This window comes from Cervus canadensis, chromosome 2, assembly GCF_019320065.1.
Source record: "Cervus canadensis isolate Bull #8, Minnesota chromosome 2, ASM1932006v1, whole genome shotgun sequence".
NCBI lineage: Eukaryota > Metazoa > Chordata > Mammalia > Artiodactyla > Cervidae > Cervus > Cervus canadensis.
In genome coordinates, this window is record NC_057387.1 from 55,280,999 (window position 1) to 55,857,714 (window position 576,716).

At 40.0% G+C, this 576,716-nt stretch overlaps 7 protein-coding genes, 1 long non-coding RNA gene and 2 pseudogenes across 26 annotated transcripts in view; 7 read left to right on the plus strand and 3 right to left on the minus strand.

Annotated features, from left to right (window-relative positions):
• ZNHIT6 (zinc finger HIT-type containing 6) overlaps positions 1-29,307 on the plus strand; it is a 95,813-nt gene extending 66,506 nt beyond the window's left edge. The window contains exons 10-11 of one of the 2 annotated variants that reach the window (XR_006268096.1): positions 28,616-28,800; positions 29,279-29,307. The gene's annotated coding sequence lies outside the window, so the exon portion shown is untranslated. The remainder of the gene's footprint in view (positions 1-28,615; positions 28,801-29,278) is intronic. The other variant, XR_006268097.1, reaches the window with a different exon arrangement.
• Positions 29,308-46,766: 17,459 nt separating this feature from the next.
• On the minus strand, positions 46,767-49,685 carry CCN1 (cellular communication network factor 1). The gene is made up of 5 exons (XM_043460787.1): positions 49,395-49,685; positions 48,876-49,089; positions 48,168-48,524; positions 47,830-48,041; positions 46,767-47,715 (listed from the first exon to the last, which is right to left on the minus strand). The coding sequence occupies exons 1-5, from the start codon at positions 49,455-49,457 to the stop codon at positions 47,413-47,415; spliced, it is 1,149 nt and encodes a 382-aa protein (XP_043316722.1). The 5' UTR covers positions 49,458-49,685; the 3' UTR covers positions 46,767-47,412.
• A 250-nt stretch (positions 49,686-49,935) lies between these two features.
• On the plus strand, positions 49,936-168,470 carry LOC122436750. 11 transcript variants are annotated; one of them, XR_006268103.1, is made up of 7 exons: positions 50,530-52,329; positions 56,471-56,562; positions 60,002-60,147; positions 74,858-75,043; positions 124,309-124,425; positions 129,005-129,201; positions 167,075-168,470. It is a non-coding gene; the product is annotated as an uncharacterized LOC122436750 (long non-coding RNA). The 11 variants fall into 11 exon arrangements; XR_006268107.1 differs by lacking the exon at positions 60,002-60,147; XR_006268101.1 differs by lacking the exon at positions 56,471-56,562.
• LOC122436749 lies at positions 120,954-121,595 on the minus strand (annotated as a pseudogene).
• Positions 168,471-170,475: 2,005 nt separating the features above from the next.
• DDAH1 (dimethylarginine dimethylaminohydrolase 1) lies at positions 170,476-318,066 on the plus strand. 3 transcript variants are annotated; one of them, XM_043460789.1, is made up of 6 exons: positions 170,503-171,308; positions 276,648-276,747; positions 284,549-284,622; positions 285,431-285,550; positions 312,663-312,806; positions 315,010-318,066. In XM_043460789.1, the coding sequence occupies exons 1-6, from the start codon at positions 170,625-170,627 to the stop codon at positions 315,124-315,126; spliced, it is 1,239 nt and encodes a 412-aa protein (XP_043316724.1). In that variant the 5' UTR covers positions 170,503-170,624; the 3' UTR covers positions 315,127-318,066. The 3 variants fall into 3 exon arrangements, with proteins under 3 accessions (XP_043316725.1, XP_043316724.1, XP_043316726.1); XM_043460791.1 differs by lacking the exon at positions 170,503-171,308 and adding an exon at positions 171,373-171,552; XM_043460790.1 differs by lacking the exons at positions 312,663-312,806; positions 315,010-318,066 and adding an exon at positions 287,475-292,397 and having other exon boundaries at positions 170,476-171,308.
• Positions 318,067-362,725: 44,659 nt separating this feature from the next.
• Positions 362,726-372,410, plus strand: BCL10 (BCL10 immune signaling adaptor). Its single transcript, XM_043460792.1, has 3 exons — positions 362,726-363,043; positions 368,575-368,863; positions 371,038-372,410. Exons 1-3 carry the CDS (start codon positions 362,987-362,989, stop codon positions 371,382-371,384), a joined length of 693 nt encoding a protein of 230 aa, XP_043316727.1. The 5' UTR covers positions 362,726-362,986; the 3' UTR covers positions 371,385-372,410.
• A 5,559-nt stretch (positions 372,411-377,969) lies between these two features.
• On the plus strand, positions 377,970-385,618 carry C2H1orf52 (chromosome 2 C1orf52 homolog). Of its 3 annotated transcripts, none has more exons than XR_006268109.1 (4): positions 377,970-378,732; positions 379,369-379,567; positions 384,561-384,709; positions 385,112-385,172. XR_006268109.1 is itself a non-coding variant. In XM_043460793.1 (3 exons), the coding sequence occupies exons 1-3, from the start codon at positions 378,457-378,459 to the stop codon at positions 385,183-385,185; spliced, it is 549 nt and encodes a 182-aa protein (XP_043316728.1). In that variant the 5' UTR covers positions 378,016-378,456; the 3' UTR covers positions 385,186-385,618. The 3 variants fall into 3 exon arrangements, 1 of the variants encoding a protein (XP_043316728.1); XR_006268110.1 differs by having other exon boundaries at positions 384,561-384,684; XM_043460793.1 differs by lacking the exon at positions 384,561-384,709 and having other exon boundaries at positions 378,016-378,732; positions 385,112-385,618.
• Positions 385,619-423,552: 37,934 nt separating this feature from the next.
• On the plus strand, positions 423,553-468,778 carry SYDE2 (synapse defective Rho GTPase homolog 2). Of its 4 annotated transcripts, XM_043460797.1 has the most exons (8): positions 423,555-425,294; positions 431,683-432,378; positions 437,442-438,544; positions 442,810-442,936; positions 450,225-450,406; positions 453,907-454,138; positions 459,370-459,417; positions 459,989-460,120. In XM_043460797.1, the coding sequence occupies exons 1-7, from the start codon at positions 423,815-423,817 to the stop codon at positions 459,378-459,380; spliced, it is 3,831 nt and encodes a 1,276-aa protein (XP_043316732.1). In that variant the 5' UTR covers positions 423,555-423,814; the 3' UTR covers positions 459,381-459,417; positions 459,989-460,120. The 4 variants fall into 4 exon arrangements, 3 of the variants coding, with proteins under 3 accessions (XP_043316730.1, XP_043316732.1, XP_043316729.1); XM_043460795.1 differs by lacking the exons at positions 459,370-459,417; positions 459,989-460,120 and adding an exon at positions 468,527-468,778 and having other exon boundaries at positions 423,554-425,294; XM_043460794.1 differs by lacking the exon at positions 459,370-459,417 and having other exon boundaries at positions 423,556-425,294; positions 459,989-465,493.
• Positions 468,779-487,145: 18,367 nt separating this feature from the next.
• On the minus strand, positions 487,146-567,373 carry DNAI3 (dynein axonemal intermediate chain 3). Its single transcript, XM_043460798.1, has 23 exons — positions 567,223-567,373; positions 557,973-558,051; positions 557,536-557,574; positions 549,956-550,137; positions 549,127-549,231; positions 547,402-547,551; positions 545,994-546,193; positions 540,992-541,108; positions 537,181-537,371; positions 536,292-536,416; positions 533,244-533,333; positions 531,487-531,573; positions 528,088-528,216; positions 525,315-525,388; positions 522,248-522,395; positions 520,759-520,846; positions 510,446-510,576; positions 505,037-505,100; positions 497,587-497,717; positions 495,631-495,835; positions 493,963-494,054; positions 492,585-492,707; positions 487,146-487,446 (listed from the first exon to the last, which is right to left on the minus strand). The coding sequence occupies exons 2-23, from the start codon at positions 558,034-558,036 to the stop codon at positions 487,303-487,305; spliced, it is 2,679 nt and encodes an 892-aa protein (XP_043316733.1). The 5' UTR covers positions 558,037-558,051; positions 567,223-567,373; the 3' UTR covers positions 487,146-487,302.
• On the plus strand, positions 513,236-514,230 carry LOC122437361 (annotated as a pseudogene).
• Positions 567,374-576,716: the final 9,343 nt, after the last annotated feature.

Here is a 576,716-nt window from a genome sequence, read left to right on the forward strand (position 1 = left end):
CCTGTTCTCAGTGATCTGGTTCAGATGGAATTAAGACCAACCCTAGCTTTAGGGTGGGTTTTTAGCAGCCTCAACAGATCCCACTCCCATGAACCTGTGTTTGGTTTGGAACTGAGCAGGTGACCTAAGCTGGTGCAATCCAAGAGACCTACAGAACAGGCAGATAGAATCTCTCCTACTATAAAGATGCAGGTTAAAAGCAGGTTAGCTTGTTTTGCTACTGTAAGGGGAGACTTCCTGAGACTAGTGACAACTCAGAGGAAGCTGATTGAATCTAAATTAAGCCAAGCCCTTTCATCCCTGTGGAGTGCTCAGTTACATTACCTATTACATTCCTCTCTTTTCCTCCCTTAATCAAGTTTGTGTAAGTTAGATTTTTTGTCAACTGTCAGAATTTAATACCAGGAAATGAAGCATGGCAAGTTGCAGCCCCTGGATTATAGAATTGGATGAATGAAGATAGAAGAACTTCTGGGTGTTAGTGAGGATTAGGTTGGTCTGTAAAAGGAAAAATAATCTTAACGGGCCCTTTATGGACAGTTTGTGGAAGTTGCACACAGCACTTCTGTTGATATCCCATATCCAGAACTTGGCCGTATAGCCACACCTGCTTTCAAGGGAATGGGAAGAAGTCCTGATTGGCAATGTGCCTAACTAAAAATTGTGGATTCTTCTTACTAAGCAGGATAATTAGATGGGTATTGGGACAATAACAGTCTTTAACACAGTCAGTTATTGGCAGTTCTTGTTTTGTGGTAAATTGTCTGATGTATACTGGGATTTTCAGCCCATGTGACTCTCTGGGCGGCAGCATTCAGGGACTTGGACGGAAAGTTCAGGTTGTAGGAATGTAGTGGTTGCAGGTTGAAGCCTTTGTAAATTTTACAAGAGCTAATGCCTCTAAAACCAAGAAGGAATAAAATAGGACTTTGCTACAAAAAACAGTTTCTGCCTGTGACCCAAGTCAACTGAGTGTATTCATCTGGATCCTTTGCTGAATGGAAAAGCCAGATTCCTTGTAAAGTTAAATTAGTTTGAGCAAAAGAAAAAAGAAGGGAAAAGGACAATAAAGAAAGATTATTACTGTTGTTTATTCGCTCAGTCATGTCTGACTCTTTTGCAACCCCATGGACTAGAGCCTGCCAGGCTCCTCTGTCCATAGGATTTCCCAGGGAAGAATACTGGAGTTGGTTGCCATTTCCTTCTCCAGGGGATCGTCCCAATCCAGGAATCGAACCCTGGTCTGCATTGGCAGGGGGATTCTTTAGCCACCTGGGAAGCCCAAAGAAAGATTAGGACCTAGAATAAGTGTGATCTCCCGTACCTCTTCTAGAATGCTCTTGTTGCACCCTCCTGACCTGTCAAAAGGGACAGCCATGCCTCTTGAACAGATGCAGCTGGTATGCAGCCCTCCAGCAAGGGAGAGTAGTTCCAGGTCATTCCATTGTATTTCCCCAAAGGAGACCAATATAGAGGTAGAAGCCATTAATTTACAGCTACCCCAAATCTGTGTTCTAAATGAAGCTATAAATCAGCTAGATCTCTACTTTTATTACTAACTCATGGAATTGACCAGTGTATTATCAGGGTTATCCAGAGAAGCAGAACCAATAGGTATATATGTAGAGAGAGAAACAGATTTATCAGGAACTGGCGCATGTGATTATGGAGTCTGGCAAGTCCCAAGATCTACAAGGTAAGTACTCAAGCTAAGACCCAGGAGAGCAAATGTTTCAGTTTGACTCTGAAGGAATGTCCCTGTTCAAAGGTGGTCAGGCCAGAGGAATTCTGTCTTACCCAGGGGGTGGTCAGCCACTTGGCTCTAATCAGGCCTTCAACTGATTGGCTGAGGCCCACCCATATTAGGGAAAGTAGTCTGCTTTACTGCCTCTTCTGATTTAAATGTTAATCTCATTCCAAAATATCCTTACAGAAACATCCAGAATAATGTTTTACCAAATATCTGGGTACCCCATGACCCAGTCAAGTTGATACATAAAATTAACTATCATAACCAGAAACACACAGATGGGAACCAGTCTGAAAACTGTCCTTGGAACCCCTTCCCCCACCACAGATGCACTCCCATTTATACCAGAGAGCAATGGCATTTAAAGCTGTGCTGTCCTATGAAAAGACTCTCTCACAGAAACAGGGAACAAGGGGATCCTCTTAGAAAGTGAAACTGAGGCAGCCCCAGACCACCACTTCACTGCAAGATAGGGAGTCTTTGCCACTTTTGCCCAAAAAGACTGTGATATGTGTGAGGCCTGGTAGCCACTGGATGTCCTTTGCAATTTGGAATGTTTCTGTTTTCTCTGTCCTAATATACATAGGGTGTGGCTTAACTTCTTATTTACCCACAGATCACTGAACAAAGAAGAATCACTTGACAAGATTTGCACACTGACATGAAATATTGAACTTGGATCTAGCTTTAGTAATGAAGAAGTTTCACATGATGTCCCTTTAGAGAAGTAACGTGCCCTGTGTGTGTGGAAGCCATGGGTTGCTGTCAGGCAGCCGAAGGCTGGACCAGGCAACATTGCCGAGTCCTGTCTGGTTCTCCACATTTCCTCTGAGAGCCACTTCCCCATATCCTCAGCTGTAGGGCTGGGTTGGGATTGATGCCCGCCTTCCTATTCCATCGCAGCCACAGTCATTGGTTCAGGAATGGGCATGGAAATCCATACCAGAATGAGCCTCCAATTTTTGCTAGGACTGCTAGAACTCCATCTCTCTTCCTCACTAGCCTAACTCATGGGGATGTCACTATTTTTGCTGCCACAAGGGGACCCAGCATGAGAAGCTAGAAGCAGAGCTAAGAGATGGATCCTGGTTATAACATTTTGCTTTCATTTTGGAGTCATTCTGGAGGGCTTCCCCCTCATTTGCAACAACAAAATTTCGTAAGTGACATAGAGAATGTGAGAAAACTCAAACAAGCACCTCCTTTTAGTGGTCTGGTCTTTTCCAAGGAGCTTCCTTTCCCCTGTGTGTCGTGACCTTTAAGGTCTCTGCAAAACCACAGAACTGTAGGATCTTAGAACCAAAAGGATCGTAGAAATCAACTAGTCCAGGACCTCCAAAGATGCTTCAGGGGTTTAAAAAAATAAGCACGGTGATTTTTATGTGATTCATGAAAAATTTTTTTTATTTTAAAAAATATAATTATGAATCCTAGTAAAATATAACTAGCATTTTCACATTAAACTTGTGACTTAACATGTTTTATATAATCCTTTTACTGAAGGGAAAATTGAAGCTTTGAGAGATTACTGGATGTTTTAGGGATTGCCCAGATGGTGAATGAAGGGTGAGGTATATTAAATGGGGAATCTTATAACTGGAAGGGTGCCTAGAGGTTATGAAATTACCCTTGCCCACCTCCAATTTCAGAATTTCCTCCAAAGCATCTCTCATAAGTGGTCATCCAGCCTCTTTTTGCATATCCCGAGGATGGAAAGCTTATTACCATTTGAGGCAGCACATTCTGTTTTGGAAGTTTTGATAGAGAAATTCTCCCATATACTGAACCAAAATCGGCCCCTTGAAATTTCTTTCCATTTGGTTCCAGTTTTTCCCTCTGAAGTTGCTCCCTGGCTTCAAATGTTTCAAGACACTTAATCCTGCCCTCTTCCAGTTTTCCCTCAATACACACATCAGATCTCTTCATGAAATGTGGTTTTCTCACATTTTTTTTTTAAATTTAATACCCAAATGTCTTTGTTACTATTAAAGCTGTGTGGCTAGAACATGACTTAATATATATACAGTGTAGACTAAACTAGAGCTGTCCCCTGCTTTGTCCCAGACTCTCTGTTTCTATTCAGGCAGCCTAAGGTCACCTTATCCACGGCTGACCATGAAGTAACGACGTCCATCTTTGTTCGCCATCATTCTGCAGTCAATTAGCTGACTAACTGAACCTCAGTTCATGACTTGTCATTTATTCTCACTCAGTTTCATTCTATCATTTCAGCCTGTTGAGATTTTTTTCCTTTTGGTCTTGATTTCTATCAGCCAATAAATCTAGGAATAACAGAGTATGAGGGTGTCCCTTGAAACTTAAAAGTAATTCAGAGTACCTCAAAATATAGTAAATGTAGAAAATAATAAACATACAGAAACTAGTATCCAAGGGACTGATGTAGACTGAAAATATTAATGGAGTTAGCATATATCAGTGAGAGATTAGGAGATACTTAGGGAGTTACTCAACTTTTTTAACATGATGTCCTAACCTTGCCTATCTAATGTTTCTGCTGGTCAACACCAGAGGCAGACCACTGAGTTATATTAGTTAAAGGTTTAGCTCAGCATGGGATTTCTTACCAGTTTTTCCCTGTTGCAGAAATAAATCTATCTTTGGCCCCTGGAGCCAGTCCAGGATACTGATTGAAGGAACCCACTAGTGAATTAAATAGAACTGAGTTCAAATACTAACTCTGATTTTCTAGTCCTATATCTTCTCACAAACTGCATAGCTTCTCTGAGCCTCAGTTAACCCAGGAAACAACATGGTGCCTTCTCAGGCCAAGAATTACATAGGGTAATATATATATAGCATCTGGCACATGGTAAACACTTAATATCAGTGGCAATGATTGTTTCTAATTCTTTTAATACACACACAAAATAATTAGAGGAGTTGAAAAATGAAAGTTGGCCCATGGAGACTGGAGCTGTCCATCATGACCTTGTGTACCTGGGTGAATCAACTTCTGTTTTGAAGTACTGTCATCAGGACTCTGACAATTTGGTGAAGAAAACTCCTAACCACCCAAAGGCTTTGCGTGTTGGGAGGAGCCATATGAGAGGTTCAGAAGCAGCTTTGATGAAGGAGCCAGCAGAAAGCAGCTGGAAATGTTTCCTCCACCACCGGGCAAATGCAGCACTGTCTGGAAGGACACAGAGATACCCAGCCACTAGAAGGCCACTCACTCCAAGTGTCACCTGCAGAGACTTAGGGGTGAAGTCTGAGGGCTTAGGAATGAAGAGCAAGAAGAGGAGCAGAAGGTAGGCTGTTTCTCTCCCAGTATATTTTTTCCAACCTTGGATTTGCTAGTCCACCTGAATGCAATTCTGAATGTAAGGCAGTTGTGGGTACACGTGTCTGGGCAGGCACAAGCTTCTAAGGATCATGCTTTCAAACGCTGACTGGGCTTGCCAAAGTTGGGCGAGTGTGGCCTCATCTGCTCTGAGGATTATTGTCAGGCAGGAGGGGTTTACATTTTTAAATCCCAGATTTTTAACACATAGGAAAACACCTGGCTTCCTATGCTGTGAAATGAATGGCTTCAGTTGGCTTCTTTTTTTTTTTTTTTTTTAAGAGTGATTAGATTTAGTGCCTTTTTTCTCTTCATCAACAAATGAGCAATGGATGTCCGGATAGATATCCATCTATGGGCCCCACTGTTAGGACTCCAAAGGCTCCCAGACTTGCCACCTTCTCTGGACCCCATGACTTATAGCACCTTTCTTCCTCCCTCCATCCCTTTAGCATTCAGTGCTGCCCCACTGAGACAGAAGTACCAGCAGACCTTTTACTTGGAAGTTCCTAGGCTATTTAATTAGTCATTCATCCTACATATTCAAAGGGCATGTGTATGTGTGTCTGCGTTTTGCCCTTGGCCACACTGAGTGTTGTGCTTTGCGTGGGGGTTTTCTGTTTTGTTTTTTCCCATTTACACAAGGTCACACTCAGAGTTCTTCCTCCCTGAGAAGAGGTTACACATTCATCACTTAATCTGCCTCCCATTTCCTTCAGTTGGGATCATTCAGCCCTTCCTGAGGTGTTACCATTTTTCCATTTCTTCTTTGCTCCCTCCTTTCTTTTAATAACTCTGGGAGACAGGGAGGTACCTTGTAAAGTTAATTTCCTCAGAAGCTTTCAAAGTAAAGGCATCTCTCAGCCCAGACACCACCACCCCTCTCCACCCCTCAGCAAGAACACACACCCTTCTGCGGGGCCTTAGTCACCCTGGGCTGTGCCCGCCGCCCAGGCCCCTCCATGGCCAGCTCTGTCTCAGGGGCACAGTGAACTGCTCTGTCTACTGACTCTTTGGCCTGGGTGTGGGGAGCCCAGTTAGGAAGAGCCTCCCCCTTTATTTTCCCTGCACCTTCCTCCCGTTTTTCACTTCCCAGCTGTGCTCCCCCTTCCCCTTCACTGCTTTCAGCTTCTCTCTGGTACTTTCAGGTCTTGGGGGCTGGCTCTCTGCCTGTCCCGGGGATGGCATTTCCTCTTCAAAGGCCTGTGGCCGCAGCCACCCAGCTCTAAGGAGCACACGAGGCTTTGGAATCGCTGTGGCTTTTGCTGCCTGCCTACTTGGAAGGCAGGGGCAGTTTTTTAAAACACCCCTTTGGTTTCTTGGGGTGAAGCTTTTCTCAATCCTGTTTTATTTATGTGAACACGATCTGTGGCTTTTGAATGTTTGCTTTTGAATGTTTGTGTTAATGGACTAAGCTGAAAGCGCTTCCTCTTACCGGAGAGAGGGCCCCGCACAGCTGGGGGCCAGGCTGCTCAGCTCAGGCGAAAACTGTCCCAAGAGGAACAAGTCGTCAGCCAAGGCAGTCTGGAGACTCTGAGAGAAATTCATTGAGACCTGCATGGGCAGCAGCGGTCAGAGCTGGGATCCTAGACTGGGCCACAGAGCTCAAGAAAAAATCCTTTGATTAATAGGGAAGACTGGACTGAAGGCAACTAGATTTTTGCAAATACATTTTTTAAATTGTGCATGTATTTACCAAAACTGTGGTTTTCAAAAGCTTGGGTGTCTGATCTTTCCAGCCGTATCCCCAGCCTTCTGAGTTACTCCTGGCAGTATTAAGAAATCCAGCGCTTAGCTGATTCCTAAACCATCTGTCTGTAGGTGAGCTGTCATCTGAAACTGTAGCAGAGTTTCAGCCTATTGACATGCTTCCTGTGTGTTTCCCTTCCCTTCTTCTCTCTCCCTGATACCTAAGGGCACTGCAGATGGAAACAGAAATAAAGACCCAAAGGATCCACTGAATATATGATATTTCCATATTTAATGATTGGACATCCTAGTGCTGGTGTGAGGAAAGGAGTCAGGAGAGGGGCAAGTGGCACCAGAGAGGATAGTGTGGGGGGAGGAAGGTCCTCAGATTTGCCATGAAAACTGAGGAATAGAGTAGAAAGGGCTCAGGGCTGGAATATCCCCAAGGGGTAGACCCACCATGCCACCAACAACAACCCATAGCCTGTGCATCCCTGTGTCCAGTGGCCCCAGAAACCTGTAAGCCCTTGAACCAAAGGTGGGAGACTTACCTGGACAGTCTGTGTGAGGATGTGGGCATGATGAGCAGCATGTCTCCCTCCAAACAAGATGGAACTGAACAGATTTAGTTGAGAATCCTTCTATGATCTGGGCCAAATGATGGGTCCACCAGCAGTGTTGCTTGAGTTAGTGACCTCCTTACATACAGGGGCCAGCTGATGCTGGAGACTGAAAAAAGCTGCAGCAGAAAAGAACTGATGTGGGGCTCCACGGGAAATAGACAGTTCTTGAGGCAAACTATTCCAGGGTTCCTTTATTTAAGATATGAGTTCAATGTTGGGGGACCCATCTATTCAATCTACACCCTCTCCTTGGACATCATCTTCCAACTCCTTGGTTTAGTGACCACTGAATCTCTCTTCTGACCTTCAGACCTGACCTAACTGCTTACTTGACATGACAATCACACATGCACTCAGTGTAACACATGGCTAGTTCATTCTTTTCTCCACTTCCCCTAACCAGCTCCCCTGGGTCATCACTATTCATTCAGTTGCTCACACCAGAAATATCAGAACTATCTTTTTCTCTTTCCTTTTCCCTAATACTCCAACCAGCTACATGATCCTATTCATTCAGCTTTCTAGATATCTCTTTATTCTGTCCACATCTCATTCTCTCTTTGGCCACCAAACTAGTCCAAGTTAACATCTTTTCTCATCCAGCTATTACATTGGTCCTCGGACTGGTCTCTTGGCTTCTGTTCTTATTGCCTCATAGTCCATTCTCTATGGACTTAAAGTACAAATTAAAATAATGTATCTAAAATACAATCTGATTGTATTTCTTGCCTGTCCAAAACCTTTAAGTATTTTATATTGCTTTTCAGTTAAAATCCAAAGTCCAAATACCAGCCTTGCTTCCTCCTTCCAGCATCATCTGTTACTAGGACAGAGACCTTGTCTTTCCATTTCATTGCTGTTCCTTCAGCACCTAGAACAATGTATAGCACAACATTGCTTTCTATAAGTAGTAGTTGGATGAATGAATGAATAAATAAATGAATACACAGAATTTCTATGTATTCAAGGATAACCAAAGTAACATGCAGAGTGAGAGAAAGCCAATATTATAACCTCTCAGGAAAAATTTTCTTATTCTAAGACTTCAGTGTATTTTTTGCTTTTGGCTGCACTAGGTCATCTGGTGCACAGGTTTTCTCTAGTTGCGATGCTTGGGCTTCTCTGTTGTGGAGCACAGGCTCTGGAGCACTTCAGTAGTTACTGCACCTGGGCTCTCTAGTTGTTTTGAGCAGGCTTAGTAGCTCCACAGCATGTGGGATCTTGGTTCCCCATCCAGGGATCGAACTCTCATTCCCTGCATTGGAAGGCAGATTCTTAACCACTGGACCACAAGGGAAGTCTTGACTTCAGTGTTTTGATCCCAGGGCTGGAATAGTAGAAAGTACTTGAGAAAGCATAGCACAAAATGCAAGTTGAATAAGATGGTCTCTGTTATTCTGCCCCATGGGGTCCCCATTCTGGATATAAACCCCTTGCTATGCTATCTGAAAGATTATCTATGAAGACTGTGGGAACTGAAAAGTTTACAAGGGGAAGAGAAGAAATGGCAGTTGGAAAGATTAGTGTAGTGGATGGTTTTGTTTGTTCTGTTTTGGTTTTGGCTGACTAGCATCCACTTCACTCCCTAACAATACCCCAGTTTTCTTTTGAAGAAGGGTCTCTTCCTGTTGGATTCAGTCTACTGGGATTATAATTAAGAGCCTGCCTTCCCTTGAGGCCCAAGTTAAGCCAATAGATGCTTTCTCCCTAGAAGCAGACTCTTGAGCACAGAGATCAAGACATTGAAAACATCTGCTGTGTGGAGGAGACCTTCCAGCCATACCATGCCTGCTATGAGACCACCAAGGTGGTTCCTGGAGGCCAGTCATCCTGTTAATTAGCCCAATTGTGGGCTCTCAACTGTTATAGAATAAACTTATTATCCATAATTTGGTCAGAGTAGTTTCTGTTGTTTGTAACTGCTAGCATGATAATGTTGGCACAAGGGAAAATTATCAAAATATAGTTCTGACATCTTCTAATGTTCTGGGCCAAAGCCATTATGTAAACACATGCCAAGAATAAACATCATATGCAATTTGACCTTGGGAGTGAAATTATGACTGACTTTCCTAACACGGAAATGTGTAACATTCAAATGTGGATCTTCTTAAGCTGTGCTTAGTAGCTCAGTCATGTCCGACTCTTTGTGACCCTATGGACTGTAGCCTGCCAGACTCCTCCGTCCATGGAGATTCTCCAGGCAAGAATACTGGAGTGGGTTGCCATTCCCTTCTCCAGGAGATCTTCCAACCCAGGGATTGAACTCAGGTCTCCTGCATTGCAGGTTGATTCTTTACCATCTGAGCCACCAGGGAAGCCCTCTTAGAGATCAGTAGCTTAAAATATCACACTTTGGGTTTGTCATCTGTCTCTAAAAGAAATACATTAAAACTACTCCTTCAACTTTGTCTTTCATTGTACCCATAGTAAAAGAGTAAAAGTGATCAAGTTTACTACTGGTCTGGTAAATACAAATTAAAATAAGTACCATGCTCTTGCCAATCATTTCTGCCAAAATTTAAAAAAAAACGAAAAAGGAAAAAAAGCAGGCAATATCCATTGTTGATGAGAATGTGAACAAAGGGCATTCTTTCGTAGTTAGTAGAAGTATAAAGTGGTCAGTCTTTCTGGAAGGCAGTTAGGCAGTGCCTATCAAAATTCAATACAGGCATACCCTTTGACCCAGCAGTTCTACTCTTAGAAATAAAAAGAGTAATACAGGCATAAGAATGCTCAATGCAGCATTAATCTGTCCTATCAAAATATTAGAAACAACCTAAATGTTCCTTAATAAGTTGAATATATTTTGGTATAGTTTCATGAGTCATTCAGTAGCCATTATAAAGAATGTGGTTGCTATGTATGTAACAGTAGTTCACAATATTTTACTGACTGCAAAAAGCAAGTTACAGAATAATGTGAAGAGAAAAATTCTTTAAAGAAAAAAAAGCTATACACAGACTTTATGAGCACATGTATGTGTATGTAAAGACGTCTGAATGCGTACAGAAAAGATCCAGATGTGTTCGCACTACAGTTAGTGGTGGCTACATTTGACAAATGGGTAGGAGCATTGGAATGGGAGAAGAGAGGAAAAGAAAGGAAGTTTGATTTTACATTTTATATAGTTTGGTATATCTGAATTTTTATTGTCCTTCTCTTACTCTTGGGATTTAAAAAATTACTTTTTAATGTTCTAAAAACAAAACAAAAAAAAGGAGTAAAACTGCTAACATGTAAATAAAATAATCAGACAGCAGGCAAAGTAACCTTTCCAGAGGTCAAGGGTGGGTTCTGACCCACTGGTCTGGACAACAGTCTGGTCTGTCCCAGGAGGTGGAAGCTGAGGGACTAAGCGTACCCAGGATACAACCAAGTTTCTATAAGAAAACCACCAAGGCAGGCCAGAAGAGCTCCTCCTGGAAGCCTTTCCCAGGCTGGGTGGAAATCAACCCTTAAAGGAGCTGGAATTGCACAGCTGATTGTTTTCATTGGCTCTGCCCATCTTACCTTGAATACCTCCTCTTTTGTTCATGAACATTTAGTATGCCATCATGTTATAGCTGCAACAAGATTCCTGTCTGTCTAATGAACTTAATGATACTGACGTAGGTGTCTAACAGACAGCAATTAGAACCTGCTCTGTTCATTGAGCTATCCTAACACCACCAGGTACCTGTTTTTCATGCTGCCTTGTTTGGGCAGAAAGTTTATTTATTTTTTTTTCTTGTATTCTACTTCATTCCAAAACACATGGTATGTGAACCACACTGTTTAAAAAAAAAAAAAAAAAAAAACATAAAATGGGGAATGAAAGAAAAATAAGAATTAAAAACAAAGTTAATCCAATAATAAGGTGGACTTAAAGCTACATTTACCTAAACCTTTCTGTACTTATAAGTTAAGGGTGGGCCTTGGTTTGACTCTGAGTTTCCTAGTTGGCAGAGCAACATGGTAAGGTATAGGATCAAAGTAACAGTTTGGTTTTCCTAAGAAATGAAAGGAAAAAGATGTCTCAGCAAGCTTGAATGTATGCATAGCTGAGAAGAAAAGAATCCTGCCACAGTCTCATGGATTTTAGAGCTGAATCCTGAGTGATGGCAGTCAACTTACAGTTGTTTTCCAAGGTGACAGTAGTTTCCTTCTTTTGTATGAAATAACTTAACTTGAGTCACTTGGTCCCCTTGCATTGTGGTCCCTCCTCTCCAGAGAGGAGTCCTTGTCCTTTCTCTCAAAGCCATAAGCTTGGGGAAGAAAGCTATTTTGTTCAAGTTATTCTTGATTACTTTGGAACTTCCTAAAGCTCCTGTCATGTGGTTCCAAGTTTAACCATAGTCACTTCAGACATGAGTTTGTTTCCACAGTGATGTATGTCAGCAACCACAGAGTGAGCTTCTTGTATTTTTATATCAATATGATACCCTTTGTTTATTTGTTCCTCAGAGGTTTCACTTTCGCTTATGTAATGGGCTAAGGCATTCTTCAGTCATTAACTCATGCTGGGATCTCCTTTGCCTTTGTATCTCTGATGCGTCATATTCCTGACACTTGACTCCCTTGGATCTCTGAGAGACAATGCTCTGAGTTAGTGGGAGGGAGGGGGTGGGCACCAAATGATATGATGACTTCTCCACCCTTCCCCACACAAGAACCGCCTGAGTTTGTCACTGAGTCGTGAACTCAGACTTTGACATCCCTCAAAAAGCACATTGCCTTAAAACTACAGCAGCTACCAAAATCATCAGGGTTACATGGGCCTGGAAGCCTGGAAGCTCCCATGCTGAGTTAAGCAATGGGCCCAAAAGAGTCTCCTAAACTCCAGAGCTCCATTGACCCTGCTTCCACAGAGTCTGTAGCTTAAAGTGGTCAGTCCCCCATGCATACCCCGATCCATACCTACACTATAGGAGGATCTTGAAGGAAACATAAGCTGCAAAATAGGAACACTCCTTGGCTTGGGGCTCATTTTCCTGAGCTCCTCCATATTTTCATATACAGCTATCTGCTCAGACGTCTGACAGGAATCTCAAGCTTAACATGCACAAAAAAGAACTCCTGTTTCATGTCCCCACCCCACTCCCACTCACATACTACTCTTCTACTCTTCTCCATCTGGAAAATGGCACAGCTGTTCACCCAGCCACTCAATCCAAAAACTTAAGAATCATGCTTCATCCCGCCTCCCCTTTCCTTCACCTTTTATATCTACTCCAAATACCCTGTTTCTACTTCCAAAATATATCTGAGTCCCTCCACTTTTCTCCATACTCATGGCCATGATCCTAGTCCAAGTTGCTGTCATCTCTTGCCTGAATGACTGAAATCACTAACTAGGATCCCTGATCTATTCTTGCTACCACTACAATCTATTACCACACAGTATGCAGGGTGACAGAATACATTGTTCCTGTGCTTAAATCCCTCCAGTGACTTCGTGCTGCTCTCAAGGGGGAAGATGCTGTTGCTCCTGCCCATCTCTCCCATCACATCTCATACCACTTTTTGTGTCAGCTCTAGACATATTGACTTCTTTCTCTTCCTCAAAAATGCCAACTTATTTCTCACTCAGGGCCTTTGCACTCACTGTATCATTCACTTGTAATGTCTTCACTTGACTTCTTAACATTGAACTCTCACTTCGTCAATGAAGTTATTCCCAGTCTCTCTCTTAAGTGACCGTTTCACTTTCTTCATAGCATTTCTTACAGTGTTAAAGTATCTTGAATATTAATTTGTTAACTTGTTTATTATTTGTTTTCTTCAAGCAGAACATAAGTTTAGTGAAGACAAGGGTTTTGTCTGGTTTGTTCATAACTGTATCTTTAGTGAATATTTTTAAAATAAATAGGTGTATGAAGTAATGGACAAGCAAATTCCACAGCACGCGTGTCAATTCAATGCAACATTTACTGGACATCTATGTGTCAGGCCCTTGCCAAAGTGCTTTAGATTAAAAAATTAAACAAGTCCTATTTCCTGCCCTTAACTCTGGAAGTCCTTCATTGGAAGAACTGATGTTGAAGCTGAAACTCCAATACTTTGGCCACCTGATGCAAAGAACTGACTCATTTGAAAAGACCCTGATGCTGAGAAAGATTGAAGGCAGGAGGAGAAGGGGACAACAGAGGATGAGATGGTTGGATGGCATCACTGACTCAATGGACATGAGTTTGAGTAAACTCCAGGAGTTGGTGATGGACAGGGAGGCCTGGCATGCTGCAGTCCATGGGGTCGCAAAGAGTTGGACACGACTGAGTGACTGAACTGAACTGAACTGTACCCTGGAAACTTTAGCCATTTTATCTAAATGCTGCCTTTCTCATATTCTTTTTCTTCCTGACTCCTTTAACGTCTTATGTTTCACATTTCTTTGTCTCTCTAACTCTCCCTTTTTTTCCTGTATCCTGAGCAATTTCTTCAGATCTGTCTTCCAGTTCCCTAACTCTCCTTTTATCTGTATCTATTCTACTTTTATGTATTCACCATATTTCTAACTTTAATAATTATGTATTTTTTGTTTCCAGAAGTAGTATTTGGTTCTTTCTCAATTCTTCCTGATCTTTTAGATTTTATTTATTCTTTTTCATGTTTTTGTTTCCCCCTTTTATTTATTTAAACATTTTAAGAAATTTATATTTCATATATGACAACTGTTATAATGTCTAGTTCTATGGTTTCCACTAGTTTTCACTCATGGTAGCTTGTTTCCTAGTGGGATTTGTAATTTTAGATTGTAATCTCATGTTCAGTGGGGCTTTATCTGTTAGACTCCAGTGAGACCTCGGTGACTATCTCTCCAGTGAAGAGGCCAGGTGCTCTGGGAAGTTACCAATCTGGGACCAACTTAAACTAATTTGCAGCTATAGTTCCCAGACCATGTAGGTAATACAAATTTAAACTCTAAATCTGTGATGGGGAAGTCTGTGATTTTAACATTTTATGAGCCCAGGCCAAGACAGACATTTCTTTTGTTTTTCTTCATGCAGATAGGGTTTTTTCTCCCCCCTTAGTCTACCCTCATGAGTCTCACTTTTATGCAGACATCTCACTCCAGCTTAACATCTTTTGAGGACACTATGCCTTGTCTTCTGTCCTCCATAAAGCCCCTGAAACCAAACCCCAAAGTCATGAGATAGTCAGATTTCCCAAAGCAGCAGAGTTTCAGTAGCAGTTTACCTCTCTGAATTTCAGTCCCTCTTTGTGTGGGTGTGTGTGTCCATAAGGATTTCCCTAATTTACACAAGAGTTTGGCCATGCATTCAAAGTATATTTGTTGTATTTTATTTAGAACATCTGGGTGTTTTGTCTGCCTTATAGCAAGAAACACAATACTACCTTCCTTCAATGAGCATAGGAGAGAGATCTAGGAGACAGAAACATCCATTCATCCAACCATTGACATTTATTGAATGTGTTTTCTATGCCAGACACTAATAACCACGTACACATAAGAATGTGCTAAGGCATGCCCACAGTGATGTGAGGATACAGAAGCAAAAGAGATCAATTCTGATGGGGGATCTGGGAAGGCTTTGCAGATAAAAAGGGATTAGAGCTGGATAATAACAACAATTCCTAATTTTTATCTAGTGCTTATTCTGTACTAGACACTGTGGCAAGTACTTCCCATGTATCTTATCCTTACAACAAAGCATAAAATTTTGGCACCATTCTTGTCATCCCAATTTTATAACCGAAGTACAGAGAATCTGAGTAATTTGCTCAGTCATACCAAAAGTAGTTAACATTGCCTGGATATGAATTCAAGAAGTTTGAGTCCTGTTACAAGGCTTTTAGCTATTATGCTACATTGTGCCTGAACAGACAGGGATTGGGGGAGGGTATTCCATTCATACATTAAGAAGAATCACTCCAACCTCCTAGATTGTTATGACAATTATCTGAGATACTGTAAGGACAAGCAGGTAGCACTCTGCATACCACATAATAAATACTCAATAAATGCCTACTTTCTTCCCTCTTTAACCCTGTACCATCAACTTGTCCCCAAATTCCTTTAGGGATGGGGCCATCCTGTATATGAAGACATGTCCTGCCCCCAGAGAACCTAGTATTAATGATTGATCCCTTGATGGATTCATGTATTGAATCAATATTTTAGATAGTAGCTTTGGTGCTTAGGTTTGTATTGGGTTTAGTTCTCAAAGCACTTTTATGTCTGTCAGCTCAACTTATCGGCACATCAATTCTTAGAGATAGGACAGACATCTAGCTTTAGTGACAAATGTGAATCCTACTGAGATGGGAATAGCTCAGTTTTGAGAAAAGGGTAAGTTCTAAGTATGTGCAACTGGATGAGAATGAATTAAGAGGAGAAGATTGTGAGTGTGGTGTCTTGGAAGGAGAAGATGGCAGAAGGCCAGGTTTCTATTCCCAAATGATATCTTTAGTTTCAACTCTGTCATCAGCCATCTGTGAGAACTTAGATAAGGTGTCCCATCTCTCAGGGTTGGCTGCCTCCTCCTCCAGCCATCACTCAGCACCTGAATACGGGTTTCCCTATCACACTCGTAGTTGGTGTCCCTCATGAGACTGCAGGCTCCATGAGAGCAAAGACTCCTGACTCACTTGTAACTCCAGCATCTAACACATGTCTGACACACAGAAGGGGATCAAATAGCTAGTAAATGAATGGTGAACAAGTGATCTGGATAAAAAGGAAAAAAGAAAAGAGGAGCAACAAGGCCACTGTCAGATTCAGACCTAAGGTACCAAAGAGGAAGCAAGCAGAAAACAATGAGAAAGCTGAGCCAGAGAGACCATCCTGCCCATTTAATAAGCTGGGCACAGTCATGTCTGATTATGAAGCACGTTAAGAGTCAAGGGGCTCAACATTCGAATCATAGGAGTCCCAGAAGAAGAAGACAAAAAGAAAGGCCATGAGAAGATACTCGAGGAGATAATAGCTGAAAACTTCCCTAAAATGGGGAAGGAAATAGCCACCCAAGTCCAAGAAACCCAGAGAGTCCCAAACAGGATAAACCCAAGGCGAAACACCCCAAGACACATATTAATCAAATTAACAAAGATCAAACACAAAGAACAAATATTAAAAGCAGCAAGGGAGAAACAACAAATAACACACAAAGGGATTCCCATAAGGATAACAGCTGATCTATCAATAGAAACCCTTCAGGCCAGAAGGGAATGGCAGGACATACTTAAAGTAATGAAAGAGAATAACCTACAACCTAGATTACTGTACCCAGCAAGGATCTCATTCAGATATGAAGGAGAATTCAAAAGCTTTACAGACAAGCAAAAGCTGAGAGAATTCAGCACCACCAAATCAGCTCTTCAACAAATGCTAAAGGATCTTCTCTAGACAGGAAATGCAGAAAGGTTGTATAAACGTGAACCCAAAACAACAAAGAAAATGGCAACGGGACCACACCTATCAATAATTACCTTAAATGTAAATGGGTTGAATGCCCCAACCAAAAGACAAAGACTGGCTGAATGGATAAAAACAAGACCCCTATATATGCTGTCTACAAGAGACCCACCTCAAAACAAGGACACATACAGACTAAAAGTGAAGGGCTGGAAAAAAATATTTCGCGCAAATGGAGACCGAAAGAAAGCAGGAGTCGCAAAACTCATATCAGATAAAATAGACTTTCAAATAAAGGATGTGAAAAGAGACAAAGAAGGACACTACATAATGATCAAAGATCAATCCAAGAAGAAGATATAACAATTATAAATATATATGCACCCAACATAGCACCACAATATGTAAGGCAAATGCTAATGAGTATGAAAGAGGAAATTAATAGTAACACAATAATAGTGGGGACTTTATACCCCACTCACAACCATGGATAGATCAACTAAACAGAAATTAACAAGGAAACACAAACTTAAATGACACAATGGACCAGCTAGACCTAATTGGTATCTATAGGACATTTCACCCCAAAACAATCAACTTCACCTTTTTCTCAAGTGCACACGGAACCTTCTCCAGAATAGATCACATCCTGGGCCATAAATCTAGTCTTGGTAAATTCAAAAAATTGAAATCATTCCAGTCATCTTTTCTGACCACAGTGCAGTAAGATTAGATCTCAATTACAGGAAAAAAATTGTTAAAAATTCAAATATATGGAGGCTAAATAACATGCTTCTGAATAACCAACAAATCATAGAAGAAATCAAAAAAGAAATCAAAATATGTATAGAAATGAATGAAAATGAAAACACAACAACCCAAAACCTATGGGACACTGTAAAAGCAGTGCTAAGGGGAAGATTCATAGCATTACAGGCTTACCTCAAGAAACAAGAAAAAAGTCAAATAAATAACCTAACTCTACACCTAAAGCAACTAGAGAAGGAAGAAATGAAGAACCCCAGGGTTAGTAGAAGGAAAGAAATCCCTTGCATTCCTATACACTAACAATGAGAAAACAGAAAGAGAAATTAAGGAAACAATACCATTCACCACTGCAACAAAAAGAATAAAATACTTAGGAGTATATCTACCTAAAGAAACAAAAGACCTATACATAGAAAACTATAAAACACTGATGAAAGAAATCAAAGAGGACACAAACAGATGGAGAAATATACTGTGTTCATGGATTGGAAGAATCAATATTGTCAAAATGGCTATACTACCCAAAGCAATCTATAGATTCAATGCAATCCCTATCAAGCTACCAACGGTATTTTTCACAGAACTAGAACAAATAATTTCACAATTCGTATGGGAATTCAAAAAACCTCGAATAGCCAAAGTAATCTTGAGAAAGAAGAATGGAACTGGAGTAATCAACCTGCCTGACTTCAGACTCTACTACAAAGCCACAGTCATCAAGACAGTATGGTACTGGCACAAAGACAGCAATATAGATCAATGGAACAGAATAGAAAGCCCAGAGATAAATCCATGAACCTATGGACACCTTATCTTCGACAAAGGAGGCAAGGATATACAATGGAAAAAAGACAACCTCTTTAACAAGTGGTGCTGAGAAAACTGGTCAACCACTTGTAAAAGAATGAAACTAGAACACCTTCTAACACCATACACAAAAGTCCAGCACAGGGATGGAACCAAAGTCCGAGATCGAAGTCCAGCCTCTGTACTGACCTGAACATCTACATGAATTTCCGTGTGCACTTCTGGAGGTAGCTGGTCCTTCCTCCTCGTCCTGTTAATTTCCTTTTCTTCTCCCTTGCCCAGGTCTTCAGCAGACCTGCCACAAACCAAGAAGCCACCGGCTGCCAGGAAACAGTCCTTTCTCTTGTCTGGATCATAGCAATACAAGATTAGATTTGGCACAAAGAACAGGATGACTAGATCAGCAAATTAACCCAAAACTTACAAAGACAAGATGTGCTTAGCCACCATTACAAAGGGATGTCATGGTTTCTTTCCGCTTGGTTAGATGGCTTACATTAAAACCCAACAGATGTTGGGTGCAGGTAGTGTCTTTGGGGCCAACAGGACGGGGATCTAATTACACAACCCAGGAGGGAATCAGCTAGCAGCTGCAGCTCATCTCAGGTCTGAAGTGTCTCCTCACCCAACTGTGAAAATGACCTAATTGTGTACAGACAATAGCAATTGTACAGGAAAAATAATACAGCAATGCAAATATTCAAACCAAATTGGAAAAAGCAAAGCAAGAAGGAGCCAGAAAACATTAGATCATTGAAACTGCAACCTGGCCAAGACAGCATCTGGGTGTGCATCCTCTGTCCAGCTTTTGTTCACATACCATCCCTAATGCTTCTTTGCATTTATAGAATCATGACTCGGTATTTGCACAAAACCTTTTGTGTGGCTGCATTCTAAAGAACAAGCTTTTCTCACAGTGTCCCTCCAGCAGGGGCAGAGAATTCCCCCAGTGGAATGCTTTAATAGGCTTCCAGGTCAAAATGAGCCTTTCTCAGTCTGAAGAGATGGGCGGAGGAGTGATGCACCTTTGGCCAGCGTATATGTTTTAATTGTGTGGCCAGGGCAGGCGGTGCTCACTTTCCTTCCTCACTGGGTCATTTCCACTTTAGTTCTGAAAACAAAAAACAATTGATTAAATAAAGAACTGAACTTTGGATCCCCTCTTTGGATCTGGACAAGAAGCGGGGGTGTTCCCACTCTTCTCCTCCCCCACCATATCCTAAAGCTGGTTCAAGACCACCCAAGAGTCTATGTCTCTCCTGGCACAGTGTTATGAGTGTCTTTTTGGAGTGGCCCCCTACCCTCTTCTCAGATGGCATAGGAGACACGACTGAGCACACACTTACCCCCTTCTGGGGCTTCACTAGTGGCTTCCCTAGGTCACTCTCTCCTGCCTGACAAAGCAGGAAACATTGGTTCCATCCCTGCGCTGGGAAAATCCCCTGGAGAAGGAAATGGCAACCCATTCCAGTATTTTTGCCTGGGAAATCCCATGTACAGAGTAGCCTGGTGGGCTATATATGTCTGACTCTCAAAGGAGTCAGACACCACTGCGCCACTAACCAACCAACCAACACCCTCCTCTATGGGGAAATCACTGCTGGACAGGCTCTGAAGTCTGAAGCTCTGGACAGAACCCGCTCTGTCACTGCAGGACCTGGGGGCAGAACAGACTACCTCTGAAAGCTCTGGATCTCTCATGAGTTAAATGAGAATAAACAGTATTATCTGCCTCCCCTGCTTTGTCAGGCTGAAATGCTATAAAGGGCTTCTCAGAGTGCCTGGCACCTAGCAAGTATTTCAGAAATGGGAGGTTTTCTTGTTATCATCACTCGGATGTTCTTCAACCTACCCACCCCCACCCCCTCCCACCCCCTCAGCAGTCAACTGGATACCTCAGCACAAGCTCAGTGAGGAAGCAGCCAAGAACATTCAGGTTTTAGCACCTGCTCATAATAAGTCTCTCCGGTTCATGAGAATGAAACAGAGAATAGCATTTACTCCGTGACAGCTACCCCCATCCCCCATCAGCAAGTGCGTGCTGGGCCTTTCCCCATGGAAACGAGAACAAACCACCGCATAAACCCGTTGCCTAGTTTGTTTGGGATTGTCTTCACTTCGGTAGTGTCTCCATTTGTCAAGACATAGAAAGTCTTAAACAGCTGGGGCTCTAGGAGGAGGGAGAATCAGAGGAAAGAAGCAGGGACCTCAGCCAGACAAACCCGCCTTTACCTGCATCACTCAGCGCAGCCGATGCCTCCGCCCCAGCGCTCCCCAGGAGGCGCACCCAGGACTGCTCCGGGAAGCATCACGACAGCCGGCGCGAAGGGGCGCGAATTACCTAACTTGGCGCCCTAGGAGTCGGGAGCCAAGCGAAATAGAGTAAAAGAAAAAAAAAAAGTCCTGTTTTCAAATCCCTTCGCTCCACCTTCCCAGCCGAGGCGGCTTGGGCGAGTTCATATGGTCCGTGAGGCTGGAGGATTTCGTTTGTGAACGTGGCTCATTGCAACACCGCTTGGGAGGTTCGTGGGGAGGATGAAATGGGACCGGCCGGCGCCATGCCCGGGGGGTGCAGAGGCAGAGCGGCAACGGAAGGATGTGCCCGCATTCCCGGTCTCTCCCCTAGGGCCACCCGCTTTCCTGCGGGTCGGGTGGCGCCCGGCCTCCCCCGGGGACCTGACCCAGCTCGTCTTGCGAGCCGCTCTCGGGTTCCGAGAGGCCGGGGCCGCGGCCCCCGCCGCTCCGCGTGCGTCAAGCGCCGGTGGCCAGGGCTCCCGAGCCGGGAGTGGCGCGCGCGCGCGCGCAGCGGGCAGGGGCCATTGTCCTGCTGGAGGCCCGCGTCGCCCTGGCGGCTCCTTGGTCACCGAAGTGGAGCTCTGCTTAGTCACAAGTGGTACAACCCAGTTTCTGATGTTCTCAGACTCTTGCCTGCAAAGAAAAGAAGAAAATACTTAAAGAGAAGAGCTCTCGTTTATGTTTGTATTTGTTGCCATGGGGTTCAGTTCAACTGTATACAGATGTAGGGTTTTTTTTTGTTTTTTTTTTTTATTTAAAAATAAAAACTTTTCAAGCTGTGTACTGCAGTGGACAAAGATTACACCATGTTTGTGTTGTAATGTTGCTATGGAAGTGCATATGGTTTTATTTGGTAAAAATTTGCAGAGAAATCGAAGGAAGTCATATGTATGCTTGACAAACACGAAGTTTCAGAAGACAGGATTCCAAACACATTAGAATTAGGAAGCTTTCTGACAATAACTTGAAATCTGGAACTGGAGTGTATGGCTGCTGCTTTACCAGCAGGGACTCTGACCCAGAAAGCAAAAGTTTTAGAGTCCAAGAGTCAATGATTTGACCAGCTCTGCCGCTTACAAGCTGTGTGAGTTAAGTAGGTGAGTTACTAAGCCTTGGCCGACCTCTTCTTTCCTCATCTCTGTATCAGGGAGCCATTACCCCTACCTTGCGTTGCTGATATTGAGAGGAAATAAGATAACAGGTCTTGAGCTCTGTACACAATAACTGTTCAATAAATAAATAGCAGTCCTCCTTGGTGGCTCAAATAGTAAAGAATCTGCCTGCAATGCAGGAGACTCAGGTTCAATCCCTGGGTCAGGAAGATCCCCTGGAGGAGGGCATGGCAACCCACTCCAGTTTTCTTGCCTGGAGAATCCCATGGGCAGAGAAGCCTTGTGGGCCACTGTCCATGCAGTCACAAAGAGTCAGACACAACTGAGCAACTACCATTAGTGCTACTTTTCAAAGCCATCCTTGTGGAGTGGTGAGAGCACCATTAAGCTCAAAGGGTGTGGGCTCATTCATCAAACTGTCTTTGGGGTTTTGAGGTCTGGAGCATTTCGGGAGCGCCAAGGAGGTTCAGTGCTGGCCAGCCTTGGTTTTGTGGACAGTTGTCATCGGATGGGACCATCACTGAAAAGTATAGACTTCAGCTGCCAGAGATGACCTGCTACAAACAACTAGGGTGCGTAATTGAGGCAAGTTGGTGACACTTACGAGGAGCAGCCTCCCAGCATCTGGCTCCTATCAGTCCACCCATTCTGTTTTATCAGCAGTGGTCTAGAACTGCACAGACTCCAGCACCTCTAAGAGAAGAGAAAAATCTGTCTCCAAAGCGTTCATACCTAAACCCTTTGGAGGGCTGGGTAATGATTATAATGAAAACATTTAAAAATCTTCATTTAAATCTTCCAGTTAATTCACGTAGATTGAAATCTGCCAGGGGAGTACTCAGCATACACATTTTGTATGGCTTGCAATTTAAAAGATTCACAGACTTGCTGGAATGCTGTCTCCGCCCCCAGAGAGCTTGTGCTAACCTTGATCAAGTTACTAGATCTATCTGGGGTTCTGTTTTCTGATCTGGAAAATGAAGGTTCTGGATTAGGTGATTTCTGAGGTCCTACTAGACTTAAATGACTATGACTGTCATTCTTCTACCTTGAATAAAATACAAGAGGTCTCCCAGTATTGTAGCTGTTTTAGCTAACCTACATTAGAAAACAATGAGAAAAAACTCTATATCCTCTCTCAACTTGGCATTCTAATTACTCAGTCCCTTGAGGGGCCCCCCAAAATAAGCATCTAGAATATACCGGCTTACCCATGCCTTTCATAGGCAAGCCCTTCTTCCTTGTCCCAATTCAGGAACTCCACCATTGGACAAATGTTCCTCATCCTGCCAGGGGTGATTGAATGGACTTTATGTCTGCTCTTTCAACACCTTCGTTACTTTTTAAAAACTAGTCACTTTTAAAAAACTAATAAACAGTGAAAAAAGGAGGGGGACCTAACCAATTTTGTTTTTAAACTACAAGTCATATAACTTTGTGTATAATTCAAAGGAATTTTTTTTTCCTGGAAAAATTAAAGGACAAATGTTCATTCAATCTACATAATAAAATGCTCAAGGTGTATATTTAGTGATTATATTATATAAATCTCCGTGTGTGTGTGTGTGTGTGTGTGTGTGTGTATGCTCATCATGTCCAACTCTTTGTGACCCTTTGGACTGTAGCCCACCAGGCTCCTCTGTGCATGTGATTTTCCTGGCAAGAATACAGGAGTGGGTTGCCATTTCCTCCTCCAGAGGATATTCCCAACCCAGGGATCAAACCCAAGTCTCCTGCAGTTCCTGCATTGCAGGAGGATTCTTTACCCACTGAGCCATCAGGGATGCCTTCTATTAATATATACATATATATATATGTTTATATATATAAACATATATATTGCTAGAACCCTAAACTTGAAAAAAATGTCTGCCAAATGGCTAATGGTACTAGTCCCCTCATTAGTACAATAGATACTGCCTCTTACATTGAGAACATGAGACATCAGCAGAGTTAGCTGGCTGATGATGTCAACTGCGTATCTAATGCTAGGGTTACTAATGACTCAAAACCCATAACTTTTCCCTTTCCTTCTGCCCCTGACTATTTTGATCTTGGGTTACACATTGGCTGAGGTGTGGCAATGAAAGCCAGATCACCTTGATGCTGGTCACATACCTAGTTCTGTGACCTGGGACAAGCTTTTACCCTTTCTGGGCCTAGGTTTCCTCATCTCTAAAGCAGAGGACTGGGGCTTGGGCCATCTCTAAGATACCTTCTGGCACTAACAGTCAAGGATTCAGCTATCTTCCAGCTTGGAGAGGTTATCTGCTGCCAGCTACTGTTGGTTCTGGGAACTTCTGTTCACAGGAGACTGATTCTCAGATCCTATCAGCTTGAAAAGCCCTTGGCCCTTGCACTTCATACAGCTCTTCCAGGAATCAAGACTGAAGCTTTTGCTCAGACTTGGGTTCAAAGCTGCAGAGTTAATTAGAACCTCCTCACATTTTGAGAGTAATACAAGAACTATATCCCTTCCCAGGACTGGTAGGTCATATTCCCTGCCTGTTTGTTCTGTCACCTGATGTTTGCTTATCTTCTGTTCAATCATTGGGATGAAGATTCCATTTTCTTTTTTTTTTTTTCTTGCCTTCTTCAGATTCCAGCTAGTTGAGCTTGTGGACCGCTATGAAAACCTTCCCTGTGGGCATTTCTCATCTCCATTCTCTTTTTTAAGAAGTTTCCAGAAAGGACTGTGATATAATTTCGTGGAATAGATCTAGACAGGGTTGTATTTATCCAGGAGTGGCCTCCACAGGCTCCTGGTGATACAAACTGAGAGATGGCAATGGCCTTGGCAGACCTTCCCCATCCCTGATTAGCGGTAGGAGTACATGGTCTCCCCCTGTATCCTTTCCCCTTGTCTGCAGTGGGTATCAGACACCTATCAAAAGAAGCCTGGTTGAAAAGCCACTAGAAAGTTATACACCTTGTGCAATACTCTACTACTCATCAAAGAAAACCTTTATAAAGCACTTAAATGGGATATTCTTTCTGAACTTGGAAAAGATTTATTTTCAACTTCTCCCACAAGCTCTTTTCTTATGCTTATCCTTCCTTCCTTTTCTCTCTTTTCACATCTTAACTGAAAGCTAGGAGATGATTTTTGGATTGTCTTGGGTTTTCTGTGAATATTTTTGCTGCTAAAATAACTGAATGAGGTCATGACCATTTTAGAAGGATACCCAGCAGCCACTATAATTATTTGTTACAAGCTGGCAGGTACATAGAGAAGAGGTCTTTTGGAGACTGTGCAGCAAAGCCTTGCAAGAGAAGGCCTATGTGGGGAGAAGGAATGGTTTCAACCCAGGCAAGAAGCACAGTATTTTTCTGGTAAAAAAGAGTCTGCCACAGGGCACAGCTTTGCCTCCCCTTCTTCTGCTGGACCCAGACCCATGCTGCAGGCAGCATGTGGTGCTTGGGAAAGGCCTTTCTGGAAGGGCAAACCACAAGAATGCAGTCCTGCATGTTGCCTCCTGAACCAATCAGGGCAGCGATGATTGGCCCTACATGAAAGTGCTGATTGGTCCTGACGAATAACAACTCATATCTGGAAATAGATACTGCTGTCATTGCCAGGCTAGGGGTGGGGGGGAGGTTGGGGACAGATTTGCCAGTTGGGGATTTCAAGTTCATACGTGGCCAACTCAGGTTGGACAGTGTGTCCAGCCTTGCCCTGTCGGTACCTTGTTCCTGCCCTGTATATACAATTTCTTTGCCAAACTGGTATTTTGTCCTGAGTCTTAGGGCACGAGAGAGAAAACAAACAGATGGAATACATTAACTCCATCTCTTTTCTTAGGCCCTTTGCCGGTATTAGTTAAAGCTGCTCTGCTCTTTACTTGGAAGTAGTTTTGACTCCACTTTCAAAGTAACATTTGCAAGGGGAATGCAGATCAGTGCTTTGTCATGATTTCTCATGTACAGGGAATTTGAGATTTGAGTTCCTGGCGGAGTGAATGAGGGCTCCAAAAGCTTGTCTTACTGAGCCGTGGCTGTAAAGATGCTGATCAGAAAGGGAGGCTGCTGCTCCTCCTTCCCCTCTGCTCATGCCCACATAAGCCCTCTCAACACCAGGCTGCTGGTTTTCATCACGAGCTGCATCTGGTGGTGAATTTCGGCTATCTGGGAACTCTTTCAGGCATTTACCATGCCATTTAGAGAAAGGCCAGTGTTGTGAGGCTGAGACTGAGCAAAACATCAAACAGGCAGGGATGGTCTCATCGGCAGCAACAAGGGCCTTAATTTATTCAGAGATTTGTTAAATATTGGCTGAAAGTCAGTGACATTGATGGATTTCATCAGCATAGTGGTGAACAAAACGAGCCCTTCACCAGAGGATATGCAGTAGAATTTTTTTGTAAAAATTACATAAACTGGCAAACCTGATCTAGTCTGTTAAGATGTCAGGAGAGTGACTACCCTTGAGGAGGGGATGGGCCATGCCTGAAGAGGAACAGAGAGAGACTTGGAGGGACTGATAATGTTACGTTTCTCGATCAGGGTCCTAGTTATATGGATATGTTCAGCTTGTGAACACATTCAGCTGGACTTTTATAGTATATGCACTTCCCTTTATGTATATTATATTTCAGTTTAAAAAAGTTACTGAGAGGCCATTCTATGTATAGAGACATGGAATAATCTCCAAATTAAATGGGAAATGCAAGAGACAGAAGAGTATGTAGAATATGCAATGACTGGTATAAAAAATAGATGTGGGCATATAATTGTATATGCATAGAGCATCTCTGGGTCCTGAGAAGAATGATTGCCCCAGGGGTGCCTGGAGACAGAGGTGGGAGAAGAACTTGCTTTTTATTCTATGTCCTTTTGTACCTTTTGAATTTCATATCGTGTGCTCAAATATTTTATTCAATAAAATTACTCATTAAAATATTAGTTAAAGAAGACATTGTGCAAAGTGAAATAAGCTACAGAAGGACATATACTGTGTGAGTCCACTTACATGAGGTACCTTGTTGTTGTTTAGCTGCTAAGGTGTGTCTGACGCCATGGACTGTAGCCTCTAGGCTCCTCTGTCCATGAGATTTCCCAGGCAAGAATACTGGGGTGGGTTGCCATTTCCTTCTCAAGGGGATCTTCCTGATCCAGGAATCGAACTGGCATCTCCTGCCTGGCAGGTGGATTCTTTACCACCGAGCCACCTGGGAAGCCCTAGAGGTACCAGGAGTATTCAAATTCATGGAGACAGAAAATATAATGGTGTTTGCCAGGGGCTGGAAGGAAGAGGGGATGGAGAGTTTTTGTTGAATAAGTGGGTGCAGAGTTTCAGCTTAGGAAGATGACAAACGTTCCTGAGATGGATGGTGTTGGTTGCACAACATGGGAATGTACCTAATGCCACTGAACTGTACACTTAAAAATGGTTAAAATGGTAAGTTTTGTTATGTATATTTTGTCACAATAAAATGTTTGCTAAGGCCAAAGTCATTATAAGATTAAGGGAAATGTATATGTGCTAGCTCTGCCATTTGCAAGCTGTGTCACCTGAGGACGTCAGTTAACCTCCCTGTGTCCCCATTTCTTTGTTTCCTCATCTGTAAAGTGGGGTAGTATTACTACCTATCTTATGGGATTGTTGTAAGAATTAAACGAAAGCGTACATCAAAGCTTAGAATAGGCCTTGGAACAAATGTGCTCAAGAAATGTTACTTATTATCATTTTTTCAGACCCCTAGCTATAATACCACTGCATTTATATTTTGTGAAAAGAATCTATACACTTGTATGAGAGTGTTTGTGTGTGTGTGTGCAACTAATGTACTCACTCATGCATCCATCATATATTTATCAAATACCTTCTGTGCATCAGACATTGTGCTACAGGCTGGGCAGACAGTGATGAGCCTGGATTATTGGGGTAGAGAATGGTGGTGACAATGAGGCTCCTGTTTAAATAGAGATGTTTCAGGCTGCCTCTCTGAGCCGGTGACAGTCCTGAAGGGGCTAGCCACAAAAACTAGAGGAGCTTTCCTGACAAAAGAAGCATAATGCTGCAAGATCCCAAGTTTGAAGGCTCTTTGTGCATGAGTTAAGAAGAGTAGTGTGAGAGGTGGCTGGAATGTACATAGAAAATTCTAAAAAGATAGGGAAGGAACTGTTCAGAGTGGTTACTGCTAGGGAGTGGGACTCAGGAAGGTGTGGGGAGGAGAGTATATAGTGGAGAAAAGGAATTTCACTTTTTACCTCATTCCCTTCTACACAGTTTGAATTACTTGACATAGCATGTATCTAATTAATAGGGGGGAAAGCTGGTTAATAAAAAATTGAGGAATTTTTATGATTAATAGTAAAGAATCTAATGACCTTTCCTTCTTTCAAAAATCACCTCAATTCTCCTCTCAGTTACTTTTCCATGCATCAAGAGAGTAATGTCATTGGTCTAAAGTGGCTTTCTCCTCCTATAGTATTCAGCCATCTGTTTTTAAGCCACTAATAATTTTTTTCAATTCCTTCAGTGAAACCCTTTAATCATCTCTGGGACTATTTTTACTTTTTTTTTTTTTAAGACCTTTCAAATTCATGCAGGATTCTTACTGTGTGGTCACTGCAATGGCAGATGCACCCAGAGGCAGGTGCTCAACCTTTTGGCCACTTGAAGCAGGAGGGGAGGGGGTATAAGGACAGAGGGGCTGAGGGAGCAGGAAGAAATAAAGCAGTGGGCCTGCCAAATGAATTCCAGAGGCTCTCTGGGGCTGCATGCGTCCCTTTCTGTAGCTCTGCCAGGGTGCTCAGCACCTTGTCTAAATTGGGCAGGAGTGAGAGTTTCTCTGTAGATTGAGTGTTCAGAAAGGCAGAAAGGTTTGCCTTAGCCAAGCAGAATTCCAGCAGTGCTAAGACCGCTTAGACTCAAACCTGTGAGTCAAGATAACTGACTATGTGTTCCAGGATGGATCTCAAAACAGCCCGAGGCAGTGGTGTGGACGGGAGTTTTGATCTGGAAGTCTCCTGGCATCCTCCATCCTCTAAAGTGAGCCGGAGTCAGAAAGGAGGAAAACAGAGCATCTGATCCATTCTTGGCCGGCCTGTCTTGCTGATAATGTCATCGGCTACATGGCAACAGGGGAAATAAGGTGAATAATACCAATTTGGAAACTGCACTGGGCTCTTTGTCTGCTCAGCCCAAGACCTAAATGTCTCTTCTGTGTACCTTTTGTTTCTTCTCTGGATGTTTTGATACCTATTTCCCATCCAGAAGAAGTACTTTAGTTACAGCTTTGTCTTTGGATGTCCGGTCAGAGGCGGACACTTGAATTTCTTCTCTTGGCACCGCTCTTCCCACTGTGTGCTACTTCCCAAGTCCTCCTCAGCCAGAGCACTCCAGACACTGCAGGGGGAGGTTCTCCTTTCAGGTGTAACCCATGCAGTCTTATTCCAGGAAGACTCCCTCTCTCCCCATCACTCTGTGTTTAGAAAACTCACTCCTTGCCAACTATGAGTAATGATATTAGTAATAAGCTAGTATTTATTGAGTGTTTATTATGTATCAGGCAGTATTCTGAGTGTTTTACATGGATTAACTCATTTCATCTTTATCATGCTTCTCTCCAGTGCAGGTTTGCATGCTAAGTCGCTCCAGTCGTGTCCAACTCTTTGAGACCCTATGGACCGTAGCCTTCCAGGCTCCTCTGTCTACAGGATTCTCCAGGCAAGAATACTGGAGTGGGTTGCCATGCCCTCCTCCAGAGGATCTTTTCAACCCAGCGATTGAACCCACATCTCCTGCATTGCAGGTGGTCTCTTTACTGACTGAGCCACCAGGGAAGCCTGACGCTCTACAGTAGGTGTAGAGAGGCTGTTGAGGAAACTAAGGCTGGAGAGGCTGGCTTCCTCAGCTTTCCTTTCTACTGGGGTCTCTTGCTCCGAGTCAGCCAGCAGTTCTCTGCACACATCAGCAGCCCCTGCCAAAGGGGCCTGGCTCTTGGTGAATAATCTCTCCTTGATCTCCTTCACTCCTCATCTACTTTCACATCCTGAGCAAAAAAATGTGGCCCTGGATTCCTCCTGCCAGCTCCATCTGTGAGGCATGTGAGCCGATGTTTGAATAAGAATGACTAAAGGGGAAAGCGGTTTTATGAACTTCAGACTGTGAACTCAAGGAAGAGAGTGAGTCAGGCCTCCACATTCTTGAAATACTTTCAGGAGGCTCAGTGACTTCAGACAATAAGAACCAGAGGCAGAGCTCTCCGGACCTCCTTGGGAGGCCTCCCACGCGGAAGAACGCCAGGGCGGCCCCTGAGCACCTGGTTCCTGTAGGCCGTGCTGCATGGGGCTGAAGGCCGCGGCCAGGCAGAGGAGCCCCTGACTACCAAGGGCCGCTGTGCCTCCGCCCAGGCTATATCCTCAGCCTAGAAGGCTTCCCCTAATTCCTTGTCCGCCTGCCTTCCAGGGCTCAGAGGCTGTGTCTCCTCCTTGGGCTGCTCCAGCCAGAAGCAGAGACTCTGTGCCCTGCCTCCACAGGGCTTTGTGTGGGCTTCTCTCACCCCCAAACCCTGGGCTCCTAGAGAAACGTGCTGGCTTACACCTTACACAATACACTCCTTACACCTATTGAAGTTGGTAACAGCTCCGGGGGGGAGGGAAAATCCTGTCCTGGGAGGCGGGAGATGTGGGTTCTGGTCCCATCTCTGGCCTTGGCTATGCTGCGTAAGCTCCCATTCCTGGGGAATTAAAATGATTTTTTATATGCATTACCATCTGTAAAATGGATAGCTAATGGGAAGTTGCTATACAATACAGGGAGCTCAGCCTGGTGCTCTGTGACAGCCTAGAGGTGCGGGAGGGAGTTTCAAGAGGGAGGGGACACATGTATACTCTTATGGCTGATTCACGTTGTTGTATGATAGAAATCAACACAACATTGGAAAGCAATTATCCTCCAATTAAAAATAAATTTAAAAAGAAAAAGGGAAAAAAGAAAAGGTGCATGAGGAAATTTTAAAGGGTGGTGGGTATTTTTATTATCTTGATTGTGGTGATGGTTTCATGCGTGTATGTACATTTGTAATATGTGTAGCCTCCTATATTTCAATCATACCTCAGTAAAGCTATTTAAGAAATACTGCAAAAAAAAAAAAAAAATTTGTTTTGATCTGCCTCTCCCACAGATGTGACCTCCCAAAGGTCAGGGACATAGACTCCAAGACACTGGTCTCAGTAAGGAGTAGCACACCTACATTAAAATAAGTTTAAATAATCATGGCTGAATCTTTCTCCCAGTCTCGCACCTCCATCACCCCTTTCCTTACCAACTTTAGCCCCATAGGCTGCCTGGTGCCTCCATCCACAAAAGGAGAGGATCATCCACCAAATCAAAAAAAGATGATTTTTCGTGCATGTATTGCAGGGCCACAGTGAATCAGAGGCTGCATACGGCTGAGTTCTGGCACCACAAGGGTGAATGGTGAAGAATGACTCTCACTCCAGATGAACCTCACATTACCGCACGAATCCTTCCCAGATCCTTGAGCAAGGAAGGAATGAAAGGTTGTACTCAGGGCCCACTTTGTAGATGGAAAAGCTGAGAGCAGAATCACAGACAAGAGAATTCTCCAACAACTGCAATCACTTTCCAAAATGAGTAGTAAGTGAAGGATGGAATGAGGACACGAGACTAACTAGGCTGTGAATTATTGGTCTGAAGGCCAAAATTTAGTGTGCCAGTGCCTAGACTCTCTGGGAAAAGTGCTTTCCATGGTCCACCCAATACACCGGTTAAAGCTACTGAAATCAGCAACAGCACCCAGTGCCAAGGAAAAAACCCTGCCCTAGAAGTAGGAGGGACTTCCCTGGTGGCTCAGATGGTAAAGAATCTGCCTGCAACACAGAAGACCTGGCTTCCCTGGGTCGGGAAGATCGCCTGGAGGAGGGCACGAAAACCCACTCCAGTATTCTTGCCTGGAGAATCCCATGGACAGAGGAACCTGGCAGGCTATGGTCCATGAGGTCACTAAGAGTCGGACATAACTGAAGTGACTAAACATTCACAGAAGTAGGAGATGTAGCTTGTATCCCCATCTCTGGCACTAATGAAGTCAGGGTCTTGGCCATGTCACATAACCCCCATGTCACCTCACCTGTGATGTGAAGAGGTTGGGCTGGTGAAGAGGTTGGCTGAGGGTCTATGGCTCCTGCCCATGTCTCCTGCTCTCCCATGTCACTGACACAAGCATTTCTCCAGTGAGCAATCTGGCATTTGCCCCAGCCTCTACTTTTACAGGTAACAGAGCTGTCACCCAGGAGCCCCACCCTCCACGACAGAAAGGAGGGAGTTTGGGTAAGTGTAGATACATATTGGCACATGTTCAGCCAGGCAAATGGGATTTTTATTAGCTCAATGAGTTTCAAATTTAAAAATGACGGTGTAGGTTGCAGAGAGGAGGCCCCCTTCCCCCATCGCATCCTCGCCTCCATTCTTGCCCATTGGCCCATCCCCACCACCCACCCTTGCCCACTGGTGGCCTCTCTGTCATTCTGGCCACCAGTGGAAGCTGCCTAAGGACACTCAGTTCTGCTATCCTAGTCAGAGCAGCCCAGGTTCACCTTACTGCACCTGCCAGATGCCTTCTGCAATCTCCCAGGTAGTTAATGATCTCCCCCCATGGGCAGAAGAGCCCTTTAATAATTTACCAGAGTAGATAAAGAAAAAAGCATAGTTCTCTACTTGGAGGCCAATTAGACTGGGAATTCAGACAGTAGGGATGGAGTTAAGATTGACTTCAAGTTCAGACTGAGCTTTTTTGTATAGGAATCCTGCGTTATAGCTATGTTTATAAAGTCTTATCAGAACCTTCATCCAGATAAATATCTGGATGATATTTAAATAAACATCCCAGCTCTACTGTATGATCAGCACTTTAGGGCTCCTTCACTGCTTAGAGGAATTAGCTATGTAAAATAAAAGAAACCAAAATATCCCGGGACAAAATGACTTTGAAACATTTAAAGAACTCCAGAGAAAGAAAAGTTACTTTGCATCATGTGACTTCTTGAGTTCCTTATTAGAATTTGAAAAACAACTGTATATTTCTTTGAGTCAAAAGCACAGATTCCAAGAGAGAGCAGTGTGGTTCAGTAGTTCAAAACAAAACAAAAAAAAACATTCTTTGGATTAGAGATCTAGGATGAAATCCTGCCTTTCAACTAATTGGGAAACTTTCAGGAATTTATTGAGGTTCTCTGAATCTCACTCATCTCTAAAATTGGGAGTAATTCTGTCCTTCAGATTTTTTTCATGAGTCATAAATATGTGAAGAACAACCTGGCACACAGTAGACAATAAATGATGCATCTTCCTCCTCACCTCCCTCATCATCCACAAAATGTGGATTTTGAAAAACAATGAGAAAAAAAATACTCCCTCTCATGTGTGACAGTGAAGGGTAAACATGGTAAACTGTAACATTGATGGCCCCCAATGAACCACACCTTTTACTATGCATGACCTTGTGCAGTTCCCTCCCACCTTGACTCTGGGATCATGTGACTTGTTTTGACCAATGAGGCATCAGTGAGTGTGCCATACTCAGAGGTTTAATAGGTACTTGCACAGTGGGGCTTGTCTACCTGGAACACTCCCTCTCAGAAGCCAGCTCCATGGCTGTAAAGCAGCTCAGGCTAGACTATAGATGATGAGAAGCCACAAGAAGGGAAACGCTGGGGGCTGAGGGGTCCTCTCAGACATACAGTTCACAGCCAGGCTCCTAATTGAATGAGGAATTACAGGAGTAACCACCCAGCTAAACCCAGTCAACCAACAAAATTGTTACAAATGATAAGTCATTGTTGTTTTGAGTGACCAAATTTTGGAAGGGTTTTTTACACAAATGTCAAGTCCTAAATTTACATTAAGAAAGGTCAACAGTACAAGTAGAATTGGCAGATGATCCTTACAGAATGTCACAAGAATTAGACCACAGGATTCCAGTTAACCATAAGCATTGACATACTGCTAAGAAACTAAATGCAAGCTCAGCCTGCTTTCATGAAACAAATGAACTGGTTGATAGACCATACAGTTATTAAGTGCCTGCTGGTTACCAGGCTTTGTATCAGGATCTGGAGATACAAGGAATTTAAGACCCAATTCTCATTTACCATATTCTCATTTACCCAATTCTCATGTACCATATTTTCTCTTGGATTCTGAAATTTATGCCTGTACTAGCACTGGGGGCTGGGAAGACAGGAGAATAAGTGCTCACAGTTTAGTAGGGAAGGTAGGTATGTAAATAGAAGAACACTTTAGGTCCCTTAAGGAAGCAGATAGACTTGCTGGAGTCAGCACTCAGGGAAGATCTAGTGGACCACCAATCTACTAGCTCCCAAGATCTAACCCACCAGTATCCCATTTTTTTACAGTGACCTTGAAAAACTCAAGTGTACTTGGAAGCAAGTAATCAGGGAATGAAGGCCTGAAGATCAGAGCATGTGAGGAATCATTGTAGCCACCATAAATTCTTCTCCATGGATAAAAGAAACAGGAAGGAAAAGAAAGGCTGGCAGTGCAAGTAGGGATGAAGGATGGAGCACAGACTTATTTAACTATGACATATGTTAGAGGATTAAATTCATTCTGAAAAGTGCCAGGAGGAGAAACATAAACAGGAACTAAAAGTTACGGGGAAATGGGTTTCAAATTAATGTTCAGAAGAATGTCTAACATGTCTGGAGGATGAAGTGCAGGAGTTAGAGTGGGCACCATAGAGATTAGGGAGAAAGTCCTGGGTCACCTCCGGCTGAGCAGGTGGGGAGGGGGTTATGGCAGTAGGCAGAGCCAGGAGCTTCTAAGTCTCTCCTAAGTGTTCGGCCCTAGGATTCATCCCCGAGGTTCTGTCATCCTCATCCCGACTGGCTAGTATTCCGAAGCAGACCAGCCGACATCCGCCTGCCAGGAGTGAATGAGAAGACTTGTCCGTGGATGGGGCAGAGCCCAGAGATTAAGGGAAAGAGAAGTCAAGGCTCGAAGACCCATAGCCGCTGCCTGAATGTCTCTCACCACTCTTAATGGGTCGTGAGAACTTGTGTTTTCCGGGAATTATTTATTACGCCCCGGAGGCAGACTCAGAGGAGCAGGTCAGGCAAATATAAGCCTGCAGATTTCGCAAGTGTGGACAGTTCAGGAAGGACGAGGGAAGCGGACTACACAAGCGAGAGGAAGTCATCTGGCATTCCTGATTAGGAACTCAGCTCTGTTCCAGCACCATTGTCAGGGCACCTAACTGGCTCTCTCCTGCCCCCCTCCCCCTCGAGCTTGTGAAACTATAGGGGAGAAGACCTTCCCAGGGGTGGGGGCACCATTTCCAGTCCGTGGGTCCGGCCGCACCCATGGTACCAGGATGAGAGAAAGGACTGCAGAGTCGCAGGTTCGTGGGAAACAGCACATCTGGGAGGTCGTTTCGGATTCCCTGGAGACCTTGCAATTATGGGCCGGGTCCAGGGCCATTTTCTCCTCCCTCACCGGCCCTGGGTGAGAATAAAGGGAGGGACTGCAGAGCACCCTCTGGCGTGTCTTTCCCCGGGGCTTCTCGGGCTCCCGCACACCCGGGCCTTTTCACAGGCTGTTCTCACACCCTGGTTTCCCTTTCTCGTTTCTCTTTCTATCAAGACCCAACTTCCAGGTTCTACCCCGTGTAAAAAACCTTCCGCAACTCTTTCAGGCCGAGGCAGCCTGGAATCATCCAGCAAAGCTCACTGTAACTAGTTCTACCAAAGACGGTCTTATTCACCTCATTCTACCTCAGAGAAGGCGGGCACGGCGTCTCAGATGCTCAGATCAAGCGGGTGGAACGTGCGGAGTGCTCCCTTCTCCACCGGCTGGCGTGGCGCATGCTCACTGATGCTCGGTTCGATGCAGGGCACATACCTGCATTATCGCTGTGGCCCATCTGGCTTAAGTTGGAATGCAGCTCTGGTCAGAAAGAACTTAATTCTAAAGTAAATGAACAAAGGAAACTGTGGTTTCCATCTGTTCCCTCCACAACTGGGAAGCCCTGGCATCTGGGGGAAGAGGATTGGTCTAATGGGGGCCCGAGCAGACTAAGAACCCTCGAGGGAGAGAGGCCAGTCGTGGCAAAAACACTTTAAGCCACTGACCCAGCACAAAGACTCTGCTGTAGGGAAACTCAATATAAGGGTGTGCCTTGCTTGTCGGGAACTCGATACACAAAAATCCAAAGTCATAAAATAGATAAATCTGGGGTGGTTATTGACTTTACAAGAGGACTCGCCAGCAATTCCTCTAAATAGCCAACTCCCACAGCCTACTTTACCTCCGATTTTATTTTCAAGAGTTTGATATTACACACCGGTTTCCAGGCGAAACATAAATAGGTCCCTGGGGAGCCTGGTGTCACAGTGTGTCTGGCCAGAAGCTTGTTGACCGGGCCTTAAGGTGAGCAGGCCTGGAGCTGCCCTAAGTGCTGGAGTAGGTGTGTTTCAGGAGACCCCTCCAAGCTCTCTGAGCTGGCTCTTTCCAAAGGCAGGTGTGATAGGAAGAACCAGGCACAATCTAGACCGTCTGGCTCTGCCGGAGTAGGTTGCTTGATTGCTAAGGTGAACATGGGATTTGTATCAGCTACTCATTCATTCAGAAGTGTTTGCTTCAGACTTTCTGTGTGTAACACTGTACTAGGCACAGCAAAGCAAGGAGATTGTAAAGCGTGTCCCTATTCTCTAGGAACTCACAGTCTAATGGGAAAGACAAGCCCTGGATTTCACTGATTCTTAAAAATATGTTTTCACCCTTTAAGAGTGCTGAAATCACAATGCATCTTACTACAGGTGGTGTGGATAGCTTAATTGGCTGAGTTTCTCTCAGTAGTATGTAAAAGGGTGATGTTACCTGCAGTCATCAGCATCTTAGGTGAAATAGGGTAGATATAAGTGCTAGGTGACAGTTTAATGCCACAGAACTCCAAGTGAGGTTTGATGTTGGAAGGATAAAATTGAGCCCCTGTGTGAATATACCTTATCAGTTTCCTATTGCAGAGAATGTGTATCACAAGTTCAAAATAATATCCCTTGTCCACAGTTATCCAGGGACACTAGGCTGGAGTGGCCTTGCCCTTCCTCCATTCTGGGAGTGGGAAATGGTAGTGGCCATGCCCTGACTGATTGCCTTCCATGTGGGTCCTGAGAAAACCAAAGGAGCCAAGCAGCAGGAGCAGGTCTGGGAGGCAGCCCTTCAGGAATGAGGAAATTGGTGTTTGATCTCTGACTTCCAGATGGCAAGTCCTCAGCCAGCTGGACCTTCCAAGAGCCAGCCCTGTGCCTGGCCAAAAACAAACAAGAATATAAACAACAACTGTGTGTGTGTGGTATGCGTGCACATATAAACATATGTGTGCAAATTGGTAGAAATGTATGTACAGATATATGTCAAATGAATGAACTTCTATTAGGGAAGCCAAATTTTTATTACAAAAAAAGTTCAGTGTGACTGTTAGTCTTGACTTCTTGGCTCAAATTCAGAATGATTTCTTACAGTCTGTCTAATGTTACAGGGGATTTCTTCCCTATCTTTTTTTGGCCTCACCATTCCTCACCCAAAAAAACAGTGACTCCTGTTGTGGGTGTTGAACCATTGCCCTGTTCTATTTATTTAAATGGCTGTGTTCCCACCTCATGCCAAGAGATCTGGTCTGTTACTTCTGAAAGTGTCAAGAGAATGTACAGCTTCTAGGCAGATGATAGTGAGAGTGACGGTGTAGGTTAAATACATTCTTAAGAGCATGTGCAGATAGCTAGAATGGTCTAGACCAAGCACATCAACATAATAGCACAGTCCAAACCCTCTAACTTGGTTATCATTGATGTAGCCCACAAAGTCTATGAGTGACTTTATAGTTCTTGCCCATACAGAACGTGAAGACACTTGACTGTTTCATTATGCCTTTTCTTGACATTCACTTTGACTGTGAGTGCAATTGCGAGAGTTCTGGAAGAATAGATGAGGTTTCAGGAGCCAGCATGGAGTTGCCCCCGTGGCTTTTTGTTTACATGTCACACACCTTTAGGCTTTAAGATCCTGGACTAGAAAGCTGTGTGCAGCTAGCAGGAAGCATCACTTAAGGAGGAACCGGAAGCCATTAATGGGCTGGCCTCCTGTGATATTCTGACTGTGGCACAAAAATAAGAGGGTCAGGTGGCAGCGACCAAGTCATCCAGGCCACTTCTCTCTGGGCTTTTTGCCTTCGCACCTGGATCCAAGTAGTCACAAGGGCCTCCTCGGGTGACCTACCAGTGGGTCAAGCCTAGACTGGATCCTGTCAGTCTGAGGTCAACCTGTCATATTGAGGCTGTCATGTGGGAGAAGCAGACTGATTTTTAGCTTATATCTGGTGGTGCCAATGTGACTTCACCCTCTGCAGGATGGCAGTTCTTACTACTGTGGTGGTGGGGGATTTCCAAAGGTAATTCCCATAGAAGGGTCCGGCCTGCCCCATCACCAGGTTAGGTCTTCTGTAGGTCCCTGCTGAAGGCTGCTTTTCTTCTTATCCATTGTAAAAACCAAGATGCAAAATACTTTGCTGGCTTCGATAGGATTCCCAGGCTTCAGATACTCCCCACCCCCCACCCCCCATTTTGGAAGTAACTCCTATTCATGCCTCAAGACCCAGTTCAGATGTTCTGTCCTCTGTGAAGTTTTCTCTGACTACCCTTTGTACTCTCACTGTCCTAGGTTCTCCAATGCTGTTACTATGCACCAGAATTATTTGTATACATTGCTACCTCTGCTAGATACGACATCCTTGTGGCCAGGGACAATGTCTCATTATTTCATCTGTTACCCATGTCTTGATATGTGGCCTGTCAAGTACTACATACTCAGTAAATGTTCGGTAAATGAATGGACATATTATATTTCTGCCAAATATTTGTTTTTTGGTTCATTCACTCATTTTTAGGAATACTTTCTTCTCCTTTGGGTATGGTTATCTTTGTGTTATTTATAAAATCAATAGGCCTCAGAAAGGGCCAAGTATAAAGTCATCAGTTGGATGATTTCGTGTTTTGCTGATGGCTGAGTGGTAAAGAATCTTCCTCCCAATGCAGAAAATGTGGTTTTGATCCCTGGGTTGGGAAGATCCCCAGGAGGAGGGCATGGCATCCACTCCAGTATTCTTGCCTGGATAATCTCATGGACAGAGGAGCCTGGCGGGCTATAGTCCATGGTGTTGCAAAAGAGTCAATTACAACTCAGTCGCTAAACAACAACCACAAGGGTGATTTTACCTGTAACAGTTGGTTTAATAAAAAAATAGCTTGAACAATAGGAGATTTCTTATCACACTAAACAAGAGGTATGGATGCAGAGGGGCTGAGGGTTGGGTGGGTCAACAGCCCGGTGATCTCTTCAGAGACCCAGGGGCCTCCTACATTCTGTTCTGCCATCTTCAATGTGTCAGTGACACTTCTCCCTGGGCTCAAGAGAGGTGATGTCCAGCAGAGAAGAAACGCTTTCCTCTTCTAGTTTCTTTTTATTATCAGAGAAATCCTTTCTCAGAAGATCCCCCACCACCCTCCCCCAGGAGATATTTTCTGGAATATTGTTGATCAGGATTAAATCAGAGCCCATCATGGATAAGAAAATGAGACCATTATGGTGCCTGAAGCCAGTCCTGATGCAATCCCTGGGGTTAGGGAGAGACAGGGAACTCCTTCCCTGAACATATGGAAGGGAGAGCACCTGAACAGAAATGGGGCTCTGCTAGCAAGAAGTCAAGGAAATGAAGGGTGGCTGTGAGGTGTATATCTAACAGTGTCCCCACGCCGAGTACTTGAATAAATTGTGGCACATCAATGAAAGACTGAAAGTCTATAAACCCACTACAGTGGCTGAAGGAGAACTACATGCAACAACATGAAATGACTTTCAAGGTATAAGGACTGTAAAGCTCTGTGTATAGTCTAATCTTTTTGTTCATAATAATAATGAATACCAGATTAGGCACACCCCAAACCTATAAGTACAACATGTAGTATGCACATAAAACAGGCTGGATGTGGGGACCTGTGTGAAGAGGAGGGTTTCCTAGAGACCTTCATTTTTGACATTCTGTATTTCTTAAAATATTGAATTTGTATGAGTATGCCTTCTTTTGTTGAGGAAAAAAAAGCCAAATATTAAAAAGAGCACTTTAAAAAGCCAAGTATCATTTTGAATGCAAGAAGTCAATTAAAGACTTGGGCTCCTTTCCAAGAGTAAACTAATTTGGAACGTGGGCGGGACCTCTCTGAAAGTTTTGCTCATGAGCCCAGAATTTAAACTCCTTCCATGAATGAGTAACTTTTTTTTTTTTAAGTTAGCCAATCTCCTTCACAGAAGATACACATTTTTACGATGTTGAATCATTCTCTATTTGCTGGAGAAGGGCATCATCCTTACTCTGGGATGCTGAGGATACTGACTCGCCTATAGGAAATCCACTGGCGGAAGTCGTCCCAGGAGTCACGTTGATACCAAGAGCCAGCCAAACATCCCTGTAACCCAAGTGCTTTCCTGCACCCCAAATAACTCTGTCAGGGATAAGCTCAGAGAATAAATCCTGGGGTCTGCCTTCCGCTCTGCTACTGACTAACTGTAACTACCAAGTCCTCAATCTCTCTGAAGTTCATTGAACACCTGTGAAAAATGAGTAATATTTATGTGACAGCACTTGAAGGAAGCATTTTTGTGTCATTAAAAAAGATTTCTAGAACAAACCCCCTGGCTACCTGGAATGATTCTCCTGAGAAGGCTCTTTGGTTACTATAAAAATAGATGGTTAAATTCAGCAGAGGTTCAGGATGCAGTGTATATCTTTGATCAGCTTATCCGGTGTCAGTCGAAAAATGTGACATGATATTATAAATGGAATATGTACACTTCTCCACAAAAATACACAGTCTGGAATGGTAGAAGGAAGCTAGGGAGTGGGGGCTTATTTACAGCCCCACAGAGATTTGAAATTAATGGAGTGGTCTCTATTTTTTCCTGGGCTTATAATGCAGAGTTTCCACGCATAAAATCTTTTTTTGAAGCACTTTCATAGTAAAAGTGGTGCTTCAGTTGTGCCTTTTTTAGAAAGATCCTGGATTTTTAAAGATCTCTGCCTGCCCTTCAGTTCCACCAACTGCAGGAATACATGCGTATCTCTTCTCTATCCATTTCTGGTGAATGCAGCATACCTACTCTAAGAGGGGAGGCTGCAACTCAGCTTCCACCCTATGCAAACTAACTTGTAGAAACCATGGCCCACCATTACCAGATCTATGAATTTTTCAAAAGAAGCCAGAAATATGGAAATATGAAAAAATTCTCAATTTTCAAATATTGGCAGCAAATCCCAGTTTTTATAAACTCTCTGCAGGCTGAACAAAACATATTTATTGTCCAATCCTATTTGAGTCACCAGCTTAGGACCTCTGGGCTTCCCAGGTGGCACTAGTGGTAAAGAACCCACCTGCCAATTGCAGGAGACACAGGTTCCATCCCTGGGTTGGGAAGATCCCCTGGAGGAGAGAATGGCAACCCACTGCAGTACTCTTGCCTGAAGAATCCCAAGGACAGAGAAGCCTGGCGGGCTACAATCCATAGGGTCACAAAGAGTCGGACACGACTGAAGTGACTTAGCACATATGTTCTTAGGACCTCTACTATGAGGCAAGGCAGGACAAATTTGCTTTCTCTTCTTCATGAAGATCTGGAGGTTTGGGAAGCTCACTCTCAAACTCCTTTCAATCTATTCTTAGTTGGCATTTATTCATTGACAGAACTCTTTAAAGAATTTAAAATCTGATGGGAATAGTTAAATAGCCACTCATGATGTGGTGGTGTTGCTCCCATGGATTTGCCTGACGAGCCAATGGATGGAGCACTTGTTTTCTTTCTGGTAGTGTGTGCGAGTAAGGGACTGCGTTTTACCACATTTATGAAGACTTGGAGAATAATTTTCTCCAGAGCTTTTATGAGAATTCTATATCCATTTCAGCTGAGGTGGATCCTGCTGGCTCGATATGGAACTTGGGGTTAGTATTCTAGAAATTTTCTTGAGGTGCCCCATACCTTTGGTCAATGAAAAATCAATGCTGCTGCCCCTCCCCCATACATACCCGGCCCAGAGGGATCATAGGCATATCTAGCAACAATTTTGCTCTTTTCTGACTGCTAAAAGGCATTCCATTTTAGAGAGAAGACATGAGTTTCTTCTTCCCAAAAGGTTTTATGACACAAGTATCATGATGGTTAGTTTTATGTGTTAACTTGGCTAGACTATGATGCTCCTTTGTTGGGTTGAACAAAAGTCTAGATGTTACCCTGATGGTAATTTTTAGATACAATTAACATTTAAAACAGTCAACTTTGATGTAGACTACTATAGTCTGGGTCTAGGTGGGGAGGGAAGGTCACTGAGAATGTAGCATTGATGCTGAGACCTGCATGACAGGAAGAAGTTCAGATCAGGGATCAGGGCATTTGGGGCAGAGGAACACAGCTAGTACAAAGGTCCTGAGGAGGAACTTACATGGCTTATTTCAGAGAGGAAGTGGCAAGTGGAGCACCATAAACTCCACTTACGGTGAGTAAATGAAAGAAATAGGCAGGTTCCCAGGAGCTGTGTGCCAAGTAAGGAGTTGAATCTTATTCCAAGAGCAATGGGAAACCATCGAGCCTTTAAGTCAAGGACTGACCTGTTTCTGATTTACATTTTTAAAGAATTACTCCAGCTCCTGTAAGGAAAATGGATCACTGGTGGTCAAGATTGGAAACCAGTGATGTTTCAGTTAACTATTGCCATGTAACAAACAACACTCAAAACTTAGGGCCTTAAACTTAGTTTGATTGATTTTTCATATTGGTTTGTTCATTATTTTATGGGTCAAGAATTCTGGGAAGGATTCAACAGGCAGCTTATCTCTGATTTACAAGACATCAGCTTGTGAGGCAGTTGGGGTTGGTGGGTCCATTTCCAGGATGATGTCTTCATACACATGTGGCACCCAAGGGCTCCCTGATCTTCCTCTCTCTCCACATGGCATCTCATCCTCTCACGCCTATCCCTGTGGCATGGGCTTCTCAGTCTTCTGGTCTCAGGGTACTTATAATTCTTTTATGGAAGCTCGTTTTTGAAGAGAAAGGAAATAGGAGCTCCTAGCCAGTGCACCAATTGGAACTAGCACCATATCGCATGACTTCTTAGATGTTCATTGGTCAAGGCGGTCAAAGAGCCCACCCAGCTCCAAGAGGGTGGAGAAGTAGACCCCATCTATTTTGGAGAGCAACAGGGTCACACTGCTGAAGGGCATTTGGGTTTGAAGACATGGTTGCAGCCACCTTTGAAAAATACTGCATGCCACAAGTGAAGGGGTTGTTCCAGTAATTCAGGCAAGAGATGATGATGTCTTAGATTTGGATGTTTGCACTAGACTAAGAAAGAGGTAGATTCAGAATAAACAAGCAGAATAATGAGACCTGTAAGGTACTAACAAATGCGCTTGAGTACTTGTTTAATTGAATTGCACCTTGTTAGATTACGTGGAGAAGTGTTTCCCACCAGCAATAAAGTTACAGGTAAGTCTGTTCTATTCTCCGTACACATGCATCACTGTGTGCTTTGTCTCAAAGAATAAGCTTTTTAGGGCAGGGATTTAAAAAGCTCCAGATATTGAGGCTATATAGGGAGAGGAAAAATATGGACCTATAACCTGCAAGGTCCAGGGACTGCCACATCCTATAACCAGGAGGGCTTTAGAAAGTAAAGAGGGCCTTATATTTTCAAAGACTTCATGGAGATGAGTGCTTTTGCCCACAGACAAACGTGAACAGTTTTTGCTTCATACATTCAGTTGCTTGAGGAGGCAAAGCTTTAAAGGTATGGGAGTCAATGTATTAAAGAGAATATATGAAAAAAAATTTTTTGCTGACAAAAATGCGGGAAGTTCCATTTTAAAACAGGAGAGAAGAATCCAGAAACTCACCCAGGCTTACCCAGTAAACTAATGGCAGAGCTAGTGTAAAAGACAGGTCTCCCAATTTCTAGTCTTGGATTCTTTCTACAACATCATCTGCCATTCTACCCAAAACACAGCTTTATTCTGTACTGTGGTCCCACTGGACCCTTGCTATTGCTCAAGTGACTTTCAAATAGTATCAGAAGGCAGGAGAAGAGGTTGTGAACATATCAAATCTGGTCATTGTACTGGTAAAATAACTAAAATATACTTTGCTAATTTTGATTCGGTTGCATCTCTTTATGAAGTGGACAGCACATGTGCTTATGTGAGAATCATCACTGTGAGACTACTTACTGTTCTGCTTTGCTGTTCAAACACTAAGTCATGTCCGACTCTTTGTGACCCTATGGACTGATTGCAGCATGCCAGGCGTTCTGTCCTTCACCATCTCCTGGAGTTTGTTCAAATTTATGGACATAAATTGAGTCCATTGAGTCGGTGATGCTATCTAACCATCTCATCCTCTGCCACCTTTTTCTCCTTTTGCCTGCTAAATGTCCCAAAGAATATTTCTTAAGATTCACTAAATTCCTAGGATTCTGGGATCACTTTATAATTTTCAAGGTTTACATCTCTATCAAAAACAAAACAAGAAAACAGCTCAAGAACATCAGAATCTTTTAGATTGGAAAGTGGTTACAATATAACATCTTTACCACATGTGGTGGTGGTTTAGTAGACCCCATGGTCTGTAGCCTGCCAGGCTCCTCTGTGCATGGAATTCTCCAGCAAGAATACTAGAGTTGGTTACCATTTCTTCTCCAGAGGATCTTCCTGACCCAGGGATTGAACCTGGGTCTCCTGAACTGCAGTCAGTTTCTTTACCGACTGAGCTACCAGGGAAACCCATGTGTAGAGGGTACATATATGTTCTATTTCACATTTGCAATGCAAGGTTTTTTATTTTCTCAATATTTGACATAGGCAGTATTCCATTTTAGACCTAGATAAAACTGATATGTTCTAAATTGCATAATTTCATTCTCAATTACTTTTAATGCTTCACTCTCCCTCTTTTTCTATGGCCAAATCAAATATTTTGTGTCTATTGGCGTTTTTTTTAAATTAAGTACTCATTGAATCAGCACTTGTGTATCATTTAGTGTATTTCTTATGATAAGTTTAATGATCAAAGATCTAGTATTTTCCCATGCTAGATATGTTTCACATTTGAACTTCAATGGACAAATACTGGGCTTGCCTGGCGGTTCAGATGGCAAAGAATCTGCCTGCAATGCGGGAGACCTGGGTTCCACCCCTGGGTTGGGAAGACCCCCTGGAGAAAAGCATGGCAGCCCACGCTAGTATTCTTGCCCAGGGAATCCCCATGGATAGCGGAGCCTGGAGGGCTACAATCCATGGGGTTGCAGAGAATCAGACACGACTGAGCGACTAAGCACAGCACAGGACAAATATTACCTCCCTACATACTTAAAGGGTCTATAAAATATTGCTCCTTGATCTTCTTGTAAAAAGCAATTTGCTGGGCTCTAATATTGGAAGACAATACCAGGATTGGTGCCTGGGAATGCATAAATTTTGCCTAGAGGTTCAGATGTCTGTTTAACAATATTGCACCAAAAATCCTCACAACTTTATTATGTTTTACATGTTCTGTTGCACTAAGTTTAACTGCATCCAAGACTGAGACAGGTGGTGTTCAAATTTCCAAACACCTTAAAATTTGGATGCCTCAGGCAAGAAAAGCTGACTACTCAGTAGGCAAAATTTATAATATTTAAGGCAAGACATTGTCAAAAGAGTCAAAAGAGTGAAGGCCTTTGTCCACAGATTTTTGCTATCACATTTACTTGAAACGTTATGAATTTCAGTAAGGCACTCAGGTGCTCAGGCAGTGTTTTTCTGTAGGTCTTAATGGAGCATCAATATTAAACTATTTTGAAAACTCACAAGATCCCAGAAGCGGCTCCCCTTTTAAAGCACCTTCTCCTGTTGCCTAAAGATTCAAGTACTCTCTTAACTAAGTGAAGACCGAAATATTTCACTATGGATTTGAACAGGAGCCAAGAAGCTTGATGAAAGGGAAACCTCTCTATAAAACATTTATTGTCAGTGTTTTCTCAAGATGTGAGTCTTCTAAAACTAGCTACCAGCATTTTCACAAACATTGATGCAGCCTTCTCAACCTCTCCTAGACCTACAATTCAGGTTCTTTTAGGAATGCACTGCATCTAGCCTCTGACCCTCTAGATAGCCAGTTCTATCTAACTGCTCCCTCCTGCCTCAATATATTGTATATTATAAAAAGGAAAGGGGGTGGGGTAGAATGCTCCTCACGCTATTGGAAAAGTACTTGAAATTCCTTGCATTCCTTTGCATTTAACAGCATGTTTACCTAATCATCGGCTTATTAGGATTAACACAAGTCAGTGCTTCAAATTCATTCAATGAAAACAAACTGACTTCTGTAGATTGTAAGATTTTTTTCTCTGATCCCAACCATGGGTGAATTTTTGAGTCATTCTCGCATGGTTTTAGGAACGATACTAGAAAAATGTGAACAGGTGACCTGATAACACATCATCCAACCATATTTAAATCTTGCCCATGGATTTAGATGTGGGCAGCCTGAGTTATGGACTGTTTTCATTAAAGTTTCTCTCCTCTCTAAAGGGACGTGCACAGTTAAAAAGTGATTAAAATGGCAAATGACTCTACCCACCTCAAAGAGCTTAGGTGATGGAGCTTGGCCCTTAGACTTTGAATTCTTATGAAAATAAAGCATTATTATTTAAATCACAAACTTAACTTCAGATCCGAATCTTCTTGTGCTTGTACAAGGGCTAGGGTTCAATATGTGTTTTTAAAAGAGATTACTTTAAATGCCAAGGTTTTTCTCTACTGAATTTATAAAAGCAATCATTGTTAGATTTTTGTAAGTTAGTTCCCTGCTCTATCCCAAGCACTAGAACAGTTCCTGGCTCACTCAGTAGATCTTGTTTCAGTGATTGAATGCATAAGCTAGATTGTCCCCAATGGCTCTGAACATTCTCTAAAATACTGAATGCCATACACTCAGATATTAGGTAAATATTTCTTTATTAAATGATTAATTCCATAAATAAATTCTTTTCACTGAATATAAAATTAAAATCATTTACAAATTATTCCAGTATTACATTTCCCCTCCCTCCCCGAAAGCTACATTTTGATAAATAAAAACATTCAGTCTTAAAACACCTGATTTCTGTTTGCAATTTAGAGTGCAGATAGCTGCCTCTCACGGACACTCATAGAGTGTCACCTTCAGAAAGGGACCCCCTTCCCATTTACTTCTGTCAAAGGATGAAGGTTTCAACTGACCAACTAATCTTAATGACCTTTTACAACTGTAAAACCGAAAGGAAAAAAGCCTAGAGAAAAATACGCTTACCAAATAATTTACAAACAGAAAACAGAACGTCATCAACACCACAAGCTCCAAAATGAAGCGGTAACGTGTGCTCCAATATTATGAAGCGAAGTATTCTCCAATCGCAGCTGCGTTAGTGTCCATGTGCACCAGCACACCTAGCAGTTTCGAAATACCTTAATACTACTCAAGAATGAGCAATGCCTCCCTCCTACCGTAAGTCCCTTCACCCCGCCGCCCCCACCCATGCCTCTGTGATTCTGACACTCTTCTCTCCCCATTTTGTCCACCCTTGTGCTGGAAACCCGAGTGGCATTTAGTCCCTAAACTTGTGAATGTCATTGAACAGCCTGTAGAAGGGGAAGGCGGCCTCGTTGGCATGCGGGCAGTTGTAGTTGCATCTGCAGGACTGTATCATCATGACGTTCTTGGAAAACATTTCGCCGTCTTCGCAGCGGAACCGCATCTTCACAGTCCTGGTCTGCTGAGGCGTGCAGCAGCGGCCGTCCACGCAGGACCCGCAATACTTGGGTCGGTATTTCTTCACACTCGAACATCCAGCGTAAGTAAAGTGCACCGGTTCGGGGGATTTCTTGGTCTTGCTGCATTTCTTGCCCTTCTGTAAGAAAAGAGAAGGGAAGTTAGTGTTTTCTCTTTCTCGGAAGAGAAGGTCCCTTCTCACCCAGTCTACACCCAGGGGACCAGTCTACACCACAGCACCGCAGGCACTTACTTTCAGGCTGCCGTACGCCGGCTGTCCACAAGGCCGCACTTCACAGATCCGGGTTTCTTTCACCAGGCGGCATTCAGGGTTGTCATTGGTAACGCGTGTGGAGATACCAGTTCCACAGGTCTTTGAGCACTGGGACCACGAAGTTGTTTGGACGATACATTTCTGGCCATGTGAAGAAGGGTTGTAAAGAATGCGAGGTTCCATTCCAAAAACTAGACAGACAAACAAGAGGCAAGAGTTCTCAGAAACACAGGGACACAAACAAATCCAAGTTCTCATTTCTCTAAAGCTTCAGACTAGGCATAGGGTTCAGGGCAAGGTCGCAGTCTTTAACTTACCCGGGAGCCGCTTCAGGAAGCCGCCTTTTCCAACTGCAATTAATTCATTGTTTCTCGTTAACTCCACCTCCGAGGCATCGAAGGCCAGCTCCTTGCCCAGGAGGCCCTCCCTGTCGTCCACAGGGTCCTTGGCACCGTCGTCGTCGCAGACCCACTCCTCACAGCACTGTCCGGTAACTTTGACCAGCCGGGGGTTGGGGCAGCCCAAGTTGGGGAGAGAGAGTTCTTGAGGGCACAGAGGAATGCAGCCCACGGCGCCATCGATACATGTGCACTGATGTTTACAGTTGGGCTGGAAACTTTCCCCATTCTGGTAGATTCTGGAGTTATATTCACAGGGTCTGCCCTCCGACTGAGCTGCAAAGAGCACCGAAAAAGAAAGGAAGGGGTGGATAAAGGTGAGATTCTGAACTACGGCCTGAAACTCATACATATTTTCTGCTGCTTAATTCAATTTATGGTAAAGTTTCCTACAATTCCCCGGAGACTCCAGACCAGAACAATAAGTTAGTCAGGAATCACTTTTCCGTATGCGCTTTTCGTTGGGCCCAGACACACTGAATTGCATTCCAGACTGCTGAAATCATGAGCCTTTCTGCCAAGCTACCAACAACAAAGCATCACCATACATGGTCTCAAAATTACTAAACTTCTGGACTTCGGGGACTATTCTTTTTTTTAAAAGGGGCCAAACCGCAAGCCTCTTACCTCTGCAGATCCCCTTCTGAGCGGTGGAGCTGGCGCCGAAGTTGCATTCCAGCCCCTTGGTGTGGTCGCAGGGCTGCATTTTGCTGCAGTCCTCGTTGAGCTGCTTGGCGCAGACCTTACAGCAGCCGCAGGCGTCCCGGACCAGCCCGACTCCGGGGGCGCACTTGGGAGCCTCCAGGGGGCAGTGGCAGGCGGCGGGGCAGGTGGAGAGAGCCTGGAAGGGGGTGAGGAAACGCGTGAGGCTCCGCGGGGGTACGCAGGAGAGGCGCCCCAAGAAGGGACGCGGGTGTCTGACCCGGGCGGCCGGGGAGGGGGCTTTCTGATCCCGTCCAGCCCGGCCGTCCCGGGCAGCGGCGAACGCCAGGAGGCCCCCGGCAGGTCTTCAGGGCGGGCTTAAAGAAAGAGCTATCCCGAAACGCCCCCCGAACTTTGGAGTCTAGCTTTTCCGACCGCGGGTCTTCCGGGGAAAGAGGAAGGGGCTGTGAGAGCGGACGGGGAAGCGGTGGCCTAAGAACTCACCAGCCTGGCCAAGTGGAGAAGGGTGACGGCGAGGGCGAGCGTCCTGGCGGTGCGGGAGCTCATCGTGGCGCGCGGGAGTGGTCCGGGCGAGCGCAGAGGCAAAGATGCCAACACACCAGAGCGCAGCGGGCGAGCCGGCGCGGCTGGGGTAGTGGGCCGGGCGGCAGGGAGGCGAGGGCCGGGCCGGCGAGCGGTTTGCGGGCGTCCTTCTCCCGAGGTCCTGGCCGAGGAGTAGCGGAGGGCGCGGGTGCTGCTCGGGGGCGCTCTCGCTCGCGGTCTGCCCCAGCGCCCAGAGCCCGCCTTTTATACGGGCCGGTCGCGGCGCCGCGTGTTGCAGTGACGTCGGCTCTGTCTGTGCGTTCCAGAATTCTCAAACATCTCAGGAATGCTGGTTGGCGCGGGCTCCTGCCAAGCGCCTCCCCTGGCTCCGTTGCACTTTTTTTTTTTTTTTTTTGTCCTGGACCCGTCAAGAAAACAATCTTCCGTTTTTTCCACTTTAAATAACGACTTCTGTTGGGGAGGGCTCTTCTTGGCGTGATGATGGTGATGGTGGTGGAAGGGCTGAGGGGGGCGAGTTCAGAACTTTGCCTGGACTGGGAGGGTGGGAGGACCTGGAGGGAGGGACAAAAGTCGTTTTGTTTGGTGATGCCAAGTTGACCCCGCAGCCTTGGAAGCCCTCACCCGGGAAGGCAGCGAGCCGTTTGCCTGTTTACAGCGAAGGTGAGAATCAAGTTATCTATTGAGAAAGGCGAACGAGGAGGGGGAGTGTCTGGGAGCCAGGACTCTATTTGAGGATTTCATAGAGGCGTGCTCTGATCAAGTCCCAAAGCTTTGGCATGGTGTTTATTAGCCAAGTTAAATATATTGCAAACTAATACCCGCAGTGGCATTTATGAATGAGAAGGGGGGAAAAATCTACTTCCCCCATTGTCTGGCAGATTCCCAGACAGAGGTCTTCCCTCTTCCGCCCCTCCCCCCCCTCCTTTTGGTACGTCGTACTTGTTTGTTTTTGGAGGTTCCCACTTAAGTTCCAACCCACTGCCTGGGTTGGAAGTCGGAGAGGAAACGAACGCAGGGAGTTCTCCGGCAGGCTGTCTTACACTTCCTCACGGATGCAGGAGACCGGGTAAGCCCTTCCAGTCTCCCTCCGCAGGCGGGAGGCGACGCTAACTAAGCAGCCAGCCAGAAGCGTAGAGGACTACCGTGAAGTGATTTGTATTGAGATCATTACCTGCATATACAGCAAAATCAAACCAGATTCCAGCACCATTGTGCCCAATGGATCTCTGGAGAAAACAGACTCCTTGACACGGAAAGTTTTGCAGGCGGTTTTAACCCCTTTCCTGGGACCACTTAGAAGCCTCCCATTTCAAGTGAATTGCAATGCTTTGCCCTCTAAGTACAGAGAAATTAGAGTCTTAGGATGTAATATTTTGTAGTAAAAAAAAAAAAGTTGGCAATTTTAAGGTCTTTTGCTACCAGCAACACATTCAATAGAAGACCCCTTACAAAGCAAATTATTTGAACTTCAAAAACCATTAGTGTGCTTGACAAATGTTCCCTCAAAGTTTCAAAACTACAATTCTTGTGTAATTTTCATAAAAACATACACAGTAATTATGCCAGTTTCTCATGTATATGTGCTGTAGGAGAAATTTTTGTCCTTTGTAATGTTTAGGGCTGTTCAGTCTAAATGACTGAGCTGTCTGGCTTAAGGAGGCCTTCAGTGTAACTTTCCGTGAATGACTGATAAACACAATAAAGACCTACTGCAATGAAAACATTCTCCAATGCAGAGAACTGTGGCAGGAAAGAGTTAAGTTTCATTCATTCAAAAGTGCTCTTCCAGAAGTCTAAGAGGCTTTTACTAGAGGGAATGGGATCTTTAAGGTTTAGTTGGAAGGGGGTCTTACTTTTCAAGACAATAAACTGTCAGGTTTTCTGGGCCCTATCCAAGTCAACTCACCAGTTATTACTTAGAAAACGTTTTTGTTTTTTCCTGTAGTAGAGTTTCAGTATTGTTTCCTCCATAATGAAGTGACTAGGAGTAGATGCAGCACAGGGTGGGAGGAGGCGGTGGAGAGAGAATGGAGAGGAGCGTTCCTGGCTTCTGTTGCGGCGTCTTTTCTATTTGACTTCATGGTTGTAAGTATTTCCAGATGGTGAATCAGACACCAGACGTAACAATATTTCCATATTTGGGTATAGCAGTAGCCTGCGTTTTTAACATTTTTCTGCCTCTGTTATCCAACCACAAAGCATTCTTGACAGCTTCAAATGTTGTTAAATATAGACTTAACTTCTGTTCCCAGGGCAGGAAATTCTTTGGAATTCCTTGTTTTTCATGCAATCTGTCTATCATAATTTAAAAATGAAATTAGGACAGATGATCCAACTGGCTCATGTATACACCTTGTTCCTTTATGGAAGTTGTATAGGGGGTGGGGGCAAGGGAGAGCTCAGAAAGATGCAATGTGCAGCACAGCATTCCCAAACACACCATTCCAGAGATTCCATTAAAAATCAGATTAAAGTTTTCTAACAAGAGTGTGTGGGTTTGTTTCTGGACTTCATCTGGGGAATCTTGGAGGATGAGTTTGCCTCAGAGGAGAAGCTTACAGAACCTCACCGTCAGCTGCCCATTTAAAGCAGGGGGTGTGTTGTGGGAGTGGGTGGGAAGCCGGAGCAAGCAGGGCCAGGACTGGGGAGCCGGAGAGACAGGAGTAACCTATGTGCACAGCCTTTCCCTACACTATGTCCTGGTGTGACTGCTAGTAAACGACAGCATCAGACAAGAGGAATAGCAGCTCCTCAAGTCCTGTTCCAGGAAGGTCCAGAAACCCCAAACGTCCGGTTGCCTTCTCGCCTCCTCTGCTGAGAGCTGCAGAGCAGCTCCCGTTGACAGATTGAAGGGTAAATGTGCAAACGTTTATGGGTAAGTGTCCTCCGGTCCTCCTTTGCATGGCTCTTTTGCTCTCTTTCCTCCCCCACCCTCCCTCTCCGGGAGCCCCAAGAGTGAATAACGGGCCGCCTTGTTTCCTTGGGCTGCAGGGCGCGGAGAAGGGGCTGCTTGTCTTCTCCGCTCCTGGCTTTGGACTGAGCGATGGGAACGTCTCTCGCCCGCGGATGCCAGGGAATTTTAGGTCACCAAAAGAAGGGTTCACTGTCTGGCGGCAACTGAGAATAATAATCACCCTAAATCTGGCGACTCCGGTTTCCTAGCCCTAGACCAGTGGTTCTCCAACTTTGGCCTGCATCAGACTCACCTGGAGGGCTGGTTAAACGACCGATCCAACTGGCCCCACCCCAGAATTTGTTATTAGTTCTAAGAAGTTTCTTAGTTTCTAATTAGTTCTAATTAGTTTCAAAGAAGTCTCGAGGTGATGTGACCCCGCTGGTTCGGGGAATCACACCCGGAGAACCACCGCCTTGGACGACAAAAGTGCCTGTAAGAGCTGTGTGTGTGCTTGCATCTGTCCTCACAGTTAGGTACTCGGTGGTCTCACAACTCCACTTTTAATAGCCACCTGAAGGAACAGAACAACTCAAGGTGACAGCGAAAGGCCGGCTTTACGGCTATTCGATCTCTCCCCACCGCCCACCCCACCCCGAGAGATCGCAGGGAGAGTCGGAGAGCAGGGGTGAGGGCAGGAACTGAGTGCCAATGGTGCTGGGAAGGCCTCGGCTGTCCCCCGCGCCTCTGCGGAGACAGCGGGCAGGGGCGGCGCGGCAAGAGTGGTATGGGGGCGGGAGAGATCCTGGGCCGAGCACCGGTAAGCGCCCCGCCGCCTGCCGCCCGCTGCCCCCTGCCGGCTGCCCGGCCCGCGCACCCGGAGTCACCGCGGTTGCCAGGACTAGAGGTTTCCGGCGGCGCGCGCCGCAGGACGTTTCCAGCCCCAGCCCATATTTGGTGAAAGTCTTTCAAGACTCCGTCATCCAGCTCTGGGGGGCGGAGGCGACGGCGGCGGTCTTAGGAGCTGGGCCCGGCAACCGCGCGGCCGCCGCGTTGCTGAAAAGTGCCCGCGTCCGGCCCTCGCGCCGCGGGGCGGCAGGCGTGCCGGGCGTGCGGGTGCGTGCGTGCCCCGGAGACCGCGGCCGCCGGACTCGGACCCGCACTCCTTGAGAGGCTTCGGCCCGCCCTGCGCTGCGTGGGAGGCTGGCGCGGAGGGCGCCGGCCCGATTGTGTCACTTTTCCCGTCCACCCCGCTGTTGACTCGTCCTCCCAACGGGGCAGAGTTGCCGCGCTGTGCCAGACTTGGAGGGTACGCCCAGGCGCGGGGGTGTGGGTGTGTGTCGGAACCAGGCGTTCTTGAGACATCAAGCCCACTCGAAAGTGGGGACCAGGAATTAATTTGGGGGAGTAGTCCCCGAGGGCCTTGATCCCGTTATCCCTAGAAGGGAGAGAGGCTGAAGCTCGCTCTCGGTTTCTCTTGGGTCTCCCACAACCCTTCCTTCCCTCCTCATCACTAAGTTCCGTGGAGGCAGAACCCCTGGATAGGAAGCCCTAGCTCTGCCGTCCACTAGCCTACAGTCATCAGTAAACTGGGAAAGGAGACAGCAGTGGTAAAACTGGAGCAGTCCCTTTCAGGGTCAAATTTCATGCCATCCTCTCCTGATAATGACAGAAGTCAATGCTTATATAGGGCTCACTTTGTGTCAGGCACGGTTTTGAATGCCTGCTATTTATTGACTTATTTGATTCTCTAATGCCCCATTGAGGGCATTGTTAACACCATTCTCTATCTAAATGAAAAAAAAAAAAAAAAGGGAGGCACAGAGGGTAAATATTTAGTCAAAGAGCACTCAGTAGGTAGCAGAATTGAACCCAGGCTTCTTGGCCCTAGCTGACCTTGCACTTAACCAATGTGCCTACTCCCGATCACTTAGATGTTCAGACCTGTCCCTTCTTCTGAAGCTTACCCTTATTTAACTCTGTCACAACTTATGCAGGTGTTCCAGGATAAATGCATCAGACAGAAAAGTTGATGAGTTAACTGAAGCTGTACAAACCTCTAAGAATTGCCTTATGTGCTGGCTCTCGGGCTTCCCTGGTGCCTCAGACTGTAAAAATTTGCCTGAAAATGTGGGAGACCTGGGTTCAATCCCTGGGTTGGGGAGATCCCCTGGAGGAGGGCATGGCAACCCACTCCAGTATTCTTGCCTAGAGAATCCCCATGGACAGAGGAGCCTGGCGGGCTACAGTCCATGGGGTTGCAAAGAGTCGGACACGACTGAGCAACTAGGCATAGCGTAGCACTGGCTCTTGGGGAGGAGAGGGAAAGGGCTGTTGCATTTCAACAGAAAAAGCCTTAATGCAAACAGATTTATATAGTGGACTTTTTGACACCTTGGCAGATGGCAGAGAAGGTATCTAGGCCTTGGGAATCCTTCTGATATCTTACAAGCCACACTGATCAGACAGTCCTACTTCTGGAGTAAGGGTTGGCCTGGTAAGAGCTACATTTGTCACTGAGATAGTTTTCACTGCTACTTATTTGATAGTTTATCAGTCTGAGTGTTTCTTATACACTCAATCTACTTTTAACTTTTTTTTTCCAATTATGTTATGAGCATAATCACCTATGTATCTGAGGACAAATTGCTTATCCTCTTCAAACCCCAGATTTATTCTGAGCTCATGATATGTCATGGCACCAAAAAGGGGACTTTAACATTGGCCTTCCCCTGAATGACTTTACAGTCTGACACTTTTGGGCCTGGGCAATGGATATAGAACTAATCTGAGTCTCTAATGATAAACAAGAGTCTGATACATGGAAAGATATTTGAGGGAATAGAGCTTTGATGACCCACTAGTAAGGCATGGCCATAGAATTCCTTTGGGGAACTGGCAAGAGACATCAACTGGATCTTCTGCCAGTGGCCTTGCCCATGTTATTGGGGCTCTGTCTACAGGTAGTGGTGAGCCTGGGAGGTTTTGCCTTGGTTTCCTCTCATCTATAAGATAATGGCATTGCCCCAGCTCAGGGAATATGCACTGAAGGGCTTAAGGGGATCAGCCAGGTAACAAAATGCCATTCCAAGGATTTTTGCCTGATGACACTAGCCTCAGCCTGGGGCAACAATGTGGATAGTGTAGACTCTATGAGGGGTGGAGTGGGGGCTGAGTGGTTGGTAGATGAAAATGTAGATCCAGTGTTTGCTTGTTTTCTCAAATTTTAGAGGTACTAGTGATCTGAATTCTTACGCGAAGACTTTTAATTTTTAAAATATTGACAATTAATTAAAACGATGTTAAAATGCCATCTAAGTTAATCCTGGGAAAACCCAAGAAGACAATGTGTGGGAGCTGCCAATTGTGATCTCCAGACTAAATGTCTCTGAAAACCTGTCCTGTTCTGGCATTCTGTAACTCTCAGCCTCTCTTGACATGTTAAGGAATAGCACCATGGGCTCCATTGAACTGGCAGGTTGGCTAGGTTTTCATTTGTTTAAGAGTTAGGGCTGTCACTTGACTCAGTTGTAAGAGTTTATGCTTTATCAACAAAATTGGAATGTGTCTTTTTCTTATTTTCCACTTTCCATCTTCCCCAAACACTACTCTGTCTTCTTTCTTCTCCCCTTGAATTTATGTTGTAAGCAGCAGGCATTCTCTTGGCAGCATGGTAGGAAACACTTTTTTTTTTTTTTTAGGGCATTTGTATCCAGTGGGAACTATATCTGTTTATTTCCTTCACCTGGCATCTGTCCACAGGAAGCCAGGCATTTCTAACCCCTTTACTTTACAGATCTTCTTGTTTTGTGATAACATAGAAACATTTCAAAGGAATGGACTGGAAGGTACCCCTCCCACTCCACCCTGCAATCTATCTTCTGACATGTTTGAGCAACACGAAATATATAATTATAAGTCACTATCAAATGGGTTGGTTCCAGATCAGAGATTAAGAATTAACCTTCACCTTCTGTGGGTTTTATTTCCCGAGATACTTGTCTCTTAAATGCCCACTTAACACCACACATACCACATTCAGAATTGAGAAAGGATTTGATCTGGGCACAGTATGTGAGCACACGGAGAGACTAAAGCCATTTATTAGTGCCAACTTTTGCAGGGCCAAGGATTAAGTGTGAAGGAGGATTCTGGCAGTTGGGCTGAACAAAGACATAAGACATGTTTAATACTCAGCAGGATGCTTGGCATATAGTAAGTATTTAATAAATTATAATTATTTCCACTGCAATCACCACCATTACCTTTACTTTCACTACAGTTAGCATAGGATGAATTAGACTTATTCTCTAGAGAATATTCTGTATTCTTTAGAGAAAAAAACTAGATGTACTCTAGTTTAAAAATCATTTGCTAAGTTATATATAGATGATGTGATTTATAAACCCCACCCAAGTCAGGATCCTGGCTTGCACTGGGGCCCCGGCGATCATCTAACAAAGCACTTTAATGGCCTTGCCTCTCATGGAATTGCAACTTTGCCTACAAACAGTGTTGAGCCATGTGAGGTTTTTGCCTTGGTTTCCTCATCTATAAGATAATGAGGTTGCCCCAGCTCAGAAGTCATGCACTCAGTCAGGTACAAAACACCATACCTGAGAGTTAGTGACAGTTAAAACGTGGCCTCAGTGTTTGGGAGCCATGAGGATCACTGTACCTATGGTGCCTGGTTTTTGTCTACCAAAGACTAGGCAGTTAGTATATATATGAGATGTTAAGGGACAGAGAGTGTCTGCACCCAAAGGCCATTCTTTCGATGGAATCTGCCTTAAAATCTAGGTACTTGCCCCCAACTTCTTGACTTCCTCCTAACAACTGATTGTGGACCTCACTTAAATATTTTTCTAAATGTGAGCTTATTTGTGTTTTCAGACCTGGTAGACCTCACTTTCTTCAAGAGAGTCTGGTAGTGAATGAGTTAAATAATAAAAGAGGGTTCCCTCCTCAGGGACCCTTGCCTGAACTTGTTCCTATTTCCTCTGAAGAGAAAGAGATGTGTCAGAGCAGAGGAGGAACTCAGAGATTGAGAGATGCTTCTACCCTAGCTTAGTCATCACCATTGACTTTATCACCTGAGGCAGATGGTCCTGCTACCACCCACAGCCTGTGGTCACCCTCACATCTGAGCTGCTCAGTACAGAGCCCTCCAGGCACCCATCAAACACTCCTTGTGCACACCTTGGGCAAGGTGGCACTGAACCCTGGATGTGGGCATGGGCAAGTTGCCCAAGGTTATGGCAGAAAAAGAAAAAGCATACAGCAATTTAAGGCTAGTCCCAGGCATTTCTTTGACATCTTTTATCCTCTCTCCTTTGATTAAATATTAGCTTTCAAAAAACAAAACAAAGCTGTTTTTAAACAGTCCGTTTTATTTTTTTATACTTGTTTCTAACTTAAAAATTGATATATAATATTATATTAATTTTAGGTATACAACATAATGATTCAGTGTATATATATATTGGGAAATGATCACCAGAGTAAGTATAGTTCACATCCATCACTTCATGTAGTTTTTTTTGGGGGGTGAGTAGAAGTTTTAAGATCTACTCTTATTTACAATGCAGTATCAACTATGGTTGGAGCTTCCCAGGTGGTACTAGTGGTAAAAGAACCTGCCTGCCAATGCAGGAGACATAAGAGATGCAAGTTTGATTCCCGGGTCAGAAAGATCCCCTGGAGGAGGGCATGTCAACCCCCTCCAGTATTCTTGCCTGGAGAATCCATGGACAGAGGAGCTTGGTGGGCTATAGTCCATAGGGTCACAAAGAGTTGGACACAATGGAAGCAGCTTAGCACAGCATGAACTATAGTCACCATGCTGTACATTACATTCCCAGGATTTATTTATTTTATATTATTTTATAGCTGAAAGTTTGTACTTTTTGATCACCTGAACAGTCAGTTCTTAAACAGTGAAGACAACATGTCTTCAATGCTTGAATCTTCTGAGGCCCTAGGAAATGCTGCTGGGGGAATTATAAAATGTGAATATGTACCAAAAAAACACTGCCGATTCAGAAGATGAATGGCTCAGTTCAGCCCTATTAATATGATATGAATGACAGGCTTCATTCTAGGTGGCAAGGCAAAGAGAAACAACATCTAGATTTTGCTATGTTGGCTCTCATAGCCTAGAAAAGATCTAGAGGCATAAACAGATAATATAATACAGCGATCTATGTTCTAGGTAAAAGGCAGCCAAATTGCTCTGGGAATAAAGACAAGAACATCTTAACTTTGAGTCCCACCCTTTAAAAATGTGAGGTCTTTTTCAGTTTGTATATTTTGGTGGATATGATGGTTCAGACTCAGTCATGTGTAGGCACTAACATGTATCTTCCCCTTGAAGCTGGCAATTGCAGAAAACATGGGCATCTTCATGAGACAATAGTAAAACACATACAAATGAGAAACTTAATATGAGCCTCTGAAAATGCATTGATAACAGACAGGACCAACTTTGTGGGTGCTGTTGGAAATTATCACCATGAATTCTTTTTTCTGAGAGGGAAGAGAACTGACATGAGCCAAAAACCTTAAAGGTTATCTCACCTTACGTTCAAGAAAATCCTCTAAGGTGAGCATGTGAACATCTTTCTAAACTTAGGAAGTTGGAGCTCAGTGAAGTTAAGCAACTCGCTCAAGATTAGGCAGTTAGTACGTGACCAAATACGGCGTCTAGCCCAGACCTAACTGCTCCCAAACCCGAAGTCTTTGCCCTTTCTACATTTTTGCTACATCGTCCTATCTTCCTGAGTTTCAGCTCCCTTTATGAGTGTTTGCTCTTGTTCTATTTTCTTTTATTGTTACCACCTTGCCTTTATAGCGCCAGCCCTTTCACCTTTTCTTAGCACTTTCAGATCCATTGATGCTGCAGTTTTTGAGCAACTCACTGGTGAGCCTGACTTCTCAAGAAGGTGCAAATTAAAGTGGATGAGATCATTATCCTCACCACTATAATCAGAGAACAAAAATGGTGATACTAAGCCTGCACTTGGATTTGCTTCCTTGCTAGGCACTATGTAGAATAATTTAGATATCCGTGATTTCTGTCTTCTAGGGGTAGATGACAGGTTCCCCAGGGTGTGGAGTTTAAGTGGAAATAATGAAGGAAGTATGATTCAGGGAGTTTGTGTTTCAAAGACAGAAGGAAGTGCCATGGCAGCCTGAGGCTGCACTGAAGTAATCCAGTGGCTCTATGAAGGCAAGGTGACAACAGTAAGAAAATATAAAAAAAAGAGCAAGCACTCATAAAGGGTGATGCCCTTCACTGACTCATGGACATGAGTTTGAGCAAACTCTGGGAGATGATGAAGGACAGGGAAGCCTGGTGTGCTGCAGTCCAAGGGGTTGCAAAGGGTTGGACACAACTAAGCGACTGAACAACAACTTGTTAAGGGAGTGGAAACTGAGAAGGAAGTCAGAGGACTATGTGAAAAGGGTATTGGACAAACGCACTGAAGTGTGTGTTGTGTGTACATGTGTGTATATGGGTGCTTGTGTGTTGGGGTGGAATGAGAAGAACATAGTGAATTATGACATTCCTGTGGATTCATTATCTTTTCTTGTTAACATAGCTCATCCTGATTCCAATCACGTTTCTCTTCTGTGGGTTTTCTGCACTTCCTAGGTCCTTGCTCTGCAGTTTCCAATAGAAAAGTCCTTGAGTCTCCATCCAGGAGATGTGGCCAGAAAGGACTATTTTCATAGTTGGGCCATCCTGCAAGCACTGTTTTCAAGAGCCTGAAATTCAAAAAGCTGGAGCCAAGGAAGGAGGTAGGAGATGAGGGTGGGTGTGAGGTAAACTCAGGGAATAATTCTGAAGTGACATAAAGTAAGAATTGAGGCAATTTCCACTGGAAGTCACCTTTCCACTCACTAGGCATTAACCATCTGGAACCAAATGCAGCTAATTTAGCATCATGTTGGAAAGTTTATAACATGAACCACATTTTAGGGCCAGGACATCCAGATTTTAATCCTTTGTATTCAGTAAATGCCTCTCTTTTGGAATTCAGTCTGCTGTCAGTACATAGGAACTAAGAATAGTGCCAGGTGTGAGTCACCACTCTGCTTTCTTCCAGAACACCGTGGGAAAAGGATGGGCAGACTAGTTCAGATAAAACCCAGTCCCACCCAAATACTCACTGAAGGCTGGAAACAAATTCATTTTTAAAATGTTTCAAAAGTTGAATTGAACTCAGGAAAGAGATAGTAAGCCTGTGTTCTTTAGTTTCGACTTGGATCTGAAGCCTTGTTTTGTGTTCTAAATCTCAAGGCTATCACATTGGGTGCTTTCGACAACCCTTTAGGTTTCTAGAGGGTTCCCGCTTGACTTTTAAAGGACACTTATTAAATGATTGCAGCATGCTAGGGTTTAGGGATACAAAGGTGACTAAGATCTGGTCTCTGACTTTGAGGACGGCATGGTCTAGAGTGGTGAGAGCATAGGTAAATTATATGTAGTTGCTCTTTGCAACCCATGGAATGTAGCCTGCCGGGCTCCTCTATCCAAGGAATTCTCCAGGCAGGAATACTGGAGTGGACTGCCATTCTCTTCTGCAGGGGATCTTCCCAATCTAGGGATTGAACCTGGATCTCCTGAATTGCAGGCAGAGTCTTTACCGTCTGAGCTACCAGGAAAGCCCAGGTAAATAATGCCTGTGTGCAAATACTGTGTCCCCTCATAAGGGTGCATTGTGTACACACTGCCTCTGGATCCTTGTGTGTACGTGGGCTATGCTAGCGGTGAGGTCTTCTCATTGCCCTTGATGGTGTTGCTCTTGGAAATTGCAGTGCTTCTTCTGCAAAGCTTGAAAGAACAGGCTGAGTCTGTCTCTGCTTGTTTTTAAATGACTGCTTCAATGACATAATATCAGCGTAAACTCGGAGGGTCCTCTGATGATCTTGTTAGTAAGGGGCTGGGTAGTTTTGTTTTGAATGCTTTTCCACTTCCCTTTGGTAAGCAGTCTAGGCTTCCTGATGTCTATTTATGGCCTTTTAGGTGAAGTTACATTTTCTAGCATTGTGATAATAACTAAAGGATGTGTGAATTGTATTCTTGGCCTCACTAGAAATGGTGCATAGTGAATCCCAAGATTTCTGTTATATAGTTTTAAAAGTAAGCCTAGTTATTGAAGCCTTTTTCCTAGGCAGTAGACCACATTGGAAGTAGACAGGAAAGAAGAGCATAATCGGCAAGAGGGTGTGACCCAGCATCCCATTACATTTGGTAGGATTTTAAAGTTTTGTTTAATTTGATTCCCCCATTGTTTGTGGTATGCCATCTGACTTTATTTCTTTTGTTTACTTTGGGTTCAGTTTTCTTTTATTTGTCAAGTTTCTTAATGTGGAACCTAAGGTCGCTGACTTAAGATCTTTTTTCTTTCTATTGTAACCATTTAGTGCTGTCGATTTCCCTATAGATGCTCCAGCTGCATCCCAGAAAATTTGATACATATGCTTTTATTTTCATTCATTTGAAAGATTTTTCTGATTTCCTTTTTAATTTCATTTTGACTCTTGGGTTAGTGTGTTATTTAGAATTTGAGTATTTGGATATTTTCCAGGCATCATTCTAGTTATTTATTTATTTCTAAATAAATAATAATAAATAATAAATATTCATTTCTAGTTTGATTTCATTGCGGTCTGAAAATAAACTATTTGATTTTTTAAAAATATCCTACACTTTACATTTTACCTTAGATACTTGTACACAGTTATAATAGCTCTTTTAATGTTATCATTTTCTAGTCTCATTAACCCTGTAATTTCTAAGTTTGTTTCTATTGATTACTTTTTCTCCTGATTCTGGAGCACATTTTCCTGCTATTTGGCATGTCTAGTAATTTTTTGCTTGGAAGCTGAGTGTTATAAATATTATGTTGTCGTATTTTCAAACAAATATTGTTTGTTTTCTTTCTTTAAATAGTGTGGTGTTTTGCTTTGGCAGGTCTTTAAGTTATATGCAGATTAGCTTGACCCATTCAAGGCCTTACACTTTCCTAGGGCCGGTCTAGAGAACCCTTCACTCAGATAGTTCGGGCCTACTACTAAGATGTGACTCTATTGGTGTCTATTGAATGACCTAGGATGTCCCTGAGGTCTCTCTACTAGTCAATGTCAAATGTCAGGAATGCAATTTAAAGAAGATGTACTAGCATAGCTTCACTGAGAAGGTGAATGTTTATCTTTTCTTTTGCCTTTCTTTACTGGAGCAGCTGGTATGAATTCTTTTAATAATATTGATCTATAATGTCAAACTATTTTCTAGAAAGTCATAACATTTTCTTCTTCTACCAACAGTTTAGGAGAGTGCCTGCTTCACAATGTCCTTGCCGTTATTAAAGTTTATATTTAATATATAACCTCTTGGAAGGAATATCATGAAGCCATTAGAATCATGTTTTCTGAAAACTATTTAATAACTTGGGGGAACTCTCAAAACAGTGTTAATTTAACAAAAGCAGTACAAAGAACTCTATACACATCAAGATACCACTTTTATATAAAGATCATATGTGTATATATATATATTCATTCTTTGTTAATATCATTTATCTGCAGATAATGAGATTATGGGTAATTTTTATATTCTTAGTATAACTTTTATACTAAAAACTGCTTTATAATATGAGGTATCTGATAAATGAGTGTGTCATAAAGAAAGGGCTTTACTCAGAACATGGAAATACTTGAGGACAAGAAAATCTACAGATATAGAAATCATATACCCTCCACAAACTTTAAGTGGAGTCATGTTTTGCAATCTGTGTATTCATTAGGGGTCCTCTGAGAGTGGAGCTGTCTGGGCCACTGAAAAGAAAGTCCTGCAAGCACCTCCCACTAATTGGGAACTCACAAAAGTTGTATAACTAGTCAACCAATGACCATGGACGGGAAGCAACTTTCTGCCTTGAATTGTTGAATTCATTTTGACTCGTTTGGACCAAATGCATTGTCCTTGGTTTCCATTTTACACTTTAACATGGAATGTATTATTTAGTTTGCTAGGACTGTCATAACAAATGATCACAGATTAGAAGTCAAACAAAATTTATTTTAGTTAAGATTTATTTTCTTACAGTTATGGGAGCTAGAAGTTCAAGATCAGTGCATTTGCAGGTTTCTTCTAAGGCATCTTTCCTTGGCTTGCCAATAGTGATTCTTGTGTCTTCCTATGTACATGAATGTTTGTGTCCACTTCTTTTTATAAAGACACTAGACATATTGGATTACTCCGAATTGGGCTATACCATAATGACCTCATTTTAACTTAATAACCTCTTGAAAGACTCTAAATATAGTCACATTACGAGGTACTGGGGTTAGGACTTCAACATATGAATTTTGAGAGGATACAATTCAGGCCATAAGACTAAGTGTAGCTCTTTCTTCAAATCCCTCATGGATGTAGCAGAGGGAGGAAAACCCATTTCTTCACTCTGAAAGCATAAACTCTGGATCCCAAAGTGCTTGATGTTGAACTCTGGCTCTCTCACTTAAGAACTCTTTGACCTGAGGGACTTCCCTGATGGTCCAGCGGTTAGGACTCTTTGCTTCCAATACAGGGGGTGTGGGTTAGATTCCTGGTCAGGGAACTAAGATCTCATATGCCTGCCACATGGCATGACCTAAAAAAAAAAAGAAAGGAAAACAAAAACTATTTTAAAAAGTACATTTTTAGGAAAAGAAATTTAAAAAAAGAACTGTTGGGCCTGGGATGAGATACCTAGCCTCTCTATACTTCAGTATCCTTCTCTCTCAAATGGGAACAATATAAGCTTATATCTCATGGGTTTGTTGTAAGCATTCAGTAATTTAATTTATGAAGATCTTGTAGAATAGTGCTTGTCACATAGCAATATACTAGGTATTCAATAAAGTTTAGCTATTATCATTACATCAAATTATCTCATTCATGTACCTATCTATTTAACACTGTACTTGACGCAGAAGGTATGACGATGAACACAAAAGATGTCTCTGTCTTCACCAAGGAGGATTTTTGCTCCTGGATCTATGTGCCCTTCTTATTTTTGGCAAGGGAACTTTTGTTCTCCCTTTATAAATTCTGTGTAGAAATACTTTTTTAAGGGATACTGAGCAATCAGAGCATGCTTGATCTCTCTTCCCTTCCCTCATTGGCACTGATTCTTTAATATGATTTGTAGATTTAGGGCAAGAGAAAGTCTGAAAAAGAAGCCTGAAGTGATAAATCCTACTTCTTTTTTTTATGGTTGCTTCTCCTTTCTCTACCCCAGAAACAACACACATATTTATACCTCTTTAGCTGTACTGGACACATTTTCAAATCCCCACGCCCAGATTGGGCACCTAGATAATGCTGTCTTGTGAGGTGGTGGTATCTGCTACGTTAAGCAGCCTTTTTAGAATGCTTTGATGACTAAAAATATGGATGATGAATCTGTCCTTTGTGCACCAGCTCTCTCCCCCTCATGTGGGAACATGTCCTTTGGGTCCTTTTTCAAGCAAAGACTTGTGCTGATCTACCTCATACATTAATTCTAGCTGTAGTAATACTTTGGGAAAGGAATAGGATCCCAAAATAACCACCAGGAGAAGTGTGTCATGAAAGGTCATGGCAATGGGGCAGAAGATATTGGACAGAAGAGTTCTAAAAATAGGGAGCGAGAGATCAAAGACCCAGCAGTAATGAGGAACCTTTTTTGGCTTTGCCTCACAGAAGGAGGAGGCAACGTTTCCCAGCCTACTCCTGCATTCTGCTCAACCTGCCGCTCACACCCCGCTGGCAGAACTGCCGGGGCTGGGAGGATGGTGAGCACGGTTTTCTGTCCTGGGTGTGAACTGCCTTTATATCATTTTGATGATAAGTATATTCAGATAATGCTTAAAAGCATATCAAAATAAGCAACATCATGGAAAATTTTACCTTATTGCCATATTCCTAATATTGCAAGGACATCAAACATTTCTGAGCAGGGATACTTAATTTCACCTTTCTTTTGGAGCAGTTCTTTAGATTTTACAAGCTAGAGTTGATTTTTCGTTGTCTCCTGACAACGCACCTGATGATTAAGCGTTTGCAAAGCTAAGCACCGCATTTTATGTGCATGCCCTGCAAATTGGGTCAGCGGGTTCAGTCACGTCAGATCCCATCAGCCACTCTGTGTGTTCCAGAGAACTAGGGTATGGACGTGTATAGCTGCAGGTGAAGAAACTGACTTTAAATATGATGTTCAATGTTCTCCCTCCATAGATAGAATTTTGATGATAATGTGGTAGGCAGATTAAAACATTAAAAACACGGGCCTCTTGAATGAAGTTTGGGAGATGATTTTGTATGTGTGTGGTTTTGTTTCCTAATTCCATGAACTAGAGAATCAGAAAGGCTGAGATGAATCCCCATAATCTCCTAGAAATCAGTTTCCTCCACAATAAAATAAGCTTACTGACACTTGGCTTAGAGATGATAAATGTGCGGAAGTGCTTACAAACTGCAGGGCTGTACATGAGTTCCTTTTAAATCACACGGCTGTCAGAGAACTCGTCTGTGCATTCACGTGGAATCCACCCTTTCCTCTTCAAATACGCTTCTTTTCATTCATTCCAAAGCTGTTTACTTCACTCCAGTGTGCCGGGCACAGGGCCAAGCACCAAAAAGCACTCAAAGATGAATCATACCCAGATCCTGCCCTCAAGGAACTTATAAAACACCGAAAAAAATGCATTGCCTGGTTTTTAAAATTTAGCATAATTGACTGTATCCTTGAACAAAATACCACATTTAAAAAGTGATTTAGCAGTCCCTTTTAAATATTTAAATGATAATGTCTGTGTTAATGAACATTCATTAGTCTGCTAATAGACTAATGAATATGTGTGCTATGAGTCAAGAATATGGAGAAATGCCTGTGAAACAAAGGTATCCTGACTGAAGACAGGCGATTTGGGGAACTGCAATGATTAATGATGACTGACAGTGCATTAATCCCAGCCCTTGTTGAGGGATCACTCTTCATTAGGCTCCCCAAACCACAACTGATCAGGAAACAATTGATTCTGTCTGGCCCTAAAGCCAATTTCTCTATTTGTTTTGATTCAAGGCTTTTCTAGCCTGAATCCATAAGTAAACTGGTCCTTTTGTTTAACATTTTCACTGCGGTATAGTTAACAAATCTCTGAAAATAGAGACAAAGTTGAGATTTCTCCAGGAGACTGGGGATCCTAAGATTTGTGCGAGGGAAGTGTGCAATTATAATCCTGAAAATTATACAGTTTGTCATCAGTGTAATGAAAATAAGATATTTGATAAAATTTTTAGCCCTTTGAATATCACAATAAAATCTTAACTCTTGTAAAAATCTAGCTTAAATCACATTCTCAGTCAGGATTATGACTTCAAAAATATGCATTGAATAAGAATGTGAAAGGCCAAAAAAAAAAAAAAAAAGAATATGAAAGGCCCTCTGAAAATACAGGACATGATTTTGATCTTCCTGTAAAAAAAAAAAAAAGCTGCTTTAGAGATCAGAAATCTCGTCATTCCCTTTTCAGGATAACTGTGAGGGCCTGTACATTGGTCTTGAGTCAGTCTCTCCTTCAGGCATTAATAGGTTTCAATCAGTATGGGAGATCTTAAATATGGTCCTGAGGAAAAAGAAGCTATTGTGAGCTCAGAAAAGAGGAATGTTTCATGTAGGGCTTAGAATAATGGTGGAAAATGATTAGGGGAGTCTGTGGGTGCTAGCTAGCACGTAACTAATGAGTTCCGCAGAATGGTGAGAAGAGAAAGGCAAATGCTGTGTGAGCAACAAGTAGAACCTTCAGGTGAAGATGCTTCTGGTCGGCAGAGGGCTGGGTGAGCTCATCAGGGCAAGACATTCAACTCAGAGCAGAATCCTCCGGAAGTTCTTCCACAAAGAGTCCTCCAACAGACTGGTCACAGTTCTCTGACCTACAAGCATTCTGACTATAATGCCTCAGAAGAAGGAGAGTCCGGATCTGCATCCCATATCCAGTCACAGCTCATATGGTGTCCTGTATTGCTCAGCTGCCCATTTCCTCTCAGAAAACTGTACTACCAGTATTGCCTTCAATTTCCGAATTCAGTCAGTTCACACAACAGGTATTTATCAAGGCTCTGGATGGCGCAGTGGTAAAGAATCCACCTGCCAAGGCTGGAGATGCAGAATCAATCCCTGGTCAGGAAGATCCTCTGGAGGAGGAAATGGCAACCCACTCCAGTATTATGTCTGCCTGGAAAATTCCATGGACAAAGGAGCTGGGCAGGCTACAATCCATGGGGTCTCAAAGAGTCAGAAATGACTGAGCATGTATGCCTTTCTTTCTTCCTGGTCTCTACCATCTTCTGAGCATAAAGAATCTTTTCATTCCTCTGACTTCTAATTTGTGCTCTTACAAAGTGCAGTGAGCATCCACAGACCTAAGATGGGGCACCTTCTGGTCAGATCAGCAACGTTGCCCTTTGAGGGTGGCCTCTGGGCCCCCAGTGGCCTCAGGCACATGTTCACAGTTAAGGATTCGCTGGTTCTCACTAAGTACCTTAAATGTTATCAGGGGATCCCAGAAGTTTTTGTCTCCAACTGGCCAGTGATTACAACTCTTTCAGAAGACCAATTTGCTTTAGTTATAAAAGAGTTAGGATTCATTCATTCCCTGCCTTTTCTGGTATCTACTGCTTTATAACAAAGTATTCCAAAAGATAGTAACCTAAAACAGAAGCCATTAAATTGTATCTTGTGGATTCTGTGAGCCAGCAATTTGGCCAGGATTCGGCTTCTTCTGAAAGAAAAAGATTCTTCTGTTCCTCGTGAAGTGGCCAGGTCGCTCAGTGGTACTCAGCTGGAAGATGGCTGGCCAAGAGGGTCTAAGACGATTTTACTGACAAATCTGTCACCTTGGTGGGGGTGTGGAATGTGAGCTTAGCGGGGACTGTCCACTGGAGCACCAACATAGTCTCTGAGTTTACTCCGAGACTGTCTGCTAAGAGATGTCTATTGCAGCACTGTAGTCTTTGAGGAGGCAGACATCATATGTGGAGGCTGAGCAAGCATCCCAAGAGAACCAGGGGAAGGCCGTAGGGTATCACCTCAGAAGCCATGCAGCATTACTTGTGCAGTGTTCTGTTGGTTACAGGTGAGTGCTAAGACCATCTCAGATTCAAGAGGAGAGAAACAGGATTTATTTCCAGATTAGAGGCCACTTTGTAGAAGAGTTTGGGAAATATTGTTGCAGTTGTTGTTCATTGTTGTTCACTTGCTCATTCATGTCTGACTCTTTGAGACCCCATGGACTGCAGCATACCAGGCTTCCCAGTCCTTCAGTATCTCCCAGAGTTTGCTCAAACTCATGTCCATTGAGTTGGTGATGCCCTCCAACCATCTCATCTTCTGTCGCCCCCTTCTCCTCCTGCCCTCAATCTTTCCCAGAATCAGGATCTTTTCCCGTGAGTTAGCTCTTTGCACTAGGTGGCCAAAGTATTTACAGTCTTCCACTTTGGCATCTGTGTCTCACTTATCTACTGATCAGACTGCCTCTACCTGGTTCTTATCTAGGAGGTAGTTACTGCATCTACTCAGAAGCTAAACTTCTTCCCTCCCTTTCTTTCCCTTGTCCCTAGTCAAGATGTCCACTTCAATAACAACTTCCCAGAGACACCTAAAAGACAGGACAGAGTAAAATAGGTGCTGGTGGGAATCCAAGAGAATATGGGTCAACAAGGAAGGAATAATCGTGAGAAGAGAGGTCTCATTGAGGAGTTGGCCATTATACTGAACTTTGGACAAGTAGAATTTTGACAGATTAAGAGTAGGGGAGAAAGATATGTCATTCCTACATGAGCAGAAGCACAGATGTGTAGAAAGGTGTGTTGTATAAGGAAAAGCTAATACTGCTAAAGAATTGGAACTTCAGACTCTAGTCACTGAGAAGCTAGCTTTTAAAAGCGGTTCTTTAGATCAATGGAACAGAATAGAAAGCCCAGAGATAAATCCACCTACCTATGAACACCTTATCTTTGACAAAGGAAGCAAGGATATACAATGGAAAAAAGACAACTTCTTTAACAAGTCGTGCTGGGAAAACTGGTCAACCACTTGTAAAAGAATGAAACTAGAACACCTTCTAACACCATACACAAAAATAAACTCAAAATGGATTAAAGATCTAAATGTAAGACCAGAAACTATAAAACTCCTAGAGGACAACATAGGCAAAACACTCTCTGACATAAATCACAGCAGGATCCTCTATGACCCACCTCCCAGAATATTGGAAATAAAAGCAAAACTAAACAAATGGGACCTAATGAAACTTAAAAGCTTTTGCACAACAAAGGAAACTATAAGCAAGGTGAAAAGATAGCCCTCAGAATGGGAGAAAATAATAGCAAATGAAGAAACAGACAAAGGATTAATCTCAAAAATATACAAGCAACTCCTGCAGCTCAATTCCAGAAAAATAAATGACCCAATCAAAAAATGGGCCAAAGAACTAAACAGACATTTCTCCAAAGAAGACATACAGATGGCTAACAAACACATGAAAAGATGCTCAACATCACTCATTATCAGAGAAATGCAAATCAAAACCACAATGAGGTACCATTACACGCCAGTCAGGATGGCTGCTATCCAAAAGTCTACAAGCAATAAATGCTGGAGAGGGTGTGGAGAAAAGGGAACCCTCTTACACTGTTGGTGGGAATGCAAACTAGTACAGCCACTATGGAAAACAGTGTGGAGATTTCTTAAAAAACTGGAAATAGAACTGCCATATGACCCAGCAATCCCACTTCTGGGCATACACACTGAGGAAACCAGATCTGAAAGAGACACGTGCACCCCAATGTTCATCACAGCACTGTTTATAATAGCCAGGACATGGAAGCAACCTAGATGCCCATCAGCAGATGGAATGGATAAGGAAGCTGTGGTACATATACACAATGGAATATTACTCAGCCATTAAAAAGAATACATTTGAATCAGTTCTAATGAGATGGATTAAACTGGAGCCCATTATACAGAGTGAAGTAAGCCAGAAAGATAAACACCAATACCGTATACTAATGCATATATATGGAATTTTAAAAAGATGGTAATGATAACCCTATCTGCAAAACAGAAAAAGAGACACAGATGTATAGAACAGATTTTGGCTCTGTGGAGAAGGTGAGGATGGGATGTTCTGAGAGAATAGCATTGAAACAAGTATACTATCAAGTGTGAAACAGATCACCAGCCCAGGTGGGATGCATGAGACAAGTGCTCAGGGCTGGTGCACTGGGAAGACCCAGAGGGATGGGATGGAGAGGGAGGTGGGAGGGGGGATCGGGATGGGGAACACATGTAAATCCACGGCTGATTTATGTCAATGTATGACAAAAAACACTACAATATTGTAAAGTAATTAGCCTCCAACTAATAAAAATAAATGAAAAAAAAAAAAGCAGTGCTTTAGGAAGATGACTCTGGCAAGAGTGTGGAAGATGCCTTGGAGAGGTGAGATTTGAGGGGGTAAAAGCTGGCTAATCTCTGTAAGGGTTAATATTATCTCCCTTTGAAAGGAAAGGAGAGAGGGTTTTCTCTTTTCTGGCCTATAAGAAATAGTAACAGTGACTCTTTCTCCAGACATGGTGGCATGAACAGATATGATTCATCGCTAGACATGGACACTTCCTTTAGCAAAGACTTGTCCAGATGTATTTGGACTGGATACTTGATAGGATTAGTCATCTCCTTGGGATTTCGTCTTCCCACCCTCCCTCATCCCAATGAATCTGTACCTCAGCAACCCTTCAATTTCACTGCCTTCAATTTCCCAAGCCCACCCCAAACCCTTGCCCTAGTTAAGAAGTCTAGACTTTGTGCTGTTTCTTCCATCATTCCCTCAAACTCTTTGTGGCAACCACAGAGAACTCACCATTCCTGGCATACCATATCCTATTTCACAGCCTTGTCTTTGCATATGATCTTTTCTCTACCCAAAGAATTCTTTTTATCACCTCTTCTTCCACCAGGCAAAATTCCTTGCCATCAATTAATACCAAATTTAAATGTCACCTCTGTGAAACATGATGCAGTAGGCTGCTACCAGTTGTCTCCTGTGATATTCTGTCTTCTACCGTAACATCTGTCCTATTATAGTGGTATGTGCCTTTCATGTTTATTTTGTGGATTAAATTGAGCCCTTTAAGGGAATAGACCTTACCATCTTTGTATCACTAGTATGTCTCATAGGAGTAGGTGGTCAGTAAATGTTACAGCAAAGAAGGAAGGAAAGTAGGAACTTTGTTAGACTCTTGCTAATTTAAATGTTATAAATGTTGTTCTGTGTTTCTGATCTAGAAATTCTGATACTCTGAATGAGCAGGGAGCTGTTATCATTCTATGCAGAACAGTGGCATTTAATTCTGCTCAGAAGAAGCTGGATTTCTGTTGATACAAGTTATCGAAGTAATCTGGAGAATTAACCAGTGAAAACCAGAGGTCCCAGAGCGGTAGAGCTCTATTCACAAGCCTTGTTTATTTCTAACAAACACTTTCCCAGAGGTGTCATGAACAGCATATTGCCGTGTCTCTCACACCCCAGTAACTATTAAAACTGGCAATGTTTTGCCTGGTTTCAAAGCTGCACAGGAGCCCTGTGTAGCCTGGGTTCATCAGTAATATTCTCTGAGCTGAAAGGCTGACATTCACAGGTAGTTTAGGTCATTGTCAGCTTCTGTGGTCTCCTTTTAAAACCTAAGGTCACACATTCATAAAAGCCTTCCTGACAGTGTGGATAATAGTGGGGAACTCAGCTTACACATATACTAAGCCCTAAAGTATGCTCCGTGGGCAGAGCTCAGCTTACTTGGGAGAAATTTGTTTGCACAGGGTTTCAGAGCCTGCGTAGATAGGATGTTTTCCCTTTTACCAAGAACACTGCCATGAACTGCTTTATATAACCAAGGCAGTGCCAGCAAGTTGGTAATGGTGGTGTTTTCACTACAGGTAGAATATGTAGACTAATGCTACATGTGCCTTCCTAAGCTTGAGATTAATGTAAAAGTGCTCATGGAGGACCTTTAAATTGTACCTGTTTTTTAATTACTCCCTTGGGTTATTTGCCAGTCTTATTAAACAACGGTATGTAAAGGTGTCACATTTTGCATACTTCTGAGTGAAACATTTTGATTTAATTTTATGCCTCTCAGTTTCAGTATCAGATGTTTTCACCACTTAGGTGACACATATATGAAAATGATAATTTTAAAACCTATAAATTATTGGTAATTCATTCCAACACCAAATAATTCTCCCTTATAGCTGTCCTTTAAAGAGGGGGCCCTCCTATTCCATCCAAGGATCACTAAGGTCTTGAAGCAGAGTGGTTGGTGAAGTGGGGGGGTGAAAAAAGTGGACTTTGGATGGCTCATGGCTGACTTACGTCCTAAAGCTGCCACTTATCAATGTGATGGGAGTCTCTTGACCTCAACTTTTCTAGGGATCAGTCCCTCGTCACAGATTTGTTGTAGATGAGATGTAGCCCTTAGAAGATGGTCAATAAACATTAGTTTCTGTCCTTTTTTCCTTGACAGGTCAGTAGGGATGCGGAGCTCATAATAAGCAGATGCCTCAAAGTAAAAAGTTAAGAAACAATGTCAGTTGGGCATATCCAAAATTAGAATATGGAAATGGGATCCAATTGACTGTAATTTGACTTGCAATTTCCCAGGAACACATTTATTATACCAGGCTGTGCCAATTTTGTGATTCTGTGCTACATTTATAATCACTATTACTTTAAAGGGTTCCTTAACTCTATAGCTTCTTTTTGTTGTTGTTTAGTCATTAAGTCGTGTCTGACTCTGCGACCCCATGGACTGTAGTCCGCCAGGCTCCTCTGTCCATGGGATTTTCCAGGCGAGAATACTGGGGTGGGTTGCCATTTCCTTCTCCAAGAGATCTTCCTGACCCAGGGATCGAATGCATGTCTCCTGCATTGCAGGTGGATTCTTCACCACTGAGCCACCTGGGAAGTCCCTATGGCTGCTTTAGCATCATCAAAATTTCTGTTGTAGAAATTAAAGGTCAGTTAAAGTTCTGTAGGTTTTGGTGAATGGAGCCCCAGCCCAAGTGTCAGTGATGTAAAATTTGTCTGTATTTACAAAATGTTACTTAATCACTCCTCCAAGGAGACAAGAATTAGTTCATTTAGTCCATATGATTAAATGAGAAATAAGAATGTAGCTCTTAAATAGTTAAATATGAAATATTTTCAAAGTTTCTTTTGTTAAAACTTGGTCAAAGACATTCTCTGTTTTCCTAATTCCTTTCTTTATATTTGATTTCTGAAGCTTTTGACACTTTTTAAAATAAAAATTCAAAACACAAAGAAAACACCATAGGTCTGTGGCTCAGTATCTAAGGGTCAGGCTTACAGAAAGCAAACAAGAACAGCCATTGATGATGGAAGCAGAGACCAAAACGTCTTCCATGTTCTACTTCATGAACTCAATCTGAAAGAAGAGATCTAGAGGAATGGCATAATCCCCAGACCAGAAGCATGTTCGTCAGGTAAATGCTCTGGCTTCAGTCCTCATCTGTTGAATGAGGTTCTCAGTTTCTCTGGTAGGCTTAGCAATTGTGGTAGGCTTAACAAGCCTTCCAGGTGATTCTGATGATAATAAAATTTGAGAACCATTAGTCTAGAACAGATTTTGAAAAGAGAAAAACAGAACCTTCAGAGTGTCACTGTGATAAAAATTTTATTTCATGCTTGAAGAGAAACAAAAAAATTAGCAGTGTGTATAGTCTTTAGATAAATATACTTCTAGGCTAAAGAGCTTTCTGAAAGCCAATATCACTAAAGAATGGCACTGTTTGGAAGACTCTCAGAAGTCAGTTGTCATAACTGACCGCTTTAATTCAGAAACAGTTTAACTGTCAGAATGAGGTTATAATCTACAAATATTCCATGGAAATAATTCCATGAAAGTAATTATATACAGAAGACATTTGATGCCCAAGTATTTTTAGGGTGCTCTGGGTTACACGGAATGAAAAATGTTTCCTTGAGAAGTCTTGCAAGAAGAGAACATGTTTAACTTTGTGTAAGCCAACACACTGCAGGACTTATATAATATGTGAACTATATACGCAGGACTTATATAATATGTGAAAGTGTAATTATGAATTTCCAAAAGAGGATATTCTCTTTTGTGTACGGTAGGTCTCTTCATTTCTGATGTTTTCCAGACTCGTTTGACCATGGAAACCTTTTCTATGGAGGGTCCTTTCTGACAGAATTTGGCAGAGTCTATCTAGGGAAATGCTGATGTGAATTATAGAATGACAGAATTTCTGTCTTGGAGCTATTTCTAGAAATCAATCAGTTGAATTCCTTAGTTCTGAGCACCTGGCTCACCCAAAGTCAGAGAGCTAGTTATTCCAGAGCCACTTGTAACCTCTAGTTTGTGCTGCTATCCTTGCAGATATTAGAATCTTCTTCAAACATCAAATTTCATGGATCAACACCCATTTCCTGCACACATATATATGGATGTAAATAAGTAAAATATTTTCTACCTGTCAGTTACAAAGTATCCTAACCATGGGCAATGCCACAAACTTCAGAATCAGAGTCTGGCTCCATCATCTCCTGCTAGTAAAACCAAATGGTGAGTTAATTAAACTCTACAAACCTCAGTTTCTTATGTGTAAAATTGGGGTAACAATTGTATCTATCTTCTGGGTGCTAACAAGAGGTAAACAAAAATAATCTGGATGGCATAGCACTGTGTTAGCCACACTGAAAATGTTCAATAAATGTTAGACCCAGCTTTGTTGACTGAATTAAAAATGTGCAATGATAAAAAATTACAGCCAAGTCCGCAATGTATTTAAAAGAATTTGCAATTTTATTAAATCAAAATAGATTGTACATGCATTTTGGGGACAAAATATTGTAAGCAGGTGCAAAACATTTATTCATTCTACAATGTTTGATGTGCAAATCAATTTGCAGATCCTTTGCAGTAACTCTACAACATTTGGGGTTTACCAGCTACAGGTTAAGAACCAGTGGCCTGTGTCAATGCATTTTTAAAATTAATTAATTGATTTTAATTGGAGGATAATTATAATACTGTGAAGGTTGTCAATGCATTTTCATTTAAAAATAGACTGTTTAAAAACATTGACATGAAGAAAGGGCCTTCTGCCTTCTGCCTTCTTCGTTCCAGTATTTCTGTGTTTGAATTCCCTTGCAGTTGATTTTTTATGGGTCTGTTTGCACATGTTCAAAACCCATTTCGTGTGATCTGATCGTCTGCAGTCCTGAACATTTGGCCAGTATCTTCCTCACAGTAACATTTTATCCCAAGTAAAACCTCTTCCGGAAGAAACCACTCTATCAATCAATTAACGACATGACGTGCCCAGCATTTGAGTAGATACCTGTGGATAGATAGAAGGCATTTGAAACCTCTTTTATCACTTGAAGGAACTTACAATGTAGTTGAAGGAACAAAGTCATCATTTGAGAGTATGCAAGTGCTATACTGATGGTGCTGGTTGAAAATGGCACTTTCCAAAAATGTTCAGAAAAGGGCAAAATCAGTGTAGGAGAAGATTTGCAAAGCTCCATGAAGGCACATTGAAATGCAAAAATACTGAATTAAGAATCAAGATTTAGGTTCTAGTCCAGGCTTTGAAACTATTAACAATTGGGCTAGATTTTAACTTTTCTAGATATTAGTTTTCTTACCTATAAAATGAACAATTGGATTGGGCTCTGACTGCTCCCACTGAAGATGGGAGACCTGTATCCCCAGTGTGCATCTTCACATCGATCACTCACACAGCCCTCTGAGATAGGTACTATTCAGAGATGGTAGCCCCCATTTTTCAGATGCAGTCACTGAGGCTAGCAAGGTTGTATTATCTACTACAACCTAGCTAATAAGTGACTATTCCAATACTCCCACCCAGGTTTTCCCCATTCTGGCCTCTTTTCTTTTAACCACAAGGCCAATTTTTTCCTTTGAGGGGATGGGGAAAGGGTTTAAGCTGGCTGGACCTTCTGAGATGGGTAAGGGCAGAGATAGAGTTACACTGTGTGTCTAACTCAGTCCCCAGAGTACATAGTAATTTATAGTTCAGCTCCCTCCCTAAATCCCAGAAAGCCTATAATATGAGGTTATTTCTGTCCCCAGACACCAGCATTATTATGGAGATCAGCTGAGCATGAACTGTTGCTTATTCATTAACCTCTTCTTTTTTAAGTGTTTCTTTTTTTCATTTTTTAATTCTTTGGTCATTTAAAAATTGCTTTTTTATAAGTTCTCTTTGATTTCTCAAATAACTCTTCCTATTGTTTCTGTACACATACAGAAAGACTATTTTCTCTCTTATGAATCATTAGCCTGTAAATAATCACTATTATCACATGATGTTTGGGCTGCCTGACTTTCATCTGTTTTTGCTCCACTAACAGTTCAGAACCCTTCTAGCTGTGATGTTTTTCTCTAATCAGTGCTGTTTGCCTTCTATCCTTGCATGGTCTGCTTGAATCTGTCTAGAGATGGAAAAGCCTATGATAGTAATCATGGACTTTACTGAGTGCTTACTTTGTTTGGGATACTGTTTGTGAATGAAAAATGTTACCTGCCATGTCAGTAAAAAAGGGCTGTTGCAACCATCATGCCATCACATTACAACCACCCGGATGGTGAGCCCTGGGGGAATTCAGGATAGAACTATAATGCCCACATTAAATCATCAGACACTGTGGGCACCACCCCTCCCCCCACCTTGCACCTTGAGGACACTCAAGATGAGAAAACACAGGATACTGGCCCCAGATAGCTGAGGTGCATATCGAAGGCATGATTTTGGTGAGCCAGGAATCTTGTATCTTCTACACAGAAATGTGCTAAATTCCTTGAGTTATCAGATTTTTTTTTTTTAGTTGACAGCAATCTTTTGATGTTCTGATTACCTGATCTTTGTTGCAAAAGCTCCTGTATATTTTTTGCCTCTTTGGGGCAGTTTCTCAGGGTTTTCTGAGATTCTGGGTCCCGAGTTTAAGTCCTCAGTTTTGACCTAACTCTCAACTTTTAGTGTGTCCTTTTTTTCAGTCTATTAATCCATAGTCAAGGTGTCTTGTGTATAATCTTTACAACCACCCCTAATAGAAGCTAGGAGCTGCTATTGTTCCCATTTTACAAATAAGGAAATTGATACAAATAAGAACATTGAGATGAAAGTAATTTGTCCAAAGTTGCTGAGTCAATTTAGCAAGGTCAAGTCAAACTCAAGAAGAGTTTGGCACCAAAACCTAAGCCCTTAACCTTGAGACTACACTTCTGTCTTTCCAAAGGAAAGAAGTAGGATGTATATGTGGGAGGATCAGTTATATCACCTCTTCTCGTTGTTAAGATTGAGCTGGTTTAGAAGGAGTTTATTTGAGCAATGTAGGAAGATTATTTAGGCAAGGATAATATTAGCAGCAAGGAAAGGAAATTAAGAAAGGGAACATTTTGGATCTACATTTACCTCTCATAGACACCTCTGTTCTGAATGGAGGGCTGTTTCCTGACCAATTTTCCTAGTGAAAGAAGTTATTCACAGCTGAGGAAAGCAGGCCCCATGGCTGGCAGGACTGGACTGTCACTACTATCGCAGTTGGTAGTAAGAGTGGGAGACGTTAATAGCTTACTGTCATTTCTAACATATTTTAATAATTGACAGAATAAAAACTGATGTTTATCTTTTAAAAAGTCAAGAAAGTCTTCAAAAATTACTTCCTCCAGCTTATCACCTCTGCTTTCTTATTGTCATGATGAAATCACGTCTCATATTTTCCCCTCTTTCTTTCGCTAAGAGCAGGGCTTTAAATTATTAAAGGAGAGGGGTGTCAAGGCTTCTGCTTTGCTGTTTCTCTCCTCACTGCTTTGAGACTAGGTTGACTCTTTGGGCTTTCCTGTTGCTGCCCTGGAAAGATTCCTTCTCTGTTGGGCGTCACGTCCCAGCCTTGCTTCGTGTCTGCAGACATGCAGGGCAGAGTTTAGGCTGCTGAATGGAGCAGAGGAATGTTTGAGTGGCAGGGGCAGGGGGTTGTTGACTTTACCTAAAATATTTTCTGAAAATAGCTCATACAGTGTTATGTTTTGTAGCTCCCTCAGCTCTTCTGTGACCCCCGCTTTTAAATAAATGTGTAGAGTTATGGTGTGTACAGAGGAAGTTAGAAAATGAACCCCACTGTTCCTATCTCCACAGGCATCTGTGCGGGTGGGACAGGGTGAATGGGCTCTTTGGGAATTCTAAAGGGAATCCTCTAGAGCCAAATTCCTCAACCAGGGCAAACCTCCATCAGCTGTGTAAATACTGTGGCAGCGTGAGGAGGCCACAGGCAGTTTCCTGATAGTCAGCTACTGTGCCCAGGTAGTTAAAAGGATTCATGTTCCATCCTGAGCTTGCAGGATGTGAGTTGAATCTTGTAGTCCCTGATGAGTGGGTGGATGGCTAGAAATTTTCTCTGTACTTTTGTTTAGGAGGGAAGGCAAGTCTGATGGTGATAGATAGGGCTGACTGATAAAGCCACAATGAAAAGAGGGCTTCTGGGTATCTGAGTGAAGGGGGGGGCGGGGGTGGAAACCTCTGGAGACTGGGGACAGAATTGGATACTCATAAGCAGACGTTTATCTCAGTTCAAGAAATTCCTGGGACCAGGCTTCGGACATTGTGCTCTGAAGTTATTTATTTAACTATTCTTTAGAGTGGGAACTTAAATGCAGTTCATGTATCTAGTTTCGTTTCCCCACAACATCTAAAAGAATGCAGCACTCCTGAAGGCTTCCTGTCCACCTGCCCGTGCCTGCGCCTCTGTAGGGAGTTGGTTTGCAGCTGCATTAACCTCAGCTCTTCCTCACACACAAATCTGGATGCTTGCCCCAGCTCCTGGATCTGCAGTCATTTTAGTGTTTTTATGCTTATTCTGCAGGCTTCATCACTCTGACATCCAATTTGTTTGTTTAGCTCAAAATGAATGGGCATGGAGACAAAACAGCTAGGTATAAGCAGTCCTCTGTGTACATCTGTACATAATGTACTCCTAAAAATATGAACTAATTCGCAAAACTCAAATCATAGACTTACGTATTATAAACAGCATTCTAGGACCAAAGAACTAAAAGTACTAGAAAATCCCTAAATGTATCTTGTTTTCACAGATAGTTTTTGATTGTGTATTTCTAGCATTTTGTCTGAGCTCTTTAGTTTAATGCTTTCCCTCACTGCTGGATATAGAGAATACTGGCTGAAGTCCAACCATCCTCCAGTTGAGACCAAAGTGTGTCTGCTTTTAGCTTGGCCACTGTTTTCTGTTTTCATCGCAATTGTGTTAAATTTATGAGCTCTATCCTTATCAATAGTACCAGTATTTATTTTTCCATTTTCAGTCCCACTTTTATTGATATATATGGATAAAAAGGATAAAATCGATCAAGATAGTCAAATAATTACTTAAACAAATACTCTTTTTTAATTGAAGCATAGTTGTTTATAGTATCATGTTAGTTTCAGATGTACAGCATAGTGATTCAGATTTTCTCTTTGCAGATTATATTTCATTATAAGTTATTACAAGGTGTCAGACATTATTCCCTGGGCTGTGCAATAAATCCTTGTTGCTTATCTACTTTATGTATAGTATAAACAAGTACTCTTGTACAAAGATGTCACCATACACCCAAAGAGAACAACTATATCTGCCATTATCCATTTCTCCATGCCCAATTTAAGTGCTTTGTTTCTCTCTTTTTTTTAATTCTCTCAACTTGCCTCAACCATTCCTGGAATGACCAGATACCAGTGTGCATACAGTTGTGGATATGTTTTCTCAAAGTGAGCAACTTTCTGACATTGGTCAATGGTCCCAAACCACAGGAATTGATGGAAGACTATTTCAGAGGCAGTTGCTTGTTTCCTGTGTGCTTTATGAACAACTCTGCCTCAAACTGTTCTGAGAGGTCTATCATCCAGGTAGACCTCAGAGTATCTTTTGTATATTGTAGTTGTTTTCTTCAAGACAGTAGAATGTTTGAACTGTTGTTTTCTTTTCATTGTTAAGGTTCAAATGTGTTAGACATGCATACAGATAGTTGTGACTAAGAATTTAATTAAGAGAGATTCCAAAAAGGATGGAAGAAATGGAAACCAATAGAAAATCTAGATTTTTTTTTTGTCTTTTGTTAGCACATTTATGGGTTCCTTGTGAGGATATGGAACAACAGACTGGTTCCAAATCCAGAAAGGAGTATGTCAAGGCTGTATATTGTCACCCTGCTTATTCAACTTACATGCAGAGTACATCATGAGAAACGCTGGGCTGGATGAAGCACAAGCTGGAATCAAGATTGCCGGGAGAAATATCAATAACCTCAGATATGCAGATGACACCACCCTTATGGCAGAAAGTGAAGAAGAACTAAAGAGCCTCTTGATGAAAGTGAAAGAGGAGAGTAAAAAGTTGGCTTAAAATGCAACATTCAGAAAACTAAGATCATGGCATCTGGTCCCATCACTTCATGGCAAATAGATGGGGAAACAATGGAAACAATGGCTGACTTTATTTGGGGGGGTTTTAAAATCACTGTAGATAGTGACTCAGCTATGAAATTAAAAGATGGTTACTCCTTGGAAGAAAAGTTATGACCAACCTAGACAGCGTATTAAAAAGAAGAGACATTACTATACCAACAAAGGCCTGTCTAGTCAAAGCTATGGTTTTTGCAGTGGTCATGTATGGATGTGGAGAAGGCAGTGGCACCCCACTCCAGTACTCTTGCCTGGAGAATCCCAGGGACGGAGGAGCCTGGTGGGCTGCTGTCTATGGGGTTGCACAGAGTCAGACACGACTGAAGCGACTTAGCAGCAGCAGCAGCAGCATGTATGGATGTGCGAGTTGGACTATAAAGAAAGCTGAGTGCTGAAGAATTGATGCTTCTGAACTGTGGTGTTGGAGAAGACTCTTGAGATCCCTTGGACTGCAAGGAGAGCCAACCAGTCCATCCTAAAGGAAATCAGTCCTGAATATTCATTGGAAGGACTGATGCTGAAGCTGAAATTCCAATACTTTGGCCACCTGATGCGAAGGACTGACTCATTGGAAAGGACCCTGATGCTGGGAAAGATTGAAGGCGGGAGGAAAAGGGGATGACAGAGGATAAGATGGTTGGATGACATCACCAACGCAATGGACATGAGTTTGAGTATGCTCCAGGAGTTGGTGATAGACAGGGAAGCCTGGTGTGCTGCAGTCCATGGGGTTGCAAAAAGTTGAACATGACTGAGCGACTAAACTGAACTGAACTATGAGGATAATCCAGTGATATAATATATTATGCTGGACTTCATCTACATCTTAATGTCACACAAAAATAGATCTGAGAAGCAATGTGGTAGTATTAGTAACAGCACAGACTTTGAAGGAAGACAGAGAGTTTGGATCTACCACTTTCTAACTGTATGACCTTGAGTGAGTTATTTAACCTTGCTGAGCCTCAGTATCCTCATTCATAAAATGCATATAATTATGTCCATCTCTCAAGGTCATGTTAACTTAAAAAAATGTACAATTTAAAAATTGAGAAATCTGTTTTATTTGGCAGACTTTCTGAAGGCTTCAAGCCCAGGAGGCAACCTCTCAGAATTGTTCAGAGGGACTGTTTGGAAGTGGTAAGGGAGAAGCCAGGAGATATAAGAGTTTTTGCAACAAATAACAGGCAGTAAAGATATCAAAAGATTCCTGTTAAATCAAGACAACCGGATATTTCAAGTTAATGAATTTAGCACTTTTCTATGTATGGGAAGATGAAAAAGTCTGGACTCATGGGAACCCTCCTTTGATATGCACCTCAGCTATCTGGGGCCAGTATCTGTCTCATCGTGAGCCCCCTCAGGGTGGACCCTGGGGGTCGCTGCAGTGACCTAAGGCTTGGCAGTGGGGCAGCTTGTTCACCTCTATCCTGATTTCCTTCAGGACTTACTGTTGGGGCTGCTGTAGTGGATTGATGGCTTGCAACAGCCTTTGTTTACTGATACGGTGGCAACATTTTTCATTCACAGTCATTATAAAAGATTAAACCTATATTTTAAAAATTTCTGTGATCTCATCCTGTGTTAGTCAACCAACGTAGGTTTGCTTAAAGATTTCCTTGCTGTGGTCTAAAAACCTGTGTTTCTTCATTTCATCTTTAACAGCTAGCTATTGGCCAAATGAAAACCCTAACTGTGATGGAGAGGGAATGGAGGATGGCTGAGGGCACGTGTATGCAAGTGTATTTTAGGGTTAGACCAGGTGGGCCTGAGTGGTGGTGCCATCATCTTCTCTCTGTGGGTGGCTTTTCATAAATCAGTGTTAATTGAGGGTGTGGATAGACAGAGGACTGTTTCTTCAAAAAGATTGGAATGCTACTGATCTAGCCTTCATATCATCACATCTTATCACCATTTATCTGGATATATGATGTTAGAAGTTTTTTGGAAATTGAAATATGAGGTGACATAAACCACCTGTTTTCTTGTGACAGAATTCCAAATCAGATAACTGGAAATAGAACTCAGAGAGGAGGTTTGAGAGGGTAGAGAATTCTGATTTCCTCAGAATCTAAGTAGTAGTGGGCTGATGAAACACTTGAAACCAAATCATAGATTCTTGCATGTACAATCTGTAAGCTTTTAGAATTATTTACCCTTGGTTTCTTTTTAAAGGTCATGATAAAATGATAGTTTGTCATACTCTTCCATAAATTCTAGTTTCATTTGAAAACACTAGTTTCTCATATCAGATTCCTTACAGAATTATGAACCAAATTCAGGTCCTGGAGTGAGGAGACCTGGATTCAAATCTACTGTCTGCCATTTATTAGCTATATGACCTTGGGTGAAAAGATTCTTGAATGATTCTCAGTTGATTCATTTGTAAAATGTGTATATCAATACCTACATTAGTTAGTTGTTTTGAGAACTAAATGAGAAAATGTTTTAAAATTTTTTGTAAGGTTTCCCACTGCAATAAAGAGTCTAAATAATACAGTAGATCATCACAGGATTCTGCTATATCCTGTAAAGCAGGGGTCCCCAACCCCCAGGTCATGGACCAGTACCAGTCAGTGGTCTGTTAGGAACCAGACTGCACGAGAGGAGTTGAGGGGCCAGGGGGGACGTGAAGCTTGCTCTATATTTACAGTCACTTTTGTGGCTCAGCTGGTAAAGAATCCACCTGCAATGTGGGAGACCTCAGTTCGATCCCTGGGTTGGGAAGACCTCCTGGAGAAGGGAAAGGCTACCTACTCCAGTATTCTGGCCTGGAGAATTCCATGGTCTGTATAGTCCATGGGGTCACAAAGAGTCAGACACAACTGAGCAACTTTCACTTTCACTTTCTCTATCCCCATCTCCTTACTACCTGAGCTCGGCCTCCTATCATGTCAGCAGTGACATAATAAATATAATGAGCTTGAATCATCCCCAAACCATTACCTCCACCCCTGTCCATGGAAAAATTGTCTTCCACGAAACTAATCCCTGGTGCCAAAAAGGTTGGGGACGGCTGCTGTAAGACGTAAACAAAAGAACAAACAAAGATCTGTATAGCATCATTTGCTAACGTCTGAGTCCCTTGGACTGCAAGGAGATCCAACCAGTTCATCCTAAAGGAGATCAGTCCTGGGTGTTCATTGGAAGGACTGATGTTGAAGCTGAAACTCCAATACTTTGGCCACCTGATGTGAAGAGCTGACTCATTTCAAAAGACCCTGATGCTGGGAAAGATTGAGGGCAGGAGGAGAAGGGGACGACAGAGGATGAGATGGTTGGATGGCATCACTGACTCGATGGACATGGATTTGGGTGGACTCCAGGAGTTGGTGATGGACAGGGAAGCCTAGTGTGTTGTGGTTCATGGGGTTGCAAAGAGTTGGACACGACTGAGCGACTGAACTGAACTGAGACTAATAATGAGGAGTATAAACAAGTGTCTGTGACATACTTATTTTTAATGTAACACTTTCCTATGAAATATTAGGGCAAGGGCCAAGGCCAAGAAATATTTAGGTTTCCCACAACAACTTCCCCTCCAGGAAATGGTAAGAGCAAGATGAGAAAAAATTTCCACTTTAGCACAGAGAGCATTTCTTCTGTTGCTTAGGAGGACTTTATATTTTTAAAAAGAAAGTTAGTTTAGCCTAAGTTCTAAAGAGCCTCCTTCAAAAAAAGTCTTATTCTTGAAGAAATAAAGCTATCACTTAGGAAAAGTACAGCTGTTTGGGCCCATCAAGTTGTGACTTAACTGTGGCAAGAGAATGAACGTTTCTTGAAGTCCTACATCTCGATTCTTTTAAAAAAATATTTATTTATTTGGCTGCATGGGGTCTTAGTTGCTGGATCTTCATTGTGTCACGTGGGATCTTTCACTGCAGTGCGCAGACTCTCTCATTGTGACCTCAGGCTCCAGAGCATGTGGGCTTCAGTAGTTGCTCACTGTGCCGCTCAGGCTTGGTTGCCCTGCGGCATGTGGGATCTTAGTTCCCAGACCAGGACTCAAACCTGTGATTCCTGCACTGCAAGGCAGATTCTTAACCACTGGACCACCAGAGAAGTCCCATATACCTTTATTCTTGGATGAGGAGTGGCAACATGCTTGGGGACCATCAGTCTTCATTTAGTCATAATGAATAATAGGAGAAAATCACTAAATGTGTTCCAGTTAGTCATTCAGTTGATAAGTATGCTTAAGAGCTTATAATGTACAAGGGGTTGCTAGGGTTTATAGTGGGTACAGGAGGAGGGCATTGGGGGTAGTTGTGCAAAGATGTATGAGTTACAGTTGGATCTCAGAGAAGCTTAGACTCATGTGGAGGAATGGAGTATACACAAACCTATCACAAGATACAAAGAGTAGTTTCATGTCAGAGTGCAAAATGTATGATAGTTCAGACGAGTGAGAGGTCATTTTCATTTGGGGAATCAGAAAAGAATTAATGAAGGAAGGTGCGTTTGAGCCACGTGTTGAGGCTTAGTTGTCTTTGCACAAGCGGAGTAAGGAAGAGTGAGTATTTCTGGTATAGGAGAAATCAAGACCAAGACACCAGAGTGGGTAAATGAAAGAAGCATGAGGAGAAGAAAGGGAAATAAGACAAAAATTTGAACTCTGGGTCAAAGGGAAAAGGAACATTGTATATCAGAAAGCGCAGTGACTTGGTTTAAAATAGGAAGGTATTGTATTTCCTTGTTTCTAAGAGTCACATTTTTCTTCCTCATTTTAATGTTTTTGAAATAAAAAAATCTTGCAATGGATATGTATATTTAGTGTAATATTTCTTTATTGCCTAAAAAAAGTTTTAAATCAGTTGTATATCCACAATTGATGGAAATACTTTAATATTTTAAAATTTGAATTATTTCACACACAAACACCCACTTTATAGGCTTTTCAGAGAAATAAGTAAAATAATGTGTGCAGCACTGGTCACATAATGGGTTCAATGAACTTACTGTTTTTAAAAAATAAAGTTGAACTAACTCTGATAGGCAAGGAAAAAGTATAGAAGGACTTCAAAAAGAGAGAGGTGATCAATCAAACTGTGACATCCAAATTGCTAAAAATTTTAAGAATCAGTTTTGGGAAGAGCCCATCTGGGACACTATTACAATAGTCTAGGCAAGAGTTAGGAAAGAGCTAATCTAGGGGAGAACTAGTGAGAGTGAATATGACCTGTGCCTTGCCTTGGAGACGCCGTTAACAGGATTTGCTAAGCAATAGCGTGCCACAAAGGAAGAAGCAGACATAATGGAAAGGTTTGTACAGAAATAGAAGATATGGGGTGTGATTTATAAGAAAAAACATGTACTTGGTCATTCAGATGATCAAAACTTATTGATGGTGCTCAGTCATGTCCCACTCTTTGCGACCCCATGGACTGTAGCCTGCCAGGCTCCTCCGTCCTTGGAACTTTCCAGGCAAGAATACTGAAGTGGGTTGCCATTTCTCACTCCGGGAGCTCTTCCCTACCTAGGGATCAAACCCACATCTCTTGTGTCTCCTGCATTGCCCCATGGAGTCTATACCACTAACGCCCCCTGGGCAGTCTCATTTACATTTGATCGTCATGCACAGTTCCTGACTTACAGCTCCCCAAACCCTTTGAATTTTCTAAGTGCCGAGACTGACAAAGGTGTCTCATGTTATGATAATGAAATGATTTTCAGGCCTCACTAAGGTTGGGGGCTGGTTGCCAGGAGAGCCAACCTTGTGATTGAAGACTTCCAGAGAGGGGAAAGGGCCTGGAGGTTGAACCAGTCAACAAGGGCCAATGATTTAATCCACCATGATGGTGTACTGATGCCTCCATGAACACCCAAAAAGGCAGAGTTCAGAGAGCTGCTGGATTGGGAAACACATGGAGATGAGGGAGAGTGCTGCAGTAGGAGAAGGCATAGGCACTCCACACCCTCCCCATAGCTATGCAGCTCTTCTGACTGACTACTTCTGAGTGATGTTAGCTATTCTAGCAAATTAATTGAACTCAAAGAGGAGGTCATGGGAACCTCTGATTTATAGCTGGTTAGTCAGTACTACAGGTAACAACATGGGCTTGTGACTGGTGTCGAAGACCAAGGAGAGGGTCATGGGAACTACTAATCTATAGCTTTGACCTTCAACTTGAGCCCAAAATGGGGAAAGCCATCTTATAGAACTGAACCCTTTACTTGTGGAACCTGATGTTTAGAGTCATTCTCGTAAGTGATGCTTGAAGCCATAGATACACATACGATTTTTAAATAAAGGGAATATAGAGGGAAAAGAGAAAAGAACTAAGGATGGAAACTCTAGGGAAAATCAACATGTAGACAATTTATTGAAAATGAAACAGAGGAACCAGAAAAACAAGTTTGGAGAACTAGAAAAGGATTGTGTTGAGGTATGTTCCATCTATAAACAGAAATTAGATCAGTGGAGTAGGATAGAAAGTCCAGAGATAAATCCATACACCTATGGTCATCTACTCTATGACAAAGGAGGCAGGAATACAATGGAGAAAAGGCAGTCTTTCACTGTCACTTCAATAAGTGGTGCTGGGAAAACTGGACCACTATATGTAAAAGAATGAAATTAGAACATTCTCTAACACCATACACAAAAATAAACTCACAATAAATAAAAATCTTGGAGGAGAACATAAGCAGAACACCCTCTGACATAAATCACAGCAAGATATTGTATCCACCTCCTGGAGCAATGAAAATAAAAACAAATGGGTGGGATCTAATTAAACTTACAAGTTTTTGCACAGCAAAGCAGAGCATAAACAAAATAAAAAATAATCTGCAGAGAAAATCATAATTTGAAAAGATACATGTGCCCCAGTGTTCACTGCAGCACTCTTTACAATAGCCAGGAAATGGAAGCAACCTAAATATTCATCAATGGAAGAATGGAAAAAGAAGATGTGGTATGTCCTGGTGCTAAGTCGCTTCAGTTGTGTCCGATTCTTTGTGACCCCATGGACTGTAGCCCTCTAGGCTCCTCCGTCCATGGAATTCTCCAGGCAAGAATACTGGAATGGGTATCCAATCCCTTCTCCAGGGCATCTTCCTGACCCAGGGATTGAACCCAAGTCTCCTGCATTGCAAGTAGATTCTTTACCACCTGAGCCACCAGGGAAGATATGGAATATCACTCAGCCTTAAAAAAAGGATGAAATAATGCCATTTGTAGCAATATGGGTGGATCTGGAGACTGAAGTAAGTCAGAGCAAGATAAATATTATATGATATTGCTTATATGTAAAAGCTTAAAAAATGGTGCAAATGAACCTATTTACAAAACAGAAATAGAGTCACAGATGTAGAAAACAAACTTATGGATACCAAAGGGAAAGGGGGAGGGGAAAAAATTGGGAGATTGGGATGGACATAGGCTCTCTACTCTATATGAAGTAGATAACTAATAAGGGCTTACTGATAGCATAGGGAACTGCTTGATATTCTGTAATGACCTATAGGGAATAGAATGTAAAAAAGAGTGGAATATATATATATATATGTATAACTGATTCCCTTTGCCATACAACAGAAACTAACACAATTATTATTGTGTTGTCTATTCTTTTAAAAATAGATCTTAAAAATTCTCATCACAAGAGATACCTTTTTCTTTGCCCACCTAAGTTGTCCTTGAATATATCAGCATTTGGCTGCCATTATTATTTTTTTTTTTTTTTGCTTCTTTCTCTTTTTTCCTTTTGCAGCAATTTCTGAGCTCTTTTTTTTTTTGACCTACATTTCTGTGGCTGCTTTAGTATTTTTCTCCCCCTCTTGACTGTGTGCTTGTGGGAAAATGCAGAGCACAGACTATCTGAGGCAGCCCCTTTGGATGATCCAACACTGATGCTTAAGAATATCAGGGAAAGAAATGAAACCACATGCGCAAATCATTGAGGCAATCTCCTGGTGTTCCACTTTTGAGGCAATCCAACACTAATAATAATACCACATGGTTTAGGGTCTAAGCACAGACCTACCCTGATTCACCTTAAAATTTCCTGGAAAAGATGCTCTTGTCTCTCATATAGACATTTTTTTCGACCTTGCCACGGCTTAGTCTCCCTCCATCCACTGTCCCCCAACCAGAGGTGGAAGCCACATCCCCTGTAGTGGAAGCTTGGAGTCTTAAACACTGAACTGCCAGGGAAGTCCTACCTTGCCTCTCACATAGAACCTTCCAACTCCTCCTCAGCTCTTGTACTTTGTTGATGTTTCTATTTTTATGTCATTTTGTACAGTAATTAGTTTTTCCTTTACCTTGCCACTCCGGGTCCTTTAAATGGGCTCATATCCACAGAGGCTAGCTTAAATTTTGAAAGTTACTGGGTAACTTATGTTGAATGCATTATGCACTCATAGACAGTGGTAGTCTTGTATTTTTCATAATCGCATTTTCATGTGATAATGTATTATACATCTAGAGCCTGTTGGCAGTGCATTTAGTTCTACTGTGGGAAACTTGTAGGCATGGATTAGGTTTGGTTTTGATTTTCCTGCTAATGGGGATTATGATGTTGAATTTCAGTACACTACTAAATACCTGACTTTCTTAATGTGTCAGTTTTATGTGCAGAAGCAGAATTGACTTTATTGAGGATAACGAGAACACACATTTTCTTAGTATGTTTTTGTTGTTGAAGAAATGAAGTGAAGTGAAGTAAAAGTAGCTCAGTCGTGTCTGACTCTTTGCAGCCCCATGGACTATACAGTCCATAGAATTCTCCAGGCTAGAATACTGGAGTGGGTAGCCTTTCCCTTCTCCAGGGGATTTCCCCAATCCAGGGATTGAACCAGGTCTCCCACATTGCAGGTGGATTCTTTACCAGCTGAGCCACAAGGGAAACCCAAGAATACTAGAGTGGATAACCTATCCCTTCTCCAGCGCATTTTCCTGACCCAGGAATCAAACTGAGGTCTTCTGCATTGCAGGTGGATTCTTTACCAACTATCTTGTTTCCATTTTTAATAATGGGTTTGATAACTTTCTTGTTAACCAAATTAACAAGAGTGGGTAGCCACTCTTTAAAGGAGAGCGATTGAAGGATGCCAGGACCTTAAAGATTATAATTTACTGAGTCTGGGTCAAGAGTTGGGCATCTTATTTTTAGAAGCTTCTCTAATTTTCTAAGGCACACCAAAGTTTGATGATCACGTTATTTCTGAAATAAGTTTTAGAATGTTGAAGAAAAATGATCATGAGTAGAGAACCATCTGGTAAAAATAATTTTAGTTATCTATACTAAAATCTTCAATTATTTGCAGCTTAAAAGCCTTTAAAAGATAGACAGGTCTTTCTGAAAGTTTGTAGAAGTGAGAACTTTCAGAAAACTGAAAAAAAAATAGATCAATATCATATCTAAATATCTTTGAAGAAATAGAAGAGATTCAGACAACTATGGACTGAAAAAAAAAAAACAGCAGAAGGAATATTCTCATAATGTTGGTTTGGTAAGTGAGCAACTGTTCTTCAACCATGGTTAGGCTGAGCAAAAGGAAATGGGCTGAAACTAGAGTGTGAGGGATTTAGGTTAGAATGTAAGAGTTTTATGACTGGGAGGAATATTGGAACAACTTTCTAAGAAATATTGTGCAACCTCTTTCTCTAGAGGTCTTTAAAAATAGGATAGATTTTCATATCTGCTTTAAATCTGGTGCTGCCCAAGGGTGAAGGAAAACCAAAGTCCTTTATTTTATGCCTCATATATATTTTGAAGACCTTTTAAAGTCTATTTCCTATTAGTCTATTTCCTATTTCTTTAAAGTCTATTTCCAGGGACTTCCCTGGTGGTCCAGTGGTTAAGAATTCCCCTTGCAATGCAGGGGACACACTTTCAATCACTGGTTGGGAAGCTAAGATCCCACATGCTGCAGAACAACTAAGCCCATGTGCCAAAACTGGAGAAGCATGGGCTGCAACTGAAAGATCCTGAATGACACAATGAAGATGCCACGTGCCACAACAAAGACCTGATGCAGCCAAGTATACAAGTTAAATAAATAAATATATTAAAAAAAAAATAAAGTCTATTTCCTATTTAAAGTCTATTTCATGAATTTTAAAAATATTCTTCTGCCTTAAGTTAATTTTGCTTTATAAGCTATATATACATATAATATATATGTATATACATAATGTATATACATATATATATATATACATGTATATATTATATGTATATATTGCTTTGCCTTAAGATTTTTACCTCATTTCCATGGAAAGGGAGGGGGGATCAGGATGGGGAACACATGTAAATCCATGGCTGATTCATGTCAATGTATAGCAAAAACCACTACAATATTGTAAAGTAATTAGCCTCCAACTAATAAAAATAAATGAAAAAAAAATTCTAATCATATCTACTCCTACCCCCTTCCTTTTTTCTTCTGTTTTGAAACACTGTATTTTTGGTCACATGTCTACACAACAAAGTTCAAATAAGTAGTCACAGGAACCTTTTCTGGCAGGCCTTTGCAAATCAAGTATATACTATATAATGTATAATAATTATACATGAGGAAAAGAGGCAGAGGGCCCAGAAGCTCTTGGCAGCTGTGCTGTCTGGTTAGAAAAGGAAGCAAGTTACAGAGTTTGGACATTCAGTTCTGAGATGTTATTCCTGAGTCAACAGGATTTTAATTATGTATGTGGCCTAGAAGAAACTTTCACACAAGAGGAACATATTGTTGTCGAAAGTGTTTGTGATTTTGATCCTTGTTCAGAATTGGAAAGAAGCCAAAAGTAATTTCTGAAGGTAAATAACTGGATTGAAAGAATGTCGAATAATGATACCTCTCCTCAGTTCAGTTCAGTTCAGTCGCTCAGTCGTGTCCAACTCTTTGCGACCCCATGAATCGCAGCACGCCAGGCCTCCTTGTCCATCACCAACTCTGGGAGTTTACTCAAACTCATGTCCATCGAGTTGGTGATGCCATCCAGCCATCTCATCCTCTGTCATCCCCTTCTCCTCATGCCCCCAATCCCTCCCAGCATCAGGGTCTTTTGCAATGAATAAACTCTTCGCATGAGGTGGCCAAAGTATTGGAGCTTCAGCTTCATCATCAGTCCTTCCAATGAACACTCAGGACCAATCTCCTTTAGGATGGACTGGTTGGATCTCCTTGCAGTCCAAGGGATTCTCAAGAGTCTTCTCCAACACCACAGTTCAAAAGCATCAATTTTTCGGCACTCAGCTTTCTTCACAGTCCAACTGTCACATCCATATATGACCATTGGAAAAACCACAGCCTTGACTAAACAGACCTTTGTTGGCAAAGTAATGACTCTGCCTTTTAATATGCTATCTAGGTTGGTCATAACTTTCCTTCCAAGGAGTAAGCGTCTTTTAATTTCATGGCTGCAATCATCATCTGCAATGATTTTGGAGCCCTAAAAAATAAAGTATCCTAATGGCAGAAAAATAACCAGTATATCTGACTTTCCCTTCCCTCTCTCTCATTCAACATACTCCCTTTTCTTTTATTGTTCTTTTTGTTGAAAAATATGTATGTATTTTTACACAACACTCATTCATTTTAAATCACACTGTTTAGACAGAAATAAAGAGTGTGTTAAACAAGACTTCATCTTTGAACATCTTTTCTCCTTTTCTCCTCATGATATAGAGGTCACTTAGAGTTTTTGTTTATAAATTTGTTGTGTTCTTGCATATGTGTTAGTGTAGTTTTGGAAAAAGTTTAAAATTTACTGCACTGAACTGAGTTATTGCAAGAGGAATAGAAAAACTATTTTGGGGACTTCCCTGCTGATCTAGTGGCTAAAACTGCTTGCTCCCAATGCAGGGGGCCTGGGTTCATTCCTAGCCAGGGAACTAGGTCTCACATGCCACAGCTAAGACCCAATGAAGCCAAATAAATAAATAGATTTTTTTTTTTTAAAGAAAGACTATTCTGGATTATCATGGATACCTTCTCTTTTATAGATGGAATAGAGGGGTTCAAAAGGCCTGTAGAAAGCAAAGAATTTCACTTTTTTGAAAGCAAGCTTTTCTTTTTATGACTCCATTCCTTGGCTCATTCACTGATTGATTAATTAGGTCAATTATTCAGTATTTACTGAGTACCACAATGTGTCAGTTCTACCACGAAGTCTCAACAGTAGATGTAGGATTATCCTTATTTGTTTTAACTCACCTTTGTTTAACTTACCTTCTCCACACCCCTTCAATGGTGCTGCAATGATTTGTGATGTCTTCTGTTTTTGTTTTTAATTTTTCGGCCACGCGACATGGCACGTGGGATCTTAGTTCCCTGACCAGGTATTGAACCTACACTCCCTACATTGGAAGCATGGGGTCTTAACCCCTGGACTACCAGGGAAGTCCTGTAACATCTGCTTTAATAGATGGCAGTTACTGAGCACTTATCAGATACTGTCCTTAGTTCTTTTATAAATTATCTTATTTAATTATCACAGCAAGCAACCTCATGAAGCAGGTCTGATTAACAACCTCATTTAAAGAGGAAGAAACTAAATACAGGGAGAATGGGTATCTTGCACAAGGTCACTTACCTCGTGAGTGAACCCAGGTTGTGGGACTGGTTCTTAACCCCATTCTGTACTGCCTCCTGGGGTTATTTATTCTTTTTTTTTTCCCCCCTAAAGAAATAACATCTTTTATTTATTTATTTTTGGCTATGCTAGGTCTTTCTTGCTTTTCGTGGGCTTTCTCTATTTGCAACAAGTAGGGGCTACTCTTCATTGTGGTGGGCAGGCTTCTCATTGAAGTGGCTTCTCTTGTTTCAGAGCACAGGCTCTGGGGCCCATGGGCTTCAGTAGTTGCAGCCCTTGGCCTTTAGAACACAAACTCAGTACTTGTGGTACAAAGGCTTAGTTGCTCTGCTGCATGTGGAAATCTTTCTGAACAAGGACTCAAATCCATGTCCCCTGCATTGGCAGGCAGATTCTTATCCATTATGGCACCAGGGAAGTCCTTTATTCTTTGGTTTTTGATTTAGAGATTTTCTTTAGGTGTAAATTCCCAAAGCCACCTCTATGCCTCATTAAATGATTATTTTTTTTTTTTACCTTCTGTTTTCATCTTTTTTACTTCCTTGAAATCCATCTATAATTATTTTTAAAGAAAACAATAAATGGCCTGAGTCTCCAGTTATTTTAGGTTCTTCAACACTTTCTTACAGCAGTCTTGATTCTGTCTTAAAGCTTTAAAAGTAGCCCAATCAATGTGGCACATTTGTGAAGGTTAATGTAAAATAAATTATTTTAGAACATAAAATGACTTTTTCCTCTAATATCCTTACAGAGGGAAACAATCCTTGTTTTGAGTGCTTTGAGTAACTAGAATACTAAAAACCCTATGAGGTTCTTTGGTGAAGGGAACAAGAGTGCAGAATATACCTAAGTGTGTACAGTGTTGGTTTTCTCCAGCTTGGTAAAAGATTGCAAAACAGTCTTTAGCAAACCTAGAAATGACAACTGTGATTTTATAAGCATGAGAACTTGAGTCATGTTTCTTTAACGCCATATTATTCAGTTATATCTTCAAAAAAAAAAAAAAAGGCCTTCCTTTTAAGACAAGCCAGACCTGCCAAACCAACATATCATCTTGGAGCAATTAATGGTTTTAGGGTTTCCCCTTCTGGAATCTTATTTCCAGTTGACAGATTTTGAAGGTTCCCCAAGGGTAACCATTTAGTAGATGTCATGTAGCTTTTAATGTGGGGCTTGCAAAAAGCAAATGATCACTTTGTTAGAACCCAGGGACTCATACTTGGCTTTACTTTGTGCACCCCAGAGTTAGCGTCTACAATAGCTGGGGACATGTAAAAACCAGGTTCTCCTCTTCACATCCTAGCTCTGTCATTGGCTAGATAGCTATGTGATCTCAAGTTGACTCCCAGTACCTTGGGTTTTGCTTCTGTAGGGGGGGAATAGCAACAGTGTCTTTCTTATAAAGTTGTTGTGAAATAATCTATGGAAAGCACATGGCAGGGTGCCTGGTCCACAATAAACACCCAATAAATGTTAGATTTTATCCATCCCAACAGTGGTGAAACTGAAGGTGACTGATATTGAATTCAGTTCTTTTATATCACCTTAATAGAATTATTTGATGTTCACACTGTAATTTGTGGCTTCATAGCACTAGAGACCTCAAGGGTTTTTAGTATTTTTACTCAAAGCACAAAAGATTATTTTTCTCTATAGGGACATTGGAGGTAAAAGTCACTTTATGTTGTAGAATAGCTTTCTACACCTTTACAAATGTGCTAGATTGATTTGGTTACATTATAAGACTTTTAGAAAGAATTGAGAGAGTAAATGGACAGTTTTTGACATCTAGCCTTAACAGCCAGGAGACTTGGTTAGTGAGATGTGTAAACGGAGACTCGGGTCTCCAGAGGCTGAGAGAGTGTGATGGCAAAGGACGTGGACTCTGGACTGGGAGGGGCTAGAGGTGCCTGGATCAAGGGGAGGGGATGGGTCCTGTGATTCCCTAACTGTGTTCTCTCAAATTGTTAACTGTTACAGTAGGTATGACCCACAAAAAATGATTCCATAGTCAAACAAGTTTAGAAAGTCCTGGTCAAAAGTGGTTAAATGGCAAGAAATTCCTATCCCTAAACACCAATTTGTGAACTGGGTAGGCCAGCATCAAGAAAAAGGACAATTCAGGCTCATTTTAATTCACTCAATATGCAAAAATCTAAATTTACAAATCAGATCTGTCAAGGTGAAATACACAGACTGTTTCAAAAATAGCCTTCTTGATGTCTTGGGCTTACTGCATTCTGACCAGCCCGTCAATACAGACCCCTATATTAGGGAATCATTCACACTACAGAATGATTCTCCATTTTCACAGATGGTTTCACCACAAAGTTTCTCCAATAATTACCCCTCTTGGTAATTAATATCTGATCTGATCTTCAGAAGTTAGTTTACAATTAATTCTAAGGAGCCATTAAGTGCCCAGAACCTGATTCTGCATTTCTTATGCTGCATGTGACCTTATGGTAATTCTAAGGTGAGCTAGTAGAAGTCTGCTATAGTAAAACCTGGAGTTTTAATTTTTGTATTCTATCAAATATCTTCATTTTCTTTAAAAAAAATTGGGGGTCTTGGGGATGGGATAGCTAAAGAAAGGAGATGGCTTAGTTAGGTTTGAAAGGTTGTGAAAATGTTGTTTTAAATGAAGAAAGGGATTACATGACTATTCTCATTTTTAGAAAGTTAATATTCTCCAGAATAGGATAACACAACATAATGATCATGATTAGCTTAAGTCAAAGATAGAGTTCTTTTATTAGCACTCATGTATTTCCCTGAATCACTTCAAATGGATACCCATATTATTGCATTATAACATTTCATTTTTCTTAACAGAATTATGAAATTACTTAAAAGACCAGGTAAAACAACGTTTCTCAAGTTACAGGTCATGATCCATCAGTAAGTAGGAAAATTAATAAAATGAGTCATGATATTTTATGCAAATAGAAAAATAAACAGAAAATATCAGCATGCATCACACTTTGAAAGGGTAGGTTTTGTTTCATATATATACTCATATATGTATATAAATAACATATAAGCATATCATGCATGTGAGTGCAGAATCAAATATTTTAAATATATTTCTTACTGTGGAATGCAAACAAAAAGTTTGAGAACTCTTAAGATAGAGAATATTCAGAATGAAAAGTAAAAAAAGACCATGTTATTCTATACAGTAAATATTATTTTAAATGCTAAATTATTATAAAAGCAATATCCTTAGACTTAGCAAATTTACAGTTCTAATAAACAAAAGAGGCATTCAGGCAAAATATATTCATATACATGTATGTATATGAGCATACAAACACTTATCTATAAATAGCATTTTTTAAACCTTTAAATATATTTTAAACCTTTAGAATATAGTTAGAAATATAGCTTCCCATCCTATGAATAACCATTGTTAATAATGTAAAATCAAGGGTGCAGTTATGCTGATGTTTTAACAGTGTTCACTCACTCATATACTAAGCAAAACGGTATGAAAAAATTCGTGTGTAGTTGCTATTTTTTAGTTTAGAATTTATAGCCTATTTAGCACCTACCCTCTCATTAACCTGGACTATGGTAGATGGTCTGTGTGATGCAGCTGGACTCCAGAAAGAAATTCTGAAACTTCATTTAATGGTTGAGATGAGCCAATCTTACACCTCATCTTAATGATTTTTTTTTTTTTTAATCCTTGATTGCTCTCTGATCTGAATCAGTCTTGCTGAACATTGTTGCACTGCTTTGCCCATTTTTCATCATGGACCATATAGGCTACCCGGGGAACTCTTGGGACTAAAAACATTCCAGACATTCCTTAACACAATGTTCCTCAAAAGGTTGGTTTCTTAGGATCCGGCTGGAGCCCTGCCTGCCTGGTTCACAGAGACCACTGCATTAGCCTTTCATTAGCAGCCGGCCAAACAGCGGCAGCTGCCTCTCTGCTCTGAAAGGCTTGCTTCACTCAACTGGGAGTCCATCAAAGTAGCTTTCAGAGGGGTAAATGAGGACACTGCAATTCTCATTGAAGAAGAATCAATCAGTGGGGCCGAGTTTCTAGCACCACAGTGAAGCTACACATAGATTGTGTATCTTGGTATGATGTGTATTTTCTTTGGAAAGAGGCATTTAAATGAAGTTTCCTATAACAAAAACTTGACCTCCCCCAATTCTGGGAGTCTCAAAGTTACTTTGAACAAATTCAAGAAATAAAAATTCTACCCTGGAACCTTATTAGCTGCCTTTTTGAGAAAAATAATTACAGGATACACCATTTGCCTCCTTTTCTCTATTAATATTTCCAAATCTGCCTTCCTCCCTCCCTTCATCTTTCCTCTTGCACCTCAAATACTTCCTTTGAGGTTCTATAATTCTCTTTTTAGATCAGAACACCTTGATATCAAACATTTCAAGGTTGAAGATTTTTAAGAAGGAGAGCACAAAACCCAAGAAACTGTTTTCATGTAGAGCTGGGTTCCTTCATATTCTTTCTGGGCTCTTCCCTGCTAACCTCGAGGGTTTACTTTGCCTAGAATCCTCCTTACCTTCTTCTTCCTAATTCAGCCCCTCTTGGTTTCCATATTCCTTGATAAACACAGTCAAACTCAGCATCTTTTTCCAAAACCCTAGTACAAGATCTTAAATATGAGTTCTTGGCTAGGTGTTACAGCCTGTGATCACACATCTGGATCTGTGTGATCTGACCAGTGGAGTCTGTCCTCATGCCCTCTTCTTTCTCAGTGACCCATGAGACACTGCACAAGTTAGAACTGCTCTATATTTGGCCTGTGACCGACTTCCAATGAAATGTGACTCAGCGCCAGGGGCTCATCACAGAACGAGATGATTAAGAAGCTAAGCGATCATTTCACACTCCACATGTACAGTATGAGAGTTGGGAGGAAAGCTCTTAGCTTAGGGGATGAGCATTTTTCTCTCCCAATCTCTTCCTCTTGTAGCTGGGGGCTGGGGCTCACGGAAAGTGTTGTTAAGATGAGAGTAAGGTGGGCAGTGCCTTTTCTGTAGCACGTATAGGATATGTACATTTCCATGTCTTTTGTTGCCTTGTTAGTCACTTTTCTGGTGACATTTAACCAGAGGCGCTTTGACTTTGGTATCTGTGGCAGAATTTTCTTGCTTTTTTTCTTAAATTTGAAGTGTAGTTGCTGTATATTATTATTTAAGTTACAGGTATACAATATAGTGATTCACAATTTTAAAGGTTATACTTCATTTATAGTTATTATAAAACATTGAATGTATTCTCTGAGCTGTACAATATATCCTTCCATTTTATTTTATACCTAATAGTTTGTACCTCTTACTCTCATACCCCTATCTTGCCCCTCCCCCTTCTCTCTCCTCACTGGTCACCACTAGTTTGTTCTCAGTATTTGTGAGTCTGCTGCTTTTTTTTGTTATATTCATTGGTTTGTTGTATTTTTTAGATTCCACACACAAATGATATCATACAGTGTTTGTCTTTGACTTATTTCACTTAGCATAATGTATGGCAAAATTTTTAAATGCCAACTTTGAAATAGAGAAACTCACCTAAACCAGTCCTGTAAAATGTCATCACCTAAAAATACCCCTAGTGCATTATTGGGAGCAGGAAATGAAGCAGAGATAGCAAGTTTACACTGACTTTTAAAAGAGTCACTATGGAGTGTTTATAAGGATCCCACAGATGACTAAAATTAGTTTATTTTGCACAGCATTAGCCACTGCTGACTCAAGATGGTGATACAAGCAGTGTTAAGCTGTGAGCTCACCAGGAAACTCATTCCCTAAAATTATTCTCTGGCAGAGAAAGACCCCGAGTTCACATCAATGGATGGAAGATGAGGTATAAATAGAAACTTGTTATGCCATCACTCAGAAGCTATGTTTTCCAGATCTCTGTTTCTTGAAAATGTAAAAGCCTCCTGATCAGTCTCAGTGTGATGTGTGTGCATGTGTGTGCTTGTGTGTGCGTGTACAACATCCTTTTAGTGATGCAATACAATAATTGGAAAACAGGCTAAGTGATCTGGCAAGGATCATCCAGCAACTCACTGACACTGAAAAGTGAGTTTGGGGATCCTGTAAAGGTCTTATGAGCTGATATGTGTAAATGATCAATTAATTCAAAACATGTTCATATAGGTGTAGGCTGTGTAGGTGTGTGTGCTGTTTCTCTGTTAGGAAAAACAGGTTTTTTTATTTAGTTGACTCTTGAACAACATGGGGGTTAGTGGTGTTGATCTTCCTCACATTCAAAAATCCACATATAACTTACAGTCAGATATGAAGATGATACCAGTCTAATGGCAAAAAGTGAAGAAACCCTAAAGAGCCTCTTGATGAGGGTGAACGAGGAGAGTGAAAAAGCTGGCTTGAAACTCAACATTAAAAAAACTATAATCATGGCATTTGGCATCATTTCATGGCAAATAGATGGGGAAAAAGTGGAAGCAGTGATAGATTTTATCTCCTTGGGCTCCAAAGTCACTGAGGACAGTGGCTGCTGCCATGAAATTAAAAGACACTTACTCCTTGGAAGGAAAACTATGACAAATCTAGACAGTGCATTAAAAAGCAGAGATATCACTTTGCCAACAAAGATCTTTCTAGTCAAAGCTATGATTTTTCCAGTAGTCATGTACAGATGTGAGAGTTGGACCATAAAGAAGGCTGAACACCAAAGAATTGATGCTTTCAAACTGTGGTGTTGGAGAAGACTCTTGAGAGTCCCCTGGACTGCAAGGAGATCAAACCAGTCAATCCTAAAAGAAATCAACCTTGAATATTCACTGGAAGGACTAATGCTGAAGATGAAGCTCAAATACTTTGGCCACCTGATGTGAAGATGACCCTCTTCACATCAGGCTCATGGTTTTCCAGCCCCTGATGCTGGGAAAGATTGAACACAAAAGGAGAAAGGGGTAGCAGATGATGAGATGGTTAGATAGCATCACAGACTCAATGGGCATGAATTTGAGCAAACTTCAGGAGATAGTCGAGGAAAGAGAAGACTGGAGTGCTATAGTCCATGGGGTCACAACGAGTCAGACACAACTTAGCGACTGAACAACAACAACAAACTCATAGTCAACTGTCTATATCTGAGATTCTCCTGTATTCTTGGTTTCAACCAACTGCAGATCGTGCAGTACTATAGTATTTATGATTGCAAAAAAATTCACATATAAGTGGACCTTTACAGTACAAACCCATTGTTCAAAGGTCATCTGTATTTAAAGGTCAGTTTATCAGAATAAAGCTGCATCCACACTCTACTCAAGTTACTGCTTTGGTTGATTCACTAAGGTTATCAATTCCCTGAAGTAAGAAATCATACAAAGCAACCACTTAATGAAATGGACTAATCAACCCAGTGAAAAAGTGGCTCCAGCTCTGCACCAGCCAATAATCTGTTATGTTCTCTCTTCATAGCTGATATTATATTCCTTTTCACACAGATTTTCTATAGCATTCATTTCAGGACACAGCACATCTTCTTCAGCATGTGCCAGAGTCATTTGGTTCTGAATCATTCTATTTCTCTGTAGGTGCCCATTCCCTGCCACTGATAACTTTCCCCCATCTGTTTAATTCATTTTCTGGCATATTAAGCACTGGGATTATTTCTTTAGTGACAAAGCCCTCAAACTATGCATCACTGATTTTCTATTTTTGAAGCCCTGGAATTTTCCTTGTTGGGACACTGAGTGCTTTATTTCTAATTAGGCTTTCCTTCTTACTCATATTTGGCTTTGCTTTATCAATAAATTACACAACCAATAATTAGGAACAGGATTCCAGCATGTGCTGCAAACATGATTCCCAGTGAAGAGCGGGAAAGAAGGGACTTTCAGAGGGAGATGGAATTTGGATTGCAATGCAGGCAAGATGACTCTAGGCTTGACAATGTTCATTGTTCAAGAAATTGTTCATTTTTAAACAACAGCTGGACTCTGACTCAGGTAGAAACCATCCCCTTTTATTGGCTATTTTCTTTAAAATAGCCTTTATATTTTGTGGCAGCTTAGGAAAAACCATTGGATGTTCTGCTGTAAAGCTAGGACAGAGCAAAATGCTCCAGAAGTGAAGCATCCTCTAAGATTCTGTTCTAATATCTCTACCTCTATGAAATCTTTCCTGATCTTCCCACTGGGAACCTTGCCTGCATCCTATCAACTCCCACAGCACTTTGAGATAATCCAGGTAGGGTAATTAGTCAAGAGCCTGGTGTAAAGCAAGCCCTGATTTTTACTGTCCCTGCCTCTTGGTAGTATGTATCACATTCTGCTGGAGGGCATCATCTTATCCTCAGCAGTTACTTATACTTTGCAGGTACTTCTAAGTACGTATTAATATATTGTTAGCCCATTTCAGGTAATTTGGACCCTCAGGCTTGACATTCAGTAGACACTCAATAAGTTCAGGGCTCATGAATGTTCAATGAATTGATATAAACCAAAAAATCCACCACCAAAGTTCAGCCTTTGTGTTCATGGAGTTAACTATAGAATCCTGTTAGTGCCAAAGACATTAAACAACAACTTTATTCCTGAGCCCAGTTCCTATAAATGACCTGCCGGTTATTTAAACAATTGACCAACAAGTTTTATCCACACATCTAATATGCAGAGTAAAATAATTATGACTAATACTTATTGGGCATTTGCTTTGTTCTGATCACTTTACATGCACTCACTTATTCTCACTGCCATCTATTCTAAAGACAAGGCACTGAGGCACAATTATATGAAATCCTTTGCCCCAGGTCAGACTTTTACCAAATACTGCATTAAGCCAGAACTGAGCTGGAGTTGCAGACAAGTTATGGTTTGTTGGTTTGTATTGCCCTGCTTTGTGCAAAATGCTAAACCAAGAGCAAATGCCGGAAGCAGTCCAGCCAAGGTGCTGTTGCCCAGAGGCTTTATGTCTCTCTCAAATATACTTGAGCTCTCCACTTTCCTTTTTGTTGAAGGTGCCTCAGGTAGAGAGGGAGAGGAGGTCCACAAAAGCTGTTAGCTGGCTTGTGAGCACAGAAAATGTTTACTTCAAGACTCAGACTCTGTATCTTTGTGTCTGCTCTGCTCCATCAGTAAGCACTAGCCTGCCACACCTATTCCCACTTTCCTTCTCAGACTGATCTCTCCCTGCTCTTCTCTTAGCTTTGAATTTTCCACTTCCATACCCTCCTTCAATTGTCTGGGCCTTACAGGTCAATCAAGATATAACTTAGATTTGACACCTCTTGCTGGAAGCCCTCCCTGACCATCCCAGACAGGTGTCAGATCCCTGCAACTCCCCATGTATCCTCCTATCCTGGCTTATCATTCTACATTGTAATTCTTGGTTTAATTATCTCTGCTTCTAGACTGTGACCTCATCAAGGGTGGAGACCCTGTCTTGTTCCCTGGTTTCTGGAGATCCCAGTGTCAATTCTGGGCACATAGGTGCCTCATCAATATTTGCTGAAAGAACAAATAGGTGACTAAATCAAACGTTTCCTTGTAAGTTTATTTCATTCTGAAAGCATTACATAAACCAATTACAGGAAAGCTATACATTCACACTCAGATGCCTGAGATTGGCTGGTAAGACACAGTTATGAATAACAGGCTAGAGACATCATTTCTTTGTCCCTATGTATCAGAGAGAAAATATCCTGCTGTTATCCAACCCAAGACCATAGGCATAAATAATCTTTGATGAGCAAAGAAAAGCAAGCCTGAAAAATTTGTGGCTGGAAAAAAATGTTTCAAGCAGCATTTTATTTTCCCCGTCTGTGGGCTAGTTGTATAAATTATGTGTGAGACAAATAAGTGATATAGAGATTCAGTGGTAATTACTTATTCTTAAATGTTTGGTTAACCATGCCTCTTAATCCCACATACAGTAGCTCAGCACAGAATTAAATTCTACCCTTTAGGCAGGATTAGCATTTGCAGTTTTGTGTTTCTGTAGTTTAAATTTTTTTTTCCCAATATTCATACTTTTCCATTTAGAATAAATGTACTGAGTGTGTGTGTGTGTAGGAAATATAAATAGCATGGGATTTTTATGATTCAACTCATTATCCTTATTGGTTTGTGGATTAATTTTTATAGATATTGATTTTTAAAATTACTTATCTCTAATTAGTTATAGGAACATAGGAAGAATTGCTAGGCCACTTTCTCTTCTAATGAATATAGTATCTTCTCTTTGACAATAAGCCAAATCTTTACTTGGGAAAAACATTTCCTTCAACCTTTACTCTCAAAATGCAGAGACTTCAAGAGACAGTGTTGTTTGACATAATCAGGGAGACAATTTTTCCCTGCTGCCACATATAGCAGGAAAAGGGGAGGGGAGGAAGCATTGGTCTAATTAACTGGGAACTCTGTAGACTCCATATTAGTGGTAATACTAATTTATTCATTCAACACGCATTAATGTTCACTGTGTGCCTAGAATGTTCTGAAAGCTGCTATTTTCTGACAGTATAAAAAGAACCAAAGCATGGTCTCTGTCATGCCTTTCTCTTAAGAAACTTACACTGAAATAGGAGACAGTTGTATAAACAGCTGCCATCAAACAAGACAAGTCTCAGGTGGGAGTCTGTACAAGGTGCAGCATGGCTTTAAGAGAAGAACTTAAGCTGGCTGGGGAAGTCGGAGACGTGGGTTCACAGGGGAGCAAGCACCTGACCTGAGACGTACTGGAGCAGGAGTTTGCCAGACGGCGGAGCTGGTGACTGAGTGATGGGGAAGCTGCTGTAGACACGGGGCTGAAAACAGTGGGTCCTTGGGATCTATTGGTCTTCATTATCGGTGACACGTGGCCTGTCACAACTCTCAGAGACACAGTAGTGCAAGGCTGGCTCCCTGGGGAAGACTTTAAGCTTGGTGAGGAACTGTTAAGTTTGGCCTAGAGAAGGAGAGAGAGAGAGAGTGTTGGTTTCCTCTGGCCACCTGTGGGGAGTGTTGGTTTCCTCTGGCCACCTGTGGGGGAGTGTTCGTTTCCTCTGGCCACCTATGGGGAGTATTCGTTTCCTCTGGCCACCTGTGGGGAGTGTTGGTTTCCTCTGGCCACCTGTGGGGAGTGTTCGTTTCCTCTGGCCACCTGTGGGGAGGCCACGGGAAGGTGCCTCGGTGTTGTAGGCTGAGGAGCTGAGGCAGCAGGACCTGTTCTGTGAACCACGAGATCTGGACTGACTCAAGTGTCCAGTGTGTGGTCGTGGCCACCTACATCAGTCGAGTACAGCTTAGGTTGAGCCTTTCACACAAATTAATTTGAAGGCAGAAAGATGAATTTAGCCCAACATTAGAATATTTTGATGGCATCGTATGTGTGTGGTCAATCGCTTCTGTCGTGTCCAACTCTTTCTTGGTGACCCCACGAACCATAGCCCACCAGGCTCCTCAGTCCATGGGATTTCTCAGGCAGGAATACTGGCATGGGTAGCCATTTCCTTCTTTAGGGGATTTTCCTGACCCAGGGATGGAACCCACGTCTCTTGCACATCTCCTGCATTGCAGGTAGATTCTTTACCACTGAGCCACTGGAGCAGCCCTTGATGGCATTAGGTGGGATATTTTCAAAATAGGATTTTTGGGGGGAAGAGGATATTTGTGTGTGTTAATCTATTAAATAATGGTGTTTAACCCTGGAGAAATGGTAATCCCTTCCAGTACTCTTGCCTGGAAAATCCTATGGACAGAGGAGCCTCATAGGCTCCACGGGGTCGCAAAGAGTCAGACACGACTGAGTGACTTCACTTAGTTTCAAGTAATTCCAACACTTCCAACAGAGAACCAACTGAGGCTCCTTCATGGCTCTCCATTAGTATTTCCCCTTTTTCTTGAAAAGCAGTACATAAACACCTTCCTTATTCTTTATCTAAAGTAAAAATTGGAGACAGCAAAATATAAAGAAGAAAGTGATTGTTATAGTTAATATAAATCTGTGATGTCAGGTCTATTCTTCCAGTGGCCTAAATTTTCTATTTAATTATATATTGACATTTTTCTGTGCTTATATCCATCTAAGTACTCAAGTCTGTTTCCATAGCTCTTCAGAATTTCAGAAAGGAAATCCTGCTTCAACCACCCTCATCTACTACTGTCCGCTGTGTTCTGTTGATAAGGTCTCTTTGTGCCATGACAGTCCATTTTGCTATCTGAATTGTTTCCTCTTAGAAATCCATGAATTTCCTTTCCTCCTTCAGAATCTGGCTCAAAACTAAATCTCTCTGATCAGTTTAATCCCTACTGCAGTTGCTTCTTTGTTTCTTGACAGCGTTTATGAATTATTAAACTTGCATACAACTTTCTGTTTCAGCCTTCTTAAACATTTTAATGTACATATTTTGGGTCTACATGCAGGACCAGCAAGGGGACTCTAGGAGCTAAGGGATCCATCAACTAACATCCAGCAAGGGAACAGAGATCTCAGTCTTATAACCACGCGGAACTTAAGGAGCAAGGAAAGAGATTCCTTCCTGGAGTCTGAAAGAAGGACCCCAGCATTGCCGATGCATTGGTTTTGGTCCAGTGAGACCCATACCAGACCTATCAAACTATGAGATAATAAATTTGAGTTGTTTTATACCTCTAAAATTGTGGTAATCTGTTATCGTGGCAGCAATAGAAAACATGTATAAGCAACTGCAACAAGAAAGTTGTAGTGGAATGGGAACTCAAACTCAGGTGATCCAACTCCAGGATATCTGTACAGCTAAGTCACCTTTTATTAGCCAGCTCATGTTGATGGGCATTTAGACTGCTTTCAGTGTATGGTATTTCAGACAATGGGACAGTAGCTTTCCTTATGTCTATATCTTTATATGCTTTAGTTAGAATTTTTACAGGAAAATTTCCTAGAAGTGAAATAACCCTAGTTATTGTGAAATAACCTAGTTATAAGTGAAATGACCCCTAGAAGTGGGTCAGAGGAGAATCATATCAAGTATTTTTTTTATAAATACTGCCAAACTGCCTTGCAAAATGTTCCCAATGAAGCTCTTAGACTAGAACTGAAATCAGCAGGAAAAGAATTAAGAAAAAGTATGGATGGATATGGCTCATTGGTGACAATTTCAGCAAAGCAAAGACCTGAAATGATCAAGTAACTGCAAGTGCCTTTCTCCTTCGTTTTAACTGGAGGCCTTGCAGACATCTGTTCCAGGAGATTTCCTCTGGCTTTAACTTTTCTCTATGCATTGTGGACAGATTCATTTTGTGCTTTTACTTCTGAGTCTTGCTTTTTGGCCTTTGCGGCAATAGTGACTGACAAAATAAATAGCCTTTTCAGTAAGGATCTCTTGTGCTAACACATCCATTCTAAAATTCTCTATTACTTCAACTGAAGCTAGATTTTTCCCATGTGCACAATAGGTACTTTAAAATACTAATAGCATTTCATTAATTTTGAATGATAGTCTTCCCAGCAGGCCCCTGGAACTCAACTTATGGAAGAAATCATTGGTTAAAGAAAATTAACATCGCAGCCAGCTCAAGTGCACAGGCTCTGTGACTAGCTGGCATTTTATTGGAGTCACCAAAGCAGGCCCCATAAGATTTAATGGCCAGTTCCTCACATGACCCTACATCAAAACCACCTCTTCACATTAAGGAATCCCAGGCTCCAAAAGACAAGGAATCTTTCTTGCTGAAAACAGCTTTTACTTTCCTTGGGCATCTTAACTCCACTTTTTTGCCTAGAAAGTGGTCTCCTTCACTTCCAGCTTGCACTAATGCTTTTGTTGTGCTTGTAGATTTGATAGCATCCTCTTTATTTCCCAGACTCTTTCTTTGTTCTAGAACTTTATTTCTACTGCTTTGGAGATTTTGGCTTTCTTCTTATGCTGTGATTTTTCTTATTTAGAGTTATGAAACCTTTGACTCAACTGTTCTCCTTATTTTCTCTTTTTTGCTCAACTGCTAAATCCTGGGACATTGTAATAAACATCTTCATGGCTGTGACATGGAAAGATGTCTAACTAATGATGTTTGTTTACTTTTTTGTTTATTTTTGCTTCATTTTGCTTAGGAAAACAGGCTGGAAATTTTGATTAAATTGTATTATAATGAATTATTATATGTATTATAATGAATAATAGCACCTCCTATTTATTGAATAGGCTCCCCTAATAGCTCAGATGGTAAAGAATCTGCCTGCAGTGGAGGAGATTGGGTTCGATCCCTGGGTTGGGAACATTTATCCTGTACCTGATACTTTTCATTTTTTTTAAAAAAATGCTTCAGCTTAAAGTCTTCAAGGCCTTTGTGAGGTAAGTGCTAGTTATCCCCATTCTACTGTTGAGGAAATCAAGGCTTTAAGAAGTTAGACAGTCTGTTCCAGTCTGTGTAATAGTAAATGATAAAGCTGTGGTTGAAACACAAGCTTGTTTAACCAGTCTGTACCCTTAACCACTATACCAGAATGTTCTTTGGCATTTCAAAATCTTGTAAGCAATACTTCCAAGAACATTTTTAACAGAAAAAAATTAAACACAGTGTTACTTAGTTGTGGTGAAGTGGAAAGAACACTGGGATAGGAGTCAAAGGAGGTCTCGCTCAGTTGTGTCTGACTTTTTGCGACCCTGTGGAAGGTAGCCTACCAGGCTCCACTGTCCGTGGGATTTTCCAGGCAAGAATACTGGAGTGGGCTGCCATTTCCTTCTCCAGAGAGGGAGTCTCAACTGTGTCCTTAACTAGCTGAGCAAGTTCCCAGGCAACTTTATTCCCCCATCTGTAAAAATGCCAATCTTCTAGCATTCTTTAAAAAAAAAAAACAAACTTGATTTCCTCTTCTTTAATTTTTCCTATACTAAGATAGTTGAAATCTGCCACTCCTATATCATTTGTGACAGTTAAGGCTGGTATCAAATGAGTCAGTTGGCACAGGGCTACTTGTCCTGAAAAAGGAAGAAAAAAGCAATGATTAACTGACACCACCTCCTTCCCCGGCAGAGAGCAAGCTAAGCATAATGACTCAAGTTCAAAGCCTAGAAAATCTTGGCGGAAATGGGGTGGATATATTCTTCTGCCTCTAATTTTCTCTGTGTATATTCATCTTTGACCATAGAAATCTGAATGAATGTATGGCTCATCATTTAATCATCATCTCAAATTTGCTAAAGCCATTATGTAGCAATAATGCTCCAAATTGTCTTTGTCCAGTCGGAAACATGACTGTATTTGGAGATGGGTCCTTTAAAGAGGTAATTAAGATAAAACGAGGTCATGTTGGTGGGTCCTGACCCAATATGACTGGTGTCCTTATAAGAGAAATTAGGACACAGAAACACAGATGGAAAGATGGCTATGTGAGGACACAGGGAGAAGCAAACCAAGAAGAGAGATCTCAAGAGAAAACAAACCTGCTTGATCTTGGACTTCTAGACTCCAGGACTGTGAGAAAATAAATTTCTGTTGCTTAAGCCAACAAATCTTTGGTCCTTTGTTATGGCAGCCCTCAAAAATTAATACACCACGTTTTAAATACAGGGTCGTTTTTAGCTTTTTGGTTTTTTTTTTTTTTATTACTTCTCAGAAGATCTTTACCTCCATTTTTAATTTTCTTTCTTCCTTTGAGCTAAATTTTCTTGCCCTAATAAGTCATACTGTGGTGTCAAACTTCATCCATGTACTGGAGTACAGGAATTTCATAGATGTTAACAGTGTTTGAAGGACACCCAGTGTTAGTGAATCTTGACTGGCACTTTGAATATAGCTTACATTTCTGTATCTATGTAAAATCCTAGTTTTGTCACTGCCTCATCTGTGGGTGTAAGTTCTTAAATAATTTAACTTTATAGCTAATAAAATAAAACACTGAGCCATATAAAATTGATGTCTCATCCCTGACCAATACACTATGAATTTTTCTTCTTTTTCTTACTTCCTATCTTGATAACATGGCCACAGCAGTCCCTCTCATCCAGGTTCATGTTTTCGAGCTAAAAACATAGGAAGTCATTCTTGACCTTTTCCTTCTCTCATATAGCCATCTCATTACTCAGTTCTGTTCATTCTCCTTTTAATACAATTATCTAATAGAAAAAGACTTGCAATATTAATCTATAATATTAAATTTGAATTACAAATATCAATTTGGACTAATGACTTAAAAATATCAATATGGACTAATATATTAAACGTATCTACCTATCTATTCTGGCTTCATCCACTGAAAGAACATAAAAGCTATGATATCCCCTTCCCAATAAGCACATCCAGAATCCAGATTTTGGTTTCAATTCATCATTACCTACTAAAAGAATAGTGGTCTTTGGAGAAATAGCTGATTCTAGGTGTTGAGCAGGAAACCACGAGGTAAGTTTAGGATATCTTGTGTCAGAAACCAAAGAAGTGCTCAGTGATTTATAGGGGCATGTTAGAAGGACCCAGGAATTAGTTTGAAAGGGTTCCCACTAGAAAAATTTTGAACAATTTGAAGTATAATTGATTGTAAAACATTGAATATATAAAAGTCTATTAGTTCACAGTCATACTCAAAAAAGTGATGGAAAGGAGGAAAAACTCATTTAGACCATTAGAGATGACTGCTTAATAAATCCTTATTCTGAAATTAATAATAAAAAGGAAAGAACTAAACATTTACCTTGCCTTTTTATGGGGAGTTGTATATCATACTATTAATAGTTGATGAGGGAAAATTCATATTCAGAAAAAAATGACAAAAATAGGAGTGAAACTATTTTAAAGTCACTATTTTGCAACCCCCAATGAAGTAACTGATTCAGGCAAGGATCACCAGTGATGAAAGATTATTGTGGAATGGGATAGTCACACAGTGACAAAACATCCCCACACAGATTACTGACTAACTGTGAAGAGCAAATGGAAGAGACCTGGTGGTAGTCCTCACTTTGACCAAGGGATGATACAAAAGCATTAATAATATGGGATGCTCTTACATTATGTTCCTCTTGATGTGATGCAGATGAAATTCACAGAGTTGTTTATGAACTGTTCTTGCCAAAGATGTTCAACCTAAATCTAATTAAGCCTTTAGACTTAGCTTCAAGTATATAGGAGTTACAGAGAATCAAAGAACAATAAAATTATTAATCCAAGGAAACATACAGAGGAATCCCAAATGTGAAATATTTTATAGATGACTTTTTTAGATTCTTTCAAAAGTCAATATCATCAGTGGAGAAAGAGTAGGCAAGAACTGATCTAGATTAAAAGAGACTAAAGAGATATGACAACCAAATACAGTATACAAAACTTGGTTGACTCTTGACTTGATTTAAAAAAGCTAAAAAACCACTTTGAGAACAACTGGAGAAAATTTGAAATGAGCTATATGTTAAAAGCTCTGTTGGTGGCTCAGATGGTAAAGAATCTGCCCTGCAATGCAGGAGACCCAGGTTACATTCCTGGGTCAGGAAGATCCCCTGGAGAAGGGAATGGCAACCCACTCCAGTATTCTTGCCTGGAGAATTCCATGGACAGAAGAGCTGGGTGGGCTATAGCTCATAGGGCTACAAAGAGTCAGACGCAACTGAGCAACTAACACATTGACTTTCCATATATTAAATATGACATATGATATTAAGATACTAATATTAACTTTTTTTAGATGTGATAATGAATGTGGTGATATATTAATAGAAGAAAATTCTTATTTTTAGGAGATGTGCATTTGGGCGATTGGGGACCAAGATCCCTCACTCAAGGGGGCAGTATTACTCAGAATCAGTTGAATGAAGGCCCAGTGTTGCTAAATCTTTGTGTTTGACTGTAAGTCAAAAACAAAAGTTTATATACAAATTCTCATTTTAAAAACTGACCAGTAAGTTTCTTTAAAACACTGCAGGCTGAAAAAAACTGTGGGCTACAGTGCTCACTCTTTCGTACTGACCTCTGTGTCATTCTTTCTTCTCTCTTCTTGTTCTAGAATACTTTCTCCATCCTTTTCCTGTTGAAATCCTGTGGGTCTTTCAAAACCTAACAAGCAAGACCATTCACCTTTGCAAACTCCCGTCGGCAGAGCTAGCACTCTCTCTCTGCTGTGTCTGGCTGTTTATACAAACCTTCGTCCAGGATGTGTAATGGAATGACATATTTGGTTGTCTGTCTCCTTCCACTTAGTTCTGAACCCTCAGGATTACGAGCCATAGTTTACTCATTGTGGTCTTCCCCATACTGCTCACACCGTCTGGTATAAAGTCAACACTTGATGGACATCTGTTGATTGAGTTGCAGCCTGTTAAAAGTAATGCTACAGAAAAATTTAGGATATGACTTCTGTGGCATCCAGTTGGCAATGTACTTAAGAATGTCCATGAATAAGTAAAAGAAAATTTCCTATTATTATATTCCAAGCAAGGTTGTGTTTTGGGCTCCTTTGTCTATTATAGGAAGTCAGGTAAACAAGTTTAGTTTTAAAAAGGAAAGAATTATCTCAATAGGATTATTTCTGACCTTTTAATGCAAGAGAATGATTAATAGAGAATTGTTTCAAGGATGGATTTTCTAGGACAATCTTGGCCAAGATCAGGCCAAGGATTTAGGCTGCTTCATAACCTGCAAGTGCTCTAAACCTACTTGAACCTATAAATAAGAACTGAATGGTGGAGTGTGTGCTCAATCAAGTCACCTTCCTCCTTTTGGGACATCAGTACCCATAAGCAACTCTCTCCTTGTCATTTTCATGCATTTCTTTCTGCAGTGCTTCCTTCCTGCCTTTGTTTCTTCATTCCTTTCAAAATTCAGCTTAAAACTAAATTCTCCCAAGGAGTCTCTGATAAATGCCACACACCTTGATTGTTCCTCTATACTGTCTTCTCCATTAATCTGTGTGTTTTTTGTTTTTGTTTTTGTTTTTTTGCTAGGCGTGGTCTATTCCTCTGTAGGCTATATAATTAGGATGATTGTGTTATTAAGAATAAGATAGTAAGAATCATTTGGAGGGATCCTGCAGCTTGCTGGATCTCAGTTCCCTGGCCAGGAATTGAAACCCCAGAATCCTAACAATGAGGCCATCATGAAACTCCTACAAACTAATTCCTACCATCAGGCAACTAGGAAACACTGGTCTTATCCTTATGCCTGCTAAGTTGCTTCGGTTGTGTCCAACTCTTTGTGACCCCATGGACTGTAGCCTGCCAGGCTCCTCTGTCCATGGGATTCTCCAGGCAAGAATACTGGAGTGGGTTGCCATGCCTTCTACCAGGGAATCTCTCCAACCCAGGGGTTGAGCCCGTGTTTCTTATGTCTCCTGCATTGGCAGGAGGATTCTTTACCACTGGTGCCACTTGGGAAGCTTGGATTTGGGATTAGACTGATTAGAATTGAGGCTGGGCTCTAGAAGTTGTTAGCTGTGTGAAGCATTAGACAAGTTACTGTGTTCACAGATGTGGATTTTTAAATCTAGGTTAATACTATTGTAGGGTTGTTCTAGGGAATTAAATGATTCATTGGAGCATTAATACAGTCTAAGTTCTCAGTAAAAGTTGAAAATTATGTTTACATTTGCATGTCACTTTCTTGAGCATGTTACTGTGATTCAAGGTTTGGGTGGTGGGTTTCTTTGGATTTTCTGTAACACTGGTGATTCAGGGTAGAGTGACCCATAAGATTTTACCCTAGCTATGTTGAGAACCTGTTAACCTCTGGAAAACTTTTCTTGCCTCAACAAGATATACCCCCCCCCTTTTTTTTGTCCTCTTTAATTTTATCTGTCACCTCCATTAAATTATAAAAAGATCTTTGAAGTCAGTGACCCAGTCGTACACTTTGTTACACATCGATCCAGTACCTTGTGTAGTGGGCTATCAGCAGAGGGCATTATCTAATAGAACACACATTTATTTCATACAGTTATAGAACCATCATTTCTTGTTTAGGTTACAACAGCTTCTAATGAATCTTGGAGTCTTACACTCTTGCTCGCCTACAGTCCAGTCTCTACACAGCAGCCACTATGATCTTTTAAAAATATAATCATGGGAGAAGGCGAGGGTGGGATGTTTTGAGAGAACAGCATCGAAACATGTATATTATCTAGGGTGAAACAGATCACCAGCCCAGGTTAGATGCATGAAACAAGTGCTCGGGCCTGGTGCACTGGGAAGACCCAGAGGGATCGGGTAGAGAGGGAGGTGGGAGGGGGGATCGGGATGGGGAATACATGTAAATCCATGGCTGATTCATGTCAATGTGTGACAAAAACCGCTACAATATTGTAAAGTAATTAGCCTCCAACTAATAAAAAATAAATGAAAAAAAAAAAACTAGATAGATAGCTTTGTATTTCATTGGGTTGGAAGTGATAATTGAAACATTACTTTGGATGAAATAAATTATTTCTGTTAGGAAAAATATATATATAATCACAGACTATCATTTTCTTTTGAAATCTCCCAATTCTCCCCATGGTATTTAAAATAAAATAAAAACTTACCATAATTTTGTAAGCCCTACCTGATCTGGGCTGGGTCTGTCTGACCTCATCTCCTGTCATTCACTTCCTGGATCATTACATTCCCGTAACTTTGCTGTTTCTCCTGCCTGGGTTTTTTCCCCCCTAGATCTTCCCATCATTAAGCCCAGATGTCATCTTCTCAAAGACCTTCCTTCCCCTCCCTGTTCAAAGTTTTCCTCCCATCCGTTTCTATCCCATTAGCCTGCTTTATTTAACTCTGATCCTTTACCCACTGTCTGATATTGTACTTACCAGTCACTGATGTTAGCTTGCTTGTTTATTGGAAGCTCCATGAGAGCAGGCATCTTGCCCATCTTGTATCCCAGCACTGGGGATAGAACATGGCCCACTGCATGCGCTGCGTATATATTTGTCAACCTGATAAATGAGCGTTACAGATAAAGAACATCTATAGACTCTAGTAGATTTCAACACTTTTCTAAAGTGGAAGACTTCTAAAAAGTCTTCCCTGGTGGCTCAGACAGTGAAGAATCTGTCTTCAAATCAGGAGACCTGAGTTCAATCCCTGGGTTGGGAAGATCCCCTGGAGAAGGAAATGGCAACCCACTCCAGTATTCTTGCCTGGAGAATCCCATGGACGGAGGGGCCTGGCAGATTACAGTCCGTGGGGTCGCAAAGAGTCAGACATTACTGAGCGACTTCACTTTCACGTCAAAGAAAATATTTGGTTTTAAATAATTAATTTGTATGTTTGTCCAGTTCTTTTCACTCATTTCTTGATGATTAATAAGACTCTATACACATAGAAAGTTATTAGCAAATACTTGGCAATTTAAAGAATCCTTGTTCAACAAAAACTACCACCAGGGGGAACTCCATCTTCTGACCAGTAGCTGTGGACAGGGAAAATCTGGCTGGAGGAGAAGCAGAGCTGACCCCAGGGGACAAGGGCAGGTGAGAGATGCTGAGCGCGGCTCCTCTGGAGTTCCCTACTGCTTCGGAGAGAGAGCGGTAGGAAGCAGAAGACGCAGGGTCGTCACCGAAGCACTCAGAGGAGAGGCAGGGAGAGCGGGCTCATTAATGCCTTCCAGGGCTACAGTGAGAGGCAGCCTGGCCTGGAGCAACCCCGGGCCAGTGGCTGCAGCGCTGCAGAAGGGATGGCAGCGACGGCGGTACCACAGGATCACTATCTCAGGGAGGTGCGGACCTGGGACGCAGCCTTCCATGAGGGGCAGGCCGTAAGGGGCTTGGGAAGGAGGCAACGACTGAGAGATTACGCTTTTATAATCTTACTTTTTTTAAACTTTTTAAAAACCAGTGTCATAAAACATCTACATAGGAACAGTTACTGATACATTCAGTTACACTAACATTATATGGTTTCAATTCAGTAATTTTCCATTAAGAAATATTTTTTCTACCTACTCCAGTGCCCTCCGTTTTCCTTCAGATGAGACAAAGAGGGCTTGGCAGAAATTACTCATTAGGTTGTAACCATTCTTCTTTCTCCTTAAAATTGCTATGCATTTATAGAATTTATTGATTCCTTTAATACTTCAATTTTTATGCCACTTTATATACAGCACCTGATTATGGAGAAAAGGAAAAGCAAAGCACAAATAAGGAAGGATATATGATATCTTTAACAATCTATTTTCTGATTCCCTGTGAATACCAGTCAACCCGGATCTCACACATGTTTCACCCTTGACTGTAGGTGTGCGAAAAGACTTACTGGTCTCGTGCATTTTATGTGTATGTTGTTGATTCCTGGGTTTTGACTCCTCTAAATAAACACAGCAAGACTCATTTACAAGGGTACATATGCCTCTATTCAACCAGAAGAAAATCCATAGCTAGATGTAGAAAAACAATGATGTTAAAAATACTCTAACTTCACGTTGTATTAGGCTGAGATTTTCTGAGGTAAAGTTCTTTAAAGTTAGAAGGGTTCCTGAAAAGTTTGCAGTGGATGTGGAAAGCACATTAAGTACTGCTCCAGGAAACATTATATAGATGAAATGCTTTAATCTACTAGCATAAATGCTTTCTTAATTCTTTCCCAGTGGTCTTTTGGAATGTGTTTTATTTGCTCTTGACTAAAGTCTGGATGCCAAGATGCAGGAAATATATTCCTTACAGAGCAGGTGTCTGTTTAATCCCCAGGTATGATCTTATAAGCCAGCTTAGCTAGAGATGGCCTGGTGGGAGCCTATAAAATGTTTATACTGTAACTGCAGGTCCCATAATAGGTCTAGAGTAGTTAGGTTGCTGCTACACTGCTCCGTCCACCCAAAACAAGAACTCCTAAAGGGGCTTCCCTAGTGGCTCAGTTGGTAAAGAATCTGTCTGCAATTCAGGAGGCCTGGGTTTGATCCCTGGGCCGGGAAGATCCCCTGGAAAAGAAAGTAGCAACCCACTCCAGTACTTTGCATGGGGAATTTCATGGACAGAAGAGCCGGGCAAGCTACAGTCCATAGGATCACAGAGTTGGACAAGACTGTGTGACATTCACTTTCACTTTCAAAGGGTGCCATGTGTAGGCCAGTAAGAAACCCCAGTAAGACAGTAGGCGCTAGAGCAGTTGTGAGGAGATAGCCCACTGCCAAGGGCAAAGGAGAAGGCCCAGCAAGATGGTAGGAGGGGCGAATTCATGTTTAGAATCAAACCCCATTTCTGCCAGAGATGCTCAGAGGCTCAAACAAACCTTGTGCACACCCGGACCCAGGGTCCCCACAGAGACTGAGACAGAACAGTGTTTGAGCATCTCATGTGGAGGTATGGGTCAGCAGTGGCCTGCCACAAGGACAGAGGCTCTGGGTGCAGCAGACTTGGGTATGACATAAGCCCTTTTGGAGGAGGTCTCCATTAACCACACCATAGAGCTGCCAGGCCTTACACAGAACTGGGGAAACAGACTCTTGGAGGGCACAAACAGAACCTTGTGTGCACCGGGACCCAGGAGCAGTGACCCCACAAGAGACTGACCCAGACTTACCTGTGAGTGTCCAGGAGTCTCTGGCAGAGGCGTGGGTCAGCGGTGGCCTGCTGCAGGGTTGGGGGCACTCAGTGCAGGGGTGCATGCATGGGACCTTTTGAAGGAGGTCACCATTATCTTCATTACCTCACCATAGTTTGGCCCCAGGTAAATAGCAGGGAGGGAACACAGCTCCACCCTTCAACAGAAAATTGGATTAAATTTACTGAGCATGGCCCCACCCATCAGAACAAGACCCAGTTTCCCCTTCAGTCAGTCTCTCCCATCAGGAAGCTTTCATAAGCCTCTTACCCTTCTCCATCAGAGGGGAGACAGACTGAAAACCACAGTCACAGAAAACTAACCAATCTAATCACTTGGACCACAGCCTTGTCTAACTCGATGAAACTATGAACCCTGCCATGTAGGGCCATCCAAGACAGACAGGTCATGGTGGAGAGTTCTGACAAAAAGTGGTCCACTGGAGAAGGGAATGGCAAACCACTTCAGTATTCTTGCCTTGAGAACCCCATGAACAGTATGAAAAAGCAAAAAGGTATGACACTGAAAGATGAACTCCCCAGGTCAGTAGGTGCCCAATATGCTACTGGAGATCAGTGAGAAATAACGCCAGAAAGAATGAAGAGATGAAGCCAAAGCAAAAACAACACCCAGTTGTGGATGTGATTGGTGATGGAAGTAAAGTCCGATGCTGTAAAGAGCAATATTGCATAGGAACCTGGAATGTTAGGTCCATGAATCAAGGAAAGTTGGAAGTGGTCGAACAGGAGATGGCAAGAATGAACATCGACATTTTAGGAATCCGTGAACTAAAATGGACTGGAATAGGTGAATTTAACTCAAATGACCATTATATCTACTACTGTGGGCAAGAATCCCTTAGAAGAAATGGAGTAGCCATCATAGTCAACAAAAGAGTCTGAAATGCAGTACTTGGATGCAATCCCAAAAATGACAGAATGGTCTCTGTTTGTTTCCAAGGCAAACCATTCAATATCACAGTAATTCAAGTCTGTGTTCCAAACAGTAATGCGGAAGAAGCTGACGTTGAACAGTTCTATGAAGACCAACAAGCTCTTCTAGAATTAACACCCCAAAAAGATTTCCTTTTCATTATAGGGGACTGGAATGCAAAAGTAGGAAGCCAAGAAACACCTGGAGTAACAGGCAAATTTGGCCTGTTACAGAATGAAGCAGGGCAAAATCTAATAGAGTTTTGCCAACAGAATACACTGGTCATAGCAAACAGCCTCTTCCAACAACACAAGAGAAGACTCTACACATGGACATCACCAAATGGTCAACACTGAAATCAGACTGATTATATGCTTTGCAGCCAAACATGGAGGAGCTCTGTACAGTCGGCAAAAACAAGACCAGGAGCTGACTGTGGCTCAGATCATGAACTCCTTATTGCCAAGTTCAGACTTAAATTGAAGAAAGTAGGGAAAATCGCTAGACCATTCAGATATGACCTAAATCAAATCCCTTATGACTATACAGTGAAAGTGATAAATGGATTTAAGAGACTAGATCTGATAGACAGAGTGCCTGATGAACTATGGACAGAAGTTCATGACACTGTATAGGAGACAGGGATCAAGACCATCCCCAAGAAAAAGACATGCAAAAAAAGCAAAATGGCTGTCTGAGGAGGCCTTACAAATAGCTGTGAAAAGGAGAAAAGCAAAAGGCAAAGGAGAAAAGGAAAGATATACCCATTTGAATGCAGAGTTCCAAAGAATAGCAAGGAGAGATAAGAAAGCCTTACTGAGTGATCAGTGCAAAGAGGTAGAAGAAAACATAGAAGTGGAAAGACTAGAGATCTCTTCAAGAAAATTAGAGATACCAAGGGAACTTTTCATGCAAAGATGGGTTAGATAAAGGATAGAAATGGTATGGAACTAACAGAAGCAGAAGATGTTAAGAAGAGGTGACAAGAATACACAGAAGAACTATACAAAAAAGATCTTCATGACCCAGATAATCACAATGGTGTGATCACTCACCTAGAGCCAGATATCCTGGAATGTGAAGTCAAGTGGGCCTTAGAAAGCATCACTATGAATAAAGCTAGTGGAGGTGATGGAATTCCCATTGAGCTATTTCAAATCCTAAAAGATGATGCAGTGAAAGTGCTGCACTCAATATGCCAGCAAATTTGGAAAACTCAGCAATGGCCACAGGACTGGAAAAGGTCAGTCCCAAAGAAAGACAATGCCAAAGAATGCACAAACTACTGCACAATTGCACTCATCTCACATGCTAGTAAAATAATGCTCAAAATTCTCCAAGCCAGACTTCAACAATATGTGAACCATGAACTTCCAGATGTTTAAGCTGGTTTTAGAAAAGGCAGAGGAACTAGAGATCAAATTGCCAACCTCTGTTGGATCATCGAAAAAGCAAGAGAGTTCCAGAAAAACACCTATTTCTGCTTCATTGACTATGCCAAAGCCTTTGACTGTGGATCACAACAAACTGTGGAAAATTCTGAAAGAGATGGGAATACCAGACCACCTGACCCGCCTCCTGAGAAATCTGTATGCAGGTTAGGAAGCAACAGTTAGAACTGGACATGGACCAACAGACTGGTTCCAAATAAGAAAAGGAGTACGTCAAGGCTGTATATTGTCACCCTGCTTATTTAACTTCTATGCAGAGTACATCATGAGAAATGCTGGTCTGGAAGAAGCACAAGCTGGAATCAAGATTGCTGGGAGAAATATCAATAACCTCAGATATGCAGATGACACCACCCTTGTGGCAGAAAGTGAAGAAAAACTAAAGACCCTCTTGATGAAGGTGAAAGAGGAGAGTGAAAAGTTGGCTTAAAGCTCAGCATTCAGAAAACTAAGATCATGGCATTCGGTCCCATCACTTCATGGCAAATAGATGAGGAAACAGTGGAAACAGTGGCAGACTTCATTTTTTTGGACTCTAAAATCTCTGTAGATAGTGGCTGCAGCCATGAAATTAAAAGATGCTTACTCCTTAGAAGGAAAGTTATGACCAACCTAGAGAGCATATTAAAAAGCAGAAACATTACTTTGCCAACAAAAGTCTGTCTAGTCAAACAATGGTTTTTCCAGTAGTCATGTATGGCTGTGAGAGTTGGACCATAAAAAAAACTGAGCACCGAAGAACTGATACTTTTGAACTGTGGTGTTGGAGAAGACTCTTGAGAGTCCCTTGGACGGCAAGGAGATCCAGCCAGTCCATCCTAAAGAAAATCAGTCCTGAATATTCATTGGAAGGACTGATGCTGAAGCTGAAACTCCAATACTTTGACCACCTGATGCAAAGAATTGACTCATTTGCAAAGTCCCTGCTGCTGTGAAGGATTGAAGGTGGGAGGAGAAGGGGACAACAGAGGATGAGATGGTTGGATGGCATCTCTGACTCAATGGATATGAGTTTAGGTAAACTCCGGGAGTTATTGATAGACAGGGAGGCCTGGTGTGCTGCATTCCATGGGTTTGCAAAGAATTGGACACGACTGAGCGACTGAACTGAACTGAACTGAAATGTAGGCCTAGCAATATAAAAACTAAGAGACAAATCCATATTCTCACCATTTTCTTTGTCTAATTACTCAACTAAATTCAACCACCTTCCTGGAAATGAATATCAGAGAAAGGTATACTCAGAAATGTGTTGTTGGGAGTAGCTACCTTACCACTTTCCACAGTGTAATGGCTCCTTTCTCCATTCCATTAATAATTAAGTTTATAGTTAAATCCAATACTGGCAGAGTAAATTGTGGGGAGAACTGAGCATGGAGAATAAACTTATCTTTTGTAATAAGGCCTCTTTTGAGTAATTCTCTATTGAATTTCTCATTTTATCCACAGGGTCTCTCAAAGGGAATACTCACAAGGTGCATCTTCTGCAGTATTTACAGGACTCTTGGGCATATATTCAGTACTTGAGCCTACTTGGACTTCTGAGGACAGAGAATAGTTTGATTGAGAAGACATAGTCAACTATGGACTATGTAACTATTCTTTTCTCAACTGGCAACCTGAGAGATATGAGAAGGAATGATGGACCTTTACAGTGATGCACTTAGGAATTTGTTAACTGCATTTTGGAAGTCAGTTTAAGAGTAAGCAGTGTTGATGGATTTAGCATGGACTATCTCCTTAACTGTTATAGTTATCCAGCTATACCACAACCAGAAAGACACCAATTAGAAATTTGCTTAAGGAATTCAGGTATGGGAGTGGCTCCACTCAGTTTTTGTTCAGGTTAACTGCTTGGTGGCAAGTCACAGTGCTCTATTTAGAGTGGAAGCTGGCTGGGATTCATAAGGGGTTTTCGAAAGGTGGGACTCCACAAGAAGCTAGAGGAGGCCATTCAGAAATTGGTTCCAGTTTGGGCACATAGTGGAATCAATGGAAGAGTCTTAGACCCATCTCTCCGAGTATATGGACTGGTGTGCTAGCATCCAAGAGTTTAACATGGTGTAACTAGGAATTTAGGATATAAAGGTTTCTAAGTTGTAGAATGTTTTTAAATGGTATTTAACCTGCCAGACAAGACTATCAAGAGATGTTAGGTTGGGTACCATAGGGTCCCCTTCTTCAAAGGAATCCCACTCACTGTCAAAACTGTCACTGAGGTAATTAGCATTTTCTTCTTCCTCACTTTTTGGTTCTGATAAGGAGTTGGAAGACGGATTTCTAGGAACCATTAGAAGAGACCAACAGGATAGGGGAAAAAAGTTACTAGAAAAAGGTGGCAATCTAAGCCAGTAAAATCCTAACACAGGCAAATAGAAGCAAAGAGGAGAAATCCTTTTAATAGGTTCATTTGGCTGTTCCTCAGTCTGTTTCACACACAGAGTGCCCCTGACTCACACCACGGTGCCGTTCTACAAGATAATGTTCTTCACTTACGAAAAAGACAGCTCAGTTCCTCAGGACCAGTTCAGTGTATAAAATTAGTCACTGGCCAGTGGCACAGGTCAGAGTCTCTCCTTCAAGTCCTGGCTACCCAAGAAGAGAAGCGGCCTCATCTAGGCAAGCTGATTTTCTTAGCATGGTCTCAGTTGGTCGTGATATTATGAAGAGACACTTTGTGTGCACTTTTTTTGACAGGAATAGTATATCTATTTGGCAATGAAAAGAAACAGCCTTCTTTGTCTGCTGGTGCAGCAACTTTTGTGCAGTGGGATGGTGGGATGGGTTGTGAAGGATCTGTCTGGTGTGCACAGATCTGACATTTTCCGTAGGTGGTGCAAATGCCCTTGGAAACGAGTGACATAGTTGTTGGACTGTCTGGAAAGGCAGTCTTAACTCATGGATGATCCTCACCTCATCTCTAGCCACAAGACCCTACTAGGCCTAATGCCATCAGCTCTGTTCCCCATAGTCTTAATTTTTTTTTTAATGTAAAACTGAGATTGCCTTAAGTTTGCAACTGACATATTTAGATTAAAATTTCATTCAACAGCATACATATTAATATACAAACTTCCAAATCATCTAAATGTTTGCAGTCACTGTGTAGCTCCATTAAAATGTATGTTTAGAAAAATGGTAACGATAACCCTATATGCAAAACAGAAAAAGAGACACAGATGTACAGAACAGAATTTTGGACTCTGTGGGAGAAGGCGAGGGTGGGATGTTTCGAGAGAACAGCATCGAAACATGTATACTCTCTATGGTGAAACAGATCACCAGCCCAGGCTGGATGCATGAGACAAGTGCTCAGGCCTGGTGCACTGGGAAGACCCAGAGGGATCGGGTGGAGAGGGAGGTGGGAGGGGGGATCGGGATGGGGAACACATGTAAATCCATGGCTGATTCATGTCAATGTATGACAAAAACCACTACAATATTGTAAAGTAATTAACCTCCAACTAATAAAAATAAATGGAAAAAAAAAACACAAAAAAACAAAAAAAATGTATGTTTACATTATACTTTAAATCTGTATTTCCTTGGGACATACTCATATCTTATGAGAATAGAAAGCTTGCCTAAGGCTTCTACTATAATGGAAATGGAAACATTGCTAACATCTGAATCATGTTTAGTGTAAAAAAGAAAATTGGGACCATCTGAACACTCAGTATCCTTTCATGGCATAGAATGGTAGAGCATTGGTGTAAAAAGAACCGCTTTTTAAAAAAATATTCAAAGTGTTACTAAGCACCAAAGTCCTTTGTCTTTGGAAACACTATGGCTTTCCCGGTCACTGGCTGTGTGTCATATACCAATAGAGGGCACGATTCATCAGCTGTGGACATTCTTTGCATTCTTAGTGTTGTTCATTGCTGTTTCTTTACCTCATGGACTGGCTGACACCTTTCACTACAATAAGCCCTTGAGTTTATGATCATTGTGCATCAGGTTATTGGGTTGGTGGCTGGCCTTCCAGCTGTCCACGAGCCTGAGCTTGTGAGAAAGCGGTCACGGATGTCAGTGTCACAATGCTGTTCTCTTAGGTTAAATCCAAAACACTGGTGATATCCAAAACCTTCTGGTATAAGAATTATTTTTTTTTATGTTTTCAATTAATGAAGCAGAAATGCAAGCTGTGAGCAATGTCTATAAATAGCCTTGGTTCTTCTATGAGAAATATCTTCAATGTTAGCACCTGCAAGAAGATAGCATGTGTCATATTAGTTTTATAATATTAGTGTTAGTACAGAATGATGGCAGGAAGACAAATCAGGTTGTATTCCCATCCCTATGAAGGCTTGAAGTGTTAGGTTAAATCACATGAAATTGCTATTTGTGTAGAAAATTTTACATGGCTTTAGGAGGCAAGAGGGCCTTCCCCAGTGGCTCTGATAGTAAAGAATCTGCCAGCAATGCAGGAGACCCAGGTTCCATCCCTGGGTTGGGAAGATCCCCTGGAGAAGAGAATGGCAACCCACTCCAGTATTATTGCCTGGAGAATCCCATGGACAGAGGCTATAGTCCATGGGGTTGCAGAGTTGGACAGAACTGAGTGGCTAACACTTTCAGGAGACAAGATACATTTTAATTGTTCTTGTACATCACTGTGAGTTTGTCACACATATTTTAAATTAATGCATATAATTTAAAAGTCAGAACATGAAAGGCAAGATTTGTTTGTTCTCATTCCTGCTGTTTTTACTCTGTCATCGCCCCCTTGCTCTTAAGGAAATGGAGACTCTGCCTAAAAATATATCCTGGTATTTGACTTTCTGTAGCCCCTTGAGAGGTAAACAAATACAAGCACAAATATTACGTACTCAGGTGTGGGTTAAAGTTGTCTTTAGATTTTTCTAACAGTAGTTTAACTCACAGCTGTCTCTTTATGATTTTTATCAATTTTTTTAATAGAGAAGACATTGTCATCACGAGGATGTATTAGAAGTAGTCAAATGCCTTACTCCTCCTCATTCTTCTGTATTTCTCCATTTGCAGTTTCAGCTGTACAGAAAAGGAGCTCTGGCAACTTCTGCTGAGACTTTTCAGTAGGAAAAGCTTCCCCAAAAAAAGCGACAGCTATTTTGAAGGCCAACTTGCTAAAATTATATTCAGGTAAATTAAATTTTAGATGTCATCCTCTACAGCTAAAAGTAAGCACATTTGACTTAATCATTTTAATCAAAAATGTATTTGTATTCAACCGTTCATATATATGAGTCCTCTTGGCTGGATTTAAATTATGTTGACAGAAAACATGCATTTTCTCACATTTTCAAATACCAAGAAAGCTTTAGAACCTATAGCTTGGTTATTTTGGAAGAAAAAATGTGATTCAGCCAAGGCTGATCTTGTTTTTCCTTTATTCTTGAAGCCAGAAGCAATTACTTTTCATTTAGGATCAAGCGGCTATAACATTGCCATTCGTGGCTGAGGCTCCTGGTTTCAGCATGTCTGCTTGGTTCCCAGCCAGTCCTGGGTGTTCAGGTAGCAGCTGGGGATGGGAGTGCCTCTCCAGCCCACATTCCTTGGCTATGAATTTTGCAGCCCTGTTTATCTGATGAGGATCTCCCCACAGTGAGTTGCCCATGACATTGTCACACAGACATTAATGAATGCTATGGAAAGATATTCTTTTTACTCCTGGAATACCAACCAATCCTGACTCTTCCAGTCCCTTCACGCTGGCTGATGACCACAAAGGCCTGGTACTAAGATGAGATCCAATGAGATCTATCCTACCTAAACCAAATTCTAATGGGATGCCTATATACATCTTCTCTGTGAGACTATCATCCAAACCTGTTCAGCATATTTTTCAACAATTATATTTGCCCAAACACTGACTCTCACTACTCTGTACTTATTGTTTATTGATATTTATACTTTTAATCTGTAAATGCCGCCACTGATTTCAGTACCCAAAGATTCTCTTCCTTCTCTTGAAACTCCTGAATTTACTTGGGATGACTTTAGAGCCTGGCTGTTTCACTATTTCATGTGTCTTTCTTTTGCCTGCCCAAACCAGACTGTGAATTCCTTGAGAGAGGGGCTCCCAAAAACTGCAACACCTTATACAGACAGATAGACAGGAGAAAAAATATTTGGACAGAAAGACCTTTGTTGTTCTTAGTAATCCAGAAAATTTGTCTAAACTTGTTCAGAACACTCTAGACATAGGCTGTAATAAACATATGGCTCCTCTCCTTTCCCCTGCCTGCCCTCTGCTGGAATGGCTCACCAGCAGTAAGATGACCGGAGGAGGATGATATTTGGGGAACATGGGAAGATACAGGGCTTGTCTGGCTGAAAGGCTGCCTGAATAACTGTGAGTTGAGTCCGCAACCTGGATCTTCGGAACTCTGCATTATGTGCCCTGGGATGACTAGCAGACTCATTACAAGACCCCTTATGAGTTCAACCATGCACGGGGATTCTCCCTGCTAGCGTGAGAGTGACCAAGTAATCTTGGGTGTCCTCCTCCTCTTCTATATTCGCTTCATCTCCAGAACCTCCCAATAGATGGCAGGTAGCTAAGCTAGGTGGTGCCCCCTCCCAAACACAAATGCCCTTTCCTGTTCACAAGCCCCTCAAAGCCTTCACCACCTTCACATATATCAGGCATTGACAGGGATCTGGCAAGGCTGCCAGTTTGGGAATGCGATTCAGGAGGTAAGTTTGAAACTGTAGCAGGGTTTTCTGTTTCGAAGGGCAGAAGGATATGGCAGCCGCTGAGGCGGCCCATTTGCCCTTGGAGAGGAGGTGTAAGAGTGTCTGATCCCTGGACCACCTCTCTCTCTTGCTGGCCCAGGCCGTGTCTGGGCAGTCCCCTTCTTCCTCCTGCTGTTACTCAGGAGGCTAGATGTTATGAAAAAGAGAAGGAAAAACATGTTTTTCTGCTTTTTTATTATTAAAAGAGGGCACTTTCTGGGAAGGCAGAATCCATTAGCTGAATCCATTTCAGTTTCAATGGTTAATTAATTTAGGCAACTTTAATGCACTTTTATTATGTAGCCTTTAAGAGCTATTCTGGTAAATGTCCATCCCATAAATATTAGCACTACTTTATATGTATGATATTCTTTTTGGAAGGGTGAATCTGAATTATTATCCAGGTACTAACTTGCACACAACGCTGTCCAGGCAATCCAAAAATGCTTCCTCATAGTTTGAACATTGTTCAATACATTTTGAAGTGGGAAAAAAACTGTTCAGATTTGACCCTACATTTTAAGTTGTGGAGAAATCAGCCTGGTTGCCTCCCAAAACATAATTTTGAAAACCAGTTTTGCCATACTATGAACTGAATAATTGATTTCCCCATTTCATTCTGTAAATTAAACACGGCTTTGAATTACTAGAAGAAATAGCGCAGTTAGCCAATAAACCTTTCTTATACAATGACAACATTTTAATTTATTATATACATTAGCATTTATTCATGCCTAAGATTTCATCAATCAATTTTCTATATAAAAAAGATGTCTCTGGAAACAACAGTGGAGAAGTGCTGAGTTCCAAAAGCAATGTTGTGAAAGGCAGCAGGGCCAGAGTTCTGGGCACACGTTTAACTAAATTATAGTCAATAACTTTGCGGCTCCAAGTATAAGCCCACATTTTTTAAAGTATCCACCTTATGAACTGACTCTCCTGGAATGTCAGAATTTTAAAAAGAAACTATTTACTTTTCACTGTTTAAGAGGTCGGCTCTATTTGTTCAGAATTACAGCAACCTCTGTTATTATTTTAAAATATTTATTTTGCCACTTTGACAGGCTTCTTCTGCACTGCTCTTGGGTTTTAATTTTGTTTGCAGTAGTACATTTCAATAGTTGGCTTCAGATTAAATGAATGTTAGTACTATGTGATGATTTTATTAATTAGTTGTTTTGAAAACTATTTTAAGCTGAGCGTTACTCCATTATAGAAGCTCTAAGAATCAGTACTATCAGGTAGGTGTTAATTTAAAATTATTTATTCATTTCATTAATTTAACAAAATTATATTTAACACATATCAGGACTGAGTAGTCCACAGGCAAGATAGGCATAGTGCCTGGAGGCCACAGTACTTTTAGGGAGCTGTGCAAATGTTTTCATTTCTTTTAAAACCAAAAGAAAAATTAACTTTTAGGTTAAAAAATATTAAAATATGTAATACTAATATACTTACCTTTATACCAACATGGTAATAAAATACAATTTTTAACATGTCTTTTAATGAAAGAAGTCTATGTAAACTAAAGTTCCCAGGACGTATGAAAATGATAGTGTAACCTATGCCATATTTCAGCTATGTTAGATTCTAGAGATAAAAAGATGAGTGGGACACAATTTCTGTTCCCAAAGTACTCACAGCTAATGAAGAAAATGGACATAAAATAGGTATTTATAATGTGGTTTCCTTGAAATTGTTTGGAATAGTCATTATAGCCTGAAGAGCAACAGAGTTTTACTACAAAATGTCATTCAATGCATAGACTGAGTCTTTTCCTTCTTTTAGTTAAATTTTACCAAAATAGGATTTGTATATATTTAAATGATACATATACAGCATTAATATATGTTTGTTCCTTTCAAACACTGCTGATATTGTCATTTGGATCTGTAAGTAAAAATCTTCATATCTTATAAGCATACTGCATTACCAGGACCATGAAGGAAACGCCAGATCTTAGGTATTAATGGTTCAATGGCAAAAATGAGAACTTCAGTTCTCCCATGCTTAGCAAAGGACTTATATCCTTCTGAGTTTTATTGAGGCTTTAGACATGGAACAGAATCTTGGCTGCACTTTCTCTCTTCATAAAATTTCTCATATATATGAGATTCAGCACTTTTTCAATTACTCTTTCTATGCCATAATTGAGGTAGTTAGAATGTTCTCCTTAACCTAAATCTTCCTTGTTAATATTTAGGTCCACTTCCACTTTTTTGTTGTCAATTGGAGAATGATTTTTTTACCATTTTCAACTTTACCTGCATTATCTTATTACGCACACAACTTTTCAAATAAGCAGGACATCATGGGACACTGGAAAGAGCACAGGCTCAGACAAACCTGGGTGTGAACCAGAATCATGTCTCTCAAACTATATGACCTTGGTTACCTTATTTAAACTCATTGCATCCCAGCATCCTCATCTATATAAAATGGGGATCATTATGAATGTGTTAGAAAATTGCTGTAAAAATTAGAATAATATATGTTAAGCATTAGGCCAGTACCTGGAATATGGTAGATGGCTAAACAAGTAGCTGCTGTTATTATTTACCATACTTTACAAATTAAGAAACTGAAACACAGACATATTAAATGACTTTGGTCAAGGTTGGGGGCTATGGTACCCAGTTATTACTAGGAAATTGGAGGCTTGCTTTTGATCAAAATTGAGAATGAAGTCGTAGGACACAAAGAAAGTGCAGAAGCAAGAAGGACGGAAAGAACACTGACATCAAAGCAACCAGGTAATCTGTGTATTTATTGAACACACTGTAAGTATAAGATATCCTTGGCACAAGTTGGACCACTTTGGTTTGCCAATGACTGAATCCTAACTTGCCCTTCCAAAAGGCTGGTATAACCCAAACACAGGATGTAGGGAACTGGTTCTGGTGATGTCTGGATTCTGTGGCAGGAACACTTTCAGGATTCCCTCTCTATTTCTAACCAGTTTGTCTGGTATTCTTTGCAGATGGCGTTCTCCATGCCATGGGGAAGATGGCTCCTAGCAACCTCGATCTCTTCTCATCTAAGCAGCTCTTCTATCAGCAAAGAAAGTAGGCTTCTTCCTTTTTGGTTTCCAATCTGAAAACAATTTCAAGCATGATTTGCACGGGATCAACTTAAGTCACATACTCCTCCTCAAACCATGACAACCAGGAAGATGAGGTAATATGATTGGTTGAATTGAATTTCTAATGAAATTACCTATAAGAGGTAATAGAATAGTTAGCATTTTAGTGGTAGAGTTGGTTCAAAGAACCAAAATGCTAGAATCTCTGGATGTCTGGCTAAGATACCACAGGGCCTGAGTGGACATGTCACGTGAACTTTGTAGCCAAGAAAGAAAGCCTATCATACTTTCCTCTCCCAGAATGCTGGCTCATAGAGTAAAAACTTGAATTTATTTCTTAGTATATGTACCTTTTAATGAAGAAAGTTATAAACACTTGAGTATTACCTTAGAAAAAGCAGAGCCTCTAAAGAGGGTGGTTGAAGGTGACATTTCTGTTGTTTGAAAAACTTTAGGATGTCATGTCCTATGGGAATGCATTATTCTAACAATTTACTTAACATTTTGCTTCCTGTAGAGTGGACTGGGTGTGGGAGCCGAAAGCAGACTTGTGAATTGAATTTATAGTGGATGAGCTTCTCCTAATGCTTTTGCCAGGTCGTTTTAAGACTGTTTTTGCTGTTGGTTCCAGTACTTTCAATATCCACTCACCACTGCATTAGTGGGAGGACTATTGTATTATATAAGAGATCTGCAGAGCTAGTGACTTAGTAGAGAGTCATGTTTTGCCTTTATGCCAACATCATCATCATTTCCCTACTCGTTTCACATTTCTCTTATCAGCTGGGCCCTCAATTCAAGGTTACCTTGATTATTTTCAGGTCTTGAGTCATGAATCTCCCTTATTTTTACCTCACTTTATCTTCTTTCTTTTAAAAATTAAAGGTGTCCTCCAAGGGGGTGAGGGGGGTGAGATTAGGAGATTGGGATTGGCATATATACCCTATGTACGTGTATATGTATAAAGTGTTATATTTTATACTATGTATAAAATGTTAGTCACTCAGTCATATCCAACTCTTTGTGACCCCATGGACTGTAGCCCACCAGGCTCCTCTGTCCACGGGATTTCCCGGCAAGAATGCTGGAGTAGGTGACCATTGCCTTCTCCAGTGGAATCATCCTGAGCCAGGGATCAAACCCAGGTCTCCCACATGGCAGGCAGATTATTTACTGTCTGAGCCACCGTAACTAATGAGAATGTACTGTTTAGCACGGGGAACTCTACTCAATGCTCTGTAGTGACCTCATTGGGAAGGAAATCCAAGGAAGAGAGGATATACATATACATGTGACTATTCACTTGGCTGTATAGAAGAAAGTAACACAACATTTGAAAGCAACTATAATCCAGTTAGGGGCTTCCCTGGTAGCTCAGCTAGTAACGAATCTGCCTGCACTGCAGGAGACCCCGGTTTGATTCCTGGGTCAGGAAGGTGCCCTGGAGAAGGGATAGGCTACCCACTCCAGTATTCTTGGGCTTCCCTAGTGGCTCAACTGGCAAAGAATCCACCTGCAGTGCAGGAGACCTGGGTTCGATCCCTGGGTTGGGAAGATCTCCTGGAGGAGGACATGAGTCAGACACAACCGAGTGACTAAGCACAGCACAGTCATTGAACATAAGAGATCAGAAATAAAGAAAAAGTCTTTGATGACTCCTAGGTATTTAGTTTTGTGACCTGTATGGATGGGGATATAATTAAATTAAAATGAAATAGAATTCATTAAAAAAATACCTACCCTTTCCCAACACTTCATTCTTCTCTCTTTCACTGCCACAGAAAACTAACTCCATCCATTTCTTCACTTTCTATCTGTATTTCCAGTTATTCCTCTCTGATGCATCTCCCCCACTTATCTACCTATAAGACTATCTCCTTGAGATATCATCAAAAAGGATAATGTAGGTGGCAGTATACGGTTGCCCTAAAGTGGAATGTAAATATGATGGAATATCATTGTTATCCTATCTTTCTCCTTCACTCCACAACCATCTAAAAAGTCAGTATAAAGTATTTCTTAATTTTAATTTTTCATTATTCCGCTCATTACTTAGTATCTTAAAATCTGACTTCATTCTCTTAACATACTATCCTGGGGTTCATATCATTGCATTATCTTTCTTCTAGCACATGGCACAGTTGACTATGCCCTCCTCTTGATTCTACCACCTCACCACCTTGGTTTAGTTTCTCTCTTTCTGACCAATAATATATTTTTAAAAATTTGACAACGTTATGGATATGCAATTCACTCATTCAAAGTGTACAATTCAATGGCTTTTTATATTCAATATACACTGAATTGTGCAAAATCACCACAATCAATTTTAAAACATTTTCATCACCTCTGAAAAGAAACTCTACATTCCTTAGCCACCCTCTCCAATCACCCATCCCTCCCAGCCTTACGCAACCACTGATCTGCTTTTTTCTGACCACTCATATTTTAGTGATCATCTTTTTCCTTGTGTCTCTGAATGTGAGTGGTCTCCACCATTCTGTCCTTGCTCATTCTCCCTATGCCTCCTCTCTCTCATAAATAATTCTCAAAGAGCTCCCAGATCTCTCTCTTCACCTCAACTTCTTTATTAGATGCCTGCTGATAACTTTAACCTATGTATCTCACCAGTCCCCAACTATAATGTATACTAAAATAAACTCTTAGCCCATCCTAAGTTATCTTCTATCCTATCTCAGCTAACAGTATTACATTTCTACCTAGTCATTTGGACTTAAAGCCTTGGTTTGATTTTGGCTCCTCTCTCCCCATTATCCCTGAATCTGATTTAAGCCATATTTTAAGGACACATTGTTCTATCCACCTGCTTTCATTCTGTCTCTCCCCTCTGCCTTCTCGTCCTTCAGGCAGTATAGCTCAGGCTGATAGAGTAGCACAAGGTCTATTATTTTGCTTTTGGTGAGGTTGTCCAGAAGTATTTTGTGGCCATACTTTCTCTCTCTTCCTCATTCTTAATTCTTTCCCATTTCTGAGAAGAATAACTGTTTGAACTCAGTTTTAAAGATCACTAAATCTTCTTCTACACAAGTACCCATCTCTTAACCCCCATATACATGAATGTGCTAAGAATGGCCTGTATAACCTGTCTAATAAGCAACAGTCAGGTGTATGCTGACTATTATTTGTAAGCAATGACATAGCAAAAACTATTTCCTAGCTGTATGTTTTATTAATATAATTTGCATCTTCAGTGGGGGAGAACAAGAAGGTAGAGGAGTAGGTGGACGTGGAGTACATCTCTCTCCACGGATAAGTCAGGAATACACCGTCAGACACAGAAGTGCATGCAGAACACCAGCTGAGGGTGGATAGGAGTACCTGACCAGCAGAAAAGAATATATAGAACCACAGAAAACTCAGTAGGATGAAGGAACTAGAGGGAAAAAGCAAGAGTGTTAGTAGGACTGGACCTGCCCTCGGCAGGTGGGGGAACTGAAGCAGGGGTCTGATCCCCACATCGGGGCAATTGTCTGGGTCAGAGGAGAAGCATTCAAGGCTGAGAGTGAAACAGCTGACCTGTGGCAGCCTAAATGGACTGAGAATCAGACAGTCCTTGCTGCAGCCATACATACCCTGGACAGGGACTCGGGTCCCCTGGAAGGCACATCGGCTGGGAGCCGGAGTTTAGGGATTGGGGAGCAATCACAGGGCAAGGGCTGCTGTAGACTGCAGAGAGACGGATGGAGGGGATGTGAAGGAGGAGACTGTGGTGGGAAATGCCTGTGGAGGAAAGCTGGGCAGCCATGGAAGCAAGGCGATACTGCTGAGTCACACGTGAGGAGTGGAGCCATCACCATAGTGTCTCTCTTCCCACATGCCAGCATCGGCAGCTGAACAATAGAAAGGCAGGCCCATCAAACGCCCGATGCACTGAACTACAGAATAGGACCCCAGCCAGGGGGCCCCTCTATGTGCCTGATGCTCCAAACAACAGAGAAGGACCCCAGGCAAGGGAGCCTTCTAAGTGCCTGAATGGGCAGAGCTATGGAGAAAGACTGGCCAAAGAGGCCTTCTGATCACCAGCTACAAGAGGCTCGAAAAAAGACTCCGGTAGGGTCATAACTCCTATGGCAGAGGCTGTCCGTGTCCCTGCACACTTGGTGCCGTCAGGGTCCCTGCAAGCCAAGCAGCTGTGCCACCTTCACGCTCAACTCTCACTGGGGCAGAGCTGCCACAGGCAAAAGAAGTCTTGCATCTATGCACGCAGGGTTGCTTTGGTCATGTCCAACTCTTTGTGACCCTGTAGACTGTGGCCTGCCAGGCTTCTCTGTCAGAGAGGGGCTCTCCAGGCAAGAATACTGGAGCATATTGGCCAATACTGTTTGCCATACCCTTCTAGAGCACTATATTTCCTGCCCCTCTAGCTGCCAACTCCCCTGAGTACCTGGTGCTGCCAGAACCCCTGTGACCCAAGCAGCTGCATCACCTCCACACCTGGCCCTCACAGGGGCAAACCCAAGTCCTCCAGGGCAGTCTCAGGAGCAAACCCCAGTGGACGACCCACATGCAGAGGTGGAAATAGAATCACATTGAAACCCAGGGGCAGTGTGGCTAAGGAAGAAGACCCAAACCCTTCCCACCAGCTGTACAAGCTGCAGATGAAATCCACACGATCAACTAGGCAGACTCCGTGTCTATGGAATATATAAAAGGACATTGAGAGCTCCCATAAAAGAAAACACACTAGTTCTGATAGCTGTGGACGTTGGAGGCAAGAACACACAGGTGTAGGACCAGGTTAGAGTCTGAGCGGCCCCCACAGCAGGTCCAGAGATGAGCACAGTGTTGGAGGGCACCCTGGGGATGTGAGGTGGACTGTGACTCCCAGCAAGGGAAAAGGACTCAGACAGCAGTGACTCAAGAAAAACATTATTATTCTTATGTTTTGACTTGTTCTGTAGATTCTTTTGGATTTTTTTTTTCTGTCCTTTTTTCTCTGTTTCTTCTCTGTTGAACCTGGAATCTTAGGTCCATGAATCAAGGCAAATTGGAAGTGGTCAAACAGGAGATGGCAAGAGTGAATGTTGACATTCTAGGAATCAGCGAACTAAAATGGACTGGAATGGGTGAATTTAACTCAGATGACCATTATATCTACTACTGTGGGCAGGAAACCTTTAGAAGAAATGGAGTAGCCATCATAGTCAACAAGAGAGTCTGAAATGCAGTACTTGGATGCAATCTCAAAAACAACAGAATGATCTCTGTTCATTTCCAAGGCAAACCATTCAATATCATGGTAATCTAAGCCTATGCCCTGACCAGTAACGCTGAAGAAGCTGAAGTTGAACGGTTGTATGAAGACCTACAAGACGTTATAGAACTAACACCCAAAAAAGACGTCCTTTTCATTATAGGGGACTGGAATGCAAAAGTAGGAAGTCAAGAAACACCTGGAGTAACAGGCAAATGTGGCCTTGGAGTACAGAATGAAGCAGGGCAAAGGCTAATAGAGTTTTGCCAAGAGAATGCACTGGTCATAGCAAATACCCTCTTCCAAGAACACTCTACACATGGACATCACCAGATGGTCAACACTGAAATCATATTGATTATATTCTTTGCAGCCAAAGATGGAGAAGCTCTACACAGTCAGCAAAAACAAGACCAGGAGCTGACTGTGGCTCAGATCATGAACTCCTTATTGCCAAATTCAGACTTAAATTGAAGAAAGGAGGGAAAATCACTAGACCATTCAGATATGACCTAAATCAAATCCCTTATGATTATACAGTGGAAGTGAGAAATAGATTTAAGGGACTAGATCTGACAGACAGAGTGCCTGATGAACTATGGATGGAGGTTCATGATATTGTACAGGAGACAGGGATCAAGACCATCCGCATGAAAAAGAAATGCAAAAAGGCAAAATGGTTGTCTGAGGAGGCCTTACAAATAAGTGTGAAAAGAAGAGAAGTGAAAAGCAAAGGAGAAAAGGAAGGATATACCCATTTAAATGCAGAGTTCCAGAGAATAGCAAGGAGAGATAAGAAAGCCTTCCTCAGCAATCAATGCAAAGAAATAGAGGAAAACAACAGAATGGGAAAGATTAGAGACCGCTTCAAGAAACTTAGAGATACCAAGGGAATATTTCATGCAAAGATGGGTTAGATAAAGGACAGAAATAGTATGGACCTAACAAAAGCAGAAGATATTAAGAAGAGGTGGCAAGAATACACAGAAGAACTGTACAAGAAAGATCTTCATGACCCAGATAATCACGATGGTGTGATCACTCACCTAGAGCCAGACATCCTGGAATGTGAAGTCAAGTGGGCCTTAGAAAGCATCACTATGAACAAAGCTAGTGGAGGTGATGGAATTCCAGTTGAGCTATTTCAAATCCTGAAAGATGATGCTGTGAAAGTGCTGTACTCAATATGCCAGCAAATTTGGAAAACTCAGCAGTGGCCACAGGACTGGAAAAGGTCCGCTTTCATTACAATCCCTAAGAAAGGCAATGCCAAAGAATGCTCAAACTACCTCACAGTTGCACTCATCTCACATGCCAGCAAAGTAATGCTTAAAATTCTCCAAGCCAGGCTTCAGCAATACGTGAACTGTGAACTTCCAGATGTTCAAGCTGGTTTTAGAAAAGTCAGAGGAACCAGAGATCAAATTGCCAACATCCACTGGATCATCGAAAAAGCAAGAGAGTTCCAGAAAAACATCTATTTCTGCTTTATTGACTATGCCAAAGCCTTCAACTGTGTGGATCACAATAAACTGTGGAAAATTCTGAAAGAGATGGGAATACCAGACCACCTGACCCACCTCTTGAGAAACCAATATGCCGGTCAGGAAGCAACAGTTAGAACTGGACATGGAACAACAGACTGGTTCCAAATAGGGAAAGGAGTACATCAAGGCTGTATATTGTCACCCTGCTTATTTAACTTATATGCAGAGTACATCATGAGAAACACTGGGCTGGAGGAAGCACAAGCTGGAATCAAGATTGCTGGGAGAAATATCAATAACCTCAGATATGCAGGTGACACCACCCTTATGGCAGAAAGTGAAGAGGAACTAAAAAGCCTCTTGATGAAAGTGAAAGAGGAAAGTGAAAAAGTTGGCTTAAAGCTTAACATTCAGAAAACTAAGATCATGGCATCTGGTCCCATCACCTCATGGGAAATAGATGGGGAAACAGTGGAAGCAGTGTCAAACTTTATTTTTCTGGGCTCCAAAATCAGTGCAGATGGTGATTGCAGCCATGAAATTAAAAGACGCTTACTCCTTGGAAGGAAAGTTATGACCAACCTTGATAGCATATTAAAAAGCAGAGACATTACTTTGCCAACAAAGGTCCGTCTGTCTAGTCAAGGCTATAGTTTTTCCAGTGGTCATGTATGAATGTGAGAGTTGGACTGTGAAGAAAGCTGAGCACCGAAAAATTAATGCTTTTGAACTGTGGTGTTGGAGAAGACTCTTGAGAGTCCCTTGGACTGCAAGGAAATCCAACCAGTCTATCCTAAAGGATATTGGTCCTAGGTGTTCATTGGAAGGACTGATGCTGAGGCTGAAACTCCAATACTTTGGCCACCTCATGCGAAGAGTTGACTCATTGGAAAAGACTTTGATGCTGGGAGGGATTGGGGGCAGGAGGAGAAGGGGACGACAGAGGATGAGATGGCTGGATGGCATCACTGACTCAATGGACATGAGTTTGAGTAAACTCCTGGAGTTGGTGATGGACAAGGAGGCCTGGCGTGCTGTGACTGATGGGGTTACAAAGAGTCCGACACGCCTGAGCGACTGAACTGAACTGAACTGAACTGTTGTAGTTGTCAGTTTTATTGGCACTATGAAATCTAGTTAAGCTTTTGAAGTTTTTTTTTTCAGTCACATTTTTTATTATTGCTATAAACATATGCCTCTGTGTTTATCTTTTGCAGTTCTGTGGAGTTTTTCTTTCTTTTTTTTTCTCCTTTCTCTTTTTTTAACTTTAAGTTTTTAAACCTATTATATTTTTATTCCTTTGTTTGCCTTTCTACTGTTCTTTTCCCCTTGCAGTCAATCTTTAATGTATATAAATCTTCTTCATCTACCTCTATTTAACTTTTCATATCTATTCTTTCTTTTCTTTCTTTCCTTTCCTCTCATCATATTTGTTAGTTTTGTTTTCATTGCTTTATTTCCCACTTAGCACTCTGCTTTAGTTTTGTTTTCCAATTTGTGCTTTAGTTAGTTTTGTTCTTAACTGGTAAATATAATTTTTTATTTCCTTTGTTCATCAGGTCAATCTACTCTATTTTTGTTGGACTGTTTTGACTTTGCTTATAGGTGTCTATGTATATGTGTATGTTCCATTATTTTAATTATCATTTGTCTGATTTTGTAACTGCCATTTGTCTGGGGTTCCTCTTTGGTTTCTCATTTTGGGGTATTTGTTTTAATCTCACTTAATACCATATGCCATATGCCATACCATATGCCATAACAAATTACTTGTGGAATCTTCATTCCTGACCAGAGATCAAGCCCTGAGTCTTCAGAGTGGGAGCACTGACTCCAAGACCCTAGACTACCAGAGAACTAACCCTAGGGAGTATCAAATGGAATTCACACAAAGGAAATCACTTGACTACAAGATCCAGCATCACCCAATCACCAGTAGCATCCTGTGAAGGATGCCTCATCTGAGGAAAAACAAACAAACAAACAAAACAACTCAGAGCAAATCTCACCCTATACTAAGTTTACACAAACCACTGGACCAAACTTAGGAGGTCAGAAACCAAAAGGAAGGAAGAATTCAACCTTGAAGCCTAGGAAAAGGAGACTTCAAACACAATAAGTTTAAAAAAAATTAATGAAAAGGCAGAGAAATACTACACAAATGAAAAACAAACTAGAAACACAGAAATCCAAATAAATGAACAGGAAATAGGCAAACTTCCTGAAAAAGAATTCAGACTAATGATAGTAAAAATGATAAAAATCCTTGAAAACAAAATGGAAAAAAATGCAAGAACCAATCAACAAAGACCTAGAAGAATTAAAGAATAAACATGCAGAGGAAAACAACATAATTACTGAAATTAAAAATACTCTAGAAGGAATTAATAGCAGAATATCTGAAGCAGAAGAACAGGTCAGTGAGCTGGAAGATAAATTGGTGGAAATAACTTCTGAAGAGCAGAATAAAGTAAAAAGAATGATAATAACTGAGGATAGTCTCAGAGACCTCTGGGACACTATCACATGCACCAACATTCAAATCATAGGGGTCCCAGAAGAAGAAGAGAAGAAGAAAGGGTTTGAGAAAATTTTTTGAAGAGATTATAGTTGGAAATTTCCCCAGTATGGAAAAGGAAATAGTCAATCAAGTCCAAGAGGCACAAAGAGTCCCATACAGGATAAACCCAAGGAGAAACATGCCAAGACACATACTAATCAAACTAATGAAGACTAAACACAAAGAAATAATATTAAAAGCATCAAGGGAAAAGCAACAAGTAACATACAAGGGAAACCCCATATGGTTAACAGCTGATCTTTCAACAGAAACTCTGCAGGCCAGAAGGGAATGGCAGGATATAGTTAAAGTACTGAAAGGAAAAAATCTACAGCCAAGATTACTGTACCCAGCAAGGGTCTCCTTCAAAATTGATGGAGAAACAAAAAGCTTTTCAGACAAGCAAAAGTTAAGAGAATTCAGTACCACCAAACCAACTTCACAAAAAATGTTAAAGAGTCTTATATAGTCAAGAAATACAAGAGAAGAAAAAGATCTACAAAATCAACCCCAAACAATTAAGAAAATGGCAAGAGGAACATATATATCAATAATTACTTTAAATGTAAACAGATTAAATGCTCCAACCAAAAGACACAGACTGGCTGCATGGATACAAAAATAAGACCCATATATATGTCTACTAGAAACCCTCTTCAGACCTAAAGACACATATAGATTGAAAGTGAGAAGATGTAAAAATACATTCCATGCAAATAGGAAGCAAAAGAGAGCTGGAGTAGCAATCCTCATATCAGACAATATAAACCTTAAAATAAAGAAGATTATAAGAGATAAGGAAGGACACTACATAATAATCAAGGGATCAATCCAAGAAGAAGACATAACAATTGTAAATATCTATGCAACCAATGTAGGAGCACCTCATACATAAGACAAACACTAACAGACATAAAAGGAGAAATTGACAGTAACACAATAATAGTAGGAGATTTTAACACCTCACTCATACCAATGGACAGATCATCAAAAAAGAAAATTAATAAGGAAACACAAGTCTAAAATGACACATTAGATGAGATGGATCTCATTGATATCTTCAGGACATTCCATCCAAATCCAGAAGAAAACACCTTCTTCTCAAGTGCATGTGGAACATTCTCCAGGATAGACCACATCTTCGGTCACAAACCAAACCTCAGTAACTTTAAGAAAATTGAAATCATATCAAGCATCTTCTCCAACCACAATGCTGAGACTGGATATCAATTACAAAAAAAAAAAAAAATTGTAAGAAACACAAACACATGGAGATTAAACAACACATTTCTAAATAATCGACAGGTTACTGAAGAAATCAAAAGGGAAATAAAAAAATTTTAGAAACAAATGACAATGAAAACATGACAACTCAAAACCTATGGGATGCAGCAAAAGCAGTTCTAAGAGGGAAGTTTATAGCAATACAATCCTACTTCAAGAAGCAAGAAAAACATCAAGTAGACAACCTAACTTTACACCTAAAACAACTGGAAAAAGAAGAAGAAGAACAACAACAAAAAAACCCCAAAATTAGTAGAAGGAAAGAAATCATAAATATCCAAGCAGAAATAAATGAAAAAGAAATGAAAGAAACAATAGTAAAGATTAATAAAACTAAAAGTTGGTTCTTTGAGAAGATAAACAAAATTGACAAACCTTTAGCCAGACTCATCAAGAAAAAAAGAGAGAAGAATCAAATCAATAAAATTAGAAATGAAAAAGGAGAGGTTACAACAGACAGTGCAGAAATACAAAGGATTATAAGAAACTATTATAGACAGCTATGTGGCAAGAACCTGGAAGAAATGAACAGATTCTTAGAAAAGTTCCATCTTCCAAGACTGAGCCAAGAAGAAATAGAAATTATGAACAACCCAATTACAAGCACTGAAATTGAAGCTGTGATCAAAAATCTCCCATAAAACAAAAGCCCAGGACCAGATGGCTTCACAGGAGAATTCTGTCAGACATTTAGAGAAGAGCTAATGCCTATCCTTCTAAAACTCTTTCAAAAAATTGCAGAGGAAGAAACACTTCCAAAATCATTCGATGAGGCCACCATCACCCTGATACCAAAGCCAGAAAAAGAAAACCCAAAAAAAGAAAATCACAGGCCAGTATCACTGATGAACATAGATGCAAAAGTCCTCAACAAAATTTGAACAAATAGAATTCAGCAACACATCAAAAAGCTCATATACCATGATCAAGTTGGGTTTATTCCAGAGATGCAAGGATTCTTCAATATATGCACATCAATCAATGTGATACACCATATTAACAAATTAAAAGATAAAAACCATATGATAATCTCAAAAGATGTAGAAAAAGCTTTTAACAAAGTTCAACACCCATTTATGATTAAAACTCTTCAAAAAATAGGCATAGAAGGAATCTACCTCAACATGAAGTGAAAAGTGAAGTCTCTCAGTTGTGTCCAACTCTTTGTGACCCCCAGGGACTGTAACCTACCAGGCTCCTCTGTCCGTGAGATTTTCCAGGCAAGAGTACTGGAGTGGGTTGCCATTTCCTTCTCCAGGGGATCTTTCTGACTGAGGGATTAAACCCAGGTCTCCCACATTGCAGGCAGATGCTTTACCATCTAAGCCACCAGGGAAACCTCAACATAGTAAAGGCCATATATTATAAGCCTCTGGCAAACGTTATTCTCAATGGGGAAAGACTGAAAGCATTCCCCTAAGATCAGGAACAAGACAAGGGTGTCCACTTTCACCACTATTATTCAACATAGTTCTGGAAGTTCTAGCTACAGCAATCAGAAAAGAAAAAGAAGTAAAAGGAATCCAGATTGGAAAAGAAGAAGTAAAGCTCTCACTGTTTGCAGATGACATGATACTGTACATGGAAAACCCTAAAGATAGTATCAGAAAATTACTAGAGCTAATCAATTAATTTAGCAAAGTTTCAGGATACAAAATCAATACACAGAAATCACTTGCATTTCTATATATTCACAATGAAAAATCAGAAAGAGAAATTAAGGAATCAATCCCATTCACCATTGCAACAAAAAGAATTAAATATCTAGGAATAAACTTACCTAAAGAGACAAAAGAACTGTACACAGAAAATTATAAGACACAGATGAAAGAAATCAAAGACAACATAAATGGAGAGATATTCCATGTTCCTGGGTAGGAAGAATCGATATTGTGAAAATGACTATACTATCAAATGTGATCTACAGATTCAATGCAATCCCTATCAAATTACCAATGGCATTTTTCACAGAACTAGAACAAAAAATTTCACAATTCATATGGAAACACAAAGGGCCCTGAATAGCCAAGTAATCTTAAAAATAAAAAATGAAGCCAAGGAATCAACCTTCCTGAATTCACACTACAGTACAAACCTACAGTCATCAAGATAGTATGGCACTGGCACAAAAACAGAGGTATAGACCAATGGGACAAGATAGAAAGCCCCAAAATAAATCCATGCACCAATGGGTACCTTATTTTTAACAAAGGAGGCAAGAATATACAATGAGGCAAAGACAGCCTCTTCAATAAATGGTGCTGGGAAAACTGGACAGTTACATGTAAAAGAATGAAGTTAGAACACTTCCTAACACCATACACAAAGATAAACACAAAATGGATTAAAGACCTAAATGTTAAGACCAGAAACTATAAAACTCTTAGAGGAAAACAGGCAGAACACTCGATTACATAAATCAAAGCAAGATCCTCTATGACCCACCTCCTAGAGTAATGGAAATAAAAACAAAAGTAAACAAGTGGGACCTGATTAAACTTAAAAGCTTCTGCACAGCAAAGGAAACTATAAGCAAAGTGAAAAGACAACCCTCAGAATGGGAGAAAATAATAGCAAATGAAAAAACTAACAAAGGATTAATTTCCAATATATATAAGGAACTCATACAACTCAATGCCAGAAAAACAAACAACCCAATCAAAAAGTGGGGGAAAGACCTAAATAGACATTTCTCCAAAGAAGACATACAGATGGCTAACAAACACATGAAAAGATGCTCAACATTGCTCATTATTAGAGACATGCAAATCAAAACCACAATGAGATATCCCCTCACACCGGTTAGAATGGCCATCATCAAAAAGTCTACAAACAATAAATGCTGGAGAGGGTGTGGAAAAAAGGGAACCCTCTTGCACTGTTGGTGGGAATGTGAATTGATACAGCCACTGTGGAAGATGGTATGGATATTCCTTTTAAAACTAGGAATAAAACCACCGTATGACCCAGAGATCCCAGTCCTAGGCATATACCCTGAGGAAACCAAAATTGAAAAAGACACATGTATCTTATTGTTTATTGCAGCACTATTTACAATAGCTAGAACATGGAAGCAACCTAGATGTCCATTGGCAGATGAATGGATAAAAAGGTTGTGGTACATATACAGAATGGAATATTACTCAGTCATAAAAAGGAACACATTTGAGTCAGTCCTAATGAGGTGGATGAACTTAGAACCTATTATACAGAGTGAAAGAAGTCAGAAAGAGAAAGATAAATATCATATTCTAGTGCATATATATGGAATCTAGAAAAATGGTACTGAAGAATTTACTTACAGGGCAACAATGGAGAAACAGACATAGGGAATAGACTTATGGACATGGGGAGAGGGGACGAGAGGGTGAGATGTATGGAAAGAGTAACATGGAAACTTACATTACCACATGTAAAATAGATAGCCAAGGGGAATTTGCTGTATGGCTCAGGAAACTCAAACAGGGGCTCAGTATCAACCTAGAGGGGTGGGATGGGAGGGAGATGGGAGGGAGGTTCAGAAGGGAGGGGATATGTGTATACCTATGGCTGATTCATGTTGAGGCTTGACAGAAAACAACAAAATTCTGTAAAGCAATTATCCTTCAATAAAAAAATAAAAAATATAATTTGCATCTTCAAATAAGTATCTTATTAGAACAACATTTGTAACATATTTGATTTAGAAAGCTGAGATTTTGAGGATCCAATGATGGACTAATGAATGTGTATTAAACATATTGCTCGTGTTTTGATACCTTTCCAGCAATCATCAGTATATAATTATTCCAGCCTATGTGGACCCTCATCAGAAACATCACCCATCAATCTCTAACTTTATTTCTGCCATTCCTGTTAGCTAAGAATGATTAAAGACAGCTTCACTTTTCCTGGTTCCAACCTTAAAGATGTATGATGTACTAACAGCGTACTGTGGAGCTGTAAAAAAGCATAGGAAAGCTCCTTATGTCTTGTATGGAAAGGTCTTTGTGTGGACTGAATTATTTGTGTCTCCCCAAAGTTCATGTTGACCACCTAGTGTGATGGTGTTTGGGTATAGGGCCTTTTGGGGGTAATTAGGTTTAGATGAGGCTGTGCAGGTGGTGCCCTCATGGTGGGATTGCTACCCTTAAGCTCTTAAAGTAAGAGACACCAGAGAGCTTGCTGCCTTTCTTTGCCATGTGAGGACACAATGAGAAGACGGCTATCTGCAAACAGGAAAAGAGTTATCCACAGAACCTGACCATACAGGCATCCTGATCTATTATTTGTAGTCTCAGAACTGTGAGAAAATATATATCTGCTATTTAAGCCATCCAGTGTATGGGATTTTGTTATGAGAGCCTGAACTGACTAATTAGTTGCCAAGATTTATTTTTAAGTGGGGAGAAAGAGGTGCCAAAATAGTGTACTCTTGAGGTAAAAAAAGAAGGGAAAATAATCTATACTTGTGTTGGCTTGTATATACATTTAAAAAATCCTGGGACGTAAATGAGAAACTAATAATGTTGGTTAGTTATTTTAGGGGGATAGGAATTTGGCAGATAGAAGACAGGACTGGAAAAGAGACATGGGTGTACATCATTTTATACTTTTGATGTTCAAAGTATGTGACTGTGTTACCACTTCAAGACATTAAATAAATGCAACTTATTAAAAATAACAAAACATTTTATTTGGGAAAAGAAGATTATATTGAAATAAGGAAAATACTGTTCATATTGAAAGAAGATTTTTGATTAGCGGAATAATTATAGCAGAAGTTGACATTTGATGCAGGACAATTTGAAGAACATGAAGGAATTTGAACTATTAATTGTATTAAATTGCTTTCTCAGTCAGTTCTTTAGTAATCCTCATGATGACATAAATAGCTCTTATCATCTACTGCCCCTTTCTTGGATCTGCATTGGTTACTGCCAGTAGAGCTTGAAGTACACCACGTGCATCCATTTGGTTGAAAGATGATGGCAACAGGGTTCTCTCAGTAATGCCCAGAACGTCTCTGAGAGTAATTCCTCCTCCTTCAACTTCCCTCAGTGGGTGATCCATATTCAAGCATACAACCACTGAGAAGAGGACCCAGTCTCTTCCATGGACAAAGATGTAAATTTTCCCACAACTTACTTTGGCCAATTATTGTCCTAGAAACATTATAGCATACCACCCCAAAGAGGGGCTTCCCTGGTGGCTCACTGGTAAAGAATCTGCCTGCAATGCAGGAGTTGCAGGAGACCCAGTTTCAATCCCTGGGATGGGAAGATCCCCTGGAGGAGGGCATGGCAACCCACTCCAGTATTCTTGCCTGGAGAATCCCATGGACAGAGGAGCCTGGTGGGCTACAGCCCATGGGGTTGCACATGACTGAAGCGACTTAGCACGCGCACACCCCAAAGAGGTCTTTTAATTTCTGTTTAATGTCTAATCATAGATTTCTTCTTCGTTGGTCATCTAGCCTTCGCCTGACTCTCTACACCCATAGACTCATTTTGAGTTGTGTGCCATGACCCGAAAGTGCTTTTTCTCTGTCTCCATGCCTTTGTAAATGCCATTTCCATTGCTTGGACCACTCCATGCCTTTGTAAACGCCATTTCCGTTGCTTGGACCACCTTCTATTTGTTATTTATGATGAAGCTCCCCCAAATAGAGACAGCGTTTTTCCTGATATCATCCTATATTTATTGAACCCCACTGAGATTTTCTACATGATTATTCCTTCCTATTAGATTCAAGACATTCAGCAGGAGCCATAGCATATTCATTTTGTATCCTCAATGCGATATCCATTAGGCACTTGATGGTTGAATGCATGAGTAAATATACAGCCTGGCTGAAATGTTAAAGGCAAAAATATCACAGTACTCTAATAAAATCCCATTCAATGCTTAGGGGAAGTGCTTCGCAAGAAGTTTCTAACTCTGCACCGTAAGTGTGTTATTGAGCCCCTGATTGATTCATAAGAGCTGAATTCTGTCAGGACCATGCTCCATGAATCTTTTGATATTTTGGAGTGCGTTCAATTTTGTAGATTTTTTTGGTGTGTGGTTTGAAAACTGCGTCTACAAACTAAGGCATTTATATGAGGATCCCCTCTGTTTAAGTGCATTTTATTTCTCACATTTTAAAGCAAGATGACAGCTCTCAGTCCAGTGGATTTTCATCCTTATCTCCAGAAAACCACATTTGTTATGCTTTGTGGTGATGTAAGTTACATATCTACAGACATCGCTTTGTGGAAGTGAGACTTCAGCTAGAACCTGCATCCACATTTGCTGGCCAGAGAGCCAGAGTGGCACCGGGGTAATTGCCACTGCTTGGTAGTTAGATATCTTTCTCACATATCTTTCTCAAAGATACCCTTTTAAAATGTGAAATTTGCAGAAAACAAATCATTAATATTTTTTCTAGCTGAAAGAATTCACTTTCCAAACTAAAGAGGCTGATTTTGGAGAGTTTCAGCTGTGTCAGTAATCTACCAGAGACACATTTTAGAATTAGGCTCATTATCTTTTCTTAATTCAGTTTACCCTAAACAGAGTAGATAAAGATAAATGCTTAAACTTTTCCATATTAAGACATGCTTGTATAAATATGGCCTCATAAGAATTTGTTCTCAGAGTTCATTGACTTTAATTGTCCTACTGATGCTGTGTCCATTGACATATCTAATAGGTAGTATTCATTTTCTATAGTATCTTGAGATTCTAATACATAGCATGATGACTTTAGTTAGTAACACTATATTGTATACTGGAAATTTGCTAAGAGAGTCAACTTTAGGTGCCTTCACCAAACACACAGAAAGTGCTAAATGTGTTAGGAGATGGATACATTAATTAGCTTTACTGTAATAATCATTTCACTGTGTATATGTATTATCAAAATATGATATTGTGCTCCTTTAATATATACAATTGTTATTTTAAGAAACTAGATTTGCATTAGATTGCATGCAGAAGGAGATAGGAGAATTCAACTATCCTCTATTTAGCAAAAATGTAATATAATGTCACTATAATACATGTAATAATGTATTACATGTTACATTCTTTGGAGGTTGGTTTTTTTTTTTTCCCATTAAAAAGCATTACTTGTATTCCCCTAAAAAATATCAAAACAAAACATTTTCTATAGTAAGGGACACTGTCATAAGCCTGAGTTCAATATACTATTGAGAATAATCCTGACACTTTTCTCAGTATCAATAGCCTGCTGACTCTTGGTGACATGTGGTTGAAGGCAAAACTTCAACAATATTTACTGGATCTTAGTTCTAATGCCATTTATTATAAGCTTTGGAGATAAAAAGAAAAGTTCTGAAATACTTCTCCCTTCCCAGAACTTTAGTTATTTTGCAGTTACCAAGTCTGAAAAATCTCTGGATTTGCCCCCCTCCAGGAAAGTGTGTCTTAATTAAATAATTAGGCCCTTCTAAGGATCAGTTCCCTGTGGGTTGCTTCTATAATTGCCTCTTCACTCATCAGCTAAAAACCTCCCTAGGCTGTTTCTTGTTCGTTCTCAATATGTTTTACCTATTTAATTCATGCCGTTGTGTTTGTATAGCTTATATGTTTTTCTTTGGCACCATCATCTGTCCAAAATTGTAAGGTCCTAGAAAATAAGACCCAAGTGTCCTTAATTTATTTTTATGGTGCTTACATTAGCATTATATGATATTAAACATTTAATAATTTTTCAGTGTGATGATTATGAAGATGGGAATCTATAGTAGGCTGATAAATGTGAATTTAATATGAAAAAAAAAAGCTCACTGAAACTCTGGTGTGCTGTTCATAGCACACAGCAGACTATATCAGTTGCTGAGAAGAGTTTAGTATTATGTGAAAGCAGTGATGAAAATGTTCAAAATTGCCAACTTCCAATGACTCATAAAGTACATATGTCTCTTAAGTTGCTTACCTGCTTTTGCCCTTGGGCCATGTTTCTGCTCTTATGTCTCCAGCCAGAGTCTGAAAAGGCATCTAGCTCAAATCAATCAATTTTATACATACTGATAGTTCCAGTAGTAAGGGTTGTCAAAGAGAAAGTAGTAATGATGTAAATCATAATTTTGAGGGATTATTGTGGAATTTAGTGCTTGATGGTCAACTTGCATTAGTAAATCAGCATTCATTTGACTGCATGGTTTGTAGAACTAAGGAAAAATTCCTCTTTCTGTCAAAAGTTCTGTTTGGTTAGTCTGACTGCGGAAGATTTTGTATCCACAGGAGAAAATTAAATGGTTTGTCTTGCTGGACTAGCAGAGCTTGGGGGAGCAAGCCCTAAAGACAGAGCAGTTTCCTAGAACTGAAGGATTTAACCTCGGTTCTAGCCCTCACTTCTGTCAGCCTTGTCAGCGGGAAAACCGTCAAGGTTGATTTCAAAGGAATCATCCTTGGCACTTTTCCCCCCTAAAACCGCTTATCTGTCACTTCATGGAAATTGCCACTTGTCCTTAGTTGCATGCAATATTAGCTCAGACATCGCACACGTTATACCACAGAGATTGAATAAACTCCCCCATTATGTCTATCTATATATTAAATATGTGTCTTATATATGTCTTATGTATGTCTATATAATAAAGAAGTTTCTTTGAAACTGTCTAGTAACTCAGCAGTTTCAGACTTAAGGGCTGAAACCATAGCCTTTTGGTCATTTAGCTGCCTGAATTCACCCAACAGTGATTGGGAAATGTTAGGCTTGGAGACAACCTTTAAAAAGTACTCAGAAATGCATTTTTGCTAGCTCTACTAGTATTAGTTCTACTTAGAAGACCTACATATTTCTTAATGCTTTTAAATGTTTATAAGGTGTGTTTATGATAACATTTTTTTTTCTCCTTTAAAGCAACTGAGGCCCTTTAAGCACATGTGTCTTCAAGGCACAGAATTAGAATATTTTCACTCCTGGGGTTTATATCTATGATCAAATACTATCACATGCTCTAACGTGAGCAGAAATCAGGTTTATAGCTCCTATGATCAGAAGACGTGTTAGACTTGATGAGCTTAGGAGCTGAGAAAGAGATAATGATGACACCTTGCACAGGCTGTGGTCCTGAATCCCTACCTTTCTTATCCAGGTCCACAATCCTTTATCTGCAATTCATTTTCAGTAACAAATTTGGTGACCTAAACTGATGAGAAACAATGTAGTCCTTATTCTAGTGGTCCCCTCTAAGTAAATGGAAATATTAATATGTTGGGTCATAAGGTGCTGCCCCAGGCCCATTAGAGGTTCTTTGCAAAAACATATACTTACCACATGATTTCTATAGTTCAGAAAGGTCTAAGTTCTGAAATATATCTGGCACCAAAGATTTCTGATACGGCATTGTGAACTGTACATTTCCTTACTAGTAAATACATTTATAAAATCAGTGGGGGCAGCTTCATATTAAATATTCTGTCACGTATATGGGTGGTTAGATGTTTTCATAACACTTTGTACAAAATTATATCACTTACCATAACATAAATGAAAGTGAAAGTGAAAGTCACTCAGTCGTGTCTGACTCTTTGAGACCCCACGGACTATACAGTCCATGGAGTTCTCCAGGCAAGAATGCTGGAGTGTGTAGCCGTTCCCTTCTCCAGGCAATCTTCCCAACCCAGGGATCGAACCCAGGTCTCCCACATTGCAGGCAGATTCTTTATCAGCTGAGCCACCAGGGAAGCCCATAACATATATAATAGTTTTTGATCTAGTATCATCTGGACTAAACTGACAACTCTTGCAGAGAGTAATTTATTGTCTGGTTAAACCGTTTATTGTTTATTTTCTGATTATAACATGATATATGCTTCTTGAAGAAAATTGGAAAGTATGTAGAAGTTTGAAGAAAATAAAAATCATATATAATTCCTCTTCTTAAAGATAGACAAAGTTACTATTATATTTTATTGTCTTTCCTACGTACATTTTAAAAAAAAGTATTAATTTTTGGCTGGATTGGGTCTTAGTTGCATCATATAGGATCTTCCTTGTGGCATATGGGCTTCTCTCTAGTTGAGGTGCACAGGCTTTGTTGCCCTGTGGCATGTGGGATCTTAGTTCCCTGACCAGGGACCGAACCCACGTCCCTGCCTTGACTGGTGGACTCCCAACTACTGGACCACCAGGGAAGTCCCTTCTACACAAATTTAAAAACTAAAACTGAGGTCATACCAAAGCATTGTTTTCCTTTTTTAAATTTTGTTGATATAATTGACATACTACAGTGTATAGGTTTAAAGTGTATATATTGTCAAATGATTACCACAGTAAGTTTGGTTGACACCCATCGAAAGCATTCTTTTGAGTGGCTACAGAGTACCCCACAGGTATGAATGTAACATGATTTATTTAACTTCTCCCTTATTGCTGGGCTTCCCAATTTTTCCCAATTTTTTAAATGAATAGAGACACTATTTCTAAAGCATATTGTTAACCACAGTGCTTAGCACCCAGTCACTCAGTGAAAGGTACTGAATTGATTAAAGTTATTTTCATCTACTAAAATTGTAGCACAAATAGGTTTATTAGGTTTAATTAGATGCTTAGGGAGAATCTGGAAGAATGAGCTCACATCTGGGTTGTAGAGGGAGCAGTTTAAACCTAGGCTGGGAGATGCTGCATAGGAAGAGGGGCGGCCGACTGTGTGAGCAGCGGGGAGGGGGAGCGTTGAGGAACTTCTGTGTTGATTAGAGATTTTGAAGTTTGTTATGTAGTCTGTTTTCTCTGTTAATTGCTCATAGTTGTCCCTGTGAGAGCTGACATGTGCTCTTTGAATGTAATTGAACATCTGCTTTAGAACAATGTGACAAGTACATGTTATCTTCTTAGATGCCAGTATGTGTTAAGATGGACATAGTCATTTCTGGAAATTTCCAAATCAGATCTTTGTGAACTCTTCCAGGAAATGTGATTAGGGCAGCCCACAGGACTCTCTCCCAAGCAGGGCCAAGCAGATGGGAGCTGGAAGCACCATTTTCACCCCAAAGGGGTGAAAACAAAGCCTGGCAAACTGAACTAGCAATATTTAACCCTCTGCTGTTTTGATGATACCCACGTGGGCTCCACCTCCAGAATGCCTATTCCCATACCATGTACAACTAAAACTGCGTATTTTGGTTCATGGCTGGACCTATTCTGTGTTCAGACTGTTAGAACACTGTTGTAATATTCAATAAGCAATTAGTGGTGCAAACACTGGTCAGTGTTCAGTTAATTCATTTGATTTAATTAAGCATTTAATTTTCTTCTTTTTTTTATAAAAGAAAAACAAGAGAGGAAAAGTAATGTCTTTTAGCTTTTTCAGTTACTACCTCTTGGGCTATAACAAACTATGAGTCTTTTAAAAGCAAAACAAATTAAAGCAAAATAAAAATTATGTTTAAACTTTCAAAGGGCAATGAAAACAGAATTCCTTTTAAAGGGTGAATTATTTTCACCCTGGAGATAGTAGTATGAATCATAGATAATTTCTAAGGAGTTAGATAATCTTTGCATGAGTTAGTCTTTTTTTCTCACTCTTTTATTTATTCCTTAGAATAAATATTATGAAGTAATATAAACTTATATAGAATGTGATATTGTAGACTGATATGATATGAAGTCCTAAGGACTATTCCCCAAAATGTTAACAGTTCATTCTTCCTCAGATGACATTCATCAGTCTTTCCTGACAGTGTCCAACCTCTTCTCCTGATCTGCACCTTACCAGTGATGACCATTTCCAATGAGAATCAGAATGATATTGCAGTGAGGCAGACAATATTGTAAAGCTCAAGAAACATTAACAAGGTCACAAAAGGAAAAGTTTAACTGAAACGATAATTCCTAAAGTTAATTATAATGTCAGAAATTTCTTGGCAAAAGGCAAATTAGAGTTGAAATCTTTTTCCTTTCTTTTTCAAGATGCATGTTATGGTCTTATTTTGTGGGAACACATGAGGTTTCCATAAAAGTACAATTCTGATTTTTCTATGTAGTACTCTTGTCCCCTTTCCTTCTAAGATGATATAATTATCACAGCATTCTCACAAGAAAAATTGCTTTCTGAGTCAGTCTTCTTGCTTTTTACTTCTTCCTATATTTTTGAAAAGGTCTTCCTTTAAAGACTTTTCTCATTTTACCCCACTTTTGAATTGGCAGATGGTATAGTTAATTAATTTTTTCAAATATAAAAAATACACTAAAAAACTTAAGAACTAAACAGAAAATTGAAGCCCATGTACTGGGGTCCAAAAACAAAATATGCTAGACTAGTAACTAATAGATAATCTGTACATCATTTTATATTGATGCATATACTGATTTCCTAGGATGTTTAAATAAATTCTCTGAAAAATTTAGTAAGTAGATACATATGTGGCCTGTATGAACACAAATTACCATTTTTTTCTAGCTTTCACATAAGAGTTGTATGTATACATATATAAAATTATTTTTATATAATGAGACTAATGGAGATAGTAGTATGAATCATATATTATTTCTAAAGAATTGGATAATCTTTGCATGAGTTAGTCTTTTTTCCCACTATTATTCAGAATGATTTTAACATACAAAACATTAACTAAAAATAGAAACACAGTCTAATAATTCAGAAAAAGAAACTATTTATACCTATTCTTTTACTTAATACTCTAACAACTCTTGTGAGATAGGAATTTTTTCATAGCCCATTTTATTTTGTTTTTTATTGGCGTACAATTGCTTTGCAATGTTGTGTTTGTTTCTACTGTATAGCAAAGTGAATCAGCTATATGTATTAATATATCCCCTCTTTTTTGGATTTCCTTTCCATTTATGTCACCACAGAGCACTGAGTAGAGTTTTCTGTGCTATATAGTAGGTTCTTATTAGTTATCTATTTTATATATAGTATCAATAGTATACATATGGCAATTCCAAATTCATCTTATAGTTTTCTGAGTACAGGTTTTTTGTCTCCTTAAGTAGGTTTGACTATGCCAAAGCATTTGACTGTGTGGATCACAATAAACTGTGGAAAATTCTGAAAGAGATAGGAATACCAGACCACCCGACCTGCCTCTTGAGAAACCTGTATGCAGGTCAGGAAGCAGCTGTTAGAACTGGACATGGAACAACAGACTGGTTCCAAATAGGAAAAGGAGTGTGTCAAGGCTGTATATTGTCACCCTGCTTATTTAACTTATATGCAGAGTGCATCATGAGAAACTCTGGGCTGGAAGAAGCACAAGCTGGAATCAAGATTGCCAGGAGAAATATCAATAACCTCAGATATGGAGATGACACCACCCTTATGGCAGAAAGTGAAGAAGAATTAAAGAGCCTCTTAATGAAAGTGAAAGAGGAGAGTGAAGAAGTTGGCTTTAAGCTCAACATTCAGAAAACTAAGATCATGGCATCTGGTCCCATCACTTCATGGCAGATAGATGGGGAAACAGTGGCTGACTTTATTTTTCTGGGCTGCAAAATCACTGCAAATGGTGATTGCAGCCATGAAATTAAAAGACGCTTACTCCCTAGAAGGAAAGTTATGACCAACCTAGACAGCATATTAAAAAGCAGAGACATTCCTTTGTCAACAAAGGTCTGTCTAGTCAAGGCTATGGTTTTTCCAGTGGTCATGTATGGATGTGAGAGTTGGAGTGTAAAGAAAGCTGAGCACAGAAGAATTGATGCTTTTGAACTGTGGTGTTAGAGAAGACTCTTGAGAGTCCCTTGGATGGCAAGGAGATCCAACCAGTCCATCCTAAAAGAAATCAGTCCTGAATATTCACTGGAAGGACTGATGCTGAAGCTGAAACTCCAGTACTTTGGCCACCTGATGCGAAGAGCTGACTCATTGGAAAAGACCCTGATGCTGGGAAAGATTGAGGGCAGGAGGAGAAGGGGATGACAGAGGATAAGATGGTTGGATGGCATCACCGACTCAATGGACATGGGTTTGAGTAAACTCCAGGAGTTGGTGATGGACAGGGAGGCTTGATGTTCTGCGGTTCATGGGGTCGAAAAGAGTTGGACATGACTGAGTGACTGAACTGACTGAGGTAGGTTTATTCCTAGGTGTTTTGTTTTGTTTTGATGTGATGATAAATGGGATTGTTTCTTTAATCTCTCTTTCGGATCTTTCGTTATTAGCATATAGGAACGCAAGAGATTTCTGTGTATTGATTTTGTGTCCTGCCACTTTACCAAATTCATTGATGAGCTTCTTCTCACTCTTTGTCTTTGCTCATGGGTTCCCTTAGTTTGAAATGTTCTCTCCAATCCTAATTAACACCTACCCAGACTTCAAAGTCTCAGCTCAAAAGTCACCACCCAGGAAACCTCCCTTGATACCCTAGACAGATGAGACTTCTGATATTATACATGCCCCGGGTGTCCAGTCCTTTTCCTTTATAGCACTTAGTTTGTATTTAATTATGTGGTGTTTGATAAATAGCCATCTTCCCTATAAGACAGTACTAGTGCCTAGCACTAGTCAGTAAATAGAGCTAGCTGTGTAAATAAATCTATAATATGGACCCTGATTGTATTTCAGGGAAAGTTAGAAACTTTATGAAATGGAAGGCAAATTCTCTGAAAAAGTTATATAAATACTATACCTGAATAATAACAGAGCTGGAGAATAAGAATGTGGCTGATTAATGATGGGCTTTCCCTTCCATTGAGAAGTAGTGCCTATTTCCTTTCTGAATCTGGATAGGTCTGTAATTACTTTGACCAATATAGGATGGCAGACATGATGCTATACTAGTCCTGTGTGTAGCCTTTAAATGGCCTGGCAGCATCCACTTACCACCTCTAGGAAATAAACAGCTAATTAAGAAGTGAGACCACATTGAGACCACCATGCTATGAGTAACCCAAGCCACATGGGGAGGTCCTGGAGAAAGAAATTCATCCCACAGAGAGAGAGAAGCCAAGGAACATGGGGGCAGCAGAGATGTGAGTGAGGGAGCCATCTTGGACCCTCCAGCTCTGGCTACCCCAACGAAATCCACAAGGATCAAAGATGAACCACCTGCATCAGCCCTTCCCAAATTCCTTATCTAAAAAGCATTGGCAAAATAAAAAGACTATTTCCAGTCACTAAGTTTGGGGTGGTTTGTTATGCAGCACTAGATAACTGGAATGAAGAGTGAGAAAAGTAAATTCATGACATGGAGGAGCTGAGACAAGATGATTCAGAGGAGAAAATAGGTTAAGGGTGAAATAAGGACATATGTAGCAACCACCTCAGAAGTAAGAATTCAGACAACAGGGATGGTGCGGCTCTCTCCGTAAAACCACTAGAGGCTTGCAAACTCTCCATTTATGCAAGTCATAATGTATAGGAAATAATTTGACACTGTTTTTCACCTGGCCTATATTTCTAAGAGTTGTATCTGTACATTATCAAGCAAATGGAATATAAATGGCCTAAATTATTTAAAATGTATTAAATTGTCACTAATATTCAATACCAGAAGATTCCCATTCATCAGGGAAAGCTGGATAACAACTTGGTTGTAATGGAATTTGACCTTAGAATGATAAAATAAAGATTTACCTAACCATGAATCAAATGGGAAGGAGAAAAAGGAGTAACTTCCACTGAAAGACAGTTGTCAGGCTTTGCATATTTCTTCTTCTTCTCCTCGTTGGTTTTTTTTTTTTTTTTATCATCATCAGAAAAGCCAATAACATTTGTTTAGTGCTTATTCTATCTATATGCTACAAAGCTTTACATGGATCATCTCATTAACCTCTACAACACCATAAGGTCGGTGTCATTTTCTTTTTTCAAAAGAAAAAAAATCAAAGCTCTGTATATAAAATTGATTGACCAGAATTGTTCAGGAATAAGGGGGTGGAGCCAGAGAAGGAAATGGCAACCCATTCCAGTATTCTTGCCTGGAGAATTCCATGGACAAAGGAGCCTAGTGGGGCTATAGTCCATGGAATCACAAAGAGTCGGACATGACTGAGGGGCTAACACACACACACACACACACACACACACACACACACACAAGGGGTGGAGCCAGGATTTTTAAAAAGGGCTATTTGTATGCTGACTGTCTTAACCAGGGGGAAGAAGGAGGAGAACATATTTCACATGTCATTCAAGTTAATTTTATTTAATTCTTTTCATAGCAATCCTGGATTGGTATTACTATTCCTGTTTTACATATGAGGCTCTGAGGCTCAGAAAGGTTAAGCAAATTGTGCAAGATCACACAGCTGTGACAGAGCCAGGATTCAAACCCAGACCACAAGCTCTCTACTACCCTGAGGCAATTAACAGGCATTGGAGCGATAGAATCAGAGACTCTTGAAACTGAAAGGGTTCCTGGTATAATCTTATTTTGTAAGAACAGAAACCCATTATTATAAAGGTGAACTGATACAAGTAGGGAGAGGTGAATGCCATTCATTGCTTTAATTAAGCCACTGAATTGAAGACTCAGCAATAAAAAAGATGTGTGTGTCTGCCAAGAGCTCCTCAGACTGGCAAGTAACATGGCATTGCATAACAGGAGTGAAAGCAAGAGTACAGGTGGGTCACATCTGGACTGAGACAGGGGAGGGGGAGAAGGCTTCTTGGAAGGTAATGCCTTTGCTGAGTCTTAAAGAAGGATTAAGAGTTGCTCAAGCAGGAATGGGGTCAAGCACATTCCAGGGGATACTATATGATGTCCAGAGGCCCATGTAAGAGAAAAATGAGAAAGTGACCAGAATGAGAATGGGGTCTTGTGGCCCACGGTAAGGCATTTGGACTTCATTCTGAGGGTACTAGGGAGCCAATGGAGGATTTAGGCAAGAGAGTGGCATAGTCAGATTTGTAGTTTAGAAAGACCACTCTGGATAGGAGGGCTGTGTGAGAAACCAGGAGACCAATGATTATATTCTGGACTTGGTGGTGGCAGAGTGAATGGAGAGACATGGATGGATTTGACCCATCTTTAGGAGACTGATCTCTCAGACTTGATTGATTCAATTTGGAGACAAAGAAGAAAGTGAAGCTAAGGATAAGCCTCAGACCTGGAAAAGGTCAGTTTTCATTGCAATCCCAAAGAAAGGCAATGCCAAAAAATGCTCAAACTACTGTACAATTGCACTCATCTCACATGCTAGCAAAATAATGCTCAAAGTTCTCCAAGCCAGGCTTCAACAGTACATGAACAGTGAACTTCAGATTACTGGCTTGAGCAACAATTTGTGTGGAGGGAAAAGAGAATAGAAGGGGAAAAGGAGCAGTCTGGACAGAACACAATAAACTCAGTTCTGGGCATGTTGACGTTGGAGTTAAGGTAGGACTAAAAACATTGGAGTTAAGGTGAGACTACAAATATGCTACTGGGGATCAGTGGAGAAATAACTCCAGAAAGAATGAAGAGATAAGCTAAAGCAAAAATAACATCCAGTTCTGGATGTGACTGGTGATGGAAGTAAAGTCTGATGCTGTAAAGAACAATACTGCATAGGAACCAGGAATGTTAGGTCCATGAATCAAGGCAAATTGAAAGTGGTCAAACAGGAGATGGCAAGAGTGACATTTTAGGAATCAAAGAACTAAAATGGATTGGAATGGTGAATTTAACTCAGATGATCATTATATCTACTACCGTGGGGAAGAATCCCTTAGAAGAAATGGAGTAGCCATCATAGTCAACAAAAGAGTCTGAAATGCGGTACTTGGATGTGATCCCAAAAACAACAGAATGATCTCTGTTTGTTTCCAAGGCAAACCATTCAATATCACAGTAATCCAAGTCTATGTCCTGACCAATAATGCTGAAGAAGCTGAAGTTGAATGGTTCTAATGAAGACCTACAAGACCTTCTAGAATTAACACCCCAAAAAGATTTCCTTTTCATTATAGGGGACTGGAATGCAAAAGTAGGAAGTCAAGAAATACCTGGAATAACAGGCAAATTTGGCCTTGGAGTACAGAACGAAGCAGGGCAAAGGCTAACAGAGTTTTGCCAAGAGAATGCACTGGTTAAAGCACAAACACCCTCTTCCAACAACACAAGAGATGACTCTACACATGAACATCACCAGATGGTAAACACCGAAATCAGACTGATTATATTCTTTGCAGCCAAAGATGGAGAAGCTCTATACAGTCAGCAAAAACAAGCCCGGGAGCTGACTGTGGCTCAGATCATGAACTCCTTATTGCCAAATTCAGACTTAAATTGAAGAAAGTAGGGAAAACCACTAGACCATTCAGTTCAGTTCAGTTCAGTCACTCAGTCATGTCCAACTCTTTGCGACCCCATGAATCGAAGCATGCCAGGCCTCCCTGTCCAAAACCAACTCCTGGAGTTTACTCAAATTCATGCCCATAGAGTCGGTGATGCCATCCAGCCATCTCATCCTCTGTCTCCCCCTTCTCCTCCTGCCCCCAATCCCTCCCAGCATCAGGGTCTTTTCCAATGAGTCAACTCTTCGCATGAGGTGGCCAAAGTACTGGAGTTTCAGCTTCAGCATCAGTCCTTCTGGTGGGGTCCAGCCCCAGCAGGATCCAGGGGAACCCTCAGGATGAACGGCGTCGGCGAATGAGAGAGACAGTGAGACAAAGCTCGGGGCTAAGTCTGAAGTTTATTTTTGCACGGCTCCTTTATACCCTTAACAACATCTTTGGGGGAAGTGTATATTGCTTACACATAGGTCATCTCAAAACATTACAGCAACTTGACCTTCAACAGAAACTGGGTGTCACCCACATACTTTCGTTCACAAGAGTCTTTCTTATCATTTGGCCTTCAGGCCTGCTAACATTTTATGGCTTGCACCTGTGTGACTTAAGCAACTTCAGTAGCCGACCCTGTTTTTCTTATAATTAATCTATTTTCTTTCTAATAAGCGTCATCTCCATGGGAACTAGATAGGATTACATTTTTACAGAACAGAAATGCGAAGGACTGCAAAAACAGCAGATATGGCACAAAACAGGCTGTTAGTCTAAAAGTTAACTACCTGCAAGAAGTCGCCAGCTAATCTCTATCTAAAGTATTTTCTATTGGGCACATTTGTGACTATTATATGTGGAGCTTTTCTCACCCCGCGGAGGGGCCTATGCTTAATAGTTTCTTTTGTTAGCGTACTGTGTTTAGGATGTTTAGAACAATCAAGAGCATTTTGTGCAATGAGATCACACATTTATCAAACAAGCGAGAATGCCAGCAAAATGTTTGAATGGAAGCATTTCCTTCATCCCTGGCCCCTTCATAGGGTACCAGCGTCCAGGAGATTTATTAATTAGGGTTTTAAGTTGGTCCTCATTCAGTGAAAGAGGAGCAGGAGAGCTCTCGGCAGGCAACACAAGAATCTGCAACAGGGCAAACAAGAACAACAGCAGAAAAGGGGGGAGGATACAGGGTGGGGTAGAGGCCGAGGCCAACCTGGAGGGTCCCTTATCCTAGACGGCCTTGCCTGTCAGGTTTTTTCCTCGTGACCTCGTCATGGATGGGGTCCCGGACGGCCTTGCCTGCCCGGTATTTTCTTTATGACCTCGTCACAGGCGGGACCCCCCATAAGGGCTCCCGGCATCCTTCCAATGAACACCCAGGACTGATCTCCTTCAGTTGGATCGGAAGGATCTGGTTGGATCTCCTTGCAGTCCAAGGGACTCTCAAGAGTCCTCCAACACCATAGTTCAAAAGCATTAGTTCTTCTGTGCTCAGCTTTCTTCACAGTCCAACTCTCACATCCACACATGACCACTGGAAAAACCATACCCTTGACTAGACGGACCTTTGTTGGTAAAGTAATGTCTCTGCTTTTTAATATGCTGTCTAGGTTGGTCATAACTTTCCTTCTAGGGAGTAAGCGTCTTTTAATTTCATGGCTGCAATCACCATCTGCAGTGATGTGGGAGCCCAAAAAATAAAGTCTGACACTGTTTCCACTGTCTCCCCATCTATTTCCCATGAGGTGATGGGACCAGATGCCATGATCTTAGTTTTCTGAATGTTAAGCTTTAAGCCAACTTTTTCACTCTCCTCTTTCACTTTCATCAAGAGGCTTTTTAGTTCCTCTTCACTCTCTGCCATAAGGGTGGTGTCATCTGCATATCTGAAGTTATTGATATTTCTCCTGGCAATCTTGATTCCAGCTTGTGCTTCTTCCAGACCAGCGTTTCTCATGATGTACTTTGCATATACGTTAAATAAGCAGGGTGACAATATACAGCCTTGACACACTCCTTTTCCTATTTAGAACCAGTCTGTTGTTCCATGTCCAGTTCTAACTGTTGCTTCCTGACCTGAATACAGGTTTCTCAAGAGGCAGGTCAGATGGTCTGGTATTCCCATCTCTTTCAGAATTTTCCACAGTTTCTTGTGATCCACACAGTCAAAGGCTTTGGCATAGTCAATAGAGCAGAAATAGATGTTTTTCTGGAACTCTCTTGCTTTTTCGATGATCCAGCGGATGTTGGCAATTTGATCTCTGGTTCCTCGGCCTTTTCTAAAACCAGTTTGAACATCTGGAAGTTCACAGTTCACGTATTGCTGAAGCCTGGCTTGCAGAATCTTGAGCATTACTTTACTAGCATGTGAGATGAGTGCAATTGTGCGGTAGTTTGAGCATTCTTTGGGATTGCCTTTCTTAGGGACTGGAATGAAAACGGACCTTTTCCAGTCCTGTAGCCACTGCTGAGTTTTCCAAATTTGCTGGCATATTGAGTGTAGCACTTTCACAACATCATCTTTCAGGATTTGAAATAGCTCAACTGGAATTCCATCACATCCACTAGCTTTGTTTGTAGTGATGCTTTTTAAGGCCCACTTGACTTCACATTCCAGGATGTCTGGCTCTAGGTCAGTGATCACACCACTGTGATAATCTGGGTGGTGAAGATCTTTTTTGTACAGTTCTTCTGTGTATTCTTGCCACCTTGTCTTAGTATCTTCTGCTTCTGTTAGGTCTATACCATTTCTGTCCTTTATCGAACCCATCTTTGCATGAAATGTTCCCTTGGTATCTCTAATTTTCTTGAAGCAGTCTCTAGTCTTTCCCATTCTGTTGTTTTCCTCTATTTCTTTGCATTGATCGCTGAGGAAGGCTTTCTTATCTCTCCAGGCTATTCTTTGGAACTCTGCATTCAAATGAGAATATCTTTCCTTTTCAAGTATGACCTAAATCAAATCCCTTATGATTATACAGTGGAAGTGAGAAATAGATTTAAGGGACTAGATCTGATAGACAGAGTGCCTGATGAATATGGACAGAGGTTCATGATGTTGTAAGGAGACAGGGTCAAGACCACCCCTAAGAAAAAGAAATGCAAAAAGGCAAAATGATTGTCTGAGGAGGCCGTACAAATAGCTGTGAAAACAAGAGAAGCAAAAGGCAAAGGAGAAAAGGAAAGATATACCTGTTTGAATGCAGAGTTCCAAAGAATAGCAAGGAGAGATAAGAAAGCCTTCCTCAGTGATCAGTGCAAAGAAATAGAGGAAAACAGTAGAATGGGAAAGACTAGAGATTGCTTCAAGAAAATTAGAGATGCCAAGTGAACATTTCATGCAAAGATGGGCTCAATAAAGGACAGAAATTGTATGGAACTAACAGAAGCAGAAGATATTAAGAATAGGTGGCAAGAATACACAGAAGAACTATACAAAAAAGATCTTCACAACCCAGATAATCATCATGATGTGATCACTCACCTAGAGCCAGACATCCTGGAATGTGAAGTCAAGTGGGCCTTAGGAAGCATCACTATAAACAAAGCTAGTGGAGGTGATGGAATTCCAGTTGAGCGATTTCAAATCCTGAAAGATGATGCTGTGAAAGTGCTGTACTCAATATGCCAGCAAATTTGGAAAACTCAACAGAAGCCAGAGGACTGGAAAAGGTCAGTTTTCATTCCAATAACAAAGAAAGGCAATCCCAAAGAATGCTCAAACTACCACACAATTGCACTCATCTCACATGCTAGTAAAGTAATGCTCAAGATTCTCCAAGCTAGGCTTCAACAGTACATGAACCATGAACTTCCAGATGTTCAAGGCTGATTTAGAAAAGTCAGAGGAACCAGAGATCAAATTGTCAACATCCTTTGGATCGTCAAAAAAGCAAGAGAGTTCCAGAAAAACATCTATTTCTGCTTTACTGACTATGCCAAAGTCTTTGACTGTGTGGATCACAACAAAGTGTGAAAAATTCTGAAAGAGATGTGAATACCAGACCACCTGACCTGTCTCCTGAGAAATCTGTATGCAGGTCAAGAAGCAATAGTTACAACTGGACATGGAACAACAGACTGGTTCCAAATCGGAAAGGAGTATATCAAGGCTGTATATTGTCACCCTGCTTATTTAACTTATATGCAGAAAACATCATGAGAAATGCTGGACTGGATGAAGCACAAGCTGGAATCAAGATTGCCAGGAGAAGTATCAATAACCTCAGATATGCAGATGACACCACCCTTATGGCAGAAAGCAAAGAAGAACTAAAGAGATTCTTGATGAAAGTGAAAGAGGAGAGTGAAAAAGTTGGTTTAAAACTCAACATTCAGAAACCTAAGATCATAGAAACCTAAGATCTGGTCCCATCACTTCAGGGCAAATAGATGGGGAAACAATGGAAACAGTGAGAGACTTTATTCTGGGGACTCAAAAATCTCTGCAGTTGGTGACTGCAGCCATGAAATTAAAAGACACTTGCTGCTTTCAAGAAACATTATGAACAACCTTGACAGCATATTAAAAAGCAGAGACATTACTTTGCCAACAAAGGTCCGTCTAGTCAAAGCTATGGTTTTTCCAGTAGTCATGTGTGGATGTGAGAGGTGGAGTGTAAAGAAAGCTGAGCACAGAAGAATTGATGCTTTTGAACTAAGGTGTTGGAGCAGATTCTTGAGATCCCTCGGACAGCAAGGAGATCCAACCAGTCCATCCTAAAGGAAATCAGTCCTGAACATTCATTGGAAGGACTGATGTTGAAGCCGAAACTCCAATACTTTGGTCACCTGATGCAAAGAACTGACTCATTAGAAAAGACTCTGATGCTCGGAAAGATTGAAGGTGGGAGTAGAAGGAGACAACAGAGGATGAGATGGTTGGATGGCATCACCGACTCACTGGACATGAGTTTGAGTAAACTCCAGGAGTTGCTGATGGACAGGGAGGCCTGGAGTGTTGCAGTCCATGAGGTACCAAAGAGTCGGACATGACTGAGCAACTGTACTGAACTGAACTGAAAAAGAGGGATGACTTCCAGGCAGCTCTGAAGCTCAGGAGAGAGTGTGGAACCAGCAGTGACAGTTTAGGCACTGATGAAATTGAGGTGACATTTGAAGTCATGGACCTAGATTAGTCTTTCCAGAGGAGGGAGCATTTAAAGCTGGAAGAAGAGGAAAGGAGACTGAAACTAGAGACTTAGTCAACATTTAAAAGCAATGAAACAGAAGCAGATGGAGACAGAGATAGAGAGACAGAGCACTAGAGAAAAGAAGCCAGCAGAGAGCAGTATCACTGATGCAAAAGAGGAAAACTGGAAGGAGAATTCCCAGGACATACGTGATCTAATCCTACATTCAAACAATTTTAGGTTGATATGGAGAAAGCACACAGGACATTGCTCTTCATAAGGAAATGAGGCAATTTGATTTCATAAGGAAATGAAGGGGGCTTATCAGAGCCTAATCTATTTCTTTTCCACAAACATGTATTTAGAAATGAAGTGAAAGTGTTAGTCATTCAGTCATGTCTGACTCTTTGTGACCCCATAGACTGTAGCCCACCATGTTTCTCTGTCCATGGAGTTCTCCAGGCAAAAATAATGGAGTAGGTTGCCACTCCCCTCTCTAGGGGATCTTCCCAATCCAGGTTTAAACCCGGGTCTCCTGCGTTGCGGGCAGATTCTTTATGGTCTGAGCCACGAGAGAAACCCCAAATCTATTTCTTCCCCACAAATCTAAGTTTGGAATAATTATGAAAAATATTTCTGGAAAGATAATATTGCAAAAAACTCTGATAAACTGAAAAAATTATTAAGTGGCAGGGTCACACTAATCTATACATATCATCATAACATATGAGAAACTTGTGATTCACACTCAGTACATTTATGTAGTACTTTGCACACTTCAGGATACTTTGCTGATCTCCTTAGCCCTTGAAATGGTTATAATGAAGTAGATGATTCTGGCATCAGTGGGTTATTACACTGCTAAGAGAAAGTAATAAGCAACATAAAAAGAAGAATATAGAAAGAGTTATGGAAGTTCAGAAAAGGGAAATGTTGCTCGTGTGGAAGGGGGTGAGCTTTGAAGAGCCAAGAGTACTTAGTGCTTACCATGTGCCCTGTTACTGAGATAGGTACTGTATTAACTCGTTTGGAGAACTTGGATATGTTGAGTGGTAGAAATGGGCATTTTACACAGAGGTAGATGGAAACTTTGGTATTCATTATTGTGTCTGGCACAAAAGTGCAATAGCTACTAATACTAGTGGTTATCATTAATTATTTCTCGGTGCCAGGTACAATGCTAAGATCCTTTTGTACATGCTGTCACATTTCAGCTTCAGAGCAGCCACTTTATACATAAACTCAAGTGACTCACCCAAATGAGGTCCCTGGTCAAAAACAAACAGCATGCTCAGCTGACAATTTTTGAAGAGGATGTTTAGTAGGATTTCTTTTAAAAAGGAAATGTTTTTAGAGGTATAGGCAGAGTAAAAGAGAATGAATAAGGAATGTTGAGGCACCCAGAGGCTAGCAAAAACAGGAAGCCATTACCACCCTTAGATATAGATAATTCAAAAAACATCACAAAATGGTTCAAGCTGCTGCTGCTAAGTCACTTCAGTCGTGTCCGACTCTGTGTGACCCCATAGACAGCAGCCCACCAGGCTCCTCCGTCCCTGGGATTCTCCAGGCAAGAACACTGGAGTGGGTTGCCATTTCCTTCTCCAATGCAGGAAAGTGAAAAGTGAAAGTGAAGTTGCTCAGCCGTGTCCGACTCCTAGCGACCCCATGGACTGCAGCCTACCAGACTCCTCCATCCATGGGATTTTCCAGGCAAGAGTACTGGAGTGGGGTGCTGTTGCCTTCTCTGGTTCAAGCTGAGTTGGAGTCAACTGGCTACTTCTTTCCAAAGCATAGAAATTAGGAATTCTCCCTTCGCTGCTTTCATCAATATTCCTACATCAAACATTATGTCATGGCTATGTTGGTCCCTTGATCCCTTCTGCAACTACACTGATCAACATTCACAGTGCCAAAAAATACTTTGAGAAATTGGAGAGGGTGGATAGCCCCAAGCACAGCCTCATGCATCGAATATTGCCAAATGCTTTCTGAAAATGCTAAATTGCCTTTTCTTCGCATCCTCTTTTTCTTTAATATTCATAATGTTGTATACTTAAAAGAGAACTTTAAAATGTGCTGTTTACTACCTTCATGTAAGTAGTTACATGATGTTATAAGATCCCAGCCAGGAGCTAGAATCACCAAAATGAGGGACCACCAGACAGAAGTTATGGTTATAAAAGGGTTGTTGTTAGAACCATGAAAAGCAGGAAGGGAGTAAGAGGAAGAAATATGTTGATTTCTGTTTCCTCTTGTCCTCCCATCTCCTGTAAGAGCTCCCCATTGGCCAAAGCCAACAATAATGGGATACCAGATGATATGGTCCATGAAGGGCAGTCCCCTTGGTTTAGAGCAAGACAGAAAATAGTGAAGCCTGGGTCTTGGGCACACCAAGATTACACAACTAAGATGCAGGAGTGTCAGGAGTCAAAGTCAGATTTATTATGCCTTATTCACTGCTTTTATTTCTCTTCCATACACATTGTACGTGTCTGGTAAATATTTGTTTAAAGAATGAATTCCCAGATGAAAGTTGAAGAAGCCAAGATTAGGGGCTACAAATCCTGACTTTAGGAACCAGAACCCTGGAACCACCTCCCTGTCTATAAAATGCTGCCTGGCCGTTGGAACAAACATAACTTACATTGTACATCAAAGGAAATCTGCAGCAGTCAGTTTCCGCCACAGTAAAACTCTTTGCGTCAAACTTAATGATTCTTATCTGGAAACACTCAGGACTTAGTGTCAGAATGCAGACTTACGGTATTTACTTGATCTAGTATTTTCAGTATTGGGGAAGATGAGGACACCACTGAGCCTTCATTCTCTTTAAGGATTCCAACCCCTATCCTCAAACACCCATGCCCCAATGAAAACAAATATTATATCTGCTGAAAATGGAGTAATAGGAGTAAGGCATGAATGTCTATTTTAATCCTGAAATAACTGCTATCTAAATTTGACTTCAAATGTAGATCTTGATATATTATCAATGGAGAAGAAAAATTGCCTCTGTATCAGTTAGTGTCCAGCCAGGAGCATACAAACAGTTCTAGGTATTCCAAATAGAATTTAAACAGGGAATTAGTTACAAAGATCTTGAAATTTGTGGAAGAGAAAAAGGAGCAATTTGACCATAAGCTCCATAATGTAATTCACAATTACATCTCCTGTACCTGGTATGTGGCAAAGATTCCAAAATGTGTATTGAATCTATGATTACACTTGTGAGTGAGATTTGGTCTATCAGTCTAGGAAGGTCAAGGGTTCTGCTGGAAGGCATTAGGATAGCTATATGACTCTGATAATTCAAGGGATGTGAGTATGTGGTTTGGCCATTGGTAGGAAATCATGTTCAAAGCCTTCTGTTCAAAACCTGTCAGTGTTACTGTGTAGCACAGAGACCCCTACTCAATATTCCATGACAATCTATATGAGAAAAGTATCTGAAAAATGATGAATATATGTATATGTATAGCTGAATCACTTTGCTACACTTCTAAAACCAACACAACATTGTAAATCAACTATAATACAATAAAATTAAAAAAACCCAAAACAATAACAAACTCCCCCAAATCTGTTAATGGATAATATTTAAGGAACACCTACTGGGTGCTAGATACCATTTCTGGCACTTTACTAAGACATTTGTATTATTAATTTTAACCTTCCTAATAATCCTATGATAATGGGTTCATTGTTTCCAGTTTCATATATGAGGAAGAAAAGGAGGCAAAGAGTTTTTAAGTAACACAACTAAGAGCATACAACAAGAAAATAGCAGAGCCAAGCTTCCACCCACAAAGTTTGGCTTCAGAAGCTACACTCAGTCTCCACACCATATGTCTCTCCACTGCTCAAGCGATGAAAGCTTAAACCTTTCTACCTTTATTCTCCATTTTCTCCATTGTACTCTGGGGCACAAACCAGCTAGCTGTTTCCCCAACCTGTTTCCTCTCCTTTCTGGGCTCATAGAAGACTATTCCCCAGCTCTTCCCTTTGGTTACTGTAGCTGTATGATTGAGTTCCAGCCAGAGGAGAGTGAGCAGAGGTGATGTATATCACTTCCTGGCCTGGCCCATCAAGCCTCTTACATCTGATACTGCATGTTATAATTTTCTTTCAGCTTGAAGAAGGTGAGCATGGTGAACTTGGATGCCATATTTGAAAGTGTTGGAGCCACAAAATGGAAGAAGCCCAGACCCCTGCATGTTGTTTGGAGAAGAGTCAGGAACCAATCAAGAACATCTGTGTTAGCTTTTAAGTGAACAAGAGATACACCATCAACTTGGTTCCACCATATGTGTTGGGGTCATTTTGTTACAGCAGCTAGAGTTATCTTTTCCAATGCATACCTGATTTGAGCTGATCTGTTGTTCCTTGAACGTGCATTTGGCTTTTGCACATACTTTTCCTTGGGATTCTTATTCTATTCTTCCAAATAGTCACATCCTAAAAATTATTCGAGGCCTAAACCAAGTCCACTCATCTTCAAGCAGCTCTCTTTCACTCCCACTAGCTACAGTGCTTTCTTTTTCGCTTAACTTCCTATACCACTTTGTTGATTGTATCTCTCATGTGCTCTTAGCATAGCTCTAATTTTGGATGTCTTGTTTTCCCAGTAATCTCTTCAAGGTCAAGGATCATGTTTTAAAGCTTCCTGTATGTCTCTGAAGTACATAACATGGTGGTGTGCCTTGAGAATGCTCAATAAATGTCTGTGAGAAAAATGAATTTATATATGTATTAGACTCAATAAAGTCCATGTTCCCAAAAATAGTCTTTCATCACTCAAGCAGGAAGGCATGTAAATGTAATTTACTGGAGTTTGTCTTTATTATTCTTTTCACCAACATACACATTCTAACACTTTTTGACAACTGCTTAGAAGAGACAGAAGGCATGCTTATCAAATTTCAGATGACACAAAACTAGAGGTAATAAATAATGCACAGGATGACAGAATCAAAATGAGGCAAGTTGGAATGAAGCAGATAACATTTACTGGGGGTAACTGCAAAATTAAATTAAAAAAAAAAAAGGCCCAATTTCAGTATGGAACATGTGGCTAATGTCAATTTATAGGAAAAATCTTTCAGGTTTTAACTGGCTGCTGGGTTGACATGAGCCCCGAGTGGATACATGGGACTTTGTTTATAATTAGGCTCAAGGCACTTGGTGGCAAAGTACTCAGGCTTTAACAAGGCATGGGCATGAATTAAGCTTGCTAGGTGGGGACCAATGGAGGTAGATGAAACCTCAATGTTAAGTAAAGAGGGGAACAAAGTCCCATATTTTAGCCTGGGCAAGCTCAGCACATGAGGTAACTTTCACCGGTAGCACTGGTGGGAATCCCCAGCTGAGGACACCATCAAGTAATTTCTGGACACTAATTTGGTGCCAACAGCATGGGTCCCCTGAGAGTTTTGCCTCAGAAGTAGAACCCAGTAGGTCTCAAAGGTTTGTTATGTTACTTTTGGTCCCACTTCCCAGCATCAGGGTCAGAGCTGTCCTTCACTTAAAACCAGTCACTTTCAGAGCTGAGAAATGCCATGTCATCTGGGTAAGTTCAAGTCATCCTTGAGAAAGAGAGAGGAGAGAAGGCAGATCACATCTCCTCTGTGCTTAACCGAGACAACTGTTTCAGGATCCTTAGCTAGATCTCTCCTTGAAACCTACAATGCATGTTTGCATGCTTAGTTGCTAAGTTGTGTCTGACTCTGCAACCCCATGGACCCACCAGGTCCTCTGTCCATGGGACTTCCCAGGCAAGAATACTGGAGTGGGTTGCCATTGCTTCCTCCAGGGGCTTAGGCAGTGTTAATAGTAGCCTAGCACCTGGAATAAGGGTCCTACTATAGTCTGTGAGAGTCAGGCCACACAGGAAGAATTGTTTCTATTCTAGATACTATGATTTAAAAGGGATACTGGCAAACTGGTATGAACCAAAATATTGAAGAGATTTAGAATATTGAAGAGATTTAGAAACCAATCACTAGTTCTTTTTTGGTGGGTTAGCCTCAAGGCCCGGAGTGGGTTAGGACAGTGAGTGGGAGGGGGTGTCAGGTAGCAAGGAGAGCAGAACTGTCTTCGGATATGTGAATGCTGCCTTGTGAAAGAACACTAGCGTGTTAGGTAATGGCAGAAGGCAGAACTGGGACCAAGGGTATATAAGCCCCAAATGAAAATTTTTTACTTGTGATAACTCTGAAAGTAGAATACACTTTGTGAGTGAGTTAGAATGTTCAAGTAAAGAATTGGTGACTGTCATAGATGTTTTAGCTGGAATTCCAGAACATTGGGTAGGGAGTTAAATGAAAGTGATTCTAAGATCCCATTCAAATCTAATGTTCTATGATTAATTAATCTTTAAATTAGAAATGTGCTACAGAATTTGAGGAAAGAAGATTATTACCTGAGATGATTTTGGAGTCACAAGCTGAAGCGGATCTTCCCCTCAAAAAGAGCAGAACCCATGGATTATTTTATCTGTAATGCGTGAGATGGAAAATAGAAGCCTAGTACCATTATGAAGGAAAAGGAACTCCCGAGGGGCATGAGAAAAGAAACGTTTAATAAATATGAGAACTTCAGAGTCTGAACAGGCCTGAGGGGAAGGCAAGGGAGGAATTTGGAAACCCTCTTTCCCAAAGACATCAAAAGAGTTGTGATGCTCCACATCTGAAACTGCTCAAGGTGAGCACTCCTCTATGGCTGATGAAAACACACTTGGTTTTTTACTCCCTATTCTGGAGGCAAACTTTCACTTTCTGGAGGCAAAAACTCCAGAATCACACATAATCACAGTGTTCATAACACTTTCCCCATGACTCTGTAAAGAATCCGCCTGTAATGCAGGAGACTCAGGAGACCCTGGTTCAATCTCTGTGTTGGGAAGATCGCCTGGAGAAGATCATGGCAGCCCACTCCAGTATTCTTGCCTGGAGAATCCCATGGACAGAGGAGTTTGGTGGGCTACAGTTCTTGGGGTCCAAAGAGTTGGACAGGACTGATGGAACTGAGCAGGCGCGCACCCACTCTGTTCATAAGAACTGATTGTCCTTGAAACACTGTGAGTTTCTGTATGTCTATTTCTCTCTGCGTTTCTTGTCCCTGCAGACAGGAAGGAATAAGATCCTTTTCACAATCTCGAGTCTGGCGAGGGGTGAGGGGGTCATTTGCAGAGAAAGTCAAGGTAACATGGCATGCACGTGTGCTCAGTCGTGTCTAACTCTTTGGGACCCCAAGGACTGTAGTCTACCAGGCTCCTCTGTCCATGGGATTATCAGGACAAGAATAACGGAGTGTGTAGAATACTTGAGTGGGTTGCCATTATCCAGGGGATCTTCCAGACCTAGAGATCAAACCCGTGTCTGCTGCATTGGCAGGTGGATTCTTTACCACCGGGCCATCTGACAAGCCCCAGGGTAACATGGACTTGGGTACAAAGACAGATTCTCATCCTGGGAACTGGAGGGGGAGGTTGGGGTTGGGGGCAGTACCACATGCTGGGGAACCTAGGAAAGCAGAATAGGGAGAGAAGTCAAAGTATCTATCCAGAAAGGAATCATCCCATCCTTGGCTTCCCGACCACCAAGAAACCCCTTCCAGTCTCTCTGCGCAGACCACAGCCGCTCTCCAAATGTGAGGGGTGCACCTGCGGCGAAATACAGGTAATGTCAGGTTCCGGTACCGCGCCTTTTGGCCGAGGTTCGCCCCCCAGCCAGCCACCAGCGCACACCTCTCGAGCTCCCCGCTTCCTCGGCCGCCGCCTTCACCCCGACTTCGTGCGACGGTCTTCGCGCGACGGTCCACTACAACTCCCGCCTGGGCCGCCTGCAAACCCGAGAGCGCCGAGTGGGCGCGCGGGTTGCGCGCGGGCAGGCGCCCGGAGCTCTGGGCATGCTCAGTCGCGCGGGCAGGGCTCCGGGCGCGAGCCGGGCTCCCGCTGCACCACATTCGCCGGCTGCCAAGGGGAGCCGCCGGGCGCTCGCAGACTCGGTGAGCGCTGCCCGCACAAGACCCTACCGCCGCGCCCCGCGCCGCCACCCCGAGCCATGGCATCCCTCGGCCACCCAGCCGCCTTTGGCCGGGCCACCCATGTCGTGGTACGGGCGCTGCCCGAGTCCCTCGCCCAGCAGGCGCTGAGGCGCACCAAGGGCGACGAGGTGGATTTCGCCCGCGCTGAGCGGCAGCACCAGCTCTACGTGGGCGTGCTGGGCAGTAAGCTGGGGCTGCAGGTGGTGCAGCTGCCCGCCGACGAGAGCCTCCCAGACTGCGTGTTCGTGGAGGACGTGGCCGTGGTGTGCGAGGAGACGGCCCTGATCACCCGCCCCGGGGCGCCGAGCCGGAGGAAGGAGGTAACTGCCCGCCCGGAGAAGCGAGGGGTGCGGCCCGGGATGCTCGCCCGGCCCTCACGTGCCGAGCGCGACCGACTTGCCGGGGAAATCGCGGAACTGGCCCCCGGGCTAGTTCAGAACTTCCCATTTAGGGGAGAGGGTGTGTGTGCAGAGAGAAGTTCATTGTTCACGCCTCCCGGCTGCCGGCGCAGCTTGAATGCCTTGGAGAGGACCCGACTGAGTGTGGTCGTGCAGACTCGGGCAGGTGGGTGGGGTGGGGAATCCATCTCACAGCATTTTTATTTGTAAAGATTAAAAAGCAGTAAAGGCAGTGCAACTCTGCCCGTTTCCCAGGGAGCTGGGGGCTGGGAGAGGTGCCCTTCCAGGCGGGCGGGTGGAGGCTGGGCGAGGGGCTCTGAGGGCGGGTTGGTGACCCTGAACCCCCAAGTCCTGCCAGGAGCTGGGAGCAGGGCTGTCCAGACGAAGGAACGGGGTGTCGGTTCCCATAGATCTACGGTGTCCCAAGTTACTTTTCAGTGGTGGAGAGAGTCCCGCAGAAGGGGACTAACAAGTGAATGAATGTAAGACTGGCTTGTTGCTGAGCGGTGGTGTCTGGGTTGGAAAAGCTGTATTCAGTGTAGGGTGTTGGGTGTGTATATGTGTGTGTGTGTCTAATTGGAAATGGTTTCACAAATTCCATAATTTTTATTCTCTCTACTTTAAAACTCATAGTAATTAGAGCTTTTTGTTTTCTCAAAGGATGGTTTAAAATATTTTAAACTTTGAATATATTTAAAATATTGCAGTTTGTGAAAATGGCAGTGATTGCTTTAAACTACTTTAAATATTGCAGTTTGTGAAAATGGCAGTGACTGCTTTAAACACAAGATAGGTTAGTGGGGAGAGACAAATAGAGTGAGATTGGATTTTAAAATGCCATCTGGCCTGGGATTCTTCTCATTGCCTGCTAAGAGCTGGGGCTCAAGACTCTAGGTTGCTATTGGCATCAAGTGGCATTGCAAGAAGCTGCCGGTTTCTTTCTTATACGGAGGTTAGGGATTTTTTTTTTCTCCCTATTTTGTCTTTATTTGATTCACATTGGAAGTGTCTCACGGAGCTCATAGTTTAAAATGTGCTTATTCTCCACCTGCTTCACTGCACGGATGGATGATAGAACTTTGCTTGACCTGAGAGAAAAAGCATATTTGGTTTATTTCTCACTGAGATTATCAGCTTTTTTTTTTTTCTTCCCCACCCTGCCTTAGCAGAAAACCAAGAGTAACAGGTCGCATTCTCTTAGCTCTTTTATCTCCTTTGCCATGCCTCTGCATCTTTGAGTCTGTGAGATGACTTGCTCCGTTTTAAACTGATAAGCACGTAACCACATTTGAACACTTTCTGATGTGTCCTAGGCCATATGGCAAAACTGTGGTTTGTTTAAAAGAGTAAGGTAGATTTTTAAAAACCCTTTCAAAATGGCACTCATTTGTTGAGGCTGGTCCAATTTCCTGTTAAGAGACTGTGAGTATATTTAATCATCCATTTCATTTTATTCCTGTAATAAAACCTTTCAAATTTTGGCCTTCCTGATGCTAAAGTGGGCAGTGATCTGTGGCCCACTGCCAGAGGCTGCGTAGTGTAATAGATAAGAACATCAGACTGAATGTAATCCTGTGACCTTGGGGACTATCTCTTGCCTCAGTTTTCTTATCTGCAAAGTGGGCATAATCATACCTATTTCATAGAATTGTGGTAATAAATTTATTAATCCATCTGAAATATAGAGGGCAGGACATTTCATGAAGTGTTTTTATTCACTTCCCAGTGGGTCATGGAAGATTTGCTCCTTGAGCAATAAGAAGTCTACTGTACACTGATGCAATTATAGTGACATGTCCCCATCCCAGGGTGAAGGGGAGTTGTCTTCATGCCTTAGGTTCCATCCTAATCTGCTCTGTAGCACTGCCTCCCAGGTTGAGTTTTCTGCTGGTGTGTGGCCCCTCCCCACATCACCTTTGCCTTTGCCATTGCCTCTGATCAGATCCCCAGGGTAACAGACCTTCCAACCAGAGAAAGGAATTCAGGCAGTCACGTTGGGTGGGGTGCTTCGGAGATCTCTTTGAAATCTCTATTAGTTTGCTGCCTACATTGAAGTTAATAAATGCTTGCTGAGTGAATGGACAAATGAATTAATAAAATACTAGTTAGCTTCCCAGGTGGTTCAATGTTAAAGAATCCACCTGCCAAGCAAGAGACATGGTTCGATCCCTGGGTCAGGAAGATCCCCTTGAGAAGAAACATGTAACCCACTCCAGCATTATCACCTGGAAAATTCCATGGACAGAGGACCCTACAGGAGGCTACAGTCCATGGAGTCACAAAAGAGTTGGATATGACTTAGCAACTAAGCAGCTAACAGCTAAACAATTAGCTAATATCAGTAAGCTGATAATAATTACTTCAAGGCCCTCTTGAATTATTATATATAAATATTTCATTTAACACTAATCTCCCTAACTGAAATTCCACAACAGCCAAAGCGTTATTTTAATATTATTAAAATCTCTGATTTAAACTGATCTCCTTGTTTCCTGTCTCTTACTACTCATTCCATTTTCTGCACTGTAGCCAAGTTGGTCTTTCTAAAACTCAAATCTGATCCTGTTCCTCTTCTGATTAAAATTCTAGAAGGGCCTCCACTGAGCTTGATAAACCCATTGCTCTGGGCTCTCCTTGCCTTTTCAGCTTTAGCTGCGTCTCTGACCCCACCCCACATGCCTCTCAACCCTTGGCTCAAGCCAGCTTCTTTTTCTGAGTCACCATGCTATTGCTTTTTGGGCATACATTCCTCCTTCACCCAGGACATTATTTCTCCTTCCTCTCCTGCATTTTATCTGGCTTTTCCGACTCAAGTGTCAGTTCTCAGCTTACTGTTACCATTAATATTATTAGCTAATTGTTACTGGGTGCTTGCCATTTGCCAGACATTGTGCTGGATTTATGACATGCATTTCATTGAATGTTCACATCAACTCTTCTGCTCATTGTTATCATTATTTGTGTTTAAAAGTTGATGACACTGAGTCTTAGTGAGATTAAATAAATTGCCCAAGGCAACCCACTCAGTATTCTTGCCTTGAGAACCCCATAACAGTATGAAAAGGCAAAAAGATAGGACACTGAAAGATGAACTCCCCAGGTTGGTAGGTGCACAATATGCTACTGGAGATCAGTGGAGAAATAACTCCAGAAAGAATGACGGGATGGAGCCAAAGCAAAAACAACACCCAGTTGTAGATGGAACTGGTGATGGAAGCAAGGTTTGATGCTGTAAAGTGCAATATTGCATAGGAACCTGGAATGTTAGGTTCATGAATCAAGGCAAATTGGAAGTGATCAAACATGATATGGAAAGAGTGAACATCAACATTCTAGGAATCAGCAAACTAAGCTGAACTGGAATGGGTGAATTTAACTCAGATGGCCATTATACCTACTACTGTGGGCAGGAATCCCTTAGAAGAAATGGAGTAGCCATCACAGTCAACAAAAGAGTCCAAAATGCAGTACTTGGATGCAATCTCAAAAACAACAGAGTGATCTCTGTTCGTTTCCAAGGCAAACCATTCAATATCATGGTAATCCAAGTCTATGCCCTGACCAGTAATGGTGAAGAAGCTGAAGTTGAAGAGTTCTATGAAGACCTACAAGACGTTATAGAACTAACATCCAAAAAAGATGTCATTTTCATTATAGGGGACTGGAACGCAAAAGTAGGAAGTCAAGAAACACCTGGAGTAACAGGCAAATGTGGCCTTGGAGTACAGAATGAAGCAGGGCAAAGGTTAATAGAGTTCTGCCAAGAGATCACACTTGTCATAGCAAACACCCTCTTCCAACAACACAAGAGAAGACTCTACACATGGACATCACCAGATGGTAAACACCAAAATCAAATTGATTATATTCTTTGCAGCCAAACATGGAGAAGCTCTATACAGTCAGCAAAAACAAACCTGGGAGCTGACTGTGGCTCAGATCATGAACTCCTTATTGCCAAATTCAGACTTAAATTGAAGAAAGTAGGGAAAACCACTAGACCATTCAGATATGACCTAAATCAAATCCCTTATGATTATACAGTGGAAGTGAGAAATAGATTTAAGGGACTAGATCTGATAGATAGAGTGCCTGATGAACTATGGATGGAGGTTCGTGACATTGTACAGGAGATAGGAATCAAGACCATCCCCAAGAAAAAGAAATGCAAAAAAGCAAAATGGCTGTCTGAGGAGGCCTTACAAAGAGCTGTGAAAAGAAGGGAAGCAAAAAGCAAAGGAGAAAAGGAAAGATATACCCATTTAAATGCAGAGTTCCAGAGAATAGCAAGGAGAGATAAGAAAGCCTTCCTCAGTGATCAGTGCAAAGAAATAGAGGAAAACAGTAGAATGGGAAAGACTAGAGATCTCTTCAAGAAAATTAGAGATACCAAGGGAACTTTTCATGCAAAGATGGGCTCAATAAAGGACTGAAATGATAGGGACCTAACAGAAGAAGAAGATATTAAGAAGAGGTGGCAAGAATACACAGAGGAACTATACAAAAAAAGTCTTCATGACCCAATAATCATGATGGTGTGATCACTCACCTAGAGCCAGACATCCTGGAATGTGAAGTCAAGTGGGGCATAGAAAGCATCACTATAAACAAAGCTAGTGGAGGTGATGGAATTCCAGTTGAGCTATTTCAAATCCTGAAAGATGATGCTGTGAAAGTGCTGTACTCAATATGCCAGCAAATTTGGAAAACTCAGCAGTGGCCATAGGACTGGAAAAGGTCAGTTTTCATTCCAGTCCCAAAGAAAGGCAATGCCAAAGAATGTTCAAACTACCACACAATTGCACTCATCTCACATGCTAGTAAACTGATGCTTAAAATTCTCCAAACCAGGCTTCAACAGTACATGAACCTTGAACTTCCAGATGTTCAAGCTGATTTTAGAAAAGGCAGAGGAACCAGAGATCATATTACAACATCTGATGGATCATCAAAACAGCAAGAGAGTTCCAGAAAAACATCTATTTCTGCTTTATTGTCTATGCCAAAGCCTTTGACTGTGTGGATCACAATAAACTGTGGAAAATTCTGAAAGAGATGCGGATACCAGGCCACCTGACCTGCCTATTGAGAAACCTGTATGCAGGTCAGGAAGCAACAGTTAGAACTGGACATGGAACAACAGACTGGTTCCAAATCGGGAAAGGAGTTCAACAAGGCTGTATATTGTCACCCTGCTTATTTAACTTATATGCAGAGTACATCATGAGAAATGCTGGGCTGGAGGAAGCACAAGGTGGAATCAAGATTGCCGGGAGAAATATCAATAACCTCAGATATGCAGATGACACCACCCTTATGGCAGAAAGTGAAGAGGAACTAAAGAGCCTCTTGATGAAAGTGAGAGAGGAGAGTGAAAAAGTTGGCTTTAAGCTCAACATTCAGAAAATTAAGATCATGGCATCTGGTCCCATCACTTCATGGGAAATAGATGGGGAAACAGTGGAAACAGTGGCTGACTTTATTTTTCTGGGCTCCAAAATCACTGCAGATGGTGATTGCAGCCATGAAATTTCCTTACTCCTTGGAAGGAAAGTTTTGACCAACCTAGACAGCATATTAAAAAGCAGGACCATTGCTTTGTCAACAAAGGTCTGTCTAGTCAAGGCTGTGGTTTTTCCCAATAGTCATGTATGGATGTGAGAGTTGGACTATAAAGAAAGTTGAGTGCAGAAGAATTGATGCTTTTGAAGTGTGGTGTTGGAGAAGACTCTTGGGAGTCCCTTGGATGGCAAGGAGATCCAACCAGTGCATCCTAAAGGAGACCAGTCCTGGGTGTTCATTGGAAGGACTGATGCTGAAGCTGAAACTCCAATACTTTGGCCACCTGTTGCAAAGAGCTGACTCATTGGAAAAGACCCTGATGTTGGGAAAGATTGAGGGCAGGAGGAGAAGGGGACAACGGAGGATGAGATGGTTGGATGGCATCACTGACTCAATGGACATGGATTTAGGTAAACTCGGGAGTTGGTGATGGACAGGGAGGCCTGGCGTGCTGCGGTTCATGGGGTCGTGAAGAGTCAGAAACGACTGAGCGACTAAACTGAACTGAGAGAGTTATTGTTGTTGTTCAGTCACTCAGTTGTGTCTGACTTTCTTTGTGACCCCATGGACTGCAGCACACCAGGCTTCTCTGTCCTTCACCATCTCCTGTGCTTCCTCAAATTCATGTCCATTGAGTCAGTGATGCCATCCAACCATCTCATCCTCTGTCACCCTTTTCTCTTCCTGCCTTCAATCTTTCCTAGCATTAGGATCTTGTCCAATAAGTTGGCTCTTTGCATCAGGTGGCCAAAGTATTGGAGGTTCAAGCTTTAGCATCAGTCCTTCCAATGAATATTCAGGATTGATTTCCTTTAGAATTGACTGGTTTGATCTCCCTGCAGCCCAAGGGACTCTCACTAGTTTTCTCCAACACCACAGTTCAAAAGCATCAGTTCTTTGATGCTCTGCCTTCTTTATGGTCCACCTCTCACATCCATACATGACTACCGGAAAAACCATAGCTTTGACTAGATGGACCTTTGTTGACAAAGTAATGTCTCTGCTTTTTAATATGCTGTCTACGTTTCTCATAGCTTTCTTCCAAGGAGCAAGTGTCTTTTAATTCCATGACTGCAGTCACCATCTGCAGTTATTTTGGGACCCAAGTTAACCAATGAAACCAGGATTTGAACTCAGATTTACCAGACTCTAAAGCTTTAGTTCCAAGTGTTGGGATGTTAGATCTCACTTTCTCAAGCATAGGATTGGTTCTTCTTTTATGAACACCTCTGTATGCCCTGTTATATTTATTGTAACATATGATAATTATCTGTGTATCTTTCTATAGCCCCCTCACTATTATGAAAGTTGTGAGGGCAAAGATCATATCTGCATTGTTCAACATTTTATCCTGCGGACCTTGTACACAATAGTCATGTGGCAAATATTTTGTTGAAAAAAAAATGTGTCTATGATTTTAAGTCAACCTTTGCTCTCCCTTATTATGGCATATGGTGTTTTTTAAGCATTTCCAGTCAGTAGAGTCCCAAAAGTTTCATTGCAACTCTAGGTAACTGTTTTTCCTCTTCCTCTCTCTTTTAATGCTTTTGTCTCTTGTTGTTGTTTTGTTTTTATTAAAATGCTGAAGTTTCTTCTTAATCAAAACATCATGTTATATTGAATGACTTTTCTTCCTTGGAAGAAAGGACTGAGAACCAAACTCAAGAAAGTATCCCTTCTGTGCACGCTCAGTATTTGCCAGAAAGGGGCCTCCAAATATTAGTAAAACACAGACCATGTCTGTAGCAAGCATAAGTTTTAGTGAAGAAAACTGTATATAGAGAGAGTCAGCTTATAATATTACTTGCCTTATAACTCCATGTCTTCAGGAATGAATGCCTTCATATGTTGAATACTTTGAAGACAAATAAATTAGCTTTGAAAAGCCAGTCATATTTTAAATGAATCCAGATTACATTTTAGAGGGGGAAAAGGTCAATTATAAATATCAGAAGTTGAGTAAACAGATATCAAAAAGCTGAAATAAGGCAAGTGACAGAGTGTGATGACTGGATTTTTAAAAAAATAAAAATTTCTATTATACTTGCCTGCAGTACCAAATTCAAAAGGTACAAAAGGAAGCATAGTAAAGGTAAGTCTTTCCCCCTCACCTCACCCTTGTACCTTACTACCCACTTCTCCTCCTGAGGCAAATACTAATGCCATTTTCTGTAATTTTTTTCCAGAAGGTTTTAAGTACTTAGTAAATGATTACCTGACAAAGTTTATTCAAGAAAAATTGTGAAATATATCCTGTGCCCTTTCACCCCTCTCTCAGAGCCATTTTATATTTTACCAGGTACTAAGTATTAATATATAAAGTATTCTGTCTAGGAGAAAAGCCATGCAAACTCATTCTCACAAAGTGATAATGGCTTTAGTTATCCCTAGCTAGAACCTTTGCATTACTGGGGACCTCTTTAGGAAGAAGGCAATGCTTAGCACAAGATAATAGATCTCCAATGTAGAAATAAACATGAAGGCCAGGGGTGGGGGTGGGCTGGGGGGTGGCGGACAGGAAGGTATAAATGGAAAAGGTAAGCAATACATACTTGCATAGTAATTTCTGTTCTATTAGGGCAGTTAGCTCTTTGCATCTACATATTTGGGTTCTGGGAGAAGGTAATGGCAACCCACTCTAGTACTCTTGCCTGGAAAATCCCATGCACGGAGAAGCCTGGTAGGCTGCAGTCCATGGGGTCGCTAGGAGTCGGACACGGCTGAGCAACTTCACTTTCACATTTCACTTTCCTGCATTGGAGAAGGAAATGGCAACCCACTCCAGTGTTCTTGCCTGGAGAATCCCAGGGATGGGGGGCTGCTGTCTATGGGGTCACACAGAGTCGGACACGACTGAAGCGACTTAGCAGCAGCAGCATTTTGGTCCTGGCTTCTTATTTGGTTAGGAAAAAGCATAATTATATTATTTCCAAAGGCAAGGTGAGCATTAAGATCGTGTCTAATAACCAACCAAGTTGTGTGTGTGTGTGTGTGTGTGTGAATAGCAAAATATAATGTTATTATTTTTGTTGTTTGGTTGCTAAGTCATGTCCGACTCCTTGCAACCCCACAGACTTATAGCTCACCAGGCTCCTCTGTCTGTGGAATTTCCCAGGCCAGAGTACTGGAGTGGGTTGCTATTTCCTTCTCCAGGGGTTCTTTCCGACCCAGGGATCAAACCTGTGTCTCCTGCAGTGGCAGGCAGATTCTCTACCACTGAGCCAACAGGGAAGCCTCAGCATTATTATTAATATTAGTTCTGTTTAAAAGATAAGGGGACTGAGTCTTGGGTAACCAAGGTTAAGTAACTGATCCAAAGTCACACAGAGCTAATTAGTGGCAGAATTGAACTTCTCATGAAAGTATGATCATTTTTGCTTGAAGGGCTTATGGCCAGTTGTCGAGTTTAACGGATCATTAAATCAATATAAAACTGCTACCTGAGTTTCATTTTATACACTAACAATGTACAATATAACTTGGACATTAACTAAGTGAATCATTTTACCTCTCTTCCTCCTAAAAAACTAAATTTTTTTTCATTTTAGTTAAAAAAATAATTCATTTATATGAAACCCTCAAATTGCTTGGGCACAGTTCATGAATAATTGTGCTTTATTTACCAGCAGACTGGTTGATTGCTTTTTAAAATGCACACATTTCCTCAAACTTCCGTTTAACTTCAGGTGAGAAAACTGCCCTAAGCCATAATTAGAAATTACCCAGACTCTTACCAAGCTAGAAAGTGAATGAGCTGGAGGTGCCTCACATGGCAGCAGATTAACGGTTCTTGATAAATTGTCACCTCAAACTGGTTAGAACAACTGCTCCCTTTCAGGGTGTTTCTTTTCAGACTCTTTTACGTGGCCTTGGCAATAAGCTTTTGGAAATTGAACTGTTTCTTGGAAACTTAGATGCATCTAATAATGTAATCTACTCCCGTGCAGTTGATCTTGAAAGCCTTGAAAAGAAAGAACGTAATGATGAGTAGGGAGTGATATCTATTAGATACTATTAGCTGAAAATGAGCTTTCTGCAGAGATCCTTAGAATCATAAAACTAAGAAGGCAGAGATAGATCCCTTATAATTCAGATATGCTGTGAAATTGCTTTTGCATGTTTTTGAATTCTCACTGAGCTCAGATTTCTTCAAAATGAGGTATCTGGTCCATTAATGTAAACCACAACACAGAAAAATCTACTTAAGACTTTTGAACAGATTTACCTTCTACTATCTTTGCATCATAAATAAATGATTCATGAAACTCAATCTAAATTTGGAGATGTGTGTTTAGAAAATGAGTGATGGTTATTATTTACTTGACAGCATTTGCTGTTAAAGTCTATAACCACTTCAGAAAGCCCAGCTTCCTGACTGGAGATCTGGACATGTGATAGAGTTCATTCTCCTAATCAAGAGGTACCATAATTGAAGGTAAAATAGCTGAAATCTTAATGAGAAGAGGCTTCATTTATACCTTATACAGACTGCAGTGCATTGTTCACCCCATGTGATAGATGAATCTTTATTTACTGTAAGAAAATCCCTGATGTTCCATCAGAATGCTCCCCTGACCTTTGAAGTTGGCTTTCACTGCTTTCCCTAAACTGATATTAGGCATTAAATCTGTCAGAGTCCTCAGGCACATTTCATAAACAGGCACTTCTCATCCAAATGGGCAGAGTAATCTCAAACAACAAATCCCATTTAAAAATGTGTGCATGTAACACCATCCTAGTTTACTATGTCATCATCAAACAATGTAATAATGTACATTGCCTTCCTAAAACTGAGTGCTGGTGGAGGGGTAGAATCACATAGAAGGAATATGTGTTTAGATTCATCGTGTTTATATGACCAGAGAAGTGAGCATAGCAGACTATGAAGACAGAAGTACGAATTAGTACAGGGTGGGTTAAATTTTGCCCACCAAATCAATGGGGACAAACCTGAATTAGTTTATCATAGCAAATTAAAGGGAATACAACTTTTAGCCTGCTTTCATAGCTAGATGGGCTTATGGTATAAGTTGTCATTCTGATAGAGATGAGTAAGCACATCAGTATTTTGCTTGACTTGAATATGTGTAAGTAAATCTTTGACTTCATTAAAAATGTGTTTGCCTTGAGTTCTCTGTCCTTATTTTGTTTAAGAAATATGGAAGTTTTCCATGGAAAACTTTGAGAAGTTTTCTTCAGAAACAGACTCACAGACTTAAACAACAAACTTATGTTTACCAGGAAGAGTCAGGGGAGCTGATAGTTAGGGAGTTTGAGATAAACACAGATACTCTGCTATATTTAAAATGGATAAAATGTTTCTAAATGGCACAGAGAACTCTGTTCAATGTTATCTGGCAGCCTGGATGGGAGGGGAGATTGGGGGAGAATGGATACTATATGTATGAGTCACTCTGCTGAGCATCTGAAGCTATCTCAACAGTGTTAAGTGGCTATACTCCAGTATAAAATAAAAAGTTAAAAAAAAGAAATATTGAAATTTTATTATTTATTTATAGCAGTAATGATGAGTGCCATGACTGTGTTAAAAATGACTGTGATTTTGAAGCTGAAGGCATAATAGTTGGATCGCTCATGTATGTTTGTGCATTCAACAACTGTCTACTACACACCAGACTCAGTGTTTGATGCTGTGGAGATGTAGGTGAATTAGATACCACTGTTGCCTACCAGGACCTCACAGTCCAGCTAGGGAGGCAGACCAGTGGCAGACACTTGGAGAATAGGGTTTTGGTGCTAAGGAACGTCCAGGAGGTGGGTCTGACCCATACCAGGGCTTCTCAGATGTGATTATTGAGTTAGCAGCAACCAGAGCAAGGCAGAGAGAGGCAGTCTTCAGAGACAGAGAGCACTGTGGGATAGGATGAGGGTGATGGCACAGTGGAAATTAGTTTCACTAATGTTGAAAAGGATGCAGGATTGAGAAAAGCCTGCCTGTGCCCCCTCAGATTGAAAATTTTGATTCCCAATTCTAAGTTCACCAGGAGAACTACTCCTTAATCATGTTTCCTGTTTGGGGCCCAGAGAGGTTTGGCTGTCTGACACACTGCATTTCTAACTTGTCCTCCCATCTTTTCTTCTACCTTGTTCTCCATCAGGGTCTGGCATTCCTTCCAGGATTCCTGAATAGCACAGTTTGGGAACTATATAGTCTTACTCTCGAATGGACTAAAGTCCACTCCAAATCTGAGGTTCATTTCTTGAGGTTGCTAGAATGTCATTTGGCTAAGTTGTGCTTTTTCCCCTTTGGCCCAAAATTTGCACATTAGGATACATAAAGCAAACCTGGCATCTGCCACATATAGGTATATAATATTACCCATGTCAATGGCAGTAAGAGAGAACTCTTTCCTGTTTGCTGTTGAAATGTGTTTTTATTCACAAATCTTTCCATCTTGGCAGTAGACACCATTGAATCTCACACTAATATAAATCAAGTGTACCCAAAACTGAGCATGCATTTATAATCATAGGTTGAATTTTGTAGAAGCTGCAGACAACAGCAAAGTCAGAATACAACACTGTCCTAGGTGTTGGGGCATGCTGGTTTTGCTTTTTGTAGTGATAATAAGATCTAATATTCTTTCCAGCTTGGAGATGCTACACTTTCCTTTTGGAACTCAGAGTGTATTAGGGTGGAGAGTAGAGGGTGGAGAAGGGATGGGGGATGGGGCGATTATAATAATTTATATTTGTGAGATGGGATTGGGGTTTGATGAATAAACTGAAAACTTTTTTCAACTGAAAACATTAAACTTGTTCTACTTAATTAACCAATCATTTAAACTCATGCCTTGCTAATGATAACCCATTAAGAGATGAAGGTGAATTTTCTAACTCTATGTCAAAATCTCTGCTTATTTAACCTTTTATATAGCACATTTGATAAGAAATGTTTCCCACAGAAAACTTCAAATAAAAGCCGCTGAAAGATCATAAGATTCTTAGAAATCATTCCACATGATTTCTCTCATCACACATCACTGTCATCTGTGTCTACCAGCTGATGTTTCTGTGGTGAATGTGAGTCAGTAGCCAAAAAAAATGGAGAGAATTGGATACAAGGTATGTCCTGTGAGGTGTGTTTTCTCTTATAACTAAACGTCTTGACTTGCCCATAGCGCTTCTTTCTTATAAACCCCCCATGCGTATGTACTAATTTCCATTTGGTGATGAAATTTCAGCTTCATTTTCCAGATTTTACCTTTTGTCTTCCAAAAAAATGCATAGTTATTTTTCTAAGTAAACACCAAAAAAGCAAGATACTCATTTAGATGTAGCCCTTCTATAATAAGCTGTGTAAAAATTAAGACTGTTGACAAGTAAGATATTGACATAATTTTTTTTAACTTGGAAATATGCTTGTGATAAACTTACACATTTTTAGCTTGAAGTGAGTCCAAAAAATTGAAGTTAGTTAAATAATCTTGGTGCAGTTACAAGGTAAAAATAGAAGAAAAATACATCTATTTTAATCTTAATTTTTTTTTTTAATCAAAAGGGAACTTCCATTTTACAGGGAAAGAGAGTAACTAAAGCTTGGCTTCACTCATGTTTGTCATATAGATGTATTTTCCAATTCAAGAGTTTTATGTGGAGAAGTTTAAATCTAGTTCTTTATTTTGAGGCACTCGAACCATTTTTGCTCTTGCTTTCATATTCTCCTGTGTGCCATTTTAGTCCTTTATCAAGGGTCCTGGCTTTCTGGCCCCCCTTTCTCCAAAAAATGCACTGTTGGGAGAGGGAATGACCACAGTTAAAAAGGGCACTGAATTCTTCACTTTTCTCTGTTGCTCTGTTACTATGCATCTCTAAAGCTATAGGCTCCCCTTAGTCTCCAAGCTTCCCCAAGCTTCTCCAAATGTATAAGCAGTTTAACTCTGAACAGAGCACAGCCTCAAGACAAGGCTCTTAGGACAGTGTGTGTGTGTATGTGTGTGTGTGTGTGTGTGTGTGTGTGTCTTCAAATTGCTGCTATCCATCTACTATCATGGGGTCATGAAATCAATTTAGTGGGTCATGTCCAGCTCTTTTATTTTTCTTATAATAGAATCAGTAGAAAATGTCAGAGTACATGGCAACCTAGGGTCAATATTTTTTCATGAAACCTTTCCCTTTATACATTCATGTTCATGTGTATATTAATTAGGAACATAAAATGTGTTTCTTACTCTGAGTCATGCTAAGAAAAAAGTATAAAACCCCACTATATGGCCTTTCAACCAGATTGTACCAGTCAGCCTTTTATAGAAATTCTAGAGGGTCATGTCTTTTGGCCCCTGGGTTCTGGGAATCATGGCCAGACTCCCAAACGCTTCTCTATACATATCGAAGCACACTGATTTCCACTTGCTTGGGTTGAATCCTTACCGGAATGGTATCCTGGCTATTTGTATTCTGTCCATCCAACATCAACAACAGAAATCATAATTGGGGAACATCAGGAGGAAGAAGACTGTTTACTTGACTCTTTGCTGGGAGCTGATTCTACCTCCCCTTCTCTGATGACATTCTAAACCAGGGATAGTTACATTGACTAAGATGAGAAAGAATAGTTTCCATCTGAACTTGCATCTTTTTTCACTTTTTGGAGAGTTGATTAGCAGGCAGCATCACTAGCCCCTTGCATTAGGAGAGGCTGTGCTCCTGCATCTTCCCACCTGCGGCACCCAGCTGGAAGCTGAGATCTTCATGGACCCCAGGAGACCTCAGGGCCCAGGGTCAGGATTTGGCTGTGGGTCCTCTTGGAAAGAAAACTGAAACTCAGAACAGCATTTTGTTGCTGTTGTTCAAAGAGCCCCAGAATGTGCTAAAACAGTCATAATGTTAGTTCAAGTCATTCTCAGACCACTGCCAAAAGACCTACAGGGACCTTGAAAATCACTGCTTTCATCATTTTTTCCCACTTCTGCCATACTAAATGGGTAGAAATCCAGCTTTTATGAAAGAATGCCCAAAGGAAATTTAGTTTTCTTCCTCAAGTAATTCATTTCAGCACTATTTGTTGTTGATGGTGTCCACTAAATAGGAGACGCTTTGACCAATGTATAGGTTGTAGTTCATTCTGAGAAAGTGCATTGTGAGTAATGAGGTAGTCTGTAACTACAGGGAAAAAGTGTGAGGTGTTTTTTTTTCCCATGGTAACCCCCTTTTCACAGCTGAGCAGCCTAGTACTCAGAGTGAAGTGTGCTCCCTCACACATGCTCTTTTGTCCCCTCCACCCGCCCCCCAAAAAGGAGTGCTTTGAATATTTTGCTAAGAGATATTAATGATAGAGGCAAACAGTTTGTGGCTGTGACTGGAGAAATTGTGTGTTTGTAGGGAAAGGGCTTAGAAATGTGCATCTTGGAACTATAATTACATGAGGAAAAACGGATAGTGTGATTGTCATGTTCATGTCTGCATTTTTCTTTGTGAGCACTCAACTGGATAACTGCAGCCTCTGAGTGGTTTGAAAGAAACTGAGGATTAATATTGCTGCTAAACTGGACCCCAGAGAGAAGCTTCTTGGTGAGGGGGAGAAATGATAGGGATTTAAGTTACAACATTTTCTGGAAAGTAAAAGCAGAAAAATATACAAGATACAGCCCACTGGCCTCAGCTGGCTAAGGGCTCAATTATGATTCGATACACGTTCGCTGAGTGAAACACGTACCCTCGCCTGCCCTGAGGTCAGCCTAATGACTGGAAATTCCAAAAATGTAACAGCTACTGTCCCTTGGCCTGTTTAAAACACACACACACAAACACACACAGCCCCACACCCATTCTGAATCAGGTTTGGATAAATTAACACATTCTGAGTCAGGTTTGGTTAAAATCAGTTTTCTAACAATGCCTTCTCTGTAAATAATACTTCGTAGTAATGTGGGGCATCAAAAATGATTAGAGGAAAGGACTTCTATGGTGGTCCAATGGTTAAGAATCTGCCTGCCGGTGCAGGGGACACAGGTTTAATCCCTGGGATCTGGGAGGATCCCACATGCCAAGAGGCGACTAAACCAGTGGGTCACAACTACTGAGCCCATGCTCTGCAACAAGAGAAGCCACCTCAATGAGAAGCCCACACGCTGCTTGCCACAACTAGAGAGTCCCCCGGTTCGCCACTGCTAGAGAAAGCCCATGCACAGCAACGATGACCCAGTGCAGCCAAAAATAAATAAGTAAACATATAAATAAATAATACTTTTTTTTTTTTTTTTTTTTTTTTAGAAAAAAGACCATTCAATTCCCTTTAGAAAAAAATGATTAGAGGGAATCTTGAGTCACTTTGTTTTGGTGGACCACTAGCCAGGAGAAATATTTTTTTAATTCTGCTTTTTCACTGGGCTTTTCCAAGTCTATGATCACCTTCTTTCCTCTTGGTTTTACTGTTCTCTGGAACTTTCAACAGAAGAGAAGGAACTTGTGCAGTTCCTGGACCTTTCCTACCCTTCTCTAGTTGGGGAGTTTCTGTAACACCATGGATTTGTCCTCATTTCCTGGACCTCGATAGTGATGTCAAATTATAAGTTTCAACTCATAAGGGGATCATAAAGTCAACCTAGTGTATCATTACCCCTTTTGTTTGTTTTTTGCAAGGAACTAGAATTAATATTTCTGATAGAAATATCAGAGTGTGTGCATAAGACAGGCAGGTATTGTTTTATGTAACTTTTGTCTTCTTTTCTCACACATGCACGTATACATGTTCCCTTGTGTGTTGTGGATCCCAATGTAAAATGTATTTCTTACTGTGGATCATTGTCATTGAAATCTACTTATCTAGGAGACCAACATGAAAAAAATACCATCACTGTGGTTTTTTGACATTCTTCACTGTTTGCAGCAACTATAGAATTTTGGCCTGTGTCAAAGGCACTTGACTCATTGAGCAAACGGGCAGCTTGGTCTCAGGCACTCCTTTCATTACCTAACAGGAAGGTAAGGCCACTCATCTAAATGTAGCAGAGTGCATGAGATGGAGAGGAAGAGAAGAAAAGCAAACATTGGAAATATAGTGAAAAAATTAGTTGGAAAGTCTTGGGCTTCTGTCAGTGAATAAGCATTTTCAGATATCAAGGACTCCCTCACATAAATGCTATAGAGTGTTTCTATACATTTAGACATGATATGTTCATTTGTAAACCAAAGTATGATGGTATATTATAGCCTAGGATGGCAGGTATTCAGAAAACACACCTCTTGTTGAAAGGGCCACATTAGAGCCCTGTGCATTTTCATGCTTTCTTGACATCTGCTTCGTATCTGCTGATCCTACTGTCCCTTGCTCCCCCCTGATCTGCCCAACTGTACCTTTAGCTTGCTCCACTCCCCAAATCCATTATCACTTGAGGTGCCTAATTGTTTTAGGTATATCAGTCATCTTCATCCCAGTATGATCACCTGGCACACGGAGCCTGGCATGTAGAGACACATGCCTTAAAACTGACTCAAGAAGCAGACCAACTCCTGTGACGTTCCTTGAGCTGTGCCTTCTCCTTTCCAAGTGCCTTGAGGGGTGGAAGAGGACAGCTATGGATTCAAATTGTGGTTCCACTGCTTATTAGCTGTGTGCCCTTGAGCAAGTTGAGCCTTCAATTTCATCATCTGTGTACACTGGAGTAGTTTTGATCACACTATAAGTTTGTTATGTTGATTTGATCTATTTACATATTAAAGTGCCTAGCAGTACCATTCAGGAGGAGCTCTTCTATCAGTGATTGATCAGTCCCTTTCCTCTCTGTGGTTGTCTGCTTTCCATCTTTCTAGAGAGCAGTCATTCAAGCCCCTAAGGATTGAGGCTGCACTTTTGTCTTGCTACTTTCTCTCCCTGGAAACTGGAGACCTCTGTCCCTTTGACTGTGGCCTTGCTACCTGGGACCTACCCAGACACTGAGACTGTGCCTGGGATTGGGATTCAGGGCTCTTGTATATTGGTCCCCTGTGCTGACTCTGCCGGAGATCTGCCAGGAGGTTGGGAAAGTAACATTAGAAACATCTGTTGAGCTTGAGCCTCAGTTGTGGCTGGGCCAGTCCACTAAAGCTTGTGCTACCAAAAAGGCAAGTATGATGGCAACCCACTCCAGTATTCTTGCCTGAAAATGCCATGGACAGAAGAGGCTGGTGGACTCCTGTCCAAGGGTCGCAAAGAGTTGGACACAACTTAGTAACTAAACAACAGTATGGGCCCTGGCCTTTTTTCTACCTCACTTTGGAGTGACTTGTCATATTCAACTGAAACAAAAAATAATACTCTTTGTATAAGTCCTCTTCATCCTTCTGATCTTCTGAATGAGTATTTCAAGAATCTCTACCATTAAGCTTACCATTTGAACTGGTTGCGTATGGGTGTTTAGATTTGAATTCACATTTCCTTTTTTTTTGGATGTGGACCTTTCTTTTTTTTTTCTTTTAAAGCAGTCCCATCTCTTTACTTTGTTTTTCATTTTCATAGCATTGTCCTTTTTTTACATTTTTATTTATTTATTTTTGTTTTTGGCTGTTGGGTCTTCGTTGCTGCTGGGGCTTTTCTTAGTTGTGGCAAGCAGGGGTTACTCCCTAGTTGTGGTACATGGGCTTCTCATTGCAGTGGCTTCTCTTGTGGAGCATGGGGCTCTAGGACAGGAGGGTTTCAGTAGCTGTGGCTCACAGGCTCTAGAGCACAGGCTCAATAGTTGTGGCACATGGGCTTTGTTGCTCTGAAGCATGTGAGATCCTCCCAGATCAGGGATTGAATCCATGTCTCCTGCATTGGCAGGTAGATTCTTTACCACTGAACCACTCGGGAAACCTGTGGAAGTAGACTGTTTTAAAGTCTTTTTCAACTTGTTTATAATATTCCTTCTATTATATGTTTTTATTTTTGCACTGAGGCATGTGAGATCTTAGCTTCCCAACCAGGGATCAAACCCACACCCCCTCCATTGGAAGACGAAGTCTTGACCACTGGACTGCCAGGGAAGTTCCTGAATTCACATTTCTAACATCTTTATACATTTAATATCTTTTCCATTTTTAAGAACTTCTAAAACTCTTATGTTGCAAGGTGAAATTCCACCTGGAGTTGAGTTTTGGTTCCTCTTTGCAGTTACATCATCTTGGGCAATTCACAAGTTTCAATTTCCAATAAAATATCTTTTTGCTGCTGCCCAAGGTTGTTGAAGATTGAAGTGTGCTGACCACTGTGATGACCTTGACATATGTGATTCCACTGGTAACATTGTTACGATGAGGGATAGAGTGTACATAATGGTAGTGAAAGTGAAAGTCACTCAATCATGTCAGACTCTTTGCAACCCCATGGACTATACAGTCCATGGAATTCTCCAGGCCAGAATACTGGAGTGGGTAGCCTTTCCCTTCTCTAGGGGATCTTTCCAACCCAGGGATTGAACCCAGGTCTCCTGCACTGCAGGCAGATTCTTTACCAGCTGAGCCACAAGGGAAGCCCAAGAATACTGGAGTGGGTAGCCTATCCCTTCTCCAGAGGACTTTCCAACCCAGGAATCAAACCAGGGTCTCCTGCATTGCAGGTGGATTCTTTACCAACTGAACTATCAGGGAATGGTACTAGTAACATTATTATTTAGGAACTAGAGATGACCAGCTTATTCTTGATGATGTCTCTGACTGAATAGATTTGACCTATGTCACTGTGACGACAATGCTCTGACAACCCTTTGGGAGAGGCCTTGATAAAAAGAGGCTACCCTTAGAAAGCTCCAGGCAACTTAAAGATCTACTCCTTGTTAGCAAGGTAAACTTGGGCACATAAGTATAGTTTACTTATGTAAACTATATGTATATAGTTTATATATTACTATATATAATATAATATATATAATATAATATAATATAATATAATATAATATATTATATGTATATATATTATGTATATAGTTATATATATAAGTAAAGTATATATAGTTTGGGTATAGTTTTGTCATCTAGTTTATAGTTTATATAATGTATATAGTTTATATATTATTATATATAATATATATTATATATAACATAATATATAATACAATATTAATATATATAATATATTATATATATATTATGTATATAGTTATATATATAAGTAAAGTATATATAGTTTGGGTATAGTTTTGTCATCTGTAAAGTGTAACATGGCTTTTGTTTATTCAACAAGCAATTACTGTTAGGTGCCTGCTTATATAAAACAGATAAAGTGAACAAATATGAAACCTACCCTGATGGAACCTGCAGTCTAACTGGGGAGAAAAACGTAAAATAAATAATCACAAATATATGTGTACCTATAAACAGTGGTAAGCGCCTACTGTATAGCACAGGAAACTATATTCAATATCTTATAATAGCCTATAATGGAAAAGAATCTGAAAAAAACATACATATGTATATATACATATATATATACATATAACTGAATCACTTTGCTGTACATGTGAAACATTGTAAATCAACTATACTGCAATCAAGATAATAAAAAATAAATTTTAAATTAAAATGTTTTCCGAAAACTGGAAACAGGTTCAAAAGTAAAGGATGACTTTCTTCATAAGGTTGTAAAAAGTTCACAGGAGACCTCAGCTGAAAAGGGCCTGAATATTATTTCTTAGAATACCTCTTATTAAATGGTAGGCAATAAATGTTTGTTGATCAAATGATAAATAACTGGCTGAATATGGTATTACCAGAGACCCTTCCCCAGGCAGTAAAGTGGTAGGTTGGTATTAAGCAGGACCTAGACTAGAAGTCTTCAAACCTCTCTGCTTAAAAGCTGTATAGCTGGGGGCTAGAGGACAACTGCTGTGGATGCAGGATTCCTCCCTGTAAACTGGGGTTATGCTGCTGTCAGTCACCCTCTGTTGTGCTGACGTTTAAATGAAATGAGTGAAAACACTCTGAAAGGATCATGGCTGTAGGTATTATGTAGTGGCTACCTCTGAACTCTAACTCCAGAACCTGGGATCATAGCCTGCCTGACCTGGAGATGGGTCCCTGGTCCCATAGTCCTCTGCAGAAGCCTTAGGACCAACTCATTGGATCCCAGTCTGCCTGAGACAGCAGAATCTACAGTAGTGCATGGAGTGTATCTGGCTTTTTGCCCCATATTAGAAGACGCTTACTTCTTGGAAGGAAGGCTGTGACAAACCTAGACAGCATATTAAAAAGCAGAGACATGTCTTTGCTGACACAGGTCCATATAGTCAAAGCTATGGTTTTTCCAGTAGTCATGTATGGATGTGAGAGCCAGACCATAAAGCAGGCTGAACGCTGAAGAATTGATGCTTTCAAATTGTGGTGCTAGAGAAGACTCTCCAGAGTCCCTTGGACAGCAAGGAGATCAAACCAGTCAATCCTAAAGAAAATCAACCCTAAATACTCATTGGAAGGACTGATGCTGAAGCTGAAGCTCTAATACTTTGGCTATCTGATGCAAAGAGCTGACAACTCATTGGAAAAACCCTGATGCTGGGAAAGATCGAAAGCAAAAAGAAGAGGGCAGCAGAGGATGAGATGGTTGGGTGGCATCACTGATTCAATGGACATGAACTTGGACAAACTCCAGGAGATGGTGAGGGACAGATAGGCCTGGTGTGCTATAGTCCATGGGGTCACAAAGAGACATAACTTAGTGAGACTGTTGACACAACTAGCCAGCCATAGGTTTGATGCTACCAGGGGCTGGTACCCCATCCATTAGTGAGGACATCAAGAAGAATGAGAAACAAAGGCTTCCTTTCTGAAGACAAGTTTCAACTCAGCAGCTGCCCATCCCTCTATCCTTCATCTTTGAGGCTAACCCAAAAACTTTCCCCACCTAGCAGAATCACAGATGAGCTGGCCAGTGTCTCCAGCCACGCATTTAGTCTGGGCTTGATATTTGTTGGCAGAGTTCCTCACCAAATAATTATGCAGCCCTTGGAGAACTTTGCCCTTAACTTGTATGTGCAAGAGGCATGCTTAGTAAGAGTCTGAACAGGGATCCTGGGAATGGCCCAGCTCAAGGAAGGAACCCCCCTGGCTCTTTGGAATAACAAACAAGGGTTAATTCCATCTATTCACCCACAGACTTGTTCAGTCCTCCCAGAGCTGATTCGAAGAGGGAAAATGTGTGAAAAATATGTGAAAGATAGGGACATAGATTATCACTATTCTGGAAGTAGTTGTTACCCTAACTCTGTGTGTCTCAGTTGGAAACACAGACCCCAGGTCAACAATACAATAATACAAGCTTCAGTACAAGTGAACTGCAACTTGCTGAATTCCTATGCACCAACGTTTTGATTGAGGGAGCAGGGATGCACATAGAATTATGTCCAGACATTGTTCTCCTTGTATTTTAGAGGAGGGAGGGTAGGATGACATGCTTGGCTTTGGGTCTCAGCATCCCTTAACCCCATAACTAAGATGCTGAACTTCTGTGATGGCTTAAACAAACTCTTGGCTCCTTACCCTCCCTCCCTCTGCAGTTTTGCTCTTGGGACCACTGCTACCCACGTCAATGTTCCTTTTTGTACAGCTCTTGATTTTATTCTTCTGGATATCCCCCATCCCCTCTGTAGAGGACTAGAGTCCTTCCTGCCCCTGTAATCCAGCCCCCTAGGGACCTGCCTCTGACCAGTTCTGACTTGTGGACCCTGTGGTCTGTCTATCTCTACCCCATCACACATCCTCATACCTCTCAACCTTATCTCCCACTGGTTCCTGCCACCATCTTTCCAAAGATTCCACCCACCTCCCTAAACTTTCACTACCAAACATGTCTCTCCATGTGACAGGTCTAGTTTTCAGGTTCTTAGACTCCTTCCAGTGTGACCCACCTTCTCTCAGTTAATCCTTTCGCAATAAACAACAGCAATAATACGGTTTATCATGTAGTTATTGTGAGTCAGAAATTTAAGTCTATCATTCTCACCAGCTATCTTGGTCCTGTTCCAAGCTCTTAGAGCAGTCTGGCTATTAGCAGAGGAAATTTAAGGACCCTTTGGTCAATAGGTTAGTGGGTCAGCCTCATCATTTCTGCTGTTGGCCTCCTCTGTCATGACCTTTGCTCATTTCATGTGCTGAGGTTGTACCCTGGTTTCATTAACTGATTTATATCTTGACCCCTTTTGCTGATTTTCTGCCTGGATCCCCCACTAAAGACTTCAATACTGAACTCTAGCTCTTGTGTGAGAGAATCCTTGAAACATGCCAAGACCTTAGGTACCATGGTGTTCCAGCCTTCAGGGCAAACACCAGCCTGTCTTATGCTGGGGTGAACCCATCAACCTGATCCCTTTTGCTGGAGCCTCTGGTCCCACTATGATTCTTCTTCCTTCTGCCTGGAGTTGGAACTATCCCTGGTTACTGGTCTTGCCCTGGTGGACCATTTTGCTGACTGGACATCAGATCCAATACATGCTTATGTGTCTTAAAGTATTTATTAGGCGCATCTTAAGAAGAAGTTTGGTCTTTCCAGATGGCACTATTGGTAAAGAACCACCTGCCAATGCAGGAAACATAAGAGACACAGATTCAATTCCTGGGTTGGAAATATCCTCTGGAGGAGGGCATGGCAACCCTCCAGTATTCTTGCCTGGAGAATCCCATGGACAGAAGAGCTTGGCAGGCTACAGTTCATAGGGTCGCAAAGAGTCAGACACGACTAAAGTAACTAAGCACTCATGAAGAATTTTGGAGTAAAATAACTTCCCTAAGTTAGCATATATTTAATTTTTCTTTTCCCTCCTCACCTCCTATAGTAATTAGTTATCAATTAAATGCCACTTTTCTGGCTCAGTTTAATAAGTAAATTTATTCTTTGAATTATCGCTAAAGTAGCTTTAGTACGATTTAGTTAACAGGCATTTTCTGGTAGAAAAGTAATGTTACTGTATTTCATTGAACAGATTAAAATGTGATTATCTCAATTGTCAAAAATGTTTTCATATATTTCCTGTGTTTTGTAGTGTTGTTTCTTTTTTGGAGAAGAAAAATTACTCACATTATTGTAATTCCATATAGTGCAAAGCTAGAACAAAGGAAGTGATGCAAATCCTTGAACAGAAAGGTCATTTGAGTCACTGGAGTGTCCTGAACCATAATGGGAACTTAAAGCTGCTATTGATACACAGCACATTTCTTCAGATTCTGACACCACTCACTTATTATGTAGATGTTTTTCATGTGAATATTTGCGCTGAGGGAAAGCAATAGAGAGGCATTTACTTGTAAACAAAGACGGGTGATGGGAAGAGGGGAAGGAAACCTTTGTAGAAAATAAACCAGCTTCTCAGGATCTTGCACTCTTAAAAGCTCCTGCCATTCTTTATCGTTTAGAACAGAAGTGATTGAGAGAATTAAAGAACAGAATTAGCCGTGATAAAAACATGAATTCTGACTGGTGATCCAGAATCACAACTTGGAACTAATAGACCTTGATGTTCTCACCAGAAATGATGATGAAGATGCCGACTCCTGATCATGATTGGCTGATATTTACTGTTGCACACACAGCACTGTACAAGGCCTCCATGGCTTTCTTGGGTTAATTAGAATAAGTGATGGACACAGAGGCACAGCTGGCTTGTCTGGATAATTGGATGTGAAGGAAGAGGATAGTTTCACAGAGGAGAGATCTTTCCTGTGTTTTCACTGAGGATTAGCCTGTGGATGAGGAAACTCGGAGAGTAAAGGCCACTGTAACTTTTGGTTAACATTTTGCATAATTCAGACTGACTAATCTTACAGTTTCTGGTAACTCAATTTGAATCTTTGGCAAGTTTTGATGGGGAGTTATCAAATCTGTCTCCAGGCTAAAACAAGCAATCAGTTACTGGGTCAATGATTTTTGCATTGTATTCTAGTTGTTTTAGGGCTTTTGCAAACAACAGAGACCTATCCATGGCTACTGCAAGAAACAGGAGGAGGAAAATTGGTGTGTTGTACTTACTCAAATTGAAACCACAAAATCACTCAGAACAGGGAGTCACTCTTTTCCCTCAAGCTCACTCATGTCTCTATGGATCTACTTCATTCTGTTATTTTCTCACAGCTTCATTTCCCTGTGGTTCAGTGTTTACCTCATATCAGTCGGACTGAGCAGTTTCTCAATTTTAAATTCCCACATGGGGATTCTCATACTAATTTTTTGAGCCAGGCATCCAAGTCATAGGTATATGACTAGGCATGCTAGCCTAGGGATGCTCAGTTACATCCGATTCTTTGCGACCCCATGGACTATAGACTGCAGGGCTTCTTTCTCCATTCAATTCTCCAGGCAAGAATACTCGAGTGGGTTGCCAGTTCCTTCTCCAGCCTAAGGATGGACTGGGTTTATGCCGGATGCCTAATGTTGATTCTGTCAGCTATGCCTCAGGGTCAAAGGCCAGAGCAGGTTTCTACAAAACAGCAGAGTCTGTGGACAGGGCAGAGTCCTGCATATCGATGGGCAGTGATGGTGTCTCATGTAGAGCTAGTTTCCTCCTGCTAAGAGGTGAATCTGAACACTGAACTGTTGAGGGGGAAAAAAGATGTTTTGGGTGACACCACCATCTTGGCTTTTTTTCTGTTTGAGTTTTGAAATTCTATGATGATGACCTTCTTTTCTCTTCTGTTGAAGGTGGCCCCCTACTACGTCCATTCAGTGAGAATGTTTCTCTCCTGCCCACACATAAAAATTGACATAATAAACCTACAGGAGAATGGATTCTGAGAAGAAAATGGGCAAATGGGAAGAGACAAGGAGAAGAATGGGGGAAATACTGGCTGGAAATGAGATCCTCAATTTCCACCTAGAAATGTGCTGCCTCTCCAGATGATTAGGGGTGGTGAAGGGAGGCTTGAGGAGGAGGAAGAGAGAGGGAGTTGGGGTTACAATAAGGGACACAAACGCATGAAAGAGAGGATTTGGGATATTGGGCCTCAGAAGGTGGGAATTCCACCTTGATGTCTTTGAAGTGATATTGCCAAAGGGTAGGTCAAAAGTGAACTTGGGATGGAGATGAACTGCTGAGTCAGGCTGACATTTAGCTCCTGTCTTCCCGAAAGCACTCCAGTACACAAGTTCATGAGCAATCTCCTGGGCAGTACAGCTCACCAGGAGTATTCCAACTTCTAACCAGCCCCAATTAGAGATGCTCCAGAAAGCAAACATAAGCATGTTGCAGATATTTTTATTGGGCTGAAATATTTTAGTTTACCATTCTAGCAAATGGTCAGAGTTGCAGATGACATTTAACTGTTGGATAAATTCATCTGGCCTATTAAAACATAATGTGTCATTTTCATTGAGCACATAACCTTTAGGGAAAAGAGAAGGACCTCTTTATTTTTTATGTATCTTCATTTGCTTCTAACATTAACCATCCCTCCTAATTTGTTGTCCTATGATCTGGCCTGCAAAAGCAACCTATGTCAGTCTTCCTAATATTTGGTCTTAGGCACAGTTCTTCCATTGCACAAATTAGTCTGTTACCCTTCTTCATTGAAAATTAAAGAAGGGCCTGCCTGTGGAACTCTTAAATTCATCCTATTAACCCTATCTCAGATGCCCCTCTTCCTTGAAGCAATGCTAGAGTTATGTGTCCCCTGTTTGGTTAGTACAAACTGCTCTCTATTGCAATTACTTAATTACATGAAGATCTCCCTTACTAATCTGTGAACTCCTTTCCTGCATCACCTGTGGCTTTTTCACTTCTGAGCTTCCAGTACTGAGCACAGTGAATGATGCACTGTGTTCAGTGTTCAGTTCAGTTCAGTTCAGTCGCTCAGTCGTGTCCGACTCTTTGCGACCCCATGAACCGCAGCACACCAGGCCTCCCTGTCCATCACCAACTCCTGGAGTTCATCCAAACCCATGTCCATTGAGTCGGTGATGCCATCCAACCATCTCATTCTCTGTCGTCCCCTTCTCCTCCTGCCCTCAATCTTTCCCAGCATCAGGGTCTTTTCTAATGAGTCAGCTCTTCACATCAGGTGGCCAAAGTATTGGAGTTTCAACTTCAACATCAGTCCTTCCAATGAACACCCAGGACTGATCTCCTTTAGGATGGACTGGTTGGATCTCCTTGCAGTCCAAGGGACTCTCAAGTGTCTTCTCCAACACCACAGTTCAAAAGCATTAGTTCTTCTGTGCTCAACTTTCTTGATAGTTCAACTCTCACATCCATACATGACCACTGGAAAAACCATAGCCTTGACAAGATGGACCTTTGTTGGTAAAGTAATGTCTCTGCTTTTTAATATGCTGTCTAGGTTGGTCATAACATTCCTTCCAAGGAGTAAACGTCTTTTAATTTCATGGCTGCAATCACCATCTGCAGTGATTTTGCAGCCCAGAAAAATAAAGTCAGCCACTGTTTCCACTATTTCCCCATCTATCTGCCATGAAGTGATGGGACCGGATGCCATGATCTTAGTTTTCTGAATGCTGAACTTTAAGCCAACTTTTTCACTCTCCTCTTTCACTTTCATCAAGAGGTTCTTTAGTTCTTCTTCACTTTCTGCCACAAGGGTGGTGTCATCTGCATATCTGAGGTTACTGATACTTCTCCCAGCAATCTTGATTCCTTTTTGTGCTTCTTCCAGCCCAGCATTTCTCATGATGTACTCTGCATATAAGTTTAATAAGCAGGGTGACAATACACAGCCTTGACGTACTCCTTTTCCTATTTGGAACCAGTCTGTTGTTCCATGTCCAGTTCTAACTGTTGCTTCCTGACCTACATACAGGTTTCTCAAGAGGCAGGTCAGGTGACCTGGTATTCCCATCTCTTTCAGAATTTTCCACAGTTTATTGTGATCCACACAGTCAAAGGCTTTGGCATAGTCAATAAAGCAGAAATAGATGTTTTTCTGGAACTAGTGAATGTCAATTGAATGGAGTCAACTGTGTCTAATATGGTTTAGCATTCACAATATTATCAGGGCCCACTCTTGTAGGGGGCAATTTTGGTGAAGCAGGAAGAGTTGGAGTTAGGACACTTCTGTTCAAGTCACAGATCTGGTCACTGTCTCCCTGAGCTTTGGTTTCCTCCTATGCAAAATAGAAAAAAAGGATTCTTGCTACTTAAGGCTTTTGTGAAAATGAAATGAAAAACAAATGTGGAAAGTCTTTGTAATGTTAAAGTGAAAGTGAATTCACTCAGTCGTGTCTGACTCTTTGGGACCCCGTGGACTGTAGCCGCCAGACTCCTCTGTCCATGGGATTCTCCAAGCAAGAATACTGGAGTGGGTTGCCATTTTCTTTGCTACACCTAAGCAAGATTTCCTCAAAATCTCTGTTTTGGAAATTCATTAAATAATCTTCCTTAGATGTGCATGCTCCCAGATAGATCTTTCTTCTGTGGCTCTGCAGCAAACATATCATAGAGTTGAAAGCTATGCTGTTATAAAAATAATAAACAGGAAACATCTAATATAATGCCTAGCATACAGTCATCACTCAAAAAATGAAAGCTGCCGTTACTTTTATTTCTACTACTGTTATTAGGTTAATGTAGCGTTTCCTCAGCTGGCTCAAAGGAAAGCAGTTGAGTGATCTGAGAAAGGAGAAAGGTAGTGGATCTCCAGTCTTCATATGGTTCCGTAACCCTCCATCCTTAACAAGCCGCTGATTGCTTGTCTCTTTTCTCTGTACACTCATCTTGTGCTGAAGGATTACTCTGAGCTCAGAGAAGAGGAGCTATAAAAACCCAGGTGAATGTTGCTGTCCTCTTGAGCACGTACTTAATTCTCTTATTATCTGTATCTGTCAGACAGTGGAGCCTCTACTAAGGATGATGAGGCTATAAAAATATCTGCATTTATCTGCAAGGCTGATACACTACCTTATTTGGAAGTTAAGGTGGAGACAAACCATTCAAGTTGATGCCATTGAGCCTTGTTAATTTGTGAAAGGGTTTTGTATTCGCCACCCCCCACCCCACCTTTTTAACCATTCTTTATTTTCCAATCCTGCTTTTTGTTGGCTTCAAATATGCTCACAAGAGTCCTGCCAGCTTTAGTTGGAAGGAATATATATTTCCAAGCTTAGTTGGACATCAGTTGTTTTTGGGCCCTGCCCAGACTTTTGACAGAGAAGGTAGTGTTAAAGGGGCTGATGGTGTCTAGACAGTAAAATCAGAAACTGTGTAATTTATGTTGTATTACAGACATTCACTTCCCGGATTGGAAAAGGAAAACTAGTTTTTATCTAAGGAAGTTACATTAAAAACCAAAGCTTCTGGGTATTTCTGACCTATGAAAAGTTACAGCTTGCATAGTTTTTCATAACATTCTCCAACTCCTTTAAAAACAAGAATTATTGAGAGTGTTACATGAGAATAGACTTCCAAGTTTCAGGGCACAATTCATAGAATCATATATAGTGATCTTTCCAGCTACTCACCTCTGGTTAGACCCCTGTAAGCTTACAATGTAGTTTGATTATTGCACACCAGTTTCAGAGGGATATTGGGAAGTTGGAGAGGAGTATAGCAAAAGAGGATAGAGTTGTTTGGGACTATAAAGAGGATTGACAGTCTGACTCCAAAAAAAAAAAAAAAAAAAAATTGGACTTTGCCTTAAAGAAAAAGCCTGCTCTTAGTTATGAAAAAGTTATAGTAAAAATTTTAAATGCCTCAATCATACCACAGTATTTTGTGTTTCTTTTTAGGTTGCTTGGGCTTCCCTGATAGCTCAGTTGGTAAAGAATCCGCCTGCAATGTGGGAGACCTGGGTTCGTTCCCTGGATTGGGAAGATCCCCTGGAGAAGGGAAGGGCTACCCACTCCAGTATTCTGGCCTAGAGAATTCCATGGATGAGTCCTTGGGGTCGCAAAGAGTCAGACACGACTGAGCGACTTTCACTTTCACTAATGCTCGTAAACATCAGATATTCAGTATTCATTACTGTGGAAAATACTAGAAAGACAGAATCTTAATAAGCTAGGCAAATTTATAACTTTTAGCTTACCTTGACTTGGATAATCACCCAGGGCTTCAATTAAAGCTCTATGTTTCTTTCAGAAAAGTGTAAATGCCTCTATGGAGAGCTATGAGACATTATATCAAAGACTGCTCTCTGAACTGTTTTAGAATACATGCATTTAAAATGCTGTAGTCATTAGTTTATGGCAAACTGTTTCTAATCATTCTTTGAAAAGTTATTAATAGCTCTTAAAGTAGGAAAATTAGTCATCAAACTTCATTCATTACCAAGGAATTATTTTATATTCTCTTCAGATCGTAGGATGCTCTACTAGGTTTAATTTCAGTTCAATAGTTTTCACTAGATTGTACCTATGTCCTAATAAGGCACTCAACAAATCTGGTTGAACTCTATGTTGAGCTGTTTCTAAATCTTACATGGAAAGCACTTTTTAGTATATAGTAGCTAAACAATTAAAATTACTTTAAAGGGAAGATAATTTCAGAAACACTCATTATATTATATTAATATTAGATATTAGAAAATAGAGAAGAGTTAATGTATTGGATTGGCCAAAATGTTCATTTGGGTTTTTCTGGAAGATGTTATGGGAGAACCTGAATGAACTGTTTGGCCAACCCAATATAGTGCATTGATTGCTAAATATTCATGATATGTATAACATTCAGAAGTCTTTGTAGCAGCCAGTGAACGTGGAGGGGCTTCCCTGGAAGCTCAGAGGGTAAAGAATCTGCTTGCAATGCAGGAGACTCAGGTTCCATCCCTGGGTCAGGAAATTTCCTGGAGAAGGGAATGGCTACTCACTCCAGTGTTCTTGCCTGGAGAATTCCATGGACAGAGGACTATTAACTGCTATATACTCATGATGTGTATAACATGCAGAACTCTTTTATAGCAGCCAGAGATAGTGAAAAAGCCTTTTCCACAGCACTATAGCCCTTTCACAGAAAGACCTGGAGATCAGAATTTCATCACATCCCTGGGAAGCTGAAGATACTTGTTCAACATGTCATCCCAGTTTGGGATGTTTAGATTGTTGATTTCCCAGGATGATAGTCTCCATCCCTCTATAGTTGCCACAGGTTTAGCACAATGCTGGGAATGTAAAGGATATACTGAGAAATTCTTAATTAATTGGGAAATTGTCTGTATAGAAGAATGCTTTGGTAACTAACATAAGCTGAAACAGTATCTCTCCACTGCTAGCTATGGTAGAATGCAACAATGGGAAAACTGAAAAAATAACAATAATAATGGTCACCATTAATTAATGATAATAATAATCACCATTAAGCACTTACTGTCAGCTCACTTAATTTTTCCAATAGCTGTATGAATTATCACAATCTTGTCACAGTGATAGTATTATCAGTCTTCCAGATGGGCAAATTTAAATTCAGATAAGTAAAGTAATTTGACTAGGATCACAGACCTAGTAAATACCAGAGTTTTAAGATTCATATTTAGACTATCCTGAGTCCTAAACCATCCTCATTTTTAATTGAAATATAGTTGACATACAGTATCAGGTTAGTTTCAGGTGTCCTGCATAGTGATTTGACATTTGCATATATTATGAAATGATCACAGCAATAAGTGTAGTAACCATCTGTCCCTACACAGTTATTGCAATACTATTGACCATGTTCCTTATGCTACATATTATATCCTTGTGACTTATTTTATAACTAGATGTTTGTACCTCTTAATTTCATTCACCTATTTCAGCTGTACCACACATACCCCTCCCCGCTGGCAACCATCCATTTGCTCTCTGTATCTATGAACTAGTATTCGTTTTGTTTTATTTATTTTTAGATTCCCCATACAAGCAAGATCATATGGTATTTGTCTTTCTCTATCTACTTATTTCACTTAGTATAATACTTTCTAAATCTATCCATGTTATTGCATATGGCAAGATTTCCTTCTTATATGTCTAATCCATTATGATTATATATTTATGTATATGTATCATATCTTCTTTATACATTCATCTATCAATGGACACTTAAGTTGCTTCTATATCTTGGCTATTATAAATAATATTTCAGTGAGTGTTGGTGTGCATATTACTTTTTTTATTAGTATTTTTGTTTTATTCAGGTAAATACCTAGAAGTGAAATTGCTGGTCACATGACAGTTCTATTTTTAATTTTTTGAGGGAAATCTATACTCTTTTCTATAGTACCACTAGCAATCCCACTAACAGTGCTCAAGAGTTCCCTTTTCTCCACAGTCAACAACACTTGTTATTTTTTTGTCTTTTGATGATAGCCATTCTGACAGGTGTGAGTTAGTATCTCATTGTGGTTTTGATTTTCATTTTCTTATGATTAGTGAGTAATGTTGAGCATCTTTTCATGGGCCTGTTGGCTGTTTCTTTTTTGGAAAAATGTCTGTTCAGGTCTTCTGCCTGTTTGTTAATCAGATCGTTTGTTTTGGTGTTGAATTGTATGGGTTCTTTGTATATTTCGGATATTAACCCTTTATTAGATATATCAATTGCAATATATCATCTTCTCCCATTCAGGAGGCTGTTTTCATTTTGTTGATAGTCTCCTTCACTGTGTAAAAGCTTTTGATGCGGCTGGGTTGTTAAAATCCCCTTCTATTACTGTATTACTGCAAATTTCTCCCTTTATGTTTGTTAATAGTTGCCTCAGTAACTTTGCTATGAATTCCTTCTAGTGTACTATTCATCTCTGTTTGTTTGTTCTTTCTTCTAGGTCTTTGGTAAACATTTCTTGCGTCTTCTCAATCTTTACCTCCATTCTTTTCCTGAGATCCAGTATCATCTTCACCATTGTTATTCTGAATTCTTTTTCTGGTAGGTTGTGTATCTCTATGTAGTTGTTTTTTGGGGTTTTATCTTGTCCCTGCATCTGGGACATAACTCTCTGCTTTTCCACGGCGATTAACTTTCTGTAACGTGGTTTTTGTTTTAGCCTCTCTGAGACTGCTTCTTCTTGCTTCTGTCTGCCCTCTGATGGCTGAGGCTACAAGGCTTGCGTAAGCTTTTTAATGGGAGGGACTGACCATGGGAAAAACTGGGTCTTACTCTGGTAGGCAAGGCCTTACTCCGGAGAACTTTAATCCAATTATCTGCTGGTGGGTGGGGTTGCACTTCCTCCCTGGTAGTTGTTTGGCCTGAGGCAGCCCTTGGGTCAACAGGCTCTATGCTAGGGTTAATGGTGAACTTCAAGGTTTATAGGAAGTTCTACATTATTTATAATATACACTTGTGCTTAACACCAAGTCCAGACCCAGAAAGGGTTCAGCAGGATGGACTAACCCGTTCTATAAGCAGGACCAGAGATTCTCTGTTAATTTTCTAACGGAACTCTTTAAAAAACAAAGAAGTTTCTGTTAGTGGAGTAAAAGAAAGATGTAAATAGTGCTGCAGTGAATATTGGGGTGAAAGTGAAAGTCATTCAGTTGTATTCGACTTTTTGTTACCCCATGGACTATACAGTTCATTGCATTCTCCAGGCCAGAATACTGAAATGGGTAGCCTTTCCCTTCTCCAGGGGATCTTCCCAACCCAGGGACTAAACCCAGGTCTCCCTCATTGCAGGCGGATTCTTTACCAGCTGAGCCACAAGGGCAGTCCGAGAATACTGGAGTGGGTAGCCTATCCCTTCTCCAGTGGATCTTCCCAACCCAGGAATCCAACTGGGGTCTCCTGCGTTGAAGGCAGATTCTTTACCAACAGAGCTATCAGGGAAGCCTAACATTGGGGTATGTGTATCTTTTTCAATTATGGTTTCCTCAGGGTATATGCCCAGTAGTATGATTGTTGGGTCATATGATAGTTTTATTCCTAGTTTTTTAAGGAATCTCCATAACTGTTCTCCATAGTGGCTATATCAATTTACATTCCCACCAACAATACAAGAGAGTTCCCTTTTCTCCACACCCTCTCCAGCATTTATTGTTTATATTTTTTAACTCTTTATTCAAATTCTCACTGTGTTCACCCATTCTTCTCTCAAGTTTGTTGAGCATCCTTATGATCATTACTTTGAACTCTTTATCAGTTAGATTGCTATCTCTACTTTGTTTAATTCTTCTTCTGAGGTTTTTGTCTTGTTCCTTCATTTGGAACATTTTTGCTGAATTCTCTTTATTTCTATGCATTAGATGGGTCAGTTGGGTTTTGCAATCTTGGAGAAGTAACCTTACATAGGAAACATCCTGTGGATCCCAGCAGCACAGTCCCCTCTGATCACCAGAGCTATATGCTCTAGGAGTGCTCCCTATGTGGACTGTGTACAGCCTTCTGTTGCGTTTGGGCAGACTCCTGAGGGCGCACTGGTAGGGGGGCTGGCCCCGGCTGGGTGGGCTGTGAAGCCACGCCTCATATGGTGGTGGCAGGCCCATTGCAGGGCAATGTAGCCTTCCTGTGTGGTTGGCTGTGTGACCCATGGGTGCGTGGGGCTGCTGTTGGTGAGCTGGTGAGTGGGGTTGAGTCCCTGCATGCCTTCTGCATGGGCCAAGAAGGCTTGAACCTGGATCCTCACATGGCTGCTGGCAAGGCCCTGGGGATGGGGGACCGCAAAGCACATCGTATTAATTATCATCATGTTACAGAGTTTTTATTATACCTTCACCACTAGTTTCTCCTAAGAAGTTTTATTTTGACATACCCTAGTCTGCTAAACAGACCTCTCTGGGTATCCATATCATACCTTGAAAACTAAGGACCCTTTGAAAATAGATCTTCCCCATTATCATTGTGATTTTTGTTCTGGTTAGTTAATGCTGCCTAACAAATTTCCCGAAACTTTGTGGCTTAAAGCAATGACAGAATTTAATTTGCTTATGAATTTGCAATTTGGGCAGGACTTAGTGGAGTTAGTTCATCTCTGCTTTGCTTGGTGTCAGCTGGGGTGACTCAAAGAGGAACAGAATATTTACATTTCTGGTAAGTGGTGTGGGAAAGAAACAACTGGGAGCTGTTACAGCTAAGGCTTCAAGGCCTCTCTCTCCCACTTTAAGTGGATTTGCCAGTGGTCTTTCCAGTATGGTGGACTTGCTGGGTGGCTCAGCTGGTAAAGAATCCGCCTGCAATGTGGGAGATCTGGGTTCAGTCCCTGGGTTGGGAAGATCCCCTGGAAAAGGGAACAGCTACCCACTCCAGTATTCTGGCCTGAAGAATTCCATGGACTATACAGTCCATGGGGTTGCAAAAAGTCGGACACGACTCAACGACTTTCACTTTTCTCCAGTATGGTGGCATCAGAGTTGTCAGGCTTCCTACATGTTAGCTCAGAGTACTCAGGAGACAGAGGCATAGTAAGAGAGGGAGAGGGGGTCAGGAGAGACTGAGGGAGCAAGAGAGCACATACATACCAGGTGGATACCCCATTGCCCTTTCGACCTAGTCTCAGAAATCTTGCATCATCACAGTTTTTTTTTCCTAGAAGCAAGCCAATAAAGCATACACATATTCAAAGGAAGAGGAATTAGTTTTTACCATTTGTTGGAAGAATGTCAAAGTTATGTGAATTTGTTTTAAAACACCATGGTACCATGACTCTACCATGAGTTGCTCTTCTGCTGTCTCAACATGAGGCAATAGGGCTGGCCCTGGGCAGAAATGTGAAAGAAGTATGAGTTATCAACAACATCCATCACTTCCCAGTTGTAGCCCTCACCTCTTCCAGGGCCTCTCTTCTCACTGGTAATGGCCATGTGTGTCTGTGGAACTTCTCTGCTTTCCCAAACTCAGAAATTTCCACCTCCCCTGCTCTACACCCCTCCTTACCTCCACCATTAATACTCATCTAGACGATTAATTCAGCCAGGACGGTGAAGCCTAGAGACGCTAGGCGCCATTACCAATGCAGCCCGCAGAGCTCTTGCAGCTTCAGTCCACCTAGTACCCGAGCCAACTCTGACCAAGGCTCACAGCGCACCAGTGTTGCCACAGGACACGTTTTCATGAGATACACGTTATTGCTTTCTCATCTTTTGCATTAATGATAACCCACAGCTTTCTCAGGATATTTCTACCAAAACCTTCATTGTCCACTTTAGTATATCACACTCTTGTGTTCTCTGAAATATTAAATCAAGATGAGTGGCATAAATGGAAGCTATTAGCTTTCATATGGCAAGCCATTTCTTTGATGGCACAGAAAAGAGGTGGGTTTGCCTTTCCAGGAAAAAACAGTAGTTACAGGGACAGAGCAGGATTTTTCTTCTTTGGCTCCTTTGATGATTTTGATATGCTAGAAAATAAAATATAGTACCTCAGGATTTTCATAAGTCTTGCTGCATATATTTTTCTCAAGTTTGTGAAAATTCATTTTTAGGAAATAAAAGTACTAAAAACTTCTTAGAGCTTTGGAGAACAATAGGGATTACGTTTTTTTTTTTTTTTTACTAGTAAAAGAAATTATTGTACAGTTGTTCCTTGGTATCCTTGAGGGATCCCTTGAGATACTAAAATCCATGGGTGCTCTAAGTTCCTTATATAAAATGGAATAGAATTTGTATATAACCTACTTACGTGCATCCTCCCTTGTACTTCGCATCATCTCTAGATTACTTATAATACCTAATACAATGTAAATGCTATGAAAATAGTTGTAAATACAATGTAAGTGTTAGATAAATGGGCTTCCCTAGTGACTCAGATGGTAAAGAATCTGCCTACAATGCAGGTGACCCAGGTTTGATCCCTAGGTCAGGAAGATGCCCTGGAGAGGGGAATGGCTACCCACTCTGGTATATAAATAATTGCTGGTTCACAGCAAATTCAGGTTTTGCTTTTTGAAACTTTCTGGAACTTAAAGAATTTTTTTTGATTCTCAGTTAATTGAATCTGCAAATGCAGAACACACCAATACAGAGGGGCAGCTATAGTTCTGTCAGAAATTCCTTCTGTTGTATTTCCCAAACATATTTTCATTGTGTTCTCAAAGCTGAAATAACCTGTAGGGTTTATGTTGTGAGGGCCAGTGACTCTGTACCTTGTTTTTAATCATCTTACGAATTATATAGTGGTCTGTGAAGACACTACTCAAGTCCATTTTCTGATTTTAAAATATGGCATTTGATTTGAGGAGGGGTAACATGGCCCTTTGGGCTTTGACCTAACTCTTGATTCTTAATCATTTCATCATATGTCAGCAGTGGGTCTTAGGCTATTGAATTCTAGTTCCAAAGGTGGCTGTCGCCAATCTGCTATTCAGGAGGATGCAATACCTTGTACCAGGGATCCTGGTATGTTACTGCAATGCCCGATTACTATAAGGCTGAGTTCAGAAACAAGTGACTGTCATTATCACTATGGCCATTTAGTGAGTATTTACTGTGTGACAGGATCTTGAGTTTTTTTTATCTCATGAAATCCTCTGAGGTAGATGTTAATATCCACATTTGACAAGCAGCAAAACTAAGCCCCCAAGAGATTAAATAATTTGCCCAAGATTACCTACTAATACATGTTGAAAACCCACTTCTAAACTGGACTTTCTGACTCCCCAACCCTTGCTGTTAGCCTAGTGTACTCTACTACAACTATTAATAATTACTAATTCTCTGTTCTTTTACCACCTCCCCCTACCTAATCATGATGCAGACAGCTCCCAGTTGCTAAAGGATGCTCTTTCTTTCCAGTGATATTGCTATAAATAAATCCTTTTTCTCATGCACTGTGAGATAACATGTATAGTAAGAAGAAAATCCAAATAAAATTCTGAGAGTTTGCAGAGTTTCTATTTGCCCGAGAGACAAATAAGCCTCATAGGATTCAGTGACATTGTGTTGCCACATAATGTATATCTTTTTATAATTGAATTGAACTCATGAGAAGCGTTGGAATTGATAGTCAGCCTTGGATTCAGACTGTGAAGCAAGGAAGGACCCAGTCTGCTTCCCACTGCACTGTGTTAATTGGACTATTAGATGAGCAAGCCTGGAGGAGACTTGTGCAGATGTCAATGAGTTGATAAGCTATAAGAAACTGAAAGTAACTCTAGTAAAAGGAATAATGCTAAGCAAGAAGTACCTTTAAAAATTGGGAATCTGGAGGGTACATTGTGCTTCTTCCAACTCTCACAGAAGTGGCTGAAGAAAGAAATGATGGAGCAGAGACTCCCAGATTGGTACCCACATTGAAACAGTGAAAATCAGGATTCAGAGCCTCATCAACTGACTCTAAAGTCAGTGGCAGTGAGATGAGTTTGCCCTAAGAAAGTTCATGATAGTGAGGGTCTGATGACAATTCCCTTTTTAACTTCAGCTTGTATTGTCACCTAGCCAACTCTTATGATAAAAGTTCTATATGAGGTCAATGTGCTAGGCAGTGCACCATAGCCTACTAGGATTGAAAGTGGGAAGAAGAATAAACAGACAGCTGTAACAGTGATAAGAGCTGTAACTGAGAGAAACATCACACTTGTCTAAAGTAGGTAGGTCTAGGAGGACTTACCATAAATGCTGTCATCTGAGACGAGCATTCATTTATTTTTAAAGATATTTTTATTACTTTCAGATATGTATGTGCTTATATACATTTGTCCAGAAAAATGAAAACTTTGAAAACTTATATAGTACTATGGTGAATAAGAGTAAGTGGCGACAGTAAATATCCTTGCTTTGTTCCTGATCTAAGAAAGAGTTTAGTCTGTCACCACTAAGTTTAAAATTATCTGTAAGATTTTTATAGATAATGTTTACCAAGTTGAAAAAGTTCTCCTCTATTCTTATGTTTTTGAGTGTTTTTTTTATCATGAGTGTTGATTTTTTAATGCTTTTCTGAATCTATTGATATGGTAGTGTGATTTTTCTTTTTAAACCTGTTATATGGTAGATTGTGTTATTTATTCTTAACATATTGAACCAGCCAACTTGATTATAGTATACAATTCTTTTCATCTATTTCTGAATTCTATTTGGTAATATCAGTTATGGATGTATGTGTCTCTATTTATGAGGGATATAGGTCTGTGGTTTTCTGTGTGTATGAGTGTGCATGCATGTGTATGTGTGCTGTCTTTGTCTGATTTTGGTACTAGGATAATCCTAGCTTAATAAAATGAATTGGAAAATAAATAAATAAAATAAATTGGAAAATGTTCCATCATCTTCTTTTTCTGGAAGAGATTGTATAAAATTGGTGTTAAATCTAATTTTTGCCAGAACTTTCCAGGGAAACCATCTGAGTCAGGAGAGTTTAGTTTTTTACTGAAGTTTTAAAATTATCAGTTGAATTTTCTTAATAGTTGTAGGACTACTCAGATGATCAATTTCATCTTGTATGAGTTGTGGTAGTTTGTGTTCTCCAAGGGGACTGACTGTTTCAATCTAAGCTGTTAAATTTATGAGTGTACAGTTGTTTGTAGTATTCCCTTATTATTCCTTATATGTCTTCAGGGTCTGTAGTAGTATCCCCCATTTCATTCTTGATATTGGTAATCTGTGTCTTTTCTCTTTTTTGGTCAGTCTTACTAGAGGATTGTCAATTTTATTGATCTTTTCAAAGATCCAGCTTCTTGTAACATTCATTTTCTCTGTTGCTTTTTCTGTTTCAATGTCATTGATTTCTGTTTTTATCATTTTCTTCCTTCTACTTGCTTTGATCTCATAGGGCTTTTGCTCTTATTCTGTGTTCTTGAGGTGAAAGCTTAGATTATTTATTTGTGGCTTTTCCTCTTTTTCAATCTAAGCTTTTTAATGCTATAATTTTCCTTCTTAGCACTACTTTAGCTGTGTTCTAAAATTTTTGATATTTTTATTTTCATTCATTTCTCTGTATTTTTCCATTTCCCTGAGAAGTCCCTTAAACTCAGTGACTACTTAGAAGTATGTTGTTTGGTGTCCAGGTATTTGAAGCTTTTCCTGTTACCGTTCTATTATTAATTTCAGATTTGATTCCATTGTGATGAGGTTTGTTTTATGGCCCAGGACATACTGAGTTAAACGTGTTTTTGTATATGTTATGTGGGCACTTGAAAAGAATGTGTATTTTGCTGTTGTTGGATGTTCTATAAATATCGATCAAATGCTGTTGGTTGATGGTATTGTTGAGTTCTTTTGTGTCCATCCTGATTTTATATGTACTTGTTCTACCAGTCACTGAGAAGAAGGGAGTTTAAATCTCCAATCATATTTGTTGATTTGTAAGCGTATTGCTGTTCATCCTGCTGACTATGCCTGTTGTATTGCTGATCCTGCTTATAGCGCTGATTATCTTGTTGTTCACACTGTTCGCTGAACCCAGGGTAGACAAGGCGCAAGCTAAGAGGCTGGAAGAAGATGGGAGGAGCCGTAGGAACTGCAGACACATTTATTCCCTCCCGGAAGGAAATGGCAACCCATTCCAGTACTCTTGCCTGGAAAATTCCATGCACTGAGGAGCCTGGTAGGCTACAGTCCATGGGGTCGCAAAGAGTCGGACACGACTGAGCGACTTCACAGACACAGGCTGGAGCAGCAGCCATAATAGAGCCTCTCTCCTGGTTGATGCAGTAGCCATAGCAGTAGCCATAACATAACCGTAACATAACCTCATATAACATAATCATGAGGCCACTCCAATGTAGCCCCAGTGCAGCAGCAGCCAGGGCTTTCATGGTGAAGCTCACACAGGCGTACCTCACAAAGTAGCCAGTGACCAAGCAAGTACCGCCGGACGCGCATGTGCAGCGCTAGTTACATAACTATGCAAAGTCATTGCTTACAGAACATGGGGCAAGAGGGCAGCGAGAGCTTGGGGCAGGACCCTGAATGGCGCCATCTTGTTAATTTCCCCAAGGTCGCTTTCCCTTTATAATTTTTCTTCACGTATTTTACAGCTCTGTGGGTTGGTGCTTAACTATTTAGGATTGCTAGGTCTCCCGGGTGGATTGTCCCCTTACCATTTTGTGATGTCTCTCTGCTCTCTGGTAGCTATCATTGCTCTGAAGGCTATCTGACATTAACATAACTACTCCTGTTTTGTTTTGACTAAGGTTTCCATGCTACATTTTGTATCATCTATTTCCATTCTACCTATGTCGTTATGTTTGATGTGAGTTTTTTGTTGGAATATAAAACTCTGTTAGATTTTTTAACCACTTCAATCTCTGAGTTTTAACTAATGTATTTAGATCACTTGTGGTTAATGTAATTATTGATATTTTAGCACTAAGTCCAAAATCACTGCAGATGGTGATTGTAGCCATGAAATTAAAAGACGCTTGCTCCTTGGGAGAAAAGCTATGACAAACCTAGACAGCATATTAAAAAGCAGAGACATTACTTTGCCAACAAAGATCCATATAGTCAAAGCTATGGTTTTTCCAGTAGTCATGTGTGGATGTGAGAGTTGAACCGTAAAGAAGGCTGAGCCCCAAAGAATTGATGCTTTTGAACTGTAGTGTTGGAGAAGACTCTTGAGAGTCCCTTGAACCACAAGGAGATCAAACCAGTCCATCCTAAAGGAAATCAGTCCTGAATATTCATTGGAAGGACTGATGGTGAAGCTGAAACTATAATACTTTGGCCACCTCATGCGAAGAGCTGACTCATTGGAAAAGACCTTGATGCTGGGAAAGATTGAAGGCAGAAGAAGGGGATGACAGAGAATGAGGTAGTTGGATGGCATCACTGACTCGATGGAAGAGTTTGAGCAAGTTCCGGGAGATGATGAAGGACAGGGAAGCCTCGTGTGTGGCAGTCCATGGGATCACAAAGAGTCGGACACAACTGAGCAACTGAACAGCAAAGAGCTAAGTCAACCATTTTTGTTTTCTGTATGTTCTATTTTTCATATCTCTGCTTTATTCTTCTAACCTTCCTGTGGATTATTTGAACAGTTTTTAGAATTTTAAGAGTATATCTCTTTGTACAACTTATTTAGTGATTGCTCTAGGTGTACTGCATATACATAACTTATCAATTTGAGACATTTTATCAGTTTGAGCGAAGTATCAAAACCTTACCTTCCTTTACTTCCCTTTACCCTCTTTCATTTCTAATTGTCTTGAATATTTCCTACACCTACATTTGGAATCACATCAGACAGTCTTATAATTCTTGCTTCAAATGTGAAGCATTATTTAGAAAACTCAAGAGGAAACTGGCATTGAATTATTTATATTTTTAACTGCCTGTTGCTCTTCTTTCCTAATGTTCTAAGCTTTCTTCTTTTATTTTTCCTGTCTGTTAAGAGAACTTTCTTTAGCCATATTTAAAGGTAAGCCTACCAGTGTCAAACTCTCATAGTTTTCATTAATCTGAGAATGTCTTGAATTTCCCTTCATTTATGAAGAATATTTTCATTGATATAGGATGGTGGATTGATGATTCTTTTTTTTGGAGGGGCAGTGTTATTTGAAAAATGTGCTACATCCTTCTAGCCTTCATCAGTTCAGTTCAGTCACTCAGTCATGTCCAACTCTTTGTGACCCCGTGGTCTAGCCTTCATAGTGTCTGGTGAAAATCCACTCTTCTTTGAATTGTTTTCCTTCCGTATACAAGTTGTTGTTTTCTTGCTGCTTCTGTGATTTTTGTTTGTTTTTGATTTTCAGAAGTTTGACCATCATGTGTCTTGGTATGGATTTCTTTGAATTTATTTTCAGAATTTGTTTGGCTTCTTGACTCTGTAGGTTTACATCTTTTGCCAACTTGGGAAAGTTTCAGCCATTATTTCTTTGAGTATGTTATCAGCCTTACCCTCTTTCTCCTTTCTGGATTCTGATGACATGAATGTTAGAATTTTGTTGTAATCTCATAGGTTCATTTGGTTCCTCTTCATATCTCTATTTCCTTGCTACAAACTTCTCTTTTTCCATGTTTCCAGCATTTTGTAATTGCACATCAAAATATTTTTATGATGACTTTTAAAATTTTTGTCATATAACTCTAATATCTCTGTCAATTAGTATTGGTATCTGTTGATTCCTTTTTAAAATTCAAATTGTGGTTTTCCTTGTCCTTGGGATAATGTATGACTTTTCAATTGAAATCTGAACATTTTAAGTGTTACAGACTGTGGGTTTTATTTAAACCTTTTAACTAGCTTCCTCTGACACTGCTCTGGCAAGGGATAGAGGACAGCATTGCTTCAGTATATATATTTGGCCTCTTTTGTTCAGTATAACCTTGTAGAATTCTTTTACCCATTGTGTTTATCTATTATGTTGAATCTGTAGATCAATTTTTGGAGAAATGACATCTTAACAGTATTGAATTATACAAAAAAGACCACTATGTATTTCGTCTTCTTTACTGTCCCCCTGAAATGTTTTGTAAATTTGTAGTTTCCTTAACTAGTTGATCTTTTTGGTGCCATTATAAACGGTATTGTTTCTTAAAATTTATTTTCCAATTATTTATTGTTAGTATATAGATAAACAGTTTTTTAAATTGTGTATAGTGAGTGTATATCTGCAACCTTGCTAATTTTACTCATTAGTTCTATTAATATTTTGTGGATTTTATTGGGTTTTCTATGCACATGCTCAGGTCATCTGGAAAAAAAAAAAAAACCCATAGTTTTACTTCTTCTCTGAACAATATGTTTCTTCCTTCCTTCCTTTGTTTTTCTATTTGGACTTATTGCTCCAAAACCTTTAATGCAACATTGAAAGAGGTTATGAGAGAACATCCTAGCCTGTTTTTAATCTTTAATCTTTAGGGGAAAAGCATTTACTGTTTTGCCATTAAATGTGACATAAGTTGTAAGTTTTTAATAGATGCTTAGATTGAGAAAGTTTCTTTCTACTCCTAGTTTCCTGAAAGTTTTTCTGAATTTCATGAAGGGTATTACATATTTTCATATGACTTTTCTTCAGCTTTGAGATAATCATATGAATTGCTAGTCTGTTAAATGGTGAATTGACATAATTTTTAAAATGTAATAAATAATAGCTATTTAAATCAATGATCAAATTAAAGCATAAAGGTATTATTATTAAAAACTGTCACAAATTAAGGAGGCCCATTTTCACCTTTATTTAATATTGTTCTTCAATTTCTGGCCAATACAATAAAATATGAAACATAAATAAGTGGCCTAGCACCATCACATGTGCTATGCTCACTTCCATCTAACCATGAACCAAAACACTCCCCCTTAATGCTTTGCACTGCATGTTCTGTTTGCCTTGAACACTCCTGTCTCAGACATATGCATGGCTCATTTCCTTGCTTTCATCAAGCCTTTCCTCGGAGAGGTCTATACAGACCACCTTATTTAAAATTGTGAAACCTTCTACTTCTTGCCTTCCTTGTCTCTCTTATTCTACTCTGCTTTTCCATTGGATTTATCACCTTTTCACATGCTATATTTATTATGTTTATTTGTTGTTTTTGTCCCCCACTAGAATGTAAGCTCCACCAAAGTGGGAATTTTTGTGTGTATTATTCATATTTGTTTTCCTATTGTCTAGTATTATTCCTTGTGTAGGAGATGCTCATTAGATATGCATTGAATGACTGAATAATTATTGGAAAGGAAGAGACTAAAATCATGATTATTTGCCTTCTTAAACTAATTAGAAATCCCAAGGCAATCAAACAGAGAACTATTAGAACTAATAGGCAAATCAGGAAGAAAGATCAATTGTTATTTCATATAATGTCAATAACCTATTAGTAAATATTTTAAAAATCTTATGCAAACCTAAAATGCCTGAGAAAAACTTTTATTAAAAAATCTCAGGACCCATATAAGGAAAAGTATAAAACTTTACTGTGGTATAAAATAACAACAAGAAGTAAAATGATGTGTTTCTGAAGAATTTCTAAATATCACAATATATTACAAGGTTTTTTAAATATAATATACCCAATCAAATGCCAGCAGGATTTTTTTGCTTTGACAAATGAGTGAAAGCTCATATAGATCCAAGAATGTGAGCAAAAGTAATCGAGAATACTTTTGAAGAAGTGGAGATTATATTTGGTTGGAGAATTTCCTTCATTATAAGGTGTTGAAACATAGCATTATACAACAATAATGCAGACGGTATTGTTGCAAAGAGTAGACATAAAAATTAATGAAACATAGCAAATGTGTTAGGAGGCATCACAAAGCAGTGGAGCTGGGCAATTGATTAATCATTTTTTCCCCCCAAATATCTTTTTATTGCACAGTCAGAAAGAAGCCCCTGGGAAGACACAGAACTAAGTATACAATGAAGGTGTCAATGCCACTGTCTGAATTCATGCCCCCCTCTTCTCCCATTGTGTCCACAAGTCTGTCTCTATGTCTCCACCTCCATTCCTGCTCTGCAAATAGGTTCAAATAGATGGCATGGGAAGCTGCTGCGTAGCACAGGAAGCTCAGCGTGGTGCTCTGTGATGACCTAGTGGGGTGGGATGCAGGGTGGGGAAGAAGCTCAAGAGGGAGGGGATATATGTATACACATGACTGGTTCACAACACTGTACAGCAGAAACTAACACAACATTAAAGCAGTTATGTGTCAGTGAGTGCATGTGTGGTCAGTCGCTTCAGTCGTGTCCCACTGTTTGCAACCCCGTGGACTGTAGCCCACCAGGCTTCTCTGTCCATGCGATTCTCCAGGCAAGAATTCTGGAGTGGGTTGCCATGCCCTCCTCCAGGGGATCTTCCCGACCCAGGGTTCAAACCCACCTCTCCTGCATCTCCTGCATTCCAGGCAGATTCTTTACCACTGAACCACCAGGGAAACCCCTATATTTCAGTAAAAAATAGCAAAAAAAAAAATTAAAGTCTCATGTGACATATCAAAATAAATGATAGGTGGATCAAAATGTTAAGTATAAAAACTAAAAAGTAATGAACCATAAAGAAAACGAGAAACAAGTGATTTTTGTGAGTTTTTAGGATGGGGACAAGGGGAGTAGTGTAACTGTAAAACAGGGAAAGGAATAACAACGGGAAAAATAAATCACTTTCACTACTTTTTACACCTTAATATCATCCATTGACCTTTAATTAATAAAAAATACAGTATACAAAAATGCTGAATTGTTTTCTTTGAATCCTACATTTGAGCTAAATAAGTGAAGTAAATAATTATCTGAGGTTTATATGTGTTTTTTAATCAAGTATCAAAAGCATTGAATATATTACACATGGATTTTAAATGAAATAAATCAGAAATTACAAAATATTAATTTTTCCCTCAAATTTAAAGCTTTCCTAGCATTTCTCTTTATAATTAACATAGCTTGGGTTATAAATAATACATCTATGTTGCATTATATAGTTATTAGCTTGTTGACATTGTTTTTATGAAAGAATATGGATGATTTTAAAGATTTTCTTATGAAAGAATGGTACAAATATGGAAGCTTTGAGTTTTTTTTCAATATGCTCATTTTTTTCCAGCTTAAGATTTTAGTATGAAGAAAGTGAATCCTAAAAGTTATCATCACAAGAAAATTTTTTATAACATTTGGTGATGAATGTTAATTAATTTATTGTGGTGATCATTTCACAATATACGAATATGAAATCATGTTGAAATCGTGAAACTAATATATTAATTATTTCTAAATAAAAAACAACTTGATACAAGTTTTATGTATATTGTTGAATATTTGTATGTGTATATTTCTTTGTTGTTACATATATTATTCAGTACTATTACTGAATTAACAATAATACCTGTGAAATTCCTTACAATTTTGTGTATTAACTAGCCTTCTTTAGAAAATTCTAATGATGTTCTTAGATTGCATGCTAGATTTTTTTTGCATTGTTACAGTTGTCATTGTTGTTTAGTGTTGAGGATGGAAATCTCTATACCTGTCAACCCAATACTTGATGCATTTTCCAGAAATCACTGAGGAGAGATAGATTTCATATGCAGAGGTGAATAGGAAAACCCTCTCCCTCCCCGCCAGGACAAGCTCAAACCCTACACTGCTGCCCTGCCACTCTCTTCTGAGTCTGCCAGCTTAGGTCCCTTGCCAGGTCCTTGATGTTTTACCTCCTAATTACAATTCTTCTTGGCATATCAGACTTTCTGCAAAAATTCTCATAACAGCATGCATGCTAAGTTGCTTTCAGTTCTGTCCGACTTTTGCAACCCTATAAATTGTAGCCTGCCAGGTTCCTCTGTCCAAGAGATTCTCCAGGCACATAAAGGACCTTAAAAACAAAAATACAAAAAAAAGATGAGTACTATGTATTTGTGTGTGTGTGTGTGTGTGTGTGTGTGTATATATATACATATATATGTATATATATATACAGCCTGGCCCTGATGGCGTAAAGAATCTGCCTGCAATGCGGGTGACCTGGGTTCGATCCCTGGGTTGGGAAGATACCCTGGAGGAGGGAATGTCCACACACTCCAGTATTCTGGCCTGGAGAATTCCATGGACAGTGGAGCTTGGCGAGCTACAGTCCATGAGATCACAAAGAGTCAGACACAACTGAGCGACTTTCACACAGCTTGGCTCCAAACAAGTTTTTCACATGGATTGGTATCATACAATATAGAATGTCATAGAGTGGATTCCATGGTTTGAAGTGATCTTCTCCCAACCTGTAAGTTTAAGCCAAATCTAAATGGAGAATTATAAGGTCTGGAGTGTTGTTTTGTTTTATTGGTTTTGGTTTTGGGGAGTCAGTCCAAGTCCTGATCAGTTCATGCCCCTAATTTGTTTTCACCACACTATGCCTTCAAGATGCTAAAATAACAGAGCAAAAAGGGAAAAATTCTGTTGGTTTTTTAGAAGCCTTAGTTACTAAACATTTGAATTAACTAAAGGAAGGTGGAATAGAAAAACCAAATAATCAAGTAAACTGAAATTCATTTATATTTCTTTCTGGAGTATGTCATGTGATATTTTCCTGGGAAGATTCACATTCTTAATTATGTTTGGTTTACAATAATATTAAAATAACCACATTTCCTGAGTACAATTCAATTGTGCCATTAAGGGATGTAGTATTCTTTCATCATTCCAGGCAGTGTGGAATCCACTGGGAATAAAAATTGGCTATGAATAATCCACAGAAATGACTACATTTAGAAGCATATATAACATCAGATTTTGCATTATCTCTGAGTTCTAATGTTGATTAGATGTCTCAGTTTCATAACTTTGGAGAGATATGGGGGAGTCTTCCTGTTAATTTAGCAAAGGTTTAGCTGAGAGCCTTCTTTATACCATGCACTGTGTTAGTCCATGTAGATTGAAAAATGGGAGATGAAGAGGCAATACCCTCAAAAAGTTTCCTGGGTGGTGATGCTCCATCTTGCCATTCCGAACCTTTGTTCGCCCATTCATGCTCCAGGACGACCAAACAGGGCAAGACCACTGCCCTCAAGGAGTTCACATTCTAGGAAAGGATGTAGGAGATGAACCTTAAAAAATGGAGAAAGAGTTCACACAGTCCTCTTAAAACTTTCTAACTGCAAAGTCACCACTCATTTCCTGAGGATCTTTCAGAATGCCATGTATTATTATATGCCTAGGGATGAGCAACATTTTTAACTATAAAGCTTATCATGTTTTCATTAATGTAGGTAGCACCCGCTGGGGATGTTAGCACAGGTTCAATGCCTGAGGTTAGGGGAAAGTATATCATCCTTTGAGGATCCTGCCTCTTGGATTGATTCCAAGAGCAACTTTGTGTGAGAAAAATGGAGAGGCACCTTGAGCCCACCCACCTCACCTAGCTGGACTCTTCACAATTTATGAGGCTGTAAGTAAGTGTATGTAAGGAAGGTTGCTTATGCCTCCAAGCATCAGCTTTGTCAGGCTGTAGGTGCTGCTCACCCAGTATCAGATCAAGAGGTGCCCAAGAGGATCAAATGTGCTACTGCACAGGGGGGGATATGTCTAAGTATTTTTAAACACTATCATAAAGTTTCACCTTTAAAAGAAAAATGAGAAGGAGGGAGAGAAAATGTTTCCTGGTTGATAGATGCACAAGGAGGATTCTAGCTTAAGGAACAGCGTTATGTAGTTCACTTCAGGCCCTGGAACTTGCATCTTCTTGCTATCTGACAGTGAAGGTAAGGCATTTCCCCAGGCCCTAGAGACCTATTCTAACCATTTGCATCAGGACTCAAAAGTCTCCTGTCCTCACAGCCCGTCCCAGGTTCTGTCTTCTTGTCTATAGCTTTGGACTTCCGCAGTAGCTCTCTTTGCCTGTTTCACTTACCTGTGTTGCTCTCTCTAGCCACATGGCCACAAATTCTTGGATTTTATCATACATACTCAATAGAAGAAGCCTTTACTAGAAAATTGTAGCCCAGCAGAGCTAAAATGCTTGACCATCCTGCATAAAGCACTGCTTTCTTTGCTATCCAGGCAGGCAGGATTAAACAGCAAGCTGCTGGATGCTGATGTTGTCCGGAGTTAACTTGTCTTGAGTCTACTGCAGGAAGTCAGTGGGGAACAGGCCATTCCCACTGCCTTCTCAGATATCTGTTCACTGATCTGGCAACAACCTTCCCCTTCTTGAGTAGCATTTGTCTCCAAGCAAACCTTGGCACACGCAATCATATCCTTCTCCCGAGCCCTGATTCTAAGAAGTCTGGAAAGGCAGATGGGTAACTGGAAGGATCTTGGGTGACACCACTTGGGTTCTGAGTATGGATAGACAATTTAGTGGCAGTTAACTGAGACCTGGCTAGTTAACACCTGACTGCCACAGCAATCTATTACTTTCTAAAACTAGTAAGACCATGATATGGACTGGTGCCACGAAAGTTAAGGGTTGGGCTCAGTAGCTTGGATTATTCTCTCCCTCATGTTCAGATCTCAGTATTTGGAGAGATATTTGACACCTGAAAGACCAGAGTCTTTCTACTCACTCCTTTGGCTAGGATATTTGGGAGGACAGTTTGTTAGGAAACACATTAATGTTTATGAGGTGGGAAGGATGTAAAAAGAAAGAAAATATACTCAAATATCATTAACTCCTGTTGTGACCTCGTCTAACTCTTCCTCTTTTTCTACTCTTCCAAGTGTCACATCCTTAAGAGAGAAAGAAGATATTTTCACTATGTTTATTTATTTGTTTTTCAAGAGCAGTTTACAACAGTCATTAAAGTGAGCACACCCACTTTAATGATCGTGTAAGAAGATAGATGACTATTCTGGCCTGTCCTCTGAGCTGGCCCTGCAAGGACTGGCAAGACACAAGCATTTTGCACATGCCATTTCTATATAGAGATCTCACAGCTGCGAAAGCCTTGCTTAAATCCAAGTTACCATACAAACCAGCTGGAATAAAACCCCAAATAAAAGTTCCAAAACTAGCTTGTTTCTTCTGAGCAGACTCCTTGATGGCTAGAAATCTGAAACTTCACATAAAAAGTTCCAGAAAACAAACAGATTTGCTGACATGCCATAATACAGGATGCTCCCTTCTCTAAACTTGTTCTTCATTGTCTCTTACATTGGAAGGAAAACCAAGAAACAAAAACAGAACTACCAGAATGATGAAACCCTTACAGACTGTGGAATCGAGCAGGGTTTAAGTGCGAATCGGAGACCTGTGTTATATTTTATATGTCAGCACCAACACTGTCTTTGATTAAATTATGAAATGGAAAGTGGAGCTAATGCTAACTGGCTCTGGTCCTGAGCAAGTTACTTAACTTCTCTGAGCCTTACATGCTTCACCTGTAAAATAAACGCCTTGAATTAAGATCACCCACAAGATAATAAGGATATTTAGAAGTTTTAATTCAAGTGGGTGTGCAAAGAAAATGTAATGTTTCTTGACACCTGTGAGAGTTCAGATAATTTACTGAATGTCAGTAATAAATTAGTTGTTTGAGTAAGCTAGTAGCTGGTTACCCGACTTATAAAGCTTGCGTCTTGAGTCCAAGCATTTTCAAGACTGCTTGAACAGTGGCTACACAATTGCTTATGCAGTAAATTAATATTTAATTCAGTAAACATGCCTTAAGGGACTTCTGAGTGCAAGGATTTACGCCAGATGCCACATAATGACGTTTTTAATCCTGAAGCACTTGGTTTAAAAGTCACTTTCATATGAATTATTTCATTTTTCTACCAACACTACATGGACTGGAGAGGGCAAATATCACCATTTTACAGATTAGGAAATTGAGGCTCAGTGATGTCACATAGAATGCTAAATTTAAATCTATTGTTTCTGGGTTCCAAGGAATGGGGAAAATAGGAAAGCTTTTTGTGAAAATTAAATGTTGGATACTGATGTGGCTAACATTTAATGAGTTCTCACTGTGTGCCTGACACTAAGTCTCATATGTAATTAATTTAATTCACATAACAATCCTATGAAGGAGGTACTAAAATTATTCCTACTAGTGTTTAATATATTGTAAGATCCACTAGGACAGGATTTTTGTCTCTTGTTCACTGCTATATCCCCAGCCTAGCAGGCTATAGTCCATGTGGTCACAAAGAATTGGACACGACTGAGCAACTGAGCACACACATACATATCCCAGCAGTTAAAATAGAGTCTAACACAATAAATATTTTTTATTTTTTGAATGAATGAGAGTTTCTAAATGTTTTAAATGAATGAATCTCTGTATTTAAGATAGAAAAACTGAGGGACAGGATAATTAAGTAACTTCCCTTAAACAAGATCAGTCAGATAATTCAAGATGGATGCAGGATTTAAATTTAGATAGCCTAATCCAGAATTCTTTAAGACCACAAGCTATCCTTGTATTAAAACAGTCCACCAACCAAAGTATGCTTATGCTTTGAAAGGAAGTTTTAAACTACTTTGGAAAAACATAATAACTTTCCTTGTCCTTGGATTTAAGTTTTTGCACAGAAACATTTAATTGATATAGAATCCCAGACTTGATATTAATATATAAGCTTTATGTATTGAGATGATCAAGATTGAAAAACAGTTGTTTACCTGAGCATTCTGGTACTTCTACTTGAGAATGCATTCTCTAATCAAATGGTAATGTTTTATGTTTGTGTTGACCGAGGCACTCGTTACAAACTAGAAAAGTCCAGCTCTAATTTACTCATCACAGAAATACAACTGTCTGAGAGATGGAGTGAATATTTACAGAAACTTGATGTAGGGGGTGCAGTGGGGAGGGATGCAAATTCATGTCAGTCAAGATAAAATATTTAAGAAAAATTGGGTTACCAGAAATGTGTTGGCTTGTGAAGATAAACCAGTGAAAATCTAGAAAGAAAAGTAAGATAAGAAAAGAAACAATGGCTTGCCTTTGAAAAGTAAAAATCTAAAACATACAGTCTTGAAGTGAGATTTTCGGTTTCAACATGAAAGAATTGCAGTGTGAACTATAAAGCCTGACTTCATCCAGCAGTTAATATGACATGACAGCTCACCTGGAAATGAACTGTAAAGCAATGTTTAATTTAAAAACAATATTGTATGATCTCAGTAAGTGAAATGTTAAAAGCTGCTTAGCAGAGCATAAGTAAATGTTTCAGTGAAAAGTACACTCTCTCCTGCAAGTAGCGTGTGATAATAGACTGGGTGACTGATAATTTTCATTATTGTGTATATAGCTAATGCAGTTCTTACCTATATGCTGTGTGTTTACACTTGCTTCTTTTACACTGATAAACTAAAAAGGAAAGCCAAAGGTGGATTCCTCTTTACTTTGCAGTTTTTTTCTATTATAAATCTAATTAATACATATTCACTGGAGAAAATTAGGAAAATAATTTAAAGAATTTAAATTTAGCATCTAAGAATTTAAAATTTTCCTTTAAAGAGGTGATATATATATGCCTATGTTAAGCCCTTTAGGAACTCAAAATATTGGTGTTTTGTTATTTTATACCCATGTGAATTAAAGAGGAGGGAGATAATGGTACCTATTTTCACATTTGAGAAAGCAGAGATACTGGATAAGGAAAAGAAAAAAAAGACATGAATTTTTAAAAAGTCATACTCACTAGACTGTATCTGCATCTACAAAGGTCTTCTTTTTCCTGCTTAAATCTGTTCTTATATCATGTATTGACAGATATCCTCTTAGTTCATGTTTGTACAGAAAAACATAAGTATGTCAGGTCGTACCATCCACATTATACCCTAGTCTCTCTAGTCCCCCCATGTCTTTCCCATCTTGTCCCAGTGTAATTAATAACCTTCCAAAACAAATCCCCCCAAAACACCAAGCTTGATTGGTTTCATTGGTGAATTCTCTTCAACATTTAAGGAAGAAATGACACATTCTCCATAGGCTCTTCCAGGAAATAGAAGTACTTCCTAACTCATTCTCTGAGGCTAGTGTTACCCTAATACCAAAATCAGATGAAGACTTTACAAGAAAGGAAAACTACTTATGACCAATATCTCTTATTAATATAGATATAAACATTCTCAATAAAATATTAACAAACTGAATCCAACTGTGTATAAAAATAATTATATGCCATGACTGTATGGCACTTATGTCAGGTTTGCAAGGCTGATTCAGCATTTGAAAGTTGTTCAGTGTAATCTACCACATGTAAAGGCTAAAGAAGAAAATATTAATAATGAAGATAAACATTTGACAAAATCCAACACTCATGCATGATTAAAAAAAAACTCAACAAAAATTAGGAATAGAGGAGAACTTCCTCAATTTAATAAAGAACATCTACAAAAAAGTAAACAAAAAGCCCTCAGCTAACACAGTCTTGATAGGAATAACCTGAATAGTTTCCCACTAAGATCAGGAACACTTGATAACAAAGACCTCCTCTCTAACCATTGCTCTCAACATTGTACTGAAAGTCCTAGATAGTGCAGTAAGACAAGAAAAGGAAATAAATATATAAAGATTCAGAAGAATAAAACGAAAGTGTCCTTTAGTTGCAGGTGACATAATTGTCTAAACACACACACAAAAAAAATCCAAAAGAATTGACCAAGAAAAAAAACAAAAATCTTCTGGGAATTAGAAGAGCATAAAAAGTTCTCAGGACACAATGTTAATACACAAAAGTTAATTGCTTGCCTATATACCAATAACAAACAATTTGAAATTAAAAAAATATGTATCATTTACAACAGCACCAAAAAAGGAGAGAAAAAAAGGAAAGAAGGAAGTACACTGGAAGCAAATATAGGTTAATGGATCTGTACGTGGTACATCCATATAAAGGAACATTAATCATCAATAAGAAATGAGGAATAAAGCCATGGAAAGACATGGATGAATCTTTTTTTGTGGTTGGCATATAGTTGCTTTACATTGCTGTATTAAGACGTGGATAAATCTTAATGCATACTGGTAAGTGAAAGAAGCCAGACTAAAAAAGCTACATACTGTATTATTCCAATTATATGATGCTCTGGAAAAGGCAAAATCAGTGCTAGTGAAAAGATCAGTGATTGCCAGGGATTCAGGGGAAAAGGAGGAGAGTTAAATATGTAAAGCACGGGATTTTGTGGGGCAGTGAATCTATTCTGTTTGATAGTTATTTTGAATACGTGACACTATACATTTGTCAAAACCCATAGAACATTACAACACAAAGAGTGAACCTCAGTGTGCACGCATGCATGCCTGTGTGCTCAGCTGTGTCTAACTCTTTGGAACCCCATAGACTGTAGCCCACCAAGCTCCTCTGTTCATGGAATTTTCCAGGCAAGAATACTAGCGTGGATTGCCTTTTCCTACTCCAGGGGATCTTCCTGACCCAGGGGTTGAACCCACGTTTCTCACATCTATCTCCTGCATTGGCAGGTGGATTCTTTACCACTGTGCCACCTGAGAATCCTAAACTTCAGTGTATTCAGACTTAAGAAAAGAAAAAAAAAAAAACATTTGGGAGGTTGGGAAACCAGGATGGAAAGCAGAATATGATTTTTAAAACCAATTTATCCATATCATAAGGTATGAAACAACCTCACCAAAGGGGGTGGGGAAAGAGCTGCTGACCTAATACGTAACTTTGGGGCTCAGTGGAATCTCTAAGATTAAAAGCAAAAGAAAAGTATATAAGCACTGTACAACAGCTGACATTTTTTTCCTTTGGAGATACCAGGATTATTGCTGTACACATACGCTGGAATTGAATGATTAAGTAAATGGATGGCAGATGGTAGAAGCTAAGTTTCTCACTGTTGGAGCAGATTTCGCAGATAAGAAAAGCTAGAATGATCCCTACACTAACAGATTAGAGTTGGAGACACTGGTATGAATCCATGTTTAACTTAATATAAATACAGATGGTTACATATAGAAATGTTTGTAGATATGTGTGTATGGTTTGATATATGGAAATACAGTTCTTGCTCTGTCAACTGAGAGGGCCTACAGTAACAACACCCCAGCATCAATGATCCTTCCTAGCACCCAGATCTTGGTTTCTAATATCATCCTCCAATAAAAAGAACCAGAATTCCTTATAGAAATAGCTGATTTTAGGACTAGATCAAGAAATTTACACATTTTGTGAACCTGGATCATCTTGTAGTGCCAGAAAGTTAGGAAATACTTAAAAACACACATATTGGACTTCCCTGGTGGTCCAGTGGTTAAGAATCTGCCGTCCAATGCAGGGGACACAGGGTTCAATCCCCAGTCAGAGAACTAAAGTCCCATGTGACACAACTAGAGATGCCCACACACTGCAGTGAAGACCCAGTGCAACAAAAATATAAAAATAAAAACACACATACAATGGTGGAGCATGGCAAAGGGATATAGGAGCCAATTTGAGCTAAAGATGGAACAACAAAGTGAATAAAGTATTATTGGATTATAATCCAAAGTATAAAATACAAATGAATGACTGAATAAATAAATACTCATGGGAGAAAAAGCAAATCTTCTATGCAGAAGAATTCCAAATAATGTATGTGGGTACTCTGCCCTCTAGGATATGGAGCATAACTCCCTACATCTGAAGTGTGGACTGCACATGGTGACTTCATCCCAAAGGTAGAAAAGGGGAGAAAAAAGTAACTTTACATGGGAGAAACTTGCTAAAAAACCTGCCAAAAACTGTCTCAGCCAGGTGATCAAGATCACCGTCAACAGTGATAAGTCATGTTGGCAGTATGTGCTCTTGATACAATGTGACGAAAAAGGTACTTTACCTCTGTGGTCTTCCTCCCCCAAAATTATCCTCCCCCAGTCTAATCATGAGGAAAATATTGGGCAAATTCAAACCAAAGGACATCCTATGAAATACCTGACCAGGAGTCCTCAAAACTCTCAAAGTCATCACAAACAAGGAAAATCTAAAAACTTGCTACAGCCAAGAGAAGGCTAGGATGATGTGATAACTAAATGCAGTGTAATATCCTGGACAGAAAAAGGACATTAGGCTAAAACTAAGGCAGTTTGAATAAAGTATGGACTTTAGTTGATAAAACTATATCGGTATTGGTTCCTTAACAAGGTACCAAAGTATTGGAGCAAAGGTACCATACCAATGTCCATTATACAGGAAACTGATTGTGGGGCTCTTTGGAGGCTGCCTGGGGACTGCAGCCATGAAATTAAAAGACTCTTACTCCTTGGAAGGAAAGTTATGACCAACCTAGACAGCATATTAAAAAGCAGAGACATTACTTTGCCAACAAAGGTCTGTCTGGTCAAGCCTATGGTTTTTCCAGTGGTCATGTATGGATGTGAGAGTTGAACTGTGAAGAAAGCTGAGTCCCGAAAAATTGATGCTTTTGAACTATGGTGTTGGAGAAGACTCTTGAGAGTCCCTTGGACTGCAAGGAGATCCAACCAGTCCATCCTGAAGGAGATCAGTCCTGGGTGTTCATTGGAAGGACTGATGCTGAAGCTGAAACTCCAATACTTTGATCACCTCATGCGAAGAGTTGACTCATTTGAAAAGACCCTGATGCTGGGAGGGATTGGGGGCAGGAGGAGAAGGGGACGACAGAGGATGAGATGGCTGGATGGCATCACCGACTCGATGGGCATGAGTTTGAGTAAACTCCGGGGGTTTGTGATGGACAGGGAGGCCTGGCGTGCTGCGATTCATGGGGTCGCAAAGAGTCGGTCATGACTGAGCAACTGAACTGACCGACTGATGGAGGCTGCCTGGATTAGCTTCACAATTTTTCTGTAAACCTAAAATTGATCTAAAAACAAAGTTTATTTTTTAAAGAGATTACTCAGACTTTCTCACCACTGCTGTCCTAAGGGTCAGTATGTTGCACAACTCCAGAAAACAGCACTGGTATAAAACTCAGTGTGAATGATCTCCCCAGGAGTTGTGCAAGGCTGCAATACTTCTCCAGTGTAAGTGGCTTTTTCCTGAGAAAAATGATTTGCCACACATCAACTTATGTTTTCCTTGCGAAATTTGCCATCAGTTTATTACAGATTCTACTTGACTGGTTTTCTCAGGAAGGAAAAGTTGGACTGAATCAGTAACAAACGTTTTTTAGACCGACATATGAAAGACACTTTCTTGTTAAGTGTCATCAACCCAACCACATATGAGTCGAGAGGGACGTGGAGCCAAGCTGGGGAGACGTGACTACTTCTCCTGTCCTGGCCGGTCCACACTCCACACTTGACCACCTTTGACCTTGGTCGTTGGGTAGGAACCACAGCCTGGCCCAAATGGCGGTCTTAGCATTTCAACCTCCTGAACTAGAAAACAGCCCAAATGGGCCAGGAAAGCCAGAGAAAGTGGGAACTGTGTTGAAAGTTTCAGTGACACATTTCTGAACATCAAGAAGAGTTTTTCCATCAGCTGAAGAAATTCTGTATTTTTTCAGCTTGCTCAAATGAGAATGTGAAAGGTGAAAACTTTCATTGACCGCTCTGAAGCATATTTAACTGAAATATGTAAATGAAATATTAAATCTCCATGAAATGTGAGATCTCTTCTGGGATTTGGTCCATAAATTGTATTCCACCAGATTTGAGATCATAAAGTTTCTCCATTTCAGACCAAATTAGTGATCTCTTTCTGTTCCTATAAGTTATAACCCCCAGATGTGTCAAATTATGTTATGAAAACCATATAAAAGAAATTTTTTAGGAACTTCATAAATTTCTTATTTTACTGAGGTTTATTGGTCTTGTTTTAATGGTACAGAAGAGAAATTAACCTTTCATATTTGTACTTTTTTTTTCCACACTGAAGGGAGACTCTGAATTGTTAGGGCAACAGGGGAAAATGCTTAACTTGGGCCAATTTCTTGAACAGACTGTCCAGTTGCTGAGATAAGCCTCTTGCTGAATCAAATGTATGTTTTTGTGTTTGGTCTTGGATCTTATCTGTCTGCAGCAGCAGCAAGTTTAATAACAAAGGAGGTACAAACAGATGAAGCTGCTGTTTCAGCCTCTTCTGCTAGTGTTTTCAAAGAGCTCAGTATATTTGGTTATTATGCCCATCCTAATCAAACACTTTGAAAGCTTATCTTCTGCCACCATTTCCTACAGTCTTTCCGCAAAGCAGCCACTATTAGTAATTATTAGTAGAATGGTATGTGGTGTGTAAATATACTTAATAGGCAAATTTCTAAGACATTGTTTAAGACCATCTTTTAAAGAATCTAATGAATTTTTGGTTTTAGTTTTCAAATTGGAGTCTTTTGCAATTATTTTGCACACATTGCAGCTGACTTCCTAAATTTGTTCTTCAGTTCATGAGCGATAAGGCTTTTATAGTGCAAATAAGTTGAATCGATGCCATTTGGGGGTATAGATGATAGTCTGAGATGGTTTCACTCTTTTTGTGTTGAATAATTCTACAGGAATAACACGCTGATCATAGGGAAGGTTGGTAAAGGGGAATACTTTAAGGCTTTAAGATTTTCCTGGAATGAAATGGGTGGGATTCACAGTCTAAGTTTGTTTTTCTTAAGAAAACCCTGTTTGCTTAAATTCCCAGAAAATATCGGAGTCCTTGGTCAACCAAGTTGTGGGAGTGTATAGGAGCCCAGCGCTAAGAAGGGGACCTGCCGATGTTTGGAAGTTCTGGGGGAGGTGATGCTGGAAATGAGACTCCCAGGATGGTAGGGGTGGGGACCAAAATTCCTAGAATGCAAGCATATTGAGCCCACTTGCCTCTCTGTGAATGGGGCTCGACCCACAGGCTGGCTTCCCTCTCTTCCCTCTCGCTCACCCAGCAGAGGACTGACCCAGCCCCGCCAGGAGACAGCTGTCCTTGGCTGGAGCCAGCTCCTGGCTGCAGGCTCTCTGTGCTCCACACCAGCGTCCAGCCCAACCAGCTTGGCTTTGAGGCCTCAGATTTCAAGTGCCAAGAGTCCCTTCACGAAAATCGATTTTTTTTTCACCTGGCAATTCTATCACTTCGCAGTTGGTGGGTTTCATCCACAAAAATTGTCTTCTAGAAGATAAAATCCAGTAGGAGCACTACCCAGTAAAAGCTACACAGAGAACCATGATTCAAAATCCCAGGCCAGTAGTCAGATTCACTCTAGATCTGACTGCACCATTCTAAACTCTTTCTTTTATAGAAACTAGAAATACTTGTTTTGGAAATAAATATAATTTGGGAATGTGTTATTAACTTCATGAGCATTTCTCTGTGGATAATCAAACTAATCAGATACTATTTGCAAAAGGAAACCAAGATTATAGTCACAAAAGACTACCATGAGTGACTTCGTTAAAGTAAAAATTTCAGAAAAGATCTATTGTTTCTTCTTACCTTGAAGGAAATTTTATGCTAATATGTTCTGATATAAGCAAACTCAAAAGTATGAATATCAACATAGATAAATTAGGGAATTATTTTAGTTGCTTTACTAAGGCTTTCATAATATAATTTATATAAGTAGATAATAACTATAGTAGGATGCACGTAGAATTTTATTTATTTAAAAATGCAGCTCACATATGATATTTTTTAATTATTGAAAAATTTATTATACATTCAGAAGAGTGTTATAAAACATAACTAAACAGCTTAAAGAAAAATAATAAAATGAACACCTGTGTATTTATTACACAGATTAAGCATGAATACCCTTCCTCACTCATAGTCTTCCCCATAGGGGTAACTACTCATCTGAATTTGATGTTAACTTATTTCCTTGTTTTTTTCCCCCATAATTTAATCATCTATATATTTTTTTTCCTCCAAAATAATGCAATGTGTAGGTTTGTCTGGTTTCTAGCTTTATTTTTTGTGCAAAAATGCATTTTTTTTTCCTTTCAATTAATCTTGTCTTCATTTTAAACTACATTATTTTATCTCTTTTACTGGAGTATCCTTGCTTTACAATGTGGTTCTGGTTTCTGTACAATCGAAGTGAATCAGCTATGTATACATGCATCCCCGCCCACTTGAACCTCCCTCCCACTCCCCACCCCACCCCACCCCTGCAGCTTCCCGCTGGCTCTCTGCTTTATTGACGGAGTGGAGTGCTACTCTCTCAGTTCATCCCACCCTCCCCTCCCACCCCCACCATGTCCACAAGTCCATTCTCTATTTCTGCCCTGCCAATAGGTTCATCAGTACCATTTTTGCAGATTTCAATATGTGTGTTAATATTTGTTTTTCTCTTTCTGACTTTCTTCACTCTGTATGACAGATTCTAGGTTCATCCACATCTCTACGAATGACCCAGTTTCATTCCTTTTTATGGCTAAGTAATATTCCATTGTATATATGTACCACATCTTCTTATAAATAGAATCATACTTTATATTTTTGTGTGACTTCTTAGCTTAACATTACTGTGTGTTGTATTCCAGAGGAAAAATAAGTATATTCAATTTGTTCATCCATTTTTCTGCTGATTTACATTTAAGTCAGTTTTAGTTTCTTGCTGTTATGAGAAAATCTTGCAATGAATAGTCTTAAACATGTCTTCTAGATTGCAGGTGCAAGAGATCCTCTAGGGTAGATACCTCAGAATAGATTTGGGTCATAAGGTATATATATTTTCATCTATACCAAGTAGTGCCAAAATGTTTTCCAAAGTGGTTGTTCCTGTTTATGTTCCCACAGCAGTTGAACAAAGTGCCCATTGTATCACATTCCCTCCAATACTTGATATTTGATTTTAGTTCTTTCCAGTATAGTGAGTATGAAATACTATCCCATTGTGATTTTTGTTTCCCTGACTACCAGTGAGGTTGCATGTCTTTTTATATATTTATGAGCCATTTGTGTTTTCATTCACTCAGTGAATACTGCTTGAGTACCTCCCATTTGCTAGGCACTGTTTGGGTCTCTTCCACTTCTTTGAAATGTCTATACCTAACCTTTGGCCATTTTTCTATTGAGTTGTTTTCCCTTTTCAAAGGAGTTCTTTATAAGTTCCAGAAATATCCTTTGTTGGCTATATGTTTTACAAATATAGCTTCCAAATTTGTGGCTTGTCCTCTATGGTATTTTTTGATGAAGGAAACCTCTTAATTTTAATGGGGTCATATCTCCTTTTTGTATTGTCTTTTTAAAGCTTTAATGTTTCTAATTAAGATTTTACTTCTATTTGAAATATATTCTTATATATTATAAGAGGAAAAGATCCAATTTCTTTCTTTTTATTTTACTCCCCACATGGAGAACTAACTCTTCTGGCATCATTATCGAATGGTGTCTCCTTTACCTGCTAACCTACAGTGCCCTCTTGGTCATGAGTCATGATCGTGTGTATATGTGTGGGTCTGTTTCTGGGTTCTCCCTTCTGTTTCATTGTTCTAGTTGTCTCTTTCTGTGTCAGTTCCACTGTACCACTCATCATAAAAAACAGGATAAAAATTATTTTGGAAGTTAAATGCACAGTGCCTAACACATTTAAACACTCACTAGATACCATCTATTATCATTTTAGTAGAGAACACATTTTAATATGTTGTTTTAAACAATGTCTAAACTCTGTAGAGAATTAGTAAACATTCAGGAGACATAGCCACTTCTATTTGCATTTGATCTGAGTTACCTGGCTGTGCAGAGACTTGTGACATGCACATGTGCTATCATTGCCTTTGCCTTCTTCTAAAACATGTGGGGAATGTGAAAGATGAAGTCTATAGACTCTTTACTCATCCTCGTTCAGCAGTCACTCAGAAGGGCTAAATGAAGGAGGCCTGATTTGGATAATTATTTCTTTTCCAGAATTCAGTTTTGAAACAGAAAATGATATGAAAGAGTAAAGAAGCATATTTGGGAGAGATTTTCACCTGTAAATATCTAGAACATCCAGTTTTCTACACCTTGCTTCTATTCCATTTTTATTATAAACCATCTCACAATCATTATAAAATAAACCCATTCATTTGATGAAGGAGAGGAAAGTGCCACATTTTAACTATTACTGAAAGAAATGTTCTTTACTCTGTTGGTCTTGGACTTCCACAGAATACTTGATTCCAGATGTTAAATTGTTTTTTCAGAAGCCTTGTTAAAGTGCCAGAGCATTAGATTTTTTAAGGCATTTCCAACCCCCAGCTGATTATCACAACACACAGGAATCCAAACTTTCAAAGCTCAGCTTTGGCTCTGAACTGTAACAGCAGCTGCAAAAAATATGTGCAAAAGCACAGGTTCACAGGACTTGGATCCAGTGTCCTTATATGGTCAGACTATAAGTAAATTTCCTTTATTTCCTGGTTGTCAGAGATTCAGACCAGTTTCTTAAAGGGCGCTGAATTTCCTTGGGTCCAACAAAAATTTGTAGCTCAGTAATGGTAATAATCATGTAGCAAGATGACCTGTAGGTTTTATTATATAACATTATATATTTTTTTAAATAGCTATTAATTCTTCTACCAAAGTATTCACAATAATGAACTTATTTTACATTTTACTCAAACTGTACCTTCCAGAATCCATTAACAAAGTAAATTTTCCTCAAATTATTTTATACATAGTCACTGTTTGGTTTTCTTCTTGAGAGGCTTTGTCATTCCCTATGGGACCAACTTCCTGCTTTCAATCCACCTCATCTCCTTCTAGCTGATGGCACAGGGCTCATCAACAGATTTCCTGGACAAATGAGGGCAGGAAGATGTGGAATTAGGAAAGAACCAAAGAGGTACTTTTGAGCTATAACCCACCAATTGATAGTAAAGAAGAAGGGAAGACTTTTTAGATGGGAGAAATGACTAAGCAAATACACAGAGGTCATAATGACCAAGAGCCTGTAGTCACAGTAGAGCAGTTATGCCTTGAATGAAGGGGATATTATGGTTTGTTAAGGGGAGAAGCAATTGGTAGAAGATCTTAAAAGGTAAAAATTCAGTGTGTTCCGAGACCTGATTGGTTATTTTTTGGTTATTTTTACTGGTCATTTATTGGTTATTTTTACTCTATTGTTTGACAAATAGCTTGAAAGCATCTATCATGGTATAGTAGACTCTATACTCAATAAATTCTTGATGTCAGATAGAGTTGAATTATAAAGACAATTTATGGTAAATGAGAGACTATCCCAGGCCTTAAAACAAAATGTTTAAAATTAATTTTTTAAAAGTATATTCTATTTCCTACCACTGGCATTATGCCTGGAATTTGGGACATGTTCAGTTCAGTTCAGTCGCTCAGTTGTGTCCAACTCTTTGTGACTCCGTGGACTGCAGAACTTCAGGCTTCCCTGTCCATCATGAACTCAGAGAGTTTACTCAAACTCATGTCCATTGAGTCGATGATGCCATCTAACCATTTCATCCTCTGCCATCCCCTTCTCCTCCTACCTTCAGTCTTTCCCAGCATCAGGGTCTTTTCAAATGAGTCGGTTCTTCACATCAAGTGGCCAAAATATTGGTTTCAGCATCAGTCCTTTCAATGAATACTCAGGACTGATTTCCTTTAGGATGGACTGGTTGGATCTCCTTGCAGTCCAAGGGACTCTCAAGAGTCTTCTCCAACACCACAGTTCAAAAGCATCAATTCTTCGGTACTCAGCTTTCTTTATAGTCCAACTCTCACATCCATACATGACTACTGGAAAAACCACAGCTTTGACTAGACAGACCTTTGTTGGCAAAGTAATGTCTCTGCTTTTTAATATGCTGTCTAGGTTGGTCATAACTTTCCTTCCAAGGAGTAAGCATCTATTTTAATTTCATGGCTGCAGTCACCGTCTGCAGAGATTTTTGGAGCCCCCAAAAATAAAGTCTGTCACTGTTTCCATTGTTTCCCCATCTATTTGCCATGAAGTGATGGGACCAGATGCCATGATCTTAGTTTTCTGAATGTTGAGCTTTAAGCCAACTTTTTCACTCTCCTCTTTCACTTTCATCAAGAGGCTCTTTAGTTCTTCTTCACTTTCTGCCATAAGGGTGATGTCATCTGCATATCTGAGGTTATTGATATTTCTCCTGGAAATCTTGATTCCAGTTTGTGCTTCATCCAGTCCAGCATTTCTCATGATGTACTCTGCATATAAGTTAAATAAGCAGGGTGACAATATACAGCCTTGACTTACTCCTTTCCCTATTTGGAACCAGTCTGTTGTTCCATGTCCAGTTCTAACTGTTGCTTCTTGACCTGCATACAGGTACATGTAGGAATTTAAAATCAGTCTAATGCCTCTCCCACTTAAAATCTACAAGTACATCCTACATTGGCAGGGTCATTTAGAAGAAGCCATGATATCAGTGCAGAAAATTCCTCCAGGCCTGGGTGGAGTAGAAGTCCTGCTTTTATCCATTTCTAATTTCTTTTCTAGTTGTTGATTAGCCTCTATGGTGCTGAGGCAGAGGTCTCAGCTAATCTTTCTTGGTTTCTTAAGATTTCTTCTTTAAGGGCAGAAGCCAGCATGGTCAAAATACTTCCAAGAAATCCTCAGCAGCAGTCTCCACGGGGAGCCTCAGAATGATCGTGAAATATAACATCTACCCTCAAATGGCTTAGTAGTTGTCATCATGGCAACTCTCAGAACTGCAGATGTCTCTTTCACAGTCTTTTTATTTGGACTCAGTAGAATTAATTGTCTGCTGTCCTGGCATCTGGATCTAGACAGATGTACTGAGCAGTCATTTTGCTAAGGGCTGGAATCCAGAATTGAAAGACACAGTGACAGCACATGGTGATAAGCAACACAGCATCAGTCCCCCATCGGGGTCAGCACTTAATATGTCAGGAGAAGGAGCCTCTTACTTTCTGCAGATCTTTTCTTGTTCTAGTTATTTCTCCAGCTATATGAAGTCTTTTCTTTATCCTACTTAACCTTAATACTCGTAGGTTTTTTTTAAATCTTATTCTAAGCTACTTATTGGAATTGTTCCAGATGTTTAATTTCAAATTCTTCTAGCTCCTCTACCAACTTTGTGAAGATAACTGTTCTAAAAACCATGCCCTAAAAAACCAAAAGACAAAAAACTCAAGCCTACCTTTCTTTAGGCAATAATTCTATAAAACTCTGTGAATATTTAATTCAAACAATTCATAACAATTTATTACTATTTTTTGGACTACTCCTTCTCTGTCAAACTGTTGTTGGTCTGTTTCATGGATTATGCCTGAATATTTTCACATGCCCTGCAGTAGTTTGGGAGACCGTGTGTTAACTTATGGGCTAGACCAAGACTGGCTGGTCTGGGTCCCTGCCAGGCACTCAGTAGGGGAACCTATGAAGAATATAATTGGATAGAGTTGGATCTCAACGCATCATCTCAGACCCATGGATGAACAGTACTGTCTACACTGACTCTATGCTTTTATGGCATCTTCCTACTTCATCAGAATGCCTTCTCCTTATTGGTCCATATTCCCTAAGACTGTTGCACCTGAAGCAAAAGGTTATTTTTTCATTGCTTTGTTTGCTTTGATGATCCACCAAAGAAGCAAAGATTTAATTATTCATGAGATAAAGGTAAGTGAAATTGAGAATCAAAATATTCTTGAGACTAGGTCATGCCAACCACTGCAATATTATCTTTAAGAATATATTCAGATTATGCATTCTAAACTAAATCATAGTATCCAAACCTAAAAATATTCAAATATTAATTTCATTTTTCCTTTTCTCTAAAGGAGATAAACATTCAATTTGATGGGGATTTCCTTAGATATATCTTTCTATAATCTATGTTGGTATGAATATAAAGCAAATTGTTATGATTATAATAGATATTATAATCAAAAGTCCCTTAGCACGGAAATCAAGCCAATCAATCCTAAAGGAAATCAACCCTGAATATCCATTGGAGGGACTGATGCTGAAGCTGAAGTTCCAATACTTTGGCCACCTGATGTGAAGAGCTGACTCATTGGAAAAGACCCTGATGCTGGAAAAGATTGAGGGCAGGAGGAGAAGCGGGCAACAGAGGATGAGATGGTTGGATGGCATCATCAACTCAGTGGACACAAGTTTGAGCAAACCGTGGAAGATAGTGATGGACAGGGAAGCCTGGTGTGCTGCAGTCCACGGGGTTGCAGAAAGTCCAAAATGAGTGAGCAACTGCACAACAACAGTAATAGACATTGGATCTGCCAAGTTAACTTTTACCTCAACAACTCAAGTAGGGATGAAGACTGGTGAAGCAGTGAGTCATAGCTGATAGTGTAAATTTAATACTTTAGCATCATACCCTCAAAATTGGTTTTTAGCTGATAAATAGCATTTCCTATAAAAAGAGTTGAAAAAGCTCTTATATGCATTACAAATAATGCTGAAACAGCATGAAATGCCATTTTAGACGTGAATGCAAACTGCTTTGGGAGCACAGAAGTACATACCTGCTGTGTAGGAATCAGGTAGCCCTTCACAAAAGAGGCAATGTTTGATCTGGGTCTAGAATGTTAAGTAGAAGTTCCAGATGGGGAAAGGTGAACAATATTTTAGACTGTATGTGAAACAGTATAGAGATCTGACAGAGAATCTCTAAAGAACAGAAGAAAGTTTAATGCGACTAGAACTTAAAGTAACAGGAAAAAATGGGAAAGGACTGTGAATGCCAAGAGCAGATGATTATGCTTTGTCCCATATTGTAGTTTAGTGACAATGATGAAGGTGTTTCACTAGGCAGTAATGTGGGGCTTCCCTGGTGGCTCAGTTGTAAAGAATCCGCCTGCTGATGCAGGAGACAAGGGTTCCATCCCTGGGTTAGGAAGATGCCCTGGAGAAAGAAATGGCAACCCACTCCAGTATTCTTGCCTGGGAAGTCCCGTGGACAGAGGAGCCTGGTGGGCTACAGTCCATGAGTCATGAAAGAGTTGGACACAACTTAGTGACTAAACAGCAACAGGCACTAATGTGTTTAGACCTCGGTGATGGGGATGCCTCTGCTGTAGAATAGGGCTTCCCTGGCGACTTAGATGGTAAAGAATCTGCGTGCAATGCAGGCAACCCAAGTTCAATCCCTGGGTTAGGAAGATCCCCTGGAGAAGTAAATGGCAACTCACTCCAGTATTCTTGGCTGGGAAATCCCATGGACAGAGAAACCTGGTGGGCTACAGTCCATGGGGTCACAAAGAGTCAGACACGACTGAAGTGACTAACACAACACAACTCAACAGTGCTGCAGAATAGATCAAAACACTGAACTCAGAGAAATTACTTAGGACCTCCTGCAGCAGTTTATGCCAGAAACTGAGTCTGTAGTAATAGTGACTATGGGAATAGAGAGGAGGAGATAAAATTGGAGGTTATTTAGAATTGGGCTCTTTGCTCTGTGAGATCAGGGACTATGTGTCTTTTATTCAGTTTTGCCCCCATAAAGTTCTCCACACCTGTTGTGATCCCTAAGTTGGTACGGCCCCTTTCTTGCAAAATACCCATCTTTTCCACTTTACTACCCGTTTTTACTAGTTGGTCTACGTTTTCCAATGTAACAAACCCGTTCATTGCTCCTGCCACTATCAGATACATAGAACTGTCATCCAGGAAATTAAGTAAAAATTACACTAAACATCTTCATTCATCTGTACTTTTTTGTACATTTTATTTCATTCCACTTGTCCATCTAACTTATGCTGGAAGAACAGCAACATTTTTAGTGGATATATATAAGTTGCCCATTTCAAAAAGTGAAGACATGTTATGAAATGATTTTTGTTGTTGTTTTGTTATTGTTTTGTTATTTAGTTGCTAAGTCATGTCTGACTCTTTGTGACCCTATAAACAGTTGCCCACCAGGCTCCTCTGGCCATGGGACTTCCTAGGAAAGAATACTGGAGTGGGTTGCCATTTCCTTCCCCAGGGGATCTTCCCAACCCAGGGATCAAGCCCACGCCTCCCACCTTGGCAGATATATTCTTTACCACTGAGCCACCAGGAAAGCCTGAAATGATTTTTAGCAATCACTTGAATAGATGTCTATGTACAGATATGGAAAGGTTTCCAGGAAGTGCTTTTTAAAAAAAGTAATTTGTATAACATATGACAATGTATGAAATGGAGAAAAAAATCAAAGTTATTGATATGTTTCATATGCTTTGATATAATTATGTAAATATCCAAAAAGTAGTATAAAAAAAATACTCCAAATTGATAACAGTGGTTACTTCTGAAAGACCAGAGTAGAAGGAGGATCTTTCAGTTGATCTTTATTGTTTGAATCTTTTACCAAAAAAAAAAAAATGATGCAAGAGAAAAATAGGAAGAAGGAAAAGAAAAGGAGAAAAAGAAGGAAGTAAAGAGCCAAAAGCAGAGCTCTTTCCAGGCAGAAAGTTTCCTGTTCATTGTTTCTGTTTGTCAAGAGCAAAAGAAATTGGGAAATACGTCTTTATTCAAAAAGAAAATGAAAGAGATTTAGTTTCATGAATTATGTTTATTACTGCTGACAGATTTGTAGTTGATGAAGTAGTGCAATGGATCTAATACCTAACTTTAAACTATCAAATCTGTATTGTAAACCCGGACCTGCCTTTGAATAGCTAGACCTCAAGCAAGCAATTTAAATTCCATGTCCATCGTCTCCCAGTTCTAAAGCAAGAAAATAATTCTCACCCCTAAAAAGGATATTGGAGGAGACAAATGACAGATGTGAACAAAACAACTGAGCTCTTTTTGAATTTTATGTAAACATCAGATAGGAAGTTCTGGTATGATCTCTATATGTATGCATATTCAGACAGATGCCAATATCTGTTTCATAACCAAGTTTGAATGTGCAAGTTATTGTTTAGGGTAATCTTGCATAATCCTTGGGCCAATATTACAAAAAAAAAAAAAACTAACAATCAGTTCTTTCAGTTTCAGATTTCAAAAAGCCTCCTTTCAGATTTAAATTGAATGGGCAACCATCATTTTTAGTGCTTAAAAACACAGTACCGTCCCCTTGGAAATCTCTAATTAGTAGCAGCTATTGTCTAATTAGGTGAAATTGATCATCTCAGAAAGTCTATCATTCATTATAAAAGCAAGATATAATAATTCAAGCATATTTCCAGAGCCAGTGAATTGCTGGAAAGCTACAAGTTTAACTTTCCGCTCTGATAGAGTTTTAAAAGAGGTCAGAGTACATTTTACCATAGTGTCTAGCAATGTGAGTTTATTCAGACCTTTTGGCAGTCATTCCTGCACACTCAAGCTAAATCAATGAATCATCCATTGTTGGCCAGCCCCGCTCTCAGTTGCTAAGAGATTTTTCAAGCACACTGAGGTTTCATTCTACATGGTCTATAAAAAGGGCAAAATGTATTAAATTTTAAAATGTGTCATTGTTCCTAAATTAGTAATTAAAACTTTGTCCAGAACTTTAATACCGGGGCAGTGGGAAAGTCAACGTGCAGCTGGGGGAGTTTCTACTTGGGAAAATACAAGAGAAAACTTCCTGTTCATAGCTCTTCAGAAATATGTGTGTGGAGGAAATGGAAACATTTAAAAAGTGGACACAGACACCAAAAACAAAAATTCAACTAAAAAAGTCTAAACTCTTTTAAAGAAATACACACTTGTTCTTATGTTTTTCAAGAAGAAGGTTGTCTTTCATTTTTATTAAACGTACTCTAATTTTTATCACTTCTCTGTGAGTCATAAAGACTGTCTTTGTAATTTAGCATGTTATTTTAAGGCTTTGATATAATGGCTTTTAAGGTAAAAATTAAAAACTACCATAAAAATAGAATGTCATTTTTTCAGCTTGCTATTTATGAATGTGTGAAGTATGTCAGGTTCTGTATGTCTCCTTCCTGAATATTTCAAGTTGTAAAATACGGAATCCCACAATTTGTCACAGAGGTTAATGTTTCATTTTGATGAGAGGAAAGGGATAATTTGAACAAAAATTTTTAAAGAAGAAAGAGAGCATAATGAATCTTAACCTAAAATCAAGATTTTTAAAAAGTTACTGGATTTGAGTGTGTTCCTTATTTTCTCAGGATAAAATTCTGTTCCATAAATTTCTCCTAAGGATGACACTTTTGAGATAGAATGTGGGCTTTAAAGTTGAACAGGCCTCAGTTCTATTCCTGGCTGCCCCAGGTTCTAAATGGTATGACCTTGAGCAAGTTCTTTGGGCCTCAACTTCCCACGGCTCTAATGTAATAATGCATGTCACACCAGGTTGGATTCAAATGAAGAAACATCCTAGCCCTGGCACATAGTGGGTCTGGATAAATATCCATCCTCAGCTTCTCTAAAACTCTTGGAAGGTGATAACAATATGCTCTTAATGCTCAGAACCAAACCATGTTTGTTTTAAGCTGGCAATATTAGTGCTTGTTTTACTTCTGATTTCAACAGAGCTGTCTTCAGATGAGTTGGGGAGATCATCTCACATTAGGGGGTTTGGGGTAAGAGCACATAGAAGAGTCTTGTACCTCAGCCTTCTTTCTTGTGGAGAAGCAAAACATTTGTGATTCTTGGCTCCTTGCATCCCCTCGTTCAATGAGGTTCTCTCCTTGTCCCTGTGGACCCTAACTTCTTTTAAAACCTCTGTTCAATGTGCCATCTTCAGTTACCTATTCACTGCTGTAAAGCAGGATTTCATTCAGGGCACTTTAATTTTAGACAACAGCCAACTATTCCTCCAGCCCAGTGTAGAGCAAGGGATAAGCCACACCTTAGTATGGCCTTATTCTGTTGATTCAGAACATTACTTTTTAATACTTTAAAACAAACTTACAGAAAAATAAGGAATGACCTCTTTATATGCTTAAGCTTCCTAACACCTGTGTTTGTTTGGAGGAAATATATCCATGTCTGTACTAACATTTGATGACACCCACCCTTTATAGAACCAAGTGTATTATTTTTACAGTAAATTTTTTAATGTCAGGGAAAAGCAATATTTTTTCCTTGGGTGTTTGAGTATTTCCCTCTGTAATCTTCGATATGGCTTAACCCTTATTTCTTTTAGGTAATCTTTGTTATGCTAGAGTGTTGATCAAATGGAATCGAACCCACTTGGCCTATCTGTTGAATTAAGCTGAAGAGAACTGCTAGCATCTCTGCTCTCAGAATAATATGAAGTGGCAGCTGTGTAGAACTGATAGAGAACCTAGTGTCCCCTGCCTAAAAAATAGAAGGCCTCATGTAGCTTCACAGTGGTATCAGCAAAAATACATGTCTGTCCTTGCCAAGAGAAGATAAAACAGAGCTGAAAGTGACAGAGGACGTAACACGCAGGCTCTGCCAGGGCAGACTGTAGAGTCAGTCATTCCCTGGCAAAAATGAAGCAAAACAAAACTCAAAGGAAAGAAGCCTAGGCTTCATGCCTTAAGAAATGATGTTCCTCCCAAATAGAATCAGCATAGATTAACTTAAAGTGCTGTGATGACATTCAATAAGAGCTCTAAATGGAACAACTCTTGGGGCTTTCTCTTCCTGTTTCACTTTGCAATTATAGTTTTTGTATAATTCAACTTGAGAGGGAGGGTGGGAGAGACAGAGAGAGAATGTCCCTCACTTTCTAAATCATGGCTCAGTCATGTGTTATAAAACACCAAAAACGGAAAAGCCATTACGTGGAATATAAAGAAATACTTGAGTCTACAATATCATTGAACTCTTGGATTGAGTTTCAACAGACATGCTCTGTATTCCCACAAGAGTCTGGAAAATTAACTTCTATTTTTTTCTGTCTGGAGTTGCAGTTAGTGTTATTATTTGCTCCATGGCTCAATCCGGGTCAGACTGTTCTGCAGGAACACAGGTGGATGTTAAAACAGAGAATCTGTTGAAAAGATCGCGGAGGAACTGCTTCCCTAAAGCAGTTTGATGGCAGTCAGCTCCGGTAAGGACAGATGAAGCTCAGCAGGGCCTTCCAGAAGGGTCTCGCAGGCTTTGTCACCTGCAGTCCTAGAGGGAGAAGTTTTGGGTGTGATGGGTCATTGTGACCTGGTGGCATCCTCTGAGGAGTGGATCCTAGAAAGGAAGGCCGTTGAATTTAAATACTTGTGAATTGTAACATTGCTCTGAATTTTTCTGATTAACTTTGTTTGTGAAATGCAGTAATACAGTTCTTAAAGGAAAATTCCATAAACCTTTTAGTCTTTTGTGTGGGCTTTAAGATATTTAGGAAATTTACTGTTAAAAACTAATTGCAGAAAGATTCCTTATCCTATTAAAAGCAGCTAGAGAAATATAGTTATGATTTAAGGTATAAAAATTGTTTTGTATTAACTAGTGTTTTATTGTCAGCAATTGCGTTGTTAAAATGTAATGTTGCCAAGACTACAATTTATATCTGTTTGTAAGCAATCACACAAGGGAAACTATATTTTGTGGTTCTACCCATTGAATGATTTTTCTAGTAAACAATTTGACATAACATAGACCGAAACATCCATTTATTTTAAGAACTGTGTTAAATTATAGATTAATGGTCTGAAATAAAATCGAAACTGATTTAATATAAAATTGAGCATCTGGGGGAAAATAGATCTTTTTCCAACTGAGCATAGTCATACTTTTTTTCTGTTCTGAAGACCTTATTTTCCCCTCAATAGGTTTAGGACTTGCTTGAACCACAGCCAGCCTTGAGAATTTTTGTTCAGAAATGGTCAATGTTATATTGATGAGGAGCAACTTGGGGGTTGAAAAAATAGATCAGTATTTTTGGTTTCTGACTTTAGACTATCTTTAAAGTAAAGGGCTGAGAGTTCCAACTGAAAATTGCAAGTGCTCTGGGACACTGTGCCTGGAAATAAGATTCCTGAATTGTAGAGCTTGGGGATGTTTAGGCAGCCCTTGTAGAAGTGGACCTTCAAGTACATTTTAAGGACAGTGTGTATTAAACATTTTAAATGGTTGCTCTCAGGTTTTTCTTGGATGTAACTGTTCTATTTTGTTTTATTTCTCTTCTATAATTCTGAGATAAATCTGAGAGTTTACATGTCCAAGGGAAAAATTCCCTCAAATTTGCTATCATTAGTCTCCAGCTCAAACTCTAGGAGGCCATGAGGGAAGGTCCCATCCCTCTGCCAAAAGACACAGATTCTTTCTTATCACTGGAAACAGACACTCCTCTGTGGGCATGTACACAGTTTCTTTAAGAGACCAGGTATCTGTTGAGGCTAAACTAATATTTTTGGAGCAGAAACAAGAATTCTGAAAAGAATTTCATTAGCTAATTGTGTTTTCTAGAAACGAAACTTTAAGTCAGCTTTATTTATCAGCAAATTCAGAAAACACTTTTATATCTTTAGTATTTGTAACTGAAAGTATGAAGTTCAGAAGAAATTATCAAATAAACCCAAGTCTAAAACAGTGTGGGAAATTCACACATACCATCTTTTTAAAATAGTTTGTCTATAAAAATTTAGAAAGTAATCTCAGTTGGTATTAAGTGAAAGATTGATCGAGGAAAACATTTCACACTTAGACTCTGGCTGGAAGAGAGAAATAAGTGAATTTTTAAGACTACACTTTCAGAACACATTAAAAAAGAACTATATCCAAAACAGTTTGTGAAAATGTCTTCTTTCAAATAAGATGGTAATAGTGCTTCTTTTTTTTTTTAATGCATACAGAGCAATATCTGATTCTATGGTTGCATGAGAAATTCTAAAATATCTCAAACAATGCTTATCTTAAAATTCAAAATAAAATTATATCTCACCCTTATTGCAACCTTTTGTCATTAAGGTAAATATTAACTGTGCTATTCTATATATGCTGTTAGAACTATCTTTAGTAGTTCTGAATTTTTTAGTCCTTCTCTTGTGCTCCCAGAAAGTGAATGAATCTGGGTAAAAAGAAGGTCAATAATGGCAGATTTCACTTTTAATGAATTTCTAGTTTTCATAGTAGTCTCCCTTCTCTCTTCAGAGCTCTAGACTCTAGGAAAACTAGAACGTTTTTGTCATTCTATTGTTAGACTGTGTCAACATAGTATATTATCATAGCTGCTTTTAAGTACTGGAAGGCATTTTCTACACAACACCAAACTTTTCTGATCAAAGAGAGTGTCAGTCTAGTGTACTTGCAGTGTTTGCTTTGCAGCCCAATGTTCTGGCATTGTATAAATAAAACTTTAGAAACTTCAGACATTTACCTACACTGTCCCAAGTCCATTTGTTCTAATTACATTTTGGGCATGGATTATATCTCTGCTTGTTACGTTTTTCATATTTTCTGCAGAAGGGATACAAGATAGCCTAGAAGGATGTATAAAATACAAGGTAAAGTCAATGAAAATATGGCTAAAGGGAGAAAATGAATAGTTACCATTGGGTAGAGCAGGGAGCAGAGAAGGAAATGGCACCCCACTCCAGTACTCTTGCCTGGAAGATGCCTTGGACAGAGGAGCTTGGTGGGCTGCAGTCCATGGGGTTGCTAAGAGTTGGACACAACTGAGCAACTTCACTTTCCCTTTTCACTTTCATGCATTGGAGAAGGAAATGGCAACCCACTCCAGTGTTCTTGCCTGGAGAATCCCAGGGACGGGGGAGCCTGGTGGGCTGCTGTCTGTGGGGTCGCACAGAGTCGGACACGACTGAAGTGACCTAGCAGCCGCAGCAGCAGCGGAGCAGGGAGCACAGTTAATGATATGCATGATCTACCCGCTGGGCCAGGTCACGAATTGCAGTCTAAGCTTTCTAACTGCTAGGGTTAAGAAGTGAACCTTGCAGGTGTTTCAACCCTGAGGATAGAAGATGCAGGCAAATCAGTTAGTGATCTGAAAATAAGTAAAAGTGTTCTTACTAAGCTCAAAGAGGAGTTTCCTCTCACAGACTCCATGTATGCAGTGTGTGATGATGTGAATAGCATTTACACTTCTATTACATCTACTACACTTCTAGAGTAGCTACATCTCATTGGATTCAGTAATACAGAGAGGGGGGAACTCTCTTAGTTCAGATGTGCATTTTAGAATTTCTGGAAGAGTAGACTGTGCTTCTGGCAGCCCTCCTTGATTGTTTTTGGTGAACAGTGCCAGTGAGCCCAAGATTTTATTATGAAAAAGTGGCTCGGATACAGCAAAACAAGGCCAAGTTTTTCCAAAGGAAAAAAAAACCTTTGGGTCTACTCAGGCATATAGACCAAGAAAAAAAAAAAAAAACACTTTTATAAAGCCCACAGTTCTGTTCCTTTAAAAAGGCTGACACAAACGCAATCTAAAATATATGTAAGGTCCTAAATCTGGACTCCTTATGGCCAAAATAAAATCTCAATAAAACATGTATTAAATTTGAGCAATACTGTTTCCTTGCCTTGTCTCCAAGATGAATTATTTGAGAACTACACATCCAGGCAACTAAATGATTTAATTTCCTCCAAATTATTATATAAAAGACAAATAAACAGTAAAATAACTTTGGTTGGAGGATATTTGAGTTGTAGTCCCTTGTTTTGGTTTTCATCAGCTAGTAAGTTTATCTTATTGGGCCATTCTTAGTTAGAAATAAATCAGAACACTTGGCTTTCTGCTATCTATAGCAGAAGAATAAGCATCTATTTTATCTAAAAACAATATAGCATCCTCTCTCTCCTAAATTAAAATTTACACTTAGAATATGGGAGGCAGAGGCCCTATATTTCTTTTCCTGATGTTTCCTTAAAGGAAACCATTGAAGTGAACCATTCTGGTCCTTTGATCCATAACAGGAAATAGCTAATCCTGTTGGTCAGCCACATTTTTGAGTGGATTGGCAGATCACTTTGCTTCAAAATAACGGAACAGGTTCCACCTTTTTCTCTTTGCTCAGCAGAGCACACCCTCCCCTCTGTTTCCTATTTTCTTGTGGAATGTCTTGAGACAGGTGGGTGGAGTGGGTTTTTTAACTAGATTCACCCTGCTTGCAGGCTGTGTTCAATTCCAACTGGAAGGTAGGGAACCTTGCCACTTCTTCAATTTGGCCATTGGATGAAGCTGCTGTCTGATCCCCATTTATCCCATGTCTCTTCCTGACTAGCCACAGGATGGGAGAGAGGAGCGGGTAGTGATTAACACTCCTAATCACTGGCAAATAGGGCAAGGACGCGAGTAGGATTGGGTTTGACCTGACAAAGAAGACTGTGAAACAGTATGTTCCTTTCTCTCCTTTGACTTCAGATATAAAATGGACTAATTTCTTTTTTCTATCATAAGTAATAAAGATCCTTCTGTTTTTGTTAGAAATTGAGAAGTCTTTTAAAAATGTCAAGTTTGATTTTTTTTTTTTTTTTTTTGGCCAGTATCAGTAAACTGTGTTAACACAACTGTAACAGAAATCTTTGGTATTTTACTCATGGTTCGCCCACTGCCTGAGATTCTCTCCCTCATCCTCCAGGCATCCATTCCCCCTTCTGGGATTTAATTCCAACTCCAGCTAGAATATGAGTTTCTTGAGGTCAAGGAGTTCATCTTAATTATCCATGTATCATAACCATTAATTCATTCCTTACTCATTGGTCAAAAACATAAAAACCTCATCAGCCTCTTTTATCTGCTAGGCACCTTGGTAGTGACATAGTCATTGACAGGAGAATAGAGCTACTGCCCTCCCAAGAACTCAGTCTCTGGTGCAGATCCTCATGACTAAAAGACTTCAGCCAAGTAACTAAAGCATTGATCACAGACCTGACACAGCTTCAGCCATTCTACACATGTCTGTTCAGTGGATGATGAGTCTGTACTGATGAAAGTGGCACAGCCGGTGTTTTAAGTTTTTTGGATGGATTATCTGGACTCAGAATTTAATATATTGTAAGTAAATAATACTCATTAATTATTTACTGTGGATAGAGTGCCATGCTGAATGCTTTATATATATATATGTGTGTGTGTGTGTGTGTGTATGTATGTATATATATGTATATATAGCATGTATATATATATATATATATATATATATATATATATATGCTAAGTTGCTTCACTCGTGTCCTACTCTTTGTGACCCCATAGACTATAGCCTACCAGGCTCCTCTGTTCATAGGGATTCTCCAGGCAAGAATACTGGAGTGGGTTGCCATTCCCTCCTCCAGGGGATCTTCCCGACCTAGGGATCAAACCCAAGTCTCTTATGTCTCCTGCATTGGCAGGTGGGTTCTTTACCACTAGAACCACCTGGGAAACATATATATATATAGACACACACACACACACACACACATACATAATTTTATTCATCACAAGATAAAAACATTTATAGCTGAGGAAACTGAGGCTCAGAGTATAAGTAATTTGCCCAATCAACGTGCAGCTATCAGAACAAGAATTGGAACCAAGTTGTTCAATCTCCAATCTTGTGAACTCAAACAATTCACTGTACAGTCTCTTAGGGATTGTCTGTTTGAATTCCTTTTAGTGAATCCTGGGCCAGTGGGACCTTAACAAAGAAGCCATCCATCAGTTAGGAAACCAAATATTCTATATTGAAAGTAGATTCAAATAGCTTCATCAAGAGCACTGTGAAGATGATACTTTCTTCTTGTCATTTTTCAAAGAACTGTTGATTGTCCTAAAATAATAGATCCTAGGATTTTCCTGAGTGTTACTTTCAGAAAAAGAGGAGATACTTATGGTTGTTTTTTTTTAATTGTCATGATTTTTAAAGGTAAAGTGTAATTTTGTGCTTTATTAAGGGACCTAGTGATTCTGGACAACACACTCGGGAATGGAACAAGGGTGGGGGAAGTGTTTTCCCTCATGCTTCCAGTTTCCAGTTTTAAGGAAAAACAATGAACATGGTTAAAATTGTTTTTATATAATTACCTTTCATTTGGTCATTCAGATTGTTTCTTTTTATTTTTTAATTGGAAGAAAATTGCATTACAATGTTGTGTTGATTCTGCCGTACAACAATACAAATCAGTGATTATTTCTATAATCTCATAGTTTGTAACATTTACCATCTCTCTCTATATAACTCATACTTAAAAAGCTAGAGTTCCAGAGACAGGTTGTTATTATTTTTTTTTTAATAACAATAGTATTAACAGTAGCAATAGCTAAACTTGAGAGCTTTCTATGTGCCAGGCATTATATTAAGGCTCTTACATGCATTATCTTACATAATCATCACAGCAACCCTATGAGACAGTTATTATTGTAAGCTCCACTTTAACAATAAGGACCCCAAAGTTGGAGAGATTGAGTGATATTTCAGGGTCACACAACCGGTAACTAGTTGATCTTCTATTCAAAATGAGGTCTGCCTGATTCCACTGTCTATGAATTCAGTTATTCTTATAGACGGCCTCCTTGCAAGGCTGAGAAAACTGACTTTAGGTTAGGCCTTCCTTGCAGCTGAAACGAATATTCCCAGTAACAAAATGATTTGAGGGGGAGGCTGGTACATTTTCCAACTTGATAATATTCTTTTAAAGTGTGTTTTTAAATGAGACAGCTCTCCTAAAAACAAGTTATTGAAGAACAGGGTCATTATAAGATAAAATTTAGTACCTATTTTATGACTTTCTTATTTTCTTCTAAGATGTTCCTGGTTTTCCTCACCAGGCCTAAATGGAATGTTTTTTTCTGAAGCCATTCTGAACTTGTTTTTGCTTCAAGTTAGAAAAGTTCCCTGGGTGTAGCTATGGTTCTCTGTTTCCAGCTGCTTTGCTCTGTGTGAATGGCTCTGACTCCACCAACAGTATTCTGGCATGCTAAGTCTGTCTTTTCAGGGGCTTAAATAGATATTGCAGAGAAGAAAAAAAGAAGAAAAAAGGAACCAGCAGCAATTATTAATTATGTTACCTAGTCTCTGTTAATTTTAATATAATGATTAAATTTACATATTAATCACTTTGCTACAGATCCATTTCCCAAACACAGTCCAGACACAGACTGCTGTATAGTTCCAAATGGCCTCCTTAATTAACTTCCAACCTCTGTTAAAGTTAACAGCTATATTAGAGCATGGCATTTTAAGTAAAATTTAAATAAACACTAAAGGAGATTTATCACAGTCACTGTCTACTGTCTCTCACACCAACATCACTAAAATCATCAATAATCACTATACTTATTCCTAGAGAAGTAATTTCTAGATCATACATTTATTTGTTAAAAGGGGAAATGTGGGTCTTCATTGTTTTAATGAGAAAAAAGAGTTACTTCAGTTACAAGATATTATATAATGTTGTTATGGAGGTTGTCAGGGAAGCAGAGTAACAATGTTTAAGTTTACAGGCTTGAGCTTTCTACATCTATCCAGGAAAACCTACAAGAATTTCCTTTTTTTATATAAACAACTAGAAAGTGACCAATTATATGAAACAATGGCTTTTTAACAGTGCACAACAGGAAGTGTAGGACTGTGATCCTTGAGGGAAGGGAAACAAATGAAGTAAGAGCTACAGTTGCCCCAGCTTACTGTCTGGAGGCAGTTTCCAGGCCACAGAAGAGGGAGGGGGAATGGAACAGAGCTCAGTGATCTCACTGAGTTGAGAGGACAAAGATCAGAGTTTGGGAGGCCAAGTTGGTAGAATTTGCAGGACAAAGTACTGGAGATGAGGAGCTTCACAGAGCATTCCAGAGATCTGCAGAATTGTTCCTTTGGTCTTTGGTGAAGAATTTGTCTGTGCATACATAAGAGGATGTACATAAGGCTGGAGAAAGAACCAGCAGAAAGTAGGCCAAACAATTCCCAGAATGCACACATAAATGGAAAAAGTTCATATTCCCACCAGTCAGAATGGAGAGATGTCAAAATAGGGTAGAACCTCAGAAGTGCCATAACTTACAGTGAGAAAAGATCAATCCCAGAATAAACACTGCCCTGAAATCACCATAACAAAGCCTAAAACTTGTACTCAGAAAGATCAAAATGATCTCAAAGTCATTTAACTACATGTAAAGGGCTTCCCTTGTAGCTCAGCTGGTAAAGAACCTGCCTGCAATGAAGGAGATCTGGGTTTGCTCCCTGGGTTGGGAAGATCCCCTGGAGAAGGGAAAGGCTACCCACTCCAGTATTCTGGCCTGGAGAATTCCATGGACTGTATAGTCCAACATTCTTTAAGGAAATACAGTAAAATCTAGCACCCAATAATGTAAAAGTCTACAGTGCCAAGAATCTAATAAAAAATTAACAGCCATGCAAAGAAGCAGGAAAATATGACCCATATTTAGAAGAAAAGTCAATTAATAGAAAGAGATATGTAAATGATATAGTAGAAATAATAGGAAGGGACTTTAAAACAATTATCATTAAAAAATCTCATAAAACGGTTAAAGATGTAAAGAAAACTCAGCAAGACATGAAAGACATGTATATTTTTTAAAGACTTGAATGAAATGTCAAGAAATGAAAAAAAAATCTTAAATGGAAAACACACTGGATGGGGATTAACAGTGAACTTGAATATATTACAATAGAAACTTGCCAAAATGAAGTACAGAGAGAAAAAAAAATGCTTTCAAAAAATAAAGAATATTTGGAGGTGAGGAGAGGACAGAAAAAATACTTGAAGGAATAATAGCTGAACACTTTTCAAGTTTGATGAAAACTATTAGTCCACAGACTTAAAATGCTGAATAAATACAAAGCAGAAGAAATAAAGAAAGCCAAACCAAGATACATTATAATCAAATTGCTGAAAACCAGTGATGAAGAGAAAATCTTAGAAGCAATCAGAGGAAAAAATGCATCTCATATAGAAGAACAAAGAAAAAAATGACAGCAGAATCCTCATTAGAAACTTTGCAGGCCACAAAACAATGTAATGACATTTGTTAAAGTGCTAAAAAAAATGAATTCAACCTAGAATTCAATATCCAAAGAAAAAATATCTTTCTAATAATTTCCTTTTCAGAAACTCATGAGGCCATATGTGTTCAAAAATTCAAACTTTTTCAGATTTAAGAAATAGGGTATGTAAACTCTGTATTTCAAAATATATCCAGAGAAGTCTGAAATAGTGCCTATAACTAAACACATTAGTACATATGCAGCAACACATATATTGTTATTTATTCATAAACTATATATGTTTATAGAATGACTATATATTATATTCATTCTAGGTAGAGATAAAGTATGTCTGTATATACCTTCACATTGACTCAGATTAGATTTTGCCAACAAAAAAATGTTTTCTAGGCACAGCACACAGCAGGCATGTGGGATCTTAGTTCCTGACCAGTGATTGAAAAGATTCTTTGTTTTCAAATTTGGCATTTCAGAATTATAGATAAGAGATTTTGTGCTAGTCACTTTTCTAGATGTTATAGCTTCATAACCTCTGATATTTATAAAACATATATTATTGTCTGAGTTTTACTCAGTGGAGACTGAGATTAAGTAAGTGATGGAGTTATTCCCAAGCAAGAAGAACACATGTCCATTCGTGGATGTGATTGAGGAAATCAAGAGGAGGGGTCCTCTAGGTTCTATCAAAGATACCATCTGCTGCCATTGTAAACTAAAGGCTCCATCTGACAAACCCCAGAAATACTTCTAACTTCATGGAATCCAAGGGTTAACATGGAAAATCTTGAGTAGAATAGAAATAGCTAATATCTTATCCTGGATTCTGGGCTGCAGTGGTGTGACCCATGTACTCCTATGGCTTTGATTTTCATACAGTCATCCCTAGTTAACTGTCCCTTCACCATGAATAGCAGAGAAGAAAGGTGTGTGTGTGTGTGTGTGTGTGTGTGACAGAGACTGAAGGAGAGACACAGAAGCAGAGAGGGAGAGAAAGAGAGATAAAGGAGGAAGCCACTAGTGAAAGGGATCTTACAGTTTGGATCAGATTATATGGTTGCAGAAGACAGCATGAACAATGTAACCAGAGACCAGAGCAAGTATGACCATTTCAGCTACAGTTATGCCAGTGACCAAGAATCTAGGACTGTGGTGGGATGATTGTAAATCCTAAAAGAGTCAGCACAGGATTCTGTGTAAACGCTCTGTGTTAATACTACCGAGAAAAAAAGAGGTGGAGAAAAAAAGGGAAGGATATGAGTTTAACTGCATTTAAATTTGAAATGATTCAGAAATTATTGGATTTGACTGTATTTACTTGGGTTGTTTTCTGTCTCTAGAAAATATGTGCAATTTTAAGAAAAAAGTGACATTTTTATATAACAGAGCTTGTCATTTTTAAATTATGCACTCCATATTACTGCCATGGGGCCTGGTTCATCATCTTTGGTCAAAACCAAGGAAAATGATACCAACTTCACACAATTGTATAAGATTTCAAAGAGTAATTTTAAAAAAGCTTTAAACATTTAAAAGAAAGTTTCAAATGTGAATGTTAGGTAAGCTTAGGTTTTTTAATTGATGAGATTTCCATTGTTTTAGGACAATTACTCTGGTTAGAGTGTGTGTGATGAATTGGAGAAGAGAAGGCCATGATGAGATCAGTTAGGAGACTGAGTGATCAGGCCATGGAACCTGAAGAATAAGGCCATATTTCAGGGTACATGGATTCAAGAGCCTTCCCAGTGACAGAAATGTGGAGAAGGGTGAGGAATTAGGGAGGAGTCAAAGATGACTCTTAAGGTTCCAAGCTTGGTGACTAAGAGGACAGTGATGACACTGACTGGGAGAGTAAGAATATCAGCCAGTTTAGGGGAAAGACGGAGAAGGCGATGGCACCCCACTCCAGTCCTCTTGCCTGGACAATCCCATGGATGGAGGAGCCTGGTAGGCTGCAGTCCATGGGGTCACTAAGAGTCAGACAAGACTGAGCGACTTCACTTTCACTTTTCACTTTCATGCATTGGAGAAGGAAATGGCAACCCCCTCCAGTGTTCTTGCCTGGAGAATCCCAGGGACGGGGGAGCCTGGTGGGCTGCCGTCTATGGGGTCGCACAGAGTCAGACACGACTGAAGCGACTTAGCAGCAACAGCAGTTAAAGGAAAGATGAGTTCCATTAAAGTGTGCTGAATAAAGGGAACGAGAAAAAACAAGATTCAACAGTAGTGTAATAGTTAAGAGCAAGAGTCTGCTGTGACTCTGGAGGAAGACTCTTGCAAAAGTTATTTAAGCTCTCAGTGCCTCCATTTCCTTTTCTGTAGAATGGTGGTGAAAATAGCATATACTTCATGGATTTTTATGATGTTTGAGTATAAAGTCATCTAGGAGGAGTACTCAGAAGGGCACCATCAGTGAATGGTGCTATTGCAGCCATTGTTGTTGATGGGCATACAGTGCCAAGAACATGATGCCCTGCCCACTGCTCTGGGAGACAGAAGGTACAGCTCTGAACTATAACCAGCTTGTGACTTTGAATGGGAATTCAACTGGACCTCAGTCTGTCCATCTGTGAAAACGAGGGATTGGATAATTCTTTATAAGTTTCATTATAGCTGTTATTAATACCATTGTATGATGGTGTTGAGGCAGAAAGCAAAATTTACTGCAGATAAACCATAATGGAAATAATTTATTTACAGACAGTGGAGCAGTCAATGACATTTAACACATACCTGTGTGTCCTGCCTAAAGCAGGTTTTGTATTTAAAGTACATTAGGAAATTTAAATGTGGTAAAGGTAAAAAAAAAAAAAGACTTTTTTATTTAGAATTTTAATTGTGGATTATTCTAGTGGCTTTTTTCTGTTTACTTGTCACTATAAATTTTCTTCAGTCTCAGATAACTGTATGGATTCTTTTCCTATTATGTTTGGCTTAGTGAAGTCACAGAATAGCTGTCTGTTATGTTTACTTCATTTACAAGAATAGGGTGTTTCATTTGCCAGAGTTTTTACTTGTTAAAAAAAATCACAGGCTCCATAGACAGAGTACTAATTTATTGTTTTTTGGTAATCCATCTAGAACAGATACAATCCTCTTCCCATTAGGTTACTAGAAAGTTTTATTAAAGTGGACATGCTAAATACCTAAAGCTAAGATTTGCATTTGTCATATTTGGAGAAAAGGTTATGAGAAAGCAGCCTTTAAGAAGAGAAGATACCAAAGTACTTCTTCTTAAAAGCTTACACTTGTTCTAACACTTTGCCTTTAACAAGGGAGAGTTTATTCACCCTCATTAACTTCTTTTACCCCTTTGTGGTTTCCAGAATCTGACACCCACCCATATGTACTGAACAAAATCATTTTTAACTTATGTTTTTTATAAATTGCAATATGCAGGCTATTTTTGAAATGATAGGATGGAGTCCAATAAGTTACCTGTAAAAATCAGTCCAACTACCTTACTAACTCATATTCATGCTGAAAGCCTTCTTCTTATGCCACATGTTTTGTATTCCTTTAGATATATTTTCAAAATATTCAGCTATCAGAAGTTAGAAATCAAATACAAAAGCTGTGTCAGTTTATATTTTGTATTTTCCAGTTTTTTTTTGCATGCTATCTTTAAATATATTAATGAAGAGGAAGAGAAGTTATCAACTCTGGAAGCCAAATATCCAGTCTTCAAACAGACTACTCAAAAATCCTGCTTAAATGTATACACACATGTGTGTGTTTGTGTGTGAGTGTGTGTATGTGTGTGTGCATGAAAGAGAGAGGCAGACAGGGGCAGAGAGAGAGAGATTCTACTTTATTAAAGAACCTTTTAGGGAAATTTGACAGACACTATGAATATCTTTGATTTTCAATTTTTTATAAGTTCAAAAAATTGAAAAATACCTGGACCATTAACTCTACATTATGTGAAAACCTCGAAAAATGTTACTGCCTGCATAATGTTACATAGGACTATAGTCATCACACTTGTCTTCCAGCACCAAGCCACATTTATTCTGTGGTCTTTGGTTTCATCAGATAGCAAATACTTCCTCATTTGATGCCATGAAAAGTGAAACCCTAGACAATGTGAAAACTTTAGATAAAACCTGGTTATCTGTACTTGAGTCTAGGACAATTTAAATGTCTATATATATGTAATCAATAGGATATTTATTAATTTCAAACTAAGAAACAATTTTTATTGGTAGCCTTATCATTGACTTTTTGTCTTGAAAACATTTCTACTGAGTCAGGTATTTCACTATGCTATAAATAAGGGACCTTGGGTTCTAGTCATGCTTTTGTCCCTGTAAATGGGTTAAGTTACCTAAACCTAGTAGGACTTGGTCCCCTGATCCGTATGACTGCTAAGATTTCTTCTGATCTTAATATCCCTTGATTCTATGAGTTATATATCCTTTCTAGCTTCTTTTCATTAAATTATCCAGTCCAGAAATTTGCCAACATGTTTATCTGCACCTAGCTTTGACATCTATAAGATGATCAAAAAATATTTGTTATAGGTAACTGTGTTTTGCTATTTCTGATGGGTTGTGAAATTACTGTAATTTCACAGCTTTTTATATTGGACTATTATTCATTTTTATTTTTGTTGAATGATATTATTGTTGTTTTAACATTTATTTCTTCTCTACTATGGCTTGTGCATGATTTCGAATTGATTTTTATCTGTTCTCACTAAGGTGTGTCACAGGGAAGCTGCAGGAAAAATTCTTTCACTACACCTAATCTTAGTCACTCTAAAAAGATAGACACAAATATTTTGATGATCATAAAATAATCCAGAAAGTGGATTTTACTTTTATTCAGCTTGACTTTGCTGATAGGGGGAAAAAACGCATTTTGATTACATTGGCAGGTTATTTTAAACTAGTTGCTCTATGGAAAGAAATACTGCCTCAACTCTACCCACTGAAAAACTGACTGGTTAGAGACAACATTTTGGTACCAAAGTGTGGGGAGACCTGTACTTTCTTCTAAGGCTTTTACTTGGATATACCAAATTAAAAAAACACACAAAAACAATTGCTTCCTATTTGATTAAAGAATTTTAAAATTAAAGCATTTGTTCCCTTAACATTAGTTTTTACCATCATACATTTTCAACTGATCTTTAAATAGAAAATAAATTATTTAACTAAGTCAGTCATCAGGTAGACAGTATAGATAGTGTGTTAGTTCTTTTAAAAAAAATGCCTAATTCTATGGGATATATATTCAGCCTCACATATTTTCAGTATTTAACACTAATACCACAGTGGCTTAATATATCATTTGTAATTGAGAGACATTTAATTAGTTATGCTAATAAAAAGCAAACTTTAGAGCATTTAATCCATTGTGTATTATTATTTGTTTTGAGAGACTAACTCAAGATTTATAGGGTTTAATTTGCACCTCAGAATAAATGAAGGGAAGAGAAGCCAAAACTTCCCTGGTGTTGAGGAAAAACCTTTGCTTTCTAGTTTCCTATGAAAGGCAGTACTGTTCACCACCATTAGCATAGGGGAAGTAGGACCCTGCCATTCCGTACTTAAGCTTGTTTTTATTTTTAAGGAATGTCGGAAAATTGTGGAAATGAATGTTTTTTCTTTTCTTTTTCCTTAATACCTCATGGATCCTGACCTTTTCCTTTAAACTGGTTTAGTATGTGTTTCCTTTAAAATTGGTCACTGATCCAAAAATAAGTTTGATTTTCCTTTTCCATGATCTTCTTTAAAGAATTCTGTTAACAGCATACTAAACTGGATTACAAACTTACTGAATAAGTGCTTTAATGCACAGCAACCTTGGAATAAAGGACACAGAAAGAGTAATGCTGCACAGAAGAGATTGGGTGAGTTGTTATAAAGGAAAAGAATGCAACTGTATGGCTGATGTGATCAACATCTAGTAGGTTTATTAGCAATTTAATGGAATATGTTTATTCAGGCACAATAATGGCCTCAGTTGAAATGTCTGCTATGCTCTTTTTCCCATACACTTTGGAATGAGTTGAATGTGACAGTTGAGCTTTCAACAACCTTCATGAATTTTAAATCCTGTTTAGTCATAAAATGGGATACATGGTATGTAGTTGGAATGGACAAGGAGTTGGCAGCTTTATCAGATATCATAGGATATCAGGTGTCTTCAAGATAATGAGGAATTGGATTCACCAAGTGCTTTCTGGGTCTGTTCTATGTACCCACAAGGAACAGAGGATCTCTCTTTGTCCAACATTTAATAATCAATCATTGTGAGTCTTGAATTCTTGAACCAGCCTGTGGTTCAAAAACTTAAAACTGTATCATCACAGAAGAAAATATTTACTGATGTCTCAGAACAAATTTTTTTTTGGCAAATAAATATTTCTATTTTTTTATTTCTCTTATCTGATTAATCAGATTAATTCAAAGAACTACACTGCAAATTGTGACATAACTTTGTATCCTCAAATTTTAGCACATATCCTAATTGATTCTGAAGCATCTCTTTAAATGTTTTATAAAGTTTCTCTCAAATTATCTTTTGTTGGTGTTGTTCAGTCACCAAGTTGTGTCCGACTGTTTGCAACCCCATGGACTGCAGTACATGCGGCCGGCCTCCCTGTCCCTCACCATCTCCCGGAGTTTGCCCAAGTTCATATCCTTTGACTCGGTGATGCCATCTTACCATCTCCTCCTCTCTCACCCTCTTCTCCTTCTGCCTTGAATATTTCCCAGTCTCAGGGTCTTTTCCAATGAGTCGACTGTTGCCGTGAGAGTCCCATGAACTGTATAAAAAGGCAAATTTTCTTACCACCATAAAAATCTTAATCTTTGATTAGGGTTAAGTTTTGAATTAGTCTGAAATTCAATACAAAGAGCTTTATTTATTATATTTGGAATTACCTAAGAACAAAAGACTTTTTAGAAGAGAGTTTTTCAGTAAGTCCACTTTAAAGCAATCTCAATTTAAAGTGTGAATGTATTTTTAAATTACCTTATAATAATGCCCCGTGTTTTACTTAAATGTGGGATATGTGTTCTTATAGTATAATTTTATAGATGAGCAAAAATATATTCTCATAAACATATTTAGTAGGAAATTCTGGGAGTTTATGTGCCAAATTATTAACAGTGATATCTATGCATGGTTTGGGGGTTACAAAGATTTTTAATGGTTTTATTTTTACTTATTTGTACTTTCTGAAGGAAAGTTATGACCAACCTAGACAGCATATTAAAAAGCAGAGACATTACTTTGTCAGCAAAGGTCCATCTAGTCAAAGCCATGGTTTTTCCAGTGGTCATGTATGGATGTGAGAGTTGGACTATAAAGAGTGCTGAGCACAGAAAAATTGATGCTTTTGAACTGTGGTGTTGGAGAAGACTCTTGAGAGTCCCTTGGACTGCAAGGAGATCCAACCAGTCCATCCTAAAGGAGATCAGTCCTGGGTGTTCATTGGAAGGACTGATGTTGAAGTTGAAACTACAATACTTTGGCCACCTGATGTGAAGAGCTGACTCATTTGAAAAGACCCTGATGCTTGGAAAGGTTGAGGGCAGGAGGAGAAGGGGATGACAGAGGATGAGATGGTTGGATGGCATCACCAACTCAATGGACATGAGTTTGGGTAAACTCCGGGAGTTGGTGATGGACAGGGAGACCTGGCTTTCTGCGGTTCATGGGGTCGCAGAGAGTTGGACATGACTGAGCAACTGAGCTGAACTGAATCTGTACTTTCTAATTTTTCTACATCGAATGTGTAGGATTGGATGTGCTATGTTTTTCACTTTGTCTGTAGAGATTAGTCTTTAAAGAGACACCTCAGAGAGTTGATATATATTCCCCACAGGTAGGAAAATGCCATGGACCAGAGTCTAGGTGATCTTGAGAGCCAGCAACTGAGCAACAAATTGTTTAGATATGGAACCCAAAGAGTGCTACTGTGTTGGTCATAATTGCACTGCCAGAGTTTGTGGAAGTGTTTGCATGGGCTAGAAACGGGTCATGCAGGAGTGAAAGCTGTGCTGGGTCTTCTTCAAGTTCTATATGGAGGGATATCCCAAGGAAGCAAGAAGACCCCAAAAGTGAGAGCCTGGATGGAGTGAGCTACAGATGAACCCGGGGCTGATATCCCAAGCCAAAAAGACTCCTGCAAGATAGCTACTACCATCCCACTCTTCCTTATCTAAAGTCACATTAATTTGAGGTGTTTAGAATAATAGAAAATGTGCATCTGAATCTATTTGCTTTGGGAGCCAGAATGGGCGATGGTTACTATAGTTGTTGGTAGTAGATGAAGCTTTAAATGTTTAAGTATTCCTCAGCTTCTTCTACTAGTGACACAACAACCATTATTCACCAATCATAGCTCTTTCATTTTTGCACATTTTTAAGTCTTTATTGACAATCATACTTCTAAAACTTGTTTTAATCTAGTTTTCACTAGTCTTTTAACTGCTAAATTTATCCACATTCTTCTTGTTCTTAAAGAATCTTTTAGTTTTTCCCTGGTTATTTATAAGGATGCTCTTCAATTCATTGCATAAATACTCAATAACATTGATCACTGATGAGGTGATAAGTTAAACTGTGCTCTGAAGACCTGAAAGAGTTAATCTACTTTTCAAGGCTCTGAGGTACTATCGGGAAGAAACTGAAGCAACAAGAAAACCTGGCTAACTATATAATGTCGATAAGAAATACTAAGGGAGTATATTTGCATAATTCTAAAATGCATTCAGTTTAGTTTTGAAAGCATAAACAGCACTGTGTTTACAGAGACTGATTTCAAGATTTGAGCATCAGCTTCTGTGATATTAAATTTAGTTCAGATACATCTGAACACTTGACAAACTATTCCCACTGTTAGAGTGGTTTTTGGCTAACAAAGTGTATGCTTTGTTAGACTATAAGCTTTGTACATTTTATAATGAGCACATTCCTGTTGTGAAATGGAATGCATCTGATCCATAATAAATCTGGTTGAGAGACAATGGAACCTTGCCAGCTCAGCTCCAGTTCAAGGAAAAAAACAATAAATAGGGACAATGCCATTTCTGAGAATATTTCATCATGCTTTGTCTCGTAAGAAGAGAATCTGATGGTATTAAGGTTATGGTACTATGAGAATTACTCAAAACCAAGTCCCTTCTGTGTTACGGAAGGAACTAGTAGCTAGTCCTCAAATGAATGTTTTATTTTAGTTAATACTTAGTAACAAATTAGAAGCAGAAATAAACCTTTGAGGGGGAAAGGGAGAAAAACTGTAAGGGCAAGAAGATTACCATATTTTTCTAAAGCAATTTGGAAAAGGCAAAACTCATTAGCTAGACAATAATTAGTTTTCCTTGGTAAAACATTGACTGGAATGTTTCTGTTAGGAAAATATTATCAGTCTGTTCCAGTCTCAGTCCAGCTAAGGATGCCCAGATTTGATAACAGAGAAGAGAAATTACTCACTATTTTTATTACCATCATGTTAGAATGTGGACAACCGTCAAAAACAAGAACAATTTCTTGAAGCTAGCCATTTCATACAACTACTGTGGGAAATAAGCCTTTACTCAGTGTCCATAAGCATACAAATATTCAGCTGATGGCTTTTCACTTTTGTGATTTAAATAGGTTCCAAAAGAAGCAAATGTTTAACATATGATAAAGGGTGAATATTTGCCACACTATAGCCCAGAATCCAAAGACCTTTTCTAAGAATGAATTGGTATCTCCTCTGTTATCCTTGCTGGAGCCTGTCACAGCCATCTTTAATGAAGGCTGAAATCACAACACACACACACAAATCAAGACTCAGGAGGAAAAAAAAAAACTAGCATTCCAAAAACCATCCTGAATAGTGTGTTCAAACACTGGGCAATGTGCTGCAGTCAAAAAAGCACCAACTTGAACCAATTGTGAAGAAAGCTTGTTTCAATTGGTTAAAAAAAATAGTCAATGTATGACAAAACAGTATTTTTTAAAGAAAATGCAGCCTTACTGATTTTTAGCACATACAGCAATCATTACATATCTACTAATGAAGGATTTCTCTCAATCAAGAAAGAATTTTAGTAAATCTAGTTGAATAAGGGAATAAAAATGTATTTTAATTGGCACAGCAGCATTTATTCAGCCCATGGTGCTATAGTGCAAATATAGTGTAGACTAACTCATCTAAACCATGTTTGAAAGTTGTTCTTCTTATAGCCTTGTATACTCTATTTATTTACTTAATGAACTTTGCCTTGTCTGTTCAAGTGATCATAATTTCAAAATTGAAGGTTTCTGAATGAATAAAGTCATATACTACTACTATGTTGTGTAGCTTCCACAAAATTGAATTTAACAAGAAAATGGACAGGCAACTGAGAAGTAACACTTGAAGACTCTACATACCTACTACATCTGGAAAGTTCATTGCAATCCATTTATGAGTTTCCAGACCTTTAATCCTGGTTCTGTGTAATCATAATGAGTATGCATAAAGCAGGGCTTTGCTGCCAGAGGGAGGTTTTTCTAACTATTGCAGCAAATAGCTACCATACCTTGTAACAGCAGTGGATCTAAATATCTCTTGGAGTCTCTTGCTTGGAATGCTGTTAGGAGGAATTGTCACCTCATTTCCTGCAGGATGGAGTTTGAGATATAGTTCTCATGTTCCTTAGTTTTAGATTTTATGTCACTGACTTCAAGTCTTATTTCCAGTTCCGACTACTCTGCAGAAGTCTAGATCAATATATTCAACTGTGTTGTCCTCTCTATTTGAATATCTAGAAGGCATTTCAATTTCAACATGGCCAAAACAAAACTTGAATTTTCTCCCAAACTTGCCCTTGTTCTCTACAGTTTCCTCTATATAAAAATTCCTACCACCATTTACCCAGTTGATCAGGACCAAAATCTGAGTCATTCTTGACTCTTCCCTTTCCTTCACCCCCGCATCTAATCCACCAGCAAGTCTTGTCAGCTCTCCTTAAAAACATATCTCTAATCCAGCCACTATTCTTTTTCTTCACTATCATCACCCTTGTTCAAACCACCATTATCTTTCACTTGGTCTACTACAACGGTCTCTTAACTAATTTCCCTGTATCATCTTGCCTTGCAGTCCATTTTCCACAAAGCAGCTAGCCAGAATTACCTTTGTAAATGAAGTCATGTCACCCCCCTCCCTCAAATTTCCAGTGGCTTCTGATAACACTTAAAATTCCAATCCTTTTTGCTGGTTTACTAAGTTCTATGTGATCTGTCCCCATCCTATATCCCCTTGCTGCATATCTAATACCTTCCTGCATTCATTTTCTAGAAATACAATAGCAAAGTACCATAGACCAGGTGGTATAAATAACAGAAATTTATTGGTAAAGACTCTGCTTGCAATACAGGAGACACAGGTTCAATTCCTAAGTCAGGAAGATCCCCTGCAGAAAGAAATGGCAACCCACTCCAGCATTCTTGCCTGGGAAATCCCATGGACAGAGGAGCCTGGTGGGCTACAGTCCCTGGGGTTGCAAGAGTCAGACATGACTTACTGACTAAACCACCACCACCACCACATTTTCTCACAAACTTGCAGGCTAGAAGTCTGAGATTATGGTATGAGCAGGGTTGACTTCTTGACAAGCAAATGGCCACCTTTTCCCTCTGTCTTCATCGCATCCTCCCTCTGTATCTGTCTGTGCTCTAATTTCCTCTCCATGTAAGGACTCCAGTCATATTGGATTAGGGCTCACCCTAGTAAGCCCCAATCAGTTTAACTTAATTACCTCTTTAAAGGCCCTGTGTTCAAAGAGTCATATTCTCATGTTAGGACTTCAGCACATGAATTTGGGAGGGAGCCACTTCAGCTCATAATACTTGCCCTATTCATAGTCCCACACTGACTATCTTTCTGTTCTGTTCTGTTTCTTGAATAAGTCACACGTGCTCCCACCTAAGGGCCTTTGCATTGCTTTTTGTTGGAACATTCTTCTCGCTGTTGGTCCTTTAGGTCATTTAGATGTCAGTATGCATGTCACATTTTTAGAAAGGTATTTTTAGCCTCCCAATCTATAGTAACTACCACTTATTTTATATATCATGTCCAGAGAATTAAATCTCTGCATAGTATCTACCTCTACCTAATATTTTTCTGTTTGTTATTTCTTGTCGATCCCTCCATATCCCTGCCAGAATACACACAAGGATTTTATCTTTTCACTGATGTATTTTCAAGGCCTAGAATAGTGCCAGATGTGTTTTAAAATGTTGAATAGGTACTTGTTGAATGAACTGATAAAAGAATCAATTTACTGGAGAAGGTAAAGAGAAGAGTTAATGATTACTGTGACAAATAGACCAAGGGGGTAGTCTCCTCACTCTGGGGTCTTTAGAAATAAAGGTGAATCTGCTTACCTTTGAAAAGAGTGAGAGTTGTCTAGAAGAAGTTACCCCACCTTGCAACTGTGCCTTGGTTAAACAAAATGAATGTTTTAAACTTAGGCGTAAATTTGTTATAACATTTCTAGAAGTCATGTCTACTGTAACTTTCAATATTGTTCAGCTGTTCTTTCAGTGAACATATAGAGAGTCTATTGGGGCCAGACCTTTTGTTAGTAGAATGCCCCAAGGAACATGGGAGCATACAGAAGGCATATCTAATGCAGCCAGGGCTTGCAGCTGGGGCGGGAGCAGGGGTCTGCTGGCAAGCTTCTGAGGCAGCTTAGTACCTACAATGTATGAATTGTGTATTGGACATTCAAAATATTTCTCATACTTTCAGTCTGTTTGCCTTTATAAATGGCAACATGCAGCTTCTCTGAATTCATAGAAAGTTATGGGCACTTCAAGCTTGATGTCTGGTGCTTATTTTGGATGGTGTGCACAGCAAATTTTTATGCTTCTCAACTTTCGGGAAAATTAGTTTAAAATTTTAGAAACTTGTCAGTTCTCTAGTTTTTAACATACTAAATCGTGCAGGCCCTTTGGTAGCTGACACTTATTTCCCTTTGGTATTTGGTGATAAATCATATTTTTATTTGTTCTCTGCAGACAGAGTTTCAGTGGCTCTTAGAAACTCAATACACGTACTGTGTCAGTATCGTCAACAAGGAAATGGACCACTTGAATGAGTACATTATATCAAGAGAGTGACAAGACCAGCAAGAGCTCCTGCTTTGCTTTTCATTTAAAAACTACATGTTGTGTCCAACCTTCTTCCCCAAAACTGTCTTGCTGTGATATCTTAATGCATGGGCCTTTGAAAATCTAGAACTTTGCTGTTATGTCTTCATGTTCTCTCCAGATAATGACAGGGATCTTGCCCAGTTTTCTTCAGAGCTATTTTTGTTTGTCCTGTGTACTCTGACCCCACTGGGTTTCTTTCTGTATTTCTATCTAACCTTCCTATTCACATTCCTCCAGACCTAAGTCCTGGTTCAGAGATGAGAGTGCTGACCATTAACTTCCAACTCTGACATATGGAGCTATAACAATTATGCTTTATCTACAGATTAAGGCAATTTAATACTTCCTGGGGTACTTTTCACTTTACAAATTATTTATAATCTTCTGTTTTCTATAAGCACAGTGGTCTTCAGGTGATAAGTGACATTTGATCAACATGCTTATCAGCCAAGATAGTGGGTACCATCAGTTACAATAGCATCTATATATTGTGTCATTTGTTGAATGGCAAGTCATGGCGTAGTCCTAGAGAAAGAAAACTCTTCCATTAGTAGTTGTTTCTACATCAGAATTTAATGAGTTTTGTAGTTTTATCTTGTTATGGACTCTTTAGCTACTGCTTATCAATTTTGTTATATAAGCAAATGAGTTTCTTTTAGCTGCAGCTAAGAGAAAACTCAAATCAAATTAAGGAAATAAAGAATCGAATGTGTCAGAACTCCAGGAGTTTCAGGTCCATTCATCAGCTCACAATGTCATCAAGGATCCAGGCTCCTTCTGTCGCTCTGTCCTGTCATGCTAGGTGATATCATGTTGTCAGACCAGTCCAGTTCCAGGTACCATACAGGACAATGTACCATACAGAAAGAAGTGGGATTATGTTTCTTTCTATGTCTCCAGAAACTCAACAGACTTCTCCGCCATGGCTAAAAGTAGGTCATTTGCACCAGTCCCTGCTAAGAGGGATGGAACTGCCATGACTGAGACTAGGAGATACCTGAAGGGATGTGGCATAATTAACTGAGATAATCTATGTAAAACCATTTACCACAATGCCTGGGACTTAGAGCTTAATAAATTTTACTTAATGATGAAAGTTAGGTCTGTGGCATTTAACTTCTAAGAGTGCCAGAGTTGAGTAGTTAAGAGATAGATTTCTCAGACCTGATGATACTTATTCTGTGTTTTAGAGAGAGATGACAAGGATCACTTGCATGTAGTGAGCACCTGGAAAGCCCATCTACAGTGCTGGCTTGTGGGACCAAACCTCAGATTTTTAGAAAGAACATATAGAAAGACCCTATTCATAGGAAGAGACGTGGGCACGTTATTAGAACAGGACTCCAGGGAAAAGAATCAAAAAGCAGTACCTAGGTATATAGTCTTAAATGGGACAAAGCATAAAGAAAGAGTTAATATTACATCCCAGAGCATTTACCTGGAGCTTGTTAAATCCTCCTTTTTCAGGTCATGATTGATCCTGGGGATTGGGTAGGAATGAACCCAAAGTTGATGAAATCTCCTATACTTTATATGGATATGAGCAAGCACACAGAAGTTAGCATCAAAGCAAGGCCTGACATCTGTCCTTATACAGGAAAGGCATTATTCTACATAGTATAATTATTCTCCCTGTTGGCAGGTAAAAAACAGTACTTTGGGTTACTAAAAATAATAATAATAAAATATAAGTATCAAAAGTTAGCATTAAGACACACACACCTTATTTTCTAGGAACAGTTTTTCCCCACTGCAGCAGAATCCTTCCATTCACCTCTGAGGTTCCTATCCTAGGATCTTTCAATCCACTTTTAGTTCAGTCTTATCTTTCCCCTGTATCCATATACCCAACTTCTTGCCTTTCTTCTTCTTGGCTGTGCAGCTTATGAGCTCTTAGTTCCCCGACCAGGATGAAACCTTGCCCCTGCAGTGGGAACTTGGACTCCTGAATATTGGACCACCAGGGAAGTCCCCAGACTCTTGCTTCTGATTGAATTTGATTAAATACTAGAATACTTTACTCATAAATAACCATCTGGGGTGTTTTCAGTAAACTCTCTAGGGGGTAAACAGAATTACAGTTAGAGTCACATTTATGAATGCCAAAAATTGTTTTGAGACTACAACTGTTAGAAATCTCGAGCTGGAAATGATCTCATTCTTAAGCTCTGCCCTCTCATCTTACAAATATGGAAACCAAGATGTTAAATATCCTGGTTAATTTTAGAATTTGTCACTGGAAATAATCCAGTAAGTTTAGAAATCTAAGAAATCAATGGGGGAAAATGCAGTGGATATTTAAAAATATTATTACAAAGGTTCAGTAAGAGAGACATGAACTAGGTGGTTATAAAACTTTCACACATACATCCTATAAATATTATGAGTTCCCAGAATAATCACAGGACTAATGACATCTATTTGACTGATAAGTTTTGAAGATTTTAATGTATTAAGTAATTTTCAGTTCTACTGACCATTTTCCTAACACAGTAAGCCTTTCCTTAATTTTTCATAGACGAAGTTGAGCTGTTTACAATCTAAGGATCATCCAGAAACCTTTCTGTTTCTAAAGAAGAATTCCAGATGACCCTCCAGCAGGAACAGATTGCTGTTATGATTTTGATTTCTTAGCTTAAATGTTACTTCCTCAGAGTGACCTTTCTTGACCTACTGAATCATGTACCCCCCTTTATTTCTCAAAGCACACAATTGTTTCCTCCAATATCCCTTATCATAATGTGTAACTCTTTAACATGTATTACCCTAAGGGCACTAGATAGCAGGGATCATGTCCTGTTTTTGATGGCCACTGATCACTGTCTCTCATGGTGCCTAGCTCACAACACACACTCAATATTTACTGAACAAATGAAACAAAATAAGATTGGAATGGCCCAAGGCACAGTTTTGCTTTGTATTGCTATTTACATATTTACTTTTACCATTTTAATTTTTATGAGCATGTATTAGATTTGTAATGGAATTGCAACTTGTTTTCTTCATTTAAAAATTTAATTGTGTAAGATTTCAATAAATAATAGATTAAGGAGAGCTTCCCTGGTGGCACAGTGGTAAAGAATTTACCTGCCAATGCAGGAGACACGAGTTCAATCCCTGATCCGGGAAGATCCCACATGTCGCAGAGGAATTAAGTCCATGCGCTACAACTGCTGAGCGGGAGCACCAACTACTGAGCCCACAAACCACAACTATTGAAGCCTGTGTTCAAGCCCCACAACAAGAGAAGCCACCACAATGAGAAGCCTGCATACCACAACCAGAGAGTAGCAGCCACTCACCGCTGCTAGAGAAAGCCCCACACGGAAGTGAAGACCCAGCGCAACCAAAAATAAATAAATAAATAAATCTTTTATAAAAATAATGGATTAAGGAAACTAACGGGTCTGGAATCCTAAATTTATTTAAATCATTATTTTCTTGGGAATTTCTTAGGAACATTGTAAGAATACTGGAGTGGATTGCCATTTCCTTCTCCAGGGGATCTTCCCGACCCAGGAATTGAACCCAGGTCTCCTGCATTGCCAGCAGATTCTTTACTGACTGAGCTATGAGGGAAGCCCTTTTAAGAACTAGTACACCATATTCTGAACAACTTGTAAATGAACATTTAGTTCAACATTTTGCTTCAGATCTAAGCCTTTTTAAATACATTTTTAAAAATTTGGGATTCTCACTATAGTTTTCTATTGCTATCATAAACATAGCATTAAAAGAACACCCATTTATTATCTCACAGTGTTTATAAGTTGGAGGTCTGGGCACCGTGCGCCTGGTTGTCAGCTGGACTGTATTCTCACCTGGAGCTTAGGTCTTCTTCTAGGCTAATTCAGAATTCTGTTGTTGACAGAATTCAATTCCTCAGATTGCAGGACTAAGGTCCCTGACTTTTTGCTGGTTAGCAACTGGGAGTTGCTCTCAGTTGCTAGAGGCCACCTGTAGGCCCCCTCCATAGGCAGTTCCCAACATGGCTGTTTGCTTTCTTTCAGAATAGTAAGAGAACATATTTCTGACTTCCTCCATCTCTGACCTTTAAACCCTCTTTTAAGGGTTCACCTGATTAGATCTGGCCCATCCAAGATAATCTCTGTTTTGAGTAACTCAAGTCAACTGATTAAGGACCTTGACTACATCTGCAAAATATCTTTACCTGCGCTGTGAAATGTAACTTAATCACAGGAGTGATAACTCACCATATTTGCAAGTCCTTTCGAAACTCAAAGGGAGAGGTTTACACATGGCATACACATCAGGAGGTGGCTGTCTTGGGTATCATCTTGGAATTCTTTATGGGAAGCCTACCATACTTCCCTGTGTGGCAGAAACCCTTCTCAGAAGCTCTCCAGATTGACTGAATTGGTTTGCAGTGTATCCACATGTCCATATGCTATTGTAATCTCACTGTAATTGAAAGATATTGCTGACTATTTAAAGATTTTTCTGCAACTAATTTCTCATAATCTAATCTAGAAATTGGAAGGATGAAGTAATGACTCCTCAAATTCATTAGCCTTAGTTGGTATACACTTAGGAAAGCAAAATTTAGGATCTTTAGAAATCAAAACCAAAGTTCACATTGCTAGAAAGTTGTACCTCTGTCCCTGCCCTCCTCCAGAATATCTTCGTCCACATTTTTTTTTAAAACAAATAGATTTAAGTGAATATATGTTCTGCCTGCAATGCAGGAGACCTAGGTTTGATCCCTGGATTAGGAAGATCCCCTAGAAGAGGGAATGGCAACCCACTCCAGTATTCTTGCCTGAAGAATTCCCATGGACAGAGAAGCCTGGCAGGCTGTAGTCCATGGGGTCACAAAGAGTTGGACATTACTGAGTAAATAAGCATACACAGCGCAATATGTTTTTATGAATATTATAGATTCTCACAGTCACTTCTAACATTAGCTTTCATTTGAATGCACAGTAGTTAGCTAAATTGTCTTTTGTTAGTGACAAATCATATAGGAAAGAACACAAACTTCAGAGTAAAGCTCTCAGATTTCAGCTCCACTGCTCTAAGACCCTGGGCAAGTCACAACTTTGCCTTGGCTTTCTCATCTGTAAAACAGAAACACTGTTACTACTTGTTTCACTGGATTAGAAAGGTTCAGTTCAGTTCAGTTCAGTTCAGTCACTCACTCAGTCTTGTCCGACTCTTTGCGACCCCATGAATCGCAGCACGCCAGGCCTCCCTGTCCCTCACCAACTCCCGGAGTTTATTCAAACTCATGTCCATGGAGTCGGTGATGTCATCCAGCCATCTCATCCTCTGTCGTCCCCTTCTCCTCCTGCCCCCAATCCCTCCCAGCATCAGGGTCTTTTCCAATGAGTCAACTCTGTAAATTCAATATGAGTTCTTAGTAGAGTGTGTGGCACATGGGAAGACTGTATGGATGTTTGCTATTATTATTGCTAACTAAATTCTTCCTAAGATCTTTGCCCTAAAATTAGAATGTAGAAGAGAATCTCAATATGTTTTTATTTAGAAATTTTTAAGCTTGAATCATTTAGTATATTAAACTCCTTTTTGATCTTTTTTTTTTTTTGGTGGTGGTGGTTTTGGTTAACTTTAGTAATTTCATTAGTACATGTGGAAAAGTTAAGGGATAAACCACTGAATAAACCTAAGGCATCCCAAAGTTGAAGGGTGGCAATTAAAATGCTGGCCATCCTTGCATCCTTGGTGAACATTCCTGCCGTGGTTTATAATCCTGTTCATGTTGTTTATTACCTCACACCTTAGCATCCTAGGGCCCTAACATACAGAAAAGTCATCCATCTCTAATGTGAAGAGATCATGGAATCCAGAGTAGACTTAAATGTACAGAGTTGGAAAAGAGAAGACATGAGCTCCAGTTCCAATGTGAGCTGCACTCTATGATAAGACCTCAGTAGAATCATGATCACGGAGTGCAGTGCAGGTGACCATGAATATGGGCATGGGCTCAGGAAACTTGACTCAAGTCAGTCAGCCTCCCTTAGCCTCGGTTTACTCGTATGTAAAATGGGTATATCATTGTGTAACCTTCCTACCTTTTGGAGTTATTCTGAGCATCACAACAAATATTCCATCTTACTGTCATTATACATTCATAAGGTACATCTTCCCCACTGGATAGCTAACTTCCTAGGGACAAGAACTATAGTTTTGTGAGGTTTTTTAATCTTTGCAAGCTGTTTTTTTTTTTTAAGTTGACATCCGCTAAGTGTTTGTTGAACTTGAAATGTTGATCAAATGAGAAAATACATGTGAAAGCATGATACGGACGTTAAGTATTGTTACAAAATCACCCAAATATGCTAGTTCAGGTGGCCACAGTGGCTGAAGATGTACTGATTAACAAAGAACATGAAGGTGGCATAAACAAATGAAGGTTTTTGTGTGACCAAGGACAACACAGTATAGCTTTGATGCAAGTTCCAAGCCAGCTGTGTCATGACAAGCCGAAGACATCACATCTGCTTCTTGAGTGACTTCCTCAGCAGTCACACTTAACATTGAACAGCAAAACAAAGTCAGTGACAAGTTGAGAAAATGAAACCATTTCACTACTAACAAAATTATGTTGCTGCTATTCAGTTCTTCAGAGCTAGACCAGGATGGCAGGATAATTTTAAAGTTCCCATAATATGATGAGTTCAAAGGGATTCAGAACATTTAAATGGATGGGCACTGAAAACCTAGTAGTAATGGTGTTGACAGCACTGCTCCCACCACAGGGCAGAACTATAGGTGACTGAGACCTGTCAGCTGCAGACAGGCCAATGCCAAGGGCCTCATTTGTAGTCAGAACATCTGGCAGCCCATTGAGCAGAAGCAGCTAAAGGAAAGTGGCTTGGCAAACAGAGGTGCAGTTCTTAATGGAGTGCGCCACAGAATGGTTCATCGGGCCTCATGAGCACAGTCACAGCCTCCGAAGGGAAGGTAGGAAACATTCACAGTGAACGTTGTTGAAAATATGCATCAAAGACAACTTTGGATAGGGCTAACTATCCAAAACGTTGGCCTCTAAGTAAAGAGTATTGCAATTAATTATGGTGTGTTGCAAACTATTCTAGAATACAACTTGCCAATAAAAATGTGTAAAGTTTTTTTTTTGTTTTGGTATTTTGTGTTTGGGTGAATTTCACAAGAAAAAAAGGAGAGTTAGGATCAGAATGTTTTATTTCATAATGAAAATTGTATGTTTTATTTTTATTTTTTTGAAAGAGAGCCAGAATCCAAAGTTCTCAGTTAATTTAGGGCAAAATAATAACAATACCAACTACTGGTTTTGCGCACAATGTGTCAGGTGCTGAACTTGGCACTGTCTGTATACTAGTTTGTTACTCACATAATCACCATTAGAGAGAACACATTATCCCACCAGCCAATTAGAAGACTTGGGCTCAGAGTCGTTAACTCAGCCCAAGTCATATTGCTAATAAGTGAAAGAGTGCCGTGCTTTGTCATCAGTCGTGGCCGACTCTTGTCAACCCTTTGGGTTGTAGCCCACAAAGCTCCTCTGTCCATGGGATGTTACAGGTGAGAATACTGGAATGGGTTGCCATTTCTCCTCCAGGAGATATTCCTGACCCAGGAATCGAACCCACATCTCCTGTGTCTCCTGCACTACAGGGGGATTCTTTACCCACGGAGCCATCGGGTTAGCTCAGTATATGATACAGCCTGTTTTCAAATCCTCACTTCTTGCCATCACCGTGAGAACCCAAGAGGAATGCAATGAGAAGGCAGGATGATGATGTGAACATGACAGGACAAATGAGGGAACAGAAATGAGGGCCATAAAAGAAAGTCAGAAGAGAGTAGAACAGAAAAGGTAAGAAAAGGAGACCAGGCATTAGGAAGAAGCAGAAATTCTTCAGACGAGCCCTTTTGAGTGTAATGGCTTCAATAACTGTAATCATCTGTACCATCGTGGCTGACACTCTTTTGAGTGCTGTGGAACATCTTACAGGACAAGCCCACTTCCCACCTCGTGTACCTCCAGAGGGCTATTTCAAAGCAGAGATTATGTAACAAATCTACCACATAGCCTGGCAACTTCCAGAAGCTGGAATGAAATCAAAACTGGATTGATTTAAATTTAAATGTGTCCTCAATGTTTGTGCCCTGACTTTACATTGGCTTTGCAGAAAAGACTAATTTTAATTCACTAGAAAGCAGATGGGATCTGTCATAGGGTGGTAAAACACAAGAAACTCATCCAAATGTAAGAGAAAGCAACAGCTTTTCTCTTGGAGGTCAGTTTCATAGTACAAGTGTTTGTCACTGGGTCCACACAGGCTGGTTTTCATCAAAATAGCAAAAGTCATACCTAGTATTATTGAGCAATTATCACATGCTGTTTTGCATGTATTTAATGTTGAGGAAGAGCCTAGGAAGTTGCCATTATTATGACTAGCCACCCATTTTAAAGATGAGAAAACTGAGGCTCAAAAGTTAAACAACTTAATGTCACCTGCTAGTAAGTTGCAGAACTGGGATTTTAACCCTATGCCCTGGATCATAACCCAGGAGTGAGGAGTGACTGTGAATGTGTAACCCAAGAACTCTACATTTTTTAACATTTATACTCCAGAAAAGAAAGGGGGTGAGGGAAGAAGAAAGGAAAGAGAATTACCTCAAATAGTGTGTGTTCAGCCATGTCTGACTCTTTGTGACCCCATGGGCTGTAGCACACCAGGCTCCTCCGTCCATGGGATTTCCTAGGCAAGAATACTGGAGTGGGTTGCCATTTCCTCTTCCAGGGGATCTTCCCCACCCAGGGATCAAATCCGTGTCTCATGTGTCTTCTGCACTGGTAGGCAGATTGTTTACCACTGAGCTACCTGGGAAGCCCCACCTCAAATAGTACCTGTTCTTGAAAGACATGTGGTTTGTATGATCGGAAGCAGCAAGTGTGGCCTGAACCCCCTGTGGCCAGGAAAGAAATCTGTCGCAAAGGGTGGGAGGAGAAAACATGGGGCAAAAAGAAACGAGAATATAAACTTTAAAAATAAAGAGATGGGGGAGTTGGGGGTGACTCAAGAGGGAGTTGATATATGTATAATTATGGCTGGTTTGTGTTGTATGGCAGAAACCGACACAACATTGTATGTAGAATGCATGTAGAATGAAAAGGGAAGAAGTTCTTATAAATTTTTTAGGATCAAGTATGAAAATAAGCTAGTTAAGTTTAAATTAAGGTTGTTTCTCTAATTTGCCATTTTTATTCCTAATTTCATGGGCTAAAGTGACCCATTCAACTCAACCTTTGGAACTAATACTGTTTGCTCTGACAGTTTCTCTCCATCCTGAGTAATGCTAATTTCCACTCTGCAAGTTTACTGTCTCAGTGAAAGGCGGTGTTGCTTGGTCTTTTTTTTTTCCTCTTGAAATTTAATTATGTCAACATTAAACACAGTCATGAAACCATAGACTGGGCAGTTTCTTGAAGGCTCATGGTTTGGACCTTTTCCACAAAAAATCCCACTTCTATAATTATATTTAGTGTTCTAACTACCTGAATAACTGGCTTGCTATGGGCCATGTGTCAGGGCAACTCTGGGTTTTGTTTGCAGTCAAATTTGTCTGCTTCATGGAACCCCTGTGCCAAGAGTGTGCGGTCCTGAATGGAGTTGAGCCTCTGGTTTTCTTCTCCAGAAATTTCACTGGGGTTAGCATTGCCCATCCGATGCTGTATTGTCCTGCAATTCTCAAACTGTTTACTTAATGTTTAAAACATTGCTTAACTTGTCCACACCCTTAACTCTAAAAGTAATAGTATCAGCTGTGTTTATGGTATGGACCTATCTTAATGACTTTGTGTGTATAGATACGACTGAATTTTTTTTTAAGTCCTTACACAAAAGTTTTTTTGTGTTGGTGCAGCTGTTTAGCTTTTAAGAAACCACATGCATTTTATCCTCTAAAAACGGTAATTTGAAAGATATAGGACTTAAAAGTGCAGTATTCCTGAAACTGGTATCTATTAGCCTCCCTACTTCTGTCTCTTTAAACTCTTCATTAAGAATTGAATAAAGTTCCTGAATTGAAATATTACATGTAAACTTTTCAGATCAAAAATACTTGTTATTGCTGAATTCCTAGTAGTCTTTGAAATGTCAACTTATAAGGGAAGCAATGGCATTCATAATAGAAACCAAAGGTAACAGTAGCTCAGTTCTCATGATTTCTTCAAACTCAGTGAATTTTCCATGGACACAGAGGCAGATGCTGGAAGAAAACAGTTGTGTGTTTTCCTGGGTTCACTGTAGCCCAACAAGTCATGGTAAATATTAGTTTGCTTCTTTCTTATGCTATAGCAACGATTCCACTTCCTGTTACATAGGAAAGCCTGATGTTAAAAGAAATCACTAGATGTATTTATTACATGAAGACCATTTCATCCGCGGAAATAATTTTTTATTGTTCTGAGTCACTCTATAGTTTGTGGAATTTTTACATGAGTTCCAAGACAAAGATGAGTGATATATTTATTTTATTTTGTATTTTCTTTAATTTTTTTTTTGACTGCATGAATGTCAGGCTTTCTGTCAAAGTATGTCCATGTTTTTATTACTTTAGAAGTTACTCTGCTGTATTTATGTCTCCTAAACTCTTCATTGACAATTCAGAATGTGTACTGGGCATGCTGTATTTTGGGAGAACTTTTGCTTTTCCCAGTGTCATGTGATCTCTTGTTTTTCCCTTGGTCCCTATTCATGTCTTCTCAATGTATGTCTTTACCATGTTAAAAGTTATACAGACTTCAGAAATATTTAAATTGTTTTGTTGAACTGTTGGAAGGACTTAAATTGTGAGCTTCAAAGGACATTTGTTATACCTTATATTTAACTCTTGTATTAAAGTAAATCTTACTATAAGTGCTCCCTAGTCCAGCCCGGAATATCTCTGTGCTTTAGACTGATCCCTGAAGTCATAGAAAGTCTCTGAAATTCACTTTCTGATATTCTTTGGTTTGATTACAATTATTGTATTTATTAACCACCTATAGAGACCTAGGTTAAAATTTAAATAACAGTTCATATTTACAGAGAAGCCTTAGATGTTCTGATATTTTAGCAAATATTTGAATAGAAAACAGCAACAGTCCAGTGGGCTGAGATTTCAAGTTATTGGTTATTGCCATTGATATTCCTTCCACATATTACTCTGTGTGTGCAATTCTTCCTGACTGACTTAAGATTTAAAATTAAATCTTGTCTTTTTCTGGCAAGTGTAGCTGGGTTAAGTATTCTGTCTCCCACATTTTTCAACTCCTGTACCCTAAGTAGTCACACTTACAACAATGTCCTCTAAGCAATCGATTCCAATAGACAAAAAAGAGAGAGATCCTAATATTGACTTGATTTTAGACCAGAAGGGGACAAAATAGACAGTTTCTAACAGATAATTTCTTCTCTTGCAAATGATCGTGGCTGGTTCAATATATACTACACGTACATACTCAAGAGCTTCCGTGGTGGCTCAGATGGTAAAGTGTCTGGCTGCAATGTGGGAGACCCGGGTTTGATCCCTGGGTCAGGAAGATCCCCGGAGGAGAAAATGGCAACCCACTCCAGTACTCTTGCCTGGAAAATTCCATGGATGGAGGAGCCTGGTAGGCTACAGTCCATGGGGTCGCAAAAAGTCGGACACGACTGAGCAACTTCACTTTCACTTTATATATTCACAAGAATATGCTTGTGTGTATGTCTTTGTGTGCGTGTGGGAGCATAATTCAGTGATCTGAAGTTTTAGATGACTGGTTTTCTTGTTAGAAAATGGTAAGAATATTAATCTGAATCATTTTATTTTCAACAGGTTGACATGATGAAAGAAGCACTAGAAAAACTTCAGCTCAACATAGTAGAGATGAAAGATGAAAATGCAACTTTAGATGGTGGAGATGTCTTATTCACAGGTAGAGTTGTATTTACTTTTTCCTATTTAAAAATATTTCTAATACCTTTTCTATATCCCCTTGCTTAATTATATGTTTTTATTAATTACCAAAGTAAAAGTAATTTGGAAAATACAGAGAAGCCAAAAGAAAGAAAACAAAAAATGACCTTTCATTCAAAGATAATCATTTCAATATCTAGGTTATTGAATATTTTTTTATTGAATATTAAAGTACCTTTAGTACTTTTGTATGCACATAGGTGCTTATTTTACATGTTATCAGTGTATATATATCATTTTATAGGTTGTCTACCATGTTCTTCCATAACTTTAGCTTAAGAGTTGCATAGTTTTGCATTGTGTGACAGTATATCCAGTCTGTATTTGCAAGATTCTTAATTCAAGGTCTGTCATTTAAAAATAATTTTCTTGCCAGATGGCAAGGTAAATTTAAATAATTTTCAGTGTAAATTGGCTTGACTTAATGCCAGATGAATAATAGCAGAACTCAACAAAATATAAATAGCTGATATTATTATTGATCTAACTGGAATCAGCTTTTATAATGGGTATAATATAGCTACTACAGAAATGGTAATTTTAGCATTTAACTTTTCCAGCTCTTTATGATCATATTATTATTGTTTTTGTAAAAGTCATGTGCTAAAATCTGAATCCCCAGAGTCATGCTAGCTATATTGATCAACAAGACATCAATAATAATTTTTAATTGATAATGAGAGTTTGTTTTCCCCTACTTGTCAAAGAATAAATATCTGTTTCACAGATGTAGCCCTAACAGCAGAGGCTGGTCCCCAGAGATCTGGGGATGTGGTCCCATGTGGCCCCCTGGAAGCCTGGAGATTCTTGGAAGTCTAAAATTTTAGCTGATGTGAATTTTATATCAAGTCCCATGTGTATAGAAAAAACTATAGTCATTTTCATTTTAATATAACAATACTGTTTCCTATAACTTACATTTTGATGTAGTTAATGTTCCTGGAGGAGGAGGAGTAAGCAAGTTCCCTGCTTGGTGTCACATACCTGCGGGTGGGGCCCCTGTCACTGGGCCTCAGGGGGTGCATTTTTCTCACAGGTTTGTGAAGAGCCCTCCCCAGGAGTTGTGGCCTGCACGACGGTGCTACCACTGTCAGAGGCAATGGCCCTGTCTCCGGGGTTTGTTGGGCATACTCATTGAGCCCTAAGAACACAGAGCAAGGGGTCAGAGAGGCCTACGCTGCATTCTCAGCTCCAGTTGTATCCAAGCCGACTCAGGCATTCTTTGAATCTGCCTAGTAAGTTCCACTTAGAATATTCTTTGTGTCTCCCATTGATGGCACTTCTCATTCTTTTTAGCAGCACAGAACAACAGCCTATTTCTCTTAGAAAACGGGCTTTTGTGATAAGCTACATGTGTAAATCACACTTCATTACAATAAAACTCTTTTTTACCAGAACATAGCCATAGAATAAATAACTTGTTGTAAGCAGGTACAGATACTATTTGAAGAATGATTTAAAACAAGCTGTGTTCACAGCCATTTAGTTACCTCAACAGCTGAGCTGAACAGATTCCCTAAAATCTCATTGTTACAACAAGGCTTAGGAACCTCTTCCACTTGTCAAAGCATCTCAAGTCTATTGTTTTTCCCATAACTTCTAATTAAGTCCTGAGCAATGAGGCTTGCCTTGGACACTATCTGTAAGCTTTGTTTTGATAATATTCAGTGCTTAATATCTGAAAAGTTATGTTATTGAAAACAGAGATAGTGTTGTAATATTAAGATCTTTATCTGCTTGGCCTCTCATTCATACCTAATGTGTGGTCCTACCTTCTATTCCTACTTCTCAACTTTTTTGCTTCCTTAAAATTGTAGTAAAATATATTTAACCTAAAATGTGCTATTCTGACCATTTTTCAGTGTATAATTCAAGTGACATTAATTATATTCACAACATTGTAGAACCATCACCACTCGGTTTTTAGATTGTGCAGAGTTGATTAAGAGACAAAATCTAGAGCACTTCCCATGTGCTCTGTGTCCCCTTCCTTCTGTGACTCAGAGCTTCCTTAATAATTGATCAGGAAATGGACAGAAGGAAAGTAACTTCCAACTCTAGTTCCACTGGGAAATCTGTCAGTCAGGCAAGCAGCTACCGGTAGAAAGTGTTTCAATCCTTTTTCTCTTAGACAACATCAACTTACCTCTACTTTCATTTAATTATTTTTGTGAAATATGGGTCATATGAAGAAAACTTATAAAATGTTTATGTACTGTTTAAGAACCAATGATATAGTGAACACCTGAGTACCTAACACCTGGCTTATGAAACAGGACATCCCCAGCACCATAGAAGCCCCAGTCCCAAACTTTCTCTCCTCCCAGCTTGAGGTGTACCCTGTCCTGAATTTTGTGTTAATCACTGCCTTGTCTTTTTTAAATTTTGCCTCAATATGTGCACTCCTAAATTATATGTTGTTTACTTTTGCTTTTCTTATGACTTTATAAAATTAAGGTGATATTATATGAACTCTTATGTGGTTTATCTGCCTTTGATCTAACTTGATCCATATAGCTGGAGTTCATTCATTTTCACAGCTGCGTGGAATTTCATAGTAAAAATGCACCATGATGTATTTATTCACTTTACTGCTGATATATATTTGAGTACTTTTCAGTTTTTCTCTACTCTCTTCAATGCTGCTATGTACAGTCTTGTTGTATCTCCTGAGTACATATACAAGTTTCTTTAAAGTAAAGAGCTAGAAACAGAATTTCAGATGATAAACTCTCATCCTACTTCAATGATTATATGATTTTCTTCTTTTATCTATTTATGTGGTTAATTATATCAACTGATTTTCTGATATCAATGATCAAAGCTTACATCTCTGGGATGAAATCAAACTTAATCAAGATATATCCTCTTCTTACTCCAGTGTTGTATTTAACTTTTTTAGGGCTCCCCTATTAGCTCAGTTAACAAAGAATCCACCTGCAATGCAGGAGACCCCAGGTAAGTTCCTAGGTTGGGAAGATCCCCTGGAGAAGGGATAGGCTACCCATTCCAGTATTCTTGGGCTTCCCTGGTGTCTCAGCTGGTGAAGAATCTGCCTGCAATGCAGGAGACCTGGGCTCAATCCCTGGGTTGGGAAGATCCCCTGGAGAAGGGAAAGGCTACTCACTCCAGTATTCTTGCCTGGAGAATTCCATAGACTGTATAGTCCGTGGGGTCACAAAGAGTCACATGACTGAGCAACTTTCATTTCACTTCACTGTATTTAGTTTGCTGATCATTGTTTAATATTTGTTTCTGTGGCCTACAACTTTTCTTTCTTGTTACCGTTGTCTGGCTTTGGTTGAAATTATGTTAAGCTCATATAAAATGTATTAGAGAATATTTTCCTGTGTTTCTATCCTCTAAAATCAGTAAAACTTTAATTGTGCATTTCTTGAACTTTGGTAGAATTTACCTATTCAGGCCCTGTGGGCCTTGTGATTTCTTTGTGGGAAGATTTTTAACTGATTTTGTTTTTGTAATAATTATGTGACTACTGAGATTTTTTTCTGAGCCAATTTTGGTGAGTTCTGTTTTCTGAGATTTTATTTATTTCATCTAAGTTTTTTTAAATGTTGGGTATAAAGTTATTCATATTTTCTTAATATCTGTTTTAAGTTCTACAACAATTACAGCTATGTCCCCTTTCATTCATAATGTTTATTTGGGCCTTCATTTTCTTGCCAGAGATCTGTCAATTTCATTAACCTTTTCGAAGAACTAACTTTTGGCTTTTTGAACCCTCTCTCTTGTATGTTTCCTTTTCTCTTCCTGTTTCTACCTTTATTTCCTTCTTTCAAATTTGTTTTTATTGTTCTTTTTTCCTTTCATTGCAAAGTGAAATCTTGTCTCTTTATTTTGAAACTTTCCTCTTCTTTAATATAAGCATTTAAGTACTACCTTCTAAGTAGTGCTTTAGCTGAATCCTTTGTGTTTTGATATGAATATTTCTGTTATTAACTCAAAATGTTTTCCCATTTCCATTATGATTTATTCTTTGGCTTATTAGTGGATAATGATTTTTTTAAAAACATACTGATCATTATTATAAGTTGCTGGGATGACAATTCATTACTGTGATAACTGATAAATATAAAGCATTTAGCCTATCTTTTCATTGTGAACTCTGCTTCAAGCAGACCAAATACTTCATTGAGAAAAGTTTTTTAGAATTCTACCCAGTAAATGTAGATCCTTAATAAAACAAAGGACCTGTGCAATGATCATCAAAGCATGTAAAACTTTTATATGAGGGACTTTCCTGGTGGTCCAGTGGTTAGGACTCCAAGCTCCCAATGCAGAGGGTATGGATTTGATCCCTGGTCAGAAAACTAAGTTCCCACAAGCTTCAAGGCAGGGGGAAAAAACAGATAAAGGAATGAAATAAGAACAACAACAAAACCTTTACATGAAAGCTTGATGGGGAGCTTTATGATGGAGGAATCGGGCTGATACTACGTGAACACTCTTACGACTCTAGTATCACTGAAAATGAGACAGTCTGGATATGATGTGCTTCAGGATGTGATACAATAGATGTGTAACCCCACCTCTGATGCTTTTGAACTGTGGTGTTGGAGAAGACTCTTGAGAGTCCCTTGAACTGCAAGGAGATCAAACCAGTCCATCCTAAAGGAAAGCACATCCTTTAGCACAATCCTAAAGCACATCATATCCTGACTGTCCCATATTCAGTGATACTAGAGTCGTAAGAGTGTTCCCATAATATCAGCCCGATTTCTCCACCATAAAGCTCCCCATCAAGCTTTCACGTAAAGGTTTGTTGTTGTTGTTGTTGTTTCATTCCTTTATCTGTTTTTCTCCCCCTGCCTTGACGCTTGTGGGAACTTAGTTTTCCGACCAGGGATCAGTCCTGAATATTCATTGGAGGGACTGATGCTGAAACTGAAGCTCCAATACTTTGGCCACCTGATGCGAAGAAATGACTCACTGGAAAAGACCCTGATGCTGGGAAAGATTGAGGGCAGGAGCAGAAGGGGACAACAGAGGATGAGATGGTTGGATGGCATCACCAACTCGACAGACATGAGTTTGAGCAAGCTCTGGGAGTTAGTGATGGACAGGGAAGCCTGGTGTGCTGCAGTCCATGGGCTCACAAAGAGTCGGACGCAGCTGAGCAACTGAACAGATAACCCCACCACTGAAGTAGTCCTATCCAAAAAAAAAATGGAGCAAGAATCTAATGAAGTATCTACATAGACTACCAATTTGCCAACAATACAAAGGATAAAGGAACAATTTAATGTTAGTATGCAAGGAGGGGCTTCCCTGGTGGTTCAGACAGTAAAGAATCCACCTGCCATGCAGGAGATGCAAAGAGGTCGGTTCAATCCCTGGGTTGGGGAGATCCCCTGGAGGAGGGCATGGCAACCCACTCCAGTGTTCTTGCCTGGAGAATCCCATAGACAGAGGAGCCTGGTGGGCTATAGTCCATGGGGTCCAAGGAGAGGGACAAGGCTGAAGCAACTTCGCACATGCGCACACACACACACACACACACAGGAAACAATCAACCAAATCCAAAATGTAAGAAAGTCAGTAGGATAAATGACCTGATTTCTTCTATGAAAGAATAAGGTGAGGAAGGAAAAGAAAAAGAGGGTGAGTGGTTATAGAAGAAAATGACATGAGACATATAACATCCCAAATACTTTTTACTATTTTGATTCCAGAACTTCAGTTGTTTTTATCAGAAAGGCCATTTAAGGGGTGTAGCCTGCCATACTGCTAGAAACAGAAGTCCGGCTTACTTTTTAAAGACATAAGCAGTTTGCTTTTCTTTGTACTTTTAAATGGAAAAAGTGTGTAAAGTGTTTATATTTGCATATAGTGTGTTTAAATTTGTGTAATGAAATAATTTTTTAAAAAATTTAAGTTGCTTCATTTCTTCTTTTAAGTAACTTTTGTTTGTTTGTTTGTTTGTTTTGGCTGTGTCATGCAGTATTAGGATCTTAGTTCCCCAACCAGCGATCAAACCCATGTTCCCTGCATTGAGAGCATGGAGTCTTAACCACTGAATTGCCAGGAAAGTCCCTAAGTGTTTTGTTTTTTTTTTAAATTGTGTGTAAATCTAATTTGTAAATCTACATTTATCATAAGAAAATTAAGGAAATTTGTCTTTTTTATTTCAACTGACTTTTTTAATAAAGAGATTAATAGTTTTTGTCAAGTGAAGGGCCTGTCCCTTACTTAAGTTTTGATTTGTATGTAGTGAGTTTTCTTAAGGGACAACACAGTCAGGCCATTACCCAAAACACTGTCAGTTTGCCACCAACGATTCTTGTGTCTGCCAACAGCATAAGCCATTGGAATTTATCATAACATCATTTGACCTATGTCTTTTACCCCTGTTATAAGGACACCATGAAGATTAAAGTTGTAACAGGTGTGAAGTCTATCAAGCAATTCTTTCTACATGGCTACAAGTGTACATGACTACATTGTTTATACTTGTTCTCGGGCAAAATATATACTGATTTCTCTTGGAATATATTTTCCATATTTCATGTAGAATTCTTTTCCAGAGAATTAAGGAAGGATAAGAACCCCTGCATTTATGTATTACCTAACTCTATCCACTATCATTGGTTTTTTGCCTATAACTGCTGCTGCTGCTAAGTCACTTCAGTCGTGTCCGACTCTGTGTGACCCCATAGACGGCAGCCCACCAGGCTCCCCCATCCCTGGGATTCTCCAGGCAAGAACACTGGAGTGGGCTGCCATTTCCTTCTCCAATGCATGAAACTGAAAAGTGAAAGTGAAGTCGCTCAGTCGTGTCTGACTCGTAGCGACCCCATGGGCTGCAGTCCACCAGGCTCCTCCATCCATGGGATTTTCCAGGCAAGAGTACTGGAGTGGGGTGCCATTGCCTTCTCCGTTGCCTATAACTAGAAGAGCATTTTTACTTAATGCTTTGCTTTCTGAGAAAAAAAAAATTGTAGAATTTCAGAAAAGCCAAATAACTAGAAAGTTTCTCTCTCTGAAACTTCAGTGCTTTGTAGATAGAGGTATTTGAGGGTTAATTTGAAATAAATAGGTGTGTTGCTTTAAAGACAGCTCTTAGAGCTGAAGACCAGTCAGCACTAAACTCATTTTACTGAGATGGTTTCATCAGCCCTTACATCAACACTATGTTTTTTTAAAAAAAAAAAAAGGTATCTGACTCATCAAGACTGTATAGTATTGTTCTTTTGGGGGAAAAAAAAGGAAGTTCTGCTAACTTCTTGCTATTACTTAATTTCTGATTACAGGTTATTAATATGTTTAATTATGTTATTTTCTAAATAAAAGCCGTATTATCTTATTGTGGTAAAATATACATAGCATAAAAGTTACTGTTTAACTATTTTAAAATGTACAGTTCAGGGGTATTAACTGCGTTCATGTTTTGCAACCATCACCATTACTCATTGCCAGCACTGTCTCGCCTTCCCAAAATGAAACATCATACCCATGAGACACTTGCTCGCTGGCTCCTGCTCAGTCCCCTCCCCGACATCAGCCCATGACAACCACCATTCTATTGATACTTTCTGCCTCTGTCAATTTGAAAGTTTATTTCTAATGGCAATAGTTTGAAATCACTTATGTAAAGAGAGCAGGAGTCACAGTACAAGTGGAGCTGACCTCTACGGTAGGAAAGAACTGTGTGATGCTTTAAAGTCTTTATTTGTAGATAGAAAAATAGCATGCCATCACTGATGCTACCCACTCACTGTGTTCCATGACATTTATTATAGGCAGAGAATTTTTTGTGGGCCTTTCCAAAAGGACAAATCAACGAGGTGCGGAAATCTTGGCTGATACTTTTAAGGTAGGTAAAGGATAATTTATGCCTGGCACAGAGTAACTACCTAATAAATAGTCATAGACCCATTGAATCAATATGTCATGAATCATGATATTTTTGTGTCATGGGCTTTGCAAAATAACTCCTAATATTTGTATGTTTGCTAGAAGTTTTAGAAGCTAGGACGTAATAAATAGGCTTCATGGGACTCCCACAGCGGCAACAGATAAAGTTATCATGGACATTCTGCTTTCTCCCAGGGTATGATCAATCATAAAACCACTTGGCGGATATTCCTGGCACAATTGATGACCTAAAAAAATATATCTGGGGTCCCAGTTGTCTCTAAAATGAAATGTAGAATTTTTCAGATTGGAATTAAAGATCACCCACACTTGGCTGCCTACTGTGTGCTGGGCCTTGCACATACATCCTCCTAAGTTCCCTTTACTCTATTGATTTTGAGCAGATTGGCTCACCAGACTGCTCAGGAAGAGATGTAATCCCCAAAATCCCCAAGAAGCTGTTCCCCAGGACGATGGGAGGCTCTTGTTTGCACAGGATGTTCAGACACATCCTTCTAGAGTAGCCCCCTCTGCAGGTCAGCCAGCGAAGCTGTTAAGGCAGTCACAGGTCAGGTAGGAGGCTCTGCACTTCCTTCTTAGAAGCAGTCTTCATTTAACTGGCAATACCCAAACCTATGGGTCCCAGTTTTCCTTCCAGATGTTCAGGGACCCCAGCAGCCTCCTGGGGAGCTAGAATGTTTTGAGCAGGTTTGAATGGGTTTCAGAGTTATTCTGCCGTGACAAACTACTTTCTCTCATATGCCTAGGACTATGCAGTCTCCACGGTCCCCGTGGTGGATGCTTTGCACTTGAAGAGTTTCTGCAGCATGGCTGGGCCAAACCTAATCGCTATTGGATCCAGTGAATCTGCACAGAAGGCCCTCAAGGTAAATGTAAAACTTTGCTCTTTTGAAATGCAATAGGCACTTCCTGCCACGTGGTTCTTCTAATACTGTCTACTGGACAGACAGCAACCAAGGGTAGCAGGGCAAGAACAGGCTGGTGCTTGAGCTTTCTCTGATTTACACTGTCCTCACCTCACATTTATTAGGAACAAGGAGCACTTAGTACGTACTGTTACTCTGAGTAAGTAAGTACTTGTTCAGTTGCTGCCATGTCTGACTCTTTGCGACCCTGTAGGCTGTAGCCCACCAGGCACCTCTGTCCATGGGAATTTCCAGGCAAGAATACTAGAGTGGGTTGCCATGTCCTTCTCCAAGCAAGTACTTAGTAAGTACTTTTCCTGGAAAATACACCTATCAGAAGAATTCTTCACTAATGAACCCTTCTGGGACTTTGGTCCCAGGTTTCCTGGAAAGAAATAACTCATCACAGTTATTTCTTCTGAGGAAAAGGAGGGCATTCCACCAGCAGAGTTCTTTATAATGTTTTATCTGTTAACTCGGATGATTGGTATACACAGAGTTGTTACATTATCCTTTTGTACTTCTGAACTATTTCATAATAATCTTTTAGAACACCATGATTCTGAAGTACCTAAAGGTTTTAACTTCTCCATTTGCAGTGGAATACTTACATTTTAGGAAAGTCATTTTTCTCATTTCACAGATAGGAATCGGAAAGTCCAGAAAAATTACTACTTGCTCTGGGTCACACAGCTAGATGGAGAGTAGACATCATTGATAGTGAAGATTTTCTATCGTTACAGTGCTTTACAGTTCAAAGGCACCTTCCTTCTCTGTAGATAATAACCCTGGGAGATGATCTGGACACTTCATAAGGGCAAAGACCTTGTCCATTTTGGTCACCATTGTGCCCCTTTATGCTTGGCCCAAGGTGGTCCCTAAAGAAGTATCTGGCACACAATGAATAAATGAATGAGGGAAGTGACTTTATCTCCATTTTGCAGTTAAGAACTAGATCAAGTGGCTCACCCCAGATCTCAAAGCTAATACTAAAAGCTGGGCTGGGACTACTTTTTGCCCCTTCCTCTCAAGTGGTCCTGCATGATATGTGACTTATTAAAGGACCAAGACAGGGATTTCCCTGACAGTCTAGTGGTTAATACTCTGTGTTCCCAATGCAGAGGGCACAAGTTTGATTCCTGCTAAGATGGGCTTCCCAGGTGACTCAGTGGTAAAAGAATCTGCCTCCCAATGCAGGAGCCACGGGAGATGAGGGTTCAACCCCTGGGTCAAGGAAGATCCCCTGGAGATGGAAATGGCAACCCATTCCAGTATTCTTGCTGGGATAATCCCACGGACACAGAAGCCTGGCGGACTACATTCCATGGGGTTGCGAAGAACATGGTTGAAGAAATTTAGCACTCACACATGCAGAAAACTAAGATACTTCATGCAGCACAGATCGGCAAAAAAATGAAAGTAAAGGACCAAGACAGAAATTTCTCTTAGGCAAAGAGAGGAAATCTGTGTGCTACAAGGTACATAGTTTATTTGTTGGCCCTATCTGGTCTTGACTCTTCTACCTCAGGGCTGGGCTTGGTATGGTTTGTCTGGGAAGCAACCTCTGCCTCCCAGTTGCTGACTTTCTGCTTTGCATTATCTGCAACTTCTTTCAGTCAGCTCACTTGGCCTTTCTTTCTTCCCTTTCCCAGACTGTGTCTCTGATTATATTTCTAGGACCTTTAACAATTGTTGTTGAATAATCTACTTTGGATTGTGAATTTAGTGGCTTGTTCTATGTTTCCTTTAGAGAATGTCTTCTGTTCTGTTTCATCTGAAGGCCTGTGTCAACTTTCTGCATATAAAAAAAGAAATGATGCCTTGAAAGAAAATATTTGATAATGATGTCATTCAGAAGATATAGGAAGATTATTTCTCTCCTCAGGGACTAACTATGATGTCTTCCCATGGCAGCTGGGTTGGCCTGCACTTGTCTGAAATTGATTACAAGGGAAGGAGAAGGCTGAAGTTGTCCATGCTGTGCCTTTGTGTAAATTATCAGAAAGAACCTCCTCCAAGTAGACAAACAAGAAAAAGTAGTTTCATCTGCCATTCTGGGTAAACTAGGTCCTTAACTCAAATAAATTGGTCTCTAACTCAGTAGGTCTCTAATGCAAATTGGTCCCTAACTTAGTTTGGAGAAACTAACACGTAATAAACTAAGAGATAACACAGTATAGTTAACTAGCACTCAGTTATATGAAATAGCCTTAATTGTTATTCAGAAGAGAAGAAGAAACTCCTTGAGGTCTAGATATTCAGAGAAAACTTTATGAAGAAAATGTGGCTTGATGTGGGTCTTGAAAGGTTTGTCAGAGTGGGATTCAGTGAGAGAGAGTTCCAGGTGGGGACAGGAAATAAGCAAAGACTAAACACAGTATATTCATGAGATATAACCAAACTAGCCCAACTAATAGTTTTCTTGTGGGTTCCGGAGGACACAGCTGGATGGGGCAGATGATGTCTATAGAGGTAGGGACATAAAAGTGAGCAAAAGAATGAGTTTATCTCCATGAAGTAGAAGTCTGGTTATCCATAGGCTCTGAGAAGAAGAGGCTGTATTGCTGCAAAGCTGTTGGATCATCCCTCCTTTTGCAAAAAATTAAATGGAGGGGGAAGGCCCTGTGGTCAAAAAGTGGCAACTGATGACCTGGAAAAAGAAAGCCAAGCCTCAAGTTCCATTCTATGCTTTGGCCACTCACTCACATTTCTCCATTAAAATCATTTCTTTTCCATTGTCAAGTCCTCTAAGACCACATCTTTTAAGAGCATGCCATGAGGGTTTTTTAGTCCTCCTTTCTTTAGAGTTCATTTGAGTCAGTGTTAATAATGATGTTCACTCTATACTTGAAAACTTCTGTGTCAGAAACTATAAATAATTCTGACTAGAAAGACATTCTTTGGAGACTGAATTTTCCATCAGAAAATGTGCTTCATAAACCATGGGCCTGTGGAGTTGGCCAGTGCCCACCTGCCATGTTCCTAGCATCAAAAAGGTCCTCTTCCCTGGTAGCCAAAGTAGGAGTACAAAGTAAACTGAAAACTAATGAGATCTCCGTGAGGGTCAGAAATAAGTGGGTTGGTGAAATTCAGATTTAGTGAACTGAACTGGTTATTTGAGAACAGTTTAGGCACCTGTATTAAATCAATGAATAAAATTGATAGTGGGTAAGTCCTACTGCTGATTTGAACATATAAATCCTGATATAGACAGGCAGGAAGACAAATGGACAGAGACAAATACGTCATTTATAAGTAATGAAGTTGTGTTTTTTTTTCCACTTCACAAGTGAAAATACTGAGAACAGATGAAATAAGGCATTTTGAATAGGATCTCATGGTTTCAGAATCAGATTTCCTGGACCCAGCTTCTGCTGGCCCCAGTTGCCCAGCCCTCTCCAGAGCCATTCTTTTTATTGGAAAGCCTTTTCTAATTATTTTGCCATGGATTGGTTCTAGCTAAGCTCCCTCTTTCTCCTCTCTCTCCAACTATTCCCCTCTTCCATTTGTTGCTGGTTATCAGTATCTGATCTGTATCAGGGGAGATGTGAGTTTGGTCCCAGATGTCTGTTTTTCCTGTGTAAATCTTGATGTCTCAGTCTTGTCTCCATAGAGAAGCCCCTGGCCACTCAGGCATCACTTTGAGGGGCGTAGCATTTAAACAGGAGTGAATTGTGCCTTTCTGTGCTACACACTCAAAACCTGATTGCTTCCCACATCTGTCACAGCTCTCTGAGTACTTCCTTCAGAGTCTTTAAAACTACTTCTTGCATATTCATGCAGAGCTGAGAGCCCAAGGGCTTCCCGGCAGTCTTACTGAATTTGAAACACTTTGTAATGGGCTGCAGTCTCTTCTTGGTTAATGAAGTGGGTTCTTATGGAGATAGTCATGATACCTGTCTAGGCTGTAGGAGATTTAATAGTGTATGCATTGTCTATTTAAATGAAATAATCCATCTAAGATGACTTTAACAACTCTCTGCTAGAAAGCCCAGAAAGTATTTAATGCAGGGTATATTTAAAACACTTTTAATATAGTTTATCTAATATAGGAAAGAAAGAAAGGAGGACCTATCATTACCATATTTTACCATTGATGTGGCCAAAGTACTGGCAATTAGGTTGATTTGACATTACTAAAGATATTAGATACCAGGTCTTACCCTAGAAACACTATTATCTAAGCAAAATTAGCCTTTAGAGCAACCTGCCCTTGCTACACTTTTTCTCCTATACTCTTCATCATTCTCTTCGTGGCCCTGGGCAATCACTACCTTCATCCTGCTCCTCCAGCTATAAAAGAAAATAATATAAGAGCAATTAATTTATGTTCAGGCAGTAGATCCACCAGTACTCTTCCAGGAGGAATGTTTGTCTTCTCAAAGATGATGAGAAGTCCAGTTGCTACACAGCTGGAGCTTCGAGTCACAAACGTAATTTGAGCCACAGAAGCCAACCTCCAGATAACACATATTCTCCTATCTCATTCATTTAAAGTTAAACAAGAGAGAAAACTGGAGTGGGTCGCCATTCCCTTCTCCAGGGGATCTTTCCAATCCAGGGAATCAAACCTGGGTCTCCAACATTATAGGCAGATTCTTTACCTTCTGAGCCACCAGGGAAGCCCAGAGATCAAACCACTCTATGCTCTTAGCAGTCAGGGTAGTAGTTAATTCAAGAGGGAGGGAGTCATGGTGTGCAGGGCCATCTTGTATGTTATACTTTAGTTTTTAAAGATTAGTAAAAAAAATACATATATTGTTGGAAGTGGGCTGTGACTAACTTATAGAAATAATTCTTCAGTAGCTGAGTCTAAGTCTCAAATCCTTGCTTTACCTTCCATGTGATATCTTTTAATAAGGAAAAAAAAGGCAAACTTTATATACCCCTTGACCAATATCTCGTCATTTCCCCTCGCCTGCCAGTCTTTGTAAACCTTAAATATATATATATATATATATATATATATATATATATATATATTCCTTTATATGTCAGTAAAGCTGGGGAGGGAAAAAAACATAATAAAGAGTAGATTTGCACTACATCTCATCTGTTCTTTTTCTATATCCATGCCAAAATCGACTTGCTTTCCAGGAACCTGGATTAATTACATGCTGTCTGTCACAGGAGGACAGATCGTAATTCTCACCATCAGGAGGGGCTCTCAGTAATACTTTTTTTTTTTTTTCAGTAATACTTTTTAACCCAATCTCCGTGGTAGCATTTAGTCTTCCAGCCAACTGGGAGTAAGAGAAAGCAAGGAAAGAAAGACAAAGAGAGGGAGTGAAGAAGAGAGGGAAAGGAGGTGGGGAAGAGTGACACTTAGCTGAAACAATCAGATGAGGAAGCTGCTGCCCTCCCCAAATGCAGAGCTCCAGGGACTTGTGGTACTGACATGTTGAGGGGTGTGCCATAAGGTGGCCAGGAGGCAAGAGGCATCTTCCTAACTTACCCCACACAGGAGACCAGGTATTTTTCTCCTTTAGGCATCTACAGTTTTGTTTAGTGACCTTTCTTTTATTACTAATTTTATTCTTTTGTATCACAATGAATTACTGTTTAAGATTTTTAATAGAAATACTAAAAGGATGTGGTAAGAAAAGAATTATGAGATCACCACTCCATTTTTTGTGCCTTTGTCATATAAATGGAGCTGAAATATAGTACATGAAATTCCAGTAGACTTGTAATTTTAAATTAAAAAGATCATAATGCATCTGGACGGAAATGTCTTTAAGTTTTTTATGTTTCCTGAAATAGCAAATTGCATTTGTAAGATTCCTTGAATGAGGACACGGGCTGCCTGCTCTGAGCTAATTTAAATTGCATAGGATACAGTGTGTTTTTCTTTTGCATGACTAACTATATAATAGAGGTCACTCAGTATTTCCTCTCGTTTGACTCAGCTTCAGCATTGATTTTATGTCCAAAAATGTCCATGTTATTTTATAGGTGGTCATTTAAAAAATGAAAATGGAAAAAGTCCTTAATGTTTTTGGATTTTGTATGTTTTTTTAATCGCCTGGAATTTCCTTTAATGACAACTGGAACAGCAATAGCAAAAACCAAAAGACAGAAGGAGAGCTAACCAGTATCAACAGCATGATTGAAATGGAAAAATAAAGACTTTGCATTTTCAGTTGCTGTTACAGGGAATTAAAGTCTGTAGCTACAAGATTTCCCACTTTGTATCTCTACTGTGAAGGACAAATTGACCATCCCTCTTAGGTTTAATTTAGTCTCATTGTCAGGTTTTCTGTTCCAATTGTATTCACCAGATTCACAAGAAAATGATCTTTTAAAAAATAATCAACCGTGCCTGAATTAAGAAATTAAAACACAAAACCAAATAGACTCTGAGTTTGTGACAACTGTTTATGCTCCTTTTCCTGGCAGCAGTTGGCTTATCTGACAGTATTCCCAGAGCTGTGTGCCAACAAGGCTGGGGTGGCCAAACAAAATGCTTTGGCATGAGAGGGCAATAAATAATCTGAGGCTCGGGGACCAAACAACCTTGCTGCATATCAACACTAGTCCCAAGTGAGGCAGGAAGAAAGCAAAATTGGCCAAGTAGGAGAAAGGGAACAATGATGTGTTTTTTTCTCTTGAGCTTTCAAGAAAATGTCAAAGAGGAAAAAAAGGAAGAAATAATATTTAAAAGGCTGTTCATTCTATCCATTATATAATGGACATCAAAAAGTACTTAAACTCTATGGGATGTCGTCGGGGGAACTCAAGCATCTTGTTCGGAGGTTGAGAAAATGGCCTTTTAAGAGTTCTTTCAATCCAAGACCACTGCTCATGAAAGAAAGAGCCTCTGAGTGACCTTGAATTAGTGGTTCCTGATAAAAAGTGTGGTTTAAAACTTTCTGAAAACACACTGTTCTAGCCCTATCTCAGAAAATTCTGATGTTCTAGGTCTGGGATCCAGTCTGGCCCTCTGCATTTTTTTCAATTTTTATTGAGGTATAGTTGATTTACAGTGTTGTGCTAATTGGTGCTATATGGCAAAATGATCCAGTTTTATATATATATATATATATATGTATGTATGTATGTATGTATAAATACATTCCTTTTCATATTCTCTTCCATTATGGTTTATCACAGGATATTGAATACAGTTCCCTATGCCATTCAGTAGTACCTTACTGTTTATCCATTCAATATATAATAGTTTGCATCTGCTAATCCCCAACTCTCAAACTTCCCCATGCAGCCCCCCTCCCTCTTGGCAACCACAAGTCTGCCTCTACCAGGCATCTGTATTTTCAAAAGTTCCACAGGTGATTCTGGCACACAGACTAAGTTGAAAGCCACTGCCTTCAAGAATTTCTACAACTTACAAAAGCACCTAACTTATGATCCTGAATAATATGCACCTGGAGAAGCCAATCACTACCTCTATAATAGAGGTACAAAAGAACATCCTCCAAGTAGCATTAAAAGTTAGAGAAAGTATCCAAATCAAAAGCCATCAAAAGTCAGAAACTCCTTACTCTTTCCATGCCAAGAGTTCAACATTATACAACTTAAAATATTAATATACTACCTAATTAGGTAATAACTTGAATGCCATCCTTCAATCCATTTGACATGTTAAACTTCTTTATTAAAATATTCTGAGTTATCAAAAATCACTAATGTTATCATTTTCTGAGAATAGAAAATTTGCATTTGATTCATGCTTCCCAAACCCCTCCCCAACACACACATACACACACACACACAAAGAAAAATCTAACAATAGTACCTTATCTTTATGTACAGAGACTTATGCCAAAGAGAAAAAAAGACTAAACTTCATATTATTACTGATATTAGAGAAAAAAACTTACTTTACAAACAAAATCATATGTTGATTCGACTGAAGAAGCACAGTTGTCTAAAGGGCCGCAGTGGATTTGAGGGCAAAGCAGAGAACTTAGAGGCCAAATTCACAGGTTGTCCTTCTGGCTCTGCTTCTAGCTCTCCCTGTGTGACCCCGTCTCCAGTAGGCAATCTCATCCTGAAAAAACAAAGTTCAACCAGCCTCTCCAAGGAATGAGAGCTTCATTCCTCCCCCCTGGAAATTTCATGACAGGCAGTCAAGGTGAAGGACTATGTCTCAAGCTTGGCAAAAAGTAACAAGTATTTCACTAGAAAGCACTCAGTGATGTAGATAGTCCCCAAGTGGGTTCACTATAGACTCTTGACCATTGTGACATCGTCCTTTCAGTGGCTGTAAGTGATAGAAGACTTACGCTTAGCTGAACGTGTTGATGCCGGCTTGAGGATAGAAAACTGTAGAAGACTCCATCCTAGTTCCATCTCTCTTTGAGGAGGCTTCAACTGACTATGTAGCTATTAAACTGGATATCTTAACAAACATCATCATTTCCTAATTCATACATAAAGATCTGATAGAAAAAAAAGGTAAGGTTTCCAAAGCCTTTTATTGTTGTCTCTTCTGCAAAAAGACTTTTCAAAAGGCAGATGGAAGAAAAGGCAATTGAAAAAAGATTGCATGTGTGCTAAGTCGCTCCAGTCGTGTCCAACTCTGTGCAACCCTGTGGGCTATAGCCTGCCAGGCTCCTCTGTCCATGGGATTCTGGAGGTAAGAATACTGCAGTGGGTTGCCAAGCCCTCCTCCAGGGTATCTTTCAACCCAGGGATCACACCCATGTCTCTTGTCTCCTGCATTGGCAGGCGGGTTCTTTGCCACTAGTGCCCCCTGCTGCTGCTGCTGCTGCTAAGTTGCTTCAGTCCCCTGGGAAGCCCCTAAAAAGAGATTACAGTTGAGTTTGAAGTTAGGGCTTCTTGAGCATCAGACAGCAATTTATTGAGCAGCAACTGTATGAAAGATAGAGTCTCACACACAGGGAACGTGGAGGAGGATGCCCTCAAGGCTCTCCAGCTGGACTGGAGAAACAGGACAGTGTCAGTGTAAGATAAGGCAAATGCCTCCTAAATGGTGCAGGGTCCTAGTAGAAGTAGTGGGAGTTCCAAGGATAGAGTGGTCACAGGAGGAGGCAGCCAAAGTCCAAGTGGACCTGAACAAACAGCAAGACAGAGTCGGACGGGCGCAGAGGATGCGTGTTTGCTGTAGATGGACAATGGGGGGGAATATCTATTTTATAATCAACAGATGATGTGCAGGGACAGGAAGAGAATTAAGGTCTAAGAAATAAGTTGGGGCTAGTCCAAAAGTAAAGGAATTAGAGTCTTCTTATCTGCAGGCTGTGGGAAGCCACTCGATTTTTTAGCAGAGGTGTAAAAGGTGGTATTTCAGAGAGATCTGTCTGATGTTATGCCTAGAATGATTTCACAGGAAGATCAGGAGTAATAAAACTAGTTAGGAAGCATCACACAGTCCAGAAATAAAGGAAAGGAGGGTCTGGACTGGAGAAGCGGCCATGACCACAGAGAGGACCCTGCAGGGGGTGAGTTCTATTTACAGAAGTAGCAGAACATCATAACTGATGGAGTTGAAAGGGCAGGGGAGGAAAAAGGCCCAGGTCAGCACTTGGACAGATACTTATAGAACTCCTGTTCTGTACCAGGCACTATACCAGGCCCTAGGGGACAATGATCAATGAAATCACATCAGAAAAGACTACTAAATGGGATGCCTTTGATGGAATTCTCAGAAGAGAGTTCAAATTCTCCCTGGCATGATGAATTCAGTTCTCTCCATCAACACAGGAACAAACCATATAAAATTGGTGGACAGAACGTGTTGCTGGATTCCTCTGACCTCGATTCACATTTTGAGAGCTGAGCTGTACTCAGACACATCCAGCTGACGGCAGCTCTGGTAGATGGCCGACGTCTAAGCTCGTAAGACACTAACGGGGCTGGCTCCCATTTCAGTTTCCATTGGCAGCAGTCAGCAGCTCATCTGAATTTAGAGTCTCTGTCCTTTACCCTTTTCCATTTATTTTTTATTATCTTTATCTACTCACTCTCAAAGCACATGGAAAAAAATCACTTTAACATTTGTGTGCCCTCTGTCTCCAGCAGGGTCTCATTGTTTCTTGGCTGAATTGAGTTGGCAAAAGACCACACACACACACACACACAAATTACCCAGAATGATTTGTGTCTCATGGGCTGAAATTGTACATCACAGAATGGCCTATGTGACACTCTCACCAAGCCAACACCAGTACCCTTGATGTGGAACAGATTAGGAAATGTGTCAGTTGAGCTGGAGGGAGAATGCTTGAGTTTTGGATTACTGTTTCTCCGTGAACATCACGTGTATTAAATGCCTTAGGTGTTGATGAGTGTCCTATTGCTTGGCTGAAGGTTAATAAAGCATATGGTTAAACCTAGGCACTAAATTAGAAATGACATTTTAACCCTAAATCATTCTCCAACTTCTAGAGAAAACACGCACACAGATGGATTCAATACTGGAATTTAGCCGATCCTTAGAAACAGTGACATGCAAGAGAAGCAAATTAAAAGTAAATATTCTGGGGGAGAGGGATAAATTAGGAGTTTGGGATTAAAATATGCACACTACTATATGTAAAACAGATAACCAACAAGGACCTACTGAATAATGAAACCACTCCAGGGGTACTCTGTCCTTAATAACCATGTACTATTTCTCCCATTTTAATCTGTTTTTCATTTATGGTCACTGGGAGACCCAGTATTTCTCAAATACTATCTGCCTTCAGATGTAAAAATCTTTGGAGATAGCTTACAACAAAGCCATTCCCTTTTGTCTTTTTCTGGAAGGGGACCAAATTCAAAGCTGTAACCACGTATCCAGAGGTGACTCTTGGTACAGAGTTTCAAAAACAAAAAATCTACACCCTGGAAAGTGATAAGAGTTCAATCTAGATTAGCTACCAGTAGTTGTAATATCAATAGTGGTAATAATACATTTAAGTGTGATGTTCACGTTAATTCAATTTGAAAAGCCTAAGTTAATGATCTTTCCACATTAACATACCCAAGAATCACACAGAATGCACATTTGAAATGTGTATCACAGGAACTCCCCAGCAGTCTAGTATTATCACTTGGGCCTTCATTGCTGTGGGCCTGGGTTTGATCCCTGGTTGGGGAACTAAGATCCTGCATGGTGGGGCCAAAAGAAAAAGCTAACGCATATATATAGAATCCAGATAAATGGTTCTGTTGAACCTATTTGCAGGGCAGGAATAGAGACACAGACGTAGAGAAGAGACTTGTAGACACAGCGGAGGAAGGAGAGGGTGGGACAAATTTCGAGAGTAGCATGGACATATACTCACTAGCGTGTGTTCAATAGATAGCTGGTGGGAAACTGCAGTATAACACAGGGGCTCAGCTCGGTGCTCTGTGACAACCTAGAGGGGTGGGGTTGGCGGGGGAGGTTCAAGAGGGAGGGAATCTATATTCACTTATAGCTGATTCACACTGATGTATAGCAGAAACCAACACAAATTGTAAAGCAATTATCCTCCAGTTAAAATAAATAATGACATGCACATCACATTTCTGGGGTTGACCACAAGAAATTCAGCAGCAACGCTGGCCTAGAGCCTAGGAACCCCTGCATGACTTGGATGCAGGTAATCTGTAGACCGCACTGGGAGAAGCAATCCTCTGTCTGGAGTTCACCAGACATCCTATATCAGCATTTGAGGGCAGGGGGAGACGATTCACGCCAAAAGTAAATCACTGTGTTGTTGGACAGAAAATGCCCCCTAATATCATTCAGAATAGTATCTTATAAAATAAAACAACTGGCATAGCACTTCAGAGAAGTAACACTCATGTGATAAAAAAAAAAAAAAAAACTATGCAGAAACTAGTACAGCCACTATCAAGAACAGTGTGGAGATTCCTTTAAAACTGGAAATAGAATTACTATATGACCCAGCAATCCCACTGCTGGGCATACACACTGAGGAAACCAGAATTGAAAAAGACACATGTACCCCAATGTTCTTTGCAGTGCTGTTTACAGTAGCTAGGACATGAAAGCAACCTAGATATCTAATAGCAGACGAATGGATAAGGAAGTTATGGTACATACACGCAGTGGAATATTACTCAGCTATAAAAATGAATGCATTTGAATCAGTTCTAATGAGGTGGATGAAACTGGAGCCTATTATACAGAGTGAAGTAAGTCAGAAAGAGAAACACCAATACCTGATGTTAACGCATATATATGGAACTTAGAAATGGTACTGATGACCCTATTTGCAAGACATTAAAAAAAGACACAGATGTAAAGAACAGACTTTTGGACTATGTGAAGGCAAGGGTGGAGTGATTTGAGAAAATAGCACTGAAACATGTATTACCATATGTAAAATAGATGACCAGTGCAAGTTCAACGCATGAAGCAGGGCACTCAAAGCTAGTGCTCCGTGACAACTCGGAGGGATGGAGTCGGGAGAGAAGTGGGAGGGGGGTTCAGGATGGGGGAACACGTGCACCCATGACTGACTCATGTCAACGTATGGCAAAAACCACCACAATATTGTAAAGTAATTAGCCTCCAATTGAAATAAATAAAGTAAATTTTTAAAAAGTTTTTAAAAATCGTGGCAGCAAATTTCAAAACATAAAGTTTATGTTTCCATTTTAAGAACAAAAAAAAAACATGCAGAGCTTCACTCGATTATTGAAGTACAAATACCTATGAAAAACTAATTTCTTTAAAATACTGTGTCTTTTTAGAGGAAATGCTTACAGAATAAACAATATCATGTGTTCCATCTAGTTCCTTTCTCTCTGTTGATAATGTTTGCATATTAAAATACAACATATCTGCAATAAGTGCTTATTACTCTAATTCTCTTTGGCTACATAAGGCTCTTAGACTTGAATAGAGAAGTCTGAAGGTCTAAAGTCCTGTGGCTTGAAAATAAATAGGATACTAAATTCTTCAAGTAGGAATAGTGGAAAGAGGAAGGAAACTTGGGTGGGAAGTATTGTGTGCTCCCATCCCTGAGCTTGTTAGGAAGAATTTGAAAAGGTGCCCCTGGCGACAGCACCCACACTGATTAAAGCCAGAGTTCCAGTGACAAGTATCAATTGCACAGAAGGATGCAGCACAAGCACTGACTTTTGGAAGCCATTCTTTGCTTCCAGAAGGTTGAGCTCTGAGTGAGTGTGTCTTACAGGAAATTGCATCAGGAGATTTTAGGAAGATTTTAAGAGTTTCTGAAATGCTGAAAGATTATTCATCCATTTGTTCAACATTTAACAAATGTGTTGAGCGCCTGCCCCATGCCAGGCCCTGCACAGAGAGCCAGTGATGTGTCTGTGCCTCTCTGGAAGCTTCATCCATTCTGCTGTGATGACTTGGTTGCCTTAACTCAATTCAACCCAAGCAGTATGTCAATTGCCTAAAGGGGCAGAGGTCAAAATACATACAGTAGAGAGACAAAAATGTATTGCTCTCTGAACCAATTGATGATAGTCAGCTAGTTGCCTTCTCCAACTTCTATGCCACCCTTCCTTCTTATTAATTGAACCTTGAGTTTTAAATGAACATATTGCCACCTGGAACAAAGTTCACAGCTCTTGGCTTTCTTTGTCCTAGGTATAACAACGAGACTAAGTATTGTCCAATGATATGAGATTAGTGGTGCTGGGTATGAGATCCAGGAAGCCTGGATTTGAAAGAGAGGAGTTGTGCCTTCTCCCTACCCTGAACCTTGAAAAACAGATGTGATGGCTGGAGCACAAACAGCTATTTCATACCATGAGGACAAGGGCTACATAACAGAGCAAAAAGCTAGAAGAACCTCAGCCTGTGATGACTGTCAAGTCCATACACTGCATTACAACCTCAAAACTCCTTTCACATGACAGAGAAAGAAACTTTTAAAAGTTGTTTAGACGGGCAGGTACTTTCTGTCATAGCCAAATTTAGTTCTCAATGATAAAACTGCTTGTCTTCACTAGCCATGAACAGAAAACCCAGGTCAAACTGGCTAAAACCGTGAAGGAGAATTATGGTCCCTGTAGTTCTGAAGTAATGTAGACTTTAGGGTAGATTTGATAGGTCTGCTCAATGATGCTGACAAAGAACCAGACTTTGTCTTCCCTTCTACAGATGAGCTTCACTATAAAGCTAGCTCCTCTTCAGGGGAGCACAGTGGTTGCCGTAGCTCCTGGCTACTTGCCTCCTCACCCCCATTCAGGGAGAGGAACATCAGCTCTCTCAGAAAAGTAAGGAAGTTTCTTTCTGATCTTGTCCATTCTTATTGGTTCAAATTGGTCATCTGTTCATCCCTGAACCACTAATGGAACTGGGGATGAATTTCTCTGGAGCTACAGTTTCCTGACTGCATCCAGGCACAATGGAGCACCACAAACAAATTCACAGGGGTACAATGGCAGAAACATAAAATTTTCAAAAAGAATACAGATATACCTGTCAGACATCACACACCTTTCTACTGTTGTTTGGACCTAACTACTTAATAAATAAAAGCATTAGACTTGCTAGAGTTTGTTTTTTTGTTTTGGTTTGAGTTTCACTCTTTTTTCTTGGCCTGAGGGCCCCATGAAAATATCACTGGGACACTTATGGGTACCAAGAGAGGAGGAGAGGAACCGAGAGAGGACCCTTTGGCCTAGAGTCTCAATCCTGCAGTCAGAGGTAGTCAGATAATGTGGGCTTCACAGGGAGAAGTGGATATACAAGTGAAAACCCAGGTAACTACTAAGAAAGCAGAGAATGGATGTGTGGGAAGCAACCACAATGTCCACAGGCCCTTAGAAGAGCTAAACCCTGCATTCTTAGAGAACTGCCTTTGTCTAGGAAAATACAATAAGGCCTTTGGGGTAAAAGGTGAGAGCCTTGAAGGCTTGGGATCAGCAGGAGACAATACAGCAAAAGAGAAAGCAAAAATGTCCTTTGTTAGAAGCAACAGGAATGTGGAGATAGGGAAAGAGCAGAGAAAAGGGAATGAGGAGAGATCTGAACTACAAAGCAGAGTTGTCGAATCTTTGAAGAACACCAGCGTTTCATATTCTATTTAAGTGTCTCTGTTACCGCAGTACTCCAATCTGCCAAACTTGAGAACAATCTATTACTGTAGGTGAATAGGGCTTGTTTTTCCAGGCAGTCAAAGAGAGACTGGGGTCCCAGCTTGTGTTGACATCGTTTAAAAGAGGGACAGCGCCTGTGAAACAATTATATTTCTAAAGGGATCTAATTCAGTGGGGCCAGAGGTAACATGTGAATATCAGCTACCTCCTTTCCCTTCTCAACCCCTCTCCCCAAATTGGTCAAAGTTATAGAGAGGGCACAGACTAGTGGTTCTCAATCCTGTCTACATATTATAGTCATCAGGAGGGAGCATTTAAAAAGAAACAGTGACATTTTTCTCTACTCTAGACCAAGTCAAAAAAGAATCTCTATGATTGGTGCCCAGAAGCCTATACATTTTTTTAAAGTTCCCCAGATGATTCTAATGTGTGGCCCAAGTCAAGAACCGCTGGCCTAGGACATTCCACAAATCATGGAATGCAATTAGGTTGTACTGGACAATCTACTTTAGATCTTGAAAGGGAAGAGAGACTCCTTGACTTGGGAGTGGAGGAGGAGGCTGGGGAGGGGTTGATATTGTTCCTCTTTGTCCCACTTAAATTCTCTCCACCAAACCAAGATCACTAGAAAAGGCCTGGACTGAGTCATGAGAACTAGGGTGTAGTCCTGGCTTTGCAGTTCAGTTCACTACCTTTGTGTGATTTTAGGTAAGTCACTTAATTTTCTATCTCTCTGAACCTCCATAAAAGAGAAGTGGGCTTGATGAAGTGTTCAAAGTACCTTCTCAACATTCACTGTCTGACACTAGCAAAGGCCAAATCCAGGAGGAAACCACAATTTCTCCTCCCCATTTCGGAAATGTAAAACAGAGAGTCCAGGAAACACCCCACATAAGTAGGTGACGTGGGGTGGCTGCTTTCTTCATCTGCCATGGTTTGGTTGTCATTTACAGGATTTAGGTTTCTTATATAAGATATGTGTGGATAACAGCTGTTTTCTTCAATACCAATCCATTTATTTTCAGGGATCCTATTAATTCAGAGGAAGAATAGAAGAGCAAATGGTATACTTCTTTGGAAGTTTTATTTCTCTTTTTCTGGTTATTTTTCCTCCTATCTCCCATAAGTATCTGCTCTTCTTTTAAAATGTGAGTAGATTCGATAGCTTTCTTCTTAAAACAGTGGTTTTCAACCAGAGGCAATTTTGTCCTCCCTTACCCTCAAGGAAAAATCAAACAATATCTGGAGATATTTTTGTTATTATGTGGGGGGTACAGGGGGTGGATGCTACTGATACATAGTGTGTAGAGGCCAAGGATGCTCAACCTCCTATAATACACAGGACAGCCCCCAAAACAAATAATTATCCAGCCCAAAATGTCGACAGTGCTGAGGTTAAACAAACCCATCCTAAAACATGAGTGAGATCTGTGAACCTTGTTTCACAGAAATTTCCATTTCTGAGCATATCACAGTTGAGGGGCTTTTATTCCTGATGCATTTAGCAACTGCAATGACTCCTGAAGATCAACTAGTTCATGACAGCAAGAGAGTCCTTCAGAAGCAGGGAATTAAATAGCTATATACAATCCCAGTGGGCTTCCCAGGAGGCACTAGTGGTAAAGAACCCCTCTGCCAAAGCAGGAGACATAGGTGAGAATTCAATACCTGGGTGGGGAAGACCTCCAGGAGGAGGGCATGGCAACCCACTCTGGTATGTTCACCTGGGAAATCCCACGGACAGAGGAGCCTGTTAGCTACAGTCCATGGGGTCACAAAAAAGTTGGACACGACTGAAGCGACCTAGCACGCACGCATGCATACAATCCCAATATTTATTCAGTTTTTGTTTAACATTATTTACAGACATTGGAACTATTTATGGGCAAAAATTAGTAACTGTAAGACAATCACAGAAATTGCCTTCACAAGTACAAAATCTGAAGAGGTTTTTGTTACTGGCCTTTGAGAGAAGTAGACTTTGGGGCCCCTAGAAACTGAGATGTTCAGGCTCCTTCACTGACAAATTCAGTGGGAAATAAACAGGTTCTGTTTTGAGTATGTACAAATAGTCTGTAGTATGTAAAAATAGTATGTAAAAATAGTATGTAAAAATAGTCTGAAGGACCTACGTCAAACTTAATAATAATTTCCCATAAGGAAAGGGAGAAGAGAAAAGCCAACGATGGATAAGAGAGGGAGAAAGAGGGCTTCAACTTTTTAAATTCAGCTTTTGTGAAATATAATTTCCATACAATAAAATTCACAAGCTTTAAATGTACAGTTCAATGGGCTTTGACAAATGTGTACAGTTGCATTAAGTCCAATAGAACTTTTTTCATATTTGACTCTTATACAAAAAACTTGTGTTATGTATTTTTATAACTTATATTTTAGTTTATAGTTTAAAAATATGTTTTTAGAAGAACTGTTTGAAATTATGTAATCATACATCACCTCATTTCTTAAGTAGCTTACAAAGATGGAAGGAGTATAGCAAAATAACCTAACTGGAAATGAAAGGGAAAGATGGTGTAAAAGGGGAACAATAATTTAAATTGGAGCCAAGTTTGATAATGTAAACTGTGAATTCTCATTTCCTCTTTACACGTAGAACAATTAGACTTTAAGTTTCCAATCAGTCATCTTCTCTTGTATGTTTGAAAGCTTCATTGAGTTTAGGCTCCTGTTTAGCAAATCCAATTTGCTATCCTTCCTTTTAAGTATTCATGATACCTTATACCATTAGTGTATTTCAAAAGCTCATTGAAAGCTAATCCTCAAATATTGTCTGCCATGAGAAAACAAGAGCTACATGAGCCAAATTTTAAAACTAAAGTTATCCGTGGTACTAACAAAGAAAGTGGAGGGTGACTTAAAGTGACTTTCTATAAAAGGCCAACTTATGCTGAAATTCAAGAACCAAGTCTTATAAAACCATGAAGCCCTCTGTACAGGGCAGTGGTTTGCTACAGCCAGCTTACCCAGGCCAACTGTTACATTTTGGGGAATCTTGACAGGTGCTTATTAAACACATCTATTATTAAAAATCAAATTGCATAAACTAATGACTAAATAAATTTTGTTTTAAAAAAGGTAATAACTTCCTAGTTATATTATTACATTTTACCATTAGCCGTGCCCTTACGGTTGTTTCCATCTGTTTGTGTATGTGGTAGTGTCATATAACAGTGCCCATGCACATCCCTTCCCAATGCCGTATTCAATAATATCACAGTGGTAACTTGAAATTGGCTTCGGTGAGAGTGTTTGCACCACAGAAATCAGCAAAGCTACAAAACAGGACTTCATTTATCATTTTACTGATTTTCTAGACATAAGAAAGTGATGGAGAAGTTTTTTAAACTTTTAATTTTGTATTGGGGTATGTGTGCTCAGTCACTAAGTCAAGTCCAACTCTTTGTGACCCCACGGCCTATAGCCCTCCAGGTTTCTCTGCCCATGGAATTCCCAAGCAAGAATACTGGAGCAGGCTGCTGTTTCCTTCTCCAGTATTGAGGTGTAGCCAATTAACAATGTGATAGTTTCAAGAGAACAGGGAAGGGACTCAGCCATACATGTACATGTATCCTTTCACCCCTAAACACCCCTCCCACCCCAGCTGCCACATAACACTGAGCAGAGTTCCATGTGCTACAGTGGGTCCTTGTTGGTTATCCATTTTAAATATAGTAGTGTGTACATGTCCATCCCAAATTCTGATGGGAAAAATTTTAATTATGCAGATTAAACTTAAAAGTGTATCATGTGTGTAACCATTACATCGAGGGAAAATGAGGAAATATTCTTCTCAAAAGCTACTGTGCACTTTACCAATGAAGTCACTTACATCGTTGCCAAACATTGTTTCATCCGTCTTACTATTGTTAACAAAATATCACCCAGCAGCCATTTTGGAATTGACTAATTGCTAATTTGTCAGTTGCAACTGTTGGTTTGGCCTCAAATGCACAAACTGCAGAAATCAACAGAAGCATTCTGTGAGAATCAATTGGCAATATGAAAATTACAGTCAGGAACGCTGAAGTCTTTATTATTATTTGTAGATTATATGCTACCCATCCTTTATAATACAGTAAAATTTATAGTAAACTTCTATGGGTATATTAGGCATATATTTTTCCCCGCATTTACCAGCATACTACCACCTGGAGCTGAAGATCTCAGGGCACTGAACATATGCTAAAGACTTTTTTCTTTAGCCTGTACCCAGGCTTTGAGTACAGTTTTGTAGAGCAATTAGAAGTCCCGATGGTGATTTTCTTCACACTGTTCCAGAAAAGAAACAAAAAAGAATGCTCTTTCGTGTGCACAGACTCTCCTCTAACCCCCAAGCGACTCTTTCACAAATGGCCAAGCACACCACGTCGAGGATTTTGAATGTCTCAAAGCAAAACAATCACAGTTATTGCAAAAAAAAAGTTTAAATGGGCACCTGATGAGATAACCAAGGAATCATGTGCTCACGTAGACTAAGCATTAATCCACCAGGGGTGGGGTCCGCGTCAGCAGAGCTGGACATGGACATCATTACAAAGTGTGCATGTTTGGCCATTTCTCATCTCTCACCTTTGAGCTTGCCCCTCTGCTGCTCTAGAGGTGATAATGCCTCTTCACCCACTGTCCTTTTCTATTCCTGAAGGCTTTTCTCTTCCTTCATCTACTTAAAAAATAGAGTAGCTATCTCTGAGGAAACCAACCTTTGTAGTCTAATAGCAAACTCAGACAACTTCAGGGGTCAGACCTTCTCTGTCCAAAATGCACTTACATGCAAACTTTTAAAAATATGTGCATGTCAAATAAACTGTGTCTACAGGAAAAATTAGCTCACAGACTCAATTAGTGAGCTCTGAGTCTAATCTTTCAAGGGCAATTCGCAAAGGTGGCAGATTCATGTGACCACAAAATGGTGGGCATTTGGAGGCTGACTCACCTGGACCTGGATCCTGGATTTCTGTCTTCATGTGTGACCTTGGACAAATTACTGAATTTGTCTGAACCTTGGCTTTCTCATCTGTAAAATGAATTGTTGAAGAAAGGAGTGAAAACAGATAAACCATCAATAATTAGAAGATAGCTCAATAAACACTTCAATTCTTTCTTGTTATTGAATGACCCAAGGGAAACTGAAAGATCATCCAGTTCCCAATACCCAGGGAAGTTAATTTTTGATGATGAGATTTTAGGAGCTGAATTTAGGGTATAAGTATCTGGAGAAGCAAAGCCAGGGCATGACCTCAGTAGTCAAGTAGGCAGCTGTCTACCGTACTTATTCAAGACATAAGGATAAGACTGTGGGGGATTTGCATCTGCTACACAGCTAGTCATAGAGAAGCATGGCAGGGGGAAGAAGGGAGGGAAGAATGCTAGACTGCATTTGGGGAGGGGTGCTTTGGTATGATTTTTTTCCTCTCCATTCCTTGAGTCAAAAACTTAAATCAGGGCTGTAACTCACCCAGAGAATTGATACTTGTTCCTTCTGCCCCTACTCTGTTCCTCAGCCCTCCACAGAGCTCAGAGTGGTCTTATAAGAGTAGAGAGGGGCGGGTGGGGGGGCGGTGGTGCGGGTCCCAGCCTTCCACAGAAACCATTGTGTTTGAGGATTCCTTCCGGAAATAGTTTTTGTGACTTGTGGTTGTAGTTTGAATAACAGAAGAAATATTTCCTCCACATTTTCATGTGGCCCATATGATCTGAGTAAAAGCAGCAGCTCCAAACATGAGATAATTTATGGAGGAAATGTCAGCTAGCTTGGAAGGAAATATTTGGCATTGAAAGTTTGCCCAGATTTAACTAGAAAGAACCATGCAACTTCATTCTTAGGATCTATACAACCCATCAATTCAGAGAGGTTGTTTAAAAGGCAGCCTCACTCGGGTTGTATTCATTTTGAGCTGATCCATGGAAACACTATTAAAAAATGAAAACACGATATCAATTCTAGAATGTCATTCATAGCTATTTGACTGAGCCTTAAAAGGACTGCCAGGACTTGATGCCTGGTATATTGTCAATTCTCAATAAACTCTTGATGGATGGGTAGATAAATAAATGTATGAATGATTTTAGATGTCCAGGAGCAATGAAAATTGTGCTTGACATCATATACTGTATATCTCAATAGAATCTATAATGAGTTGTTTTATTGAGTTGGTTCCACTTTGATATGTTAAGATGAATACATATGTATGCTTCATAGGAAGATCCGGTATGAGCAAGCCAAAAATGTGCTTTGTTTCCTAAACATCTTTAATCACCTTCTATACAACTTTGCTTTGGTATTTGACCAATGCGTCCTACATTGTTCTGTGAAACAACATAGCCTGGGAACTTTTTCAAAATAAGTGATGTAGTACAAAGAAACCATGAGTAAGTAACAAGTGAGAGAATGAAATTGCCTTCCAGACCCTTGGATGAGAAAATTCCCAGAAATGTTGGGAACTGCCGGAAATGCCTAGTTGTTAATGCAACTAGCCATGCAAATTATCTTGGGCTGGAAGCCAGACGTTTCCCACTCTGTTTTGTGACAGCTCCCCTCTGGGGAGCAATGTGGGTTCCTTCGGATGAGCAGCTGTGTAACAGACCACGAGGACGTGGCCAAGATGATTCTCAGAGCCATTTCCTCCCAGGGCTGCGTGCCTTCTTAGTTAAGGAGATGCCTGTGTCAGAAGTGACGCTGACTTTCATTTTACTGCTAGTTTACCCTTGACCTGGCTTCAATTATAGATTATCATCTTCTGAAGGCAGAATCCATGCCCAGGTTAACTTGGCATCTTGTCTAGGTTCCCAACCTTCCACTGCCATCGTGCCAGGCCTGAAGGGGGAGCTCCAGAAAGACAGTGGAATTGGACAGAACGCCAGTTGTATCCTGTCCTGAGTAGTTCAATTGGTAAAAACTACACCTGCAGTGCAGGAGACCCGGTTTTGGTTCCTGGGTCGGGAAGATCCCCTGGAAAAGCGATAGGCTACCCACTCCAGTATTCCTGGGCTTCCCTGGTGGCTCAGCTGGTAAAGCATCTGCCTGCAATGCAGGAGACCTGGGTTTGATTCCTGGGTTGGGAAGATCCCCTATAGGAGGTCATGGCAACCCACTCCAGTATTCTTGCCTGGAGAATCCCATGGACAGAAGAACTTGGCGGGCTACAGTCCATGGGGTGGCAAAGAGTCAGACACGACTGAGCAACTAGGCACAGCACAGCACACATAGTGAGTGGAATAACTCCTTTGGGAAATGGCAAAAGTCAGAAAAGAAGTTCAGAACAGCGATTTAGCCTTCAGATCTTCCCCTGAAGCCCTGTAGAAATCCTGTGTGTTACCCGGAATCCGGGGCCTCTGGGGACCTTGTAGCATGTACACGGTTAAGGGGCTTTCTCCTTTTCATTCTGGCTCCCAGGGCAGTGAGAAGCAGGAAGTACAGTCCCTGGGGTTAAAAGAACACTTTAAACACAGCTTTGGAGCAATACACCTCCTCCACCCCTTTTTAGGAAAAAATGTTGGGACATAGAACTAAACAGCCCAACAGCCACATTCTCGGGATATTTGAAATGATGCTCATCTTTTAACAAAGGCCGCCAAGCATCCACAAAGCAGACGCAAAGCCTGTTTCTCCGCCTCATGGTGGCTCCATCATTGAGCTCTTAGAGGTGATGCCCTGCCAGGAGGGCTACAAGCACCTCCTCATATCCTCACAGTGCCGTTCCAGCACAACAGGGGAAAGATGCTAGATAGACACACAATCTCCTGAATCTTTTTCTGTGCATTCCCCTCTGGATGGCAAGCGCCCTGCATTCGGTATATACGTACATCTCCTGAACCCAGCTATAAATAAACGCAAGCTGTCTTATTCAGACAATAACAACACATAAGAAAAAAGACAATAATGACTAACAGGAAAAGAAAAACCTGTTCTTTGTCCCAAAAGATGGAAATCCTTTGTGTTTAGAATAAGTACCTTTAGCTTTTTTATGGAAAAAATGTAATTTTTTGTTTGTTATCTATAGTTACCATTTCCTAAATCCTTTTAATTTAGAAAGACTACGCCTGACAGAGCTTTTGTAATTTTTCTTCCATAGTTAAGCAGGACTACTCACTGCTCCAAACGGGGTCTGTTCTATTATTAAAAGTCATTTCTTTTGGCATATTTTCAAACCTGTCTTAAAATGATAACCATGGGGCCTTTATAAATTAATTGCAAAGCTTCTCCTAAGGTGGCCTTGTTGGTTTCATTTAGACATTTATTTTAAGAGTATCTCTCAATAGAATTTATCAGTGAATTACTTTATGTATTCCCAGCATTAAAGTATTTCCCTACTAAGAATATTATAATTCCTTTCCTCATAGTGGTGAAAAAAAGTGAAACTATCCTCAAACAATGTTAGGTTGGGTCCTGACCCTTATGTCAGTAATTTTAGGAATGTCCCCACCAGAAGTTATAAATCATACATATAAGACCCGGAAGGGAGAGAAACATTAAAGAGTAAGGAAAAACAGCTATTAGAATTTCACATAAACACCGTTAACTGAAGAACAACAAATCAAGTACATAGGAAGCGGGGGTGGTATTGTTCATACTAGAAGCTTGGGGGGGGCGAGGGGGGTGGATAGGAGGGAGCATGATGGGAGCTGAAGGCCGGCTAAGCAAAGCACAGCAGGAAAGGAAGTGTTCCGTCTCCGTTATTCCAGAGAAACTGGACACTTTCTGAGGTAGGCATAGCCTTGGAGATTCTAGTTTGTCCCTTCATGGTTAAACAAGAAGTCAGCACTGATAACATCCTTGATAACACTTCCTCTGGAATGCACAACATTCCATGTTTCTGCTTCATAGTCACCCCCGGACAAGCATGAGTCAGACTGAGAGGTGGGGAATTTGCCAGGCTGCTCATGGGACCATTGAAGTTATAGTCAGGCCTGTGAGGTATGGACTTGCTATGCTTCTTTCTCTTTCAGCTCATCTTGTACTAAGAGCCGTAGGTGATTTCTTTACCTCAAAACAGACTATCTTTAGTGTGAGTTTCAAGGGCAAAGTTTGCTAGAACAGTAGATGGGACTGCAGGCTGGACACGTGAACCCCATTTGTCTGATCATGCTGTGGTAAAATACTAGTAGCTAATTAAGGGATTAATACAGTGCCTAATTGTATTCATTATCTTCATTTATCTTTCATAATAAGTGTGTGAAAGACCATTATTATCCCAATTTTATAGATGAGGAGTCTGCAGTACATGTGGTCGCAAAGAGTCGGACACAACTGAGAAACTGAACAACGATAGATGAGGAAATGAAAAAGTGGAAAAAGAAAAAAAAAGAGCTTGAATTTCTATAGCTTACAAAGGAGAGAACTGAGACTCAAACCCGGGTCTTACTCCAGAGTTCATGGTCTTAATGTGTCCCTTCCCACACAATGATAAAGGGAAGCTACTATTACTGTGTTTTGAAAGCAACCAAAAGAAAGTCTGCATAAGATATAATTAAATAGCAATTCCTAAGAGAAGAGAGTTACTTGGGTCTGGATTTTTTTCTCTTAAACATGCCTTTTCATGTTATTTTGCAGCATATCCATTTCAAAAAGAAAGCTAAGTTGAATATATTGATAATTTGCTTAGACTAGTTCTTAATTGTCCATGTGCTGAATGGCTGTGCTGCTGTGCTGTTCTCAGTCATGTCTGACTCTTTGCAACCCCATGGACTGTAACCTGCCAGGATTCTCTGTCCATAAGATTTTCCAGGCAAGAATACTGAAGTGGGTTGCCATTTCCTCCTTCAGGGGATCTTCCCAACCCAGGGATAGAACCTGATTCTCTTTCATCTCCTGCATTGGCAGGCAGATTCTTTACCACTGGGAAGCCCATATGTATTGAACAGGTCTAAGGTTTCTCAGTCTAGGTGTTACCCTACCGGTGGGTGATTCATCCTATGGGTCTATCCCCTCAGGGAACAATTTAAATTAAAAAGCGCAAGAGAGATGTCCAGTCAAGTCCAAACTGTACCATGCCATAGTAGGATTGCACATGAAAAGAGAATAAATAGTGCCATGATTAATGGTACCATGGTCAGTTTTTATCATAAATTAAAAGTAGCAAATAAGTGAAAAATAAACGATATGGTACTTTGTAGGACAAAGATTTTGCTGCAGCTCTGGAGGTTAAGAAAGAGCAAAGTGAGATGATTAATCAATTAAGTTTTGAGTTGCACAAATCTGTATTTAAATCTACCTGCATGAGCTTGGTCAAGTTTTTTTTACCTCTCTCAGTCCATTTTCTTGATCTGTAAAATGGGAATTTGGGGATTCAATAATATAATAATTGTTAGCATGGTGCCCTGCTTGTTCTTATTGTAATACAATTGTCTATTTGTCTGACAGTCTCCTCCAGTAGGCTGTGACCTCTTCAAAAACTGGATATTTTCCTGTTTACCTTCGCATCTCTGAGCCTTTGATACAGTGCTTAAGCTCATCCCCACTCCCGATGTTTCCTTCTCTATGAAGGATATTCCACATTACTTCTGGTTTCTGTCTGCCCTTGACATAGTTCCCACTAGGAAAAGAGAATGGTTTACCTGATGGTGAGTCATGAAGACCTTACCATCTATACTCTTCACATCCTGTCTCTTCTGCTCTTTCCCAACATAAATCTTACTGTCCAGTGGCTCTGTGACTGAATGTGCAAGAGACTTAACTCTGGGCTGCAGTAATATGAGGCCCATTTCCACACAGATATCGAGGGGTAAAGGAAGACCTAGCTGGAAATGTAGATTAGAACCAGACAATGAAAAGATCTTGTTGTACCTTCATGGCATGACATTTTGGCAGATTCTTTCAGACATATAGAAAATGATAAAGAATGAAAAGAAGCTACAAGAGTAAGCTCAAAATAATACTTGTTTTCATTTTTGATGTTTGGATATTTTTGACATTATGGGGTGGGAGTAGGGGGGTGGGGGAGGTTGTTATTTGCATTTTTGTTTTAATTTGTTGAGGGGCTGAAGATGAGATACCAATATTTTTAATTCTTTGTAGAATTCATCTGTCTTATTTTTAAGTTGTTTTATACTAGGGTACTCAGAGAAGGCAATGGCACCCCACTCCCATACTCTTGCCTGGGAAATCCCACGGATGGAGGAGCCTGGTGGGCTGCAGTCCATGTCGTGGCTAAGAGTCGGACACGACTGAGCAACTTCACTTTCATTTTTCACTTTCATGCATTGGAGAAGGAAATGGCAACCCACTCCAGTGTTCTTGCCTGGAGAATCCCAGGAACGGCAGAGCCTGGTGGGCAGCTGTCTATGGGGTCGCACAGAGTCGGACATGACTGAAGCGACTTAGCAGCAGCAGCAGCATACTAGGGTACTAATAAACCCTTCACTTGATGAATAGACTTGCTAAGTCGGTTTTTCTCCAAGTGTGGTCCAGGGACCATCTCCCTCAGAATTAGCCGGAGGGACCTCAGAATACAAATTTCTGTTCCTCACCTCAAATCTGTCAAACTAGAATCCCTAGGGGTAAGACCTTGGAATATGATTTTAACATTCAACTCCCCCAGGGGATTTTTATGCTCATTTTATTTAGGACAGCACCTGCTAACAGACAAGTGAATTCAGTTTATTAATAAATGCACCTAGAAGAAGAAATTATGTCTGTGCCTGTATGTGTGCAGTTATTGCTAAATCAGTTAACTGACCATTCTGATTGTTGCTATAGTCCTTTTCCCTATAGACCAGAGCAGTCCTGCTAACTCAGCCAAAGATATCATCAAAACCCCAGTGTGGCCTTTTGTCTGTGTGTCTTTCTGATAGATCTATGAACAAAAACTAGAAAAAAATAATCATTTTAGAACCCTTAAAAACACTTTTAAAAGAACCCTTACAATTCTTCCAAAGAACCATAGTTACATCTGGTTTTCCTTTTCTGGTTTTAAGTGACTGGAGGTAATGGACAAACTTCAACACAGAGGAGAATGCTTAGGTGTAGGTTGCAAGTTTTTATCCTGCCACACTGCCCGCCTGTTGGCTGATGTGGGAGACACTCTGCTTAGGCCCGCTTTGTATCTTTCTATAGATCATGCAACAGATGAGTGATCATCGCTACGACAAACTCACGGTGCCTGATGACACGGCCGCAAACTGCCTATACCTGAATATCCCCAGCAAAGGCCACGTCTTGCTGCACCGAACCCCAGAAGAGTACCCAGAAAGTGCAAAGGTAATAAAACGTCCTTCCTGCCACAGTAGCTGGGGAGACCTCCTCGAAGCCTTCCTGCCTAAGGATTTTTTTGACGATCGAGTGATAAATAACAGGGGCTTCCTTTCCCCCTATACACATCATTAGGAAAGCCAAAAAGATAACATAATTGAGGGCCAAAGGAAAGTTTATTTAGCTCGCTCTTCTCATTAGTGTCATTGGTCAGTAATGCAAGCAGAGTAATTGAGATGATCATGCCTGGTATTCAGAGCCTTCAAATGAGTATTGGATCTCCCGAGTCTGTGCTCCAGCTCTGATTAAATGTACTTTCTGACACTCACATGCCCATCAAGCATAGAGACCTACACAGGTCAACAGTGTTATTATTTCTGACAAATCTCAGCTACCCCTCATCAGAGGGTCATTTATTCCTTAAGGCAGAGAAGTAGGAATGACCCAAGAGAAGAGTGCTCATTGTCAGGGCTGCAGAAAAGCAGGGGCTACCATCCTAGGCAGCAAAGTCTTGAAAGGAGAGAGCAGGAAGAAATATAAAATATTGCACACTCAGAACCAGCCCTACAAGTATCTCTTCATTTGTGTTCTAAACAGGGAATTGCCTCCTCAGTATGGAATTCTTTCCTGGTCTGAGAGAAAGACTGGTCTTTCCAGCCTTTCAGAGCACTCTGCCAGTCTTACCTGTATACTTTAGTAATTTCAATTTAATCACACCAAACAGATCCAAGGGTGCTCATCCATAGATCCTTCATGGGTTCATATCCTTTTAAGGCATTTCAGCATCATCTCTGCCCAAAGGAACAAGATATCTATACAAAGCATTACAGAAGAACCTTAGTAGCCGTTGATCTCTCTTTTTTATATGCATGTATCTTAGGTTTTTATAAACTGTTTATAAAACAGTTTTGCTACCTTTTAAAAATTCAGCACTATATAATTACTAGGCTGATTCTCATAATCAGGATCTCCCTCAGCAGATTAAAAAGGGAGAAGGGGAGGAGGATAAACAGATTTTTTTTTCATGGCCAGAAGTGTGAATCTGAGGAAAATAGAGGACCTCTGACCCTCCCAGACTGTGTCTTGACCCGCTCTCAGATGAATACTGGATCTCATACCTTAATGTACATCAAAGTTGTTAAAAATACAGGTTCCTGGACTCCCACCCTGGAATCTGCAGTATCAAAAAGCACCCCGGTCACTGAACTTACTTGGGGAAATGGAGCTCTGGATCGTTCATACCTACCTGATTCCTGATAGTGGAATTCTCATTAACTTCTTCTGAATTCAGCCCTGGTTCTATCACCAAAAACAGTAACACTATTGATGTTTATAGAGGGCTTTCTCTGTGCCAGGCACTGTGCCTGGCGTGCTGTATGCATTGTCTTATTCATCCATTACAGCAGCCCATGCAGGCACTAATATTATTCCAGTCTTACAGAGAAATAATCCCATGGGGATGCTAATTGACTGAAATCGCACTTGAAACCATGAGTTGACAGAATTGGGGCTGGAACGCAGCTCTAATTCCAGCACTCTTAATTAACCATGTACCGAATTTTAAGGAACCACGTACACTCTACAGAAGCATGGTGGACTGGTTTTAGACAGTATATTTTCAAGTGATTTTTTTTAAAATTTTGATCTGATTTATCATCAGACAAAAATCTGTTTACTGTTTATTTGAAGGCTTGACACATACTTTCTTTCTATTCATGTCAAAAGATGCTCTAAAATTCACACCTATCATTTAAAAGCACTTTGACCTGAAACCCTTCACTTAAATCATATCTTGGCAAGTGTTTCTAGTTGGCTTGTTAAGGAAAGAAACATTATAGTTGAGAGGGTTTTACAGTGTGGAGAGAGAGTCATACTCAGACTGAAATCAAGGCCACAGCCTCATATATCACTTAATCCAGCACTGACAAGGGCAGAATAAAGGCCTTTCTAGTAACAACCACATTTCTGACACATCTTTGGCTTTGAGGTTAGAGCAGAGAGCTAGCGGTTAACCAGTGCTGCTCGCTTTATGGGTTTCGCTGTGGGCATGGGTGTGGTCTCAATGTCATGCATACCTTGGGGTTCCCTGTATGGAAAGCCTAAACTCACAAGCTAAATGAATTATCTGTCCCAGGCGGAGGGGGTGGGGGGGGGCGGGGAAAACAGAGGCAGCAACTGAACCTTCTCTGCTTTTCCTTGATTCCTCCTACAGGTTTATGAAAAGCTGAAGGACCATATGCTGATCCCCGTGAGCAATTCTGAACTTGAAAAGGTGGACGGGCTGCTGACCTGCTCCTCGGTTTTAATTAACAAGAAAGTAGACTCCTGAGCCGCAGTCCCTCCCTTGTATCCGGCAGTACTGCACTCCTAAGGCCGGTAACTGTACCCACTCCTGTCGTTTTGGTTGACAATCTCCTGTGCCACTGCGCCACTAACCCTGGTTTACAATTCTAAGTTTCATTCCTTTGTTCTGCACCTCCCCCACCCCCTCCCCTCACAGTGGTACCTAAACTGTGGATTTGCTCAACGAGTTAAGCAATCTAGAAAATATAGAGCTAATGAACTATTGAAATGTGATTAATACTAGTAAGGAAACACTTGTTTTAGTGTTTGTATTATCTGTGTGAAAATCATTTAGTTGCCAATATATGCTGAAGAATGTCTTCTTGATCAGTCAGATAAACTGGGTTTTCTTTCTGTATGTCATTAATCGTCTCTGGCTCCTGTGAAATTCCCTGGTCCAGGGAGCCTCTCCTTTTCTCTCTTTTTTCTTCTTTTCCTACTTCTGTCACTGTCACCTTGACCTGGGGTAGAATCCGGGGTCTCGCCTTCTCCACACCTTCCTGCAAGTGGACTCTGTCTTTCATTAGCCTTCTCTGCCTCACGGCTGCATCTTCTGCTGTCACACCACTCACCCCCAAAAGGGTCCAATAGGCACCTTAGCAGAACTGTGACGAAAATTAGAGCAGCTCTTGAGGGGAGACTTAACTACAGAGAGGCAATCCCCGATGGAGTTTGCCCCAGAGATCTAAATTCCAGAAGAAGTGGGGCACCACACCTAGGAAGGTGAATTCAGCATCAGATGGTTGCCAGGGGGCTGCAGATCAAGAAGCTTGGAAACAGTCCATGGGTGCAAACACTTCAGGAAGTCTTTAAGTCACATTCCACATTCCATGAATTTTTGCTTTATTACTGGCCATTTCCAGACCTTGAGGAATAGGCTGAATTTTTTTCATTTAACTCACTTTCATTTCCCCCGGTTGTAACTCACCCTGTTTCCACCCTTCTACCCCTACACTTTTCCTGATCTACGGAGTTATTCCTTTCAAGAGAGACATTACATCTAAAAATGATTGTGGATGGGCTAGTGCAAGCCAATTGGAGCATGTTCAGGAAGTGATAGGCTTGGTGCTTGAAGCCAACCACAGACAGTAGACAATTCTACTTTGAAATATCCATGAACATTTACTGTGGAATTCAATTAAAATTTATTTCCTGTCTGACCTTCCTGTTACACAAGCTTACACTGATACAAATCTCTTAACAAAGAACAATGCTGCAGCAAAGGGAGAGATAGTTGTCTTTTACTTAAACCTGAAAGAATCAGCCTTTTAGCAACCCGGGGAAATGGTACTTTCCAAGGAACGGTGACTGATCCAGGCATGTTATCAAACTGCCCAGTCATCTCCACCTTTCCTAGATTGCCTATGGCTTCTTAAGATTCAGTGAGTTTAAGAAATGCTACTTCAAGCCTTGCTCTGCTCACCTACAGGTTTGTAATCAGACATTCCTTACGTTTGGTGACCAAGAGAGAATACCTTCATTTATTCTATCTCCCCCTGAGCGAATGGAAGTAAGAAACCTCTAAGCATACAAGACATCCTTAACCACTGTTTTTTTTTATTTGATGATTTTATGTCAGACTTTGAAGAAATTCCTTCTCCTCCTTCTTTTTTCTTTTTGCTTAACTTTAATATTCATATCATGTACAAATATCTAATTTCATGCATCCTATGACTAAAACATATCTTGATCACTGTCATATTTCCAACTGTCTCATCATGGGTGGACAATATGTTTTTGCCACAGAGAGAATTAATGCCACTCACATGCTCAAGTTAATAAATAAAAATTGTCCTCAGCAGTTATAGCTGCCCTTTTGGGTTAAATCTGGCCCTATGCTGGCAAAAACAGAAATCCTCCCCGGGAGAGATCAACATCTCAAAAACAACCACAGGAAAACGAATGCAATGAGCCACTTCAGGCTTACTAGTAAAGCTAACTGGCTTATGATTTTCAATATCTCTATTTCTATCATTCCAAATTAAAGAACTGTTCTCTATTATGTTTAGTAAATTGAAAGTGAATCAATATTTCTTTTGAACAGTTGGTTCTAACAGAAGGCTGTTTTCACTTTTCTTTTTCTTTGTGTCTTTCCATCTTTCCTTCTCTTTGTCTCAAGAAATCACTTAGAATCTATGTGCCTCTTCTACAGAATCTTATTCTGCACTATTCCGTCACCTACAAGACTGGCTTCTTTGGACCCTTTCTGTGATATGATGATGTGAAAACCTAAAATACTTGCAGAATACTAATATTCTTTCTTTGGTGTACTCATCGGCATAATATTATCTTTGAAGAGGAAACACAACCCATTAGCCCATTATATAGGTTCCTCTTTTGTCCCGTGTGATTTACAAGGATAAACTAACAAAAACTGCTTTTTGACATTATAAGAACACTAGAAATTGTATGTAAGTAAATAACAGTTGAGTCAGAATCTCGTGGTCAATAAGATTCAGCTTACTAAGGACAATATAGAGAAAGTGCATGATGCGGCATTATTTCTCAACTGTGACAGATTGCTATAGAAATCAGCAGGCAGATCTGTCTCCTGTGTATTGATCGCTCTTTCAAGCTACTGTGAACAGATTCCTAAGGCTATCTCTTCATCCTGAAGGGGGGAAATAGTCTGCAGATGAACAATGTGACTTATTTAGAGTTGCATGTTAATCTTTGTAATTGTTTACTCCTTAACATCCTATAGAACTCAGAAATTATTTCCACATGGTGTTAGATTTATTGTGCATTTTATCTTACTGACCATCCTGTTGCAGGCCATGTATGATTATCCACTCTGTGTGCCAAAACCAGTAATGCCTTTCACGGCCCTTTAGTCCAGAGAAGTTCTGCACTGATTTTAGTCTCTTGCTGTCCTGATCCTACAAGTATACCAATCACGATGGAATAAAGTGTGAGTTGTACTGTGCTTGACAGCCTGTGTCTCTTTTTTGCAACAGAAACTTCTATGGTGAATGAAATCACCATTTCCTTGCTATCAGAGATGGGAAGGTTTTGTTTTGTTTTGTTTTCCTATAAGATATGGGATTAGACATACTATATCTGTAAATCAGCTGCCATCCAAAGGTTGGATTAAAATGATAATTGAGGGATACTTCATCCTTCTGGTGCTTAAAAGTATGCATATTATCCATGCCTGGTCAGGAGACCTTGTTTCACATGTGTTCCTCCTCGAAACAGCTTCCCTGGTTTCTTTTACTCCTAACTGTCGTCAGCACATTATAATATGGCTCAGTTATGGAGACAGTTGAACAGGTTTTTTTCCTATGCTCATACAAGAGTTTGGTTTTTTGTCTTGTTTATTTTACAGTAAGCATTTTTTTTTTTAAGGAAATTTGAAGGATTTTTAATGAGGCTTCTTATTTCCAACAATTTTTTGCAAACTGAAAGTAGCTTCATTGTTCTCTTTTTTGATTGTAAAGATAACTGCTCGTCGCAAAAATAAAAATCACACCATCCCCCCCAAAAAACATAAAACATAGGAAAAAATACCCCAAATTTTATCATCTACAGATAGCTACTATTAACATTTTGGAAAAGGACTTCCCTAGTAGTCCAGGGGCTAAGACTCAAGTTCCAAATGCAGGGTGCTCAGGTTCAAACCCTGGTCAGGGAACTAGATCCCATGTGCTCTAAGAGCCTGCATGCCACAATGAAGATCCTGCATGCTGCAGCTAAGAACTGGCACAGCCAAAAAAATAATTTTTTTTTTTTAATTTTTGGAGAATATCCTCACAGATACAGATATAAATATGGGATAATTTTACATAATTACACTGTTTCATAACCTGCTTCCTTCACTTGGCAATATATTGTGGCCATCTCTCCGTGTCAATAAATATAGATCTACATCAGCAATTTTAACAGCCCTGAATATTTCATGATATGGTTGTAGAGCAGCTCTTTCTAATTCATATGGAATGTTATATAACAGATGTTCATCATGCTCACATTCCTAGTAGCTGGGGTCTTCAGGCTATCAAAAATGTTCTGCATACAAGCTTTCACACACCCGCAGGGTGAGCTCAATCTGTAGCCCTCTTACTGTAACTGAAGGGTGAATGCAAAAGCCCACCAGAAGCACAGACCAATACTAAAATCCCTTGGAGAGTTCATTGATTTAGTCACATCTCTCAGTTGATGATGTGTTGGTTAGTTCTCCATTATTTAGGTGAGTATTAATATGGGTGATGAAGCTAAAAACTGCCAACTGCCACCCCCTGAAAAACTGCTCTGGGCGCCCACAGGAAATGGAACCCTCCACCCAAGTGCCAGGGTTCTGCGCTACTCTCAGAGGAGAAAGGAAGACAGTTTTTTATTATTATTTTCTTTTAATTTGGGGCTGTACTGTGCAGTACGCGGGATCTTAGTTCCCCAACCAAGGGTCAAACCCATGCCCCCCGCATTGAAAGCTCAGAGACCTAACCACTGGACCACCAGGGAAGTCCCAGGGAGGCACTTTTTAAGGCAAGAATTAGCAGAGCTTCCCTGACTGGTCTTCCTCCCAGCCTTCCAGAAGAATGAAGATAAAAATCCCCTCTCATGACAAGCTTCAGATTCTGAAAATGAAAATTTGCTGGATGAAGAATTCCAATCAACAATCATTTTAGACACATGAGCCAAAAGAGAAGAGGGCGGCAGAGGATGAGACAGTTGGATGACATCACCGATTCAAAGGACATGTTCTTGGGAAAACTCCGGGAGAGAGTGAGGGACAGGGTGGCCTGGCATGCTGCAGTCCATGGGGTGGCAAAGAGTCACACACAACTTAGTGAATGGACAACAACAACAGCAAACACATGAGCACTTGTTTAGCAAGTGCCCACACTCTGCCAACCCACTCCAGTATTCCTGCCTGGAGAATCCTATGGACAGAGGAGCCTGGTGGGCTACAGTCCATGGGGTCGCAGAGTTGGACATGACTAAGCGACTGAACACGCACGCAGACACACTATGCCAGGCTCCTGGGTGCAGCTTCTGTCTTTCAAGAGCTGACAGTCTGAGAGGGGCAGGAAAGGAAGGCCACACACATACCCGGATGATGGTGACACAGAAGGGAAGGGGACCACCAAAAAGCATGTGCCATGGTGGTCCCTGAGTAGGGGAGAACAGACGGAGGGCTTAATCTGGCCTTGAAAAGTCAGCTCTGGCTTCAATAAGCCAGGGTGGAGGCCTGGGAAATAGCAAGGGCAAAGGCTGGGAGGTAGGAGAGCAACGGTGTGCACTTCAGAGGCACTTACTGTGTGCCCATTAACTCTGCTCGGCCCTGGGGATACAGTGGTAACTGCCCCTGCTTTCCTAGAATTTACATCCAAGTAGGAAGACAGACATTAAACAAGTTACAGAAAGCGTAGTAAACATTATGAAAGGAGAATGGGGTTCTCAGAGCACAGGTAGAGCCCAGCAAACGGATTTGTTTGGCTGAAACATGAGACAACAAATACAAGAGCACAGTGAGACAATGGATGTTGGAATGTCAAAGGCTTTGGATATTGGGCAGAATTTGGACTTCCCTGATAGCTCAGTTGGTAAAGAATCCACCTGCAATGCAGGAAACCCCAGTTTGATTCCGGGGTCAGGAAGATCCGCTGGAGAAGGAATAGGCTACCCACTCCTGTATTCTTGGGCTTCTCTTGTGGCTCAGCTGGTAAAGAATCTGCCTGCAATGTGAGAAACCTGGGTTCGATCCATGGATTAGGAAGAGCCCCTGGAGAAGGAAATGGCTACCCACTCCAGTATTCTGGCCTGGAGAATTCCATGGACTGTATAGGCCATGGGGTCACAAAGAGTCAGACACAACTGAACGACTTTCACTTTCACTCACTTTGGCAGTCTGGGAGTGTCCCCTGAAGACTTTGGGGACAAGGAGTTGAACAAATGGAATATGATATGGTAGCATTGTATACAACAAACGGGAACTAAGTCTGGTGTTCTTCTAAACTTAAATCTCCCCAAATATAATTCATCATTGAAATACCTCTTCTCATCACCAAAATGAGAGCTGGGCAATTAACTTTCTATTTTCTCTCCTGAAAAACAGATTAATAACACCTTCCTCTCCCAACTTCAAGGGGATATTTTCAAGGCGAATGAGATAAAAGGACTAGAGGGTTCCTTGGAAGAAAGGTACAATGTAAATATCATTATCATCCTCATTATCCTCATTAACTCCTATCACAACAAGTCTGGAGCCCATCAAAATGTCATCTTCTATTTGACACATCAATCACCTACTCCAGAAATAACTCACAGTTTTCATCACTGATGCCTGCAAGCTGGCCTGACGGCTTCTGTGGTGAATTTGCAGGTTTCCTTGGTCCCCGACAAGGCTGCTCCAAAGATACACCTGCCTTAGGGAACTTTTGGCAAATCGGAATGGTCCTCATCTCCCTTCTCCCTCCAAACACTCATTTCTAACTCATTGAAAGCTAACCACTTAGAACACAAGATAAGGGGGGTTATCAGGCTTTTGGGAGAATGTGTAAGTGCCAACTATGTTAGTCACTATAAATAAATAAAAGATTCAAACCAGTTTGCCCCTTAACCACTTGGTAAAATATAGCCTGGGCTGGCTTGTGACATGAATGCCTACAAGCAGCGATGGGTCCCTAGGTCTTGGGAAGCCCCCTCTATTTATAAATAGAAAGTTTAGTCATTTGGCTATGAATACAGAGAAAGAGTTTGGGTGAATTAACACAGACTTCTGAAGGTGGTTTGCTTTTCCTATGCTTAAACATTTTTTTTAATAATTTTTTTTTAAGTTCCTGCCCACAGACAAGGACGCCTATTGATTAGACAGGGCTTTGGGCCAGAACTCAGAGGACAACTGCTCAAAATTAAACAAGAAACCATGTGCTATGTGTTGAAATTTCCCACTCTCCCATCAAGGTACAAGAGTGCATATTTCAAACTTTGCATATTTCACACCACTGCAGGAAAAGTTCAGGAACCAAACAAGTTCTGATTCCAAGCAACAGTTGAGCTGTGTAAAAATGTTAGCTCTTCTACCTCTGGAAAGAGCTTTGGAATAAACAGAGTCATGGCCATGGATCCAACAGAGGCTTAAAATTCCAGGACAGGATATGAACAAAGTCATCTATTTTGTTTACATGGGACTGAGATGAGCATATGAGATTCCCCTAGAGTTAATGTTAGGACAGCAATACGGGGACTTGCTTTCTTTCTAGGCTTCATAATAATTAAGGGAGACAGATGGAACATTATTGCCATGGCAAGGGATGACAGAGGATGAGATGGTTGGATGGCATCACGGACTCAATGAACATGAGTTTGAGCACATGTTGGGCACATCTCTGGGAGATGGTGAAGGAGAGGGAAGCCTGGCCTGCTGCAGTCCGTGGGCTTGCAAGGAGTTAGACAGGACTTAGTGACTGAACAACAAACAGCAACAAAGGTGGTAACAAGGAATCTATCTGATAGGAAATAGAATTCACCCCCGTTTGTATCAAGTGAAGAGATTTTAACAAAGGTCTGTTTCAAAGATGTGAATGTTCAACATACAAACAAGGGAGTGTGGGTGAGATGCCCAGAAACTAGCTGTGAGCAGCACCCCTAAACCCAGCAGGACGAGGACAGGAAATCACGCCGCTGGATCCCGAAGAGAGGATGAAGGGCCACAGCTCGGTCAGAGACCAGGCTTCTCCTTTCTCACTTTCCGACCTGCTGGTGCTCCCCATCGACTAGACACAATGGCAAGATGGCTAGTGGGGGTCCAAGGTGATACCCCTTGCAGGGGCCAGCACAGAACCGGCGGAGAAGAGTAGAGAAAGGATCCGGGGAGAGTAAAAGATGATCAGCACAGTGCCATGATGAAAATGAGCTCTCGGCCCTTCAGAGAGTAGTCATCACCATCTCTGTTTCTCAAGGTTGGCATTTAAATCCTATTTCTTAGCAAATTCCTTAGGCACATGTCAGTTCTGTGGTTCTCTCTCTCAGTATCAGAAAATGGTTGGAGCAGAGTCAACAGCAGAACAAGAGTCTGCACAGCCTGAGGGTGAGGGAACGGCACATTCCAGACCCATGAGTCCTGGACCTCTTTAGTAAGCACGATGTTAGTTCTAAAATTAGTGCAGTCGCTTGGGCACCTGGTGTCCAGAAACAGCTAGTTGCCTTTTCACTGCGTGCCCATGACCCGCTGGTGACATAAAGTTGCTTAGAATTCCGAAGAACCTATTTTCTGCATTTCCCCCTTTTGTTTCTACATATAGTCAACCTTGCTAGGCACAAGCTGTTTTGATTTTACATGGTTATGTTGCTCATGGGGATAATATTCAGTCTAAACTAATAGTAGTGAGTTCCCCATTCTTGGGGGGTGTTCAAGTAGAAACTAAAGGACCACATCCAAGAGTGGTTGCAGGGACTGCTCTATCCAGTTAAATCTGGTGTAGGTAGCATCCAACATCCTTTACCACCCTGGTAGTCTATGATTAGGTATTTGTACTGTTCTGATCCTCAGTGACTTTCCTTTTCCCTCTAACCCTCACTTCCCCAGTCTCACTATCTGTGAACACTGTCCTCATCTATTAAATAATAGTAATAAGGATTCCACTTCCAGTATGACAGCATCAGGATAGATATAGATGGCTGGCTCCCTTCCAAAACTGAAAAAAAAAAGTTTTTAAAGAAATATTTAAAGTCTCTGGAAATGGTCATAAGTGTATACATCAAATGAAGACTTTTAGTCAAGAAAATCTATGAAACTTGGCAAGATCAAGGACACTCCATGGTATTTGAATCTGCACCTCCTCCTTCCCCCGTCCCAGTTCAGTGGGATAGTCCTCCACTCCAGACTGGGAGCCAAGAACACAGGGCCCTCTGGAGCTGCAGCAGCCAGAAAGGTGAAAGGTTAGCATTGCTCATCTTGCCCTCAACTACCTGTTGTTGACACTGATTTCTAGACAAGTGTGGCCAGAAGGTGGGGGCTCCTCTCTTTCTTCTAACCCCACTCATGAGACAGAGGCTCTACCCTGAGCCTTGCACCAGCGAGAATACTGGGGCCTTAAACACCCTTGCCTCCGCTTCCAGAGTCGGGTTGCCAGAAAGGAGAGGCAAGTCAAAAAGACTCTAGGCTGCTGGCCCCCTCCACCTAGCACGTAGCAACTAAAGCAAAGAGGTCACTCAGAGAGGAGCATACCATTGTCTCCACGCCAGCTGCAGAACATTGCCTCAGAGACTTTGCCCAGGAAAAGAAGCATGCTGTAGAACAGAGTTCCAAGTTCTCATCAAAGAACGGACTTCTTTTGCAACACAGTATGAAGAAATTGTCCAAAGATGTGTTCAAAAACAGTGGAGGGTGTAGTGAAAAGCAATTGGTAGATTCCTTGGAGGTGTAGGCTAAACTGTAGGCATCCAGATTGGAAAGGAAGAAGGAAAACTCTCTATTCGGAGAGATTGACATGATGACGTGATTTTATACACAGAAAATCCTAAGGGACCCACTAAAAACTGGTTAGAACTAGTACAGAAGTTCATCAAGGTGTTAGGATACAAGATCAATATTTTAACAGTCAGTTGCATTTATATACATGTGATAAACAATCCAAAAATAAAGCTAAGAAAAATAATTACATTTATAATAGCATCAGAAAGAATAAATTACTTAGGAATAAAGTGCAGACCTTATACTCCGAAAATTAAAAAACATTGTTAAAAGAAATCAAAGAAGAGCTAAGTAAACGGAAAAACCTCTCGTGTTTATTTGTTAGACTACTTAATATTGTTAAGGGCTTCCTCGGTGGCTCAAGGGGTAAAGAATAGGCCTGCAATGTAGGAGACCAGAGTTTGATTCCTGGGTCGGGAAGATCCCCTAGAGAAAGGAATGACAACCCACTCCAGTATTCTTGCCTGGAGAATTCCATGGACAAAGGAGCCTGGGGGGCTACCGTCCATGGGGTCGCAGAGTTGGACATGACTGAACAACTGTCACTCACTCACATGTCAATCCCTTATCTACAGATTCAATGAAATATCTGTCAGAATCCTAACTGACTTCTTTGTAGAAGTTGGCAAGCTGATTCTAGAATTCATATGGAATTTCAAGGAACCCCAAACAACTGAAGAAAACAATACCGAAAAAGAAAAATAAATTTGTAGGACTCAGACCTCCTTCAAAGTTCAAAACTAAGAGTAATCAAAACAATGTGGTACTAGAATAAAGACAGACACATAGATCAATGGGATAGAACTGAGAGTCAAGAAATAAACCCATGTGTCTATGCTCAACTTTTTCAACAAGAAGGTCGAAACTATTCAGTGGGGGGATAGACATCTCAACAAATACTCCTGAAACAACTATATATCCACACACAAAAGAATAAAGTTAGACCCTTCCCTTACACCATATATAAAAATTAATTCAAAATATAAATTCTTATACCTAAGTATAAGAACAAAAATATATAACTTTTGGAAGAAAACAGGGGAGTAAATCTTCATGACCTTGGCTCTGACAACGGATTCTTAGACATGACACCAAAAACACAGCAACAAAAGAAAAAACTAGACTTATCAAAATTGAAAACTTGCATTTCAAAGGACACTATCAAGAAATTAAAAGTCAGCTAATCAAATGAGAGACAATATATCATATATCTGATGAGGTACTTTATCTAGACTATCTAAAGAACTCTTACTATTCAATGATAAAAAATACAAATAAACCAATTTTAAAATAAGCAAAGGATCTAAAAAGACATATCTCCAGAGAAGATACACAAATGGCTGATAAACACATTTTAAAAAAATGTTTGACATCATTTGTCATCAGGGATGTGCAAATCCAACCACAATGAGATACCATTTCACACCCATTAGAATGGCAAGAAGCAAGAAGTCATATAATCACAAGTATTAACAAGGATGTGGAGAGTCAGAACCTTCATGTATTGCTGATGGGAGTATAAAATGCAGCCACTTTGGAAAACAATCTGGCAGTTGTTCAGGGCTTAAACATTGAACTACCATTTGAACCAGTAATCCCACTCCTAGGAATATATACCCAAGAGAAATGAAAGAATATGTCCATACAAAAACTTGTTCATGAATGGTTAAAGCAGAGTTATTCAAAGTAACCAAAGGGTAGCAACAACCCAAATGTATTCCAGTTGACAAATGGATAAAGAAAACGTGTCATCTCCACACAACAGAATATTATTCAGCCACAAAAAAGAAAGGAGCACAGATACATGCTGCAACATGAACGAACCTTGAAAACATGCTAACTGAAAGAAGTCAGTCACAGAAGACCATGTAGTATGATTTCACGTATATGAAATTCCAGAATAGCAAATCTTTAGACATAGAAAGTAGATTAGTGGTTGCTTAGGGCTGGGAAGATGGGGGAGGCAGAGAGGGAGAAGAAGAGGGACTCATACTAAAAGACAGGAGGTTTCTTTTTGACATAATGAAAATGTTCTAAAATCATTTGTGGTGATGGCTGTGTATATCTGTGAAAATGCTTAAAACCACTGAATTGTACAATTTAAATGGCTGGATTGCTTGTATATGAATTAAATCTCAATAAAGCTGTTCTTTTAATGACAGTAATAATACTGTCATCTTTGTATCTCAAAGGGTGGTTGGGATTATTGAATGAGAGAATTTATATAAAATTACTTGGTATCCTATGCAGTGCTGTACAAATGTAGCCTATTATATTCTTGAATGGGATTAATCAGCTTTTCACTAGCACCTGTCGGTACAAAACTCATAAGCTGCCATTCCTGGAACTACCTTCGCCCCCAATTAGATTTCCTTTTCTTTCGTGGTTAAAATTCATTGACAGAGCCCAATGCTTGAAAGAGTGCCACATAATGATTGCTTATGAAATGCTTCTTACCATCACAGCCTTTTTAAAAGAGGAAATAATGTTTCTTTTATATGTTTTCACAAAACTCAACTCAAGTGTGTGTAATTACCGCACATACCAAGGTCCTCGTTAGTCAACCCAGGAGTCCACATAGGTTGTATAATAGTTTGGCTAACTGGCGAGCCTTCCCCTCCTCACAAGTTCCCAAACCCCACATTACATTTTGGCCACCATTGTGCTCTTTGAGCTGGAATAAACAGCAGTCTGAATAAGCAAAAGGAGATGAGGTGAAATCTGCTCAAAGTGGCAAGTTTGAAAGTAATACTGAAAGAAGCCAGTTCTTGGCCAGGTGAGTTTATGAGCATTGTACCAACACAGCATTTTTATGAGAAAAAGAGGGCAAGATCAAGTTCCCCTTTCTGGTGGCATTTGCTTTGCTTCACCTGGCCTGTCCCATCTTGCTGTCTAAATACTCATTCCTTTTTAAAATCCAAGTGTACAGCCTTGGACCCCAGACCATCCTATTTGTCTAGCAAGCAGCTGATGCCCTCATGTTATCTTTTAAAAAAACTTTTAACTAGTGTTTAATGAGAATGGCTTCTCTTTTTTTCTAAAGTTGTGTGTACCTGGCAGAGTGCCAGGAAGCGTTATGTTCTTCTTCCCCTAAACTTTCCCTAAACAAGTACCTGAAGAGGCAGGTGACAAAACTGAAGCCCAGAGCGAATCAGTCACTGGCCTAGTGGGTGTGGCTCTGGGACTCACACCATCAGCCCAGTCCTAGCTCTTCAACACTATTCTTTGCTGATGAATGAAAACAGGTGCCCTATTAACATTTCAAAGTGATCACATATTAGGCATTTTCAGAACGTAGAAAGTTCTTACCTCTGCCTTTTCATATTAATGTAGACCCCTAAGTGTGTGTTATCCTCTTTCCCAGAGGCATCTCCTGGCTGAGTCTCAAAAACAGAGGACATCCCTGTTTGTGGACAGCAGTTTTTGCAGGAAAATTGTGGAGTCACAGCGCCCTCAGGTGGTCATTTGAATTTTCTCCTGAGGCCTTTTGGCGGTTGTTTAGTCACTAAGTCATGTCGGATTCTTTGCGACCCCATGGACTACAGCAAGTCGGGCTGAGAATGTGGGGCTTCTGACCTGGCAGCCTCCATCATACCCGTGACCCCTGGGAAGCTGAGCCTTCTTAGGACCTGGCCGTGGACCTGGCCTGGGCAGATTCGGTGGCCTGGACTCTCCCACATTGGCTGAAATCAGAAATGGAGTCAGAGTCCCTGCAGAGGGGTTTTAGATCCTTACACACAGGAATCTGGGAGGGTCTGAGTCATCCCGACCAGGAAACTAACTCTGCTCCCACCCCAACTTCCAACCATCCCTTGACCCACGACTCTGTCTGCATTTCCACATTTCCTGACATGGAGCACCAGCTCTTCAGCTAATGATCTGTTCCTTTGCTGAAAAATAAAATCATCAACCCGGGGGTAGAGGTGGAGGTGGTAATACTTTACCTCTTATTAATTATTCACATCTGCATGTGAAATATGTCCATCCAACACCTACCTGGTAACAGGTGTTTTAAGAGAAAGGAAAGAACCTTAAGATAATGAAATCCAGTAGTAGGTGGGGACGACAAGAAATTGAGAACAGCAGGAGAATCAAAGAGAGAAGAGACAAGGAGAGGAGGAGAAGGGGATAGGATGGCAGCAGAGAACATGGAAGGGAGGGCAGGAAGGAAGTTGGTCCAGGCCCATGTGCAGCCTGACTCAGCCCTCATTGCCTCAGCCTTCAAAAGTGTGGAAAACCCACAAGGGCATTTTTGTTCAATGCAACAGATGTTTCAATGGCTGTACTCCCATTATTGCTACAGATAGAGAGAAGATAGCTATCTAGATAGATAGACAGAGAGATACTAGATAGAAAATAGATATACAGACAGATGCATACTAGATAGGTAGATTTACTATAAGGAATTGTCTCATACAGTCATGGAGGCTGAGAAGTCCATGATCTGCAGTTGACAAGCTAGAGGCTCAGAGAAGCCAATGGTGCTATTCCAGTCTGTCCAAGGGCGTCAGAACCAGGAGAACTGATGGTGTCCAAGTCTGAAGGGAGGAAAAGACCAATGTCCCGGCTCAGAGACAACAGGCAGAGGAGAGAATTCTTTCTTACATGGCCTTTTACTCTATGCAGACCCTCAGCAGGCTGAATGAGGCCCATCCACGTTGGGGAGGGCAAACCACTAACTCTTCCACCAATTCAAATGGGAACCTCATCCAGAAATCCTCCCACAGACATACCCAGAAATAATGTTCAACCGATTATCTGGGCACCCTGTGGCCCAGTCAAGTTGGCACCTGAAACCAACCATGTCTCGTGGTCAACTCTGGTCAGTCAGCTCTCTGCTTTTTGGTTGTTTGTGCCCAGGCTATTCTTACCTTAGTAGATACTGAAGGCTGAAACAGCCTTTCTCAACCTCATACACCCAACATCCAACACAGTCAGTCCTCAGGATGTTTGAAAATATAAAAATAGACAAACTCACAGATTTGGGTCCAATATAACGAAAACATAATATTTGTCTGATTACACAGCTGTGTCTTCTAAGGGGACAGTGATCACTGAGGCAGGGGCTGTGCAGGTCATCACATTTCCAGTACTTAGTATGGTGTTTGACACATAGGATGAGCTTGCTCAGTTGTTCAGTTGTGTCCAACTTTTGTGACCCCGTGGACTGTAGCCCTCCAGTTTTCTGTCCATGGGATTTCTCAGGCAAGAGTACTAGAGCAGTTTGCCATTTCTTCCTCCAGGGGCTCTTCCCAACCCAGGGATCAAACCTGCATCTCCTGCATTGACAGGTAGATTCTTTACCACTAAGCCACCTGGGAAGCCCCTTGACACATAGTAGGAGCTCAGTAAATGTGTGGTGACCCAGGCAGGAATGGATCCATCAGGCCATGAAAGAATGGAGCCAGCCATCCATCTCCCAAGCTGCAGGACTGACTTTGCTTTTCAGCTGGAGCTGACCAAACACCACTCTTAACCTCTGGTCAGAATCTGAAACAAGTCTTTACAAACTGGTGTCTTTGACATTCTCTTCAGAGCTGAGAAGCCTTTGCTTGTAAAATTCCAGCCTTGCTTGTTATCACTGTGTTATCATCATGGTTACCAAGAAACTCTCAAAATCCTATTGGACCACCTCGGAAGTAAGGGCAGGAAGTCTCTACAATTACTGCTGTCTGTGAGGAGCCCAAGACAGCACCTTAGGCATTTTCAGTGGAGAATGAAAACTCTGATTAAATGGAGACTGTCACAGCCAGCAAGTCTACTGAGCTGGCAGGAGATTTGCTGTAATGATGTGAGACAGGCTTCCAAAACAATTTGGAGAAGGGTGAAAAGACCCAGTCCAGGTTCATCTTAAGTGCTAGAAGTCTCTGCTATTCAGAAAATGAGAGGAAGGGAAATCTACCTTTTCGCTTTACTGGTGAAAAGCAGGGGGGGTGGTCCCAGAAGAGAGTCACATGAGCTCACCAGTCCCCAACTCCTCTGGTGTGAGGCCCGGTTCAGGGAAAATCAAACCCTCCATGAGTCACGTCTTTTGCCAACTTACAGGGGGTACAGGGTAGCGGTGGAGACATGGGCCCTAAAATCGGAACTGCTTCCAGACTAGCTTGGGCCATTACAGTTGTTTTTTAGTTGCTCAGTCGTGTCCAGCTCTTTGTGACCCCACTGACTGCAGCACACCAGTCTTCCCTGTCCTTCACTGTCTCCCGGAGCTTGTTCAAACTCATGTCCATTGAGTCGGTGATGCTCGCCAACCATCTCCTCCTCTGTCGTCCCCTTCTCCTCCTGCCCTAAATCTTTCCCAGCATCAGGGTCTTTTCCAATAAGTCAGCTCTTCACATCAGATGGCCAAAGTTTTGGAGCTTCAGCTTCAGCATCAGTCCTTCTAATGAATATTCAGGGTTGATTTCCTTTAGGATTGACTTGTTTGATCTCCTTGCAGTCCAAAGGACTCTCAAGAGTCTTCACCAGAACCACAGTGGTGGAACCAAAAGGTAACTTAGAAAGGATTTAGCCATCCATGATTCTCTCAGACCTCAAGCTGTTCCAAACGATGATCATAATCATCATTGTAAAAAAAAAAAGAAAAACAGTGGAAATATTCTTGATCTTATGCAAAATAAGAATAGAGCCTTATTTGAAATTTTGTGTGGTTTTTTTTTGTTATTCACAAGCTAAGTGAACCCAGTACACTTTTGGTGCAAGCACAACTTCAACCAGAACAGTCTACCCAACAGCCAAACCATCACCACCCTAAGCGCCTACAATATGTAAATTCTGGAGTCAACACTGGCAAATCACTTGTCTTCTGTAAGCCTGTTTCCTCCTCTGTGAAAACAATGAAAACTAATATAGTTATTGAGTATTTCCTGTTTTCCAGGCACTGAGCTAGATATTTTTATGTGAATTATCTCATTTAACCCTTTTAACAACCATCCTTATCCCTCTGAGCCTCAGTTTCTGAAGCTGTAAGATAGAGATAATAAAGCCTATCTCTTGGAGTAGACACAGAAAGAGATGATGTGTGTAGAATATGTGTAGAATGTGTGTAAAATGTGTGTGTAGAATATGTGGCACTGATGGTACTCAATAAATGAAGGTCATAATGGTTACAATGATGCTAGAGAGTGGGGAGGGGAGGGGAAGAGGAAGATAAAATCATAGCTTCTGATGGGCGAGGCTCCTAGCTTGTACTTGAACCCTTCCTCAAGTATGCATTTCAACTGCTTTCTCTCCCGAGTACCAGGCCTGAAATGTGTCCCCATTTATTTACATATTTTATTTGTGTAAGCTGAATCCACACAGAGCTGAAAGAGAGACATCGAGAACCAAGTTGAAGCTGACACAGATGACGTTTGCCAAAGGTCACAGAGTGGCTCTGATCCAGCGCGTAGCTCCTTCCTGGGAAACAGGACCTGGCTTAGCTCACACTGTAACCCTGGTCCTTTGCCTGGCATATGGAAGGAGCTCAATAAATATTGACTTGAATATTATTGAATGAATAGTAAGACTGATAGATTTGAACTCTCCAAACTAGGAACAGTTCTGGCAGCAAATACCAAAATTTGAGCACCATAAGGGAAAGGCAAGGGTTATCTGTGCCCTGCCAATTTCCTCATTGGCTGCCCCTCTGAAAATCAAAGGACCTCAGAGTCTCTTTACAGAATGCCCCTCTTTGGGCATCCCTGGGCTACTTCCCAAACTTTAGGAGATAGGAAGTTGGAGGATTTCGGGACTGGATCTCCCGAAGAACTGAACTGAAAAATATTGCTAAAGAAACAACACTAAATAAAATTGCCTTCCTTTGCTATTCATTCATTCAGCAAAATTGTACTGAGGCTCACTATAGGCCAGGCTTCCCTGGCGGCTCAGACAGTAAAGAATTTGCCTGCAATGCAGAAGACCCTGATTCGATTCCTGGGCCAAGATGCTCTATCATGGACAGAGGAGCCTGCCAGGCTACAGTCCATAGCATCACAAAGAGTCAGACACAACCGAAGCAACTTCACACACACACACACACACGCCAAGCACTCAACTTAGTGTGGGTGTTATAGAGATTATAGGTGTCAACACAGTCTGTGCCCTCAATAAACTTATGTGCTGCCCCACACCCTTCTCATGACCTCAGCCCCTGTTTGCCTCCAGCCCAGAGAGCAGACTGTGGGGAGCACAGCCACCCTGCTTATGAGAGACTTGAGGATGGAAGCAGAGAATCAGCAAAACTACTGTCCAAGAGAAGAACGGCATTGCCAGAACTGGTCTGTCCATAAGCCAGCCTTGCCTTTCACACCTCCATTCCCCTCCTTCTCATCTGCTCAGAGTGGTAGGGCTCCCATCAGTGCACCGTAACGCACTGCAGAGTCTTTCTCGCTGGGACACCCTGCACACACTGCAGCTAGGAAGCGGATACACAAATCAGATTGCTAGGTTTTTCTTGTCGCAGCCCAGACAGGGGTGCTCACACCGCCCACTGACATTTGAAGGGGGATGGTCATCTCTCCCAGAACCTCCCTGAGGTTGACCAGGTTGGAAGTGGGGAGCGTCCTGGCTAGCTTGAAAGGAGGAAGACTGCAAGGTACCAGCCCTGGGCCTGGGGGCTGGGGAAGGAGGCATAGAATGGGTAGGAGGACAAGCAGAATACATAGGACACTGTTAGAGAACTGGGTCAGAAAGCTTTTTATCAGGAAGCCTGTGTGCTGGTGATGGTGACCATGAGCACTGTGATATCTGGAAAGTACATGATGTCCAGAGAAAGTGACCATGCTGCCTACATATCAGGAGAGCCAGCACAGAGCAAGGACACACTGGGCCATTTAAACAAAACACTGACTTCCCTCTGGAGGAGCTGCTGACCATTTATCATTGATTTCATAGTTGCAGAAACCAACATGTTCATTAAAAAGAAAGTGTCACTTAATCTGTAAAATAACTTTGGGCAGGTTATTTTATGGTTCTCTAACTTTGAAAGAGAAAATCAGTTATAGTCTGGTTTGATATGGTTGACTGTTCAGAGCAGTGGTTAAAGGCATAGCTTTATCACTTTTCCCCCTCTCTGGCCATGCCACATGGCTTGTGGGATCCCAGTTCCATGACCAGAGATCAAACTCATGCCCCTTACATTAGAAGCACAGAGTCTTAACCACTGTACTGCCAGGCAAGTCCCTAAAGGTGTAGCTTTCTAAGTTTCATCCTATTCAGCCATTTTTCTAGTTGCTCAACCTTGGGCAGGTTAACATCCATCACACTATATCTTTGTTTCTTCACATGTAACATGGGGGTAAAAATTGTAACTCTCATTGGGTTTCGGAAGGATTACATTTTTTTAATAAATGAAACCATCTTTCTAAATTCTTGGCATGTAGTAAACACTTGCAATATTAATTATTTATTTTTATGAAGTAGATCTCAAGTTCTTAGCATTCAGTTCAGTTCAGTTCAGTTGCTCAGTCATGTCCAACTCTTTGCAACCCCATGAACCACAGCCCACCAGACCTCCCTGTCTATCACCAATTCCCGGAGTTCACCCAAACCCATGTCCATTGAGTCAGTGATCCCATCCAACCATCTCATCCTCTGTCGTCCCCTTCTCCTCCTGCCTTCAATCTTTCCCAGCATCAGGGTCTTTTCAAATGAGTCAGCTCTTCACATCAGGTGGCCAAAGTATTGGAGTTTCAGCTTTAACATCAGTCCTTCCAAAGAACACCCAGGACTGATCTCCTTTAGGATGGACTGGTTGGATCTCCTTGCAGTCCAAGGGACTCTCAAGAGTCTTCTCCAACACCACACTTCAAAAGCATCAATTCTTCAGTGCTCAGCTTTCTTTATGGTCCAACTCTCACATCCATACATGACCACTGGAAAAACCATAGCCTTCACTAGACGGACCTTTGTTGGCAAAGTAATGTCTCTGCTTTTTAATATGCTGTCTAGGTTGGTCATAACTTTCCTTCCAAGGAGTAAGCATCTTTTAATTTCATGGCTGCAATCACCATCTGCAGTGATTTGGGAGCCCAGAAAAATAAATTTAGCCGCTGTTTCCACTGTTTCCCCATCTATTTCCCATGAAGTGATGTGACCGGATGCCATGATCTTAGTTTTCTGAATGTTGAGCTTTAAGCCAACTTTTTCACTCTCCTCTTTCACTTTCATCAAGAGGCTCTTTAGTTCTTCTTCACTTTCTGCCATAAGGGTGGTGTCATCTGCATATCTGAGGTTATTGATATTTCTCCCGGCAATCTTGATTCCAACTTGTGCTTCCTCCAGCCCAGTGTTCCTCATGATGCACTCTGCATATAAGTTAAATAAGCAGGGTAACAATATACAGCCTTGATGTACTCCTTTTCCTATTTGGAACCAGTCTGTTGTTCCATGTCCAGTTCTAACTGTTGCTTCCTGCCTTACATACAGGTTTCTCAAGAGGCAGGTCAGGTGGTCTGGTATTCCCATCTCTTTCAGAATTTTCCACAGTTTATTGTGATCCACACAGTCAAAGACTTTGGCATAGTCAATAAAGCAGAAACAGATGTTTTTCTGGAACTCTCTTGCTTTTTCAGTGATCCAGCGGATGTAGGTAGTTTGATCTCTGGTTCCTCTGCCTTTTCTAAAACCAGCTTGAACATCTGGAAGTTCACGGTTCATGTATTGCTGAAGCCTGGCTTGGAAAATTTTGAGTATTACTTTACTAGCGTGTGAGATGAGTGCAATAGTGCGGTAGTTTGAGCATTCTTTGACATTGCCTTTCTTTGGTATTGGAATGAAAACTGATCTTTCCCAGTCCTGTGGCCACTGCTGAGATTTCCAAATTTGCTGGCATATTGAGTGCAGCACTTTCACAGCATCATCTTTTAGGATTTGAAATAGCTCAACTGGAATTCCATCACCTCCACTAGCTTTGTTCATAGTGATGCTTCCTAAGGCCCACTTGACTTCACATTCCAGGATGTCTGGCTCTAGGTGAGTGTGAGTGATCACACCATTGTGATTATCTAGGCTTGAAGATCTTTTTTGTACAGTTCTTCTGTGTTTTCTTGCCACCTCTTCTTAATATCTTCTGCTTCTGTTAGGTCCATACCATTTCCATCCTTTATTGAGCCCGTCTTTGCATGAAATGTTCCCTTGGTACCTCTAATTTTCTTGAAGAGATCTCTAGTCTTTCCCATTCCATTGTTTTCCTCTATTTCTCTGCACTGATTGCTGAAGAAGGCTTTCTTATCTCTCCTGGCTATTCTTGGAACTCTGCATTCAAATGGGTATATCTTTCCTTTTCTCCCTTGCTTTTCACTTCTCTTCTTTTCACAGCTATTTGTAAGGCCTCCTCAGACAGCCATTTTGCTTTTTTGCATTTCTTTTTCTTGGGGGTGGTCTTGATTCCTGTCTCCTGTACAATGTCATGAACCTCCGTCCATAGTTCATCAGGCACTCTGTCTATCAGATCTAGTCCCTTAAATCTATTTCTTACTTCCACTGTATAGTCATAAGGGATTTGATTTAGGTCAGACATTAGTGGGTATGCAATTCCCTAAGACTCCATGGTCGAAAAAACATGCTTCTGTCCATGGTTTCTGTTCTCTGTGTTGTAAGACTGTGAGCCCACAATTGCAAAACTAAGATCAATTGCAGAGCTGGTGAAAAGAAACTATGGCTATAAATGTCTTAAAAATATACTCTATCGTTCAACTTTGTAGGTCTTATTTTTAACCTCTTAAAATGATTTCTATCTTTGAAATACCAAATTCTTAAGATATGTTGAAGAAAAAGCATACATTACTTTTCCTCTCCACTGAAATATCTATGTTCATTTTTTTAGTGAAACAGTGTAGGTGATATAAACACTTAGCAATCAAGATACTTTGCAAATGTTTCTTATTTTTATTAAATATTGCTTATCCCACAGAGAAATGCTTTATGCTTTCAACATTACTTTTAGAGTGATATATATTTATGACATAATATGCCACTTTTGAAACTCTTATATTTAAGTTTCTAAAAAATAGTATTTACATAAATTTTCCTCAAGCCAAAAAAAAATAGATGCATCAAACTTCTTTTTTTAACTTTTCATTTTGAAATAGTTTTAAACTTGAAAAAAAGTTGCCAAAAGGGCACAAAAAATTTTTTTTTATATCCCTTACCCCACTTCCCTGATGTTCACATCTTACATGAACACAATATAATTATCAAGAATAGAAAATTAACTTTGGTACAATCTTATTAACAAAACTACAGACCTTATTTAAATTTCATCATTTTTCCCATGAATGTTCTCTTTCTGTTCCAGGAATCCAGGATCCTATATTGTATTTAGTTTAGTCAGGTCTCATCTCATCTCTTGCAATCTGTAGGAGGAAATCTCTTAGTCTTCGGTGAACTTGACACTTTCAGTTATTTTGCAAAATTTGAGTTTGTCAAAAGTTTTCTCATGACTGGAATCATGTAATGTGCTTTTAGAAAAATACCACAAAATGGATACTGTCTTCTCATCATATCAAGAGGTCAATAATGCTGATATCTGATATGGGTTTCCCTGGTGGCCCAGCGGAAGAAAATTCACCTGCCAGTGCAGGAGACACAGGTTTGATCCCTGGGTCAGGAAGATTCCCTGGAGAAGGAGATGGCAACCCACTCCAAAATTCTTGCCTGGAAAATTCCATGGACAGAGGAGCCTGGCAGGCTACAGTCCATGAGGTCTCTAGAGTCAAACACAACTTAGCGACTAAACCAGCACCACCAATGTTGATATGTCTTATCACTGGAGAGGTTTGTAGTGATCCCTTGGTTAAGTTGCTGTTTGCTGAGTTTCTCTATTGCAACACTCCTGTCTTTATTTGTAGTTAAGTAGTTTGGGTGCAATACTTAGACTTTTTTTTTTTTAATATCTATCATTCTAAATTGATTACAATGCTTAGCCTCTTTATGTGTCTGATTTCCTAGTGCAGTATTATGGTTAACTTGAGTAGGTTAAGTACCCTGACCTCAGGTTGCCTTGGCATTACTGATTTTAGCGGTGCTCAAAAAGTAATCAATGGATATAGGAGGAAAGTTCCACAATGATACATGACCGTGAAATGCAACATGTGAATCTTGTTTGGATTTTATCCAAACAAATCAATTATAAAAGCTCCTTTTAAGACAATTCATTAAAATTTAACATAGGCTGACTACTGAATGACAATAAGAAATTATTTTCTTGTTAGATGTGATAATGGCATTATGATTATATTAAAAGTATTTTTTCTCATAAAAATTCATTCAGAAGTATTTACATGTAAAGTAATATGATGGCAAGAACGCATTTAAAATATTGAAGAAAAAAAGTCTGGCAGGATAGACGGCACCAGAATGGCAAATGTTATCATTATTGAAGCAGGCAATGGGTACATAGGGTTCCATCATACTTTTCTAATTCTATATATTTTTTATTTCCCAAATAAAAAAATAAAAGTCATTTTTTAAAAGCTATTTAGTTATCTCAGTTAGTCAGCCTCCTAAAAATACCTCCTTCCCATAGTTCTTTAATTTCATCTGCATTCTGTGAAAACTGGTCCCTTCCAAACCATGACGTCAAGAGCAAACTTATCCCATGCTCAGTTCCTGGGTGGTCACTGACCTTGTTCCCCAATCCGGGTGATACACCCCTCTCAACAGCCCTTTCTCAGACAGACTTTTTCTTTTTTTCCCTCTTGGCCAGCTTTCTTCTCAGGCAGGCTTTTCACTGAATTGCTGCAAACTCATTCCATCGTTGGCGGGTATTCACATAATTTTGTTCCTGGAACATCAAAGTATAACATCATCCTCCGTGTGTCTGCACCTTTCTCTGTACCTATTTCATCCTTGTCTTCAGCACAAATTCTCTTTTCCGTCTGCCAACTGCTTTCATTAATCTTTATGCTTGTCCAGTTCCTCATGGAGAGTTCAGATGCCATTGGATGCCAGCACTGAATTGGGTAGAGGAATCTTTGAGGTTTAAAGATTTCATTTATAGGATGAGGACAGCAGACACCTACCACTGAGGTCATGAAGAGGATTGCAGAGAATGATATGCATGTTCATATTCTGTGCATTGTGGGACACTAGAGATGCTCAGTTAATGGAAGGTTTCCACCCTCACCGGGCTGGCTCCAGAGAGCCCCATGTGGACCTACATGGAAAACATCTAGCTGTGATGAGCAGGTGCAGCGAAGGGGAACAGCCTCGATGCTGGCGCAGCAGGACTTCAGGGCCCCGTACATGAGACCTAGGCAATGCAACTTGCTGAGGAGGAGAATCGATGCCTCACTCTGTAGAGTAAGTTATATTTGGAATCTGATGTGGTTAGAGATATAAAACACCATAATCCCACACTTCTGTGATGTTTCTAAGATGGCAGATAGCTCTGAGGTCATCATGTATGACTGTACAGGGCACAGCCTAGCACAGCTGCACTTGGTCGCCCTCAGCGTCTCCGTCAAATGGCCCAGTCAATCTGGATGCCTGCTTCCCACTCTCTGGGCCCCTCTATTCCTTCCCATTCCTCCTTTTATCCTGTCATGAAAGTGGAAGCCACAGTAATACTATGAGATGTTTAAGTAGATCAAAGTAGATGTGTTTATAAGTGCTCAGTAGAACTTAGATTTTACTGTTCTGTTTTCATATAGTAACTACCCTATATGTGTCACATACCTTTTGTTGAAGTGCTATTTTATTCATTTGGAGTAGGTTTTTTTTTAGTTTTCTTGTTGTTTAGTCACTAAATTGTGTCTGACTCTTTTGCAACATCATGGACTGTAGCCCACCAGGCTCCTCTGTTCATGGAATTATCTAGGCAAGAGTACTGGAGTGTTGCCATTTCCTTCTCCAGGGGATCTTCCTGACCCAGTGATCGAACTCACTTCTCCTGCTTGGCAGGCAGATTCTTTACCACTGAGCTGCCTGGGAAGCCCATTTTTGGTTTTGAGGGGCTTTTTGCTGTTTTGGTTGTGTTCTGATTTCTGGTCCATAACGGAATTAGTGGAATTTTTAAAACCTAGCAGACCTCCTGGCATGGCTGAGATAGAAACATGATTCTCAGAGAGAGAATGCTCACCCTGAAGCTCGTTACATAGACTTGCCCATGTGAGAAGTGGCTCCATTACAAGTTCACACCTGGCACTCGGAGTGTCTGTTCTTGTGACTTTTGATCTGAGGGTCACTTTAGAAATCACAGTGTGTTTCCTTTGTCTGAATGTGTAATACTTGCCTCTCTAGATTGGCAGTTGTGGGGGCCTCTGACTGATCTCAAATTCAAGAACTCTGGATGCTCTTTGAGGTATTTCCCCTCAGGACCCTGTAAGAGTCTTGGTAGTGATGCTTTGTTTCCCAGCCTGAGTTCTGATTGTATTGAGAAATAAGAGAACATACCAAGTATTTAGTTAGATATCCAAATATCACATTTATTACTGAGAAAGGTGAGACTGGAAGAGCTCATTTGTGCAAGCATGCTAAGTCATTTCAGTCATGTCCAACTCTTTGCGACCTCATGGACTGCAGCCCGCCAGGTTCCTCTGTCCATGGTATTCTCCAGGCAAGAGTTCTCCAGGAGTGAATTGATGGGCCCTCCTCCAGGGCATCTTCTCAACCCAGGGAGGGAAGCACCGTCTCTTACGTGTCCTGCATTGGCAGGCGTGTTCTTTACCACTCGCGCCACCTGGAAAGCCTAAGCTCATTCGTTGCTATTGTTGTTCAGTCACTAAGTCGTGTCTGATTCTTTGCCATCCCACGGACTGCAGCATGCCAAGCTTTCCTCTATCTACGGTCTCATTTGTATCTGTGGGCCAATGGAAACAGCCTTAGGAACCACCATTTCAAGGCAGTGTTGGGCCAGAGCAAGCCTCCCGATGCAGGGGCAGAGCCTGCCCTGGGGATGCTGAGTGAAAGGAAACACATGCTCCCAGCTGATGAGCCTGCTCCTGAGAGTGAAAAGTCAGGCACTGAGCCAAACTCCCAGTGTTCCTTCCCAAATTCACCAAGTAAAAGAAATGTTGCCATAGACCAGTCCTGACTAAGGACTATCCTTTTCCTTCAAAGTCATCTTGGTGCAAATGTTTATAAAATGACAGTATCCTTCAAGAGGGACATCTGGTTCCCCTGTGATCAACTCTAACCTGACGTAGTGAATAAAACTCCTCCATTCCACGCTCTTTCTGGTGTTTACCGCAAACCCAAGTTACAGTCTGGCATTCACACCTCCCACCACTGCAGTCACTTCTTCCGTTTATCTTACACCCAACACCTACTCACCCCAGCTGTCGTCTGAGGGCACGCAGGACACAGTGGCTGGAGTGCACATTTCCTCTTAAACTGCTTTACATGATACGGCCTGTTCCTCTTTTATCCTTACATAGACATGTTCTGTTGGTGGTTTCCATATTTTTGGACTTCAACGTCGTTAAGTGTCACATGGACCCACAACAACAATAAGTGGAAAATCCAGTCATTGTGTGTGTGTGTTATTTTAAGTTTGTTCCATTTAAATGAGTCATACCATTAAGTAAATACACAGCTTTCTTTAAACCTTTCATCAGTTACATAAGTACCGGAGAGTTTGCCCTGACCCTGCGTGATGTTAAGATTTCTCCCTTGTTCTGTAAAGTTTTTGTTCTTGGATTACACATTTTTAGGGACAGCTGCCAATTCATCACTTTGCCTTCAGTTCTCTGAGCATTGTGTGTGTGTGTGTGTGTGTTAATGTCAGCATCCTAGTCCTACAAATAAAAGTCACCTTTCCTGTTTTTCCAGCAACTTGGATCAATTCCAACCTTCTACTGGGTTTCCCTGTTATTGTTTGGTACATGTACTTTGCTGGACTTTTCCAATAAGCTTCCCACTTTGTTTCGAAGGCATCCAAGATAAAGAGCATTACATTGGAAAGAAACTGAACTTTCTGATCCTTCAGAAGCTCAACCTCCTCCTTGAAGGAGCCAGCTGTTGAGCAAATGTTTAAGAGAACCTCCTGGCTGGTATTTGCAGCCTCCTTGGCACTTCCATCATCTTCCCAATAACACGCTGTACTTCCTTCTACAGTGTACATACCAGCAGAGCTTTAATGACTTGCTTCTCTTTCTCGTTACCTGTCCTGTGGATTTCCCCAGGGCAAATATTCTGTCCTAGTCTTTTGATCTGTTCCAGCTAACTCCTCTCTCCTAGGTGGGAGCTCAGTTAATATTTGAGGGAAGGGAAAGGATAGGAGAGGAAAGCAAAGGAAAAGAAAGGAAAGGATTGTGGGAGGTCAGGAAGGGACGGAGGGGACCCTGTCCCCTCGAATATGCTGAACTCATCTAGAAAGCTGTTCGCACACAATCCTTGTGGCCAGCTCCTTCCCTGCCTTTCATTCCCATGTCCATCTACATCCCCCGCTCAGAGTGCTGTGCCCTGACATCCTTCTTAAAGGAGCCACTACCTGGGCACAGTCACTCTATTTTATCTGCTTCATGGCTCTCCGCTCTCTGAAATCATTTAGCTGCATGTTTATTTATTGTCTGCCTCCCTGCACTATATAACGCAGGCTCCAGGAGGTACTGCAGCTTTAGTTTCTTATATAATGCCTGGCGTGAGTAAGTGCCTAAAACAGTTACCATGGAATGAATAAACAGAGGAGAGACAGGAAGGAAGGGAGTGTATTCCCTGACCTGTTTCCCTGTTTAACAAACTTTAAAGTGTGGAGTGGTGGGAACCTCCGCAGGGAAAAGGGATGCTCTTCTCCTGCCCTTTGCTGACCTGCCCCTCGCACTTCATTGTAGAGCGCAGGGGCCAGAAGGCATCTCGAGTGGGAAAGACAGGTGAGGGAAGCGAGCAATGTCTCATCCAGAAGCCTGCCGTGAGGACTGTGGCTCCTGAGACTGTTCCAGCCGCACTGCCTGTGCTCAGCAACGGACAGGCTGCACTTCCGATGGGGGAAAATGGATTTCACAAGCATTTAAGCAGAGGTGGGGGTCATTTTATTTTATTGTTTTATTTTTTTATGTTGTCTGATCCCTTTGATGTATCTTGTAAACCTTTTCCTTTTATATTGGAATATAGCCATTTAACAATGTTGTGATAATTTCAGGAGCACAGCAGAGCAACTCAACCATACATATACATGTATCCTTTCTCCCACAAGCTCCCCTCCCAAGTGAGGATTACTTTAGATACATCATGGTATCCATGAGTTGGCGGCATAATGAGGCCTGAAGCCAGACCTGCCCAGGGAGGGCCCCAGGGCTGCAGTGATGCTGCTCTGCTGTCTGAACTGTCATCCTTTCCTCTTCACTCTGTACATCTGCTTCCTTTTCCTCTCTCACCTCAGCCTGTGCATAGCCGCCAAATACTGCTGCCCAGGAGGCTCTCAGGCCCATTTCCCAGTTTGCACGAAAAAGAGTCTGAGGGTACCACTTGAGTCAAGTGTGCAAACCCCTTCCAGTCAGCTAAGGGTGAAGGGGTCACAGTGTACGGAGGTGGCAGTTGGTTCAGGGTTCAGAGGAGGGGGTTTGTGGCTGGGGATCACCCTAAGATGGGAATCCCCAACCTCCAGGATCTAATAACTGATGATCGGAGGTGGAGATGTAATAATATTATAAATAAAGTGCACAATAAATGTAATGTGCTTCAATTATCATGAAACCACTCTCCTCTCTGGTCCGTGGAAAAACTGTGTTCCACGAAAGTAGTCCCCGGTGCCAAAAAGTTTGGGGACCACAGCCCTAAGAGACATTTACCTTAGGCAACAAATGACACACTCCAGGCTCCAACAATATCTGCAAAGCAGTTTATTGTCATTTCCTTTCAATTGTCCAGATACTTCCCATTTGTCTTCTCCATCACTAGCCCACAACCACCTAGCCCCGGAAGCATAAAATAGAAGAGGCTGCTCCTGGAAATATTTGCTGGGTCACTAGGGCATTAAACATTTGTTTCTAATGTTAGTTGATCTAAAGCAGTAATCAAGAGTCAGTGACAAAAGTTTACTGCCCTAAATTGGCCTAAAGAAGCCATATGCTACAAAAGTCCTTCAGGCAAATTTCTACTTACCTCTTTTTCGATCTTGAAGCCTGAGAAAACAATTCCTGGTATGTACCCACTGAATCCAATCACCTCAACCAAAGAAGACAGTGTATCCTGGGTATACCCAAGACACACCTTTCCATGAGTAATTATAATGCAGCTTACACAACCTTCTGCTTTTCTGACTACTTCTGACTCATCCAGAAACTTTTCTGGCTCTTTAGACCAGGTGTATATGATAAAAGATGACACCAGGTGAGATCACACCTTGGGTTTTTTTGAACGCCTCATATTTTTCAATTGATTGACCTTTGAGCAAACGCCTCCTCTGTTGTGGGAAGCCTATTCAATACCCTGGGGAGGGGGGTGCAGTCAATAACATGGTGACTTCAAGAAGGGAAGTTGCTTTGCACATTAATGTAAGTAGTTGCCATAACTGTGGACAGAGGCATAGTTCCTAAGATGATGTTTCCTTTGGATAAATATTCCTACTCTGATAAATGTAGTGCAGGTGTGTGTCTACCATTGTCCTGGGTTGCTGAGAGGTTTGGGGCCATTTCTACCTGGTCCCATGGTACTACTTGCCCAGGTACCACCCCAGGAAGACCTCTAGGTGACCAAGACTTTGATCTCAGGGCGTTTAAGTGTCCTAGGCTGCTGGAAAGGAGCTTCCCACATGGTATGGGTGGGGCAGAGAGCTGAACAAACTCTCGGGGCACAGGTACCTGTCTTTGGATCTAATTAATCACCACTGTGACTGCAAGCCAGATGAACAGGACATCTGATCTAGGTCCTTAGGATGTGAGCTGACGGGCCATGGGCCATGTTCCAGTGGAGCACAGATAGCACTGTCTCTCTCTCCTTGAGTCCTCCCCATCCCCCAGGCTGTGCAATCTTTAGTCTGGGGGGATAGACCCCTCTTTGTAATTATGCAGATACTCATCTGGCTCTTTCTTATACCTGCACCAGTGACTTCTGAACTAAAACACCACAAATTTGCCTCCTTTTTTCTCTGGTTTAGGGCATGGCAACCCACTCCAGTATTCGTGCTTGGAGAATCTCATGGACAGAGGAGCCTAGTGAGCTACAGTCCATAGGGTCACAAAGAGTCGGACGTAACCGAGCAGACATGCATGCATTCTCTGGTTTAAGAATGACAACCTTCCTAAAGCAGTGGATGACATATCTAGTTTTCTGGGCTAGGAGGAAGATCCTCAAGGTGCAAGTGAAGAAAATCAGAGAGCCCAGAACTGGGAAGGTTGTGACAATTGGGAAACAGGTGTGAGAACACAGAAATAATTCTTTAAAATATTATCCCACTCTGAATGAATCAGGCATTGTTCTAGAATATGAGACTTGTTATTGTCGAGTTGTGTGTTCTTGTTCCCATGCTTCTTGAAGGCTGCAGGACAGACATGTGGACCTTCCACGGAGGACAAAGCAGGAAAAGTAGCTTTGTCCAGCACATTTGGGGCTTACCTATAGATGTCCTGCTGCAGAGTTGGCTGAGGAACCCAGATGTTGAGAAATGTTCTGATATTAGGCCATGCATTCTTTGTCTTTGGAAGACCTTAATACTAGACCTTGCTGCCAACAATGACAGCTCCCCTGTCAATCATTTCTTGGATGAGCTGATCTAGAGCTGAGTGAAGAGGAAAAAGTGACCAATACTTTCTTCTTTTCCCTGGAGTAAGTCAGCTCTGTCCTCTGAGGATGAAAATGAGTGGAGCCCTCCTGTTTGGGGAGATAGAATTCGTTGGTTAAGATGGGCTTTGCTTTGGGAGATAGGAAGGAGAGAGTGTGCCAGGCACAGTTGGTGCCCTCCCAAATGCCTTGGCACCCACTGCCTTTTACTGACTACCTCCCTGTGACTCTGTGCTCAGAAGGACACTGCTCTGCAGGCAGCAGCAAAAGTCCCAGGGAATTAACTCCCCCCCCCCCCCCCCCGCCACTCTCCAGGGCAGTATTCAGCCAGTGATGAATTGGAGCAAGCAGATAAATATACCCAGTTTCTTCAATTTTCAGGTCGGAGAATTCTGAGGCATGACCTGCACCAGTACTGTTCAATTCAAATATAATGCAAATGACAGTTGGAATTCTACATTTACTAGTAGCTACACTTAGTAAAATGAAACAAGTGAAATTAATTCTAATAATATATTTTGTTGAAATCATATATCTAAAATTTATTATGTCCAAGTGTGATCAGTATAAAAGTCATCAATGAGATGTTTTACATTTTTTTTGTTCTAAGTGTGAGAAACTCAGTGGTGTTTACATTCAGAGTCGATCTCCATCGTGATTAGCCACATTTCAGATGCTCAGCAGTTTCGTGCACCTAGTGACCACAGTGTTGACCAGGCAGTTCCATGCTATCTTTCAAAGGTCCCTCAGGTATGGTGCCCCAGCTGCCCACAGAAGCAATCTTCTTACTGATACACCCGATCTAGACTTCCTTCCCTCCCCCGAATGACTTCTCTACTTTCACCAACACTTCCTACGCACAAATCATCTGCCAAGTGAACTATTTACACTCAGAGGTGTGCCTCTGAGTCAGCTTCTGGGGAACATAAACTAAGACATAGTGGCTCTCAGTCTGCAAGCTCTAAGGGTAGCCACATCTCATATTTCTTAAGTTATTCTCAATTTTTACCTTTCCTCCTGTTATTTTTGCGTGGAGTACACCCATACTGAAAGTTCCAGCAAGGTGTGTTCTATGCTGTGATAACCTCAGGGAAGGGGCTGTTCATTTTTGACCCTGAATATCAAAGGACAGAAGAGTGTCCCCTCCCCTGAGGCCAGAGTGGTGATGGCAGGAGCAGCTCCCGTGGAGACAGCTGTGCCCACTGGGGCAGCAGTTTCCCAGGGCCAGCAGAAGCAGTGTAGCTGGGGGACCAGGGGGCAAGGGCAGACGAACACGAGCGACCTACCTGCTTTCCCAGAAGATGACTCTGGGAACCTTCGGACTGGCCAGAGGACACTTTCTGCCACCAAACCAAGGGCGGAGGTACAGATACCATAAATGTATATATATATATATATATATATATATATATTTAAATCTATATTTAAAAGGAAATTTAAATTTGTGTAGGCATTCGTGGTAAAGTCATGACAGATGAGTGGCATATGAATTAAGTCTCCCTCAGCCGTCTCAGTCAGGATGACTCCACAGAATCCTCCATCTGTGCCTCTGAGAGTAACTAAGAAAAACAATGGCCTGTTAAGCTGCAGATCAACTCTGACAGTGTTCATAAAGTCCCCTAGAAGAGGTGCTTCCTTCTAGGAATCAGAGCATGACTTAAAATGTTGTCAGACAACACAGTACATAACGCAGCTCTGTCAGGGGGTGGGGCAAAGATCAGAGAGAAATTTATGTCAGTGAGCACTAAAATATCCTTAGAAGAAACCTGAACCTAAAATGTCCACTTAGATTAACAAAACTTTTTGTTGTTTATTTATCAAATGAAAACGAAACGTTCCTTTCTGCTTATTTGCACTTTGTCTCCAATTCTCTCAAGCCACATGAAACAGTCCTTTGAGAAACTAGCTGTATATTTCCAGATGTATTTTTCTCTCAAATCATCCTCACCAAATATAGGACAATATATTTTAACTTTTGAGCCAAACATAATAAATGAACAAAATATCATACCAGAAGACTAACCTCATGGCCTTATTTTCTTACCTCCCCAAACCACTTTTTTCTAAAAAGTGAATCTATGGACAACAATGGCAACATTTCATCTTAGCTTCCACAACACATTCTACTGAAATTACTCTAGGGTCCCAGTAACCTTCTGTTCTAAAACCAGGGCTTTCCTCTGAAAATTTCTACCTGAAATTTCCACAGCATTTAATATATTGAACAGCCTTTTCTTTGTTCTTTGCTCATTCCAGTTCAACAATTATTTACTCAGTATCTACTGTAAACCAAACACTATTATAAGCACCTGGAATACATCAGGAAATAAAACAAAGACCTCTGCCCTTTGGAGCTCACATTAGAACAGAGGAGATGTCATAAATCATAAATCATTCACCTCAGTAAATGACAGAGTATGTTAGAACAATGGAAACCAAACTGCCCTTTCAGAGCAGCAAGAAAAGAAGAAAAGACTTGGTGTTTGGAGGCTGGAGACTGTGTGGTGGTGTGTGATTTTCACCGAATGTAACCACAGTCAGTAAGTTCCTAAGTATCACAAGCTGCCAAGTACAATCGGGATTCTTATGGAAAATAGAGTTGGGGTGCTGCTCCACATCTGGGTCTGAGAAGGTCCACCAAGGGTCGGTCTCAAACCTACCCCTCCTCTTGAGCTCAGGGCCTCAGCCTTCAAGCTGCTCTTCTCTCAAGCTTCTGTCTAAGACTTCTCTATCCCACTCCCCAGACGGGGGCCCAAGGGTGCCTGCGTGCTCAGTCCCTCAGCGGTGTCTGACTCTTTTGCAACCCTATGGACTGTAACCCGCCAGGCTCCTCAGTCCATGGGATTTCCCAGGCAAGAATACTGGAGTAGGTTGCCATTTCCTTCTCCAGGGCAGACTCCCGACTCAGAGATCAGGAGCCTTCTGACCCTGTATCCCCTGCATTGCAGGTAGATTCTTTACTACTAGTGCTACCCGGGAATCCCTGCTGCCCAAGGGGTCACTCCCTAAAATACAACTGTCCCTGTCTTTTTCCTAAAGTAGACCTGAACTTGATCATATGCTTACCAAAGCATTATATTACCCTGATAATATATACACTGAGAGATGCAGGTTCGTTTGTCAGAATGAACAGAATCATACTTAGAAAGCATACAATAGAATCACTTTTTTTCTCTTGAAAGAAGAGCAAAATGTTCTTCCTATTTTGAAAGGTTTGACGTGCTTTTCACTACTGTAGGAACTACTCAGAGTTGAAGTAAACAGCAGCAACTCTAAGAAATTTCAGGTGGCTGACAGAGCTAAACAGAGTTTGACAGACAAGTGGTGGGTCTGGGAATTTTCAAGTTTAAAGCACAGCGCTGCTGTGATGTTGAATCCTCAATTCAGCAGTTTGACATGCCTGGAAATGCCCCGATCAGAAACACAGAGTCAATGACTAGTCTTTAGCAATAGCGAGGTGTGTTTCTGCTCAAAACATAGGCCAACAATATGTGGGTGCAGCTCAGAGGGAACCAGCACCTAAGGTGGTGGCCCTGGGCCTGAGTTTCCTCAGGGCAGCACAGTGGAGGGGAGAAGCTGCCTGTGGCCCAGGGGATGCAAGGTCATCATCAAGAAGGAGGTGCTGACAAGCATCAGATCCAAAGGATGAGCTAATAATGATAGCACATGCCCAGAATAATAAAATGAGGATGCTAATATTTACTGCCTGTGTGGTGTATGTAAGAAACTTAGCACTTTATGTACATTCAACCAATCTAAGATCAGATGTCGCTATTTCTTATTCTTTTTATCGTAGTAATTCCCAACATTCCATCTTTATTTCTCTTCCCTTCACATATTTAAGCCTTTTTTTTTCCTGAGTGGATGAGCAACTTGGGGGACAAGGCAATTAGGAAACTTGCCTGAACTTGAAAAGTAAGTGGTAAAGAAATGATGCAAGCAAAAGGAAAGTAAGGCTGAAACCCAGAGAATGAGGTGTCAGCCAAAAAGTACAAGGATGGAGGTCAGGATGGAGGAGGGAAAGGGATAGGTTGAGGCAAGTGGGTGGTGCTAAGGCCAAGGAGAGTTACAGAGCACTGACGTCTCCTTGAGCTGCATCCCGGAGTGCTACCGAAGGAGAGTGGTGCTGAGGGGAGGGTGCAGAACTGAGGGGTGTAGAGGGAAAAGTATGCTGATATAAAGACGTTAAGAATATTGTGTTTTTTACTTTACTGTGGTAAGAATGCTTAACATGAAATCTACCCTCTTAATAAATGTTTTAGCGTAAAATATGGTACTGTTAGCCATCAGAACAATGTTGTACAGCAGATCCCTAGAACATTTTCATTTTGCATAACCGAACCTTTATACCTGTTGAATAGCTTTTTATTTCATCAGTCATTCAACGTGAGTTTATTATACACTTAGTGTCTTAGTCCATTCGGGCTGATACAACAAATCGCCATAGACTGGGTGGCTTGTAAACAACAGAGCTTTATTTCTCATGGTTCCACAGCTGTAAGTCTGTGATCTCTAAGGGTGCTGGCATGGTCTAGATCTATGGAGACAGCCCCCTTCCAGGTGACAGACAGCTGACTCTTCATTATATCTTCCCCTGGCTGAAAAAGCAAGAGAGCTCTCTGCAGTCTGTTTTATAAGAGCTCTCATCCCATTCATAGGGCTCCACCCTCATGACCTAATCACCTCCCAAAGGCCCCACCTAATACCATCACACTGAGTGTTGGGATTTCAACATATGAATTTTGGAGGAGACACATTCAATCCGTAGCACCTACTATGGGCCAGTCATCGTTCCAGGAGCAGCATTGAAAAAGTAACTAATGTGCTGGCTTTATTGAAGTTACAAGCTAACTGAATAATAATAGATTAAATATTATTATACAATAAAAACAGTAGATCTAATATGCCCTGCTATCACAGTCAGCTCTTTTCAAAGCAAAACCCCAATGGAGCCAGATTAGGAAAATTAGGAGAAAGATAAAAGAGAAAAACAACAACTTTTTATCCTGCAGGCCAAGCCCCATCCCCTGCCTAGCAGAGACCTGGTATGAGTAACTCTGCCAGTATGAACACAGTCTTCTAGAAGTTTAGAGTTGGGAGCACTGACAAAATCACTTAGGCCAACCTCCTCACCTTCTGGTTTTTTAATCCCCTCATAGAAAAAGTTGTCTGGGATATGTTTGAATATCTTGCAGGAAATAAAACTTTTTACTTCCCAATACAACCCACTTCAGAGAAGTTTAGTTTTAGTTTTGTTTACCCTTCATATTGATCTCTGTAAGAGTTCATCTTGATCCTGGATTTGTTATTAAAAGTATTTTATGATCTCAGTTTTGGGTTACCCACATTTAAGGAAAAACTACCTTCTGAATCACTGGTGTTCAAACTATGTTCTACAAAGCCCTGGGTGAGCCGGTGAGAGTGAAGGCTTCTACAAGGTCACTAGACTGCACCCTAACAATCACTCCTGGCGGTCCTAAGCAGGGCTCCTCTTCTACCTGTTTGGTTTTTTTTTTTTCCTCTTAAGTTTCTACAGAGGATTTCATTGGAAGAAAGGGTTGTACAGTTAGAAAAAAGTTTGAATGGAAGCTGTGGTACATATACACCATGGAATATTCCTCAGCCATTAAAAAGAATTCATTGGAATCAGTTCTAATGAGATGGATGAAACTGGAGCCCATTATACAGAGTGAAGTAAGCCAGAAAGATAAAGACCAATACAGTATACTAACGCATATATATGGAATTTAAAAAGATGGTAACGATAACCCTACATGCAAAACAGAAAAAGAGACACAGATGTACAGAACAGACTTTTGGACTCTGTGGGAGAAGGCGAGGGTGGGATGTTCAGAGAAAACAGCATTGAAGCAAGTATACTATCAAGGGTGAAACAGATCACCAGCCCAAGTTGGATGCATGAGACAAGTGCTCAGGGCTGGTGCACTGGGAAGACCCAGAGGGATGGGATGGAGAGGGAGGCAGGAGCGGGGATCGGGATGGGGAACCCATGTAAATCCATGGCTGATTCATGTCAATGTGTGGCAAAAACCACTACAATGTTGTAATTAGCCTCCAACTAATAAAAATAAATGGAAAAAAAAAAGTTTGAAAACTCTTGCTCCAGATATTCATCCACTGAAGTCATTAGTATAAATGTAGAATTGAACAGAGCTGAGAACAGGGTGCTAAGACATACATCCCTGAATGTCAACAGCAATCACTAACATCTTGAGTAGAGCTCTGAAGCCACTTATGAACCAACACCAGTGTTCTACAAGATCCCCAGGAATTATGAAATGTCTCCCTAAAGCTGCAAGTGTCTCCCTGAAACTGTCAGCCTGTGCTCTGTGATTCACCATTCTGTCAGCACACTGGTTCTCATCTCACCTGTGAGTCTAATGGTCTCATTACAATCAACTAGGAAATTTTCAAAACTGCCACTGCTCCTCCAAAAAGTAAAACACAGTGTTATCATGTAACCCAGCAATTCCACTCCTAGATCTATACCCAGGAGAAATTAAAGCATACATTCACACAATACCTTGTACACAAATGTTCAAAATAATAGTGTTATTCACAGTTGCCAAAAAGCGGAAATAATCCAAAGGTTCACCAATTTATGAATGCATAAATAAAATGTGGCATATTCATACAGTAGAATATTTATCCAGCCTTAGAAAGGAACAAACCACCAATTCCTGCTACAACATAGATGAGCCTTGAAAACATTATGCAAAGTGAAAGAAGCCAGACATAAAAGGTCATATATTATATCATTCCATTTATATTAAATGTCCAAAATAGGCAAATCTATAGAGACAGAAAATCAATGAATAGATGCCTAGGGTTAGGAAAGATGGGAGGAGTAGGGATGAAGGCTAAAGATCACAGACTTCTTTTTAAGAGTGAAGAAATATTCTAAAATTGATTGAGTGATGGTAACACAATTCTGTGACTCTACTAAAAAGCTCTGAATTTTATACATTAGGTGAATTATGTAGTATGTGAATTATATATCAGTGAAACTGTTAGAAGGGGGAAAAAAGTCACCCCACTACTCAGGCTTTAAAACTGGTCTGCAGTGGGACTTTAGCTCCCACATGATTCTTTAGCTCCCACATGATCCCAGACCAAAAACCATTGATTCTAACCATGGCTCAGGAGGAACTGACTGATTTTGAGGGAGGCCATGCTACCTCTCAATGGTCACCCCAACCTTCACTCTAGACACACATCAGCTACTCCTTTAATGTTCCTTCCCAGAATTATGCCTGCATTTGAATCCAACCCACAGTTTGCAAGTACCACCTTCTTCCTCCTTCCGCAACTCATATTACTGACCCATGCCTGGTCTCCAGCATGCTACCATGTACACAATGCCTCATGCATCTTCAGCAGGACCAGGAATTCTCATGCTCAAGTTTCCTTCTATACCTTGAGGTACCAACTGACAGAACTATGAAGCTCTGAACTCATACGAAGCTGTTCAGTTACCATCTCTTCATTCACCAGAGGATGGTACGTTTGCAGAAACTCACCACAGACTGTGAAGTCCTCTTGCTGCATTCCTGAGCTTTGGCCACCTTTAGTTATATTAATGCTGTCTTTCAGAATCATGCTCTATCAATTACATCCCTAGACCTGGAACTGGAGAAGGCAATGGCAACCCACTCCAGTACTCTAGCCTGGAAAATCCCGTGGACGGAGGTGGACGGAGGAACCTGGAAGGCTGTAGTCCATGCGGTCGTGAAGAGTCAGACACGACTGAGTGACTTTACTTTCAATTTCATGCATTGGAGAAGGAAATGGCAACCCACTCCTGTGTTCCTGCCTGGAGAATCCCAGGGACGGCGGAGCCTGGTGGGCTGCCGTCTATATGGTGGCACAGAGTCAGACAAGACTGAAGTGACTTAGCAGCAGCAGACTTGGAACACTGGGTGCATTCCTTGGCCTTCACAGTGGCAGGATGCTCTTGTAAGGCTGCAGTTCAGGGTCCATCAAGAACCTGAGAGCTTTCTTCCAGCCAATCTTTGGGTGTTCTCCTTTGCATTTAGGGAGCTTAAAATCCCATGATAAGTTTGCTGGCTTTTCTTTTTCCTACATCAGACACAGAGAACAGACCTGAATGTGCTATATCTCTCCTCTTGCCCCAGGAAACGTTTGTGTATCTTACAGCTCCACAGAATCACTATATTCTAAAGCAATTAGCTCAGTCTATAGCTAATAAGAACTGCACAAAAAAGATCTTCATGATCCAGATCATCACAATGGTGTGATCACTCACCTAGAGCCACACATCCTGGAATGTGAAGTCAAGTGGGCCTTAGGAAGCATCACTATGAACAAAGCTAATGGAGGTGATGGAATTCCAGTTGAGCTATTTCAAATCCTAAAAGATGATGCTGTGAAAGTGCTGCACTCAATATGCCAGCAAATTTGGAAAACTCGGTAGGGCCACAGGACTGGAAAAGGTCAGTTTTCATTCCAATCCCAAAGAAAGGCAATGCCAAAGAATGCTCAAACTACCACATTATTGCATTCATCTCATATGCTAGTAAAGTAATGCTCAAAATTTTCTAAGCCAGGTTTCAACAGTACATGAACCGTGAACTTCCAGATGTTCAAGCTGGTTTTAGAAAAGGCAGAGGAACCTGAGATCAAATTGCCAACATCCGCTGGATCATCAAAAAAGTGACAGAGTTCCAGAAAAACATCTATTTCTGCTTTATTGACTATGCCAAAGCCTTTGACTTTGTGGATCACAATAAACTGTGGAAAATTCTGAAAGAGATGGGAATACCAGACCACCTGACCTGCCTCCTGAGAAACCTGTATACAGGTCAGGAAACAACAGTTAGAACTGGACATGGAACAACAGACTGGTTCCAAATAGGGACAGGAGTAAGTCAAGGCTGTATATTGTCACCCTGTTTATTTAACTTATATGCAGAGTGCATCATGAGAAATGCTGGGCTGGAGGAAGCACAGGCTGGAATCAAGATTGCCGGGAGAAATATCAATAACCTCAGATATGCAGATGACATCACCCTTATGGCAGAAAGTGAAGAACTAAAGAGCCTGTTGAAAGAAGAGAGTGAAAAAGTTGGCTTTAAGCTCAACATTCAGAAAACTAAGATCATGGCATCTGGTCCCATCACTTCATGGCAAATAGATGGGGAAACAGTGGAAACAGTGAGAGACTTTATTTTGGGGGGCTGCAAAATCACTGCAGATGGTGACTGCAGCCATGAAATTAAAAGACGCTTACTCCTTGGAAGGAAAGTTATGACCAACCTAGAGAGCATATTAACAAGTAGAGACATAACTTTGCCAACAAAGTTCTGTCTAGTCAAGGCTATGGTTTTTCGAGTAGTTATGTACGGATGTGAGAGTTAGATTATAAAGAAAGCTGAGCACCACAGAACTGATGCTTTTGAACTGTGGTGTTGGAGAAGACTCTTGAGAGTCCCTTGGACTGCAAGGAGATCCAACCAGTCCATCCTAAAGGAAATCAGTCCTGAATATTCATTGGAAGAACTGATGTTGAAGCTGAAACTCCAATATTTGGCCACCTGATATGAAGAGCTGACTCATTTGAAAAGACCCTGATGCTGGGAAAGATTGAAGGTGGGAGGAGAAGGGGACAACAGAGGATGAGATGGTTGGATGGCATCACTGACTCAAAGGACATGAGTTTGGGTAGACTCCGGGAGTTGGTAATGGACAGGGAGGCCTGGCAGGCTACAATCCATGGGGTCGCAAAGAGTCGGACATGACTGAGCGACTGAACTGAACTGAACTGATAGCTAGTAATTGAGGACAGTGGCCTTGTTATCAGATAGAGCTGAGTTGTAATCCTGATTCCTCTACAGTAGAGGAATGGCCTTGGGCAAAACATATTTTCTAAGCCTCAGAGTCCTCACCTATAAATTGAGGGTAATAAATCCTACCTGGAAGGACTGTCATAGAGATTAAATTGTAACAGCAGCCGTATGTAAAAGAGATAGCCAATGGGAATTTGCTGTATGGCTCAGGAAACTCAAATAGGGGCTCTGTATCAACCTAGGGGGGTGGGATGGGGAAGGAGGTGGGAGGGAAGTTCAAAAGGGAGGGGTATGTATATAACTACGGCTGATTCATGTTGAGGTTTGACAGAAAACAACAAAATTCTGTAAAGCAATTATCCTTCAATAAAAAAATAAGTAATTAAAAAAAATTGTAACAACAGAAGTGGTGTGCTTGGCTCAGAATGGATATGAAATAAATTGCTAGTAGTTGTTTCTTCCCAGGTGGTTGTATTCCTAGATCTAGCCCTTTTCTCAAGATCTCCCTGCTGGTATATGGGACATTGCCTCCCCTCAACTAGATCCAAGGCAGCCTATCCCATAAACATGCAGGCCTCTAGTACCAAACACCTGTCCTTATCCTACAAACCAACGCGTCTTCTAGAGGGAAGGCAGAGCGAATGATCCCTTTTCTCTGATTTTCTCATCAGCCCTGACAATATCTCAGTCTTGGGATGCACTTGTAACTGTCTTCAGAGGACCTGCTCAGGCCCATGCTCCCCACTCCATACCCTCCTGGTCCTTCCTTCCTAGGCTGCAAGCTACCCCTGGGGGCAGGACCACCTGGAATCTTCCCAAAGTCCCTGAGCTAAGACATCTAAACTCTTCCACATATCGCCTTGCCATTCAGATCAGCGGTGTCTAGCTCAGAAGTGGCCACTTTTCTCCTCCAATGATTTCCAGGAAATTTATAATAGAGATTACTTGAAATAGAATTCAAGTCACCGTGAAATAGAATTCACAGCACCTGGTATCTGGCAAGAAGTGTTGGAATAAATCATTAAACAGCAGTTAAAGCTTCACCGGCCCAGTTTAATGCACCTCTTTCATGTTGTCTTTTCAGTGAGAAATGGTTTTCCTCTTCCCTCCCCTTGCATTCTTATAACAGCTATGTTTATGGAATGCTTATTGATTGTTCCCAGGTCACACAACTAATAACTGGCAAATTTAGAATTCAGCTGTACAGATTTGAATGGCGTCTCCTCCAGTGTTCACTAGAACCTCAGAATGTGACCTTATTTGAAAAGTGTCTTTCCAGATGTAACCAAGTTAAGATAATTTCATCCTGGATTAGAGTGGGCCCTAAACCCAATGATTAGTGTCCTTTAAAAAAAGGACATTTGGAAACAGACATAGGGAGAAAACAGGGAAGACCATGTCAAGATGGAGGCAGAGACTGAAGTCATGCGGCCACAGCCAAGAAAGGCCAAGGATTGCCACAGAAGCCTCCAGACACTAGGGAGAGGTACAAAGTTCATCTTCCCTAGGGCCTTCAGAGGGAGCTGTGGTGGCCCTGCCAGTTTTGGATTTCTAACCTCTAACTGCGAGAGAAGACATTTCTGTTGTTTTATACCCCATGTATCAAGGCAGCCCTAAGAAACTAGTACCCTAAGTCCGTCAGATGCCAAACATCTTCATTTTTAACCACTCTGATATACTGTCATATGTTTGTCATGCCCAAACTATCCTTCATAGTCCGTTTATCAGATGCCTTGTATTTCATAGAAAGAGGCAGACGGTGAGTCTAGACATCAAGGTGGGGATGGAGGGAGTGGGGAAGAGGCAGAAGTATTGCCAAGTTGAGAATGGGTGGGGTGATTTTCTTGAATCTGTGCCCTATCCTCATTATGTCTCTTCCAATATAGCAGAGAAAGGGGAAGTAATTTGCTTATGAAAGAAGGATGATGCACTTGAAGGCAAGCAGGCATGGGAACTGCAAGGCCTGATGTGAACTAGCTCTGTGACCAGGCACATGACACTCAGATGTGGCTGCTCTGACATAGACTATGTGACTTGGGAACATTGCGATATGGCCTTAAAAACAAAATATCAGCCTTTTGGCTTCCTCATTCACTCCCACCCAACCCCTTATCCTCATTTTATAACTTCCATTCTGACAATGTTTTAGTTGTATAAATGAAAAAGGGAATAAATAAGGAAGAAGTCTGGAGGTGTCAGAAGTGAAATGGTAGCCAACAACAAGGCAAGAGTCAGATGCATAGTAAGGGTCATAAAGAAGGCTCAAGAATCAGCAACTAACCAAATATTAGTCTGCCACCAATATTTGGCAATAAAAAACCATAAAAGAAGCAAATGCCACAAAAATCACTACTTGTTAAATCTTGGTAATGAATGTAGGGTGTTTGTAATGCTATTTTTTATAATTTGATGTGTTTGAAGTATTTGGTTTAAAAAAGAACAATAGAACAGGAACTTCAAATTTCCCTGGTGGTTCAGTGGTTAAAATCCACTTGTCAAGGCAGGGGACATGAGTTCAATCCCCGGTCCCGGAAGATTCCACATACCACAGGGCAACTAAGCCTCTTTGCAACAAGTACTGAAGCCCATGCTACACAACAAGAGAAGCCACTGCAATAAGAAGCCTGAGGACCACAACTAGAGAGTAGCCACTGCTCACCACATCTAGAGAAAGCCCGTGTGCAGCAACAAAGACACAGTCAAAAAAAAAAAAAAAAAAGTCTACAGCCAAATATCCTAAATAAATAAATAAATCTTAAAAGAACAGCAACCTCATAATGATAATACCCTATCAAAATGCATGTAGCAAATTGGCCTCATTCAAATCCCTTTGCTTTGATAGTTTCTGAGTCCCCTCTTTCATCAGCAAGGCAGTTATGGTTTACTGCCATACACAGATGGACCAATCCCTTGGAGAGAACCTGTGGAAATATGCATGAAAAGACGGAAAATAGTCATTTCACTAGGCTCTGTACTCCTGCTCCTGAGAACTTATGCAAAAGAATAGTTCAAAAGAAAAAAGTCCTGGGGAATATGTGGATAAAAAATTTAGGGACAAATTTGTTGTAATCATGAAAAATTAGGAATAACTTGAGGACCTACATACAGATTTCTCAAGAGGAGGGTCAGGTGGCCTGGTATTCCCATCTCTTTCAGAATTTTCCACAGTTTATTGTGATCCACACAGTCAAAGGCTTTGGCATAGTCTATAAAGCAGAAATAGATGTTTTTCTGGAACTCTAGCTTTTTCGATGATCCAGCGGATGCTGGCAATTTGATCTCTGGTCCCTCTGCCTTTTCTAAAACCAACTTGAACATCTGGAAGTTCGCAGTTCATGTATTGTTCACATATTAGGACTTCCCTGGCAGCTCAGATGGTAAAAGTGCCTGCCTACAATGCGGGAGACCCAGGTTCGATCCCTGGGTCGGGAAGATCCTCTGAAGAAGGAAATAGCAACCCACTCCAGTACTCTTGCCTGGAAAATCCCATGGACAGAATAGGCTGGTAGGCTACAGTCCATGAGGTCGCAAAGAGTTGGACATGACTGAGAAACTTCACTCACTTGAGGTCACCATGGGGAAGAGCTCACCACTGCTCCCAGCCTGATGACACCACTCTCATCGTTGCTGGGATCACTCTGGTAGCTTCCAGCTGATCTTTCTGCTTCCACCCTATATATGTATAATTTATTCTCTACTCAGCCACCAGAGTGATTCTTTGAAAAGGAAATGAAATCACTTCCCCACTTCAAAATGTTCTCACCACCTTCACTGCTACCAAGAGCCACCACCTTCCGGGCCAGATGATGGTGATAGCTCCCTATCTGGTCTCCCCTCTCCCATCTTCCTGCCCCTCAAGGCAACAGTGAAAGTGTTCCTTTTTCAAATCGTAAATCGGATCATGTCACTCCTCTGTGCAGAACCCTCCAGTGGCTTCCCGTCTGACTCAGAGCATGCCCATATGACTCAGAGCAAAGTCAAAGTAAACTTTTACAGTGGCACACAAGGACCGTATCCCCTTCCCAGTCACACTGGATCCTCTTCATCGGCTGTTTCCTCTTCTCACTGTATTCTTTTTCCATATGTCTACATGGCTCATTCCCTCAATTCCTTGAAGGAGTAATTCCAATCTCCGTTTCTCAATAAGGTCTTCATTAACCAGCCTATTTAAAATTTTACTACTCCAGACACCCTCATCCTATTGCCCTGTCTTACATTTTCTCTAAGTATTTATTATCTTCTAGACTTAAATTGAAGAAAGTAGGGAAAACCACTAGACCATTCAGGTATGACCTAAATCAAATCCCCTATGATTATACAGTGGAAGTGAGAAATAGATTCAAGGGACTAGATCTGAGAGACAGAGTGCCTGATGAACTATGGACTGAGGTTTGTGACATTGTACAGGAGACAGGAAGCAAGACCATCCCCATGCAAAAGAAATGCAAAAAAGCAAAATGGTTGTCTGAGGAGGCCTTACAAATAGCTGTGAAAAGAAGAGAAGCATAAAACAAAGGAGAAAAGGAAAGATATACCCATTTGAATGCAGAGTTCCAAAGAATAGCCAGGAGAGATAAGAAAGCCTTCCTCAGCAATCACTACAAAGAAATAGAGGAAAACAACAAAATGGGAAAGACTAGAGATCTCTTCAAGAAAATTAGAGATACCAAGGGAACATTTCATGCAAAGATGGGTTCGATAAAGGACAGAAATGGTATGGACCTAACAGAAGCAGAAGATACTAAGACAAGGTGGCAAGAATACACAGAAGAACTGTACTAAAAAGATCTTCATGACTCAGATAATCACAATGGTGTGATCACTCACCTAGAACCACACATCCTGGAATGTGAAGTCAAGTGGGCCTTAGGAAGCATCACTATGAACAAAGCTAGTGGAGGTGATGGAATTCCAGTTGAGCTACTTCAAATCCTAAAAGATGATGCTGTGAAAATGCTGCACTCAATATGCCAGCAAATTTGGAAAACCCAGCAGTGGCCACAGTACTGGGAAAGGTCAGTTTTCAATCCAATCCCAAATAAAGGCAATCCCAAAGAATGCTCAAACCAGTGCACAATTGCACTCATCTCACACACTAGCAATGTTCAAAATTCTCCAAGCCAGGCTTCAGCAACACGTGAACCATGAACTTCCAGATGTTCAAGCTGGTCTTAGAAAAGGCAGAGGAACCAAAGATCAAATTGCCAACATCCACTGATCACTGAAAAAGCAAGAGAGTTCCAGAAAAACATCTATTTCTGTTTTATTGACTATGCCAAAGTCTTTGACTGTGTGGATCACAGAAACTGTGGAAAGTTCTGAAAGAGATGGGAATACCAGACCACCTGACCTGCCTCTTGAGAAACCTATATGCAGGTCAGGAAGCAACAGATAGAACTGGACATGGAACAACAGAGTGGTTCCAAATAGGAAAAGCATTACGTCAAGGCTGTATATTGTCATCCTGTTTATTTAACTTATATGCAGAGTACACCATGAGAAACGCTGGGATGGAAGAAGCACAAGCTGGAATCAAGATTGCCAGGAGAAATATCAATAACCTCAGATACGCAGATGACACCACCCTTATGGCAGAAAGTGAAGGGGAACTAAAAAGCCTCTTGATGAAAGTGAAAGAGGAGAGTGAAAAAGTTGGCTTAAAGCTTAACATTCAGAAATCTAAGATCATGGCATCTGGTCCCATCACTTTATGGCAAATAGATGGGGAAACAGTGGAAACAGTGTCAGACTTTATTTTTGGGGGCTCCAAAATCACTGCAGATGGTGACTGCAGCCATGAAATTAAAAGACGCTTACTCCTTGGAAGGAAAGTTATGAGCAACCTAGACAGCATATTAAAAAGCAGAGACATTACTTTGCCAGCAAAGGTCCTTCTAGTCAAGGCTATGGTTTTTCCAGTGGTCATGAATGGATGTGAGATTTGGACTGTGAAGAAAGCTGAGCGCAGAAGAATTGATGCTTTTGAAGTGTGGTGTTGGAGAAGTCTCTTGAGAGTCCCTTGGACTGCAAGGAAATCCAACCAGTCCATCCTAAAGATTAGTCCTGGGTATTCATTGGAAGGACTGATGCTGAAGCTGAAACTCCAATACTTTGGCCACCTCATGGGAAGAGTTGACTCATTTGAAAAGACCCTGATGCTGGGAGGGATTGGGGGCAAGAGGAGAAGGGGACAACAGAGGATGAGATGGCTGGATGGCATCACCGACTCGATGAACATGAGTTTGAGTAAACTCCAGGAGTTGGTGATGGACAGGGAGGCCTGGTGTGCTATGATTCATGGGGTCACAAAGAGAAGGACATGACTGAGCGACTGAACTGAATGAACATAATAAATAATTTACACAATGTTTTTCAAATATCTGTCTGCCTTGCCCCAAACACACACACACACACACTAGAATTTAAACTCCAGGACGAAGGGAATTGTTATCTATCTCATTCACAGCTGTTTCCCCAGCACCTAGAGCAGTCTTTGGCACATAGCTGACATTGAGTAAATGTTTGAGAAATGAAAGAACAAATGGTTAAGTAAATTGGATTATATCAAGCAGATGGAAGATTAAGCAATCAGAAAAAATACTATGTATCAATATGGAAAAAGACGTGACATAATGTTAATGTTAAAAATAGAACCCCTGTGTTGTGATCAAATACATCTTGGTGTGGCTTTGGCAACGTTGTTCTTTTCTGATTCCTTTGCTTTCTCTTCCCTCAATTGTTGGGAGTTCAAAGTTTGTTTTTGGTCCTCATCCTTTTTACCTACCCTCTAGCTTCAAGTACCATCTACTTTATTTCTAGTTTACTTAAAATGTTGTCCAAACAACCGTCTTGGACACAGGACTCTGTTTTGAGCTTTTCATCCACCCAGACTTTTACTGGGTATACACCTCTGTCAGTAGCTGGAATACCATTCTGAGAATAGTGATTTGTTCATCAGGCTCCCCAGTATAATGGTAGAATGGTTACAGAATAAGATACCTAGAACATATTAGTAAGGACTCAATAATATATTAGTAGGTAAGATAATGATAAATTGGGTGTGTACTGTGTGCCCCGTACCTTTAAGAACCTTACAGATACCACGTCATTCCATTTTCACAGAGGCCCTCTGAGAGGTATGAAGTAGACAAATCTTCATTATACGGATGAATAAATGAGGAAACAAGTTGATAATAAAGTCACCAACAAGAGTGCAGACGTTAAATTAAGTGTTAAAGTGCTGGAACTGTAGGCGGTTTTTCTCTTTCATAAATTTAATACTGTTAATAGGCTGTGTACATGCGTCTCGCGTGTATGTGTACACACGCATGTCAGTGTCTGACCAAATAGTTCTAAAACGAGCGAGCAAGCAGCAACAGAAAATCGTTGGGTAGGGTCTGGGAAAACGGGAGGAACCCCAAAGTACCGACAAGCAGAGACCCAACCCCACCTGTGAACTGTCTGCGCAGGCGGCGACCGCAGGCAGGCAGAGCAGCTACGTACCCCACCCACGGAAACGATTCCCTTCGGCGAGGCCACCCCGCTGCCACACGCAGACGCTCAGGAGGCTGTGGGCGGAGCCGCTCCTGAAAGGCTCCGGCAGGGGGCGGGGACAAGGGCGTCCCGCAGGATGGCTCTGATTGGCTGCTGTAGAGACGGGGCGGGCTCTCCCGGTGGCCCCCCCGAGGGGCGGTGCCTGCTCCTGGGCCTCCGGGAGAGAGAAGGAGCCGGGGCTCCGAGCTCCGCTTGTGGAGAAGTAGGTCTACTGCGCCCTCGGCTCTGCCGGAAGCGCCACAGTTTGACTTACTGGTCCATCGGTCCTCGAAGGGGCAGCCCTCTCCCTCCCGACCCTCTCCGTCTCCCTTCTGCCCCTTCATTCGAAGGCCGAAGCCCGCAGCCTGGGCGGGGCGGCGCAGCCGGAGCTCCTGGACCCGGAAGAAGCGCCATCTCCCGCCTCCGCCATGGAGCCCACCGCGCCGTCCCTCACCGAGGAGGACCTGACTGAAGTGAAGAAGGACGTGAGTAGCACAACCTTGTCCAGGCGCCGTCGCGGGCTAGGGGCGGGCGGGGGCGGGCTGCAGTTCTGCGGCCGAGGAAAGCGGAAACCCAGCGTCCTAGTCCGAGTCGGAATTGGAGGAGGAGTCCGGGGTCGGAGAAGCGGAACGTCCAGGAACCGCAGGACCGCGACGAGCCCTCCAGGCGAGGAAACTTGGTGGAAGTGACCTGCCCCCCGCTGACCTGTTAATCCACTTTTTAAATCAATAAAAGCAGGACTTGGGTTTCTGAAACCTTGTTCAGTGGAGCGTTTCTTAACAGTCAGCTTCTTGCCCACTCTTCACTCATCCCCTGGTGATTTCACCCCAGGTGCGCCTTGGAGCTGCGTTGCTAGGGATCGACGACTCAAGTTCATCCTTGAGTCAGACTGCCTTGGCTGCTGGCTCGACCTGGAGCAAAAGCTGGACCAGATAAAGCATCCCAAGCAGCGGAGCAAATACGTGAAACTTTTGCAAAAGGGGTTGGGGGAAGCTCGACAGCTGAAAGCACTACCTGGAATTCCCCTACTAAGGAAACACCCACGTATTTAAATTGAAGGGGCGGGGTGGGGGTGGGGGGAGAATACAAGAAGTCGAGAATTAATGTACAGGTGAACGTTGGAGATAATCAGTAGCTAAATTATGCTCTTCTGCTTGGATGGTGAAGTGCACAGATCTTAGTGTTTATTCATAGAGAATGACTTTATTTAGGTCTGACCTGTTTCTCTTTTCCTTTGCTTTTAGTAACTTGTTTTGCCACATGAGACTTCTCTGAGAACCATCAAAATACTTTATATTCAAATTAAAAACAACATGAACATGAACTGTGTTCTGGCTTTACCACTGCAATACTTTCACAGAATCATCTTTGTGAACTAGACAGAAGAGCGTTTTAAATGTTTGTTTGCTTTCCCCTCACCTGTAAGGTTTATTATGCTGTACTCATAATTACAGTGAGTAATAACAGAATTACTGTGAGCAATTCTGGTAATGAATTAGCAGAAGGAAACTGGTTATGACTGGGACGTGTGCCTTAGTTTCCTCCTTCAACAGATAGTTGTGGAGCACTTATTTTATGGAAAGTATTGTTCTTAGGCCTGGGAAGATAACAACAAAAAAAAGTCACCCCTGCTTTATATTCTAGTTAAGACTGGGATATTGATAACTACTAAAGAACAAATGAGTGTTGTGTTATTCAAGATTTGTGCGAGTAAAAACATGAACTTCAAGAGCTAGGCCTGCTGTGTTCCAGATGCTGTGTCACACAGTTGACAATGTTCCCAACAACCTCTAAGGCAGATGATTGTCTTTCCCATTTTGTAGTTGATAAGCCAGGTAGTGAGAGGTTCAAGTGAAAAGATACAAAACATGTACATAATATAACACCTGTACAGATGTTAAGGGAGGCTTCCAGGCCTTTATTTTTTCCCATCTGTTCATTGATACTTTCCGTCTCCATGACTTCAATTTACAGCTATATCAGAAATTCATAACCTTAGGGAATCATGAACAGGTTTCAGGACATCTATGAAAAACACTATGTGCACATTTTTTTCTTAGAAATTTTGTTCATGATATTTTCAAAATGGTTTGTGAACTTAGAAGTTTTAAAATTATCATTCACATATTTGGACTTCCTTCTTTCTCATCTCTAAGTGCTTATTTCCAAATGTCTACTGGAAATCCACTTTTATATCCTTCAGACTTCTCACTTTGTCTAAAATTGAATTTTTATCATCCCTCCCCCAAAGCCACTTGCTGTTTCTACTGTATTCTCTGTCTTGGTGATTAGTGTACAGTTCTCCTTCTGTATCTATGGGGGATTGACTGCTGATACCAAATTCATGGATACTCAAGTCCCTTTTATAAAATGGCATAATATTTGCATGTAACCTACACACATCTGCCCATATACTCTGAATCATCTCTAGATTACTTTTAATACCTAGTACAATGTAAATGCTATGTAAACAGTTGACCCACACAGCAAATTCAAGTTTTGCTTTTTGAAACTTCTGGAAATTTTTTTTTTCCCAAATATTTTTGGTCTATTCTTGGTTGAATCTGAGGGTACAGAATCTGCAGATATAGAGGACTTATCCACATAGCAACTCCCATTTCTTTCTTTTTTTTTTTTCAGGCTACTACTACTTTACTATATCGCTTCCCCCTGTGTACTTCATCTAGTTGTTTCTCTCATCTTTTAATTTAGTTCAGTTTCATAAATATAGACTACACACTACTGTGAGGCTGATACTGCCATTGATTCTAACAGTTTAAAAATTAAAAACGAAGATAAAATTCTAGTTTGAGAACAGCTCAACTTCTTGGGGCAGGAGGAGACATGTAAAATGATAATTGCGAATCACAAAATAACAATGAATTTTACATTCATCCAAAACATTATCTACTTGGCACTCTGCTAAGTGTAGGATATACAGAGTTGAACAAAATGTACCTGGTTCTTGCCTGCTTTTAACATGTGAGTTCTTAGGGTTGAAAACAAATGTATAATTTCAAATTATGGTAAGTACTGTGAAGGAGATGAACAGGTGTTGAGACAACAGGATAAGAGGAGAAATTACTTGAGATAGGATGTTCAGGGAAGGTTATATTTAAACAGATTCCTGAAGGATGTGACAGAACTGGGGAAGAACATTCTAGACAGAATTTGCAAAGGATCTAATGCAGGCAAGCTGTTGAGTGCCTTGAGGTGAAGTTAGAATGATAGGCTAGGGCCAGATTATAAAGGGTCTTATAGGTGCTAGTAAAGTGGGATTTTCTTCCCAAGTGTAATAGAGACCTATTGAAGAATTTCCTCTGCCTAATGTATGGACTGGGGTGAGCAAAAGTGAGAACAGGGCAACTAGTGAGGAGATTCTTGGACTTTATAGAGGTGAGAGATGATGGTGATTTGGATCAGGGTACAGGTAGTGGAGATGGATGGTACAGGTAGTGGAGATGGATGGAACAGGAGAATTCCAGACATTTTTTTAAATAGTAGTGATAGGACTTGGTGATGATTTTGAATGTAGGCGCTGAGGAAGATATATATCAGCAGGATTTGGTGGGTGGGTGATCGAATGTATCAGGTGGGTGGAAATGGAAAAGTCAAGGGTGGGTTGAAGGTTTATAGCTTGTTGAATAGATGGTGGTACTCCCAAGTGAGTTTACAATGTCAGAGGAAAAGGATAGGAGAAGATAAATTTGGTTTTGGACATACTGAATTTCAAGTACCATTGGGATCTCTAGGGAGACAGTCTCGATCACATCGCAGAATTGAGGGATCAACAACATATGGTAGAAATGAAACACATGAGGTTCTCCAAGAAGTTCATCTTTTAAATCTATTTTTCTCTCTCCTCATCCTGTCAGCTGAAATTCATGCACTCAGCATAATATATGTAAGATATGGCAGCAGTCGTCTAACTAGTCCCCTTTGACCCCAATTTTTGCTTCCCCCAGCCCTCTGTAAAACTTTTCTTATGGCTTCTTATTTATAAGCCTTTGATGAGGTTTTGGCTACAGGGAAATGTAATTTCCCCTACTACATGCCCTTCATGCCTCTCTCTCAGGTGTGGCCTCTGTAAATTTCCCGGGTCCTAGAGGCAGAGTAAGTTGCCTCTCTATGCTTCCCCACTACTTGACCTATATCTTTTTTTTTTCTGGGTCATATTCCATTATCTCACAATTACTAACTTGAGTTAATAATGTATTCTTCAACTGGACTATGTGCCCTTTGCATGCAGAATTTAAGTCTTGTTCATCTTTGCAATATCCACTGTCAGCACTTGGCATATTAGGCATTTAGATATGCGAAATGTGTCTTGTGAATAAATAAATGTGGGAATTTAGTGGACTGAGAATTCTAGGAACCCCTTCACCTAAGCTACTTTTCTGCCACCATATACTGGAGTATTTTGAAGATTTTCCATTGCCTTTAGTTCATCTTTGTCAGTGTGAATCAAATTAGTCATCATTGGCATCATCACTAACATTTCCTTATCACTTATATGTACCAAGCACTTTTCCAAGTACTTTACATATGTTAAGTTTTACATATCTCATTACACTCAGATGAGGAAACTGAGGCCCAAAGGAGTGAATTTACCCCAGAACACATATCTAGTAAATGAAGGAGCTATGTAATACAGCTGTTCACATCAAATTATTAATGCCATTTATGGAGACCCACATCAATTTTTGGCTAATTAAGCCTCACTAGGCACTTGTCAGGTGTGCATGTGTGCTAAGTTGCTTTAGTCTTCTCTGACTCTTTGAGACCCTATGGACTGTAGCCCTGCAGGCTCCTCTGTCCATAGGATTCTCCAGGCAAGAATACTGGAGTGAGTTGCCATGCCCTTCTCCAGGAGATCTTCCCAAACCCAGGGATCAAACCCCTGTCTCTTAGGTCTGCATTGGCAGGCGGGTTCTTTACTACAAACACCACCTGGGAAGCCCTTGTCAGGTGTAGGCCTGTTTATATGATTTCTTTTTCTTTGTTTCTTTAGTTTTTTTTTTTTCAACATCCACTGGTCCTTTATGTTTCTTTCCCCCCATACCTTTCTACCTCCCAAGACTGAGTTAGATTATCATCTTGCCAGCTGACTGCAAAGACAGACACATCATGGTCCCCTTTAGTTTAAGCTCTTTCTTTTTCTTTCTCTGTCTCTCTTTTGGGGTTTTACTCTAGAAAGATGCAAAATTAATAACGAGAAAGTTATAAACCATGAGACCTCTGCCTAAGTTATCGTCTCTGGTCCTGACCAATCATAGATTCCTTACTAAATGGAAACTAAAATGCCCAATAACCGCTGCTCTCATCTTTACCTCTGAAGGCCCTCAGCATACCTCTCTTTATTTCCACAGACCCAAGCTCCCTAGAAGAGACTGGTCCCCTCTTCACAATAGTTTGATCTTGGCTTATAATTGTGAAAATGAGATCAGAGCAGGACGGAAGCAGTGAGGAATATCTAGTCGGAGACCTACTTCTATCTCCTTGCTCCTTCATCTTTTTTTTAAAATGTATATAATTATTTATTTATTTATTTTTGTGCTGGATCTTCATTATTGCACAGGCTTTTCTCATGTTGCCCCAAGTGGGGGTTACTCTCTAGTTGTGGTGCACAGACTTCTCATTGTGGTGGCTTCTCTTGTTGGGGAGCACGGGCTCTGGAGCACGCGGACTTCAGTAGTTGCAGCACGTGGGCTCAGTAGTTGGGACTCCCAGGCTCTGGAGCACAGGCTCAAGAGTTGTGATGCACGGACTTAGTTACTCCACAGCATGTGGAATCTTCCCAGACCAGGGATCGAACCTGTGTCTCCTGCATTAGCAGGCAGATTCTTTACCACTGAACCACCAGGGAAACCCTGCTCACTCATCTTAATAGCATGCCTTTAGTAGAGCTGAGCTTCCTGATTTCAGGATGTTTTCTTTTACCAGTCAGATTCCTAACTTACTATCAGTCACCTGTATGACTTAGGTGTTACATTAAGCCATATTTTATTTCTTTCAGGCTTTAGAAAATTTGCGTGTATACCTGTGTGAAAAAATCATAGCTGAGAGACATTTTGATCATCTACGAGCAAAAAAAATACTCAGTAGAGAAGACACTGAAGAAATTTCTTGCCGAACGTCAAGTAGAAAAAGGGCTGGAAAACTGTTAGACTACTTACAAGAAAACCCCAAAGGACTGGATACCCTGGTCGAATCTATTCGACGAGAAAAAACACAGAACTTCCTAATACAGAAGATTACAGATGAAGTGCTAAAACTTAGGAATATAAAACTAGAGCATCTGAAAGGTAAGATACCTTAGGTATCCAAGAGTTCATTTAAATGTAGCAATGCTTTTGTAAAGTAGAATGCAGAACAGAAAGCCCAGAAATGACTATTTTTGCTTTTATTTAAAAAGTTCAAGCTTCAGCATTACATTTGATTTGCATTTTTTTTGGCTTATTTGATTTCGTTACATTGCAAAAGTGAAGTATCACTCAGTGTTCTGTATTTCTGTTCATTAACACTATATTTCTGGAGAAGGCAATGGCACCCCACTCCAGTACTCTTGTGTGGGAAATCCCTTGGACGGAGGAGCCTGGTGGGCTACAGTCCATGGGGTCGCTAAGAGTCAGACACGACTGAGCGACTTCACTTTGACTTTTCACTTTCATGCATTGGAGAAGGAAATGGCAACCCACTCCAGTATTCTTGCCTGGAGAATTCCAGGGACGGGAGCCTGGGGGGCTGCCGTCTATGGGGTCGCACAGAGTCAGACACGACTGACGTGACTTAGCAGCAGCAGCAACACTACATTTCGGAGAATGCAGTGGCAGCCCACTCCAGTGTTCTTGCCTGGAGAATCCCAGGGATGGGGGAGCCTGATGGGCTCCCGTCTATGGGGTCGCACAGAGTTGGACACGACTGAAGAGACTTAGCAGCAGCAACACTATATTTATAGAAAACAACCATAATGAAATCGCAGTATTTCTTAGAAATACAGGAGTTTGTTTCTAAAGTTAGTAGAATGCAAGATTAATCTGTTAAAAAGTAACCCCTGAAAATGCAGATCACAAATAAAGAACAGTATATAGGTAAAGTACTTTACCTTTGATAAATTCTGGTGGTTTTTCTTCTACCAGTTGATCACACAATAAAATAGTTGGCCTATGTTGATAAGAATCATGTTGTATAAAACATACGTGACTTTAAACACTAGAATCACACTCAGTCAGGTGAGATGAGAGAGGCATGAAATATATTGATTAAGGGAGGAGCAAATTTACCCCTTCTGTTTCACCCTCACCATGGAGCACATACTCACTGATTGGAATGTTATATAGAATTGTCTGCACAATTTAAATTCCCCTCTCTCCCCAGCCCCCCATTTTTTTCCCTGTCTCTCTCTACATAGCACTTAAGATAAATGTGAGTGTGATAACAGCTCTATTCCAGCTCTTTTAAGCACTAGGGAAACAGAAATGAGTAATTTAGGACTTTACCTTACAGAACTCAGTCTATAAGTCTAAGGCTAGAACACATGAAGTTTCCCCTTGAAACATATTTAAGAAAATAGTTTCTTTTCCATGGGACAGAAATGCTGACTGTATTGTGAAGTTGAAAAACTAGTGGAAAAAAAATGACATACAGATGTGCTTTACAGACTTTGCAGGTGTTATACAAAATCTGTCAGCTCAGGAACTTTTCTGTGCCTGTACACAGTTGGGTTGAATATTTGCTAAGCCTAACAGAAAGATAAATGCATTTGTATTTATTTCCACCATGAGGCTAATTGTTGACTATATCCTTTGGATATGACAGAATTTTTTGTTCAGAACAACCACTGCTATTTAAGTAAAATGGTAGGTTGAGAATCAGAACATTTTTTGTGTAGTGTGAAGAGGAGACTTGGGTTCTAGGTGTCACCTTAGCATGAAGTAATCCTGGAATGTTGGGCATGACTTCAGTGTTCTGGGCCTCAGTGTTCTCATGGTGTCTCTCATAGTGAGAGGCTATCCCAGATGCCCTCCAGAATCCCTTCCACTTCTAATACTCCATGATTCAGGAGTTCAAAGTACTTAACTTATAGAATTTTAGGATATATCCAGTTTTAATTTTTTTATTGGGCAATGTTTTGTGTGTGTGTGTATACTAGAATGCTTAAAAATATTTTTTAGTTGTAAAAGCTATTTCTTATTCTATGAATAATTTTAGGAGCTACTTTTTCAGGTCCTTCAATGGTTAAGTATAAGTAAGGAAATTAAATGTGAATTTTAGCATGTCATTTAGATTCCTTGAGATTATTCACTTGTCTCAAAAAAGTAATTGTCATGATTGTCAGGAGCAGATAAAATGTGAAAATGGATTATGACAATTTATAAACTGCTGTTTAAATTTGTATGATCTTTAAAAAGTTCCAAGATGGGTGTGGATTCACATTTCCTATTTACTTCTTATTTATATCTGAATAATTGTATTGTAGGACTGAAATGTAGCAGCTGTGAGCCTTTTCCTGATGGAGCCACAAATAACCTCTCTAGATCAAATTCGGATGAGAGTAATTTCTCTGAGAAACTGAGAGCATCCACCATCATGTATCACCCAGAAGGAGAATCCAGCACGGCCCCCTTTTTTTCTACTGATTCTTCTCTGAATTTGCCTGTTCTAGAAGTAGGCAGAACTGAAAATCCCACCTTCTCTTCAACTACACTTCCAAGACCTGGGGACCCTGGGGCTCCTCCTTTGCCTCCAGAGCTGCAGTTAGAAGAAGAAGGAAACTCTAGTGAGATGTTTCTTCCCTTACGATCACGCGCTGTTTTGCGGCAATGACAGTTTACTGCCTTTTACTTTTTTTTAATGATGACAAAAAATATTGGAAAGGATATGAATCATAAAATTGCTACCATGACTTACTAATATTGATACATGTTTTATAAAATGCAACATAAACATACTTTGTAAATAGAATTTTCTAGAATAAAAGCATATTTTTAGAGAGCTAAAGTAAGTGTTGATCATATTCAGTGTTGATCATGTACTTTTCAGTATTTTCAAATTTCAGAAGTTTGAGATTTAGTGTTTTCACTCTCATCATGTGTTAAGAGTAACTTTAAAAAAGGCAACATTTCTCTATTTGAGAATACAGTGTTAGACTGTGAATAATGTTTATTCCTTGTGAGTTTGTGCTAATAAGTTTCACAGTCTTAATAGTCCTTTCCAATCATTCAGCAGTAAATTTTCAGAATTAAGCTGTTCCCATTCAGTAATAAAGCCTATCACTACTGGGAAAACTGCCAGCAGACAGAAAAAAAGTCTTTTCCCCACTTAGCTGGCTTTCAGACACTTACAAAGTCCCCTTTTGATTCAGATGGATATCTAATGGAGTTTGAGCCAGCTAAGGTATCAATTTGCCAAAATACATGTCTTACTAATTTTACTAATAAATACTACTTCCTTAAAATTGTGACATTCTTTGCTTTATCATTTTTATTCCTAAAGAAAAATCTTGGCATAAACTTCAGTTATTACATATAATTTGATGAGATTTTTAAAAACACTTTTTTCTGTATTTTTTGTTCCCTTTTAATGAGGACCACTGTACAATTGAAATAATTAGGACAAAATGGTTTTTGTGTGTGTATATTACATTCTATTTTTAATACTATTTGGAACAAGCAGATCATTTGTTCTATGACAAAGTATGACTTATTTTACAAATTTATAAATCTTCTGCTTTCATTGTTTTCATTAAATTATAATTATCTATTTCCAGATACCTGTTTCCTATATATTTCCATTACTTGCAAAAAGCAGAGATGGAAATATACTATTGAAAATAAACATTTTTAAGTTGTAGTGCTGTGTTTTGGAAGTATCAATTTTTTCAGTAGGAAATACCTAGAACTATTTTTATATGTACCAATATTTATAGGAAGTATTCAAGTTGTGAGATGAAGTTCATTTCTGGATGGACTGATGAAATTATCAATCATGAAGAAGACTGGCATATTGGCTTTTAAATTTTTTTAAAGACTGGGTGATTTTTATAGTATAAACATTTTCCAAGGATTTTGGAGAAGCATGTTTCACCTCCAGGATAGCATAATAAGATATTGGCAGTTGAAAAAAAAAATAGTGACATTATGTTTAAAGAAATCTTTTTCAAAAGCAGAAGCAGGCTTTTCATTTATTAAAATTTGATATGCAGTTACTTTTTTTTAAGTTTAAGATTTACTTGGAATCAAAGATCTTAATTTAGATATGCTGTAGCACCTATATTTATATTAATACTTTTCTTTCAGACTGTTGACTATGTAGGCAATAAAATTAAGGTTTTGGGGTTTTCAAATTTAGGCTTTTGGGTTTTCTGAATCCTATGAAGTCAGTTTTTTTCCTTTAAACACTGAAAACCAGCCATTGCCAAAAATGTGTAAACTTGAATGGTAGTCTGACATGAGTGCAACTGGTTATTGGGTTGATTAATGCAGCAGTGAAAAAATTCACAGATACATTATCACTTAATATTAAAAAACATACCTTTGAGTTCATTTTTTTAAATTGTTTTAAAAATTGAGAATTTATTTTCTAGAGCAGTCCTAGGTTTATGGAAAACTTGAGCAGAAAGTAGAGTTCCCATATACCTGCCCCCATCCCCTGTTTGCTATATTGATATGTTCAGTCGCTAAGTCATGTCTGACTGTTTGAGACCCACACCAGGCTCCTCTGTCCTCCACTACCTTTTGGAGTTTCCTCACATTAATGCCCATTGAGTCAGTGATAATATCTAACCATCTCATCCTCTGCTGCCCCCTTCTCTTTTTGCCTTCAATCTTTTCCAGCATCAGGAACTTTTCCAGTGAATTGGCTCTTCACATCAGGTGGCCAAAGTATTGGAGCTTCAGCTTTAGCATCAGTCCTTCCAGTGAATATTCAGGGTTGACTTCCTTCAGCTTTGACAGGTTTGATCTCCCTGCTGTCCAAGGGACTCTTAAAAAGAGTCTTCTCCAGCACTACAATTTGAAAACATCAACTCTTTGGTGCTCAGCTTTCATTATGATCCAAGTCTCACATCTGTACATGACTACTGGAAAAACCCCAGCTTTGACTATACGGACCTTTGTAAGTGAAGTTATGTCTCTACTTTTTAATACATTCTCTAGGTTTGTCATAGCTTTCCTTTAAATATTAAAAATGTTTTAAAATGTATATACTTAACAATTGCATAAAATATTGTTTCATGAATCATGTAGTAGTACGATCAATACTTAGTTTATACAATGATTATTGACTTGGGGGAAAAAATAGCTAACCAAGGAGCAAATCGATCTTTTAATTGTTAAATGTACTCTTAGGAGGGTTTTCTGAAAGGAGAGTTAAATATAAGCACAATTTGTGAGTAATTTTAGCACTGCTCCTAAAGTCCTCACTCCGAACTTCACATTCTACTTAATTATCAGACAGTTGTCCTGTGGTGGTTCTCAAACTTTGCTGCCCATTTTAGAATCACCTAAAGAGATTTTAAAGATCCCAGTGCCAAGCTACACCCCATTACCAATTAAATGGGAATGTCAGAATGTTTGGATTGTGAAAGACAGTCATCAGAAGTGTGTCAAAATTTTCCAATGTGCAATAGTGTTTGGAAACCACAGTCTTACTGGGGGCCAAATACTGGGGCTTGATGTTTGCACATGTGTGTTACTGTTTTCAGCACTAATACCAACATTGCAAGGAAGGTTTTATTGTTACTTTGTTTTGAACAGAGAAACAATCTCTAGAATTGAAATCTAGACTGTTTGACTTTAAGGTCAGTGTTCTTTCTATAACTCCATGCTCTTTTTTAAAAAAAATTTTTTTTCTATTTTTATTTGCTGTGTTTTCATTGGAATATAATTGCTTTGCATAATTTTGTTAGTTTGTTAGTTTTTGCTGTAGTTCTCTTGTTAACATTTCTCAGATGGCAGGTAAGAGTGGACACTATTTTTTTCACTCATTAATTCAGTATTTACGGGTACCTATCATTCGAGGTGCTACACATAACAGCAATAAACAAAACAGACCAAGTCTGTGTTCTCATAGAGAACTTGTATTCTAGTTGGAGGACATAGAAAATAAACAAGGAAACCCAGATAATTCTAGCTGCCACAGATACAAAATGGGGCAGGTATGAGCTAAAAAGTAACTTGGACGAGAGTATAACAGCATGAGGGAGCTCCTCTCAAAGCAGGCAACATTTGAGCTGAGCCTAAATCATAAGAAGGAAGGGGCCAGCTGTATGAAGTTCTCAGGAGAAGTTTAGGCAAACTGTGGACCACAATAAACTGTGGAAAATTCTGAAAGCAATGGGAATACCAGACCACCTGACCTGCCTCTTGAGAAACCTGTATGCAGGTCAGGAAGCAACAGTTAGAACTGGACATGGAACAACAGACTGGTTCCAAATAGGAAAAGGAGTAAGTCACCCTGCTTATTTAACTTATATGCAGAGTACATCATGAGGAACGCTGGGCTGGAGAAAAGCACAAGCTGGAATCAAGATTGCCAGGAGATATAGCAATAACCTCAGATACGCAGATGACACCACCCTTATGGCAGAAAGTGAAGAAGAACTAAAGAGCCTCTTGATGAAAGTGAAAGAAGAGAGTGAGAAAGTTGACTTAAAGCTCAACATTCAGAAAGCTAAGATCATGGCATCTGGTCCCACCACTTCATGGCAAACAGATAGGGAAACAGTGGCTGACTTTATTTTTCTGGGCTCCAAAATCACTGCAGATGGTGACTGCAGCCATGAAATTAAAAGATGCTTACTCCTTGGAAGGAAAGTTATGACCAACCTAGACAGCATATTAAAAAGCAGAGACATTACTTTGTCAACAAAGGTCAAGGCTATGGTTTTTCCAGTAGTCATGTATGGATGTGAGAGTTGGACTATAAAGAAAGCTGAGTGCCGAAGAATTGATGCTTTTGAAGTGTGGTGTTGGAGAAGACTCTTGAGAGTCCCTTGGACTGCAAGGAGATCCAACCAGTCCATCCTAAAGGAGATCAGTCCTGGGTGTTCGTTGGAAGGACTGATATTGAAGTTGAAACTCCAGTACTTTGGCCACCTGATGTGCAGAGCTAACTCATTTGAAAAGACCCTGATGCTGGGAAAGATTGAGGGCAGGAGGAGAAGGGGACAACAGAGGATGAGATGGTTGGATGGCATCACCGACTCAATGGACATGAGTTTGGGTAAACTCTGGGAGTTGGTGATGGACAGGGAGGTGTGGTGTGCTGCAGTTCATGGGGTCGCAAAGAGTCGACACGACTGAGCAACTGAACTGGACTGAATATCGAGTGCACAAGTCCTGAGGCAAGAATAAGCTAGTGAGGATAATACAGGCAGGAACGTAAGAGGGATGACTAGGGAATTCAGGAGCCTGGATTGAAAAGTAAGATTTCACAGATAGGATCAGATATGGGAGGATTTATAAACCACTGTGAGAAGTCTGAATTTTCTTCCTTCTTTTTCAGTTCAGTCGCTCAGCTGTGTCCAACTCTTTGCGACCCCATGAATCGCAGCACGCCAGGCCTCCCTTTTTCCATATATATGCCTCTATATACTTACTCTTTTCTTGAGTTAGTGCTGCAGCTCGCAAATCTGACTGCTGCCCCTTCTCTCCTCATTAAAGGTGATCTGTTTCTGTAAAGTGCCGGTCTTGTTCTTTTTCTGAATGTCACCTTCTCTAACTCCCTTACCCTACAGGAAGATCCCCTGGAGAAGATAGGCTACCCACTCCAGTATCCTTGAGTTTCCCTGGTGGCTTAGCTGGTAAAGAATCTGCCTGCAATGTGGGAGATGTGGGTTCGATCCCTGCGTTGGGAAGATGCCCTGAAGAAGGGCATGGCAAACCACTCCAGTATTCTGGCCTAGAGAATTCATGGACTATACAGTCCATGGGGTCACAAAGAGTCAGATGCGACTGAGCGACTTTCACTTTTCACTATTATGGAGGGGCTGGAGGCTATGTCCGAATGACCAATCCCCAGTAAAACCTCTGGAGACTAAGGCTCTGGTGAGGCTCCCCTGATGGCCCCATGCAGGCCCCACACATCTTTGCTGCAGAAGTGAGCACTGTCTACACCTCCCCTGGGAGAAGACAACCAGAAGCTCTGCATGTGGAAGGCTCCAGCATTCTGCCCCCTACATCTCTTCCCTTGGTTAATTTTAATCTGTATTCTTTGCCTACAACAAACCATTGTTGTTCAGTTGCTAAGTCATGTCTGACATAGGCATCCTTAGGTGCGGTCTGTGAATGCATACCACTGATACCAACTTTACACTGAGACCAACTTTGCCTTCATGTGTGTATCATTCTTCTGAGTTCCCCAAAAGTCAAAGATTTCTAGTTTCCCTGGTGGCTAAGCAGGTGGTTATGTTATTTACTAAAAGGGAGGGACACAAATGTAGAAGCAATATGGAAAAACAATTTACTGATCTTTAAGTGGGTGTTTGAGACCTGGCCATAGGGAAAGTTTAAGAGCCAAGCAGAGGTGTAGTTCAGAGCTTGCCTTACAGAGACTGGATTTGGAGACCCAGCTGTTGAAGTCACAAGCATTAAGGAGGTTAACACTCTGGAAAGGGATGGTCTGACTTGCAACTCTGTAACACTTGGTTAGTAAGTGTTGCTGAACGATGGTATAGTATGTTGGGAACCATTGAAGAAGGAATTCATAAGGCCTGGACTCCATCTCAGGCCGTCTGTGCTGGTCGTGCGTGGCCACCTCTCCAGTGGACTCTGAACTCTGTGCTTAGCACCTATGGGAATGACAATGGAAGGATAAGACCCCCTCTGGGCAGCGGAATCTTGAAGATCACATCCAGGTTACTCATTGCCTAAGAGGAAACATACCGTAATCACCCCTGTCTCCGGACAGGTCATAAATTTTTTTCCGTATCTATCAGGATGTAATCACAGGCTTATCGATTATTAACTGGTTGGAACGTGACCACGGGCTTATTGCTTATTAACTGTTTGGAATATAGCTGCGGGCTTATTGATTATTAACACATAACACGTGAATGATGGGGTTATTGTAGTTGTATTTACCCTTCCTTTGTTTATGTAAGTCTCAAGGAAATTGGGGTGGTGGGTTTGGACACGTACACATGGGGTATAAAAGATTTTCACAAATGCTGATCGGGGTCCTCAGCTAAGAGGAGACTCTGCCTTGGGCCCGCCGGTGCGATAAACTGCACTCCACTATCTGCATTGCCCTTCTGAGTGAGTTTGTTTCCCGGAGAGTGTGGCTATTACACCATCAACACTTAAGGGCCATATGGAGCAAAGCCATCACTGAAGGAGGCTGACAATAAGAAGCCATAGAGTTTGGAGGATCCCTCAGAGTGGTGTGATGCAATGCAAGAGAAGTTCCAACAAAGAAGGTTGTTCAGAGTGCGCTGGAATGAGGTGAAGCAGGAGAGAATTCTGCTTGACCACTTACCCACAGAGGTCTTCCATGACGACACAGGGGACGAGGCATTTTATTTTGAAGAGATGCTGCGCAAACAGGAAAAAATCCCGGTCTCACTGGGCAAGGGCTTTAAGTAGCAGTTAAAATAAATTTTTTCAGCTCTTCTCTGCCTTTAATAAACTCTTACTATATCTGAAAGTTTGGTTGCGACTACCGTTTCAGGATCTGTCTCTTTTCAAGGCCTCTCAGTAATGAGCATTAGAACTCCCTGTTTAGGACGTGCGCGGCCAGCCTTCAGCCTCAGTCCCCCAATCCGGGCGCAAAAGCGCGACGCAACCGCCAGGGGGCGCAGACCTCGGGCCCATCAGCGAGACTTGGGGCGGGGTCAACTGCGGGGCTGGTTGTGACTTCCGGTTTCCGGCGGAGCCCTGGGCGGACCGGTGCAGCAGTCATGGCAGCGGAGGAGAAGGATCCTCTGAGCTATTTCGCGGCTTACGGGAGCAGCAGCTCAGGCTCTTCGGACGAGGATGATAACAGCGAGCCGGAGGAGACAAGTCGTAAGGCCCAAGATCCAGCGAAGTCGGCCGGCGGCTATGGGAACAAGGCGGAGAAGCGGCTGCCTGGACCAGACGAGCTGTTCCGGAGCGTGACTCGCCCGGCCTTTCTTTACAATCCGCTCAACAAACAGATAGACTGGGAGAGGCACGTCGTCAAAGCTCCAGAGGAGGTGAGGTCCCCGACCCCGTTTCTCGATCTTGGTCCCAGCCTCCGCCCCCTTCCTCCTGAGCCCCGTCTTGGGGACCAGCTGTCCGCCCCTCACCCTCAGTCACGCCCTGCGGGATGCCGCACCACCCTCTCCCACCTCCAGCCCTGGGGAGCCCGGGCCCCTTTCCCCCAGCCTGGTGGGTGTCATACTGGACCCGCAGCCCCCGCCCCCTTGTGAGGAGACCCAAACCTCCACACTCGGTGCCCTGACCCCGCGCGGCGAGGACTAACGGTGGTGACTCCCCCGCCCCCCTGCTGCAGCTTCTCCCCGAGACCCCTTCCCTTTGACGCCGAAGTGCCTGCGGTGCTGCCTCCAAGACAGTGTCTGCTGCAGCCTCCTGAAGGGGTCAGCCTTGGCGTAGTATCTGAGACTGGATTCTTCTTTGGTAACTAAAAGTTATTAGCTTTATTCGTACAGGGAACCCTTTGGCTTTTCGCTTAACAGTATTGTGATTTTGATTGAAAAATGTGTCTTTAAACCTTAAAAAAAAAAAAAGTCAGCCTGAACAGTAAGCGAACGGCAGGGAGGTGCATGTGCCCACATCGATTATAGAAACCTCGGTTCGTCACAGTGCTTCTTAATGTGTTTGCTTAACAGCCTCCAAAGGAATTCAAAATATGGAAGTCAAACTATGTACCACCTCCGGAGACCTACTCTACAGAGAAGAAGCCTCCCCCTCCAGAGCTGGATATGGCAATAAAATGGTCTAACATATATGAGGACAATGGTGATGATGCCCCACAGAATGCTAAGAAAGCTAGGCTTCTGCCAGAAGGGGAGGAGACAGTGGAATCAGGTAAGGAAAGTCAGACTCCAGTGGTAAACCTTTTGATCCCTGTGATGAGTTTTAAAAGAACGAGATATTTAATGAATGAAACTTAAATCTATCGAGTTAAACTGATTATGATGGTCTTTGGATATCTTTTGCTCTGTTTTTGAGAAAAGTCATAAAATATTCAAGATTTAAAGTGAAATCTTTTATATCTCAACCAGTATTATGTGTGATTTATGATGCCTGTTGTTAGAGCAACATGAGTTATTTCATAAACTCTTTGTTGTAATCCCAGTTGTGAAGTCGTGAAGGTTTTACTTTATATTAAAGCAGTTGTGCTTTAGAGCTAAAATTAGTATCACAAAGTGAATTTCTTACCATTAATACATAATGATTAAAAATAGCAGTAAGATAATGACTTAGTTGTCTTGCCATAGTTCATAATATTGTGATTCCATCTCTTGCTTGGATTTTAAGTGTTAGGTAGTTAGAATAGGAAAAAGGAGTCATAAGTAATCACAGTAATCTCTGCTTCCATACTTTTACCCACTCCACTTTCTGGCCTCACTTGCTTAAAACCCTTCACCAGCAGCAGAGTCAGCCCTCTATGATAGACTACCTTTCTCTCTGCCCTCATTTCACATGGCCCCCTTGTAGTACTTTACGTGCTCACTTGCGTCCAACTCTTTGCAGCCCCATGCACTGTAGCCTGCCAGGCCCCTCTGTCTATGGCATTTTCCAGGTAAAATTACTAGAGCGGGTTGCCATCTCCTAAGATCTTAAAATTCAGCACTGAATAGACCAAGCTATTTAATGGTCCCGTAGCTTTAATGGTTCCATGTATGTCTCACCTTAGTCTGTGGTTAAATATCTGTTCCTCTGTACCCTGTGTCACATGCATGTTCGTGCTCAGTCACTTCGTCATGTTCGACTCTTTTTCACGTCCAACTCTTTGTAACCTCATGGACTGTAGCCTGCCAGGCTCCTCTGTCCATGGGATTTCTCAGGCAGGAATCCTGGAGTGAGTTGCCATTCCCTTCTCCAGGGAATCTTCCCCGCCCAGGGAACCAACCTGAGTCTCCTGTGTCTCCTGCATTGGCAGGTGGATTCTTTACCCACTGACCCACCTGGGATTCCATGGATGGCACTTACCACTTTTTATGTGCTCTTTGTTCTTAAGTCTGTCTCCTTTATAAAAATGAGTTTCTTAAATACCAGGATCCAGGGGTTATTTATGTTTGTATTACTGTTTGTAGTACATTTTAAGTATTTAATGGATTATTGGACTAAATATTTTTGACTGTCATTTTTATAGAAGAGTGTGCTGATCACACTGTTAAACAAATTTCTGATCTTCCCATAATACAAATGCTACTTAGCTCCTTTTACAGCTGTAGAGAATTTTCTTGTGAGAGAAAGGGTAACAAACTGGTAGATGGTCTTTCTCCAGTTTTTGTTTGCGTTTTTTAAGGAATAGGATATTTATTCAGATCTAAAGTATCTTTTCACAAAATTATTACTTGTTAATTCCAAATGGAAAAAAATAGTAACTTCATTTTGGAGTTACTTCATTGTAGAGAAAGAAGCCTGGAAGACACGATTTTAATCAAGGGATGAAACGGAACATCGTAAGTAATAGGACAAATCAAAACTGAGTGTCACTCGAACACAGCATCACATTGGTGATATTCCTGTCAAACACAAACATATCCAAATTGAAGGATATTCCACAAAGTAATGAGCTGAGTCTTCAAAAGTATCAAGATCATGAAAGTCAAAGAAAGATTAAAGAAACATTTTTGAAGGACCCTAAAGAGATGGGACAGTTAAATGCAGTATACACTCTGGAGTGTATACTCTCTTTCATTTTCCTTTTTTTTTTTTTTTTTCACTATAAAGGATATTATTCTCCAGCTTTGATTCTACCTGACTTTTCCATTTCTTTCATGACTTCTGGTGTGAATTAGAAATCACTAGTGAAGGCATATTTTCAGTAAATGGCATCTTTTTGGAGATGCCAAATGAAGTGGACATTTTAAATGCCTCATATCTTATAGTAGTTTTATTTAGTTAATAAAAAGCACTTTTGCATAAATTACCTTTAATCGTTACAACCCCTTGTGAAACCATTAGGGAAATGTCAAACGAGAGCTTATGTGACTTGTCCAAGGTCACAAAACTAGATAATGCCAAGCTCTAAAATAATACTTTTACATAAGTTTTCTAGTTTATTACTCTTAGCAACCTAGTACAGAGTTAGCACGTTTGTTATTACTGTTTGTAGACAAGAAGACAGTTGCAGCTTAAAGAATTTGCCTAGCTTCACACAAGTAGGAAGAGACAGAATAGGAATCAGATTTTTAAATGGAAATGATGCCTTATTAAACTGGGGTTTAGTCTCTTGATGTTTTCCAAGCCAGGGAGCTTGAGGAGTAGCTGTCCTTGGGAAGAATTGGCAGTAAGGCCATTAGAGTTGATGTTCAATCCAGGGTGTCAATAGGCTGGTGCTCTTCTATCTTTGTTCCTGTGTGGAAAAGCCTAGGCTTATATACCAGGACTAACAAGTAGAAAGAATTATCTTTTTTTCCAGCTTGCCTTTTAAATTCAGATAGAAGAAAATATGTGTCAGATAGTGCTGCTAGTCCCATGATAATTTCTGACCTTTTGATCATACGATGGCCCTCTGCTAGGAAGCGGATGTTGGCAATGTCAAAAAACAAAAGGCTCCCAGTGCTCAGCCAGCTTACAGCTGGACTATGAGATTGAAAGATAATACTGAAATCTTCAGTTCTGACTTTAATGTTGGTTGTTGAGTGTAACTGCCCTTTTTCTGTAATAAACACCTTCCTTCTTAGAAGTGATTTTTGCCATTTCAGCCTCCTGCACCATGTTAAAGTCTACTCCCATCATCTTTTAGCTTTTTTTAAAATTCGTAAAATATCTTGTATTAGAAGTTCCACACTCTTAAATTATCTCATTTGTTAGATTATCAGATAACTTTGATTTTACTTTTCTTCTCATTTTCTGCCCTTTGGCCTCTATTGGCAGTTAATTCCTAAGTAGAAGAAGCTGGGAAAAATTCAAAACGCATTACACAGCCTTACTACTTACCAGCACTTGTTTAAAGAATATATAAAGTTAGTTTCTGTTAATAATTTAAACTTGTTTGCTTCAAGTGACGTGACTTCCATATAAAACAACTGCTTCCTTACTAGTGCATCTGTAGTATATAGCACAGAGTAAGAAACTCAGTAAAGTTGATGAGACACTTCAAGTTTTTTTTTTCTTTTTTTACTAAGGCAATGCCTGGTTAGATCACTAGATGGCATTAGCTCGTCTGTTCTGGTAGGAAGGACTGGTAGGAAGTTATTTTTCTAGCCTCAGTAGTTTGTTTTCCTTGTTATTCAGTAAGTACACTTGTAGTAAGTGACATACTAAAAGCAGACTGGTAGGAAGTTATTTTTCTAGCCTCAGTAGTTTGTTTTCCTTGTTATTCAGTAAGTACACTTGTAGTAAGTGACATACTAAAAGCAGAAGTGTCTCAGGATCGCCTTTTTAGTATGTTAGCAGTGCATTTTCTAGTAGAGTTTAACAGTAATTTCAATTTTTATATATCTCAAAAGTCAGTCATGGTGATAATGAAAATCCAATTAAAAAACAAAGACCTTGGCTGGTTTGGAAGATGCATTACCTGCTTTGATACTAATTATTGTCCATATCAACAAAGAAAACATTCTGAATATGGTAGTTATCAGAAGGGAATTGAGGCTTAGGGTTTGTTTTTTGTTTTTTTAGTTTATTTATGTCTGGCTGAGTTGGGTCTTGGTTGCCTCACGCAGAATCTTTTGTTGTGGCACTCGGACTCTAGTTGTGGCACATGGGCCCAGTAGTTGCCATGCGAGGACTTAGCTGCTCAAAGGCAGGTGGGATCTTAGTTTCCTGATCCACATCCCTTGTCCTGCAAGGCAGATTCTTAACCACTGGACCACGAGGAAAAGTCCCGGCTTAAAGTTGTAAGTTTATTTTTCCCATAATGAGTTTGTGATCCGAAAAACAAATGAACAAACAAAACAGAAGCAGACTCCTTGATAAAGAGAACAAACTGGTAGTTGCCAGAGGGAAGGAGTTAAGGGGACAGGTGAAATATGTGAGCGGGATTAAGAGGTACAGACTTCCAGCTGTAAAATAAGTAAAGCACAGCGGTGTAATGTACAGCATAGGGGATATAGTCAATAATATTGTAGTAACTCTGTACATTGACAGGTGAAAGCTAGACTTATTGTGGTGATCATTTCATAATATATAAAAATATCAAATCACTATGTTGTACACCTGAAACTAATGTTAGTGTCGATTATAATCCAATTTAAAAAAAAGAGTAGTGACAGAACTCCTCAGTCTCCATCAGAAGAATATCAAAAAAATAACATGTAAAAATGACTGTGAAGTCATTTTGTAAATGTGAAGTGTTGAGTAATAACAATGACATTGGCGTTGTTCTCTTGACTGTTAATAATAAAAGGGAAGTTGAAAAAAAAAAGTGTGTTCTATATCAGTTGGCTTCCCAGATTTTTTAATATGAAGTCCCCTTTCAGCATCAAAACATTTTTTACAGGCTACCACATGGGTAGTTATTGAACTTCGAGTATCTCTTGATTGAGAAGTAAAGTACAAAGAATTCAGTGATGTGCTTAAAATAAATTTGTACTTTATAAATCATAACATCTCCTACGTGTAATTTATTCCATCTGTGTGGAGTTCTTAAAATAATGCCACACGTTTATTCAGGGATGGGAATTAACAGCTGCTCTGTGCTACCCTGTATTTTGTTGAAATGTGTAGCTGGATTGTTTTAATTGAATAAAAGGGCCCACTGTTCGAGATTTTACAATATTTTTATTTATTAGAAATTTTCTGTGGCTACAGATACTAATAACATTTTCAAAAAGTGTAAAGGACGTGGTTTTAATTTGAGGTTCTTCTCCCCTCCCCTCTCCCAATTCTCCATAATATGAAGGGGGGGAAGAAGCCTGTTTTTGTCTTGCCATTGGAATATTCTGACCCTCCTGGGAATGGGGGAGAAAGTAGAACTACCTACATAGGACAAAATTGAAAATACAGTTTCAGTGAAACATCTACCTGTGAGTGCTTTTTTAACTTCAAAAAGTAAGTGTGGGGGTGGGGATGGGGAGATGAAATAGGGAGGGGAGTTGTTTGTGGGGGAGAGAAGGCAGATTAGAAGGGAAAAACTACCAGATAGTCACTTAAATAATGTCATGGTTAAATTGACATCTTCTTTTGTAAAAAAGAACAGAAAATATCCTATTCTTAACATGTAGATTATGTATTTAAATAGTCACCATGTATATACTGTAGAATATTTGAGAATAGCTTTATCAGAACAAATTTGATTTTCTTATTGTTAGCTGCCTTTAAGTTTTTTTTATTGGAAAACTTTGAAAGAAACATTAGTTGAGGATGATGATTTTGGTATAGAGTCAATGAAATTTTAATGCTTAATATTTTTTTTAAAGTTACTGATTGAAACTCTTCCTTTCCTATTTAAAGATGATGAAAAAGATGAGCATACTTCTAAAAAGCGCAAAATAGAACTGGGAGAACCAACAAAGAAGAAAAAATAGACAAGAATGACAAGAATCTTTGGACTGCAAAACTTGTTGAAATGGGTCTTTTTGGCAAATTAAGTTGATACTGTAAATTATTATGAAACAACATCTCCATGGAAATATATGTTAATTAACTAATGAGTATTCCTGCCAGAACTTTCCACTGTAGAATTCATTTTTTATTTAAAAATATGTATTTAAAACTGAAATGGTGACTTGTGATTGTGTAATTGACAATGCTTGGAAGCATTCTTGCTACTGCAGAATTGGTGACATGCTTTGAGTTTCATCCCAAGTTGACATGCCAATGTTCTATGAACCTTTTATAAAGGAGTATATTTTTAAAGTAAATATATTGTAATGTACTGTGAACTTGTAGGGTGCTTTTCAACAGTGTTTGTACAGTGTAAATAGATCATGGAAATAAATTTACCGATATTACTGCATAGTATTAACATTTGAATATCTGTGACAAGTACCCTTCTTGCCATGTGACCTTCTGATAGTGAATATTTCCATTTTGGAAGTGCCTCCCGTGTTTTAGGTGCTTTGTGCATGTATTATCTCTGATCTGCAGCCTAATAAAGCAGGTATTAGTAGCCTCATTTTATAATAGAGATTAATTTATCCAAGGTTACATAGCTAGTGAACAGTGGATTTGGGATTTAACTCAGGACACTTGAACTCTGGAAATCACACTAAACCACATATCTGGCAATCTGCATTTAGTCATCTCTTAGGAACTGCAGTTGCCATATTTTCCAGGTACTCTTCTGTGGTAATCAGGGGAGATCTCCTCTCCTGATTATATTACTGCACTTATCACATACATCTTATGTTATGATCTTTTGTTAATTTGCCTCTTAAATAGTAAGCTTGCCAGAGATAAGGATCTTCTACGTTGCTAGATGTAGCAAATGAAATTATAGGACAACCAGTTGAATTTGAATTTTAAATAAACAACAAATGATGTTCTAGTATATGTGATATTTGGGACATAATTATACTAAAAATTTGTTTATCTGAAATTCAAATATAACAGCATCTTCTATTTGGTAACCCTCCTTCCATGTGTTTTCTTTATGCAGCTCCTATTTTAATGCTTTGCATATGATAAAATCAACAAGGGGTATTTAGGGAGATGATAATCTTAGATTTGACTTACACAGTCCAAAATACAGTGCAGTTGTTCATAATGTTTTGAAACATGAAGAGTTGTGTACTCTTATCAGTCTTTCCATGATTCTTATGCCTTTAAGAGATAGGAGTTATAGGACTTTATTGAGTTTTTTAAAATCCCCAGTCTGAATATTTTCCCCCATACTGAAAACCCAACATTCAAAAAGCTATAAAATTTGTTGAGAGCATAGATCAAGTAGATTAAAGTTTGTAAAAGTCGTTAAAAAGATGCTAGTCATAGTGTTTTGTGAATTGAGGAAGGGGCATAAGTGTGATAGCTTCCAGAGTATCTTAAACTTAAAAATCTAATTCTATGGCTGCTTATTCTCCTGGATTATAACTATCTGAATTCCAAAGTTGAAGTAATTGATACAGCATGAAACCTTTTGCTTAAAGTTGAAGTCTTTGTGCGTGAATAATTAGGAGGGCAATGGTATCATATACCAGGGAGTGACATCAACTGGTAAAATGTGAGTCCCATATGACAAATGGGAATTACAAGGTTGTGATTCCCAAGTCTGGAAAAATCTATAGTCAGAATTCATGTATTGATGGAACAGATATCTCAGAAAGTATTGAAATAAAACATTTAAAAAACTAACATGAACACAAACTACAGAAAAATGTCCACCAAGCCAGTGTCTGAAAATCTTTTTTTTTTTTTTCTGAAAATCTTTTTAACCTCTTTTTTATCATTTATTGTTTCAACTCCTAACTTCCATCAGTCAGTTTTTGATGGAGAACAAAGGATCACTAGATCAGTCCCTAGTGGTTCTTTGAGCTTCCTTTCCAGAAGGTAGCAGAATGGGGGAGGTGAGAAACAACTTTTTCTGGAGGAGGTGAGTGTTCTAACATTTTATCTACAGGACAAGTAGTTACTACACTTGTGAGATTATTAAGCAGCTGATGGCAGATGTGCACCTATTTGAAAGTGAAAAACATGAAAGTGTTAGTTGCTCTGTTGAGTCCGACTGTTGCCGACCCCATGGACTGTAGCCCGCCAGGCTCCTCTGTCCATGGGATTCTCCAGGCAAGAATGCTGGGGTGGGCAGCCATTCCCTTTTCCAGGGCATCTTCCCGACCCAGCCTGCAGTGCAGGCTGATTCTTTACCATTTGAACTGAGGGTGCACCTATGTGAGTACAGGTCAAACCAGTTTTTGTTTTTGTTCTTTTAATAAAAAAGTTTTTCAGTATTTTTTTAATTGGAGGATAATTGCTTTGCAACATTGTGATGGTTTCTGCCCTACATGAATCAGCTGTGTACAACATGAATCAGCTGTAAGTATGCATATATCTCCTCCCTCACTAGCCTCCCTCCCACCCCACCCCCATCTCACCCTCTAGGGCATCGTAGGGCACCAGGCTGAGCTTGTGTTATTCAGCAGCTTCCCATTAGCTATTTTACACATGGTAATGTGTATATTATGGAGATTCCTTTTTTAAAAAAGCTAGGAATTAAACTACCATATGACCTAGCAATCCCACTACTGGGCATATATCCTGAGAAAACCATAATTCAAAATGACACATGAACCTCAGTGTTCATCGCAGCACTATTTATAATAGCCAGGACATGGAAGCAACCTAGATGTTCTTACAGATGAATGGATAAAGAAGTAGTACGTATATATAATGGAATATCAACCATAAAAACAAACCAGTTTTAGGAATGGGAAAGAATTTAGGAAGAAGGGGGCTAAATATTGATATTTTAAAGCAGTCTGACTCAGCAATTTATGGTATCTCAGGTTTCTTTTCAAAATACGGACAAGTAACTGAAGGAGAAAGGAATTTGCTGATGGATTGCTTCACCTGTAGAAAAAATCCTGGTTGGAAAATTGACTTTTCACTTCCCTCTAAATCTACCACCACATCAGAGAGTAGATTTTTTTTTTTCTTTTTTTTCCCCCCTTCAGAAATGCCCTGGGGACATGTTTAAGAGTCCGTGTGGGTAATGTAGATAAGGAGCTGTTTAGTTCAGGTAGTGAACACCCAGTGGAGAAGGATCTAAAAATCCATGAAGATTAGGAAAATCCTTTATTCAAGTTGCTTCTGTTTTAGAAGTAAAGTCACTTGATGTTTCTGATTGTTTCCTCATCTTTAACATGAATAAGTTAAGTTACATCAGGCATGGACTTCTTTTGGCCAAAGAAGGAATTTTGAGAAAAGAACTAAGCTTTTGTGGGCCATATTTTAAAATTCAAAGTAAAATTAATTTTACAGAGTTTTATGAAAAACATTCTAACTGGAATCAAAGATCATTACTGAGGAAAATGACCCTTCTTTTTAGCCATTAAAATACTAACATAACTTGGACTTGCTTCTAATCTTAACCCTTAATGCTGTGTAGTGCTTTTGAATTCACAAAGTTCAATCATATAGTAGTATTTTATTTGCCAAAAACCTAATGGAGTAGGTTTTATAAATTCCAAATTAGAGAATGAAAGGCCCAGTAAGATGAAGCAATATACCCATAAATGCACCAGAAGTTAGCTTCAGAGCTCAGGCAAGAAGCTGCATCCCATTTCATGCAAAATTTATGGAGTAACTATGGTGCAAGGCATTATAAGAATAAAGGACTCATCTTCATTTTGGATGAAATCTCTCGGCCATGGAGAGAACAGATAGGTAGGATGCAAGTCAAGTCAGAAAGGCTGGTTGCTATAGTCCAAATAGTGACAAGTGTCTGAGTGAACTAAGGCATTGGAGAAATTTGAGAAACTTATAGTGCTTAGTTGTATATAAAGACTGAGGTTTCCTTTTATTGCAAACTATATACTTTTAATTTAAATGTAAATGTAGCAATGCAGGTTTAAATATGACTTACATATAAAACATGTTGCCATACAATTCAGTTAGAAACAAAGACCCACTGAGATGTTTGAAAAATGTAACTATTTTCATAGGTACCTGAATTAACTCAGCAACTATGAAAAGTTAAAAGCTTTGACTAATTTAAATCCACACTGGGCTTTAAAATGTATCATTTGTGATATTTTGGATTTTAGAGTTTTATATCCACAGTGAACTGCATTCACCCCTCCATTATCACTTAATATAGACGTTCAGATATTCCTGCAAAAAGGTGTTACGTTCCCAGCAAGTGTTCTGAACTTTGCATTATATTCTAAAGTTTTCTCTCTTCATCTCCCTCCCCACAGTTAGTTTTCCCAATTTAAGGCATTGTATTTTAATTTTAATGAGAGAAAAAAAAAAAAAAAGAGATACCAAGAAGCATTTGTATGTGCAGAGGAGGAATTTTGTCTGTTTTGTTCATTAACTAGAACTGTACCAGCACATAGTAGGCACTCAATATATCAATATAACTTCAAAGTGTTGATGGTAAGAAGAGGAATTCCTCACTCAGGCTTAAGGGTGGTCCTCTTTTTAACTTTTTTGATGAAACTGCACCCTTTCTTTTTTAAATTTATTTTTAATTGGAGGATAATTGCTTTACAGTATTGTGTTGGCTTCTGCCATACATCAACATGAATCAGCCATAGGTACACCTATGTCCCCTCCCTCCTGAGCCTTCCTCCCTCCTCCCACCCCATCCCACCCCGCTAGGTTGTCACAGAGCACCGTGGTTGAGCTCCCTGCATCACACAGCAAATTTTAGGGGTGATCCTCTTGAGGCTTGTGTTTTCGGTCATATGAGCCAAAAAATCTTGAGAATTTAAACCAGTTTAAGTTTTGTGTCATTTTCAGTCAAAAACATCCTAATTGATGTGAAACTCTTTTTACTCCTCTGATTTCTCCTAAGGGCTCATGTTCTCCTGATTCTCTTTATTTCTTCTCTCTGGCTCCCTTTCTTCCAGCTGCCCTCAGATACCAGTGTACCCTACAGTTTTCTCTTCTTTACACTGGTTCTTGACAATGTCAGCCAAGTTCATGTCTACCCAAAATTAGTAACACTCTAATGGTTTCCTGCACAGTTTCATGCATGCAATTGTACACTTCTGCTTGGGTCTCAAAGGCCCCTCATACACTGTACGTCCAAAACCCAACACATTGAGTCAAAACCCACACCACCTCCTATAATTCATTTCTGGTTAATGGCATCACCATCAATCCAGAAATCTGTCCTCTGACTTACTTCCCATCACATGGATGTGGTCAGGAAATACTGAGGGTTCTTTCCCCTCATTCTCTTAATCCAGCTCTACTAAATCATTTACAGTCCCCCAGATACCCTCTTCATCATTCTGTACCTTCACTTGTACCATCTGCCTGGCCTGGCCCTTCTCTATCTACTTAGCAAACCCCCCTCTTTCCCTCCAAGAAGCCGTTCAATTATTCCTTCCTTTATTCACCTTTTCCTATTTATCCCTGTATCTGGACCTGTATGTTGTTTTTCCCCATGTTCAGTACTAAACAAATAGCCAACATTTACTGAGTATTTATTATGTGCCAGGTATTGTTCCCGTTGTTTTCCATGTATTAGTAACTCATTTAATTTGAGGAGGTAGGTGCTATTATTAGCCCTACTTTTCAGGGGAGAGAACCGACATACAGAGAGGTTAGGTGATTTGCTCAAGGTGGGAGAGCTGGGAAAGGCAGGCAGTCTGGCTCCAGGCCCTTGCTCACTGCACTGGAGTCAATAGATGGATTGGTGTGTCTTTGAGTCAAAGAATGTCTTAGCCCTAGAAGGCACTCAGAATACAAATACTTGGAAAATTAATGAAACTAACCAGAAGCCCAGTATTTGTTTAATACACCAGGAACATCTTTCAGATGGATCAGATAAATGTAAAAGGAAAGTCAATGCATGAATGTTTTAGGAAGATTGATGTATAATTCAATAATTTGGAAGCTTATTTAGCACATGAATGAATAAAACTTGCTCAATTGTGTCTGACTCTCTGCAACCCATGGTCTCTCCATGGAATTCTCCAGGCATGAATACTGGAGTGAGTTGCCGTTCCCTTCTCCAGGGGATCTTCATGACCCTGGGATCAAACCTGGTCTCCTGCATTGCGGCAGATTCTTTACCATCTGAGCTACAGTCACTCACTTATCACATAGTTGGGGTATTTTTAACTGACAGTCTTAAAGTAATAGGGCTGAGAATAAATACCTCTTCCTCCAAAAAGATATTTTAGCTTTTCAGTTGTTTTTCAAAGTCTACTTTTTTCTTTTTTTTTTTAAGCAAAGCCAGATAGATAGCTTTAAACCACATATTTTGCTTCAAATTTCATTGGCTTTTCTCTAGCATTTCAAATTATGGCTTGAGTTTAGAGTCAAAGCACCAGGGCATAGGAAGGCCTCCCCTGGTACAGCCTTCCCAGAACCTAGGAATGCCTCCTCTGTGATCTTACCACTCTTTTCTCGGCTCACAAGCAAGCCCACGAAATGAGAGGTTTATAGGCTGGATTTGAAAAGTCATTTCCTGTGCGTCTGTAGTATTTTGGTACCCAGGATCTGAAACTCTTATTCTTTTCCCTGTGTTTACCATTTTCTGAAAAAGGGGAAGAAATGGAGGATTTGGTGCATATCATTGAAGTAAAAGTGCACCTTTATTCCTGGCATAATTACCTGTCTCCATTTCTAAATAGGACCAAAATTCTAGCAACCTTTGCCAGCTGACTGTGGAGTTTAAATTTAGAATTCCTGAGAAAAACTGCATTGAAATAACACTCACTTCAACTAAGGAGGTGACTTGTCTGCCAGCAAAGCTATATAGGCAAGCCGACTCAGAAATCACTCGCGCTCGCCAGGAAGACTTTAAGACCCTGTTGCTGGTTTTTGCTAGTTTTCAATCTGGAGAAACAGCCACGCGCACACACACAGAATCAATGAAACCTCTCTCTCTGTTTTTTTTTAAATTGGAATATGATTGCCTTACAATGTTGTATTAGTTTCTGCTTTACAGCAAGTGAATCAGCTGTTTGTGTACATACATCCCCTTCCTCTTAAGCCTCCTTGCCATCCCCTCTCCCCGCCCTTCCCAGCCCTCCAGGTCATCACAGAGCAGCTTCCCACTAGTCTATTTCACACATGGTGGTGTATGTATATGTCAGTGCTACTGTCCCAATTCGTCCCCTCTTCCCCCTTCTGTGTCCACATGTCCATTCTCTATGTCTGTGTCTCTATTTCTGCTCTGCAAATAGGTTCATCTGTACCATTTTTTTAGATTTCGTACATACATGTTCTCTTTTTCCCATATTCTGCCTTCAGGCCTTCCCTTCCAGTCCTCTCTTAACTACAAAAAGTAGCCTAAAACTCTGAACAGTAAAATTTCTTCCATAACATCTGGAATCCGTATGTCAAATCTGTCAAGGCATAAACTTCTCATTTTTTTTCTTTTAATTTAGGCTTAATTATTTGAGGCCCTGCCTCCCTCCATACCAAACTAATTAGAGTAATTATCTGAGCCATCCAGGGCTGCAGATCTGTTAAAGCCTGTTATTGAGGCTAACAAATGAGAGGGTTAATTTCTCTAGACTGCTCCATAGTTGGTGAAGAAAGATAATAAGCCCTTACATTTGTAGGGTGATTGTGAATTTTCAAGGTCTTTTTTCTCTAACACCAAGCTGCCACCTGGGAGAAGAGCTTACTTAGGGGGTTGCAGACTATCTGGATGTAAGTGACTTAATTGTGAACTGAAGCACTTGGAAGTCACCACTGCAGCATAAAGAAGGTTCCCCCAAACCTGGCTGATTCAACTGTACAAAAAAGATTCTTGAGCTTTATTAAAGAAATAGGTTTGCCAGTTAGAGTTCCTAATTTAATCTTTTGCCCTGGAGGTTTTTTTAAATCACATAGCCAAATGTTAACTTTTTTTCTTTTTAAGCCCAGGAGAATTGTTGAAGGAGGACTAGATTTTCTTAGCATTTACCATGATTTCAACTAATTTTTCCAACTGGGGTTTGTGAAAATGTGATAAACAATGATGGAGAACAGATTTTTTTGTTGTTGTTAGTGTTCTAAGAGAAATTACAACTTTATTGCACTAACTTTTGAGAATGTGTTGTTCATGTAAAAGAGTAAATTGGAGAATCGATTTTCAATTTCCTCACTTAGGTGCCAAAAGTAAGAGAAAAAGTCCATGTGTTTCAGAAGCACAGAAAACAAAACTTTTAAACTTTTTTTTTACTACAAAGAAATAGTAGTTTTTTTTTAGTCTTTTAAAGGACAGGAACAATATTTATACCTAAAATATAGCAATAATTAATTTGTCATATTGTTTTAATTCATTGTCATAACATTCAAGTTAGATACAATTTTTTATAACAGTAATATTTATTAAAATTTTTTCTGATTATAAAAATGGTACTTACATATTATAGAAGATCTGGAAAAAACAAAGATAAAATAGAAATCACTTTTGGCAGAGAAATACACTGTTAACATTTTAATATACAGTATTTTCTTAGAGATTTTTTCCTATCCATATGTGTACATGGTCTTAACAATATAGATATCCCATATTTTACTTAACATTGAACATTATCAGTTCCACTAAGAATTCTTTAAGGACCTAATTTTAGAAATGTTATTTATTTTTATTTATTTTGTTATAAATATTTCCATATTTTTCACCACTATAAATAACCCTAAGATGAAGATCTTTGTAATTAAGTATTTGGTGTAGTATTTGATTATAGAATTACTTTTGTGAGTAAGAACTCAATACAAGTCATAAGCAAGTTCATCCAGTTTGAATTAATGCTCCCAGCCTCTTGAGACCATATTTTAAAAAGTATTTTACAAATTTTTGTACATCTCCTTGAAAGTCCTAGATGTTAAAACCCTAGTGAGAAACCAACTTTTTATAGTAGCAATTTGGCATTTCTAATATATCCTCTTTTTAGGTGCACTGAAAAACCATGTTTCCTTTTAGACTGCCCCAAAAAGCTACTCACCAGTGCTCAGACTGAGAACCTGGTTATTTTGCCTCCAGCAAAAGGAATCTGTGGCCACATGAACTAAAGACAAATTTGGAGGTGAAAAGAGGACTGAGGGGAAAAAATAAAGCAGATTTGGCTTTTCTCCCCCTCTTCTACATTATTGACAATATTAATGCAGATCAGGAAACAACAGTTAGAACTGGACATGGAACAACAGATTGGTTCCAAATAGGAAAAGGAGTAAGTCAAGGTTGTATATTGTCACCCTGATTATATAACTTATATGCATCATGAGAAAAGCTGGGCTGGATGAAGCACAAGCTGAAATCAAGATTGCCGGGAGAAATATCAATAGCCTCAGATATGCAGACGACACCACCCTTGTGGCAGAAAGTGAAGAAGAACTAAAGAGCCTCTTGATGAAAGTGAAAGAGGAGAGTGAAAAAGTTGGCTTAAAACTCAACATACAGAAAACTAAGATCATGGCATCTGGTCTCATCACTTCATGGCAAATAGTTGGGGAAACAGTGGAAACAGTGGCTGACTTTATTTTGGAGGGTTCCAAAATCCCTGCACATGGTGATTGCAGCCATGAAATTAAAAGACGCTTACTCCTTGGAAGGAAAGCTATGGCCAACCTAGACAGCATATTAAAAAGCAGAGACATTACTTTGCCAACAAAGGTCCGTCTAGTCAAGGCTATGGTTTTTCCAGTGGTCATGTATGGATGTGAGAGTTGGACTATAAAGAAAGCTGAGCGCAGAAGAATTGATGCTTTTGAACTGTGGTGTTGGAGAAGACTCTTGAGAGTCCCTTGGACTGCAAGGAGATCCAACCAGTCCATCCTAAAGGGGGTCAGTTCTGGGTGTTCATTGGAAGGACTGATTTTGAAGCTGAAACTCTAATACTTTGGCCACCTGATGTGAAGAGCTTTGAAAAGACCCTGATGCTGGGAGAGATTGGGGGCAGGAGGAGAAAGGGACGACAGAGGATGAGATGGTTGGATGGCATCACCGACTCAATGGACATCGGTTTGGGTGGACTCTGGGAGTTGGTGATGGACAGGGAAGCCTGGTGTGCTGCGGTTTGCCGGGTCGCAAAGAGTCAGAGATGACTGAGCGACTGAACTGAACTGAACTGAATGCAATTAACAGAGGAAAACTTTAGGTGGAGCCAAAAGCTACTGAAGCTACCCTCTACTTTCAGGCAGGCCAAGCCAGTTGGATTCCGCACAGCAGCGGGCTTGCCCCACTGCAGCAGGCAGCCAGCTAAGAGAGAGTGCCAAGGAACACCTTCTTCCAAAAAAAGGACAGAAGGAAAATGCCTTCTTATCGTGACTTGTGGAATTGGGGAAATTCCACAATGGGAACTCCCAGTATAGCTTTACCAGAGGGTTAAACAGCAGCCTCCCTAGAGAGGAGCTCCCTGGGAGAAGTAACATTATACTACCCCTCAGCCTGTCACTTAATCACACTTACATTGTTCCCTCACTGCTGGGCGTTTTATCTTCCTAACTGGTTTAGGGGCTGCTGCAGAGCCCTGGACAGAGGAGCCCCATGGGGTCGCAAGCCCCATACCACTGAACGACTAAGGACAGAGGCAGAGCCAGAAGGGCCTTACATTTCTTGTGGGACAAATTCAGAGACCTGGCACAAAGCAATAAAGTTAGAAATTGTTCAATAATTGAATGAAAAACTAATTCTCAGTGTGCATGTTTGTGCTCAGTCATTCAGTCGTGTCAGACTCTTTGTGACCCCATGGACTATAGCCCGATAGGCTTCTCTGTCCATAGGATTATCCAGGCAAGAATACTGGAGTGGGTTGCCATTCCCGCCTCCAGGGGATCTTCCCCACCTAGGGATCGAACTCCTGTCTCCTGCGTTGTCTCCAGAGAATTCTTTACCCCTGAGCTACCTGGGATGTGGTAACTCTTAGCATCTCAGCATGTCAGCGCAAGTAAGTTTTCAGGGCTTTTCCTGCCAGCCTATTTTCTTTGGGGGACTGAGCAAATCAGCCCAGGGAAGAGAGGACTGTTAAGGAGCAGTTTACTAAGGTCCTCATTTCCTGGGGCTGGCCCTGAAGGAAGTTCGCCAAGTCCGCATTCTGATTCCTGTACCTCAGTTAATCCAAGTATTAGCAACTTTTAACTAACAGAGATCCTCACCCTCACTTCCTCAATTTTTAGAATAAAAGATTGTAAGAAAATAATAGCAACTTTTTATTTTAAAAAACAACTAAAACTGCTTTTCAGAGTTGGCCGTTGACAGGGTATAATAAATACAGCCCAACCTCCTAAACTTTCTCCATTCAAGAAGTGTATTCTGAGAAAAGTACTTGCCTGTGCTCTGGGAAAAAAAAAAAAAGCGCTCCACTGAGACTGACACTGAACCTCACAGTTACAAAGCCTCTGAGGAGCCACCCAGTGAGGAAGGCTCTTCACCTTCTTAGCCTGAGTGTCTCAGAATTATCTGAGCACAGACCTCTTTTGAGGACAGTTGGTGAATCTTGTGGAATGGACTTGAAGAGGTGCTGTCCTCCACTGTGTGGAATGACGATACTCTTCTGGGTTTACAGTGGTGAGGGGGTCCAACAGGGTCTGGGGGAAGGAGGGTTGATCACTGATTGTTCATGGGGTCAGCTGCTTCAGTAGAGTCTATTTCTAAATTAATTTTCAAAACATTTGTTGAGTCAAAAAGATAGTTTTAAGATAAATGCAAATTAATACTATTAGGAGATACCAACCGGATTGGAAAAATTCCACTTGACAAACACTCTGTTAGTAAGGCTACAGAGGCACAGCATGCTCATACAACACAGGTAATAGGGTAAAGTAATACAAAATCCATCAAGATAAAATCAGCAAAATCTATAGAAATTACAAATATATTACAGATTAACCCTACAATTGCACTTCTGGAAATGAACCTGTGGAGATACCAATACATATGCAATATGATACACATATATATGTATATAATTTATAATATGTACTGGAGAAGGAAATGGCAACCCACTCCAGTATTCTTGCCTGAAGAAGTCCATGGACAGAGGAACCTGGCAGGATTCAGGGTTGCAAGGAATTGGACACTACTGAGGATATACATGATATTTATTGAAACATTGTTTATAATAGCAAAATATTGAAGTAAATCAATGTCACATGGAACTGGTTAAATAACTATAGCTTATCCACTCAGTGGAATAGTATGCAGTGGGGGGAAATGAGTAAGGTAAAGAAGCTGTCTGTACAGACATGGAAAGATATCCAGGACATACTATAAATTTTGAGAAAAGAAAGTTGCATAAGGCATATATACTATGCTACTTTTTACTTTTTGTGTAAGAAAGGGAAGGATAAAAATATATATTCACCAAACAATGGAATATCACTCAGTGCTAAAAAGAAATGAGCCATAAAAAGACATGTGCATATTACTAGATGAAAGAAGCCAATCTGAAAACACTGTATGGTATATGATTCCAACTATATGACATTCTGGAAAAGGCAGAACTATGGGAACTTATAATAAAAAGATCAGAGGTTGTTAGGAGTTGGGTTGAATGGAAAGAATGAATAGAGCACAAAGGATTTTTAGGGAAGTGAAAATACTTTGTATGATACTATAATACTGGATACATGTCATTTCACATTTGTCCAAACCTATAGTATGTACAACAGCAATAGTGAACTGTTACAGTAATTATGATGTGTCAGCGTAGGCGCATCGGTTGTTACTAATGCACCCCTCTGGTGGGGGATGTTGATAATGGGGGAGGCTATGCATATGGAGGGGTAGGGGATTCACGAGAAATCTATATACCTTTTTCTCTATTTTATTGTGAACCTAAGACTTCTGTTAAAAAAAAAAGTCTTAAAAAAGAGTACATATTCAAATTTACCTGTGTTAGTATAATGTAATACTAATACCAATCCTGTAAAGTAGTCACCTATGAGAGGGCAGGAAAAGTTCCAGGGTAGACAGTGACAATGTTGAACTTTACCTGAGCCCCATGCTACAGTAAAAGTGAAGGTTAAGACATCTCCAGCAAAGGACTGCCCTGCTGTCTGAGACTATCTTCATCCTCCCTTGGAACACCCGTAAGTCCTGTGGATGACTCCTTGCTTACCTGCCATCTTCCTGTTCTTTGAGACATTCCTTAGTAATGAACATTCTCTCTATTATAGTAGCCAGACTAAAATCTCTTACTTATCTGCTGCACTTTCACAACAAGCAAGAAGACAGAGGTGGAGGAGTTCTCTGGGTAAATCTTTTTTCATCATTTAAATTTTCAACATGACTGCATCATCTACTTTTAAATTTCATTTAAAATACAAAACAAGAAAAAGATATTTCTGGTGAATGAATGGCTCATTTGAGAGTCCCATTAACCAGACTATCTCAGTCCCAGCATCCCAGTTAATTACTTCAGGATAGAAGCATGTTCCACTTTTGAATCTTTTCTACTGCCTGATGAAGTGCTAGCTCGAAGACCTTTTCCTCCCTCATAAGTACACTTGTAATGACGGTAGTAGAGAGAAAGGAGAAAGCAGTAAAAAGCAGGAAGCAGTTTTGTCCTCCAAAGTGTATTTTTTAATGCCTGGCTAATGAAATTCCCTACTTTGAGCCCATAGTCTCTCCTCCCACTGTGAAACAATGGAATGTTATTTTCTCTTCTCTTCCTCCTGGTGTCACTGCCTTGGGTCTGGGTCTTATCTTTACCTGCCAGTTGTCATTAATGTGTTGGAGGCCGGAGCCTCCCTGTACCTCATGCATGCGCACTCCCCGTCTCTGCTGGCTGGAGCTGGGATGCAGTGACTGGCTTTGCTGACAAGCCCTGGAGTGAGCACAGGAGTGGGAAGGAACCTGGGTCCCTGAGTGATGGTGAGGAGCAAAGCTGTCCTGAAGGCCTGCACATTCATACTGGGACTGTTACATGAGAGAAAAAGAAACTTCTTTCTTAAGCCACTGTATGGCTTAACCTTATCCTAATGAACACAGTTTCTTTTCAAGAAAATCAAAGTGCTGTACTCAATAATCTGTAAGAAGCTTCCCGTTGCTAACTGATGTGAGTCAAAGCCTGATTTTGCTACTTTAAGAGTTATAGCGACTTTGAAGTGCAGCTGCATTTAGAGAGCATGGAGCTGGGCACAGCTGTGGTACATGTGCTACTCCGTGGCCAAACGGATAAGACCTGGACTTTGGGTCCAGGCCCCATAGCTTCAGTTCCTGTCCCTGCTCCTCACCACCTGTGACCTTGGGTGAATTGCTTAAGCTGTCTGAAACTTACTTCCTTGTCTATAAAATTCTGATAATACTAGGAACTCTTTCACAAAGTCAGATAATCTAGGAGGAGTTCTTGACTAACAATAAATGGTAGTTTTTAATCACTGTTATTGTTATTATGACCTTTGTAAAGAATATAACCCACAACTGTAATACTATTTGTGGGGACAAATTTTATCCACATTCTGATTATATGCTTTATGTCATCACTTTAAAGAAAGAACAGACAAAAAACATCACAATAGATTGAAATCCCTGTGAAGGGTGAGGGATTGGATGTGAGAGAAACATCTACCCTTTGTCCTATGTGGGTCTCCTCTTTCCTGGGACTCCTGGAGGGCTGTACTTCCTAGCCCTCTTGCAGTTAGGGCCTTATGACTTCCTCTTATCAAGGGACAGTGAGTCAAAGAAATGTATATGACATCTGGTGCAACATATTTCAGAGTCAACACAAACTCTCTCTGGTCTCTCTTAAAGCCCCTGATTGATGTGACAGCCTATACAATGATGCAACCCCCTTGACCTAGATCTCTGAGTAATTATGTAGCCCAAGTCCTCTTTTCACCCTCAACCTTCCACTGCTCACACTGGACACAAGGAATGAGAATGAACCTTCTTTTCCTGACATTGAATACACTATCATATTACCTATCCTCTTTTCATATAATGAGAAAGTTGCCATAATATTCAAAATACTAGAGATTTTGAACTGAATTAAGAGTAATGACCAAGCAATGATTTAATATCCAAAATGCTGAATACTTTGAACTGAATTGAAAGATCAAAGTGCCCGCCATCTGTCTACTGGAATAGGCTGTTGCTTGAAATGTCTGTGACAAAAATTCCTAAAGATGATTTAAAACACAGAAATTTTAATTATTTCATTAACAAACACATAGAGATAAAATGTTTCCAGGACTGATTAATAAGGAGATTCTATGATTAGAACCCCTGATAGTACAGGGAAAAGCAATTATAGTCTGTGACTGATTTACTGAGATGATTTTTTTTATACTTTTTACTGCATAGTGGTTAAGAATACTCTAGAGTCAGATTGCCTGTGTTTGAATTTTGACTTCATTTCTCATTTTGGGTAACAACTTCTCTGACCCTCAGTTTCTTAATTTACAAAACAATTTGATGTACCTCACTTGTAGGGTTTGCAGGGATTAAGCAGTTCACATAAAGTTCTTAGATTATACATGATACAGAGTCCTATACAAGTGTTAGCTACTATTATTCTGATGACTATTTCTAATAAATCTAATGAGTTCTGAACTTAGAAATTATGCCATATTATCCTGGCATAGGCACAGACTGATAAGTCATTGAAACACAATAGAGAGCCCAGAAATAGATTCGAGGCAGGGCTGCTATCCGCTATGTTTGCGTGGTGTCCCTATAGCAGTGATTTGCAGACAGCATCTATTCCGACTGGCTTGTGCTTACACTGTTTTGATAGTTTTTATTGAATGCACCCTTGGTCCTATAAGACATACGGAAATTTAGTACATGCAAAATGTTGTACTTCAATTCAGTGGTTAAGAATGATTTATTTCACATATATTGTTGAAAAACACTTCACTATATATATGGTAGAATAAAAAGTACAACCATTATCTCACGTACATTTCAGGCAGATTTGAGATTTAACTATAAAAGTGTAACAACGGAAATTTAGCTCTTAACATTGGTTGGAGAGTCCTTTAGTAGGAAACCCAGAAGCTATAGAAGTAATAGCAGATGACTGCTCAAATATTAATATATATTTATATATAGTATGGAAAAATGCCCCAAACAAATTCAGTAGACAAATGATAAGTTAGAAAAATATTTCCAAAGCATGTGAAAAATGAAGATTAAGAGTTTTACTATAAAAAAGTTAAAAAAATAAAAATAACCTAATAGAAATTGGAAAAAATGTAAAAAAGGCCAATTCAAGAAGAGCAAAATCAAGATAGTCACTAAACGCAGAAAAAGAATCCAAAATGCCTTCCTCATAAGAAGTCAGGGGATTGCAAATCAAAGTATCCCTTTGTAGATATCAGATTGGCAACAAAAACAGAGAGAGATAACAGCTACTGCTTTCAGGAAAATGTGAAAAGGGACATGCTCACACATTACTAGTGAAAATGTGAATTGTTAGAGTATTTTGAAAAGTAAAATTAGCATTAAAAATACATATCTTTTTCCTAGCAATCCTACTTATACGAAGAATTATTCCATTTAAATAAAAGCACCAATATGGAGAGTGAAAAAGTTGGCTTAAAATTCAACATTCAGAAAACTAAGATCTTGGCATCCGGTCACATCACTTCATGGGAAATAGATGGGGAAACAGTGGAAACAGTGGCTGACTTTATTTTGGGGGGTTCCAAAATCCCTGCACATGGTAACTGCAGCCATGAAATTAGAAGACGCTTACTCCTTGGAAGGAAAGCTATGGCCAACCTAGACAGCATATTAAAAAGCAGAGACATTACTTTGCCAACAAAGTCCATCTAGTCAAGGCTACGGTTTTTCCAGTAGTCATGTATGGATGTGAGAGTTGGACTATAAAGAAAGCGGAGTGTCAAAGAATTGATGCTTTTGAAGTGTGGTGTTGGAGAAGACTCTTGAGAGTCCCTTGGACTGCAAGGAGATCCACCCAGTCCATCCTAAAGGAGATCAGTCCTGGGTGTTCGTTGGAAGGACTGATTTTGAAGCTGAAACTCCAATACTTTGGCCACCTGATGCGAAGAGCTGACTCATTTGAAAAGACCCTGATGTTGGGAAAGATTGAAGGCAGGAGGAGAAGGGGACGACAGAGGATGAGATGGTTGGATGGCATCACCGACTCAATGGACATGAGTTTGGGTAAACTCTGGGAGTTGGTGATGGACAGGGAGGCCTGGTGTGCTGCAGTTCATGGGGTCGCATAGAGTCGGACATGACTGAGCGACTGAACTGAACAGAACTGAAAAGGTATATTGACAAGGATACTGATTGCACCCTTGTTTGCCATTAGGAAAAAATGTAAAAATCTGGCATTAGGTTCATACATTCAGTGGAAAAATAATGCAGTCATTAAAAAGAATGTGTTTAGGGCTATACCAGTTTTTTCAGAGGAATCTCCATGGTATCATTTAGATAAGACAGATGAAATGCAGAGAAATGCCTATTATACACACACATAAGGGGATGACAGAGGATGAGATGGTTGGATGGCATCACCGACTCAATGGACATGAGTTTGAGCAAACTCTAAGAGATGGTGAAGGACAGGGAGGCCTGGGGTGCTGCAGTCCATGGGGCTTCAAGGGGTTGGATGTGACTGAGCGACCAAACAACAACAACAAAACACACATACAACATAGATGTATTTGATTATATGAATGCAGAGAAAGAAAAGGACACATCCATACCATATTTTTGTGTTGGTTCTCTGGGATGAGAATACAACCAAAGAAACAACATATATTTTTGCACAGTTCTTTTTTAATATAACTTTTATTTATTTATTTTGGTTATGCTGGGTCTTTGTTGCTGTGCATGGGCTTCCTCTAGTTGTGGAGAGGAGGAGCTATTCTCCAGATGCAGTGAGAGGGCTTCTCAGTACAGTGGCTTCTCTCGTTGCAGAGCACAGGCGCTAGACTCATGGGCTTCTGTGGCAGCATGGGGACTCATAGTCGGGGTGCATAGGCTTAGTTACTCCATGGCACGTGGAGTCTTCCCAGACCAGGGATCAAACCCTGTCCCCTGCACTGGCAAGTGGAGTCCTAGCCAATGTACCACCAGGGAAGTCCAAGACACAATACTGTTTAAAAAGAATTGTCAGTGCATAGTAAAAATAGCATGTATGGGATTCTATTTACAGAAATTTGTACATAGATAAGTGAGATGCATAAAAAGATGAAAACCAAAATATTAACTGTGGTTATCTCAGGCGATTTCAAGTCATTTTTACATTCTTCCTTACATATCCGCATATTGATTTTGGATTTTTAAGATATATTACTTATAGAACAGAAAAACAGTTCTTTTCATTATTTGAGAAATAAATAAAGGAATGAAAATTCTCAACAAATTTCTAGTTAGAATTCTAGATATGCATGTAGGTGAAACTTGAAATGTTGTCATAGAAACACCTAAGTAATAATGAATAATCTCCTAATTTATTTAAACTTGATTTAAAATGAAAAAATAATTAAAATAAGAAACAAATAATGTTTTAAAAATTTTGATCTAGTTTTCTCCCTTAGATAATAAGATGCAGGAAAAACCTCAGTTCATTTGATCCAAGTTTTTGTTACTGAGAATGAAATTTTTTCACTGTGATTCAAAAGAACTTTTGTTAAAAGATTTCTTTTCTTTTCACACATTTAATGAAATTCTTTAATTTTCTTTCTTTAATGGCTCACTTCCTTGTATCCTGGGGCTTCCCTCATTTTTGGACACCTGCTGATTTAATGGTTTTATTCCTTCACTCCGTTTCCTTAAATTCAGTTGTATTTTGTGGAAATCAAATGACCATAACAAGCTTGTTACTAGCACACTTTGTCTCTTTATAGTCTCAAGACAAAAGATTTATAGTGTTTTCAGTTCTTATCTTGTGAGTACATTCATATGTACATGTCACTTCTCTTAAACAGGTGAAAGGCTGTTTATAAAAGAAAAACTAAATTATAATCCTGAAAGGAACTCTATCCCTTACTTTAAAAAGTGGTATTATAGTAACTTTTATAATTTTGTACATCGACTACACTTCAATAAAACTTAAACAAATCATTTCTTAAAGGAAAAGAATAGTATAGGGAAAGAACATTCGGCAATGAAAACACTATCAGAATAAGCCAGCAAGTGATTAGACTGAGTGAGATAAAGCAATGTTTCAAACAGCTTAACTAGACACATACACTACATTTTTCTCTTTTCTGGCTCCCTTGGGTTTCTACATTCCAGCCCTCTCACCATTGTCTACCCACTCAGTCTTTTTCTTTCTCCTTTGACTAAAACATCTTCATGGTTTTCTTGAGTATTATGTCCCAGCAACTTTTCTTTCACAATAAGAGACTTATTGGTGTCTTATTTTAATAAATTGGTTTTATTTTAATAAACTGGTTTCTTATTTTAATAAATGTATTCTCTCTTTAGTGACCGTTGCTTTGAAAAGCAAAAAGTGACCCAGCTGAATTTCTCAAATGTTTTCTGGTCCGTAGAGGGACATGTTATTATGAAATCATGGATCAGCTCAGTGCTAGGTAGTTCCACACCTAGCTGGCTGGAAGCCTCGCTTTTTTTATATGGGTTGTGGGTGGGGCACTCCTTTACTCCCTCATCTAGGCTCATTCTGCCTTTCTAGAAGCCAAAAAACTGTTACTGATGTCAAAAAATGGGATCTGCAATACTTATCTAGTAGGGAAGTTGTAAAACTTAAATGATGTTTTTGAAGCATTTTCCAATCCATTGCTGAGAGAGTTGAGGAAATTCAACCTTAGTCTTGTTTCCATGGCTACTGTGACTCATTTTGCTTCAGTGATGCAACAGGTAAAAAAACAAAAAACAAAAAAACCCCACAATGGTTGCTTATGATCAAGATAAGCTTGAGATTTGCTTGTGACCTAAAGAAGAACTGTCATCTATCCTTCCAAAACAAAAATCTTATTCAAAGGGCTCTCTGTAATGAGTGGATGTCAATGCTTTTTCAAATTGGAGAATCTGTTTTGATGCTTTGGAAATTTCCAGTCGCTTTATGCAGTTTCCTTATTGACAAGGCTATCAGGCTTTCCAAGAGGGTCTTATCTGCAAGCTGCAGCAGTGGCTGATCGAGCTGCCAAACAGGTTCAGTGGGATTACACAGCTGCCTGGGAGCTGGAGGCCAGCCTGGGTGAGCTCCCAGCTTTCTCCTTTCAAGGCCTGCAGGCTTTGACCTGTAAATAGGTGCCTACACACAGGGTCTAATCTGTCACACAAATATGCCTTAGCCAAAGTGGTAATGCCCCTTATTACCTGGTTTAGCAACAATCCCAAGACATATATTTAGAGAGGTACTTGTATAAATTGCTATACTTGAAACTATGCCTGGTATTTCTATAAAACTCTCTTAAGAGATGATTTAATGATTCAAATGTATTTATAGCATCCAATGAAAATAAGTCCCTTCCTATGACCCCAGCTCTCAAGAGCAGCACTAAAATAACAAACCAACACATGCACTCTTTGGTTACCCTTTAAACTGAGCTCGAGTTCTGTTCTTGGAGATTGCATTTTATTCATTTGGGATGACATTTATCTCTACCCACCCTGATTTGTGATCTTAATGCTTCCACTAGTACATATTTTACGTTTTTAATGTTTTCTTGATAGTTCAAGGAACTGTTTTCAGTTTGTGAAAAAACACACTAAAATTGGAGTAATCTTTGACACTTACAGTTGGGAAGTAAATTCCTAGCTAAGATTTGCTCTTTTATTCCTAAAATGGAGACAAATTGAGTAACAAATTAAAAGTCTTGTGAAAATATAAGCCCTTATTGTGAAGGCCCCTGGCAGTTTATTTGGGGGGAAAGTAAGTAGAAGAGAGATTAGGACTTCCATTCAACAAATAATATAAATATTTTTAATATCTCCAGCAGTTAGCACTTTCTAATAACAAAAACCCTTATCAGAATAGCCTTCTTCTTTTGAAGCAGGCAGAGTAACAACTAGGCCATTCTGTTCTGCCATATCGAGTCTTAGCTCATTATCATGAATGAAATAAACTATTAAAGCATTATCTTCTTTAATGTGCATTTCACTGATTATTAATGTTAATACTCTTTAAGGAAACAAAAGTTATATTAACAAGTTATTTTTAAAAATTTAGTATTTAATACAGATGGCAAGTCACCCTCCTCTTAAGAGATCTTTTTATAGAACTGGCTCCCTTGTGCTGGAAAATAGTTAACTATTCAATGTTAAACAATGACTTATTTATTTGAAGAGATTATTTAGAGGTTTGTATTTAAGTCAGAACTTTACAATTATTTGCTCTCATCATTAGCTTTGCGATGGAGAGAAGGAGGCAAGTATTGTCAGGTTTTTAGATTTTTAAACTTTGGCAATTTTAGTATTAAGTGAACAACTTTGAAACACTTTATTTTGTAGCAACCTGAACCAACTCATCCTCCTTATTCCCCTTTACCTTTCTGTCTTAACCTGTAATTGACCTAATCCATGCATTTTCTTGGGTCCTTTAGCAAGCCACGTTCTCTGTGTTTTCCCCAGAGCAGTTTTGGAATGTTTACACAGAGAATTTGATTCGTTTATAGTTTGGCTCATTCTCTTGTTAACATAATGCTATGGAATGAAATCTTTGCTCCCCTTCAGCCTTGACAAGACTTGGCAGTAACTACTACTTATTTCGTTGTAATTTTCATCTGGGGAAAAAACACGCTCTGTTTTCATATACAGACAATGCCCTGCCTCAGACATTCATCCTGATAGTCCTTTTCTCCCTCTTCCTTTTACCCATCAGCTGACCACACATTCTTGCTGAAGCAGACCCCTGACTTTTCCCAAGCTAATGCTGTATTTTTCCACCCTTTGCCCACACTGTTCCCTGAGGGGAAAAAAAAAGTTGGGGGGGGGGGGGTGCGTTCTAGCAAGGATGCCCTCCCAACTCATTTCTAGCCAGCCAACGTTTGGTGACTGCCTCCTTCGCCAAGACTTTTTAGAATCTTTTAATCAGAAGTCTTTGTTTGACTTCTAATTGAGCATTTTTCCCAAGACCATGCAATTGAAGGAGGAAACAGACAGAACAGGCTCCATCTTGAAAGCAGGACTCCATCTTGGGCCGGACTGTGGACTTTGAGCTATATGCCCAGTATCTATGGAAACGACATACTAACTGGAAAACCGGCGCCCACCCCCCACCCCCACCCTCCCACCCCCACTCCATGGAAGAGCCCTAGGGCTTGTACCTAGACTCTCCATCGCCTAAAAGAATACCCCTAATTATCTGTGTAACCGAATAGAATCATAAATTCTATTATGCTTATTGGGGTATGACCACAGGCCTATTGATAATTGTCCACTGTTAACTACCTAGGCTTAAGGCACACAAATCACGGCTTTAAGGCATATGAATCACGGGTTAACTTTGATTGTATCTTTCTTTTCCTTTGTTCAGACTAGTTTCAGAGAATTTGGGGGGGTGGGTTTGGGTACGTACACTTAGGGTATATAAGGTTTTCACAAAAATTGGTCGGGGTCCTTGGCTAAGAAGAGACTCTGCCTTGGGCCCACCGGTGTAATAAACTGCACTCCACTATCTGCATTGTCCTTCTGAGTGAGTTTGTTTCTCGGAACACGTGGCTACAACACAATGACCTGGACAGATATCCTAAGGACAACAGTTAGAACCCAAGAAATCATTTGATAAACAAAGGGTTAAGCCTATGGCTAGAATGCAGAGAAAAACAGCCAGGTGTCTGGGAAAGTAGAGTATAGAGGAAAAGCTTAGGCTTTGGAATCAGATGTAATTTTTTTTTTTAAGATGGATTCTAATAGTCACTTACCAGTTCTGTGACTTGGACAAGTAACTTTCCCTCCCTGAGCTTTAGGCTTCTCGTCTGTTCAGTGTGGGTAGTGAGTTCTATTTCTCAGAGTCATGAGGGAAATAAATGAGATCATTTATAATTAAGTCCTTGGCCAGAGTAGGATCTCCATAAATGGTAGTTCTCCTCCATTAAGTTCTGTCAGTACATTAGGAGCGAAGCAAGGGATTGATCTAGAATTCCTACCAGTGTATAGAAACTCAGGTGAGGTTCCAGTGTGTGTACAAAGGTGGTAACAAAGTAGATAGGCAAATAGAAGAAGGGTGAGAAGACTTGCAAGTTGCAGATTATGGAGGGAAGTGGGTCAGCAGCTATCCCAGGGAATGAAATATGCGATAGTATCAAGTGTAATAGCAGGGTCTGAGGAAGGGCAAAATCAGGACAGCCCTTAGGAACTAGTTAGAAATTCAAAGTACAGAGATTAGAAAAATTGAATATGCAGACCCTTGGGCTAGGTTTAGTGATTTTCTTTGATCAGTGGAATGTGGGCAGAAATAACATGTCATCTCCAAGCCTAGACAGTAACAGACATACCAGGGGTAGCTACAGGGATGTTTTGTCTTTTGTGAAATCTGGGAAGTTTTCAGTCATTACATCCCCAAATATTTTTTTTCAGTTTCACAGTCTCCTCTCCTTCTGGGGCTCTGATGATGTGAATGTTAGATCTTTTCCTATTAACCCATGGGTCTCTGAGTCTGTTCATTTTTCTAAAAATCTTTCTTCTCTGTTGTTCAGATGGGAAATTTTTTATTGAAATATCTTTAAGTTCATTGATTCTTTCTTTGTCATCTCTATTCTTTTGAGCCTGTCCAGTGAAGTTTTAAATTTTGAACACTGTATTTTTCAGTTCTAAAATTTCCACTTGTTTCTTCTTTACATGTTCTACTTTTTCATTGAAACTTTCTATTTTTCTATTTAAGAATGTTTCCAATCGTTTGTTGAAGAAGTTACATAATAGCTGTTTTAAAGTCTTTGTCAGATAATATCAACATCTGGGTTGTGTTGGTATTATCTATTAATTGTCCTTTCCTATGTAAGATAAGGTTTTCTTGGTTATATGCACCCTGAGTAATTTTGGCTTATAGCCTGGACATATTACATTTTATATTCTGAAACTCTGGGTCTTTTTAAAATCTTATAGAGAATTTTTTTTTAAACAGTCAATCTGGCTAGGTTAAGGCTGCAAGTTTCAACCCATTTTCTGTAGGTTCCGCTTCCAATATAAGGTCAGTTTGTCAAAACTTTGCAGCACTGCTTAGTTCTGTCGCACACGTAGGCCACCTGGTAGTTAGTTTGGGACATGGATGGTGATGTATTCTGTTAATTCAGTTCTCAAAGTCTTTGATATGCTGATTAGGACCAGATCCACACAGGTGTAGCTCATGGTGAACCCAGGAGTTCATAAATAATCTACCTCCGTCAGTTAAGCCTGCTACAAGAAAAATAACTAGACTGGGTGACTTAAACAATAAACATTTATTTTTCATAGTTTCTTTATTGCAATTCCAGAGGGTGGGAAGTCCAAGATTAAGGTACCAATAGATTTAGTGTTAGAGGAGGGCCCACTGCTGGTTCATAGGTGGCTGTCTTCTTATATGTTGGAAGGGAGGAGGGAGCTCTCTGAAGTCTGTTTTTTAAAAGCGCTAATCCTATTCTTGAAAGCAATGCCCTCATGGCCTAATCACCTCCCAGAGGCCCCATTCCTAATACCATCATTAGGGCAGTAGATTTCAACACATGAATTTTGGGGAATCACAGACATCCACTCTATGGCACAGTCTCTCAGATCTTTCTCAGTTCCTTGGTGCTCTACTTTTTTGGTCTGTGAGCCACCAAGCTGAAGCATTAGTTATAGCTCTCTGCTGCTACTTCTATGACTGTGCCTGATATCTAGGGCAAGCAGCAGAAGGAGGAGAGAGAGAAAAAGGCAATAGGGGTTTGTCCCACCTTCTTGGGGTCACAACTCCACCACTCAGAGAGAAATGTTTCCCTTCCTTAGAGCGTTGACTTCTTTAGCTGCCATTGTTGTATCCTCCCCATCACCACCACGGCGGACTGCTTGATTTCTGGAGCACAAGAGAATAGAGAGGAGAGAAAACCTCAGGGGTTTCTGCACTTTTCTGAGCATTAGGCGTTGCTTTCCACCTCCATGAGAGAGACTAGAGGGCTTCTCCTAGAGCTCTCCCTTTTTGGGTCCCAGCGCCCACTTCTAGGTGTGAGGTTGCATTGCATTCAGGTCAAGGGATTCTGGAATTTAAAAAAAAAAAAGATAAACTCACCACCAATTTGGTGTTCTTTGAACTCTGGTCTTCCCCAGTCCACCTGCTACCATTTACTCTCCAGAGTTTTCAAACAGGTGCTGAATGCTTTCTGTCCTTGTTTTATAATTAAGATATACAGAGTGTACATTTTACCTGAAACCCTAGTTTGCTATTTTGCTTCACAGATATTTTTTTGTACTTGCCATGATTGTCTTCTAGGGGGATCCATCTGGACCTGTGGGTGTACATTCAGCTTTTGTTAATAAATTCTACCTGAGAAAGACTTCTCTTTTTCTCCCTATGTGTAATATGTGGAGCAAATATACTGTGATTCATATATTAAATATGCATTTATTTAACTCGCTCCTAGGGTAAACAGAGACATAAAACTTCTCATACCTCCAGGCAGTCTTAACTTATGCGTTGAACTTCGGTTCAGAGCTTTGTTCTCTTTTTATTTGCACAATCTTTGGGTATGTAATTATGAGGTTGTGACTGGTGTACATAGTTAAAAAAAAAAAAAGTTTTCAGATTAGAGAGCTTCTGCATTTAAAGAAAAGCTTTTTTTTCCCAATATAGTTTCACAGAGATCCTGGTAAAAATTATATTCTCTACTGGGAGACTTGAAATTCTTGTTGTGAAGTAAGTTTTTACCTTTTCTTTCCTCAGACATATTAGATCAAATATCAATACACTATTCCATGTTGCTGTTTATAATAAAACATCACACTCCAAGATAATTATTCTGTATTACCAGAATAGTATTTCAATAGTACTATTGATGTTGTTGAAATATTGAGAAACATGATTTCCCAACAGCAACTATCCTCCATGAGAAGTTAAAATTCCACTTTAGCAGTTGTGTATGTGTGTGTATGCGCTTCCCCCGTGGTTCAGCAGTAAAGAATCTGCCTGCAATGCAGGAGCCACAGGAGATTCAGGTTCGTTCCTTGGGTCAGGAAGATCCCCCGGGGGAAGGCGTGGCAACCCACTCCAGTGTTCCTACCTGAAGAATCCCATGGACAGAGGAGCTCGGCAGACTATAATCTATGGAGTCACAAAGAATTGGACACGACTGAAGTGACTTAGCACACATGTGTGTGTATGGGGCGGGGGTGGTTTCATGGGGTTAGAGTTTTTTTCACTTTATCTTTTCTATGTTTTCCAAGTTATCTATCATTTTAAAGAAGGGATCAATTTTTATCAAATTAAAATATGCTTTTTAAAAATAAAGAGATTTGTGTTAGAAGTTTAGAAAACTGGGCTTGGACACTCCTCAGGCCTAAATAACTATCATTAAATGTCTTCCCTCTGGTGTCAGCTGTTTGGTCTGAATGTGGTTATGACAGTTTCTGTTCTATCTACTCCCGAAGACTTTTGGTAAGAATCAGACTAAAAGGTGAAGTAAAAACACTAGTCATGAAATTCTTCATTCCTTGAGCTGGAAAAGCAGTTGCTCCTTTTCAACAGGCAAGCATGGCCCTCTGGTTCTATCCCTGGACTATACACTCATTGGCAGGACCTAACAGATGCTAGTGGGCATTGAGCTTGGACTCTGTTGTAGATGTTTGAGATCAAGTTCATATCTTTGCATGAAACTCACCTGTAGTGTTTTTCAGCATAGTTACCAAGTTTTCATAGGGTGCTGGTGCCTCTGTCGACCATTACACTGATGACTTTGTAGGCTCTAATCTTCTCTTAATGAAGAAGTCACTTATATGTATTAGTTGAATGTGTAGAGTTGAGGGCTGTATTGAAAAACTAGGATACCATGTGTGAAAGCCTTTCTGAGAATGATTGCCCAATGAAACACGCTTTCAAGCTGATTATTTGCATCTCTAGGAGCATCTAGGAAAAACTGTCATCATGTTTCATCTTGAATTAGTCAATAGAGATGGTGACTTTGTTTGGTGATAAAACAGATGGCCCTATTCTTCATCTTGAATTCATTATTAGTGTGCAAAAGAACTTCATTAACTCTTGGATGAGATGTTTAGTAACAATGCTAAGTGTTTTGTGAACAGGCACATGACATGAGACTAGTGTCCAGATTTCAAAAAATGGGTAGTATGCAACATTGGGTCCTATGGGCTCAAAGAGTAATAACACATGATCCTAGCCATCAAGCAAAGTATAATGCAAGAAAGAATCTATTTGGCAGTTACTATCTTACTGTAATTAATAACTGAAGGCAGAATTTTTCAGAGCAAAGAAATTGTCATAACTTTCTGGTGTGTTCATCAGTATTATTATCAGAAATATGCATATATTTAAATCTTTCACCACTTGAGTTTACTTATCTAAAACATGTTGATTTAAAAGCTCTCTTATTTAAAAGAACACTCTTGTCTCAGCCTGTTCAGGCTGCTGTAACAAAATACAACAGACTGGCTCAAACAATAGAAATGTTCTTACAGTTCTGGAGGCTGGAAGTCCAACATCAGGGTGCTCGCATGGCTGGTTTCTGGTGAGGGTTTCTCTCCTTGGATTGCAGAAGGAGCTCATGCTATATATTGAATGTCTGTGTGCCCCCAACTCATATTTTGGATCTTAGCCCAGTGTGTTTAGATGGTATTTGGAACTGAGGTCTTTGGAAGGTGATTAGGTCATGAATGTAGAACCAAGATGAATGTGTTTAATGTCCTTGTAAAGAGAGATTCCAAAGAGCTCCCTTGCCCATTTTGCACGAGAACACAGAGAAAAGCTGGCTCTATGTGAACCAGGAAGGGAGTTCTCACCAGATACTGACTCTGTTGCTGCCTTGATCTTGGACGTCTCTACCTAAAGTTCAGTGAGAAATCAATGTTTGATGTTGATAAGCCACCCGGTCTTTGGTATTTTTGTTATAGCAGCCCAAATGGATGTAAGACAAGCTCACAAGGACTTTTCTTTGTATTGTCTCTTCTTACAAGGACAGTAATTCCTATTAAACTAGGGCCCCACTCTCCTGACCTAACTACTTCCCAAAGATGCCATCTCCAGATATTATCACCCCAGGGCTTCAACATATGAAATGTGGGAAGACACAAATATTCAGCCCATAGCACCACTTGAAATGTGTTTCTTTAAATCTACCACTTCTATATTGACTAGACATTTCTGGCCTTGCATATGTTATATTCCCCTTTCTTGTATGTGTTAAAACTGATGCATGTACCACAATTTAAAATAGCACCTGAAATAAACTGAGTTTTTGCTAAACTAAAACCATGGGGGCATTAATAAGTTATAAGTGCTTTCACAAAAATGAGATTGAGAAGAAAATAACAGGTTTTATATAGTAAAGAAGAGCCTAGCATTCTTTCTGGATTACCTGAAATAGTTAATAAATTAGTGCTTATCCAAAGTTCCCTCTTTACATATAATTGAATAATCAGAAGATGATTTTAATGGAGAAAAGTTATCAGGCAGTTTTTGACTTGTTTTTCCCCTCAACTGGTTCCCTGCTATTCCAAAAATAAATAATTCCTTATTCTGGGCTTTAGAGAAAATCCTCCAGTATAAGAACACAAAAGGCCAAAAATGTGTTTACTTTCTTACCTCTCTCCGTGTAATTATGGCTTTTTTCAGCAGTTTCTTGCTTATAAGTGCAAGTGCTGTTCTTTGGTTTTGTTTACATGAAAGAACCATGAGTTTCCAAGTAAGAAGTGAAAGAAGGTTATTTCTAAATGCTGAAAATGTTTTTGTTTTCTTGGTAGTGAGAGTTTGAGGGGATCAGAAAAGTCTGTTTAATTTTATACATCTAGATTTGAATTCAGTCGGTTACTGATAGAGAAAAGTAAACTAAGTAAGAAGCCATTGGTACTTATTTGTTGAATATGTAGAAGCTCTATTGAAAACCTAGGATTTAGCATGTGAAAGCGTTTCTGACAGCTTTTGCCCAGTGAAATATAGTTCAAGCTCTTATTTGCATCTCCAATATTCCCTTAAAGGTTTCTTTAAACCATTTTCTTTCATTGAGATTTTCTATGAATATTAACTGGGAGTATAAAGACAAAGGGACAGGAAAACAGAACTTCTTTTAAAAAATAAGATGCAATTTGTTTACCAAAGAATTTACCATTTTAAAGTGTACAATTCAGTGATTTCTAGTATATTTACAAGGTTGTGTAACCATCACCACAATCTAACTCTAGAATATTCTCATCATCATAAAAAGATATCCCATGCGCTTTGGCAATCAATCCTCTTTCCTCCCTTCCCCCAGTTGCTGGCAATTACTAATCTATTTTTTGTCTCTGTGGATTTGCTTATTTTAGATAGTTCACATAAATGAAATAATAAAATATGTGACTACTTGTGTCTGACTTGGGCTTTCCTTGTGGCTCAGCTGATAAAGAATGTGCCTGCAGTGTGGAAGACCTGGGTTCGATCCCTGGGTTGGGAAGATCCTCTGGAGAAGGGAAAGGCTACCCACTCCAGTATTCTGGCCTGGAGAATTCCTTGGACCATATAGTCTATGGGGTCACAAAGAGTCGGACATGACTAAGCGACTTTCACTTTCTTTCACTTAGCATAATGGGTTTTGTTTTTGTTTGTCTGTTTTCTGGCTGTACCATGCAGCTTGTAGGATCTTAGTTTCCTAAAAACAGATTGAATTCCCTGGACCCTCTCTAGTGAAAGCCTGAGTCCCAACCACTGGACTGCCAGGGAACTCCCACACATAATGTTTTTTAAGGTTCAGCTATACCCTGTTAAACAGTAGCAAACTTATTTTACCACAGAGGAAATGGAAACATATATTAACTTGTTCTTGGGCATGAAAATCACATATTCATTCAACAAGTATGTATGGAGCACAATTCTACCTGGTGACATTATGGCATTTAGGCGTGTTGCTGGTGTCACATAAACAGACAGACATCTAATGTAATATTAAATAGTAATAAGTACAAGGAAGAGATATAAATTAAATAAGCAGGGTTACAATATACAGCCTTTATGTACTCCTTTTCCTATTTGGAACCAGTCTGTTGTTCCATTTCCAGTTCTAACTGTTGCTTCCTGACCCACATACAGGTTTCTCAAGAGACAGGTCAGGTGGTCTGGTATTCCCATCTCTTTCAGAATTTTCCACAGTTTATTGTGATCCACACAGTTAAAGGTGGCATAGTCAATAAAGCAGAAATAGATGTTTTTCTGGAACTCTCTTGCTTTTTCGATGATCCAGCTGATGTTGGCAATTTGATCTCTGGTTCCTCTGCCTTTTCTAAAACCAGCTTGAATATCTGGAAGTTCACGGTTCATGTATTGCTGAAGCCTGGCTTGGAGCTTTTGAACTGTGGTGTTGGAGAAGACTCTTGAGAGTCCCTTGGACTGCAAGAAGATCCAACCAGTCCATCCTAAAGGAGATCAATCCTGGGTGTTCATTGGAAGGACTGATGTTGAAGCTGAAACTTCAATACTTTGGCCACCTCATCCGAACAGTTGACTCATTGGAAAAGACCCTGACGCTGGGAAGGATTGGGGGCAGGAGGAGAAGGGGACGACAGAGGATGAGATGGCTGGATGGCATCACCGTCTCAATGGACATGAGTTTGAGTAAACTCCGGGACTTGGTGATGGACAGGGAGGTCTGGCATGCTGTGATTCATGGGGTCGCAAAGAGTCGGACATGACTGAGCAACTGAACTGAACTGAACTGAACAAAGAAGAGAAATAAAGCAAATGAATGGATAGGAAGTGTCAGGGGTGTTATTTTAGGCAAAGTGGTCAAGGAAGGGCTCTCCAAGGAGGTAAGAGCTGAGGTGAGACCTCAGTGGAAGGAGGGACTAAGTCACACTGAAATCATTTCAGAGGGAACAACAGATGCAAAGGCAAAAGTGTGCTTGGGGTGCTGGAGGTGCAAGGAAGTCAGTGTGAGTGGAGGGCAAGAAGAGGAGTGAGGTGGAGGAAGTCAGACAGCTAGCCTCAGGCATGTGCAGGGCAGCTCATCTAATATAAGGGTTAGGAGCGGTGGAGTATCAGGCAATGCCAACTGGTAGATTTGGTAGTGGAAAATTAGGTGGTTCTCTCCTGGATATCTCCATTATCTCAGTTGTAACAAAAAGAAAGGTAATAATTGAGAGTTAGGAGGTGGGTGGTGACGTCAAAATTAATTTAACAAGAAGAGAATGAAAGGACTGGGCTATTTCGTAGCTTTTTGGCAGCATCCAGGAACCACTTGAAGTTTATGTGTTTTTTTCCAGGGACCTTAAGCCATTCAAGTGTCAGCACAAAGTATGTGGGGAAGTTAGTTTTAACCAGAGTTGAGGTTTTGCCAAATGAGTAGGACAATGAGAAAGAGGGACAAAAGAGTTGAGGATGTATACAAGGGACTGATTATACAAAGACTGGGAAAGCATGAAAGGGAGGGACAGACTGGAGGGACAATGGGATCGAAGTATTGTTGCAGGTAGTGCTGGGGGGAGTGAGGTGGAAAACAGTAACTGGTATCTACAGAGTTTGCAGTTAATGTTTATGACAAAGTCTAATATATGATTGTGGGACTGGGTGGCTGAGACGGGTGGAGGGCAAGATTACTACAGAAATTCAAAACAACAACAGGGCAGGGTATTAGGTGGGTCCTTTTGTGAATACTGAAACCACCAAGAATGATGACAAGAAAAATAGTGCAGAGAAAGAAATTGTGAGGTAGGGCTTCCCTGGTGGCTCAGTGGTAAAGAATCCACCGGCCAACGCAGGAGACAGGGGTTCAATCCCTGATCTGGGAAGATCCCACATGCTGCAGAGCAACTAAGCCTGTGAGCCACAACTATTGAGATGTGCTCTAGAGTCTGGGAGCCGCAACTGCTGAAGCCCGTGTACCCTAAAGCCCATGCTACAAGAGAAGTCATTACAATCAGAAACCTGTGCACCTCAACTAGACAGTAAACCCCAAGTGCTGCAACTAGAGAAAAGCCTGTGCAGCAAAGACTCAGCATAGCCAAAATAAATAAATAAAATTATATAGAAACAAAGAAATAGTAGATGTGAGCATGAACGAACAGGAAGCTGATAGGTAACTGCAAAAGCACAGACAACGGGTGATATTTCAAAAGAGCTGTGGAATATTAGAAGAATGGGGAAATATTGATCTAGAATGGCAAAAAAGAGCAAAAGTTCACCATGATCAGTGGTTTTGGGGTATCTGAGTGATCAAGTTAAGCTCTGAAGTAGTTCTATCTGATTTCAGATCATTTCCAATATACCACCTCAGGGTTTGGAATTATAGTTTTTGAACCTAAATATCAACATTCTCTTGCTATCCCTGGAGTGTAAACTATTTGGCTGGTCTCAAAGTTGTATTGTTTTAAGCAGTTGCCAGGATCTATTTGAAAATTTGGATTCCAATTAAAGTTTTAGAAGTTCATACATGTGCAATTGGCTAGTATGGTGAAAAAACTGGATCCTCTGATCTATAGTTTCCCATAGTTTGGATTTTGTGATTGCATTCCCATGGTGTTATGAATATCTACATATTCCTCAGTTCTCTGTAATTCCTGGAAACTGGTAATCAGATCTTGAGGTTGATCAGACTCAATTGCATTTTTTATAAGACTACATTACAGGTGGTGTTGTGTACTTGATCAGAGGCCATGTAATGTCAGGTTGTTTCTTTCTCCCTTTGAGATGTTAGTACTCACTGGGGACCTTTGTCTAGTCAATTAGTTGTTGTTCAGCCGCTCAGGGTGTCCGACTTTTTGCGACCCCCATGGACTGCAGCATGCCAGGCTTCCCTGTCCTTCACTATTTCCCGGAGCTTGCTCAAACTCATGTGCATTGAGTCAGCGATACCATCCAACCATCTCATCCTCTGTCATCCCCTTCTCCTCCCACCCTCAATCTTTCCCAGCATCAGGGTCTTTTCAAATGAGTCAACTCTTCGCTTCAGGCGGCCAAAGTATTGGAGTTTCAATGAATATTCAGGACTGATTTCCTTTAGGATAGACTGGTTTGATCTCCTTGTAGTCCAAGGGACTCTCAAGAGTCTTCTCCAGAACCACAGTTCAAAGGCATCAATTCTTCAGTGCTCTGTCTTGTTTATTGTCCAGCTCTCACATCCATACATGACTCCTGGAAAAACCATAGCTTTGACTATATGGACCTTTGTCAGCAAAGTAATGTCCCTGCTTTTTAATACACTAAGTTTGTCATAGCTTTTCTTCCAAGGAGCTTCCATCTTTTTTTCCATCTTTTAATTTCATGGCTGCAGTCACCAAGAAAATAAAGTCTTTCACTGTTTCCATTGTTTCCCCATCTATTTGCCATAAAGTGATGAGACTGGATGCCATGATCTTCGTTTTTTGAATGTTGAGTTTTAAGCCAGCTTTTTTACTCTCCTCTTTCACCTTCATCAAGAGGCTCTTTAGTTCCTCTTCGCTTTCTGCCATAAGGGTGGTGTCATCTGCATATCTGAGGTTATTGATATTTCTTCTGGCAATCTTGATTCCAGCTTGTGCTTCATCCAGCCCGGCATTTCACATGATGTACTCTGCATTGACAAACTCCTTTCCCAATTTGAAACCAGTCCATTGTTCCATGTCTCGTTCTAACTGTTGCTTCTTGATCTGCATACAGGTTTCACAGGTGGTCTGATTCTCCCATCTCTTTTAAGAATTTTCCATAGTTTGCTGTGATCCACACAATCAAATGCTTTAGCATAGTCAATGAAGCAGTAGTAGATGTTTTTCTGGAATTCTCTTGCATTTTCCATGATCCAACAAATGTTGGCAATTTAGTTCCTCTGCCTTTTCTAAATCCAGTTTAAACATCTGGAAGTTCTTGGTTCACATATTTTTGAAGACTAGCTTGCAGGATCTTGAACATTACCTTGCTAGTAGGTGAAATGAGTACAATTGTGCAGTAGTTTGAACATTCTTTGAAATTGCCCTTTGGCATTGGAATAAAAATTGACCTTTTCCAGTCCTGCAGCCACTGCTGAGTTTTCCAAATTTGCTGGCATATTGAGTGCAGCACTTTAATAGCACCATCCTTTGGGATTTGAAATAGCTCAGCTGGAATTCCTTCACCTCCACTAGCTTGTTCGTAGTGATGCTTCCTAATGCCCACTTGACTTTGCATTCCAGGATGTCTGGCTCTAGGTGAGTTGATCACACCATTGTGGATTATCCAGGTCATTAAGACCTTTTTCTGTGTAGTTATTCCATATATTCTTGACACCTTTTCTTAATATCTTCTGCTTCTGTTAGGTCCATACTGTTTCTGTCCTTTATTGTGCCAATTTGCATGAAATGTTCCCTTGGTATCTCTAATTTTCTTGAAGAGATCTCTAGTCTTTCCCATTCTATTCCCATCCTATTCTATTTTTCCTCTATTTCTTTGCATTGATCACTGAGAAAGGCCTTCTTATCTCTCCTTGCTATTTTTTGGAACTCTGCATTCAGATGGGTATATCTTTTCTTTTCTCCTTTGCTTTTCACTTCTCTTCTTAGCTATTTGTAAGGCCTCCTCAGACAATCATTTTGCCTTTTTCCATTTCTTTTTCTTGGGGATGGTTTTGATCACTGCCTGCTGTACATGCTATGAACCTCCATCCATAGCTCCATTAGTAAGTAGCTCCATTATTCCTTTAAGGTAAAAATGTTGATATTGTATCAAATCTTGTTACTAGGTTGACAACTCTGCAAAAAAAAAAAAAAAAAAAAAAGAGCAAATTTCCTTCAACTATGGGTTACCCTGAGGCACAAATCAGCTAGGAAAGACAGGCTATACCAGTTCACTTTTTCAAGGGGCTTATCTGAGAGCTCTTGTGGTTTTAAGGATGCATATATTTTGCCTTTAAAGTATTTAATTGTAGTTTGTCCTACTTTTAAAATTAGACTACATTTACAGGATACAGTTTCACATTGTGGCTTAATACTTACAGTTAAATGGGAATATATTATAGGATTTGGTTTTAACACCCTTGAAGAGGACTGCATATAGAAGTATTTCAAGTGTTCAAACAAGCAGCTCTCCAATGTTCAGTTGAATTTCAGAAAAGCTCATAAAATATTAAAAACTTTTCTGAAAGGTGACTAATTTATGAAAACAATGTTTCAAGTCAGTTCAAGTAGAAAATGCCTACTCTCTTTCTCTGCACAAGGAAATATCCCAGGGTGCAGAGGTTTTGGAACCAGACAGATGGAGTCTGAATTCCCCTTCACTTATTATGGTGACCTTGAGCAAGTTACTCTTCATATCCCAAATATATAGCAAGAGAATCTGAAATAGTGAATATTCTAAAACATTATAAACTTCTAAATATTAGAAAATACATATGTACTTAGCAAAGGCCTCTTTTTAATTACTTTCTTTGGGGGTAGGGAATAAGGTAAGGAATATTGCCAATTGCCAGATATGGCTAGTTATGAAAACATTAACATAAAAATTGCTATATTGATGACATGCCATCTTTGATTCCCAGGACAATGGTGATGTAGTCAGCTTTAGGCTGAAGTACTTTTTACTCAATTATTTATGGAACTGCATGGCAGACCAGAGGATCCCCATAAGGCAGTTTAGAGACAGAGAGGGATTTGGGCAAATAAGAAATTAAACTTGTCTTTGGGGACTTCCCTGGTGGTCCAGTGGCTAAGATTCCATACTCCCAACTCAGAGGGCCCAGGTTCAATCCCTGGTCAGGGAACTAGATCCCACATGCTGTAACTAAGAGTTTGCAGACCTCAACTAAAGATGCTGCATGCTGCAAGGAAGACTGCAGATCCCCTGTACCACAACTAAGACGCGGCACAGCCAAATAAATAAACATTAAAAAAAAAAAAAACCAACTTGCCTTTAGTTCCAAAAATGAAAGACAAAGCAGCAAAGAGACTGAAACACACCCTAAATTGCCTGTTAAATAACCATAAGATACCTAGATATTTCCCTTCTATTGCTGTTAAACTTAGCCTCTGCCTCAACCTGCCCTGCTCCCCCCACCTTTTCCTGGACTGAGTTGGTATGACCCCATCTCTAGTTTGCCTCCCTGCCTTGCTAGAGCCCTGTGATCCCATAGTTATTTTTTATCTTTTGTGAGAGAGCCGACACATAATTGCTAATTCACGGGGCATCAAAATAATTTCCAAGTCAGTGAGAAACAAGTACAAACACTAGAAAACATACCCCCACCTCCTTTTCATAAGAATATGTTTATTAGAAACACATGAAAATTGAGCTAACTGGGGGAATAGGGTAGAAATTGTTAAAACACAAAAAGATTTTACACAATATAGCTGATGTTCATAGCTTGTCACTATCAATTATATATAATGTAAGTTTTGTGGATGCTGTCTTTTTGGAATTACATTTTTATAAACTTCCTATTGAAGTGTTGATGTACATATAGAAAAGTGGGATTTGCATTTCTAAGTCACTAGTGTCACATAGCTGTGACTGCCTTCATTTCTGTTGTGACCCAAAATACTTGCTAAAAATTGTGAACTTATGCGATAGAACACTCTCAACTTTAAGTTTAGTTATGCCGTCCAGCATCAGACTTAGTTCTGAGTAATGCTTAGAACAATGCACAATATTTTATACTAGCCAATATGTTTTATAATTCTTGAACTCAACAAGTTGACAAGTTGAATTAAAATTGAAGTTCAACCAAGACCTTCCAAGTTATATTTTTCTATTCATTTCAATATAGATTTGAAACTTACACTATTCTTAACAACTGTGTTAACTACAAAGAATAAAAAGATTTTGCAACCAAGAGTTGGAATGCAAACAATTTTTGAGATAGAGATCAAATTGTGTTTATAGATCACTGGCAGCTTTACCATCAGTCATTTCCTGTGGGAATATTTCACTGGAACATAATTTTATGCCTTGATTATTCATTAAATAGCTTTGGTTCCATGAAATAAAAATAGGGTAGAACTATAAATGGTAATGTATGTGAATTACAGTATAACATTTCATTGTATTTTCCTAGATGAGAATTAAGATTATTTAATAAATTATGTTCTTACACATCACTGAAAGATTTTGAAACAACACCAATAGAGTATGGTCTAGTGGAGCGTTAGGCAATAGACTGGAAATTAATGTCAGTTGTTTCCTTCAAATTAAAGTTGACATTAGTTTTAAAATATTAATTCTTCATGTGCCGTGTATAAGATGTTATACTCTATGAAGAATACAAAAGTCAATTATAAGTAGTTTCTTCCCTCAAGGAATTTATGAATTTTCTTGTACGGGAGACAGTGTACACTTTGTATAAAACAAAAAATAATAAACATACTATGAGTGGGTATGAGCAAAGTACCATGGGAGAGTTTGGAGGAAGAGAGACTACGTCCATGCGGAAAATCAGAGATGACTTCATGAAGAAGACAGCTAAGTGGAGTCTTAAAGGCTGAAAATAGAGATGCAGGTAAAATTATTCCAGGATGCAGAGACTAGGTAGACTACATACTAAGGTAGTATAGATCACACCACACCTAGAGGCTAGAGCCTTTGACTTGTAGAAAGAAAAGGGAACTTACATAGAGATATATCGTTGAACACAGGGTAAGTTAGAGCTAAATTTTCATGAATTATGCAAGCATTCATTTATTCAAAAATATTTGAGTACTTACTTGGTGGAAGTTGGGCATTAATAGTATATTTATGAGGTACTCAAAGGCCCTGTCTAACATATAAACGCTAAAAAGTTTAATCCTTAAATCACATTGATTTCTATCAACCACTGACATGTCCACCGATCTGTGGCAACACAAGGTATTTTACAGCTCTTACACAGAACATGGATTTTAATGCTTTTGAGAGAAAGTTGGTATTTCCAAATAATATTGCTTCTAAATTTCATCCCAGTTGTTTCTCACCCCAGTTCTCATGAAAACAAGTGTTAGGTAGGGGATGGGGAGACTAGCGGCTCTTTTCAGCAAGTTTTGGTTTATGCCAGAATTAATTTTGTTTTAGTATGCCTTAACCGAAGACAAAGAAAAACAGCCTGTAAAGAGAGACACCAATGGTGATCTTTGGGACAAAAAGATTTTCCTCACTGAAAAGGAATCGCTGCAAATTTCCTTGAACTAGCCAGCCCCCTGTACAATTAAAATGATTCAGAATGTTTCTAGAACACACTGCACTGAGATACACCTGTATTCATACCTTGTCCGTCAAAACAATCTTTGTTTTCTCTCAAGCTAGGACTTGCATTAGACACGCCTCGTGCCATGGTGGCAATGGGGGGTGGGGGGTGGGGGTGAAGGTGACGGAGTGGCAGCCTGGAGGGCACTTTCCCTTTCTGTCTCCCCAACCAAAATTCTGCAGCTTCCCGCTCAGACTCACCTTCCCGCTTCCTATTTTTCCCGCCTCGACTCTCACTGCACCCCCCCTCCCAGTCCCCACGACGCGTACACTTTCCCACCCGTCGGTCTTTTAGCTCTCACCCACTTCCCTCCCCGCCCTCCGCCTCGCCTCGCCCAGCGCGGTGCGCCCACCTGGGGAACTCAGCGCCGCAGCAGCAGCCCGCGCGCCCCTTCGCAGCCCGGAGCTGCGGGGCATGCGCTCTGCAGCGGCGCCGCCCTCCCCCACCCTTGCCGCGGCAGAGTTATGCCAAGTATGTGAGGAGCCCGCGAGGGCCAGCGTCGGTCATGGGGAGCCGCCGCCGCCGCCGCCTCCGCGAGCGCAGCTTTGTCGCGAGCGGGGCTCCGAGTTCTCCCCGCACCGGGGGCGAGCCTGGCTGCTGAGGCGGAGGGGGATGACGGACCCTCTGAGGAAAACGCTGTCCAGGCTCCGGGGGAGACGGGGTCCCCACGCCACCAGGGGTCTCGGTCTCCGGGCGGCCGCAGCAGCCACCGTGGCGGCCTCTTCGGCTGCCGAGGGAGACGCGAGTGGTGCCCGGGACGCCCCCTCAGGCGAGCGCGCCAGCGGAGCTCGGCCGAACCTGGAGCGGCCCCCGCCGTCGCCTCAGGCGTGGGGTCATGAGGCTGGGGTCCCGGGAGGGCGGCCGGAGAGGTCGGGGGCGCTCGGGCCTCCGCCGCACGGCTGGAAGGAGGCCACCCCTCCGGGCCGCGGGCTCACTCGTGCCTCTCTGTACGCCCCGCCGGGCTCCGAGGGCAGCGGAGAGGACGAGGAGGACGACGCCGACTACTACGAGAACCTGCCCGGAGGCTTCCAGCCTGCGTCCCAGCCTGAGGGGGCGGAGGCGGAGCTGTGGCCCCCGCCTCCCCTGGCCGTGGGCTCCTCCCCGGGGGCGGAGGGCGGCCGCCTGGAGACAGGCAGGCTGCAGACCCAGTTGCGAGAGGCCTATTATCTGCTGATCCAGGCCATGCACGACCTGCCCCCTGACTCCGGCGCGCGGCGGGGCGACCGGAGCTGGGCAGATCGCGGTTGCCCTGCGGGAGCCCGGGCTCCGGGCCAGTCGCCTTCCCCCTGCGGCGCGGCGGACAGCCGAGCCTGCCCCCGAGACTGGGAGCGCGGAGGCGGCGGCCGCCCTTGGCAGCAGGTGTCCCCGCCCCGGTCGCCTCCTGGGGAGTCGGGGGGAGGCCGCCCACGGACTCCTCGGATGCGGCTGTCCTGCAGCAGAAGTCTCGACAGCCTCCAGGTGGGTGCCAAAACGCCTCCCTTCCAGCGGTGGCCGAGCGACAGCTGGATCTGGTGCGGTACGCGCGGGGAAGCGGAGGAACCCCCGCCACGTGGAGGCGGGATGGACGGCTGGAGCGGAGGCAGCGCCCGGGCCGCGTCCCCCGCGGGCCCCCGGCTTCCCAGCTCCCAGGACCCTGGCCGCTCCATGGGAAGCCGCGGCAAAGGGGACGGCCAGGAGGGGCTCCCCTTCCTCAGGCCGCCCGCGGTGACAGTCAAGAAGCTGCAGAAGTGGATGTACAAAGGACGTCTGCTGTCCTTGGGAATGAAGGGTCGCGCCCGTAGGACACCCCCCGATGGCACGGGTGCTCAGGCAACCTCTCCAAATCTGGGCGCTTTGAAAATGCGGGAAACTCAGGTCCTGTCGGTGCCTCCAGACCAAAGAATTACGCTGACAGGTAGGATGCCTTGCAATCAGCATGCTAACTCTTTGAGCCGTAAAAGTTTACCGAGCGGGCTTTGGTTTTAGAGCGAAGAAGAAGGTTATGGTTTTGCAGACAGGTACGTGCCCGTGCCAAAGTGAGTGTCATGTCAATGGCAGCCTAATACGATTCCCCGGTTACCTAGGATCATACATTCAGTTGTTTTTTGCTTTTCTTTCTTTCTGTTTTTTGACAGTAGCATGAGGAACTTGGGGTTTTTGTCTTTTCTTCTCTAAGAACCAGTGTACCTACTCCTAAGCGCAACAGTGAGTAAAGGTTAAGTTCACCACACACTTTTTAGTGGATTTAAGAGTTGGGCGGCGCTGCCTTGATTTTTATTCTTTGTAGCTCTAGGCGAACTGTAGACTTTTGTGGAGTTTGTGAATTTGAATTTGATCCAAGTTAGACTTTATGGGCTTCTTAAACTGTCATTTTAGTCATTACACCTCCTCACCCAAAGGAGCGTTCTCACCCCCACCCTAGGAGCGTTCGTGCACACAGACATACACACAACCAAAACCCAAAGCCAAAGTAAACCGGAAAAACTATCATAGTAAAAAAATTTTTTTAGTCGGGTAGGATTTCACTTGTTTCTTCTCTTCACCTTTCCCTCCCCTCCCTAACCCCCAAACCTAGCTCTAGATAATCTTATTATTGTGGAAAATGAAGGGCACTTGGATTTTAATCAAAAGAAAAGTATGTGTTATGTACTTTTAAAGAAAGTGTAGGCATTTAAAGTCATTTGTAAAAAGTATATTTGTCCTAATAATAGGATTTTGCTCCCTGTTTTGTATATGTGATTTTTAGGTTTCACTGAAGGTTTACATTATCAATTCTAGAAATCTCTGAAGTTGTAAATAACAAAAAATTCTATTGTGAAAGAAGTACCTTCAAACTGAGCCAAAAACAACATGATCTTTTGGATTACAGTCTTAAAGACTTCTAGTGAACATAATGACTTACATATTAGTAATAATTTAAAAAATATTAAATGCTGAAATGTAAAAGTATTCACAGTACTTGGCTGTTTCCTTGGTAAGAATTACAAATCCTACAGGGCTAGGTTTGTACACATTAACTTTTTTAACCAATAAACACAAAACTGGGGAGAAACAAAGTTCACAAAACTTTTTATTACACAATGAAGACAAGTCAAATGATTCACTTCAAGTGTATGCAAAACTAGAAAAGTTCTTTTGAATCTATGAAGTTCTAACCCACACCTGTCAAAATTTTCTCTCAAACTTTTTCCATTCCACCTAAATAAAAAGATAGTAGAATGCAGATTTTTGTGAAGAGAGATGTACTTTATGCTGTTCATTTTAAAATATGTATTTCCAGTAGTAAAGTATTTGTAATCATTTATTATATTTTATTGTTGTCCTCCACTGATTTTGGTACAGTTAACTCTTTGTAAGACAGCTAATTTTTAGCCATAACAAAAATCTGTATAAAACTTCAGTAAAATATGTATTACCCTTTTGTTGCAAAGGTTAAACATTGCTATCTGATGGCTTTTAATATTCTCAGCTAGTTGTGGAAAAATTCAAGTTTTTTAAAAGTAATAATAAATGCAGTAACTTTTAAGAATGAATTCATTGACTTTTTTTCATTGAGAAACTAAGTGAATGAAATTAATTTTAAAATAAATAACATTAGAATTACTATGTGATTCTCTGTATAAATTAGATATTTACTATGTGTAAATTAGATATTTCACAGGAAACCTAAACAAAAGTTTAGGTAACCTCTGGTTTAAAAAACTTACTCAGATGTTGTTTCCTTTCAAATCATTAGTTTATCTTTTAGGAAAGATTAAAAATACTTTATGCAATGTTTATATATCTAGTATAGATTTGAAGAGTTTAGTCTTTTTTAAAAAATTGCTTTTTATGATGGTTAGTTGAATTTACTAACTAACTTTATAGGGTCTTTATACTGGATACTTTATAGGGTCTTTATACTGGATACTTTACAGGGTCTGCATATAATCTTTATTACACCTCCATCCCCTCACCACCCCCCGCCCACCCCCACCACATGAAGGTATGACAGCTATTATAGAACAGCAACAGCAAAAGAAAATAAGAGGTTAAGTACTTTACCCAAGGTCACTTAAACTAGTATATGGTTTATGTATACTAGTATATAGGTTCAAACTATTATGTGGATTCAAACTCAAGTCTTTATAACTCCAAAATCCCTATTTATATAAGGTCAAAGGGACTTTATGGGCTTCCCCCACATCTCAGTGGTAAGAAATCTGCCTGCAGTTCAAGAGACCTGGATTACATCACTGGGTCGGGAAGATCCCCTGGAGAAGGAAATGACACCCACTCCTGTATTCTTGCCTGGAGAAGTCCATGGACAGAGGAACCTGGTAGGCTACGGTCCATGGGGTTGCAAAGAGTAGGATGACTGAGTGACTGAGCACACACGAAAGCAAAGGGACTTGAAATTTCCTTAGAGGTTTGATGTAATTAATTCTATTAAATTGCTTGGATTGAGGAGATGGGAAATAAGTAACTTCCTCAAAGTTGCAAAGAAGTTGAGGGACTCCTAGAATACAATCAATTGCTGTATCCACTTTACACTTTTACCTTTAATTAGTTCAAATTGGTTACTTGGATTCTGTTCTTAATCATGTTTTCTAAAAAATTAACCAGGTAGTCCTGATGAAGCAGTACATTCTTGATTGTATAAAGAGGTTAAATAGCCTAAAGGTTTCTATCACATTTTGCTATACAATATGATTTGTGAGGATATTTTCTTTCAAAATACAGTTATAGCTAGAATTTATAACACAAAACAACTATATAGGGAGATAGAGATAACTAGTCTACATAGGTGTTTTGGAAATTTTTGAGACCATATGACAAATGGAAGCCAAAGTGGTTTTCTGTTTTGATTTCTGGCTCCTATTAAGAACCATTAAAATTTTTGATATTATAATGCTGCCAATGATTTGATACAGAATGTAGTGTTCACACATTGGCCAGTTTGTTACTAGTTGAGATGATTATTTAAGAAATCTAAAGTCATTCCATAGTAAATATTGTTAAGTTTCTGTTAATATTGTTAAGGGAATTTTAATCTATTTACTGACTATACTTCATTATAAGTCTTTTATAAATTTAATTAGCAGATAATACTCAGAAATAAATGGAAATGTTTATTTTCCAAGTTGACCACCAACTTGAGCTAGCTTGGCCTTTTACTGCTTTAAAAAACAATTAGCCTACATTTGGCTCTACTCTTGTTCTGTGATCTGTGAAAGAAGAAAAATTAGGGCATGTAACAAGTAGTATTAAATAGCTGGTATGATCTTGTGCATTATATCTTAAATTGAAGTTGACATTTAATGCAGATTCCTACCAATTCTGTTTTCTGAAATATTTGTAGCTCCATTTTTGTAACTTTATGAGCTATATTTTCTTTATGGGTTTTTCCAATAAATTCTTTTATGCATTAGCCCTTTCAAGACTAGTAAAACTATGTAGGCAAGTAATTTTTGTCTGTCTTCTACATCTAAATCCTTCTGTTAGAAATTCTGCCATTGTGGCCCCAGAAGCAAGCAGGTCCATTTTTTAGTTTCTGTTTTTTTGTTTTGGGAACTGTGCCATAAAACGTCAGAGTTGCTGGTGGCAGGAAAACACTGAGAATTACAAATTCAGCAGAAAACAGTGTTGTGTTGATTTTTGAAAGTCCTACATTTGTAAATGGTGCTTAATGCTTTGAGAATCTCTAAGACTATTTTCCAGACCTTTATCACTCAGATAACTGTGGTTCACAGTTATAGAGCAGAGCTTTTCAAACTTAATGTGCATATGAAATCTTGTTAAAATGAAGGTTTAATATGTGTGAGGGCGGGACCTTGAGGTTCTACATTTTAACAAACTGCCAGTGTAGATGTTGTTATGTGGTACACACTTTTAGAATAGTAAGGCTCTAGAATTCTCAGTACCTCCAATCACCTATCTTGACATATTGTTAAATGTTTTGAAAAAGCATTCTACTTTATTCTGGTGCTTGATACTTATACTATCTCCTTTATTAGAGCAAAGCGATTGAGTTGTTTCTGCTTCAGTTTTTTTTTTTTTTTTTTAATTTTTATTTATTTATTTTTGGCTCTGCTGGGTCTTCACTGTTGTACTCGTGGTGAGCAGCCTTTTCATTGTGGTGGCTTCTCTTGTTGTGGAGCACAGGCTCTAGGGCCACAAGCTCCAGCAGTTGCAGCACGTGGGCTCAGTAGTTATGGCCCGTGGTCTTAGTTGCCCTTCGGCATGTGGGATCTTCCCAGACCAGGGATCGAACCCGTGTCCCCTGTGTTGACAGGTGGATTCTTAACCACTGGACCACCAGGGAAATCCCTCTGCTTCAGTTTTGTAAGTATAAAGGAGACAGAACCAAACGCTTGAATCTTCAGGTTTCATTGATTAAAGTAAATTAAATCAATTCAAGATATTTATTGAATATCTATTAAATGTTTGCGTATTAGATGCTGGGAGAGTAGGTATCCTTTAGTAGTAATCCAGGTGTACTCCTGCAAACTTTGTAATCGGTTTGAGTGCTGCCTCTTCTGTTTACCAATAGGTGATCTCAGGCAAGTTACTTGACTTTTCTGAGTAGTACTATATAGTTTCAAAATATTTCAAACATTACCTTACCTAATCTTAGGAGCCACTGTATAAGGTTAATTGGGTTGATACTATCATCATGTTCAGAGAGGGTCACCTTACTTCCCTACTTTTAGTAGCTGGCATGCTGTGGGGGGGACAGGTGAGAGCATGGTTTTTGAGGTTAGACAGACTTAAATTTGAATCCTAGGACTAGCACCTTGACCATATTCTTCATATGTTTGAAGCTTATGGAACTAATTCAACCTGTCTCAAGATTGTTGTGGGAGGTTAAAGGAGGTTAAGGTCTTTCTTATTGCTTTATTTCTTGTTCCTGCCACATAATAGGCACTCAGTAAATATTTCTTGAGTAAATAAATATTTGACATAGTAGGCATTCATGGGAGATTTCTTCCCTTCTAATTCTAAGTCTGTTCCTCTATTCTTGCCTCTGGAACTAATTGAACTTGAAGCCCAGTTTGTGTTTAAGGCTTTGTTTTGTTTTTAAATTAATCTGCTTGATTAGGTAACATTTAGGGTTATAAAAAGGGCAAATTTACATTTTCAAATGATTTTTTTCAGTAGAAGGGAGGTTACTGAAAACCTTGATTAAACATGAACCTAATTTTTTGGTTGTTGTTAAGCTCCTCAAAGTTTAATGTGTTTTTATCACTCTCTGTTACTAGACTACTATATTTTACTTGCTGTAATACTAAAATGAATCAACCATATACGCACTCAGAGTAGCACAGATTATAATTTACAAACCTGGCATGATCTTAAAATTAGAAATATGGTTTTGTTTTAATTATTTATGCATAGTAAATTAGCATTATGATATATATTATTTAGTTTATTGACTGTCACTGAAGCTGGCTTTATGTAACTTTTTGGAAGTGTAAAAATTTTCCCCTTTATATGGAATTAATGTTATATATACGTTTTTAGAGTCTTATCCATTATATTAATACATGCACAAATCTAAGTATTTGATGTCCTACATTGGGCTATGAATTCCTTAAGGCAGGTACCATTTTGTTCATTCTTGTGTTCTTGCTACTTAAGCTTGTGCCTATCAGTAATATAGCTGTGTTGTGTTTATTGTGAGACAGGATACTTAGTCCTAATCAAGGGCCTTCTTAGGGATTTTTAATTTTAATTTTTGCTCTAGATATTTAGAACTTAAACTCTGTATGAGTTGCTACTGCATTATATGGTTAGAAAACTAATGTTATTTTGAAATTTCAATAATCAGTAAGACACTTAGTAATAAATGAGGTACATTTATTTTGAAAGATTTTTTCAAAGTTAATCTCTGTGTAAAAGGTAATAATATTACTTTGTAGTTTCTAAAGTTCTTGTAGTAGTGAGTTGAAAGTTCCTCATATTAATTAAAGGCATGCTGTGTACCAGGCATTCTGTACAAGCTTTTTATAAAACATGTTTTGCTTAGGATAAAGCTGTTTTAGCCCTATGATATTTATAAAGGTAGTTTCAGGGCTTGTTTATCGTTTTTCTTAAGAATTCTTAAAAAAAAAAAAAAAAAAAGAATTCTTATGGTACCTGATAACTAAATAATAGAAATCTAAAATTTTTCTTATTTAAGTTTAGTCTCTGAATGTGATTAATATTACACTTTTCTTTCTTCTTATATTTTTAAAAACAGTATTTTAATAACTGGTCTTTAGTGACATTCTTTCTTGGTATGCCAGGTATTATATTCTACCTTCTTTTTTTCTTTGAAACAGATTTATTTGCAAATGTCTATGAATCTTCAATGAAGAGAAATGAACTCGAAGATCTGAAGGATAATATTGGCTTCAGGGGTCATCAGCCACTTAACAGCATCACTGTGTCAAAGAAACGCAATTGGCTATATCAAAGTACTCTGAGATCTTTTAATTTGGAAGAAGAAAATAAGAAATGCCAAGATATAAGTCATTTATCTGTTTCACCTATTTCTCTACCTAAACAGCAGCTGTCACAACATTTTCTCAAATCATCTGAAGGATATTGTACGTATATGGCATGTAATGCTACAAATTCTTCATTATCAAGAAACTGTTCATTAGACTTTAATGAGGAAAATGATGCAGATGATGAAGGAGAAATATGGTACAACCCCATCCCGGAGGATGATGACTTTGTTATATCAAATGCCTTGAGTTTTGGTGAGACAGACTCTGCTGTTCTGAAGTTTCCTGATGTCGGTTTGAAAGTATTATCTGGCAGTAACCTAATGAAAGCAGAGCAGTGCACTGAAGACTTGCTCTGCTCTTCTGAACACACAGGCGATGTTCAGACCACACAGTCAAACGCGATAAATCCTGTAGATCCCATCTGTCCCACAGAGTTTGTGCAGCAGTACAAGCAAAGGCATAGACACAAGATGCAAGAACGTACAATTATAGAGGACAGCCCCATGTTGAAATCTCCTTTTGCAGGTAAAGATGATCATATATCTGCCATTTCTTCTTTCATTTTCAATTCTTTGGCAGTTTCTAAAACTAAGTATAGATGTTTATTGTAGCCTTGTACCTTTCCTTACAATGTGAGTGTATTTTATGAAAATAAAACTCAAAAAGGTTTATAAACATTTTTATATACATGCCGGTTTAATTATTCCTATCACAGACTTGGTTTTGTAAGGGGTGAAGGAGCTGGAATCCTACACCAACTTTTAGTGTGTATGATGTGGTTTAATATGGCTGTCATTTGAGGCAGTAATTACTTTTCTCTTAGTTGAAAGAATGGAGTCATGGGGACTGGAAAAGATGTTTTCTTTGTGAATGTCTTGTTTTGCTTCATTCATGTATACATTCATTCACACCTAGCCTGGCCACAGATGAAAAATTTTATGTTCAGTATACTAGTAGTCATTAGTTTTCACTTTTGTGCCTACATTTCCTCAGAAACAAAGGAAAAGAAGAAGAGAAAAAGACCAGAGCTGAAAGTAAATATTTTGCAAATAGGTGCTACAATAGATAGGGAACCCAGAAAGGAAGTAATTGAATATATATTAAGTTGAACCATATGAAATTGCCAATATTTAACAGCTTTTGACCCGAAAAAAACCTGATATTTCATATAGTTCAACCTAATGGTTTTATTCTTTTTTGATTTCTGATGTGCTTCTTTTTAAATTTAGTCCCAGATGTATTACCTAGAAAACAGAGCATAAGCACTTTTGAAGTGAAGTGAAAGTTACTCAGTCGTGTCCGACTCTTTGAGACCCAGGGCAGAATCCTGGAGTGGGTAGCCTTTCCCTTCTCCAGGGGATCTTCCCAACCCAGGAACTGAACTCAGGTCTCCCACATTGCAGGCAGATTCTGTACCAGCTGAGCCACAAAGGAAGCCCAAGAATACTAGAGTGGGTAGCCTATCCCTTCTCTAGCAGATCTTCCCAACCCAGGGATCATACCAGGGTCTCCTGCATTGCAGGTGGATTCTTTACCAACTGAGCTATAAGGGAAACCCTAAGCACTTTTAGTTGCAATTATTAAATGTTTTTTAGAAAGCAGTTCTATTTTATATCAAAGATTTTAATTTAGAATATTTCAAATGATACAGAATATTCAAATATGTGGGGTGTAGCTGGTGTCCCTATACTTGTCCGTATACATTGGGTGGTGGTATTTATTTAAATGGTGGCAGCCTACTTCCAAACATCAGTATCTGCATCTCTACTTGGAGGACTCCTTCCAAAGTGTTAGGGAGTCTCCTGCAGGTCAGCCTGAGAGTGCCCTTTTCAACTCCTGATTGACAGGAGTTGGTGTAGGCCTACACCAGCTCTCTCCACCCTTGTTGGGATAATTCTACATTGTTTCCCAGTTTTCTCATGAACTTAAGCTCTAGTTACCCATAGTGGTAGCAGGCTTGATAATTCACCTTGAATTTTCTCCTGACTTTTCTCACTTTCTTGCCGATATTTTTGTACTTTACAAATAAACTACTTGCATTTGGATCCTTTTCTCAGGGATGTGAGGAGGAGGAGTAAATGTTACATTGATAAGAAAAAAAAAAGTTAAAAAACAGTGTGAACTATATCATGTTAATTTTGAAAGAAACAATGAAAAGCTATACTGGAAATGTTAATATCTGACTCCCCCACCCCCAACCCCAATGTTGGGATTAAAATTTTGTGTATGTGTGCATATCTAAATGTAAACTGATTTTCCACAGTGACTGTGTTTTTCTTTTGTAATGTGGATGGGAAGAGTAATAAATGGTATATAAAATAATAATTTGAAACACAGGTTGAGATCCAGATGGAGTGATGAGGAAAGCTTGCAGGAGAAGGGCAGACAGATAGTGATGGGTGTGGAATGGTGCAGAAAAGGCAAGAGGGCATAAGTATAAGAAAATCAGTGTATATAAAGTGAGATACACTTTAAGTACTGTCTTTAAACTTTATTATTTTATGTTTGTCGCAAACTGTGTATCCGTTAAGAGAACAGACATTACTGAAAAAACAAAAACAACCACCCAAATTTGAAAGTACAGAAGGATGTCAATTATGTCTCCTTTCTTACTGTTATTCTTCTCCTAAGCTTACTGTTACAACAAGTACATTCCTATGTTGACCAAAGGAGATATCTAGACTATTTATATAATCTTTTTTTTGTTTTAATATGATCAGAAAGGTTATTTACCTAAAGTGACAATGTTTTTTTTAGCAACATTGGCAAAAATCTGTTGAGAAATAGACAAAGAGAATGGTTAAATTTCAAAATAGTGTTTTGATTAAGAAATAGGAAAGCTTAAGTACTTTTAATATGAATGACAGTTTTATGATCATCCTGACACAATTATGACTGCTTTTTGCCTATTAACTTCTGGATATATATGTACCTTTTATCTAGTTGCTGTCATAGTGGACTATTTTTGGATTTCGCTGATTTCATTTATTATCTATACTTTGTATTCTTACATGTGGTGGTGGTTTAGTCGCTAAGCCGTGTCTGACTCTTGTGACCCCGTGGACTGTAGCCTGCCAGATTCCTTTGTCCATGGGATTCTCCAGGCAAGAATACTGGAGTGGGTTGCCATTTCCTTCTCCACAGGATATTCCTGACCCAGGAATCGAACGTGGCTCTCCTGCATTGCAGGCAGATTCTTTACCGACTGAGCTATGAGGGAAGCCCTATTCTTACATGTAGATTAATATTATTGTTCCCCAATTTTTATAGTATTTAACTGGGTTGATGTGCCCTATCTGACTGGTTCCTTATTGTTAGGTGTTAATAGAATGTTTCCACTACTACTGTGGTGATCTTTATCGTGATCTGTTTTGCTTCATTAAGATTGATTACTATTAATAGTATCTTTACTTGGTCTTTACAGCTGGCAACTATTATAGGTAATTTCTATATTGTATTTCCTAAAAAGTTTACCAGTTTACAGGCAACTAACAATTGGTTAATTCAATTATTCAATATACATTTAGTTCCTGCTATGTTCCATTTACTGTTCTAGGTGCTGAAGGGAATGTGCCAGTTTCAATTGATTCTAGTCTGGTTCATAAATTTATTTTGAAAGATTTTTCCTTTTTTGCTTTCCCTTTATAGCTAATCTGTGATTTGATTAGTATAACTGTGGTTTAATTTTAAATGATTGTTGAACTTGGTCGTATTTCAGCTCTTGGATTTTATAAAAAATAAAGCATTTTTGTTTCAATAAATTCAGTCTTGCCTGCAGTAGAAATATGTTTAAAAAAAAGTCATTATATTAGATTGACTCTTTAATAAAACCTAGAACAATTTTGTATACTGGGTAGCTTCTTTAGGCCATGAAAAAATAGATAGATTGTATGCTACAGCAGGACTCTGATTACTGTAGAATATTTTAGACCAGTAAACCAGTAGAATTGTACTACAGTTTACAGTATAAGGGAATGCTTTGTCTAGTTTATCAAACACTCCATTTCTTATTAGTTACGTACCAGAGAAGCCCAACAGGCATACTTAAAATAGTCCTTTCTCTGTAAAGAAACTATTTTGTCAATAGGACACACAAATAAGGATGGAGAGAGGACTGTTAAGACTATTTTAATACTTTAAAGAAAGGTCATTTAATCTATTGATTTTTTGAAATGAATAAACACTTTTCTCATTTTAATTGTCAAATGTGGTACTACATAGAGTAGCCTCTGGTACTAGGGTCATTAAGGATCTTTATAAGGAATAATTAGATAAAGTATGAAAAATTAATTCAAATTTTAAATAATTGGGATAATACTATGTTTTTCTTTAAAGGCACAGTTTAAATTTATATAATATTAAATTTTTAGAAGCTACTTTCAATTTGCTCTATTAATTTGAAAACTTACCAGGAAATATTCAGATTTTTAAATGAAATTTATTAGCTTTACATCCTTGTTTTTTTTAAAGTGGGAATTAAAAGTTTAAGGTTAAATGGAATGCTTTAACTTCTTAATAATAGTTGACGAAAGGTCTTTGAAAGTCACTTTGATGTATATGTATGGAAAGAAAAATGTTTAAAAAGATGGAAAGACTGCACGTATAGTATTTTAGAGCACAGATTCTGAAAGCCTGCGTTCAGATATGAGTCCTTATTCTTCCACTTACCAGATTTGTGATTTTAGACGAATTAGACAGCTCATGCATCAATTTTCTCATCTGGAGACTGGTATCTTAACTCATAAGGTTATTATGAGAGTTAAATGAGGGTCCGTGCATACTAATTATTAAATTAAGTTTTCATACTTTGTCTAGCTCAGTAAAAGTTGACTGGTATTATTTTTAATAATAAATATTATAATTTAATAATAATAATAGAAGCTACTTTTGATATAATTTTCACTGCTATATTACCGTGATTAATCTCCTGGTAGTGCAGTTTTACAATGATCAATCTTTTGGTGATATGGACTGTTATTTATTTGTGTTTTCTAAATTTTTACAAAACTTTTTATTGTAAGCCTGAGTAACTTTGACATTCAGAAAAAATAAAGCAATTTTTGAGGAGAAAAATTTGAAAGCGTCTTAACACTTTATTCTTTATGGAAACTGAAAATTATACGGAAATACATTTTTTCAATCATTCTTATATTAGGTGAAATTTCTAAATAAATACATTAAGGTAGGAAATGTAAAAATTGATGTTTTAATATGTTAAAATGAACATATTAAAATAGGAAGCTTTCCTAGTTTTCTTTGATATCCACTGTTTACAGTTATAAATACATACTCACTGAAGTATATTGCAGTGGGAAAGATTTAAAAGGAACCTATATTACCTTTCCTGCAGACCTTCATAATAGAAAAGCAGATGAAGAGGAAGATGTTTCTTTCCACCATCAGCCTTTTGTAGATCTTGATATTCTGCTTAAACTTGGTAATGGGAATTCAGCTAAACTTTTGACTAAACCTCACCATTAAGATGAAACAGGGAATAATTTCTGCCCATATGAGAGCTTGTTAAATTTATGGTTTATAAAGTAAAAAGAAATTGAAACATATCACCTTATTTATTTATTTTTTTCAAGGTCCAGGGAGTGTAGCTGCTACAAACAAGACTGATTTGGGAGTTATGGAACCATCTTCACCAAGCCCTAGCCCTGTGAAAAAAGGCAGTTCAATAAATTGGTATTTCCCGGATAAAATAAAATCTCCAAGAACTGTGAGGAAACTTTCCATGAAAATGAAAAAGTTGCCAGAACTGAGCCGAAAACTGAGTGTTAAAGGAACCTTGAATTATGTAAACAGTCCAGATAATACTCCTTCTTTGTCTAAATGTAACTGTCAAGAGATTCATCATGCTGTTATTCTACCTTCTGGGAATACAACCACAGCTGCTAAGAGGAATGTAATAAGTCGGTACCATCTTGATACCAGTGTGTCTTCTCAGCACAGCTATCAGAAGAAAACGTCCGTGAGTTCTAAGTATTCCTGCAAAGGTGGTTACCTCAGTGATGGAGATTCACCTGAACTGATAGCCAAATCTAGCAAATATGGACCCGAAAACAAATTTGCAAAAGGAAAAGACATAATTCCAAATAGCAGCAGCAAGAATGAAATAGACATTGATGCTTTTAGACATTACAGCTTTTCTGATCAACCTAAGTGTTCACAGTACATATCTGGGCTCATGAGTGTGCACTTCTATGGTGCTGAGGATTTAAAACCACCTAAGACAGACTCAAAAGATGTCTTTTGTGCAATTCAGGTAGATTCAGTGAACAAAGCCAGAACAGCTTTGCTCACATGTCGAACAACGTTTTTAGACATGGATCACACTTTCAACATAGAAATTGAAAATGCACAGCATTTGAAATTAGTAGTGTTTAGTTGGGAACCCACTCCAAGAAAAAACCGAGTGTGTTGTCATGGAACTGTTGTTCTTCCCACCTTATTCCGAGTGACAAAGACACATCAATTGGCTGTCAAACTTGAACCTAGAGGTCTTATTTACGTAAAAGTGACTCTTTTGGAACAGTGGGAGAATTCACTTCATGGGCTAGATGTAAATCGAGAACCAGTAATATTTGGTGTTGATATTCGAAAAGTTGTAGAGAAAGAAAATATAGGCTTGATGGTACCACTTCTGATTCAGAAATGTATTATGGAAATTGAAAAGAGAGGCTGTCAGGTATTATTTTACTGTGTTTCTCTATTGCCCCCTTATCTATCTGTTTAAGTAATTCAATTTATTTATAGTAAGTCTTAAGGAGTTCAAGGTAAGTTTAAAAAAATCTAATTTCGACTTTTTCTCATTCCTATTCTTTATTTTTATTACATTGCTGTTTAGGATATAATTTATGCCTTAACCTGTGTTGTCAGTGATTGAAAGCATGCTAGATGGTTCTTTATGTTTGATGCAGGGCTGCATGGACTTAAACTTTGAGATGAAGATATGGCATTTTACAGTGACATTCCTAGGAAAAGCCAGAGCTAATAACGTGGACTAAGACTAATTCATTTAAGTAATGTTTTTGCATAGTTTGACTTTCCTTTGATAGAGAGTTCAACAGTGACTCTTATAACCCTGTTTCACTCCTAAAATTAACTCCCTGCCCTTATTTCCTGTTCTCCCTTAGTTCCACACTTTGGAAAGCATAAGCTTATCCATGTCTTACCTTTGGGATAGCATGGTCGATAAGGAGAGGTCCTACTAATAAAAGCACATCTCATTCTCTTTTCCTTTTAAAGAAGGTAAAAGCAGTTCATTAGAACAAACAAAAAACCTGGTGCTATTTGTAACAAGATGGGCTTCCCTCGTGGCTCGGATGGTAAAGAATCTGCCTGTAATACAGGAGACCTGGGTTCGATCCCTGGGTTGGGAAGTTCCCCTGGAGAAGGAAATGGCAACCCACTTCACTATTCTTGCCTAGAGAATTCCACGGACAAAGGAGTCTGGTGAACCTTAGTCCATGGGGCATAAAGAGTCGGACATGACTGATACTTTCACTTTCATGTAAATGTGAACCAGTTGGTAGACCTTATTTTTTGGGCTTTCCTGGTGGTTCAGTCAGTAAAGAATCCACCGGCCAAATGCAGGAGATACAGGAGACTCTGGTTCGATCCGTGGGTTGGGAAGATCCCCTGGAGAAGGAAATGCCAACCCACTCCAGTGTTCTTTTCTCGGAAATCTCATGGACAGAGAAGCATGGTGGGCATGGACAGAGAAGCATAGTTCATGGGGTTGCAAGAGTTGAACACGAATTAGTGACTACACCACCACCTCCAGACCTTATCTTTATTTTCATTAATACTTGTAGAATGACAATGAAAAGCAGTATATCACTGAGAATATTAATATGAGGTACAAGTAATTATTTATACTAATCTTTTGCAATACAAAATAAGCCTTAGAATCATTACTAAAGTATTTTGCTTTAGTGCTATCAGAATTTATAACATTGATCAAAAATATCAAGGATGAATACCATAAAATCTGAAATATGATTTCTTTAGAAGAATGTAGAAGCAAATGTAAAATAACCTACCTTGAATTTAACATGGGAACTATAGAAACCTCCTAACTTAATGAAGTTTGATATAAAGATACAGGAAACTTAGATTCTGGTTTCTCATCCTTTATTGTGTGATGTTGGGCAAGTCACTTAATCTCTGTGAGTCTTTTCTGCTTATATTAATAAAAATAGATGTAGTAACTTTCTGAAGCTGAGAGGTAGGATATTTGAATTTTTGAAACCTCTTTCAGATATGTGATTCTATCAAGTCAAGTTTGTGTTGCCTGGGTGGAAGTGAGGCCTTTAGAATCCAGCTTTTGGTCCAGTTACTCTTTTCTTAAGGGCGTCTATTTTCCCTCCATATTTTTTCCCAGGCAGCATATAGACAAGCCAGAGGTTAGGCAGACTTTAAATAAAGCTAAAGTCTTTTACAATTGTACATTAAAACGTGTGTTAGTTGCTCAGTCATGTCTGACTCTTCGTGACCCCATGAATTGTAGCCTGTGCATGGAATTCTCATGTGCATGGAGTGGGTAGCTGTTTCCTCCTCTAGCGGACCTTTCCGATTCAGGGATTGAACCCCGGTCTCCTGCATTGCAGGCAGATTCTTTACCGTCTGAGCCACCAGGGATGCCCCATAAGTAATTCAAATAGCACTATACTTTTGCAGTCTATTTTTTAAAAATATTTTATAAACAGCAAGTAGATAAGACTGTTTTAAGTGATTTTTAAATGCCAAGAAAATATTTTTTAGGAATGCTTTTTATTCCTATAAAGTTTAGAAAGATTTATTTTAATAAGGAATTATTTCCTGTGAAATAAAAAGTCAGATTTACAGTTATATGTTTGAAACAGTTCTTCTTAAACACCTTTTCTTGTTTTGTCTCTTTTGCTTCTCCCTGTTCCACCCCAATACACATACAGAAAGAGGCTGATATGTGCCTGTATTTTATAAACCAGCATACTGCTTAAATTTTGTTTACCTTTCTAGTCAGTATTCTTTTTTTTTTTAACCATGACAATCAGGTTTTTCTAGTCATACAAAAATAGTTTGTGATATTTTCCAAATACTTGGAAGGCTACTATCATGCATCTCCTGCTTCGAGTTGGAAAAGATTAGTATAGAAATCATACTCATGGTCCATCCAGTTTAGATTCTGTCCTTACTAGAGGCATCAAGCATGTACTTCAAGTGTTTGATTTAAGAAATCAGCCTCTGAAGTTAAGGAATATATCCTAAAATATTCCTCCCTGATTTATGTATAGTATATGTTCCTTCTTTTATTCACTTTTAAAAACTATATTTGTAATTTCAGCTTTTGGGATAACACATTAAATTATCACCTGCTATTGAAGTATTACTTTCTTTAATTTGTTCTATGTTCATCTTTCTCAAGCTTAAGAGGATACATCTTTATGAGATTTTTGTGACACTTTAAGTTTGCTTACACTAGAAGGGCTCTACTCAAGTTGGTTTCTTCTAATGTTGTAGTGTTTCCTTTGATCCTGTTTAATATTTTAGTTTCATTTTCTGGATCATTTGCCATTCTGATTTTCTTTCTCTTGATGATGTAACTAACACCTGCCACTGTCAATATGAATACACCATGAATGTGGAGAAGAATAGGAAATTTGAATTTTATTCCTAGTACATTCCTTGGTTTCCCATATCCTGTTGATCCTTTTGAATTCAGCAGCACCTTGAACTACCTTCTTTTAGAAATTGTTGTAGGTTCTCTACTATCTTTCAATTAATACTGAGTGCTTGTCATCTCAAATATTTTGAATAACATTTCCGTGGATCCATTCCTGACACTTTCTTATATTAAGACCCACCTTTTGTAGTGTAGTCTATCAGTTATTTAATAATTCATAAGAGGTTAGTGTCATAAGTAAACCTGTAAATTTCATTTGCTTTCTTCTCTAGATCATTTTTAATATTTTTAAATGATTTCTAGTTCAGATCCTTGGGGATCGCATTGTGTGTTTTCACTTTATTTCTGTCTTGAAGTTGGATATCTTTATGCAGTCTTTCAATTCAAGGTGACTGAACTTCTTCCTAAATAGTCTTTGATGTAAAAGTATAGATGACGACCACTTTCCTCAATTTTCATGAAGATTTTTTCTTTTAAAAGGCCCCAGTTGCTTAATCAGGCCTGTTTTCTCTTTAAGATACCATGTTGATTTTCTCTTAGTGAATTTATATTGAACTAACAATGTTTAAAAAACAAATCTTTTTAATGTAGATTGAAGGGAGAGTGAGTGGTGTCTTTGCACCGTAAATACCTTTATGTTATTTCCACTGAATTTCCCTCAATGCTTTATAATCAATTCATTTGATAAGTTAAAAAAAAACCCTAGATTTGTTTTCATTTCTTCCCAAGAAACTTTAAAAGATAACTTTGCACAAATAGTTTCCTGGAACCTTATTTCAAATGTATACTTAAAAAAAAAACAAAAAAAAACTGAGTCTATAGCGTTTAAAAATAAACTGAGTTTTAAACAAATTAAATAACTTGACCAAATTCACCAAGCAAGGAGTGATAGTGTGGGGCTTTATGAATCCAAAATCTTTGATTAGCTGTTGTGCTGTATTACTTCAATCTGGAGCAAAATATGTAAAAGGGCACCCATGGAGATATTGGTTGAGTGTATAAAATTAAAGGGAAGGGATTGTGTCTTTGCTTAAGATATTATAGCTAGCACTACAGGTGACATAGTATATCATTTGAATTTAAATGATAGTATAAAATTTGTATTAAACTGTAACTACCATCAGTATAGTCTGTGGTGAGACTTCAGAAGCTTATGTTTGAGATATTTTTAATTAAATGCCATCAGAATGTATAAGATTGCCAAAGTCATGTGATTTGTACATACTGTACTATTATATTTTCTTTTTATCCAATTTACCATAATGCAGCAATAATTTTATTTCTAGGTAGTAGGCCTATACCGATTATGTGGCTCGGCAGCAGTCAAGAAAGAACTTCGAGAGGCTTTTGAGAGGGATAGCAAAGCTGTTGGTCTGTGTGAAAGCCAGTACCCAGATATAAATGTAATAACAGGTAATAAATAGATGTTATTTTTATATCCACATTCTGAAAGACTACCTCTGCAGGAAAGAGAATTGAAATACTGTTTTGGTATTATTCTGAAGTCTTTTTTTCCTTCTTTCACAAACACTACTGTGTTATTTTCTATGGGGAGGTACCAAGATATGGTCCCTGTTCTCAAACAGCCAACCTTTGGAAAGAGTAAGACCTACATTAAATTAGCTCCAGTAACTGACAGAAGGAAAAGGGTATCTTGTCTTCACAGAGTGATAAATAAAATGCCATCAGGTTCAGTTTGACTGGTGCATAGGTAATATAAGGGGCATTGACTATCTGGTTAGAGAATTTAGATTTATTTACTAGGCAGAGGGAATCCATCAAAGATTTTTGAGCAGAGGAATGAAATCTTCAGAGATAGTCTTCAGGAATACTTATCTGGCAAGTCTGTGTGATGGATTGATATTAAAAGATAGAAGAGGAAAGAAAACCAGTTAGGATTCTTGGCAATAGTCTCAGCAAAGAGGTGAGAGCAGATGGCATCTTAACAGCAGTAGCAACAGCAGGAAGGAATATAATTAGAAGTATATGAAGACAGGGAGGGCCCAGATAAACATGACTTTGACACCTGGTTGATTGGATTCCATTAGCAGAAATAAGAAAGAGAAAACTACTGCTTTTGGTGGAGAAATGTAGAAAAAGAAAATGAATTGGATTTCTTTTCAAACATATTGAACTTGAGGTGCCAGTTGGAGATCTCAGCGGATATATCAAGCAAAGTTGAAAGTGCTTATCTGCAGCTGAGGAGAGGATGTAGTAGAATGTGAATGGTCTGTTACTTGCCCAGGTGATGAATACAGTTCAATGTACAGCATTGCAAATACTCTTCTAAAACCCTGAGTGATGAAAATGGCAATTTGATGGTCATTGGCACTAGTTATAATGAACACCTTCCAATTGTCTGTAAAGTTTCAAAAGACCAGAACTTTGAGGATCTCCAAACTTTGGAGGCAGGCAAAGAAAGAAGAAACATCTAAAGAGATTGAGAGGACAGGAGTCAGAAAGTTTGGGAAACAAGAAACAATAGAGTTTTCAGGGCAAGGTGCGATGCAGTATCATTCTGTGGAGAGATCATACGAGATGAGAGCAGAAAAAAAGGCCTTTAGGAGATTTTTGATAACTAATCAATATTTGAGGACTATTGGCTTATAATTCCATGTTTGTTTTTTGTTGTTGTTTTGCTTTTTATTAGCAAAGTTTTCAAGCGTAGAATACTATGGTAAACCTTCTTTGTCCATCATCTGGCTTCCGTAATGACCAAACCTGTTTCATTTATACCCCTCATTTGATTCTCCCCAAACTTGGACTGTTTTGAACCATAATCTCAGATATCACATCCTTTCACCTACAGATGCTTTGGTATGTATTTCCAGATTGTCTATGTATTTTGATAGTCTTTCTCTTCTCTCTATTGTCAACTACCATTTTTTTTCCCTTGCTCTAACAATATTTGTTTTTATCTTCTAAATTGCTTTCTTATTTTGCACACAGTTATCTAGGTGAGAATTTGAGGAGGGCTCAACTTGCACATATTAGAGATTTTTAATGATTGAAATCCTTAAAGCCAACTTTTAGCATTGAGACTTTGCAAATAATTGAGCTTCCCAATCTCTGAACTCTGAATGACTGTATTTTCATCTATTATTTAATATACATTCTTGGATAACTAAGTTTCATCCCAAGCATTTTAATCCTAAAAGAAGACAAACCAAAGCACTTTTTTTCCTGTAAGTTTTAGCAAACCAGAAATAATGGTTACTTTTATTTTTCTAATGGAAGAAGATTTATTATTTCTACTAAAAAATGGGTCATTTCTACAAAAAGGTAGATTTTTTTCCCTTAGTAGTATATAATTAACAGAGTTAGCAAAAGACTCATTTTATGAATTTATTAAAGAGAAATTTTACAAATATCAATTCTCAGAAAATTACATTCTGAATAAAAAGAGGTTTTGTCTTAGTTGAAGCCTGGACTTGGAGATAAAAATTATGTCAAATGTGTACAGTTTAAGAAGATGAAGTGATGTGGTTTGAATTGTCAGAAATTTGTAGCATATGCAGAATATATGACAATAGATCAATGAATGTTAGATTTATAGAAGCATTCTTTTCTAAAGTTGAGAGTTTCCATAATTTATGAATTAGATATTTCTTGGCTTTATTCTTTGTGTTCCATTTCATTAAAGTTGTTTTTCAGAAGAACCAAGAGCTCTTTTCTTTCTTGATAAAAGGCCAATGGAATGATTTAAGCTTTGTCTGAGAAATACCATTGGAATTGCAATAAATTATACACAGGGGCTCATCATGGCTCAACATTTGGGGAGTTGGCCAGTAATAGTGTTGCCTCATGTGTTTGTTCCATGTGAACTCACATTTCTAAGTAAACTTTGAAATATAATTAACAGTTCAATAGGTCTAAAAGAGATGTTAATGGAGTGAATGATAGAGTTTACTCACAGTTTAATGTGTTCTTAGTAATTGGTTTGTCTGGAATACAGAATGAAGTACTCCAGACAAACCAGATTTTTTTCAATCAGGTACAAAATTTAAGGTGTAAAATCTATTCATCGTTTTAAGAGAAGATATTAGACAAGTCAGTGTATTTATTATTTAGTGATTATTAAAAGTTTTAGGCAGAGAGAATGGTGAATTTTGTGACTGAGAATTAATAAAATATAGGTACTTCAAACCAGTCTCTGAGAAATAGATGTAGTTTTAGAGATAGAATGCCCTTTTATTTTCAGTGTGGTGATACCTATATTGCATCACAGGGATGAGTAGAATCTTCCTGTGTAGTTGGTCCTTGTGCCTGAAGGTAAGAGGCATATGATTTCATAGTATCTAACTATTACAGGGCAGCTTAAACCGGTTCTTTATTTACCAATAATTGCCTGCTTCAAGTAAATGATAAAAGATATACTGTGTTGCATTAAATAAACTTCATCATAAATTTCCCCCAAGTCTTTTCTAAGTAGCTTCTGTAGCATTAAAGATTGTCACCACAAATTTATTATCTTATGTTTTTTATGTCCCAAAGTGTTTGAAAGATGTTAAGAAGGCAATATGGTTTTAAGATGCCCCTGTCTATCACTAAGTTTTTGAGATACGGCCATATGACCAATTTCTAGATTTATGAGTCGCTATATCTTATATGTCACAATGTACTATAAATACTTCCTCTCTGTATCATTTTATAAAATCTTTTGATTATTTTTCCTGTGAAGTTAGTCAGCATTTATTAATAGAAAAGCAATAATAACCTTAACTTCATTGAACATAATATGCTGAGCATAATCTACGTGCTTAATGTTTGTTATAATAATTCTCCCCTCTTTGCCTTCAGATTATAGTGAAGTAAGTAATCTTGAACCTGGATCAATTTAAAATTCCATTTATATTAATGGTTGTTTGGTATATTACTCATATAAAGGATAATGATATTTGACATATATTTCACTAAGTTATAAAGTTATCTTTTCTGGAGATCTTTTAGATTTTAATTTAATATAATTGCATTATAGGACAAGTCTCAAATTACCAGGGCATATGGAGTTTTATGAGAACTAACAAGTCTTGTTTTGCTGAGGAACAAATATGGAACCTTTAAAAAAAATTATGCCCTAAAGGTTTAGTAGTGTCTTTGTTTGGCAGCTACAGAAAATTGCATTTTCACTTTCTAGTTGTAGATGCTTTTTAAACTAAATGTTGCTATTCATTGTGGGAAACTAATCATAGCAGTAAAGATCACATGATATAAGTTAAGGAATGGGAATATCACTGTATATCTAACAGGTATTGATTATTATTATATGCCAAGCAATTTATATATATTGTATCTCTTTGTATATATCAAAGAAAAAGTTTAGTCAGCATTCTCTTGGTTCCTTCCTGCTATTTCCATCTTGTTACCTTTTTACTATGGAGTAGAAAGTTATGCTATGTTAAGGAGTAAGATTTTTTGGAGGCTCACAGCACAGTCTTATACCTCCTCTTTCCTGTTTAATATCATCATCAGAATACTTGAGCATTTTCATTTATTCACTAAAGACTTTGATATCTTACCTATGGTTAGATTTCCAGCTGAAGTCCTGCCATCATTCTGAATGACTTTAACATACAAATGACCAATCTAGTACACTCTACTTATCTAACCTAATTATTATTGGGTATCAACTGATAGCTTAAACTCTTTCTTGAAACATTCTTTCCTTTACTGCCTTGATAGCATATTTGCCTGTCCTGCCCCCACCCCCATCCTGCCTCTACTTACTGTTCACACTTCTTTAGCCATTCTTCCCTAGTCACCTTTGGAAAATTCTCTTCCTGATGACCACTTAAGAGCTGATTGAAGATTGGGATGGGGGGTGGGGTGGGAGGGATATATGTATATTTGTAGCTGAATCACATTGTTATACAGTAGAAACCACTACAACATTGTAAAGCAATCATCCTTCAATTAAAAATAAATAAAAATGAATTTTTTAAAGAAGAAAAAATTTTATTTAAAAAGAGCTGATTGATGTTCTTCATCATTTTCTCTTATTACTAGGCCTTCTCATATCACTCTATATTACCTCCTTGGCTTCCCTGGTGGCTCAGATGGTAAACAGTCTGCCTATAGTGTGGGAGAACCTGGTTCGATTCCGGGGTTGGGAAGATCCCCTGGAGAAGGGAATGGCAAGCCACTCTAGTATCCTTGCCTGAAAAATCCCATGGACCAAGGAGCCTGGCAGGCTACAGTCCATGGGGTCGCAGAGTCAGACATGACTGAGCGACTTCACTTTCTTTCTTTCTCTCTCTCTCCTCCTTGATAATCTCAGTCATTCCCAAGGTTCTAGTTATCAAGTTTAAGTTGATCATTCTCAGATCTGTGTCTCCAGCTATCTTTTTCCTGAGTCTCAGATTTTTATATCCAGTACCCTTGAATGTCCCATAGATAACTTAAGCTTAATATGTTCAAAATGAAACTCCTTTCTATCCCCTAAAGCATAGTTTTCCTCTTTCCTCCTGTTCCAAGTAATAGCACTATTATTCACCTAGTTGCTGAAGCCCCAGACCTAGGAAACATCCTTACACTTCCTTTTCCCTCAGAATAACAAATATATTTTTGATTCAGCAGTCCTGTTTTTGGAATTTGCCCTATGAACATGCCTGCATATATACAAAATGTTGATGTGCAAGGTTATTCATTGTAGCATGTTTTGAAATAACAGAAGATTAGAAAGAATACAAGTATCTGTCTGTAGCCACTGACTAGATCAAAAAGTGGGGCATCCATACATTGGAATACTGTGATGTGGCTGTTAAAATGTTTGAAGAAAACTTCTGTGTACAGAAAAGATGGCAAGGGTTATGGCAAGGATAGGGCTTCCCTGGTAGCTCAGCTGGTAAAGAATCCACTTGCAGTACAGGAGACCCTGGTTTGATTCCTGGGTCAGGAAGATCCCCTGAAAAAGGGATAGGCTTCCCACTCCAGTATTCTCGGGCTTCCCTGGTGGCTCAGTCGGTAGAAAATCTGCCTGCAATGTGGGAGACCTGGGTTTGATCCCTGTGTTGCAAAGATACCCTGGAGGAGGGCATGGCCACCGACTCCAGTATTCTCGCCTGGAGAATCCCCATGGTCAGAGGAGCCTGGCAGACTACAGTCCATGGGGTCGCAAACAGTCGGACATGACTGAGTGACTAAACCCAGCACATGGCAAGGATAAAATGTTAAATGAAAAAGTATATATACTGTCTTTTATGTAATAAAGGAGAACAAATAGTAATATATTATTAATATTTATATTTGCATAAACAAATGCTGGAAGGATGCATAAGAAACTAATTTACCATTGTTGTGTTGTTTAGTTACATCTGACTATTTTGGAACCCCAGGTACTGTAGCCCACCAGGCTTCTCTGCCCATAGGATTTCCCAGGCAAGAATACTGGAGTGGGTTGCCATTTCCTTCTTAGGGGATCTTCCCGACCCAGGAATTGAACCTGAATTTCCTGCCAAGAATTCTTATGAGCCATAGTATTATCAAAATTTAAAAGATTTATCAGATGGGAAACTTCCTTTATGATCATGTTTAAATTCAAATTGGGCTTCCCTCATAGCTCAGTTGGTAAAGAATCCACCTGCAATGCAGGAGACCCCAGTTTGATTTCTGTGTCAGGAAGATCCACTGGAGAAGGGATAGGCTACCCATTCCAGTATTCTTGGGCTTCCCTTGTGGCTCAGCTGATAAAGAATCCACCTGCAATGTGGGAGACCTGGGTTCGATCCCTGGGTTGGGAAGATCCCCTGGAGAAGGGAAAGGCTACCTACTCCAGTATTCTGGCCTGAAGAATTCCAATGACTCTATAGTCCATGGGGTCGCAAAGAGTTGGACACGACTGAGCGACTTTCACTTTCACTTAAATTCAAATTAAGCCCTCAAACTAAGTTCTCAGCTAAGCTGAGAGCATTTTCTAAATCAATATTGTCTATATTTAGGGTTTTGCTGTCAGAAACGTCTATTTTTTTTTCTTGTGATCACATTCTAGCCTTTAGCTACTATCTTAACCTACCTTCCTTTTATGTAACATCTATTATCCTTTCCTGTTTCCTTTACTATAGCTGTATCACCTCTTCGTTCATAACTATTTGTGGTGTGTTTGAAATAGACTTACCTCATTCCTATCATAGTGACACACTTGTTGTTTTCTGTTCTTGGGTTTTGGTTTTAGAAATGATTTTTCTCTTCCATAGTATAACATTGGAGATTATCCTGACTAGTCAATATGTGTGTTTAAGCCATATCTTCTATATTTAAGAGGAAGTACATTTTTATAGCTCACTTATTTGCAAGGGTTTATGAAAAGTCTGGAAATTAAAAATCCATATAATTGGAATAATTTACAATTAATATTAGTATGCCTTATTTTCTTTTGTTTTATACACACTTAAAGGAGCTTTTTATAAAAGGAATTTACTTTATGAACAAGCCTAATATATATGATAATTGGATATTATGCATGTGCGTTAACCATGTTAATAAACATGGTTTCAAAACAAAAAGTCAGTTAATGAAGCAATTTCTAAGAACACAAATTGCAAGTGTTTTGTTACAATACTTTTTACATTTCTGCTTTTATTGTTTTCAGAATGTTAAAAGTTCACCGTAATGATACTTTGAAAAAAAAAATTCTCCACAGCTTTTTATTATTTCACTCTAAAGAATAATTGACATCTATTTCTGGTTTGTTTGGTTTCTGAAGGTGTTCTTAAGGATTATTTAAGAGAACTTCCTTCTCCTCTGATAACAAAGCAGCTTTATGAGGCTGTATTAGATGCAATGGCAAAAAATCCTTTGAAAATGTCATCAAATGGTTGTGAGAATGATCCAGGTGATTCTCAGTACACTGTTGGCCTTCTGGATTGTCTGCCTGATGTTGAGAAGGTAAGCACCATAGATATACATTCTTCCTGAAACAAACCATATACTTAATGAACTGAGTACTTAGCTCCAGAGCTACAGATAATTTTTTAGTTATTTGACATTTGTAACGCTAATGAGTTTTAGCTCTACCTTTGCTAAAGACTAAACAGCGTAAATCTAGAGACTGCTTCTTATATAGAATAAATCTAGAAAACAATTTCATCTCTTTCAAATGTGATATTAACCTAGGCATGAATACTCCTGATAAGTTTTAAGAGTATTGTTATTTTACTATTAAAATGATATGTTTATAATTAAAAGTTAGGAAGATACAGAAAAGAATGGAAATTATAATTATCAATATCTAAAGGCAATATAATTAACATTTTGGTTTATTTCCTTTTATTAATAGTATTTTAAAAATATGGTAACTGTTTTGTGTACATGACTTAGCCTCAAGACTTAGCGCTCACCACCAGTCTTTCCTTCCTCCTTGTCTCTTCCCATTTGCCCCCTTCCCACAATCTAAATCACATACCAGTATCTTCCGGTATGCCTGTAAGAGAGGGAGGATGACTGCGCTTGCAGAACTAATCTTAGCCTAACTTTAGCTGTTGTTCCTTAAAACAAAAGGGAGAATAAGGGAAAGAAATATGGCCAGGCTTATCCAGATGAGGCCAACTTTGCCTATATTTCTTATCATGTGAGAGTGGAAGGTCCAAGAGTGGATAGAAATACTTTAAGCCCAATACCTTCATGCACTAGTTTATTTTAGTCATCTGAATGGCCTGTGCTCTGTCCAGTTAGATTAGAAATTTCTATTCCTTTGGGTGGGAGAGAGGAATAGCTACAAAGAGGTAGGCAGAAGAAGGAGGGTGGGGTGAGGGGGTAGAAATATTCCTTCATCAATATAAGGTAAAATTATGTATCATTTTGCTTATGAATGAAGACTCCAGTGTCAGGGAATTTAAATCACTTGCCCAAGATTATATAGCTTTTTGGGTGTTATAGTCTATCATATGAATCTAGGCCTTTCTGGCCTTAAAGCTCACACTGTTAATATTCTTTCCAAAAAGGCTGCAAAGTATTCCATTGAATGGATTTGACAATTTATCATTACTTGTTTGTATAAAATTTAGGTTTTGAACCTATTTGTATATATTTGTCCACAGTTTTCTTTTCAGTTAGAATTACTTATTTAGATTAGAATTTCAGAGTGGAATTGTTGACTTAAATGTTGTGAACATTTTGAGGCTGTTAGTACGTGTTTTCACATTACTTTTCAAAATGGACATAACAATTACATTTTTTGGCTGATCTTATTTCAAGGACAAAAAAATTTCTTATTTTAGATTGCGTTTCTTGGTTTGCTATTGAGATTGAGCCTAATATATTTAACCAGTGTTGTGTGTGTGTTAACAGTGTTAACCAGTGTGTGACTGGTTTTGATTTCAGAATATCAACTGTAGTCTACTCTAGATCCATTTTGCTCCTGATTCCTTCCCTTCATAGCCGAACACTGAGCAAATGTTTGTTCTGGCAGTTATCACTTCTTCACCACTCATTTACTACTCAACAAACTGTTATCTGGCTTCCTACCCCATCTCTGTGGATCTGTTCTTGCCAAGGTTACTAATTATCTTCTAATCACCAAATCCAGTTGTCACTTTTGGCTCCAGAAATATTGATAATATGTCATTTTAATTTTTTAAAATAATTTTTAAAAGTTACAGATTATTATTGGTATTTATTTCTTCAATTATGAAGAGGAAATTACATGCTTATTTTGTTAAATGATTGATCATATACCAGTATATTAAAAACATTATTTCTTTTTTTAAATTTTTAAATTTTTATTTTTTTCATTTATTTTTATTAGTTGGAGGCTAATTACTTTACAGTATTGTAGTGGTTTTTGTCATACATTGACATGAATCAGCCATGGATTTATATATGTTCCCCATCCCGATCCCCCCTCCCACCTCCCTCTCTACCCGATCCCTCTGGGTCTTCCCAATGCACCAGGCCCAAGCACTTGTCTCATGCATCCAACCTGGCCTAGTAATCTGTTTCACCATAGATAATATACATGTTTCGATGCTGTTCTCTCGAAACATCCCACCCTCGCCTTCTCCCACAGAGCCCAAAAGTCTGTTCTGTACATCTGTGTCTCTTTTTCTGAAAAACATCATTTCTTTTTGTAATTGCTTAAACTTAAATAACCATTCACTTCTTAAGCAAATTCCCCTTACTGGTTTCTTCACGGATTAAAAAAATTTTTTTCAATAATTTTTTTTATTTCTATTCTTCCCCTTTCCATTGTTTATCTACTTAAAATATTTATTAATTAAGAAGTGCATTGGCCTTCTTCCTAATCTGGATCACAATAGAACCTGGCCATGGTAACCTAGATTTTAAAATGGTGCCCCCTACTTACGACTACAGGATTTCACTGAACTTAAAAATGAATATTCTGTGATTCCTGCAGTTGAAGTGGGGAGTCCTAACTACTGGACTGCCAAGGAATTCCCTCAAGATACCTAATTTAATGATACCTACAAAAACCTGGATATTTTTGGTGGCCATTATTTAGCCAACTATAGATACCTAATCTTATTAGTTTTTTGTTTATGCTTTCTGTATTTCTGTTTGTACAAATGATTAGATACATGTATGTTTTCTCATTTCCCATTCTTTCTTACATAAAAAGTGACATAGTATGAAAACTAAGATCCTGCATGCCAAAACAAACAAACAAATAGGTATCTTGAGATGGAGAGATTATCTGGGATTATCAAGGTAGGTTCTAAATGTAATCACAAGTATCCTTATAATAGATGGGGAGAGGGAGATTTGACTACAGGCAGATGAGAAAACAATGTGATGAAAAGAGGGAAGCAGAATCAGAAGATGTTATATTGTTAGTTTTGAAAATGGAAGAAGGGTCCCTGAGTTGAGGAATGTAAGGAATATAGCTCAAGACCCTGGAAAAGACAAGGAAACAGATTCTTCCCTAGAGCTTCCGCAGGAGTGTGCCCTGCCTGCTGACACTTTGATTTTAGCTCCCTGAGACTCCTTTCAGATTTCTGGCCTCCAAATCTATCAGAGAATAAATTCATGTTGTTTTCAAACTTAAAAAAAAAAAAAAAATTCTACCCTAATCCCCTTTTCATCACAGCCTTTGCTGTTGTTATCTGTTTAGAGAAGGGAAGAGAGGAAAAAGTTGATGGCATATTTTCTAAGAAACTCCAGCTAAAATTTGGAATTCATTCGTGAGCATTTTAGATAATGTTTATTTTAACCATTCAATGAATCAAATCATGTTGTCAAAACCTAAGTGTCCTGTGTAACATTTTATTAAAAAAAAAAAAATGTGTTTCAAGTTCCAAACATCCAGCTTAAAAATCTTTGAAACAACCTTCTAAAAAGTGATAGGTTGTTTGTCTATATTTCCTGCTATAAATTGTGTCCTTGAATTTATCCCTGTTTGACTATATTAAGTGAAATTTAATTCAATTTAGGCAACTCTAATGATGTTGTTGGATCATTTGAAATTGGTGGCTTCTTATCATGATGTGAATAAGATGACTTGCCAGAACTTGGCTGTGTGCTTTGGACCAGTATTATTAAGTCAGAGGCAAGAGACTTCCACCCATAACAACAGAGTCTTTACTGATTCTGAGGAACTTGCGACTGCTTTGGATTTTAAAAAACATATTGAAGTTCTTCACTACTTACTTCAACTCTGGCCAGGTAAATGATTCAGTGGAATTATTTTTCTCTTACAATGATATCTCTATAATGATAGAATTAGCTAATCATTAAATATGCCCATGTATGGTTGAAGAAAATCTTTTCTAGATTTTGCTTTTTAAAATAGTATGAATTGATAACCTGCCCTTTAGATTTCTCCATTTAAATTTTCTGCTTTTGCTGATACTGTTGTAGACATAGAGATCAATATATACGTTTTGGATTTGGTCAGCTCTGGGTTTGACTCCTTGTTGTATCCCTTATTAGTCTGACTGTGGGCAACTTCATTAACATTTTAGAGCCTCAGTATCACCTCTGTCATGTAATATGTTAGTAATATATTTAGAGAATTGATAGGAAGATTAAATTAAAAAAATATGTGTGTAAGGTGCTCAGCACAGCTCTTGGCACATAATAGGTACTCAGTAAATATTAATATTTTTACTGTTGTCATTTTTCTACTTAAATCAGTTCTTCCTGACATCTTTCATGTATTCATGGTCATTCTTCAAATTATCTAGGCTTGAGTGGACAATTACCTTCAGTTTTTCTTGTCCTTCCCTTATTCAATAAGAAAAGACTGACAATTATTTTCCTAACATATCTCTAAAGTATTTTCACAGCTAAAAGGAATAGGTATTTAATTAGATGTTTTAGAAAGAATCCCTCTATTTAGGTTCTAAAATTTTCTTACCTGGTAGTAACTCCCACTTGCCTCCCCTATCCTGCATAGGACCAAGTGTGAAGGTACTTCAATGCTAAGGGTAGTACACAGTGTTAAAAGTGCCTGGGCCCTGGAGTCAGGCTTGGATTCAGATCCGATTGTAGCACTCACCAGCAGTGTGGACTCAGGCAAACTTTCTTAAGCCTCAGTTTGCTTCTCTATAAATAGTGCCTACCTTAGGGTTGTTGTGGAGATTGGCATAAAGGATCTAAGGAAATGAGCAGAGAGCTTAGCATAAAGTCACTCCTCAGTAAATGTGCTTATTTATTAGTCTTCCCTGGTGGCTGAGTGGTAAAGAATCTGCCTGCAATGCAAGAGATGTGGGTTTGATCCCTGGGTCGGGAAGTTCCCCTAGAGAAAGAAATGGCAACCTGCTCTAGTATTCTTGCCTAGGAAATCCCATGGACAGAGGAACCATGGGGTCCCAAAAGAGTTGGAAACAACTTAGTCACTCAACAAAAACAACTCTTTTGTTAATGTATATGAGAAGGATAGACTAAATAAAGTACAAAGGACTGAGACTTCCCTGGTGAGTCAGCGGCTAGGAATCCGCCTGCCAATGCAGGGGACAGGGGTTTGGTTCCTGGTTTGGGAAGATTCTGCATGCCTCAGGGCGGCTAAGCCCATGCATCACAGCTGCTGAGCCCGTGCTCTAGAGCTGTCGAGCCACAGCTGCTGAAGCCTGCATACCCTAGAGCCCGTGCTCTGAGACAAGGCAAGCCTCCACAGTGAGATACCAAGCACCACAAGGAGAGAGTAGCCCCTGCTCGCTGCAGCTAGAGCAGGCCCGTGTGTGGCAGCAAAGACCCAGCACAGCCAAAAATAAATAAATACAAATAAATACATATTTAAAAAAGACACAAAGTATAAAGGATTGCTTGATTTAGTCTTTTTACAAAAACTAATTAATTTTAAAAAGTGAATTAAAAATTAAGCTAATAAAAATGTTCAACTTTTAAATTTGGAAAGTTAGTATTTTTGTTTTCTTTTAAATACAGTCTTAAAAATCATTTTCAAATTATATTTTAGCTGAGTTAGTATGTATTATTTATTAGTTAAAAGTGCTGAATGAAGATGTTCTGATTAATTAGTCTGATTTCTACATTTGGTACCCAACATAAGGGATCACTCGGATTCAGGTTTTAAATGTGTGTTTCCTAGCTTTTCCTAGAACTGTTTTAATTTGAATAAACATGAAGAATTGGGAAAGGAGCTATCTTACCATTTTAATCAAATGAAAGTTTGCTTGCCTGGAGATACTAAGTTTATTACCAGTATCTGAGTTCTTTTATCATTAATTCTGTATCAGAAGCTAATGTCATTCCATTATTTTGTAACAGTCATCTTACTGTTGGATTTAGGAGCAAAAATTTATGTTGTATGTTTTAGAAAAAAAGGTTCATATTTGAGATTCACTGTACAATATTTCAATAACAACCTTAAGCAAGGTGTCCGAATATATAGCACCTTATTCCAAAGGTTTGTGTGGTTGGAGCTGCCCCCTTGTCTATAACTTGTTATTTTTCTTCAGTTATAATACATCAGACAAAGTATAGAACAGGGCAGAAAGTTGAGAGGAAGTAGGAGTTAGTTTTGCCTACCAAAGCACTTGCTTTTTGTTTCAAGAAGAGGCACAAATCAAGTGGACATAGTGCACTTACTGAGCCTGAGAAAATTGATGATGACATAGAAAATGGGCCATGGCATATTACTTGCTGAATGACTGTCCTTGCTATGTGTATCTCATTTATTTTTCTTGTTGGTATTTACCCTACTCCAGAAATAAAAAGAATTGGTTCCACCCTTTCCAACCTACCTTCCTTCTTTTTAACTTCCTTAACTTTTTGTTTTGTGTTACTTTTTGTTTTTTAAATTTTGGGCAGTGTAATTTACTTTGTTTTAATAATTTGAATATAATTTACTTTGAGCTTTTCTTCTTGAAACATCTTGTCTTCAAAGTGATCAGTTAGAACCCTGGTATACTGGCACTGAAAGTTAAAAGTCAGCCTGCCAGTGGCTTTTCAGATTCTTCTGGCAAAACCCTAAGTTCTTTGGAAGCAGCTTTGGGGCCAGATTGGCAGCAGGTGAGGGAGCAAAATGGAAACATATTTCTCTTTTGATCAAAACAGTCTTCTTTTCATCTCTTTTATGTACTGGGATTTTAGAAGGTAGTTGCTTTTAAAAAACATTAGTTTTCTGTCTCAAGAATATTGAAAATTAAAGATAGACTACCCTTTCACTTTATAGATAGGAAATTAGCTTTAGAGAATATACAATTCTTAGACCAGCTGTTTGCTACATCACATTTTCTATGACGAATAGATTTGGGACAGGGCTTTTGTTTTTGGAAGAGCTATCAATTTTCCCTAATTCTTTTTTTTTTTTTTTTTGGCTGTGTAGCTTGTGGGATCTTAGTTCCCTAGCCAGAGATTGAACCTGGGCCCTTGGCAGTGAGAGGACTGGAGTCCTAACTGCTGGACTGCCAGGGAATTCCTTCCCTAGTTCTTTTTGGTTCATTTTTCTCACTAGGCTAAGCTTCATGAGGTCAAGGACTACATTTTGCTTACCTCTACATTTCCAGGTTATAACAGAGTACTTGGCAACAACTAGATACCCAATATATTCTATTAAGTAAAGTAATTATGCCCAAGGTAGTTATACTATAGATAAAAAGCTAATAGAGTAGTGATTAAAAATATAAATCTATTGGTAGAAAATAAGAAAATTAAGTTTCTTAGTAATTATCATTATATTTTGAGAATTTTTTAACAACTTTCTAGATTGTATTTTCATCTTATTCTTTTGAAAGTGAGTAATCAGCAGTGCTAGGAAAACCAGAATTTTGGGGGGTAAAATTAACCATTTTATCAGCATATGTAATAGGAAACCCGTTTCACCACCAGTAGTTTAAAAAGCTAGTAAAGTTGATTTTTTTAGAAATTTTGGTCTAAAAGATATAAAATACTATAGTTGGTTTTTTGAAAGAAAGTGTTAGTTGCTCTGCTGTATCTGATTCTTTGCAACCCCATGGGCTGTAGCTCGCCAGGCCCTCTGTCCATGAACTTCTCTAGGCAAGAATACTGGAGTGGGTTGCCAATCCCTTCTCCAGGGGATCCTTCCAATCCAGGTCTCCTGCATTGCAGGTGGATTCTTTACTGTCTGAGCCACCAGAGATATAAAATATTATAAATTGGTTTCTTAAATATTTTCTAAGAAAATAATGTTTGAACAGGGACTTGATTAAGCAACTTTAAGCCGCTGGCAACAAAATAAATGTGGGTTTTTGCAGGTGAATGTCAGAAAATACAGACAAATTAAGACAAGGTCAACACAGAGTCAAAAATGTTTTACTCTGGTTGGATCACAAACCAGATGACCTCAAGGTTAGCCTAGTACTGTAATGGGTTGGCAAAAACAACAGGCATGACACTTAAGCGCTCAGAATAGGAACAGCACAGAAAATGAAGGGGAAAAAGCAAGGAGACTTAGTGAGGATAAGCATCTTCAGTAGAAGGATGAATAATTAAACAGTGAAAAAATTCAGATATCCATTCTGCAATGGCATATGACACTCTCTATTAATACTGTTTTAAATACCAATTTAAAGTAAATATCGCCATTCCTTTCATGGCTCAGCGGGTAAACAATCCACCTGCAATGCAAGAGATGCAGGAGACACCCAGATTTGATCCCTGGGTTGGGAAGATCCCCAGGAGGAGGAAATGGCAACCCACTCCAGTATTCTTGCCTGGAAAATCCCATGGACAGAGGAGTTTGGTGGGCTCCAGTCCATGAGTCGCAAAGGATTGGACACAACTGAACGGCTAACACACACATTCCTTTAAAGTAAATATCAGACCTTTTTTTTGTAGAAAATTTTAGATCAAGAGCTTTTAGCTGTTCATAGTGATATGTAATAGCCATCATAAAAATGCAGGTAAACAGAGATATTGAAAACATACCTATATACAGTTATCAAGTATTTTAATAAAATCTAAGTTAAAAGAAATCTTTCAATCTCTGAAAATGTTATATAAATCACTGTACATCTGGAAAACTAGAACCATATACATGTCTGTATTATTCTTTAATTATCTTATTTTATTCAGTAGGAAATGAATATGTTGGAGAGTGTAAAGTTGGTATGTTGTCACTGATTATATGTTCCCTTTATCTTAGTGAAGGGAAGTATATAAATGGAAAGGCACTTATTAATGGAGAATAAACAAGCAGAAATAGAAAGGCATTATGGACAATTTTTTAATAGCTGTGCCTCAACATTTAAATTAAGTCCATTCGACAAGTGTTTTGTTCAGTACACACAAAAGAGTAAGCTGTAAAGTCTTGATTTGTTATGAAATAATGTGTGTCTACCTGCTAATCTGTTTGGCCAGTGCAATGCATATTATTAATAATAGAAGGAATTAGTCTAAATATGAAGAATGTTATTGGAGATTGTTAGATTCCTAACCAGAATGAGAAAATAAAATATCTGTACTATTTTCAGGCAATAAATGAAGACTGTTATTAGCTAATGCTGTATAATCAAACTCAGGTAACAAGTGGACAAGTCTAGATTTCGTGCATTTTATCAAAGTGAAATTTGGCTGTTTAAAGTCAAGTAAATTATGACACTGCTGCTAGTAGAATTGCAAAAAAACCCACAAAGATTAGAACTTTAAGACTGAGCACTTTAGATGCCTTGGCCTCATTTAGATATTTGCAGATAAAGAAACTTTTGTTTATACACGAACATGCCTTGCCTGCTTTTTGCTGTAGCTTTTAATTTAAAAGAAGCTACCAGCTTAGCCACTGTTTGAATTACAGCTAGATATTAATTAACTTGCACAGAAAGTTAATCAATTTGGAAATTTGATTTATTTTGGGATGTTGTGATGTAGCATGAATTAGCACCACTGAACATTCTCCTGGCTTCTGTTCCTAATCTTGATTATGTCTGGTGATAGAAAAAATAGTTATGGAATGCTTTCTTTTGGTAGAGTGCATGTGTTTGTTGCAATGCATGTTTGTAGTTGATTATTAAATAGCTTATCTTTAGCTCTGTGTTTTTAAATTGGATTAAGTTGGATTACTGTCACTAAAGCAAATCTATTGCTTGTTCCTAGTGCAACGTTTAACTATCAAAGAATCAGCAGACAATTTGTTCCCAGAGCAGAAGTCTTCTCTTAATTATTTGAGGCGGAAGAAAGAACGACCTTACCTTTTAAATTTGAGTGGTACTGAATCATCAAGAGTACTCAGGCCAAGGCAAACCAGACTAGACAGTCCACTCAGTAATCGTTATGCAGGAGACTGGAGCAGCTGTGGAGAAAACTACTTTTTAAGTAAGAAAGAAAATTTAAATACTGTGGATTATGATGATGTCCCTTCAGAAGACAGAGAAAATGGAGAAAACTGTAGCAAAATATATGAGCCAGATATGATTGAACAGCCAACTCCTCCGTCCAAAGAATGCACATTTCAGACATATTTGACAGTGCAGACAATTGAGTCTAGAGTGGACCAAAAAGTCAATCTCAAAGATCTACAAGAAAGTATTGATACTTTGATTGGAAATCTAGAGCGTGAACTCAACAAAAACAAGCTTAATATGAGTGTTTAAGGTTGAGAGTTTTGCTTTTTCATAACGTCTTATGTTTCACATCCATCTTTCTCACTTTCTTTTCTCTCTTACAGTGATGTTTTAAATTTTTTACTCTTGAAACCTTCAGTTATTTTCTAACAAGTTCATGTAATTCAAAAAACACCATTCATTACCATAATTTTTACTTATTTCATTAGGAAATTTTTCTTGAGGTAAAGATAATCTGGACTTCTTGTGGGTATTTTTTTAAAATCTTGCCAATGCTATGGGTATAAGTTTAAAATGCACTTCTGAGGTTCATGTAAGTTACTAGCCCCTCAAGACTTTTGTACTTTATAGGAACTGCTTTTCTGAAACAGACATTCCTTCCAGTGGAAGGAATGCGGCTGCTCCGTCTGATCTGCAGTGTGAGTCCATGCACGCTGCAGTGCCGCTCCGTCACATTTCACTCACGATGCAAATGCTGCTGTAAGAAACCCTTTTTATAAAGTAAAATTATACAAATATTAATGTATTCTGTGTTAACATTCAGTAATTATTTAAACTTAAAAAAATAAGTATTTTTATAATCCCCAATATATGTATATATTTATCAGCGCATATATGTATAGACATTAGAATGGGGGAAGGATTGGCTGCAAAGTCACGAGTAATCTCTAAAGTATATGTCATGAGGCCAAAATCATTAGCTTAAAAATGTCTTTTTCAGGGAAAGAACATTTAAGTTAAAGGAGGAGTTGCACAGAAACACTTGAACCAAAACACTAGGAACATCTAAATAGAAAAAATAGACTTTCATTTTTGACTTACAGAAAGTCACAGTATCCCCAGTGAGGAGTCATCCTTTAAATTGAAATCTTCTAACATTTTAAGGGATTAAGTGCCAAGATTTCTGCACTGGTGACTTAAATTTAAAAATCTTTACCTATTTATACATTTTTATCTTCTGCTTTTTAAGACAAAGTAATTATACTTAGAACATATTTATTTATAATAGTACATATATAACTTTGACTTTATAATTACCTTCATTTCTAAAGAAATCTTGCCAGAATACTACATTATTGATTTTTTTAAATTAACTTATTTTGACTAATTATGTCTACAAGATAGTCATTATAGTGATCACAACAGTGTTTGAAAATGTAAATTTAGAAGTCTTTTTTACTAAATTGGAATGTATTTTTTTGTAAACTTTTATACCTACAAATGTGTAATTTAAAATTATTAACAAAATTTGAACTACCAACTTAGAGATGTAGCAGCCATTAAAAAAAAACTGACTTCTTGATGTTTTTTTAAATATTAAAGTATTAACTTTCTATGCAATATACATTGGTAAATGGAATACCAAGTAATTTAATTTGAAAATTTACTTGTTAAAAGTCAGATAAATAACTATTTTTATATGAAACTTTCATTTTTAAAGCTTTATATAATAATTCAGAAAAATACCAAAAGAATATGTGACAGATATATATTATTGAGTAAATGGTCAAAAGAAATGTACCCTAAATATTTTGTAAGAAGACTGTCTTCTTCCTTTTGAGTGCTATATCATATACATTATATGAATTAGTACCAAAAATGTAAAAGCTTTATTAAAACATTATAACCTCAGTATCATGCTATTATTATGATGATTTTTAAGGATCATTTATTTCAAAGTCATTCTTTTTAAATGAACATGTTAAAGTATTGGACCATCATATATTATCCATAAATATATGTAATAACATTTTTTTTCCAAAATTGAGTTTTCCAGAATCTGCAGTACTTTAAGGGCCATATATTATTTTGGATGCTAATGATTTTAAAGTTAATCTCTGCCATCTTAAGTATTAATAGAAAATACTAAACATGTTGTTTAAATCAGTCATAATAAACCTCTTTTGTTGACTGTGCCGTTTTAGAAGTACTCCATAGGTATATGCCTTTATTTAAAATGGCCTTTTCAAATCTTTTTTGAGTCTTTATACCTGCTTTTTATAGTGTCCTGGAATCTTCCCATACTGTTAGACAGTCAACTCTCATTCCTCTGCCAGCCCTAATGGTTTTTAGGATTGAAAACAAATTTGATTTTAGTGCATGTACCTGAACAGAGGTACTTGCACAATTTAAACAATTCAAGTAGATTAAAAAATAAAAGTGCTCCTCCCTGCCATCCACATCAGTCTCACTTCTCAGAGGTAACAACCACTTTTTATTCTTTAGGTAACTGCCTCTGTCACTCTAGGCTTACTGCTGCTGTTTCTTGATGTGTCATTTAAGTGGTACCTGTTGACTGTCCGTTTTGAGTGATAAGCAATTTATTTCACTCTATTCCTCCTCCTCATTTATTTATTTATTTAATTTTTTTTATTTCTCTTTTGGTTGCTTCTATGACTTTAATAAATTATTCCTTGATCCATCAGTTTTAAACGGTATCTCTTGACCTCTTACCATTGTGGAAATGACCAACCCTGTACTTTCTTTCCAATTCATTACTGCCCTTTACCTCCAACTTCTGTAAGTTATACTATTAGTTTATATAACCAGAGATTAATAGATGTGTATTATTTGGGGAAACTAAACTTTTAATTTTCCTTTATGTATTGATTCTAAAAACTGCTAATCAATAACGAGCAGTTGTACTAGATTATGCAGATATATTCATGGGTGATATTACCATGTGATTGTACCTCCAATCTTACAATCTTGAAATCTGTATACTGATTTAAGCAGAATACAAACTAAAGGTCAAATGGATTGTTTTACCTTACAGCCATCAGTTTCTCTAAATCATGTATTATTTGCTTCATAATGGCTTTTGAAGATTTTAATGTTTCCTGGAGTAAGTAATTACCTTTTATTTTCTTGGCGAGAAGAAAAATACTTTCTTTATTATTATACTTCCTTTGTCATTAAATTACCAAATTCATTCAGACTACTTTTAGCTTTCATCCTGGGATTCCTGAAGGGTATCATTACCTTTATTTTTCTTTGACAGAAGGAAAATATTTTACTATAACCCAGGGATCATTTTAAGCTTCTTAATTAACTTTATCAAACTTGTGCTTAGCAATTCTTAGCTGTTTCCTGGGATATATTTTCTTTGCACTCCTATGTGCTACTTTTTTTGTTTTGTATTCTTAATTTCATTTTTTCTTTTTTGATTTGTTTGCTGAAGTATATTTATAAGTAGCCCTCTGCTACAGCACTTCCCAAAATCAGGCACATGGGAGATAAACTTTGAGTCCTTGCATGTCTGACAAGGTCTTTATTTTTTTCTATACTTCACTTTGATTGGACTTATCCAAGGTTCAAACTCATTTTCCTTAGAACTTTGAAGACATTTCTCTATTATCTTCTAGCATCCAGCTTTGCAGTAATCCAGGCAAGAATGGTGGTGGTTCAGACCAGCAAGGAGACAATAAAGTGGTGAGGAGTGATTGTATTTTCAATACATTTTGAAGTAGGAGCCAAAGAAATCTGCCAGTGGACTGTGAGCGAAAGGAGTAAGTCCTGAGCAACTGAAGGATGGAGTTGCTATCAGATAAGATTGACATGACTCCACTGTGTTTTTTAAATGAGTTCCTTGCAGTGGATGCTGCTGTTATAAATACAGTGGTTATGGAAATGCTTTATAAATTCCGTATTAACTCTTTAAGTACTAATGCTTCTGTACCTGGTGATGGTGCCCCTAGAGTCACTGTAAGAATAAGAATGCAAGAAGACTTTGAATATATCTAAGCAAAGTCCTACACTGTAATTGTCTTTGGAAATTTTCAGATTGCGTAGCTTTGTATCAGGGACCCGAAAGAAACAGGTTTGGGAGTGATACGGTTCCTGGAAAAAATTTAATTCCAGACCAAAGAATGATTTTTAGGCTTAGGATTTTATAATTTAAGAACATCAAATTTTAGCTACTTGGACAGTGATAAAGTTGTTTTATGTTTAAGTCCTAATTTGAGTCTTACTGACCTGAGGAATTTGGTACTAAGAGGAATGCTCTTTTCTCTTTTCCCCGCCCCATGTTTGCTTTGAATTCAATAACGCTCAGATATGATAAACGTCCTGACAGAAGCATCAGGTTGTACCCCAGCTTCCAGGAGACAGAGCAGTTAGCCAGCATTGTTTCTCTGAAACTTGCACGAAGGTAAATTCTATGAAAATAAAAAAGGGATGTAAATGCTGAGCAGCCTGAGCAACAGTTCCCTAGACTTCATCTCGCCCTGTTGCCCCAAACTTGGAATCATTCTCTTAGCCGTTAGACACAACCTGTCATTAGTTCTATGCACTGAAGTTTGTTACTACCAACACCCTCGTCCAAGCCACCAGCATCTGTCTCTTCCTAGTTCATCTCTTTACTGTCACTCTGCGCTCTCCACACCCACAATCCATTCCAATCACAGAAGCTACAGTAAACTTTAGAAAAGATAGCCACACCCTCTCCAGGACCTTTTCCCATGGTCCCTGTGCTTCAGCAACACGGAGGACCTTAGTCCTGTAAGGATCTTTGGACTTGCCATCCCTAGTATCTAGAAAGCTCTTCACTCAGATCTTACTTGGGTGCCTTTTTTTAATCATCTCACATCTCTGCTTAAATGTCAAGCTAATCAGTAACTGCTTTGAGAATGGGGGAGGAAGACGATAGAGATTTCTATTTCTTGTAACAAGCCCCAAATAGTTATGCTACTATATGAGTAAACTACAGATATTTATAACTTTGGAAAATGTTTCTGCCTTACTTTCATCAAGACGTTTATCAGTATCTGAAATTACCTTGTGTATCTGATCGTTATCTGTGCCCACCCTTCTTGAATGTAATTTCCGTGGCAACAGGGACCTTGTGTATCTAGTTCTTTGCCATAGGCCTAGGACTTATAACATTGAAGATGTTCAGTTATTAATAAATGAATAAAAAGGGATTCTTAGAGAATGCTTATCTTTTGTCAGGAAAAGACAGCACTATGAGGTACAACGTGTATGTAATTTTTCAAATATTCACTCCTGGTCAATAAATCATTTGTGGTTAAGAAAATAATGTTTCCTTGTTTTTTCAATGATTTGTGTTTCTTTTGGAACTAGAGTGACATTGGGAAAATTTAGTGACTGAAAAAATAAGGGGGTTGGTAATTTTATGTAATGTTGTGCTGCAGAGTTCAGTGGAAACAATTATTTAAATGATATGTATGTGAAAAGGTACATCTCACCATAAGAAAGAAAGGTTTCTAAGAAAGCTTTTGTTAAAATGAATCATTTATTTCTTTGCAGAAATTGTGATGAAAAATATCCTGTTAATTTTTGTGCACTTTTTAATAGAACTGGAAAAACCTATTTTTCACTGTATTAGAAAATATTTTCATAAAGTTAAGTGAACACTATAAACAATTCCTTTTTTAAAAAAAATTAGAATAACAGAGACCACTTCAGGGCGAGGAACTACATTTAGTGTTTTCATTTTTCTCAAACAAGTGTTTGTTTTAAGCAAATGAGAAAAACACCTAAATATTGCTCCTGAATTGGGTTAACTTAATCCTTGTTTGATAAGGCCTTTGGCATGCTTTTAAGTCAGTTGAGTTAATCTTTCTTTTTTGGCTTAATGGATGTATTATGTAGTGAAAACTTGGTATTGGCCTCAATATTCTACATACTTCTTTGACTGGAAATTTTACTCTTCAAAATAAACTCTTCCAAGGAGAGCTTAAAATTACAGCTTTAGACAAGTACAATGGATATTAATTTAAGAAATGGGAAAGTCCCTCACATCTAAGATGTTTTTGTGAAAATGATGAGCCTGCAGCTTACATTTTTTCACAGCCACAGATACTGAACAGTGAGTGAACCCTTTGTTCCTGACCTTTGTTCAGGAAAATGGATCTATTTGTGTCTCTTCTTGACTGACTCTCAAACCCCATTCCTTTCCTCCATCCCCACCCCATCCCCTTCCCGCCAGTGTAAGTGCATATTTTAACCTAAGAGCAACTCTGAATCATTAGTGAAAACAACTTGTCTAAACCTGGGAGATGAAAATTGTCAGAGGTAAAGTGCTGTCTGTCCTAGGTTATGAGTCTATGTTTGATCTGTACATAATGTCAAAACTCACCTGTAAAGTCAACCAATCTATACATAAAAGAAGGCCGGTTAATATCTCTTTCCATCAACATTTTATTATAAACACTTTAAAGCATAAAGAAAAGCTGAATATCATACAGTGAACATTCACATATTTACCACCTATCTTCTATCATTGTAAGCATTTTGCTGTATTTGCTTGATCATGTATTTATGTGTCCACTCTTTTTTGTCTTAATTCTTGGTACATTTTAAAGTAAGTTGCGGACTTCCAGTACATGTCACAATATATCATTTTGGACACCACAAAAATTGAGTTGGAGATAAACTGTGTGTGATTATAATTACCCTCTAAGAGTTATATGTGAATTCACCATAAATCCTAGGTCATCGTTAGAAAGATCCATTGCTATGAAAATCCTCTGAAAATTAATGCATATTTTGGGTATCTTGTGTTCCTTTCCACAGTACTTTTAGCTATCCCAGACCTCCATCATGCAGACAACCTTTACAATTTCTGCCATATTCAAGTACTATGTGTAATATTATTTTCTTATTTTCTCTAAACATTTTTTCTACTAAATTATTTATTAATTTTATAATTTTATTATAAAATAAAATTTATTATTATTATAAACTTCATATTGTTACCATAAAAGGAAAACCAGTAATCATTTGTCATAAACAAGTTAATCTCATCTATTTTTTTCAATACACTAAAACAGATTCATAATGTACACCTTAGCATGCATACCACACTTGGGGAAATGCTGAATGACAGTCCCTGTTCTTTCCAATTTTCCTACAAGAAATATTGGGACACAAGCAAAGTCAGAGCTGCCTTGAAAGTTGGACTCATAGATAACACCAGGGAGGGACAAAAACATCACATCCAGATTTGTGAAAGTCTCATTTTGATGATGGAGAAAGCTGAAGGGTTTCCTAGCAGCGCTAGGAAGGGTCTGTCAGCAGCCTGTCTGAGATATGTCCTAGGTGGGGTCCATTCTTCATGAGCCCTATGCTGCCAACTCCAGTGGCCCTGCAGGCCCCACACTGGCAGGAACAGAACCAAAGGCAATCCTTGCAGCTGGGGTTCCTACTTTAGGGTCTTCTCAGGGCTGTGGCCCTGACCACAACCACAGTTTTCATTTTGTTTCCTCTTTTAACCCTCTCCTGCCAGCGTCGCCTTCCCAACTACGTCTGTGCTAGCATGTGTTGTAGGAGACCTCCACCACACCCATCTTTCCCTCCTGAAATTAGAGCCTATTATAGGAACCAGACACATGGAGATAAAAATAGCAGATAAGGTAAGCGGAGGACTTCCCTGGTGGTCCAGTGGTTAAGCATCTGCCTGCCAATGCGGAGAACACAAGTTCAATCCCTGGTCTGGGAAGATTTAATATGCTGCAGGGCAACTAAGCCCGTGTGCTACAACTACTGTGCTCTGCAACAAGGGAAGCCACTACAATGAGAAGCCCATGCAGAGCAACAAAGACCCAACACATTTAAAAATAAATAATGTTTTTTTAAAAATTTTAATGTATACACACACACACACACATATATATATATTCTAGCATTAGTAAGCTGGAGAATGTGACTTTGGTCTGTAGTGAACTGGGCTTCTTTCTACATCCCTGTGATCTGATCTCCTCAGTCAGTCCCTGGCAGCATTGGTAAAAAAAACAAGCCTCTCCTGGCAAAGGTGGAAGCTGCCAGAGACATAAAAACATCTGCATATTACCTAGTACCCACAGGCTGGCTGTGTGTATGAGGGAGCAGAGAAGGCACCCAGCCAGCAGGCTCATGTCCTGCTCAATCCCACTCAGGTGAGTCTGTCTTCTTGTGACTTGAACAGTAAATTAGGGGTAGAGAGAAGCTGAAGCATTCCTCTCCTGCCCTGTTCCCTTGAGAGGTGGGGAAGTTCCCTCCCTTTCCTGGAAACAGGAGAAGAACAGGATGTTATCGCCCAATAATTACCTCCTATTGCTTCCTCCTCTAGTGACCAAATGTCACAGGATGAACTTGGGGACCCTTCATCAAATGCAGCACGAAATAGAAATGCTGAATGGCATGTTGGCAGCCAACAACAATATGCAAAGATTTTCCAGGTAATTGCTAGGAAATCATTGTCATTCGGCACCCTGGTTAATCTACACAGTGGCCAAAGCTGGGCATATTCTTGCCTCTCTTGATCAGTCCTCTTCTCCTCAAGCCTCTCAGGCCATGTGCCAGCTCTGGTGCCTCAAGCCTCAGGGGCCCAACCAGTCTTGCCCTCCCCTCCCATGCCCAGCACAATCTGCCTCCTCCTGCCCTGCCTCCAGGGAAAACTCACCTTCTATTTGATCCTCAGTGTCACGGGAAAGTGTGCACTGCTGTGTTGTTGATGGCAGGATTATCTGTACTTTATTTTAAAATGAGAGCCTCTATTTAAAAATTAAGCCTCTTTGAAAGAGTATGCAAAGAAAATATCAGGGGAACTCTATGAGTTTCTCTCGGTTCTGTCTGTTGACTATGGGCTCCCTTGATGCTGCTGCTACCTCGCAAGGTCACGTTCACTTCTGGGAGCTGGTCAGCCGTTGTATGAGCCATCTCCACTTCCCATATCTACTTACATCCTCAGCCACTGCGGAACAGTACTTAAGCCATCATCAGCTCTGTTCTTCATGCTCTTACACAAGGCCCAAGTCATAAAGGGGCTGAGCTTCTAGCAAATCACTTGATGGAAATTTTATGAAAGTCAAAATTGCATATGTAAATTAGTTGCATATGAAAAGCCTAGGCTAGCCAAAACAACATTGAAAAAAGAGTAACAATGGAGAACCAATACTACCTGATTTTAAGGTGACTTATAAAATGATATAATTTAGACAGTACGGTATTGGCACAAGGATAGACAAAACATCCATGAAACATAATAGACGGTTCAGATAAAGACTCATACATATACGGACAACTGATTTTTGACAAATGCAATCCAGGGGAGAAAGAATAGTTTTTTTCAACAAATGTTGCTGAAACAATAGGATATTCATTTGGAAAAAAAAACCTTCAATAATATATCTTATACCATACAAAAATCAACTAGAAATGGATCATAGATCTAAATGTAAAGCATAAAAGTACAAAACTTCCAGAAAAAAAAACAAAAGCCTTGGGTTATGCAAAAATTTCTCAGGTCACCAAAAATGTGATCCATAAAAAAACAAATTGCTTAACTGAAGTTCATCAAAATTAAAACCTTCTGCCGTTTGAAAAACACTGTTAAGAGAATAATAAGATAATCCAAAGTGGGACTAAATGTTTGTATGTATCTGGTAAAGGGCTTGTATCTGGAAAACTCACAAATCTGAATAGTAAACAACAAAACCTTCCAAAATAATGAGTAAAATATGTGAACACATATTTTCATGAAATAAGATATGTGGATGGAAAATAAGCTCAACAGTGTTACTCATTAGGGGAATGCAAATTAAAACTACAGTGAGACACTACTACATCCTAATTAGAATGGCTACTTTTAAAAGACTGACCCTGGTTCCACTGGTTAAGAATCCATGTGCCAATGCAGGGGACACGAGTTTGATCCCTGGTCCGAGAAGATTCCACATGTCATGGAGCAACTAAGCCCTTCACGACTGCTGAGCCTGACCTTTAGAGCCCCCGAGGCACAACTACTGAAGCCCAGGCAGCTAGAGCCTGTGCTCTGCAGCAAGAGAAGCCACTGCAATGAGAAGACCTCACATTGCAACTAGAGAGGAGCCCCGCTCACTGTAACTAGAGAAAGCCTGTGTGCAGCCATGAAGACCCAGGCAACCCTCCCCCACCCCAAAAACAGGCTGACCCTACTGGTGAGAATGTGTAGGAACTAGAGCAGCCGTCACTGCTGGTGGCAGTGTAAAATGGTTTGTAAACATTTGGCAATATCTTAGAAAGTCAAACATACCCACACCATGTGATCCAGCCATTCTACTCCTGGATATTTATCAAAGAGAAATAAAAGCTTAAGTCCATTAAAAGTCTTGCACAAGAATGATCATAGGAGGCTAATTTGTTATGAACCCAAACAGGAAATCACCAATTCAAGTGTTCATGAACAAATTGTGATATATCCATACAATGGAATATATCTCAGCAACAAAAAGTAATGAACTATTGATACCCTCAACATGGATGTATGTCAAAAGTGAAAGAATAAGACAAAAATAAGTACATATCATATGATTTCATTTATATAAAATTCTAGAAAAATACATGCTTACCTATTGTAATGGAAATAGCAGATCAGTGATTGGGAATTGAGGGGAAGTACTTAAGGGAACTATTGAAAAACAGCATGAGGAAAATTTGGGGGTGATGGATATGTTTATTTCTTGACTTGACATGCACATATACATATGTCAAGACCTAAAAATTTGTGTATTTAGATTATATACAAGACTTCCCTGCTGGTACAGTGGATAAGAATCTGCCCACAAACTCAGGGGACATGGGCTGGATCCCTGGTCCGGGAAGACACCACATGCTATGGAGTAGCTGAAGCTCTCGCCACACAGCTACTGAGCCGGTGCTCTGGAGCCCTTGTGCTGCAACTCCTGTAGCCCACAAGCCGTAGAGCCTGTGCTCCACAACAAGAGAGACCTCCACAATGAGAAGCCTGTACACTGCAACGAAGAGTGGCCCACTTACCCAAACTAGGAGCTTCCTGGTGGCTCAGCGGTAAAGAATCCACCTGCAGTGCATGGGCCTCAGAAGATGTAGCTTGGATCCCTGGGTCCGGAAGATCGCTTGGAGGAGGGTACGGCAACCTACTCCAGTATTCTTGCCTGGAGAATCCCATGGACAGAGGAGCCTGACAGGCTACAGTCCATAAGGTCACAAAGAGTCGGACACAGTTGAAGTGACTGAGTCTGCACTCACCACAATGCATGGAAGATCCAGCGCAGCCAAAAATTAAAAAAAATCAACCTTTAAAAGAATAAAATATATACAGTGTATTTCATGTAAATTATACCTTAGTAACACCCTTAATTGTGTACATGTGCAACTGTGTATTGTACCTATGAGACTCATGTAGCACAATGTTCTAGGATTCACAGTATAACATTGCCTGTGAGAGCAGGAACTCTGAAGCCAGTCTTGGTTGGTGTCACTACATTTCTTGGACTAGTAACCTGATTTTTCTGTCTCAGTTTTCTTACCTGTAATATGGGGATGGTACCCACTACCTCACAGAATTGTTGATGGGATTAAAATATATTAAAGCATTTAGGAGAGTACCTGATGCTGAAGTAAGAGCTCATGAAATGTTAGCTATCATTATTAGTAGTGTGGCATCAGTTTACAGTTTTCAGCAGTAAATATAATCACTGTCAATCATAAAGGCCCATTATAGAATACGCAAGTAATACAGACCTCTTACAAGTGAATGTCCCTTTGCTTCAAAAAAAATCTCAAGTGATGAATATAATAGATTCAAGGGGATTAGCCATGTAGTGATCTTCATTAAGGGCTTCCCAGGTGCCACTAGTGGTAATCTTCCTGCCAATATAGAAGACATGAAAGGTGCTGGTTCGATCCCTGGGTCAGGAAGATCCCCTGGAGAAGGAAATGGCAACCCACCCCATACTCATGCCTAGAGAATCCCATGGACAGAGAAGCCTGGTGGGGTACAGCCCACGGTGTTACACAGAGTCAGACACTACTGAAGCAACTTAGCACACAGCATGATCTTCATTAAAGTAGAATGCTACCTCACTTCTTGTCTCCTATTCCACTCCTGAAAAGGATTTGGAACGGGGAGTTTTCTTAGATTATCCAGATGGTCCCTAAATATAATCACAAGTGTCCTTATAAAAGGTCAAGGGAGGTTTGACTGCAGAATTAGTGAAGGGCAGTGAGGGTAGGTGGGGCGTCCCCTGTGTCTCAGCAGTAAAGAATCTACCTGCCAATGGAGGAGACCCAGGAGATGCGGGTTGGATCCCTGGGTCGGGAAGATTCCCTGCAGAAGGAAATGGCAACCCACTCCAGCTCATGCCTGGGGAATCCCATGGACAGAGGAGTCTTTGGTGCTGCGGTCCTTGGGGTCCCACAGAGCTGGACACAGCTGAAGCCGCTGAGCACAGCACAGCAAAGGTGGGAGAGGAGATGAGTGACGTGCTGTGAAAGAGGGATGCCCGCAGCCCCCAGGGGAACGAGGAGCAGGATCTCCACTGCATCCAGAAGGAAGCAGCCCTGCCTGGATTTCAGACCACAAGACTCCGTTCTGACTTCTGGCCTCTTCTTCTTTCTTTTATTGAGTTGCCAAGTCGTGTTTGATTCTTTGTTACCATGTTACCATGGACTCTAGTCCGCCATGCTCCTCTGTCCATGGGATTTTCCAGGCAAGAATACCAGGTTGCCATTTCCTTCTCCAGAGGATCATCCTGACCTGTAAAAGAACACATTTTCATTTTTTTTTAAGCTGCTAAATTTGAGAAACCCTCTTTAGCTCCTCAACTTAACCTGCCTAAATCTTCAGGCCTCAATTCAAAAGGTGCTTGCTCAGAAGCAGCTAGAATAGATGCCCTCCTGCCCTATGTCTGCTGCTTTTGACCTGTGATTCTTCACCCTGGCTGTGCATCTGATCTTTTACAGTCATCGCAGGTCATTGTGACATGCAAGCCAGACTGAGAACCACTGCTCTAGACTGGGTTCTTCGGACTAGTTGGTAGTAAGAATAGAGCAATCTGGGCATGCGCGCATGCACCCTCAGTTGCTTCAGTCATGTCCGACTCTTTGTGACCCTTTGGATTGTAGCCCACCAGGCTCCTCTGTCCAGGGGATTCTCCAGGCAAGAGCACTGGAGTAGGTTGCCATGACCTCCTCCAGGGGATCTTCCCAACCCAGGGACTGAACCCTCGTCTCTTATGTCTCCTGTATTGACAGGTAGGTTCTTTACCACTAGTGCTACCTGGGAAGCCCAACCTGGGCATAGCCAAGCTTAGAAGACTGTTTTGCAAATGCTTGCAGGTCTTTGTTCCTTTCTAAGACACATTTACTTGAGCAAGAATTTTGATCCTACAAAATAAAATATTCAAAGCCATCAAAAATATTTCTCCAATATCTTTTATTCTTATACATTTGTTTAAAGCCAATAGATTTTTTAAAGTTGGCTTTATTTCTTTTAAATGAGACAGTTTGCTTTTAAAAATTCAAATAACATGGAAGATACAAAGATGGAAGTAAAAATCATCAAAACTCTGAACATTCAAAAAGTGGTTTGGTAACATATCAGTAGCTATCCTTTCAGACATCTCAGAGTCTATATAATATTTATGTAGTTTTTGTATGATATTTTACAAAGATGGGACCGCATGTGTACTGTTCTACAACTTGCATTTTAAACTCAATATCATATTCTAGATCTTTCATGGTCAATAAATAAAGTTATACATCATCATTTAGTGAATTTATAGTATTACTTTTTATAGCTTCTCAGTGATGTACATGGGCTTCCCAGGTGGTTTGGGACTAAAGAATCCACCTGCCAATGTGGGAGATGCAGGACAAACAGGTTCGATTCCTGGGCTGGGAAGATCCCCAGAGTAGGAAATGGCAACCCACTCCAGTATTCTTGCTTGGTGAATTCCATGGCCAGAAGAGCCTGGCAGGCTACAGTCCATGGGGTTGCAAAGTATCAGACACAACTAAGCAACCGGGCATGCACATATGAATGATTTACATAATCAGTCCTCGTTGATGGATGTGGAGGCTATTTCCAGTGCTCCACGGTTATAAGCAGTATGGGTATGAACAATCTTGAGCACAGAGAGGCTTTTTAAGATTTAAGACCATGGAGATGCATGAACTAGTGAGTGACTGAGTGAAGTCGTTCAGTCATGTCCGATTCTTTGTGACCCCCATGGACTGTAGCCTACCAGGCTCCTCCATCCATGGGATTTTCCAGGCAAGAATACTGGAGTGGGTTGCCATTTCCTTCTCCAGGAGATCTTCCCAACCCAGGGATTGAACCCGGGTCTCCCGCATTGTAGGCAGACGCTTTACCGTCTGAGCCACCAGGAAGTCCACTGGGGATGCATGGGGGAGGGACAAATTGGGAGACTGGGATTGACACTTACACACTGCTGTGTGTAAAATAGGTAACTAATGAGAACCTGCTCTATAGCACAGAAAACTCTACTCAGTTCAGTGCAGTTCAGTTCAGTCGCTCAGTTGTGTCCGACTCTCTGAGACCACATGGATGCAGCACTCAAGGCCTCCCTGTTCATCAGCAACTCCCAGAGTTGACTCAAACTCATGTCCATTGAGTCAGTGATGCCATCCAACCATCTCATCCTCTGTCGTCCCCTATTCCTCCCGCCTTCAATCTTTCCCAGCATCAGGGTCTTTTGCAATGAGTCAGTTCTTCACATCAGGTGGCCAAAGTATTGGAGTTTCAGCTTCAGCATCAGTGCTCCCAATGAATACTCAGGACCGATTTCTTTTAGGATGGACTGGTTGGATATCCTTGCAGTCCAAGGGACTCTCAAGAGTCTTCCCCAACACCACAGTTCAAAAGCATCAATTCTTCTGTGCTCAGCTTTCTTTATGGTCCAATTCTCACATTCATACATGACTATTGGAAAAACCATAGCTTTGACTAGATGGACCTTTGTTGGCAAAGTAATGTCTCTGCTTTTTAATATGCTGTCTAGGTTGGTCATAACTTTTCTTCCAAGGAGGAAGCATCTTTTAATTTCATGGCTGCAGTCACCATCTGCAGTGATTTGGAATCCAAAAAAAAAATAAAGTCTGCCACTGTTTCCCCATCTATTTGCCATGAAGCGATGGGACCAGATGCCATGATCTTAGTTTTCTGAATGTTGAGCTTTAAGCCAACTTTTTCACTCTCCTTTTCACTTTCATCAAGAGGCTCTTTAGTTCCTCTTCACTCTCTGCCATAAGGGTGGTATCATCTGCATACCTGAGGTTATTGATATTTCTCCCAGCAATCCTGATTCCAGCTTGTGCTTCATCCAGCCCAGCATTTCCCACGATGTACTCCGCATGTAAGTTAAATAAGCAGGGTGACATATACAGTCAAGACATACTCCTTTCCCTAGTTGGAACCAGTCTGTTGTTCCATGTCCAGTTCTAACTGTTGCTTCCTCACCTGCATATAGGTTTCTCAAGAGGCAGGTCAGGTGGTCTGGTATTCCCATCTCTTACAGAATTTTCCACACTTTGTTGTGATCCACATATCAAAGGCTTTGGCATAGTCAGTAAAGCAGAATTAGATGTTTTCTAGAACTCTCTTGCTTTTTCAATGATCCAGTGGATATTGGCAATTTGATCTCTGGTTCCTCTGCCTTTTCTAAAACCAGCTTGAACATCTGGAAGTTCATGGTTCACGTATTGTTGAAGCCCGGCTTGGAGAATTTTGAACATTACTTTACTAGTGTGTGAGATGAGTGCAACTGTGTGGTAGTTTGAGCATTCTTTGGCATTGCCTTTCTTTGAGACTGGAATGAAAACTGACCTTTTCCAGTCCTGTGGCCACTGCTGAGTTTTCCAAATTTGCTTGCATATTGAGTGCAGCACTTTCACAGCATCATCTTTTAGGATTTGAAATAGCTCAGCTGGAATTCCATCACCTCCACTAGCTTTGTTTGTAGTGATGCATGGTCACCATCACCCTGATACCAAAACCAGACAAAGACAACACAAAAAAAGAAAACTATAGGCCAATATCACTGATGAACATAGATGCAAAAATCCTCAACAAAATTTTAGCAAACAGAATTCAGCAACACATCAAAAAGCTCATACACCATGATCAAGTTGGGTTTATTCCAGGGTTGCAAGGATTCTTCAATATATGCAAATCAATCAATGTGATACACCATATTCACAAATTGAAAGATAAAAACCATATGATAATGTCGATAGAAGCAGTAAAAGCCTTTGATAAAATCCAGCACCAATTTATGATTAAGACTCTTCAAAAAATGGGCATAGAAGGAACCTACCTCAACATAGTATGATAAGCCTACAGCAAACGTTCTCAATGGTGAAAAACTGAAAGCATTCCCCTAATATCAGGAACAAGACAAGGGTGTCCACTTTCACCACTATTACTCAACATAGTTCTGGAAGTCCTAGTTACAGCAATCAGAGAAGAAAAAGAAATAAAAGGAATCCAGATCAAAAAAGAAGAAGTAAAGTGCTCACTGTTTGCAGATGACATGATACTGTACATAGAAAACCCTAAAGATAGTATCAGAAAATTACTAGAGCTAAACAGTGAATTTAGCAAAGTTGCAGAATACATAATCAATACACAGAAATCACTTGCATTTCTATATACTAACAATGAAAAATCAGAAAGAGAAATTAAAGAATCAATCCCATTCACCATTGCAACAAAAAGAGTTAAATATCTAGGAATAGACTTGCCTAAGGAGACAAAAGAACTGTGCACAGAAAATTATAACACATTGATGAAAGAAATCAAAGACGACATAAACAGATGGAGAGATAATCCATGTTCCTGGGTAGGAAGACTCAATACTGTGAAAATGACTATACTACCAAACACGATCTACAGATTCAATGTGATCCCTATCAAATTACCAATGGCATTTTTCATAGAACTAGAACAAAAAATTCATATGGAAACACAAAAGACCCTGAATAGCCGAGTAATCTTAAAAATAAAAAATGGAGCTAAGGAACCTTCCTGAATTCACATTACACTACAAACCTACAGTCATCAAGATAGTATGGCACTGGCACAGAAACAGAAATATAGACCAATGGAACAAGATAGAAAGCCCAGAAATAAACCCATGCACCTATGGGTACCTTATTTTTGACAAAGGAGGCAAGAATATACAATAGGGCAAAGACAGCCTGTTCAATAAATGGTGCTGGGAAAACTGGACAGCTACATGTAAAAGAATGAAGTTAGAACACTTCCTAACACCATACACAAAGATAAACTCAAAATGGCTTAAAGACCTAAATGTAAGACCAGAAACTAGGAAACTCTTAGAGGAAAACATAGGCAGAACACTTGATTACATAAATCAAAGCAAGATCCTCTATGACCCATCTCCTGAGTAACAGAAATAAAAAGAAAAGTAAACAAATGGGACCTGATTAAACTTAAATGCTTTTGCACAGCAAAGGAAACTATAAGCTAGGTGAAAAGACAGCCCTCAGAATGGGAGAAAATAAGAGCAACTGAAACTGACAAAGGATTAATTTCCACAATATACAAGCAGTTCATACAACTCAATGCCAGAAAAACAAACAGCCCAATTAAAAAGTGTGAAAAAGACCTAAACAGACATTTCTCCAAAGAAGACATACAGATGGCTAACAAACACATGAAAAGATGCTCAACATCGCTCATTATTAGAGACATGCAAATCAAAACCACAATGAGATATCACCTCACACTGGTCAGAATGGCCATCATCAAAAAGTTTACAAACAATAAATGTTAGAGAGAGTGTGGAGAAAAGGGAATACTCTTGCACTGTTGGTGGGAATGTAAATTGATACAGCCACTATGGAAGACATATGGAGATTCCTTAAAAGACTAGGAATAAAACCACCACATGACCTGGCAATCCCACTCCTAGGCATATACCCTGAGGAAAACAAAATTGAAAAAGACACATGTATCCCATTGTTCACTGCAGCACTATTTACAATATCTAGAACCTGGAAGCGACCTACATGTCCATTGACAGATGAATGGATAAAGAAGTTGTAGTACATATACACAATAGAATATTATTCTGTCATAAAAAGGAACACATTTGAGTCAGTCCTGATGAGGTGGATGAACCTAGAACCTATTATACAGAGTGAAATAAGTCAGAAAGAGAAAGATAAATATCATCTTCTAGCACATATATATGGAATCTAGAAAAATGGTACTGAAGAATTTATTTACTGGGCAGCAATGGAGAAACAGACATAGAGAATAGACTTTTGGACATGGGGAGAGGGGAGGAGAGGGTGAGATGTATGGAAAGAGTAATATGGAAACTTAAATTACCCTATGTAAAGTAGATAGCCAACGGGAATTTGCTGTATGCCTCAGGAAACTCAAACAGGGGCTCTGTATCAACCTAGAGGGGTGGGATGGGAGGGAGACAGAAGGGAGGTCCAAAAGGGAGGGGATATGTGTATACCTATGGCTGATTCGTGTTGAGGTTTGACAGAAAACAACAAAATTATGTAAAGCTATTATCCTTCAATAAAAAAAATACATTAAAAAATGAAAATAGTATGTACAATGTGAGATTTAGATTGAGTTTTATATTTTTCTTTATGGATGTTAACAGTTGAACAGAATTTGTTGAACATTCCTTCATTGAACTGCTTTTGCATCTTTGTAAGAAATCTGTTGGACATATTTGTGTGGATGAATTTCTGAGTTCTCTACTCTGTTGCATTGATCTGCGAGCTCCCCTGATGGCTCAACCAGTAAAAATTCCTCCTGCAATGCAGGAGAAAGAGGGGACACCTTCAATTTTCTCTAAAAAAAGTCATGCGGTGCCATTTCGGCTGCATTCTGTTCTCTGAGGCAACCACAGAGACCCACTCAATTTCAACGGGAGGGGAAATAGAGTCTATCTTTTGAGGGGATGTGGCAAGGGTTTTGAAGAGCTCGTGGGACTCCAGATATATTGCTGTGGCCATTTTTGAAAATTTATTCAACCACAGCAGAAGCTTGTCATGGTTAAATCTCTAAAGCTTGTAAGTGGTTCAGAATTCTTTCTGACTCCAAAGCCCTGACTCTGATCCAGATATTCCTCTTACTTTGTGACTGAAAACTATTAACAGCACATTGTCAATTCCTTTTTAGTCTCTAAACAAGTTCTTACGAGCACTGTTCATTTTCCTATAGGAAGACCACACGTGAACTACTAACTTTAAAAGGTATGTAGATACTATTGTGGCTTCCCCAGTGACTCAGTGGTAAAGAATCTGCCTGCAGTGCATGAGACACAGGTTCTATCCTTGGGTCGGGAAGATCCCCTGGAGGAGGGCATGGCAACCCACTCCAGTATCCTTGCCTGGAGCATCCCATGGACAGAGGAGGCTGGTGGGCTACACGCATGCAGATCTCACTATTGCGCTGCATTAGGTAGTGATTCATTTTAGAGCATTTTTGAATTCTTGGTAGCTTTTTTTTTTTTTTTTTAATTTAGCAGTGCCAGTCTTAGTTGCAGCACATGGGATCTTTCATCCTCGTTGCAGCTGTGGGATCTTTAGTGGCAGCCTGTGAACTCTTAGTTGCAGCATGTGGGATCGAGTTTCCTGACCAGGGATCAAACCCAGGCCCCCCGCATTGAGAGTGCAGAGCCTTAGCCACTGGACCACCAGGGAAGCCCTTTGGTGGTTTTTAAATCATGGAAAGGGAATAGTGTTTTCCAGGAAGCAGACATCAGAGAGAACCCAGCACAGGTGGAGAACAGCGTAGACGGCAATGTCTGGAGGGGAAGACGGGAAGGCAGATCTGTGAGAGATGGGCTTAAAAAGTAAGCAGGGCTGTGTCATAAGCAGGCAAAGAATTTAGACCCTGTCCTGAAGCTGATGAGTGCCAACCATTGAAATATTTTAAGTCAGGAAGTGATGGAGTCCAGATTTGGTTGACGTGGATGGGGGTGAGAGGAACATATGAAATGTCTTCTGACCTATCAAACAGGTAGCTCTCTTTCCCAAGATAAAGTCTAATTTTCCTCTTTTTCCTAAGTTTCAGATTTTAAGACCCATTTAATTGCTGTTGTTCAGTCGCTAAGTAATGTCTGACTCTCTGCGACCCCATGAACTGCAGGCTTCCCTGTCCTTCACTATCTCCTGGAGTTTGCTCAAACTCATGTCCGTTGAGTCGGTGGACTGTTAAACCAAATTAATTGGCTACTAACATAGATAAATTGTTTACATCCAGTGAGGTAACAGAATGGAATATCTTGGCTAGTTGAATATTAATTAAACACTGTAAGGAGTTATAATGCCATAAAATACACTATAGTAAGCATAAGTAAACTTGTTTTGATGATTCAAAAATCACTTTAGAATCCCAAAATAGTTCACCGTCTATTATTATTATTGTTCTACATACTCATGTTCAAGGCACTTAAATTTTATAAGGAACTTTCATATGTTTTATCTGACTATAATCTTTATGATCATTCTGTGCAATGGGTATTATCATCCTCATTTAATAGATGAAGAAATGGAGGATCAGAAAGGTTATTTGCCCAATATTACAAAGCTTGAGTGTGGCTGAGCTTAAACTCTACATAGCTGTCTCTATACCTAATGACAACCAGAAATTATTGTTCAGTCCTAGAGAGACAACCTGCAGGCTGTAGCCTACTGATATTTGAATGGACCTTGAAATTGGTCCCTAATAAACCTCTAACAATAAATCCCTAATAGCAAGACCTTTTTGGTCTTTTGTTGTCAAAAGTGTTCACTGCAGAACTAGAATGCACTGAAGTTCTAGTTAAGGGTTGTTAGGATTCTGGATAACTGAGTTTATTCTGTTTTCTTAATTTATTACATTTAGATCCATACAGTCAAGAAACTTCATGAAAACTGAAAAATTATTGTCAGTCTCAAAGGTTAATTTAGCTTCTTTATTCAGGCTGACATAAAGCGGGCACTTGCCATATATTATATTTAATTTAGAGTTGTTTTTTTTTAAGAGTGGTTTTTTTAAGATAATTGTTTTTCTTAAAAATATGATTTCACAAAAGGACTGGAAATGTATCTTAGTTGACAAGGAATAATATGAAATCTCTTTCACACCTTCTTTCCTCCCCCTCTTTATTTTTTTTTCCTTCCCCTCTTTAATAAAAGATTAAAAACTGTTTAGAATATCACATGTACAGGTGACAGAGAAACCTTATTTTTTGCCCTTTGGAACACTGGCATTGTTGCAGAAAAACACAACCTGTATTATTTACCACCCACGCTGCATATGTTTTCAATGTCGTATTTGTGAACCAGAAAGCATTTGGAAGCAATTACACAATTTTTAAAAATCATTATTGTCTCCATATACTTCCATGGCTGGTTTCTGTGATGTTTGGGGTTTGACTCTGATGGTGCAAAGTGGTTTTACATGAGCCTGTGACCCTCAAAGAACTCAGCAGCTGTGGAAAGAGTGAATTCATCACACAGCGTTTAATTTGCCCTTCACTGAGATATTCAATTTCCGTCGCAGGGGCCTTGCTCAGTCACATAGTATCTGACCTGGCAATGGCAGCTTAGCAACCAGGTGGAGAGAGCCTACCCCACGCAGGCTTTGGATGCAGGGCACAGGGAGTTTAATTATTTACAGTGGTGGATTACTACTGAGGCCGCGGAAGCGGGCCTGGGCCATGGTCTGCTGGAGCCAATGGCCTTTTCATGCGCACCCAGACGGCATGTTTATCTGAGGACCTGAAAATACACTGGCTTAATTATGCAACATTTCTTGGTGGGTAAAAAGCAGTTTATACAGCTGAATGATAATTAAATTTATCTAATAAATCAATCCTTATTCAAATGATTAATTTTCAGAGTAGTCATAAGCATTTTAAGTTCTGCAAAAAAAAGCTACTTTCAAATTTTAAATACTACATCCAATATGTCTGGTCTCTTACTAATATGATCAAAGGCTAATATTAAACTAGGCATGCAGAGCCCCCACTTAAGTCATACTTGAGAGTGAGAGACATTTTCATTACAGTTAATAACAAAAATGTTAAAATCAGAGAGTATTAGCTAGGACAAAGAGGAAACACTATGGCTTCTCTGGCACATGAGTGTATGCACTTGAGACCAAGCAAGAAAAAGAGGCAACATTTATTAATCACTAACTATATGCCAGATATTTTACATACATGGTCTTTGTAGAAGGTAGGTATGATTATTAGCCCAGTTTTACAGATGATGTAACCCACTCTTGACGGACAGAACACCTGGGTGATAAAACTGAGTTTAGGACTCAATTTTGCTAGGATTTCAAGGCCCCCTTTCTTTTCACTACACTGTACACTAGATCAAAAGATCTAAGTGCAGAAGAAGAACTGGGTTGACCCACAGTGGGGAAGGAAGGGGCAGTAGGGGAAAGGGCTAGAGCCCTAAGAAGTGGAAGGAGCTACAGCAGGGAACTCTATTTTCATTCACACTCAATATTTCTACACCTTCAGTCAGAGTTCCCAGCCTGGGAACTGAGTCCCAACTGTATTCTCTGATGGGATTCAGCAGGTCTGAACTTGTCTGCTACGTGGAGAGTCTGAGCCAGAGAAAAAAGCATCTGCTGGAGAAGTTGAGGAGTCTTGGAGGGAATGGCATCCCCAAAACGAAGGAGGCAGCACAGTGAGTCTGCGCAAACTCCGAAGTGTTGGAGGCAAAAGGAAGAGAGCATGCCGGGTGGTCTGAGACTCACCCCATGCATCCTCTTTCCCTTCCTCTCCTCTTCCATGGGTACCAGACCGGCATGGAGCTCTGAAGTCTCTCCCCCGCGTCTCCTGCTCAGCCTCCCAGTAAATCTCTTGCACATCTAGTCCTGCTCCCCGCTGCCTTGGTGTTCATTTCTTGCCGGACCTAAACTAACACATAGGTCAGTAACCTGAACTAACAATAGGCATTGATCCAGCATTTTCCCCTCTGTCACAGGCCATTAGCTTCTCTAGCATATTGGGAGAAGGGAACCTTTGAGGGCCTGGTGGTTGTGGGCTTGTTTTTAAACACACGACTCTACCTTCTTCCCAGGGACTACAGAACACACCTGGGGGGGCTTCAAAGAAGGATGAAATACCTGATAAGCAGGTGGGGCAGAATCCCATGAAAAGTGCGCTATCGCTTTTTATGTGACTCCATTGGAGGCCGTACGCTGGTGAGATGACGAGATCTGGAAAAACTGAGGTTATAAACACACAATAAAAATTTCACACGGAACTGATAATAACTGCTTTCACAGGCAAGATGAACCCCATGTTTAGTTTCAATAGCATGATATTACAACCATACTGTATTTAAACGTTAGATAAAATAGTAGCAAAACATTTACTGCTTGCTGTATGCCCTACCATGCTAAACTCTTTACTTGATAACCCTAAAGGAGATGCTTATTCAGTATCTCCTGTGCTAAGAAAACCCCACTTTTGTTTGAGACAACAATGTGCCAGCTCCAGGTAATGGATTTTGTCATGTAACCACGACACTCCTGTTTTCTCTCTAGTCCCACCTTCTTCTTTTGTACTAAGAGGGGAGCACACCTCTGTCAGGGAACCTAAAGCAGAAGTCATCTGGGGCTGAAGAGGGGGTTGGGTTAGCAAACACAGTCTAGAAGACTGCAGGGCAAAACCCTTCACCTTCTTCAGATCCTTGCTCCAATGCCGCCTTCCCAGTAAGACTTACCCTGAACACTCTGCTCTGTTCAACTGTATATGTTATTTAGTCACTAAGTTGTGTCAGACTCTTTTGCAACCCCATGGAATATGTAACCTGCCCGGCTCCTCTGTCCATGGAATTTCCCAGGCAAGAATACTGGAGTAGATGGTCATTTTCTTCTCCAGGAGACCTTCCTGACCTAGGGATCAAACTCACATCTCCTGCATTGGCAGGCAGATTCTTCACCACTGAGCCTCCTGGGAAGCCCCTTTCAAGTATATACTTCAATTAAAAAAATTTTTTTTAAAATGTAGAGCCTGGTACATGGCAAGTACTCAAAATATGTTTTTTTCCCTTTGAGAGAGCATACAAAAATAAAACAGGGAAAATTACTACAGAAAGCACAGACTATTGAGCACAAATACCTGGGACAGGACCAGGCCTCGCACGTTGGGAGGAAGGAGGCTGCCATGATGGTAGGGTGATGAGGGGAGGAGAAGAAGAGATGAAACCAAGATGATAACAGAAAGTCTGACCACATGAGCACTGGCAGGTCCAGGAAAGCCTTTGGCTCCTACCCTGAGTTAGCTGGGAAGCTGAGGAGGAGTTCTGAACAAAAGAATGACAGCCACTGGCTTCCACTTAAAACCACCACATGACTGCTGTTGAGAGAGAGACTGAAGAGAGAACTGTTAGGAGATCAGTGCGACAATTCCGCCAGCAGTGAAGGTGGCTTGGACCATGGTGGGAACAGTGGGGAAGGAGAGGGGTGATCAGGTTCTGGGTGTATTTTGAAGGTGTGGTCAAAAGAATTTGCTTATAGATTGGCCATGAATTGTGAGAGAAAGAGAGAAATGAAGGATGACATCAAGACTTTTGCCCAAGCAACTAGAAGCAAGGTGACTAGAGGACTGTGGGAAGGAAGCATGGGTTTTCGAGGGAAATTCAGGGACTCAATTTTGGACATGTTTAAATACAAGATGCCCACTATACCTCCAGACTTCCCCAGTGGCTCAAAGGTAAAGAATCTGCCTGCAATGCAGGAGACGTGGGTCGAGAAGATCCCCTGGAGGAGGAAATAGCAATCCATACCTGAATTCTTACCTGGAAAATCCCAAGGACAGAGGAGCCTGCTGGGCTACAGTCTGTGGAGTCACCAAGAGTTGAACATGACTGAGCAACTGAGCATGCACCCACTATACACCTAAGTAGAGACATTAAGTACTCAAGTGAATATACAGCTCGATTTTATGGGGAAAGTCCCAGCCAGGTATGGAGGTTGTATGTAAAGCTATGAGATTGGATAGATTCAGCTAAGACATGGGTGTGGATTAAAAAGAAAGAAAGAAAAAAATTCAGGCACAAAGATGAGTCTCCGGGACTTTCCAATAATGACAGTAACATGTGCTGGACACCACCACTTATATGCAGGTATTCATTTGCTCTTATAAAATGTTACTCCACAGAAGGAGAATGTTTCACAGCAGTAAGTCATCTGGCCAAAGGCACTCAGACATGTGCTACTACTTACCTGACTTTTGGTAAATGTGAGTTTTACTTCCTCTAGCAATTTAACTTATAAACCTTGGCAGCATCCTTTGTCTTCCCTACCTGATCCAATTAGCCTCCCATTTTTATTTTAAGCTTTGGGACAGGGTGTCCTAATCTTTTACCTTGAACTATTATGACTGTCTCCTGATAGGATTTCCTGCCTCAAGGCTCTCCCACTCTAACCAGTTCCTTGTCTTCCTGAATATAAAGCTGATCATGTCACCTTCCTGCGTAGCCTTTCCATTAATTCCCCATTATTTGCAAACTCTAATTCAACTTCCTTTGCCTAGTTTAAGGGAACTTTCACCATCTGGCTCCAAGTCTCAGCTCCAATCTCATCTCCTGCTGTTCTCCCCTCAACCCACCTCCCACGCTGGTCACTTTCCTGTGATGTTGAACCTCCTTTTTTTTTTTTTTGGAAGGGGGAGGGCACTCGGCATATGGGAATCTTAGTTCCCTGAGCAGTTATCAAACCCGTGCCCCTTGCAGTGGGACTGTGGAGTCTTAACCACTGGTGTGCTCAGTCACTGGGTTGTGTCCAATGCTTTGTGACCCCTTGAACTATAACTCACTAGGCTCCTCTGTCCATGGGATTCTGCAGGCAAGAATACTGAAGTAGGTTGCCATTTCCTCCTCCAGGAGATCTTTCCCACCCAGGGACTGAACCTGCATCTCTTGTGTCACCAGGATTGGCAGGTGGATTTTTTTTTTTGCCACTAGTGCCACCTGGGAAGCCCTGGACCACAAGGGAAATAGCGTGTGTGTGTGTGTGTGTGTGTGCTGAATCTCTTACTGAGACACATTAAGCTCTTTCACAACTCAGTTTCACATGCTGTTGCCTTTGTGTGCCCACACTGGTTAACCTTCAGTTTAACCCGATATTGATTAGAAGGCAGGACAGTGCACACCATTTCATTCCACACTTCTGAGGGAAACTTTCAACTTTTCACCATTAAGTATAACGTTTGTTGTAGGATTGTTTTAGATACCCTGCATCCAATTAAGGAGGTTTCCTTCTTTTTGTAGTTGCAAAGAATTTACTGTTTTATCATGAGTGGCTGTTGAATTTTAGTGAATGTTTTACTGTGTTTATTTGGTATCATAAATTCTCTCCTTCAGTCAATTGTTGATTTATTTTCTACTGTTACATTGGGCTTCCCACGTGGTGCTAGCAGTAAAGAACCCACCTGCCAAAGCAAGAGATATAAGAGAAGCAGGTTTGATCCCTGGGTCAGGAAGATCTCCTGGAGAACGGTATGGTAACCCACTCCAGTATTCTTCTCAGACACGAATAAAGCGACTGAGCACTACTAGTTACACTAACCTTTTATTTCCTAGATAAGCTCAATGTGATCTTCATATGTTACTCTTTTTCAGTGTCTATTTCAGGATTCAATATACTAATATTTTGTTTAGCTCATGGCCTGATAATCTGTGCGGTGGCCCAGTGGGAGTACTTTGTGGAGATGGGACCAAAAGCAACCTGATAATTAGAAGCAAAGTTTGATTTCCACTTCCGGTCTGGGATCAGGGGTTCTGAATAGATGCTGGCTGAGGACTGAGTGTGGATGTCTTAAGCTCTGGATTACTACAGGAAAATGAAAGCTTCATTATCAACACCTTTTATATTCAGTACAAAGTTTAGTACATATTCAGTCCCAAAACTGAAACAGATCTTATTGCTTCATTTAAAAGTTTTAATTGTAGTGAGATAAAAACTTAATATGCGCAAGTAAATCTTTTTAACGTTTAGTTTGCTAGTTCACCTTACATAAACAATAATGAGCAAAAAGAAAAGTCCCACAGACCCCCAAAACACCTCTACAGAAAACTTTTCTATATTAATTCCATGTATGACTTTGAATCTTTCACTTTGGTTAGACCTAGATTGCTGAGGATGTTCTTCTCCAGTTCCAAATAACTCTCGTAGTCCATTTTCAACTCAGCCTCCAATTGTTCTTTTGACTTCTGAAACGTTTTCTGGTGGGGAGGAAAAAGCAAGTCATTTGTATGACAGCTAGAGATACCAAAGGCTAGAAGAGGCTATTTCCTTTTAAGATTTTGATGTGGACTTTTAAAGCCCTTATTGAAGTTGTGACAATGTTGCTTGTGTTTTATGTTTTGGTTTTTTTGGCTGTGAGGCATGTGGGATCTAGCTCCCCAGCCGGAGATAGAACCCCACACCTCCCTCCATTGGAAGGCAAAGTCTTAACCACTGGACCACCAGGGAAGTCCCATGGAAGGGACTTCCGTTATTTCTGAAGGGCTGGGCTGGCTGCTATTCTCCAGAAGGGCTTTGTGGGGCAGGGGGCAGGAGGGTGTCTCTTGCGTAGTCAGGGAGAGGGGCTGCTGACCCTGAACAGGAGGGGCACACATCAGCAGAGCAGTGTGTGCAGACTCAAGGTGTCTCCTCGTGGTGGAGCTGATCAAATTTTGTGATGGACTGGATGTGGGCTCTCAGGGGCAGAGGGAATCCAGGCTGGCCTATGAGCTCCTGCCACCGGTAGAGGGAAGAGCATGTTGAGAGGGGAGGGGAAAAACAACAAAGAGCATTTATTCTGCTGATTTACTCAACGCCACTTGCTGAATAATCTGAGTCATCTGTTTTGTTCTTTGATCTGTCAATGTTTGCATGAGTACTGTTCTGGCTTAGTTAGTATTTTAATTTAATTAGTTAATTAAATTTATTGTAGTATCTGCTAGGGCAGTCATTATGATTTTTAAGATTTTGTTTCTTCTCATCTGTGTCTCCTTTCAGATGAATTTACGATTACTTCATATTGGTATGTCATCCTGTGATTTTTTTTTAAAAAAATAATCTTATTTATTATTTCTTTTTGGCTGTGCCGGGTCTTCATTGCTACACAGGTTTTTCTCTACTTGTGGCAAGTGGGTGCTATTTTCTAGTTGCGGTGGCTTCTCTTGTTGCGGAGCACGGGCTCTAGGGCACATGGGCTTCAGTAGTTGTGGTGTGCAGGCTCAGTAGTTGTGGCGCTGGGGCCCTAGAGCACAGGCTCAATAGCTGCGGTGCAGGGCTCAGTCGCTCGGCGACATGTGGGATCTTCCCTGACCAGGGGCCGTGCCCGTGTCTCCTGCATTGGCAGGCAGACGCTTTACCACTGAGCCACAACAGAATCCCCCTGTGTTGGTTCTGCTTCTCCTCCTCCTGGCCTCTCCCCACCCTAATGTCTTCCTGGGCCTTCTGATCTCTTGTCACAAAACTGTCTTTGAGGATTTTATCGAGGGCACCACCACCATATTTTATTCTAGTTTCTTGAGAAACTTTTGCAAGAGGCATTTTCTTGTTTTCAGTTTTCACCATGCCTGAAGTTCCCTTCGACTTCCCCTGCTGTATTTGTGCCATATGTCTGCTTTTTCCCTCTTTTAATATCTCTGCTTCCTCAGATTCCTCATGTCTAATCACTGTAACCACATTATACCACTGTGAGTATTAAATGAAATATAAAAACATGCCAGGTCCTCAGAATGGTACATGGCACACAGTAAGCACTTAATAGGTGTTAACGACAATAACCAGTTCACAAAAAGAGCGGGACTTGATAGGGTAAGAGTAGAAAGATGTTATTCTCCTAACTTTTGTCCTTTGCCACATTCGTGACAGATTCTGTAGCATTTCCTACCACTTTTAGGTGTTAGGAATAGTGTTATTTTCAGATTATTTGAAGATCCAACCCAGCCCAGTATTTAAGTGAAGAACTGCAATGCCCACACTGCAATGCCCCCTGCGCACTTCCACTGGTTGCCTCCACAGGTTGCAGCACTTCGTTTAGAAAGTCCTTTGAGGATCTGATTTGAGCCTAGCCACTTTCAAGTTTCCACCTGACCCCAGGACAACTCACCCCCCTCACTCTGCCATCAGTACAAGTTCTTTGCTCACTGGTCCTCCACTAGTCTATCAGAGCTGTTCAAGCCAACCTCCTGCTTGCAGGCTTTCCAGCCATAGGAGTCAGGTCCCTGTCCCTGGGTTTCCTGTATTTTCCCTGGACAGTCTGCTCTGGTCCCTTGACAGTTCCTGGCCCTTGGATTTCTGTGGCTCACTGAGCCTCCCGCCAAGGGTATGAGGCCAATTGTCCATCCTCACCAGTAACCTGTCTCCAGCAGACCTTCCCTTGAAGGTCTCCTCGCAGAGTCTGGGTGGTATTGCAGGAGTAGGAATGGGGGATACACAGCCCTCCAATGCTTCTCTACAAAAAAAAACCCAAAAAACCTCTCTTCCAACCTCTTTCCCCATAACTCTTGCCTCCCTTGTGCAGCCTGGAGTGTGGGTCATTGACTAAGGGCTGCAGAATTGTTTTGAATTCTGAATGAATCACATGGAAACTACCGCTTGTTTTCTGCTTTGGGTCTCCAGCTGAAATTCCAGTTAAGAAAATTCCCATTTTGTGTGCTGTTAGAGCTGTAATTACTATTATTTTTCAATAAGTGAGTGGTATCCAGATTCAATGTTTGCCAAGAGACAGGTATATGATTACCCTCATATCTGTGGGTTGAAGTGCATAGCCTAATCTCTGCCAGCTGAGGGGGGCGCTCATGAAGACAGGCCTTGCTGGACGGATGTGTGATTATCCCCTGCCGTCTGTAATAACACTAATAGTGGACACATTAGCACTTCCCATCTGTCGGTTACTGGCTAAGTGCTGTAAATATTTAACTCATTTAATCCCCACGGCAATTGTCTGAGGCTGTTACAGTTTGTTCCCGTTTCTCCTATCATCAGCCATTGCTTGTAAGGAGATACTTCTGATGAACATTAGCTGTTTTTCCTTGGTGACTCTATTCACGTTCTAAATGTAACAGACGAGCCCCTTTAAATGTATGCATTTATCCACAGTCTAGTTCCAGAGAAAACTTGAGACATGGATGCTCTACTTTAAGGAGGGTACTATGTCAGATGGAAATGAAGTTACAAGAAGGAGGTGGAAAAGTTTTGGAAACACAGTTCCAAGTTGTAATGATTATTACAATATTTGAGCATTTTAGAAGTACTTCACATACAAATTATTATTATCTCATATGGATAATTAGCTGTCACTATGCTATTTAAACACTCCTAGGGGCTTCTCTGGTGGCTCAGTGGTAAAGAATCTTCCAGTCAATGCAGGAGACACGGGTTCATCCCTAGTCCAGGAAGATCCCACATGCTGTGGGGCAGCTAAACCTGTGTGCCACAACTATGGAGCCTGAGCTCTGGAGCCCAGAAACCGCAACTATTGAAGCCCTGGTGCCCTAGAGCCTATGCTCCACAACAAGAGCAGCCACTGCAATGAGAAGCCCACACACTCCAACTAGAGAGTAACCCCAGCTCTCCGCAATTAGAGAAAAGCCTGAGCAACAATGAAGACCGAGCATAGCCCTCCCCAGATTTTTTAATAAATAAATAAAGTAAAATTATAAAAAATAAATAAGTAAACACTCCTAGTAATTGTGGATGATTGCTGGTCTGGGGAAAGGTGGCAGGTAATCTCCCATGGCAGAAGTTCATCCAGTGTTCATGATCGTGTAAAAGAACAGACCAAGACCATTTTTTTTGTAGTAAACAAGGTCAATTAATTGGCTTTTTTTATACCTCATCACCACTAAACAATGTTTTGAAATGATACCTCTTCTGCTTTTGTTGCACTAATTTGTATCTAACAGTATGATAATGTTAATCTATTTGCTAATGCAATACATGAAAATATTTCCATATGCCTGTGTTTTTAATTGAGACCTAGGGTCTCACATGAGTAATTACATTGGGGGAGGCTATATATTTGGCTATAAGGAAACAGCAGGCAGTGATGAAATCGTTGGTGCCAAAAGGGCAAGGAAGGGAATAAGCAAGAGACAAGCAGAAATATGGACTGAGATGACCTCAAGTGAGAAAGAAAGAAGAGCTGAATTCACAGACTACTTAAAGCCCCCAATTCCACTGGTCAAGGGAAGACCAACAAAGTAAAATCACATCAGAGAGATTGAGAAAGAGGAGGGTAGGGGCTTCAGAGCTTTAGGTTCCTTTTTGGTAGAGTTTAAGAAGGATGTGTCTTACACCAAATTATCCTCAATCGCAAATTTCACAGTTCTAGTCTATTCCAGTAAAATTTATATCTATTCACTCATCTGTCTCTATATACTGTGCTGTGCGGTGTTAAACTGCTTCAGTCCTGTCTGAATCTTTGTGACCCCATGGACCATAGCCCACCAGGAGACCGTAACACACCAAGAATACTAGAGTGGCTTGCCACATCCTCTTCCAGGGGATCTTCCAGACCCAGGGATGGAGCCCATGTATGTACCTTACCTCTCCTGCACTGGCAGGTGGGTTCTGAGCCCCAGTGGCTCAGGGGAAAAGAATCCACCTGCAATTCAGGAGACTCAGGAGACAAAGCTTCCATCTCTGGGTTGGGAAGATCCCCTGGAGGAGGAAATGACAACCCACTCCAGTATTCTTGCCTAGAGAATCCCATGGACAGAGAGACCTGGTGGGCTATAGTCCATGGCGTCGCTAAGAGTCGGATGGGGCTGAGCAACAACTAGTAGCCACTATGCCCTCTATATACTAGCTCCCACTTAATGACAGTTTATTATTTGTCAGGTTACCTAACTGAAATCCCCACAGTAATCTTAAAAGGTTGTTACTAGTATTCCCATTTTAAAAACAAGAGAACCAAAACTCAGCAAAGATGCAAACCTTGCTCTAGATCTCATAGCTAGTAAGTGGTAGACATGAGATGTGAGCCCACATGTTCTAATTCACATTCCACTCTTTTTTACACTGTTTTAATGCATTATTCACTAAATGTTAAGTTTCTATGAAATGAAAGCATTCAAATTTTGAATCTCTGTATCCATATTGGTATTTAGATACCACCAAATCTAAAGGACTTTGAAATATAGAAAATTTCAGAAACTAAATTGGATAGAATCTCACTAGGTGTCCAATTGGTAGTTTGACTCACACTAAGCTAGGAAATCAGAGAACTGCCCTCTTGACTCCCATGAGAACAAGAGAAGAATTTAAAAAGGTACATTTTTTCTTTTGAATCTGTGGAATAAGCCAAACAAATATAATACTAGTGTTAGAGGAAAGCAATTTTGGTTTCTGAAATTTAACTTACAACTTTTTTCTTCTCCAGTTCCAGCTCCATTTCTTTCCTTTCCTGTTCACGAATATTTTTGCGCTGTTCTACATATTCCAGATGTTTGACTTCTCTTTCAAAGTAGTGGCTTATACTTGATACCTGTTAGAAATACAGGCCCCCCAAAAAAAAAAAAAATACAGGCCCATGAGAGGGGGGCTCACACAGAAGGCCCTATGTTCTTGACAAGGCTCAGGAAGAATGTCTGCTGCTTGTAAGTTATTAGCTAGATTGCCTGCTTTGGGATAAGGCCCAAAGCCCATTACCAGAGGAGCTAATTCATGGGCTACTGGGCTAAGGTTTAGGGACCTGCGAATTGGGGGATGGCAGAGAAGGAGTGGGACTGGAAGGAGAGAGGTGCAAAAAATTGCAATTTTGTAAGAGAAATATCCTCTTTTCCCTCCTTTCTCTCCTTCTCACTTTTAAGACTGAGGGAAGTTTTGCGTCATCAGTCAAACTTGGAAAACCCAGATGAGGATGTCAGTGGAAACCTAAAGGGGCTGGAAGCAGAGTTGAGTTCCTGGTCCCCTGGAGAGCTTAGCATGTGTGGGCAGAAGAATAGAAGCAGGGAAGGCATCAGAGACCTTGGGCAAGGTGACAAAAGAAGGGAGAGTTTTTTGCCTGCAAGTAACTAGGTTGATGTTGTTGGAACTTGCAACAGATTGCATTCTATATATTTAATGTTTGCTGTATCCATATTTATGTACTACTTATTGATCTTCTTTTTATACCATAACTATTAACACTGCTTGAAATGAAACCCCTGGGTGGTATGCATGGAGGGGAACACTGCCACTTCAGACCTGCAGTACACCTTGGTGCCTGCAGTACACCAAGCTGAGGAAGGATGAATGGAGGCCGGCAATGGAGAGATGCATAAAAATGTCAGCTGGGTCCTCTGGGAAGGGTATCACCAAAATAAGGGTCCCATGCTTTTGGCTTACAATCTGAAAATAACTTCTTATGATTATGAATCCCCAAATCAATTCTTCTCTGAATCTGGGCTTCATTTACTTGGCCTTTCTTTCATTGCATGCTTTTTTCCCCTCTAGCTTTAAGCCATTTATCTCATACAACAGGAATACATCCCTTCATTATTTTATTTTATATTGGAGCATAGTTGATTAACAATGTCGTGTTACTTTCAGATGCATAGCAAAGTATTTCAGCTACATGTATACATATATCTATTCTTTTTCAAATTCTTTTCCCATTTAGGTTAACATCCCCTTATTTTTGACTGCATGATTCTTTTATTTTCTTATAGAGCAAAAATACTGGTATTTCTGAACATAGTTCTAAAACATGTCTCAGCAGTATCTGATCACATAAATCCTCAAAGCCAAAAGTTACTAACCTCATTGGTTGAAGGGTGACTTAATGTCCAAGGAATTTCCAATATATGCAGTGTTCCATAATAATCAGCTATGGCTATAAATTGCTGCTTAGCTGAAAGTTTCAAAAAATGGGGAGAAAAAACAGCTCTGCAATCAGAAAGTCATCTTAGAGGTTAAATACATACTGCATTTTTGCTTTGTGGTTTCCCAAAGGACCTGTTGTGATTACAATAATCTTGGCATCTTCATCAGACCTTCACAACTGGAGATCATAATAACACACGAAAGACAATTTTTCCAGTTGGTGAAATGAAGGCTGAGACCCTGAGCCTTCCTCAGCCACCCTGCTCATCCCCAATCATGTTTTCTTATCCTCTACTTAAGGACTGTGACTCCCAGGTGAGGTTGACCCTCTCTGACTGGATCCATGGCAGATTTGAGAAGGAAACAGGCACAATACATGGAAGATTTTCACAGAAAAATCATGATGCCAATTTTCACCAGACAGTAAGGGCTAAAGGATGCCATTATCCAGATGAATTTCAAATACAGCCAAAACCAGTTTTCTTATTACAGAAACAAATTGCTCCTTTTGGTCATTTTGAATGGATATAAAACACAAGCGTATTTGAGAATTTTAATTTCTTATCTCAACTTTTTTTTCCTCCTTTTCAGAAGGTCTGGTTCACATTGCTAAATCCTAGAATTGTAATCCCTGTAGGTATGCAAAAGCAATGTTTTGCAACAAATACGGGAAAACACATTTTCGTGACACATACAGTCAGGTAGTAGCCAGACTCTGACACCCTAGAAATCCTGAAGACTGTGTTTCTAAACCTCATGTTTCTCCTGAGAAAATGACAATTTTATGCCTGTGCATCTCTGGAAACAAAGGGAAACTTCTTTTAAATAAGGCAAAGTATATACTTTATATAAGTATAAAGCATACTTATATATATATATAGTATATAAATACTATATATAAGTATATATATAAGTACATATACTATATATATATAAAGAATATAAGTATATACTAAGTATATACTTAGTCTGGGTAGAAAGTATTACTTGGGTGAAATAGAGAAACTTAGATAAAGGACATAAATTACTTTTCTATTGACATGTTCTTGAATTTCTGCTTGCTCTGTTATACATTATTTTTTCCTCACAGTTAAGTTCAAAAGTTATAGTTTAAATAGATATATGACCTCACAGAGTCACTGAGATTTCATGAAAAGAACTGCTTGATATTATCCAGGGGAAAGCCATAAAAGTGATAAAATATCGAACATTTGTGACATAAAAGAAGATTAAAGATACAGAACTTATTCAATTTGAAAAAGAAGCAGCAAAAGGTAGCAAGGATTTAGGGTTCACCCCGTGATTTAGGGACCCAGAAAGGGTGACAAGGATGCTTTTCATTGTGTGGTTCAAAATCAGCCCCTGCCTGACATACTAAAATGTGTCTCAGAAATAACTGATGAAGAAACTAGTGAAACTCAGGTTGTAACCAAAATTTGAGTAGAAGAGGGAAGGGAAAGGAAGTGCCGTGATGGGAAGGGAGGTGGTGGGATGGGGAGAAAAAACTTGAGAAGCAACATCAGAGGCTTTCCAGATGAATGTCAAAATGTCCCTCGCCCAAAAAAGGCAAAATGACTTTGCTCCTTTAATCAGAGTTAACATACCAGAAAAGGTCCAGGGTTTGATGTACATGATCATGGTTATACAGATGTTTTGGGACTGCGCTGGTTCATGAGTTTTCTCAAGAAGGTCCCAGATGTCGACGTATCCATCTTCTCGGCCAATGTAGAAGACTCCAGGCCGGGTCAGGGACCAGTGCCCTGAGGTGTACCTTTTTGGCGCACAGCATGACTGAAGGAGGGGTCCGGTCTAAAATTAAAAACAAAAGTTCTTGTCATTATCTGAGGGGTATTCACAAGGCTTTTTGTTTTTAGACTAAAACTCAGATAGCTATGATCATACAACAGCAGAATTATGCCTACTCAGAAGTTCTTTGTTTTCCCTATAGGGTTTTTATATATGTGGGCTCTTTTCTTTCTTGTATATTTTTACAGCAGTTTTTTCTTATTTTAGTGACTTTTTAGGAAAGATCAAATTTTCTAATTGAGCTACTGATGGTTCTAACTCAACTGTTCCTAAAGCCCATTGCTATTTGTTTGGAGACTGGTGGACACCGGATGAGTAAAGATTATAAATTATAGATTGTAAGATTATAAATTTTGCTTATATCTTTATTTTCCTGTCAGGTGCCTACTCACCATGGAACAGCTCTGGTATTCAGGAAAAGGAATGAACAGTCAGTTATGTGAGCTGCATCCAGTAGTTTATGAATATTTAGGGGAGAGATTTTGGACCACCAATGCAACATAATAAGATCATTTCTCTTCTCTGCTGTGGGGTACTTTGCCTTCTTCGGAGGGTTTTCATAGAGACCGAAGATCAAAATGCATTCATTCTCTTCCCTCCATCATGCTCTACCTGGCAACTAGGTGGACACCTTTACTTACTTATGTCTTCCGGGACTAACCTAAGCTATGGAGCTGCCTCCTACCCTCCCAAACATGCAAACAAAGGCTTCTTGTGGGGAACAAACATCCCTAATTCATGGACTCCTTACAGGAGACACTCCAATCTGTTCTTGCTCAGTTACTTCAGTTTCTGTGGATAACCAGGCTCTTGACCCAAGTCTTTGGACAATCTTGGCTTAATTTCTTTTTTCTTTAACTGAAAAACTAATACTTGCTTGTTGTAAAGAAAAAAAAAAATCATACCAAAGTACATTGGTACAAAGTAGAAGTCCTTTTCTGGAAGGACACTTAAGGAGATCCCAACTTTTTTCAATGACAAACTTGTACATATATCACACACAATTTTTTTGAGTATTCATGTAAGTTAGGGTCCCAGAAATAAAAGGGAAAAGTGTTAGGTCAAGAAATATATATATTACAGATGTGAAACTCATATATATATATATATATTTTTTTTTCCCCCTCCAGATTTTGATAATTCTCTTAAGTAGCTCATGAAAGGGACACATCATACTGATTTTCCCACATTCCTGCTTCACTCAATTTTACCAGTCTTTCTAGGTTTTGGCAGTTTAGCTTCTGACTATCTGGATCCAGGCCCTGTCCTAAATCCTGACCATCACATTCTTGGCACTGCCTCATCCTGACCTCTGCATATCTCTGTCTGCCTGGTGATAGATCCCTTAGATTTCTTACTTCCACTTTTTGGTGACAAGTTGCCTAGTGCAGGAGCAAAGATGATAGACCCATTGCTTCTCCTTGGGCTTCATACAAATCCCATCTGGTATTTTAAGGGAAGGGGAAAAACATAAACCAAGTGAACAGCTCACAACATATATTTAGAAGAAAACACTGGTTTCAGAGAACAAAAGACTTGTAAATGTTTCCTGCCCTCAGGGAAGAAAAGCAAATGGTTGTGTTTTCCAAAGGCTTGTATTGGTTCTGCTGACAGGCTGGGGCCCAGGCCATCTGTTCTAATATTTCTAAAAAGCGTCCCAAAGGCATTTTATGTCAGAACAGTCTGTTGTTCCAATTGTTTTTCTGTATAATAAAGGACCACACACCTACTCCTCCATTTTGCAGGCAACTTACCATAATACCTTCTTTCCAGATGGCCACGTTCCAACCCCCAACAGTGAGGATAATGTCCTTGTAGAAAGGTGACCTCTGAACGGTGTGGACAGCTCCATCATGGACTGTGTAGAGGCTCACGGGCTTCTTTGCTGTTGGAGTGGAAAAGGCCATTTCATCTTTCGTAACACTGTTTACATTCCTACAATGAAGAATGGGCAGATCTCCGATGGACAGATAGGTCCCCATTAATGAGGTCAGAGAGTGGAGAACCAGAGGTCAGTTGGGGTGAATCAATCTGTCAAGGGACAGCTCCTCCGCTTTTTATGGAAAGTCCAGGGAAATTCCCATCAAAGCCACTTTGCAGGCTCAAAGGAACACTTTCCGTTCTTCTTCATCTACTCATTTAGTAATCCATCACTTAGTCAGTGTTATAGATTGTTAGTCAATAAATATTTGTGGATTGTTTGTAAGTACCAGGTACTATGGATGGCTGGGTAAACAATGGTTAATAAACAAACATGATCTGCCCTCTCATAACTTAAAATCCAGTGGAAAGACAGATACTCCACAAACAAATCCCAAGGTATATAATAAGAAAATGTGAAATGTATTATGAAGGAAAAAATATCACAAGAAAAAATAACAAGGGACATTTGTAATGTAGACTGAATGGTCAGGAAAGGATTCTCTGAAGGTGAGCCGTTTAGACCTGAGTTTGGCACGGGAAGATTTTGGTGTGAAGTAGCATTCCAGACAGAAGGAATAATACACAACAGAGTCCTGGGAAGTGTTTAGAGCATCTATAATTTTGAGGAAGGCAATAGAACTGGAGTCTGATAATCCAGAAAGTGAAGAGAAACTAAAGAGCCTCTTGATGAAGGTGAAAGAAGAGAGTGAAAAGGCTGGCTTAAAACTCAACATTCAAAAAACGAAGATCATAGCATTCAGTCCCATCACTTCATGGCAAATAGGTGCGGAAACAATGGAAACAGTGACAGATTTTTTCTTGGACTACAAAATCACTGCAGACAATGACTGTGGCCATGAAATTAAAAGACGCTTGCTCCTTAGAAGGAAAGCTATGACAAACATAGACAGTATATTAAAAAACAGAGACATCACTTTGCTGATAAAGGTCCGTCTAATCAAAGCTATGATTTTTCCATTAGTCATGTACGGATGTGAGAGTTGGACCATAAAGAAGGCTGAACGCTGAAGAATTGATGCTTTCAAACTGTGGTGCTGGAGAAGACTTTTGAGAGTCCCTTGGACAGCAAGGAGATCAAACCAGTCAGTCCTAAAGGAAATCAATCCTGAATATTTGTTGGAAGGACTGATACTGAAGCTAAAGCTCCAGTACTTTGGCCACCTGATGTGAAGAGCTGACTCATGGAAAAGACTCTGATGCTGGGAAAGATTGAAAGCAGGAGGAAAAGAGGGTGTCAGAGGATGAGATGGTTGGATGGCATCACCAACTCAATGGACATGAGTTTGAGTGAACTCCAGGAGATAGTGAAGAATAGGGAAGCCTGGCATGCTACAGTCCACAGGGTCACAAAGAGTTGGACACAACTGAGCAACTGAACAACAACAATTGATAATCCCAGGGTGAAACATAGGAAGCAAATGAAGACCTGGTGAGTCCAGGTGCTGCCCAGAGCCTTATTAGGAAAAGCATTTAGATTACATTCTAAGTATAATGTGATTTAATGAGTCCTTTAGGGCTAGAAGATGATCTGATTGATATATGAAATGATTCTCTGACTGCTGTGGGAAGAATAGAGCAGAGGAGATAAAAGCAAAGAGGGGACACCATGGGAGGTGATTGCTGCAGTTATGGCGAGAAAGGATGGTGACTTGAATGAAGATGCAAGGGAAGAGTGGATAATCAAAGAAATATTTGTGAGCTAGAGTTGACAGGAGGGGTGAAAGAGATGAAGTGCTGAGAATGACAGCCAGGTTTCTGGTAAGAGCAACAGGCTCATTGTACTTTCCATTCATTGCCACTGGGAAGACTAGAGGATGAGCTGGTTTGGATATTAAATGATGACCTCCCCTTTGTCTCTGTCCTGGGCACCAGGGTACTCCTGCTCCCCTGGTCTGTCTCCTCCGCTGTGGCTTGGTTTCCTCTCCCCCGGCCTGGCTTTGGAGCCGGCTGCTCCTCCCGCCTTGCTGCCCACACCCACAAGTCCCAGGGATGGCCCTAAAAATATGTGCCTGTCTAGGTCAAACTACAGTGTGTAGCTGCTTTGTACTGAAACCACCAACTTACTCTGAATCTCAACATAATAATAACTACATGAAGGTTCGATTTTTTTTTTCTCTCAGGACACCAACGTAACATTAAGCAGAATATCTTAACATTATTAAGATAATAATAATCTTTCAAAAAGCTGACACAATGTCAAAGAGATTTTTGTCCATTCATGTTCACAGAAGCATTATTTGCAATACTGAAAAGGTAGAAGCAACCCAAATGTCCATTAATGGAAGAATGGATAAGCAGAATGTGGTATACCCATACAATGGAGTATTATTCATCCTTTAAAAGCAAGGGAATTCTGACATATGTTGCAACATGAATGAAAATTGACTATATTATTTTAAGGGAAATAAGCCAGTCACAAAGAGGCAAATACTGTATGATTCCACTGACACGAGGTACTTATGACAGTCACATTCATAGGGATAGAAAGTATAAAGGTGGAGGCCAGGGGCTGAGAGGAAAGAGGAGTGGGAGCTAGTGTTTAACCAGAACAGAGTTTCAGTTCCACAAGATGAAAAGAGTCTGGAGACCAGCTGCACAACAGTGTAAATATACTTGACACCATGGAACTATACTGAAAAAATGGTTAACATGTTAAATTTCTTGTTTATGTATAATTTTATCTCAATTTAAAAATTACTTGAAAAACTTATAAAGTATAAATTTCACTGTAGCTCTTCTAAGTTAAAAACAAACAAACAAAAAGGCCAGTTTTCCTCTAACCAAAGCTCCATCTTGAAGACAGCAGAGAAGACTTATTTCTAAGGCCATCTTGAAGTGATCTGGAAGATTCCTGGGAAGGCAGGAGATCCCTGGAAACCAGCAGCTTTCTTATTGCTGATGCTGTATTTCTAGATCCTGGTTTTGTCCTTGTTGAGCTGGGATTTCCTATACCATCTCACTCTGTGAACAGGGCTATCCAGGAGTCTAGAAGCCCTCTGCAAAATTTAATGATCACCAGTGATAGGAATATAGATAACCATCAAGGTTGGTGCTTTATTTTTTTTTCCAGTTTTTTTTTTTAATTATAGTTTTTTTTTCATTTATTTTTATTAGTTGGAGGCTAATTACTTTACAATATTGTAGTGGTTTTTGCCATACATTGACATGAAGGTTGGTGCTTTAACATGTTGAATGTTCTCGGCCCATATAACTTTTCCTTCCTTTTGTCCTTTGAAAGACCTTAGTGCCATTCAGCAGTAAATGGAGCTGGCCTTAAGTTATTCAATGAAATGCCAGAGCCCCCAGTCAGGTAAGAAACTTAAACAAATGAAACAGTAGTTCCCAGAGTCATTATCTAAAGAAGGATTTAGCATCCTGATGGGGTTAAGCACAGACAGGTTAAGGGGTTCAAATCCACAGTGTTGCTGTGAGAATTAAATGAGTTAATCCATGGCAAGTACTGGGAAGAGTGTCTGACACATGACATGTGCCAACTTGTGAGTTGAGTACATGAGATGATTATGTCAACTGTCATCATCATCAGATACATCAGCCTGTATTTCTTGGGTCATCTGGAAGCCTTGTTTGATTATGACTTCTTCATCACACATAGCTCAGGCAGGGTAATCCATCTTTCAGAAGTTTCTTCTCAGAAGAAGAAACTCTCCTTCTTGCCTTGCATATTTGAATTTGGGGCAGATCAAGAGAAAATGGGTCCTAGTAATTGCCTCATCTTTACTCAGGAAATATCCATGCTCTTTATGAATGCCATTGGGCTGGTAACTCCCAAGGAAAACACTGCCAGTTCACAGAATGTAAGGCATTTAATTTACAGTTCAGCACCTCTACACATCGACAGTGCCTGAACTTCAACCATTATCTAATGGGAATAAGTGTCATTTGACTTTCCATGTTGCAAAATCCTTGATTGGTAATTTTAAAGTATTAAAGTAAGAAGATGATTTTAAAATGCCCTTTAAGTAGGTGGTTAGAGCTCTATCTCTCTTTTTTTGGAATGAACTAAATGCCAAGAAATTAAAAACAATTTCTCTTTTACTTTTCCACTCATATCCCACTGGTCACAAAGCCCTGGCATGTTTCTCTCTAAATCTCTCCCTCTTGAATTTCTTCTTCTGTCCATCCTCATCACCCTGCCTGCACATCAGTCCTCTCCATTCCTCATCTAGGCTATTGCAACTGGTCATCCTGCTTCCATTAGAAGACCCACCAATAAATTAATCCAACCCCTGCTCTCCTGACAGAGTGACTTTCTGATCATATTGATGGTACTAGGATGAGGTCCATGGCTTAGTGAGGCACTCAAGGCTCTTTGCCATCTAGACCCAAACGTCCTTCCCGGAGCCTTTCCTGCCGCTGTCGTCCTCTCTACTGCTATGCTTCGGCCAGGAGGGCTCCCTGTTTCCTGCTTGTCCACTGCTCTTCTGAGTTTCTGTGTTTTTGCATTTGTTCCTCTTTCTACCTGGAATGTCTTTCTCCATCTGAAAATTTGAAATCTACTCTTTAAGACCCAGCTCAACTGTATCTCTCTATGGTGGGGCCTTTCTTTTTTTTTTTTCAAACTTTTTATTTTGTATTCTGGTATAACCAATTAGGGCTTCCCCAGTGGCTTGGCGGAAAAGAATCTGTCTGCAATGCAGGAGATACAGGTGATGCGGGTTTCATCCCTGGGAGCTTGGGAAGCTCCCCTGCAGAAGGAAATGGCAATCTACTCTAGTATTCTTGCCAGGAAAATTCCATGGTCAGAGGAGCCTGGCAGGCTGTGGTCCAAGGGGCCACAAGAGTCGGACATGACTGAAGTGACTTAGCATGCATAGCCAATTAACAAACAATGTTGCAACAGTTTTAATGAACAGTAAAGGGATCCAGCCATACATACACATCTATCTGTTCTCCCCCAAACTCCCTGTAGGGCCTTTTCTTAACCACCCAAGAGAGTTGGTCCCTTTGTGGGATTCCATGTCACTCTGTGTTTGCTGCCAGCCACAGCAGCAATGACAGGGTAATGTCATCATTCGTTTATGTGGCTGACTTCCAATAAATCAGCGATTTCCTTTGAGAAATTATCTTGTTTATCTTTGTATCCCTAGTGCCTGGCACATAGTAGATTCTCAGTAATGATGTGATGAATGAATGAAAGTAAGAACAAACATCAAAGAGGTATAAACATAAAGCTTTTGGCTTTTAAGTTTATTGTCACTGGCTCTGTAGATGGAATACGACTCATTTAAAATAAATAGCTCAACCTGTTTGCCATGGGCTACCTTAAAAGCAGTTTAGGGTAAGCCTCCAAGAAAATCTGAGACCAGGAGGAACCCATGTCCATCTGTGTACAACCAAGTCATGGTGTCACAAAATGAGTCACTGCCTCAGCTTGTATCCCAGGGTGTGGAGGAGACTGTTACCATGTACTAGTGTGCCTGGCCTGCAGCACATGCACTACTAACATTCATGAATTAGTAAATAAATAGAAACAGAATCAGCCTAAAAGTAGTTGAATGTAATTCACTATGTTATATTATACTCAGTATATAATGTTGAATTCAACCTTAAATCATGGACTTGAAAATGACTGGAAAATGGGAAATCAGTCTCGGTTCTACATGCACTTGACTCTTTTTTAAGTCATATCCAATCCTCTCTCAATGCCCCACTCTTGTTAATAACACATATTTAGGTCTCTAGGCAGGAGACTTGTGTAAGAAAAGTAGGAATGCCTTTGTTTCCAGATGAAAATGACCACCCTGGAGGCAATGCTGATGAAGCTGATTTCGAAGGTCTAAGGCAGACACTAGCCTGTAGAACCAGACTCATAAGTGAAGATTAAGGTGGGGATCTGAGCCCCAACAGCTGTCCCCTGCAGGCGGTAGCTCTGACCTCTGGACCTCAATCACTCGCACATAGGTCCATCTGCTCCATCCACCCACAGGACTGACTAGACCCCCTCTGCAAACCAAGCCTCATTGCTTCTTCTCACTGCTCCACAGGGTTCAAGTGGTTCCAGGAGCTGGAACCTTCCTTCCTTCCTTCCTTCCTCTTCCTTATCTCATGGTTATTCCATACTCTGAAAAATAGGTCAAATATATGCTCATGCCATGATAAAATCCAAAGCATTAAAGCAAGTGGTTGTAATTGTAGTGTGCTCCAAGGCTCTGAACTTTGGTGGGGGAACTTTGCTTATTAGTGGTGGTGGTTTAGTCACTAAGCCATGTCCAACCGTTGCAACCCCATGGACTGTAGCCTGCCATGCTCCTCGGTCCATAGGATTTCCCAGGCAAGAATACTGGAGTGGGTTGCCATTTCCTTCTCCAGGGGATCTTCCCAACCCAGGGATTGAACCAGTCTCTTGCGTCTCCTGCATTTGGTAGGCGGATTCTTGAGCCAGCAGGGAAGCCTGAATCATTGACTCTGATTCTTGTTCATACCTGGGTGTGACCCTCATACCTCTGTTCAGCTGCCCAGAGTCTGGGCCTAGGATCAGGGGAACACATGGACACCACTAGTCCCAGCCCCTAGAGTTACTTCTCCGTTACAGTGCTGAGGTCTTCAAGATCATGGTGAATTTCACCTTGACTCAGGTTTTCCACACTGCTGAAGTACTGAAACAGCATTGTTGTTTTAAAATTGAATTGTCCAAGAGTCTCCATAATTTAAGCACCAACAGATTAGTGCTCCTCAAATTCTTGTGTGAAAACAAATCACCTGGAGAATTTTATTAAAATCTGTATTTAGATTCAGTAGGCCTGGGGTAGCATCCTGTTTTTCTAACAAGCTCCTAGGTGACAATGGTGTGGCTTATCTGAAGCCCTCACTTTAATAGCAAGTGTAGGGTCAGAACCTCACATGCCTTCCCTCGCGTAAGGCAGGCCAGGGCTCCTCAGTGCTTCGGGAGGGAAGGCATAGAGAACAGACTTATGGACATGGTGGGGGGAGGAAGAAGAGGGTGGGATGTTTGGAGAGAATAACATGGAAACATGTACATTTCCATATGTAAAATAGGTAGCCAATGAGAATTTGCTGTGTGACTCTTTAACAACCTAGATGGGAAGGATGGGGAGGGAGGTGCGAGGGAGGTTCAAGAGGGAAGGGACATAGGCATACCTATGGCTGATTCATGTTGATGTTTGGCAGAAACCAACACAATATTGTTGACCAATTATCTTTCAATTAAAAATAAGTGAATTGAATTATTGAAAAATTATAGGAAACATATAGAAACAATAAAGAAGAAAAAAACCTTACCCATAAATCGGCCAGTTTCAGGGTCTCTTTCCATTTTCCAATCTGTGTATATCACTTCACCTTCCTAAAAACACGACAGGTTCCCGATGAGTACACTGACAACTTAAGAGACAAAAAACCTCACATTCATGTGCTAAGACTGATTGCAACCCAAACACAAAGCAGCAGGTTGATTTAATCAAATGACAATTTGGTGCAGTGAGGGTGATGGGGAAAGGTTCAAAAATGATTACTTGATTTTATATTAAACAAACAAATGAATTTGTTGAGCTTTTATCTGCACACAGTGATTGGGAGAACACAGGCAATTATGAAGATAATTTAGCTACACAAAGTCCAACTGCTGGGTTTCCAGAGTCTGTTGTTAACAGAAAATTGTCCCAATGGATGGAAAGCTCCAGAAGGGGAGGGATCTCCTCTGGTTTATTCAGCGATTTGTTCTCAGCATGTTACAAAATAATCGTGCAATAAGAGAGAAAGAGGAAATAAGTATTCATCATATTGTACACATCATCTTTGAATGCTGAGAACAGGAAACAGAGTTACAACCAAACAACATAACAAGTAACATATATTCCAGTTCTATTTATGGCCATTTTAAGGAGAAGAGAAGACAAAGGAACCTGGTGTAAATAAAAGGCAGAAATTACCGCTCAGAAGAGAAAGACAGAACCAGTGAATGACAGAGATGGGGAAAGGTTTAGAGAAAAAATTTAGTCTCATGCCACTATCCTATAGATGCAAAACCCAGACATATTCTCCTAATCTCATTTTTTTTCACCAGATAATAAGAGGAAAACACAGAGAAGGGTGTATCAAAAAATGAGTTAAGAGGACTCAGAGAAGGGGATGGATTGGGATTATAGGTGAGGGAGGGGAGATGGAAAAACATTTGATTTACACAAAGTGTAGGGCAATCTCAAGCAACCGAGGCCACTCTTTCACTCATCTGTGCTTTTATTCATCCACATCAACTCACTTGACAGACAAGGGCTGTGTTTGGTGCTGGAAATTCAGAGTCTGAGCACAAGTCTTCCCTCCCCTCTTGGTACATAATCTAAGGGAACAGGCACCTGGGATATGTCTACTGTACACGTCACCCTTGGGGCTATGATTTACTCCAACACCATAAACTGTGGTGTTGAAGACTCTGGAGAGTCCCTTGGACAGCAAAGAGATCCAACCAGTCCATCCTAAAGGAAATCAATCCTGAATAGTCATTGGAAGGACTGATGCTGAAGCTGAAACTCCAATACTTTGGCTACCTAATGCAAAGAACTGACTCACTGGAAAAGACCCTGATACTGGGAAAGATTGAAGGCAGGGGTAGAAGGGGACAACGGAGGATGAGATGGTTGGATGGCATCACTGATTCAATGGACATGAGTTTGACTAAACTTCGGGAGTTGGTGATGGACAGGGAGGCCTGGCCTGCTGCAGTCCATGGGGTCACAAAGAGTCAGACACAACTGAGCAACTGAACTGAACTTAACTGAACTGACAGTGCTTGCTGGAGTTGTCAGGAGCTTTATGTATGTGACCTCAGCCTTTACCAAAGTCCTCTAAGAGAGTCTCCTGGCTCTCATAGCTGAAATGAGGAACTTTGACACTGAACTGAGTCAAAGGAATAGTTTGTACCCAGTTAATAAATATTTGTTGAGAGCCCATTATATTGGGCTTCCCAGGTGGTTCAGTGGGTGAAGAATCTACCTGCAAATCAGGATACACAGGCAGACATGAGTTTGATCCCTGGCGGGTGGGGGCGGTGGGCATCCTCTGGAGGAGGGCATGGCAACCCACTCCAGTATTCTTGCCTGGAGAGTCCCATGGACAGAGGAACCTGGTGGGCTTCAGTTCATAGGGTCACAAGGAGTTGGACATGACTGAAGTGACTTAGCACACATGCTAAGATATATACCCATTATATCACCAGCTACCTGGCTAGAAACCTTCACATCCCTCTACATCTGGTTACTTAATTCTGACACTTCCACTCCCCCTACACCTATGTGACATTCTCGTCCCCACTGCTCAGGCTCTCTTCACCCCTGGGTGGGCCCACCAGGGATCACAGTCAACCTGGCCTCTCTGCTTCCAAGGCTCTACTCCCTCCTGATTCAGCCCTCTGCCCCCCTTAAACTCCCTTAAATTCTTTATCCAAAGTAGAAGGATCAGTCAGCCACATCAAGGGCTGGTAGAAGAGTGTCCCACTGGAATGTCAGCCCCTAGAGGGCAGGGAATTCTAGCTGTTCTGTTCACTGCTATGTTCCCTGGGCAAAGAACAGTGCCCAGCATATATTAAATGATCAATAAATAACTGCTGAATGATGAATGTCATTCATTCCAAGGAGTGCAGGGACCTGAAAGGCAGGAAAGAGTTTGGTACAAAAATTGAGAGAGAAAAAAATCAGAGCAGACAGAGTGAGGAAATTGATACAGATGAGGTAGAGAGAGAGAAAGGAGGAAATTTATGCAGGAACGTACAGGCCTTGGTGTAAGAAGTTTGGATTTTTCCTGTATCATGAAGAAGTCACTGAAAAGGAGTTAAAACCAAGGGTGTTGTGCTTTCAGTGAGTTCAGTTCAGTCGCTCAGTTGATTCCGACTCTTTGCGACTCCATGAACTGCAGCACGCCAAGCCTCCGTTTCATCACCAGCTCCTGGAGCTTACCTAAACTTATGTCCACTGAGTCAGTGATGCCATCCAACCATCTCATCGTCTGTTGTCCCCTTCTCCTCCTGCCCTCAATCTTTCCCGACATCAGGGTCTTTTCAAATGAGTCAGCTCTTTGCATCAGGTGGCCAAGATTTTGGAGTTTCAGCTTCAACATCAGTCCTTCCAATGAATACCCAGGACTGATTTCCTTTAGGATGGACTGGTTGGATCTCCTTGAAGTCCAAGGGACTCTCAAGAGTCTTCTCCAACACCACAGTTCAAAAGCATCAATACTTCTGCGCTCAGCTTTCTTTATAGTCCAACTCTCACATCCATACATGACCACTGGAAAAACCATAGCCTTGACTAGATGGACCTTTATTGACAAAGTAATGTATCTGCTTTTTAATATGCTATCTAGGTTGGTCTTAACTTTTCTTCCAAGGAGTAATTTAATTTCATGGCTGAATTCACCATCTGCAGTGATTTTGGAGCCCCCAAAAATAAACTCAGCCACTGTTTCCACTGTTTCCCCATCTATTTGCCATGAAGTGATGGGACCAGATGCCATGATCTTAGTTTTCTGAATGTTGAGCTTTAAGCCAACTTTTTCACTCTCCTCTTCACTTTCATCAAGAAGCTCTTTAGTTCTTCTTCACTTTCTGCCATAAGGGTGGTGTCCTCTGCGTATTTGAGGTTATTGATTATTTCTCCTGGCAGTCTTGATTCCAGCCTGTGCTTCTTCCAGCCCAGCATTTCTCATGATGTACTCTGCATAGAGGTTAAATAAGCAGGGTGACAATATACAGCCTTGACGTACTCCTTTCCCTATTTGGAACCAGTCTGTTGTTCCATGTCCAGTTCTAACTGTTGCTTCCTGACCTGCATACAGGTTTCTCAAGAGGCAGGTCAGGTGGTCTGGTATTCCCATCTCTTTCAGAATTTTCCACAGTTTGTTGTGATCCACGCAGTGAAAGGCTTTGGCATAGTCAATAAAGCAGAAATAGATGTTTTTCTGAACTCTCTTGCTTTTTCAACGATCCAGCGGATGTTGGCAACTTGATCTCTGGTTCCTCTGCCTTTTCTAAAACCAGTTTGAACATCTGGAAGTTCACGGTTCACGTATTGCTGAAGCCTGGATGGAGAATTTTAAGCATTACTTTACTAGCGTGTGAGATGAGTGAAATTGTGCGGTAGTTTGAGTATTCTTTGGGATTGCCTTTCTTTGGGATTGGAATGAAAACTGACCTTTTCCAGTCCTGTGGCCACTGCTGAGATTTCCAAATTTGCTGGCATATTGAGTGCAGCACTTTCACAGCATCATCTTTTAGAATTTGAAATAGCTCAACTGGAATTCCATCACCTCCACTAGCTTTGTTCATAGTGATGCTTCCTAAGGCCCACTTGACTTCACATTCCAGGATGTCTGGCTCTAGGTGAGTGATCACACCATCGTGATTATCTGGGTTGTGAAGATCTTTTTTGTACAGTTCTTCTGTGTATTCTTGCCACCTCTTCTTAATATCTTCTGCTTCTGTTAGGTCCATACCATTTCTGTCCTTTATTGAGCCCATCTTTGCATGAAATGTTCCCTTGGTATCTCTAATTTTCTTGAAGAGATCTCTAGTCTTTCCTATTCTATTGTTTTCCTCTATTTCTTTGCATTGATCACTGAGGAAGGCTTCCTTATCTCTCCTATTCTTTGGAACTCTACATTCAAATGGCTATATCTTTCCTTTTCTCCTTTGCTTTTTGCTTCTCTTCTTTTCCCAGCTATTTGTAAGGCCTCCTCAGACAGCCATTTTGCTTTTTTGCATTTCTTTTTCTTGGGGATGGTCTTGATCCCTGTCTCCTCTACAATGTCAGGAAACTCCATCCATAGTTCATCTTAAAGATTTTCTTTCTAAAGCTGTCATCCCTGGCTATTAAGCTTCGGCATGCACAGAGACAAACATTATATGGTTCCACTCATATTTGACTACTAAAATAGTCAAATTCATTGATAAAGTAAGTAGAAATGTGGTTGCCAGGAGCTGGAATCAGTAGGGAATGCAGTTACTGCTTTAACTGGGACAAAAGTTTAATTTGGGATAATGAAATAGTGAGAGATACTCAATGATATGAATGTTCTTAGTACCACTGAATGGTACACACAAAAATGGTTAAGATAGTAAATTTCATGTTTATGCATATTTTGTCATTATTGTTACTATGTCCAATTGCTATTTACCTTTTGAATTGAGTGAGTTTTTCACTCTCCTACTAGATTGTACTGGCCTAACAAAGCAATATATTTTCTTAGTAAATCTGAAACACTTAGCATGGTTTTTCCATATGGTATAGGAGTTTGATAAATATTTGCAAGTTGATAATTTATTAGTAAAAAGAGTCATACCTACTTTTATAGTCTTTTATTAGTAAAAAGTCATACCTCATTTTATAGACTTTTGTTAGTAAAAAGTTATATCTAATTTTATTGACTGCTCACATTTATGAATTTAAAGACATCTAAGAAATTGATAGACTATTCCAATATGAGATTCAAATATTCAAATATGAGACATTGAGGTTAAAATTTTTAAATGTAAGCAAGCATATAAAAATATGAAAAAGAGGATTAATATTGTAAGCTAAAAGATAGAAGACTAAAAAAAGTATTGTAACCCCTCATAAGACAAACATACTATAGAGGCCATAATCATATATCTAAATGTAATTTAAATGCTAATTTTAGAAGCAGGTAATTCCAACTCACCTCTGTTCCCACAAAGAACTTGGTGCAGAAGTCATCTATTGGCTTGAGAATATTGCTCAATGCATTCTCCAGATTCTGGTATGGGTTCATTTCTCCTGCCTTCACTGCTTTGCTCTGGGCTAATATTTTTTCTTTTAGAGACATTTGGATAGAAGAAGCACATATTTACATTGAAAGATCTTCTAAACTATGATTAGTTTATATTCTCTGTCCTTTGTCACACATATCCACCCTACTGGTGGATATAAGTGCCTACTGTGTTGGGCATAAGTCCAAGAATTTTTAGACTTCTAATTTAGCAGTAGAATGCCTTTTTCTTTTTTTCCATTTATTTTTATTAGTTGGAGGCTAATTACTTTACAATATTGTAGTGGTTTTTGCCATACATTGACATGAATCAGCCATGGATTTGCATGTGTTCCCCATCTTGAACCCCCCTCCCACCTCCCTCCCCATCCCATCCCTCTGGGTCATCCCAGTGCACCAGTCCCGAGCACTTGTCTCATGTATCCAACCTGGACTGGCAATCTGTTTTGCACTTGATAATATACATATTTTGATGCTGTTCTCTCAGATCATCCCACCCTCGCCTTCTCCCATAGGGTCCAAAAGTCTGTTCTATACATCTGCGTCTCTTTTTCTGTCTTGCATATAGGGTTATCGTTACCATCTTTCTAAATTCCATATATATGCATTAGTATACTGTATTGGTCTTTATCTTTCTGGCTTACTTCACTCTGTATAATGGGCTCCAGTTTTTATCCATCTCATTAGAACTGATTCAAATGTGTTCTTTTTAATGGCTGAGTAATATTCCATTGTGTATATGTACCACAGCTTCCTTATCCACTCATCTGCTGATGGGCATCTAGGTTGCTTCCATGTCCTGGCTATTATAAACAGTGCTGCGATGAACACTGGGGTGCACGTGTCTCTTTCAGATCTGGTGTCCTCGGTTGTATGCTCAGGAAGTGGGATTGCTGGGTCATATGGCAGTTCTATTTCCAGTTTTTTAAGGAATCTCTACACTGTTCTCCATAGCGGCTGTACTAGTTTGCAATCCCACCAACAGTGTAAGAGGGTTCCCTTTTCTCCACACCCTCTCTAGCATTTATTGCTTGTAGACTTTTGGATAGCAGCCATCCTGACTGGCGTGTAATGGTACCTCATTGTGGTTTTGATTTGCATAGAATGCCTTTTTCAAGCCAAAGTTTATATAGAATCCCTTGCCTGTAAACCTGATCAAAGCTACACTGCTCTGGTTGAAGTGTTTCCTGGGTGGGAAAGGGAAGACTCCTCTGCCCACTTTTCAGGGGCTCTAAACGTTTCCATGGCACAGTCTGAAAGTCACTTCTACAATATCTATATCATCTCAGAATTATTGACAGTATACCTGACACAAAATACATCTCTAGGTTATATAACACCCTTGAATTTTCTCAATAAGAGATATCATTGATATTTCCCTTGAATTAGCACCCTTGACAATCTCTAACGAGCAATTCACATCATTTTTATACAGTTGGCATCATATAGCAATTTTTAAAAATAATTCAAGGTTAGCCTTTTATGTGTCAATTTTTTTAACTGCTAAAAACTAAAATCCATTTAATGTGTTATTTGTGTTTGTCATAAACACAGCATGTTGAACGTTATTTAGTGCTGGCTGATTATTTCAGGTTTATTGTTTATGAACATCAGTGATTATACTATACCATAGCTCTCCATGCAAACAGTGAGAGCACAGCTAAAGTAGGGGGTGAAATTCATCTCTAACTTTTATCTTTTTAAAAGCATCTGATTAATTTTAATTAATCTAAAATTAATAAATGCTATTTTTTCAGATCTTAAATTAATAAATGTTAATTGAAGCTTTCAAAAAGAGAGAAAAGCATGAATAAAAGAGCAAAAATCATTCATTATCACATTTCCCAGAGGTATCATTATTAAAATATTGGTTTATTTTCCTCTATTACTTTTTGGTGATTATATGTAGACAATTTATTTTTTAAGTGGGTTTTCCAGCTTTTCATCCTTCTTTTCTATTCTCTTAAAGATATATCTTGAGCATTTTTCCCAATCACTTATTTTTTTTACATGATATTATATTCCTGGGAGAGATCATAAAGAAATGTAAGCTCACAATACTTTACTCATCACACATACCCTTAATATATCCTCTGGGTTATATCAACCATGGAAAAACCAACAAAAGTATAAATGAAAACTAAATAGGAGAAGAAAACTTCAACTATACTAAAAATACATTTTGCATTTCAAAAACACTTTGCCATAATTTCAGACAAAAGTAAAAGATAATCATCATGACTTAGTAAGCATAGTCAACCAATACTTCCTTCGTTTGGGATCTGCACACTTTGAGCAATCCTTTTCATACTGGGTAAGACATTAAAAACAAGTACCAAAGTAAGCCAAACATGGAATCTTTAACTAGCCGTATTACACAGTGTCATCAACATTTCAAGAAATAACTAGACACATTCAACCACATTGTTCTTACTAAAAGATATTATTCACAGTGCATTTAGCAAGAGCAAAAAAGGCATTTAATATCTATTTAATACATAAAATTAAAATCATTAAAATATTTATTTCAAATTCTTCACTCTCATTTTTATGTCTGTTTTTCTCTTTTTAAAATAATGTACATAAATATATTACCAGAGTAGAACATACATAAATACATTGTAAATAAATACATGTTCATTGGGAATATGTGCTTAAAAAATGTTTCCTGAGATACGTTCGTTAGGTTACTCCTTTCTGCCCATGGATGCTGCCAAGAAAGCATTATTGAAGTCTTTCCCCCCTCCACTGTCTAAATCAGAGTCTCCCAAAGAGCCGAAACAGCTGTGGAAGCTCTTCATCAGAGGATTGAGCTTCGAAACAACTGACGAGGGCCTGAGGAGCCATTTTGAGCAATGGGGAACGCTCACAGACTATGTGGTAATGAGGGATCCAAACACCAAGCGCTCCAGAGGCTTCAGGTTTGTCACATACGCCACGGTGGAGGAGGTGAATGGAAGGCCACATAAGGTGGATGGAAGAGTTGTGGAACCAAAGAGGGCCTTCCTAAGACAGCATTCTCAAAGACCTGGTGCCCACTTACCTGTGAAAAAGGTTTTTGTTGGTGGCATTAAAGAAGACACTGAAGAACATCACCTGAGAGATTATTTTGAACAGTATGGGAAATTGAAGTGACTGAAATCGTGACTGACCAAGGCAGTGGCAAAAAGAGAGGCGTTGCTTTTGTAACCTTTGATGACCACGACTCCGTAGACAAGATTGTCATTCAGAAATACCACACAGTGAATGGTCACAACTGTGAAGTGAGAAAAGCCCTGTCTAAGCAAGAGATGGCTAGAGCTTCATCCAGCCAGAGAGGTCGAAGTGGTTCTGGAATATTTGGTGGCGGTCGTGGAGGTGGGTTGGGTGGGAGTGACAACTTTGGTCGTGGAGGAAACTGCAGTGGTCGAGGTGGCTTTGGTGGCAGCCGTGGTGGTGGCGGATATGGTGGCAGTGGGGATGGTTATAATGGATTTGGTAATGATGGAAGCAGTTTTGGAGGTGGTGGAAGCTACAATGATTTTGGTAGTTACAACAATCAATCTCCAAAGTTTGGACCCATGAAAGGAGGAAACTTCTGAGGCAGAAGTTCTGGCCCCTATGGTGGTGGAGGCCAATACTTTGCTAAACCACGAAACCAAGGTGGCTATGGCGGTTCCAGCAGCAGCAGTCGCTATGGCAGGGGCAGAAGGTTTTAATTACTGCCAGGAAACAAAGCTCAGCAGGAGACGAGAGCCAGAGAGGTGACAGGGAAGCTACAGGTTGCAAGAGATTTGTGAACTCAGCCAAGCACAGTGGTGGCAGGGCCTAGCTGCTACGAAGAAGACATGCTTTAGACAATACTCATGTGTATGGGCAAAAAACTCGAAGACTGTACTTGTGACTAATTGTATAGCAGGTTATTTTAGTTTCTGTTCTGTGGAAAGTGTAAAGCATTCCAACAAAGGCTTTTAATGTATTTTGTTTTTGCACCCATGCTGTTGATTGCTAAATGTAATAGTCTGATCATGATGCTGAATTAAATGTCGTTTTTTTTTTTTTTTTTTTTTTTTAATGTGCTGTGTAAAGTTAGTCTACTCTGATGCCATTTTGGTAAACTACCGTGTGAAGTTAGAATTCCTTCAGGGTGATGCCAGGTTCCATTTGAAATTTACTTACAACCTGCTTTGGTGGAGAAGCTGTTGTCTTCAGAACCTTGGTGTAGTTGAACTGACAGTTACTGTGTTGTGACCTGGAGTTCACCATTTAAAGGGTCACCCATGCAAAGTCATGGAGGTTTTTTTTTGTTGTTGTTATTAATGATTGTTGGCAAATCCTATGCAATATATCTAAATTGAATTATGGTACCAGTTAAAGTTATAGACGGGAATGAAGCTTGTGTATCATCCATTATCATGTGTAATCAATAAAAGATTTAATACCCTCAAAAAAATAAATGTTTCCTGAGGGAGTGCTCCCCTGATCTAACAAGGGGACCAAGTGCCTCATCCAAGGGTCACTGCTGATAATGCAAAGGCAAGGTAAATGTGTGAAAAGGAAAAGGCATTGTGGACAGATTTAGTTATCCTGTGAGAGACTGGGCATGGGGCCTGAGGAGAGAGGCAGGGATGACTCGTGTGACAAGCTCTATTCCAGATGCACTGATGCTGTATCGGTAGGGTGGGCTCAGTACAAAGAGACAGTGAGAGACAGGATTTAAGGGTTCTCAGCACAGGTGGGGAGTACACCATGTTATCAAAGGGGGAGTGTGCAACAGGGGAAACACACAGCTGAAGTTAGAGCCTGAGGTAAATTCCTGATGGGAGGGCAGCCAGGTGAGATGGAGCCAGGAGAAAGATCAGAGGAGGGAAACTAAAGAGGGATCAGGAAAATCTCAGAATCCAAGCTGGGAGCTCCAAGAAGACGGGCTTAGTCAATAGTGTTTGGTGTGATGGTCAAAGAGGATGAGGCCTGAGGAAAATGTTATCATCAGCTGCATTTATTCAGACTTGCCTGGAATAACTTGGATATGTACTGAACTCAACATCATCCACACAGGTCATGAATTTTCCATCAGCAGTTGCTAATAGTTGCTAACATTTACTGAGTGCTGACTACATACCAGACACTAAGCTGTGTGCACTAAACCATATCATTCCATTCTCACAATAACACCCAAGGTGTTGAAGTGTTAATCCTCCTTCAAGGGTGAGTAAACTGAGGGTCAGAGAGATTAAGTAGCTTGCCCAAGGTCTCACAGATGGTAGCTAATGCTGACTGTAAGTTGGTGATAGGCAGTTCATACAGCTTACATGTATTAGCTCATTTTATCTTCATAGCACTCTAGGAGGTAGTTACTGCTATTATTTACTCCCCTTATTTTCATCTCTCTCCTTTCAAACACATGGGGGGAAAAAGGCACAGAGAGATCTGTTCAAATAATAAATTGTGGCTTTTGGATTTAAACCCAGCCTCAAAAATCCACATCCTATTGCTTATAAGAATATAAAGACAGCACCTCAAAAAGCTCTGAAAAATTACTCCCAAAGAAGCAGGGGGGAAAGATGACTATATATGTAATTTTGGTGAAAAGGGAATATATGCAGTTAAGCACATATTTTTCCAGAAGGTTTCTACTAGTCCTGTGAAGCTTTTGGTATCATGAGGAATTGTCATCACCATGAAGGACTTTAGTGCTTTTATTGATAAGAGGAGGTAACAACAATTGGGCTCATAAAATTGGCTCCTGAAAATATCTCTCTTAAGATCACTATTTGTTAAAAGAACACTAGAAAAAATTTACCATGAAAGAAATGGATAGAAAGGACAAATGGAATAAGATTCACAGAGTTGCTTTCAAAGAAAATTCAAGAGAATCTCTAGATAAACTAAAAGATTTAGGCAAGTTAGTTGCTTTGAAATCAGCATTGTCTTATACTTAATATACATTCAAAATTATAATTTAAAAAAAAATCCCCATTCACAATAGCAAGAGAAGTTTTAAGAAATATAGAAAGAATTCTTTTTTAAGAAAGGAGATTCATTTGTTGTTTTCTGTCAAATCTCAACATGAATCAGCCATAGGTGTATATATATCCCCTCCCTTTTGTTCCCTTACCCCACTGCTCTCCACCCAGGCACCCTTTCCCAATAAAGTCTCTTGCTTTGTAAACAAAAAAAAAAAAAAAAAAAAGAAAGGAGATTCAGACTGATTGCAAAAATTAAAAAACCTTACCAAAAAGTTACTATTTAGAAGAGCACTGACTTTAATGGCTCTAACATGGCAGGCCTGTGGCCACCAGATGGCAACAGAGTACCAGACACAAACTGAAGGAGTACTCAGGAAAGTGATGATAGAACAGCGTGAACCTGTGATTCCTGGTCAGTGAACCTATCATAACAAGCAAAATGTGATAGAGAAGCCTATGAGTGTGTTCTAGTCAACAGGTCCAAATCTGGCCAGAGTAGGTGGATAGATGGCAGTGTGTGCAAGGAAGATCTCAAAATACCATAGTTAGGTCTCCAACTCCTGAAAGGTGACCGGCGACAGGAGGCAGGACATGGGCATAGCTTTAGAGATAAGAGGCATATGTTAGAAAGATCCAGGGGATCACCAAGTGGAAGTTAAGTCTTTTTCTGATTTATGGTTCTGTTAACATATCAACTTAATACAGGTAAGAGGACATGGCCAACTATAGTCTCAGGTGAGAATTAAAAACATATGTCCATATCTCCTTTCTGAGCTGATTTAGTCAAATATGCCTTTTTCTAAGAAATCCCCAAGGGCCATAAGTATATGTTAGAAAGATCCAGGGGATCAAGTGAAAGACTTAACTTGGTGATCCCCTGGATCTTTCTAACACATGCCTCTTATCTCTAAAGGCATTACTATGGCCGTGTTCTGCCTCCTGTCGCTGGTCAGCTATCAGGAGTTGGAGATCTAACTATGGTATTTGAGAGTCAAACATGACTGAGTGACTTTGGGCTTCCCTGGTGGTTCAGTCGGTGAAGAGTCTGCCTACAACACAGGAGACCTGGGTCTGATCCCTGGGTCAGGAAGATCCCCTGGAAAAGGAAATGGCAACCCACTCCAGTATTCTTGCCTGGAAAATCCCAAGGATAGAAGAGCCTGGTGGGCTGCAGTTCATGGGATCATGAGTCGGACACAACTTAGTGACTCAACCAAAAAAATCTCAACAAAATGATTTTGTCTGGAAAGAGAACATTCATTTGATGAAGCTCCTGTTTGATGGCATTTGGGGCATGATTCAAGTTTTATTTTATATAGGCCCTTCCTTAAGCAGATGTAGATATGTATTTGTCATTTATTTTAGTGTATGTCCCACCAGAATGTAAGTTCCTTGAAAGTAGGGACTTGTCTATGCACAGATATATCCTCGGACACTGGCACTTTATAGGAAGTTAATAAATGTTTTGAATAGACACAGATATGAAGATAATAACAATGAGAAAATTATCCTTTAAGAGTTGAAGGATGACAGTATTTCTAAATAATGCTGTTACCTACCACATTGAGCTTTATGTGCCCATTCCCTATTGTTAGCTGTGCCTACACTAAAATGAAATATGCTGTTCTCTAAGGAAAAAAAGGTTTCTGTCTCCTGAGATGATAACATATTTAGGCAATCTTCAGAAAGAGATGGGCTAAGAGTCTAATGTAAAGAAATGAAGGATCAATAGAAATTATACTCACTTGAATGTTAAAGTTACAATTCATCTGTTTTTTTTTTAAAGTAAGTAGTCATATCTCATAATGCATTTTAAAAAGTACACTTTAGAAAGACCTCTGCTTTGGGTCAAGAAGGAGTATAAATTAGCTTTATTAAAATTAAAAGCTGCTTTTTAAAGGAAATGTTAGGAGAATAACAACAATTTATTAGAATATAAATCACAGGCTGGGAGAAAATATTTGCAAATCATGTATTTGATAAAGGACTAGTATGCAGATTATATTAGGAACTCATAAGGCTCAATAATAGGAAATCAAACAATACAACTGAAAAATTGACAAAAGGTTTGGATACTTCCCCAGAGAAGGTATACAGGTGGCAAATAAATACATGAAAATATGGTCAACATCTTTAAGATAAAGACTAAGAAATCAATAACATATTTTAGTATTCTTGCCTGGAAAATTCCATGGGCAGAGGAGCCTAGCGGGCTACAGACCATGGGGTTGCAAAGAGTTGGACACAACTGAGTTGGCAAAGAACACACACACATCATATTTCAGAATGATTAAATTAAAAGGACCAATCACACCAACTGTTTGTGAGGATGTAGGAGAACAGGAAACTCTCATATACTGCCAGGGGGAAATGTAAAAGGGTACAAGTACTTTGGAAAACACTGGTGGTTTGTTTAAAAATTAAACATACATCTGCCATATGATCTAATCAGTCCTTTCCTAGATATTTACCCAAGACAAATGAAAGCATATGTCCATACAAAGACTTGTATATGAACATTCACAGAAGCTTTATTTATGTCCTAGCTGAAAACAAGCCAAATGCCCATCAACAGTGGAATGAATAAACATCTGTGGTATATCCACGCAATGAAATACTACTCTGGAATAAAAAGGAATAAACTACTGATATGCACAACAACATGGATGAATCCCCAAATAATGAGCTGATTGTAAGAAGACAGACCCGAAAAGTATAACTGTGTGATTTACATAAAACTCTAGAAAATGCAAACTCTTAGTGACATAAAGCGGATCGGTGGTGGCTTGGGAGTGGAGGTGGGAGAAGGTCCTGGAGGAAGGGATTGCAAAGAGTCCCTACAGGAGTTAACTTTTGGAAGTGATGGATAAGCTTGTTATCTTGATTACAATGATGGTTTCACGGGTTTTTAATATATCAGAATATATCAGATTGAACATTTTAACATGTGCATTTTATTGTATGTTGACTATACCTCAATAAAGTGGTTAAAAGGAAAAAAAGCCCCCACTTTAAAGGCCATAATCATACCCTTACTATAAACTGGATAAAAGAACTAATACCCTGATGATCATCTTTTTTTCATTAGGTTAAAAAAATAAGACTAGGACATCGATAACTTTTTACAAGTTACAGTCTTGGTTTCCTTAATTTTACATTGATAATGATAATTCCCAGCTTGTAGGACTGTTCTGATTACTAGTGTCTATTTTACTCACCATTGCACTCCCAGGGCCTAGCATAAAATAAACACTTCATAAATATCTGTTAAATGAATAAAAGCATGTGCAATATTAGCACAGTACCTGACCCACGGCTGGAGTTCAATACATGGAAACCAATAATGGAATACAAAGAGGAGCTGGAGAACGGAGCTCTCCTTACTCACCCTCTGGAATGAAGGAGGCCCGAATACATAAAACACATGCAATGTGTTAATATTGCTTTGAAAATGTCTCTAAAAATTATGTGATCCCATTTTTTTCTTTTCAGCATGAGGTATTGGGTTGTTTCTATGAAAAATACACCTTCAAGGTGAATTTTGCCCAAGCTTGATATTAGTTATTTGATATGTTTGTCTTATGTGTCTTATTACTTAACACTGAACAATTTATACACGTAAATCCTTTTGATAAGGCAAATGTTTGGAAAATACTTCAGATGCTAGTGATTCCAGTATACTTTCATTATGCATTGCTCTACAGGTGGGATATTAATCCATACCTTTAAGTTTTGACAGCTTACAAGCACACCCTTCAATTACTTCCAAAAGGGCATACAGGTTGAGATATATTTAAAAATCGATTATTCTTTCTTTACTCAGTTTTATTATGGTGCTGTATAAACACTAATTTTTTCTATTCTGATTGAGAATGGTAGTTTGTTTTTGAGTACTTCATAATTTAGTTTGCTGGACTTGAGATGCATTCCATTCTGTAGAATTATTCTTTGAGCACATACATATTCATTAAGTGATCTTCATTAAATTTTTTAGTATAATGAGCTTTCAAAAATATATGAATGTGCTCAATAACTATGAAACTGAGCTGAACTGAGCTCTGCCAAGTCTTTTGGTGTATACAGGCAGTTTTAATGTGCTTGCTGTAACTATCACAGCCATTGTAAAATTCCATACTGGAGGGCTGGCTTTTCTGTATTTTTTTTTTTTTTTTTTTTTTTTACAAATTAGACTATCCCAGCAAGTAGTCACCTTAAACATAAGAAACTACTAACTCTGGAACCTTATTAAATGCCTTTTTAATAAGCAAAGGCAGTTACCTTGTGCTTTGTAAAGGAGATTGTCTTCACTCAGGCTTAGCTTGGTTGGGCAGTGGTCTAAAGTTGTTTCGCCTTTAGACAGCCTTATCTTTTGAGAGAACATATAGGAATGATTATTACCTTAAACTGTCCGTGGCTGATTTATTCTTGCCTTTCCCTCTTATATATATATATATCTTTAAACTGTCCTTAAACTGTCCATGGCTGATTTATTCTTGCCTTTCCCTCTGTCCCCACATGGCTATGTCCCTACTTCCCTCTCTTCCTTCTCCATTCTTCCTCAGAGTTTGGTTGCTTTTCCCCACAGAAAGCACCCAAACCACAGTTTCTAAGACCAGGCTACTGAGGGGAGCTTGTCTGGGGGCTCATTTCCAAATCCCAAAGTCTCATATGTTGTTAAATTTCTCAAACTGTTTTGTCTTCTATTTCATAATATCTTATTGTTGGTTTTAATATAAAATAATAGCCTGTTTCCCTGTTCCCTAAATCTTTCAGTTAAAGAAAGCTCTGAACAGTTGTGCAGGGACCTTGCACCTCACTGGAACTGTCAAGTCCCTTCAGGGACATACAAGCCCTTGAGTTCCGGCAGTGGCCCGGGTCTGCTCCAGAATGGGAAACCGTCACACACAACGTTTTCCCCTTATGGCTCCCTCCCCACTTTTCTCCATTAGAAATTTTGTCCACATGCTATACAACTAGTCTCAGGTGAATTTTGTTTACTTGTGCCTTTTAAAACTATCTACAGCTCTATAAATTCTGCCCAGAAAATTTCTAATCCTCTAATTTCTAATCCTAGTTACTTCATGAATATTCTCACCCCTCTGTGCTTTCCCTTCCACTGGGAACAAATGCATGAAATCAAAGGAAAATAAAAATATTAAATTTGGAAATAGAATTAGACATTTCAAAGAAAAAAAGCCTTCAATGTCAGAAGTTTCTTCATACTTCTCACATACATCTCATTCACGGCCCGACTTTTCTTAAATTAAAATTACTTTTCTTCAAGTTCTGCCATTGAAGACAACTACAAATAATTCTTCTTTCAGCTACCATCAGTTTTATTTGGTCATAGGTGTTGTGATACAATTCTACTGTTGATGGGTAAAACATGTAGAATTTTGACTATAAGATGGCTAAAATAAGCTTTTCTGGGCTAACCTAAGAGCTCACTAATTTTTAAGCAACTGCTATGTAATAATGAGTAATTGTTTAAAAACATTGGTAAGTTGTTGCTTGTTTATACATGAACAAATATTTATCTGTGATTTCTGTCTTGACTAGACAGACATTATAATACCTCTCAATGAAAGAATTTATTGGTTGAATGAATACATGAGTTGTAATGTCCTGTGTTAATCTGAGCTGCTCTACTTTTAAAGTGTGTTATATGTATAAATATAAATATATGTATAAATATATGTATATCTATGCATATAAACTATATAGTGTATATAAGCAAATAAAATGGACTAAATCCCATGTTACTTACCTTTGAGAGAGGTTTCCAGCTGAGATCTAGATGCAAAAAAGTAGATGGTATATCAAAAGGAATTTCAATACTTTCTTCTTTCTTTTTCTCTGCCTGTGGTTGAGGGGTTACAGCTTTCTGTGGTCTGATATCCCAAAAGCATATTGTGCTTTAAAAAAAGTTTACAGTTTATTTTTTAACTAAGTACAAGGAAAAGGTATAACCTCAAGACTACCATTCTCGCTGCTATACATTAACATTGTGATTATGGTATATTTGATATCTCCAAAATTAAGATTTTAATGAAATGGGACTATTTTATTATAGTCCCATTTATTATAATATATGCATTCATTATGTATTTCATATTTTAGAGAATTATAAAGTTTATAGGATTATTTAATGATTTTGCTAGTATTGAGACTAATATTATCATACATGGCAATTGAATTTGGCAACTGACAATCTTTTGTGATACAATCTTTTTTGGAAAAACTTAAGAACTTTATTGAAATACAACTCATATGCCACAAAATTCACCCACTTAGGGTATACTTAAAGTGCGTCCCTGATGGCTCAGTGGTAAAGAATCTGCCTATAATGCAAGAGATGTGGGTTTGATCCCTGGGTGGGGAAGATCCCCTGGAGAAGTGAATGGCAACCCACTCTAGTATTCTTGGCTGGAGAATCCAGGGTGGCAAGGAATTGGACACAACTGAGTGACTAATACTTTCACTTCACTTTCTTTCACTTAAAGTACAGAATTAAGTAGTTTTTAATACATTCATTGAATTGTGCAAACCATTACCAAAATCAATTTTAGAAGATTTCATATCACCTCTCCCCCGAATTTGTGTACAGTTTACCCGTCATTCCCCATTTCCTTCAGTCCCTCCCACCAGCCCTGAGCAACCACTAATCTACTCACTGTCTCTACAAATTTGTCTATTTTGGACATTTCATATAAATGGAATCATACAATATGTAGTCTTTTGTGACTGACTTCTTTCACTTAGCATGTTTTTGAAGGTCATTCATGTTGTAGTATATATCAGTACATCATTCCTTTTTATTGTCAAATAATATTTCATTGTATGGACTATCCTACACTTTATTTACCCCTTCATCATTTGATGGACTGATGAATGAATAAATGAACCTGGGTTACTTCCCCTTTTGGCTATTATGAATAATCCTGCTATGAACATTTGTTGATAAGTTTTGTGTGGGTGTACGTTTTCATCTCTCCTGGATATATATTAAGGACTTGAATTGCTGGGTTACATGGTTGCACCTATGTTTAATCTTTTGAGGAACTGTTAAGATTGTTTTCCAAAACAACTGAATCATTTTTGAGAATTCCAATTTCTCTACATCTTCACCAAATGTATTATTTCTTTTGTCTTGAAGATCCCAATTTCTCTACATTCTCAACAACACTTACTATTTTTTGGTCTTTTTTATTTTGGCTACCTAATGTGTGTGAAGTGGTATCTAATCAAAAGTGATTCTGATTTGCTTTTCCTTTGTTGGTGTAATATCTAGGAAATCATTACCTAATCCAAGGCCATAAACACTTATATTTATGTGTGCCCATATTTTCAGTTTTAACTCGTACATTTAGCTCTTTATTTCATTTTCAATTAATTTTGTATAGAGTGTGAGGTAATTCTTTTGTAGGTGAATACCTATTTGTCCTAGCACCATTGTTGAACACTATTTTTCTCCACTAAATTGCCTTGGTACCCTTGTTGAAAATCAGTTAACCACAGATGTATGGGTTTATTTCTGGGTTTATCTCTTCTCTGAATCTTGAACAGTGATACAATGGTTGGACCGATCCCGTCAGATGGAAGAGGCTGGCCATTCATTCTGGCTATTCACTATATACATAGTGAGCTACAGATAGATGATGTATTTGCCTTCAAAGCCTCATTTCCTCAACCCGTAAGTATTTTTTCAGGGTTATTGACAATATAATAAGAGTTAACCTGCTAAAGCATGTATTACAGTATTGGCATAAGCTTCCAATAAATTAATTTTGTCCACTTAAGGTAACTATAGTCAATTTCTGTTGCTTGTAATCACAGAACCTTACCCAATACATGCCCAAAGGATTAATTAATTAAAGTTATTTATGCCTTCATCTGCTATTCCACAGCTGCTGCTGCTGCTGCTGCTGCTAAGTCACTTCAGTCGTGTCCGACTCTGTGCGACCCCATAGACGGCAGCCCACCAGGCTCCCCCGTCCCTGGGATTCTCCAGGCAAGAACAGTGGAGTGGGTGGCCATTTCCTTCTCCAATGCATGAAAGTGAAAAGTGAAAGTGAAGTCACTCAGTCGTGTTTGACCCTTAGCGACCCCATGGACTGCAGCCCACCAGGCTCCTCCGTCCACGGGATTATCCAGGCAAGAGCACTGGAGTGGGTGCCATTGCCTTCTCCGGCTTCTGCTGCAGTCAGTGCCTAAAGCTGAAGGTGTCGTGATTTCCACGGGAGTCAAAGCTATTTGGAATTGTAAAGTTTTGCTGGTATCTGGATGTAGATAATACTATTCCCATTCATATGTCCTACTTCACTATGAATTTTCAGTTCTATAAATTGAGGGATACAAGTTTTAAAAATAAACATTCTTCAACATAGTTATTGAATTATTTATAAAAACACTTGTAATAAATATACAATAAAAGATGCAAGGCTCTTCCACCTTCTAAAAGAAACTTTCCCAATTATGTTGTCATCTTCATAATTGTGAGATAAAATTGAATATAAACAAACATTGCAAAAAAAAAAAAACAAACATTGCAAAATTACAAATATGGGACTATGAAGAACCAGGATAATTATGGATGTTTATACAATATTACCAACCATGAAATTTAGTTCATTCTTCTTTTTACAATATATCCATATCCAAAAGAAGATTTTTTTAAAACCAGCAACAATGTAAAATTCTGTCCTCTAGTTAATTAGGCTTAATTGCTGCAACAAAGATTATTTAAGGAACAGAAGAGCACAACAATCTTATAAGCATCAGATAAAAAATATATTGTTTGAAAACAAATAGGTAATGATTAAAATAAGACATACCAGTCTGCTGAACAAGTGACAAGTTGACAGGATATTCCACTTCGATTTTCAAAGACATTTCCCAATCTGTTAATCTATTTTTAAAAATGCTAGAAATAAGTTCTGTGTACCTAGAACAGTGATGACTTTTTTCTCAAAGCTCTTTACGTTAAAATTTTTTCTTCTTTAACATTTTTTAAAAGAACATAAAACAAATACAGAATTTGGAAACTGGAAGGTTTTGAAATCAAATATTATTCTGACATACATCTTTTGCAGTCCTTTTTCACAGAAACATTTTTACATTTTAAAATTAGTTTTAATTAGTATGAACATAAATTTCTATCCTAAGATTTTTCAGTTACTGCACTTTTAAAACTTACCTATGTAGTCATAAACCATTCTGGTTTTTAATATATAGATGATGTGCTATAACCTCATTACTATTATTATTAGAAATGCATTAGAAATGCAAAATGTAATAGAAAAACAGAAACGCATTCTGTTTTTCACTGTTAATTATGGAGCTAAACATAGGTGCTTTTATGAGATTGTTAAGCAGGTAAGATCAATAGATAAGAGGCTTGGTGTTAAATTAGACACAGCATGCAGTGAATGCTGGGCACCTACATTCTTTCAGTAATCTAGTGGCACAACTCTGCTGGCACACAGAGGAGTCCAAGGAGGGTTAGTGGCTCCTTAGAGTCCCGAAGGTCCACGTTTCCAAGCAGCCACCTCTCAAAGGAGGTGAAAGATTTTTTGTGGCAACCTATGACAGCGCTACTAAGTCAACAGGAAAAATGACTTTTCCCAATACCCTACCTACCCAATAGAACTGATGAGCAAAACGGCAAAGGTGGAGGGTTCTAGCAGCAAATAAAGAGTAAAAGTAGGGGTGGGAGAAGAAATACAGGTGCTGCAGTGGTAAGACCTGTTGGCATCACAGGAGCGAGGACCCTGGAAACCTGGCTGACTCTGCTGTGGCCTGAGCCCAGTCAGCTTCAGTTACAGCTGTTACCTTCCACTGTGATTGAAAATCAGGAACCCATGTTTCCTTTCCCTCTAATAAGACTTCCCGGAGAAGGCAATGGCACCCCACTCCAGTACTCTTGCCTGGAAAATCCCATGGACGGAGGAGCCTGGTGGGCTGCAGTCCCTTGGGTTGCTAAGAGTCGGACACGACTGAGCAACTTCACTTTCACTTTTCACTTTCATGCATTGGAGAAGGAAATAGCAACCCACTCCAGTGTTCTTGCCTGGAGAATCCCAGGTTTGGGGGAGCCTGGTGGGCTGCCGTCTATGGAGTTGCATAGAGTCGGACAAGACTGAAGTGATTTAGCAATAAGGCTTCCCTCTTATAGGAAGCTCAAGACTCCAGACTTGCACTTACTCGGGCGCTTTATGCGTTAATGATTGGAAAAAAAAAATCATATTATGAAAGTTTGGGAAATAGAAGTTTTTAAAATCAAATATAGTTCTACCTTATATCCTTTTCCAATCTTTTTCATGGATACACTTTGACATGATTTGTCAAGATATGCATGTGACTGTGTATCTTAGGACACAAATTGGATTATTTCTTGTATAAATTTCCCAAATTTTGTATTAATGGTCAAAAACTTTGAAAATGTGAATGATTTAAGAACTACATTGGCTAATTGTATTCGAAAACTTTTATGTTGGAACCAGTAATGTTAGAGTTTATTGATTTCACCATTTCATCCTTTCTAACACAAGATAATACTTGAAAGTCTCACATAAGAATTAAATAGGTCCAAAATAATACATTATTTTTGCTTTATGATTAATTTATTTGATTATTAGAAAGTCTGAATGATTTTCCTGTTTATCTGCTAAATGTTTTTCAGTATATGTCTTTAGCTTATTTACTGGAAAATTTGTATTTACCATATTTGGGGCAAATGTTTTTCTTCATTTTGCTACTTGTTCTTTATTTTTTAATTTAAAAATTTACATGTGCATATTTTAAATTTCTTTCAATATTATTTAGCTTAGAAAACTGTAGAATCCAGGATTATGATATTCTAATTCATGGTATTTATTTTGGCTCATTAGAACTTTCAAAAGTAATTGTATTTTTGCATAATCCACTTGAATACCCTGAAGGGCTAATCACCCTTCTTAACTCTAAGTTTTTAGAATATTCTTCAATATTCTTATCTTTTAGTTTTTCAAAGTACATAGTAGACCCCTAGTTCCTTGAGGGAAACATTTGGGAGGTTTATTAGATTTCAAATTCACAAACACCAGACTTTGCAGGTAAAGCACAGAACTACAAAGTGAAACTGCGGCACAAATGCTGGGCAGTCAGCCGGGCTCACTCACGGCACAAGTGTCGAGAGTTTTCACCCAGCAGCCTCAGGATGCACTCAATTCAAGACCACCTTGCAAAATGACACATTATCACGTCACAGATCTTCAGAGTTGTCTGCTCTAAACAGCTGAAATCATAAAATTCAAATTCACGAAGGTGTAAAATATTTATTTCTATTTTTACAACCTTCATTTTCTCCACTATTGTATTATATCAGTGTTGACACTACCTATGTTTTTTAGTGGCTTATAAACCATGGAAGTTGAAACCCTGGCCTTCTTCTCTCATTCCCAAGTCAGATCTTGGTTTGTCAACAGTGACACAGTGTATGATGTTTAGTTCCTGGTAATTCACAATTTAAATGCTGATAAATTGTTTACTTGAAACATCCTCTTTGAATAAAATTTTCCAAAAATCTACAAGTCAGCAGGAGAAAAGTTCGAAGCCATCAAGACTCACCTCAAATGTGTCAGGCAGCCAATGTATATCTGTAATTACTTTCCTATGTCCACTTTCTATTGAGGAAACTGCACAGTGTCTGATATACATTTCTTCTTTGTTACTCTCTGGTTCAAGGAGGAACATAGGCTGCAAAATGTTACAAGAAAGTTATGTGCTAATTTTAGAGAGCTGATAAAGGAATTCATACTTGATGTATCATTCCAATTAAAATCAATAATTTGAAGAAATACCACTTCAAGGAAAAACATAAATTAGAATTTCTATGTATTATATAGTTAGGTAATTAGATTATCTTCTTTCTGCTTCAGTTCCTAGGGAGCTTTCCCAGGCAAAAACACTGGAGCGGGCAGTGGAAGTGATACTCTGTGATGTTCTAGAAGAAAGCCTGAAGTAGTCATGTGAAGACACCACTAGGACACGCCATGTGGAGGTGCGCCTGTACCAGTCAACAGCCTAGGGAAGTCTGGGTCAAAAGCCAGCATCACCCCTCAAGTATGTTGAGTGAACATGCCTTTGGATGATCCCACCCCAAGTTATCAAGTAGCCCCCTTCTTCAAGATGCCAGTCTCCCCAGATAAGGCACCAAAGAGAGTGGAACATAAACAAGCCAACCCATTAAGCCCATTCTAAAAGCCTACCCACTGAATCCATGAGCATAATCAAGGGTTGTTTTAAAGTGCACATACACACACACAAAAGAATACTGTAGCGGTTTGCCACTTCCTACTCCAGGGGATTTTTCCAACCCAGGGATCATCTCTGGCATCTCCTGCATTGGCAGGTGGGTTCTTTACCACTGCCCCACCTGGGTAGCCCCTAATTAGATTATCTTCTTTCCACTTCAGCTTAGTCTGAGATTTTACCTCTAAACTTTTTACAAGAATGACTGACCCATACCTGAAAGAACCAATGAGACTCCATTTTTGAAGAAGTACTTTTTTTAAGAGCACAGAAGACCGCATCCCATGGTTTCTTGGTTGGAGATCCATGATGCTCAGGTTGAAGAACTGGGGATGGGAATGTAGGTGAGTACTGAGCTTGGAGCTGAGGCATCTCTTCCCAGACCTCTTGGCAGAATCCACGGCTTCACAAGTCAGTGCATAGTATTACCAGAAAGGATTGTAACTCATTTTATATGCAAGAAAATCAATGCTTGAGGGTATTCGGGGGTAGGGGAACATACCCAAACTCATGAAACTGTGATCTAGAGCCTGGATACGTGGAGCTTCTCTCCAGTGCTTTTTCAACTGCATCACTTTAGAGAACCCCTTGGTTCCTTTATTTAATAACAGTGACCACAAAAAAGAACTCCTGGGATAGACAGTACAATCTGTTTTGTGGTGTTTTTAATCAAGGGCCTCAGTTCAGTTCAGTTGCTCAGTCATGTCTGACTCTGCAACCCATCAACTGCAGCATGCCAGGCTTCCTTGTCCATCACCAGCTTCTGGAGCTTACTCAAACTCATGTCCATAGAGTCGGTGATGCCATCCCACCATCTCATCCTCTGTCATCCCCTCCTCCTCCCACCTTCAATCTTTCCCAACATCAGGGTCTCTTACAGTGAGTCAGTTCTTCATATCAGGTGGCCAAAGTATTGGAGTTTCAGCTTCAGCATCAGTCCTTTCAATGAATACTCAGGACTGATTCCCTTTAGGATGGACTGGCTGGATCTCCGTGCAGTCCAAGGGACTCTCAAGAGTCTTCTCCAACTCTACAGTTCAAAAACATCAATTGTTCTGCGCTCAGCTTTCTTTAGAGTCCAACTCTCACATCCACATCAGAGAAGGAAATGGCAACCCACTTCAGTGTTCTTGCCTGGAGAATCCCAGAGACAGCGGAGCCTGGTAGACTGCTGTCTATGGGGTCACACAGAGTCAGACACGACTGATGCGACTTAGCAGCAGCAGCAGCTCACATCCATACATGACTACTGGAAAAACCATAGCCTTGACTAGAGGGACCTTTGTTGACAAAGTAATGTCTCTGCTTTTTAATATGCTATCTAGGTTGGTCATAACTTTCCTTCCAAGGAGTAAGCATTTTTTAATTTCATGGCTGTAATCACCATCTGCAGTGATTTTGGAACCCCAAAAAGTAAAGTCTGTCACTGTTTCCATTGTTTCCCCATCTATTTGCCATGAGTTGATGGGACTGGATGTTATGATCTTAGTTTTCTGAATGTTGAGCTTTAAGCCAAATTTTTCACTCTCCTCTTTCACTTTCATCAAGAGGCTCTTTAGCTCTTCTTCGCTTTCTGACATAAGGGTGGTGTCATCTGCACATCAAGGTTATTGATATTGCTCCTGGAAATCTTGATTCCAGATTGTGCTTCACCCAGCCCAGCATTTCTCATGATGTACTCTGCATATAAGTTAAATAAGCAGGGTGACAATATACAGCCTTGACGTATTCCTTTCCCTATTTGGAACCAGTCTGTTGTTTCATGTCCGGTTCTGTTACTTCTTGACCTGCATACAGATTTCTCAGGAGGCAGGTCAGGTGGTCTGGTATTCCAATCTCCTTCAGAATTTTCCACAGTTTATTGTAATCCACACAGTCAAAGGCTTTGGCATAGTCAGTAAAGCAGATGTTTTTTCTAGAACTCTCTTGCTTTTTTGATGATCCAACGGATGTTGGCAGTTTGATCTCTGGTTCCTCTGTCTTTTTTAAATCCAGCTTGAACATCTGGAAGTTCACGGTTCACATACTGTTGAAGCCTGGCTTGGAGAATTTTGAGCATTACTTTACTAGCGTGTGAGATGAGTGCAATTGTATGGTAGTTTGAGCATTCTTTGGCATTGCCTTTCTTTGGGATTGGAATGAAAACTGACCTTTTCCAGTCCCTTGGCCACTGCTGAGTTTTCCAAATTTGCTGGCATATTGAGTGCAGCACTTTCATAGCATCATCTTTTAGGATGTGAAATAGCTCAACCGGAATTCCATCACCTCTACCAGCTTTGTTCATAGTGATGTTTTCTAAGGCCCACTTGACTTCACATTCCAGGGTGTCTGGCTCTAGGTGAGTGATCACACCATCATAATTATCTGGGTCATGAAGACCTTTTTTGTATAGTTCTTCTGTGTATTCTTGCCACCTCTTCTTAATCTTCTGCTTCTGTTAGGTCCATACCATTTCTGTCCTTTATTGTGCCCATCTTTGCATGAAATGTTCCCTTGGTACCTCTAATTTTCTTGAAGAGATCTCTAGTCTTTCCCATTCTATTGTTTCAAGGGCCTACATAAAAGCAACTCAAAATGTGTCTGCAGCAGATGCGAAGACAGGAAATAATACTTTTTTTTTCTGTTGAGTCTTTGTTTAGCTTGGCAACCTTGTCATATACTTTTTGATAAACTCTGATGGCATAAACTTGCAGGTGAAAAGTTATAAAAACTAACCTTGAGAGTAACTTTTTTACTTCTAGTACCACCTGCCTTGATATTTTCTATTCGATCTGCATGTGCAGTAATATCCCACATGACAACCTAAAAGAGAAATAAATGTTATTATAACATATTTTTAGGAATTAGCAAATTGAGTCTTGAACATTTAAAAAAATCTATTGGTATTGTATGCACTCTGATAAATCAATCACCTTGGGAGGATAATAAAAAAAATAGCCTATATCCTAAGTCAGCAACTTTTAAAGGTAATATAAAGAAGTTTTGTTCTCTGTAAAAGCATTTTTAGCTCTTTTTTGTGCTTGTGTTAATGAATACCAAAATTTTTTAATCCAAGATACACATCATGCAATTCTCTCTGCTTTGGGAACAGCTCTTCCTCTGCTTGGAGGAATGTACTGATTGTGGGGACAACTGCTTTAGACCCAGGAAAAAAGTCTCCAGAATTAAGTGCAAACACCCAAAATTGTCTGAAAGGCTAGGAAATGATGATTTCTATTTCACTGAATATCATGGCCAATTCCAGGGCTTCCCAGGTGGTTCAGTAGTAAAGAATCCACCTGCCAAGCAGGAGACCTGGGTTTGATCCCTAGGTCGGGAAGATCCCCTGAAGAAGGAAATGGTTACCCACTCCAGTATTCTTGCCTGGAGAATTCCATGGACAGAGGAGCCTGGCGGGCTGCAGTCCACGGGGCTGCAGAGTTGGACACAACTTAACAACTCTACAGCAGTAGCAGCAGCATGGCCAGCTATGAATTTGCATATACATTGATGGTCATTTTTTGAAAAATCAGAATAAAGTAGAATGTGCAACGCTAGAATAATCTTCAATGATTAAAAGTCATTCCCATACACTGAAATATCAGGGTTACAAAGTTGTGGCTGATTTCATTTTCATCATCTGCTTTTCTAAAATATCCTGAAAGAAAAAATAAAATATTCTGAAAAGTTGTGTCACCTTCTCAATCAGTAAAGAGGGCAGTATTTGTGGGGCTTGGAGGATGTGCTCTGGATCCTCATTATAACCACCAGTTATTGTTGAACAAAACCATGGAAGAAAATTAGTTTACTTGGATGTTTTGGTTCTGGATATGTGAGCATGGATGACGCAGTCATTTACATTTCAACCAGAAGAAAGCTTTCCTAGCCACACAATAAAAGATCATTATACCCTTGTAATGGTCAAATTCACTATATCACAATGAACTTAAACTTTGATCATAAAATAGCTATAAGCTTTTTGTTTTGTTTTATTGGAGAAACAGGAAATTGGAAGAGAGAATCTAAGTTTTATACAAATTACATAATTGTAAAAAGGTGTCAAATTATACACACAAAAATTCAGTGATATAGGTAAGTTTTCCAAAGAATTCTGTTTAAATCCTGGATCATTCCCTAACTCCTACTGCTAGGGAAATTTCAGAAGAGGCCTCCTGGCCAAGAGGTATTATGCTTATGGTTTTTGTTCTTCCCTGGGCTCTTACACAGTGCATGGTTCTAGTTCAGCAACGCAAATAAATCTGACCTGGTTTTCTTCCAGTTACCATATAACTGGGTTACCCTGTGGACATCTTGAGCCCAGATGCCATGTCTACCACATTTTTATACCCCAGTTCCTGGTATGGTGATTCACATGCAATTGGCATGCCTTTCCTCTGCTGAATTGAACCCTTAAGTTAAAAAAAATAACCAGTCAAAATGTATAACAGAATGCTATAAATTAATAAAGAGATGAAAGAAAACCCCAGATATACCTGCCCATTTATGCAGCCGCCAGCAATGATATTAGGGTCAGTCGGACAGAACTGGAAGCAGAAGATGTCATCTGGGCTTTCCAGCATTAACTAAGGTAAATCCCCAAATTCAAGAGAGAATGAGAAAAACTATTATAATCACAGCAAGAAAATAATATTAAGAAAGTCAAAGGTCTAATTTTATAGTTATTTATAAAAACATGCACATGGAGTCCATGCTGAGAATTCTACCTCTGGAGCAGAAGCTGCTTTTGCTGAATTTTATTCTGGACGTTGATCATGCACACGAGAGCAGGGTTCTTAAGGGGACCTGGTCTCCCCTCCTCCACCCTCCATGGGTCAGTGTTATACTTTTTTTAATAAATAAAAAGACTATTAAATCAGTGTTTCTGAAAAGTGTGGAGAGCAAGCTATGGGAGGTCAGGATATTTGTATGATTTATTTCCATCTGTATATATAAGCATGGCACAGAATAAGCACTCAAAAATAAAACGTGTGAACAAAAAAAGATGATGGAGTTGCCAGTGATATTATTTCAAATTTTAAAATAATACAGAACCCATAAGCAAAATCAAGTGCCTGGGGGCGGGGGGAGGGAGGAAGCTCTGCAAGGAATACAACAGTGTAAGGAAATAGATATACTAACCATAGTTAGCATCTGTGTTACTGTGTCACCACCAAGCTCAACACTTGCATGGTTATCATTCTTCTTTAAACATTAGTGATCAAAAATATAGGTTCCAAAGGTCACAGGTTTACCAGCACTGAACTAAAGATTTCAGATTGGAATTGGGATGGATTATCTTGGTTTAGTTGGTATTTTGTGAATTCTAGAGGAAACTCTGCTTTTGAAAATAAAATCATTTAATTCTTTCTTAGAGTTTTGATTAGAACAAAGACAAAATCACTTGCATTATATCTTTAAGAAATTATTTGCATACATTTTAAAAACTATTCTTCAAAATAGAGGAAAGGAGAGCGTTTCTTTGCTCTTCCTATATGCCAGGAGGTTCAGCCACACTTCCATGGCATGGACTGGAGAGGAGTTCTACACTACTGGAAAACGCTAGAAAACCCCAGTGAGAGATGGCACCATTCTCGTGGTGAGCAGGCCAAGGAGGAAGAATGAAAGAACGGTCATTTTGATCTCAGTATCTATAATAATTAAAGCATCTAGACTCTCTAGCAGTAAAAACTGTCTTTATTCAGATGAATGAAGGAAGAAGGAATAGGGGAGGATAAGGCTGGAAAATTCTGAAAGAGATGGGAATACCAGACCACTTGACCTGTCTCTTGAGAAAGCTATATGCAGGTCAGGAAGCAACAGTCAGAACTGGACATGGAATAACAGACTGGTTCCAAATAGGAAAAGGAGTATGTCATGACTGTATATTGTCACCCTGCTTATTTAACTTATATGCAGAGCACATCATGAGAAACGCTGGGCTGGATGAAGCACAAGCTGGAATCCATATTGTCGGGAGAAATATCAATAACCTCGACATGCAGATGATACCACCCTTATGGCAGAAAGTGAAGAAGAACCAAAGAGCCTCTTGGTGAAAGTGAAAGAGGAGAGTGAAAAAGTTGGCTTAAAGCTCAACATTCAGAAAACTAAGATCATGGCATCCAGTCCCATCACTTCATGGCAAATAGATGGGGAAACAGTGGAAACAGTGGCTGACTTTATTTTCTGGGCTCCAAAATCACTGCAGATGGTGATTGCAGCCATGAAATTAAAAAATGCTTACTCCTTGGAAGGAAAATTATGACCAACCTAGACAGCATATTAAAAAGCAGAGACATTACTTTGTCAACAAAGGTCCCTCTAGTCAAGGCTTTGGTTTTTCCAATGGTCATGTATGGATGTGACACTTGGACTGTGAAGAAAGCTGAGCGCCAAAGAATTGGTGCTTTTGAACTGTGGTGTTAGAGAAGACTTTTGAGAGTCCCTTGGACTGCAAGGAGATCCAACCAGTCCATCCTAAAGGAGGTAAGTCCTGGGTGTTCATTGGAAGGACTAATATTGAAGCTGAAACTCCAGTACTCTGGCCACCTCATGGGAAGAGCTGACTCATTTGAAAAGACACTGATGCTGGGAAAGATTGAGGGCAGGAGGAGAAGGGGACAACAGAGGATGAGATGGCTGGATGGCATCACCGACTCAATGGACATGAGTTTGGGTAAACTCTGGGAGTTGGTGATGGACAGGGAGGCCTGGCGTGCTGCGATTCATGGGGTTGCAAAGAGTCGGACACAACTGAGCAACTGAACTGAACTGAAGGCTTATTAGGGAAATTTTAGTTATACAATGCTTTATAGAAACAAAATATTAATATATTTAAGTATGTTGAAAAAATTTAATCTAACACTAAACTCCCTCCCCCTAAACAGAACTCATCTTGTGCAGACCCTGGAAATTGAACACTGTGGAGGGTAAACCCAGCCTTCAGCCTATTTTATTTGGATTGCCGTGTGTTTTGGTTTAGTTTTAGTTGAGGTATTTTTTTTTTTTAGTTGAGGTATTTTAAACTTGGGAGATCTCCCACAGAATTGCTGGATTCCCTCGACAAGCGGGACCACTTGACAGCAACAGCTGAAGAGTACCGTCTCCACAGATGGGCTGTGTTCTCTCCAGAGCCACAGTCCCCACGGTCTCCCACACAGGCATCTTTACTCACTACACCTCCTGCTGGTGATCCTTGGAATTGCCGAAGTTCATGGGAAACTCAAGTCTCTTTGCATTTGAAAAATTAGTATTGAAATAAAGCCCATAAAAGAGTTTACTCTTTTAAAATCATTTGAACATTTCTCTCATAATATTTTTTAAAATAATATGTTGATTTGCTCAATAAAACTTTTTCAATAGTCTAAGTGTAAACTTTGAGTTTTGCTCAAATTGAATGACCAAAAATTCTGAAGAAAGCCTAGCTTTATAGGGGTTTACAACCTTAAGTGATTATAAAATGTTTTGCAATTAAAACTGCTAAAGATATGTGAAGTAGTATTTGAAATTTTTAGACCATATGGATGACTCTCCTTTGTTACCTGAGGATGTATGGGATCAGAGAAACTCCAGAAAAGAATCAGTGATGGTTGCAGCAGTAATTTACCAGAAAAGTGGACCCTCTCTTCAAAGGACAGTCGTACAGCCACCGACACAGCTATTAGCCCTGTTTGGAACACAACTGGGAATTAAAATCTGCAGCCATTGTGCACAGAGAAGTGTTTTTAGGTTTTGTTTTTCTACATAGTCACTGTTCACTTCCATTTTAATGAAACCTGTGTAAAAATATTCTACAGGAGACCAAGGGTATTGTTAGAGCTGTACTGTCTAATAATACACTGGTTGCCAGTAGCCACTGTTGCGTATTAGCACTTGACTGTGGCTGGTCCAAATTGAGATGGACTGTTGACATAAAATCAATGGTGCACTTTGAAGACTTAGTAAGAACAAAAGATGTTTGTTTTCATGAGGAGAGGGCCAACACTGGGCGGGAAAGAGGAAGAAAAGAGAGCAAGGCTGGCTCTGTCCATCGTTCCGCCCTCGCACATTCCTACCCTCTTAGCTGCTGAGCGCTTTAAAGGAGATGTGTCTCCTATCTTGCCCAGTAATCAGAGAGGTGGAGTGTTGCAGGGAGTGAAGCTAGCCTTGGGAGCCCAACAAGTCCCAGTCAAGTCCAGATTTGGCATTACACCAGCTGGGCAGTGTGGGCGCTCTGGTCCTCTCCTTATGAAGTACAGACCACAGTGTGGTCCTGAAAGGTAGCTGGGAGGAGAGATGAAGAGAGGGTGAAGAAAGCTCTTGGCAGGTGCAGGCACTCGGGAATAGAGACTGTCTTATTGAAAGTGAGCCAGTTTGCAACTTTATATATAAAAGCAACAGGTTATTCTGCTGTCATCCCAGTAGGGAATCCCAGTCAAAACTCTGCCCCACCGTAGATGACCGGATGCCAGGAGACGCAGGTGATCATCTTCTCAGTTAGGCTGTGAAGGTCAGTAAAGGACTGGTACTCTTTCAGGTGGGTATCCGTCTTATCCCCAAAGGTGCCTTCTTCTTCTGCCAGACATTTCCAGTCATGAATAAATGTATTCATGATTTCATTTTGCTGTAGGGCTATTTCCACACTATTTTGTAAAACAGAAAAGAAGAATTAAGAGGTTGGATTTTAGTATTCAATGATACATCTTTCAGCGGCTCCTCCTGCTTCATTTATACTGAAAGAAAAAATGTTCTCCGTTGTATTTGGTAACTAATGATTAACCCTGTGTGAAATATTAAATGACTTAAGAGAAAAAAAATTCGTGGCAGTGTGCTACTCAGAACTTCTAGGGCCAGGATACTGTTAGCTGACAGCCTCTGCATGCTCAGTTGCTTCAGGCATGCCTGACTCTTTACAACCCCATGGACTGTAGCCCACCAGGCTCCTCTGATCATGGGTTCCTCCTGGCAAGAATACTGAAGTGGATTGCCATGCCCTCCTCCAGGGGATTTCCCAACCCAGGGCTCAAACTCACGTCTCCTGCATGGCAGGCAGATTCTTTACACTGAGCCACTGGGGAAACCCACAATAGCCTCTAGCAGCATCACAGTCTGCCTCAGCTTCCCGGTCAACGTCATGCTCTCTGTGGGTCAATGACTGACCACGGTGGCTGTAGACTCCAGGGCTGCCGATTCTGCCCTAGACGGGACTCCTCCAACAGGTCGTCTTCCTCTGCAGCTCCCTGTCGGGTTGGCCGAGACTTTGTCTGAAGCTCTCCCTGCTCAAGCATGCTTCCTCTTCCTTTATTTTTCACAGTGAACTTCTCAGTAAATGTCAACTTTGAACTTGATCTCATTTGCTCTTTGAAAACTCCAAATTGATAGAGCAAATTCTTTTAGCCACATTCAGTACCAAATGATCATGTATACTAATTATTGTATTTATATATTATTATTATACTGGTATATATAATAATTATACTATGTATATAATTCAAAACAACAAATGAGAGTTTCTCAAGGGAAGATTTGGAGTTTAGAAATGTGTGTATATGCGTGTGTGTGTGTGGTGGTTTTAGCTGTCACAGTGTCTGGGAAGTGCTAATGTGTTTAATTCTATTTCTAATCTTCCCACAATGCATGAGACAGTCCCTAAAAATGAAAAATTATCCTGCTAAAGGTACTAATATTGCTCGTTTGAAAAATAATCTGAGTACTCTTCTTAGTTTAAGGAACTCAGCTTGACAAGTTCCTGTTTTATAAGTTGCTATAATGTCTATCGTCCCTTTATGTGCTTAGGTTTGAAAACTCAGCCCACTCCCAAGGCCTCTAGGAGCTTTCCCACAATTAGAATGCCACCCGAGGTTTTACCCTAATGATTGAAAGTCCAAATAACTTGATTTTTTAAAATAAATACAATGAGTTGAAAGAGTGATTTTCAATTATGAATTTCCTAAAGAAAAAAAAAACCCTTTAGTTAGATGATTAAATATAAGCAGTAAGTATCATAATAGATATTCCTAGCACATTAAACAAGGGTACCATTTGTCATTAATCATTCACTCCTGTTCACTGCGGGCTTCCCTGGTAGCACATTGGTAAAGAATCCGCCGGCCAATACAGGAGATGTGGGTTTGATCCCAGGGTTGAGAAGATATCCCGGAGAAGAAAATGGTAACTCACTTCAGCATTCTTGCCTGGGAAATCCCATGGACAAAGGAGCCTGGCAGGCTATAGTCCCCACAAAAGAGTCAGACAGGATTTAGCAACTAAACAACAATAACCATTCACTTCATAATTGAATATTCTTGGCTAAATTCATTTTGTACTTCGTCTTTCAAACTAGATGCATTTCCTTGGACCAGCAGCATCAGCATGACCTGGAGCTATTAGAAATGCAGAGTGACAGGCTCCATCCCAGATCTACCGAGTCAGAACCTGCATTTTAACAAGATGCCCACGTGGTTCATATGCACATTAAAGTTTGAATTACCCTGTGTAGGGCAGTTTCACACCCAGAGCTTCAAGGCTTAAACTCAGTTTCAAGTAGAAGCATTTGTTATTAATAGCATTTTCAAAATCATTTCTTTCTGTTTCAGCCTGCACTGGGAAGTAATTCACAAGGGAGAAGTGAAGACAACACCTTTTCTCTGGTTTCCTGTTTATTTCCCTGCACTGTACTGCGTGGTTCCTGAGCGTGATGAATCTGAGGCTTGCAAAGCTTGTAGTCTGAGTGAAAGCCCATGGGTATCGTTTTTTTTTCTTAACCTCAAGATGAATGTTTCTCAGTTGCTTTGAACTCCTTTGAAGTTTCTCACTTTCCTCTCAGATCATTTTCTTCTTTTGCAAATAATGCTTGATTTAGTGTGTTCTAGACAATAATTCTATGAGAAGGAAGGAACTCATTTCTAATAGAGTTCTCTTCCAGAACAAAACAAGGTTTATTTTAATTTTTAAAAATTAAGCAAACCTTAGAATAGTTCTAGAGTGGGAAGCCTGGCTGTGATGGTTATGTGGGTTTCTTTTTTATTCTTGGCCAGGGCTGTTAAAATTCCTGTACCAGTTTACCCTCTTTCTTCTTATAGTTCTGACTCCTCCATCCCACATCTCAAGGAAGGAATTATGAAGCTCTTCACTATCCCTCTCTTTATAAGTATGGCAACTGAAAGGGAAGAATAAAAGTCCAAGTCCAAAGATAATACACAGTGTAGATAATTGAGAATTGGCTATGGAGCATATATTCCATCAAAAATTGATTGTATATAGACAGACTTCTCATTTTTAATGTTCTTAGGAAAAATTTCAATAATTACTGAAATTTTGTGTGGAAAGGAAAAGAAACCTCAGGTATTCTGGTTTCTTTCTAATTGTCCACATAGGAAAAACTATAGCATACTTGTTGTGAGTGAGTGGCAAATAGTTAATAAGCTCTTTCTGAATAATTATACTGAAAATTTGAACCAGATTCTCTCTAGGTAACAACTTCTTGAGAGTTGTTGGAATTTTCAAGACATTTACTCTTAAAATGTTTCCTTAAAAATAAAAAAGCTTAACTTGGGCTATGTATGAATTTGTCTACCAAATCTTTAATTTTGGGAAAAAAATGGAACCCAACCTGTTGGCACAGCTGGCAGACTTGTCCACCATTGGTTCCACTCATTTGAACTCTGATATCAACTTGATGAGACCTTCAAACTTCTTCTCTGGTTAAAAGTACTCAGGGTCTGCCTAGGGCTCTGGTATGAGTGAAGGGGGCATTCTGAAGATACTTCTCTTTCAGAGCCAATAAGAGTGCAGCAACATAGGAATTAGAGGTAAGGATGACACATCCAAAAATTATATCTGAACTGAATTCGGATTCTCATTTAAAATATATTTTTGTAAATTCCTATCATGGTGATGATCACCCTCAACATCCATAACATCCTCATCTTTGTGATCCTATAAAAAATCAAGAGAAAGACTTAAATAATAGAAACCATGGTAAATAAATGGTAATTTGCCTTTAGGAAAACATGTTCAATAGTATATACCTTCCAGGTTCACACCGTTTGGTGTGGTCCTAGCTTGGAAGGTCTAGGATGTTGCTTAGCAATAGAAGGGAAAAGAAGACAGAATCTGTAGAAAGTATCACATGTTCATGGGTGTCTAAGAAGTGTCTTCACACTTTCTACCTGTACATCAGGTATGGAGTTGTTTTTTAAGGTCTCTCATTATAAGTAAACAAACACATTTTATGTTTTTTAATTTAATATACAATTTTTACCTTGTGCACACACTGTTAAGAAACTCGGTCAAAGTCTTTGATTGTCCCAATGCCTCTTTTTCTTCTTCCAAAAATTCTCTTGGGTAATATTGTGTAGTAGCATTTTTGGGACATGTCCTAATATATTAAAAGAAATCGAATACCAAAAATTAGATCAAAGACAAATATAGGTCATGGCAGGTCAAAGATTTTTCTCTGCGACCATATTAGGATATTATTTTATATTTAAATTCTATATATTGAATTTTTTCTTTACCTTAGATACCAGCTGCCATTCAAAGTATTTGTGAATTTCTCTCTGATGTAATCAGCAAGTTCTTTATTTAAAAAAATTTAGATACCATTTTAAACTTACAGAAAACTTTTAAGAAGGGTATAAGAGATTCCCATACACTCTTCACCCAGATTCATCAATTATTAACATTTCTAAAAATTTTTAATTGGAAGATAATTGCTTCAGAATGTTGTGTTGGTTTCTGCCATACAACAACGTGAATCAGTCATATATATATATATATCTCCCCTCCCTCCCACTGCCTCCCCATCCTGCCTCTCCAGGTCATAACAGAGCTGCCAGGCTGGGTCCCCATACTATGTATTAATGGCAGCTTCCCAGTAGCTATTTATTTCACACATGCTGGTATAAATATGTCAATGCCACTCTCTCAATTAGTCCCACTCTCTCTTTCCCATGCTGTGTCCAAAAGTCTGTCCTCAATTATTAACATTTTGTTACATTTGTTTTTCATTCTTTCTTCATTTCATTGAATCAGAGTTTCTAAACCAGTGAGATCCTTTCCCATCGTCTCAATCCAGGAACATTTGGTAATGTCTGGAAACAATTTTGGTTGTCACAACTGGAAGTGCTTTTGGCACCTCGTGCATAGCGCCCAGAGATGTTGTTAAACACCCTACAGAGTACAAGACAGCACCCCCCGCCCCCGACACCCCACAACAGAGAATTATCCAGACAGTGGGGTTGAGGTTGGGAAACTCTGCTCTAAATATACAAACCCAGAAATAATTTCCATTTTGGCAGTAATGAGAGCAGGATTCTGGGAGAAGCTATTCCACCCAGTTTGCTCTCAGTATTCACCTCTACCCTCGGACATTACACATTGTATTATACCTCTGGGCTTTGTCAGTTTCACCCACTAGACTGGGTGAGCTCCTTGATTTTAGGGTATGGGGCTGTGGAAAGATCATATGATACCGTCCTTAAGAGAGTGGACTCTGGTGACAGGCTGCCTGGCTTTGAAGCTGGGTTCTGTCATTTACTAGCTATGTGACCCTGAGCTAATTAATTATATGTTGGCCGAAAAGTTTGTTTGGGTTTTTCTGTTACATCATATGGAAAAACCCAAATGAACTTTCTTGCCAACCCAATATTGAACCTCTCTGTGTCTGTTTTTTAATCTCTAACTGAAGTTCTTAATGTCCCCTAGCTCACAGTGTCATGGTAAGGATTGAATGTGTAAATAGATGCAAAGCTTTTAAAACAGTGCCTAGCACATTTTATGTGCTCCAAAAATTTAGGTTGTATTTAATCTGTGTTTGTTGAACAAACGTCAGTAACATGTCTCTGAAAGGCAAGTATACTAATGGATAGTAATCAAAAAGAGTGCTAAAGAGAGTTTTGTTTATATTTAATTGAACAGTAACTTCTTTTTTCCCTGCCTAGATCAGTGTCCACAGCAGAGGACAGGATGATGGAAAGAAAGAATGTTAGTGTTGGAACCAGAGACTTGGGTTCAGATCTTAGCTTTACCTTTTGGTTTCTATCCACACTAGTACCCTCTGGGTAGGATTAAGCAAGAAATTACGTGGCACCTGGTGGCTTCATCAAAGTAGCAACATGACTGAGTCACTCTCACTTTTTAAAATGTGATTTGTTTTGTTGTTTCTCAGCAAATCTATTCATTACTGCTTAAAATTCAAATTATGTTCTAAACATTGTGCTTTCGTTTTTTACCCTCTTTGCTTTAGTTTTTTACTTTGTAAAATGAAAATAGTGTCTACCTCAGATGGCAGTTGTGAGAATTGACTGAGTTGTGTGGGCAAAGTACTTAGAAGAATGCCTGGTGTGTCCTAAGAACACTGTAAACATTTGTTTTCATAGTCATTAATCTTTGAACCTCACCTCTGATGTTTTTTTTTTTTTTTACTTCTTCCATCACAATCATATATCCCATCTTTTCCACCTAGTTTCTGATCTTAGTAAATGGTACCAGCATTCTCCCAAGTTACATGGATGTGAACTATCTGAATTCCTTTTGATTCACTCCTTCACACTTTACTCCACTTTGTGGATCAAGATCTGCAGCTATTTCTCATTTTTTCTCTCCATCTACATAGAAACAACTGTCCATCATGATCACTCAACATGCATGGAGAGCCTACTAACTCTAAAGTCTTGTGGTTAGGGCCCCGGCCGTCATAAGTTCCTTCCTGAGTCTACCCTGGCTGACTCATTCTTTTTATTTTTTTTGGAGTATAATTATTTTACAATGTTGCATTCGTTTCCTGTGTACAATGACGTGAATCAGCTATATGTATACATATATCCCCTCCCTTTTGGACCTCTTCTCACTCCACCCGCATCCCACCCATCTAGGTCATCACAGGGCACCAAGATGGGCTTCCTGTACTTCACATCAGGGTCCCACTATTTATCTATTTTACACATAGTAGTATCTATATGTCAATCCTAATCTCCCAACTCCTCTCTTCCTTCCCTTCCCCTGCTCTGTCCACAAGTCCATTTCCTATGTCTGCATCTTTATTGCTGCCCTGGAAATAGGTTCATCTGTACTATTTTTCTAGATTCCACATATATGCTTTAATATACAGTATTTGTTTTCCTATTTCTGACTTACTTTACTCTGTATGACAGACTCTAGGTCCATCCACATCTCTACAAATGACCCAATTTCATTCCTTTTTATGGCTGAGTAAACAGAAATCTCTAGTTGGCTTGACTAAGAACTTTGTCTCAAAATCCAAGTTTCTTTTGTACTAATGAATCACCACTCTCCTTCCGGTCTTACCCTTACTTGTCAGTGTTTAATAATTTTTGATGTCCTAATTCTCTGCCAAGACTTGACTACCAGTCTTTGTCTACCAATCCTTGTCTTTCTCTTCATCTCTTTTGGTTTGGCCTGTCTGGCCATATGCCTCCCTGGCTTCTGACTCATGTCTTGTCCTGACCCCTGGAATCTACGTACATGTGCTCTAACTTAAAAAATTCACCCAAGGATTAAGTGTAGTTAGAAAAAAACATCAAAAGGAGTTAGCTTTGGGGGTCCTTTTATGTTTAAAAGTTGGGAGGACAAGGATCCAGTAAAAGAGACTGAGAAGGAGCTGCCAGTGAGTTAGAAAAAGTACATTGAATATTGCTCATAATCCAAGAAGAAGAGACAGTCAACCATGTTAAATACTGCTGAGAAATGGAGAGAGAGGGTATCTGAAAACTGGATTAGGCAATCAGACCATTGCAGGTCTTTGGTGACCTCATTAAGACTAGAATGGGCTTAAGACAGAATGGAAGAAGAGAAGGTAGAATTAGAAAATGTGGAAAACTTCTGTGAAGAGTTTTGTTGTTAAGAAAAAATAAAGCAGAGAAATTAGCTAATTGTTTGTTGGTTCTAATGATGGGAGTTTTAGGATTTTGTATTTACACATGTCCCCTTTTCACTCTTTCATGGTTTACTGCCACCACTTTATTTTAGACGCTGGTCACATTTTACCTGTGACCAGGTTTAATTATAGAAGACTTATCTGGGCTTCTCAGGTGGCTCAGTGGGTAAAGAATCTGCCTGCAATGCAGGAGACATGGGCTTGATCCCTGAGTCAGGAAGATCCCCTGGAGGGAGGCATGGCAACTCACTTCAGTATTCTTGCCTGGAGAATCCCATGGACAGACTTGCCTGGCAGGCTACAGTCCATAGGGTTGCAAAGAGTCAGATATGACTAAGTGACTCACACACACACACACACACACACACAAACACACAGACTCTGGCCAGTCTCCTCAACTACAGGCTTTTTTCCCCCTCTGTACTCCAATACATACTGCCTGGCTCATCTTATTATTTTTTTTTATTTAAAATTTTTTAAATTATGAAAGTATGATAACACATGTACAGGTGACTTGGAAAATACAGGATAAGGTTACATATAGTTCCACTATATATTCCAATTTTTTAAAAGTAGATAAATTAAGATTTTTAGTTGGAGTTTCAGTACTAAACTCTCAAAAATTAATCTGGCTCAACTTATTTAATAGCTCTAATCTTTCCTCTTCTTTGCTTCAGAACTTGAAAAAATTCCTGCCTGCCTGCCACAGAGAATCTGCTTGTCTTCTGCCTCTGCTACTCCTTCCACCCAACCTGGGCTAGTCCTTTGCAAACTCTGCTTATACCACCCCCTGGAACTGTTCAGGTCATTAAAAAAAATTCTGGGCAGTTTTCCCTTTCTCTAGGTCTCAAAATCATATCCAACATGTGTGGTTTATCTTCTATAGATCTAAAATTATTTCAGAATAAAAGTTTTTTAATCCTAAAAATAAGCCTGTGTGTATGCTAAGTTGCTTTAGTCGTGTCTGACTCTTTGCAAGCTCATGGACTGTAGCCTGCTAGGGTCCCCTGTCCGTGAGATTCTCCAGGCAAGAATACTGGAGTGGGTTTCCATACCCTACTCTAGGGGATCGTCCTAACCCAGGGATTGAACTCACGTCTCCTGCTTTACAGGCCCATTCTTTACCGCTGAGCCACTGAGCCCCTTTACACAGTCATATATATACTTGTATTTCATTTTCCTAGTAAGATTTTTAAAAAGCATCAGTGATTATAATTAGTTTTTTTTTAAGCTGGATTACTCTGTGGCATCACTCTCAATTAGTTTCTATTATAAAGCTCTCTCACAGTAATCACAGATACTGCTAGGTTTTTCCACAGTTGCTTTTGAAAAAAAAAATATATATATATATTAATTTCATACTTACCATCTTGTCTGAGTACTTGTTTCCTTGATTTGGGGGACTACTTGCATGCCAATATCTCTCTCAAGTTGTTTAAGAGTGAAATTTTTATCTGGGTAGGCTGTACATTCGATATAGGCATCTTTCACACTGGAAGCATTCTGGTCACTGAACTTAATGGGGGCGCCAAATTCACTTCGTTTTCGAGAAATCACATATGTAATCTGCAACACAGGTGAGCAGTAAAGGAGACAAAAGTCTCTGGAGAAGAACGGATGTGTGGTCGACAGCACTGGTGCTCTGCCCACATCCTCTTGGATGTAATTTCTGTGCACCTTTCCAGGTCATGCGCTCTCGGTTCCCAAAGCCGCCACCTATTGCTCCTCCACGGAGGATGCTCTAGGGCTACCAGGCCAATTTGCCTGATGGTACAAGGAACAGGAAGTGACTGGCAGCTTGTATCCTGACCAGGGACAGACGGTAGGAGACACAGGTAAGCCCATCTCTTTTGCTTCTGTTTGGGACAACTCTGAGGTGTACCTTACACTCCAGAGTTCCCTAGGGGTGCATGCTGAAGCCTTCCCTCTGCTAGACTTTTGCCTAAGAGTGCACCCTTGCAGGGCTTCTGCCATGTCTCTGTCCTGCTGCTCCCCCCATTCTTTTCTGAGACACTTTAATCACTTGTACACAACTGCTCCTCGCAGGGGCTGCTCTGGGAATGCCCTAGTTTCCTAGGGCTGCTGTAATCACATACCACAGACTAGGCGGCTTAAAACAACAGGAATTTTTAAAAAAAAAAAACAACAGGAATTTATTCTCACTCATTTATGGAGGGTAGAAGTCTGTAATACATAGCTGTGTGTATATATATATAGTATATATATAGTGTGTATAATAGTATAGTGTGTATATATAGCTGATTCATTTCCTTGTACAGCAGAAACCAACACAATATAGTAAAGCAACTATACCCCGACTTAAAAAAAAGGACAAGAGCTGTTAGAGGGTTGGTTCCTTCTGAAGACTCTGCGGGGAAATGTGTTCCCTGCCTCTTCCCTTGCTTCTGCTGTCACAGCCAGCAATCCTAGGTGTTCCCTGGGGGCAGATCCATCACTCCAACCTCTGCCCCCATCTTCCATGGTGTTCTGGTGTCTCTGTCTTCACAACCCCATCTTCTTATAAAGACCCCTGCCATATTGGATAAAACTCCCCTTATTTCCTTTCTGAAGTACTGGAGGGTAGGACTTGGACTTATCTTTCGGGAGGAGATATAGTTCAACCCATAACACCCACCTAAGACAGTGACCATTCTTCTATCAGAAGAAAAACCATAACCCCACAGCAAACATAGCAAAGCATATGGATTCCTTAGGAATAAGTGTTGCTCAGCTCTAGGGAGGTGATGACTGGAGATCATATTCAAGCTGCTGACCTGTTTTGTAGATTCCTTAACTGATTCTTCTTCGATTTCTTTTTCACTGCCCAAAGAAACCCATGGTTTAGAAATAGGTGGCTTATAAATATATGTTTCTTCAGGAATATGATCTTTATATTCTTCTTGTTCTTCTGGTAGTTCTGGGGGCTGGAATAAAATAAATAGCATTCTAAAATGTATTACCAGAAAACAAGATGTGTGATAAGAAAAAAGTATTGAAGAATATGGAATGCTAAAACTTGATAAAATACAAAACTAATTTTCTCTGATTTAATAATGCTTTTTTATAAGAGGATTACATGTATGAATAAACATGATATCCACTAAATTATAAAGAGTGAATGTTTTTTTAAACCAAGATGTCTGCAAGGAAGAGGAGCGGAGAGATACAGATATGGATATAAGTACAGAAATAGATATATAGATGTTCATTGCTACCTTATTCATAATAGTGGAAAAAAATGGGCAATTAAATGAATCTCAGTAGGGAAAGGGTTGATACACTGTGGAATAATCAGAAAATAAAATCTCATAAAACAATTGGAATGAACAAACTCAATCTGTATGTATATGATGTCTAAATGTGTCAAAATGAACAGATCCTAGAATTTTACAATTCAGTGAAAAACAAGCTGCAAAACAAGTTGTATAATTTTAGGTAAATTTTAAGCAATAAGATATATTACCTGTAGAACATACATACATGGTGACAGTATGAAACCATGAACAAAAGACGATAACAACCTTGGAACAATAGTTCCTTATAGAGATGTTTGAAAAATTGAATTAAGAAGGATGTAAGAGGGAGTGAAACGTTATCTGTTATATTTTGTTTCAAAAGAATTTAAAGTAAACATGATAAAATATCAATATTAACATTTGTTAATTCTGTGTAGATATTTGTTTCATCATGAATACCTTTCTATACACTGGAAATGTTCTACCATAATAAAAAACTAAAACACAGAGAAAAACAACCATAAAAATGAAATTGAAAATGTTGACTAACAAATATATAAAATTTAAAAAGTCTTAGGTATTTTAAAACTCTATGGCTTTCCTTTATTTTTCTTGCTACTGGGCAACCATGCAAACTCCTCTGTCTCCCTCACTTTGACTACACTTCCTCATGAGGATGCTAGATCAGAAGGCAACTTGTTACCGTTCATGACCACTTTGAATGCAACAACCCAAAGGTGAACTGACTTCTTTTCCTTGGAAACTACCATTCTTTTATTTTTTGCTTATCTTTGACACCCAGTTCCCTTCAACTGCCCACTGACCAAGTTGTCCTTTCAAATTTTTGCTTTTGAATAATCAGAGCAAACATGTATGAAGCCCCAGCTTTGTGTCAGGCACTGTACAAAGGGCTTTTCCTGTTTTGGCTTATTTAATCTTCACGACAGCTCTACTGGTACCACCATTTTGCAGGTGACAGGTTCAGTAACTTACCTGAAGTCATGGAGATGGCAGGAGAAGAACCAGGAATATAGGCCAACGAATGGCTGAGAGCAGATTCGCTGTCTCCACTCTCATTGGGTAAGTGAAGGGCAAAGAAGGAGATGTCTTAGCCACCTCACTCCACACTTACTGCTCACCTCCTCTAGGTCCCAGGGAATAAGAGCCGGACAAGAATAATCATGAACATGTCTGCTCCCCAACCCCAGAGGTAGTGCTTCTTTCTGACAATCAACAGGTTGCACTGACTTAGGGTGTGCTTACATTTAAATAGTTTTCCTTGCCCTCTTCAGTTCCAATAAGATAAAAGTTAAGTCCATACTTGAAGTCTCTGTCGTAAACAAGGAGAAGCTCATCTCCAGGATATTCCTACAAAAATATAACCAAAAGAGAAGGTTCATGTTCAGCAGTCATTCAGTTTATTCAGATATTGACACAAAATTAATATTTCTTTAATCAATCAATCATAGAAGATAACCACAGTGCTAATCTATCGTTAATAGTCCCAAATTGCAAAGTTATTTTATTAACTCACAAAAGCTCTTGAAACACAATGGGTGGATAATATGTATGACTGAGTCCCTTCACTATTCACCTGAAACCATCACAACTCTGTTAATTGGCTATAACCCAATGCAAAATAAAGAGTTTAAGAAAGAAAGGAAAAAAATAAAAACCACAGTGGGTTCAGGGAAATTTACCACACAATTTTATTTCTAACAAGGAAAAAAAAGAAGCATTCCTTTTATCTGGTGTTGCATTCTCTAGCATGTTTGCAGACAAATTAAGACTAAAATTATGAATGTTTACAATCAAAGCAGTATGGGAAAATAGAGTAGGTTCCCTTTCTAGTTAAAATTGGGCAAGAACGAGCTTTTCTGGTTGTGGAATAAGACAATCTGTCATTGATAGGAGTTTGTTTTTCACAAAGGGTCATTGAGAAGGATTCTCAAAGAGACATGGGAAAGGGAGCATTTGCCCAAAGTAATGGGAAATGCCAGATTTGAGCTCAAGAATCTCTCCAACTCTTGCGACTATGTATCAGGAACCTCTTGAGGTAAGGCTGAAAAATAAAGACGGATGACATGCTGACCTGAACAATTTTTTTGACTGGGTAGAAATCAGATACTGCCGCTCTGTTCGCAAAGTCTGCAAAAATATCTTCTTTTTTGATAAGTTTGTAAGGTTGTTCTTCCGTGACATCTTCATCTACTCTGCAGTTAAATATTTCCTGGGTTTTGGTAGTTAACACTAAAGGATAAATTTCTGGATGACCTGGGAAAGGCAAAGTGAATTTAGACATTAAATATAACCATTTAAAATATGAACACTAGGAAATATGCAGTTGTTTGCTTTAAATAATTGTCTTGGTTAAAATTTTAAAAGACTTTAAAATCATTGTTCATGTTTTAAAAGTAAGTTTGTCCATTATAAAAAATGTCAGCAAATGAATTTATTTATAAAACAGAAACAGACTCACAGACTTAGAAAACAAACTTACGGTAACTGAAGGGGAAACATGATGGGGGAGAGGGATAAATTGGGAGTTTGGGGTTGACATATACTCACTACTATATTTAAAACAGATAACAAACAAGGACCTACTGATTAACACAGGGGACACTACTCAATATTCTGTAATAACCTAAATAGGAACAAATCTGAAAAAGAATAGATAAATATATGTGTGTAACTGAATCACTTCTTTGTACACAAGAAACTAACACAACATTGTAAATCAACTATGCTCCAAAATGAAATAAAATTTTTTAAATGTCAAAAAGATAAAAAGGCAGAAATAACAATTACCCATAATACTACCTCTCAAGAGAGAACCTATCTTAATTGTTTGTTTCTTTCCAGTCACTCCATACATATTAATCGTATCTTAAATGAAATTCTAAATCCTGCCTTTCATACTTATCATTATGTCAGTAGAATTTTACTATGACATTATATAATTTTTCTAATGCATCATTTTAAACTAGCATAATTCTGTAGCATAGTTTTTAATCACTCTGTTGTTGGCAAGCACTACTTTTATTTTTCTAATTTGTTTCTAATGATTATAAACAACTCTACAAACAAATATCTAGTTTACAAAGTTTTATCACATTTCAAATTCTTCTCTTAGGATAGGTTTTAAAAGTGAAATTTTGGTTTGAAGGTATTATCGCCCTTTTAGGCTCTAACAAACCTGTATTGCCTTCCTACAACACCCCCTCCCTCACTGTTCACCTGCTGCTCTCTCTCCAGGTGACCTCATTTCCCCTCACAGAGAAAACTGTCTGTACAGCAAAGAATCCTGCAACACTCGGCAGCCCTGCCCACCAGCTGATCACACAAGCCCTGGCTTTCTGCCTTTCCCTCCAGTCTGAAGGCCTGCCTGCCCCTCTTCGCCCTTCTCAGCCCATCCATGCTTCCTCCCTACTGACATTCCTACCTCTGTGCTGTTTGCCCTTAGTATGCCCTTCAATAGGTATCTCTGCTCCCCAGGGCTCTTTTTCAGTCAAGCTTATTATTCAGTTCTTCACATCTTAAAGCTACCGACTTTCCAATTATGTCATATTGGTAAACCTGGCAGTGAGGAGGAAGGTGGGATAGGGAGTCCCTTTTCCCTCCTCTGGTTCCCCAATCCCAGAACTGCCCTCAGAAGAGGAGGAGGGGAGGCTCAGGAGGCTTCCATTCCCTTTCTTCTTGTCCCTTTGCCCCCACCCCAGGTCAGCGCTGGGCAGCGGCAAGCCCTAGGACAGTGGATGGAAGGGAACAAGGTATCATTTTGCCTGTTGCCATCTCCTCTTTCAAGCCTTCTTCTCATTTTCTTTTTCTTTTTATCATCATTAGCTTCTACCACCCCAGTCTCAGTTCTGCATTTACCCCCAGAACTCTGTCCCCTAACTACACACTCCCAGAGTCCCAGAACCCACTCTCATCCTCTCCGGGCCCCACACCTGGGTGTCTGACACCCTCCCTCCACTGCTCAACAAGAGCATCATCGAGGGGAGAAGTGCATGTGGCCTTTCAAGTAGGAATTGTGAGCTTATTTTCCCACAGAAACACTGACTTCTAACCTAGTGGCTCAATGATATAGTTATTAGGTGATTGGGGGGATTTTTAGTCTCTATAGGTGTAACACTGATTATATATGGAAATATACTGCAAAGTACAATCAGTTGGCATAATAAGCAAACATTTGGAATGTAAGTTGATAAATTAGAAACAAACTGCCCGTTTTTATCTGCTGAAAAATACTAATCCTAACACCCGGCATACAGGAGGTGCTCAAAAACAGCTGTTGACTTGATTCACATACAAGTTATCCTTTAAAACCATACTGCTACTGAAATTTGCAGTGTCCAATGTATAGTGAGTTCTTGCAGTTTTGCCATGGAAAACCACTAGGTGGAACTGTGGGACCCACACAGAGCTAGAGCTGGCTGGTGGCTGTCCTTCATGAACAGAGGTGCTCACAAAGGCCAGAAAGCTTCCTACCATCCAAGAAACTGGAAGGGCAAGGACCAAGATGGTGTTCTATGTCACCCACTCCCACTAAACATACTTCAAATCCTACTGGCTAGATATTTGTCATAAAAATAATCCTTTCACACTAACTGAGCATTAAAAAAAATATTTATTTGGCTGCACTGGGTTGCAGCATATGGGATCTAGTACCCTGACCAGGGATTGACCCTGGGCTCCTCTGCATGGGAGTGCAGAGTCTTAGCCACTGGACCCCCAGGGAAGTCACTAACTGGGCTTCTTCAAAGCAACTTTAATACAGGATCTTACATTCTTTATCTAGAAGTTAGTAGTAGTAGTAGCCTGTTTCTGGCTGGGATCTACAATCAGTAATAACTGCAGGCAACTAGTAGCCAGTAGACCACACAGAACTAAAATAGTCCAGTACCTCCATGCCCTATCTGAACAACCGCCAAACTAAACAGAGCAAGGTCTGACACTTCTGGCCACCCCAAGGATCTCTGGCTAAATTTAATGAAAGAATTGTTGTTATTTAGGCTTTGAGGCCTGCACTGAAGACAGCACTCTAAGTGTATAACAATGAGGCTCTGGTGATTTGTGGTGAGATGGGCTCTGGGCTCCTCTGTGCCTCTAGCAGAGTGGGATATTGGTTGGTCTGGAGGGTGAGAAAGATGCTGGAGCTGAGGAACAGGCCTGCAGGGCCTCCTGAAGCTTGCAGACGTCAGAAGTGCTTCCATGAGGGCATGACCTGCTGGACATTTTGCCAGGCCAGTGCAGTGAGTGAATGACAGTGTAAGTGAAAAACAGCCTGCTATATAGATGCTTCTGGGAAGCACCTACTGCCAGGCACTGTTCCAAGCACATTACACAGATTATTAATTTATTTACTCTTTATAACAACATTCTGAAGCCATTACTGTAACTGCCTGCATTTTTTAGCTGAGAAAACTGAGGCCCTCTGAGTACAAGTGAAGTATCCAAGGTCAGGGGCTGGGAATTAGAAATAGGGGACCTAGGTTCCAAACCAAATTCCCTGCACTGTATCTAGCATGCTGAACTTTCTCTCAAATGTGCGAACACAGCAGAGCACAAGAGAGGGTCCTGCTCCTCTTCACACACAGCCAGGGAGGTAACAAAGATACACTGCGACAGCCAGGGAGGTAACAAAGATACACTGCCCGGGACCCCGTGAGTGGAGCAGGGAGGTAGCAAAGATACACTTCGCGGGATGCCGTGAGTGGAGCAGGGAGGCAACAAAGATACACTGCGCGGGATGCCGTGAGTGGAGTTGTTCACCTAGTAGCTTGGTAGACCAGGGGCCCAAGACAGACTCAAGCTCTCCACAGCTAACGCACTCCGGATCCTATGTGCACAAGGATGCAGGCTGTGCAGTATAAATCAGAGACCACATGGCAATCAGGCCAATCCTGCATACTGAACCAGTATTTACAGAAGTCCCATGCATTTCATCCATATCTTTCTTTTTTTTTTTTTAATCCATATCTTTAACATTTTGGTTTATTTTTAAAAATAGTTCTATTGATATATAATTGGTAAATAATAAACCATAGATGTTTAAAGTGTACAAATTGATAAATATATGCATTGACCCATGAAACTATCACCACAATCGAGATAAAGAACACAACCATAATACACAAAAATTTCTTTCTGCCCCTTGTCCCAGCACCCCTCCTCACTCCCAGGCAATCAGTGCTCTGCTTTCCATCTCTATAGATCAGTAGTTTGTTTTTTATGGACTATTTATAAATGCATATTATATGCTTTTTGTTCGTTTGTCTTCTTTTGCTTAGCATGATTATTTTGAGATTCATTTATGTTGTTGCACATAGCAAGAGCTCATTCCTTTAGCTCATTCTGACTAGGATTTCATAAAAGAAAAAAACCAGTTAGGCAAAGACTTCTTAGGATTTATAGTTTTGGGTGTTTTTTTCCTAGGAAATTTTTGCCTAATCCAAGGTCACAAATATTTTTCTCCTATGGGTTCTTTCAGAAGTGTTATACTATCTGGTTTTACATTTAGGTCTATGATCCATCTTGAGATAATTTTTGTACGTGATGTGCAGTATTGGTTGAAGTTCACTTTTTTGCCTGTAGATATCCAGTTGTTCCAAAATTGTTTATTGAAAAGACTGTCTCTTCTCCACTGAATTGCCTTTGTACTTTTGTTGAAAATCAATTGACCATATATATATATGTGAGTTTATTTTTGGACTCTTCATTCTCATTCATTAATCTATTTCCCTACCGTTATAGTAACAACAGTTAATGCAAACCTTCTCTGTGACCACCCTGTGTAAGGAAGCGTGCATGTACTACCTAATTTCCCTTCTGCCTCATGCTCATGAGATGAATGTCACTACCTCATTCTTAAGATGGGGAAGAAGCTCAAAAAGGTGAAGTCATTTGTGGCCACACAGTCATTAAGTGGCAGAATCATGATTCAAACTACATCTGTCTAATTCCAAAAGCTGTGCTATTAATCTCTTGTGGTAAACAGAATAATGCTTCCCCCAAAGACAGCCATATCCTAACTCCTGAAACCTGTGAACATGTTGTCTTATGTGACAAAAGAGACTTGCAGGTGTGATTAAGTTAAGGCTCTTGAGAGGAGAAGGTTATTGGGCTTCTGAGGTGGGTCACGTGAAATCACAAGGGTCCTTATAAGAGGAAGCCTGGAGGGTCAATATCAAGGAGGAGAAGTGACAGGGAGGCAGAGGTCAAAGTCAGAGAAAAATTAGAAGATGATACGCTGCTGGTTTTGAAGACAGAGGAAGGGGCCAAGAGTCAGTTAAAACTGGGAGCCTTTAGGTGGGAAAGGTAAGAGAACAGACTATCCCTTCAGAGACTCCAGAAGAACCAGCCCTACCAACAATTTGATTTTACCCCAGGGAAAGCAATTTCAGGTTCCTAATTTCCAAAACTGTACAATAATAAATTTGTGGTGACTTGTTACAGTGGCCATATGCCATTAATATACCATGGATGTTCTAACCTGTATTAAAGGGTGACAGACAATTTGGGTAAATTACTTAACTTTTGGGAGTCACAGCACCTCCATCTTCCAATGGCCACAGTAACGCTAACTTCCTAGGGCTAAAGGGATGAGAGAAGTATTCCTGACAGAAAGCTCAATAAATGTTAATTATGTGGAAAAATCACACATCATCTGTAGAACCCTCCAGACATTGCCTGTTAGGGCCTTGGTGGTGGTGATTTAATTGTTAAGTAGTGTCCAACTCTTGCAACCCCATGGATTGTAGCCTGCCAAGCTCCTCTGTCCATGAGATTCTCCAGGCAAGAGTACTGGAGTGGCTTGTCATTTCCTTCAGGGCATCTTCCCCACCCAGGGACTGAACCTGTGTCTCCTGCATTGCAAGCAGATTCTTTACTGTCTGAGCCACCAAGGAAGGCTGTTAGAGCCTTAGGAGACATTTTTTAGCTAGTCTGTTGATCCCTTGGTCCTTGGTAGGAAAGGGAATCCTACTCTCAAGCAGCATGACAGCTCCAAGCCTTGAGTGACAGTTGGCAATTACAGGAGCCCACAGCAAGGGAGTCTGGGACAGAGAGGCTGTAGGACAAAGTGATGCTAAATCAAACCCCTCAACTCTTGCTACCAAGTGCTGAAATTTCTTTTTTCTTCCTTAAAGAAACATGCATGCATGCATGCTAAGTCATGGATCTGCTTACTAGTTAATTATTTAGTCAGAAAATATTTACTGAGCACCTACTATGTGAAAACCATGGTGCTGGTGCTAGGGTATACAATCTAGAGGGGGACACAGATGTTCAGTATATAAATACACTCAGAAACAAATAAGGACAAATGGTGACAGGTGCTACCTAGGAGAAAACTGGGTGAGAGATAGAACATAGAACTAAGGAGGGTAGTCGTGCTGGTGGTCTATTTAGAAAGGAAGAATAGGGAAAGCAATTTATTCATTCACTCAATCAATCAACAAATATTTATTGAGTGTTTATTCTGTATCAAGATAGGCATTGGGGTACAGTGGTAAACAAGAGTTTCTGTTCCCCTGAAGCTTGTGTGTGTGCAAGAAAGAAACAGGGAGAGAGAGGGAGAGATGGAGGAGAGAAGTGTAGGAGGGAGAGAGATGAGAGAGGGTGAGAGGTTGCGCGCACACACAAGGGCGTGTCAGCATGGGTGTGTGTGTGAGTAGAATATAAATGCACAAACAAATAAATATGCTCCGTCCTCATTATTCACAAATTGTGTACTTGCAAATTCACTTTCTAAAATGCATTTGTAACCCAAGATCAATAGTTGTGGCACTTTCACGTTCACTAGTGGACATGCTTTAAGGTGGCAAAAAATGTGAGTTACCCAAAGTGCATGTGGCCAAGGATGCTCTACCATCTTCTGCTTGCTCTCAAACTTCAGTATCCTTTCTACTGTTGATGTAGTGCCGTGTTTTTTGTGCTTTGTACTGATGACTTTTCTGTTTAAAATGGTCCCTGAGCTTACAGCTAAAGTTCTGTCTAGTGTTCCTAAGTGCAAGAAGGCTATGATGTACTTTATAAGAAAACATGTGTATTATTAGATAAACATCTGTCAGGCCTGAACTTTACAGTGTTGTTGGCTATGAGTTCAATGTTAGTGAATCAACAATATATGTGTTTCCCTGTTTCTAAACATGAACTGCATCATCTAAGAAAACTCGAAGAGAAAGTTTCAACAACAACGACAAAAATAAAAGTTGTTAGAATGGATTATTTAGCCTCTAAAAGTAGGAACAACATCAGTTTGGTTGTTTAAGTTCTAGTTTATTTGCTTAAAAATCAGCTTCTTTCCTTGAAATAATAGAACCCTAACATGATGCACAGATATATGTTGCCCATGAGCCAGAATTTGAAAAACATTATAAAAAAGCAACTTTATTGTTACAAAATAAACAACACACTCTATAGTTACAAAAATTCTCTCAATAATCATAGAATGTTAGATTTTTAAGAGACTGTTCAGTTTGAAATTCTCTCTTCCACTCTTTTCATCTTTCTTCAAAAATTTTATTTTATATTCTAAATAATATGATGTACTTTTAGTACATGCACATTTTGTTCAATCATTTCAATTTATAGTATTCTCCCTTGCTTATTGCATATTAAAATGTTGCAGAACTGGGGACATGGATTCTGAATTGTATTTCCACTTACCCATGCTCTCCATATTCAAGGGTTCTGCTTCTTCACCAACTAGAATATAATAAAATGATGTTAATACATTTTTGAATCAGATATGTATCTTAGTCTTCTACCAAGTCTTAAAACATAAAACACAAAAGCAAATACACAATGAAGACTTAAGCTATTTATTAATAATCAAATAGAAACTGAATAATTGTCTTTCTCACAGAATAATCTCATAATGATATATTTGCTATAACATTTATGTCATTTATCACATGATATTTAGTTGATATTATAATGATATGAATAAAAATAATAATAAATCCCCATATTTGAATTCCACTTGCGTTTGACTTTATGACAGCAAAAAATGTTTTAGAGATAATACCATGATTGTTTTGGCTGCTTATAGATGTACAAATACTAAATCCATAAAAATTCCATAAATGAAAAAACAGTCCTACCAGGTAATGTCATTTTGGTTTTGGCATGTTTTGTTCTCTTTCGTTTTTGAGGTTTTGGAGCCATGGCTCAGATTTTCAGCTGCATAAAGAGAGGATATCATTAGCATCATTTATAGTTTCAAATAATAAGTATTATCATCTAATAAACATAAGAATATATTTCCTAAGTTTTGTCTTTGGCTAAATCATCATGTGGGTTTCCCTAGTGGTTCACTAGTAAAGAATCCGCCTGCCAGTGCAGGAGACACAGATTCAAGCTCTGGGTGGGGAAGATACCCTGGAGAAAGAAATGTCAACCCACTGTAGTATTCTTGCTTGGAGGATTCCAAGGACAGAGGATCCTGGTGGGCTACAGTCCATGGGGTCACAAGAATTGGACATGACTTAGTGACTAAACAACAGCAAATCAACATGTATCTTCACAGATGGGTGTTTTGTGACCAAAAGTTTATTGCAACAACAGTCTTCCTAGTGAGATCTTGCCATTCCAGGGGAGCCATTCAGCTGAAGCTGAAGTTTTGGCAAGAGACACAAGGTTTCTGCCACAGATCCTGCCATGAAAGCACAAAGGAGGACACTGGACCCCCTGCCTCCTGCTCCTGTTTGCATTTCCGGAAGCTGCTCTGTGCTGCCCTGTGGCAGGTGTCCCAGCTACAAACACAGGCTTAAAGTCCATAGGCAGGCACAGACTCACAATGTGTATATATATGCACGATTTTTGAATAATATAAATAAACCCAGACAGCATATTAAACAGCAGAGATGTCACTTTGCCGACAAAGATCCATGTAGTCAAAGCTATGATTTTTCCAGTAGTCAAGTACGGATGTAAGAGATGAACCATAAAGAAGGCAGAGCACTGAAGAATTGATACTTTTCAATTGCAGTGTTGGAGAAGACTCTTGAGAGTCCCTTGAACTGCAAGGAGAGAAAGCCAGTTAATCCTAAAGGAAATCAACCCTGAATATACATTGGAAGTACCGATGTTAAAACTGAAGCTCCAATACTTTGGCCACCTGATGCGAAGAGCTGACTCATTGGGAAAAATCTCTGATGCTGGGAAAGATTGCAGGCAGGAGGAGAAAGGGGCGACAGAGGATGAGATCGTTGGATGGCATCATTGACTTAATGGATGTGAGACTGAGCAAACTCTGGGAGATGGTGAAGCCTGGCGTGCTGCAGTCTATGGGGTTGCAAAGTGTAGATACCACTTAGACTGAACAACAACAAAATTTAAACAGTACTTTTGTCCTAGAATGTGTACATGTAACCACTGTGTCTTTATTTGCACTCTCAGAGAATACCTCCAAAAGTTTTCTGTGGAATTACTCAACAATTTTGACAGAATATTACATGTCCAAGGTCATTGCCATGACACTAAATCCCTGTCATCTCAATGATCAGCTCTGACCCATCTTGTTAGATGGGTAAGATGTGATTTCAGGAGTCTGACCAGCAGGGTTTAAAAACAGACCCTTCTACCAGCTTAGTGGCCTTAGGCAAATTATTGTGCAATGGATGGCTCTGACCCACTGTTTCAGTCTGTTGAGTCTCCTCCATCCTACTTCCCAGCCTTAGTATAATTTCACATCTTGGACCTAGTCTTTTTCTCAGAAGATTCTTATCAATGTACCCATCTCTATATTCTATCCCAGCTATATTTGACTTAAAATACACAGAAACCTTGTGAAGTTCACCCAAACTCACCTGACATGTGCACACACACACCCCTGCCCCCCCACACACACACTATTTATTTCACAAATATCTACTGAGTGACTATAATGTGCCAGATGCTTTCCTAAGTATTAGGAATATAGCTGTGAAAAAATAGGCAAAACTCCTGCCCTGATAGAGTTTATGTTCTAGTGGGGAAAGAATCAGCAAAGAAAGGAACAAAATAATCAGTACCTCAAATGATGATAACTATTAAGGAGAAAAGGAAAAGCAGAGGGGGAGTGTAGGAGGAGAGAGGGTGCACTCAGGGAAGTAACTCAGGAAGTAACTCACTTAAGTAACATTGGAGCAAAGTCCCAAGAGAAGGGAGGGAGCCAGAAATGCAGGTATCTAGGGAAGAAAGGGTATTTCCAGGCGGAGGGAATGGTAGGTGTAATGGTTCTGGGGCAAGTGTTTGCGTGGGAAACTTTAGGAAAACACAAGAAGGTCACGATGGTTGGAGCAGAGAGACTGAGGGGAAGACAAGGACCTGAAGTTGGTTGGAGAGGTAACGGAGCTATATTAACAGTCAGTTTTGCTATAGAAACAAAGGCCCTTTACTGCTCAGTAACATGCAACAGCAAACGTTTCTTTCTTCCCATGTTCTGTATCATGGCTGTGGGTGAGATGTTGCTTCAAGTCTTTTTCTGGGACACAGGCTGAAGGAGCAGTGCCTGTTTGACACGTACTACTTTTGTGGCAGAAGAAAAAGTGAGAGCTAATAAAATTGAGTAATGCTTTCTAACTCTTCTCCTTGGCACTGGTACACTGTCCTTTTTTCTGCTTACATTCCATTGGCTCAAGCAAATCACACAGTCAATCCCGATAAGGGGGTAAGAATGCATGCTTGCCTAGAAATGAGTCAGAGTGTATGAGCCTCCTACAAGGGAGGTGGATAGTTGGGGGCAATTATATAGTGTACCACAAGAGGGCTAGGTCATGGAGAAGGACTTTGGGTTTCACTGTGAATGAGGTTTGGACCTTTGGACGGTTTTGAGCTGGGGAGTTACTTCACTTGATTTGACTCACATTTTGAGAATCACCGTGGCTGCTCTGATGCCAAGACCATAGCAAGGAAAGAACTGAAGTAGAGAATCCAATTAAAAGACAGTCAATTATCCAAGAAAGAGATGGGGACAGTTTAGATCAGGGAGGTGAGAGTGGGATGGAAAAAGTGACAGGATTCAGGATAGATTTTGTAGAACCCATAGTATTTGCTGATGACTTGGAAGCAGGTTCTGAGAGAAAGAAAGAGATCAAGGATGAATTTAGTGAGTTTTGCCTCAAGAACTGAAAGCCTATGCTGTTTATTGAGATGGGGATTCCCCAGGAAGAATAGTTTCGAAAGGGAAGATTGGGAGTTCAATTTGGGGCATGTGAAATAGACTATATACTGGGAGGATGGAGGTTCATTTTCTTTCCTATTACTGTGACCTCTGTAACTGGCACAGTATATGTACCAAGAAAAATTGTTAATGATTCCTTGGTCCTTCCTTCCCTTCTTCTATTCTTAGCTTATGAAATTCCAGTCTAAAAAAAGGCTTTTACCTAAACTGTGAATAACTTCCCTGGTGGCTCAGATGGTAAAGAATCTGCTTGCAAAGCAGGAGACCCATGTTCAATCCCTGGGTTTGAAGATCCCTGGAAGATCCCTTGGAGAAGGGAATAGCTACCCACTCCAATATTCTTGCCTGGAGAATCCCATGAACAGAGGAGCCTCGCGGGCTACTGTCAATGGGGTGGACATGACTGAGTCACTAATGGTTTCACTCTTTTTTTTCTGTGAATAAGCTGTATGCATGCTGCATTAGTGTTCTATTGCTGCTAAAAGTTATCACAAACTTAGTGTCTTAAAACAAAAAATTTTATCTCACAGTTCTGTAGTTTCAGAGACTGGCTAAAATCAACGTGTCAACAAGGAAATGAATCAACATTTCCATCCTTTCTAGAGGTTCTAGGGGAGAATTCATTCTCCTTGCCTTTTCCTACTGTTGGAGGACCCCAGCATTCCTTGGCTGGTGGGCCTTCTTCCTCAGTCTTCAAAACCAGCAATGGTGGGTTAAGTCCTTCTCACATAGATTATTCGGACCTTCTCTTCCTCCTCCTTCCACTTTTAAGAACCCTGGTGATTTCCTTGGACTCACCTCAATAATAAAGGATGATCTCTCTCTTTTAAGGTCAACTGACTAGCAATTTTAATTTTACCTACAAATTTAATTATTCTTTGCCACATGTAGTAAAATAATCACGGGTTCCAGGTAGGTGCTACTTGAAGGTATAGGTCTCAGCTTAACATAAACCATCCCAAGAAACATCAAATCAGTTATACGTGCCCAGTTCTTTTCAAATGTTGCTATTAAATGTGCATGGGTGTGCTCAGTCGCTCAGTCAAGTTCAACTCTTTGTGACTCCATGGACTGTAGCCCTCCAGGCTCCTCTGTCCCTGGGACTTTCCAGGCAAGAATACTGAAGTGTGTTGCCATTTCCTTGTCCAGGGGATTTTCCTGAACCAGAAATTGAACCCGTGTCTTCTGCATTGTAAGCAGATTCTTTACTGTCTGAGCCACCAGAGAAGCCTGTTAGGGTCTTAGGAAACATTTTTAGCTAGTCTGTTGATCCCTTGCATCCTTGGTAGGAAAGGGAATCCTAGTCTCTATCTCCTGCATTGGCAGGGGGGTTCTTTACCATTGAGCCACCTGGGAAGCCCTAAATTACAGCAGGTCTTACTAAATTTTTTCATAAAACTAACAGCATATTTTATATAGTGAATGTGCTATATTTTCCAAAATTCTCTCATTAAATTGACTACTTCAAGGTCACAAAAAACTTTCAATACAGATATCACTTTACTAAAATTACTCTGAAATGCTCACCATATTCTTCCTGTTCCCAACGAAAGTAAATTCATCATGATTAAGAGCAGCAGAAAAGATATTCATCTATTCCTAAAATAAAGGTTATGTCTACCCCAGAGGCTTGTACTACAATTGGTTTTCAAAGCCACCATAGATGATTGAATTTAAAAACAGAATTTCTTAAAGATAATACTTATAAATATTTAAGAATTCCATTTAAGTATTTTTGATATTAAAACTATCAATTTTCTTTGTAAATTAACTCACTCATTCCAGAATGCCTTTTTGCTACCAGTGTACCAAAGGACACATTTTCTACCTTCCATAATGACAGCAAAAGACAATTGGGAGTGACAAAAGAAGTGAGTACAGTGGACCCTCCTCCAGAGCTGTGGGTTCCACAATCTTGGATTCAACCCAACTCAGATCAGCAATATTGAGGAAAGAAATTCCAGAAAGTTCCAAAAAGCAAAACTTGAATTTGCCATGCACTATTACTTACATTGTTTTAGGTATTAAAAGTAATTTAGAGATGATTTAAAGTCTACAGGAGGATGTGCTTAGGTTTTGCAAATAATACACCATTTTATAAAAGCACCCTTGGATTTTGGTATCTATGGGGGAGCCTGAAAAAAAAAAAACCTGCCATAGATACTGAGGGACAACTGTACTGGGTAAATGCTCTGTGCCACAGTTCACATTCAAAACCTGTGACGGTACTCCACTGATAATGAGGAGCATTGCATTCAGAGCCGTCCATGACTTGGTTCCAAACTAAAGCCTTGCCTGGGACTGTGTTTTTCTATGAGACTTCAGGAAGGTAACTGCTGCAAATGAAGGGATAAGTGGCATGAGTTATAACTGACATAATACAGCGATGTAAACAGTTATTAGCTTCCTCTCTTCAGTTTATTCTGCTGTATTGCATGTACCTGTTTACACATTCCCATCTGTTACATGTATGCCTGTGTGGCTCACAGCCATTCACGAGATTTCTAATTCTAAGAAAACCTGTAGCACTGGAACCTCATCTTCACCTAGTGTCTTTCTATGAAAGTGTTACTTCCTTAAGACTTCTTCAATTATCTGACCTTGTCTAGATGGCCATCAGCCTCTTTATCCTCTTTTATCTTCCCAAAGAATATGTAAGTTCATCACGTTTGCCTCCATCACTTTCATTTTTGTTAAAAAATAGAGATTTAGAATAAGATCCGAGACTAACATCTGGGGAGTCTTGTAAGTATGTCTCCAAGAACTGCTGCTTCTTGGTCAATCTCTACCAAAATCCTGATGATTAAACTTCAAAGTTATCTTGGGCTCTTCTGCCATCTTCAGAGAAGTGCAACATACCCACCCTCCAGAGATAACTGTTTCTACAATATTTGTTAGTCTTCTCTTCTCGTTTCTCCCCTTCTAACCTACTTCCATTTATTTCCAAGATCATATATTTACTTATTTAAGTAGATGCTAAATCATGACTTCTCCCTTTGATATATCTCCTGAATTCCAAGCTTTCCTCTCCCATAGCATCCTCTGGTTTAGGCCTTCAACATGTCCTTCTAAAGAGACACGTATATCCCAATGTTCATCGCAGCACTGTTTATAATAGCCAGGACATGGAAGCAACCTAGATGCCCATCAGCAGATGAATGGATAAGAAAGCTATAGTGCCTATACACAATGGAATATTACTCATCCATTAAAAAGAATACATTTGAACCAGTTCTAATGAGATGGATGAAACTGGAGCCTATTGTACAGGGTGAAGTAAGCCAGAAAGAAAAACACCAATACAGTATACTAACGCATATATATGGAATTTAGAAAGATGGTAACAATAACCCTATATGCAAGACAGAAAAAGAGACACAGATGAATAGAACAGACTTTTGGACTCTATGGGAAAAGGCGAGGGTGGGACGATCTGAGAGAACAGCATTGAAACATGTATATTATCAGGTGTGAAACAGATCACCAGTCCAGGTTGGATACATGAGACAAGTGCTCGGGGCTGGTGCACTGGGATGACCCAGAGGGATGGGATGGGGAGGGAGGAGGGAGGGGGGTTCAGGATGGGGAACACATGTAAATCCATGGCTGATTCATGTCAATGTATGGCAAAAACCACTACAATATTGTAAAGTAATTAGCCTCCAACTAATAAAAATAAATGAAAAAAAAAAAGTCCTCCTATATCAGGAGTCCCTGTCTCGTGCCATAAACCCCTTTGGCAGCCTGGTGAAGCCCATATATCAAATAAAAACATGGGATTACAAGGAATACATTATACTTAAATAGTTATCAAACTATTTAAAAATTATGGTATAATAATTTATGTGCTTCTTTATTAATATATTAAATAAGACCTAGCAGTGGTTCTAATGACTGCCTTAATTTTGAAGAAGTGGTGAGCATAAATAATATAACATCCATGATATTATTTGAAAAGGTGTATAATATCTTTTGATAACAAAGTCACAGGTCCCGTGAATACTACTGTGGTTTGTTACCAATGAATGCATTTCAATTAGTGGTTAGTCAAAATAAACATGCAATTTTTTTTTTCTGTCCACAGATTCCTCTTCCCCTACCCTGCCACTAGACCAAGTAGATCATGATCATTTACTTACTCCCCACCTCTGTTCCAACCAGAACAGTCCCACAGGGCAGCCTTCAGTGTACTCTTTCTAAAATGCAGATCTTAACAAGCCACTTCCCTATATACTAGGGAATATAAAGTGGGTTTCTATCAGCCACAGAGGCATTCTCCTCCAGTGAAAGTGAAGTCACTCAGTTGTGTCCGACTCTTTGCAACCCCATGGACTGTAGCCTACCAGGCTCCTCCGTCCATGGGATTTTCCAGGCAAGAATACTGGAGTGGGTTGCCATTTCCTTCTCCAATTCTCCTCCAGTAGTATAGAAATAGAATTCATTTGAAATGCAAGTTTCCTGGACTCCCACTGTGATTCTGAAGATCTGGGTGAGCCTGGGACTCTTCATTTTTAAAATTACTATGAGGCAGTCTTACACTCGTGGTCTGAAGACCAGATTTAGCAAAACAGGAGGGAGTCCAAACTTTAAGCATCACTTTTATTTATTTTTAAAATCTTTTTATTTATTTATTTAAATTATTTATTTAGGTTACTTTACAACATTGTATTGGTTTTGCCATACGTTGACTTGAATCCACCATGGGTGTACATGTGTTCCCCATCCTGAACCCCCCTCCCAACTCCCTCCCCATCCCATCCCTCTGGGTTATCCCAGTGTACCAGCCCCGAGCATCCTGTATCATGCTTCGAACCTGGACTGGCAATTCGTTTCACATATAATAACTTACATGTTTCAATGTCATTCTCCCATATCATCCCACCCTCGCCCTCTCCCACAGAGTCCAAAAGACTGTTCAATACATCTGTGTCTCTCTTGCTGTCTCGCATACAGGGTTATCATTATCATCTTTCTAAATTCCATATATATGCATTAGTATACTGTATTGGTGTTTTTCTTTCTGGCTTACTTCACCCTGTACAATAGGCTCCAGTTTCATCCACCTCATTAGAACTGATTCAAATGTATTCTTTTTAATGGATGAGTAATATTCCATTGTGTATATGTACCACAGCTTTCTTATCCATTCATCTGCTGACGGGCATCTAGGTTGCTTCCATGTCCTGGCTATTATAAACAGTGCTGCGATGAACACTGGGGTGCACGTGTCTCTTTCAGATCTGGTTTCCTCGGTGTGTGTGCCCAGCAGTGGGACTGAGCATCACTTTTTTAACACCCTTCGCAGTCAGCCTCACTACATCTATTCTTCTAGTTCTACTCTGGCCTCTAGAATTACTATCCATTCTCTAAACAGAGAGTGAAAACACCCTGCCCTCTCCGCCCCCCATCTTCCATAAGATGCACATGTCTGCTTGCTGAAATCTTACTCATTCTCAAAGGCTCAATTCAACCTTCTCTCTGAAGCCTCTGCAACTTTCTTACTCAGGCTAATACAATCCTGTTTTCCTTGATACTTTCTAATCACGCTGCAGCCTAGTTAATTATGCCAGGCTTCAGCAAAGCCAAGAGCCTCAAACTCAGAGCTGCCTGAAGGATTGCTGTAAGTTCATTCAGCATTCAGAATACACCGTGCGGAAAGAGAAATTATTGAACATCAATCAGGTTCTGGAAGTCAACAGAGGAATAAGACAAGGCCCTTACTTTCAAAGAGCTAATGTTCCTCTATTTACCTTCTTCATGCCATCTACTAAAGCCCTTTCTTAAGTCCTGAAGACATCTATTCACTTCAATCCACATTAATCATTTCTTCTTTGATCTGCTATACCAGGATCATGCTATTTTCCTTTTCACCCATCTATCTACCCATCCAGTAATTACTGGGTTTCTACTATGTTCCAGGCAATGTGAAAGCACGGGTAATATAAAACCTGTGGACAGGTACCGGCCCTCAAAGTTCTCAGAGTGTCGTTAACTGCTCTCTCATTATTATTTTTGTCCCCTGGCTAGACTGGAAGTTCTTTGAAAGCAGAGAAAGTTTTGTAGATTTATGTAGTCTTCACCATGTCTGTACATCGCTGGCACAGCGAGTGTTCCTAATGCCCTTGAAAGAGTGAGTAAAATACTGACTTGTTTTCCAAACCTCCTTTCCCACTCAGAGCTTCCCTTACCTGATACAGCTAAACTGAAGGGGAAAGAAGCCTCTTCGCAATACCCTGGAGAAAAAATTCCTTCGGCAGCTGGAGATGAGAGTTTGACTCTCCTCTCTCAGAAAAACAAGTCCCAAGAACACAAAGTCTAGTTCCTCCAGCAAACTGTTACCCTGACGCATCCGTTGCTAAGAGAAAAGAGGCTGGTCCTCTGCTGAGATTGACAAAACGGCATCACCAATACAATGCCCGCTCCCTCCGGTCTCTTTCAGAGAAGATTTGTGATTGGTTGCTATGGTGATGACGTCACTAACCGAGCCGAAGGGAGGCCCCCAAGTTTCCCATCAGTAAGGAGGGAGATGTGCAGTTTGAAAGTGTTGAGAGCTGCAACCTGGCCTGACTCCAGGACTGCCAGTCTTGATCCATGCCTCGTCGTGCCCAGGGCAACCGTACCCAAAGGAGAACCGTTCTAGGGTGAGGTCTCTAGCATCAGGGAACGAAGGACGATGTGAAGATTTAGGGCTGCTGGTCTGCCTCCCCAGCTGCGACCTGGGGCCCTCCCAGGAACCTGCCTAGATTTCCGTCTGAAGGAAAGAAAATACGGCTTGATTGGGTTTCGCGGTGTCCTGGAACTTTTCACGTTTTACATTTACTTCTTGCCAAAATAACTTTTGTACAGACTGTGAGGCAAAATGAAAGTATGAATCTCCAGGGGATGTTGATTAAATCCCTCAGCAACACCAAGGTTCATTTTATCTGTAATTATGGCTCCTACGGATCCGTACAATAAAGCTCATTTGTTACCCGCCCTCCCCTCCTTTAGAAAAATAATTAAAACTGCCTAATTTTTAAGATGGCGGAATTTAATAAAGTAATTCAATTGATTTGTGTAATTGGTCTAAATTACTATTTTACACCCAATTAAACGAAAATATTTGGCAAGAGCTTATAGATTCATAACATATCTGAAATTTAGTAACCCTGAACAAAATACTTTATATGGTGTGTAGGAAGACCAAATATCTGAAGAATTTTTGTTTTGCAAAATGCAAATAAATTTTACTAAATCAGCCATTAAAAAATAAAACTAGGAGGACGTCTTATCATTGTGACTTTGCGAAAACCTTTTCCCAGGCTCTTCCACTTTCTCACACTGAAAGGTTAGTTCTCCCCTGGACTCAGTCCTGAAAAATCTTTTCCTACTCTTTGCACTCTCCTAGGGGCATCATAACCATGCTGTTTAGCTTCAACCATCCCTCCAAACACATCAGTGACTTCCATTTTTATACTCTCAGCCTAACACATCTCTTAAATTCCAGACCTGAATTTCCACTACCTCTTGGATATTTCCAAGTATATCTAGCTTAGTTCATGGTGTTTAGTGGTTGCTGAATAAAGATAATGAATAATTACTGTACCAGAGGCATCACATTTTAGCAGAAGCAAAAATCAATTATTATCTTTCATATGTCTTTCAGGTATCTTCAGAAACTTTTTTTTTTTTTTTACTTCTTTACCGTCCATTAGTTAGTTTGCAAAGCAAGAAATCTGAGTCACCCCTGACTCCTACCTCCCACAGTCAATATCAGTAAATCCTGTCATTTTCCTTTTCTAAGTTATCTCTCAAATAATCTATCTCTTCTTAGCCATCTTCACTGCCTCTGACTTATTTTAGGTAGTAATAATGGTCTGTTGACTTGTCTCTTGCTCTCTAATTTATTTGCCACGGTGCTGCAGAGTGTTCTGAAACAGAAATTCAATCCTGTTAGCACCCTGCTTACATATTCTCAATCTGGCATATGAAACCTTGTACAAATAAGGTTCTGAAGGATACCTTAAAGATACCCAGAGGATAATGAGTTATGTTTTTAACCTCACTTCCTGCCTCTCACCTTAATTCAATCCACATTTTAGTGCAGTTTTTTTCGGTTGAACCCCTTTAAGAGCTGAGAGGCATGGAACCGTAAAGGTTGGGGCTTGGTCACAGACTGATAGTTAGAGGGGTTACAGCTTGAAATGGACTTCTGCAACTGAGATATGTTTGTTTCATACAAAGAATTCATGAGGTTTTAGCATTCTGCTCCACAATGTGTTCGTGCTTGCTTTTGTTTTTTAATATGCCTAAAATTCTTATTCACTTACATTTCAATAAACTGGGAAAAGTGCCCCAAATCACTATTAACTAAAATGGACATAAGATTGAATAAACTCAAAGAAGCCCTGTGCAGCTGTGACATGCTCACCCTGGGGGTTTCCACAGCTCCTGGCATACCGCTGCACAGGCCCGGCAGTCTGTGTGTCCCAGGATGAGAGGCAGAGCTCTGGTTATACAGAGCACTGGACTGCTCCCTAAATACGCCTTGCCCTTTAATAACTATGCATCCATTTCTACCTCTACTCAACCTCTCATGCCTTCCTTCATCTGCATTATTCAGTAAACTATTTTTCAAGACCAACTTAAATACCATATTCCCTGAAAGACACCCAGACACCCAACAGAATTAGTCACTGCTTCTTCTGTTTTTTCTTTATAGCAACTATTACATTGTGTGGCAATGGCTTGTTTGTATGGATATCTTCCCCCGTTAGACTTTAGGGCTGGGACGGTGTCTTATTCCATTATATTGCTGTTGTTTAGCACAATATCTGACATGGGTATTTAATATATGTTGAATCATTTAATTGATTATTCTTGAGATGAAATCTAGATAAAGCTCTCTAACAAAAGTTTCTTTGTATTCTTCCAAAGCGTTTTATTTTCCTAAAAAAATTCATACTTCATTGCAGTCAGATTTAAGGAAGTACATATTATAACCTTGTGATTTGGATGACACATCAAGCCTTTGTGTCATCTTTACAGACATCCCAAAGGGATGCTCATTTGGAGGAATGAGTCATAGATCCCAATACCAAGAAGGCTAAAAATCAAATGGAAAATGTTTAGTAATTTCTTCATGTTACAAATTCAAATTGTAAATGAATGTTCTTTCATGGGTGGTCCCCACGGTGACTAGTGAACACTTCTATTCTCTCCCAGGGGATGCTGAGTGAAATTTGCCGGCAATTTGAAGATATTTAAAAATTAGTTTAATTAGTTGCTTCCCTGGTGGCTCAGATGGTAAAGAAGCTGCCTGCAATGCAGAAGACCCAGATTCGATCTCTGGGTTGGGGAAGATCACTTGGAGAAGGAAATGGCAACCCACTCCAGTATTCTTGCCTGGAGAATACCATGGATAGAGGAGTCTGGAGGGCTACAGTTCATGGAATCATAAAGAGTCAGACATGACTGAGTGACTAAACTTATTAAGTGACAATGTAATGAGTCAAGAAGCTGTTACTAAAGATACTTCTCTGATGGTTTAAGGACATCTTGATAACTTCAGATTGGGTTTACAGAGGGTATTCCCTTGGTGGCTCAGACAGTAAAGAATCCCCCCACAGTGCGGGAGATCCAGGTTCAATCCCTGGGGGGAAGAACCCCTGGAGAAAGGAGTGGCAACCCACTCCAGTATTCTTGCCTGGAAAATGTCATGGACAGAGGAGCCTGGCAGGCTACAGTCCATGGGGTCTCAAAAAGTCAGACAAGACTAAATGAATAACAGTTTCACTTTCACTTTGACAAATTAGATATGAGTTAAGTTATTGTTACTTTAGGGCTTGATTTCCTCACCCCTTTTCAGAATTTTGTTTAAGAGTTAATTCAGCAACTAGAGCTTGAATACCCTTAATAGGAGTCATTACACGTTTTGTTGGGCTTCCGTGGTGGTTCAGATGGTAAAGAATCCACCTGCAATGCGGGACACTCAGGTTCCATCCCTGGGTCAGGAAAATGCTCTGGAGACGGGAATGGCTATCTGCTCCAGTATTCTGTCTGTCTGCATCAGTATGCATGGGAGAGAGAAAGAGTGGGAGAGAAGGAAGTGTCTCTATTTGAGCCCCAAGTTGCTGGGATTCTGACACGTTTGCACAGTGCTTGGGAAAACTATCATAATCTACTACCTGAGGAACTGAGGAGTATCCCAGAAGAGTACTCAGATTCAGAAAAGAGAAAAGACCAAAAAAAAAAAAATCTGGCCTGGGAACAAAGCTTTATCTATTGGGGAGAAGACCAATTGTGGCAATTCTAGGAGGAAAAAATGAACTGAAACTTCTATAAGAAATGAGAATATGTACAACACTAAAGTGAGATGACGAGCTTTCTTATGACTTCTGCACAGACTGGCTTGAGTCTAATGGTGACTAAAGAGCACAACCCTCGCTCCCATCAAAACTGTTGGTACGAATAAAAATAAATGGAAAAAAAAAAGACTGTTGGTACTTCCCACAAAGGAAGGTGGAGGCCTGTGGACTGTCTGTAGGCTGTGGACAGCCTGTGTCTCCAGAGGGACCAATGCAGGAGTTGAGGAGGAGAACACAGAGCCATTGGTAGCAAAACGGACTTACTTGTGAGTATAGGTGAGGCTCCACTCTTTACACCAGAAACAGTTGGTGAGTGAGAGAGTTGTACACAGGTGATAGTCCTACAGTATCAACAGGCATCAGGAACCAATTCTACATGTATACTTATTAATGCTATCAAGGTACTTTAAATTTTACTTTTTTACATGGATCGTTCAAATAATACATTAAATAAAGCTAAAAAATTATGTTAGAGCCTGAATTTGTCACTTTCTGGATAAATGACCTCAGATAAGCTGTTGAACTTCCTCTAACTCAGTTTTACTTCTGCAAAATCTGGGATAAAAATGCTTTCCTCAGAGCCAAGTCACATAAAGAGTGAGAACGCCCACACTGCTGCTGAAAATGACTTTCTTCAAAAAAGATAACTCTTCACAGTATGAATTGGAAATAGGCAGTCAGTTAGTTCAGGTTTCCACAGGGGACTTCTTACATACCAGGAGAGAGAGAAAATTGATTCTTCTCTCAACCAAGTAGCTTCAGATTTGAAACAAAATCATGTTAATATTTTTGCCATATGAGGGTACGAATCACAAAGTTTTTTAAAAAAGGGTAAAGTTCTCATTTCTGAGTTTAGCCAGTTTTCATATTTAAATTTTGAACAGTTCGGTATGTCCCCAGTAGAAATCTATTCAGAAGCAACTAATTTAGAAAATTGTGTTTAATACATTTTTTTTCAGTTTAAAGAAACTATATACATGTTTATTAGCAGAAATCAGTTTTTCCCTATTCCCACTAGATATATAGTAAAAATAAAATTTTAAAGAATATTAGTATAAAGGGATACCAGATTACTACCCTGTCCAGATTACCCACAGATCTTAATCTGTCCCTTCCTCACAGCATTGCCATTAAAAAGGCCAACATAGCGCCTCAAATGTGGCATACGCTCAAAACCACCACAATATTGTAAAGTAATTAGCTTCCAATTAAAATTAAAAAAAATCGTATACAATATAAAATTTGAAAAAAACATGGTATATACTCAGTGGTGATTGTTGAATCAAAATTAATTTGAAACTCTGTTCAGTGTCTGTTCAGACAGTTGAAGGTAGATGTGAATATTCAACTCTCTACTAGACATTTCCATTTGGATGTCTAATACAGGGTTATCCAAAGTGTGACCCTCAGATCACAATCAGTCGGGAAATGTTTGTTACCAGTCCGGGAAATATTTGTTAACAATCTACAACAAAAGAAGTACTGAAATCGAAGTTGCCTAAAAGCCTTCTAGCATTTTGATAGAGTTACTGCTTTTTATTACATATGAAAAAAAAATTGGTTTGTACTCTAAATGTCTTTATTCCATTTTCTAGGAATATATTTGTATTGTATTTCACAGAAATATCAGTCTGTGAGAGAAATGGAAACAAAACCAAGTCACGTTGCCTCCAACAGATAGTTTGAAAAGCAAAACAGAAAAAGAGACACAGATGAATAGAACAGACTTTTGGACTCTGTGGGAGAAGGTGAGGGTGGGATGTTTGGAGAGAACAGCATCGAAACATGTATATTATCTAGGGTGAAACAGATCATCAGCCCAGGTTGGATGCATGAGACAAGTGCTCGGGCCTGGTGCACTGGGAAGACCCAGAGGGATCCGGTGGAGAGGGAGGTGGGAGGGGGGATCGGGATGGGGAACACATGTAAATCCATGGCTGATTCATGTCAATGTATGACAAAAACCACTACAATATTGTAAAGTAATTAGCCTCCAACTAATAAAAATAAATGGAAAAAAAAAAAAGAAAGAAAAGCACTTAACTGACATCTCAAACACAAGTTCAAAACTGAACTCCTGATTCTCTGCTGAACTAATGAACTACCTGCTCATCCTGCAGTCTTCACCTCAAGTGATGGCCACTCAATCTTTACAGTTATTTAGGCAAAGATCCAAGAGTCATCCTCTGAGGCCTCTGCTTCCAACCTTCACCCTTTTGGGATGTATTTTTGACATGGCAATCAGAGGGATGCACTTGTAAAACACAGGTCATATCATACCAGTCATCTATTCAAATCTCTCCAAAGGCTCTCATTTCACTCTGTGTAAAAGCCGAAGTACAAAGTTCCCACAATGACCTACAAGGTCCAGCTTAACCTGGCCCCTGTTACTAGTCTCATTTCCTACCGTTCTTCCCTGTGGCTCATGCCTCTGCAGACACACTGGCCTCCTTAGGGTTACTCGAACATACCAGGCATGGTCCTGCTCTGCACTAGCTGTTCCCTCTGACCGGAACACTTAAACCAGATCTCGTTCCTGTTTTTGCCAAAATGCTAACTTCTCAATTAGGTCTGGTGGTGGTTTAGTCGCTAAGTTGTGTCTGACTCTAGTGACCCCATGGACTGTAGCCTGCCAGGCTTCTCTGTCCATGAGACTCTCCAGGCAAGAATACTGGAGTGGGTTGCCATATCCTTCTCCATCAATTGGGCCTACCCCCACCATATTTAAAACGGCAACTTATCAATACTCTTCCCTCCCCATTCTCTGCTTGATTTTTTTCTGACAATATTTATCACCTTCTAAAACACTCTATGGGCTTCCCAGGTGGTGCTAGTAGTAAGGAATCTGTGTGTCAGTGCAGGAGACAGAGACACAAGTTCGATCCCTGGGTCGAGAAGATGCCCTGGAGGAGTGCATGGCAACCCACTCCAGTATTCTTTCCTGGAGAATCCCATGGACAGAGGAGCCTGCCAGGCTACAGTCCATAGGGTTGCAAAGAGTCGGATACTACTCAAGTGACCGAGCACACATGCACTCAAGACACTCTATAAATTCCTTATTATACTTGTTGCCTCTCTTTGCCACTGAATTGTGAACTCTATAAGGGCCGAAGATTTTGTCTTTTTTACTGCTGCATCCCCAGTGCTGGAATCTGTCATATAGAAGGTACACCATCTAATGTTCATTAAATGATCTGGAACAACCACTTTGGGGAGTTATCTGGCAGTATCTAGTAAAACTGAAAATGTATATGTCCTATAATCCAGCAATTCCACTCCTGGATATTTACCCTAGAGGAATTCTTACACGTGAGGAAATGGTTCATGTATGTTCACTGTAAAATTTTTGTAATGGTAAAAGATGGAAATAACCTAAATGTCCATTAGTAGGGAAATGGATAGAATGCTATGGTACAGTTAATAAATTGCCATAAAACTGCTAAAATAAATAAACTTGTATACATATAACTCAGAGCCAAAATGGTGAGGTGAATGTTGAAGACTTATGTACAGAACAATGCCATTATTGATAAAAACATGCACAAGCTATTTCTGTTTATTATGGGCACATGTATGTGAGAAAAAATATTACTCAAGTGAACTATTGAGATGATTCATACCCATTCATGACAGAAAAGTTCCATTTTGGGAGGGATTGTTAATTTTACAATGTTTTATTTCTCATTAGATAAAAAGACTGGAAATGAAATGAAATGTAAAATTTGTTGCATTTGAGGTTGTGAATATTGAGATTAATGTGCTTTTTGTACTTTTCTGTATTTAAATTTTTCTCAATTAAAAAAATTTATCTTCTAGACTGTAAGATCTTTAAGAGCTGGAACTATGTTTTATTCATAATCCTATCCATAGTACCTAATACTCTTACTAGAATTTAGAATTCTCAAGATATACTTGAATATATATGTATTGTATAAATAAACATTTTAATTTAAAAAAGGATAAGGAACTAAGAGGTAAATAAGATGAGTAGTGCAGATAGAAAAGTAGGAAATACTTTGGATGGACTATGCATGACCTGGACTTTCCTGGTGGCTCAGCTGGTAAAGAATCCACCTACGAGGTGGGAGACCTGGGTTGGATCCCTGGATTGGGAAGATCCACTGGAGAAGGGGACATCTACCCACTCCAGTGTTCCGGCCTGGAGAATTCATGGGCTGTACAGTCCATGGGGTTTAAAGAGTTGGACACGCTGAGCAACCTCCACTTCACTATGCATGACTTACTACTCATGCTTCCTAAGGCTCTCAGCTGACCTAAGTTACTCTGAAACAGACAGGATTTTTGAGAAGATAAAGTTGAGAAAAAAGCTCTTTTCCATGTGTCAGTTACCAAGAAGGCTATAGGGGATTCACTGGTTATTGCAGTAGTGTTTCCAAATTCCCCAAAGAAATCAATCTTTGAGGTTCAGACATAACAAGAGCAAAAACCAACTCCTGAAATAATAACCTATTTTATATTTTTCATAACCATTCTTCACATGTTTTTAAAATATAATGGTAACTATGATAATAAGCAACTATTTTACTATGATAGGGTTATACTAAAAGTTCCAGAGATTTCCTTCTGTTTAAAAAAAAAATAAACAAGATGGTATATTTCAGCTGTATGCTACTTGTTATAGATATTTCATAATAAAATCATTAAAAGAGGTAAGCATTAATGCAAAATAAATTCTTAATAAAAATAATTTTTATAGATAAAATGTAAAAAAATTAATATTTAAAAACTTAGTCTTCAAATGACAACTTAAAACACATGAACATTAATTGCCTTATCCAATAGATTTGATCTTTGTTTTGTGACAAATATTCCAGGTGAGAGAAAATTCCTCTTATTCTGTGTTTGATGTTGGTTCAGAGGTTAAAAGTGCTTCCAAAAGTATTATCAGATTGGGCATTAGAGTATCTGTTGCTTTTTATAAGCTCAATTACTTTTTTCACTATGAAAATATTTGGTCTGTTTTACAAAGAACTGTATCTTTTAGTGAATATTCAAACTCTGAAAAATGCAGCAAACACGATTAGATAATATTCAAACCATGTAACACTGGGATTTCCTAGCAAGAGCAATAGTATTACATATAAATATGTTGAAATCACCAATTTATGAAGTTATTTTGCTTGCAAAATGTTCTTTCTCGAAATACCATCCACTGGATTAGCACATTTTTGTAGTTTATATATATAAACTACTAATTAGATACATATATATTAAACATTAATTATATAATATATATATTAAGCATATTACTATTTATGTTATTTGTAAGAATTGCTCAACAGCAAAGCCAGGAATACAGTTTAAAATATGACAAC

What these genes read in the sequence shown, in the direction of transcription:
- CCN1 (XM_043460787.1), bottom strand. Translation starts at nt 49,457, where the DNA reads ATGAGCTCCCGCACCGCCAGGACGCTCGCCCTCGCCGTCACCCTTCTC. An exon ending in TTCTCCACTTGGCCAGGCTG is followed by an intron (nt 49,090 to 49,394) that starts GTGAGTTCTTAG and finishes ACCCCCTTCCAG; the next exon opens with GCTCTCTCCACCTGCCCCGC. An exon ending in TCAGAAGGGGATCTGCAGAG is followed by an intron (nt 48,525 to 48,875) that starts GTAAGAGGCTTG and finishes TGCTCTTTGCAG; the next exon opens with CTCAGTCGGAGGGCAGACCC.
- DDAH1 (XM_043460789.1), top strand. Translation starts at nt 170,625, where the DNA reads ATGTCAGGTTCCGGTACCGCGCCTTTTGGCCGAGGTTCGCCCCCCAGC. An exon ending in TGGAGATGTCTTATTCACAG is followed by an intron (nt 276,748 to 284,548) that starts GTAGAGTTGTAT and finishes CATTTATTATAG; the next exon opens with GCAGAGAATTTTTTGTGGGC. An exon ending in CTGCACAGAAGGCCCTCAAG is followed by an intron (nt 285,551 to 312,662) that starts GTAAATGTAAAA and finishes ATCTTTCTATAG; the next exon opens with ATCATGCAACAGATGAGTGA.
- BCL10 (XM_043460792.1), top strand. Translation starts at nt 362,987, where the DNA reads ATGGAGCCCACCGCGCCGTCCCTCACCGAGGAGGACCTGACTGAAGTG. An exon ending in TGACTGAAGTGAAGAAGGAC is followed by an intron (nt 363,044 to 368,574) that starts GTGAGTAGCACA and finishes TATTTCTTTCAG; the next exon opens with GCTTTAGAAAATTTGCGTGT. An exon ending in AAAACTAGAGCATCTGAAAG is followed by an intron (nt 368,864 to 371,037) that starts GTAAGATACCTT and finishes ATTGTATTGTAG; the next exon opens with GACTGAAATGTAGCAGCTGT.
- C2H1orf52 (XM_043460793.1), top strand. Translation starts at nt 378,457, where the DNA reads ATGGCAGCGGAGGAGAAGGATCCTCTGAGCTATTTCGCGGCTTACGGG. An exon ending in TCGTCAAAGCTCCAGAGGAG is followed by an intron (nt 378,733 to 379,368) that starts GTGAGGTCCCCG and finishes TTTGCTTAACAG; the next exon opens with CCTCCAAAGGAATTCAAAAT. An exon ending in GGAGGAGACAGTGGAATCAG is followed by an intron (nt 379,568 to 385,111) that starts GTAAGGAAAGTC and finishes TCCTATTTAAAG; the next exon opens with ATGATGAAAAAGATGAGCAT.
- SYDE2 (XM_043460794.1), top strand. Translation starts at nt 423,815, where the DNA reads ATGCGCTCTGCAGCGGCGCCGCCCTCCCCCACCCTTGCCGCGGCAGAG. An exon ending in TTGAAAAGAGAGGCTGTCAG is followed by an intron (nt 438,545 to 442,809) that starts GTATTATTTTAC and finishes TTTTATTTCTAG; the next exon opens with GTAGTAGGCCTATACCGATT. An exon ending in GTCTGCCTGATGTTGAGAAG is followed by an intron (nt 450,407 to 453,906) that starts GTAAGCACCATA and finishes AATTCAATTTAG; the next exon opens with GCAACTCTAATGATGTTGTT.
- DNAI3 (XM_043460798.1), bottom strand. Translation starts at nt 558,036, where the DNA reads ATGGCTCCAAAACCTCAAAAACGAAAGAGAACAAAACATGCCAAAACC. An exon ending in CTGGCATCCGGTCATCTACG is followed by an intron (nt 536,417 to 537,180) that starts GTGGGGCAGAGT and finishes TGTTCCAAACAG; the next exon opens with GGCTAATAGCTGTGTCGGTG. An exon ending in GTAAAAAAGTTACTCTCAAG is followed by an intron (nt 528,217 to 531,486) that starts GTTAGTTTTTAT and finishes AACATTTTGCAG; the next exon opens with CCTATGTTCCTCCTTGAACC.